The 576,716-nt window shown below is 42.5% G+C and overlaps 2 long non-coding RNA genes across 4 annotated transcripts; one reads left to right on the top strand and one right to left on the bottom strand.

The window, feature by feature from the left end:
- The first annotated feature begins 225,538 nt into the window (after positions 1–225,538).
- On the top strand, positions 225,539–228,149 carry LOC128315797 (uncharacterized). The gene is made up of 3 exons (XR_008298871.1): positions 225,539–225,927; positions 226,251–226,357; positions 226,551–228,149. It is a non-coding gene; the product is annotated as an uncharacterized LOC128315797 (long non-coding RNA).
- Positions 228,150–264,255: 36,106 nt separating this feature from the next.
- LOC113598613 (uncharacterized) lies at positions 264,256–547,593 on the bottom strand. 3 transcript variants are annotated; one of them, XR_008298250.1, is made up of 8 exons: positions 547,514–547,593; positions 534,112–534,316; positions 523,393–524,365; positions 408,421–409,726; positions 406,699–406,829; positions 374,990–375,024; positions 271,374–271,499; positions 264,256–268,101 (listed from the first exon to the last, which is right to left on the bottom strand). It is a non-coding gene; the product is annotated as an uncharacterized LOC113598613 (long non-coding RNA). The 3 variants fall into 3 exon arrangements; XR_008298251.1 differs by lacking the exons at positions 264,256–268,101; positions 271,374–271,499 and adding an exon at positions 321,483–324,108 and having other exon boundaries at positions 406,699–409,726; XR_008298252.1 differs by lacking the exons at positions 523,393–524,365; positions 534,112–534,316; positions 547,514–547,593 and adding an exon at positions 484,781–486,786 and having other exon boundaries at positions 406,699–409,726.
- Positions 547,594–576,716: the final 29,123 nt, after the last annotated feature.

The raw sequence follows: 576,716 nt of genomic DNA, 5'->3' as shown, positions 1-576,716 counted from the left end.
GCTCCCCATAAACATTTCTACTACAGACTTGATCCTATTGCACTAAAACTATAAGCCACTCCTGTGGCTTTCTTGTTAGACTATCATCATATTTACTTGTTTTGAAAAAAAGGAGCAGAAAAATCACATTTTCATTTGTGTAATTGTTGATTCGCTTTATATATTAACAAAGACTCCTACTTCCTGTTATGTTAGAAGAGATGTAAGACAGAATATTGGACTCAGTTTTATATACTGGGTATACAATAATACGCGTTCACTAGTTTCTTTGCCACTAACTAGCTGAGTGACATTGGGCAAATCATTTAGCCTCTCAGAGCTTTAGCTTCATCATCTGTAAAATTATCTTTAAGATCTTTGTAACCCTAATCTTCATAATTATGTGGCTCTTTCCACATTATGTTGTGCAATTAGCCATTCAATAAAACTTTTAATGGTTTACTATTGTTGAATAAAACGATCCCAAAGGTTCTGGTTCAAAGTATTCTTGGATATCGATTTTGGTCTCTACACTCAATATAGACCCATGGAACTTAGTTTATTTTTGTCTGTCATGAGTCCATCATGATTTAAGGGGGGCTTACAACAAGAATATATCCCCTGGATGGTGAAAAAGAAGAGAAAGAAGAAGGGGAAGGAGGAGAGAAATGATGAAGATGGAGAATTGTGTCCAAGAGAAGAATAAATAATGGTGGCAGTCAAAACTAGGGGCAAATGAAAATAGATGCCTCCGCTATAATGGTTATACATAACTGTAATAGGTCATTTTCAAATTTGATTCTAAGCTCTCTGGCATCCAAAATGAAAAGATCAATAGTCTCCAATACAAAAATGATCACGGGAAAAGCAAGGTTTTTCCAGCAAAAATTTCTAAATTAAGTTTTTCCACACTCAGCTCCATGTACTGGGAACCAAATGTCATACGAGACAATGCCTCAACAAAATTCCTAAATAGAATATAAGAGTGGGCTGAACTTACCACATTCTTCAAGAAAAGTAAGGCCACCATTGAAAAACACTGTCAGGACAATTCCATGGGTGACCAAAATATAATTGATTATATTAAAATCACACAAAAAATGCTTTCTTTTTGAGAGCTCTATGGATCACATATTTGCAGATTGGTTAAAGCCATCACTAACTTGTGATATTGACTTCTCTGGTGATGCAATTCTTCAGTTATTCAGAGACATAGAAGCTGTTTTTAAAATTCGTATACGTCAAGCTATATTCGTGGCTGATCTTTGTCATGTTTAAATAAATGTGCTCTCTTGCAAGATATAATTATCTCTTGGAATAATGAAAAAAGACTCTGCACATGAACCTGGAAACTCGGATAGCTGTTATATGTTCATTCTTTTTTCAGATTTCTGATTCTAAAAATTCCAGTTTAGTTTGAGGTTAAATATTCTTTCAGATCGAGGAAAACAAATGAAGAAAAATCTGTATGTGCAATACTATTTCTCTCTGATGTATAGTTCTTATCTCCCTAAATTTCTTAACTCTAAAGAGAATTGATGTTTTCCCATTTAACTTTCAGTTTCCTTTGATGTTTCTAAAATTTCAGGCTAATCAATCCCCAGATGGCTCCATTTCAAGTGTTACCTTTTTGCAGCAAATAGTAGCTCTCTGAGCTTTAGACCTAATTTTGCTGTGAGTATTCTCACCTCATTTAAGTTGAGAGCAAAGCTTCCTATGATTGGCCTGTACCTCCTTCTACCATCTTTTCCTCTCACCAAAATGGGAGTTCTGACCTCCAGAAGAAGCTCATTGAGTATTTCTGGTCCTTTCTCCACACTTGTCCTCACTCCCCCAAAGAGGAGTCAGGGTCATGCACCCTACTCCCAAGGAGAAAGAGTTGCGTTCTGAATAGCTCACACCCTAGGACTTTATATTGGCACAACCTTCAGAGATAAAGATGGGGGTTCCTAAGTGTGGATTTTTCCTCTCCGGCCTCTCTTTCTTCCATGAAAATAGAATGGTAACAAGGACCGGAGCAATTCCCCCTCAGAGAAAACCCAACCATCTCTCTTTCGCTTTAGCTTTCTCTGTCTCCCACTTTGGACTCTACCCTGCCTCAAGGGTCATCCTCGGATCATGGGTGTAAGGGGCCAGGTTTGCTAAAGCTCACAGCAAAGACTTCACATTGGGGCAGACGTCTTCCCCCTGCCTTCCCTTTCTCTCTTCACTTAGTTTCCTCCCAGCCTGGGAGGTCTACTTTAGTTCTGCCACCTGATGGGTAGCATTAGAGACTCAGGACTGGGTTTCGGGAATGGCCATGTGGCTCAGGGAGGAAGAACGTTCCAAGAACAGTGGAGTAGCTGGAGTTCTGTATTAGGGTTGGAGGCCAGAGCCCACGCAATGAAGATGTGAGGCAGTGAACGGCTTTGCCGGTCTTTCTCTTGAGATCCTATTTCCTTTGGAAGCTTACCCCAAGAGGTATCTATGGCAAGGCAGGATTCAGTTATTTCTGAGTTTCTTCACCAAATAACACCACATGACAACACTTTAATTGCAATGCAATTAACAGAGCTACCATTTGGTACAGTTGATTTTAATTCGTTCCATTATTTCCAATAAGAATTAGACAGGTTGTAGCTGGCTCCTTTCTGCACTATTCTCTTTTCATGGTCATTGGGAGAGCAGGGTTTCCTTCTTTAAAATCTGTTTCTTTCCCATCCGCTCTGCAGATATAGCAGAATCAATTAGGAAACAATGGGTGTACTTTAAAAAAAATGTTTTTTTTTCTGGGCGCCTGGATGGCTTAGTCAGTTAAGTGTCTGACTTTGGCTCAGGTCATGATCTAGAGGTTCGTGAGTTCTAGCTCTGCATTGCGCTCTATGCTAACAGTGGAAAGCCTGCTTGGGATTCTCTCTCCCTCACCCTCTACCCACCTCCCCCACTTGTGTCTTCTCTCTCTCCCTCTCTCTCTCTCTCTCTCTCTCTCTCAAAATAAATAAACTTTAAACAATTTTTTTCACGTTTGTTTATTTTAAAAGAGAGAGAGAGAAAGAGAGAGCATGTTGAGCAGGGGAGGGGCAGAGAGAGAGAGAGAGAGAGAGAATCCCAAGCAAGCCCCACACAGTCAGCACAGAGCCAGACTCAGTCTTACAAACCGCCAGATCATGACCTGAGCCAAAATCAAGAGTCAGTCGCTTAACTGACTGAGCCACCCTGGTGCCCCATGCATGTAGTTTTTAAAGCTGTATGTCTCAGTAACTAAACCTTGCCAATTTGGGACTTTGTGCAGATTTGTTTCAATCTTATTCTTTCAAAACTTTTAAACATTTTTTTCTTAATTATTTCTCAATGAAACTATCTTCAAAACTTTTTTTCATATGTATTATTCCCTATGTATATGTTCTTTTCACTGACTAAATACAATTCTGGGGTGTAGAGAGCATAGCCTGTAATTATTGTCTTTACTCTCTATTTTGCCAAGTATATAATAGGTATATAATAAACATTGATTAGAAAATTAGTAAAAATCACAGAAATATAATCATAAAAGAAATACAAATGGCCAATAAATGTTAAAAAATTCATTCTTGCTAGTAATTATGGAAATGCACATTGTAACTATCAAATTACTAATGATATAAATGTATTTTAATATTTGATTGATGTTACAAAAGAGTTATCATAGACCGTTACTGAAAGAAATGTTTCTGGGAAACGATTTGGCAATAAGTATTAAAAATCTTTAAAATTCATGTTGTCAAAGAGTGATGACCTGGAATAATTTTTGGTATTAATTTTAATTTTATTATTATTCAACAAATATTTATTAAAGGCCAGCCACATGCCTGACGACACTCTAAGTAAGCAAAGCGAAGCCCTTGTCTTCAAGGAATTCACATAAAAAGCAAAGTCAGCTAATATGTGCTGTGAATAGCATGACCATATGCTTCTGCCTGGGACAGTCAACATAATTACTAGTAACAGAGTATGACGATCGAGTGATGGGGAGGGTGTTGTTTTAGGCACAGTAGTCAGGAAAGCTCTGTTGGAGAAGGCGACTTTTGGGCAGAGGGTTGATTGGAGGAAGGAGTGAACCCCATGACTCTCTGGGGGAAATCCAGCAGAGGAAAGGCATGTTTGAAAGGCTGCAAGGGTACTGATGGAGTAGAGGGAGAAAGCAGGAGAGTGAAAGGACATGGGCTCTGATAAGATTGAGTCATACGAAAACCTTCCTCAAACATTCATCCCAATTTCCTGGAAATGCTGAAAAAGTTTAATGGGGGTTCAGTCTTTTTTTTTTTTTTTTTTTTCTGAAAAGGCTGTTGATAATAAGCCCTGGTCAGCAGAATTTGTTCCCATAATTTATACAGAGAATGCCGTGATCAGAGCACCTTCTGTTCAAGATGAGATGTTGTATCCTTCTCTACAAAGAGTAAATTGGATGTTGACAATTGTAGGAGAAGGTGGGGCCGTGAGCCACAAGTGAGCAAGAGTTCCCTGGCCAATATTTGATGTCAAAATTTTTCTCTTTGGCACAATGCTTATTTGTTTTTGTTCCAGTGATGACATTTGAAAACATTTTAAAGTCAACATAAGCTTCTGGTATATAGATTAATTGGCCAGAGTTGTTATTTATAGTCTGAAGAATGATAAATTTTGAAGGGAACTTAGTTTTAGGTTTTTAAATTAAACCCAGAGAAGCATATGAGCTAGGCAGGAGGTGAAAACAGGGCCGTCACTTCTGTTCTCATCACCATGACCAGTGGACCAGATTCTTTATCAGGAGGAAATTAGCCAAGAATTACGCTCCATCTGTACAGGATTTTGAAAAGATAACATCACTGGTTTACACCTTCTGTTAATTATTGCTTTAGATTTAATCCATCTCAAACATGTATTGGGCACCAACGAATTGCAGGATACTGGGTTTTATAGTGGTCATTTTCAACTTTCTCAGCTCATGCCCCCCTGAAGAATTTGAAAACTTAGGTCCGCCATCACACATTTTTTTTAGGTTGGTATCTAAATTTCGAATCATAAACTCAAATCATTGAAAATGATTAATTTCTGGTAATGGTTAACTATTACTATTGTCATTTTTAAATGACACGATTGTGCTGCTGTTGGTAACATATTAGGTTGAACACAAACCAGAACAATCTGTTATCTAGCCTCATCAATCAAAAATATTAACAAGGTCTGCAAGGGCCAACAATTTTACATCGTTCCTTTTTCTTCTTGAACTATTTCCATTATACTTAATCATTCATCTCTGCCACTAACATAGGTATGTAAATTAAAATTCATTTACTTATTTACATGTCACCTGGCCATCGGGATCCATGTACTGACATATTCTTCTGCACTGACTTACCGTTAACATTATCATCTCACACATATTGACAAGTAATTATTACAAAATAAAAGTTAAATTTGGTAAATGTGTTTGTTATTGCTGGAGTCGGACAGTATTCCTATTAAATCCATTTTCAATTTTCATTCTTGTAGATGCAATGTTACAAACATTTGTTGACATAAGTAAGCAGAAGAGAATGGAATTATGTTATAGCACTGTCACTCAATCTTATGAACTCTAAGCAATGTGTCAAATATCACAAAGTGAACTATGATTAAGCCTTTTCATGATGAGCTGAAAACTTGTTTAGGATCTCCTTCAATGCTGTGGAAAACAAAATATTAGAAAACACGTGACTTACAAAAGGACTTTTTTTTTTTTTTAACCTTTACCCAGATACTAAACCCATTCTTTTTCAGTTTCCGGGAAGGAAACTTAAAGGCTTTACCAAGACTTATCAAATGACTTTTAGTTATATCCATTACTCTTTCACCTGGAAGATGTTGTACTAAATATGCTAATATTTTATACACGATATACAAAGAAAGATTTGTTAAAAATAGAACAGTTTTTCATTTCAAGAGTCCTTTGATAACACAGTAAAATATTTTTATCTTATCACATGCTTTAAATGTTTGTTTGTTTGTTTTTGGCAACACTCGGAGATTCAGGATTAGCTCGCTCAATTGAGGAGAGGTCTGCTATATACAGTAAAGGAAAATAAGTTCTTTTTGTCAAAGGTACCAATCCAGTTGGACTCCCCTTCTGCCTGAAAATATATGATTTCACTTTTCAGTTCAAAGGAATGTAGCAATACACATTCCATGATAAACATCTCCCTGTTGTATTCTGATTATAAAATAGAGAGAAAGGTAAAATGGGGGCTAGGCAGACAGATAAAGCAAAGGGCCCGGCCGTGAGTTTGTACCTTGATGAAACAAGAAACCACTGCTGTCAAAGGACTAAGTTGAGGGTGGGGAGGGGCAGATAGAAAAGTGATGGGATTACATGAAAAAAAATCAAACTGCCTTTTTCTTTCGTACACAGAAGACTTTTACATCTTAAGGCAACGGATTGGCGTGAAAGTCAGGATGGGCAAGAGGAACACTGTTCAGTAAAGTAGGAGAAGGTGGTTAAGTGAGACAGGTGGTTAAGGCAGGCAGAGTCCAGCATTTCTCCAGAAACTCCCTGCTGTCGTAATGGTAACACTTTGCTGGAGAGGAAAACAACCTTAGCTTGACAATAGCTAGGCCTCCAGGGTCCTGTGAGTCTTCTTTAGCATAGGAAGATCCTTTTGGAAACTTCCCCTTACCTTTACCTCCCCCCAACTCCCAAGTATGTAACTGGTCTCTCCTCACAGTACTGAGGCAGCTCTTTCTGGCCACGAGTCCTGTCCCCATGCTTTAACAAAATCACTTTTTGCACCAAAGACATCTCAAGAATTCTTTCTTGGCCATAGGCTCCAAACACCCACCGTCACTCCAGAATCATATCAGATATAATATTAAGAAATTCAGGGGCTGACAAAACAAAATATATATATATATTATAGATACTAAGTGCACAGACTTATGAGAAAAGGGCTGGACCAGGACATTGAAGAATCTGATGTTTATTCTAAAGACATTGGTTTTTAAAAAAATTGTAAAGTTGTTGCAGAAGTAATGTATATCCATAGTAGAAAGCCTGAAAATTATTTTTAGCCCCTCAAGGTATTTACCATTGTTAATTTTTTGTGTATGTTCTTCTAAACTTTCTAAATATATTAATATTCCCAACACCTAGCATAGTACCCTGGTATATAGTAAGCACTTCGTAAATAGTTCCTGAGTCAATATGTGTTAAACTAAGAATTTTTTACACGTCACTTTGTAAATTTTTTTCACTTAATCTGCGTCATAAGACATCTTCATGTCAGTAATTGTATTCGTTCACCATCCTCATAGTGATTGCGGTGGTATGCCATTGCATGGATGTAGGCTAACTTTCTTTTTTTTCTTTTTAAGTACTTATTTATTTTGAGAGAGAGAGCATGAACAAGGGAGGGGCAGGGAGAAGGAGAGGGAGGCGGAGAGAGAGAGAGAGAGTCCCAAGCAGGCTCCATACTATCAGCACAGAGCACAATGTGGAGCTTGAACTCAAAAACTATGACACATGACCTGAGGCAAAATCAGGAGTCCATGTTTAACTGATTGAGCTACCCACGTGCCCCTGGGTGCTAATTTTCTATTGTCATAGACCTGTTACCAAGTTTTAGCTCTCATTAACATGACGCAGTAAGAAACGAGTATAGATTACTAAAATGTAATTGGTTAGAATTACACATGTGTGATTTAGCAGGATTTCTGGAAAATGGTACCAATTTACGTAAGCTCCTACTTATAAGATGCATTTCTTTAGCCCTAAACACAATTACATTGGTATTTTTTTTTAACTTTACCAATAAGAAATGTGAAAAAAAATAGATCTCACTGTAAGTTATTTTACTTTGCTTTCTAGGAAGGTTGAATAATTTTACATGCATATTGGCCATTTGTTGAGTTTCTTTTTTGAGGATGTCTGTTCTTTATAGACAAAAGTTTTCCACAAGGGAGGGAAGTAACAGTGAGAAAGACTCTGAAAACGAAGTCATTAGCAGAGGGATTTAGAATGAATTGGAGGGAGAACGATCAGGCCAAGGTAATAGAGGGAGAGAAATAATGAAGATGATTCAGTTTCAGAAACACCAAATAAAAGCTACGCTATCTTGTTAACAGGAGGTTTACAACCTATCGGAGATATGTACCACCCTCCCCACTCACCCCCACAATGGAGTCCCAAACCCTTAGACACTTGACTTCCTGGTTCTTCTTCATTCTCTGCTTCGTGGGCTTCGTTTTGCGGGCTTTTCAATAAACATGCACCAAAGAGAAAAGGGAAAAGGGACGGAGCATCTCGGTGTCACCTCAGGGAATGTACATTTATTCCAATCGGACTACTTTTTTGCCTTACGTGGACATAGGCGACATCTGGAGCCCTCAGCCAGTGGGGAACCAGGGAAGGGACTTGCAGGCTAGGAGATAAATTGTCTGCTGTAATGGCCCGCAGTGTGCCTGTCCATCGCACACGTGTTCTCGCAGGAACATTGATTCAAGCCTTGCTTCCCTGGGCTCGGAGTCTCCGAGTCCCTCCTCGGATGGGGTTGGTGGGCTCATTCCTCACATCCGGGGCTTAGCTTGGGAAACGGCCAAGAACCCTTTCTGCGGGGCATTGTGGGCTGAGGTCGCGACTTAAATGGGGAGTGAGAACGGGAGGACGTTCAATTCGGGCAGCACTGCGCTCCGCGTCTCCTAACACGGACCGGGAAAAGAAGGCAATTGAGACCGTGTGTTGGCGACGGGGACACCTGGGGGTGTTCGAAGGCTGAGGCTACGAGCTCCATCCGTAGCGAGATAAAGGGAAAGGGGCCTGTGGCGGAGATAGGCCTCAGAGGGGGCCAGTGAGGACAGACAGACCTGGGGGCTGTTCTCCGTAAGACAAAGGGTAGAAATCCAGAGAACAGTAGGGGCGGCCCATCAGTTAAATAAACACAGGTTTGAGTGTGTTAATATGAAACAAGCCAGCGTGTGGAAAGTCCAGTAAAGATCACGTCCAATGCCGTGGTAGCCAGGTGGGCAGAGGGTCCTCCTGGCAGGGGTGTGGGCGCTGGATTTATGGTAGGTGCACATTGTTCTGGGGGTGGGGGGGTGGGGGGGCCTTGATGGGTGAGTTCCGGGAGGGCACCACGGGGCATTCTTGTAGTGAGAGGGAATGTCAGAAGGTGCGTCAGGGTCAGATGCCCGAGGCTTCCTGTAGCCTCGCTAAACAACCAGACTGACCCCTAGAATTCTCTGTGCATGGCCACGCAACGTCATTCGAGCCTCTCTCTGACCCTCGAATTGTTATCCTTACTTCCCAGGTGAGGCAGCTGAAGCCCAGGATACAACACATCTTGCCCAAATCACTGCGGGTGAAGGAAAGAACCTCCTCTGACTCCTGGCACGTTGAGGTGTTTTGGTTTGTTTTTACTTTTTACTTTTTTTTTCACCTCGCCCTAATGTCTTTTATTTGACTCTGAGACAGTGAGAATCCTCTGAAGGTTTCCGAGTAGCGTGATCAGAGCTTGCAGATGATATTATAAAACCAAATACACTAGTCACTTTCAGTCCTTTGAAAGTTCTCAAAGAACGGAGTAGAACTTCGCCATGACTGGCATATTTTTATCTAGTTCAAAGGTTCATCAAAGTCCTTTACAGATTAATGAGGTGAAGTTTGCTTGCGAATGCGTAGGTAAACGGAACAACCTAATTATGTCCTTGGCACATCAAATACGGCAGCTCACTTTGCCTAAATCTAATTTGGATATTTATACACTTTCTAAAAATAGGAAATGGAGAATTATCCATTATCCAGAACTAGTCGTTCAATCAACGAGGGGATAAATACCAAAGAGCCTGATCCCGATCATCAGGAAATGAAGGCACTGCGAGATCAAGAACATAAAAGCCATCCACCGTCATTGTGCACCTTGGCAAGACAGGACTCTGCTCCCCCGCGGTAACTGGCATTTTGGCACCTGTACTCTGGGCTGGGCCCTCTCTAGGCTTAGTCTACTCCATTTGTTGGGAGGTTACCATCATGCGTTTGCAGATCATAAACTGAGGCTGTCAGGGGATCATCGTTTGCCCCAAGAGGAGAGGGGCTGATTCTAACCCAGACCTGTCACAATGCTCTCCCCGTATCCATTGCACTTGAATACACCCCCCAGGCCCCTAAAAAAGCAAAAGGATTCCGGGATGCCATTTAGTGTGGCAAGGCACTGCTTTACATTATCTGAGGACGTAAAGCAAAAGCGGAGGCTATTTCTAGCCATTCAACCTGACTCACTAACAGCCGCAATGAGAGGTTTTTACCCTCCGAATGTGAACAGAACAGTACCCACAGAACTCACAATAAGACATAAAGCCAGAATGGGGGATTCTTATCCTGCTCGTCCCGTTTTGCAAATGACAGAAGAGGATTTAGTTACATCGGTAGGAAATTGGGTGGATGCTGTGACACACTCTTCTTAGGTGTTTTCTATACTCGCCATGTGATTGGGTAGAAGCTGGAATTGACAGGTGAGGAAATGTACATGTAGTCAGTGGCTATGTAAATGTGGCACTTCTGTTAAGTGCCTGTTAACACACCCTCTGATTTCTCCCCAGGGCTCCCTTCACACTGGGAGCCCGGGTATCCTGACACCGCAGGGCTCGGTGCCGATCCGATCCACCGGGAGATGAGAACTTCTAGCAAGCGCGTGGTGAGTAACCACAGAACTTACTTAACCGACTTGCTGAAGGCTTTCATAAAGGTAACTCAACTCTTGGGGAAGGTAGAAGCAAAGGACATGTAGAGAAAACTAACCGAAGGCAGATTTTTGAGCCAGACGAAGCTGGATTCGAATGCCAGCTTTGCCATACACTAGTTGCATGATTTGAGGTCCATCATTTGACTTACCTGAGGCTCAGTCTTTTCATCTGCCAAAAGGGAAGTATAGTATTGGCTTTCCAGAGAAGTGGTGGGATTTGTAGGGGGTAATTTATAAAAAGCACTGAGCCCATTGCCCAATGTAGTCAAAGCATAACAAAGGTGAACATCCCTTAATGTGTACGGAGAAATCAAGTTAAAAAAGGATTTCAGGGGCTCCTGGGTGGCTCAGTTGGTTAAGCGGCTGACTTCAGCTCAGGTCATGATCTCATGGTTTGTGAGTTCAGGCCCGTGTCAGGCTCTATGCTGATGGCTCAGAGCCTGGGGTCTGCTTCAGATTCTGTGTCTCCTTCTCTCTCTGCCCCTTCCCCGCTTGTACTCTCTCTCTCTCTCTCAAAAAGTAAATAAGCGTTAAAGAATAAAAAAAATAAATAAAAAGGAAAGAATTTCAGCAGATTTACAGGATCTCTGAAAATATTCTTAACTCTTACAGGGGGTGGGGGAAATATAAACTAGTGACCAACTGATAATCATGTTTAATAACATGATATAAAGAAAATATATAAATATCTTTACTGTCATAAAAATCATAAAGTTCCAGTTATAGATTATGTTGGTAGTGGTACAACATGCATTTTACAATGGTTTATTTGGAAAACTTACTCTTGTATTCCAAATCAGTTTGAAAGTACAGTATTTATAATAGTTTAGTTCTTTTAAAATATAACTACTCTCAGCAGCAAACATGTCCTAACCTAACAAAATCTTCAGTTTCAGTAAACGCTTTCCATTACACCTTAAATTTTACCTCCTACTGAAAAAGCAATGATGCTAGGTGACTTTCATCACCTGTAATATCAGAAGATCAAGAAACATTCTGGAAAGGCACGGAGACCTAAATTTCCACTTCCTGTTTCTCAGGTTGGAGCCACACTGATAGGATCAATAGAAAATAGATCGGGAAATCAATTAATATAATAAAAGGACTGAACTTGGGATAGAACCCTAAATTATGGTAGATTACCGGTTATAAAACACAGAAGGGAATAACAGATTTCTCAAAATTACCTGTTGTATTTTTAAATCTCTTCCTTTGAATTGAAATATCATTACTCATATCCTTTTCGTAGAGAAGTGGTTGTTTTCTTTTTGATCCTACTTCTTTAATAAAAGGATAGTTTGTTAAGAAAGTACACATTTCTGAGGTGTTTGTTTCTTATCTTTTAGACGAGACTTAAACCAAAATTCTTCAGCACCTAGAAAAAAAGAATAACAGTATCATCACTGCATATAGAGAGCTTTAAAGGCCTTGGCAAATCACAGTGAGGTTAATCTGGGCTACTCAAAACCCATTTTAGTGTCAGCAAAGTGTATATTTACATATAAATATATAAATAATATGCATACAATCTATCAATGTATTATTTAGAATATATATTTTAGTATACAAAATAAACATCAATATGAAATATACATATGAAAATGTACATACATGTACTACGTGCAGGATGGAAGGATGAAAATTGTGGTGACAGAACCAGATATTCTTTCATTTATTTATTTATTTATTTATTTATTTATTTATTTATTTATTACTGTTTATCCATCCTTGAGACAGAGAGAGGCAGAGCATGAGCTGAGAAGGGGTAAAGAGAGAGACACAGAATCTGAAGCAGGCTCCAGGCTCTGAGCTGTCAGCACAGAGCCCGACGTGGGGCTCGAACTCACAAGCTGTGAGATCATGACCTGAGCCGAAGTCGGACGCCAGAACCAGATGTTCTTTTAATTATTATTATTATTATTTTTATTGTTAATGTTTATTTATTTTTGAGAGAGAGAGTATGAGCAGGGGAGGGGCAGAGAGAGAGGGAGACACAAAAATCTGAAGCAGGCTCCAGGCTCTGAGCTGTCAGCACAGAGCCCGACGTGGGGCTCGAACTCACAAGCTGTGAGATCATGACCTGAGCTGAAGTCGGACGCCAGAACCAGATGTTCTTTTAATTATTATTATTATTATTTTTATTGTTAATGTTTATTTATTTTTGAGAGAGAGAGTATGAGCAGGGGAGGGGCAGAGAGAGAGGGAGACACAAAAATCTGAAGCAGGCTCCAGGCTCTGAGCTGTCAGCACAGAACCCCACATGGGGCTTGAACCCACGAACGGTGAGATCATGACCTGAGCTGAAGTCGGTTGCTTAACCGACTGAGCCACCCAGTCTCCCCTAAATTATTTTTTAAACCCTTCGGCATCATATCACACTTTGAGGTAAAGGTACTCCTGGGGAGCCCCACTCTATAAATTTAAGAAGTGACTCCTTTATTCTTCTGAAATAACAAACTTAATAGAAAAAAAATGCAAAATATTGTATTAATGTGCTGTTTTCCTGCAAGGATGGTGAATTTATGTGTCAACGTGTTCAAGGCAGTTCACAAGTAACAGTAAGTGAGAAAACAGTAGAAAACTAAGAAAACAGTATACATCTACCCTGCAGACAGTTATATAAACTTATGGACTCTTGTTCTTTTAAGAGGAAAAAGACTTAGAACCTATAGTGAATGGATAAGGCATGTGATCTCTTCACATAAAGATCATGACTCATCCAACATGTGGAAAACAGCTCATAACCTTGACCCCAAAATGGAATCCACTGACAATCTTGTTCTTACAGGCAAGTCGGAGATCTGCGTCAGAAGCGTCCAGGTTTGGAGAAGGCTCAGGAATGGAAGACTCGGGGTTCTCTTCCCAGCTGGGGGGTGCTAGGAAAATAACAGCCATTCTCGGTCTCAGTGTCCTCACATGAAATGAAAATGAATACAATAATTCCTAACTTTGAAAGGTTATTATGGAGAGTCCGTGTCATGCATGAAATAAATGGGCATCGTAAACTGTAGAGCACTCTAACAGTGCATTTTTAAGAATCTTTGCGGCCGACCCCACTAGGAACCATTTCCTAGTAACTCAATGGGTGATGCCGGGTGAGAAGGAAGAATGGAAAACGTGATCCCAATATAAATTTCCAGCTGTATCTCAACTTGCATAATTTTGAATATCTCTGCATATAACAGAGACATGTATGGCTTCAGAGTTATCAGCTCGGTCTCGAATTTCTCATCTAACTTTTTAAATACTGTTTTGTTTTATTAACTTCATAATCTCTCCTTGTGGGTTCCAAACCTATCATAGTGGTGAATCTTTTGTGTCTGCCTCCTTGTTTTGACAGTTTAGCTCATCTTACGAACTGTAAAAATCGAAACAACAAATCCGAAAAAGAAGATAAATAATGTAAAACCCTATCAGTGACTAACTCTAATATTCGAGATTATGTCAGAAAGATGAGAGAGTGAGGAAGAGGACAAAATAAAAGTCACCTGAATTTATCGTCCCAGAAAGGGAGCCACTAAAGATTCTCTTTCTTCCTTAATTTTAATGATGAAAGAGTCAGTTCCATTTCTTTAAACTCGAGATGAGAAAGGGAGAACAGAATATATAACTTGTAAATAACCAGAAATCAATATGTAAAGAAAAAAATCTGGAAGGAAATGGACCAACATGTTAACACTGCGAGTGGGATTGTTAATGAGCAGTTGAATTTTTTTGTCACTTGGCTTTTCTATACTTCCTGAGTTTCCTATAATAGCTACATTTCACTTTCATAAACAGAAAAAAATCTACAAATACTTGGTCTGTGAGGGGAAGCCCAAGTGGATGTCCTGTTGTACAGACCGTGCATTGCACAAGTCTAGGAGATGCCCTTTGCAGCAGAGTCCCTGTGCAGGGCCCATTTGAGCTGTGAGGAGTGCACCTGGCATCCCAGCTCCTCAGTGCAGGAAGGTAGCTTAGCGTGTGGCCACATGTGTTAGATATGAAGTCCTCTGATTGTTTTAGGAGGTGGCCTTCAGACATCTTAATGCCACTCTTCCTCATGAAATCCTGTTTCCTAGCTCCTACCCGGCTTACGGCAGGTGTAGGTGAGGTGCCCGTTGTTCATCAAGCTCCTGCTAGGAAGAGAAGAGTTGTCCGGCGAAAGTAACTTACGCTATTTCTTTACCCTCCATGACAACTCTGTGAAGTCGAGGTCCCCCTTATTCTACAAGGGTGGACGACGGTGAAGTGGGGTTAGATGACTCCCTTCAGGAAGAAGAGTTGTGAAGGAACCGCAGCAGCAGAAGCAGACCTGTTTGTTTCCTTCTGTGCATCCCCACGGAACCCTTCCCCCTCTGCCTCCTCCGAGGAAGTGTGTTCTCTATTCAGCCAACCTCTAGATTTTATCCCGTTGATCACTTCAGACCCTCGACCTTATTTCGTATATCCTATATCAACATTTCCTGCAGAAAAGGGTTGCTTTATAGCTGAGTCCCTACAAAATCAAGCAAATCACAGGGTGCCCTCTGTGACGTCACATTGAACAAATGGTAATTCTAACAACTGCCCCCGAATAATTATTTTTTTCCTTCTCCTCCGTGTACCGTTCGTCTTCCCTGCAATTAACAATTGGCCACCAAGCCGACAGTGTCTCTTCCAACGGGACGGATGTCACATGTCCAGCCACAAGGTACATCCAAACTAGACTCCAGGGCTTCTGGGATACGGCCAGGTCCCCTAGGACTCGAGGTGTATGGCATTTCTTATGCCCAACTCCAGGGAGACTGCCCATTTGGGGACTGTGTCTACTCCTTAGAAATGCTGTTTAGATACTTAATTAGGTCCACCCTCCCCTTCCGGTTAACCTGACAGCCTGCTGCCAGAGTTAATAATTAACAAGGTGTCACAATACCTCCAACGGTCGCTCGATTCTTTGCTCACCTGCCTCCCTGTCTCTTCCTGCTGCTTCTGAATTGCTTAAACTCCCCTGGGATACAAGCTCCCTATAATAAATCATGGCACAAAGGCACAGACTCGTGTGGCTCTAACTGAAATTCACAATTGGGCAAGCCCAGGAGGCAATCACCTGGCCGTTGCCCTAACCCACACGCATCCTCAGTGCTGCTTGAGCACAGGTGAGCATGAAGTTTTAATGAGGCCTTAGCTGCAAATGCATCGTGCAATTACTGTTAAGATGGGTGAACGTTTGGCCCGGAAAGAATTGCATTTTAAGCAACAGGGTTTCCCTATTAGCTGTTCCCAGCTATTAATTCAGCCAGTTTGTTTATACGTTTTGACAATTGTGCCTGTGAAAGAGGCCTGGGGATTTTATTTGACCACAATTTCATTATAAGCCAACAGTATGCTATGGTTGCTAATAAAAGTTAATGCAAGTTTCGGCTACATTGAGCGAGTAGTCCAAAGAAAGAAAGGGAGTACTGCTATGCTTCTCTCTTACAGGTACAGGGATCTCATTTCTTCCACCCAGACATGTGGCAGGTGAAATTGTGCATGCAGAGAGTCTGGTGTGGAACGTTTGAAACCATAACTGTCCTTAAAAGTCCAGGGTGCGCGTCTGGCATTGACTTATTCATTTGATCGTCTAGTTATTTCTTTGTCGATAAGATATCTACTGAGACACATATTCTGTGGTAGGCTTTCTACAAAACCCAAGAGCGGGGAAGACTCATTCTCTGGGTCTAAGAGTTTTTGTTCTCCTGTGAGGTCCAGAGGTCCTTAGGAGAAGGCGAGATAAGGACCAGCTTCGGGGTAAGAGAGTCACCACGAATGAGGATCACCGAAGGAGCGCCTACCAGACAGAGTCTTGCAGGGCTTGGAGAGGCTGACGGGGAAGTGACGTCTAAGGGGGAACCTAACAGTGGAGTGTGAAGGACAGACGTGGGGACAAAGGGTGGTGGGAGCACGAGCGAGGAAGAGTGAACCAGGCAGAGAGAACAGGATTTAATAGAACTGTAGCAGCCGGGGTGTGAGAGCAAGGCCAAGGCCAGAGACGTTCAACTGGAGAAGCAAATCAATAAACAAATACATAACCAAACCAAGTGTTTAAAATGTGGCGAGTGCAATCCAGAAGATGCATGTGGGAGAGGCGGAGGGCACTTCATGCAGAGGACACGGGCTGCGGGCGCGACAAGGAGCGACGTGTGGCTGGTGCAGCCAGGGCTACGGGGGAGGGAAGATCAGAGGCGGAAGGGCAAAGCCCGCTCGTGTCCTGGGCGTGAAAGGCGGGCGCGGCGTGGAAAGGAATTTTAACTTCACCCGGAGGACGTTAGAAACCGACAAAGGATTTTCAGTGGACGTATGCTACTTTGGTTTTCTGTTACTGCATCACAAAGCTCTTCACAATTTAATGGCTAAAAATAACAGCAGTGTAGAAGTCGTCATGATCCTGGGGGTGTCTGGAAGGCAGTTCTCTACGTGGGGTCCGCTGGCAGGTCCCATGCCCCTGCGTTCGGCTGGGAACTCGGCTGGGGCCTAAAATCCAAGACGCATTGCTCATGTCTAGGGTCCTGGTGCTGACTGCCGGTTGTGGCACCTCCTTCCCGATGACGTGGCCCTTCTTCTGCCAGACCGTCTGCCTCACTACGTGGTGGCTGGGCTCGACAGGAGAGATTTCTGGAGGACAAGCTCTGGTGTGCTAGCACTTACCGAGTCTCCAATTGCTGATAGATGATTGGCCAAAGAAAGCCAATGGCCCGCCCCCAAGTCAGTGCAGGGCACGACTACTCAAAGGCACGAATACTGGAGGCGTGCTTATTGGGAGCCGTTGACATGGGAATCCACTACAAATATGAGAAAGACACCTTCACACCGGATGGGGAATGGTGTAGAAGGGTGCAAAAAAGCATCAGTTAAAAGCTGTTATTATATCCCAGGCAAAAGATAAAGAGGAACTAAACTATACTCAGTCCCTAAAGAACAAAATTAAGGCAAGACCATTACTAGAGTAGGATAAATAAAACCTGGTGATGTATTCCATGTGAGAGGCTAGGGAGGGAGAGAAAAAGATTGAGAGTAAGTAACTTAGTTGCAGACATCTAGTAGAGAGTTGTACACATCGGTCTGGGGGCATTTAAAAAATATGGGTCGTGTTTTGGGAATGACCCCTAAAGCCAAGGAAATATAGTAGATCATGGAAAAGAGAAGACAAGAGAAGTGACCATTCAGAGATTGAGATAAATGGTTAGAAACATGAAAGTCAAAGAGAATAGTCTTATTGGGGAAACTCGGGATAAAAATCAACAAAGAGACAGATCAATATTGTCACATTTGAGGTCAAGTAAAATAAAGATGTAAATTTGTCATGGTAACTGGTAATGAGGAGGCCAATGACACCCTTTGGGGTTGCCAGTTGAGTAGGTGGGGATGGTGAAAGTGGTGAACTGGCAAAGACCCCAAATTAGCTTTCACTTTCTCTATGATCCTCTGACCCCTGCTGCTGCTGCTGTTTAAGTTAGTCCCGTGCCTGTGGCTCTGTGACCCTTGAGAGAAACCTCCCCACCTGTCCACCCACCATATACCTCGCTGCCCGGGATGTAATCCAAAGGTCACACGTCCACGTGTTCACAGGTACCCAATAGCTGGAGGACCGAGCTATGGCACCAGTTATATCCTCTGTCACAAAATGCCACTTGGCATAATCTAAGCAGCTGCCATTTAATGAGACAGAGGGAAAAGTGAGGGCTACTTGGAAGATGAAGGGATCATGTAAATTACTGGTGAGTTGATATGTTTGCCATTTACAGCTGAAATCTGGGTTGACCACTGTAATGTGGCCATCAGTGTAGAAAACTGTTAAATGTCAGGTTGGGGGCATAAGGAAACCGTATTGCCAGGTACTAGCATCATTTATAAAGCAAAATTCCAGTTACCTGAAAAGTTACTCCGACTGTGACCAAAATTCTGCTTGTGAGTGAAGTGCTTTGTTTTATTTCGTACAAAAGCCATAAAATCGTACAAACTTAAACCGGAGGCCACAGAATAAAGATTTCTTCTTTGTCCTAAGTTTTATGTGACATGTGGCAAGGATCTAAGCAAAATGTGTTTATGAATGTAATTCAAATATCACATGACCCTTAAGTTCTACGTGTTCTCAGCTCGTGGCTCCCCACCCTTGTACATACTTAATTTTGAAACCTAAGGCCCTCCTTTTTGTTTCTGAGGATACCCAAGGAGAGAAGAGAGGGAAGGTGGGTTCTGTTCATGAGTTCCCCTGCCTTCCAGGCTTCTGCTTCTTCATGTGCATTTTCTGTTCTGCTCTGAATGAAGCTGGTGCTTCATTCAACCACTTTGAGTGTCTGAAATATCCCTAACCTCACGAAGCCTGTGTAAGAATATAGACTTTATGGGGCGCCTGGGTGGCTCAGTCGGTTAAGTGTCCAACCTCAGCTCAGGTCATGATCTCCCAGTTCGTGGGTTGGAGCACTGCGTCAGGCTCTGTGCTGACAGTTCAGAGCCTGGAGCCTGCCTCAGATTCTATGTCTCCCTCTCTCTCTCTACCCCTCCCCTGCTCACACTCTGTCTCTCTCTCTCTCTCCCAAAAATAAATAAACATAAAAAAAAAAAAGAATATAGACTTTATATGCTGAGCACAATGCAAGAAGAGTGGATTTTTTTTGTTTTTTTTTACACTGCAGTGTCACAAAATTTCTTTACCTTTTTTGGCTTCTCTACCCTCTTCTCTCGTTCTCGAAAGTAGCTGTCATCTCTTCCCCTCTGTTTGAGCTGCAAAACAAAAATCTTCATCTCTGGTCTCATGCAGGGAGCCCACCTCTGGGGTATTTCAGCTGGTTCCCCCTTTGCTGAGCGGGGTTCATGTAGATTCCCCACAAAGGTACTCTCTAAGAGGATGCCAGCTGTGCGCATATCCTTCCGACCCTATCGCATATCTGTTCAAAGTCTGGCGATCATATGGCTGAGATTTCTCCAGGACGGTTTTAAATGTCATGCAATATTACTATTTTCAATAAATCTGATTCATTCTAGGTATGAAAAATTAATTAATGTGTGTGTGTATATATATGTATATATATATATACATACATATATATATATACATACATATATATATATATTCAGAACCTGAAAAAAATAGTTGATCAGATCACGTGTTTAGTTTTTATTTTTTGAAAAACATGGTCATTGGTAGAATCCATGACTTGCAAAGGTGAAGAAAACTACTTGGAAGCCTATCCCATTACTTATACCCAATGCTGATTTTTGCAAAAAGAAAGTAGGAAGATCTGGATACAGTGTTTCTACAGTGATAGCTGTGGCCTACCTAGTGTCCCAGGGCCCACGCACCTCAGAGCGACAAGGAACTAATAATGCTGCTTCGAATGCTTAGAGAAGCCTTCACACACCATCTTCACAGTTGTGAAGTCAACGTCATTGTATTTGTTTCACGCACGAAGATACAGAATCTCAGGAAAAAATCTGAAAAGACTGTTCCCATTCTCCACCATTTCTAGAATAAGCGTGCTCTCCAGGGCTCCGGACTGAAAACGTTAAGTTAAATTTTGACTCCGGCATTTATATTAGGAGTCTAAGTTTGGGCAACGTGGCTCCCTTCCCCGGGCTCCAGTGTTGGCATCTGGGGCATAATAAACAGCATCTACCTGCGAGGCTCGTGCTGCGTTTTAAATGAGTTCATACAAGTAAAGTTCTGGAAGAATGCTTTGACGTAAGAAGCACGTGCTAAAATCCGGCTCTTCAACCTATTTTCAGACAAAAGAGTAAGGGGACATTTTAAAAGGTACTTCTCATAGCAGAAGTTTACATAAGATTCTAGAGAGTAGCATATACTTGATTAACATTTTGCCATTTCTGTGATATTTTATTTAGTCTTTATCGCCAGCAGCACAGGGAGCTGCAGGATTCCCAAAGCCTCAACTCCACGTGGCCCCTGAAGTCCCTGCCCCAACCCTCCTGGTCCCTTCTCTGTCTCCCTGACCCCAGAGAGGACGGATCCCTATAGCTGCAGCACAACTCAGGTCTGGGCCCCAGACGTTGGCCACGTGATCACCAAAGGGTACGTCAGTTTGAAGGGTTTGGTTGAAATTTCTGCTTGAAGTCACCGAATTCAGGTTCATTACACAGATTGAGCAGTTCCGAGCAATTCTTCAGCGTTTTTTGTCTTTTCCTGTTCAATAAAACTCTGTATTCAGAATAAACCAATCCTCCACCAATTTTTATGACCGGTAATTGAGATAGCCCAATGAAATGAATTCATCTTTCCCAAAATGTACTAATGTGTCATGTGTCGTGAGTGCATTTTCTCTCTTGGCCTTGTTTTTCATTCATTTGACATGGTACTTGAGAGAGATTATAAAATGTAACTTATGATGTTCAGCAACACTAAAAAAGATAAAAATGACCAAACCACTGGACGATAATACCATTAAGGTTTGGTGTAGTTGCCGAGACTTCTTTTTCTTGCCATACGCATTTGGGCATTCAGACCTTTGCGAGTATGTAATTATATATAAAAACATAGCTGTAACAGGATCTCTTACCATTTTTCCATGATCACAGACAGGGGTCTGCATGATCTGTTATAGCTGTATATTCTGACTTATAAAACAAATCCCTTAGTGATAGACATTTAAATGTTTTACCATTTAGGATTATAGAAACTGCCAACTTATTTCTTTGAACTTAGTTACCAAAGTAAATATAAGAAAAGGAGACACAGGAAGAGACTGCAAAGTATAAGATCTCATGTCATGTTCAGGTTTGCTCCTAGAATTATACGTGTGAGTGTGTCTATGGCTTTACGTGCAAAGTTACATTGGAATTACAAGTGGGTTCCTTGTTCGGCCACACGGTTTATTTAAGCCCTCGTTTCTCACCAAGCCTTAAGCTCTATAAACTCTCTACTTAGGTGGTTCTTTTTAAGAGTTTAATAATTTGTTAAAAAAATTTTAATGTTTATTTATTTTTGAGAGAGAGAGAGACAGAGAGAGAGAGAGAGAGAGAGAGAGAGAGGCAACGTACAAGCAGGGGAGGGGCAGAGAGAGAGGGAGACACAGGATCCAAAACAGGCTCCAGGCTCTGAGCTGTCAGCACGGAGCCGGATGCAGGTCTCGAACTCACGAACCTTGAGATCATGACCTGAGCCGAAGTCAGATGCTTAACCGACTGAGCCCCCCAAGCGCCCCAAGAGTTTAATAATTTAGCATTTGGAAAGTTTCATTGGCGTTTGTAATTAGTGTCTCCATGACTGCCTCACCAAAATTTTAATGTATCCCCAGCCATAATTTTTGGCTCTAAATCAAAGCCACCTGAAAGGTGCCCAGCTTGGGTACCACCTCCAAAACCCACATTTCACTGGCCATGTCAGCATGGGAGACTGTTCATCAGTAGCAAACAACCATGACCCAATAGGTCACTGGGACCTTCATGACGAAAGGGTTGCGTATGTAAAAGACCTCATTTTTAGCTCACACACACACATACACAAATCCATATTTATATGCATGTTGTATGTATACGTATACATTATGTACATTACGTATATACATTACATTATATTGCATATACACATTGTATTTATACATATTGTGTTGCATTAGAATACATTTTATGTTTACCTGCACAAACACACACACACACACACATATACACACACAAACTGAAATCCTAAACTTCTAGCCGTCTTCCCCATTCTTTTGATAATTACTTGTCGGGAGCTTTAACTAAAATTTATCAGAGGAATATAGCCTAGAACAACAATTTCTTTTGTTGAGACTCAACTAACAATAGCTCATGCCTACCGCAGCAGTTTCCCCCAGAAGGATCCCCAAGCACTCAGCAGAATACATACATAGAATTAGCATCACTCACCCAGTGGAGGGAGGCATGTGAACTCCAAAAGCCATTCTTCACCTGCCACGTTACAAAGCCCAGCACAGTGGGATTTAAGAGCATGATCAAAGAGTAACTTTCCTCACTGAATCTCCAGGGGATTATAGGGTGACGGTATAATTACCCTGGTTAGAATTTAGCCAGCCACGGAATTAACACTATCTCCACTCTTGTAGGAACAAAGAGACAGGAGAGGACCCGAAGGTCTTTAATGGCCAAAAGAGGTCAAGCCCTCAGTTTTATATCTCACCCCAGAGACACATGAGATATTTCCCCCCTGACCAGAATGCCATCCAAGGCTGTCCCTTCTATTTTTTAACTAGACGGAAGAAAATAGTCATTATTTTAATAGTGTATTGCACTTACGTTGCCAAGGCTACCTAGAGACCCCAAGGCCTACAGCCTAGCAGGTAATCACAGTGGAAAAGACAGCTTGGTCCCTTCTGCCACGGTCATGGATAGAGAAATGCCTTCGTCTGCAGGAAAGCCATATTGTTTGAAGAAAGAAGACACGGGATAAAGAGATCCCCTTAACGGTGAAGATTTTATTTATCTGGCTGTACTGACATGAATTTTAAGCCCTTGACGGTGAGAGCCTTAGCAAATTTTGAGGTGAAATGGTTCCTAAGATATTCTTCGTTATCACCCCCAGTGGCAGCCGCAACTACAGTCCAGGCCATGAACTTCTCTCCCCTCCTCACATGCTTGTCGTTTATGTCTATCCCCATCTCAGCGTCCGTCAAGGTCACTGTGAGGGTCTGAGGGCCAGAGAAGCTGTGAATTCAACTTCCCTGCTTCCCTTGGTTTGGTAGCTCTGTGTACACATGCAGAAAAGCACACAGCTCTCCTAGAACTATTTGTAGGCTGTTTTATGAACGCCGATCAAAAGTTTTCAAGGGTTCGCACACCCTTAATTAGCAGCATCTTGGGCTCTTCTACCAAGACGCAAGAGGCACCCATGCCCTCAAGAAAAGCCAGCTAGATCTGGGCATTTTCTTCCTTTATAGTAGGAAAGTTTGAAGAATAATTTTACAATTAGGTAACATTAAGAATGATGAAAGCTGGAGAGTGGAAAGCAGCCAGAATTAATTACTTACTGGAGGGTCTGCTCAGGCCTCTTTGGCAGTGTTCACACTGGTTTTATTATGGCACATTAACCCCTGGTATTCAGTGTAAGGGCGCAGTTCAGCCACAGACTTCGGGGCCTCTGCTCCTCCCCGTTGCTGGTTCCTCCTGCCCAGCTCTGCTCCTGTGCAGCCACATCTCCTTGGCATTTTCTCTCTCTTATTCGTTTCATCCATCTGATCGCTACGCAGACATGCTAGTTCTCGAAATGAAACTCCATTTGGAGAACGCTGTGGTTGTACTTTCCAGCTACTTGTCTCTCTTCAGCTTCCTGAAGGCAGTTCGCATATATCTACCCCAGATGGGACGGGCGTCCGAATGAATGAATGCCTGGTAAAAAAAAAAAAAAAAAAAAAAAGTCAGTGATGACTGCAACTCCCTTCTCCGACACTTGTCTAAGAATCACGTATTAAACACTTCACTCTGCACAGGGAGTTCTTTTCAGGTTATGGGAAACATAAACATGCTTGAGACATGGCTCCCAACATCAGAATCTTACCTGTAAAGAGAGATATTAATGTAAAAAGAACACATTCATGCGGTGTTTTAGGAAACAATGTCATACTTTTATAAAGCATAAGACTATATATTATATTGAGACATGCTGGCCGAAGTATGATTGCTTATTCAAGGTAAAAAGTAATTATTTAGAGAAACACAGGAAAATACTTACTTTAGTGCCCATGTTATGTATAAAGGTCACTTTGGACTCTATCAATCCAAGAAGACCAAAAACATTCTAATAATGTCAGGACACTAATGAAATTTCTAGCATTCCCTTGTGTTGGGTCAGAAGCTGCATTATTCATGTTTGAATATGAAGAAATATATGCCATTTACTTTCAAAAGAAATTTTAAACTCCTTGATTACAAACTGGTACACAACAAAACCAAAACACTGAACAGAAAAACAGAAAAGAACACCTATGTGAAAAATCTAGACTAACATAATTTCCATGATTGAGCATTAAATCCAGCCCTGAAATTCCTCTGTCCAATGCAAAATTGGAAATATTATGAGAATTATCTCATTATGGCAATTCCCATTTCATAATGAAAAGCTCACACTAGTTATATCGAAGAAATAAATATTCCCTATGCAAGAGACTATGTTTGAAGAACGTAAGGGATATAATTTCAACCACAATTTTGTGAAATGTGCAGGAATCTTTTTCATGTAATTGCTCTTACGTTGAATCTGTTTTTAAGGTTTTTAATTATTTTTGAGGGAGAGAGAGAGAGAGAGAGGGAGAGAAGGCAAGCAGAGGAGGGCAGACACAGAATTTGAAGCGGACTCCGGGCTCTGAGCTGTCGGCACAGAGTCCAACGTGGGGCTTGAACTTACAAACCATGAGATCATGACCTGAGCTGAAGTCAGATATTCAACCAACTGAGCCACCCAGACGCCTGGATCTTACATCGAGTTTTAACAAACATTGAGAGTCCGGAGACAACTCAATAAAAATGGGAATTCTGAGGGTTGTCAAAAGTGTGGAACAACTTGGACTCCTATATTGCTGGTAAGAACACAAAACATTAGAATAACTTTAGAAAACAGATTGGTAGTTTCCTATAAATTTAAATACTCTTACAAAATGGTAGAGCAATTCCATTCTCGGTTATTTACCCAAGAAAAATAAAAACATCCATCCACACAAAGACCGGTATATAAATGTTCTTAACAGCTTTGTAACAAAACCCCAGACTGAGTCAAACCCAAATATCCATCAACCGTTGAATGGCTAAATAAATGGTTATGTCTCTATACAATAGTATGTTCCTCCTAAAAGTCAACAAAATGTCCCTACTCTCATGGAGTTTATATTCTCATGAGAGAGACAAACAAGTAAGCAAATAAATATATATATGAACAGTGACGGGTAGCAAACCCTGTTACAAAGAAAAATGAAGGAGATCATAGGATGGAAAGTAAAGGGGCATGGGCAGGTAAGAGTTGCTATTTTCGAGCATTTTAGGGGAGATGGTCAAGGAAGACCTCCGAGTGAGTACTATCTGAACAGAGATGGGAAGGGAAGGAAGGAGTCATCTGTGAAAATATCTGGACGTATCTGGGCGCCGAGATAACAGAATGCGAAGAATCTCAAAGAGGGAAGCAATATGGTGTTTCAGAAGAACAGGACATCCTGCGCGGTGGGGACCACAGGAAGCCAGAGCAAGAGAGTAGCACACGGATAGACACAAAGTCGTTTTCTATTTAGTGTGTTAGAACTGTCATCTTCCCCATCTTCGATCAATGGCCCTAGACTTTAGGACAGTTATTTACATTAGACACGTTCCTGGCAAAGTACTTTTGGTCTTTCCCCCAAGGGGACGGTGTTCAAAGGCAGTTTTAGCCCTATACGTATCGTTTGTCAGTAACCGTAAGCAATTGGTTAAGCAATATCAGAAGACAGCATATATATTTGAATCCCCAACAAACCTTCCAAGCTGCCTACCACATCTGTAGCAAGTCGGAGATTTTACATAAGATGTACTGTTGCTGTGGCAACATTGACACCACTCCCTCCAGCAACTGCAACAGCAAGGTGTTTTTACCATCTTCTGATGTAAGGAGGAATCCGGGGAGATGTTATCTCAAGTCATTGTCACTTGTTCTTGAGAAAACATCCTCAGAGGAATTGCAGCTCCTAAATCCTTCATTCTCTCTTACTTAAGGAATGTAGAACTATTTCAAGTCCCCAACCAAGATCTGTGACCTCCTTCCTTTCTTCCTTCTTTCCTTCTTTGTGTCCATTTTCCTTCCCTCCCTCCCTTCCTTCCATCCTTCCTTCCTTCCTTCCTTCCTTCCTTCTTTCCTTCTTCCTTCCCTCCCTCCCTCATTCCTTCCTTCCAATATCCATTCCGTAATTATTTAATGACCACATACTATGTGTGTTAGACACTATTCTAAGCTCTGGAGATATTGTGGGGGGATAAAGCAGGTGAAGGTGCTGATTTATGGAGCGTAACTTCGAATAAGAAAGGCAGATAATAAATGTAAGTGAACAGAAACGTAAGATATAAACAACGATAAGTGCTACGAAGACAATAATATTGTATAGGCAGAAAGGGTGTAGGTCAGTGTGGTATTTACAGGGGCCCATCAAGGAAGTCTAAGGACTGATACTCAGGTAGGGACCTGAGGAAGTGACAGAGGAACAGCCACAAGGAATCTGGTGTCAGAACATACTTGGATTATTCACAGAACTGTGAGGATGCCAGGGGCGGGGGGAGAGGGAGAGCGGGAGGGGAGGATACAGCGCGACTCCATTTGTAGAGGGCATTGCCATTCTTAGACGGACACTGGGTTCTGTTTTAAGCATGATCATGGGAAGTTATCGGGTGACTGGATGGCTGACTGGAGAATGACAGGACCTTGTATGTATTTTTAGAGTCGCACTCTGACTGCAGAGTAGATAATATACAGCAGGAATGTTGGTGGAAAGAGGGGAAGCAGGAGAAATTAGGAGGTTACTTCACTGTTCCATGTTAGACTTAGACTAGTGTGGTCGCCTTCATAATTTATGTAGCATTTGAATTTAGCCTGGAAGGATGGTGTGTCAGGATTCCATCCATCTAAATGTAGAAACCCGATTGCAGTGACTTAGCCACATAGAGAATTCAATTTTTCTTCTCTGAAATAAAAGGTCTGGAGATACGCCTTCCAGAAGAGGTGCAGCCGCTCGAGAAAGCCACCAAAAAACACAGGCTCCTTTGGGTTTCCTTTTCCACTATCCTTAATATATGCCTGTCTTCCTCCTGGTTGCAGGATGGTTGCTTCGTCTCCGGGCACGGCAGCCACCTTCCAGGCAGAAAAAAAAGAGAACAATTGGGAAGAAGGTCAGGAAAGCAAAAACATCACAGGTGCTCCTCAGAAGCTTTTGCTCCTGTTGTGTCCACCCGAACTGAATGACATGACCAGAAGGCGTGAGACTCTGAGGATGGGGATATTTTTAATGAGGCACATTTCTACCACAAGCACGGTTGGGGCTCTATTGGTAAGGAAAAAGAGAAAATCAATATTTGGTGAGCAACGAGCAGTGTCTACCAATGGAAGGATTGACACAGGTGAGGAGGGAACGGAAGGCGAAAAGACCATTCGAGAGAAAAGAGGGGCAGAAGACAAGAATGAAAGGTAAAAGCAAGCAAACAAACAAACAAGAACAAGAACAAAAATAGAACCATGGGTAATCGAAAGGAAAGATGGGGAAGTCAAAAAAGTCTCTGGCATTTAGCGGCTCTGTCCTAGGGGTAGTACCTATTAGATAAATCTAGAAACTCAGCTGATGTGAACCCACAGGGGTTTATGCAGGAGTCAAACTGACACCACAGCAAATTCAGGAAAATTAAGGGAGAATCAAAAGATCGTCCACACAATAACGATCCTTCACCCTTGGGACACTGGTAAAGACACACTGAGATAATTTGTGTGAAGAGTTTAGCCCAATTCCTGGCACGTAGGAGCTAAGACCCCCGCTATATGATACCCGCAAACGGAGAGGGGCGACAGGTAGGGTGCACAATGAGAGGGAATGAGAGCAGGAAGCAGGCTGAATCAAAGACGTGTTCACTATCTTATAGGAAATGTGTAAGGGTCACACTGGAAAACTAGAAGGAGGACTGTAGTCTTTCTCATGTATTGAGAGGAAGGGGGAAGGAGTCAGAGGTGTTCGTTTTGATCCATACAATAGAGAAATGGTGATATCAATATGGCAGAAAATTTTATTGGTACATTGATTCAGGCAGAAGTGAATGCAAGGAATGTCCCCCACTCCCACACCAAGAATTCTTTGTGTTCTGAGTCTGGGCTTTCTGTAGTAAGGAGGTCACTCTTAACTTTTTATTGCAGGGCTAAGAACAGGGATTGAAAATACTACGAGACAATCTCCCGCTCAGTGATGTGGGGAGTTTAGATCTACTAAGGAAAGCTTGGCATGGAAGTTGATAAAAGGCCAAAAAGAGGAGATAAAGGGTTTGTCTCTCCAAGACTGGCAAGGTCCTTGTGGTTCCAGGAGGGATGGGTGCCGGTGTCTTCCTCTCAAAGCTCAAAAGCTGAAGTGTTCTCTTTGGGGTTGATGCAAGACTGGCGAGATGGAGGTCACCAAAACGGATGCAGGGCGCAGAGAGGCAAGACAGCAGGCGGGGGGGGGGGGGTATGCTGGAGCCATGGGGCAAAGGGGCCCAAATGACAGAGCACAAGGGGTGGGCGGGTCTAATCTATGTCTCCCTTGGGGGCCCCGGGCTGGAGCGGGGGGCAGGCCCCACCCCTCGGGGACAGCTGCATTGTAAAAGTCCACTGATCTCTTAGCTCCGGCAAAATTGAGAAATTAACCGTCCTAGCCCCTCACCCTGTGACCCTCCAAACTTTAAAGAGGACGAGTGCGAGTGGCCACACTACTTTAAGGGCTTGCAGGTCAGGTCTGCTTCAATCAACTAAAACAGACCCACGTTAGGGAGTCCAGATTTAAAATGTCATTGTAAGGCTTTATGGTCGGACCATAAAACAAAACAGATTTATGATATAAATAAAATACAGCTCCTTTTCTTAGAGCTTGCTCACAAAAACTCTCTCTCTCTCTCTCTCTCTCTCTCTTTTTTTTTTTTTTTTTTTTTTTTTTTATCCTGGGTACTCTACTCCTCTTTGGGGCCATGCCCTCTGTCGGAAAGGAAACCGTGTCAACCACCCACCCTTTGGGAGAAAAGCAATGGCCTGCTTGTTGGCTCCTCTTTTTTTTTTTTTTTCTGTTGGGGTCATCTTAATTGGTCCCAAGCTGATTTGGAGAGAGAAAGCCTGGGATTCTCACCTGGAGAGCTGACTTCCCTTGTGACCGAAGAGCTGGGAAATGCTCGGGGGAGGGACAATGCCTCCCCTCCTTGCGGAGAAGGACCCTCCTCTAACACACTCACCCAGCGCAAGGAACACGCGCAGGAGCAGGACATTTGTCGTGCAAATCAAAGAATAGAAGCTGCTACCAGCTGCCCCTTCGCTTCGCTCGATCCATTTTTGGTTCAGCTAATTGAATTTCCCTCTGATATCCTCCATCCTCATTTCAGGCTGGCAGAGAGCAGTGCCATTGGCGGCACAGTTCCATGTATGAATTGGCTGCCAGACCCGCTGCAGTCAACTCCTTCTTGAACTCTCTGTGTGCAAGTTCAGAGAGCACCCTTCTACCATCATCCCACCATGGCACTTCCAAATGGCTGGATATAATTGGGTTCAGAGGAGTTCAAAGCCATGCTCCGGCATCCTTGTATCAAAGCTCATTGAACAACAGGGGAGCCGTGCACTGAAATGCAGGCATGGGGTGAGGAGAGTTATTAGTGGAATACATTCAAATCTGTCACGCTAGATTCCTGGGTACACAACTGGGTTTTGGTTCAGCTTTTAAGAGTTCAGGTGTGGTCCCCAGGAGATGGCTCCTATAATCGCTGTAAAAATATCTCATTTGTACTAATGCACTTTGCCCATTTCATAGCAGATCCTTGTGAGGCTAATTTACATTTTTTTTTAAATGTCAAGGCGTTCTCCAGAGATTGTTCATTCATTATATTTATTTTCTTGGACATGATTTTAACAAACCTTCCCCCGAAGAGCTTGCGGCTATTAACTGGGCTGAACGGTGGCTCAAAGGAGAGTTAAAAGCGAATGGTCTAAGGGAAAGGATTGGGCCGCAGCACCCCAAGGGTATTCATCTGCCCCCAAACTCATTTCATTGATTCTTCGTTCACAGGCCATGAACAAGAAGAGAAAGAGGAAAAGCCTGCTATCATTCAGCGGGATGGCAGATTCCAACCACTGCTAAAAGCGAAATTCTGCCACTTTCTGGTGTTAGTGGGGAGTACTTTAGGACTTTAAGAACAGTAATCATGTTAAAGTGATATCCGGCGATCCAGGAAGGGCATGATGGGGAGCATGAATGTTATGGGTGTCAGATGCCTGCAAGATAGTCCTCCTTCACTTAGAGCATCTTCTCAAACTCCGTCATGGTGATAGCCCCGGCCAACCATACTTTCCAGAATGCATATTGCCCACCTCCCACAGTTAGCACCAGGGACGCCTATGATCAAGGTGACCCTAAATATCTCCTTGAAAAGGTTCTTGTCCAATGCAACATGGACAAATGTGGACTAATGGAGGAAGAGCTTCTTTAACACAACTGACAGAGGCTATCCGTCCCCCCATTCAAATACTTCCAAGGCCGGGAAGTCCCCCTTCTCCTAAGGCAACTGCGTTCTCTCTGGTAACAATCTGAATTTTTAAAAAAATTCTCCCCTCACGGTACTGAATCTGCACCCAGGATTTTCACTGTTTAAGTGGATCTTTTGGAACACTAGACAATTATTTACTCTCATTCTCACAAAAATAGGTCTTCCACTGAAAGAAATAAATTTTTATTGCTCATTCACCATTCTCGTAGTTCATAAATACTTATTGGGTCCTAGGACATGGCAGGTCTGGGCTGGATGCTGGGGACTTGATGGTGTCCCTCTTCCTACAGCACTCAGCATCTGGTGAGAGCTACAATAATGCCAAATGCCACCATTCCCTTAATTCACTTCTCTCTAGATAAAATGTTTCATGTCATCTACTCCCTTCTAAATAAAGATGGCAGCCTCTCATCCACCCTCTGGCGCCTCTTACGCTGAAGTTCTTGACTTGTGCTACCTAGAGATGAACAGAGATCTTCACCTTCTGTCCCAATGTTTTCTGTTCTGGGGTTTCAGCCCAATCCAGCATTCATGGGATCCACTGTTGTCTAAGATTTGGTTTACGTTGACAAAAACAAAAAACAAAACAAAAAAAAAAACCCCTTTCTATCTTGTTCCAAAAGATAGGGGAGGTGGGGGTACATTTACCTAAGCAGTTTCAAAGCAGGCTTAGCACGAAAGGAAATAATACAAGTCATAAAATTGTCTGGAGCCCCCCTCTTGCCCCCCCTCCTCCTGGGGTCCATACTGATTGTGCCTCTCAGTTGAGGTCATAGAGTCAACGTCTCCATCTTCCCTGATCTTTTCAGAAATTTTTCTGTTGTCACTTCAGAGTGACCTTCCCTGACCGCCTCATCCAAAACAGGATGCATCTATTCTTAGCATCTATTCTTTCTCTTACTTTGCTTTATTTCCCCCTGATACTTGTAACTAACTAAAATTATGTTATTTAGCACTTGTTTGTTTATCTATCCATTCCATCACCTCCAATAGAGCTCAGTTGCAGGAGGCCAGCAACTCAGTTTTACTCAACACGGAATCTCTAATACCTAAAAAAGTGTCTCGTATCCTGGGTACAACAGAGATGTTTCCCAGATGGTGGAATGGATGGATGAACATGTTAAATGGAGGAAGAAATACCTGCTCAATCTCATCTGATTGGGTCTGGGTCTGACGATACCCAGCTGCCTGCCCAGCTCTATGTTTTAAGTATAACTAAAACACTATTTTACTCCTGCTGTGCCCCATAAGGGCAGGAAAAGATTGCAATGAACCCTCACTCGACATCTGTGGGGAAAACAATGTCCATTGAAAGATTCCACAGATTCCCAGGGCGGCCTGTAGCTCTAAGCTCCTTCTTCCACTGAACCAGTGCAGTGCGTAGATAATCTCAGTCTTGGAATTCAATTTTCTCACATTTTCACAGACAACTACTCACATGCAGCACCAGGGAGAAGTCTGAAAAGCCAAATAGGCAAAAAAAAAAAAAAAAAAAAAAAAAAAAAAAAATCAAAACAAAGCAAAACAAAAAAACAAAAACAACAAGAAAACCAAACCAACCAACCAACCAACAAAAAAACAGCCCCCACACATAACATGAAATACCCTGATTCCTCAGTTGCCCTGCCATGGGACTTAGCTCCTCTTTTTCTCTCCATCCAGTTCTCATTTTACAACTCTCCCCCACCCTCTCAGGAGCAAATAAAGAATTCTGCTTTCTCATGCAGAACAATTAGGCAGTTTCGACCGTCAGCCTCCAAACTCAACTTCGGCCCTCTCTGTGTACATGCAAAGGCCAATCAAAAAGTTAGTCATTGATCAACATCATCTCGTCCTCACTGTCCGAGGCAGAGTTCTAAAGATGCCCTCCCCACGATTCCTGTCCCCTGGCTATTGAAACAAAAGCTGATGGAGTCTCTGCTGGGAAGATTTTGCAGATAGTTGAAGCCCCCCAGTCAATTGACCTTAAAATGCAGAGATTATCGAGGTGGGCTTGACTCAGTCAGGCGATCCTTTCAATAGCAGAGAGTATTCTCTAGCTAGTAGCAGGAGAAGTCAGAGAGATGCAAAGCATAGGGAGATGTGACCTACTGTCACTGGCTTGAGGATGGGGTCACCCACATGAGAAGGTGAAATTCAGTGGCCTTGAGTTGACAGAGGCCTCCGCCTAACAGCAGGCAAGAAATCGGAGAAATCTGTCTTTCAAGCACAGAAAACTAAATTTGGCCAAAACCTAATTGAGGTTGAAAAGAGATTCTGCCCTCGAGGCTCCAGAGAAAAGCCCAGGCCGGCCAACACCTTGATTCCAGCCTGGCAAAACCCTACGCAGAGAACCCATCTGAGCCCTGCCAGATTTATGACCCACAGAACTGTGAGTAATACATTTGCGTTGCCTGAAGTTGGTACATTTGTGGTAATTTGTGACACAGCAATAGTAAACTAACATAATCACCATCACTTCCATCTCTGGTTATACCCCATGCCCTTTGCTAAGCACTCCGCGTAATTATCTCATCTAATCCTGGCACCAACCACTGCTTGGATGATACAAATATCCTTATTTTATAGGCCACAGAGGCCTTTAGAGGGCAGGAATCTAGATGTGCATGTGTAAATGGTAGAACCATAATTCAAATCCAAGCAGCCAAGGCTCTTAACCAATACGGGTTTCTGCCTCCTTAAATTACCACACGTCAGGTTCCACTCTGTGACTTCTACAGACAGCTCTGGCTTCTTCCTTCCCGGATCCTCACTGGGAAGTATTCTTTCTTTCTTCCAATTACCTAATTGGATCATGACCTTTTTCAGATGAACGGCTGCCTGGTGCCTCGACCCCTAAGACCTTTGCACACAGTGAACTAGAACAGAAGGAAATATGTCTTGGTGAGGGCAACATCATTTGGGGGGCAACACACGTTTCCATGCGTTACCCAAAGGCCAGCTTGCACGTCTGCTGTTTTGCAGGGGGGACCTCATCACAAGGATTTGGACATCCTGGCACATGTCGGTGATATCCAGATCATGGGCTCACATGAAACTTGAGCTCCACTAGAAACTTGACCTTCAAAGTGCAGACCGGACCTCAGGATGAGTTGCTCATGTGGGAACCCAGAATACCAGCTCCTGAGAACGTGTGCGTGTGCACGTGTTGTTGCTCAGTAGGGAGACACTATTGGTTCCTAAACGTTTTCTGTGTCCTGAGTTTCACAGGTTGCACATGGCCTTCGTATTGGGCTGTGACGTCTCGATCCGAAGCTAACCAGAAAGGCCAAGTCCAAAGGGAATTTAAAAGATACACTACATCGTCCCATGAGAATAATAAGTCCCTCGGCTTTTAGAGAGTGAGGGACCCAGAAAGGAAGATACTCTATGGAAAATATGTAAGATTTTAAGATTACAGCAGAATTTTTCTTTTTTTTTTAATTTTTTTCAATATTTATTTTTGAAAGACAGAGAGAGACAGAGTGTGAGTAGTGAAGGGGCAGAGAGAGAGAGGGAGACACAGAATTCAAAGCAGGCTCCAGGCTCTGAGCTGTCAGCACAGAGCCTGACACGGGGCTCGAACCCACAAACTGTGAGATCATGACCTGGGCTGAAGTTGGACGCCCAACCGACTGAGCCACCCAGGCACCCCTATAGCAGAATTTTTCAAAGAGAAATGTATCATAGTAAAAAAAAAAAATACCCTTGTAACGTTAGATGTTCCATACTCTTCCTTGATTCAAACAAACTAAAAAAAATCATGCTGTTTCTTGGAAGCAAGATGGCCCTCTGAGCAGAGATAGGGCAAATGCAAATAAGTTTTGGTTCCAAATAAGTTTGGAACTCTAGGCTACCCCTGCCATTATCATGCTTCCTATCAGGGTAAATATGGAGTCAATGTCTTTCAGAAGTAGAGCTAATGAAGGAGAGAAAAGTATTTCCCTTTGGACTTTGGTGGAACTCCAAAAGAATCCTATTACTTCAGGAACATTCCAGACTTAGGGTCACTGCTCCAAATTTAGATCTGATCCTCAAGAATCTTATAAACCCTGTAGCTGAAGGAAAAATATGTTGGAGGGAGACAGAGGGGATTCATTTCAGTTACACATGGTAAAAAATATCCACCAATGGTGGGGACAACAGTCGATGCTGTCAAAGGTGTATGTATGAGTGAGAGGTTCTGGGTAGGGTGCTGGGTCAAGGCCAAGCAATTAGAAAAAAAGTATCAGGGGGAAAGTTTGTGGCAGAAATTGAGGCACAAATGATCTCACGGAAGACTGTGCATCTCTCTAGCCTGGATTTCCAGACCCAGATTACACTTGATTCTTTTATAACCCCCAGCTCAAAGAAGTATTGTAAATAGCATGAATAACCAGTCATTCTTAACTCCTCTTAGAACCTAGCATAAGTTACATGGAGGGAAATACAACATAATGTTAAGAGCAAAGCTGTGATACCAGTTACAGCTGGATTCAAAGGTTGACTTCACCAAATTATGTAAATCAGCACAAGTTATTTAACTTTTATGCATCTGCCCTTCTGTTTTCTATATCATGGAAATAAGAGTGACATAAGACTGAAATGAGATCACCTATATAATATGATGCTTGGCACGGTGGTTGCACTTAGAGGAAACTGAACTAAGTGTTGGCTATTATCAAGTGAAAACAGAATAGTCCCCGACAGTAAGAAAATATGTAGAGAATTAGCAAGTCTCGCATGGGTCACGTACATGTAACACATTAAAAGCGAATAAGAAATATGAGACGATCACTAGGTTGTGATAAGATGAAGGAAATATGACAGAATGGATCAGAGGAAGGAGAAAAAGAGAAAAAAAAAGAGTCACCCTCAAGATCTTAAGAAAGATCTCCCACCAATGTCCAGGTTACCCTTTCCCAATTTCCAAGAAATAAGAAACAGAACTGATGGTTGGACATTCCTGTTTGCCGTTGTGATATCCCTGTTTTCAGCTGCGATCACTGCTGGTCACGAGCAGATGTGACTACTCCAAAATAGTACTCAGTGCTGTGCCACCGCAGCTCAGTTCCCTTTTGCGATGAGGTTGCTTCTCTTAACCTTCTATTTTTTTCCCAGGACTAGGAGCCAGGTAGGAGTCGTGAGGCGAAAGCCTACATCAGAGTATCCTCGTCTATTTCAGAGACTTGTATTAACAGGCATCTAGAACAACCTCCCCTCCAGGCAACGCTGGTTAGAGAGAAACGGTGGGTTAAAACCAAAACAGGCCACGAGAACTAGAAAGATGCGAATCGAAAGACTAGGAATATAGAAAAATGAAAACTTTTGGTAGACACAGATGTGAGAAGGCAACGCAGAGTAAGTCTTCAGAAGGCGAGGCTGACGTCGACAACCGCGAGTTTAACAGGAACCAAAGGCGCAAAGCAAGATCATCCAGAGATAGAGATACCCAGCAAATAAAAATACAGGCTGCCCAGTTAAATTGGAAGAACTGAAAATGATTTCTTACTATAAATGTCCTGTGCAAAGTCGGGGACATACTTATATTAAAAAGATACGTGTGGTTTATCCGGAATTTAAATGTAACTGGGTGTCCTTTGTTTTACCGGCAACCCCATAGGAAGAACTCGTGAATTCATGAGCCATTAGGTCGTGTGTGGTGAAACCAGATCCGTATCAGTGAAATGTTAGAAAAGGCAATGGATTGGGAGGGAGTTGCAGGGACCGGGGGGGGGGGGGGGGGGGGGGGGACGTGAGAAGGGTGATGGTTGGAGATGCCAACAGCAGGACAGAGCAGATATGGGCACCAGGGAGGTGAATTAAGTAAAAATCAAGAGTCGAGAAAGGAACAGAGAGAACAGGGGCTGCTTATCATAAAGAGAAGCAGTGTAGTTCATCCTAAGCCAGCCACCGGGGCCCAGTGTCAGGGATTTCCTTTTATAATTCTGGGGCTTTCTACCCCAATTCTTCGTAGATGTCTCCTTTCCTCTCCTCCTGAAAGGAAACTGAGACCTTAATATTTAGATGAAGAGTGATCCCGACCAGTAAGCTTTTCTACTTCCCACTGGGTGAGGCAGTCTTTCTTGATGTGGATAGGCCAGGCCACCATTTACACCATTTATCTTTAATTCAGTAAAGATCATCGGATGCCTACTTTGTGTCAGACACTATTCTGGATGCCAGATATGTCAGCCAAGTGTATTTTCATCTCAGCCCCAACTTCCTTGCATTCACTAGGGGTGCTTCTTAAGAATGCAGATTCCTCGGCCCCTCACCACCTCTCATCGCCTCCGCAAGCGTCTGGGAATCTGCACTTCCATACTTTTAGAATCAGTGACCTACCAACCGGTTAATACAAATACATACGCCGGTGCCTTCGACTGGTGAGAAATCTGTAGGAGAAACACAACATGCAGACACTGATCCCTGGAAAATGAGATGTAGTCAGGCCGGCACCGGGTGACGTTGAAAGCCTCGTCCAAGCCACGTGGCGGGTAAATGGCTGAGAAGAGACTCGCGTCAAAGTGTTCCATTTCACAGTACAGCTAGCTCTCGCTCCACTGTGATATGCTCCCTTCTAGACCCCATGACTCAAAATAGGGCTTCTGTTAGGCTCCCAAGCCACCGTGATGATGCAGCGTTCTAACAATGGGGTTTCATCGTGACCAGAGGAAGGGGCAGATATTGCAACTCATGGCCTAGTAAAGTCAGTAAAAACTTCCTCTCTGTTCTCAGCTGCCTGTAAGTTTGCTTTGGTGCTTCGATGTACCTCCACTTTTAAGGCTCATGAGACTTAGCTGCCAACAGAAGGTGCTCTTGATTCACAGAGAGAAGCTTTGCTCTTCGGTGCGTGTCACAGAGCCACTCTGACGTACCTCCGTGCAGTTCGTGGACCCAAAGCCATGCTCCCTTCGGTAACACCTGCCTCCTGAGACCCTTGAAGCTCTCAACTGGCAAGAGTGGCTTGTTCCCACAGTGCCTCTGTGAAATAAGAAGGGGGAGGGGAGATGGTTTTATTCCCATTTTCCAGGTAGAAAAACCAAGGGGAGATTTCTTTTCAAGGCTCTAAAGGTAAAATTAGACAAAAATTAAGCACAAACACCTACCTCATCGCTTACTCCAACAGCTCATATGGTAGCCTTTCCTCATTTCCATCTATCTACTCCCTGTAGGGAATATATCGTACCTCCTTGTCTTTCCCACGACAGCTCCCAGATCAAGATGGCAGGAGAAGTCTACAGCTACGAGATTCAGAAGGGAGTTAGAATGAAGAATGTTCTCATATCCATTCAATGGTCTGCGACTTCCGGGGACCCATTAGAAACACCACCTACGATTCATCTCATCTCTGCGATAGCCTTCCAGAAGAAATATCTCTGGTATCTCCTGTCCCATCTTGTGGAAGAAGCAACGGAAACTCAGACAGACAGGTGACAAGTTTGCGATCCAGCAGGTGTAAGTGGCAGGGCCCAGAAGACCAGCTCACCTCCTCGATCCCAGGCCGGGAGCGCCTACCCCTGAAATGAACTTTATAAGCGGCTCTGCTGAGAGTTTCTGCATTTGAAGGTCTTTCTCTGTTTCACGTCTCTGTTACACGCGGTGACGCTTCTTTTATAAAAGAACATTTGCCCCAACCTTGCCAAAAGCTTTGCAGAATGCATTTTGGGGGCGGTTGGGTGGGGGGGTTGAAATTCAAAATTTACCAAGTCTGACAGCTATGAATAAGTAAAAGTACAAGGGGTCATAGCTGAATGGGAAAATGAAAAATAGCATACCAGATAAGCTTAAATTATTATCAACTTGGATTATTATAGCTTCCTCAGGTTTTTTTATAAGTAGAGTCTTTTTTAACTCATAAGAAATATTCATATATATATATATATATATATATATAGACACTCCCTCATAATAAACACAGAAGCACACTGTTCCCAGAATCTTTGGCTTGGCTAAAATATGATGATATTCTTAGTTCTTGGTATGGGGGAAAAAGCCTCTGAACACTCCAGGCTTTTTATAGCTCTGGCTCGGGGACAGCATTTGCTACAGTTAGCAGCCCTGGAAAGAAAGGAGCCAAATAATGCTAATGGGGCAAACAGAATGTAATTGCTTATGTGTGCTGGTTATATCCTGAAACAAATTGTTTCTTAATGCTGAGGTCAGACAGGGTTTAATTAGGAGAAATACAATTGGTGTAAAATTTTGCAGCAGGCTGCTTGTTTGGTGTCATGCCAAGTCAACATCTAGTCTCTCCAAATGGAAATTTTCATTAGAGGCCATTGGCAGCCCTAGTTAGGCTGAGTTTCAACTTTTCCAAGTCTCCTGGTAACGTAAACCTGAAACTCAGCATATCTCTTGCCTAATAAAGGGCTGTCCCCCTTGCATTTACAAACACTCGAACATGTGCACACTTTCTCCGTCTCTCACGTACCCAGCTGCCCCCGTCCCCCCGCCCCTCACCCCGCTGGCAAAATGCACACTTCCCATGGGAGCTAGATGAACTGAAGCAATCCTCCTCTTCTCTTGTGCCTGTTCCCTCTTTCCATATCCCCACATTAATAATAATCTTCGGTCAGCATATTATTGCTTGAAAAATATTTTCACATGCATCAACTCACCTAACCTGACCAATAAATCTCAGAGGTGAGCGGTTTTTATATTTATAGGTGGGAAATGCATTGAAGGTCACATCGATGGTTGGCTAAGAATAGATCTCCAACCTCTTGATTTGGGTCCTGGGCTTAACGAAGCCGCAGAATTCTGCATGCGCGCACGCACGCACACACACACACACACACACGCACACAGAACAGAAGATACGCTGAAAAATCTGCATTTGTTCACATCCATGAAACGTGCACAAAGCCACCTGTTTGTTACTTCCTCTTTGCTTCATTTGGTACAATATCTGTGAAGAAGTAAGAGTGAAAGGTGCTATTATGCAAAGCTGCACAAATTTCCCCAAGATTTTGCAAACACCCTTTATTGGATGTGACCCTTTTGCTGCCTCTCCTTCCATACCTGTCTTTTCACACTCTCAAAGACCTCCGTTGATGCCTGCGGCAGTAATACTGCTATTTACATTAATTTTAAGAGCCTACATCTTCACACCTTCAAGGATAAGGTTTTATCGGTGTTTCTAATACAAATCCCGTGTCTCAAAAGTGTTTAATTTATTTGGAAAATTCTGCGTCTAGGCTGCTATTGTTTCTCTCCCTTCCTCTTTTTATCCCTTCCAGCTGAAGGCAGTTTTCATTACAGTGACAAAGACCCCACTATGTTAAAGAAAATTGCACAGAGAGACCCCAAAAATCCATCTACCCAACAAAAACCTAAGTCATTTTCCCCTGCAGTATCATATCAGCAGTAACCGTCATGGGTTTAAAGACATATGGGACCAAGTCTTCATTTTTATATGTGGTTCCTATTTGCTGAGACACGAGCTCCTTGAGAGTTGAGCGACATTTCATTTAGGTGCTGGGCCTCTGGGCCCGCGCTAATGTGCCCGGTTAGGGTCAAGGTAAAGCTCTGCACAGGGCAAGCAATTACTAAGCAATCCTTACTCTTCAGCCCCGCTGGGGCCAGAAAGCCATGGGCGATCCCATTGGAAGGGGGAGTTTTCTCAGCTGCCTAGGACTCAGTCCTAGAGCAGGTTAGAGACTGGAAGTTATTGAAACTCTTCCATCATGTGAGGTCCAGCCCAGGCTTCTCGTGAATCTTCCTCTCCACTGGCCAGCTACACTTGGCCTTAGACCACGGACGCTCCTCTTTTACACTGCGCTTACACCACCGATGAAAAGTCCCCTTAAATTTGTTTTCTACATGAGTTAAGTTTCTCGCCTTTCTACATTTTCCTATATTAATATTAGTCCAGTCAGTTCTCCCATAATGCTTGTTTCCAAAGTTGTACATTTGTTTCAGGGCAACTGATGAACTAGGAGCACCGACCATGAATTACACACTTGCTGCTGCTGAGTTTTTGTCCTTGAGAAACAGAAAACTGCCTCCAGCTGAGCGGAGCTGTATGGGAATTCGTATACACACACCTCAAACATCTACCAGTCACCCTGTTTCGCCACGTGTGCCGTCGCACAAAGCCACGTTTTGGTCGTTCTTCTAGATCTGTGAACTTTTCTATTCACACCACACACACACACACACACGCGCGCGCGCGCGCACACGTACGGACGACCAAACAAATACGAAAGCACACCCTCATTCAACATCCCAAGCCTGTCTATGTGTCCTGGTTCAAAACGCCAAGCAGTCCATGTAAAAAGGAAAGCACTATCTGTATACAAAGACTGGAAGTGGAAACTGCTAAACCCTACAGAAGAGCTCCTGTTGGTGTTCGCAGTGGCTAGTTGAGCGATTTCAAACAGCGCTACGGTTTTCAAATCCAAAACAGAGTTTCCAGGTAATACAGAAGTTAATTAAAGAAAAAGGCTACACACTGCCTCAAAGGTTCAGTTCTGATGAAACAGGGACCTGTTAGGAATGCACGCCTTGGAAGAACCTTTATCTTAAAGGCAGAGAAAAATATGCCCCGGGATGTAAGTCTGCAGAAGGTCACTGCGCTGTGAAGTTCGGTTGACCCGCACCCCACCCCCTTCCAATCCAGCCTCGCCGCTTTCCTCGTGATTTCAGGTAAGCCTCTTTTCACTGCCTCGCAATGCATCACATGCAAAGCCCACTTATCGAGCTCCTAGCTTTTTTTCAGGGCAAAATGCCATATTTGCCACCAGCATTTAGCACTTGTGAACTGTGCTCTTTCGCTCTCGATGCATCACCAAGAAAGGTTTTGAATGCGATGCCCCAATCTGATTTTTTCCACAATCCCCACAGGTGTTGTTGTGCAGTTTTGTACGGCCTCATGATCTTTCAGAGACACGCATGTCCATTATAGTAAAAGTGACATACTTGCTTATTGTCTGGACACAGCAATCGTCTTCAAATATTTGAAATAGCCTGGGTTAGGGATTTCAGATCGAACATGCCCAGAACGAAATTATTAGTTCTGATTATTTCCGCATATTCTGTGACATCCACAACTCTTTTCATCTAAGTGAAGAGATCACTCCATCCTTCCACTGGCCCAGCCTAAAAGCTCAAGAGTTATTTCTGAATCCTCTCTTCATCTCACCCCACATCCAATTGGCTTTATCTTCAGACACTATCCCTTGTCAACATCCCCACTGCTTCTAAGTCACTGGGTTATTCTAATAACCCCTGTATTTGTCTCCTTCCGCCACTTTTTCCTGACCTGAATCCCTCTTCCGATCTATTCTTAACCCCAGAGCCAAAGTTCCTTACGTACAAGTCAGGTCGTATCACTACTCTGTGACTCTCCAGTGGCTTCGCATCTCAGTTGAGTAGGAGCCAGAGATGCATGAAATGGGCACCGCCCACCTGCCTCACCCAGTGCTCCCTCTGCAGAATCTTCTCCTACTGCTCTTTCTCTGGCTCATGTTGCCCCAACCCAACTGCTGGGACATTTGCCCCTCCTCTGCATGCCAGGTACACTCTTTTGTCCGATTTTGTGCTCTGGGCTGTGGCCCCCGCCTGAAATGGGATTCCTCCACGTACCTATGTGGCTGGCTCACTCATCTGTTTATTTCGGGTCTTTGCTCCAATGTCACCTTCTCAGCGCATAATATTTCATCTAGAACCCCCTGCCCTAATACTACCGTCCTCCCTTCTCTGCCTCATTTTTCTTAATAGCATTATGTCTATCTTCCCACATAAGTGTCTTGTTTTCTTTACCATCTTCTTCCTCTGGAATAGAAGTCCCCTGAAGACAGGGATTTTGTCTGTTATACTCACCACTGTATGACTAGAAGCCTAGCTCCTAGCACAATGCCTGGCACATAGTTTAGGCACAATAAATATCTGTTGAGCAAAAGACATGAGGAATCGGTCTGTCTGTGTGAGGTAAACAGAGGAACAGTGAGGACCAATGAGCAGAAGTTACCAGGGTGCTCAATCTAAGAAATCATATTTCAAGTATCTAGTGTGTTAAGAGATGAGAACAGAAAGCCCCTGTCACTCAAAGTGTCCATGGTGGGTAGGACCTTCCACACCAGGAATGGACCCACTGTGGCAAGGGATTGGTACGTCACATTGCACCTGAGAATAAACCACACCTGAGGGTCCTTTCCACAACCAATGCCTAGGATTCCTGCTGTTTGTGTTGAATTCTCTGCTATTTGCATTCATTTTTCAGAAAAGGCTCATACAAGCTCCATTTTCTCTTAACCAGTTAGGAATAGAGGAAGCAGGTTATGTTATAATGAAAAAATACACTCCATGAAATGTGAGTTCCAAATAATCCACTTCTAGCCTGCCTGTCCCCACCTGCCTCCAAGGGCTATGGTAAGCCCATTATAATAAGATTTTAGAAAAATAACCTATACAATAGAAATGTAACAGGGACATGGCAAAAAAGATATCTATACAATATACAAAGGTGCTCAGTCTAACATCTGCTTTTGACATGTACAACTTCTGTTCGTCAATGCTGTTTAGGTAGAATTATGACTTTTATCCATACAAAAGCCATGATGGGGAAAAACAATCCATTATTTGTGGAAAGAGAGAGTTGTGTTCCCTGGCATAAGGAAAAGTTTGCGGTGCTTGTTTGTTGCTGTTATCATAAACAAAATCTCAGTGGCCGTAATGCCCCCCAATCAATTCTCATATAATAGCAACATCAATCTTGCTAAAGTGTATCAAGATTTACAAATTTATTTCCATTCCCAGGAAAAATGTACATTTTCCCCCATAGAAATAAACTCCAAGGAGGCACAATAGAGGCAATTCTAAGAGGCATCATGCAACCAAATACAACCAAATCAGGAAAGCTCAACACTCCAAGAAAGCCCAGGACGGTTCATTCTCTGCTCTGTTTGGCCTACAGGGTTAAGACACCTGTTTGCTGCTTTCCATTGTTCTTGCTGCTTTTATGGTCTTTCTTGGCTATTGTCAGCTGCCCTGGGGGCCCGGGGGTCGTGTCTTACCCAGCCAGAGGCACAGAAAAGCCCCAAGCCCTGACTCCTTTGGGGTGGATTTCTATCCAGGAAGGGGCATAAAGAAAGGAATCAACGAAAAAAAATCGGTCCTTGGGAGTAATGGAAATTTTCAACCTCACTTTCCCAATTTCCTAAGATACAGACAGCTCTCCCGGTATCAGTCTGCAGGTCCATCAACCGTCGGTGTACGCAGGGGGCTGGCCGCCTCCCTCACTCTTTCCTGGAAAAGGAAATAGGCTTCCTTTGCCAAGATGAAACTCAGCTCGTGAGCCAGGCTACTGTCAAGGCACTTGACAGTAAGGTTATCCGCCAGCACGGACACGACACGCCAGTTACCCGCACGTGTGGCTGAACACGGAGAGGGGGTGGAAGGGCCTTTCCTCTTTCCAGAAGCTGAAGGTGGTGGATGTGCACGAATACCGTGGAAGGGGGGCTCTGCGGACAGCCTGGCGGCCACCGGTGGACCAGCATCCGAGGAACGAGGGTCTTGCAGAAGCCTTCCCCAGAGCGGTGGTTTTCCAGGGCCAGGATGATCCCCAGGAGCCTTGGGGAGCGCGGAGGGGGGGGAGCGATGGAGCTCAGAGAGCGCTCCTATTTGCATGCAGTTCAGGGAAGGAAGAAGCTGTTTCAAGGCAAAGATTTTAGCTGCACTGGGGAGTGTTGGCCTTTTCAGTGGAGGGACCCAAGAGACGGGCTGTCAAAACAGAAGTCTCTTGCTCAAACTACCCAGCTTCGACAGCATGGGGAGTCCGGAGGGGCTGGAGGCAGAGAAAGGGGGAGACAGAGGGAGTGGGGGTAACGTGCAGAGAAAAGGAAGGGGGATTAGGGCACTTGGGGAGGAATAAAGGACTAGAGAGAATGCATGGCTGTGCGGGTCTGCGAATGTATTCCCTCTGGACAGCACGCTGTAGCGACAAATGGTTTAAAAAATTCATTAATTCAGTTTTACAAATAGAAAGTGGGTTTCTTTGCCTCTCCCCTGATTATTTCTTCCCCGTTCCCTGTTCTACCTGCTTCTCTCCAAAGTGATTCCCACCGAGAGACGGACATGGAGGGGGAGAGCTGAGAAACGGTGCGATAGGCCGCTATTTCTTTGCTCTCTTTCCTTTTTAAAAATCGCGTCAAAGCCCCTTTCCTTCAGTAATCCGTGATATTCCCCAAGGAGCTGAGTTAAGATTTAATTGTGAAATTTGCATAGTAACTCAGCAAATAAATTCTCCCCGTCTCTCATAGACCTTTCACTGCAGAGGGCCATTTTAGTTATAAATCACTTATTTCGAGATCTCAACTGCATCAGCATTTTGTCCCCCCGAGGAAAGCGATAAGGGGGAGAGAAATCCAATGACGTGCGGAGTCAATGTTGGCTTTCGTGTCTCTGTGTAGGGCAGGGGACAGGCGGAGGCTGCATGCAGAGAACTCACTACTTCCATCTTCTCACCTGCTGCTTCGCCAAGCAAAACCAGTGTGGTGATGGCCTGGGCCCCTGATGATTCCCAGGAGACTTCGCACCCCCCCCCCACCCTGCCTGCACGTGTCATTTTGGGAAATCCAAAAAGGTGAACGGATCCTGACGCCGGCGTGACGGTTCACACGGAAATCCCTGAAAATTTAATGCCCCTAGTATGTGAGCACGTGGGGAAAGAATCCAGAGAGATAATCCAGGAGGGTTGTATTGCTGTGGCAAAATCAGGGTCTCAGAGAGGACGTGTCCCCAGCCAAGCTCAAGTCCAGCTAGGTCTTGGGCTCTGTTTGCGACTCAGCTTGGAAGAGTGTGTTTTGTTTCATTTTCTTCCCTCTTTCCCCAGGCTGAAACTAATCTCAGTTCTGGACCATTTCCAGAATGTGGTAAATACCACTTTTTTTGGTTAAGCCAGATCAAACCAATTTCACCAGGGCCCAGAAGACTAAACGTTTTCTATAATATCTTGGCATGATTTATTTTAGCATCCCAACTGGCTTCCCATTTCTAGGTTAGATCCAGCATAAGCATGACTTAGAGAATGAAGGGCTGTCATAGACTGTCGCATGGCTATGACAACAGAAGAAATAAAGTGTCGTCACAGGAAACCAAGCAAGAATACAAGAAGGCCTGAGAAAAGAGGAAAAGAAGTATATTTGGTTATTCACCCTGGGTATCCAATATCTCTGCCTGGAAATGCCAAAATGTAACTGGGACTGAACAGAGGTCCCTGTTTGACCTGCATCACATCTCTCGGTGCCTGAAAATGTCCAGGTCTCCAGGAAAGAAACCCCAGAACCCCCTTGAAGCAACCGACTTCTCAGGATAATTAGGGGTTAAACGACTAACAAACCAAGGTCTGATCATCTTGGTTTAAAGAATATTGTCACTCTCTGAGAAAAACTTTACGGAGAACAAACACGGAACTTTATACAGATAACTTGCATTCACCTGAAAATTTGAAGATTGCTGATCAAACGCAAGCCCTGTAGTCATATTTCTTTCAAGCAACTGATCTCAGTTCCTTATTTAGTCTGTAGGTGATCAAAACATGGTGTCCTAATTTTCAAGTTATGCTTGTCAGCCCCAGGAGATCAGTGAACGGTTGAATTCCATAGATGAATCAACAAGTCGGCATATCTCTACCAGAGGCCCGTCTCCCCATTGATACCTGCCAAGTGGTCCTTCACTATGAGTGTTTCCTTTCCTTCTCCTTCCCTAGATCTCCCATTGGAGTTAACATAGGCTTCTAGAATTCAGTTGAAGCTGTTTTTTCCCTCCTGACTCTATAACTAAATCAATAATAATTTTTCCCTAGAAAATGTTATCATTAGGAATCAAAATAACTACAACGTAGATGCTAGCTAGATCAACAATACTTACTTGAAACCAGCATCAGGCTTATTAGCGAGGCCCTAATAATGTTATATTTAAATCAGAAATAAGAAAAGGTGTCCACTGTACCATATTAGTCATTATGGCATTAGAAATGTTGGCTAATGAAAGGAAATAGGAAAAAAAAAGAAAGAAAAGAAATTCACCAAATTTGTATAAGCATCATTAATAGGAAATATTTTTATAAGTTATATGGTAACTTAAATTCAAAAGAATTCAATAAGAATTAGTATCAAGGTAATGGGAATGTATGATGTTTTTTTTAAAAAAAAAAGTATACCAATCACTTTAGCATAAGTAAAATCATGGAAAAATAAGAAAAGTAGAAGTAGCTAGAACAGCAGAGAGAGCTTCCTTGCAAAACCCTGGAGAGTCTCGGTTCCAAACCATCCTAAACACCAGGAACAGAAGTTGGGACCAAAGATGAAGCTTGAGCACAGGAAGATGCATTAAGAGTCAGGATACACAACAACGAATCATCTTCTCGCTCACTACTGTCCTGGCCAGTAGAATGTCTGACAGCCATCATCTCTTTGTAAAATGACGACTCCTCACTAAACAAAAAGAAGGAAAGGCATGGGTGTTGCTTTCAAAGCAAAATCCAACCTGACTTCAGAGGTCTCAAAGCTTAATTGTCACTTCCCTGATTCATCGACAGCTACCGGTCCACAAACAACATAAGGATTGTGGTAAACATCACACTTGCTCAATTGAATTGCACGAACAGGAAACTTGAGGCGGGAACAAGACTGGAAGAAGAAAGACAAGATAAGCGACATGGAACATAACATGAAGGGACTTTATTTTTATTTTTATTTTTTTTAATTTTTTTAATGTTTATTTTATTTTTGAGACAGAGAGAGACAGAGCATGAACAGGGGAGGGGCAGAGCAAGAGGGAGACACAGAATCTGAAACAGGCTCCAGGCTCTGAGCTGTCATCACAGAGCCCGACGCGGGGCTCGAACTCACGGACTGTGAGATCATGACCTGAGCCGAAGTCGGACGCTCAACCGACTGAGCCACCCAGGCGCCCCTAACATGAGGGGACTTTAAAGGAATGATGGCCTCTCATTCCTAGCCTCAGTGAAATTAGGAAGGCATTAATTTGCAAAACAAGCATAGGATAGCATTAAAAAGAAACAGAAGCAAATATGGTAGGAAAACAAGAAAGACAGTTTTCTCGGCAGGAAAACTAGTTTGATGAAACAAAGAATCTCATTCTCGCACCGAAGGAAAGTAAAAGAGAAATAAAGAAATAAGAGGTAAAGGGAAATGATAGAGTTGATCACTTCAGGAGATAAAAATATCTGACTAAGAGGAATTTCAGAAAGAGAACAGAGAAAGCAAAAAGGGGGAGACGAAAGAAATGACATAATAAAGATTTCTCAGAGCCGTGGAAAGACATGAATGGCCAGGAAGAAAAGACCCACGAGAAGCTCCAACGTAATGAGGATCACTATAGTCACACACATTGTCATCAGAACACCAGATATGGACAGACCATTCTAAGAGCTTCAGGAGGAAAAAGCAGGTCACAGAAATGGGTATTAGATCAGTCAGTATCTGCTGTCTAACCAGGAACATTGTATACAAGGATATGATGGAGCTTAGCCTACAGTGTACTAAAGGAACTCTATTTAACATGAAGTTCTACAGGCAGCCCATTATCCCTCCACCCTGGCAGAGGACCTGGAAAAGGTAGTCTTACAGAAGGCTGGACCCGTGAGGGTCCCAATCCCTTCCACACGTAGCTCCCCGAGTAGTAGTAGAGAAGCTTATATTCTGCGGATAGAAGATGAACGATTCCTGTTTGAAGGACCTGATAAGCTCTGAAAAGAGTCAGAAATTAACATCCGGGTTACTGCGAGTGGAAAGGCTGGGTTTTGGTTCCATTTCCCTAGAGTGACAGCCACTCATCAGCAATCACATTTTTTTCAGTGCCCTGTGTTTATATACAAATGTACAAACAGGAATCAACAGCTACTTGAAGGAAGCTACAAAATGAAAGAAAGACAAAGAGAGACAAAAACAAACAAGATAAAAGGGATTTGGCATAAATAGGCACAATTAATGCAAACAGCAGCGGAGAAAACTATTTCCAAAAATATTTTCAGTGAGATAAAAGGACACATTAATCAATGAAATAAGAGCAGCAAACTATAAAAACAATATTCAGTGAATAAGAAAGAAGCCTTAGAAATTGAATTACAATGGCAGGAATTTAGAGAATATATCAATAGAAGGTATGACAAATAAGCCTAGAAAGTCTCCCAAAAAATGGAAAAAAATAACTCAGAGATGGCCAACATGAAAGGGTATAAAATTAGAAGATCAACCCAGAGTGTCCAATATCCAAACATTGGGAATTTCAGAAAGAAATGGCAGAGAAAAAAAAAAGATGGGAGTTACAGTAAAACGTCTTAGATATTAGTTCCTACCTTGAGAAATACCATCAAGTGTCCAGCTCGCTAAATAAAAATATCCTCACCAGTTCCTATAATTTTGAAATCACTTGGAAATACACACTGGGAAAAAACGAAACGATGCTAGAAATTTCCAGAAAAAAAAATAGGCCACCTATAAAAAGACCAGGGCTATGAAAAATAATTGACAACTCAAGAGCACCACTGGAAGCTGAAACAATGAAAAAATTCTTTCAAGTTTCTGTAGAAATTATTTCTAATCCAGAACTCTAATTCATCCACATATCAAGTGTGAGTGCAGCATAAAGATATTTTCATACGATAAGAACACATTCATTCATAGGATCTTAGCAAGCTCCTAGAAGTTGTGCTTCACCAAAACAAGAAATAAACCAAAAGAGGAAAACACAGGGTTCCGTGAACAACGGAGAGGCAACAAGGAACTTCCCGGATGAAGATCCAAGGAAGACTCAAGAGGACAGCCGTACATCAGGCCCAGAGAACCATCAGTCCACTTTGGAAAACTCTAAGATAAACAATTGAACAGATAGATTCCCTGAAACATCGAGAAGAGTTTGTAGTTGTGTGATTAATTAAGTCATTTGCCAAAAACTACATGAAACCGACATAAAGCTACAGGGAATAAGTGACTCCAAGAGAAGCAGAAATTTAGCAGAGATTTTTACTCTCTCTGACCGAGTGGTGAACAACGTTTTACCTGAACTCTGCTATCTCCTAGGGCCAAAGTCCTGAGTTGCAAATCCATCAGAATCTGGTAAAAGATGTAGATTTGGATAGACAGGGAATAGATGCCCAGAAACAGCCTCGATTTCAAGTATAGGAAGATGACCTTAGCCTTCAGGAGCTAGGAAGGCACCAGGGTGAGAGATTTGGTTAGCCTTTTGGTAAGAAAGGAGACAGGGGCCACTTTTGGTGGTAGGAGCTGCTGAACACATGGGCCTCTAATTTGTAAACTGAGTGGCTATAAGTTAAGAATGGCCCCCATCTGTTTCCTAGGTGTCTTCTCAAGTATCCCTGATCACTCGTCTACAATAGCAACCGCCAGCGTTCCCCAGGCCTCTTATTCTGCTTTGTTTTGACTCCTACATACTACCACCTGATAGAGGACACACTTTCTTGATTCATTGTCTGGGGTCCTCCATCCCAATTAGAATGTAAATGAGATTTTGGAGAACAGAGATTTTGCTTCTACTCCCACTTGAATTACAGGCACCTAGAGTAGCACCTAGCATAAAGCATGCTTAATAAATAGCTATTGGATAAAGAAGATCAAATTTGACTCTACGTGAGACTCAAATGTAGACTCCATAAATTATTACACAAAATTACATATCCAAATTTTGTTTCTGTAGCACATTTTTTTCTTGCCTCTAGAACCACAAAGGGAAATGTCAGATTGCAATTTGACATATTTTGAGCAGCTGTATGACATGGAAGAAAGCCATTTCCTTCAAAATCTCTCAGGACAATACTATCATGAGATATCTGCCTTTCTAACAAAAATTGCTCAGTGAGTAAACATGCGGAAAATACGAAGGCTTTACTCAAAACTATATATTTCTATTGTGAATGAAAGCCATTTAATAAACGCTGTCAAAAAGTAAAAAAAAAAAAAATTCAGGACAAGAATTACTCACATTTTCTTATGTCATATTTGTATGTTAAACACGATTTATTAAATCTGTGAGGCCCAGCTTTTGCCTTAAAGACCAAAGTTCAGTCGGTTGAGCTTCTGACTTCGGCTCAGGTATTGACCTCCTGACTTTGGCTCATAGTTTGTGAGTTCAAGCCTCATGTCAGGCTGCGGGCTGACAGCTCAGAGCCTGGAGCCTACTTCGGATTCTGTGTCTCCCTCTCTCTCTGCCCCTCCCCTGCTCACATTGTCTTTCTCAAAACTAAATAAACATTTAAAAAAGAAAATGAACAAATGAACTTTGATAAAAAGCATCTTGGAATGATGCTGGGGAAAAAGATGACACCCATGATAACACAAAGCTGCTCAGCTAACCAAGGTGGCACCCGATCTCCTTGCATATTTCTTGAGGAGGACAACTGGTTTTGAAGGAATTTTCACCCAGACCCTGGAATAAATTAAGAGTAGAGAGGCTGGGTCAGAACGCATGCAAATTCGGGGTGCACATTTGATTATGAACGTGAGATTGGTTGACTTAAGCAATTCTGCTTTCATATTTCACTAATTAGGTAGGGGACATCTCTGATTGTGATGAGCTTGTCCCACTCTAGCTCAGATTTCCTAGGAGACACATTAATTAAAGCAGTCCTCCTTCCTTATGAGCTGAAACTTTACAGAGACGAAGTGCACCTCCCCCTCCCTCATCCTGTCACACACCCAACTCTGTGCCTCCCCCTGGAGAGAAAGAGTGACAGCGAAAACATAAGAGGCAGCGCTCGCACTGCAACCCTAGTAAGGTTGTCTGAACAGTTTTAGAAAATTCCAAACAATACAGACATAATAAATCACCAATGGCTCAGAAAGACATGACATGACAGATCTTGCTATAACCACAGGGAGAGAAAAACCATCAGACAAAAACTTTCTAAATGTAAATGTATAAAACCACACACAAATGCATGAGCAAAAGTACCATATGACAGGCAAGTAGGAGACTTAAAACTAGATGGGTGTCATCCGTTACATGTATTCAGACCATCGTTCGAGATAAGGTTCCCTAGGATACGTTCACGAAGCACAGTAACAAACATGAAAGAAGTCCATCTGCCAAGTGCTTGGGGGTGTAATGTAAATAAGGACACAGGGCACTTGATGTGTCTCCTGTCATCATGGGCCATGTCATGGGAAAACCATAGAGTCAGGAAAAGCTATTCTTTCTTCTCTTTCACTCTCCCCCTTTTCCACCATTATTGTCAACACGAACACACACCTGAGGTGTTGGGATTTGACAAATGGAGACAGAACAGCAAAATGAGAAGAGCTCAGACTCTGGACGGAAACCAACCCAGGCTTGGCTCTCGTTCCTGTGACGTCTTCTCTGTAATTCCTCAAGCAGTTTCCAACCATATTCCTCATATTTAAAATGTAAATAATAGTATAAACTTAGCAATTTGTAAAGCCAATGTAATAATGTAAAGTTCTCTACATTAATTTTAGTGTCTTTGAAACAGCATTCACTAAATAGTAGCCCTTTACTGTTATCAACATACATCGAAAAATCACACTTCCACTGGTCTATCTCATATATTTTCGGAATGAGGAAGTATAGAGAATAAGCAGAGGAGATCAGAAAATTCCACATATGCTTACTAGGCAATCTAAAATGAATGTCTTTTTTATTGAGGCAACAAATATTTATTGTCAACTATATGCCAGAAATCATCTGCATTTGTCAAAGTTCTAATCTTATCTAACAAAACTATCGTAACAGAGGGCGGGTGCTTTGCAGGATTAGTCATAATTTGAGTGAGTTAATGTGCTTATTAACTATATATAGTGGATTGATGTCCATTAGTTGCATAATTAGAGACAGAGCGAGAGTGAGACGAGAGGGGAGAGAGAGCAATCTCCCTATTTAGTGATCTTGAAGCCAAGACAGGAATGGTTATTTCTCTCTGATATGTATCCCCGAGTCCCTAAGAACATATCTGATTATAAAAATGAATATACACAACCCATAATATAGTCATAAGGGAGCACTGACTGGCTAAGGCTCAGACAAGAACTTGTAAAAAAAAATCTTTTTGGTGAAAATTGTGCACAAAAGAAATAAAGTAGATGCTAAAGACGCACCACCCACTTTTCCAGAAATAAGATTTGTATAGATTTTACTGAAGATCTCTGTCTTCGTCAGCTTAGGCTTCTATAACACAAATCCTGTACCATGGTGTTGGTGGCTTAGGCAGCAAACATTCAGTTCTCAGAGTGCCAGAGGCCAGGAAGTCCAAGCTCAAGGCACTGGGAGACTGGGTGTCTGGTGAGACCCCCCCCCCTTCCTGGTTTGCAGAGAGCTGCCTTCCTATTGTATTCTCACATGGCAGAGAGAAAAAAAAAAAAAAAACACTCCAGTCCCTTAATCCCCTTATAAGGGTACTAATCTCAGAGGGTTTCTAACAACCTCCCAAAGTCTCCCCCTCCAAATGCCAACCCACTGGGGATTAAAGCTTCGCCCTGCGGATTGGGAGGGGAGCACAAACGTTCAATAGCAATCTCCATTAGTCTTTCCGTCATCTATCTGAACCCTCTATGCACTGCAATGGATTCTAGAATTATTCCAGTTCTAGAACTGTTACAGAACAGAGGCACATTCACAACAGACAGCTTTTGAAGGAAATCCAGGAAGACCCGTGGGACAGATTACTGTAACTCGGCTCAGAAGACACGGTTCTACTCCTCACTGCATTTCTGCAGTGGCTTGCAGAATAAATTCCTCCATCTTCCTAAACCTGCTGTATTCCCTGAATAAGGTAAAAGTAATGGTTCTCATATTCTGACCTCAGAGAAGCCATGAGGATCCACAGAGCAATTTTATAAAGAGGTTTCCATAGATCCAAGGGAATAAAGATGGTTGGGTGAACAAGAGCACCGCTTCAGTTGTATTGCTGTTCCACCTGCTAGAGAAAAGTCTTGCACAGTTACGTGACAGACCTCTCCTAAGCCTTTAGGTTCTGTGAAGAGGGGAGCGTATCAGCTCTGTCATGTTCTGTAGTAAAACCGGGGTTAAGAATTCAGGGCCGTCTCACAGAGCTGACAAATGACAGGGAACTGCTTCTATCAGGAATGCTTGAGGCTCTGTGGGTCGGAGAAAATGGGAATCAGAATGGTTGGGTTTTCTTGGCATGCCCCTAAATAAGAGGTGCGGGAAATGCCTATTGTCCAATTCTTTCAGAAACCAGGGAGAAGCAGGATTCAAGGGAACGCCTTGAGAGAAGGTCTAAGGGTTGCTTATTTCATCTAAACCAATTTTCCCGTTCCCTGCTGTTTACCAAGATCAGCAAGCCACACATTTGTATCTGTCCCTGTGTTGATCTCTCACTGGAAATGTCTTTTGGTTCCAATTCAAATTCATTTGGGTGCCTAGAAAGAGATGTTACTAGTTATAAAGCCATGCCAAGATTGTTTCCAGACTACATACTTCCTTTTCTAAACCCAGAGACCCATGTTTGGGATGCCTTGACATAAAAAGTGACAAAGATTACAGAAATACAGACATGAGGCTGCATAATTTAAAATTACGTAGACAGGATTTTTCCAGAAACCCTTTTTTAACGTACAGTAAATCCAACTTTCTAAAGGCCCTGGGCTGGGTTTATCTCTAAGTATCTTTGAGGAAACTGTGATGTATATTAATCCACTCTTCTGCGTCTTTAGCTCAGGGTATAGAAATACATCAGCTACCATCTTGCAAACCTATGACAAGGTAGTCTTTCCCTCCCTCTGCCTGGGCTTCTTCAGCAACCAGAGATGGGCTAGGAATGTAGGGCTAATAACTGTGATGCTATAATGTCTTGCAAAAAATAGGTTCTCTACAATGAAGACATACCTATCTCCGTATTAAGGAGATCGTGGCGGTTTAGGTTAGAGAATTTCCTAAAGGCATCTTTTAAAATAAGGTAGATAAGGGAAAAATGAGTGCACAAAATCCATTTGGGCTTCCAAAAAACTTTAGTGACTTTTTGGGTTAACTTGGTAAGTACTTAAGGCAAAATATAAAATCCCATTATGGATTTTTAGAGCTGGTTAAGAGAGGGAAACTAAAGAAGAGAAATCAATGGTCATTCCTCAGCCTCAGACAAAGTTAATAGTTATTGCCTTAAGAATCTGATTACAGTTAATCCTCTGGTGCTAATTTTCTTCCATATATTTATTAACAACATGGAAGTGTAAAATGTGCTGATAAAAAATAATTACACAGTCTGTCAAGGCTAGGAAAAATTGTGAGGGTGGCAGAAATAAGTCACAGAGATGGCCGAGGAAAGAAATTCAGCTTAGATAAGGAAAAGTGACACTGTGCTGGAAATCACTTCCAATAATCTTCCCCAAATCCCTCAAAGTGAATACGAGATGTTACAGGGAAGCCTTTATGGGTAGCAAAAGCACCGTCCCCCTTGATTCTAAGCGCCAAGATCAGTTTTAGCCAGGTCAGTTTAAACAAGACACAGCAGAATTCAAAATTAGACTGACAAGGGTGCCCAAAACAAAACAAACAAAACAAAACAAAATCAAAACCTGAACAGGCTGTTCTGGGGAAAGATGTTAACACTTAATAAGTCCAACATGGCAGACAGTGACTCCAGGATCTAGTGGGTAATTGGAAACAATTGCTCTACGTTCGCTGTACCTTGAATGATTCATGATTCATCCTAAGTAGAGCTACTCTGAAATACCTCCCTACACTGCACCTTCAAAATGGGTGGATTATTTCAAAGCCTCTCAATTAGTAATTGTAGCCTCTCAACTCTTACCTGTTAATAACTACTCATTGACAGAAGGGGGAAAGGGTTAAAAGGTGCTCAATGCAAACTGTGCCCTTTGTTGTCATCTCATCTTTCCTCTGCTGACACACTTCTGGGGACCCATAGGATCTGTCACCAAGGACCACGTTCAAGTATTCTGCTTTGCTACACAGCCAAATATTGTTTAACTTCTTGAAAATTGAGTTTTTGACCCTCTGACTTTTCAATTAAGAGGACTGGGTTTTGTTTTTGTTTTTAGAAAACAAGAAAGCTGGTCACTTTACAGCACATTTGTAGGGTTTCTGGAATCACTCATAGATTTTTGTGGACCAAAGGCTATCCAACAGTGAGAACACGATTTCAGGATGGCGTCCTCTGCCGGGGGTATGTTGCTGAATTGTCTCTTCATGCCCAATCAGTCAGATGATGTGTATTCTGGGAATAAAACCTTGACTATTTTTCTGTAAATCTAAGCCAAGTAATACAAAGAGAATAAAAAGCCACGACGGAAATAGTCATCCTAAAATGCCCATCTTCTTGATCGTGTTGAAAAATTTTCCAGATGCAACTTTCCACCTAAAAGTCTGTCAGGGGGAGGCAGTTATATAAGATGACAAAGTAACGATAATACTGCCTCTTTCTTTCCCCCTAAATAAACCAAAATAAGGGAAGGGGGCGGGGACACAAAAGAAATGCTGTTTTCCATGAAAACAGAATCACCTAGGACCCAAGCCAAAATATATATATTTTAAAAAATACTCAAGGGCGCTTTTGCGGCTCAGTCGGTTAAGCGTCCACCTCTTGGTTTCAGCTCAGGTGGCGATGTCACAGTTCGTGGGATCACACGCTGTGTTGGCTTCTGTGCTGACAATGCAAAGCCTGCTTGGGATTCTCTCTCTTTTTCCCTCTGTCTCTGCCCCTCCCCAGCTTTCTCATGCTCTAAATAAACAAACAAACATTTAAAAATATATAAAAAGTACCCACCAAATGCAATGAAAGTTGCACCAGAGTGAGGGAGAACACGAGGACAGATGCCTTCCCCTGTAGATCTAAAAGGATTTTCCCAAAGTAGTCTACAAAACTGGTTGTCCAAGGCTTCCCAAGGATGGGAGCCCACAAATGTAGGGTTGGGGCCCAATGGACTATAGCTGGAGTGCAGAGGAACCATAAGGAATCCAGCCCTTGCAATGGACTTGAAACCACTGCATATGCTGGGATATGCCAATCCCTGAAATTAGAGTAACATGACTGTACTCATCTGCTCAGGCTGCCCTAGCAAAGTACCACACTGAGTGGCTTGAACACCAGGAATTTCTCGTCTCACAGTTCTGGAGGCTCAAAGTCCAGGATCAACATGTCAGAAGGATTGGTTCCTTCTGAAGGTGCTAGAGACGGACCTGTTTGATGCCTCTCTCTTGGCTTCTGCTAGTTGTTGGCAATCCTTAGAGTTCCTTGGCTTGTGATGTATCATCTAATCTCTGCTTCCGTATTCATACAGTACTCTCCTCTATGTGTGTTTGGCTCTGTGTCTCTACTCTTCTTCTTAGAAGGACGCCAGCCATATTGGACTAAGGGCCCACCCTCCTCCAGTATGACCTCTTCTTAACTTAACTAATTACACCCACAATGACCCTATTTCCTAATAAAGTCATATTCTAAGGTCCCGGAAAGACCATGAATTTTGGGAGAATGTAATTCAACATAATTTTGTGACCCAGTATGGCTGGTATCCCTCAGGCTTCTGGCACAGGCAGTAGAAAATTGGAGAAATACGTTATCATCCCATGCCTTGTATCGTTACTTATATGGAATAGGAACACATGTTCCAGCAGCAGTGGATACAAAGTGAATTGAATTTGTAAGCTTCAAATAAAAGAAAAAGATTCCTGTATCTTCCTTTAGTATAGGCAAGCTAGATAAACAAATGAATAAGTGAAATAATCAGGCACCCAAGAGAGATAAAAAAAAAAAGATAATAGAAATTAGCTTCAGACTTTTCTACCACAGTATTCAGAGCGAGGTATATATAGCAAGTTCCTAAGGAAAAAGAGCATGACCCAAGAATTTATGCCTTGTTATATTATTGCTCAGAAAGAAAGGCAATTAGGATATAATACCCATAACACTTTGAAAAAAGCTAACAGAGGGTTGGAATACAATTTTGCAAACTGGAATGAAGTCAAAACATGCTCATACCCTCAACCCCATTCAAATCCACTCTTAAGCATTTAACGTAGAGAGACCCTCACACACGTAAGACAGTGAGCAACTTAGAAATGTTCAGAGACGCACTCTTCATACAGGCCCCATATTGGAAACAGACTACTATCCATCAATAGGAGACTGTGTTGTATTCCAGGAGTTGACAGATTGTTTTTATAAAAGGCCAGACAGTAAATATTTTCAGCTCTGCGGGTCATATTGGTCTGTTTCAGCCACCCAGCTCTGCTGTTGTAAAAAGCAGCCATAAACCATTCGTAAATGAGCAGGCCCGACGGTGTTCCAATAAAACTTTATTTGTAAAATCGGATGGAAGGCTGGGTTTGGGGAACCTCTGAGGTATAAGGACATAACAAAAAATAAAAGTGACAAATGCGCAAAAAATGAATTGGAAGGATGCACACAAAACTAGAAGACATCCTTAAGGCAAAGAGATGAATAAGAAGTCGTAGTAAAAGGGTTGTTGAAAATGATTTTAAGTTGGTGAATTGCTTTCAGATTCAGGTGCAGAAATTAGGTCCAAACAATTGGCTACTTGTGAGAATACACACAGAGATGAATCAACCTGTACCCTGAACCTGAAGCCAATACATACACTTCCAAAGGAAGCATCCAAAATAACAGGTAAAGCACTATACCTCCCAGAAACATAACTCTTGATTTTCCAAATATTCCATCTGTTCCATAAAAATATATTTCTATTTTTGAGAACATGACCTTCTTTTGTGAAAATCATTTTGAACTAAAATAATTTATTCTCTAAAAGTATTTGAATCAATCTTAAACAGTTAGAGGGAATCGAATATTAATTGCAAACATGGTCAGCAATTTCCTGTTATATGAAAAATAGACTCCACAATATTTTCTCTCAATAGCCCAACCTCACAAAGCCAATCTCTTGCTCTTTCTCCAACAGATCTTCCACTTTTTCTACATACCCAGACACCGAAACTACTCAGAAGTGTGGGGAGGAGATATTGAGAAATCCCTTATTTATCGACTCACGGAAAATTAGATTCACATGTTATGCATGAATAAGTTTTTCTGAATACCTGTCTGGTGCCTCACCAGTCAATGGCTAAGGATGAGAAATACCTAACTCTACAAATGGCAAAGGAAATATGTGGCAAGGTGTCTGATGATGAGAAATGAAGGAGGAGGTAAAGAAATGACCAGATATTATGGTATTAAACACAACAACAGTAGGAATTGAGCCATTATACATGCAAGCACTGAAACTCACAGGTGCCAAGGAATCTATCCAAGGGTCACACACAAAAATGTGGCAGATCCAGGACTCAGATCCAAGTTGATCAACCTCAAAATGGGCATTTATACATAAGTAGTTAGAATTTGCCGTATTGTAAAAATCTGGGGCACTTTCTTCATGAGAACCTCAGGTCATGAAACATAATGGCTATGCATTTCCTGGGCTGCAGAGGGAAGAACTAGATTGAGAACAACCAGTCATCACTCAATGACTATCTATTGTACGTGTAGCACTGTTTTCGGTCCTGAACAGAAACAGCAAACCCAAGAGAAAAGAACTGAGAATCAAGCACATCACGCACGTAACAGCCGTGATCACAAAATATTTGTTGAATTAGTGGATGAATGACTGAGTGAATGCCTATGTCAATATTGTGACCCTTGGACTCTAAGTTTACTAGAATATTAACATATCTACATGATGGGGGACACCTGGGTGGCTCAGGTGGTTAAGCATCCAACTGTTGGTTTCAGCTCAGATCATGATCTCATGGTTCATCAGTTCGAGTCCCGCATCAGGTTCTGCACTGACAGTGCGGAGCCTGCTTGGGATTCTTTCTCTCTCTGCCCCTCCCCTCAAAATAAATAAATAAACTTAAAAAAAATCTATATGATGGAATCAAAACTGTCATTATGGAAGAAGCAAGCTCCAAAGTGCTTTCTAGAGGGTCTCTCTCTCTCTTTCTCTCTCTCTCTCTCTCTCTCTCTCTCTCTCTCTCTCTCTCTCATGCGCACACACACACACACACACACACACACAGAAGGTGCTCATCAACTCCCCTAGACACAAGTCTTGCCCTAGACTTGGCAAACTGCCTTTTCTGCCCAACCCACAGGATTGAGCATCTCAAGTGAGGCGGAAAAGAAGGGCTGAAATGAAGACATATTTGGGCAAAAACCTTGAGAGATGAAAAGAAGAGAGAGACTCCAAGCACAATTAGAGAGTATTAAATACAAAGTGTTATCAGACAGGGGCAGAGTAACAGCGAGCTACAACCTGTCAGCTCTGTGAACAAATTCCTGGTGTTCGACACTTCTCACTCTTCTCCCTCCCTTTCCCTCTCTGCTAGACTCATAAAACTGAGGAGACACACTCCAGATCTCTTAAATGTGTTTGGGTGGGATTATTCCCGCCCCACCGCCCCGACAGCCACGCATCGTACTAAGACTCCAGCACCGTGGAGAGGCAAGATCGGGAGTACTCAAATTCATTCCTTGTTACTTTGATGGCCTCAGCTGCCTTCATTTTTCCCTCCCCAGGAACCTCAGCTGAGAGAGCAAGAAAATGATGCTTCCTCGTTCAGGACAAGAAAAATGCTCTAGAGGTGAGTTTGAAGTGTTCAAGGTCGGGGGGAACGTGTCATACTCATTCTGGAAAGGCATTCCATTGTCAAGTGTTGGCCAGGAAGGAGAGGAATAAAAACATACGGAAAGAAAAGGGAATACAGACTTTCCTTATGGTATAGGCTCTGCGAGACAGAGAAGAGTATGCCTTCCACTCACCGGAAGATTCAGGAGGAAAGCCTTCTTATAATTCTGCAGCCCAGTGCTGACAGCCCTTGGCATATTTTCAGCAGGAGGTACATTAACAAATAAGGGAAAGCATCCCCCTGGGCCTCTAATAACATTTATTTCATGCATCATTTCCTCCAAGGAATAGTAGGCTGTGTATTTTTTATTCCTGGTGCGCCCTGTCTAAGAAATAGCGGCCAAGCTCACCTGTTTACTTCGGTGTGTTTTACAACCCTCCTTAAGCTTTGTTTGTCTTTCTCCAGTTTCTTCTTCTCCTCCCGTACACCACACTACGGAGGTCTGAATACAAGGGACACAGATGCTAATACACCGGCCAGATTTATGGAATCTGCAGTATCTCGGGCAAGCCATCTCAAGTCTTTTATGGAAGGAGGCAGAGGAAGCATCCAAAATAAATAACTCAAATGGCCCATACAGTATAAACTAAAATTAAGGTAAATAAATGAATACTAGCGTGATTCCCAAGCTTCCATCAACTCTGTCAGCCCTAAGTGCCTACCAGGGGCTCTTGGCTTCTCCACGGACCAGATTTAGCCTGAGTCTAAATATGTGCCCCTGGGCCCAGCTGCACAGACTGGCCACACAGACGTTCTTCTTGGCCCTATGGTGAGGCCACTGCGCTTTGGAGGCCCATGTCTGGTGACTGAGAGAGTCATTCCCAGCTCTGGTCTCCATCTTACTCATTTCCTCACCAAACCCATGAACTAAAATCCCGGCACGTCTCCCCCATCCCCCGCCCCAGGGCCTGTTCTGGAAAGAAAATGGAAAACATTGATCTTTCCCTGCCATTTTAAGGGCCCTCTTTTCCGAATCCTCAGCCCTCGTGGCAAAATGAGCCCCCGCCAAGAACCCAGCCTGAGGGCGGTGGGAAAGCCCTGGCCTGCCCTCCCCCAGGGAAAGGACAAAGCTAATGGCCAAGTCCGCGCTGGGGTTGCAAAGCGGTGAGCCACAGTAACGACCTAGAAAAACGGTTGTGAGAAAATTAAATGTAAATCAGAAGATGGAACTATGTCTCCATTACAGTTACAACCACATAAAAATGCACTCATTTGGTAAGAGAACCCAGAACGTGAAGAAAGGAAAATGGCCATTGCTGGCCATGGTGACTCCCAGGCAAAATTTTTCTTTCATTTCGCTTGTCATTAGCGTATTATGTTCCTCGTGTGACCTGGAAAATGCGTGCCATGTCTGATCGCGCGAGGCCGCGGGCTCAAGGCAGTGCCGTCGGAAGCTGGGAAACAATGGCCAAGCTCACACCAGCTTCAGGTTGGGTTTCCTGGAACCTGCAAGTAGGTTGAAAATGCCACCAGCTCACCACGCAGAGGCCCTGCGACAGGCTGCAGAGGTGACCCACTCTACCCCTCCCGCCTTGTCACCCCTTCCTCCTGTCCCATCTGGCTGCTCTGAGGGCTTGGGAAAGCTTCTGGGCCGTCTGAGGCATAGACGGCCAAATTACCCCCACATTGACACAGGAACAAGGGCGTTTGTGTCCTCTTGCCTTTTCAAGCCACCCAGACAAAAGTCAAGCTTTTCACGAGTGTGTGGATATCAAGCCCCATCGTCATCATTTATGAAATGCCCGGATTGGGGCACCTGACTGAGCGGTCGGTGGAGCATGTGACTTTTAATCGCGGCGTCGTGAGGTCGAGCCCCACATTGGACGTGGAGCCTACTTAAAAAAGTAATAACTAATCGCCCGGGTTTATTTCACGGTACGTTAAGTTTTGTACAGACCACTTTAAATCCGTGCGAGAGGGGCGCCTGGGTGGCTCAGTCGGTTAAGCGTCCGACTTCGGCTCAGGTCACGATCTCGCGGTCCGTGAGTTCGAGCCCCGCGTCGGGCTCTGGGCTGATGGCTCAGAGCCTGGAGCCTGCTTCCGATTCTGTGTCTCCCTCTCTCTCTCTGCCCCTCCCCCGTTCATGCTCTGTCTCTCTCTGTCTCAAAAATAAATAAAAACATTAAAATAAATTAAAAAAAATAAATAAATCCGTGCGAGAAATGCTTGAATACCGTGTGTTCAGAATGTCCAGGGAACCTGAAAGAAAGAAAAGGAACAAGGTCCGTGCCCCTGGTAATAGCAACTAAGAGGCTCTCAGTTGGGTGTGGGGGAGCGGTGGTCACACAAGACTCGAAGGGGTGAGCTATGCTACACAAGGCACATTGCTTCCCACGTTATGCTTGTGTAAACGGAGTCACATTTGTAACCTAAGAACCATACTTTTCACGTCATCAGTTTAAGGACTAGAGAACAATGCTGTGAGTCATTTGCTGGGTACGTATTGTAGGGTAAAGAAGGGTAGGGGGGCAGAGGGTAGATGGCAGAATAATCTTTAAGAAAGGGAGAAAAAAAAAAATAAGACAATGTAAAGTGAGTAATCAGGTTGAGAAAGAAGTTGTCCGGGAAAGATTTACAGCGGAATTCCCCATTTCCTTCCCCACTGAGGGCTACCTTTATTACTTTTCTCAGTTGGGTGCATATTTTCACAAATTTTTGTCTACTCACCACACATCTCTTGCTTGCTGATTAATTTGCTTCATCATTCGTGTTCACCGACGGCGTGCAGAATTGCCAACTGGAGTTGGTCATCGTCACAGACTGACTTATATTAGTACAACTGATTTAAAATGACTCCTCCCCCACCCCCCAAAATGGTGACGTCATGGTGAATAATCGCAGCCTTACTGCAGAGAACCACTGATTTTTGAAATATTGAAAATAGCTCAAGAGTCCGGGTGCTATTTCGGAGGGCTGAGGGGCGCAAGGACCCTGGGTTAGACACCATCGTGGTGAGGTCCGGGACAGCCAAGAATACCATGGAGCATGGAGAATACACTCAGCCAGCAGGCGGCTGGGCTTGAACATGGTAAATTTGCTCAGGGGAAGGTGCTTACGAGTCCCCCGGGAAGGCTCACAGTTGCTGGAGGCCTTCGGCCAAGGGCTGTGAGGCTGAGGAAGTCTGGGGAGAGGCAGATGGCCTCCCTACGTGGACCTGAGTTCCAGTTCCCAATTTCTCCCCAAATCTATCTTTCATTACCTTTCCTGGGGTTACTTGGCTAACCACATTTTTCACAACTGTGTGTGTTTGGGTTTTAAAGGCACAGTAGCTTATCATTCTTTCTCTGGAGACCTGAAGTGTATAAGATGGCCATTATTACTTTCAAATCTGGACTCTCTGTGTTCTCACTCTGGACTCCATTATACCCTGTATACCACAAAGGGACAAAAGAAGGAAATCGTGTATGTCTCTCAACCCACAAGCGCGTCACAAGCTGGACTCTAAGCGAAGCACAGAGTGTGGCAAGAGGAGAATGAAGGTCCCCTGTAGGTGGCTGTCATGGGCCAACAGGGCTCACAGGCATCACGGTTAGAAGGGGAGCTGCTTGAGCAGAAGGAGAAAAGCAGGCCTTCTCTAGGCCAAACCTGTGGGTGCGGGAGCTTCCAGACGAGGAATTGAGTTTCATCTACAATTAAATCACCACTTCAGCAGCCGTTTCCCGAGAAGTATCTCAGAACACGTCAGCGGAGAAGCCTCCTGGTAAGGGACTAGCATTCTTTCACTTTGTTTAAGCCAGCAAGTCTCAAGGTAATTTACCCACCGAAATCTTCCGTGCCACATGTATTAAGGCCCCTCACATCCGATTAGCTGGATGGAAACAGCGAGCAGAGGGTTTAGCATGTGGAAAATCCTCAGGCTGGTCGAGTGGCAGTTGCAAAGCTGAGACCAGAAATACTGATTTACAAACCCAGAGGATTCACAGAAGGAGATGCAAGCACTCAAGAAAGGAGTTCACAAGAGAAGTCAGATGAGATTGGAAGTTTAAATTCTGGATGTTATTTGGATATCCTAAAAAGAGGGATGGGGGTGTTGTTTGGATATCCTAAAAAGAGGGAAAGGGGTGGGGGCAAAGCAGAGAAGAAACCGCCAGAGTGTGGACTAGGTTTCTGTGGCTCCTGTAACAAAATGCTACAAACTGGGTTACTCCGATAGAACTATATTCTCTCAGCTCTACAGGCCAGAGACCCCAAATCATTATCACGGGACTGAAATCAAGATGTCATCAGGGCAACATTCCTTCTGGAAGCTCTAAGAACTCCTTCCTTGTCTCTCTCCGTGTCTGGAGGCTGTTGGCATTCATTGGTTTGTGGGTGTGTCGTTCCAATCTCAAGATCAATATCTTCAAATATCTCTTTGCTGTGTCTTCCCACCACCTTCTCTTCCGTGGTGTGTGTGTGTGTGTGTGTGTGTGTGTGTGTGTCCGGTCTTCCTTTTGTCTCTCTCATAAGGATGCTTGTGACTGTATTTTAGGGCTCCCCCGGATAATCCAGGAAAATCTATCTCAAGATTTTAACGTACTTGCGTCTTCAAAAATTCTTGTATTTTTTTTGCTCTTACTAGGTATATATAAGTATATATTCGTATTTATGTACCTATGTATATGTGTACGTTTTCCCCATATAAGGTTACATTCCAGGTTCTAGGAAATAGGAAATGACTAACTTTCAAGGGCCGTGTCTCAACCAGCCACCTAAGGTAAGGAAATAATTTGGAAGTCAAGGAGGAAGAAGCTGTTAAGAAGGAGGGTGATCAAGGTTGTCAATGGTGCAGACCTAACAATAAAGAGGGAAATTTATTTATTTATTTATTTATTTTTTAACAAATGTGTTTTTTTTTAATGTTTATTTATTTTTGAGAGAGATAGACAGTATGTGAGCAGGGAAAGGAGAGAGAGAGAGAGGGAGCCGTAGAATTCGAAGCAGGCTCCAGGCTCTGAGCTGTCAGCACAGAGCCTGATGTGGGGCTCAAACTCACGAACCGTGAGATGGTGACCTGAGCCAAAGTCGGACACTTAACCGACTGAGCCACCCAGGCGCCCCTAAAGAGGGAAATTTAAAGAAAAGCTTGGATTTGGGGTCCACTGCACTTGTCTTCTGCTGTCATTTCAACCCAGCCAGACCCATGTCATGCTTTTCGTGAGCGAGTGTGTGGATCTCAAGCCATACCTCATCATTGATATATTGCCCAGGCAATTTAATGGTATGTTAAGTTCTAAACAGACAATGGTGGCCATGACTGATCCAGCTACATGGCAAAGCAGGGAGGAGAAATGGGAAACCAAAAAGTATAAAGATGAAGACCCTCTTTCACCTTCTCCTTTCAACTTAACCGTCACAATCCATAGCTAAATTATATTTCATAGATGTCCCTGTGCTGGTATATGTTGTTGTGTAGTAATTTTTAATTAAAAAAAAAAAAGAAAATAGCTCAGTGGAGACTGCTGTCTGCTTTTTCATGCTTGTGCATCTGTTGAATAATATTTTTCCTATGCCTGCTGCCTTCGACAAGAAAGAAAGTTCGCCATGTCCTCTAAATTGTGTTATTTTCCTCGGTCTGCAGTTCCCCAGCCTTTTTCCCCCTTTTTTCCCTCTTCCTTCTTTTTTCCCTCTTTTTTCCCTCTCTGTTCCCCACTTTACTTGGCCTTCTTCACCCATCTCCCAACAAGGAACCCTGAACTCCAGAAGGTCCAGCCCTCATCTAAACACAGTTTAGAGAGGAGAAGGAAGAGTCATGAGCATAGTGGAAAAGAAGGACCTTGCGAGAATAACAAAGCTTTCATTATATTTATGTTGGCAAGACTAAAATCAGAGAGAGAAATGGAAAGGAAAGTAGTTTTAAAAACACCTGGCACCAATCACATATATACATGCACAATCAGGTATGTAGAGAAATGACATAATGAGCTATGAATAATAATGGTGATAATCAAAATAGTATTTTTACAGGTCTCAAGAACTCATGTTTTTGTGGGTTTTTTTCCAGTCTTCTACCATGTGGCTTAGATATTTATTCTTAGAGAAAAGAGAATCCAATGATGTTCTAATGTCCAATTTATCTTATCTCAGAAATATCTTACGAGACCTGAGAGCATAAGAGCTTTGAGACCCCAAATCTTTTGGAATAGACAAAAGGAGAGCTCGTGGGGAAATCTAAAGCCGTGTACCTTAAAGCATTTATAGCGGCTTTATTCATAATAACCCAAATTGGAAATAACCCAAATGTCCATCAACTGGTGAATGAAGGCACAAATTGTAGGGCATCCAGGCAATGAAAACGTACTCAACAACAAAAAGGAATAAGCCACCCATACGCACAACATGGGATGATCTCCGAACATTGCTGACTGAGGGAAGCCCGACTCAAAAGTATACATTTGGTATGATTTCACTGGTAGAATGGGTCAGAAAAATACATGTAAGCTATGCTGGCAGGAAACATACCAGTGGTTGCCTGTAGCCATCGGTTTGGAAGCATTGACCACAAAGACCTTTTTCAGAGCGATGAAAATGTCCTACACCTTGCTGTGTTTGGTGGTCACGTGCATGTATAAGTTTGTCAAAGCACATTAAGTACAATTAAAATGGGTGCATTTTATCGTGGGCCAATCGTACCTCAGTAATACTGAAATTTAAGGTGTGTTTTCTGTCTTTGGGTATTAATATTCCTTAGAAAGTTATTAATAGTGTTTCCTCTGCTTTCAGAAAGGTGAGGTAGGTTGACTACCCTGAGTCTGACTGGGCTGAAGGGGCAAATACTGTGCCCTCAGGGACCTGAGGAAGATCGCACAATCCGAGGAGCACATCTCCTGGGACTGAAAGGGCTTTGCTGACCGGGGGGGCCAGTGCATCCAAAAATCACGACAAAGTGGCAAAGATAGAGGCAAGAACTTAAAACGCCCACGAAATAGGGAAAGGAAGAAGATGCAAATTGTCATTTTCACAGATATAACAATAGTGATCATCAATGACAACAATAACCATTTTATTGAGCCACCCCATCCGAAACACTTGTGCCAATCTGCTCTGACACTGCAGTGATCTGTACAATTTTTAAAAACCCCATTGCTACAAAACACCTAGAAATAACAGATTCAACATAGAAAACATTCCTTTAATGCAAAGCCACATTTATGAGACAAAATGAAATATTCTCCAGTGCAGGTAAGAAATAAGAAATGGCATTTTAACATACTATTCAATGGTTGTTAGATCAAGCTTACAAAAAATCAGGATATGAATTATGAAAAATACGTATGTATTTAGTGTATATTATATATTTTATAAATATATCACTTAATATATATATGTATATATGTACATATATATATAGTATGTGTGTGTGTGTGTGTGTATAGTAAACAAATTTTATGTAATGAACATACAATGTTACCTCCTCCAAATTAAGCATTCCTTTTAGGCATGTGTTGAACATCTGGAAAAAGTGAACATAATAATGTATTCTGTAAGTTTCAACTAATTTAAAGAGGGGCTATCATTTCTGAGAATGCATTTATGATGGATATTTAATCAAGTTAAAATGAATAACTATGCATGAAGAAACTTGTGGGTGCAAACAAATATATAAATATATATCAAATCAGGAAATAAGCTTAATGATAATAAAAATGCATATTAAAAAGCAAAAAAAAAAAAAAGAAACAGAGAAATAAGAAATGGCAAAGGAGTGGTGGCTGGCGTTGGTATGGCAGTTTTATTTTGCCTAAGCAAGGATAGAAGATGAGGACTTGTGGCTGCATGATGTTGGGGACATAACCAGCGAAACGTGCATTAACCCAGAATCCCAAATGGATGGTGTGATCAGCGGATGAGGGCTCGCCCATGGCCGCACACTGCTGTCTCTGGAAATCAGATCATGAGAGCTTAGCATTCAGGATGCTTTCCTAGCAGTGCTCTTGGGATCAATGCCTGTGGGAGGAGGGATGGAAGAAGCAGGAGAGCATGAGGGAAGCTGCAGTAATGGTACAGTAAGAATCTTGGAATTCACGTAAGAATCATTACGTGAAGCTATATACATGATGAAAATTAAGGGAGAGCAGGAAACAAGTGAGTACATGTAGAAGTGGAGAAGTCTGTATAAATTGTATGGTTTGTACCAATGGCGAATTTCCTGGTATTAAAACTATATTATAGGCTCTGCAAAACGTTGCCATTGGTGGAGGCTGGATGAAGAAGCCACATGAAGCCTCCCTGTACGTCTTTGCAGCTTCCTGAAAATCTATTATTATTGCAAAATGCAAACATAGCAAAAAATGAAAGAAAGAAAGAAAGAAAGAAAGAAAGAAAGAAAGAAAGAAAGAAAAAGAAAGAAAAAGAGAGAAGTGAATAGAGGAATGTGTAGAACAGAAAACATAATGTATTTACCGTTAGCACCCTCACTGAAGGAATCTCTGGTAGATATGTTTCAAGAAAGAGGAAAAAAATGGTCTCAGCGGGGAGAAAAGGAATGGTGAACAAGGAAATTTCACAATTCATGTTTCAACAAGAATTAGCTATTTAAAAGGATAACAATAATGCTATCTAATTCTGAGTAGTAAAATAACAAGGTAGAAATAAACCACTATAGTAACAAGTTGGGAAAAGTTTTATCCAAAATAAACCACTTAAGTTCCACATCAGTCAGGAAGAAGCTAGAGATATTGATTTTAGACTTTGTTAGCTTAATTTTGCACGTTCATATTGTAGGGAAATATGGACAAACCAAAAGAAGATAGAAAAGGAGGGAAATGAAGAGTAAAAAGAATAATAATAATAAGATGGTAGGAACAAATCCAAAAATTCACAATGGATGTAAGTGGAATAAATTTTCCACTTAAAGATTAGAGATCATCAGGTCGGATTATTGTAAAAAACAAAAATAAGAAAATAAACGCCAGTTATGTTCTATTTATGGAAGTCTCAACTGAAACATAAAGACATAGAAAGTTCGAAAGAAAAAGGAAAATATTAACGAAAATAAAGCAGCCATATTTAATATAAGATAGTATTGATTTTAGGGCAAATCTTAAAACGATCTCTATTGTTTGTAGCTGTGAAAAGCTTAAAGCAACCTAAATGTTCATCAGTAAGAAGACAAATACATCGTGATGATTCATTTAATAGAATGCTATACAATGAGTAAAATCAGTGAACTAAAATAACATATGTTAGTGCAGGTAAATCTCAAAAACGTAGTGGTGTGGAAGGACAACATCAAATAGCATAAAAATGAATTTAATTATGACATTTTTGATATAAAGTTAAAAACAACTAACGATTATTTTTCTCAGCTTGCCGCATTTTCAGTGGTATTTAGCTTCCCTGTCCCTTCAATGCCCAGGGCATCTGTGAAACTGCCTACTCCCCTAATCCAAATCTCTACCAGAATGGGGGGTCAAAAGTCTTTGAACAGCCCAAGACTGGGCCTACTGGACTAAGTGGTCAGAGTGGCAAGGACTGGAGCATCACAGAACTGAACAGAACTGCCCACGTTTTGAGTGGACAGTGTGGTTTGGAGTGAGGGTTCCCTTGGAGCCATTTCAGCAAGCATTTGTGTCTGAAGAGAAGCAACCAGGAAAAAAAAATAATTCTTTTGGGAAATACAGTGTCTGAGAAGCCAAGGTCACAAGCAGCCAGCTCAGCAAATAATAGAAAACACATGTTCAAATGTTTTAGTGAACTATTTCACCAGCCCTGGACCATCCATAGCCACTTCCACAGAAAAAAATCACTATAGCTTATGAGATAGTCTGTGAATTAAAAAAAAAAAAAAAGACATGTTACATAAAATATAGATTTAAAAAAGTTTTTTTTTAAGATTAGGGAATGAGTTTAAAACCTGGGATGAGATGGACATACATCTTAGGTTCCTTTTTTTTTTTTTTTCTAGAAAGAGATAGAGAGCAAGTAGAGGCAGAGAGAGACACAGAGAATCGGAAGCAGGCTCCAGGCTCTGAGCTGTCAGCACGTGCTCTGAGTTTGAGCACGCGGGGCTCAAACTCATGGACCGTGAGATCATGACCTGAGTCAAAGTCAGATGCTTAACCAACTGAGCCACCCAGGCACCCCAGCCTAGGTTACTTTTCAATGTGAAAGCATCTTCCTTAGAACCCATGGTGTTTGTGCACTATGGCATTTGTCACCTCCATTCCCTGAGTCACCACCTGTGTGTCCAGAATGGTCATTCACATTTCACTGGAAAAGGCTGAAAACTGGCTACGCAGAGATATGGCCAGTTTGAGGCAAATGTGAAAGCAAGACCATAAATCTTCCAATCGTTACAAACGGAAACAGAATCTTGGTTCCCAGGACGTTGAGAAATAGTTCTCTATCCAGTGGTCCTGCCCAGCAGCCAGGAGGTTCTCATTTGGTTCCCCAGCACCATGAGCCTTTTTTGCCATTAGAGATGATCTTGCCCTCGCCAGAGAGGCTGATGGCTGCGTTTGATCCGGTGCACAGGGGACGTCAGATCTTACAGGATGATTCATATGCCAAGGGCGCATCTATCTGCCGTGGGTAATGCCAGCCTGATTCACATTTGAATATAACTACTCCATCCCGTAATTAGAAGGAGAGATTAGAGTGGATCAAGTAGTTATGATTAATAATAACTCTATCGATGCTATTAGGTCTTTGGCTGTTACTAAAATATGTTTAAGTGGAAGAGATTCTGGATTCAGCTCTCCCTTCCCCACACCCCACCCCTTCTCTCTACACATTCTATATCCTGCTTTAAATAGCACTGTGGAAATAAGGTCCCATACAGCAGTCGATTTTGGAACGTAGGTTCTATAAGGGATCTCCCTTAATTCCTGTCTTCTAGGGAATATTTTTTAAACTTGTTTATTTATGTATTTGGAGAGAGAGAGAGAGAAAGTGTGCTCATGCGGGAGGGGCAGAGAGGGAGGAAGAGAGAGAGAGAGAGAGAGAGAGAGAGAGAGAGACAATTCCAAGCTGTCAGCGCAGAACCTGGCGAGGGGCTCGATCCCATGATCCATGAGATCATGACCTGAGCCATATCAAGAGTCAGATGCTTAACCCACTGAGCCACCCAGGTGCCCCCTGTCTTTTAGGGAATATTAAGTAATTGCCTTATTTAACCAGTAACATAGGACCCTCAGATTCAACATGTGTCAGTCAGTCATTTATTCCCACCTACTGCCAGGGTCACGCTCCTTCTGGAGCCTTCAGCTTTCAACTTTCAGCTGATGCCTCCAACCACCTACTGGGGCTCCCCAGTCCGTCTGGCTGTCACCTGGACCCTCCTCCTCCCTCCCACCCCGTTCCCAATCAACCTCGCGGCACAGATAGCTGGCGTCTTCTGCCTCGTCCCTCCTACCCAGCCGCGCTTGATGTCCTTTTCTGCCTTCCGGACTATTACAAAAGCCTCTGCAGTGTCTTCTCTCTTCTAGTAGCCTCTTAAATCCTAATCCTATATGACTAGGAGTAAACTATCTATGATGAAAGTCGACCTCTACTTCCCTTCAGTCTACTTCCCTTGAGAAATCCTTCAGTGGTTTCTCCTGCCCACAGGATGAATTGTAAACTCCTTACGGGGGACAGGAACGGGTCTCTCTTTGTGATGTTTATTTATTTACTCTGGAGAGAAAAAGTGAGAGAGGAGAAGGCAGAGAGAGGGAGAGAGAGAATCCCAATCAGGCTCCGCACGGTCAGTGCAGAGCCCTACGTGGGGCCCGAAGCCACGAATGCTAAGATCATGACTTGGAGCCGAGACTAAGAGTCCCAGGCTTAACCTCCTGAGCCACCCAGGCACCCCAGGAACCTGTCTTTACAATCTGGCCTGTCTAGTTATTCATGCCCCACTCTGGACTTTGCATTTTCTACCTTTTCAAAGCCCAGTCATTCACAATGGTACCAATATATCTGGCATTTTCTCGTCTGCTCTGACCCTCCCCCTGCAATGTCCCCTCCAGTGGGTGGGCTGTCCCCCTGACTCCCTCGAATCTCTCAAGACAAGACTCCTGGTCTCCTGGCCTCCAGGAACATGACCACCCGGGCTGGTTAAAGGCTCTGCCTCCCACCCCCGTAGCAGGTAGGGGGATATCCACGGAGCACCAGCGATGCTGTGTGACGTGGAAATGATCTGGCCACTGAAGTGAGATCCCCTGGTGTCAGTTCTTCGTCTTGTTCCGCTCACTGGCCGGCCTGATTGGGAAGAGTCGCGGGTTCTGAATAAATACGTGACTGGCACTCTCGGGGGCGTTTCACGTATATTTTCTTACTTGCCTCAAAGGCTAATTACCGGCTGATCCAGATCAGGTTCTTCCAGGAATCGGGTTCTTCCCACTGAAGGCTCCACGTGTCCTCAGCCCCCTCCTCCCCAAGGCCTCTCACACGCCAGGATCTCAAAGCAGGTTGAGGTGGAGAAGGGAAGAAAACAGTCGAAATGAAAGTGGCTAAGTTAATTAATTGCGAGCTTGCTTGTAGGACCAGCACGTTTATTTGATCAGTTGCCTAGTAACCCTGTCTGTGTCAGATGTGGATCCGATCAGCCTTCCCTGGAGCAAGCGGCGGGCCACACTTCGCACCAGCCACCAGTGCTCTCGTCCTGCTTTCACGGGCTTTCGGGGGGTGCGGAGACCCCAGATTCCTCTCCTGCCCCAGGGCAGGGAGGTTGGGAGGTGGGAACACATTTTTATCGTCTTCTCCTTCGTCTTCGCAGTCTCTCTCCACAGACCCCACAGCCCCGGGGATGAAGGTCTTTGCCTGAAGCTGACCTTTCAGCTGGTGGATCCCATGGCAAGAGAAATGGCTCGCATCCCCCTTCCTTCCAGACTGGACTACGCACCAGGCGCCTCGAATTGCTGGGGAGCCCCCCAAAAGGTGGCCACTTATGGACCCACACGGAAAAACAGGCGACGTTCCACACAACGCTGCACATTAGGGCCTCTGCCCGAAGCAGAACAGAGAGGGCGAAACAAAGAGGGGACCGGGGGCTGTCGGTTTGGGTCCTGTGGGCCTTCCTGGGTGACCTTAAAGGGGGAGAGGGAACGGAGGCTGAGTGTAATCACGGTAAGACCAGCTCCAGACAAACTGTGCGCTTTTGTTTCCTGTCTGAAAAAATAAATAAATAACTCACGTACTGACAGGCAGCTGGGCGCTTAGCACTCCTTTGGTGCTAGATTTATTGGAGGATTTGACGACAAGAATTTGCTTGTAGCTTTTTCACCTCCCTTGCGCTCTTTTCTTCCCCAGTCGTTTTGAACACCCCTCCCCCATCTTTAGCCCACACCATCCCTGTTCTCAAGCCAAATAAAAGGGAAACATCAATGAAACAAAGACCCATGTTTCTGCTTTGACACACCACGACCACGTTTTTATACTATTATGAGGGGGGGTGTTTTTTTTTTTTTTTCCCTTCTTCTATTTGTCAGCCTCTGTGGATGAAAGACTCCCTCTTCCATAAAGAATTCCCACCAGAAATCTTTATAAACCCTCCATCAGAGAGGGAGCCATCTCTCTGCCATCGATGCCACTCTGCCATCGTGCTGTGCAAAAGCTAATCTAATTAAGACAGGATCTGCTAAATTTCATAGCCAGTTTTTACGGGCATCTGATAGCTGAAAGGTGGAGCGCCTCTAACACATAAAATTCGTATTGTCCAGATGACCAATATCAGGGTCAAATACTTTCCTTCTTTGGGGATCTCATGTGGTTTTGGTGTGGATGCCGTTTCCAAGCCATGGTATCCTACAGGGAAAATACACCGGAAAGGAGACAGAGAATTGAAATTTCTAAGTCTCGGCCTCCATCTGCAAAACGAAGGTGTACCTCCATCCTGGGGATGTTCCGTGGGTAAATGTGAACACGAACACACTGGGCCAGCTTTGCAGGCGCGCAGCCCATTCGGTCACACAGCACCCTGGGTCAGCACGCCCCTCGCTTGTTATAATGCTCTGCCGTCCAATCTTCAAATTCTTCATTTTTGAGCGAGGGGCTTTGATGTTTACATTTTACGTTAGGCCCCACAAGTTATGTAGTTGGTCCTGCGTGTGTAAACTTCTTTGCATTACGCCTTGCACAGCAGACACCATTATTTATACCGTAAAACAATTATCATAAGCCTCTCCTGCCCATCCTGTCCTCTAGTATAAAGCTAGGAAACCCAAGCCAGTAGGTTTTCTCCTGCTTCCAAATAGGATAACTTCTTGACCGGCAGTCCTAAGAACCCCTACCACTATTGCCCCCAACAAGGTCCATATCTCTTTGTGGGAAATGGAAAACACACTAATGTACAAGTCAATATATGCTTGCACGTGCAAAAATTACCCATCATACAGAACTCCTCACTGGTAACACGGTTTTTTTCTGAGGTAGAAGAACACTGCTCCTAGGGATTGGTTTCTGGAGGGGGGCCTAATTTCCACTTCATTTTGTCTTTCTTGTTTTTGTCTTGTTTCATTTTACCCCTTGCACGTTTTACTCTAAAAATAGCAACACCTAATTTTGTTTTCCTTAGATCCCAACAACCCTATCGATGCCGTATATGGATACACATTCCACGCCTGTGATTGTCTGAAAAGATAGATCCGGGTAAAGCGTAACTTCCTTGGTATCCAACCAATGGTCCAGAGTTTTAAAGGCGAGAGCTCCATTCCAGAGCAAGTCAGTTGTTGACCCTTAATGAGGAGAAGGGGGTTTCCCTCTCCTCACCTTGTGGCCTCTAGCCCACTTCCGGGGGGGGGGGGGCGGAAAGGAGGACAGGATGACAGTGTTCTGGAACTTCAGACTTTACTCCCAAGTCTCCTGGGCCCCAGAAAGCATGTACACTCACAGGCAACTTTCTGTACCACAGGAAAACAAAGAGAAGTATAAGCAACCCATTAAAAAAAACGTATGTTCAGACAATGTTTTGCTCTGGGGCTGCTGAGCAACATAGTATCTAACGGGCTTTGAAGTAAGAGGTAGAATCCCTGTGAAATGAGATTTTTCCCAAAGTCTTGGAAAGAATGAAGTGGCTGCTGTTGTTTTTCCTCCGCCAGAGCGCCGGGGTAGATGACCTTGGGCAGTGACAATGTAACACACGCAACAAGATCAGCCTGGATAATTACCGTCTTGGCGTCGAAGCACGGAGTCTGGATTTGTGTTGGGCATTTCTGCAGAATTCTGTGGGGCACCCAGGGGTCACTTGTGGGCAAAGGTCAGGCTGACTTGCCAGCTCTGAAAATTCTAGGGGAAGAAATTCACCACCCCTTGTTGTCCAGAGCTCCAGGCTCCCACAACACAACCCAAGGTATCATCCTAAACGGAGAAACAAAATTCCTGGGGCCTCACTGTACTTCACGTTCCTCTGGGGCCGCTACCTGCATAAAGCAAACAAGAGAACAAGCAAACAAAGAGAAGAGAACGTCTGTTCACCCTGTTGTGAAAGTGTCACGAATTATCTGCCTTTGCTGACAAAAATGTGACATAAGGTGTTTGACCCTTCTCCCGCTCAGTCTCTCGCTGCTCCTCTGCTCTGGTCTGTGGGGGACCGGAACACAATTTGTGTGCCCTAGAAAACAGCTGCACGGAGGGTAGGAAGGCACCTTGAAAGGATGGTGAACCAGTGACAGTCGGTGGATATTAAAAAAATAAAGATCGAGGTCACCTCCTGTTTTTCCAACTCCCCTCCCCAAGCCCAGCCCCTTTGCAATTCCAGTTTCCAAAAAAAAATCTTATCCAGGGCATAAAGTATATCTGTTGTTCTAGCTGACGGGCTCTGGAATTCAGCCGAGCTCACATAAAGTTGATTGTTTGTGTGTCTGAGGTGACACCTGGCAGTATGTAACTGTTCTGGGCTTCGTTTGGCTTAACGTTTGCTTTTCCTTTCCAGCAAGGCCTGGGAAAGGGGATAATAGGTATTTCTTAGATGAATAAATCGGGAGCAACACTGGTTTTGTTCCCTTGTGTTCGAAGAGGCCTAAGGTACTTTTAACTCCACGCCCCATCTGTTCCGCAGCTTGTCAGAAAAGGTGCTAACTACTTTCTTAGCTTCTTCCTAAAGAGAAATGTGTTGGTTGGTTTGGGCCATGGTGGGGACGGACAGTGGAGTGCAACGGTGAAGGGCAAGGGCACCAAGCCAGGTTCCCTGGAATAGTATCCCTACCTACCACTTAGGAGGTGTAGGACCTTGCGTAAGTTACTTCCCCTTTCTGTGCCTCAGCTTCCTCACCTGGAAAATGGGGACGCTCCAAGTTGCGACAGCCTACAATTGTAATAAAGTAGTTCATATTGTAAGGTGCTTCAGATGAAGCGAACATATACTAAGTGTCATATAAATGTTCACTAAGTAAATGAAATAAAATGTTAATTTTTTTTATATTTTTTAAGTTGCTCGTTACTTAGTTTGAAAGGGAGCGCAAGTGGGGGATGGGCAGAGAGAGGGAGAGAGAGAGAAACCCAAGCAGGGTTCTGCACTGTCAGCACAGAGTGGCTCAGCTTCACCAACTGTGAGATCGTGACCTGAGCCCAAGACTCAGACGCTTTGCCGACTGAGCCCCCCGGGTGCCCCTAAAATGCTATTTTCAAGAAAGGATGATGCGAATTCATGGATGGCCAGTAAGTTGTGCAGCATACGAGTGAACTCATGTTTATTGGTAGAAGATATCTGAAAGCGTGTTAGGAAGGAGTTCAAAGCCATAGTTTCTCTCTGGGCGGGGGGGGGGGAAGCAGAACTCTGGTGATCGATAATGTCTGCCTCGGGATCTGATAGGGCAAGTGGCAAGACATGTGTCCCGTTTCTGCCATCCCTGATGTACGTGTGATATTTGCTGCCTCACAGGTTCCAAGGACCCGACAACACTAGAAAGCCTGAATAAATAGTTTTGAGAATCGCTTCTGTGCAGATATCATGCCAAGCGTTAAAATCAGAAAGATGAGTGAGGCAACCACTGCTCTGAAGATTTAGAGACCAGAAGGAGAGAGGGGCCCATGAACTAGAAGTTAAAATACAGTGTGAAGAGTTGGAAGGTAAGCACAGAGCGTGGAGCGCACCAAGGGGTAGCAACTGACACGCCCCAACACGGGAGGGAGGCATGAGAATTTTGAGAGGAGTCCACTTCCTGTAAAATATCGTGTGCTACTCATATTGCCCTCGGGTTGTAAACAACTACACTAATGGAAAAAGCATATGGGACCATGGTTTTCAGACACTGGACAAGAGTCATCATAGGACTGTGATCCCAGAGGGAAGGAAAAGAAGGTGAGCCTGCGACTGCGTTGGCCCAATGGCCGAAAGCAGTTCCAAGTCAAAGCACTGGGGGGACCAGCCCAGCAGAGCCTGTGCAATGACTGAGGGGAGGCGATAAAGGTGAAGTCAAGAAGGCTAAGGCCGCTAGAACTGAGCACCAGAAAGAAGGCAGCTCCCTGGAGAGAAAACGGCAGGGATCGCCAAGGGCAATGACTCTGACCACAAATCGTAAATATGGTCAAAGATGGAAAAGAACACGTGAACGAAGGAAGAGAAAAATGGAAAATAAAGACAGAAATTGAAAATGTAAAAATAAGGTAAAACATCTGAATTAAAAATGACTCGGGATTGATTTACGGTACACATCTTCAATTTATCCGCTTTTACCTTCAAATTACATGTCACCCCTTCACATGTTGTCTAAGAACCTTACAATATACTTCTCTCTTCCATCATTGTGCATTGTTACCATACATTTTACGTCTACTAGATTATAAGTCCTACAATAAAAACGTATTAGTTTTTCCTTTAATGATCGGTTATCTTTTAAAGTAATTCAAAAACAAGGCAAGAATTGCCTTCTACATTTACATGCATGTTTACAAGTTGGAGTACTAACCACTCTTTTTTGGTCTCAGATCCATCTGGCATAATTTTTTTTATGCTTGGATAAATTCCTTTAATGCTTCTTTTAGTAGATGTCTTTAGTGATGCATTCTCGTAGTTGTTGTTGGTCCTAAAGTCTTTATTTTGCATGTATTCTTTTAAAAGTTACTTTTGCTGGACATAAAATTGTGGGTCGGCAGATTTTATGCCCAACGTTTCAAAAAAATTATTTTTTTGATGTTTATTTTTGAGAGAGAGACAGAATGTGAGCGGGGGAGGGGCAGACAGGGAGGGAGACAGAATCCGAAGCAGGCTCCAAGCTCGGAGCTGTCAGCACAGAGCCTGATGCAGGACTGAACCCACAAACCGTGAGATCATGACCTGAGCCAAAGTCGAGTACTTACCTGACTGAGCCACCCAGGTGCACCCCCCCTCCCCTGACATTTCAAATGTGTCCTTCCATTGTCTGATGGCCTTCATGGTTTCTGATGAGAAACGTGTTGTTATTCTTAAGATTCTCTGTTTCTCTATACAGAATGTGTGTTTTATCTCTGGCTGCTTTTAAATTTGTCTTATTATCACATATTTTCAAAGAATTTGATTCATGTGGGGGTTTTGTGTGTGTGTGTGTGTTTTCCTATGCTTCTTCTTGTTTAGGATCTTCTAAACTTCCTGGCTCTGTGAGTTTCTGGTTTTCATCACCTGGAAAATTTTTCAGGCATTATTTTAATCCATTTTTTTCTTTGCCTCCTAAGTTTTTCCCCACTTCTTTTAGTCCCTTAATTTCTATTGCTATGCCTTTAATGTCTCTGATCTTCTTTTCTCCAATGTCTAATCTGTTCAGTAATTCATAGGACAATTAAACCAAAACCTAATAAGGATATAAAGTACTTGAACAAAACTTCAAAAAAAGTTTTATAATTGCCACTTGTAGGAAACTCCACCCAACAGCAGTGGAAAGCACAGTCTTTTCAATTGCACTTGAAACACGCAGCAAGATAGACCACACTCTATAAAACAAAACTCAATGAGGTTTAAAGGACTAAAATGTAGAGCACATCATCTGATCGTAATGAAAGTAAACTCAAAATCAATTAAAAAATTGATTTCTGAAAATTTTCAAATATTACGTTTTTTATAAATCCACAAAGAAAATTAGAAAGACATTTTTTTAACTAAATGAGAATAAAAGGACAACATTAAAATCTGGGGGAAATCAGCTAAAGAAGCATATGGAGAGAAAATTTATTGCATTAAAATCTTCTATTGGAAAATTTATAAGTATACAACTCAATTATTTAAGCTTATATGTAAAGACATTAGAAAAGGAATGGAAGATTAAGCCCAAAGTAGACAGAAGAAAGAAAATAATAAAAATAAGAATGGAAGGCAACAAAACAGAAAGCAGAAAAATTATAGGGAAACTAACAGTAAAATACAAAGCTGTTTTGTGGAGAAAGATCAATATAATTGATAGACCTTTAACAGTGATTTTAAAAAAGACAAAAATTATCAGTATCAAGTAAAAGAAAGAATACTGCTATGGTTTCTACATGCTCTAAAAGCATAATAAGATCATATCATGAACAACGCCAATAAATTTGACAACTTGGATAAAACAAATACCTAAAAGACACCAACTACTGAAAAGAAATAAACAATAGCTCTGTACCTATTGAGGAAACTGAATTTGTGATTAAAGACCTTCCCACAAAGACCTCCAGATTCAGGTCCAGATGACTTCATCAGTGAATTCAACCAGACAAAGGAGCAAAAATGCAATTCTATACAAACTCTTCTGGAGAGTAAAAGAGAACAGAATACCTTCTATATCATTTTTGAAGCCAGCACAGCCTGGGTATCAGAACTACATGAAGATATCACAAGAAAAGAAAACTATAGGCCAACATCGTAACAGACATGAGGGCAGAAACTTTAGAAAATTGGATTTAGCAATAAATGAAAAGCCAATACATCATGACCAATTGGGGTTTGTTTGAGAAAGCAGTAGTTGCATTAAAATTAGAAAAATCTACTTTATTTGTCATATTAATAAAGTAGACACAAAATATATATGCTAATTTCAATAGATGCAGCAAAAGAATTTAACAAAATTCAATATCCATTTATAATGAAAAAACTCTCAGCAAACTAGAAATAGAAGAGAATTTCATCAACCTGAAAAAACAGCATTTATGACAATTCTACACTTAACATCAGACTTAATGGTGAAAGGTTATATGAGTTTCCTTTAAGCATAGGAACAAAGTAAAATTACTCTTACCACTTGTATTCAACATTGTATTAGGGGACCTAGTCAGTGCAATATGGCAAGAAAAAGAAATAAATGACATACACATTGGAAAGAAAGAAGTAAAACTGTCTTTACTCATAGACATTAAGGTTGAATTTGTACAAAATCTTAAAGAATCTAAGAAAAAAATCTACAAAGAAGCCAGGAGAATTAATAAATGAGTTTATTAAGGTCATAAGATGTCAATAAATAAATTCAATCATATTACCATATGCTGGCAGCCCAGTGTTAGAAATTGAAATAAAAAAAAATCTATCATAGTGTCAAAAAAAAAAAAACAACAACATAAAAGGGGCACCTGAGTTGTTCGGTCAGTTTAAGCATCTGACTTTGGCTCAGGTCATGATCTCATGGTTTTTGGGTTTGAGCCCTCCATTGGGCTCTGCACTGACAGCTTGGAGCCTGGAGCCTGCTTCAGATTCTGTGTCTCCCTCTCTTTCTCGCTGCCCCTCCCCTGCTTGTGCTCTCTCTCTCTCTCTCTCTCTCTCTCTCTCTCAAAAATAAACATTATAAAAACCCACACAAACTATATAGGGATAAACTTAAAGTATAAGCAAAGACCTTAACTTGTAAATTATAAAGCATTGCTATGAGACATCAAAATATATCTAAACAAAGTAGAAATGTATCATGTTTATGGATCAAAATTCTCAGTAATGTTTAGATGTATATTCTCCCCAAATTCAATACAATCTCGATCAAAATCCCAATAGCCTTTTTTTTTTAATGACAAGATGATTCTAAAATGTATATAGAAATACAAAGGACCTAAATTAACTCACAACATGAGAACAAAGTTGTAGGCCTTACACTACCTTATTTCATAAATTGCTGTAAGGCAGTGTGGTGTCGGCACAGTTTAAATTCTTTTAACATTTATTCATTTTTGAGACACAGAAAGAGACAGAGCATGAGTGGGGGAGGAACAGAGAGAGAGAGGGAGACACAGAATCCAAAACAGGCTCCAGGCTCTGAGCTGTCAGCACCGAGCCTGATGCAGGGGCACGAACCCATGAACCGTGACGTCATGACGTGAGCCAAAATCAGATTCTTAACTGAGTGAGCCACCCAGGCACCCGTCATAGCTTAGACATACAGATTCCTGTTACAGAATAGAACGTTCAGTAATAAACCTACACATCAGCAGCTAATTAATTTTCATAAGAGTGACGATATAATTCAACAGGGACAACATAGTTTTCTTCAACAAATGGTGTTGAAGCAGATATTCATGCATTAGCCAGCCTCCAAGATGACCCCAATTATCTTGTCCCTTAGCATCATGTGTTTCCATAGTACCCTTCCATTGAATCTGAGCTGACTCTTGCGACCAATGGAATAGAGCAGAAGTGAGGGAGTGGCTGACTTCTCAGCTCACAGTATGGAAATCAGGCCGTTTTGTTTCTCTGCTCAAAACACTCGAATAGCTTCCTGTCTCACTCAGAATAAAATCCGAAGTCCTTACCCTGACTTGCTGATATCTCTGATGACTACTTCTCTCGGCTCATTTTCTACTCCTCTCTCCCTTACTTTGTGGGCACACTGTCGTCACAGTTGCTGGAGTCTGCCTTGATCTTGAAATCAGCATGGCTTCCTCCCTTACTTTACTCCAGTCTCAGATTAAATGCCACCAACAGAGTCCATCCTGACTGCTTGCCCAAAATAACCCAGTCCCCACAACCATTTCTCTGCTGATCTGTGTGTCGCAAATCACCAAGTGACATGTTGAATATTGGCATGTTTGCTTTCTCTTGCCTGCTGCCTCCTCCCTCTTCCCCACGCACATTGGCATCTATGAAAATAAGCTCTATAAGAAAAAAAGCCTTTCATCTGGAAGCACTATGAAAATGGGGACTTCATTCTGTTCAGTGCCGAATCCCCAACTCCTACAAAAACACCAGGCACGCGGTAGGTGCTCATCAAACATATTAAAAGAACAAATAAACCCTTGTACTTTATCAGACTGGGAAAAGAGTGGACTACCAGAAGTTAAAGTGAGGCAGAAATTCAAAGAGAAGAAATGAAAAACAAATGGGAGCAAATCAAAACAAACAAGCAAACAAAAAAAGGGTTTATCACAGGATCATGCCAGCTCCAACCGGTGTTCAACAGCTCACAGTCTTGGGTCAGCTAATGGTGAGAAACTAAGTAATATTCCAGGAGTTAAGCCAAGTTGGTAAGTCTGGAGCCATCCAAGCAGTTCAACTTGCAGGAATATGGCCCTGTTGAGGGGACCTCAAAATACAGAACAAACAAATAGGCCGGCTGTGTTTTTGGTATTACCTTCTGGAATAAGAAATACCCCGAAACTGACCATTTCTGGGTTATTGTGAGGAGCACGTGAGTGGGATGAAAGAGAAAGTTATTTTCTCTGAACAGGGAATCTGGGGGCAGATTATATTCAGATTCTGACAAATGCTATAAAAACAGAACCTTAAAATCTAGAATATGAAGAACCATTCCCAGCTCTGCTTTCCTCACTACCTTTCTTCCTAAAGCCCCAGCTATTCCTGTCCCGATTTTCCCATGAACGTGGAGGGTAGAGGCACCGTGGAGGTCCCGTGGTTGAGGTAGAGAGAGTTGTCTCCCAATATCCATTTCTCTTTTCCTTTTACCTCTGCACCTGGCCACCCGGACACACACTGCAGTGCCTGTCTTCCACTGATGCGTACGGGTTTTCAGGCTGGTGGGATTCAAGTGGAGCTGATGCGCGCAAATCTTCGGTCATCATCTTGGGCACATTTGCCACGGAGGACCTGTTTCTTCCCACTGGCTGGGACCTAGCAATTCACCTGACCAACCTGGGTCCCCGGATGACTTGTGTGTAAAAACCCTCTGGGCCACCCGGGTCTGTTTCATGAGAGCAAAATGAACTTCAGTTTCACGTGTCTTTGTTACAGCTGTGTAGCCAGTATCCCAAAGAACAGTGCGACAGTGCAGTAGGAAAGGCATGGAATCTAGAGTCAGAAAAGCCCAAGTTCAGGGCCCACACACCAGGCCTGTGTTCCCAAATCTTCTTTCCTCAAAGTAAAACAGATAAAAACTGCCTTGCAATGGATTGCGTGTCTACAACTTTCAAAGTAGGTATCGTCTCTAATCTTTGGTTTTTGCTCAGTGAAATGTTATGCTTATCCACTCTATTGGCCATACAGAAATGCCTACCCGAAGCCACAGCAGTTGAGCATGTCAGGAAAGAAAGGGACAGGTCCTTGTCCTTTCTTATATCCGTGAGCCCTTGTCCTTGTTCTTCAATCTCCTGGGAGTAGCATTCAATACCGGGTATTTCACACCAAACGCTGAAGACGGTCCACACAAGTCAAGTTGGGAAGTGTTCATGGCTCCGGCCTTCTTAATCTTACTTAAGTCAAAGTATTTCCCGTCCCTCCAACCCATTACTGCACAGAAGCCTTGATGACAACATACTGTGTCCTGCTCTCAAATCATGTTCTTCACCTTAGCTCAAAAAGCTAAAAACTAAAGACAAGGCAATACCTCCCTGATCCCCTAAATAGGATTTCTGTGATTTCAAAACCCTCGATGAGGAAATGCGTGAAAATAACTTGTCAACTAGAACAAGACCAGTACTGTGCAAATCCTTCAACTCTCCCCGGGGAGGGTTCCCATCCCTCCCCTCTCTGGAACTTTCTTCTCGAAAGAAATCTGCAACTTTCACATCGACTGCAGAAATCTCAGACAAACACACAGCACAAAAGAAAAAAACCGAACCAAAACAAACAACAAACAAAGCCACACCAGCTTTCCAGATGTGATGTACTGCAATGTTCACCATTTTAAAGGAGTCACTTCTTAGCCTTTTACACAGGAACTAACCCGTTTGTTTCACTCAAATCACTTCACATGATAAAGGACTTATGCACATTCAGCGGGAGTTCTGTCATCCTGAGGTGACGAGTTGGCATTGGAGGATTTATCTCTACCATCCACTAGTATGAAAAGCTGGTGCTGCGCTTTTTTAACACGGCAAAAACAGTGAGAAAGTTGCAGTTCTGGCTTGTGAATTCATCAAGAGCCGGCTTCATGAAATCTTAATGAACAGATTCAAGCTAGGGCTGGGGAGAAGTCATTCAGGCAAACAAAAATGCATTAATGCAACATTAAGCCCAAGAAAGTATAGACCTATAAAGCTTGAAAATGTAGTCACTGCAGGTAAAATAAATGGGGCCCTTTTGTATGTGTGTGTATTTATGCATTTGTATGTGTGTGTACATATATACACGGAAGAATGTACATATGTATAGAGAGAGAGACAGAGACAGAGAGACAACGCATGCATTAAATAACCATAACTCAGGATATTATGATCTAACATTATACAGTGGAACTTTCAGTAATGATGGATTAATAACCTCAGGTCAAAAGCTGCCCTTGGACTTGCCCTGAAAATTGCTGTCAGCAAGGGAGATTTTGACCTAGCATTTTAGAAAGAATCCCTGAAAGCATAATTTACTCCAATATATATGGATGTATAGATACGTAACAGGTTGGAGGTGCCCGATCTGTGTTGTTTTGGTTTTGGTTTGCTGTTGGTTTTATATTGTTTTGTTTTGTTTTTTGGCGGACAAAGATGGTTTGTCTAAGGCTAATAGAACTAACTCCACCGCCTTTCTCTGCCACTGTCTCCAAGTTGTGCTCTATAGACACCAACATCTTCAAGGTCCTCCAGGCGACCCACCCATCTGGGTGATACTCATCTGAAACGCACAGCCAGGATAGGCTGAACTCTGGGTGAGATTTCCAGCAAAAGTGGGGGACGGGGTCAGGGAAGCATTATAAGGGGGCATGAATCCCAAATGCCAATAAGAGAGTGAAATCGTGGTCGACTCTGAGGTCCAGCAAATATTCGTGGGACACTTTCTCATATGACTGACGGTCACATCTTCACCAAGGCGCCGTGGAGAGCAGTTGCACCTGTCCTTGGACATGAGATGTTTGCTGCTGCTTTGCTGGCTGGGTGGTGACCCAGGGCACAAACACATGCTTTCTACTACCAGATCGCCCGCTTCTTCACCAGTCCGTGCTGCATCGTGTGATTCTGGCGCAATTCTGTTGTCCACCCTTGCCAAGGACATGTGGCTCCTTCCTTCACTGTCATCTGCAAAGTGGCAAAAGTCTCGAGCGGAGAGTGAAATGGAAAGGCGCCGTCCCCGAGGGACTCATCTGAATTGCAAGAGAGATTGAACTAGGGCTGGTTTTGTTCCTGCATCCATATGCATCCGGCTGGCACACTTCCCTTCTTAATGCTGCTCACATACTCAATTGAAATCAGTCGAAGCAGCTAGCTAGCACAACCTTCTTTTAAATAAGAGCGCTTCCCACCCAGAACATCTCAGAGTGATAGAAAATAGACACAGAGCCATCAGAGATTCCAACTGGACTATTGAGCTAATGGTAGGTTTATCTCACATTTTATTATTAATTCTTTAAGTGGTTAGACCCTTTATAATACCTTCACCTGATGATACCATCTACTTGTCAGGTGTATTACCGGGAGAATTGTAATACAAACATAAGGGATCATGTTTTGGTCACCTGTGGTTAATTTTTCGTAGCGAAGCCACTGAGGAACCCAATATGGAAATGTCAAAATTGCCTCCGAGTGAAAAGCTCAATTTGAATATTTATGTACACGCTCCAAGTTGAGGTAACCCAGCAAACTGTTTGATAAAGACAAAAGGATTGTGCTGTTTGTGCATTTTAATTTGCAAAACAAAGAGCATCCCACAAATGTGACTTAGTTATATTATTACACACTTTATTATTCATGCATCTTATTTTCTATAAACCAAAACAACAAGACATGTGTTGCAAAATATCAGCGTTGCCACGATTCCTACCTCTTCCAGTAGAACTCTGGTTGACGGGTGCACAGTCAAGCAGGGAGCCCAGCTGCAACCAGAGAGAGAAGATATTTTTATCAGTAAAAAATGAGAATAAATGAAATAGGTCACGATGTAAAAAAAACAAAATGTTTCCCTTTCTCAGCACAGTGCCACACCAACTGTTTTCTTGTTTAATGCGTCTGTCATCTCTGCCCCTGCTCCCCATTACTTCCCACTCCCAGCACCGACAGCCCCATTCTACCTTCTGTCTCTACCACGTTCAACCAAGCCCGGCTCCGCTCATAAGTGGAATCACACAGGGTTTGTCCTTTGCACCTGGTTTATTTCACCTAACAGAACGTTCTCAAAGCTCATCCGTGCGGTTGCGTGTGTCCCGATTTTCTTCCTTTTAAAGGCTGACTAATAGTCCATTCTGGGAACATACTACATTTTGTTTATCCGTTGGTCAGTCATTGGACATTGGGTCATGTTTTGATGGCATTCTGATGGGGCTTGTTTGCTTCGTTTTGTTTAACTCATTTTGAATGTCTTAGGGCATTGTCACCTCCAGTATTTTCGCCCTGACCGCCCTCTCTCCTCCTAACTGCTTCACCCATTTACTTCATCTCTCCGTGACGTCCAAGCAAGATTAAATTGTGATGACTATATTCCATTTGGTAAAATGAAAATAGAAATAAGCCATATTATAAATCAAGAATTAAACCAGAGAAGGCGTTTCTACCCAACCCCTAGTTACTTTGGTGAAAACTTGAGAAAAACATTCACTCCTTGAGTAGTTCAGGATTTAAACGGTAGAAATTTAAGGGGCTGTCTCCTCTGATTGGGAAATCCCAAGTCATTCTATACAATCCTGAGAGGGTCAGACTAGCATGCTTGTGCAGAGGGCATACACTGGCAGAAATTAGGTAGGCTGCCAGAACTCCATTTCTTCATTCCTTTGGCACACTTGTATTGAGTGCTTATAATTTGTAAGGCTTTGTACTAGCTTTGTGGATATAAGCATTAGCAAAACCAATATAGCTTTGGCCCTTGTGATGTTCACTCTCTCTAGAGAAGCCAATATTAAGCAAATAGTTCCCAAGGTAATGTAAAATTTCAACATGAAAAAGTGCCAAGTGAGATCAAAACAGTGAAAGAAGTATAATACTATAATAGCAAAGAGCAAAGGAAGCTGACCCAGTCCCATGTATGGTGGGTGTTTGGGGGGTTCACAGGGAAAGAGTGTTCTTCTCAAACGAACACAATTAGTATGATATGAATATGATGTATTGTATTGAGGGGTGATGATTCGGGGTTCTCACTTCCCTTCCTTTCCATTCATTCATTCAGACAGTTGGCCATTGGTCAAGGTCAGTTAGCCAAGATTTTATTAAGCACCTACTATGTGCATTGCACAATGTCAGGTGCTAGACAGAGACAGAATGATGAACCAGACAAGCATGGTCCTTATGCATGTAGACTTGCATCCGACTGGGGCAACATGCAAAACCCAAGAAAAGCAACACATAAAATAAAGACAAATGCTATAGGTGCAATGAAGGAAACCAAACCGGGCTTGGAGAATAACGTGGTGGGTGGTCGGGTAAGGATTCCTTGAGAAGATAAGGTTTAAGAGGAGTCCAAAAAGCTGAGAAAGAGCTGGTTGTACAATGAAACAAAGGGAAGAGCATTGTGGCTAATAGGAACAGCATAAGCAAAGCCAGTGGTGAGTTTGGCAAAAGCATTTGGAAGACCATTGTGGCTGGAGGACAGTTTGATTGGAGGTTGAGGTGTGAGATGGGCAGAAGCCTCTAGGCCTTGGCAATAAGTTTAGGGTTTCATTCCTTCCTTCCTTCCTTCCTTCCTTCCTTCCTTCCTTCCTTCCCTCCCTCCCTCCCTCCTCCCTCCCTCCCTCCCTCATTTTTCTTTCTTTCTTTCTTTCTTTCTTTCTTTCTTTCTTTCTTTCTTTCTTTCTTTCTTTCTTTCTCATAATCAGACAAGATCTAGGTCCTTGCTCTTGCTGCTGTGTGGAAGACAGATTAGGGATGGCATTTAGCAGCAGCCCAGGACAGAATGTCTGTGCCCTGTTTCCATAGTTTTGTTGTCTTTGGATGTCCCTCCCACTAGAAGGTAAGCTCCACAAGGGAAGTACTTCTGTCTGCTTTTGTTCACTGCTACGCCCTCGGGGCAATGCAAGAGTTGGTACAGATATGTGTTGCTCTTGTTCACATAAGATAATCCATCCTTTGAATAACGCTCTCGAAATATTCACTGCAATACATCATGGTAACGACCAGGATACATTTACTAAAAAAAAAAAAAAAAAAAAAAAAAATACCTGTGGTGGGGATGCTTATCATTTCTCCTTGGCCTAAGAATTCTCAGTGAATATGCCAATGTCACTCTACTTTCAAGCAAAGATTTAATATCTGGAAGCAGCAGTAAGATTGCAGATCACTAAGGCTTCATTACCTTTACAAAACACACTACAGGGCATTTACGCGTGTGCTCTGAAATATTATCATAAAACTAAACCTCACTTGTCAAAACAAACAAGCAAAGCCAATTCCACGAGGCATTACAGCCTCAATAGCAATTGCATTATTTTTACAAGCTAATTCATAAAAGCAGATAATTCAAATGGCACACCCCTTCATAAATGCGAATGTGAGACTCTACGGCACCGATACATCAATGCGGATGTAGAACCAACTATGCCGATCCCTCAATAAAAGTGTTTTATTCTCATTGCTATTGGATAAATATGCCATCTGAATAATTTACTTCTTTCCCCTCTTGAAGTCATATTTCTAAAGGTACAAATTCAGATTCGTGATTAAGAAAAACTACATTCGATTATAGTCTGCCAAACTTCAAAAGATGAATACGAATTATAACTGATAATGATAATAGGAATAATAGTGAAGCATTTGGTACGGAAGTCTCACTACACACACTTCAGCCAATTAGTCACCCAAACACTGCTGATTGTTCTTGTATTCTGGCATTGTGTAAACAAAACATCTGAATGAATGGCTGCATTTTTCCGTTCTCGTTCAAATGTGTTTACTCAAAATTATTGCAACTTTTAAGGAGAGAGTGCTTTTAAAGGTACTTATGCAAAATACGCTTTGATTTGATTTATTGTCACAGGAAAAACAATTATCAATTACTTAACTAATCTCTCTCCTACCTTATATGTGCACAGGGTAAGTAAACCCCACAGATACGGATATAAAATAACACTTAATACGCCTATGATCATTTTTGTTCCAAGTCCCTTTCATATTCCACCCTGAGTAAATATAGAAAGAGCCAAACTAGTTTGGGATCCAGCTGGAGTCTTCCAGAGAATCATGCTATATCATACTAGATATCATACTATATATATACATGTATATGGTATGTGGAATATATGTGTGTGTATGTGCGTGTCTAATATGTAGAAAGTAAACTTATTCTAAAATGTAAAAATTTATATCCTGATTGTTATTAAGGGTTCATAGGATCATATTTCCAGTTTTAGTTGAGCGAAAGTACTGATCAGAAGTCATTCACTGGTATGATAAAAACTTCTATATTTGGAGCTTCTATTTGATCCTAATAGCAGCTCTGTTACCAAGATTTAATCCTAACTACAGGTCTTCATCCAGTAGGTGTAATGGACCTTGTTTCTTGATCCTTGGGCAACATTTGCATCATTTGGAATGTAAATTGGTATTTCCAATTGAAATGTTCATCTGTTTATCAAGGGCTATTTCAGACTAGTATCTAGGAGGAACATTTGACTAGCCTAAAATACAGAATAGTATGTACTGGGGTGTGGGGTGAGGGAGGTCTTGAAAAGCTCACAGATTATTGAATTGAATTGTAAAAAGAAGAAACAGGATTTAAAACAGATGAAATGCGAAGAAATGAACGATACCAGCAAGCACTCTCAAAATAAGTAAGACTATAATATAATACGAATTTGTTCTTGAAAAGGCCTTGACTTGAAAGCTGTTGAAATTCTTTGATGGAAATTGCTATATAAGCACAAAGCATTGACATTATTAGTAATTGTTGTTGTACAACATTAGTTGAAAATAGCAACGCAGGAAAATGCAGTAAGTTTCACAGGCATAAACATCACACACCCTGCTAACATTTTGGCAAAAAATAAAATAAATGAACATATACACTGATTATTATTTTTACTCTTTCCACACCTGGAAAATAAACATTACAACTGGATGAGTAAAATGTCAAATGCATCAAGTGGCATTTGATTGCCTAGAAATAGGATTCTTAAAGCAATGAGTGGTTTCTTTTCCTAATGTGATCTCATCTAACCCATGTGCTTTATTCAGCAATCTCACTTTGAGTGCTGACTACCTCCCAGGCACTGTGCTAGGAACCCCACAAGAGACCAACCGAGCACCTGAAAAAGGCCCTGGCTTCAAGGCGCTAAGAGCTCAGTGGAATTAACTGGTTGTATAATTGTTATGATAGTATAAATAACATCGTTACTAATATTTGATTGAACCTCAACTCAATAAGAGTAAAATGCAAAATGTTTAATTTCTCTTTCTTTTATTTTTTTAAGGTTTATTTTTGAGAGAGAGAAAGAGAAACAGAGCATGAGTGGGGGAGGGGCAGAGAGAGAGGGAGGCACAGAATCCGAAGCAGGCTCCAGGCTCTGAGCTGTCGGCACAGAGCCCGACACGGGGCTCAAACCTATGAACCATGAGATCATGACCTGAGCCGAAGTCGGACACTTAACCGACTGAGCCACCCAGGTGCCCCTAAAATGCTTAATTTCTGCATTTGATATGCATCCAAAGAAACTTTCAAGGTCCTTTGGATAATCGGGGCAGGTGTTGGAGACAGTTTTCCATCTTTCCGAATACAATGCCTCTATTTACCTTTATAGGTATTGATGGAACAAGCTACTTCAAAGGGCCTCTTGCCTTTAACAATCTCTTCTAGACTAACATCTGGCCTCACTGCATCTTGTAGGTGTGTGTCATAAGCCCCAGGAAAAGTAAATACAATAAAATATATATTCACAGTCAATTCAGTTTTAAGATTTACCACTTTAGGGACAAGATAGATTAGAAATTCACAGGAGAGGTTCCTATCCAGACCCCAGAGGCTTAAGGGAGGTTGAGGTCTGAATTGACTCTGCAATGAAATGAATCCGCAATGAAAACCAGTATTTAACTTAATATTTTCCGTGTCTCTCCTGCATGTTGTTCAAATCAGGGAGTTTCTCTCTGATCTCAGTAGTTATCTTCGGCCTGTCACAAATTTTGATTCCAATTTTTGTCATGTTGAAAGTTTAAAGGAGTGAAGAATACTTCCAGAAAGGATAATTTATATTATTTCTTACAGGGGAGTCAATTGCCCTGTGAACAGAGGAAGAACTCTGGTGTCAGATCTCTCTACAAATGCAATACAGGAATCACTGGCAAAGTAAAATGCTGCTGTGTGGGGGAAAACAAAACAAAACAAAACAAACAAGTGAGGAGAAATGCCACAATGTGTAAGCCAGGGGAGAAAAGTGTGGCCACCACGAGTTAATCAGGCCAACTCCATTAATTAGATGACAGTGCCGGGGCTTTGCACTAAAACAAGGTGTGGAGAACTTGGAAAGGGTCCAGAGGAACACAATACCCGTGTCGGAAAGTCTGGAAGAACTGGGGATATTTATTCTTCCAGAAGAAAGCCAAGGGTTGGTTTTGCGTCTGCGGGTCTACATAATAAAGAAGAACCAAGGCAGGGCGACTGGACGAGTTGAAAGGGTCAGAAGGCAGCAGGGGGATTTAGGGCCTGTCCGGTCCAGCAATAATCACTTGTTCACATGCTTGGGGGAGGCCCTCAACCAGATATAGGTGATTTGATTACTGCCTGGGCAGAGGAGGTCAAGACCGCTAAAACCAGAGAGAGCTGCCTAACTCCCTCGGGAACCACCAATTCACACATCACAGTCCCATGGGACCGAAACCACATTCCCTCTGCTCTGCCTCCCCCGCCCCACCCCAGCCCTTTGCCAATCACCCACATCAATAACAATGATCCAGAGCCCAGAAGAGAAGAAACACGGACTTTCAGTAAATGATGGGTGCAAGGCAGGTGATTAGGCAGTTTCCTTTGTTTTGCTTTCTTTTGTTTTTCTTTTCCTTTCTCTTTAGGAAAACTTTAAAGGTTCTGATTCTTTGCCATTTTTAATAATAAAAGAAACACAAAAACATAATAAAATCATTTACAACATGGCAGTAGTAAATAAGATACAGAAATTCACTATCCAAAATGGTGGCTACTAGCCGCACGGGACTGTTGAGCGTATGAAAACCAGATTGCAAAGACGTTGGACGAAAACCAGATTGTGAAACATTACGTTAAGAATTTTATATTGATTATAGGTTGAGGTGATAATATTTTGGATAGATTACGCTGAAAATATGTACTAGTAAAGATAACGTCATACGTTTCTTTTTTACTTTTTTAAATGTGGCTACCGGAAAATTTAAAATTAAATGTGTGGTTCACTTACTTGCTTCTCCTTATATTTCTGTTGAAGAGTGATAAAATAGAAGATGAAATAAAAGTTTCCCTTTCGGGGCCCCTGGGTGCCTCAGTCAGTTAAGTGTCCAACTTCAACTCAGGTCATGATCTCACGGTTCCTGGGTTCGAGCCCCGCCTCGGGCTCTGTGCTGGCAGCTCAGAGCCTGGAGCCTGCTTCGGATCCTGTGTCTCCCTCTCTCTGCCCCTCCCCTGCTCATGCTCTGTCTCTCTCTCAAAAAAAAAAAAAAAATAATAAAATAAATAAACTAACTAACTAACTAAATAAATAAATAAAATAAAAATAAACATTAAAAAAAAGTGTTTCAAAAAGTCCCCCTTTCCCCCCTACATTCCTGTCCCAGAAAAAGCACTTGAAACATTTTATGTATTCTTAAAGACCTCCCTTGATACATGGAAAGTTAAAAACAAAATGAACCATTTTACGTGCATTTTCCTGAAATTGTCTTTGTTTTTCACCTAACAGCAGATCTAGATTTTTCATTGTTGGTAGACATGCAGCTTCCTCCCTATTCTTTGTTACTGCTACCTGCATGCTGTAGAGAAATCCCCAACATTTATTTAATGTCCTTGTTTATGGAAACTTAAGTTGTTTTTCCACATTTCTATTTTAGTAATAATATTGCAGCAATATATATATATATATATACTTGGACTAGCTGGGTCAAAAGAAATGAGAATTTTTCATTTTGATAAAGACTACCAAATGACGTCCCAAAAAGTATCAAATTATGTTACCATCTAGAACAAAAATATCAATTTCCCCACACCTTTGCCAAGCTTGTGAAGTTTTGTCCAACGTGATGGATGAAGCATATATCATTTTAATTTAGTTTGCCCTAGCCATAGCTGAGTTCCAGTGCTTTCCGCATGTTTAGGACGAGTTCGTGGACTAAGCAGAAAATGGCTTTCTTCGTTCTTACACCTTCCTGTTCCAAACCCAACCTGAGACTCAGACTTTTTCACCTTTTCTTCCTCTTCCTCACTCAGACAAATCCTCACACGTTTCCAAGACCTGACCTAGTAAAAGTCTTCAGAGCTCTTTCAATCATAGGAGCGATCTTGTGTCCAGAACTAAAATGTCCAGCCCAGGCTCATATGCACGCAAGCTCTTTATTCAACTTTAAGCCGCTCTATTCTCCAGCGCTTTGTCCTCAGACTGGACCACCTCCCTCCCCACCTCCTTCCTGCCCTCCTTCTTACCTCCTCCTCAGTGCCCTACCCGCCCTCCCCCAATACTCACTTCATCAATTATCATTTTCTTTTTCTTGATGTTTGTAGAAGCTCTCTATATATTCTGGATATTAATTCTTTGTCTGATATGTACTCTGCAACTATTTTCTCCCAGCCTGTAACTTTTTCTTCTTCTTTTTTTTTCAACTTTATCGTATCTCTTACCAAATATAGATTTTGAATGTTGATTTATCAATCTGTTCATTTAACTTCCGCAGTTTGTATGCTTAGCAAAGTCCTATATACTTCAAGATTATAGATTCATTTTTTGTTTTTGTAAAAGCATCATTGAGACGTAATTCACACACATGATAACTTGCCCACTAAAGTGTAACCAATTCAATGGTTTTGAATATATTCATAGAGTTATGCCATCACCAACATGATCAACTTCGGAATATTTGCATGGCCTTAAAAAAGAACGCTGTACCCTTTAGCTTATCACCCACCCTCAATCCTCCTATCCTCACCAACCCTGGGCAACCACTAATGTATTTCTGGTTTCTGTGGATTTGCTTCACTGTGGGCACTTCATATAAATCAAATCATACGATATGTGGTCTTTTGGAACTGGCTTCTTTCACTTAGCATAATGTTTTCAAGGTTTGTCCATGTTGTAGCATAAAACGCATTCCTTTTCATGGCACAATTATGCATTCATCACTTGATGGGCATTTGGCTTGTTTCCACCTTTTGGTTATTTTGAATAATACTGCTATGAACATTTGTGTACAAGTTTTTGCATGGACATATGCTTTTAATTTTCTTGGGTCTATACCTAAGACTGGAATTTTTGACTCAAATGAGAACTCTAGGTTTAACTTTTTGACTGCCAGTAAGTTTTGCAAAATGGCTGCACCATTTTACATTCCCCCCGAGCAGTGTATGAGGGTTTCAATTTCTCCACATTCTCACCGACACTTGCTATCATCTGATTTTTTTATTGAGCTGTGAGAGTTCTTTATGTATACTGGATACAAACCCCTTAGCAAACATACGCTTTACAAATATTTTCTCCCATTCACTGCTTGGTTTCTCACTTTCCTGGTACTGCCCTTTGATGCACAAAAGTTTTTATTTTTAATGAAACCCAAGTTATCTATTTTTTTTTTTGAACTTGTGATTTTGGTGTCATATCTAAGAAGCCACCGCTAGATCCAAGGTCACAAAAAGTTACTCATATGTTTTCCTCCAAGAGTTTTACAGTTTTAGTTCTGACATTTGGGTCTCTGATCTATTTTGAGTTAATTCTTGTACGTGCTTTGCGATAGAGATCCAGATTCATTCTTTTGCATGTAGATATTCAGTTGTCCCAGCATCATTTCTTGAAAAAATTATTCTTTCTCCATAAAACTGTTTATACACAATTGTTGAAATTAATTGACCATAAATGTGAGACAAGACTCCTATAATTTTACTCTCATGTTTTTATAAATTTGGGTTTTTTTAATTTTTTTCACCTGCAATTATTTTGAGGTATGATGTGAGGTAGAGATCTATTTTTAAATTGGCTAATTGTGACAATATCATATTTGAATAATAGATTTTCTTTCTTTATAAACTTGAAAATTCATTTTATCTTATGCCATGTTTTCCCATGTATATAGATCTATTTAAGAACTTTCCATTATGAAAAAGTTCATGTCTAGGTGTATGTCTTTGTAACATTATTCTCATTAGCCCTTGATAAGAACTTATTTCTTTTTTGGCGATAGCATTTTGTTTTCTCTTACTTTGTAATTTCTCTCGCCCATTGTTTCTATTCTCTTTTTTCTGGAAAAGATGGGTACGTTTGGATCCTTCCTTTATGCCTTGTTTCATGTATTCTAACTCTTTGTGATTTTCTATTATTTTCTGGATGAATTCTTCCATTTAAACTTTACATTAATTCACTCTTCGTTTGTGTGTACATATGTGTATCTCTGTTATTTCCAAATCCCTTACTTAATTTTTTTAACGGCAAGTGAATGCAATTTCTCTCAACATCTTTCTGAGGGCATTACTTTATTGCAAAAGTCACGGATTTGTTTCCGTAGTGGGCTCTGTCTGGTGTTCATGCATATCTCCTCATTCTTAACACTACTGTGCACACAAGCCAGTTGCCAGTGCCTGTATTTCTTTGCCTGAGGGCTTTCTCTTGCCTACGAAGCCCACATTGCTGCCAAAATTGCTGGCTGGAGGAATTAAGGAATTAAATCTCAGGAGCAGTCCTCAACCACCGACTATTGAAAGTTGGTGTAAAATTACCTGAACCCCCTCACTCTCAGGTTGGATCACCAACTCACGTGTTTGACCCCGGATCCTGTTTCCCCAACGGGATCGAGTTCTCATTGCCACGGTGCATGCTGATTTGATGGCATTCACTTCCTTTCTCTCCTCCTGCTCTTTCCCTCACCTTCCAAAGACTTATTTGCACTTGAACCTGGGTTTGTTGCTGGGGAAACCCAAGCTAAGAGACCCTGTCACAGCTGAGCCTATTTCTTCGGGCTTTAGTTCTTCTATATTTTGTCTTCTGTGTGTCTACTTTGGGTGGCTGGTGAGTCTTGTTTCTTTGCTTATCTTTGTATTTGAGATTCCCCGCTACTTTGTTTAGGCTGAGAAACTTGTCTTAGAGGAAGTCTTATTTTGTTTTATTTTATTTTAATGCTTATTTATTTTTGAGAGAGAGCAAGAGAGAGCTCAAGTGGGGGAGGGGAGAGAGAGAGGTAGACACAGGCGCAGGCTCCAGGCTCTGAGATGTCAACACAGAGCCCGATGCGGGGCTCGAACCCACCAACTGCGAGATCCTGAACTAAGCCGAAGTCAGATGTTTAAACCAACTTCCTTCCCCGGGGAAGTCTTGTTAGCACTTCCCTCCTAATTTCATCTCTCCTGCAGCCATACCCCACGTCACTTGTTTCAGTTTCTGATACATCCCTGGTTGGGGTGGGAGATGAGGGGATAGAGAGTAAAGATAAGAAACAAGTGTAATCTGGTGACAGTGCCCTTAAATGCGGCATATTCCCAATGTGAGTTTATAACACATAAGCACCTTTCTGGGTTTCTCTGAGGCTCCCCACTGGAAATCTCTAACAGCAACTCCTTTGCTACAGAGTGACAGCTGAGATTCCAACCCCCAGACTGGGAACATCCACACAGGCTTTCTCTTTTGGGGACCATTGCTTGTTCCCAATGCAGCTTCCTCTCCCCACTCTCACCATAGCCTTTTTATAGACATAAACCAAACACACCATCAAATTCCACAGCCAACACGTCAGGTTATCCAAGAGGCTCCTTTAATGCCTCCCACCCAAACACACACAATTTGACTTAAAGAGAGAAAGAGACATCTCTGGTGGGGGGAGATAGAACAATGAACTAATACCTCTCCCAATGTAAGTCCTCCTTTCCTGTGTCCCACCTCCTCCCTCAACCTCCTCTTTGGTATGGGTTTGGAAACTTTCTTTAAGAAATCTTTTCCTACTCCAACGTCGTAACGATATTCTCTTTTCATTTTCTCCTAAAAGCTTTTAAAGTTTTATTTTTTGACATTTAGATCCTTAACAAAGCAGTGCATTCTTCACTCTACTTAAAATCATCATGTCTGAGGTTCTCCAGTGGGTAACCCCAAAGAGAACAAAGCAGCCATGACTAGTTTTGGTTTCACATGAGACTTTTCTTTTCGGTACAAAGTGAGATCTCTGGGGACATAGGATTTGTTAAGAGAGAAATGATGTCTGGATTCCAAAATCTCTCTGTTGCATATCAACCCACTTGGATTATAAGGGCTGGCCAAGGAAAGTGTCCATCCCACCTTGGAGAACCTGAAGAGTTTTTATAACATTGGGTGTAGAAAAAGAGAGAAGAGGATGAACTGCACAAGAGGTTGGAGATCAGTATGGAGTTTCTCACTCCAGCTGCAATCCTGGCTGGCAGTTGGGATAATCAACAACCACTTCATTGAATAATTTCATAGATGGTGAAAATCCTAAGTGTCCTCACATAACTGCCATATTCAACATGACACCGACCATGTTGTAGGTCAAAAATGACTAAGGGGAAAAAAATCTCATCATAGAAAGGACTAGCGACAATATCCTGTGTATCTCCCAGCTTCCACGTAGAATAGAAAGATTTGTTTCTTTAGGCCAAAGACACGTTCCATGTTTTGTAACAGGTACATAGGACAGGCCCCAATAATCCCCAAAGTTGCCCAGGAATTGGGGTGTAAACCATTGATCTAAGCACATCTCATGACTCTGGTGTAACGTTACAAATGGGCACGTTTTAAGATATTTATGTCTTTCTAGGAAGGATCCCAAGTTTGAAATAGTTGTTGCGGACTTGATGTCTCAGTCCAAAATTCTCCTCATTATTTCTCTAACTCTACTGCCAACTTTACTGAAATTCCTGAGAGTGTCCAGTGGGAGAGAAGAAGGTTTGAGGAATTGAGATGCAGTGAACCTACCAGAGTGAAGCCTGCTGGTCAGTGACAGGAGCTCTAAGGAGGTCAGCTAACCTAGGTATTAGATAGAAGACATGGCTGAGATTCAGGAGAGCCATCCAGTGCCAAGGTCAAGGGTGTTGGTCAAGTTGAGGGTTGGTTTGTGCTCCCCCTAATGAAGATTCCAGTATGGACCCTACTCTGTGGCAAGGCTGGAAAGATACTGCACCTCTGACCAGCAAGAACCAGAGGAGGACACTATGATATGAGGACATGTAGTCGAAACTCAAGATTCCATCCAGGCGAGGAGAAGGGAGAGAAAAGCCCTAAAAGCCTAAACATTTACCTAAGAGAAACTAAATTAACCCCAAAGATATCCTTTTATAGGAAAGAAATCAATTTTCCTTTCATGGGCAGTTTCTCCTCTGTTCACTGAAGAATGGGGTCTCCGGCAGAAGATGACATAAATTACAGAAAATTAAAGAAAACTACCTTTCGTCTGCAATGAAAACTCATTTCAGTCTACCATCTGCCCCCCTGCACGTAATAAGTCTGTGACAGGTGTCTTTAGACAGTGCATGGTTTCGGCCTGATATTTTTTTTTAAAGAGAAGTTTAAATGCTAGATTTTATTACCAAGATTGACAAAGAAACATTCTGTATCTTTAGGGTCACAAATGTTGGGAAATTACGATGTGCTCCATTTTTCACTTATTTTCAGTGTCTGCGGCAGCTGCCAGACCATGGGATGGAAACACGTGGTTAAAGGTAGAAAGCCCACTGCTTCCGCAGACAATCAATTACTTTTTCTTAACTGCAATTATGGTGGGACTGCAAAACATTTAGCCTCCTCTTAGGTCCCCTATTTGCTTCTGCCTCAAGAAGTACTTTTAGATGCTGCTGTAGATAGTCTCCCTACAGTAAAAGGCTATTAGTGGAATTGCAACATGGCCAAAGTCACAGCAAAGTGCACCTTCACTGTGTGAAGGATGGTGAATTTTCTAATGGAACGGCATTAGGAAAGCAGACTGTGAGTGCCCGACAATATCACAACGAAAGACCCTCAATTATGCTCCACCCTGGCTCTCTGGGTCAGGAAGGGCTGAGGCAGCTGTTCAGCCTGTAAGTGAAGGGACTTCTCAGGCCAATTAAGGGGTAGAGGAAAGAGCTGAAATGGTCAAAAAAGATAACAATAGTTAGAAGTTGGAATCTTAAAAGCAGGTGAACGAGAAAGAAAAGAGGAGAAAGCACTATTAAAGAAAATATTCTGTTTCAAAAGAGCCAAGCAATGAAAGCAAAAGTCAATAAAACTGAAAAGTGGCTTCTGTCCTCCTCCCCCACATACAGAACTAACGCCTAGGGCCACTGCAGAAAGGACAGAAATGGAGTTTCATCCCAAGAGTTGACGTCCCTTCACTAACACCCCATCCCTAGACCCCCTGAATTCCAGTGGCTTCTAGAAAATTCACCCTGTCCTCATGCAGACATTAATGAGATGTTGAGGATCAAGGGCCATATTCCTCTTCATTGTTTCCCCGGTCACTAAAACTCACCAAGGAGCTATCTGGTAAACTCCAGACCTTTGGAAGCAGCCCGCAGTATTCTGTAGCACAGAGAAAAGTGAAGGAAGGGACTATTCAGTCAGGCTCGTAGAAATAGTGTTCTCCTAATCAAGTATTTCCCGTTAATGGCTTCCACATCTAGTCATTAAGTTCACCATGGCCTTCTCCGTTGCCATGAACGCTAAGTTAGATACTTTAAAAGATAATAAAGAGAATAAACAGCACAGATGCTCTACAATTGGAAGAAGAGCTAAAGCACGAAGAAATTCAAACCAGGAACCCCTCCTAGAGAGACATGAATGTCTTCGTGTGTGTCCATTTGTAGCGCCGCCATGACAGTCCTCCCCTGTCTCTTCTCCAATCCTCTCCTGGCACTTCCCGCTCTGCTCTAGACTGCAGGGAACTGTATTTCCTGGTGCCCCACCTCCTGGTTGTTGGAGAGGTTCGCCTAGTGGGAGGTGCTGGCTGAAGATTGGAGGGTGGGAGCAGGCAGAAACCAGTATGTTTCTTCCTGTTTCTCTCCGCTTTGGGTGGTGTCTCCAGCAAGAGCCCTGCTTCCTTTCAGGTCTGGCTGATGCCCGACAGCCTCTCCCCGTGTGGACAGGCCGGTGTTGGAGGCTTGGCTCTGAGCTCATTTCATGAAGTGGCCATGAAACTGTCCCTTGGGATTCTCAGAAATTCCCCTGGACTGGGACTAACATGGGGCCCATCCTTAACGAATTTTACGCTCCAGGAAAGTGTTTTTGTGAGAGACAAATGTATTTCTAAGTAAGGAAGTCAATCAGTGACCTTAAAAAAATGGGGACGGGTATTTTTCATGTGAGGTGGCTCCCCACACTCGCTTGGGGAGGGGGGGCACAGTGAGCGCACTCAATCTGAGTGGCTGATGGTTCCTCAGCCTGAATTATTTGCTCTTGAAAATAAAAAAGAATTTATTGACCAAGCACCAAAGAAGCACCTGCCTTCTTTGACTAATTTGTCATCAGCTCTTTCTGCGTTTCTCTCCTTGACCCAGATCACTCTTATATGCACAGAACAATATCTTTCTGTGAGAAGGTGTCAATGGAAGCACTTTTAATATATTTTTCCTGTGGTGAAAGTGATTCTTATAATGAACATTTATTGGCTTTATTAGGGATGAAAAATAGGAATTCCTCCTGATCGGTAAATCTTAAACTTATTTTTAATTATCAGAGAGCATTCAATGCAAAATCAACTGCCTTGTTAGCTCTTAGTTAAATCCTTTTATAAGGCACAACCACAATACGTCAGGAAAAATCTTTAATGTGAATTTCTTAGGACCCCATGTCTACTCAGCATTTCCCTTTATTCCGATTGTTCTGGGTCACCTGCTGCTTCGGCAGTGAGTCCCTTCATGCCTTTGATCACTACACTGATGGGGCTTTTATAACACTTGATATTTATAATCAGAGAGCTGCATGCAGGTTATTGTTACACATTCAGAATGTGCGTTTCCTTTCAATGAGAATGAGAATTATTCCCCTGGTAACAATAGGAGTGATGGAGGCATTCAATGGAAAAAGTGAGGCTCCAGTAGGACCACCTGGAATTTAAGTATACGGGACAGGATCCTGCTTTGCCCGGAATGATGGACATTGGCTGGTATCTACTGAAGAGGAAAATGAAATGAGATCACATGAAATGAAGGCAAACTTTTATCTACTACAGAGAAAGAACCTCCTGGGAAAATATGGGCCTGCTAGGAAACAGTACTGGGTAGCAAAGGTGATTTATGCTTCCTGTAGTCAGTTCTGAACTAATTCCCAGAACGGCATGAAGGGATGCCAATTGGAACAGAAGACAAACTGTGCTCTCTGTCCATTTGAAATCACATCACCTACAAGAGTAATACAAATGGTTTGGATTTTTTTTTTTATAGTCACTTACTTCTAAGGAGGTCCAAGGGCTTCCTACCCATGATCTCATTTACTAGCACACTGTGAACTTTATTCTCCCATGTGCGAGAGCAGCGTAACTTCCCTGGGTAGAAGAGAGAGGAACTTCCTCTCTTCCAACCTCTCTCCATTTAACACTCTGTGCAAGCCAAGAGGAAACTGTGGAAGCTGTGCTCTGACTGGTGCCCTGAAAAGAGCAGGGTGTCCCGAGCCAGGAGACCTAGACCTAGACCGGAGTGCTCTACCACTCCATCCGGATGGACTTGGCCAAGTCATTTACCTCTCGGGGCCTCAGTTTCTTTGTCGGTAAAACAGGTGCAGCGACTCGCTCCTCCCATGAGGGATTGTTATGAGGAACAGAAGGAATACAGGTAAAATGCCTAGCACACGGACATGTACTTGGGTGACGTTCAATCAACGGCGTCATTTGTTATTATTACGTTTAGTTGACCCCAAAGCCGATATGAAGCCTGCTTTCCTCTCCCACCCCCATGCTGCATTTGCTTACTTTCAAGCTCGCTTGGCGTTATGAATTTAGAAAAATGGCAGAGCGGAGGCAGGAACATGCTTACGAGATATCCAGGCTAGGAGTTTTCCCACCCCCTCATCGAGAGGCACGGGCAGCCGGGTCCCGCCTCTCCACCCTCTGGTCTTGTAGCGAGTGGAGAGAAAGGTTGTGTTCATCCATTGAAATCATTCAGCCAGTAATCTCATACCCATGACGGTCAGGGAGGTGTAGGAATTTCCAGGAAAAAAATTAAGAGAGAGAGAGAGAGGGAGAGAACTTAGTCCTGAAAAGCCCCTCATGCCGGGGATCTACAAAATCAGTTATCTAAAATTGGTGTGACTTACTATTTAGATCTCAGACATATTAATTTTATGGCATCGGCAAAGCGCAAGCCATTGTCCGAGACCCAAGGAGCCAGGGCTGTTCCCTTGAGACCATCACAGTATGGTGGGAGAAATGACACTTTTCCATCTATGTAAAATGGGGTGAGAAGGAGGCACAGAGCTCTACAGAGGCCACTGTGTTTTCTTTTCTCTCCTGGCCAACCTCTGCTTGCTCCAGAACTGAGCTGGGGCAAGTGTGAGTCATGGTGTTGAGGGCCCTGTTTTGTCACTCAGCATTTCAAAGTGACGTCTGAAGATGTTTCAAAGAAGAGCCACGATTAGCTTTGGAAGGCAGAAATCACACGGAAATCATCATTATTTGGGTTTTGCGTTTCCCATAACTTCCCCCTTAGAGCTACAAATTAGTTCTCACTCTACTTCCTAAAGCGGTCTGAACTTCATAAGCACCACACAACTTCATTATCCTTTTCTAAAGCGGTTTCCATAGTTTAAGGAGCCTTGAATGAAACTCTATTTCCAGAGTTACGTATTCTTACAGGAAAACAGCTTTTCTCATCATCCTAAGTTCCATTGGGATGTTTCTTGGTACCAAATATATTTATTTTCTGGAAAATAAAAATAAAAACCGAGTGGTTTTTGTGTGCCTTCACTGCAGACTGAACATCAGCGTTGCAAATCCATTTGTGAAGAACATTCTCCCGATAGACACAGCCCTATCTACCAGTTGTTTGGGAGCATCCCAAACCCTACTAGGAAATTCCATAATCAACTGAACATCAGGGGCCCCCGTGCCTTTTTCTGTTTGGATGCCACTCTGTAGGATTTACACTGACACTTTCTAAACAGACTGCAGAGAAGAGATGTCTTGTCTGGTTTTGCTGGTTATCATTCTTTTCCGGAATGATTTCAGAAAAGACCATAAGCTTGTGACAGAGCGAATTTGTGATCTTATCCAATCATCTGGGCTGTTTGCAAAACTTCAGTAGGTGGCAGCGTTTTGTTGATAAATGGTTTGTTAGCCAAGCGATCTCATTTAGTGCGACTGTTGCAATATTAATAAACTGAACTTATGATCACGTTTGCCAGGATGGAAAATATTGCCATTCTGTCCAGTGGGTGCCCTTATCTGAACTGACAACAGCATTCACTTTATTAGAGGTGGGGGGTTGGAGCTCACTTTGTGGTTGTACCTGTGCTGTGGTAAGGAGAAAATGGTGGAGGCAGGTGAAGGGGTGAGGGAGCGAGGCTACAAATGAAGAAAGAGAACTAAGGAGCTAATAAGATGTCATGCCCACTATCTGGCTGGTTCTAGTAAAACTATGTGCTGGACTAAATGTTCACTTCTTCCCAGTGTCCCATGTAACCCACCATGACACTGAAGGCGGTCCCTGAGGTCCTAAGGAAGCTGGGTGAGGGCTATTGGCTAAGCAAGCAGCTCATATTCCTTGCTACAAAGGCTCACAGGGCCTGAACTACACCGGCACCCATTTTGGGATGCCGAGTCAGAGTGTTCCAGAAGCTTCGTGGGGGACTGGGACAGACAATGTTCCATTCCTTCTCCAAATTAAAACAACTTCTGCCAGACCTATCACGATCAACCAGGAGAAGTCCCAGAGTGGCCTCTAGAAAGAGGAGGACAGCACCTCCCTTACGTCCTGTCACCCACGGCTCTTCCGTCAGACCCCAGTCAATCCATCATCTTACCTCCATTCGTCCCCCCACCCCCATGTAAACAGACCTTCCTCGGCACATTGTAAAGATGTGGCTGGTTTTTACGGAACTCTGGGGACACTTGAGAAAGTGCCGCTCCCTCTCAGGGGTCTCAAGAACCCACCACGACACTAGAAACCTTTCAGAGTCACCCACACCAGCATTTCAGGGTGCTTCCTTGTGGGAGTCATAGACAAGGAGCCCAGACCATGCCCTTTAGTTTCCTGTTTCTTTCACCTGCTTGAGGTGCCTCTTATGCTGCCCCCTTCATCTGTCGGAGAGACAGATTTTAGGAGTAGACTCAGTTCCTTCCTCAGCGATAAGGCTTCTCCGATCACCCCAGCTGGAACAGACATCTTTCTTTTATGAAAACCCACTGCAATTACTGCCTTGCCAGCTGCCGACTTATTGCCACAAGTGGACTGTAAGTTCTGCAGCGGAAGGACCACGTCCTACACGTGCCTGTAGGCACTCGGAACTTGGCGAAGTGCGTCTGCGTTGCTTTCCGTCTACACGTTCGTGTCAGTTATCTTTGCCACGTATTAAAATGATAAAAATATCATTTGTGGATGCCTGCTTTCCTCTCCAGACTGTAGGCTCTTCGCAGACACAGGTCTACCGTAGCTACCTTTGAATATCCCTAACACCCAGGACAACGGCTTCACGAACGTCTTCTAAATTAATGAGTGATTGGGGTGCCTGGGTGACACAGTTAGGTTAAGCGTCTGGCTCTTGATTTCAGCTCAGGTCCTGATCTCAGGGTCATCAGATCAAGCCCGAGGCGGGCTGTGCACCAAGCGTGGGGCCTGCATACGATTCTCTCTCTCCCTCTCTCTCTCTCTCTGTCCCTCCCTGGCTCGCTCCCTCTCAAAAAAAAGTGAAAAAAATAAAAGTTTAAAAAAATTAATTAGCGATTAATTGATGCCTTTATATTCAAATGAACACACCAGGCAGTCTTACTGCTATCTCAGAAGGACCCCTTCAATTCTCTTTTTGGCAAAGTCACTTCTCCAAGATACCATGGTTCATTTCCTCACCAAAGGAAGGTACCATTTCAGCCACTGCGGCCCATGGCCTGGACCTCTGAGCAGTTACTATAATGACTAACCAAACAGATCAAAACTAGTCACTTTATCTCTAAGACAGTAGGAAGTTTTTGTCGGCACCAATTAGTAACCTTTGTTATTTCTATTTATGATTTCTTCTCAAGGCAAAAAGATGACCACTTACGTGAACAAGATCTCTTCCTCCTTGCCAAGTCCTCCTATTAAAACCAATCAGACCAGGTGGCTCAGTCGGTTAAAAGCCCCTCTCTTGGTTTTGACCCAGGTCATGATCTCAGGCTCTGGAGATACTGCCCGCCTCAGACTCCTGCACTGGGCCTGGAGCCTGTCTGCCCTTCTGCTCACTTGCTGTCTCTTGAAAAATATAAAAAATAAAACAAAGCAAATCAGGAATTTTAGAAGATACTGGCTATAGAATATATTGGATTGTCTCGTGTTACCCAAGAGCACATGCTCTTCCCTAAGGGTACCCCAAGGTACCAGGTACTTGAAAGAGGTTAGAGCTAAAGCCCTTGCCCTGCACAACGTCTATGGTCGAACATCAAATGCTTTGTCAGTTACTTCATCATGTCAGACCGAGCCGGGTAAATTTAAGAGTGCGTGGTCTTCCATTTGTAGCAAGCATCATCACTACATCCAAAGACTTTCTGAGAACCCACGGTGAGCATGGCAATGCCGACGGAAAGGTCTTACTCAGAGATGGAAAAGAGGACATGGTTCGGAGTGTGGATTTGGATACTGAGAGTGTTCAAATGGTAAGCATGTGTAAAGCAGCCATTATTTCTGGCCATTCTTTTAGATGTGCAGTACGAGGCAAGAAGGAGTTGTGCCTGGGCGGCTCAGCTGGTTAAGCCTCCAATGTCACCTCAGGTCATGATCTTGAGGTTCATGAGTTCGAGCCCCAGGTTGGGCTCTGTGTTGACAGCCTGCTTCGGATTCTGTATCTCCAGCTCTCTCTGCCCCTCTCGCCTGCTCTCTCTCTCTTTCAAAAATAAATAAACATAAAAAAATTAAAAAGAAAAGAAGTAAAAGCAGAGGTCTGTGGTGACATGGCTGAGCCCCCCTGATATGTCTTCCGGGTACTTCAGAGATCCTTCGTGATAAAACCCTCTCAGAGATTTGAGTGGGGGAACAACCACACTTCAACTTCTGTCTCAAAATCTATAATGTTGCATTTCTTTCTATGATGTTGTAATTCCATCCCAATCACTCCCCACAAACCAACCAACATGCACATATACATGCACGTACAGACATCTTGTTATCTGTAGAGGTCTCTAACTATAAGAACTACAGGTTCTTGGGGACACTGGAAATAGACCTTTGCTTTAACAAAGATGTCCCTGATACACATGCTGTGGCAACATAATAGTGTGGGTACTCCTTCTCCAGGTTGAGATTGATTCACAACCAGACTCACTTGAGAATCACCATCATTGTTTCAAATGTCTACACTAGTGAATAAAATCACACTCATTCATTCTGCTTAAACTTCTAAGCTGTGATTCCCTGGAAACTTTGCATTGAAGTCCACCGGTGCGTGCTCACTTCAGTGATCGCTGGTGTAGTCAAGTCCATCGGATCATCGGTCATCACCTTCAGGGACCAACCCGTTGCCCCATCTTCTGTGCTCCAGCCCGTACACATCCCAACTTGTCAAAGAAAGTAATCAATTACGCTATATCCTAAAGAAAGAAGTACACCTCAGAAAATGTTAATTCCTTCACAGCAATGACAAAAGTTAACTACGTAATTAATTATGGGAAACTAAACACAAGTCTTTTTATGACTTGCCCCCATCATTGTTTCTTCATCATACTGTTCCCTCCCAGGTAACTACCACGATTACTGGTAAGCTCCACGACTGCTGGGAAATTAAAGTTGTTAGATAGTGGACTGTATGCTCTTGTACTGCTTTTCACATTTAACGATAATTGGTCTAATGGAAGGTCTAGAATTCACACTGCCAGTCTGACATGAGCGGGCACTGGACATCTCAGAAGTACAATTCTTAATTTTAGGATGAAGCCTTGTAACACGGAATGTCACGTAAAGGAGGAGAAGGGGTCCAATTGTGATTGCCAATTTGAAAGTTCTCACTGCTGTCCTGATTGTCCTGATTAGTGATGAAATCTTAAAAATCTCACATCGCAACTAGTTCTCTCAAGGTGTCATTATTTAAATCACTCGTTGTTAGAGTGCCAGTAAGCAAATGAAATTAATTTCATATCAGTGTGGTTTATGTATCTGGCATGAAATGACATTGTAAAATTCAGCACAAGAGCCACCTTTCACTTCCCGGTTGAAAGAGGTTGTGTCCCCAGAACCAACTGAGAGGTGTGCCAGAAGGAGCAGTGGGAAGGAGTTGCAAATCCGGCTACTGGTTCTACTTCTGTCCCAAATTAGATGACTTCATGCAAATCACTTTTCTTCTCTGCGTTTCTGTCGTCTTACCGGCAAGATGAGACCAGACATCTGCTTTTAACATTCAATGTTGCTCTTAGCCTTCTAAGATACTCATATAAGAAGTCTCAAAGATGGCAGCTGACCAGTTGCCAGAGTAACCAGTTGGCCAGAGTGATAACAGGGGCTTCTGGAGTCCCACTCACAAAGGAGTCATCAACTAAGTAGGTGACTGTGGTAAAGAAAAAACTAAGATTCTTAATGGTGAGTGTTTTCATGGTGCTTACACATGTGAATGTGGGTAGTTTCAATGTGAGCAAATCCTGATTTTGGTCCATCACTTCTTTCTCACTTGTTCACTCCCCTCCAATTTTCCAAGACCTTGAGTGTGGGAATGGGTTTGGGGCAGAGTGGATTCGCCATATAACGTTTGGGTTTTTTTTTTTTAATATTTTCTCTTTTTTTAAGTATTTATTTATTTATTTATTTATTACTTTTTAATGTTCATTTTGAGATAGAGAGCGCCAGCAAGGGAAGGCCAGGGAGAGAGGGGACAGAGGATCCAAAACAGGCTCCGCACTGACAGCAGCAAACCCGACGTGGGGTTCGAACTCGTGAACCTTGAGATCATGACCTGAGCCAAAGTCAGATGCCCAACCAACTGACCCATCCAGATGCCCCATAAATGTTTATTTATTTTTGAGAGAGAGAGAGAGAGAGAGAGAGAGAGTGAGGGAAAGGAAGTGCACGTGCACCTCAAGGGAGGGCCAGAGAAAGAGAGAGGGAGCCAGCAGATCTGAAGCAGGCTCTGTGCTGACAGCGGAGAGCCCCACATGGGGCTCAAACCCATGAACCACAATCTCATGACCTGAGCCAAAGTTGGATGTTTAACTGACTGAGCCACCCAGGCGCCCTGTCACGAGTTTTTTACATTAATCTTTAACTTGTTATTTTCACTTAAAATTCATGATCACTAATCTCAAATCTCCAGAGCCTGCCTAAGAGTCATTCTATATGTCCTTAGACCATGGACTTCCTGCTCCTTAGGTGGTAATTTCACACCTCCTCCTGTCGCGGACACTTCCCTTCTATAACCACTCTCATCTGATAGCTTAGCTTCTTGCGCCCATGGAAAATGGAAGCCGTTCACTGAGGACTTGAACGTGCTTCTACCACTGAACTTCCCTCGTTACCCACAGTGGTGCCCATGACTTCCGTCTCTTTCGCTTGTATCGTGGGTGATGAAGGGCTCTGAGCTAAGATAAATCCTTCCATTTCCCCCACTAGATCCTAACCCTTCATAGCTACCCAGAGACATATCTCTAGTAACTTCCGCATCTCTCATTTGCTTCTTCTAATCCCCCCCCCCACTCTTTCCTGATTCACTGTTATTAGCACACAAACCTACTATATTTACCATACTGGGAAAAAATTTTTAAAAAGAACACTTTTCTCTCTGTGTACTATTTCTTTCTCTCCTTTAATGCAGAACCTTTAAAAGACCTTCCTGTACTTACTCTCTTCCATTCTTCTTAGTCTTTCCGAAAATCACAGTAGGTAGCTTTCCACGTGGCCTCCAACTTAAAATTCCTAATTATATTTCACCCATCCTCCTTCCACCATTGCTCACCCATGATGTGTGTCTTCCATAGCCCAGGTAACCTTCTACCATACTATATTTTACACGCATGTATATTTTTTTGCGATCTACCCCCCACTAGAACATGAGCTTCCCCAGAGATTTGGAAGCTTCGTTTTGTTGACGGTGATCTCCCCAGAAACTAGAAAAGCTCCTAGCACATAGTAGCCATTTCATATCACTACATGACTGACTCTCTCCATCTCTTAGTCCCCAATAATATTTAGGTGTTATAGTTTATGATGATCTTCCCCAATATAAATTAGGGAGAGACAGATATGTGAAGAAGTATATATATATATATATATATATATATATATATATACACACACACATATATATACATATACACATATATATATATACATATATTCAGAATTTTAAATTTTTTTAATATTTATTTATTTTTGAGAGAGAGAGAGAGAGAGAGAGAGCACGAGTAGGGAGGGGCAGAGAGAGATGAGACACAAAATCCGAAGCAGGCTTCAGGCTCTGAGCTACCAGCACAGAGCTGGACACAGGGTTCAAACTCACGGAACCACGAGATCATGACTGGAGCCAAAGCTGGACGCTCAACTGACTAAGCCACTCAGGTGTGCCAGAACTAATATATTTTTAATGAAGTATTTTATACACACACACACACACACACACACACACACACACATACATACAGTGACTTGGGTTTAATTTCACTTTGTATAATGGAAAGACCTTAAATTTGAAGCCAGATTGGACTGATTCAAATTCTGGTCATGTTGCATATCAACTAAATAACCTTCAGAAAAAAATAGTTTTTAATTGTTATTACTTTTATTCATATAAAATTACACTTACATGTACACGTACACATGTTGCACCAGGAAAGCTTTTGAGCCAACTCAAAATTATAATTGGTGTCATGAGGGAGCCTCCTACGGAAGGTTTTTGAGGAAATGATATGCATTGACCTATATAAAGCACACAGCACAGAGTCAAGTATAGACTAGCTGCTCAATGAAATTGTGTTCAATGTTGGAATTTCATGAATTAATCAGGTGTGCTGAGACTCACATACGGTTTAGTATATAATCCTTCTCCCTCCTAGAGAACACTTTGACCCAAAGGAAGCCATCTTCTAGGAGAAATTTCTAGTATCAGCAATAATGGAGGAGATTTTTATCGGCAATGGAAGAAAACACAAAAGGAGAGGCGAGGTTGGGGGAAGAACACCGCCCCGGCCTCCTCACATTCCGGGGGAAATCACTCTCCTCAGAATGCTCGGTGCCTATGCATCTCTGTGCCTTCATCAAGCGAGAGACGGATTCCAGAGCACGGCCATGACTTCCGGAACACAGAGACGGACTGTCTTTGAAGATTGAAATCCTACTAGAATATCCCCCACAGAGATCACATGCCGAAAGGGAGACAAAACAAGCATATGGGGAAAGGATGGGGTAAAGAGAGAGATAAATCAGACGCTAGGAATCGCTTCTGGTCTAATAATTGCTGCATTAATACCTGAATGGCTAACACGTGTGCCCTGTGGCATGTTAAATGAGAAACTTCAGAGATTGTAAATATAAGAAAAATGAGAACACTTGACCCTGACAGTTGGTATTCAGAGGCAGGCAGCAGTTGGCCCATAGAGACTCCTATTCCCCAGCCCCCACATGTGGAGGGACACACTTGCTCCCAACAACCCCCTTCCTTTAATAAGCCAATAAATATTGATTCTGACCTGGTTGCCACTTGTTCTGCTAACATCTTCTTTCATTCCAAGGCTTCTCGAAACTATAAAAAGCTAATTTCCAGATTCCTTGTCTGGCCAGAGGACCCAGTTGTGCAATCAGATCTCCCAGAAGTCTGATAGTGATCATTATGAATGAGAAAGGCATTTTGTATTCTTCTCAGCTTGATAGCAAATAGGGGAAACAGGGCTAGTTACCTATTGAGGCAAAGATGAAATTAAAGCACTCCCGCCCTAGACGCAGCCCAGAAGATCACAGAAAATGTAGGGCAACAGCCTGGCATCTAAAAAACAGGGTCAGCAGGCACTGAAAAGTACAGCTTTCGGACTAACATCACAATCAGGAAGTTAAAAATGATCTCGTTCCTCACTGCCAGGTTTTTATCTCAGCCAATACAGCTCTGAAGTACATGAATCGAACAACATACATGATGATTCAATTTGAATTAAAAAAAAAAAAAACATGACTGGAAGCAGACTCTTGACCTACATTTTGAAGCAATGCTTTTTATTTATTCGAGTCTCTCGGTAATCAATAATATCGAGAATCTACTCTATGCTTAGCACTGCTGGGGTAGGTCACCTGGGCAACAAAAGAGGATTGTAAGACAGTTCCCCAACCCAAAGAGATTTCACTCATTGGAGAGACAATCATAGAAGCTTGGAGTTTGGATTCTTAATATTTTGGGGGCCATGGACCTATTTGATTGAGAATCTGATGATAGTTCCACAGGCCTGCTGTGGAAAAATTTGCATGTGTATACCATTCTGTATGACATTTTAAAAATTTCATACACTGCTGGACCTCTCCTTGGCCCAGGGTGAGGTTAGACTTCCCATCATACTTCCTCATAGAACCCTTACTTCTCTTTGGAAGCACACATCATAGGATTAAAGTGTATATTCCCACTTTGTCATTAGCTCCTAGTAGAGTTCCGTCCCATAATAAATATTGTGGAATACATAAATGCATCCATGAGTTTAGAATGGGTGCATTAGAGAGTGTGAGAAGCAGTGCTAATGTTCAGCAGTGTGAACCACAGCTGGGGGACCCTAGGTGAAAGTAACAGAAAGTCTGCCAGGACCAGAGTTGTTAGGAAAGGCATCAGGAGAGGGTCTGAGCTGAAACTTGACAAATGGGTAGGATGTATACGGGTACAGCCGAGAAATGAGCAACTGCCGTCACCAAATCAGAACACAAGAATGAGGACCTCTCAATGGGGGGAGAATGAAGTGAGGCGCTGAACTTGAGGATCAAGGTAACCGCTGTCCTCTGGCTCTGTTGGCAAAGGTGCCATTATTTTAAGGATATCTGGGGTGCCTAGAGTCGAAGCAAGCCACGCTGACCAGGGTGGGAAAGCAGGCAGAAACCAAGGAAATCCAGCATCTGGACAGCTTGGACCGCAAACCAGGCTGACCACTGCTGCACGAATGCCTCCTCCCGACTTGTTTTGCATCGTGTGCCCAGGCTTGGTAGGATGAACGTGAGTTGCATGCCTGCCACGGGTGTCCCAGAAAGACACAAGCAAAGGACTTGCCTGCCCCCCCCCCTCGCCTGGTTTCTATGGTCAGAGGTGGCAAGAGAGAGGGAGGCATAAGAGACAGGCGCGGAGAATTGCTCTCCTCCACCAACTACAGGAAGCAGTCCTCCCTGAAGGAAGTCGGGTGCTAACCGAAGTGGAGGAATAGTGTCAGAATAGATGCCAGAAAGCCCAAACCAACAAACTTCTGAGCAATCTTGAGCAAGGGACCTGAGGTACCTTCCCAAGCCTGCCACATCATATGTAAAAACAGGGATGATGATAATAGGAATAACTCCCTCTCTGTGGGGAAGAGTAAACGAAATAATTCATGGACATGCGTGTTGTTATTTCCTATCTGGCTGGATATGGAGGACAAGATTTGGATACCCGTGTGTATTTGAGTTCAAACTCCAAATGTATCCTATATTAGGGCTATGTCCTAAAGACCCAGAGTGGAATGAGGAAAGTGAATGTTGGTGAATCAGTGAACACTCTAGAAGTGGGAACATGTACTCTCACTTCCCAAGAAAAAGATCATCTTTGTCATCTCCCTTGTTAGAACTCGCTCCTTCCCCTAATCAGTCTTGCTTTCTTCCCTGCTCTCTCAGCTCTACTGGATGCCCTAACATGTTTCTGTTGCCCCGAGTACCATCGGCTTCTCCAAGATAACCGTCTCCCCAAGCCCCGGAACTGCTTTTTTCTTACTGCTTTCCCACCTCTTCTAAATCCAGGCTAGTCACCTGCCCTCAAGAAGGCTGTGCCTGTCCGACAGGAGGGGGGTTGCTTTCCCCCTGTTTCCCACACTCTCTTGCCCTCAAATCTACGATACGAGTGTGTCTTCAACCTGAACTTGTAGTGGGTGCAAGCCAACCAATGAGCTCTGCATGGATTTGATTAAAATGTTTAAATGTTATTCACCTCACACTTCTAAATTTTTCAGGGTCCTGTCCTGGGAGCACATTGACATCCTTCCTTCTCTATCTCCTGGGGACAGGTTCTTCACTTTCAAGCAATGACACAATCTTATCCCAGGGAGGGGATGGTGGGAGGAAGGCTTTCTCATAGACGTGTTTGCTGGTCTCCACCACTGCTCTGTGGCTGCAGCTCATTCCTGAGAAAATTTCCCAACATCGTCTTTCCCATATTCCTCCCCTACCTCCAGCACGGGGAGGTAAGGTGGAGAGACGGATGGAGAAGATCTCTAAGATTTGGGGTTGAGTCGAAGTCCAGAGGAGATAAAGGAAACCTTACATTGCTTCCTTTTCCCCGCTTTCCATGCTTCATCCCCTTAATACAACTAATGGGAAGCAATACAACTGACCCAAGCAAAGACTCCGAAAAATTCTCATCCTCACCAAACACCAACACGTGGAATATCAAATTGCACCCATCTCCATAACTGCAGATTACTTACTGCCAAGAAGTAATTACAAAGTTTTCGTATATTCTTCAAAGCATCTTTACACAAACCTCATGCACTGGCTCAAAGGCCCTTTGCGGAAGGCAGGTGCCATCCAATAAACAGAGCGGGAACACCCCTCGTATTATTTATGGCAAAAGACCAACAGAGACATGGGCGCACAATGGATGATATTAATGTTTTTCTGTCACCTTGATGGGCTCTATATGGCTTGTTCTAAATTAGCCAAGACGGACACTATCGAAAACATATGGAATGCCAACCAAGACTTAATCAGCAAACCAAGGGATATTCGGAACGTACAAGGCGGATGATCACTGACAAAGATGTTGACGTCCTTATGTCTATTCATTTATCTGCTTAAATCAAAGGGTTAGTGGAGAAGGAGGGGGAAAGGAGGGAGGGAAGCCTCGGCATGATTAACAATAGATGCAAGACAGGATGAGCTAGATTAAACTACTCCATATGCAAATTATACAAGTCTGATTGCATCAAGCCATGCACAGTTTAATGAGTATAGTAAGATGCCTTTATCTCTGCTTGGATATGTTCCTAAAAGGAAGACTGTTCCCAGATAAAGCACAGTTTAATAAAGGAGATTTTTCATTACAGACCCGGCCACATTTGCATATCTCTGCCTCAGATTCAGGCTTCTCTAGTTTTCCCGCTCAGGGTCTCTCGGTCTCTGGCTCCAGCTTTTCCCCCTCCTCTGTCACATTCCCACCCTCGCCCACCAGCCTGTTCCCTGAAACACGCGGCTATTCTGATTCCTCTTTTTTTTTCCCTTTTAAATTGAAGTCAGTAAACATTCACATGTTGTTGGCGTATATTTTAGGAGTGTGTGTACTCAGCGCAAATTAAAGAGGGTCCTAACACAGATGAGATTACAATCTTTAGAATGCGATTTGAGCGGTTATTTATCTCGGAGGATTTTCAATTTGTTTAACAGTGCCATGTTTTAAAGGTTCTGTAATTGGTTATCTTAAAAATGTTCTGGTGATTTACTATTTATATTTTTTAGTTTTGTTTTTTGTTTTCATCTCACTGAATTGCCGCGTAGGTGCAGAGCATATGCGAAGACCGCAGGCCTTGGGTTGGAAGGCCTTCTGTGCCTCCTCCTAACATCTAACCTTGGACAAGTCACTTGGCCTCTCTGCTCTCATTCTCTCGAAAGGGTGACGATAACGTAGACGCACAGAATTACCAAGGACAGAGGATTCTGGATGATGCACGTAAAGCAATCAGCACAGAGCCTGGCATACCGCATGCGCTCTTCCTCATTGAAGAGCTTCTCCCAAAGTCTTAAATGTATCATCACATTTCTGACTCACGTCTTTGTGAACCTACACACAAAACGGTCTCTCGGGGACCAGGAAGGGAATTCTGGGACATGTCGTTGCGTTCAACCATACTGACTCAATCTAAATCATACACTCACACACATACATGTATGTATATGCACACACACACACACACACACACACACACACACACACAAATACATGTTCATACATGTCCGGGTGTGTGTGAGAGAGAGAGAGAGGGAGAGAGAGGAAGATTTGGATTGCGTCGGTACAGCTAAACCGAACTACATGTTCTAGAATTCCCTTCCTGGCCCACAAGAGACACTTGGCTCAAGATTTGGAAGGCGGAAGTAGAGCTAGAGCCATCTTGGTTTTAACTCTTGAAAGGGCAGAGCAGAGCTCGAGATAGTATCGCAACTCATACATGTCGTGTCTTATTTTTGTCTTCATGGGTAGCCCAGGGCTGACCTCCAGCTTGCTCAACTTTTGCGCCAGGTGAGTGTCTCATGCTCTACTGAGGGACACCAGCGTCTTCGAAATTATAGCCTTGGGGACGAGGAGACACCATCTCGGGTTCCAGTCTCCTCCCCCCCACTTCCTGGTTATGTGCACCCTCTGTTCCTCAAGACTCCAACTGAGAACCTCCAGCTCCTGTAGCAGACCCAGACACAAGTCTCACCTAGACTGTGTAAGCTGCACCCCAAATTACAAGTAGGGTCAAGTTCCTATTTATGTTTAGATAGTATCCCTCTGAAACATAATAAATACTTCAGATTACAAATAATCACTCTCAGAGGAGACGATGCTGTGAAAATCAATATCGTATAGATCACTAAACCCCAGGTAAAAGTTGCTTCTTTGTGATTTTCCAAGACTGGAGCTCACTGAAAGCTGAACCTGCTTGGAAATTTCAGTTTCCTGCTACCGACACTGAGCGTATTACTCTCTAAGTTTTTCGTAAATGGTGGGGGGGGGGTCACAACAGATATATTAGGAAGGCTGAAGGGGTAGAATTTTTTTTCTGAGAGTTTAAGTACAAATGACAAACAATAAACCGTAAACAGAGAAATGAAATTGTATATGTTTTAATGTACATGTTCAACCACGAAGCCAGCACTGTAATCAAGATAGTACATATATCCATCACCCCAAAGCCTCTTATGCCCCTTGGTAATCCCTTCCTTCTCGCCCCTTTCCTCCTGTCCTCACAGAACTGTTCACCAGCTGTCACTACAGGTGAGTTTGCTATTTCTAGAATTTTATATAAATGTATACTTTTTATATATTTTATATATGTGTATGCATGTATGTACATATGTATGTGTATATATAAGATTTCTATAAATGTTATATAAATATAAATTTTATATGAATGATACAGTATGGACTCTTGCCTGGAGCTTTCCACTCAGCCTGTTTATTTTGACATTCATCTATGTTGTTGAGTATATCAGTAATTCACCATTCCTTATTGCTGAGTAATACTCCATAATATGAATATACCACGACTCATGTATCCATTGCCTGGCTTATGACCTTTGGGGTTGTTTACAAATAAAGCTGCTGTGAATATTCCAGTATAAATATTTGTATGAGTATACGCTTATTTCTTTCTTGGAGTAGAATCCTTGGGTCATCTTATGAGCCTATGTTTAAAAGTTTTAAGAAATTACCAAAGCGATTGTACCATTTTATATTTTCACCAGAGGTTTATGACTGTTCCAGTTTCATCATATCCTCACGAGCTTGATGGTGTCAGTCTTTTTTCTTTTTCTTTTTCTTTTTTTTTTTTTTTTTTTTGAGAAAGAGAGAGAGCGTGCATGTTCACACAAGTGGAAGAGGAGCAGAGAGGAGGAGAGACAGAATCCCAAGCAGGCTCCACACCATCAGCACCGAGCCATTGATGCAGGGCTTGAACTCTGATACGAGGCTTGAACTCATGATCTATGAGATCATGGCCTGAGCCACGATCAAGAGTAGGGTGCTTAACTGACAGCCCAAGTGCCCCACTAGTGTCCATCTTTCTAAATGCAGCCGTCCTAACACATGTGTAATGGTTCTCCTTTCTTTCCTCTCTTAAATTGGAAGCTGAGGTTATTGATTTGAGACATTTCATCTTTTCTCATATACATGTTCAGTGCTTTGGGTTTTGCCAAAGAGCTACCTGGTATTTCACAAATATGGACATGCTGTGTTTTCAGGTTTTTTTCAGGTCAACATGCTTTCTGATTTCACTTCTGATTTCTTCTTTGACTTGTGGGTTATTTAGAAGTGCATTATTTGGTTTCCAAATATTTGAGAGTTTTCCAGAGACCGCTGGTTTCTAATTTACTTTCATTGTGATCAGAGAACCTACTTTGTATTACTTACATTACGTATATCCTTTTCAATTTATTGAGACTCGTTTTATGGCCCAGAATAGGGTCTCTCTCGGTAAGTGCTCCGTGCGCACTCAAAAATAATGAATATAGCGTCATTATTGGGTGGAGTTCTACAAATATCAATTAGACTGGGTTGGTTGATGATAGTGTTATTCAAGCCTCCTGTGTCCTTATTGATTTTCTATTTGTTCTATCAATTATTGAGAAGTGCGTGTTGAAATCTCTGACTGTAGTTATGGATCTGTCCATTTTTCCTTGTAGTTCTATCGTTTTTTCTTCATGTATTCTGAAGTGCTGTCAATGAGTATATACATTTTGGACATTATGTCCTCTTGATAAATTGGTTCCTTTCTTATTATGAAATGATCTTCTTTGTTCTTGGTAATACTCTGTTCTGAAATCTACTTTGGTAATAACATAGTTATCCCAGGTTTCCTTTGACTGGTACTAGTATAATATATTGTTTTGCATCCTTTTATTTTTAATCTATTTCCATCCTCATAATCACAGTATATTTCTTGCAGGCAGCATATCTGGGACTTGTTTTTGTATTCAACCCGGCCCTCTATGTGGTGTTTAGACCACTGTTATTTAACGTGAGTATCGGTATCCTTGGGTTTAAGTCTGTCATCTTGCTCTCGGTTTTATATTTGTTCCAATTGTTCTTGGCTCTCCCCTTTTAAAAACTGATTGGTTTTATGATTTTATTTTATTCTTTATTGACTTACTGGTCATAAATATATTGTTATTACAGTGGTGGTAATGGAGTTTACAGAATACACTTTTAACTTATCGCAGCTTACTTTAAAGGGATATTATACTAAGTCATATTTTGGTATAAAACTTTAAAATAATAGACTCCCTTTTATTCCATTATGGTCCTTATGCCAGCGGTGTCAAACTTTTTACCGTTATGTACATAGTTATTATTCTGTTTAAACATTCAAGTACATTTTCAGGGTGCCTGGATGGATCAATCGGTTGGGCATCCAACTTCAGCTCAGGTTATGATCTCAAGGCTCGTGGGTTCGAGCCCCACATCAGCTGTGCTGACAGCTCAGAGCCTAGAGCCTGCTTCAAATTCTGTGTCTCCCTCTCTCTCTGCCTCTCCCTCATTCACATTCTGTCTCTCTCTCACCTTCAAACATAAATAAACGTTTAAAAAAATTTCTTTTAAACATTCAATTATATTTTAAAGAGATTTAAATAATGAGAAAATATCTGATGTATTTACCCATGTATTTACTATTTCTGATGCTTCTCATTTCTCTGTATTGACCCATATCTCCATATTTATTCTTCTTCCTAAAAAATTACATTTAACATTTTTTTATATTGTTCTGCTAGTGATGGATTCTGTCAGCTTTTGCCTGTGTGAAGATGTCTTTCTTTTGCTTTTGAAAGACATTTCCAACGGGTATCGGATTTGAGGTCAATGTATTCTTTTCAGTATTGAGAGATGGGCTCTACCATCGTCTCATAAGGCTTCAGGGCCTCACCAAGCAGGGTCTGAATTCAGTCTCAGGAAAGAACGCAATGGGTATGCAAGGGAACTAAACACAAGTCCATCCTAACAAACAGTGACGATTCAGGGAAACCCCCACACATGAGCCACCAAGTCTGTTGGTACCAAGAATGATTAGAGATCCAGTCACATGAGGGGAATGGGGTCTCTACCTCTGCCCTGAGTGACTCAGTCTTGGGTCTACATATGGAGATTATTGGTCCAGGAGTGGTCTCTGAGGAGCAAGAGGAAATGCACTTAAGGGAGACCCTCAGACTAGAATAAAATTTTGCTCATCATGTGATTTAAATGCAAATGGAACATGAAAGACTCATTGAGAGCATTTCTACCCTTCAGTGGTATACATGAAGCTTTCATTATAGGAACTGAAGAAGATAAATTTGGCTCACAAAATTTGTAATTGAGATCTCAGCACACTCAGAGAGTAAATAACAGAATATACTGCACTCCTTGGCGCTGTTTATCTGAGCTACACATAAGCTTAGTTCTACTGTTACAGACAACCGTACCTACGATGATATCAGCCAGGATATAGGCGAGCAAACCAGGTATGGCAGTCTGATTATAGAATACCTTGATCAAAATTATTTCACATCCGAGATACGAGCAATGAACAGAGAGGTGTTGCGAAGGGGGTCTGTATTTGCAAGTATCTGATTATTCAGAACCATTCTTTGCTCTTATTGGTGAGGATCCGGGTGATAATTTGATTGCTGCCCGAGATTTGAAAGAACTGAGCAAATCAACTTCATTCTCTTGGATGTTGTCCTTGAGTTATTAAATTATTTTAAAAATTTAATTGCATTCTGAAGAGTTATTTCTGTGCTACGATCCTTTCAGATTTCCCAAGCATGTGGAGGGTGTCAGTCACAGTGAGGAACATGATAGAGAATAAACCCATCTCTTAGCAAAAGCCACTGTATTTTCTGGGTGAATCCTAAACCATGGCTTCAGGCCCAAGACGGAATGAAAAGAGGCTACTGCGTTCGTTCATTAATTCCACAGATTTTTTATTGTTTTTCTGTGTTTCAAATAAAGTTTCTAATGGAGGTTTTGACAGCTGCTCTGAACAATTTACGATACCTTGTATTTCTGCAGATATTTATATTTATGACGAGGATGCTATTTTCCCTCATTCTCGACAACTCTATTTTCTGACTTTTCATGTTATCTGAACTAAGTGACAGTTAGCCTTCACTGGATAGGAATCGTGTGTCATAATTCTTCTGAGTTTCTGCACATAGGTATTTCCTAATTTATAAAGAAGTGGCAATTACCTTTTAAAATTAATTATTTTCTTAATGCTGTTCTTAAGTCCATTAGAGAACACAGTCCTCAGATGAGGAATCCAACTCAGGTCACTACCTGTGAACCAAAACAAAGGCTCAAACCTTCTGAGAAGAAGCAAAAGCAGTGAACAATCGTTGCCATCAAAGCCCAAAGCTAAAATTCTAATTAACCTATTTTTCGGCAACTATAGCCCCTGTGAGTGTTGTGCACTCTTGTCAAAGTCCATGAAATATTTAGTAATTCCAAGATACCTAGGAAAGAGTAAGTAAAAATAAAATATGTTGCTTTGTGCATGTGATGTTATTTCGTTTTATGAAATCTTAGACAGCTATATAACTAATAAATCCCGGGGCCTCGCGTGGCCGAGTCTCTGTGTGGAATCTTTACGAAGACACATAGCCCAGAAGCCAAAAAGTAAACTTTCAAAGAGAACTCTACTATTTACTTATGTTTCTCGAAAACGTCAGAAGGGAACCAGTCAATAATACACAACATTACTCAAATCCCTTTCCTTCTTCCATCAATTTGCCTCTACACAGCTTCTCCAATCCTAAACTGACGCCACCGTCTCAGCCTTTATGACATCCCCGACTTTCTCCGACCCTCCAATCTTGCATAAGCAAATCAACCCAGCCTCTCTGACTGACTTTGTCCTTCCTCCACTCTCTGGGCCACCATGGCCCTATCTTTCTCCTAACTCTCAGAGAAGATCTGAGAACAGCTCCCAAAGATTCGCTTCTAGTGGGAACAAGGGTAGGGAGAGAAATAAGGTACAGAAGACTTAGCCATCCAAAACAAGTAAATAGATAAACAATCTCATGCTTGGCACATAGAGCTAGAAACGAAGCGAACCAGGCAGGTTTTTTTGCAGATTTGGGCTACACGTGGCAGAAAATCAAGGTGCTGAAAACACAGCAAATCACCAATCTGATACTTCAGTGATATTGATATTAATACCTTCATTCTCCAACTCCAATCAATAATGTGACGTATCCCTAAATATCCCTAAATAGCCATAAGCATTAATGCCACACAGGTCTTTTTCCCAGGGGTCAGCCAATCACGCTATATAGCTCACGTTTCGTACAAGCCCACGAGCAAAGAACACATTTTACACCTTCAAATGGTTGAAAAGATCAGAAGAAGACTATTTTGTGATACATGAAAATTCCGTGTAATTCACATTTCAGTGTCCATAAATGAAAGCTGTACTAGAATACAGCCACACCCACCCACCCGCGTGTTGTCTCCACTGGCTTTCACGCTTCAACTGCACCGCCAAGTATTACAGAGATGATGTGACCCATGAAGCCTAAAATATTTACTCTCTGGCTTTCTATAGGAAAAGCTTGTCGACCCCTTCTTATCCCATAACATTCCGGTCTTATTTGACTTAGGATGTCACACTAATATCAGCTTAATATTTAGAAAACAAGGGGCACCTGGGTGGCTCAGTCAGCTAAGCGTCAGACTTCAGCTCCGGTCATGATCTCGGGGTTTGTGAGTTCCAGCCCCGAGGCGGGCTCTATGCTGACAGCTGGGAGCCCAGAGCCTGCTTTGGATTCTGTGTCTCCCTCTTTCTCTGTCTCTGTCTCTCTGTCTCTAAAAAATAATTAAAAAAAAAAAACATTAAAAGAAAGAAACACAAAACAAAAAAAATATATTTAGACAACGAAAGGTCATTATGAGCATCTTATATGAACTTTTTCATCCCATGAGAAACAGGAGAACCACAGAATTATTTGCCCTGAAAAACTTCAAGCCTCGAGTTGGCTAGATCTATGAAGAAAGTATGTATTTCTAGGAGAAATACAGCCATTGGTAGTCTGGATACTATTTTTGTTGTTATTAAAAACAGGCCCAAAGACTTTTTTTTTTCTTACTATTGTTATTATAACAAATATAGTTAATGGCTAGGCCGGAATTCAGGTGCATGATTGACTGCTTTTACTATTTCAGTTGGGTCCCAGGTATCTTTCTTCCCGCTCATTGTTGAAGAAGGTATCCAATTAGTTTTCATCAACTAGTGGTTCTGTCGTACCCTAGAGATGGCTACACTGCGTGCAGGGTGCTACGTGTGGGAAATGGAGGGACATATGTGAAGTCATCCGCACTCCTTCTAGAAGAAAGGCACCGTGTAGCTTCTGAATGCATTAGAAAAATAAGAAGTTCTGTTCTTATGACAATACTGAGATGCTACATTATGTGCATCTTAAATTTAAAATTATTCCACTCGGTTTTTTTCTGCCTTTCTCACTTCTGCTTCCTTCTTTCAATTGGAGTTCTGAAACCTCCAGTCCTGTTCTTGTTTCATGTAAACGCTGAGCTCCCTCCCTGTGCTCCACTTCCCCCTCCCCCACTCATCTCCTTAAGTCACTCGAAAACATGCACTTACCCAGCCTTGGAGGTAAAAGTACTCCGAGAACTTCAAGGTTACCAAGTGCAGACGCCGTCTTTTATTTATTTCACAGTCAGTATACTGAGAGCACAGAATGGAACTTTCAATTGTACAGATCTGCCTGTGCTTAGAAGCAGTGTTAAAAACAACAACAACAATGGGACTCCTTAAGACATTTTTTAAAAACAATACTATTCAGTTAATAGCCCTGTTTATACTAGCATAGCAGGCAGAAACACATAGTTAAAAACTGATAAAAAAAAGATATACACAAAATATATCATTATTAATGTGTTTGAAAAGCTAACCCACTCACTGGTGAGCATTAAGTGGTTGGTGTAGAAGGGGAAACATTCGAAGTTATCAAAGGAAAAGTCTTGATGCCAAAGAGAAAGAAGCACTAGTTTAAAGAATAGTTGAAGCTGCTGCTTTTAAATGGTGTGAATCTTGAAGTCATGGCAAGAGATTTAGAAGAAACCGAAATGTTAAAGAGCTGACAGCTGAAGGAGAAGGAATAATTGGTGAGATCTAAGCCATGAATCAGAAAGTTCTGGGGAGCACAGCTTCGAGAGGGCAATTACCCTAAACTGAAGTTTCTCTTCTGTGTAAGCAGTTCAGTCAGAAACACACACGCAGACACACGCGCGTGCGCGCGCACGCACACACACACACACACACACACACTCCCGTTGCATCCTGACAGCAATAACGTTTCAGGTCTTAATCTGGTAGGTAACGGGCAGCACCTTCTAGGTTCTGATAATAGGTCAAAAAAGCAAAGATTAACCCTGACTCTCCTACCTGCCATCTGAATGATGAATGCATTAGGCAGGTACTGTAGGCTGAATTGTGACCCCCCTCAAATTTATATGTAGAAGCCCTACTTCCTGTACCCTAAATGTGACTATATTTGGAGCTAGGCCTTTAAAGAGGTAATTAAGCGTGGGTCATGAGTGGGTCAGAGGAAAGGCCATGTGGAGACACAGCAAGAAGACAGCCATCTACAAGCCCAGAAGAGGGGCCTCAGGAGAGACCAACTCTGCCGCCATCTTAGTGTGAGGATTCCAGCCTCCAGAACTGTGAGGGAATGCTTGTCGTTTAAACCTCGCTGTCTGTACTTTGTTATGGTCGCCCAAGCTGACTAATACATCAGGTAACCGGAGTATAAGCTCCATAGGGCAGACATTGCTGTCCCTTTTGTCAGTCGCTACATTCTCAGCACCTTGAATGGTCCCTGACACATAGTGGGCTCTCGCTAAGCATTTACTGAATGGGTGAAGGAGCGAATGAACCCCAGTTTCCTAAACCTCTATTTCCTCATCTGTGAAGACAGAGCCACACTCCTTCCACACAACGCCCTGGTCAGTACTGAAAAGAACACATATGTGTCTTTTGTCCACAAAGGACCACCCCCAAAGGTGTTCTTCCTTATCATCCCCATCACCATTATCACAATAGTATATGGCTCACAATTCTTCTAAACCTCAGTGTCATTGTAAAATAAATAGAAAAGAACTGTTTATCTCAAGGGGGTGGTAGAAAAAAAGGAATTATCTGTTATTATGTGGAAAGAATGTAAGACTTGTTAGATGACAGACATTTTAGAATCATTATTATTATGACTTTGTGTATTCTGGGGCTGAAAAGACACATGAGTTCAGGATCCGTAGTTGTCAACACACCTCAAAGCAGCGGCAAGAGCTTCATGCAATTAGCATCTGAATACACAATTATGGAACACAGGCAATTGGAAATCTCCGTGAGAGAGGGGTCATTTTCACCAATATTACAGTACTTATTGTACCCCAGTGTATTTTTGTGTAACTCTTGTAATATTGCAAAATTGCCCTCTGTTTTATAGATAATGCTCCTCCGTAATGCTAAGGGGATAGAAAGATCAGATTTGCAAGCTAGGCATTTTTTCCCGCATTCAAAATATAACCAAGAAATTGATGACAATTTAATTGCTCCAAAATCATATTCTTAGATATACAGTTCATAATTTTAGAGCAATTCATCCATGTTCAGTCCCTGAATTACTAGCCCACAATGTCTTGGATTCTGTCATATTTTTGCCACTTGAAATTATTAAGGTTAATTTGATTTTAGGAAGGTGAGGTTTGGAGACAGACATTTTGCGTTTCGTTTCCCTTTCCACCACTTTCCATTTCCAGTGGTATGCAAATTGCTTTAACCCCCCAGGACTTCAGTTTCCTTATCTGTAAAAGTCAAGGCAATGATGTCAACCACACACACTTATAAACATAGACGCTATAGAGTTAGACTACCACGATGTAAACTCTGGCTTTCCCGTCCCTAGCTGAACATTTCTGAGCCTCAAGGTCCTCATTTGACGGTTTGTCATGCACACTGCATCATCTGGCACTACACAAAGCACCCAGTCAAAGGAGCAATGGAGAGCAGAATCCTGTTTGTTGAGCCAGGTGCCCTGGCACAGCTGTCTGCCCATAAAAAGGAGTATACTTTTCTACCCACTAAGATGCGATCTCCTCCCCACATCCTGTGCCCACTATTAGAAGGCACTAATTCATACGCGCCGTGTAGACTAACTGTAGCCATGTACCTGTCTCCTTTTGTACCTACCCTACTTTGAGAATTAAATTATATATGTAAAGTACCTGCCAATGTTAGTTAGTGTGCTCCATGTTAGCTGTCGGCTACGATACTAAATTCCTCTTGACTGATCCCATCCTTTCCCATACTCACTGCCAGTGCCCAGAATGGTCCAGCTTCTCTTCATTTCTTGCCAAAGCCATTTCTGTAACCTTCCAACAGATGTCTTGCCTCCACTGTAGTCCTAACTCATTCTAACTCATTGTACAAATGTACCGGTGGTGTATCATGCCTGCTGGTAATCCTGCAATGGCTTCATCCAGAACTGAGCATGACTCATCAGGTCCTTTATCATTGCTATCTGCCCAGCACCACCAGCCCTAGCCTTCTGCTCTAGTCAAGTGGTCAACCCACCTCCTGCCTCCAGGCTAGTGAACTAGTGAGGGTCTGAATACCTTCCCACCCATTTCTTCTGACCAGCAGCCACTCACTCTTTAAGATTCATCTTCCAGCATGTATTTCCAGATGCTTGTCCCAGGCTGACCCCTGGCCACTCTTCCCTCAAAGTAATTTGCCCAGAGCATCCAGTTGATAAGTGGTCAAGTTCAGAATTGAACCTCAAGCTCTCTTTCATTGCTCTTTCCATGGTGCTGTTCTGCTTTTTCTTATGTACTCAATTCAGACCATTTCAACTGTGCCTCTGATTTCTACTCACTAAGCAATCTGAGGCTTACTTGGGCCCAATCAACTTTTACTAGACCTATTTTTTTTTAACCTCCAACATCTAACCTATCACACTGTATGGAAATTTCCATCGATTCTACTTAATATTGCGGAAGTTAGATTCCTTAAGATCAGAGACAATATCTTAGATATTTTTGCATCTCCACAGCTCCTAATACACAATGGGAGTTCCCAAAGTATTGACAACTAGTTTAGAATCTTGTGTTAAGTTGCACAGAATTTATACCAGAATCTTAATATTGTGCTATTTTCCACAACTCCCAAAATGAAGATGCAAAATTAAGGACTAACTAAAACTAAGCAAACAACCCAACCAAAAACAGTGTTACTTTTGATTATGTTGTATCTTAGAGGCTATGAGCATAGAGGGAGAGGGTGAGTGTGTGTGTGCATGAATGTGTGAGAGGGTGTGAGTGTACGTGAGAGTATGTGAGAGGGTGAGTGTGTGTGCATGCGTGAGTGTGTGTATGTAAACATGACTGCCTTCTAAGGAAAGAATTGAGAATATCAAAACTTGATGGCAAATATGTTACCCAAAAAGCTTTTGCCTCTAAGGGAAAATTTTTTTGAAGAAAACCTTTGAGTACCCTTTGAAAGATTTAAACGTTTTGGAAGATTTGGGGAAAACCCCTTAAGATAGTGAAATCTTATGACCTAGATGGGCAAGAGAATGATCCGTACTACTAGCTTTGAGTAAGGGACATTTGGAGACTAGAGATATGCATGGGGCTTGAGCAGCAGACTCAAGTGAAGGAAAGTCACAAGTACAATGCCAAGGACTCCACTCATGAAGCAAGATGCGCAGAGGGCACCCTGCCAAACCTGCGCTATTCAGGTCTTTTCTGCTGGGACTCCCCAGAAGATCCCGGCAATCACAGGTGGAAGGCAGCACTGGCTTCTATGGGATGAAGGAGCCTCCAATTTCAGTTGCTGTGGCCTTTCTGTGGCTATAAGAGCCCAAGTGAAAGCTGGTGGAGTGGGGCACCCCCAAGGTGTGCACACAGAGAGGAGAGCCTCTTGAGAGAGGCAAACCTAGGCTTCTTGAAGAGGCACTGTGAGCGCAGATGTTTTTTTCCCATATATTCATTTCATTTCCTTCAGGTATATACCCTGCAGTGAGATTGCTGGATATTACGGTAGTTCTACCTTTCATTTCCGGAAGAACTTCCATACTGTTTTCCACAGTGGCTGTGCCAATTTACATTCCCACCAACGGTGCCCAAGGTTTCCCTTTTTTCCACATCATCACCAGCACTTTCTATCTTATCTCTTTGATGAGAGCATTTGAACAAGTGTGAGGCTATGTCTCATGGCTTTGGTTTGCATTTTCCTAGTGCTGAGTGATGTTGAGCAGCTTTCCGTGTACCTGTTGGCTGTTTGTACGTCTTCTTTGGAAGATAGGTTCTTCATCCATTTTTTTAATCAGATTGTTTGGTTTTTTGCTGACTTGTAGGAGTTCCTTATATACTTCCAATATCGATCCCTTATCAGATATGTGATTTGCAAATATTTGCTACATTTCATAGGTTGTTGATTGTTTCTTTTGCTCTACAGAGATTCCTAGTTTGATATAGTCTCATTTATTTATTTTTGCTTCTGGTGTCCTGTCTAAAAGTCATTGCCAAGACCCATTTCAAGGAGCTTTTCTCTATGTTTTCTTCTAAGAGTTTTATGGTTTCAGGTCTTATGTTGAAGTCTTTAATCCATTTTGAGTTGATTTTTATTTGTGACATAGGGTCCAATGTTATTCTTTCCCATGGGGATATCCAGTTTTCCCAACCACCATTTATTGAAGATACTGTCTTTTTCCTATTGTATTCACAACCACTAAGAGCCAGAAACAACACAAGTGTCCATCGAAGGTGAATGGGTAAAGAAACTATGATATGTATATATGTGTGTGTGTGTGTGTGTGTGTGTGTATATATATAATACATAATGTGTATATATATATATATAATATATAATGAGTTACATAATGAAATATTATTCAGTTATAAAAAGAAAGGAAATCTTGCCATTAGGGACAACAATGGTAGGCCTGGAGGACATTATGCTATGTGAAATAGGCCAGACAGAGAAAGACGAATACTGTATGACCTCACTTATAATCGGAACCTTAAAAACTTGAAACCTTAGAACCAAAGAGAAGAATGGTGATTACTAGGGGTGGAGGACGGAGGTAGGGGGATGGGGAGAGGTTAGTCAAAGGGTTCAAACTTCCACCTGTAAAATGAATTAAGTAATGGGGATAGCATGTCCAGCATGGTGACCATAGTTAATAATACTGTGTTGTGTACTTGGAATTTGCTCAGAAAGAAGATCTTAAGTGCGCCCACCACTTTCTTCCAAAATGGTAACGATTTGACCTAATGGATGTCTTAATTGACTTGATTCTGGTAATCATTTCACAATATATATGTATATCGAAGCATCGCATTGTGCGCCTTAAATATAAACATTTTTTTGTCAGTTACGCCTCAATAAAGCTGGAAGAAAAAAGACAGGAAAAGAAAAGGCACTGGGAGCCCCAAGCCACCAGACAGACCATAAATTCGGGGGCCATGGCATCCAATTGAGTGGACTGTGCAGTGCTGATACCTGGAGGTACCATTCACATTGACGGTGCCCTCTGAGCTGTGCCGTGAACAAGGTGCATAACTGGACATCACATCTTGAAGCCATGTTTTCCTGGAAGAACTGGCCCAGTCAGAGCTGCCATGCTGTGTTGCCTCTCTTCCAGTCTAGTCCACGTACATGGAAAATTAAGTCGTTCAGGGTGAGGGTTTTCAGAACCCGCTTCGGCAGAGGAACATTCTTAGTTCTAACTTCTCAGAAAGGAGCTAAGACACTTCTACTGAGAGGAAACTTTCCCACAAGAACCTGGCCTAACCTCACACGTGATGTGGACTCTTGTCATGACCCAGGACTGGCACCCAGTGCACCTCAGAGGATTGGGTGAGAATGCCAGCGTTCGAAAAACCAACACAGTCTGGAAGCCTTCCTCTGACATTACGGGGAAAAGAGCGGAGGAGGAAGACAACTTGGCAGCGGCCATCCTATAGGTTAAGTCTTTTTCTCACCATTACACAAATAAAGAAGCAGAGGCTCAGAGAGGTTGAGTAATTTGACGAAAATCACACAGCTAAAAAAAGAGTGAACTCCAGCTTTGAATCCAGCAACCTGATCCATTTAACAGTGGTTCTGATTTTTATTATTCATGAGAGCTCAGGTTAAATTGGACCCGAAGTGTGTCTCCAGCGATTCATGGCCAATTCGCCATCCGTTGGTAATAACAGTCAGTGTTTAAAGATGAACAAAGATATGCACTGTCTACAATTCCTACCACTCCTGTGTTGGAAAAACTTTCATTTGGTCTTTAACCAGCGGTCCAGTTGGAGTTTCTCCTCAAGCCTAGTAAAATGCATCTGTTTCATCCTTCGGCTTCAGAAACATTCAAGATAACTCTTGAGCCGGAATGTTAGCAAGTTTGACTGCTTTTCTCCTTCCTTTTGGTCGCAGTAACTATCCCAACAGAATTATGACAGAATTTTCTGACATGAACCCTTTTTATCCCTAAGTGTTGAAAATCACTTTCGCTTAAGCGGTTGAGGAAAACTCTGAAGAGCTGCCGTGGTTTGAACGAAATTTGCTGGGAAAAAAAAATAGCAGAAGAAACCATCTTAATTTAACACACAAAGAGCTATATTTCAGTTCTATCCAATTAGCAGTGTTCAATATTATTAAAGTCTGTTGACAAAAAAGTAACAGATGCTCCATTTTCCTTGATGTTAATTAATGAGGTTTTTTACCTCTAAAAAATTTGGAGAAACCGGATCTTTCATAATCAAATAGCTTTCGCCTACACAAAACCTACGTCTGGAAAAAACATGTAAGTATGTCAATATTCAAGGAAGGATAATTACCTTTTGAATGCTCCAGATCTTTACTTCTCTTTCTTAGCGTTTCAACTCCAAACATGCACCAATTTCCATTGAGATAAATAGTAATAATAATTGCATGGTGGAAATTATTAGATATCTCTGGCTGACTCTTTTATGATGGGAATGGCTCATTGGTAATGCTGTAAAATTAGAAGACTGTTATAATTCTAACAAGAAACTCCATTAATTTTCAACCTATAGAGAATACTTTCTGTGAATGTTCATTTTCTAACTTTATCGTAGAAAATCTCCAAAATATACAAAAGTAGAATAATACTGTGAAGGCCTAATTACCCATTACCCAGCTTCAACAATTATCAACCCTTGGACTTTTTTTTCTTTCTCTCTCTTTCTTTCTTTCTTTCTTTCTTTCTTTCTTTGTCTCTTCTTTTTTTTTTTTTTTTTTTGAGGGACAGAGAGAGAAAGAGAACAGAGAGCACATGTGTGAGTGGGGAAGAGGAGCAGAGAGAGAAAGAGAGAGAGAATTTTAAGGAGGCTCCATTCTCAGCACGGAGCCCAATGTGGGGCTCAATCTCACGACTCTGAGATCATGACCTGAGGCCAAATCAAGAGCCAGACACTTAATGGACTGAGCCACCCAGGTGTCCCCGGACATTCTTCATTTATAACTCCACCCACTTTCCTGTCCCCATATTATCTCACTTCATATAGAAGTATTTCAGTATGGATCACTAAAGGTAAGGATTCTTTATTTAAACACAAGCAAAACAGTCCCATTACATTTTTTTTTAACGACCCAAATTCCGTAAGGTCAGTATAGAAAGTTTTCTGACGATCTCATTTTGTTTGTGTGTTTGTTTTTTGAATCAGGAGCTCAATAAGATTTAGATTATTGCGTTTAGTTATAATAAGCGATACTAAAGTCTTCCTGGTTACAAGCACGAGTATTTGCTTCTTGGTCAGCTTACGTGAGGACCAAACTGGGCTTGGCTAGACTCAACAGCATATGTCTTCCTAGTCCTGGAACCCTGGCTGCAGGAGCAGCTGCTATCTGGGCCCTGTTCTCAGGGCAGAGGGAAGTTGAGGAGACAGACCCAAACCCTGTAAGAAGGCCTTCAAAGGCTTCTGCTTGGACCGAGTATATGTTACCTGTATTCACATTTCAGCACCCAGAGAAAGGCAATGACCAAGTCCTAATTCTCTCTGGGCCCCAAGCCAATGCCAAAGTTTTTTGTTCTGCAGAAGGTGGGGCAAACGAGGTTGCTATCAAGAATTGGGGCATCTGGGTGGCTCAGTTAGGCATCTGGCTTTCGATTTCGGCTCAGGTCATGGTCTCATGGATCATGAGTTTGAGCCCTGTGTTGGGATCAGCACTGACAGTGCAGAGCCTGCTTGGGATTCTCTCTCTTTCCCTCTCTCTCTGCCTCTCTCTCTCTCTCACTCACTCTCTCAAAATAAATAAACTTAAAAAAAATTTAAAAAGAGTGTTTCTGTGGCCTGGTGAAGGTTATATGTGTGACCTAGTAAATGAAGACATCATAGAAAAAAAGGGTCAAAGCATCCTGATTCATTCACCCTGTTAAAGTCCCCTCTCCACCGGTTCCTTATACCCCCATCATTTTAAAACTGAAGTATCCGGGGTGCCTGGGGGTTCAGTCGGTTAAGCATTTGACTTGATTTCGGCGCCAGTCATCATGATCTCCGGGTCGTGAGATTGAGGACCACATTGGGCCCCCTGCTGGGCGGTGAGCCTGCTTAAGATTCTTTATCTCCCTCTGCCCTTCCCCCCCTAAAAAAAAAATATATCAAAACCAGGATTGCAAGGGTCCCTCCACTCCCTGGTATGTGATAGAGAAGACTGAGCCATACCCTGCCTCTGCACAGGGCTCCAGTACCTGGCTTCCTTGCCTTGAGTCATTGTTCCTGGAGCTCCATCAGCTGTTAGTAAATGCCATGACAATAAAAAGTGGCTTCTGGGGAAAAGTACTGGATTAAACCAAGTTCACACTTTTCTTGGTCACAGGTCTTCTGGGAGACATCGATAGGAACTACGCCCATACACCTCACAGATGGGCGTAGGCAGTCGGGAACATCTCTCAAATATACCGATTCACAGAATTCTGTTTTCACAGCCTCTTGATAAGTCTTGGGGAAGGTCCAGTTTTCCCAGCGCACGACGATTTCTGAAGGACCCCGGGTTCAAACTTCCTTGATTGGGCCGTTACTTCCACCACCGACCTGGTTGCATCATCTGGTTACTTTTCAAAGAATCCTGAGGTCTGAGTCTTGCTCAGATTTGAGAGTCTGATTTAACTGGCAGCTGTGGGCTCCAGGGCGCAGGCCTTGTAGAAAAGCTCCTCCAGGTTATTCTAATTGAGCCTGTCACGGAGAATCCCGACCGAAAGGAAATGTACATTTCTTCTTCATTTTCTTCATGCTACTGATATGACTGGTGAGTTGTTTATTTTATCCTCTCTGGGGGGGTCCCACGTCCACACGTCAGAAGATCGCTGTTATGTGCGTTCAGTAATTGCTTAAACCAAACCACTTAAAGCCACCTCAAGGCCTAGAAAATGGCTGCATTCAAATGTGGCTGGTCATCAAAATTAACTCAGGGAAGTCTGACACATGCACTTTCCTTGGCCTCGCCTCCAAACACGCGGATTCAGTGGTGGTGGGATACCGGGACATCTGTGCTTTCTCAAAGTTCTTCAGATAAGTCTCACGGTCGGCCAACTTTGGGAACCATTGGCCTTTTCAACATGACTCCATCCCCCCCTCCCCTCCCTGAGATCACTAGAAGGCAAAATAACTGTAATCCCGTCAAGTCCCCACATGAAAGCATTACGGTTTGAACCTACAGACTCTATTTGTATAAAGATGACATTTTAATAATTCCAAGTAATATTCTCTTCCCAAGCCATATGGTGTCAGTAGTAAACATTCATGACTGGGGCTTCATGATAACCATATAAAATTGAAGACCCCTCCCTTATTTGACACATTTTGGCAAACTGAAGGGAAACAAACAATGGCCAAAAAGAATGCCATAATTTCCACCATCCTTTTCCTGCTAATAATTATATAGATGTTAAACTAGTGCTGGGTCAGAAGACAGTTGACTCAGGGAACAGATTTATTGGGGAGATTTATAGTCCCCTCCCCCATTAAGGAAGTGATAGACATACCACCGACAATTATGGTAGCCTCTATGAGAGTTATGCAAATGATATCAATCAAGTTCATAAGAATATTTAATTCAGGCTGGAGGATGAGGTCAGGAAAGGCTTTCCCAAGCAACTGATATTTGAGATGAATTTTTAGCCTGTCGGAGTTAGCTTGCTGAGAAGGAAAGGGCTCCATTACGCGTACCCCGCATGCCGAGGTTTGGAGGAAAGAAAAGTTTAAGGAGCTGGTAGAACTTAACCACGCTATGCTTTGCTATTTTCATCCATGAAAGGCAATAAAAATGGTGCCTACCAAATGGGAGCCCCGTGAAGATTAATTAGCGTGAAAGGCTGCACTAAGTGCTCAACTAATGGCAGCTAACGCTACCTGTTATTTGTCCCATGTGACGTTAGAGTGGGAGAGATGCATGTATGTCATCCGAACGAGTCCAGAGCCCAAAACGTCCGAAGGTGATACCTTTAAAAAGCAAGCAACCCACGCAGCCCTGAGCAGTAAACAGCACCGAACAGGGGCAAGGAGGTGGGGTCTGTACAGGTTTCAAAACTGGAACTTTTTTTTTTTAACAGAATGGCGCACGCGCGCGCGCGTGTGTGTGTGTGTGTGTGCGCGTGTGCGTGAGAGAGAGAGAGAGTTCAGATCTGATTCACGGCATGAAAATGACATCTGAGGTGCCTCTGATCTCCTCTGCCTAAAGAAAGCGAGCGAGCGGAGAGCAAACGGCTGGGTCTTTTCCTTCCCGATCCCGGGAGGGGAAGGAGGGGAAGAGGCCAGGGCTATCCGTGCGCGCGGGCGGCAATTATGCTCTGAAACCCGGGGCCTGACAGTCGCTGCTCCCGGGGCAAACAACACTGCTTCCTGCCGCCGGCTGCTTAATGCCGCGGAGGTGACGGAACCTGAAGGGAGCGGGCGAACAGGTGGTAATTATGACTGACACAATGACGGCCTGTGCAGACATGTAACCACGGAACAAAACAGCGCAGTTAGCTAACAAGAGAGCGGTGGAAGGTTGTTTTTTTTTTTTTTTTTTTGCTGGCACTGTGTCTCCCGTCTGACACTTCTGAAATTGGAGGGAGGGAGGGGAGGCATTGTGAGCCTGGGTATTCAGAGGTATAATAGGCCAGCTGAGCTGAAGGGAGAATGCTTAACATTTGTTCCTTTAGCTGGGATTCTATCAGCCCCTGTTTTCATGTTGATTGTCCACGGCGCTCTGGGCGGGCAATTCTCCCCTTCGAAAGGGTGTCCTTTGGCTGCTTCCTTTGATACATACGGTACAGCTTTCCCGCGCAGCGTCCTGAGCAATTTTCAGACGGTTCGTGGATTTCTTGCTATTGCGGTTCATGATAGGTACAAAGGAGGTTTCTGTAATATGGGCCGTGTGTTCTCCCCCTGCCTTGAAGGTTCCGGGGAGACACGTTGTCCCTTTCGGGAGACGAGGAAAAGAAACAGTGGGGCCTGTTCCTAACCAGCTTTTCTGTTGGTTCCTGTAAGGTTAGCGGGACATCGCCTAGAGGCAAAGTAACGGCCCAGTCTGAAAGAAGAATGGTAATGAAGTCTACCAAACCCGAAGAGTGCATTTGAGGACGATTTTACCAGATTTGCTCCCCTCTACGTGACAACATGGTATCATACAGATGTTTGGAGAGAGAACGAATGTATCTTTGGGTGGGGGAATAATTTATTAACCCCTCTACCTCCTTCTTGGCCTGCTCCGAGAATAATCCATTAAAAATCTACCTGCAAGAATTAGCATGATTTTTTTTATTGTTCCAATAATTGCGAAAGTTACCATGTATCTTATTATAAAATTGGTATGATGTATATGACGTTATAAAATATAACGCTCTCTTCCAATTCAATTTGGAACTCTCTGTTCCGTGGGTGTATAACATTACAGCAATTTTTTTTTTTAAAAGACATATGTTGACAGTTCTTTGTGGGACAGTGGTGGTAAAGGAGGTCATGCTGATCCATGAGGATTGGCAAGGCGTTTGGAAACCTGTCCAAATCCAATCTCAATTTCTTACCTGGAACTATACGTACCAAAATGTTTGGTTTCTGCAAAACATCTCTTGAATTATTTTCTTTCTTTAGGTTCCTATGGGGCAGTGCGTCCCTGAATCTCCTCTGCTCTTGGATGGATAAATGCCTTTATTTGAACCAGTAGTCCCCAAATTTCAGGAATTTGTGACATGGGTTTACTGAGTGAAGTTTTTTAGATCCAGGCATTCAAAACTAGAAGTTTGTGGGAACGCACAGTTGACCCTCAGCAACACAAGGTTTAGGAGGGCTGACCTCCCACGGTCTAAAATCCATGTATAACTTTTGACTCCACAAAAACTCAACTACAGATAGCCTACTGTTGCCCAGATGCCTTACTGATAACATAAGCAGTCAATGAAAACATCTTTTGTATGTCATATGCATTATATGCTATATGCTTATAATAAAGCAAACTAGAGAAATAAAATGTCATTAAGAAAATCATAAGGAAGAGGCAATGCTTGCAGAGGACTATACTGTTATTTCTTAAAAACAACCCGCATATAAGTGGACTCCTGCAGTTCAAATCTGTCGTTCAAGGGTCAACTGTATTTCAGAATTAAGGTTCTCAGCAGTGCAACTCTAAGGTCACACGTACGACCTCTACGGCAAGAATGACAAATAAATGGTTTAATTAGGTGGATCTACTTACACTATTAATGTTAAAGGAGAAATTGAGGACAACCAAGATCAGTGAGAGAGCCAAATTCCTATTCTGTTCTATTTAGTGATTTTTGAAGTACATGAAAAGTAGGCCAAGAGAAACACTATAAGTAAAACATTGGAAAGTAACCGTAATTCTTAGCTTCAAATAGATATCTCCTTCACCTAAAACTAGTGACCATAGAGTGAATTGAAATAAAAGGGCTTAAGTCACTTCAGGTCTGAGATTCAAATCACAGATTAAATGTCCTAAATTCCATATGATAAATAAATCACAAAATACCTTTCATCAAACATTTGACTTCAGGAGAGCTCATAGGAAATCTCTGTGAGAATGTGGAGAACAGTTCCCATTGAGCCAACGGCCCCCACCCTGGCCCCAAGTACCAGAGCGGCACCTGTGTGCCCGCCCCCCCCCCCCCCGCCTCAGGCCATCGGAACCCATGGGTGTACCACCATGTCAATGATCCTGCATCCCCACAAACAAGGTCTGAGCAAGTTCCAAGAAATTGCACTTTGAAATGCATAAGTCAGGGCTAGAAAACTGTCTCAGACATCGAGGGGAACAGCTCTTTCAACTTGGAGAATCAAATATAAAGGATGATATAGAGGAAGTTCCCTTGAAGACAGAAACGTGAGAGGAAAAGGCCTGTTTTTAGTCATCGTGTTTTGAGAACTCCTCCGCACGCCTCCCCCCTCCACACACACAGACACACACACACACACACGCGCACACACACACAAAACATTTGAAAAAATTATCTAGAAAATTATCTAGAAAACATTGCCTCTGTAGAAAGGAGCCGTGGACTGTATTTTCTTACTACTAATGAAATTTGTTTTTAGTTTCCTTTCAAAGTGAGGAAATTGCATTTCGTTGGACAAGGAGATAAGGAAGAGCGGACCCATGGTTCCAACTGAAGACACACTTGCACTACCATTCAACAAGACAAGTCAGGCAAGATGGTACCATGGAAAGAGCAGGTCTCCCGACTGGTCACTTCATCTGGAACTTCGTCTCTGCTCTGATTCAGTACAGCTGCGATGGGTGAACCCACTTGACGTTTCCATGTTTCTACTACGCCTTCAACAAAACAGCAGCAGGATCTGCACACGGGACTACGTGAAGTAAAACAATCCTTCTGCAAGTGCCTCCGAGTCATAGATGTCTTAGTGGTGTTAGTATTATTTTCTTTTTCCTTTTGCCAAGTGACTTAGTCCATTCAGCACCATCCACTGGGTGCCTTATAACAACAAACACCTATTTCTCACAGTTCTGGAGGCTGGGTGTCTATGATCATGGCACCAACGTGGTCAAGTTCTGGTGAAGGCTTTCCCTGTGGCTGCAGAGGGCCAACTTCTCACTGTGTCCTCACGTGGCAGAAGCAGGAGGGAACTCTCTACCGTCTCTTTCTAAGGACACTAATCCCATTCATGAGGCTCCGCCCCTCATGATCTAAGTACCTCCCAAAGGCCCCTCCTCCTAATGCCATCATCTTTGGGGGTTAGAATGTCAACACATGTATTTAAAGGGGGCACACTCAGACCATAGCACCAAAGAAACATATGTAGATGGATCCTACGGATGTAGGTCGATCCTACCTTCGGTTGCCCTTCCATCTGCCCCCATAATTCTTGATCTGGCTGCACATTAGAATCAATTGGGGGAGATTTTTAAAAATACTGGTGCCTACATTTGACACCGATCAACTAAATGAGATTTTTCTGGGAATGGGCCTGAGACATCAGGATATTGTTAAAGCTCCTCCAAGTGATTCTGATGTGCAACCAGTACTGAGAAGCTCTCCTGACCTCTTCAAGCTGTTTCTTAGCAATGCAATTTATTAGAATAGTCACTCTTCACTTTCCAATAGAGTAGCCAGGAGCTGCATGCGGCTACCGACCACTTGCCATGTGGTTAGTCTGAGTTCATTAAACCTAAGAGCAGCATCTTTTTTTACAGATAGAAGGAAATTTTCTTTATTTATTTATCAAATTAGAAAATGAAAGCGGTCCAATTGTACTTTAAATAAAATATTAAACTCTTGACCTTCTTGAATCTCTTCTTATTTTTTCTAATACCTACCTAACATGTGTTGAGAACCTGTTAAATATCAAAAATTTTTATATAGAAGACCACTTAAAACACATACCATGCAATCTGTATGGTGCTAGACATAACCGTCAAAAAGGTGTGGACTGTTCCTGTTCTGGAGATGAAGCCACCAGTTTCTGACACATTTACTTGCTCCTTGATCTGCATATTTATGCTCGTAAACTCTCTCTGGTTTGTCCAGAGCATGTTCAATCTCATCTCATCTCTCAGCCCCTTTGTCAACTGTCCTTTGAAAAGAAAAAATAATTCAAGGTCAAGCAGCTCCCTCATCACCAGTCGTTTAACTTCATTTGTCTGAAAGGAGATTTGAATTCTCAAAAATAAGCCTCAATTGGAAGCTAACAAATTAAACATTGACATCCAGTGAAAGCTAAGAGCCGTGTCCTTCTAAACTGAAAGAACAGGTGTTCCAAACATCTCTGGAAGCTCTCGGGGGTCATAGGCAGTCATCGGGCAGTAAGTACCAGGCACTCTGCCCAGCCCACTGGGGGTGAGGCTCCTGCCCCCCAGGCAAGCCGGTGGGAATGCAAGCAGCTGGACCCGACTGCTCATGGAGGTGGAGGGCACGACAGACCCAAAGAGAAATTTCCCAGGTGAAGGGAGACAAGAGATAAAACTCAGTCGTCCACAGTTGTGTCTAGATCATATTGCCTGGAATGTTTCACCATGCAAATTAATAATACGAGAACAATAAATACATAGGTTTGGTTTTATAAGACAAGCAAGGCATAAAAGTGGCAAGAATAGGCCTAATGGCACTAGCACCATGGTAATGGCGAGGAGATCACGATGCAATGCCCACCTGTCAAAATCTACGGGAGCTGTGATCACAAAAACATAGCGGGTTGTGAAAATTCAACGACGGGAAACCAAAACTTCACGTTTCACCTTAGTGAAATGAAAATGCAAACACCATAAACATTACTTTGGTTCTTTCAGATTCTTTTAGAATATTAGTCAAGAAGTATGGAGTAAAATTAAAAATCAGGCTCTGGAACTGGCTGTGAGATCCCATTCTGCCATTTGCAAGCTTTAGGATCTTTAAGAAGCTAACTTCTCTAATAGTTCCCTCTCTTGTAAGATGCCATGCATCTCAAGGAGCTGCTGATAGAATTAAACAAGTGTGTATTATAAATGTTTAATCTAGTACCTAGCATGAAAGAAGCACTCAACAAATGGTAGATATTACTTTAAAAACTATTGCCAACATGAGTACAATCCCCATTGTCATTTCCAAAATGCATAAGCTCACACATATCAAAGAGAAAATCAATATTTTTTTAATGTCTACTGCAAGCAAGGAACTATGTTGATGTTATTTTACCCTTACAACATACCTAAAAGTAGGTATCACTCTCCACCTTTTACTGGTGGGAAAAGAAGGCTCAAGAATGTTAAATAATTAGCCCAAGATCACACAGTAAAAAGAAAGAGAGCCAGAATTAATGCCCAAATCTAGTTGGCTCTAAAAATCCCATCTTTTCACTGTACCATGCAATCAACTTGGAATTTTATCATTGAGAATTTTTATCATATATATGTGTATATATATATATATATATATATATATATATATATATATATATATCTTACTATAGCTTTTTGCAGGGAGGGGATTTTTTTTTTATTTTTATAGAGAGAAAATTAAATTTCAACCGGAACGAACAGAAGTGCATCACATGCAACGACTAGTAAATTTTTTCAATTTTTATTTGGGCAATCTGACACATAGGCCCTTGAACTCTGGGCTAATATTGGGTTCCATCCAATGGCAACAGGAAACCCGGTTCTCAAGAGATCTGGTATATCAGAACAGATGCCCAGTTGCATATACGTTTAATTTTAACAAATAGTTTTTCATAACTATAGGATTTTCTATATTTATTAAAAAAATCTGGCACATGAGAAAATATCAAATTGTGCTATTCCACCTCCATATGTGCCAGTTATCTATAAATATAGAAATGCAATAATTATCGCTAAAACTGTTACTTGTTAAATTTTTGCAAACAGATAAATTATGAATATGAATTTGAAAAATTGTTTAAGGAGTTAAGAAATGGATAAGGATCTAGAATCACTGACTTTCTAAGTCAGAAAGGACCCTGAAAGCAACTTAGTCTAATACCCAGGGGAGGCGTCCGAATGCACTCCACCAGGTGGGTTTCAAGCCCCTGCTTAAACACCTGCAGTTAGCAGGAAGCTCACTACCTGTGAAGGTTCTCACCTGCCGTTGGATCCCTCGATTTGTTGAAAATCCCTTCATTATGTTCATGCAAAATCTATCAATACTAATGCTACCGTGAATGAAGCCACCCCATGCACATGTCAGGCACGCTATTAACAGCGTTAGATTCATTACGTCACAGAATCTTTAACACAATGTTATGAGACACTCACGTGTCCCCATGAGACACATTAATCAAGTCACCGAATATGACACAGCTAACAAGTGGTCGGGGCTATGCTCTTTCCACTTTATGGTAGGGTTTGCTGGCCCCAGGTCCCAGGTGGTGTTGGTGTCCCAGAGTGTATCCCCAGGGTAGCATGGGGCAAGTCCAGTCCTGTTTCCATAGGATGCCTCCTCCGGTATATGACTGTCATTTATCATGTCTCCATAAATGCCCTCTTCTCCAGGTTAAATATCCTTGATCTTTCATCAAAACAAATACCCAAGGAGAATCAGAAATGAGGCAACTTGAGGAAGTCCTAACAGCACTCAAGTTCTAAGCCCTTGTGGTTTGCTTACCAAAAACCTCCCTCTCTGGTGTCCATGACAGTTATATTTCTGTCTCTTAGATTTCCAGGAGTCCTGATGAATTCACTGCTACCGTATCTGTGCTTGAGCAGTTAGCTGGCTTTTTTTGGATCCAAATGCTGGCCCCGACATCTATTTAATATTCTTAGATTCAGATCATGCTTCCAGCTTTTAAAAATGTTTTGCATTCCTAATTTTGTTATCCTTTCTAGTTACGCGTCATCTACAAACTTGACCATTTAGCTAGCAGACCTCTCATCCAAGTATTTAACAAAAACCGTAGGGCAGGGCAAAGCTGTAGGATGGGCCTAGAGGTCAGCCATGAGACTCATAGGTCAAAACTGAATTAGTCTATCAGTCAGCAATATCCCTGTGGCTTAGCTGTTCAGTCAGTAAAGAACTGAGTTGAAGTGTTGACATTTCTGTGGTCAGTCCATTGTGCAAACTCCCAGCATCCAAGCACATCTTTCTTCTCTATGATTCAGCAATCCCATCACTGAAGTACCTTCCAGGATTGCAAAGCATGACGGAAACAAATGGCAACGTAATTTACAAAAATCAAGTGTTGGGTTGAATAGCAAGAGACAAGGGAAATCCAAGACTTGGAGAGACCTAGTTCTCATTTCATAGATGAAGAAGCCAGGATCAAGGGATTTGGATGCTGTCATTCAGCTAAGTGTTAAGGTTTCTTTTTTTTTTTCCTTAAATAATGAATGTGAAGAATTAAAATGCTTTGCAGCATCTATTGAAATAATCATGGTTTGCCTTACTTAGTTACATGCTTTAAAATAAAAGAAAACGATTCCTTTTAAAGCTAGAACCTGGTTGACCCAGATGACAGATTATCTGGGGTTGGGGGAAGGGTGTTGAAAGTGGAAAGATGACGAAAGTATGAGGAGTAACCAAGGATAAGCGTTACACATTTCAAACTTGTGGTGTCTGCTTTCTCTGGGCTTCATCCCCATGCACAGCAAAATCGTGGAAAATTGATCATCTTTGTAATACAATAAGCTTGGGTTCAAATCACTCGACTTCCTTTGGCTGACTATTGTTGTGATAGTGCCCACTCCACAGGGCTGGTGTGAGGCACAAATGGCCACAATGTGTGAAGGTTACTGCCCAGTGTTGGATCCATAACAGTTTCCAAATAAATTTTAGTTTCCTTCCCTCCCACTTTATTTCTTTTTCTGACAACATGTAAACAAAACTTAAAAATATTCACATTCACTCTGGAGAAGTAGGAATGATAAATTTAACTTTATGAACAGATAAACAAAATGTGGTGTATACAGACAATAGAATATTATTCAACCTCATAAAGGAAATTCTGGCACATTCTACAACATGGATGAGTCTTGAGGACATTATACTAATAGTGAAATGAGCCAGTCACATAAAGACAAATACTGTGTGACTCTACTTTTACGAGGTACCTGAGTAGTCAGATTCATAAGGACAGAGAATAGAAGGGTGCTCGCCAAGGGCTGGGAGGAGGGGAAGAAGGGGGTGTCTACTGGGGACAAAGCGTCAGTCTGGGAAGATGAAAAAGCTCTGGAGTCATTTTGTTTGGACAATGCTGTGATGTACTTCACAAATGTATACTTAAAAATGCTTACAATGGTGAATTCTGTTATGCATTTTTTACCCCAATAAAACAACTGACCACTCTTAAAAAAAATTAAGTTTGTGTGTTTTGAATGTTGGTAATTGCGAATTAAAAATGTAAGCCGAGGATTTGCAAGCATTAGATCCCCACATTTATAAAAACTCCCGAAAGTGCAAGATTAGCTTTGTTGGGGACTTGTGGCTGGAAGAGCAGAGTGTGAACACAGAGGCAGAGTCCACTCTGAAGAAGGGGTGAGCACCCCCATCCAAGAGCCTGCAGTCGACAGCAACCTACAGAGCCACTGCCGTTCTGAGTTCAGTGGTGCTGACCCTTGCAGCTCTAGAAACTTCTACTGGCTCCTCCCTTCAAGGTTCCCCATTTATATTTTCTCATTCAACTCATTCTAGTTTCAGGTTTGTAATAATACTTGTCATCATAATAAAAAACGCATATCAGCTAATGTCTTAGTATTTAGGGAAAAAATCTTACTAGTAAAATCCTGATCAATGTGGTTCATGGTAATCGCTAGGTCCTCTGAACTCTTAGCGCTTAACCGTGTGCAACTATTCAATTGACATTTGTCATTTGGGCTTTGTGACATATCTTTTCTGTTGTCTTGTATTGTCATCTATCACTGAGTCAGATTCCGTAAATTCTCTAACAAAATTTGACATCATCATTACTTTGGGGTTGATTGTGCCTCCCTTGGCTATAGAATAAAGCACATGCAGACCTTTTCTGTTATTGTTCAGAATACTTTCTCTGGCTTTGCTGTCTAAACAAGTGTGATCTAAAACTGTCACTTAATATTTGAGACCTTCATCCTCTCTCTCCATACTGCTGCCAGAGTTATCTACTTAAATGCAAACCCCGTCATGTCACTCTTATGCTTAAAATCATCCCACCCATCTATTTGCTTAATACATTTTTTTTTGAGTAATGACAAAGTGGAACATAGCCAGGCCCCGACTTGGTTGTTGGGGATACACAGATGAGAGGACGAAACCTGTCTTACAGGAGCTCACAGTCCAGTGAAGAGACTACAATGTAACGTGTGTGCTAACAGACATGAGTACGAGGCACCCCAAGACATAAAAGAACATGAGGCATAGGGTTTAGGGATAGTTGTGCACAAAATCCACCTCCCCCCTGGATAACACTTGATAAGGGAATCTCCATTTCCCCCTCGGTTCTCCTTGCTTCCTTTGGACTTCAGTACTAGAAGGTTGGAATTAGGTATGACCATCAGTGTCAGCAAGAGAGAATCCTGGAGAGGCAGCACTTCTAAGATAAAGGATGGTCTATGATAAGCTATTTGCAATATACACTAGACAAAGAACTCTTGGAATATCCACAGCATTACCGTAACCCGAAGGAAGAGCCAAGCGACCCAGTTTTTCAAAATGAACAAAACAGTTGGACAGATACTTTAGAAATGAGCTATCCAAGTGACGATTAAGCACAAGAAATGATGGTCAATGCAAGATAGTATATTCATCAGGAGAATCCAAAATAAAACCACAATGAGAAATCACTATGCACTTGCCAGGGATGGCTAAAATTTTAGAAGACAAAAATACTAAGTATTGGTAAATACGTAAAATATCTGGATTTCTCCCCCGTTGCTGGGAGACATATAAAATATTATATCCACCTGGGAAAACTTTCTGGAAGCATACAAGACTGGTGTAAGAATATTCATAGCAGTTTTTGTCATAAGAGCTAAGGCTTGGACACATTTCAAATGACCATCAACAGTAGAATGGGTAAATATACTTTAGTATACTCATATAATGGACTAGTAAATAGCAATAAAAAGGAATACATTTATGCTTCAAGCAGCATTATGGTGAATCTCACCAATAGAATTTTGAGCATAAAAAGCAAAATACAAAAGAATGCAAAAATAGCCAAAAGTAATTTATGGGGATAAGAGTCAAAATAATGGTAAGCCTTTGAGGGTATTTACTAGCAGAAGGCAGGATTAAGCTTTCTGGAAGGCTGGCAGTATTCTACAACTTGGTTTGGATACGTGTCTGTGGGGGATTTCATCAAGTTACACACTTTGTATTCATGCACTGCATTATACATATATCATACCTTAACAAGATTTGCTTGTTTAAATTATTGCTACCTGTGAGCTTTGGGTATCTTAGTTGTCCTTCCCTCCAGCTGTCGGAGTTTCCACATCTGGTCCAATGCCGTATCTACAATTGGAGGCTCCTCTGTCCTCAATAGGCTGGGAGCATTTCTACCAAAAAACCAAATCCGGGAATGCAAATCTTTTTCTGTATATGCATTGGACACTTACGCTGCTCTAAGGAATGGCTTTGACGATCATCTCTCCTAGGTTGTAGAAGAAGCTACAAACTGTTAAGGACCATCATCAATGGACAACTTTTTGCCTGATACAAGCAAAATTGTCAGAAGGAGAACTTGGATCAGAAGGACTTCTTCCCAGTAAACCGAAAAGGTGCTCTACTGTGTTCCACACAGTTCCCTTGAATATGTAAAACACTGGGCATCAAATCAGGAGACACGGCCCAAATTGTCTCTTATAGGGGCATTCTGCAGCCAAATGTAGTTAGGCAGAAGCGTGTTACAGGAATTCCAGCTCTCTGACCAGCAGGGGTTGAATGGTCTCCATCTTCTTAATTGAATGAGAAAATATCTGTAAATCTGAAATGCGGCAGCAGTGTCTCCAAGAATGGTTCCTCACTTAAAAGTAGTCATTATTGATTGGGCTGTGTCAATTGCAATGCCTTACAGAACAATAAAAGCTGAGGACACGGTTTTTTTGGTGACATTACTGCCTCACAAGACTTTCTCATCTGCATCGACTGAGTCAGTCAGTGTAAGAGAAAAGCATCGAGTTCAAAAGATCTGAAAGCATCCAGACTGAAATGCCACAGGAGAATTAAATAAGGCTCCATGTGTCCCATCAGGAAGTGTCTTCTAGTTGTGACTAGCGCCATGCCTCCCTCCTACTGGCGCCTTTTCCTTCTCTATCTTCCCTTCTCTCCACCTCTCGGCTCAGCCCCTACAGAGCAGTAAGCGTCCCCCATGCCAGACATCTGCTTTCCATAGATCTCCTTAAACACACCTTCAAATTGGGGTCCAGATAAAAATATTAAAGACGCAAAGGAATTATGTCACCAATCATTGTATGTTTTGTCCTTGTTTGCATTGCCTTCCTGCCTGGGAGACAGGAAGACCTCTGCCCTCCTAGAGCGACTCCAATGTTCGTCTCCATCCCATAGGTGGATACTGGCTTCCAATTCAAAACCTGAGATCCTTATGTAAACTTGGTCCCGATATGTTTTCATCATTATTAGACCACACCAGCAAAAAGGGGTTCAGAAATCTTGGTGTAGTTTTGCTGACCCTAAAAAACAGTGCACTGGGGTTGGTTAGTCTCTGTGTCACCAAATGCCTCCTAGTCTGAAATTTTCTCCCTACTGGCCCAAGCCTCCTTCTTTTTTCCAGGTACTCCCCAAGCAATGTATGGAGTGCTTCAAGGGGCCCAACTAACGATTGCTAATGCTAACTTTTGTTGTAAATAGCTACTAGCTTAAGATGTGGCCTTTAAGAGAGATCAGGTGGAGCCCCATGGTTTTTACACCCAAATATTTTCCTACTACTCTGTTCTCTGGGTTTCATGAAACCAGGCACTCAGAAGAACAACCATCCGTGTGATGAGATCAGTGGTATGGCCTGCTGACATCTTCCTCTCCGTTTCCCAATATTTTGGATGAAGTCTGAATTACTAGTCTCGACCGGAAGGCAAAACGAATTTCGATTCAAATAACCTGAATAATGCATGCTGTACCAAAAGAATGGGAGAGCTGAGCCTCGACACACAACAAGGCCCATCTAAATACATCCACGGCAGAATTCCAGAGCTAGAATTTCCAGGAGATGCTCATTGTCTCTTTTCAGAGAAGTAACAAAAATAGATCAAGGCACACAGAGATAACACTGAAGCTTCTGTACTGGCCCAAAAGTCCGGCTCTTCAAGGCCTTCTGGTCCCACTGCAAAGCTGGCCAACACACACCTGTTTGTACAAGAGTTTGAAGTCATTATTTTGTGTGCTGTTTTCTGTAACTACAGAATTGGCGGAAGATCGGAAGATAAGTCGGGATGGGAATTAGCAGTTTGCCTCTGCCTGGTTTTGAATTCTCCAAGGGACAGGAAAGAATGCAGATGTGAGCCGCTTGGAAACTGTCTTCCGACCTGCCAGAAACTCCTCTGCTTCAGCAAGACTGTCGCACGCCAAGCACCAGGCTAGATTCTGGAGATAACGAATTCGGTTTTTGACAGCTTGAGTTTAAAATATCAGAAAACAACTGGCAATACTTGAGAAGAGTTCACGCATGAGGTCAAGACTGGAGGTATGAGTTTAAAGTCATCCATGGGAAAGACATGGTTGAAAACACAGGAGTAAATAAAACTACCCGGAGAGAGCTTGAAGAATGAAGAGAGAAGGTGGAACCAAAGGGAGAGTCAACAGTCAAGGAGAGGATAAAGGAAAGAAGCCAGCTAGGATCAAATGAATGTGTTCCAAAGACATGGGAGCAAAATCAGGAGAAAAGAGTTTCAAGGAGGAAAAATAAGTACCGGTGTCAGGCTGCAGGGAGGCCAGGTAAAAGGAAGCAGAGGATCCGATTTGATTTGCCAATTAGAAGCTGATCACCTTGGACAATTTCTATGGAAAAGGCTGGGGTGCGGGTGGGGCAGGGGCAGAATCAAATCATGTTGATGAGTCAAGCGTAGGTCAAGAAAAAGAGGCATTTATTTTAAAGGGAGTTGGAAAAGAGTAATAGTTGAGGGAGACACAGAAGTTTTTGTAGGAGGTGCTTTTTCTCCTAAGATGAAGGAGATCTAAGTATGTTTATAGCCAGAGGGGGAAGGAGCCAGTGTAGAGAAAGAGTAATCGAAGATTTAAGAAAAAGAGGGAATAATTCATGTAGCAGAGACTTTGGGGAAACAAAAGGAGATAGGATCAAGAGTCCACGAGTGCACGGGTTAACCTGCAAAAAGAGTGAAGGTAAGGAAGGGAAATATAAAAAATAAAAAACCAAGTAGGTAAATCAGAGAGCAAGAGGTAGATGGAATTCATCCTGGGTGTTTTCAGGTTGTTGGGGGAAGGAGAGCAAGGAGACAGCTGACAGGCTCCATGGCTCAGACCTTTTCTGTTCTCCCAAGTGAAGAGGGAGGAGACAGGGGAGGGGAGGCACAAAATGAGCCTGTAATCAGATGATTTCAGGGGGAAACGTTTGACATATTTCTGGATGTCGTCCTGGCAAACACCAGAATGTTCACTAATCCTCTGGGAAATCCAGATCCACGGCAGACAATGAGGAAGAAAAATCAAATGTTTTAAATCAAGATTTGGAATCCAGTAGGAAATTGATTGGACATTAATATAGTGAGGAGCACAAGGTACGGCCCAGAGCTATTTCTCCAACCTGATCGACACCAGTGTTAACTTGGTGAGCTGTCCAGAGCTGCGCTTGGAGACTCGAACACAATATAATCACAACACAGGTCGGACCTCACGTAAAGCCACTATGCATCATTCACCCTAACTGTGAGGTGCCTTCTGTTAGTCTCCCTCTTTTGCAGGTGTGTATTTAAAGCACCAAGGGCATTTTCTGTCCTTTCCTCTGTGTTTCGTTTTATCCCATTTTAGTGTTTTTTCTCATTTAAGGATGTTTTTATACAACTTCTCATTTACCATCTCTCTGCCAAGCCATAAACTCTAGGTTGGTCGCTGAGAATTAACAAGCTTGGGGAGGAAAAAGAAAAGAGAGACAGAGGACAGAAAAAAGTCCTGTAATCTCAGTTCCCCCAACCTTGTTCCATCACAACCCTGGATACACCTTCTTTCCCCCAACTGGCTTCCCCTCACTCACTCAAGAATGAGGGAAGCGGTCAGTCAATCACCAATCATGGCTTTATTGGAAAATATTTTCACCCTCCTCCATTCTCACCAGCTTTGTCCTCTATGTTTGAATTGACCCGCCACTTATTGAAGATGGTATCCTGTCCATGAACTCTCTTTCGGGAAATGAAAAGTAATGCAGAAGCTTTGGGACGACTACCTTGAGCTTCAATTGCCCAAATCACCCCCATACTAATTTGGGATGCCACAGGGCTCACTGAGACTGAGTGGAAACTGGGTCTCCTTCCTCCCCACAAGCCCCTCAGACTGTGGCTGAATCATTTAATCACCCCCAAGGTGTCCCCAGCGCAGGGAGTGGCCCCTGGAAGGCCAGCTCTGACAAGGCCTCCAGAAGCCTGCCAGCCTGGTGCTCCCAGGCGGGAGCTGACATGGCATCTCCCGGTTTCCCTCTGCGGGTCTGTCAATCTCGCGCCTTTTGTGACAACTAAATTTACTGGGAAAAAAATTCAAAATTATTTCAGTGGCAGCCAGCTTCTGAAATTTTCCAAATGTACGTTTTTAGCTCTCTATTTCCCTTAAGCCATATGATGTCATGTGCCTCTCAATCCCTGAGTGCCAAAATCTCTGCTTTCATATCTCTGAGATTTGCCAAACTATAAAAACCTCAGATCTCAGCTTGGGTTCTATCCCCTTACCAAAAATGCAAAAAAAAAAAATGCAAAAAAAAAAAAAAATACTTTCTATGCTTTTCACAGGAAAGCTATCAATGATAAAAAAAAAAAAATCATAGATCACAAATCCATGAGATTTTTTACCATGTTGCCCCGTTTGGACTAACGGGCTGTCCTAATTTTATTCAGGATTTTCATTTCAATAGCTTGTCAGCTGCTATTCCAGGATATAAGTCCTGAAGCTCTGGACTTGACAGGTAACCAAGAGGCTGATTTTCAGATACAGCACTTTGCTTTAGGATGTATTCATTAGTGATTTTTGAAGTCAGAACATGTTGCGACTGATTTGGAAGTTTCGTGGCTTCTTGTTACATATTTACTGAAGCTTTCTAGTTGACCTAAAAGAGGAAAAGGAAAAAAAAAAAAAAAAAAGCCTTCATTCTGCTTCCCTTCCTAATTACAGTCCTATTTCCTTAGCAAGTCCTTGAAAAAAGAATTCCCCAAGTCTCTAATCATCTCTCTAGTTGTAATCTCCATAATTGTGTCCCTTCCAGATTCCTTCCTGGCACAGCCCGGAGAATGATTTGCTCCATGTGGTTAAAAACCTTTTATTTTATGCCAGTTAGGACTTGTTTTCACGGCTTGCCTTCTTGGGCCTTAATGCTACGCTGGATGTGACTGATCACTACAGGCTTCTTTTCTAACCCCCGAGAGGGACGGCAGTTCCATTACCTTATTGCAGGGCAGACTAAACCCAGCCCGCCAGGATTGAAACTCTGGGGTTCCACCCAGTTACCATCTCCTCTCCATTTTCTTTCACCCATTTAGTGGATTAGTTCAATCTACAAGCATTATGAAGAGAAGTATTTTTCCCCTGACGCCATGTCAAATAAAAAGATCGGGGTTCACTGATCTTAACACGTTCTTAGACTAGGGATTCTCACACTCGGGCAATTGTGCCCCCCACCCCCTCTCCAAGGGACATTTGGCAATGTCTACAGATATTTTCGTCACAAAGCGGGGGACGGGGAGCCTGTTGCTGGCATCTAGCGGGTGGAAGTTAAGGATACTGCTTAACATCCTGAAATGTACAGAATAACCTCCACCAACAAGGAATTATCTGGTCCCAACTGTCAGTAAGAGATTGAAATACCCTGTGTTAGATGAACCATCACCCAAGCAGAGCAATGAGCCTACAAAGACGTTCTCTTCACATCCCCGGTCCCTGGAAGACAGTCTGGCACATGCTGAGTCTATTTACTTTTTTAAGAAATCTCTCATAGGTCTTTCAAAGATTAGTAATCTTCAATACTAAGAAATTGTTACTTACAGCCTAACTAGAATTCTTTCTCCCGCAGATTAGAATCTTCCTCCCTTGCTTGGTGCTTACTGCAGGCAGAAATCAACTGTACCCACTCCTCTGTGTAATGTATCTTGACATCCACCATTTGAACCCTGGGATATGGAGTCAGACTGTGGGAGGGGGATATTTATATTCCTGAAGATTCCTGCCTCTGTTCGGGGATTCTAGCAAAGATACTCTGGGACTGACAAGTAGGCCCTCTTACGCCTAGGTGAAGGCCCTCATAAAGGAGGGGGACATTCCATCCTAACTAGGCATTCTCCCCTAACTGGGGAGGTGGGAGCCATCTCCGGGTATAAGAAAGTCAAAGGACAGTGTTATGGACAGTGGCTTAGAAGGACAGCTCACATGACGTCCCCATAACACCCCTCCCAGCCAGACTCTGGGGTATAAGCTTCTGAAAGGAGGGATTGTAACTGAAAGCATGAGCCCGGGGGGCAACGGTGACGTGGCAAACAGAGTGAGGGGTAGAAGTGAAGCGGGAAGCAAGATCGGAATCTGGGAGGGGAGCAGGAGCAGGGCGGAACAAGTGCACAGAGGGACCAGCAGGGGCACAACTCTGTGGACTGTTCTCTAGTACCTCCCGGAGGCTCTCGACAAGCGCTAGGAGTTTTTCATACCCTCTCAACGCTGCCGAGTCCAAACTGAACCCTGTGATGCAACCACTCTAGGCGCCCTCTGAGGGGGCTGAACCCCGCGGGGGTCCCGGCCGGGAATGTGGGGGCGCTACGACTCAGATGCTCTGGTGTCATGCTGGGACCCCTAACATTTTAAACTGTGGTTAAATCACCAAGCATCTTCGCCTCTGGGAACCTGAATGTCTTTTTGAGGCGTATGATCAGATGCTAGCTGCTCTGGACCTAATAGGTGATAGAGCTTACAAAGCCTTCTAAATTTTTAATTATATGTAAGCATATAATTAATTATATATGAGTATATATAACTATATATGAATGTATAATTTAATTATATAATTTAATTATATCTTTATATAATATGCATTATACAATTGGATATTATATAATACTTATTATATAATATTTATATACTTATTATCATATATTTATATAATTATATATAATCTAATTGTATATAAATTGTTTTATATAGATAACAGAGCCGTATATATACGAAGGAGGGATTGTATATCCCATATATATACGGCTATGTTATATGGCATACGTGTATGTATATATACAGATATATATACACATACACATACACATATGCCGTATGTGTATACCTACATATGCATATATACATACATACATACACATATAACATAGCCATATATATATATGCCGTATAACATAGCTATATGCTATATATATATATCTGTGTATATATATGTGTAGGTGTATGTATATATATACAGATATATATAATATATATAATACAGATAATACATATATATGTATATATGTACATATGTATATATGTATATAATATATAATACAGATAATTATATAATTTAATATACACATACGTACATACACATACATATATGCCATATAACATGGCTCTATGTTATATATATATCTGTGTTACATTTCTGTGGTACGGTTCTGTATGAAATACCCCACCAGCCCAGCCATTTGATAACCAGATTAGCTGGTTTGGGTGCCATGTCTTTTATATGCACTGATCACTCCCTAAAGAAGTTCCAGTGAATTATGAGGCCTTCTCTCTACTTCCATCGCACGATTCGTCTGGAAGGAATTCAAGTTCTGAATGCTGATGTTACTGGATCTTTCTTTGCATTACAGTTCCTCCTGTGTCTAGGAATTTCAAGTGAGAAATTGCCTATTATTCTCCCCCCCCACCCCACCCCCACTCTTTTCTATCTTGCCTCCTCCTTTCCTCCTTTTTTATTAACCATGCCTCCCGTCCTGTCTGGAACTTCTGTGATCACTTCTTCCTGCCTCCCTCTCACCCTAGCCACCACCGCCGAGTGAGTGCTTATGATATTTCTAGGCTCCTAATCCATAGTGACCCCGGAGCTATCCCAGGTCCAACCTCTAGCCCGGCTGGCCACCTGACTCACTCCTGGAACATAGGTACATGTTTTTGTCATGCTGCTTCTCTGCTTCTTAGTACTAAAGGTCTAGGCAGTAGGTTCCAACCACCTACTTCGGTCCAGCCTCCTGTCTTGGGAATGGGGATGGGGGTGGGAGGCGCCCTAGACTTTAATCAATGAGCGTGGCTTACATGGCCTTTCCCATAAGGAGCACATTTAGATATTTCCCACAGAAGTTAAACTCTGTCACCAGTTCATCTTCTGGCTTCCAGACCTGTGTCCCAACTTCACTCAGCATCTTAAGTTACAATTGTTTTTTGTGTCCAGCTATTTATTTTCTATTCTCCTTTAAAAAAAAATTATATATCAGGGTGCCTGGGTGGCTCAGTCGATTGAGCATCCGACTTCGGCTCAGGTCATGATCTTGCGGTTCGTGAGTTCGAGCCCCACATCGGGCTCTGTGCTGACAGCTCGGAGCCTGGAGCCTGCTTCGGATTCTATGTCTCCCTTTCTCGGTCCCTTTCCTGCTCATGCTCTGTCTCTCTCTGTCTCTCAAAAATGAATAAATGTTAAAAAAAATTTTTTTAATCATATACACACACACATATACATATGATATATACATTTATATGTACATGTATATGATATATACATCTTTATATACATATGTGTGTGTATGTATCTACATCTATATCTATATCTATATCTATATCTATATATCTGAACTTGTGTTGCTATATATTCAGAAACAGGAAATGCTCTGAAGCCTGAATCCCTATACTATCTCAAAAGGAAAACTTCCAAGGAGTGCTTAATTTTTTATTAATATTTATTTTCCCCTAATTATAGAGATGATAGACATTCATTGTAGAAAACTGGAGAAATGTCCTACAGCTCTGAGATAACCCACTATCAATATGTTAGCACCTTTTTTAAACTTCTGTCTCTATAAATTCATACATACACATGTACACACACACAAAATTAATTCATATTGAACATTCAGTTTGTTTTCCTCATTTTATTGCCAATTATTGTTTTTCCTGTATTATAAATATAGTACCTACTGGTAGAAAATACATAAAATATAGAAGTTTGAAGTTGTATCTCCTTTAATTTCACCTAAAGTAAGAATTGTAGTATTTCATCGTGCACATTTAAAATTTGGGGATAATACGGTTTAGCATTTTAAAAGATTCTTTTTTCACAATCCTGTATGTTCAGAATATGATCATCATATAGCTCTGGTTTTGTGGTTTTGATTGCTTTTGAATAAAGGGCAGAGTATATCACCTATTCATTTGTAACTTTTTTATAATTTTTAGTTTTGAAAATGTACTCAACCATCAAAAAGAACATTCTCACCTTAATATATAATGATTGTTTCAATCTCATTAAGTACACTATTTACATTTTCTGGGCCATTATTTACTTTTTATTTCCATGATCTTTGAAGGCCTAAAAGATCGTGTTAAAGGCTTTCCCAACTGTCTTTTAACCAATTTATCTTTCTTTCTTCCAAGAAATGTTGACTCATATGTTCAATTAAGGCAGATGGCTCCTAAAAGGACATTTTCATAATTCATTGTATTTTTTATCAAAATAAAAGAATGTCTTTGATTAAATGTCTTTTGCCTTAATTTCTATTTTGTCTGATGTTAATTCTGCTACCTCATACTCCATTCTTTTGTTGTTCCCCTGGTAAATATTTGACGAACATTTAATTTTAACTTTTTTGTTGGTTCTTTCTTGACAAACAACTCCTGTAAGCAGATTATAATGAGATCTTATTTTTTTTTATTTTTTTAATGTCTTTTTTTTTTTTTTTTTTTTGAGAGAGAGAGAGAGAGCACGAGTGAGGAAAGGGCAGAGAGAGAATCTGAAACAGGCTCCAGGCTCTGAGCTGTCAGCACGGAGCCCGATGTGGGGTTCGAACTCATGAATCACTAGATCAGGACCTGAGCAAAAGTCAGACATTTAACCAACTGAGCCACCCAGGGGCCCCTACAGTGAGATTTTGTATATAAAATATATTTTAGTTATGATTCTCTTAGTGGTCAGGTTTATGCTTTCAAAAACATCTTTAGTTGAGGACTGGCTTCATTTACCTGAAATAGAAAAACGTCCAGACCAGGACTCGCTTTCCCACAGAACAGGAGGTCAGAACATTGAAGTACAAGGTTGTTTAGCTGCTCCCCAGGCTCATCCAGACTCCAGACTCCTCCCTGGCTCTGTCCTGTTACCTGAAGCATAAGGCTTTCATCCCACAGAGGCCTCAGAATCCTAGAGGAGGGTTTTATCTTTGCTCTCCCACCCACATTCCAAACAAGAAGAAAGAGGAACAAAAGGGGAAGGAGGAGATGGAGGAGGAGGAAAAGGAGAGAAAGGAAGAACAGGAAAGAAGGAGTTGGCTGTATCTGTGTAGTAAAACTTACCCAGAACCTGCGGTGAACTTGTTCTTCTGTTTCATTGGCTAGACTTGTGTCACAAGGCCACCTCTGGCGACAAGCACGCTGGTACAAGGAGGATTGTTATCTGGGTCATTTGCCTCTCTGAACAAACCTGGGGTTTCCTGAGGAAGAAGGCAGACTGTACTTCAGGCAAATGCTTACCCTTGTTTGTAAGGTTGTCAAAGTCAAGAGCGGAGCAATCTGTTTCGTCTGTCTGCTTCTTCTGCTCCCGTGCTACCAAGACCACACTTCTTCACTTCACTCCACCCCCCTGACTCTGGGCATTCATACGTTTCAACATAAAACTGAAACCCATTTTCTTCACTAAGTGATCATTTTACATTATATAGCTCCTCTTTCAAAGGTTTTAAAATCACACTAAGGTTTTAAAACACTTTCAAACATTATAAATCCTTAAATTTATAACGATTGAGTTTCACTCTTCAACTCAGATTCTTTTGAACCATGAAATTGCCTTTCTTACATTTGGGGGTTTGGTTCTTTTCTCAATTGTCTAAAGTAAAGCATTCAGGTGATTTTTGAAAAGTGTGTATGCAGGTGGTGTATACTTTGCACTCTTACACGTGGGAACTTGAATTCCTAACTCTGCACCCCCACGTCCAATGTGTGTGTCGCTTTGGAAAATAGTTGCCGTTAAAAATGATCTCAGGTCTTTCAGGCTTCTGACTACCTTTATAGCCCAAAGTCACGTGTTCTTAAGTCCAGGCTCTATAGTTTTCAAATTCCAAAAACAAGACCAAACATAAATGTAATTATGAACAGCATGGATCTTAACTGAAGTTTTTTGGTAATATGGAGGCGGAAATCACATTGCATTCCATCAATGAGACTTCTAAAAATGTATTTCTCCCACTGCTCTCTTTCCTGAAAGCTTCATCCTTTATAGCAGGTCCCATCTCACAGCATCTGTGATTTTCCTTGAACATCTGGCTTTACATACCTTCCAAACTCTATTCATATACTTTTTATTTTTAATTTATTTTTGGTCTACGGTTTATGAATTCTAACAAACGGAGTTGTGTAAACTTCACCCCAAATAGGATACAAGAAACAGGAGACATCACCCCCAAAGTTGCCTCATTTGCAATCAAACCCTCTCTCTTCCCTTGATCCATGGCAACCACCAATCTGTTCTTTCCCTCTATCATTTTGCTTTTTCCAGCATATCATATAAATGGAATCATGCGATATGTAGCCACTTGGATCTGGTTTTTCTTCGTTAACATAATGTATTTCAGAGTCATCCGTGTTGTTGCATGTACCAATACTTTGTTCCTTTTTATTTCTGAGTAATACTCCATTGGATGGACGTACCACAGTGTTTTTATCCAATCACCATTATAGTGAGTGGAATTACATCTCCAAAAAAGATGTGTTCCAGTTCTTATCTCCATTATTTGTGAATGTGACCTTATTTGGAAATAGGGTCCCGGCAGATATAATCAAGTTAAAAGGAGGCCATACCAGATTTGGGTGGACCCTGAATCCAATGACAATATCTTTATAAGAAAAAGAAAAAGAAGAAGATAGTTGGATACAGAGACAGGAGAAAGAAAGCCATGTGAAATGGAAACAGAGATTGGAGTGATGTATCCACAAGCCAAGGAGCACCAAGGGTAGCTGGGAACCACCAGAAGCTAGAAGAGGCAAAGAAGGAATGTCCCCTCGAGACTTCAAAGGGAACATGGCCCTGCCAACGTCTTCATATTGGACTCCTAACTTCCAAAACTGTGAGGAAATAAATATCTGTTGTCTTACCCCACCCAGCTTGTAATAGTCTGTTATGGCAGCCCTTGGAAACTAGTAAAACCAGCGGAAGGATATTTGGGCTGTTTACCGTTTGGGAAATAAATTATGAATACAGCTATGATGCAAATTCAGTTATAGGTTTTTGTGTGAACAGAGGCTTTTGTTTCCCTTGGGCCAGTTAGGAGCGAGATTGCTAGGTTGTAGGTTAAATGCATGTCAAAGTTTGTAAAACCAGCCATAATGTTCACCCAAGCGGCCCTACCATTTTGCCTTGTAACCAGCAATGAATGAGAATTCCCGTTGCTCTTCAACCCCTCGCCACTTGGTTTCACCAGGTTTTGTTTGTTGCTTTTTAAAAACTCTTAGCTCTTGGATTTTTTATTTCAAATCTCTCTTCTTTTCTAAGATAGGCACTGAATGATACGAATTTTCCACGAAGCACCACTTTTGCTGTACCCCACCAATGGTATTTTCATGTTGTGAGTTCGTTTTCATTTGGTTCAACATACGTTCTGAATTTCCTTAAGAGGCTCTCCTTGACCTAAGTGTCCTGTGTGATTTCCAAGTATTTGAGACTATACCAGGGTATCTCCCCTGTTGTTATCTATTTTCATTCTATTATAATAAAAGGATGCACTTTGTCCAATCTCAATTCTTTTACATATTTCAAGATGAGGTTTATCGCCCAGAACGTGGTCTAATTTGGTGAAGATTCCATGTGTACTTAAAAAAAAAAGTGTATTATATGGTGATTGGGTGGACTGTTTTATAAATATCTATTTGTTCAAATTGATAAGAATGTTTTTCAGGTTTCTAATCTAATCTAATCTTGTGGTTTTACATTTACTTGTTTTATCAATTACTCAAAGATTGCTACTGAGGTCTTCAACTATCATTGTGGATTTGTCTATTGCTTTTTTCAGCTCCATGAGTTTCCTCTTCACGTTTAATAAACCTGTGCATTCAGAAGTACTATGCCTTTTTGATAAATTGACCCCTCTATCATTATGTAATGCTTGTCTTTATTCACTGCAACTCTGAGTAGTCTGATATTAATATAGGACCTCCACCTTTCTTCTGATTTTGTTGCCGCATGGAGTATCATTTTCTATCTTTTAAATCATATTTATCTATCTACAAAACTGTGTTTATTGTGGGTTTGTTATACACATGGTATATTTGAGTCTTGAATTTTTCTCCAACTGAACAATCCCTGGTTTTTATTTGCTTCATTTAAAAATTTACATTTACTGAAATTATTGCTATATTTTAATGCAAATTTATGTTTTCTTATTTGTTTTTGCTCTAGTGGTCTTTGATATCTTTACTTGGCTCACCTTCTTCCTGCCTTCTTTTGTATTATTTGAATATTTTAAAATATTCTCTTTTGACTTATGTACCGGATTTTCGGCCATTATTTCTTTACTTGTGGCTTCTTCATAGTTCACTTAATTATATTAGCGATTAATATTACTCATTAAAATAAGTAATTAATATTACTTATGTCAGTTTATATTTATTTAATATCAGTTAATATTTTATTACTTGCAGCCATATAGGTCCCCTTTTCCTCCTCCTTTTATGGTATGCCTATTACAGCTACACAGATTTAAATTTTTTTTAATGTTTATTTATTTTTGAGAGACAGACTGACAGAGTGTGAGTAGGGAGGGGCAGATAGAAAGAGAGAGACACACAGAACAGGACGCAGGCTCCAGGCTCTGAGCTGTCAGCACAGAGCCCGATGCAGGGCTCGAACCCACGAGCCATGAGATCATGACTTGAGCCAAAGTCAAATGCTCAACCGACTGAGCCACCCAGGCACCCTTAGAGCTGCATAGATTTCAAATCACATCATAAATAATGTAGGTTTTGCTCTCGACTTTCATATATATTTTTTAAAGCTCAAAATGATAATAATAGCCTTATATTTACACAAATATTTAACAATTCTGTTGTTATTTTTTTCATTCTTAATGTTCATTTTTCCCCATGATGGCATTTTCTTTGGCCTTGCAGAATTCCTTAAGCTGCTGAGAATTTTTCTTTCTACTTTAAAGAGGGTGTTCCCCTGTCTTCTGGACTCCATGGTTTCTAAACAAAAATCCACAAACATACATATCCTGTCTTTTTTTCTCTGCTATTTTCAAGATTACTTCTTTATTTTTGGTATTCAATTGTTTGGCTACCATGTGTCTGGGCCTATATTTTCATTGAGATTATTTTGTTTTGTGTATATTAAACTACTTTAACCTGTTAATTTATATCTTTCTTCAAAGCTGGAAGTTTCCAGTCATTACTTTTTCAAATATTTTTCCTGCATTTTTACTGCACTCTTTTTCCTGCCCTTCAATGACAAAAATGTAGAGGTTTCGCTATTGTCTTATATAGCCCTGAGCTTCTTCTCAGTTCTTTTCAATTTTTCACTCTTTCTTCTGAAGATTGGATAATTTCATTCTATTATTTATGTTCACTGATTCTTTTTCTGCTATCACCAACATTCTGCTGAGGCCACACAATACTTGTTTGTTTCAGGCATTATATATTTTCATTCTGAAATTGTCATTTGGTTACTTTTGAATTGTTTCTCTTTTTGTGCTGAGGACGTCTGTCTTTCCATTCATTTCGTGGGTGTTTGCCTTTACCTCTTCATGCATGGTCATAAAAGCTGTTTTGAAATTTTTATTTGGTAATTCCAACATATGAATCTTCTTGGGTTTGGGTTCATAGATTATCTTTTCCCTTGAGAATTGGTCATATTTTCCTGGTTCTTTGTCTATACAGTGATTTCGTACTGCATTACGGACATATTGAATATAATGTTGTGAGACTCCAGTCCTGTAAAAATCCTCTGGAAAATGTTGGGTTTGGGTCCGTTTGTTTGTTTGAGAAGTCAGTCAATTCAGTCAAGTTCAGACTATAAGCTCTTTTTCATCTTGTGTGGGTGGTAGTTCCAAAGTCAGTTTAGTTGTCAAAGACTTTGCTATTCTTTGGGTTTGTTCTGCACTTAAAGCTCAGGTGTGATTTCAGGACTTGTGTTAGTTCATACCCCCAAATCAGAGGATACTCTTCTCTAGCTGTCTTTTCTCAAAGATTCCCCAACTCTCTGACTCCCAAAAACCCCTTTTGCCAGTTCCTCTGGTAAAAATGATGAAAGATGAGTTTCTCTTTGGTTTTATGCCTCATAGTGTCGCACTGCTCTGTTCTATGGTTGGGGGTGGGATGGGTAGGAGTCACCCTTGGGATGAAGAAAGAACAAACCAAGATTCACATGCACACACACACACACACACACACACACACATTCAGGCTACAGGGGCCCTTTCTCCCAGTTTCTCTGACAGGGGACATGGGTTATCTCTTGGGATTTAGATACCCACCACCATCACATCTGAGTTGTGCAACACCATGACTGGGGCTGAGGCATGAGGAGGAAAGAAAAGAGATAAAAAACAAACAACAGGGATCATATCCTACATCCTCTGACTTTTAGAGGCCTCTTTCATTGGCTCTCTGGCCAGACAGAGGTCTTTCTTTTGGGTTTTGCTCCCGGCACTTGTTGTATAGTTCCACCTTCCAGACTATTGGCTTTCCATGAATCAAAGCTGAGACATAAAAGAGGGAAGAAATAAGGAAACTTACCAGTACTGGCTGTTCTTCAAGTTTTAACTTCCCTCCTCCGCCTGACAGCTATTGTTTACTTTTCTGAGTCTTCAAGTAATTGTCTTTTGTATTCTGTCCAGAGATTTAACTTTTAATCAGTGGGTTAGATAAGAATTAGTAAGCATGTTCCACCGGTCAGTACCAGAAGTCTGCCATTTGCTTATTATGTACAACAATTTGTCTCTTGGCTTCTCCCACTTTTATTCTTTATTCATCACCTAGAATTTTTTTTTTTAGGTTTTTTACTCATCACCTAACTTTTTTTTTCCTGCCACAACATTGATTATACTGAAATAAAAAGAAGGTAATTTCTCTTCAAGAAATATACCTACCCACCACAGGTTTTTGATTTCTCAGTTTGTTAAAGGATGTCTCATATTAAAATCTTTGCAAAGTTAAATTAATGCAATCTTTAGAGCACATGCCTATCATTCAACTTCCTGGTAAAGAAGATTAAATAGTCCAACAAAAGAACATTAAAACTACAAAACTTTAAATCAACTATCTGCTCTTAAGTTAGAATTGTCATTTCATACAGCTAAAGGATCAGTAGTCTGTAATAACATGTCTCTTCCTCTCCCACGAGAGTGTGATTAGAAAGGCACCATATGGTAGCAGTCTGTGTTTTATATATAAATGGGGCAGGGGAAGGAGGAGGAGTGAGAAAGGAGATGAAGGTAATTTCGATTGCTAACCAAGTATGGTAAGAAAAATCAAGATGGATTCCATTTCTGCAACAAATAGAACACCTACTATGCAAGAAAGGCTGTGTGTTATGTGCTGCAGGAGATTTAAAAATGCATAAGACAAGTGTCCCTAATTCCTAGGAGTTTGGTGGGAGAGAAACTTTGAACGCCATTGTTTCAAAACAAGTTGAAGTGTCATAATGCTGAGTGGTCAATGTAAACCATGATGGGTATTCCAAAATGGAAAGGAGAATGAAATGAGCAGCATGGGCTTCATGAAAGAGAATCCTTAAAGGTGAGACAGGATTGGGGAATACAATGACGGGGGGAAATGCAGAGAGAATAGACTAAATAGAGTAAAAGTGGCAGAAAAAATATAAAGCATAGAAAGGGAATACGACACATTTTACTTTTTCACCAAGTGGTAAAAGATAAAACTAAAAAATATACGCTGGGACCAGATCATCAAGACTATTAAAAGCTAAGGCAAAAAATGTTTACCTGGAGAGTTAATAAAGACCCATAACTGAAGGTTGTTGAGCAGGAAGAGTAGCACAATCAGAGCTATGATTTTGGAAGGTCCATCTGTAGCGTGTGACCTATGGTAATGCTTGAGATCAGAGGGACGTGGAGGAAAGAACATCAGCTTCATTACTCCACCAATCTGGACAAGAGGTACCAAGTGGCTAAGTAAGGTAATGAGAATGGGAATAGAATGGAAAGAAGATGGATTAAAAGTACGATCAATGACGGTCCTGAGTTTCCTGGAAATAGAGAACAGGGAGGAGTGATACATTCAAGCAAAAAGTAGGCAAGCTCAGTCGGAAATAGGACTTTGACTACTTCTAAGATAACTTGTTGGAGATGTTTGCCAGGCAGGTCGGAAGTAAGAGCTCACAGGCACAGGAGAAGGTTCGCCCTAGAGACGGGGAGGTAAGTGGTCAGATCACAGGCATGAACGGAATTGCCAAGGGGTAAGAAAAAGAAGAAGAGAAAAACATGCCAGATATCCAACTTTCTAGGGCAGGAGGCAGAGAAGAGAGAGCAGCTTTGTAAAGAGGGAAGAGAGTTTTAAGAAGTGATAGTGTGGCAGGGAGTTTAGGGCGGTGAGGACAGAGTTTGCAATGAAGAGATGGACGGTGATCCTTATGGGAGCAGTTTCAATTGAGTAGTGGGAGCGGAAGCCAGGATTCAAGGGTTAAGAATACGTCAGGGAAGTGATGGGAAGTGGGAAGTACAGCGATGTTTGTCCCTTGAAGAAGTCTAGCATCAAAGACCTGGGATCCATGCACTGACTGGAGAGAAATTTGGCCTCTAATGGATTGACCTAATCAAGAGGAAGACTGGGTCCCAGGAATTGGAAGGAGACAATTTTCTAATGATGCAGAGGCTCTTGATAAATAAGACAAAAAATGATGTGGAAAACAAGAAATGGTGGAGTCAGATAAAAAGAGGGTCTTCCTCATACAGAGGGATAGGGATTATCTTTTCTTCAAAAATCTTTCCCATCTCATTTCAGAAAAAAGATTTGTTCCCCTGCCCCCCACCGCCATCTTTATTGGATTTATGTTGCCAAAGAAGGCAAGGGAATGATGTCAAGTTCCAGAGATACGGATGACAAGGAAAGAACATGCTCTTTTCCAGCAGCTGGGGGGCGGGGGGTAAAGAAAGAAAGCAAAGCAATGACCTGGGAGGCTTTGGTCACAAGCAGGTGTGTTGCTTTGGCCTAATGTTCACCCTTGAAGCCACACTCTTCTTACGGCAGCTTCTCTGTTTGGGAATCTCCAATGGGACGTCCACTGTCTCTCATTCTTCTGGGCTCCATTTCACCACTTGCTTCCCTTGGTATCAGCACCCCTCTCCCTCTTCGCTCTGGGGCCACCACCTGCCACCTGCTTGCGTATGACCAGGAGGGAGGGGTGTGGCAGAAAGAGCAGGGTGCTGCAGAGAGCCGACAAACGCGTGATTTTTTTTCCTGCCTCGGCCATTAACTGGGGAGCACAGCCTCGAGGTCCCTGTCTTTGACGCCGGAGAAGTAGGATGTACCCCCCAACGTCACTTGTGGCTCTGAGACATGACAAAAATGTGGAAGGAGGGCTTGGGGAAGAGTTAGAGAGTCTGTGGTATATTGTTGCTCGAGCCCTCCCAGCCCTGGCGTGGCTCCCACTGAAACTCTCAGGGAGACGCTCCAGTGCCCCATTGAAAAGTGTCCAGGTGCTTGACACCTGTTGGCAAAAACTGCCGTGAATTAGGGAGTAAGTAAATGGCCACGCGACCTTCAGCCCGGTCTCTCTTACCGCATCTTCTCAGCTTTCTCAAGATGCAGTGGGGCTTACATGCAGATTCTTCCCTCCAGGAGACACAAACTGCAGGTTTTGTAGCACCTTCTAAGTCTAGGAATGGTTAAGGGATACGTTCTTACGGGAAACAGGCTGGCGACGTGGTTCTTACACCTCTCTCTCTCTCTCACTCTAGCTCTCTCTCTCTCCTCACCCTCCTCCTCTCTCTCTGTCTTTCTCTTTGTCTCTGTGTGTGTCTCTCTAGATCCCTCTGTCTCTCGTCTCCCTCCTCACCCCCTTCCTCTCTCTCAGTCTCTCTCTGCCTCTCTATCTTTCTGTGTCACTCTGTCTCTCTGTATCTCCTCTCTCTCTCTTCACCTTCTCCTCCTCCCTTTGTCTCTGTGTGTGTGTGTGTGTGTGTCTTCATCTCCATGTCTCCCTCTTTCCTCACCTCCTTCCCCTTCCTCTGTCTCTCCTGGTGTCTCTATTTGTTTCTCTGTCTCTCTCCTCTCCCCCATCTTCTCTCTCTCTCTGTCTCTCTCCTCACCTCTCATCCTTTGGCGGGGACATTTAGAGGATGAGATTTCAGGCCAGGAATGCCTCTGCCCAGGCTGTGCCTTCAATTCTGGAGGGACAAAGAGCTAGGGAAGAGGAGGGTGGACGGCGTCAGGGCGGAGAGGAGTCCCTGCTAGTGGCTCATGACTCGCTCTACCCAAACTTGAAACAAAGTGAGTCACTCCATTCGCTAGACCAGACAAACAGGCTAGGGATTAGAGATAGAAACTGGACCGGAGACATAAATTGTTTGACCAAAGCTTCCATCTTCTTCCTTGTATAAAGCCCTCTTGGCCACCCGAGAGAGGGGCTGGCAGCTGGACAGGGTGCCCACGGCTGGGGCCAAGGCCCAATCGACCACCTCATGGTGGATGGATCCCTCCAAGCCATCAGGGGAACATCAGGAAAAAGGTTGGGAGGATGAAGGAGACCGAGAAATTCAGCAATGTGCCAGGGCTCACAGTTATGAGAGGGACAGGAGCGGAATAATGAATTACGTAACCCACAGGCTCCATTGTCACTGAGGTAGCAGAACCGTGTGCTCCGGGAGATCTGGGGGAGGCTGGCTGTCGCCATCCGCGGGCCTCCCGTGGCTTAGCTGAGGAGCGGAGGCCCAGCCCTGCTGTCACGGGCACCACACAAGCTGCCGAGGAGCCCTGGATTGCCCACAGTTGCACTCAGACAAGCCAAGGAGGACGTAAATAATCTGTTATTAAACATCCCTATGCTAATAGCATGACTCCGTATTTATCCAGCGCTCTGCCAAGAGCCCAAACCTTTATCCAGGAGACCAGAACAGTTGATCTTAACACCTTTGAACAGATGGAAACTGCACAAATGGGAGAAACGGGAATGGAAAAGCAAACGCTACCTCCTAGGCACTGACTGTGGCCCAGAAAGGACATAATGTGCAAAGGGGAACTGTCAAGAGAAAAATCGCAATCTCTTCTTGAGTCAATGTACCTTTAATTTCAAAAGTACAACTGAGTACCATTTTCTAGACAGATGATTCCCCACTTCATATCTCTTGCTGTTCTTTGGATAGCTTCTGTTATTTCTCTTCCATCTGTTATTTTCATTTATTTCAGCTAGATTTTTCCAAATTGGAGGATCTTATTTTGGGAACGATGTCTTCCAGAGATGTTACCCCATTTAAAAAAGAACGATTACTTTTTTTTTTTTTTTCAACTTGGAAAAGTATTTTCTGGACCCAGGAGTCAAGCGTATTTTCTTGGTCCAGAAATTAACAGTCAGAAACATGCTGCCAGAGCTCCTCGCACCAGGAAGAGGGGGGTGTGTTGGGCCATATTCGTGCTGCCCGCCCCCCGCCGCCCCGGTAAAGGTCTCCCTTGGGCCTTCCTTCCAGAGCATGCCAAGTCCCCTTGAGGAAAGGCCGCCATCAGGCCTGACGCTCCCTCCTGGGTTTTGGCAGGCGAAGGAACTGACAAAGAAGTAAGTGCGTATCTGTATTGTATCCAAGGAGTCCGTTTTCTCAAGAAGGAAGACCTTCCATCAGAGAAGCAGGGAGGGGGAAAGCGGAAGAAAACCATGCACCGGGTGGGGCCCTGCTGAGCAGAGGCCAGAAGGGATGCCAGAGCGACGGCAGGGCAGGAATTCAGAGCTTCCTCAAGTTCGTGTCACAGCCCAAGAAGAAGGAAGAGGACACCATGACGCCCGATTTCCTACCCATAAGTGACATTTTTCTCACTGAGTCTTCTCCTAGATGTTAAGATGATAAATATATGAAACTGAACATGCGACATTTCTCTCAAGTTGCTTTCTCAAGCCTCATCCGCCTTCCACCCTTAACTCACTCTTGGCTGTAACCATGGTGGATTACTGCTGATCCATATGTGCTGTGTGCTTTCCCATAAACATGCTTTTGTATGTAATGAGTCTGCCTGGATGCCATTTGCTCTTTTCTGTGTTTGGCAAACTCCCACTCACCTCCTCGAAGACAACGGAAATGTCATCTTCTCTGTGAAACCTTCCCGCTCTCCCAAACCACAGTTGGTATGCATTCACCCAGCTGTGTCCCGTGCACCCAATCGCGTCTCATTTGCGGCACTCACGACGCTTTACCTTCACTGTTTTCCCCACCGGACTGTGTTAAACCCGGGTGTTCCGCCAGCATGTACCGGTGGAATGAATAGAGGTAAATCGCGATGGAGGGACGTGTGTTGTAGGAAGAGACAACGCGGTCTCGAATCAAAGCAGGCCAGAAGCAGGTTGACTGGATCAGCTTCCTCGCAAGGTATCGCTAAATGTCTCTGTGGGTCTCACTGACCAGAGATCTGGTGGGAAAATGTCATACGACTCGGACCCAAGAGACGCCGGTTCTAATACTGTTTCTGCCATTAACTGGTTGAGTGATGGCCTCAAACCCACTCACTCTCAGTTTCCTTAGCTGTCAAAGGCACTGCTGTTATTTCCTTTACCTTTTCTCACCGATTTTGAGGTTAAAACAAAAGGGCGAACAGTTTTGAAGGTGTCTAGCGATGGGATGGGAAAAGGATAGTCTAATTGAATTTCGTTCAACTCTGCTTTTTCTTCCCATCCCATCGATCTGTGCCTGTAAATTTGCCAACAATAAAATAACAATCGGATAATAATGATACTAAAACTTAAAATATTTAATTGTAGCTACAAAGCCTTTGCTTTTGTTTTTCACTTATGTGCTGTAAGTGTAAAGGACTTTCATAACAAATTCTTTAGGGAAGGGCCTATTAGCATATGAAATAAATCCTATCACATGAACGTGTGCTTCTAATGGAACACTTGAACTTCTGTGTTGAAAACAGCTGCACATCTACAAGTCCAGTTTTCCCTCCTTCTATCATATGATGACAACATCTAAGCCAGAAGAGGTCCCATGGCCTATGTGAGTTAGGGACAAGGCTAGGATTCAAGCCCAGGTCACCATTGCCAGGTTAGAGCTGGGTGGCCCACAGTGGGTCAAGGGACACGCCCAGGAAGAAGGCATCGGCAGCATTTCCCAAACTGGAAGGGCCGGGGGTTTGCTGGGTCTTTTTGCAGGCAGGCAGGACAACAGAGGATCCCCCGTTCTCTCCATTCCCCCGTCCTCACTCTGCTCCAGACACACTGGCCTCTAACACTCTAGGCACACTCCGCCTCAGGAGCCATGCACCTTTCTGCTCAGCCAGGAACACCCTCCTGGATTGCCTGCTCATGTGCAGCTCAGTGCATTCAGAGAGAAAAACCTACACCACTTCCTGTTGCCTGACTGGAGAGTGACCTCCAGGTTACTGAAGCTAGCTAAGACAGCTTACCAGGGTCAGGATACTTTTAACTTTCCCGGACGTCATTTCCTTCCATGATGATTTAGATAGTGTTCCAAGATCGCCTGGACCTTTGTTCTTGCTAAGGGCAGAAGGATTGGATTGAATTTGAACTTAAAGGTTATTATTATATTTTAATTCATCCCTGATATCAAGTCGTTCACGGGCCAGAGATGGAAGGCATACCTATCTATGTCCAGAGGGGCAGCCGCCAGGGCATCAGGATGGAAGTGATGAACCAGAACTTGCCAAAATAAGGGTCGTTATACAAGAAGCTGCAGCCAGAAAATTACTGGCCACAATGAGAGAGCAGGGGCAGAAGAATTTAGTCTGGAGCTGCAGATATAGCAGGTCTCAGCAAAGGCAAGATGGAGAAATAGGAATGGTGGGCAGTGGGACATTGTGAGGGAGAGCCATGCACGAGCTGAAGAGTCCCTATGGGTCGCTGGGGGGATCTGCTTCAGTGATTTACTTACTACAAAGCAGTTTCTTGAGTCAAAGACGGAAGCATTTCTTTCCTTTCCTTTCCTTTCCTTTCCTTTCCTTTCCTTTCCTTTCCTCTTTCTTTTCTTTTTTAATAATCTCTACGCCCAATGTGGGGCTTGAACTCATGACCCCAAGATCAAGAGGCACATGCTCTACAGACTGAGCCAGTCAGGTGCCCCAAAGACAGCCTTGAAGGGACTAAGTTGAGCCAAAGATGAGAAAAGAGGTAATGGCATTGGCGAGAGAACCAACTCCTTGTTTTCCGGGGCCCTTCCTGGTTTTAGCCCTGAAGTTCCACATCTCAGTAACCAGCTCTGCAAACAAGATCCAGGCAAACAAGATCCAGAACTGGATCCCTCTTCAAGGCTCCATCTCAGAGGGACAAGACCAGGGCAGCAGCTTAGGGCATCTGCTGAGAACAAAAGGACACACAAGGAGGTTTGTGGAGAAAGCTGAGGGCGAGAAAAGGCATTCACGAGGAAGGAGCAAGTGGCGGTCAATCAAGGTTGAGAAAGAGGAGCCTGACTGTGCTGAGGGGCTTCTCCAACGGCCTTGCTAAAATCCAGATATACTGATGTGTTTAAAACCTCCGTACTGAGGCTCAGCCACCATGTATTTTTCAGAAAGAGAAAAATGATCTTGTTTATACATGCCTAACTTAAAGTACAGTTTAATGCACCCAATTCATCCTCAATGTCTGTTTCATCCTGTACAATAAGTATTTGGGGAAGCACTCGGTCTCCTTTAGGTCACTGGAGCATCTCGGTAGATTAGCGTGTCCTAAATCTCCTTGTCCTCAAATCCCCATGCTTTCCCAGAGTTGCAAATTCTCAAATAAATGTTGGGAAAAGGGCTTTGCTGCCAAGGAAAGATGCAATAACCTGTTTCCTTTGTTCTGACCCACAACGTGTAAAAGTGGTTAATTTAATCTGTTATACTTCCAGCGCTTTAATACTAGTAATATTTATCCACATTTAGGGGAATGTATATTGGAGGCTGTTCTAGTAGGAGCCATGGATTTGTCCTCCACCAAGTACTTTCAATTTATCTTATCTCTTGGCAGTAGATGCCTTTTGTACAGTACAGAACTGTACAAGGTAGTCTGATGCATAAAGCAGAGAAAACGTGATCCGCTGTGAGCAGAGCAGGAACCATCGTATACTCCTTGACAACACATGGGACACCCCGAGGAACTCTGAGAGCGTAGTGTGGAAATTTCTGCACCAACTCATCCACACTTCTTTATCCAGGCCACAGAAAAAAACAGGCAACATAATGTACAAGAGATGAGTAAATTTAGAGTCACGATCCCAAGGGAAAAAAAAACTTAATTATGCTTAGTGGTTAATAAAGATAATATGACCAATATTATCTGTTATTTTACTGTCCAAAATCTGTCCACCCCACATTCAAAGTATGCATGGTGGTGACCAAGGTGAAGTCTCCACCATCTTTTCAGGCTAGCATTTCTCAAACATAGCATCACGTCACAGGTGGGTCACCGTCATAACTAAGGATCATCACACTCAGTCAGTCAAAGGGAGGCAGGGAGCCAGCAGTAATGTGAGTATAAACCCCACAGTAAGTTTTGAAAATTTGAGGGCTGAATGCATATCTTCTTAAAAGGAGATTGGGACCTGAAAACAGAATATCCCTGTGTTCCTGTGAGAGCGTGTTAGGGATTCCCTTCAATTATTTCAAAATAAACGTCCTTTCTTGGAATGGGGAGCTGAGATGTCAACGAAGAGCTAAATTTTAATAATGTCCCAAAAAAAGGCACCATAATGTACGTGGTTTTTATTTAGAACGAAATATTTTCTTTCCTGAGGGTCTCAGAAGAGTTCATTGAAGCAGGTTGGAGAGGCCCTTAGGAGGCGACCATTTCCAGTGTCCAGTTTTAAGATTTCTGCTTCCTGCTTTGTAACATTTTCTACAGGTGGTCTCCAAACTTTTATTTCAATGTACCAGAAGTATGGTTCAGCCAGGGATTCAGAGAGAAAGTTTTGGAATATGACCAGCATGAAGAAAAACAGAGCAGGGCTGGGTGCTAAATGGCAGGCTGAGCTGGTCGGTGATAGCAGGGAAACATGAAGACCTTCCTCAGAGACTCTTGGGAACACCTGGAAAAGCGCCTACTAAATGTCATTGCCTAGGTGATGGAAAGAAATAAAATGTTCTGAAGTGTCCCAGCTGAGATGAAAATTGGATACACACCTTGGTTGAATTTGATAAACCAGTTGGTGAGTGGCCCCTCCTGAGTCTCTGGACAGGAGTTGATTTGAAGACAAAAGAATAAAAAGAATCAGATGTCTGATTCTCTGCCTGGGCCCATTGATCAAGGGTTGGCCCTTGAGAAGAAAAAAAACAAACATTGTCCCCATTGCTATGCAAACACGACAACCTTCTGGAAAGTTCAGCTGTGGGTAATGCAAACATTTGAGGGACTTGAAGATTCCGAGCCCCAGATACGACACCCAACGCAATGGTATTGTCTGCAGAAGGCCCCAGCAGGAAGACGTGACTGCATGGTGTCCTCGCACAGAATATACCTCTGGATGCCCAAGAAATGTCAAGAAGAGACCCAGTCAGGAAAGCTATGGTTCTTCATCAGCCAGAAAAATGCATATCGAGCTATTTACCTGGCCTCATCTGAAACCGGTATGGCCCAGATAATATAAAGGTCACCAAAGACGAAAGGTTCAGTCTGTAGTGGCCAGAAACGGAGTCTCGAAGTGGAACAAACATGCGGATGATGAACATGTTTGTGAGAACATGTTGTGAGAACAACACATTGTGCTCACTGAGATAAATACAAAACACTGTGAGAACAGAGCAAAGTGCAATGAATGACGTATAACATGTGAGACTAGAGAAGGCCTCAAGGAGACAGCATTTGAAAGTACAGATAAGTGAAGGGATGCCTGGGTGACTCATTTTGTGAAGCGTCTCACTCTTTATTTCAGCTCAGGTCATGATCTCACAGTTCCTGAGATCAAGTCCCATGTGGAACCCCATGTCAGGGTTCTGTGTGAGCCTCCACTGTAAGCGTGGAGCCTGCCTAGGATTCTCTCTCTCCTCTCTCTCTCTCTGTTCCTCCTCTGCTCTCACTCTCTCTCTCTCTCTCTCTCTCTCTCTTAAAATTAATAAGTAAACGTGAAAAACAGGAGGAGAAAGTGCAGATAAGTGAAGAATAAAGGGAAGGTGTTCCTGACTAGGCAAAAAGGTATACCAGGACAAAGAGGTCACTGTGGCAAGGACCTGGGGTGGCCATGGGGAGGGTTAGTGAGTGATATCCATCAGATACTCATCAGGATTACCAGTGCAACTTAGAGCTATTGTGACAGTGTGGTGAAAACACTAGAGAGATCCCGGCAGGGAGTCAAGTCAGAAAACGACCCCAAGGTACGAGGAAGAGTAGGACGTGAACTAAGGTCGCTTTCCTTCTCTTAAGACACAAAATATAGACAATTTCCTTGATCGTATCCCCCACCACTAGAATGACCATCCCCTTCTCTTACACCTTAAAAATATTTGCTTTCCAAAACCATAGTGAGATATCACGTTACATCTGTCAGAACGGCTGAAATAAAAAGACAAGAAATACTAAGCGTTGGTGAGGATGTAGAGAAAAAGGAACCTTCGTGCACTGTTGCTGGGAATGTAAACTGGTGCAGCCACTGTGGAAAACGGTGTGGAGGTTCCTCAATAAATTAAAAATAGAACTACCATATGATGCAGTAATTCTACTACTGGCTATTTACCCCAAGAAAATGAAAACGCTAATTTGAAAATATACATGTGCCCTTATGTTTAGTGAGCATTATTTATGATAGCCAAGATATGGAAGCAACCCAAGTGTTCTTCAATAGATGAACGGATGAAGAATGGATAGATGTGGGGCATCTGGGTGGCTCACGTCATGATCTCATGGCTTATGGGTTCAAGCCCCGTGTTGGGCTCTGTGCTAACAGCTCAGAGCCTGGAGCCTGCTTCAGATTCTGTGTCTCCCTCTCTCTCTGCCCTTCCCCCACTCATGCTCTCTCTCTCTCTCTCTCTCTCTCTCAAAAATAAATAAACATTAAAAATTTTAAAAGAATGGAGAGATAAATGGATAGAGTAAAATGGAATATTACTCAGCCATAAAAAAGAATGAACTCTTGCCATTTGCAGCAACATGGATGGACCTAGAGCGTATAATGCTAAGTGAAGTAAGTCAGAGAGAAAGACAAATACCATATAATTTCGTTCACACGTAGAGTTTACGAAACAAAACAAATGGATGAATAAAGAAAAAAGAGACAAACACTCAAGTACAAAGAACAAACTGGTGATTACCAGAGGGGAGGTGGGGGTGTGAAATAGATAAAGGGCGTTAAACAGTACAAACTTCTGTTACACACTTCTCTTACAGAGAAAAGTACAACTTAGGGATCATAGGAAGATTGTAATAATGTTGTTTGGGGACAAATGGTGACTACACTTATCAAAATGAGCACTAAGTAATGTAAAGAAATGTTGAATCACTATATTGTACACCTGAAGCTAATACAACACTGTGTGATAATTATACTTCAAAAAGAAAATAAAATACGATACAATACAATGCAGTAAAAAACAATTCTTTGCTTTCCTGCATGTGAAAGATATTAAGTGAACAATCTGTCCTAGCAATCTATCCTTTTGGTGAAGGTTTAGAGTCATGTGGGGGGTAGGGCCTGGCAGCTAACCCCAGTGCAGAGATCTTTCAGATTAAGTTTTCTGTTAAAAGACCATTTAAAGAAACTGAAATTCATGGTAAGGAAAGAGTGTTTTACTTAACAGTTTTAAGTTTCCGATGGGCCTTCCTGAGTCATCAACTGACTCATTCCACCTGCTCAATTTTATTATTAATTCAAATTACAAAAAAAAACCCTCATAACAATAGAGTCAAAATTATGGTCCATGTTTTGATTTCTTTCCTCCCATTGCATAATTCTCTCGTGTTGCCCACATTTCGGCAGCTTCTCTCACTATGCATGCAACAAGGAGAAACATTCATTTTAAAAATATTTCCAACCCCCTCACATTCACATGAAATCGTTTCGGCTCTACCTTTGTTTCGATTCTTATGTAAGACCCATCGCTGTCTAATATTAGATCATCAGATTATATGTGACTTACTTCTAATGCCTGGTGGGAGTTTAAAAGATCTCAGGTCTGAGTTCTTCTCTAAAGCCCCCTCTCCCAAAAAAAAGGGACTTGGTAATGTTGTAGTGTGAATGATTAAGTCCAGTTTAATTATTTGTTAGATGTTGGTTTCTTTTTTTTTTTTCAGTCAAAATTTGGTCACTTTGAAAGGAAATCTGTTTGTTGTAATTATTCATGTAAGTGAGAATGAGTGTGTGTGTGTGTGTGTGTGTGTGTGTGTGTGTGTGTGCACCTGGGCTATACATTTAGAGCTTTGGTGGCTGATTAATGCCCAACATTGAGTAAAAGGAGAAGCGAGAAGCTTGAGTTGCCCTCCCCCATCCTTCAGGCGTTGAACTCCAGGAATAGCTAAAGTATCTCAAAACAATCACAAAGTTGCTGAGACAGTCCACCTGCGTGGATGTCTTCTCTTAGCCTTCCGAATTTAAGGGAGATTTGTCTAGACACTGAACGAACACTGGCTACCCCATTGCAGCCAAAAAAAATGTGAAATAATCCTTGTCACTAATTTGGCCGAGTCCATAGGAAATTGTCATGGTGAAAATAGGGTTTAAAATGAACTTTGAAGTGAGATCAGAGCTCTAAGAAAGTGGATCAGATTTTTTTTTTTTTCACATGGGTGAACCGAAGAGCAATGAAGAGCAGGAAGGTGGAGGGAAGCTGAGAAAGAAAAGAGGCAGGTTCTTCCCTCCTTGGCATGTTGAGTTTCATGCAGCTGACACCCCTCAGGCACCACGATTTCCACCTGACGGCCTGTATTTTCTAGAATATACAGTGGCAGGCAAGCCGAATATAACGAACTTTCTAAACACGCGAGTTTCTCTTCCACAAAGTTCTAGTCTATACCAATTTATTTCAACATGGTCTTGCGGTACCCTCAACATTTCTGTTCCGATTGAGAAACTTGTGTTTCAGCTGTCAGTTATGGCGTGGCTGATGCGGGGGTAGCAGAGGCACAAAGAGCATCTTTGCTAGAAAATCTTGGGAAAGATAAATAAAGATGAGGAAAAAGTAAACTCATGCTTAGAACTGCACTCTGGTGTGAGCCCTGGGAAAAAAAGACCCAACAGGGCAAAGAACAAAAGCTTTAGGAGTATTCAGCCTCCCCGTGTCTTAGGAGAATCTCAGAGGTCGAAGGACCCAAGGGGGCAGGACTGGGAAAATATCCCAAGAATGTCACACAGGCACAGTATCTTGTAAAAGGATTGGATGGAAACAAACTAACAGGCAAACACATCTTAATGCACGTATCTTTGCCAAAAGAAAAGCAAACCAAAGTTCCAAAGATTTCCTTGAAAAATCCCAAAAAGTGCCTGGCAGGCAGACGAGACACATTGAACAGAAAACATACATATGAATTGGTATTTTTGTCATTTTACATGTGTGGAAACTGAGGTTTAGAAAAGTTAGGACACAGAATCACCCATCTGCTGTGTGTGTAAAATGACGCGTGCATAGTCTTTCCTTGGTGCGCTGTCTTCACCCGAGTAGAAACAACCATCTCTGTGAGGACGTTCGTCGACATGCGACCAACCATGGTTCTTTTAATGTTATTTTCTGTGCAGGACCTATCATCCTTGTCCCGTGATCCATCCAGATTTGGGGAGGGACCACGCTTCACTCCATTTGGAGCCAAAACCCAACTCCATTAAAGGAATGTATTTATTGATAAGATATTCTCTTTATCTTGGTCTTGATCTTTGAGAGAATCCTGGAAGCAAGGGGAGCAACAAATGTTATTTCCAATATCCAGATAAGGCAGCGGAAACCTGAAGGGGCTGGTGACTGCTTAAAATTATATAATTTATAGAGAGTGAACAAAATCCCAAACCCCAGTTCTTTGTTTGCTTGTTTGTTTCAGAATCTAAGATCTCTGTCCTGTATGTCTGATGATTCATTTACAGTGTGACTTACGGAAATACAAATCTGTGGAAAAGTCAAGTACTTCACTGATGAATTTCCACATGTACTTAATTCCTGCTGAATGCAACTCTGCTTATGTTTCTGTTTCCCTTTTTGTGTTTTTCCCCCTGCATCTGTAATTGATGTCTTTGAACTTTAAGAAAGATGCTCCAGGGGGAACTACGACAAGCTTAAGGATATCAGGAAACTTCGTACAAAAGCCCCTTTGGCATCTCATCCAGCCTTGAGTTTCTCTTCTAACAGGGCAATCTTTTATTGCCTATTAGGCAAAAAGACAAATGAATACATTTAGCTTTAATAGCATGCCTTTTCAACGCGAATGCCTCTGCCATTTCTCTTCTCTCCTTTGTTTTCCCATCAGAATAAAACATTCATCCATTTATTCAGAAATGTATATTGAGTGCATTTTATGCACAAGGCACTAGGGGACAGTCGATAGTGCGACAGAGAAGCTAGGTGTACCTAAGCTAAATCACAGCTTACTCAGAGAGGGCCGTGTCTTGTGAGCCCAGCTTGTTTAGTTTGAGTCCCACATTGGGTAATAATTAGGACGAAGCCTCTGATAGACCTTCTGGGGAAGGCTAAAGCTGAAAATTTAGGAGGTTATCCTCCAGCTATGGGCACAGGTGAAATGTTTGTTGTGAGAACATAAGCTAGCACCTATTAATCTAGAAACAAATGTGCGTGTAGATGAAAACACTAGAGCTTAAACCAGGCAAGGTATGAAGACCAAACATCAGGCAAGCAAGAGAACAGAGCCCAAGGACCAGTCTGTCCAAGCCAAGACCTTAGTGCCCGGAAAGCCCCCATGGCCCAAGAGCAGCTTGCAGATAGGCAGGTAGACATTAGGATCATAGCGCCTGGAAGATTCCACAACCCTATGTCATTTACTGTGATGCTCCAGGCCCTGTAGCCTGCAGGGCCTGGTTGGTGTGGGGGATGAACTCAGGTAAAACCTTTCTGCTCTCAGGTGAGCCATTTGGGGATCAGATAAAAGTATTTGGGAATACTGTTGACTCAAATACAAGCCTTCTCAGCTAATATAGGAAATCCTTGTAATGTTCAACGAAGGGGACAACAAGAGCTTCGGTCAATAAAGCCAAAGTCATTATTTCTCAGGAAGTAGAATGGCCTTCCTGCTTGCTCTCTGTTCTCTGTCCCCATGACAACGCACATAGGGAGCCCTGCTTCTTTAAATGGTAACACCACGAAGTAGCAACTTAAAATTAAATGTTAGGCATTCCTAACTTTCGTAATTTCTTCCAGTCATCACCACTAGTAGAAATTTCTCCGGGTGCCTGGGTGCTCAGGCAGTCAAGCATCCAACTCTTGATTTCAGCTCAGGTCACGATCTCCTGATTTATGAGATCAAGTCCCATGTCTGGCTCTGCGCTGACAGCGTGAAGTCTGCTTGGGATTCTCTCTCTCCCTCTCTCTCTGCCCCTTCCCCACTCACACTCACTTTCTAAAAATAAATAAATAAACATTAAAAAAAAAAAAAAAGAAAGTTCCCACTGGCTAAATGCTTCCTTAGAGTTCCAGAAAGCACCTCTCCTTCCCATTCTTTTTTTCCTTACCATTCCCCCTTTCATGCCCTGGCCCCCCAGCACAGAGGGACATTTCTCGTGGAGAGAATTTCCACTACATTTTGGGTTCACTGCTTTGCTCCAATACAATCTCTTGAGCATTCAAATCCTGCACCAAATTTCAACCAACATACTTTGTATAAACAAAAGGATATCTGGACAAAGGATAAGCTATGCTACTCCTTTTGGGCTAAAGCAGTTCAAATTGGTTTTAGCAGCATTCTTTTTTCTTTTCTATCACAAATGCTTCACCACCCATTCGCTTTACAATTGCAAAACAAGCCTAGAATACAAGAAGGATAAAATGAAAAAATTTTAAACGTGTGTACATAGAGATGCATGTGTGCATGTGTATGTGCATATGCATATAAATATAGATATAATTAGTTCATAAAGCAGGAAGCCTGATTGCTTAGCCTTGTGGTGTGGTTCTGGGGTCAGAATACGGCTAGAATCAAGCCCTACGAAATCCTGAATTCGATCGATGGAGATTGAGGTCACTGTCATATTTGCTTGTGGCCAGAACTCCTAAGTCTAAGGCAACATTGAATCTATGATTGGAGGCCAAGAAGGAGGCTGACCTTAAGTAAGTTTAGGATTAACTACTCAGACTGAGTTTGGGGTCAACTCCATGCTTTGCTGTAAAACAGGAGAATCAGAAAAACATAATTAATTGGAAATAAAGTATAATGGTATTGGCTAAATAAAATTCCTCTTTGCCAGGCAGCCCTCAGCAGAACACGCTTGGATTTAATTATAAGAAATAACCGATATAAAGTGGATGTGATTTAAAACACGTATCACTGAGGATATTTATTTGTTGAAATACGTCGCTTTTAATCATACATACAATCTTAAATGAATTCATTTCAGAAATCCCATATAAAGGTAAATTCCTAATCAATGTGTATTATTATACATTTTTAAGTCATAATGCAATTTGATAAACTTGCAAATTACTTCTGCAGTAGCAATTTTAGAAAAGTGAGTGATAAGCTGGTAATTTTATTTACTAAAGCTCATTTAAGCAAATACTTGTGAATCCATTAAGGGGTGAATCATCCTCCATTCAACAAGTTAATAGTGAGTATTTAGGACATGTGTTTACCAGGGTAAATTAGGAGAAAAACACCACCAAGCACAGCAGACATTTAAATAATCTTATTTAATTAAAATAAGTTATGTACACCGGGGTTTTTTTTGCTCACAAACTTATAATTACATTAATAAAAAGCTTCTGTACTTTTTCCATTTGAACCACGTTAATTACAGAATTTGAAGAGGTGGACATTCTGAGCAAAGTTTACATTACTGCAGCCCCATCAACTCAGGAAACTTTAGATATTGGGTTATGCAACCAATTCAATCTAACTTCCTTCCCACGTGTTTTTAACAACTGTGAAAGAAAGATAAGCTGCCTTGTTTTTCAGTCCCCAGATGATTTTAAAATTTAGAAGAAACACATTTGAAAAGTGTTCAACCATGATAATAAAGAAGTTAATTTTAAAATAACTAAAGACCATTTATTTTTTTTTTTATGATAAACTTGATGACCACAACAGGGATTGACTCTGGCACAATTTCTGACAACAGTCTGTATCCAGTGATAGACCATTGAGACTTACTAAAATATTATATTCTTTTACAAATTCCTCCTACAAAAAAAAAAGCCAAAGCAAGATAAAAGATGTATGCACAAATATTCATTGCAATATTAACACAAAAGGGAAAAACTGGGGAGAAACTTCAGCGCCAGAGATGAAAACTGTCCACTTAACGTACCTTCTATTTGCTGAAGTATTATCAGGTAGGTTAAATAATAATCAAAGTTTTCAAAATGGTATGGAGAAATCCTTATTGCACAATGAAAACTGAAAATATTGGGGCACCTGGGTGGCTCAGTCAGTTAAGCATCTGACTCTTGATTTTGACTCAGGTCATGATCTCACGGTCGTGAGATTGAGCCCCGCATTGGGCTCTGCCCTGTGTGTGGAGTCTGCTTAAGATTCTCTCTCTTCCTCTCCTTCTGTCCCTCCCCCCCACTCTCTCTCTCTCTCTCAAAATAAAATAAAATAAAATAAAACAAAGTAAAGTAAAATAACAACTAAAAACATCAACTATGTGATCACTTCCATGCTATTGTTATAACAACTATGGACAAGTAATGGAAAAACAGGTTGAGAAGAGAGAAGAAAAGAGCTCTGCTATAAAAAGTCTATCATGAGAACCTCTCTACCCTAATCCCAGGACCCTCAAGTGTGGAATTTATCCACTTGTTATTACAGCGGAAACATCTGCTGGCCGAGTAGATGCTGTTTGAAGGAGGAAATAAAAGAATTATATACATGTGTTCGAGGACAAAGAAAAAATGCACAGGGAAAACATTTCTTAAGATTATAACAGAGGACATAATATGAGCTAAGCAGATACATATATATTATGAACAGATACATATATATCATGAGCATATACATATATGTTATGAGTTGAATTATTTCCCCCCCTCTCAAAGATAGGTTCAGGTTCTAGTCCCCAGTACCTGAGAATATGACTACTTGGAATTAGTCTTTACAGGTATAATGAAGATAAAATGAGGTCATACTGGATAGGGTGGTCCTTAATCCAATGTCTGGTGTCTTCCTAAGAGGAAATTATGGACACAAACACACAGGGAAAACACCAGGCAAGGATGGGGACAGACATTGATGTGATGCATCTACAAGCCAGGGGGACAGCAAGGATTGTGGCCAACCATCAGAAGCTGTGCAGAGGCAACAATGGATTCTTCTCTAGAGCCTTCAGAGAGAGCCTGCCCAAAGGCACCTTGACATTGGTCTTCCAGCCTCAAGGGCTATGAAAGAGTAAATCCCTGTTGTTTTAAGCTACCCAGTTCATGGAACTTTATCCCAGCAGCCCTGGGAAACTTAACACATACATAACCAAGGTAATTAATATTTATTAACATTTCTGGAACAAGAAATTAAAATATTGTTCTTCTTGTATTATAAGAACAGTCCTTGCAAAACTCTTTAAGAGTTAAGGGCAAGAGTTAGAGTCATTTGGGGACCATGCTGGTAGCCCCGTATGCCCTTAAGGGTGTGATGGGGGACGAGGAGGACTGGATCCCAACACTGAATCCACCATCCACCACTGGTGGCCCCTGGCACATCCCACCCTCTCTGCTTGTTTCTTGCTTTGTAAAATGGTGATAATAATGGTCTCATTGGGCTACGGTGAGAACTACATTAGCTAATAAATGTAAAGCAATTAGAACAGTAGCTGGCCCATTGTAAGCATTCAATAAATGTTAGCTATAATTATCATGTCTGACTAAACATTTTGGTCCCATTCCCATTTTAGAATTACAAAAATTTCACAGGCATATTTTTAGAATGCATATATCAGTTTGTAAGCTACTTATAGATCACTGTATCAACGCTTCCCCCTTCCAACTCCGTCATTCCCACCCAAACTGGCTTGCATAACCTCAGGAGCCCTGCTCTTAGGACCAGGGGGAGTGGGCAGGAAGGGGAAGAAAGGGAAGAAAAAGAAAAGATTCCTGGTTTGCATCCCTATGGTTGGTTTTGAAATTCTATGAAGCCCCACCAGGAGGCATCACAAAGGCAAAGAAGCCTGGTCAAGGTGGTTTGACAGTCAGTGTAGGTACTATAGCATTGGTCTTAGCTCTACTCTCTCTCATCCACAGTCGAGGGAGAACCGTCCAGAAAGCTGTGCTACCCTGGAACCATAATTCTGTGTGTGCCATGATGCTCTCTGCCCAACAGCACCATCAGGCATCATCAGAGTGGCCCCACGCAAGCCCCGTTCAAGTGGAGGGATGCACTATTTTGGGGACAATTCAGGAAAATAGATGGAGGAAGTGCCCCGTCTCGCCCTCACTTTGCATGATGCTCACACACTAGCATCTGCTAATAGTTGTCACTATCCTACTCTTAACAGCTTCCTGGAGATCTTAAATATTTATTGTCACCGTCACCACTTTGCCCATCTCTCTGGTATTTCTGCCGCAATCCCCAGGGCCTCCTTCTTTTATCTTACCTAATAGGACAGTATGAGAGTGAGCCTCCAGCTAAGAAAAGGCCGTAGGTGAACAGCTCTCTCCACGGGGAGTGCAGCACTATTCAGTGTCAGAGATTTTGAAAGAATAGCTCATATTTCTGAAGGCCAAATCCAAAATTTGCTCCCGTTGAGAAACTAATTAGCTATTTAAATGCCCTGACTAATCTTCTAGGCTTTCTTTTACAAATTAAGTATAAAATAAGATTGCCCTGATAACTTGTATACTGTGTTTTTTTTTTTAAGTGTACAGTTTGTAATCATACGAAAGTGTAGTGTTCAAATGGGATTTAGTCCTGGGGACTCGTCAGGGCTCAGAGCCACCCAAAAATTAAATGCGGGAGGGAAGCAAACCTGACAGATACCTGTACCGTCAATAGAACCAAGAAAAGGGTCTTTGTAGAGAAACGGGGGACACCGCAACTCATATTGTGAATGGTGTTGGCCCTGACATGTTGCTGGCACCCGAAAGAAATAGCTTTTATTGGATGTCAGCTTAAGAAGAAGAAAAGAGAGGAAATGGGGGGAAAAAATTAGCTGAATGAGTACAAGGGAAAAGATCAATAACTCCCTCTGATGTTTTTTTGGCAAATTGGCCAAGAAAGGACTGAAGTCTTTACTGGCGGACAATCCTGGCTTCCTTCCCAAATAGAAATGTTGCAGCCAGAAAATACACTTAGCGAATTTAGTGAGACAATTAGTTTGGGAATATGTATTAAAAGGCAGAGTACAGACTAACAAATTGACTGTCATCAAGGCACTGAGGTCCACCCAGATATCATGCTTTGGTAATGGGTGTATGTCACCTGGGCTGGGCCACCCAGCTGGTGAGAACCCAGAATCCCAACACCCAGGCTGTGTGCTCAGGTAGTGGGTAGTGGGACCAGGTAATTTATCATCCGAATTCAAACATTTTAAGGACGAGCAGAGGTGCTATTAATCATCATGTTGGGCCGTAGGTACAAACCTGGGCCGTCCCAGGCAGAGCAGGGCGTATTGACAGCCTAAGAGGGACCTTAATATGTATATATAAAATATATATATTTTAAGTTTACTTATTTATTTTGAGAAAGAGAGAATGCATGAGTGGGAGAGGGGCAGAAAGAGAAGGGGGAGGGAGAATCCCAAGCAGACTCCACCCCGGCAGCACTGAACTCAACGCGGGTCTTGAAATCACGAACTGCAAGATCATGACCTGAGCAGAAACCAAGAGTGGACGCTTAAGCGACTGAGTGACCCAGGCGCCCCCTCACAGGGACACTCCACTGTCCCAGAAGTCCACAGACGTGTAGTCGTAGACCAGGATCCTTGATCCAGGTACCCAGTTGTTTAATAATATGAGCCACCACTTACAGGAAGTCATAGGCAGAAGGGGGAAGGTAACTTGAGTTACGTTTGTCAGTCCTGCTGGAAAAATTACTTCAAACCCCCTGCTCACCTGGCAGAAGGACGACAGTCTATCCTTCTGCGGTCTCTGTACTTTTCCTTTTCATTCAATCCAGCAGATTGTCAACCCACAGTTTTCATTATGGGTGAAATAGGGACAGGTGGGCATCCCTGATATTGATTGAAATGCAAACACGATTGAAGAAAAGCAACACAGCGGTGTTTATTTTCATTAAGCTGTGGCACCCAGTAATTTGAAAAGGCGAGGAAGGACCAGGTGGAGTCACAAAGTTCTGGTTTGTTCCCAAATGCAGCAAGTCGGTCAGTTGTACACTTCATTTTCGTTCTCTCAATTTTCATTGTTTTCATTTTTGTAAAACTATTTTTTTATGACCATAGAGATGTAAGTCTCTCTCCCCCCCCCCATATCTATTGCTTTTTCTCCCACTCCAAACCATCCAGGTAGCTCATTTTTGAACTATAATAGATGTGCATTTGTTTTTATTAAGTTTGAATCAAGCCATGACAATAAACAATAAATGAGCTGAGACACTTGTGGAATTTCGCTCACCGTCTGGAATATGAAAAAAAATGTCATTTAGCAACCAGGACTTTTTGACCAAAACTTTTTTTTTAATGTTTTTATTTTATTTTTGAGAGACCGAGAGCGAGCAGGGGAGGGGCAGAGCGGGAGGGAGACACAGAATCCGAAGCAGGCCCCAGGCTCTGAGCTGTCAGAGTAGAGCTGGACGCGGAGCCTGAACTCAAGAACCGTAAGATCATGACCTGAGCTGAGGTCAGACGCTTAACCGACTGAGCATCCCAGGCGCCCCTGACTAACACTTTGAATTCAGCCTGAGTGCTGTCCCGCAGAGACTGAGAGTTCCCACACCTTGTGATGTGGTTGCCACAGAATCCTAGTGTATTATATTAAGTGCTGCTAGGGTGACATGTACAATATGTTTTAATTTCACAGCACTATTCCGGATAGGGGCCTGCATGCATTTACAAGAATTTTGTAAGAAGCCATAAAGAAAGTGTGTTTATGACCACTTAGCAGATTAGGAAACTGAGAGAGGGAGATGGTTGTCTGGAGCCACACAGTTGATTAGAGATGAGCAGTGGACATTGAGTGTACCAATGGACATGATGTGTCCAACTTTCACACTGCCCCACTTTTTTAACTCAATCGGAATGTTAAGGTTTGTCACCTTGGAATTCATACTCATTCAATTTCTCAAGGAACCTGCTCTTGACGTTTGGTCTCTGGAACATACAGTGCATTACAAGGGACAAAATTCTAGAATTAATGGGTTTTTTTAAGTATGCCGGGGCTGCTACTCGACCCACCAATGTAACCCACATTTGGAACTCAAGTATGAGAGCACTTATAACTGTTCTATGGACCTTACCAAATTCAAAATCTTAAAGTTGTTAAGAAACAACATTTTCATAATCACATTACCTCAACTAGACTGAAGGAAAAACAATATGGACCATGATGGATACATGATTAGGAGATTTACTTTATGAAAATTTGAAGTCTCTCCAAATGTTTGGTTCCACATTTCCCACGTCGCCATTAGAGTGGCAGCATCAGAAAGTCAGACATAAATTACTGGAATAGTGATAAATGTTTTCAAAAATGCTTACTAAAGAGATTATGATCACATCATGAATTGTCCAAATCAACGAGCAGAACGTCAGGGTAAGAGGGCTAAGCCGGGACCACAGATATAAGCTGGGGTGGCCCACTTGCCCCACTGGGATATATCATCACTCTCGCTGAAGTTGAAAGGAAGTTCAAGCAGAGCTTTATAAATATCACGTTGACATAGCGCAGATTTTAGTCGGGCGATGCTATGAATGTTCTTTTCTAACCGTGACTTGCAAAACCCAAAGACTGATCTTTGTGGGTGATTGACAGCTCACAGTAAAGAGGTTAAAAGAAGGGAAATAGTATTTTTCCCAAGCATGTTACAAACAAAAACAAACAAACAAACAAATAAAAAAGCAGTTTGGGTCGGGGGTTGGGGAAAGAACAGAAAAGAAAACGTCTTTCCTTTGGGCTAAAGGCAAGGATGACCTCAAAGGAGACGTTCTTCAGAGATGAAAAATTGAAGGAGCCATCTACAACCATGACCCAAGCCTCATGGGACATGTGAAGTGATGGGTGCAAGGTTTCTAACACAAGAGGCCTACTGAAGTTTGGAGGGTGAGCTCTGAGGCTAGGCTTCCATTTTTATTTTTTAATGTTTATTTATTTCTGAGACAGGGAGAGACAGAGACAGAAAGTGAGCAGGGGAGGGGCAGAGAGAGAGAGAGGGAGACACAGGATTTGAAGCAGGCTGGGCCTCATTTTTTAAGGCTCTTTGTTATTTCCATTTTGGGGTGTGGGCCTTTGTATTTTGTGGTTCCCGCCAGCAGTGTAGAGAAAACTTTGCACTGGTGTTTTTAGTTGGAGTGAGAGCTGTGTTTGGCAAACACTTGTCCAGTCGGTGGGCCACCAGCTGACGGGGGCAGATTCAGTAGAGACTAGAATCATCAACTGAACGCACCTCCAGAATGATCGCAGCTTTGGGATCTTGTGAGTACCTCACGAAGCCATCATTACTGTTCGGCTACACAATGCACATCCACCGCTAGAGAGAATATTCTGTTGCCACTTACCTGAAAAGGTTAAAACCATCCAGGACGCTGCCTATTGGAACGGAAAAGGCAGCACCGAGCCCTCTTGTTTCGCTCTCGATTCCCGGCACTGGCTTCGTGATCCTGCGGGGACGTTCTCGTTAGGACTTGTTGCTTCCACATTCGGTGTTATTAGTGGCAAACCATTAGGCCAACAGTTATGCCCTGTTCTTTTGTTCTTGAAGGAAACATCTGTTCTTTTGTCAGGGAACACATGCCAAAATCTCTGTGATTACAAGCAGAGGGCTCTTCGGGGAGTAGTCAATGCATCAGGCAGCCTGGAGCACAGACCTTGAAAACTTCCCGCACTCCTGTCCCCGCAGACACTGGATGCCACAGAATTGCTAGCTGGTGGCAAGGGGATCCCCACCTGGAGGCCCCGAAGCATCCGTGTTGGAGGAGGGAGGGAGACAAGTGGGAGGCGTGGGGGTGCAGAGAGGGTGGGAGTTAATTATTGATGAGGCTGCATTAAAAACATATCTATATACTCAACAAGAGCATCTAAGCCACCCGCCTGGATCTGAATCTACTAAGCACGTGCCTGTGGTGTTCCAGCATGCTGTGTCGTAAGTGCAGCTCAGAGCTTAGGGAAGAAAGGAGCTTGAGACAAGAACACACTGGGGAGTGAGCGGAGCGTGACCGAAGGAACCACTTAGGAGTTCTTGAGTTCTGACCTTCCAAGGTGCAATGCCTGTGTCTGACCCTTGGCCCTCGAGGCCCCACAGGCAGACTTAGGAGCCTTACCGCTTGGATCTGAGTTCACGTTCCACCCATTCTACCTCTCTCATCGTAGAGGAGTTGCAAGCTCTCTGAGCCTCAGTTTATTTATCCTAAGACAGAAGCAATCGTGGTACGTGTGACATGAATCGGCTAACATATGTAAAACACCCTATTACAAAATAATAAAGGCCTAAAATCACGAATCTAAGTTTCTATCTTAAGAAGTTGAAAAGAACAGAACACTAAGCCCATACAGAGCAGAAGCAAAGAAATGATAAGATTAGAGTAAAAATAAAGTGAAGTAAAATCAAACAAAAAAAAATACAGGAAAAGTTGGTTCTTTGAAAAAATAAAGTTGACAAACATCTGGCTAGCTTGAGAGAGAGAGAGAGAGAGAGAGAGAGAGAGAACACACAAGTTACCCAAATGAAGAATTAAAGAGGAGGGGCGCCTGGGTGGCTCAGTCAGTTGAGCGCCCGACTTCAGCTCAGGTCATGGTTTGCAGTTCGTGAGTTTGAGCCCCGCATCAGGCTCTGTGCTAACAAACAGCTCAGATTCTGTATCTCTCTCTCTCCCTCCCCTGCTCATGCTCTGCCTCTCTCTGTCTCTCAAAAATAAATAAATGTTAACAAAATTTTTTTAAAGAATTAAAGAGGAGCTCTCACTAAAATTCTTGCAGGCATTAGAAGGCTAAAAAGCAAATGTCATGAATGATACTATAAGTACATTTGATAATTTAAATGAAATTATTTCCCTAGAAACCACATGTAAGAAAATTGGCTACAGAAGAAATACAAAAATTAAGAAGCCATTTATCTATTTAAAAAAACAATTCACAATGAAAACAATTTCACAAAGAAAATGTTAGGTCTAATTGGTTTTCATGCTAAATTCTATGAGACATTTAAGAAATGGATAATATCAATCTTTAAACAGAAACACTTTCAGTAACTACAGGAGGAACAATATCTCCCAACTCTTCTTATGAGTCCAGCATTACTCTGATACCAAAACTAACACTGCAGTATTTCAAGTAAAGAAAACTGGAGGTAAAAATCCCTCGTGAACATATATGCAAAATCAACATAATATTAGCAAACAGAATTCAACAATATATACAAAGAATATTATAACATCACCAGGTACAGTTTATCCAAGGAAAGCAAGGTTGGCCCAACACTTGAGAAACAAGCAATACAATTTACCGCATTAACAGAATAAAGAAGAAAAGCCACTTATGTATTTCAATAGATGCAAAGGTTGTACTTTAGAAAATTCAACAGCCATTCACAACAAAATTTCTCAGCAAACTAGAAATGGAAGAAAATTTCCTCATCCAGATATAAGGCATCTTTGGAAAACCAACAGTAAAAGTGTACTTCACAATGAAAAAATCAATGTTTTCTCCCAAAAATTAAAGACAAAGATGTCTGCTTTTACCACTGGCCACTATTATGTAATATTATACTGAAGTTCTTACACAGTAAGAATAAGAAATATAAGGTATAAAATTAGAAAGGAAGAATTTTATTTGCAGAAGACACAATTGTCTATATAGAAAATTGTAACAGTCTACAAAAAGAGGGACAGAAATTGCCAAATGAATTTAATAAGGTCACAAGTCAGGTCAATATACAAAAAGCAAATATATTAGTACCCGCCAGCAGTATACAATGCTATTGAAATTTTTTAATTGATAAAATTCATACTAGCATCAAAAATAAACCAAAAAAATGTACTCAGGAATAAATTTAGCAAAAGAGGTAAAAGATCTATGTACTAAAAACGACACAACGTTGCTTCGGGAAATAAAGAATATAAATAAATAGAGCAATACATCATGTTCATGAATCAGAAGACAATTTTATTAAGATAAGCATTCTCCCCAAATTGATCTCATCTTCCAGGCAAGTTTGTTAAAAGCCCATAGACTCTTTTGTAAAAATTAACAAGGTATTCAAAAACACACGTGGATATGCCAAGGGCATAGAATACAGCCAAAACAATTTCTGAAAAGAAGATCGAGATTGAAGGGCTTTCACTAAGTAAGTTCAAGACTTACTCTAAAGCCATCGACGTCAGGACAATGTGGTTTTGGCATAAGGATGGACACAAAATGAAACAGAATGGGTTCCAGAATTAGAACCAAACTCACATGGTCAATTAATTTTTGACAAAAATATCAATGCATTTCAATGAAGGAAGTGTAGACTTTTCAACAAACAGTGCTGAACAAGTGGACATCAGTATGGAAATAAGTGAACCTCAGACCCTATCTCACACTATATGCAAAAATTTATTTGAAATGTATTAAAGGACTCAACATAAAACCTAAAATCATAGGGGCGCATGGGTTGGTTGGGCGTCTGGCTTCTCACGGTTGGGTCACGATCTCATGGTTTGTGGGTTTGAGCCCCACGTCGGGCTCTGTGCTGACAGCTCAGAGCCTGGAGCTGCTTCAGATTCTGTGTCTCCCTCTCTCTCTCTGCCCCTCCCCTGCTCATGCGCTTTCTCTCTCTCAAAAATAAATCAACATTAAAATTTTTTTAAAAACCCTAAAATCATAAAGCTTTTAGAAAAATATACAAGAGAAAAACCTTTACAATCTTGGAATGGGCAAAGATTTCTTAGGACATAAAAATATTAAATATTGAAGGAAAACCAAGAAATTATACCTCATCAAAATGTTAACTTTTCTTCAAAAGATCCAATTAAGAAATTGAGAAGGGAATCCACAGACTGGGAATATGCTTGGATAGATGAATGGATGGTAGAAAAGATACTCCTTTGTGACAATACATCTTGTCTCCCATAATTCTCACCCATCATGTCTATCTATGTTATAGGAGTCATGGGTATGGATAAACTAATAAACTGAGCACCCATTGGGTGTATCAGTAGAGAAACAGAAATCAGTAGCAGAATCTAGACATTATGCATAACGATAATCGACAGCATTCTTGTAGTCAGACATTTTCAGTTTTTTAACACTTCAAGTACCTAATATTGATCTGAGCATTTGAAAAATATTAGCTCATATAATGCAATGGCCCTATGAGGTAGACGTGATCTCAAGAACAGCAGCATCAACATCATCTGAGAATTGATTAAAAATGTAAATTCTCAGGCCCCACACCAGAGGGACCTGAATCAGAAACTCAGGCTGTGGGTCCCAGCACTTAGAGTTACGTTGAAGGGCCACCCAGATGATTTTCATAAGATTACAGTTTAAGAATCACTGTTCAATAATATTGGCTTCTTGCTTAAATGCTGTGGTCACTCTTAGCATCTGTTATGTACTTTATCAAACTTCCATCTTTAAGGCACTGAACCTTAAACTTTCAATTTGAAGTGAAATTTCCTTTTTTTTTTTTTTAATTTTGCCAAAGCTGGTTCTGGCTGGTGACACCACATCTAGTGAAGCCCTGTTTACTGTGGCCATATTCACGTTCTCTCTGGCAACTGCATTCTTATATTGGTTGTTTCTTCCTTTTTTCTTTCCTTCTTTCTTCTTCTTTTTTCTTTTTCTTTTCTTTTTCTTTTTTTTTTTTCTATGGATGAAGAAGGGTCTCAAAGTTTCTTGGCAGGAAAATACTCCACCTGTTTAGAGGAACAACTGAAAACAAGTCCATCATTGTACAGGAACAAGAATGCCATGTTACTTTCCACATAACCTCCTTAACCATCTTCCAGTAACAATGCCTCACTAGCCTAGGCACTCGGGGCCATAATGGCCCTTCGGAAGAGGGAAGCTCTTCAGAAGAGGCTAGGTTGGTGACAGCAAACAACACAAATAATAAATTCAGGGTTTTGTTTTCAATAGTAACACATTTTGGGTCTCCCCCTTTTGAGCATCAAGTGGCAAATGTTCCATGCATTGAAACAGAAATAAGAGCTCTACATCAATAAAACAAGAACATGCATCTCTAGCCACACACATGGTCCTTGGCAGTAGATCTTAGCTGCAGGACTCATAGGAAGAAAAGGAACAAGGGGGTGTGGTGGGGGTTGGGGGGGAGGAGGCGGAATCCAAGCACCAATTTAGAGACTGCAGGGCTCCTTATAAAAAGCTATTGTTAAAATGGGAGACGAATCGCTTTGGAAAGAAAAAAATCAAGTTGTCAAAATGAATTAAAAGGGGGAAAGAGGGTCTGATGATTAAAGTTACTCTCAAGTAGCCAGAAGGGATGCCAGATATCTTCTAGAGCAACCTCCTGGTCTTACAGAAGGAGATCAGGTCCTTCCGGTGGGAAGCAAGCAATTCTCAAACCAAGGTCAGGTGCTTATTAGGGGTGGAACTGGAGACTTCAGACCCTGGTCTCTTGGCTTCAATTTGTTGTGGGTGATTAAAGTCCCTGTTTTTCTATAAAGTGCCAAATGATTGAAGTTCAAACAAGGGGTCATCACTGACTAGAGGTTCTGAGGACCCTTCAATTAGAAAAATGAGGCTCGATTTAGGCGCTAGATGGGAAGAATATCAGAGCAGGTATGAGGGCCTGGGACCATAGGAGGCCCTGAAGAGAACTCCCATGATGAAAATTGTATCCACAGCGCAGGGAAACGACCCAGCTTCGCTCTCTCCTACAAAGCAATGGGCTTCATTTTCACTTTGGTGAGACGTCTTCCACGGACACAAATTCTACTTGGTGATCATCAGCCTAACAGGAAGGCACGGGTCAGGAGCACAACTCCTGCACTCCCAGCCGTGAGTCATACCTGCCCCTGGTGAAGACAGTGTTTACTTGGAGAGTTTTTGAAAGCCAGCAGGCAACAAAGAAAAGTGTCATTGTGATGCTAATGGCAGATGCTGCAGTTGCAAGTTGCTGCCTGTAGTTCTTTAAAAAATGTATAAATAGGGTTTCTGCCCCGATTTGCATTCTAAAAAGATGGCCCTTTTTGTGTGTGTTACATTACCGGATACTGCTCCCTCAATTCAAAAATAAAACAAAACGGGGAGAACAGTGGACTGTTCAAAGTGTTTAAATTATGCACAAATAAAGGGAAATGAGAATAAAAAGGAATGCGTCTTTGTCTCGGTCCGCCCTTAAACGTTCCGGTGAAAATCCATCTCATTATATTCATGGGTCCTAATTTAAAGAATAACAGACCCGGTGGCAGGCCAATGACTGCTAATGCTGCCAGCGTTAACATCATGAGTGGTGTGGCGCTTTCTGCGACCCAGGCACCACATCTTGGAACAAAGGAAAGGAACAAGGTGGCTCTGCTGTTACCCAAATTGGCCTCTGGCTTCCACTCTGGCAAGTGACAGGGGCCGGCTGCTCTTTCTCAGGTGCCCCTGGGGAATACGTGTATGCCATTAACCCAACCGGCCACTGGGTGTGACCACGCTCCACACAAAAGGAAGCCAAGGCCGCTTTCGGGGGACTTTTCCCTGGCAGGGTTGACGCACGCACGCGCGCGCGCGCGCGCGCGCACACACACACACACACACACACACACACGCGTGGGCATACCCAGACCGTGAAGTCCTCACCCTCAGGAGGGAAAGTTTCAAAAGTCAGTCCGGGCTTGGTTTTTACCTTCCAAACAGGCGCGCCCAGTGAACGTTGTCAATTTCCCCTCTGCTCCAAAAGGAGTGTAACTTCCTCTTTCTGTTAGGTCTCAGTTAAAGAATGAGAAGCAGGTCTGTAATTCCCAGCAACACAAATCAAAAGAAATCGCCTTCCGCATAACCTGTTCAAAGGGAAAAGGAGAAAGAGAGAGGGAGTCCCCAGAAACGCACGTTGGCTGGGTCTAAACACCCCTGCAGCAGAATGCGCCCCTCCAAAAATCCTGTGCCTCTGATCCCCACCGCTGGTGGCATCTGGGGCTGGGTTGCAGACGCAACTCCCTTCAGGTTTCCTTTGAACGTGAGAGCCAAATATCTTTGCTGTGGTAATCAGAGCCACATCCACCGCAATTTTAAAGGAAACGGATTCATCCGTGATGAAGACTTGGGTCCAAGTGGTCGGCAAGATAAGTAGGCTGAATGGCATCATACGATCCCATCGGCAGATTAGGTTTTTTTCATTCCTTTTCAAACACAGAACACTCTTTACATGGGGGAGCAGGAGAAGCAGGGATAAAATCCAGCCTTGCAAAGCAACAGCAAAAGGTTAACCACTCACCCTGTTTTTAATTCCGCCTTTTAACTACCTCCATTCCCAGTGTCCAAAAAGATACCCACGCATTTGCACGCACACGTGCCCACGGAGTGAAGCTTATTTTCTTTCATCCTGACCCATAGTTTAAATTGTGTCCTTCCCTTTGCACCTGCACAGAGGGGGTGTTCATTTGATTCGTACTGTTTCTCTCCAAAAGGTCCCTGGTGTTTTCACAAGGTTATATTAAAGATTGGAAACGGGCACATGATGTCTCCCTGAAGAAGCCGCGTCCAACATCACCCTTAAGAGCACCTCTCTTTTTTTTCAACATCTTATTTCAAAGAAATCCTTCGTGTGTGTGTGTGCCATGCTCAGAAAATATTTGTCGATTGCTAACACTATGTCTGAAAATCAGTTGGAAGATGTTTTTCCGAGCCTGCCAATTTGCAGACATCAGCTAAGTGCCTGGGGTTCCTCCAGTTTCCTGAGCTGAGGACATTTTTCTTTAAAAAGATGTTTTTGTGGAGAGTCTAAAAACTGAATGAGAAACCACAGACGCGGAGCTCAGACTGGGAATCTTCAATGGGCCCTGGAGTCGCAGTGCTTTGTCACCAAGCAGAGCCACTGGCATTTTATTTTTAAATGAAGCATCGTAGCCTATCTAACGTCTTAGTGCCGCGGAACACACGCGGGCACAACTCACAATAGCGAAATAAATCTCGCGGTCCTTAAGGTTTTCCTTCATGCCATCGCTCACCTTGATTTCTGTTTCCAGGGGAAAAAAATAAATAAATAAATAAAGTCAGGCGGTGCTGGTGACCAACAGCGCATTGAGAGGTATTGTCGCATCCCAGGGTAGTAAAAGCAGTCGCTGCTTTTTCTTAAGAAGGAAAGTTTAAATGTATGCCGTCCTTGTTGCGATGAAACTCAGAGGCCAGATTCACCTTGTGTCATGTTCTGCTGTTGCCCTGGACTCAAGTCAATGCTAACAGGAACGAGCTGGCGGGTCATGGAGTGGCCACCTTCAAGTTATTTTCATGTCACGTTGCAGCCCGGGTTAGAAGTACCAAAGATAAAAATCGACTCTGAGACGACTGGTTGTTAATTTTTATCAATTAGTAATCAGTGAGGACCATTAAAATTAGTATCATGGAATTAGGGAGGTCGCTGAGCAGTGGGTTCAAGTTTAAGTGAAAGGAAGATCGAATTCCACTTGGAGAACAGACCCTTCTTTATCTGACCCCTGCTTGTTTTTCTAGCCTTGTTTTCCAACAACCCTGTGGTGAACCCTAGCACCCCCCCCATTCCATGAACAGACCCGCTTTCAAACATCCATATTCTTTTGAAGTGCTGTTTCCTAAACTCTAAGAGCTGCCTTACACCTCCCCCTGCCTGCCCCACTCAACAGACTCCCTCACTTTGCAGGCAAAGCTACGATGTTACCTCCTATTTGAAACCTTCAAACGCTCTCCTCTGAGTGTGCCAGGCCCCTGAGACTGGACATAGACTCCTCCTGAACAGAACCTAACCCATTGTTTATACGATGACCGTATGTATCCACTCCTGTCTCCCACCGCTGACTGGGAGGTAAACACATATTTTCCTATTTGTGTCTCCAGTCTTGAACAGTGTATGGTAATTTGAAGGTGCTCAATGAGCATTGAATAAAGGAAGGAATGAAAAAGGCAAGGATGGAATGAATCAGGAAACTAATTAATAAGTGAGCCGTTGAACAAAATCCAGACTTGGGTAAGACAGTCCAACAGACGGGGTCAAATGACGGCCAAGACACAACGCCATCTCTCCTACGTAGTAGAAACACTGCCCTGCATTGCTCAGTGGGGAAGCACATTCTATCAGATCCTCAAAGAGCACATCCTTTTACAGAGGACCCACCTTCTGCCAGGGATGGGTCTCTCTGAACTAACCCTTTTCCAACTTGGACTATGAATGAATCGGTGGCCTAGAGAGATGCATATATTATAGCAAGAGACCACGTTTTAAATTAAGTGGAAAAGGAGAAAGCAAAATGAAGGTAGAGAAATGAAGATGATCCAAACATGGGATTAATACAAAAATGCCCACGATAGAGAACCAGTACTTACAACAGGAAATGCATGAACTTGGTTCGCACCTTTATAACAGCTCAACTAGGGAAGCCTGACTGGTTACACAATTCAGTTTCCGCAAGACAAAAACAAGCTGATTGTTCAGGAAAAGCATCGTTATCCACGCAACAGAGGAATTTTTGTCAAGGGAAGTGTACCTATTAATTTTTGCTTGGGAGGAAGCCTTTTTTTTTTTTTTATGGGAAGAGAGATTGGTAAAGTGGAGACAAGGCTCAGAGAGGAGGACCTGTGAGAGAAGACCATGAACTATTAAAGTCCCTTTGGCTGCAGGGACATAAGTGGAAGGAGAAGGAAGTTAGATAAAATTCATTGTGAGTGGAAAGCAATGAATTTAAAGCTAGGCATAGTTGTCTGGCTTGACAATGAAGATAGCACTGTTCTACTATTCTACTTTTCTACTATTGATCTACTGCTTAGATGACTCAGAATTCCCACAGGAAATGTGATGAGTATTTCATAAGGTCAGAGGTACCCGTGGGTGCAGTCCTCTCTCCCCACCACAACGCAGGGCCAGAAGGTGGCAGGAGACACGAAGGGGTTTCCATTTACCACCAGGGCTACCAAGCAGTGCTTCTGGGACGCCATTTCAACCTCTCTATCCTAGAGAAAGAGGACACAGGACAGGCTGGTCCACTGCATGTCTTCTGGGTAGAGGGGTTATAGGACGCACCCAGGACGGGTGGTCCTGGCAAACACCCCAGTTCCTCAGATGGGGCTCTCTTGGGTAAATGGCACAAACTTCTGACCCTTTATCTCTTCACCCATAAAAATAACTTTATGGGTGAAGTTATGAGTTATCCTGAGAATGGATTGTGAAAATACAAATGTTAAAGTTACTGTCACAAAATTAAAAGAACTAACCACAGTCATAGACTTGCTTCCACTGTCTTAGAGCAAGTACCTCCAGATAAGACTTAATTGGATCATTTCACTCTGTTGATTGTTTCCTTTGCCGTGCAGAATCTGTTTAGTTTGATGTAATCCCACTTTTTTTTTTTTTTTTTTTTGCTTTTATTCCTGTCTTTTTGGTGTCATATCCATGAAATCATTGCCAACACCAATGTCAAAAAGACTTTCCCCTTCGTGTATTAGGAGTTTTACAGTCTCGGGTCTTATGCTTAAGTCTTTGACCCATTTCAAAGGTTTTTTGTTTGTTTTTTGTTTTTTGTTTTTTTAATGTCTGGTATAAGGGTCCAATTTCATTCTTTCTTTTGAGGAAGAGACTATCCTCTCCCCATGGTGTACCCTTGACAACCTTGTCAAAGATCAGTTGACCATAAATGTGTGGATTTATTTCTGGGCCCTCTATTCTGTTCCATTGGTCTATATGTCTGACTTTATGCAAGTACCATACTGTTTTGATTATTATAGATTTATAAGATACTTTGAAACCAGGAAAATGATGCTTGCAGCTTTGTTCTTCTTTTTCAAGATTATTTGGCTACTGTGGTCTTTTATGGTTCTCTATGAATGGTAGAATTGTTTTCCTATTTCTGTAAAAAATGCCATTGGCACTTTGATAGGGGCTGCATTGAATCTATAGATCTCTTTGTATGGTGTGGACATTTTAATGATATTAAGCCTTTCAATCTATGAACGCAGGATGTCTTTCCATAAAAGGCAATTTATGGAATGGGAGAAAATATTTATAAATCATATACCTGATAAGGGATAATCTCCAAAATATATAAGAAATTCCTTGGGGTACCTGGGTGGCCCAGTTAGTTAAGCGTCTGACTTTGGCTCAGGTCATGATCTCATGGTTCATGAGTTTGATCCCCAAGTCCGGCTCTGTGCTGACAGCTCAGAGCCTGGAGCCTGCTTCAGATTCTGTGTCTCCCTCTCTCTCAGTCCCTCCCCGACTCACCCCTGTCTATATCTCTCTTTCTGTCAAAAAAAAAATGAATAAACATTAAAAAATGTTAAATTTTTTTTCAACGTTTATTTTATTTTTTGGGGACAGAGAGAGACAGAGCATGAACGGGGGAGGGGCAGAGAGAGAGGGAGACACAGAATCGGAAACAGGCTCCAGGCTCTGAGCCATCAGCCCAGAGCCCGACGCGGGGCTCGAACTCACGGACCGCGAGATCGTGACCTGGCTGAAGTCGGACGCTTAACCGACTGCGCCACCCAGGCGCCCCTAAACATTAAAAAATTTTAGAAAAAAAAGAAATTCCTATAACTCACTAGCAACAAAACTAATAACCTGATTTTAAAATGGGCTAAAAATTTTAACAGGTACTTCCTCAAAGAAGACATACAAATGGCCAACAGCTACATGAAAAAAATGCTCAATGTCACTTATCATCAGGGAAATGCAAATCAAAACCACCATGAAGATGCCACCTCATACCTGTCATATTGGCTACTATTTAAAAAAAAGGCACAACAAATGTTGGTGAGGATGTGGACAAATTAGAACTCTTGCACTGTTGGTGGGAATGCAAACTGGTGCAGCTACTATGGAAAACACTATGAGGTTCCTCAAAAAATTAAAAATAGAACTACCATATGATCTAGCAATCCCACATCTGGATATTTACCCAAAAGACTTGAAATCAGGATATCAAAGAGATACTTGTATTTCCGTGTTCATTGCAGAATTATTCACAACAGCCAAAGTGGGGAAAAAACTTAAATATCCATTTATTTATTTATTTGTTTGTTTGTTTATAAAATGTGGTATAAATACATCTTGGAATACTATTCAACCTTAGAAAAGATGGAAATTCTGCAAGATGTGTTTACATGGATGAACCTGGAAGGCATTATTCTTACTGAAATAAGCCAGCCACTGAAAGATAAACACTGCATGATTGCACTTACATGAGGTATCTAAAATAGTCAAATTTATAGAACCAGAGAGTGAAATGGTGGTTGCCAGTGGCTGTGGGGAGAGGAAAATGGGGGGTTACTGATAAGGGGCATTAAGTTTCAGTTAAGCAAGATGAATAAGTTCTAGAGATTTGCTGTATAACATTGTACTCCTAGACAACACTATTGTACTTATCAAGAAGGCAGATCTCATGTCAGGTGTTCTATCCCCAAAGAGGTTTTTTCTGATGGGCACCTGGGTGGCTCAGCCAGTTAAGCCTCTTGATTTCAGCTCAGGTCATGATCTCATGGGTTCATGAGTTCAAGCCCTACATCAGGCTCTGTGCTGACAATATGGAGCCTCCTTGGGATCTCTCTCTCGCTCTCTCTCTCTCTCTCTGCCCCACCCTCTCCCCCTCTCTCTCTTTCTCTGAAAACAAAAAAAATAAACTTAAAACAAGTAGGTTTTTAAAAATTTTTTAAGTAAAATGAAAACAAAAAAAAGAATGACTTGGGGTAAGATCAATGAGCCTTAATGGGGGTGTGGTTTAGTCCAGAATAGTCCAGAATTTTCAAACACCCACTTTAGCCATCTGTCATTAAGATGCATCAAACTACAAATACCCTCTGGTTACTTCAGCTCTGGGGAGGAAGGGTGTTTACTTGCAGTATATACTCTTGCTTGGACTCTTTCAATACGATGGGTCCAAGATAACCGGTAACAGAAGTCAACCCACCCAAATTAGAGAAAATTTGGTTGGGGTAAGTTAGGCTGTAAGCTGCATCCGGTTGTGTATTGTGTTTGATGCTTCCCCACTGTATTCCCAGCACATCAAACATAATAGATGATCGGTAAATATTTGATGAGTAAATAAATATGGTAAAGAATTCTGGGAATTCAGATTTTATTCCACTTACCACATAAACAATGGCATGTAGTAAACAAACAAACTTTATATATATTTCTTTTGACTGAATTATGTCCCCAAATTCATATGTTGAAGTCCTAACATGCAATGTGATGGTGTTTAGAGATGAGGTCTTTGGTAGGTAATTAGGTCGTGAGGGTAGAGTCCTCATGATGAGACTGTGCCCTTATAAAAAGAGTCAGGAGAAAGACGTGTCTCTTGCCATATTCCAGCCAGGAAAAGCACTCTCACCAGGACCTGAATCTGCCAGCACCTTGAACTTCTCAGCGCCTGAACTGTGAACAGTCTGTCCATTGTTTAAGCTATTCAGTCCATAGTATTTTGTTAGAGCAGCCAGAGCTAAGACATACATGGAAATTTTTGAGAAACAGCAAAACAGGTAATAGAAAGCTGGTTTTCATCGAAGTAGTCTAGGAGTATTGCAAGAAAACAACCTTGAATTTCACCCTAAATCAGTGTACTGAATGACAGCATGATAACAAATGAAAAAAAAAATTACATGATGCAACAGTATCTTGTTATTTTTTTTAGAAATTTTTGCATTTGCTTCTATCAGTATTATAAAATGCAAACACCAGTAAGTTCTATTTTATTTTTCACACGTATAAGAAATATTCCATTCATTCATGCATGCATTCATTCGTTTATTCATTCATACATTCATTCATTTTCTTCAACAAACAATGATTGCGTGGCAGCTAAGAGCTCAAGCACTCTGCTAGGTAATTAATGAGAAAATTAAATATACTGCCCTCAGAGACTTTACAGGCTCATGGAGGAAGCAGATACCTATATGGATAATTATAGTACAGTGGGTTAAGTGTAATGATAGCGTAGCACTAGGCATAAGACCAAGTCTACACTCAAAGAGAGTGGGAAAAGGATTTCTCCAGGAAGACGAATCTTAGCCCAATCTTGAAATTCAAATACAACTAAACCCAGGAAAGATGTTGGAAAAGGGATGATCCTCGTAGAGGGCCAGTACATGCGAAAGCTTGGAGACAAACATGTGCGTCTCCTGAGGAAACTAAAAGAAATTCTGCACTGCTGAACAGTAAAGGAGGGACATATGTGTCATGGCAAAGGCTTAACTATGTCCACTGAGCATGACATATACACCATGCACCCCCACTCCTCCCGCCCGAGCCCACGGAAGGTGTGGGTAACTGATCACGGCATTCCCCCGGAGCCCAGATGCAGCCCCAGAATCTTCTCAGCGTGGCATGCCGGCATGTCAATTCCAACGCGTCCAAATGCAAGATGAAACCTACCTGCCATGTTTGCTTCAATGATGAGGAACCTCTGAAGGTTACAGACAGGGGGAGAAGAGGATCCAGATTTGGGATTTAAAAGATCTTTGTGGTAGCACCACAGAGAGTGGGTTTGAGAGGTGGGGTCAAAACAGAAGTGAAAGGATACCATTATATCTTATACATGAATTTCTATAGGACATAAACTCTTCGCATAGCCTGTGTTCAAAGGGGAACGAAAGGGGTCCCTGCGTGGCTCAGCTGGTTAAGCCTCTGACTCTTGATTCCGGCATAGGACACGATCTCACACGGTTCGTGCGATCGAGCCCTGCTTGGGGGTTCTCTCTCCTCCTCTGACTCTCCCCCTCCCACTCTCTGTCTCTGTCTGCCTCTCAAAATAAATAAATAAATTTTAAGATAAAACGAAATCTATAAAAATAAGACAAAGGGGGAATTAAGAAGTGAGTGGTACAGAGACCACGGAAGGGGACAGAGCTGGCTGGCACTGTGGCCCTATCATTGGCGTAAATTCCAAAGAGGACAGATTTTAGAATTTTCCCCCAGAAGTCTCCCCATCTCAGCTCTGCTGCTAATATGTGCTCCTGGAGGATGAAGATGACAAAGCTTATTTAGAAAGAACAATCGTCTCATAATGAACGCTTCACCCCTTCACTAAGGAGGGAACGATGTTATTTGTAGCTACTGTTTTACCACCAGAGTAGAGATCCAGAAACTTCAATAAGAAAAACCCAACAAGAAGGGAATGATAATTGGGTTAGGTCTACACCGCGGTTACAGCCAGAGTAGTCCGTGACTTTCAAAATAACCTCACCTGGGCTTGTTGAATTAAGAGACTGCACCATTTTTTTTCCCCACTTTTTTTCACTACCCCAAAAGACCTGCCGCTTGTCAGTCGATTTGTTTTTAATTCCCAGGTCTCCCTGGCTTGTTTGTAGCTACTATGTTTTTTTTTCTCTTTAAGTGCAGGAGGAAGGTTGGAGTCTTGATCATCCGTGTCCCCCCAAAGGCTCCAGGGATGCAGGGAAGCAAACAGAGCTAAGTTGAGAGAGGATATATCAGCAGGACAAAAAGCACGAGATGGGAAGGCCGACTCTCCTTACACAGACGAGGTTTTCCCAGGAATGCTGGGGAGGTGGCAGATCACACAGAGGGAATCTGATACTCAGCAGCAGGCATCTAGCAAGAGACAGGAAGAGATGTCTGGGTCGGTTTTATGTGTGGGTAGGTGTTCGGCAGGCCACAGGCACCCGAGCATTTCTGTGGCACCTTTGCCGGTAATTCTAGACTTGAGGACAAAGACTCCAGGCCGAAGAGCCCGAGGGGGTGGGGAAGGGGAGGCCGAGCCCAGGGAATGAGAGGGGGGAAATTCCAGTGAAAGCAGGAGAACAGAGCTGTGCTGTTTCAGCTGTGTTGGAGAGAGAGAGAGTGAGAGAGAGGCCTAGTTGAAAGTGGCAGAGGAGGGTGGGAATCTGGGACCTCTGCCCCCCACCCCTTTCACTGTCCACCACCCTGTAGCTAAAATACGTTTCTGTTCCCACTCAGCTTTCCTTTCCTTCTGTTTGTCTGGGGGAGGTCCTTCAAGCAAAACTGGGAGATGCCACGAAGAAGTTTAAGTTCATGGATTTATGCTTTATTCTACAAATGATTTCAGAGGGATTTTAAGGCCAGATGCAGCCCCTGCCCCCAGATTTCTAAAAACTTAGGGAGTCATTTTACTTGGCTCTGCACACCTGAAAAGCACACCCCTCTGACTGACAGCCCATGCGTTCTTTCTCTCTCAAGGAACAGCTGTTACGGTGCAGAGACTTGCAGAAGTGACTGGTGCGAGGTCAACTCTGCCTTTAGTCTGTACAGGTAAAGTCTGTTTCCGCACAGCGAGCTGCTCAGTGAGCTGCCCACCCAACAGGTGGGTCCAGAATAAAGTCTAAGCCAGTTCCTTGCTTTCCCATCGCAGGTGTGTTTACTGGAGGTAGACAGCCTGGCATTCCCTTTTCCTTTCTAACCTCTCTTTTCAACATTATCCCCCGACCCCACCTGCCCCCCCTGCCCCCCAGATACTCTGCGACTCCCCTCCACCCTCTCCAAAGCAGGTTCCTGGGCAATGTTTCATATTCAGATACTCCAGGGCCCAGCCGGATCTTGTAGGCAAGATCGATAAATGTGGGTGGTCCTTACTAATAGACATCACCGCCCGGAACCAAGCGTCAATTCGGTATTTTATGCTAATAACATGACCAACTCCTTTTGTGGTCTTACTACTTTGTTCCTGGAGAGAAGGAAGGAAAGAAAGAACACATAGAGAAACATCTGGCCACAGAAGCTGTATCTTCTAATTGTGCAATATTGCCAGTTTTTTTTCATTTCTGCACCCAGGGGCTTCAGCAGACAGGCAGGTAAGTGTTTTTTTCTTTTTTTTTTTGGTTCGTGATGGTTTCTGTTTTGACAAGACCTCTTTAAAGATCTGCCAGCTCAGCTGTAAAAAATTTGCTCTGGATTGAAACGTGGCATTTATAGTTGCGGTCCCAGAGCAGCCTTTTTTTTTTTTTTTTTTACACTAAATTTGGATTAAATCTGTTAAGACTCTTCTCAAAATTATGAGTGTAAAAATAAAATTCAGGAACTTCATGAGTTCCTTGATATTTTGTGTTCCTACTGTGTGAGGAAAACAGATTCTAATGTCTAAAAAAAGAAAAACTGCCAGTCTGTGATTAAAATGTGCCCATGCCTGCGGGTGAACTTAGCTAAATATACGATATATTCATCGACGTGTTGCACGGGCACCTCCTTTAAGCCGTCTCCGCTAAGGAGAAGTTAAGCCAGCTCCTGGCCCGGTCTCTTGAGCCCTGTTGGGACCCTGCTTTTCTATCAGGCCCAGAAGGAAGAAGAAAAGGCGTTGAACAGCAGAAGCCCGCCAACCTCGCTCGATCTGAACGAGAAGCGTCTGCAGGTGCAGAAGCAGGTGCCGGGGGACGGTTGTCCGCGCCAGGAGCGCAAGGCCTCCCTGCGCAGCCGACCCCGCGTGGAGCCTTGCCTGGTGACTGACCCCGCTCCTCCTGTGTCAGAGAGCAGGTTGACGCCTGGGACGTCGCTCAGCCTCCTAACCAGTTCCTCTTTATTTCTCAGCCTGGAGACTTAGAAAAATATTTCTCCTATCTGCCTGGGTCTTGTGCACATTTGCTGCTGTTGTTTTTACTCTATTAAAAAGGTCCCCGAATTTCATTGCTTAAAAACGGTGAGGGGTGACTGGGTGGCTCAGCTGGTTGAGCGTCTGACTCTTGGTCTCAGCTCAGGTCTTGATCTCAGGGTGGTGAGTTCAAGCCCGCGTTGGGCTCTGAGCCAGGCCTGAAGCCTCCTTTAAAAAAAACAAACAAACGAACAAACAAAAAACGTTGTTGAGTGAGAAGTCTCCTGCCAAACCCCCTGTCCCATACCCCCTGTGCCTTAAGGGTCACCCCAACAAGAAATCGTCTGTGTTGGTTCCTCCGTAGTCCCTCCAAGATTTCTTTATGTAAAAAACGAGTAGAGGAAAATGTACTTTTATGTTTTCCTCTTTCGTATGACACCATCTCGCACCTTGCCTTTGGCAGTTAACAAACGTGGTGCGGATTAGGGCGTAGAGGACTTTCTCACTCACTTTTACTCGGCCCCAGTCCCTCCTGTGGTGCGGAGGCAACCACAGCCTTTGTTTTCTCTGCCATGCGGTTCCGATCTTTACTGATCACAAATACTGAAGCAATGAAGGGCACAGTCTGTTTTCTGTAATCTAACTCCTACCTGTGTGCTTGTGTCTTTGTGAATTACCTCCCTTTTGCTTCTTTTCTCCAACTTTTTGAGTCACCTAGTTAATTTCTGTCGTTTAATGTTTTATTGATCTAAGTATTTTGTGCCATGACTTTTTTTTTCCTTAGTAATGACTCAGTTATATCCCAACATTCTGATATATGTATTCATCCCTGTTAAATTCTGCGTTTTGGGTTTGCATTCGCGATTTGACCCACGAATTATTTAACGCTGTTATTTTTATTTCCAAGTGAAAGGGACTTACCCTGTATTGAACTGCAGATGCATTGCATTGCATTGTCAGATAATTTTGTTCTGCCGTTTCTACTTTGTTAGAATTTATTGAGATTTTCCTTGTGGTGTAATTCACATGTCATCAATTTTTGCGAAGGATCCGTGAACACTTAGAAAGTGGAGGGAGGGGGCGTCTGGGTGGCTCAGTCAGTTAAGCATCCCACTCTTGATTTCAGCTCAGGTCGGATCGCACCGTTTGTGGGATCGAGCCCCTTGCTGGGTTTTGCGTTGTCAGCAAGGAGTCTGCTTGGAATTCTCTCTTTCTGCCCCTCTTCCCTGCCGCCCAGCCCCGCCCCACCATTTGTGCTCTCTCGCGCGCTCTCTCTCTCTCTCTCCCTCTCTCAAAATAAATACATAAACATTTTTTCAAAACAGAAAGTGGAGGGAGGTTTGTGCATTTGAAACATATCCTGAAGAGCTAACTTATAGTGTTGTTTACATCTTCTCTATCATTGCTTTTCATGGGGAGGAGACGATTCGATATATATTGTTCTGGGAGCGGTGAGTCAGTCTCCGGTTATTAGTGACTTTTTATGCCTACTGTGGTTTCTGCTTCATGAAATTTCCCACTGTCATTTCCTGCATAAATATTCTTAATTATCACATCTTGTGTGAAGTATAGCCTTAAGCATTATAAAGTTTCGTTTCTGTCATTATTAATGTTCTTTGGCCTGAATTCTACCTTGTCTGATGTTAATATTCTGACCTTTAATTCTATTTCTGTTTACATTTTCCTGGCATAACTTTATCTTTCTATTTAACTTTTCTTAATTGCATTTTAGGTCTCTCTTTGGATATAGCATAGAGTTGGGTGTGCTTGATAATCCACTCTGAATTTTTGTAATAGGCCAGTTCAGTTTATTTTTATTGATATAACATAACAATATGTATGTGTTCTAGCCTGTAATATCAATGCATATTATGTTTGTATATGTGTATATATAATGTATATATAATATGTATATAATCAGGTACATATATATATATATATATATATAATTACACCATGTGATCTTTTTTTGTTTTCTATTATCAGTTATTTTTTTAATATTTCACAAGTTATCAGGGCACCTGGGTGGCTCAGTCGGTTAAGCATCCGGCTTCGGCTCAGGTCATGATCTTATGGTTCAAGAGTCTGAGCCCCGCATCAGGCTCTGTGCTGACAGCTCAGAGCCTGGAGCCTGCTTCGGATTCTGTGTCTCCCTCTCTCTCTGCCCCTCTCCCACTAGTTCTCTCTCTCTCTCTCTCTCTCTCTCTCTCAAAAATAAATAAAAACATTAAAAAGTTTGACTCAAGCCATTGCCCAGGTGGGCAGTGGCACCTGCAGTAATGGCAGAATGTCTGTGACAATGAGGAACATCACTGCATCATGAGGGAACATAGAGTTCAGCAGCTAACTTGTTCTCTTTTTTGAAGAACCGAAGAAGTGAAATGCTATGATTCTCAAAACCTGGTCCCCCACTTCCCCTGCTGCATACAGTCTCTTCCTCCTTTCTTGAGTTTTACACTCTCGCTTTCTTTCTAGCTCACCTTCACATTTCCATGACTGCTTTTGGAGGTTTTCCCTCAAAGGTTTACAAACTGTGGCTTGGATTGCCTCGGTAAAGAACTCTTACAAAATGGTGTATAATAAACACCGCAAAGCCTTAGAAGGGAAACTGTTTTGATATTAGAGGAGTCAAATGGTAAAATCATTGCTTGTAGAGGAACACGTTGATTAGGTTTGGATGAAAGACCTCAGTGGGAAAAGCAGGTTAAAACCTATGCATATGGTGATCACATTTTTTGTAAACGTAAAAAGCGTAAGAATATATATGTACGTGTGGGAATATATATATTGTGTTTGAGGAAGTGAATGCTAAGAAGAAAAAAAAAAAAAAACCCTGGGAGAATATAGACCAAAAATGTGAATGTTAACCTCCAAGTGTTACAATTAAAAAAAGACCTGTTTTTCCTCCTTCATATTTTCTGTACTTCCTGAATTTCTAAAATAAGGATGAATTATTTATTAGGAAAAAAAAACCTGTTTATATTTGTTGAAGAAAAAGGAACTCCAATGAACACATGTTACAAGTGTATAAAAATACACGTCTAACCCACCGCAGAGTTTAATGTCAGCCAGATCTCTCTAATACCTCTTCCAGGGAAATTTACTCACCGAAATACCAAAACATTATTATTCTCCTGGGTGTAGTCTTAAGACATTAGGGTCTATCATCAATGTGGACGTGTCCATAGATCTGTATAATGGGGCAATATAAACATATTAGGGGAAATCATTAGAGTGAACATTCACAAAATGTGGATAAAAAACATATTTGAAAGTCAGAACCTCCCTCCAAAAAAAAAAAAAAGACTATATTCACCAAAATGCAAGGACCAATGAGACAAAGCACAATATTTCTTCACCCTACCCCTGTGTCAGTCAACTGGAGTGTAACACAGGGCATAAGTACCAAGTATCAATCTGCCTCAGGCTAATGGCGCTAAAAGACAAAAATTGTCTTTGTCAGCACACTGCCAAATTCAAAGAGTAAGGAATTATTAACACAGGGAAAATTCGAGGGTCGTCTATTGATTCATAAAAAAAATTTTTTTTTCACAGAAGTGGGCCTAAAGCAAAGCTTGGAAAACAAGAAGTTCGGGGGCCTATGAAATTGGAAATTGAAGTTAACCTGAGAATACCAACAAGACAGAGAATCGAGAATGCCAAGACTGAGCCCGGCCACCTGACCCCCCTGCTAGGTTGCCGGTGCGGTCTCGAGATGTTCAGTGCTAGGGGGATTTGGAGGGAAGAGAGAAAAAGATACATGAATGATTTATATTTATTTCCAAAGTATAACATTGAAAAACGAATATCAAACCCTGTCTGTTGGCCCTGGTCCATTTGAGTCCAGGTTGAAAGAATTCTTCCTACTTATTGATTTGGGTGGGGTGAAGGAAAGTGTTACAGGAGGGATTAGAATAGAAAAAGATAAGAGCAACTGATATGAGTCTGATTTACAGATCATAGTGCCAATTAGAAAGCAAAGTATTGATTTTCCAGAGTTTTCTTTACCTGTGATCTCCCTTCAAATAAAGGGGAGGGGGCAAATTCACCTGTTTTAAATGACACCATTGAACAAAATTACAATCAAATGGCCATTCATTCGTTCATCCAACAAGTATACATTGAAGCAATGCCACAGGTCCAGCAATATGCTAAGGATGTGAGAGGGTCCACATCCTTAGTTCAGTTCAGGAAGTACTATTAAAGTACTTTCAGTTCAGGAAGAAGCTAATTAAAGACAGCATTTCTATAAATACCACTTTTCTATTTTTTTTTCAGTATTATTGAACCACAATTGACACAGAACACATATAAGTTTAAGATGTACAGCATAATGACTCAATTTACATATGTTGCCAAATAATTACCACGCTAAGTGTTTACTTAACGTCCATCACCTCATATAACTACCAAAAATATGCTGTTTTCTTTGTGATGAAAGCTTTTAGGCTCTACCCTCTAGGCAGCTTAAAAACATACAGTACAGCCGTGTTAACTACAGTCGAGTGCTATATATTGCATCCCCGGTACTCATTTATCTTATAACTGGACGTATAGTATCTGTGATATGTATCTTTGTATTCCAAAACCCACCCAGTAGCGAAACATTTTTAAAGCTTCTATAATATGCTAGGTTCTGTGCCTCCATATACAGAGATAAATAACAAAACCCGACTTTTGTCTTCTAGGATATAATAATCCAGCACAGATTCAGATATGTTAACAATCAAACAAGCAAACAAATAAAACATAGACCTCCAGATTTCCTAATATGACATCGTAGATTCAACCACCATCCCTCAATTACAAACATGTTGAAACAGTAGATGGGATGAAACAAAGTTAAATGCAAAAAAAAAAAAAAAAAAAAAAGGAAAAAAATCAACTCAAAAGAAAGAGAGTTCTCCGGATGCCAACGACTATTGAATTTATGTTCTTTTCTAATATAAACAGAAAATTTATAATAACTAACCATAAATTTGCCTTAAAACCCATGTCAAAGAAACTAATGGGATATTTAAATTCTGTTTTGTTTTTTCTTTGGTATCTCAATGAGGAAATTCAGAACTCTAAAATCTAGAGAGGATTAAAAATGAGTGCTTATATAAAGGTTGTTTATATTCACCAGGTCTCTTTTTTATCTCCCACAAATGTAAACAACCATGTTTCTCTAGTAAAAAATAATACATATTTACATTTCAAAATCAGAAGAAACAGAAACATGCAAATACATAAAAAGAGCCTTTTTAAATTCCAGCAGTTAGAGATAACTGCTATTAACACTTTGATATATAATCTTCCAGACTTTTTTTCTTTTTATTCACTCCCCAAAACACAATAGGAGCATACACATATATTTATACATTTCTTATATTTACAAATCTTAGTTTCGTGTAGGCCACCACCTATTAAAATTAGAAACCAAACACTATGTATTTAGAATTTTTAAGTTACTATTAGAATTTTAAAGTTACTATTAAATAATGTGTGCGTTTCTGAAAAAAACCATAATGCAAAGTTTACAAATATCTGAAGCAGAACAACAACAAAGATAATAAAACTCCTATCATAACTTCAAATCAAAAGTTGTAGGCTGCAGCTAAAGCTGTACTTGAAGGGAAGTATTAGTCTAATATTAGTAAAGAAAATACTATAGAAATGCAATAAACTAGACATTCAAATTAAGAAGTTAGAAAACTAACCACTGAGTAAACCCAAAAGAAACTTGAAAGGAGGAAATAAAAAATTAACAACAAAGTAGAAACTAATAATTTATCTGAAGGATCAGTAAAAAAAAATTATTTGAAAAGACTATTAAAATTAACCATCCATGGGTGACACTAATTAGGAAGAAAAAATGGATGTCACAAATAAACACTATTAGAAACAAAAAGAAATAGTATCATATAAAGAAGCAGGTTTCAACTCAACGATTTGCAAAATTTTTAAGAAAAATATAGTCCCTATAATGCCAGTGTTCCTGGAAATAAAGAGATCAAGGCTTTTAACTTATTTCATATAGAATAAAATAATTTTGATAAAAATAGATGAAAAAATAATAAAAGAAGGGAATAGTGTGGGTAAATGTTTGCCATCAGTAGGGAAGCAAAAAGTCAAACTAAAATATTAGAAAACCATTACTTCCCACCTATTAGAATGGCCACTATCAAAAAAATAGAAAATAACGAGTGTTGGTTAGGATATGCATCGTCTATAGACCACAATCATGATTATGTTGAACTGGCTGAGATAGAAACACATAGATCAACAGAAGAGAAAAGAAATCTCAGAAACAGCCAACTGATTTTTGACAAAGGTGTAAGACCAGCTGAACGGAAGAAAGACCATCTTTTCAACAAGTGATGCTGGAGCCATTGGATACCCTTCGGCTACTAATGAACCACAAATCTTTTGTGAAAATTAACTGAAAATTGATTATAAGTTTTTTTAATTTTTTTAAGTTTATTCATTTATCTTGAGAGACAGAGAGAGAGAGAGAACACGAGCGGGAAAGGGGCAAGAGAGAGGGAAAGAGAATTCCAGGCAGGCTCTGCTCCATCAGCACAGAGTCCCGTGCAGGGCTCGAACTCACGAAGCCGTGAGATCATGACCTGAGCCGAAATCAAGAGTCAGACGCTTAACCGAGCCACCCAGACTCCCCAAAATTGATTATAAACTTAAATGTAAAACCATAGAACTTTCAGAAGAAAACATGAGATACAATATTTGGGACCTAGGACTGTTTAAGAGTTCTTAGACATAATACTATAACGCGCAACCAATAGAAGAAAAAAAAAATCACTAAGTTGTGGTTCATCAAAATTAGAAACTGTTGTTTTTAGGAAGGCCCATTTAGGAAGAGGAAAAGACAAGCCACAAACCAGAAGAATATTTTTGCAAACCACATATGTGACCAAGGACTCACCTCTACAGTGTTTAAAAACTCTTAAAACCAAATAGCAAAACAAACAACCCAATTAGAAAAGGGGCAAATCACATTAAGTGACATCTCACCTGAGAGGATATATGAATGGTGAAAAAACGCAAGAAAAGGTGTTCAACATCACGGGGCATTAAGACAAAGCAAAGTAGAACTGTGATGTGCTTTCATTACGCACCTATCGGAAAAGCTAAAATAAAATGATGACAACACTAGATGCTGGCGAGGATGCAGAGGAACTGGATCGCTCAAAAATCAATACTGGGAATGCAAATGGCACAGCTACTCTGGAAAGTCAATTGGCAATTTCTGGAAAAACTAAAAGGTGCTGGGGCATCTGGGTGGCTCAGTTGGTTGAGTGTCCGACTTCAGCTCAGGTCATGATCTCAGGGTTGGTGAGTTTGAGCCTTGAGTCAGGCTCTGTGCTGACAGCTCAGAGCCTGGAGCTTGCTTCAGATTCTGTGTGTGTGTGTGTGTGTGTGTGTCTGCCCTCCCTCCCCCTTTCTCGCTCTCTCTCTCTCTCTCAAAAAAATAAACATTTAAACAAATTTTTAAAAATCTAAAATGTGCTTACAATCCAACCCAGCAGAGAAATAAAAACTTAAATGTTCACACACACACACACAAACCTGTATATGAGTGTTCAACTGGTTCACATCTGTGCAAATCACTTGCCTTCCACTGATAATACAGCATTGCCACAGTAAAGCGGGAGCTACTCTGAACTCCAAATGTGGGTTTTAGTTTCACCTGACATTCCATGGCTCAAATGAGATGTGTCCATTCGGCAAGGTTTGTCATCATAGGCAGAATTTACACAGGTCAAAATGGAAGATTCAGTTTACAAGAACTACAAGAAAAATTTGGGTTTAGCATGAGTGATGCTTGTAAAAATTTTTCCAAAAAAGAAACAGAATGAGACAGAAAATATATTTGGAGGGACAAAATGGCACCTGTTCTTAGAGACTAACATCCCAATATATTGACACATTATCTTTCGAAAGAATTCCTCGTGGCTGCTACCAGTTAGGACAGTTGCGTATGAACTTTGGAAGTTTTGTCTGGGGGCAACACCATCTGAGGAGTTACGTTTGTCTCGCTGAAATGGTCAGAAATATAACAGTGTGAGAGGGAGCAGAAGATTTAGCAAGCGGGCAGAATATTCCATTTATCCCATGTTCAAAGGCAATAGTAGAAAAGAAGCCAAGAAAATGTCTTTCTTCTGTGAGAATCCTATTGTTCATCGCGTTCTAATTATGAAATTTGAACTTAAAAAGAATGAAAGGGAAGCTGCATCAGCAGCATAAAGTGTATCTTCTCTGGAAATAGTTCTTAACGATTTAAATGGCAGACTCATGTACCCTAGACTGACCCAATAGTTAAAGCAATATTCTGTAATACTCAACAGTCTGCAAAGCTGCATTTCTTGATTCATTCGTGTTCCAGAAAAATTATAAGACTGTGTGGCAGAGAGAGAAAACACTGCTAATCTTTCATGACTGTTAGGTGGTTTACCGAAATGCAATTGTGAAAACAAATTTCGCAGGTACAGAAAAAAAAATACATTGTGCCGTTTCCTCAATGGAAAATGAATTCATTTATTCCTTAATCACAGAAAAGAAAAAGCTCTCCAAATTGAACAAAAGGAAATGTGGGGAATTTCTACAGAAGAGAATTTAGAAATAAAATGAAAAAAGACTTTAAGAATGCCTTCATTCCTTCAGAGGACCACAAGGCAGTTCACAGCAACAGTGGCCCCAGCAATCCAGAATTAATACTTATATTTAGAAAATCAACATGCTTGGAAATCTGAAGAGAGGAAAGCTACGTGAAATGAGATCATCTTGGGTAATCACGTATCTATAATATTCACTCCACTCAGGCACACTCAGACATATGGTAAAGACATAACTGTCTCTACTTGAAGCTGAGATTTTTTTTCAATAAATGAAACCCAACCACAAAAGCAGTTGACAATGTGAAATTACAAAAAAGCTGTCAGAAGGACTGTGTGGGAGATGCAGTCACCGTAAGCACGAGTGGTAGGAATCTGAGAAGCTTTTTTAAATGGATTCAGAGCCCTTTGAAAAAAAAAAGGTCTCCTTTTCCAGTAATTGAATTTGGCACCAATGTTCTTTGGATGCTAGGGCTGTACAGGGTATTTTCCCATCCACATCTAGGCTAAATTGGAGATGGTGACCTCTGATAGACTAGAGCAATCCAGGAAGTAATAGAAACCTCACTTCATAGAAACTGGTGACAGGTTGGGATTAAATGCTGGGCTGGCCAGGAACAGTCAAATTCCTTTTCAGGGAGCCCATAGGCTTCCAAAGGAATGGAGATTTAAAAAAAAAAAAAAACAACATTCTATAAATGCTTCTTTTCCAACTTGCTCTAACTGAATTGAAAATTACAATCTAAGATCACCTCAGATCTGGGACACAGACAAGACTTAAATCCAAATGAGATGTCCTAAGTTCCTAAATTCAACACCATTTTACTGAATTCAGTGACAGTGGATAAGGATTGGGGCAGGCAGACAGAAGTTTGTGTACAAGGATGTCCCTTGCACTGTTGTTTAAAATAGTGGGGGGAGGGGCGCCTGGGTGGCTCAGTCGGTTAAGGGGCCGACTTCGGCTCAGGTCACGATCTCGCGGTCCGTGGGTTCGAGCCCTGCGTCGGGCTCTGTGCTGACAGCTCAGAGCCTGGAGCCTGTTTCGGATTCTGTGTCTCCCTCTCTCTGACCCTCCCCCATTCACGCTCTGTCTCTCTCTGTCTCAAAAATAAATAAACGTTAAAAAAAAAAAAATAAAAATAAATAAATAAATAAATAAATAAAAAATAGTGGGGGGAAAGAAAACCCCAAGTATTTGAGAACAAGGAATTGGTTAAGCCAAGCTACATCATAAAATCGAAATTTATACAGTCATTAAGAAGAATCCTTTTAGGGCGCTGGGTGGCTCAGTCGGTTAAGCTTCCAACTTTGGCTCAGGTCATGATCTCGCGGTTCGTGAGTTGGAACCCCACATCGGGCTCTGCGCTGACCGTGCAGAACCTGCCTGGGATTCTCTCTCTCGCCCTTCCTCTCTGCCCCTTCCCCACTTGTGCACTCTCTCTCTCAAAATAAATACATAAACTTAAAAAATAATAATACTTTTAAAGAATACTTAATTACCTTCTCAAACTATGCTATACATAGAAAGGATCTATACATATATCCACATAGGCATAGAATAAAAAATTGGAAATGATCGAATATCGATGGGTAATAATATTACAAATGGTTTTTGTTTTTTATATTCTTTTGCTAATTGCACACTTAAAGTAGCACAATGAGTATTAGCACTTTATAACCAGACAGCCGAAAAACAGCAGCTAAGAAAGTGCAAATGTGATTACAGTCCCTCTTAACCACTAAAATTTCATTGTATTTACTTGCTTATTAATTGCTAATTCATGTGTTGAGCAAGAATTTATTAAAAACATTGTGTTAGGACTTCTGAGACACAAGGCCTAGAGAGTACATAGCTGTATAACTCCCCTCCCAAAAATTCACAGGAGAGAATAAAGAAACAAAGAGAATGAAATAAAACCAGGGAAATGACAGAAACCTGTACAACAAACTCTGAAAAATACACATAAACTATCATGAAATTTGCCTGTTAAAGGAGTAGATCAGTTCCCCTAACCATTTCTTTCAAAAATGTATTGGTTGAAAAAAAAAAAGTATTGGTTGAATAACTTTTGATACATTCATATTATTAGAAAGAATGATTTAGCTGGCTACAAACTGACTTACGGAGATATGTCACTAAATAATAAAGGAAAAATACCAAAAAGTATATGAATATAGATACGGAATAGGTAAGTATGTACCTATACACTTATTATTTTAAATTGTATATGCCCATAAATAAATATACACATCTACAAATAACTATATATAGATATAGATCCAGTTTTATAAAACAATGACTTGCAAACTATGTAAGATAGAGATTATCTATGCATCAGAAAAAAGAAAGAGAAAGGCTATATGGACATCGAAAAACAATATGAAGGAATTGGCTCTCACAAAGATGGTAACGTTAATAAAAGACGAGAGCTATTTGGGTGTCAAGTATAATAGTCAAAATTATTGAAAAATCATACACATCAATTTCTTCTTCTGGCCATGACAGTGTCACTGGTACAAAACTTGCTTTCCCAACAATTATAAAACTGGACAAAATATATGAGTGTGCTGTTTTCAGGCATTGACAGGCAGCACAGGAGGTAATCCTTGCGAGAAGGGACGCAGAGGAAGGAGGCCCGACAGTTGCTCCGTGAATGTCCTGATTTCCTGCCTGCTGGTATTTTCTGCCACAGATCAGGAAGGTGAAGCCCAGCAGAGTAGCAGTCTTGCTGAGTGGAGGCAGATACTGGAGTCCCAGGCTGCAGAAACAGGGGGAATTTTAAGAGCAGAGTACACAAGAAGAGAGCTGTATGGGGTGGGAGGGCCAGACCGGCGTAGGGACTCACTAGACAGCAAGGCTGGGATTGGGCAGATGGTGTGGAAGGGTGAGATTCTGCAGGCCCGGGCAGAGATGGCCTGCTCCCGGGATAAGGGCTAATCAGTGATGCTTGTGGCTTTGGGCTTTTAGGAGACACTGGAGCCCCATCCTAGTAGTAATCAAGAGTCTACACTGAGGAAAGCGGGCATTCGGTTCACAATAACCACATGCTAGAGTAAGAGGCACACCTGAGAATTTGGTCCAAAACTGAAAGAGACCAGTCTTTACAAAAGTAAAAACAATCCTGACAGGATCAATGTGATTTGACAGGATTTAAATGTCAACATGTTTTATAACAAGACACCATACCCATACTTCCTACAACAGATCATCCACAGTGTCCAGCATATACTCCAAAATTTTCAGGAATGCAAAGAAACATGGCCCCCAGGCAAAAGAAAAATTAGTTAATAGTAACAGGTCCTCATATGGCCCAGATGTTTGCAAGTAAAAATAGCAAATAGACAGCAAATAAAATTTTACAACAGCAATACTAAATATGTTTAAGGTCTTAAAGGAAAATATGGCCATAATGAATAAAAGGATGGAGAAATTATCAGAGAAGTACTATAAAAAGGAATCAAATAGAAATTTAATAACTGAAATGTACAATATCTGTGAAGAAATATTCACTGGTTGACAGGAGCAGAGAAAAGAGTTTGTGAACCTGAAAACAGATCAATAAAATTTATCCAGTCTTAAGGACATAAAGGGGAAAAAAATGAAAATAAAATGAACAGCACTTCAATAACCTGTAAGAGAATAGTAAGAGAAAAGAGAATATGAGGCATAACAGAAATTTCAAGAAATTATAGCAGAGAATTTTCCATATTAGGTGAAAAAAAGATCAACCTATGGTTCCAAGAAACCAGCAAATTGCCAATAGGGAAAGCACAAAGAAAACCACACCTAGGCAGATCATAATAAAATTGCTAAACCCTGAAGATAAAGGGAAAATCCTAAAAGTATCCAGGTAATAATCATATATTATACATAAGGTAATAGAAGTATAAATAACTGGTAGTGTCTGTTCAGAAACAACAGAACCCATCAAAAATGGAATGACATCGCTAAAGCACTGAACAAAAACCAAATGTCATCCAAGAATTTTATATCCAGAGAAAATATCCTCCGAAAATAAAGATAAAAGACATTTTTGGATAAGAAAAACTGAGAAAGTTTGTCACCAAAAAAAAAAAAAAATCTTTACTAAGAAAACTCTGCAAGAAGTTCCTCAGGCTGGAGGAAAAGATACCAGATGGAAGTTCAGATCTACAGAAAGAAATGAAGAGCCCTGAAAATGATAAATGTGAGAGTGTACGCAGAAAGCATTTAGGGGCGCCCGGGTGGCTCAGTGGGTTGAACATCTGACTCTTGATTTCAGCTGAAGTCACGATCTCACGGCTTCATGAGTTCAAGCCCCATGTCAGTTCTCTGCACTGACTCCATGGAGCCTGCATGGAATTCCCCCTCTCTTGTTGCCCCTCTCCCCACCTGTGCTCTCTCTCGCAAAACAAATAAACTCTATAAGTAAGTAAGTAAGTAAGTAAGTAAGAAAGAAATGAATAAAATGAAGCAGAACATTTTCCTTTAACATCTACAAAACCATATAAATCCTTTTTTTAAATTTTTTAAAGGTTATTTATTTTTGAGACAGAGAGAGAGAGAGAGACAGAGTGCAAGCAGGGGTGGGTCAGAGAGAGAGAAGGCACAGAATCCGAAGCAGGCTCCAGGCTCTGAGCGGTCAGCACAGAGCCTGACGCGGGGCTCGAACTCACAGACTATGAAATCATGACCTGAGCTGAAGTTGGACGCTCAACTGACTGAGCCACTCAGGCACCCCTAAAATCGCATAAACCTTTAAAGCAAAAATTATACTGACTAAGGATTTTAAATGTGTAAAGGCACTAGATATGACAACCAGAGCACAAAGTCTGAATTTAATTTTTAATTTCATTTTATTCATTTATTATATTCATTTATTTTAAATGAATGAATGAATTCATCTATTCATCTATTTAATGAAACAATATAAATGAATGAATTCATCTATTCATTTTATTTTATTCATTTAATTTTATTCATTTTTGAGAGAAATAGAGCAAGAGCAGGGGAGGGTCAGAGAGAGAGGAAGACACAGAATCCAAAGCAGGTTCCAGGCTCTGACCTGTCAGCACAGAGCCTGACACTGGGCTCAAACCCATGAACTATCAGATCATGACCTGAGCCAAAGTTGGGCACTTAACTGGCCCAAGCATCTCACAAAGTCTGAATTTTAAATAGAACTATGCTATTGCAATACTACACTTCTGAAAAGGATAAAATGGTTACTCTAAAAAGACAGTGTCAAACCACGGATGCATATTGTAATTCTTGGAACAACCACTAAAAAATGAAGTATAGCTCAAACTCCAACAGAGAAATAATGATGGAATAATGAATTGTTTAATAATGTACCAGAAGACTCAGAAGGGTAAGTGGAACAAAAAAATTAACAGAAAAAATAGCAAATACTAGACTTAAGTCTATGTCAATAATCACTTTACATGTTAATGGACCAAATACTCCAAATGAAAGGAAAAGATTGTTGGACTGGATTATTTTTTTAAAAAGCTATTTCCAACTATATGTTGTTTATAAGAAATGCTCTTTTTTCAATGTTTATTTATTTTTGAGAGAGAGAGAGAGCATGCGCACGCGCAAGTGGGGGAGGGGCAGAGAGAGAGGGAATCAGAAGATCCGAAGCAGGCTCTACACAAAAGCCCAATGCGGGGCTCAAACTCACAAACCCCAAAATCATGACCTGAGCTGAAGCTGGCCGCTTAACTGACTGAGCCACCCAGGTGCCTAAGAAATGATCTTTTAATACAGAGACACACAAGTTGAAAATTTTTGAATGGAAAAGGATATAGTTACCAGAGGAAGTATAAGAAATCTGGGGTTAGTATATTAATATCAGATATAATAAACATCAAGACAAGGAAAATTGCCAGGGATTTATAAAAAAACATACTTATTAATAACATAAGGATCAATTGTAAGGAATAAAAATCATAAATGTGAATGACCCTAATAATGGAGTTTTAAGATTCATTAAAAGAAAACTTGAAAGAACTAGAGGAAAAAAATAGGTGTATACACAACTAATAGAGATTTTTAACACCATTTTACTCAGTAATTGATAGAACAGCTAGGAAAAGTTCAGTAAAGATACAGAAGAATCTACATAATACTGCAAATTATCTTGACCTAATTCATACAGAAAAAAACATGGATTCAACAATTGCACATTCTTTTTGAGTGCACAACGAACATATAGTTGGATCATAAGATAAGAGTGATACATTTTAAAGATTGAGATATCACAGAATAAGGTCTCTGACTAAAGTGAAGTTGAATTTTAGAAATAAATGATAAAATATCTACATAAGCCCAAATTACTTAAGTTAGGGAACAGGCCTCTGAATAATCCATAAGTCAAAAAAATTATGAGAAATTAGAAAATATTTAAAGTGAAGTATAATAAAAACACAACATATCAGTGTTTGTGGGATATAGCTAAAGCTGTGTCTAGAAAGAAATGTAAGACTTTGTATTTAAAAAGAAGAAAGATGAAAGTCACTTTCTAATAAGTTAGAAGAAAAATCAAGCCCAAAGTAGTTAAAAGAAAAAAAAAATAAAAATAAGAATGGAAGTCAATGTAATAGGAAACAAATAGAGAAATTAACAAATCCAGAAATTGGTTCTTTTCAGTAACTAATAAAATTGGTAAATCTCTAACAAGATTGATCAAACAAAATAAGAGCAGAGATTGTGAAATAGAAGCCAGAATTTTAGAAAATTAGGTCAGAGCTTGGTTCTTTGAAAAGACTGATAGGTGGATAAAACTAGCAAGACTGATGAAAAAAAAGAAAACACAAATTATTAAAATTAGGATTGGGAAAGGGGTATCTCTCCATATCCTAGAAGCATGAAAAAAGCTACTAAGGAAATATTGTAAAAACCTTTATAACACTAAGATTGACAACACAGATGAAGTGAACAAATTCCTCAATACACCATAAAATCTAAATATATTCTATTTATTTAAGGACTTTGATTTTTTAAACAAAATCTTCCACAATCGCTCAATGAAGGAAACTCCAGGCCCCGTTGGTTTTACTAGTGAATTCAAATATTAAGAAAGAAATAATGCCAATCTTACACAAAGTCTTTAAGAAAAGGAGGAGATACTTCTCATCTCACTTTATGAGAAATGAATAGAAGGGAACTTCCTCAACCTGAAAAGAACATTTTCCGAAAACTTGCAGCTAACATCATATTTAATTGTGGAAGACTAAAAATATTTCTTCCCGAGACAAACAGACAAGAATGTCTTCTCTCACTAATCTTGTCCAATAATGTACCGAAGATTCTAACCAGTGCTAAAAGACCTAAAAACATTTGATAGGAAGAAATAAAATCGCATCTGTCTGCAGATGACTTGATTGTTTATGAGGCCCTCACAAACCGGATGCGAAAACTTGATAAAGAAATTACAAAATTAGAAGAGGACTACGAGATAAAATCACTACAGTCCAATTTTTCTCATGTTCTCGTTTCTCATGTTCTCATGAACATATTCTCGTGAACACAAATCCTCATGAAAATATTAACAAGCTGAATATAACAGCACAGAAAAAGGATACTACACCATGATGAAGTACAGTTTATCTCAGGAAGGCAAGGTCATTTTAACCTTGGACTCAGTCAACATAATCCACAATACCAATTGACGAATAAAGAACTACAGATACTCCTGAGATAATGAAAAAAAGCAAACGTGTCTTCTGCCACCAATTCTGCTTAATGATGTACGAATGGTCTCAACCAGTGCTAACAGACAATAAAAAGATTTGAAAAAAATTGTATCTGTTTGCAGATGATTTGTTTTCTTTAAAGAAAAAAAAACACCTAAGAAATCTGAAAAGCAAATACTAGAACAAAAGTGAATTTACCAAGTTAAAAATAAAATAATGAGTTATCATTGTATATACTAGCAACAAAAAATGAGTAAGCAAAGTTTTATAAGCAAGTGCATTTGCATTAGTACCAAAACTACTAGAGCTAATATAGGGATTTAGCATTATCATGGGATACAAAGTCAATATGCCAAAATCGGTTATACTTCTATACATTAGTATAAACATTTGGGGAAAAAATTAAACCTATTCACAATATAATCCAAAGACATAAACTACTTGGACATAAATTTAATAAAAGATTTGTGAGCCATCTCCACTAAAACTACAAGCATTACTGGGAAAAATTGAAGACTTAAATAAATGGACAAACATAGTATGTTCATAAACCGGGTGCCTTAATATGGGTAAGATGGCAATTCTCCCCAAATTTATCAGTAAACTCATCACATCAAACACAGTGCAGACAGGCTTTAAAAAATAAAAAATTAGGGATGCGTCGGTGGCTCTGTTGGTTAAGTGTCCGACTTCGGCTCAGGTCATGATGTCATGGTTTTGTGAGTTCGAGCCCCGCATCGGGCTCTGTGCTGAGAGCTCAGAGCCTGGAACCTGCTCTGGATTCTGTCTCTTTCTCTCTCTTTATCTCCCTCAACTTGTGTTCTGTCTCTGTCTCTCAAAAATAAATACATGTAAAAAAAATAAAAAATTTAAAAAATTAAAAAAATTTTATGAACGTTAGAAAAACCTAGACTAGCCAAAACATTTTTTTTTTAAAGAAACACGATGTTGGAAGACTTACAATAGCTGATGCTAAAACATTCGGTAATTAAAACCATATGATATTGACATAAAGAGATATAGAGCAACGAAACAGAATAGAGAATCCAGAAGTAGACCCACACTCAGACAATTTTTGATAAAGACACCTAAGCAACACAATGGGGGAAAGACAGTCTTTTCAACAAATGGTGCTGTAAGAAATGCACATCCATATGAAAAAAAAAACAAAATTGAGGGGCGCCTGGGTGGCGCAGTCGGTTAAGCGTCCGACTTCAGCCAGGTCACGATCTCACGGTCCGTGAGTTCGTGCCCCGCATCAGGCTCTGGGCTGATGGCTCAGAGCCTGGAGCCTGTTTCTGATTCTGTGTCTCCCTCTCTCTGCCCCTCCCCCGTTCATGCTCTGTCTCTCTCTGTCCCAAAAATAAATAAATGTTGAAAAATTGTTCGAAGAAGGGACAAGATACCGCTCTAAATTTTATTTAGTGTGTAAAAACAAACAAACAAACAAACAAACAAACAAAACAAAATTGAACCTCGATCTTTACACGACACACAAAATTTTATCCAAGATGAAGTATGGGCCTAAAGCTTGTAGAAAAATAAAACCAGGAAAATGTCTTCACACCTGGGGATAGGCAAAGATTACTTAGGACACTAAAAGCGATGACCGTAAAAGAAAAACATTGATAGGCTGAACTTCATCCAATTAAGAGTAAGGGAAAATATTTATAAGTTATCTCAGTGACAAAAGGCTTGTATATAGAAAATATGAAGAACAATATCTCAGTAATGAAAATAAAACTGACTTCATTAAAAGCCAACAAAAACCTTAGACATATTACAAAGTGCTCAACAATTTAGTGATTAGAAAAATGTAAACTGGAAGCGCTACACAGCCACAAGACTAGCTAACGTTAAAAAAGATTGCTCATCCTAAATATTAGTGAGAATGTAGAACTGGAACTCGCATACACTGTTGGCAGGAGTATTCAGTGGTATGACCCGTTGAGCAGCCAATCTGGAAGTTTCTTCTATAGTTTAACTCCTCTACCCAATGGTCTAACAATTCCACTCCTAGGCATTTATCCAAAGGAAATGAAAATATTCCACTACAAAAAGACTTACAGAAGAATGTATAGTAACTCTCTCATAACAGCTGGAAACTGCCCAAATGTCCATCAACAGAATGAGTAAACATATTGTGATTTATTCACACAATGGAACATACTCAGCAATAGCAGGTAACAGACTCACAATCCCATGATGAATCTCTGTTGAATAAAAGAAAAAGACACAAACGCTACTTACCGTACTTACCGCATGATCTCATTTATATAAAACTCTGAAGAGGAAACATGACGCAAGATTGAAAACAATCAGAAAAATGGTTGTCTTTGGCAGCTGTGTTGGCAAGAAGGGCCAAGAGGGAACTTTCTGGGTGATGATCCCACCATGGCGGCAGCAGCTGTAAGAGTCATCTTGAGACACGACTACATCCAGAAGCAGAGCAGGAACTCGCTTTTCTCAGGGTCTCTTTTTTCAAAGTAAAGATTGATAAGTTGGACGGCACAATTTTTTTTTTAATATTCTTCCTGGATCAAAAACATCACCACAATTAAAATCCAAAGAAAAATGACAAACTGTAAAGTGGATGATTTGTAAAACATGCGATAGATGGTGGGGTTAATACACAAAGACCTTCTACAAATCAATAAGGAACAAAAGAAACATCCCGGTAGAAAAACAAATAGGTCATTCTCAGAATTAAACTCACATAGAAAGAAAACAGTTGTTAAAATACAGTTGAGCATTGAACAATGCAGGAGTTAGGGGTACCAACCCCTACATAGTCCAAAATCTGCATATAACTTTTGACTCCCCCAAAACTTAGCTACTGATAACCTACTGTGGACCGGAAACCTTACCCATAATAAGGAATAAAGATCTTCACCTTGATTCCAGTGGAAATTTGGTCTTCTTTTATTGCCTTTTCCTACTTTCTCTCATTTGGATTCTTTTCTAATTTCTTCACAGTTTAGTCCTCATTCCCCATCGCCACTGATCCAGAATATACGTCCCCTCCCCAGGAATCAGCATGCTCTTACACATCTTGGGTCTTCACTCTGTGCCTTTATTTCCTGGGCCGTTTTAGAATAATTATTATCCTTTCTATTCTTTTATTGCTTTGGTTCTGGTCTCACTAAGTACATCCCTCAGATTTTCAAAATATAAATTAAAAATTAGAAAGTCAAAATACCCTCCCTACAACTTACCCATACCTACACTGGTGCCTGAAGGTAATCATTTTAACATTTTGTCGATTATCTTTAAGAAATATATACTGACATACATCCTAAAAGCAATGATATTAAATATTAATATTTACTATATCATTTAATATATAACTAAATATATAATTTAGGAACACATATCATGAATAGTTATGAATATGATTTGATGTATAATATAATTTATATATTAAAATTATATGATGCTCATAATAAATGTTTCTACAATATTGAATTGTACTATACATCATTGTTTTTCACTTTTTCTCCACTTAACATAAATTAGAAAAATTTTCTTATCAACACGTATTTTTAAGAGAGAAAGAGAGCAGGAGAAAGGCAGAGAGAGAGAGGGAGAGAGAGAGATTCCCAAGCAGGCTCCTCACTGGCAGCTCGAAGCCCAATGCAGGGCTTGATCCTATGAACCATGAGCTCATGACCTGAGCCAAAATCAAGAGTCAGATGCTTAACCGACTGAGCCACCCAGGTGCCCCCAAAGCTTATAGTTTTTAACAATAAAGTATATTTTGTTCAATTACAATGTGTTCATTGTTGAAAAGGAAAAAATATAAAAGTAAAAAATACATCACTTATCACTGTCTTTAAAGTCAACCGCTGATAAAATAGGATTCCAGGGCCAAAATATATGAATGTGATACTATTTCTTAATAACTTCCCAAACAGATTATGCTAATATATATGTATATATTCCAATCAATAATTTTACATACATTGAATTTAGCCAATTAAAAAATTCTTATCCTTGGGGAACCTGAGCGGCTCAGTTGGTTAAGTGTCTGACTCTTGATTTCAGCTCAGGTCATGATCTCACAATTTGCGAGATCAAGCCCCATGTTGGGCTCCCTGATGATGGTGTGGAGCCTGCTTGGGATGCGCTCTCTCTCCGCTCTCTCTGCCTCTCCCTCGCATGCTCTGTCTCTCTCAAAATAAATAAATAAATAAACATTTAAAAAAAATTTTTTTATCCTTTCCTTCAATACCCAATGAGCAGTCACAGTCCCATCTTGTGTGACAACACACTTTCCTCATATTATGTTGGGTTATTTCTGAGACTCCTCAGGGTACTGTTAGAGTATCCACACATTCATCCCAGCAGATGGCTGTCCCTTCCATTTCAGAATACTGCTCCGGGCCTCTCTGCACGTCATTCTTCCATTTAGTTAATTCATTCCCGTAACACTATGGCTTACCTGAATCCAGGCCACTGCATGTATAGACATAGGTTTCATACTTAATTTCCTAAATCACAGCTAAAATGATGATAGCCCATACAAAGTTTACTAGAGCTAGAAGTTAGAAAATGGAGAATAGAATATACATGAAAAAATGTTTCCCAATTTTTTAGTACTTTAAATCTCTTTAAATTTCTCTGCTACTTGTCTTAGTCTGTTCAGGCTGTGGTAACAAAAATACCACAAGCTGGGTGGCTTATAAACAACAGAAATTTATTTCTCATAGTTCTGGAGGCTGGAAAGTCCAAAATCAAGGCGTCAGCTTTCATTCTAGACCAAAATGCAACTTGTCATCTTCAGCCAAAGGAAAATATTATTATAAAAATTTCACAGCGATAAAATTTTCCCCTAAATGAGACAAACTTATATTACTTGTACATAATTTAATAGACCAATATCTGAAGGTCCTTCATGCAGATCCTGGCGCTGTTCCCAAGAACTCTGGGCGCCTATATGTATTTGTCTCAACATCCCAAAGTGATGATCTCTTCCACCGTTGGAAAGACAAATGAAGAATCTGCTGGGGACAAATTCCAGCTGCCACCCCAGAATGCAGAGATTTCTTGAGACTCACCAAACAGCAAGCTTTTCATTACCAACAATTTTAAGATCCACATTTTGCTCTACACACACACACACACACACACACACGAAGGAAGGAGAGGGAGAGGGAGGAAGGGAGGAAGGGAGGGAGGGAGGAAGGGAGGGAGGAGGGATGGACAGAGGGAGGGAAGAAGGAAGAAAGGAAGGAAGGAGGGGAGGAAGGGAGGAAGGAAGGGAGGGAGGGAGGAAGAAGGAAGGGAAATCTCCCAGCAGTGAGATAGCAGTTGTTTGTCCCATATGAAGGGATGAAAATCAGAGCTCATTTTTGTTTGAATTCACACTTCTTTGATGGCTCAATTATTTATTCAGGATTTAGATTCTTCACCTGGCTTCAACTCTGTTACCCTTTTCATGTATCCCCCACTTCCTGGATCCATGCTCTGTGTGCTTACCTCAGTTTTATGGTGCAGCCAATTAGCAGACCATAAACCCAGAAGCCAGGAGCCACAAGAGAAAGGAAAAGAAAATGAAGGAAAGAAGATAATGTGTAGGACTGGCATATTTCCCCACCCTGGGCACCTACATGTGTTCCCACGGGAGCCATGTGAACTCTACAAGCAGGATCCACTCTGTTGTGGGATCTGGGGCCACACTGAGTTCGTGTCGAGGTTCATTTGGGCTCTTGTTTGTTTTGGAACCAAGCCCCTTGATTTATAAAATGTCGGAAACTATGTCCCCCAAAATTTTGCTTTCTTCCATTCATTAACTCAGTAGTATTTACTGGCACCAACTACATGCCAGAAACTCTACTAAATACCATGATCTTAGCAGTGAACCAGACCAACACTGCCCTTGCCTTGTCGTCGTGAACACAGACTTGAGACAAACCATTTTGAAAGAGTCAGCAAAAGGTGCTTCTTTAAGCACAAAAATTCCTGCTTTGTTTTCCCACTTAGCGCCTCCTTGGCTCACTTTCTCTGGAGCCCTAACACCACCTTGCTTCCCCCAAAGCCTCTCCCTGACCTCAAGGCTCTGCACCCACCTCCACACGTCTCCCACCAGCCCCCTGCCAGAATAACCTGTCTCCTGGCCAAGGCTGTGACATTACCACCTGCTAGCCCATTCTCCTACTTAGACCCGCCCTGAAGCTCAGGCCTTCTAGATTTAATGTTCACCTATAATCACCTTCCACCTGAACCTGTCGAGTCCCCAGTAACCAGCCCTAATCTGGAGAGAGGATGGGACCAGATACAAGGAAGGAGTCCCCCGTATGACATTAATAGGAGCTAAAAAAAAAAAAAAAAAAAAAAAACCACGTAGAAAGAAATCTCCCTGTGGTGAACTGTAATCTAATATCTTGCTTTCTGAAGAGTGATTACTTGTGTTATTTTTCTTATCATCACAACCGTATTTGTTATTAAGCTCATCTAAATGAATAAATAGGCACATAACTTGGGAAGAAAGTCAGTTAGACTTTAATTAAACAACTTGTTTTTCTATCCCAAGAGTTGTTTAATAGAAAATTGTTTTACATACGTGTGTATTGAATCAGCTGTCAGTGTCAGCTGATTTGGAATAAAGTTCTTTGGTAGAAAACAGAGCACAAGCGACTCTGCATAACTCATATTAACAATTTGTAATTAATGGACCAACTTTATGGGGATTGTAGGCTTGAGAGAGGTGGAGAGGTATACTTCCAATCTTATATTTTTTAGCAGAGGTTATAAAGGTCGGCACCATTGATCCAAAGGAAAGAAACATACGCCAGCCTCCAATGTATAAAAATTGTTGACTTTGCCGATTTTTAAAAAATTGATCCCTCAATTAGTACAATGAAGGGAAAATTACTTTGTAGCTGCCAGAGAAAATTAAAACCACAAATATCTTTGTTGGAGCAATGATGCATTGTGATATAAAATGGAACTGTGGGCACAGAGTGGAGCTGCACGTATTTATTTGCTAGATCTGCTGATGTTATCCCTTTCTATACATAAGCAACAGCAAAAAAAAAAAAAAAAAAACATCAAACATGCAGTAAGGCATTGGAAGAACATCACTGGAATTTTATCTGCTCAAGGCTTCGGGAATATGACTTTCCCTCGATTTTATCAGTATAGAACACAACATAGTTTCTATTCTAAAGGGATACATTGATCACAACCTCACAAAAGAGGTATGCATCATACTCCAACAGAGAACTCTGCTACTCCACATTCTGATATTGTTACCTATTCTGTCATCAACATACGGCTTCCGCTTCTCTCTCATGCTCGCCTGAAGGCTCTCCTTTAAGCCACAAGCCAGAAATTTGGTCTGCAATAAAGAACAGCCTCAGAGCTCACGAAAAGGACTCTGCCAGGTATTTTTTTAACAACTGATATTTCAGAAAATAGACTTAGAAGGTGACATCGCTTAGAAAATTGCAGAGGGACGTGGGATTTCCAGGATGCTTTGTAATTCAGTACCAGATAATTTTATAGAAGCCAACTGATGACTCAAGCTCTAATGGAAGAAGAATAAATTAAGAATGACTGAAGGAACTCAAGAAGAACATCTAATTGTGATCATTTATTTTGGAATAATGCTGGTAGGGTTTTTAATGTTCTATTTTCTGGCTATATGGGAAGGCGCTTTCTTTCTTGATCTCAGCTGCTTTCCTTTTTTTTTTTTCTTTTTAATTGTTGTAAAACATTTATAACAAAAAAATTTGCCATCTTAACTATGTTTAAGAGTGCAATTCAGTGGCATTAATTACGTTCACGATGTTGGGCAAGCATCATCATATCTATTTCCAAAACTTTGTCATTGCCCCAAATAGAAACTCTGTATCCATTAAGTATTAACTCTCCACTCTCCAGCTCCTGGTAACCTCTAATGTATTTGCTGTCTTTATAAATTTTCTTGTTCTAGAGACGTCATGCAAGTGGAATTATACAATATAGTTGATACACTCTTATCCAGAGGGATACGTTCCAAGACCCACAGTGGATGCCTGAAGCCAGGGATAGTACCAAACTGTATGTATACTATGTTTTTTTCCTATACATACATACCTATGGTAATTTATTTGTAAATTAAGCACAGTAAGAGATTAAAAGCAATACATAATATGAAATAGAATAATTATAACAATATACTATAATAAATCTATGGGAATGTGGTCTCTTTCTCTTTCAAAACTGTGCCTAAACCCTTTTCCTTCTTGTAAAGACGTGAAATGATAAAACACCTACGTGATGACATGAAATGAGGGGAATGACCTAGGCACTGAGACATAGCATTGGGTTGCTATTGACTTTCTGGCCATATGTCAGAAGGAGGACCATCTGTTTCTGGACTGTGGTTGACCACAGGTAACTGAGACCACAGAGAGCAAAAGGGGAGATCACGGATGGCCGGGGGAGGGGAGGATTATATTTGAATTTTTACATCCGGCTTATTTCACTTGGCATAAGATTTTTCAAGTTTCATCTATTTTGTAGCATTTATCAGAACTTCACTGTTTTTTTTTTAAGTTTATTTATTTATTTTTGAGGAAGAGAGAGAGCGCATGGTGGAGGGGAAGAAAAAAGGGACGGAGCGAGAATCCCAAGCAGGCTCTGCACAGTCAGCCTAGAGATCGATCCAGGGCTCAAAGTCAACGAACCTCAAAATCATGACCTGAGCCAAAATCCAGAGTCAGATGCTTAACCGACTGAGCCACCCAGGCACCCTAGAACATCACTTTTTATAGCTGAATAACATTCTATTATGTGTATATATTACATTTTCTTTATCCATTCATCAGTTGAGAGACATCCAGATTGTTTCCACCTTTGGCTGTTGTGAATAATTCTGCAGTGAGCAAGTATCTGCTTGAGGCCCTGTTGTAATTCTTTGGGGTATATACTTAAGAAAGGAATTGCTGGGTCATCTTCTTGATCTATGTCTAATCTCAGTTTAATAACTGTATGTTTGCCTTTTGTTCCCTCTAACTCCTCCAAATTCAGAAACAAATACTTCCATTGAGTTTCTTTACCTTTAATGGCCAGGTAATTATTTGCATTCATTTACTGAAACTAATCAGAATGTAATTGAACAAACTTTTTAATAAAGGCTGTACCTGGAGTGTCATGTTTCAGAATAAATCTCACTTATTCAGTTATGAAAAACCCACCATTAAGGGTCAAGGTTCGCACTTCATGGGTGGAACCAACGCCTACAAAGTTCTCCTTGAAAACTGTTCTCATGTTTGTTCTGTCTTACAGGGTCCCAGACTTACAGGGAGACATTAGGAGAAACCTTAGGAGATTGGAGACATTTCAGAAAGAGGAACTCACACAGATTCCTAGGTACTTCAGGCAGAATCTGACAGAGATAGATTTCTGGGGGTTGGCTTTTTAGCCTCCAAATAGAAGAAATACAAGCAATGATTTATTTAAGCACTGGGGAATAGAGATTATTGAAAAATGCAATCTTGGGTTTTTATAAAATCTTTGACAATGTTTTTTATTTTGATGGTTGCTTAATACCATATGACTCTAGACTTGATGACTATCCTATAGTGCATATATGTATTCATTAATATTGAATGCTGCACCCATGAGGCCACACCTTTTTGAAACAAGAATATTCCATGGAGAAAATTTATAAACACACATTTTAAAAATCCAGAACTTGGAAATAGATAAAAAGATGGCTCATATCCTTTCCAATCATACCCAGAGCATTATCCAACAGGACTACCCAAGGATTGTCTGATTCTCTAAGCATATATGCTTTAATCATTTACTATTAATTAGGGTATGCTACAAATCTATAAGGATAGACTTCACGCTGTATAAAAATAATAATTACTCAAATTATTTTTGTCATATGGGCAATGTAAATGAATTTTACCCTGCAGATAAGCAAATGGCTTCTGTCTGGTTAAGAAGTGTTCATCACAAAGGTGAGAGTTGTATTGCTTATAACTGTGATATTCTCCAGTCTTGTGCATTAACCAGTTTTGTATGGGATGTGGCACTTTTTCTTTCAGGACTAAATACCTCTGCCCCTCTTACACTTTTTAGAGCCAGCTCACCAACTTTTTAATTTTCTCATTCATGATTTAAATAAATCTTTGACATGTGCTCATTCAAAAAAAGAAAAAGTGAACGGCAGGTTAGACTAGCTGCAGACTTTGATGAAAAATCAGAAGGTTCAGATTACAACGGAATAATATGCTCAAAGTGCCCAGAGAAAATCATGGTCAACTTAGGTATTTTCAGATAACTGAAGATAAAGAAAATTCTATCAATCCAATAGAAGTGAGGAAAAGAAGGGAAAGAGACAAGAAAAAGGACAGTAAACCAGACAGGGTAAATTAGATAGTGGAAGTAAATACAAACCCACTAGTAACTTTAAAAATGTAAATAAATGCTTCTATTAAAGATGGGGAGGGGCGCCTGGGCGGCTCAGTTAGTTAAGCATTGGACTTCAGCTCAGGTCAGGATCTCAAGGCTGGTGAGTTGGAACCCCTCCTTGTTAGGCTCTGTGCTGACTGCTCAGAGCCTGGAGCCTGCTTGGGATTCTGTGTCTCCCGCTCTCTTTGCCCCTCCTCTACTTACACTCTCTCTCTGTCAAAAATAAATTTTGATTTTTTTTTTTGATGGGGATTATTACGTGGATTTTATTCAGCTATCTGGTGTTTTCAAAAGCTACTAAAACAAAACCTCATGAAAATATTTAAAATAAATACACAGCAAATTATATTCCAGACAAATACCAAAAAGCAATAAATTCCAACACAGAAAATTATTATCAGACAAAATAGAATTTCAGGAAAAATAATCAATAGACGTAAAAAGCTACTGTGTAACAACAAAGGGAAACTTTCTAACAATGAAGCATGAAAATCGTGAAATTGCATGCACTCATGCGCATAGCTACAAAATACATAGAGCCCAGAAGTGACAGGATTACAATGCAAAGTTGACATACCTCTATCAAACAGAAACACCTAGTTAAGAAAATATTATTGAGGCTAAAGATTTTAATGACAAAATTAAGTTTAATGTAAAAGCAAACATGAAATATTTGCAAAGAATGCCCTGCCTACTAGATCATGAGGATATTACGATAAATTTCAAGAACTCGTGCATATTTTAGGCACTGATATTCTGCTGAGAATAAATTCCCTGATAACAACCCAGTTTAACTGGAAATAAAACAATAAAGAAATGGCAAATGTTATACATGCCTGGGTCTATCTTAGTCCCTTTCCCCCCATGTATTATCTAATAATGTATAGTTTAAAGAAAAGATCACAATAAAAATTGCAACATATTTGGAACAAAACAGCATTAAAAACTACTATGTACCATAACTTAGGAAATAGAGCCAAATGTGACTTAAATAGAAAAATGTATGGTCTCGGTATTTTTTTTTTAATATTGAAAATAAATTAACTAAGTATTCAGTTTCTGAATCTGGAGAAAAATCAATGAATTCAAATATAAGAAGAAAGGACTATGCATGAGCCAAAATAAATAAAATTGACCGGAAAATATAGACATCATTTGTAAGACACATATATTTTAAAAATTACGTAGCACAAAAAAATCTGGCAATATTAGTCAGGAAAAAAGAAATCAAGACATCAATCAAAAAGAAAAGAAATAACAACTTTAGGGGGAAATGGGAAATAACTATCAATACATTTGAGATTTTTAAAGCCAACAGAGTATCATCAACAATTTCATGCCAGTACACTGAAAACTTAGTCAAATGTATAATTTTTGAGAAAAATGTGAATTAATAAAGTTATTTTATACACAAGATGATTTATAAACCATTACATATAAATTTATTTTGATATTTTCCTCCAAGGGGAACTCAGAGCGGTTACCAAATCTTCCACAAATAATATTTACATAATATATAAAGCAATTTCAAAGAATAGAAAAAAGGAGGAATTTTCCTAGAGATCAAAACATGACATGAACAGTTCAAGAAAGGAAAATTATAGGTTAATTTCATAAAGTAGATGTAAAAAAAAATCCTAAATAAAATATTAGCAAGCACAATCTATTAATATAGCATTTTGTAAAAATTGGTGAAATATAACAGCAACAAAACCCCAGAATGACCAAGTACAGTTTATTCCAGAAATGCAAAGATAATTTGCTATTACAAAAACTTCACACATTAATAGATTGAGGAAAATTAGATGACCATCTAAATAAGTGAAAAACAAAAATTAATCAAATTTCACAGCTCATGAATAACAAATGCTTTTAATATTCTAAAACTATAAGGTCTCATGAAGGATTTCTACCAAAAGTCTACAACAAACCTTACAGAGAATGGGGGCACTTCAAGAATTTTCTCAGGCATCACCATTTTTATCATTCACAGTCCGGGGAGGGCTGAGTAAAAGCAATAACCAACAACAACAAAATGAATCAAATTTTTAAGAACTGGAAAAGAAAAACCACAATTTTCATTACTTACAGATAATGCAATTATCTACAGAGAAAAAAAAACCAAGACAATTTTCAAAAACATCATTAGAATCAAATGTATTCTAATGTATTGCATTTACAGACTAATTTGGAGAGACACCCGAGCTGAATTTTTTTCATGCTGACACTTTCCATCTATGAATAGGGTGCGCGTCTCCATTTATTTAGGTCTTCAAATAATGTATTCAAATACATTAGAAAAATGTATTGAGATTGCTGGATTCAAGCCCACCACATAAAATTTGTATTTTTCTCTGCCACAGAATAAAATATTTAACCTAATCATTAAAAAAACACAAAAGTCTACTCTGTAGTAACTTGTTTCTTTCCTCCTGGAAGCCTATAGGTTTTTAGTCTTTATCACCCACTTTAATGAATTTCATAGGATGTGCTTGGATTCTGTCTTTTCTCCTCAATCCTCCTTACAACTTGGGGAATTTTTCAGTCTCCAGATTAAGTCTCACCCCACCTCATGCATATTTCCTTTCAGGGCTTCTTTACTAATATGGAATAACTTTTACTAATTATTTAGTAATTATTCACATATTAAGTCTTGGGAATGTATCCCTGTCTCTTCTCCCTCGTCATTTCAGCCTGTTTATACATTTGCTCTGTCCTCTGAAGTCATTCTTGTGCTTCATCTCCCAGTCTACTGATTAGGGTCCCAACAAGCTCTCCATTCACTGTCACCAAAAGCCTGGTGCCCAGCGGGATATCTCTCAGCTGAGATTTAAATAGAGCCCAAGGCCTCATCTATGTCACAGGGCATAAAGTTGTATGTATCCAATGGCTCAAGGGACACAAGTAGCTTGGGGCATAGGGAAGGAGGGAAACGTAATTAGTTTACGTGTTTCCATTCACACCCCTTGACCAAAAGATCCCATTCACAATAGCACCAAAATACAAGATGTTGCAGATATGTGCAATCAATGCAACAAAAATGTAACAAGTTATGAGGGGAAAAATCCTAAAACATTATTGAAGGACTTCAAAGAAGACCTAAATAAATGGAGAGGTATTCATAGGCGGAAAGGGTCCGCATGATAAGAATTTAATTTGGATGTCTCTCCAAATTAGTCTATAAATTCAATGCAGTTCTAACAAAAATTGCACCACATATGTATGGAGCTTGATGGATTGAATCTAAAATTCATATGGAAGATTATAAGTTCAGGAAACGCTAAGACAACTCTCAAAAAATAAAAGAGAGATGAAATTTGCCATATGACACAACGAGGCTTATTTTAAGGTTAGAATAATTAAGCCAGTGTGATATTAGGCACAGTGAGAGAATTATACATAATTGGAAGAGCAGTGAAGGACAACTAATAAATTCAAATATATTTGGGAGTTTATTATATGACCATGGGGTCAATCTACCAGTGGGTGAGATTAAATATGCTTCAATTTCTATATCATTTTTAGCTAAAACTGAAAGAGAAGTTAATCTTGATCAATATCTAATATGCACACTATATTGCATCTTTATTAGGTACTATGTCAGCGGACAGGGGTCTCTTACGGTGGGTAAGTACCCTGAGAAAGGCAGGAATACCACAACACAGAAGAGTTGCCCTCAACCACCATGAACAGACCTTAAAAATGCCCCAGATTAAATGTAGAGATAATACCACACTTAAAATACATTAAAATACATTCACTATATATATATATATATATATATATATATATATATATATATATATATAAAAGATCATTGCAGCAAAGACATTGAAGCCAGAAATGTATCAAGGGCCACAGATTATTGTTTATGTGGCCAATTTTGTCAAAGTCTTTATAATACAGTAGAAAATATATGGTATTTCACAATGAAACGGGTGAGAGATGGTGCAAATGTGTTGTTCTACAAAGAAGTTCATGGTTTAGTTTGTGGCAAGTTATTTTAAATAATTGTCAAATTTACAGTTGAGCTGCGCATAATTCTTTTACGAAGTGACAAGTGTTCCCAGTTTGCTGACCTTTTCTACGATGAAAAGCAGCTCTAAGTAGTTTGCTACTAAAAAGAAAAAAAAAAACAGTTTCAGGAAAAAAAATCATATTTAATCTGCCCCTTAAAAAGCAAGAGAACTTTTTAACAACAGTTGAAAAAGAAACTGCTTTTCAAAACTCAGTCTATGGATTAAGCATTTTGCAAAAAGATATTTGGGAACATTTCCATGAATATGCAGCCTTACTGCAGTAACAATATAAATATCTCTTCTATAAAATATACCGTATATGCATCTTTAAAACCGTAGAAACATAATTTTCCAACCAGCTTAACAATCACACCAGTGAAACGCGTCTGCGGGTTTTGAACCAGACCCCCCGCCACGTGGGAGGTTTGATGGGGAACAAAGCCCATGTCATCACAGAGCAGAAGGCAGATGAGTAGACCAGCCATCACTGCCAGGTGCAGAAAGTGCTCTCCGAGGAGGAGGGCTCCTAATTCAGTCTCGAGGGGGAAATGAAAGCTTCCTGATAGAAGCGACATCACAGTTGAAATCTGAAGGACACGCATGAAAAGGTGGGTTAGAGAAGGAGGTAGTAAAGAAACGTGGGATGAGGAACGCTCACTGTTCACCCAAATGGACCATAGACCATAGCATGGCGGGGCCCACTGGCCCTAGAAGGTATCATGCTCTTCTTATTCTGACATCACAGAACCTGACCCTGAAAGTTTGGGTGGATATTTCAACTGGAAACGGAGACTGGTAATGTCAACAAGAGAGGCACGGGAGGAGAAGGCTGCTGGGATCAAAACGAGGTCCAAATACAGGGGACGCACCCTTCCTCCCCTACCGCTTCCCATCACTTCACAACACTCTCCTCAGCCCTTATTCTCTCCCTCTCCCCTAAGGTATGCCACCCAGGCATCAGGAACCTGACCCAAGAACACCCGTGTCCCTTTTTTTAAAAAAAATCTCTTTTTTATATATGGTTGACGATAAAAGTCATATCTAGATTGTCACTTGGATGCAGAAAATGTGGGGGTTAATGCTTTTCTCCTCGTGCTCCAATCTAGGTTACCAGAGAGTTCTTTTCATTGAGTTTTTCACCCCAAACCCAGATAGCCACGCAATGGTACTCTGGTTTCCTTTGCTAATGTCCCTTCTGTATGTATTTCTATCAGGAACCTCTTGGGGAAAAAGGTGTCACCTGTGGAAGAATGACTGGGTCCCTGGCCTAGCAGTGGTCAGACTTTACTGGGCACACAAATCAGTGCTGGGGTAGGGTGTGTGGGTCTTGTGAAATGCAGATTCCCATCCAAGTAGGTCTGGAGTGAGACTCTGATATGCACTTCGAACAAACTTCCAAGTTAACAAAAGCCTCGGCCATCTTTTTACCTCCCCAATTTCCCGAAATAAGAAAGTACCTGATTCCTTTAAATGAAATTATGACTTAGATCACAGAAGATATTTATGCCATATCCTATGGGCTGAATTGCATCCCCTCTAAATTTCCGTGTTGAAGTCCTGGTGCCCAGTACCCTAAATGTGACAGTATTTGGAGACAGGATCTTTAAAGATGTGTTGAGTTAAAATGAGGGCGTTGGGGTGGACTCTAATTCAACCTGACTGGTATCCCTACAGGAAGAGGAGATTTGGACACACAAAGAGACACAAGGGGCACTCCACAAAGGAAAGAGCGTACGAGGACACAGCAAGAAGACAGCCATGTGCAAGCCAAGGAGAGAGGCCTCAGGGAAAACCAAACCGGCTGACAACTTGGCCTTGGACTTTCAGCCTCTAGACCTGTGGAAAATAAATCTCTGCTGTCGAAGCCACCCAGTTTGGGCTATTTTGTTATCGCGACCCTAGCAAACTAATACCTTGTGGTATTAAAAGAATTTCCAATCTTTGGGAAGTAACAAAAATAGTACAGGAAACTTCAAGTTGAAAATAGGCACTTACAGAATAGTCCATCTGACTTTCCAAAATGGAAACAGCATGAATTCCAAAAATTGCAGGTGAGCACAGTTGAAATGAATTCCCGTGGCAAAATTTTGGACAGGATTGTTAAATAGGTGGCTGGTGAGCTCTTAGAAAATAGAGCCATAAGGGAAAAGCTGGGTTCACTCAGATTGTCATGCTGAGCAAACCTCATTTCCTGTGCTGATAGGGTGGTAGGTGGAGATTATGGCAAGGCCACAATCATACGGTATCTAGATTTCAGTAAGATATTTAGTAAGAGGCTGTCCTGTGATCCTTCAGGGACAGAAACGGAAATGTAGAATGGACCAGGTTTGGCATTGGGTGGATTTGTGTCTGACTGAAATCCACGACCCTAGGATGTTAATCAAGGAAGCATTATAAACTTGCAGATTAAGACCACAGTTATGCCCATAACAATGACAAGTTACAGCTCTAATTGCATACATGCAAACACAGAAATTATGTGTGGCAAAGACTGCTCATTTCTTCCAATTTTCCTCTTCTTTCAGAGAATAGAATGTTTAGCTAAGGAGATGAAGATCCGGAAAAAAAGAAAAAAGAAAGACTACATTTCCAGCTTTTTTTTACAAGCTGGTGTAGCCATGTCACTAAGTTCTGTCCAACAGGATGAAAGCAGATGTGATGTGTTCTGGGGACGACGTCCTTAAAAGGAAGATGTGTCTCCCCCTTTGCCGTTTACCACGTCTTATTGAATAGAATAGAAGCATGTTGGTGAGCCAACTTGGCCGAGAGATGGTGGACAGACGAGATTTCTGACCCCAAGGAGAATTCAGCCCAAGACTCTTTATACCCAGAGAGTTAAGAAAGAAATATGCTTCTATCTTGTTGAAGCCACCGTTATGCTGACACTCTGTCTGAGCACCTGCACTTATAGCCTAAGTAATTGAACACGTTTATCTGATTGGCAGAGGGCTCTAAGCTAGGGAAAATAACCAACACATTCAACATCAATCAGGAGACCAAGAAAATCTCAATAGAATAGAATGAAAGCCCAAACTCATATGATGCATGTTAACAGTCATACATTTACGTTAAAATAATAAATTGCATAATAAAGTGCAGGAAGATCCACCATAAAACAAGTTCGTGTGTTTAAAAAAAAGGGTTGTATACGACTTCAAAGCCACAATCTCAGTGCTGTAGTAAGTAAATATGGTCTCAGTGATATTAAGAACATCACCCAGTCCATTCTGACCAAACAGGAAAGCAGCCAGAGGGGGACTGGGACACAAAGTACAATGAAGACAACTGTAGTCCCTTAACTGAATGGGCTGCTTTCCACGGGCGCACAAAGAAAAAATGGCTTTATTCTCTCCTACACGGGCTTCAGACATACTGGGTTGAATCTCTTCTTTCCTTACCACATCACACCTCACGCAGGCTCTGTGTCTTTGGAATCACATTCATTTCTAATGGTCTCACAACTCAAAATTCATTTTAGACATTAGAAATTTTGGTCTTGACGAAGGACAGCTGTGAGGGGGGGCTATTTCACCATAGGTCTCTGGGCTTAGAAACATAAATTCCAGTATAAATCAAAAGTTCAGGGGCGCCTGGGTAGCTCAGCTGGTGAAGCGTCCAACCAACTCAAGTCATGACCTCGTGGTCCCTGAGTTCGAGCCCTGCGTTGGGCTCTGTGCTGACAGCTCAGGGCCTGGAGCCTGCTTCCGATTCTGTGTCTCCCTCTCTCTCTCCCCCTCCTCCACTCATGCCCTATCTCTCTATGTCTCTCTCTCTCTCTCTCTCTCTCAAAATAAATAAACATTAAAAAATTAAATCAAAAGTTCAGTATCACGTCCAAGTTACAGTTCTGGCCAGGCTCCTGGATCAAAACCACAAGTAGGAGGGTATGAGCTGTATCATCATTCCCTCTCCTGGGCCTCCTCACCCTCTTCTTGCAATCACCTTACTTCTTGAGGCATAACAGCTCAGAAAATGGGTAGAGAGAAACAGAACTACTACCACTAATAGCAATAACAATAACAACAATAATAATAATAATAAAAGGGATCAAAAGTTTGTTAACTTAGCTAAACCTACGGATGTCCTCTCTCTTGGCAATTGCCAGCCGGCTGTCCTTTTTTCCATCATGGCAGGGGTACAGATGTTGGCCCGCTCACAGAGCTCATTTAGAGGTCCATCAGTGACCCTCACAGGAATCTCTAAGCTCTGCAACTCCCCGACTTGGTCATGGGGTCCACCAGAATTTTCGTTAGCCTCTCCTCCCTGACATCTGTGCAGTGTAGCCCTCAGACTCTTACTCTTACTCGTACTATGTCCTCTTAAGCAAGGGCTGCCCTTGTGAGCAAGCGTTCATCAGGATGGCCTGTCCCGGCTCCCCCAGGGCCATATTCACTGGGACCGTGCCTAGGACACAGTCTCGATCCTACAGACATTAGGAGCAAGTACCAGCTGCTTGCACCACAGGCAGATTCTGCCAGACTTGGGTCTTCAGTATCCTCCAGGCAGGAAGCAAATACCAGTCTCCAAGTTCACACATCCTGAGCCTCCAGGGAACAGATCTCACACTTCTTCAAGAACACCTCACTCGTCTCTGCTTGGATGTACCAAGGTAAGCCCGAGAGCTCCCACCACCCATGTGCCAGGCTTACCTCTGGCACGCGCCCCAATCCCTGTGAACTTCTTTTGGAGCCCTTCATGCTTGTTGGGGGGCACGTCTTCATTCCCCATAGGAAAAGAAGGAGAAGAACCAAATATTTCACCCTCAGTCGGCGGATCCCTGTGCCGATCCAGTCAATTGTCTGAACTCTTTGTCTCCCTCTACAGGCTAGTTGGCCTGCTGGAGGTGAGGGGCAAAGGACCAATGTGTCCACATCTCATTACATCCACTGAGTGTGTGGCCGCCGTCCCTTAGAATGAGAGAGGATTGGGGACCTGAATGACACTGCTAACTGTTCCCCCTAAAAACATTCTCTTCTTCTTTCATAGCACATAGCTAAAAGCACATGGTTACCCCCCAAATAACTTTATTTCCCTCGCCTCTTTGTAGCTAAGAGTCTGGATTCAGATTTAGGTCTAACATTAGACTAAGTCGCGTGAGTTTAGAATGCCAGCAGGTGGGGCACACTCTCTTCGGGGTGCTGTTGTTGGTTGCGGGGTCAAGGCTTCACCTCTGCGCTGTGTCTCCCGGCCGTGCCCCAGGTTGATCTGACCTCGTGTCATTTCTTAATCTCAGCATCATTTCCCACCTGGAGAGGGAGAAAATGTTCAAAACCAACAAGTCCTGCCTCCTGTCTGTTTCTAACAGTCTTTCCTGTACTTTCTCTCTCCTGTCTGCTTCCAATGTCCTCAGCTACAGACCAGCCGGTTCGTCGGGTGCACTTTTCACATCCATGTTGATACAGGTGAAAACCTCGCTAAACTTTCCACCACAAAGTAACAAGTAGAGTTTGCAGTGAGGTTGTCCTTGCTTTTCTTTAAGCACCCCGCCCCCCCCCGACAGCCTCCCCAGAGACTGCATTCGTTTTATTTTTTAATTATTCTTAATGTTTATTATGTATTGAGAGAGACAGAGTGCGAGTGGGGGAGGGGCAGAGAGAGAGGGAGACACAGAATCGGAAGCGGGCTCCAGGCTCTGAGCTGACAGCACAGCCCCAACCCGGGGCTCGAACCCACAGACTATTAGATCAGGAGCTGAGCCAAAGTCGGATGCTCAACCGACTGAGCCACTGAGGCTCCCCGAGACTGAATTTCCTTGGGAAATTTTTTCGTGGCTTTTCAAGCTTTCCCGCACTCCTCAAAGTCTTTCCAGCCTCTGTCCACTGTCCCATTTCAAAGCCACTCCCACATGACCCGGGACAAAGCACAAGGTAGGCACGGGGAGCAGGGGACATGCTGCCCCATCTTGTCATAGAACGGACATGTGTATTCACTCCCACCCCATCTTGTCACAGAAGGGACATGAGGGGAATTCTGGTGTAGATAATTACTCACGCGTGGAGAAGAGGCGGGAAAAAGGTCCCCACGTCCTGGCGTCCCTTTGTTCTGTCCTGAACAAGGAACACGACTTGTCGGGTGTTTGTTCCAGAAGCACCCCACTTCCCCTTCTGTGCAATAAATTAACCTCAAAATGTACTGGTTTAGGGGCACCCGAGTGGCTCCATCGGTTAGGCGTCGGACTCTCGGTTTCCGCTCAGGCCATGATCTCACGGTTCGTTTGACCGAGCCCTACATGGAGCTCCGTGCTGACAGTGCCGAGCCTGCTTGGGATTCTCTCTTCCTCTCTCTTTGCCACAAGTGGGGGAGGCCCCACCTGTGCTCGCTCTCTCTTTCGCTCTCTCTCTCTCTCAAAATAAATATAGAAACATTCAAAAAGATTAGGGGCTTAAAACACAGTTTCCTTGGGTCTGGAATTTGGGACTTAAATTAAGTGGTTCTGCCTCAGACTCTCTTAAGCTGGCAGTCAGGATATGTTATGGACCCCATGCCTTTGTTCTCCTCAGATGTGTATGTCGAAACCCTAACCCCCAATAGGATGGTATTAGGAAGTGGAGCCTCGGAGAGGTAATTAAGTAGAGATGAGGTCTTGAGAGCGGAGGCCCTGTGACATCAGCATCCTTGGACTTCCCAGCCTCCAGAACTGTGAGAACTGAACTTTTGTTGTTCTGGCCACCCGGCCTGTAGTATCTTGTTATAGCAGACCGAACTAAAACAAGATGTCAGCAGGAGCTCGGTCATCTCAAAGCTTGACTGGGGCTGCAGTATCTAATTTCTGCAGAGGGCCCATTCACATGGCTGTTGGCAGGGAGCCCCAGCTGCTTTACCACTTGGGCCCTTCCGTGATTCTGAGGCCAGGACAAAGTAAGTACGAGATGATCCTAGAATGTCTTTTAGCGCCAGAAAGAAAGGAAGTGCTAAAAAAATTTTTTTTTAATTTTAAGTTTATTTATTTAGAGAGAGACAGAGAGAGGGAGCAGGGGAGGGGCAGAGAGAGAGGGAGAGAGAGACTCCAAAGCAGGCTCTATACTGTCAGCACAGAGCCCAATGTGGGGCTCGAACTCACAAACCGTGAGATCATGACCTGAGCTTGAACCAAGAGTTGGAGGCTTAACCGACTGAGCCACTTAGGCGACCCTAAAAGAAATTTTTTTTTTTTTTTAATGAGGGCATGTTGAAAGGACCAAAGAACCAAGCTTAAAGGCTCCCAGTGGCCTAAGCTACTATGACTTGAGCAACATAATAAATAATATATTGGATTATCATCTCCAAAAAAAGAAGTATCCATAAGCCTATGTTTATATAAATAACTGAATAAATAAACAAAAGAGATAGAACAAATCTTCCTGAAAGAAGAATTTCATTTAACAGATATAGAAGGAATTAGGGAAATAGAAAATCACCACTGGAACATCACCATAATCATTGCTGCAGGCAAGGTTAATTGACAATTATTAAAACTAGTGGGTGAACTTTTAAGAAGAAACAAAAGTGCTTGCATCCATTTGTATCCTTCTTCAAATTTACTAATTATGGCTGTGGCTTGAAAACACAACCCCAAATTCTTTGATAGGCCTCCCTTTGGGAGGTGGGGGTTAATTCCCCTTCCCTTGAGTGTGGGCCGGATTTAGTGCCTGCCTCTAAGGAACAGACTACTACGACAAGGGGGAAAGAGTAACTTTACAGCGCAGAGAGCTAATGGACATCACCTTAACCAAGTGACCAGGGTTAACATCACCTGTCATTAGCCTTCTTGATATGATGCGCTCGTTGAGATGGTACAATGAGAAAGGCAATCACCTTTGTGATATCCTTCCCCCAAATCCATGACCCCAGTATATTTCTGACAACACGTCAGATAAATTCAAATTGAGGGGCATTCTTCAAAATACCTGACGATTATTCTTTAGAATGTTTGAGGTCATGAAAGACAAAGACACAGAAATGGTCCCAGATTGGAGACCCTACAAAGACATGACGCCCAATTGTTGTATGATATTTTGAATGGGATCCTGGAACAGAAAACGCGGATTAATGGTAAATTCAAATAAAGTCAGTAGTTTAGTTCATGGCATTACCCCAAAATTAATCTCTTAGTTTAGATGAATGTGCCATGGTTTGTGAGCGGTTAATCTTAGGGAAAGCCAGGTGAAGGTGTATGGGGACACTCTAAAATCTCTTAGTAACTCTTTAGTAAATCTAAAATCATTTCAAACTAAAAAGTTAAAAAAAAATAGATCTGGTTTCAAATAATTTGGTGAGAGTTGTGGATGATGAGATCTCTCACCTGTGAGGTAGGGAGTCAAGTCATTTGCTGAGAAAAATAAGGATAGAACAAAGACTTGCTACAACATCTATTCTGCATTTTAACAAATTATCCAAAAAAAGTCACTGTGCCATGCTGCAGTCAGGCAATGTCTCCATATATCTGCCACCCCTGTGCTCCGTGGGCATGCTGTAGTGACGTAAAAGTTCAAACCCATCTTTCCTGCAAAAGGAGAAGTTACCAGCTTAGCGCTCTGAGGCAGTAAATGATGACCTTTCGCCTGGGCCAAGCACGAATTCCAATGTCCCTCTCGGCGACACGAGGAAACATTATCTCTGGTCACTGAACCCAGGATCATGTGTTTAACTATGTAATGCCCCTGGCATGCGAGGTGCTAATCATTCACATAGAGCTAAGATTGGTAAGAAAAATATACTGTTTATCCAAGTAACATTCTTATAATACCCTGTTACATTGGCATACAGTTCAAGTCTTCCATATTAGTAGGTATGTCACTAACATCTAGTTGAAATGCATAAAAGCAAGTAACATTTAGCACGAGCATTTAGCTTCACGGTCTAACTGGAACGATGTCTTTATTTTTCTTAAATATTTGATATATTACACCATCCAGATAGAAAATAAAACACAGAGTGTATGATACCCACATACTAACCATAAAAACAACCATATTGTAACAGCAAAATATATTTATAAAATTGGTCAAGGAAACTGAATTTAACATATGCTGTTATCATACAAGTATTTTTAATGGAATAACACTTCGTATTTATATAGCACCTTTCGTCTAAGGAGCAAAAATATGGCACAGATATTATTCATTCTCACACCATCCTTGACAGGTGGGTAAGTAGCAACATTTCTAACCAAGTCTTTTAATCGCTAGGAAACCAAGACAGGCATAGACAGAGCAAACAAATCACATACAGTGAGCCAGAAACTTGGAATTTTCTAGCCCCTAATGCCCAATGTGTTCTACCTGCTTTATTTTCTGAAATCTTAACAGCTGGTTTGAATACCAGTGGGGGGAAAGAAAAAAGAACAGTGGGGGGATAAAACAGGTATATGCCAGCCTCTTAGGAAGCTAATGATAGAAATTAAACTGGAAACTGCTGAAAGTTAGAAATAGTGCCCAAACTTCAATCCTGTACTTGGACCATCAATACTGCAGCCCAGGAAAAATTAAATCGTGGCCAAGGTCTTCTGTTGTCATACCAACTGAAGTAAAGCCCATGTCCCAATCAATTGTCATATAATATGTGGGTTGATCAATAGCATATCAACTAGCAATAGAGGATAAATCTATTTGAGGAGCATGGGAATTTTTGCACAGAACATAACTTCAACCAGATAGGCGATGTTACACGATGCAATCCTGAGAAGCCCTTTAGAAAATGTTTCAAAGGACTAAAAAATTCTCTTTAAAGATAACTGCAACTTCTAGTTGGAGCTTAAGGGGATGTCTTAAATAAGAAAGTCACCTGAGGATGAATTCCTTAAGAGCAGAAATGTCTTCTAAAAGGTTTTAATATATTCAATCTACAATGACATCTAAGATTTCCAAAGGTACAGAGCCCATGTTTTTTTTTTTTTTTCAAATAATAGGCAGTGTCTGAGCACATTAATCAAAAATATCTATGGATTCAACCAATGTCGACAAATCCAGGGGAAAAAGTCATACACAGAGGGAAAGATGAAAATGCTCTCAGGGGTAAATTTCTGAGTCAAAGGGTCAACAAAGGAAAGTCACATTATATTCTAATAACAAATTTCAATAATATAAAAAAAACAAAATAACAGTCCATATTTACTACACACTTTTTGTATACCAGGACGGGTAGGGTGGCAGGATCATACACGCATTATTTCATTTCATCATCACAAAACTCATTTGAGATGTTCCCATCTTCTATATTCAGGGAGGTTAAGAAACTTGTCAAAGGTCCAGCAGGTGCGAATAGCTGTCTGACTCCAAACCCATTCACTGAAGCTGCCTAGCCTTTTCTCTGGCTTCTCAATTAGTGCAGAGAACTGAGTCTTATCTTTTGTTTCTTCCCCTGCACTGAGGAAACATCTAAAAGCCATCATTTTGTAACATTAAAAACTGGGAATCAAAAATCCATTAAAATCTTACTTATAGAAACTCTTCCCAAAGTCTGATAGCAAGTAATTCAGATAATAAGCACATATTTCCACTACTTTGATGTTCATGAGTTTATACCACATGACACTTATTTTGAGCTTCATCCTTCCCTATCCAACTGCTTTTAAACCTAGGGTATTGTACCATGAAGCCTCAAAGACTGTTAAAAGACTGTTAAGGAATGAAAAAAAAAAAAAGAAAAAAACCACAAAGCAACCAACTTCAAGACAGTTGATGATTCCCCCTTCAACAGACTAATTTATATGAAATACAGTGAATTACAATGATACACTTTAATTAATTAATTTAATTAATTAGTTAGTTAATTAATCAATGCCCCTGGCAGATAAAGTTTTCTTATCCAGAGACCTTCTTGGCCACAAAGGAGAAGGAAATGTAATGATCCTTCAGTAGTGTCTGAACTTCAGGACAGCTGGCGGCCCACCTTGAGGGGAGCATGTCCTCTGTGAGGTCACAAAGAAAATTAGGTCTTCGAGAATGTACTGCGCAATCTGCACACGGGCCTCCAATGAATCAATTAGGAGAGAGATCCATTGTTACAAATAAGCGAATCACACCGGTCATCTTTTGCTTGCTTTTAAATCTTACTTCTACCCCTGGATAGATTTGCTTATAATCTGACTAATCACTGAGGTTTAGGACTTCCCTCTTCTTAGGATCCAAAGCAAGAAAAGGAGGAGGAGGAGAGGCCCATCTCCACAGACCGCATCCTTGAAGTAAAGGTCTTTTCCCTTCACCTCCTTGACATCTACTACCACTGGGCTGTTTTCTTGTTACTACCATGTGGGCTCCCCATCCTATTGGGTGGTTCAAGCCTTGGCATTCCTTGGGCCTCCCGCCCAACACCGAACGCCACTGTGTTACATCCGTGATAGAATTTCTCTTCCACCCGAACCACTCTTGAGTGGCCCTCTGGTGCTTTCACTTCCAAAGACTGGAAGACCTTTCTACTGGGTTTGTCCAGGTCTTACGCTTACATTCAAGTCACGAGGCAGGCTCCCCTGGATATCCGTGAACGCACAATTTCCCCAATTCTCATTCTCCTCGCACAAAGACCAGGGTCGTCTTCTCTCCCTTTTCTCGGCCTCCTTTGTCAAGTCTTTTCTGGCATTTTTGCGTGTGTTTAATCTCCTAACAAATGTTCAGCTATTTAACAGCCCTCTACTATGGACTAGGCACCCAACTATGTGCCAGGAATCAAAGATGAATAAGACACGTAAGTAAACTCATGCTCTTGTGAGGGAGATCAGTTTTTAGGCCATTAGAGAAAGGGCAGAAGTAGAGCTAAGCCCAGGGCCCTCAAAAAGGGCCAACCCTCCACCACCTGGGGGCTCTGTCTCGCTCTCCTTATTCTTCAGGTTTTGTGTGCTTCCAGAGCTCAGTTTCATTTAAGTATTTAAATATTCCCCTTTTCTCAACCTTCCCCCACAGACACCAGATCAACCTGCCCACTTCTCAGTCTGAATCCTTCCCAGCTAGCAAGTCATATATACCTCGACTCATCATCACCTTCTCACGAGCATCAGAACACTGAAAACTCCCGTAATCAAACCCACCTCAGCCCACGGATTGCATTTCTTAACCCACGGATGATTTGGGGAAGGCGAATTTCCAGTAGAGTGTGCTTGAGATTATCTTTGAAGTCCACAGGCATTCACCTTATCCTTTTTGCCTCAACTTCTGATCTTCATAAAGATGGGAAAAAAAAGAAAAAGAAAAAGAAAAAAACCCCTCCGTTCATTTTCATTCTGCATACATCTTCAACCACTGGCCTTCCTTTTACCTAGCTAGTTTTGAATTGCATCGGCTAACTTCAGAGAAATCATCTTTACTAAATTGGCTCTGAGAGTAATTGAGGCAGAAGACATATGCAGTCCCTCCGCCCCTGTTTTGGCCGTGCCCTCAGTTTTGAAATCAACAGCCTAATAAGGGGTCAGACACACAGGTTTTAAAGCCTCTGTATTTATCATATATTCAAAACCCTTCATCAGTTTATAAGCCTCACATTAAATGTCAGTTGTCATTCTGTTTCTCACCATGATTCCTTAACAAACCAAAATAACATTATATCGTTTCTTTTCGAGAGAAAAACATGAACTCGAATGTGAACGAAATAGAGCGATGGAGACGGGGACAGAAGCAGGGGTCTGACCTGCAGAACCACTTTCAAATCCTGCCCCACCTCTTATCATCCTGTGATCGGCCAGGAGTTATTGAACCTCCCTGAGCCTCAGCTCCCTTATCTAGTAAATGAAGAAAATAATCATTCCTGCCCCATGAGGTGTTCATGAGGAAAGGGGGAGTCCCCCTGGCCGGCCCTTCTCTGAAAGTCTCTGCCCCCTGAGCAGCCCACACTCCCGTCTCCTGCTGCTTCGGCCGGCCTCTTACAGGGGCCTCCACTCTGAGGTTTCCTCCCACCAGATTTCATGTTTTCGCCCAAGACTTTCCCCTTTCCATTTTACAGGCTCTCTGGGAAATATCTCATCCTCATCGGTGGCTTTGATTTTCAGTTTTGTCTGAAATTTGAATTTCAGACCCTTGGGTGCAAGCATTTACACAGTATCTCCACTCAGGGACATCTCGCACTCAGTAGGTCTAAACCAAGTTCAAACTCCCTCCCAAAGGGAGAGTCCTCCCCCCAGCTGCCATCTTCGTCTGGCGGTTACCATCATTCACCCAGCCGTGTGAGCCAGAAACCAAGGAGTCCTCCCCGATGCTCACTCAGCCCTCAACTCCAACCATCCTAAGCCCCGTCCACGCTGGCTTCTAAGTAGCTCACAAATATGCCTCTAAACCTACCTCTTCTTCCTCCCACACAGGCGGGAGTTACAGTCATGTGTCTCCTAAGCCCTCCCCTCGCGCACCCATTCCAGCACTGCAGCTGGCTCACCCTTCCCCAGGCACCAGTGTCATTGCTCCTGGAATCAGAAATAAAATTCTTTTTTTTTTTAATTTTTTTTAATGTTTTTATTTATTTTCGAGACAGAGAGAGACAGAGCATGAACAGGGGAGGGGCAGAAAGAGAGGGAGACACAGAATCCGAAGCAGGCTCCAGGCTCTGAGCTGTCAGCCCAGAGCCCAACGCGGGGCTCAAACTCACAGACTGCGAGATCATGACCTGAGCCGAAGTCGGACGCTCAACCGATTGAGCCACCCAGGTGCCCCTAAAATTCTTCACGGGACTTAGATGATCCCCCCACGACCTGGCTGCCTGGCCAGCCTCCTCTCCTATGCGTTCCCTCCCTTGTACACCCTGCCTCCTTGCCCCCTTAGCCAGCCACCAGATCTCAGTTCAAGCTCATTCTTCCGAAAGTTCTCCTATGACCCCCTCAAACTAGTTTAGACCCTTCGTTTAGATGTCCCATTTCATCACACAATTCTCTTGCACGGCACTTATCACAGGCTATTGTATAATAACGCGTTCCTTTTCATCAGTGTCAGTCTCCCGGGCTAGAATGTACGATCTAGGAGAACAGGATATAAGTATGTCTTGCTTATGCTTGAATTCCCAGTGGCAAAGCCCCTGTACAATGTCAATATGTATCTATTGCATTATTAATGGAATTATTTATTAAATTATTAATTACTTCTTTAATTAATGAATATTGAGGTAGACCGGCAGAGTGGTTAAGAGCCCTGCCTCCTCAGGCAAACCACCCGAATCCTATTTGTTGTGTGAGGTCGGTCAAGTTGCCACCGTCCCCAACACTCCCTCTCCAAAACTGGGCAGCTTGCGTAGGAACTCAGCAGGACAAAAGACAGCCTCGCAGCAACCAGGTAAAGCAAAACCCAGTCTTTACCACAGACCAAGAATACATTTTTTTTTTTAATGCCCTTAGTGTGGGGTCCCTGGGTGGCTCAGTCGGTTGGGCGTTGGACTTCAGCTCAGGTCATGATCTCGCGGTCTGTGAGTTGGAGCCCCGCGACAGGCTCCATGCTGCCAGCTCGGAGCCTGGAGCCCGTTTCCGATTCTGTGTCTCCCTCTCTCTCTGCCCCTCCCCCGCTCCTGCTCTGTCATTATTTTTGAATAAATGTCAACAAAAATGAAATGCCTTCAGTAAACGTTAGTTGGCTGTAGACGATATTATTTAAAAAAAAGAAAGAATGGGGCACCTGGGTGGCTCAGTCGGTGGGGTGTCCGACTTGGGCTCAGGTCATGATCTCGCCACGCTTGAGTTCGAGCCCCGCGGCGGGCTCTGGGCCCCCCTGCAACCCACAGGCCGACAGGGCTTCTCCCCCGAGAGAAATACAGCCAGGAACCAGGTCCCGAGCCCCACGCACAGAGCACAAGGCTGGGCCGGGCCCCTCTCCTGCAAGCAATCAGCACAGGCCCTCAAGCATGAGATTTAATTGCTTGTTCATTATTTTAGCTCACAGGGGCTACAAGGAAGCGTGGCACCTCCGAGCACACCATCCAGCAGAACCCCGGGAGCTGTCAAGACTAAAAAACAACAACAGCCTCGACAAAGGGGCCCCGTCTGGAGCCGAAGGGCTCCAGTCCAGGAGCCCCCTGACTCCGCGACGGGGCCCCCGTCAAAACCCACCGCAGCCCCTCGCTGTTGGCCCTGCCCTTTCCGATTCTGAGCGGGGAGGAGAGCGCCACAAAGGGATGAGAATTTGAACTCACAGCCCCCCCGAGTGCACCCATGTCCCTTTTCTGCCTAATTGTATACGTAAAGTGCCTGCAAAGTCAATAACTTCCCATGGTTTCGCAGCAAAGCCAAAAGATTAAAAAAGAGACACTGTCCTTTTGAAGATGTGGAAAGTAATAAGCGAGCAGGCTGGATCCTCTTTGGGTTTAAAAGCCGGAGCAGTGCTAGGAGTTCTCGAAGGTGTCAAAATTGCCTTAAATCTTCCGCTTTGTTATACCCTACTGCTCCACAGATGTAATAGAGCCAGCCTGACGATCTCCAACAATTTGGAGATCATTTTTTCTCTCTAGAAACTTTGTTGAAATATATATATTAGCCCAGACTTTTTTTCTGAAAATTTTCTGTTTGGGAAAAAAAAAAAAAAACCCACACTCTCTTTTCAGATGCTCCTTCAGAGATCAGGGTAGCCAAGCAGCAGCTAGCTTTAAAAATAAAATAAGATAAAATAAAATCCTATGCCATCTCTCAGGTTTTGAGCACAAAGGTTACAGCCGGTTTTCCTCCCCCGTTTTATTTCCTCCGTTGGCGCAGATTTGACCTCGTCTCTCTAAAGGCAGCAAACTTCAACAAAGGCGGGAGGGCTATTTTAAGTGATGAAAAAGATTCTGAATGAAGGATTATGCCTTTGATGAAGCCTGAAAGAAATGCAGTGCTTAGGAAGTGGATAAAAGTCAATAGCAGCCATTGTCTGCTGTGGATGCAACCTTGAAGGCGCGCTTTCTCCCAGTGATCTTAAAAATAGAAAAATAAAAACAAACAGAGACCGGTGACCCCTCCAGTTCGCTGGTATGGGGACGTCCACATGATGGGAAGCACTGACTATTCCAGAGGGTCCCTGCCAAATGCCAGGCTCCATGATGGATACAGAGTCTTTAAGACTCACTGCACCAGGAGAGACGTGAGTAACTAGGTTCTGGGTGGGAAGAGAGAGGTTTCTCTCCTCCCTCTCCCCTCTCAACAGAGAAGGCAAATCCCGGACATACAGACACCTTTCCCTGCCCATCCAGCTCCGGATTTGACTCTCTAGCTGGGGCCTGATGGTTACCTTGCCCAAAAGGAGGCGAAAAGGAAAGCAAGGGCCTCAGACTGTATCCTGTCCGGCTCAACCTTCCGTGCCAGAAAGACACAGGACGGTGTTTCCATGTGTCTACCTGCCCCGTGTCTGTCGGTCTGCGAACCCTTTCGGCATGAAAACTAAATGGTCTTGACAGTGAGATTCCCCTCGTGTTTCTCTCAGGTGCTTCCAGGTGAATATTTACTCAAAAAAGAAAATCATCTCACAAATCTGGTCTGTGCATCTTGAGGCAGAGGAGACAAGGTGCATACAGGAAAGTATCTAACTAGCCTCACCTCCGGCTCCTAGTCGGGCTGTAGCTCTTTGCTTTATTCTGTTGCTATCGTCGGGGTGTTGCGTGCTTTCCCCCCCCGACGGCCTCACCCGGCTGCAATCATTTTATGTGCAGACCCAGCCACTCTGCCAGGGTCCGCATTTGTCTGTCCTGCCTCAGAAGTCAGGCTCACCAGAGAGAGCAATTTCTTAATGGAAAGAATTTGTTATCACTTTAGGCCACGAGCCTGAATCTTTGAAACAGCACGACTCAGATATTTCAGCACTCAGAGAATTAAGGTTTCGCATCCCTTGGTTTTATGTGAGGAATCTTACTCCCTTGAGGATGACGAAATTCAACTACTGGGGCCACCTCGCTGGTCCTTCACACAGTATTTTCCAGCACCTACTATGTGCAAGAGGTAGCAGGATGCACACAGATTAAGTTTTTAATGAGCAACTATCTCCAAGGAGGCCAGCTAGCTTATTGATCTCAGAATCATAAGGGTTAGAGACAGTTTGGAGGGTTTCTTTGTTAACCAAGTGCTTTACTTCGCAGATGAGGAAATAAGGGCCTGGACTATTCTGTAACTTCTCTAACAGATGGAGAGGTCATTCAAAGACCCAGGTCTCCTGACTGAAATAAGACTTATCCCTTTGCTATTTCCTGATCGTCACCAGGCTCCAACATCACCAGGTCACAGAGGCCTGCGTGGCTTGCGAAGTTGGTGCCATGGTGGCCAGTCAGGAGCACACCCCCCCCCCCCACGCGCAGCCAGCACACCCACACGCGTGCCTGTAAGACCGCCCATGTTTGTGGGAGGGTTTCCTATCCCAGCTCCACAGGAAAGAAATCTGGGCGCAGAATGCTTAGGCGACCTGCTCAAGGTTAACAGGAATGAGTGGTGAATCAAAGACTCCACCCAGCATGCCCTCGCCCCGGGCCATTCTCTGCCCCCGCCCCATGCTTCTGGAGCCTCCCATGGCATCTCCTTTTGTTGTTGTCTCAGCTCCATGTTATTTCCAGCACCCCTCGTTTGTACCAAGTAATGAAACATAGAATTTTAGAGACGGATTGTTTTTAAAGACCAACGAGCCCAGACCTCTCATTTTACAGGTGAGGGACCTGGCCCAGGGACTTGCCTGTGGTCACCTCACTAGAGTTACACAAGGTCCAGAGAGCGCACATGGAGTGAGAGAGAAGCACAACGTGCTCCTTCCCCTCCTGCCCACACCAGCCCATCCGTGGTTTGGTGCAACATGGTGTGAACCTGGTTTCCCCAAGCCTCAGCAACCAGCGGGTGTGAATCAGGTCACATTGTCAAGAAAAATAAATAGATATAATTCAATAAAATATGTGTATAAGACATGTACATGTCTTTAAAAATGTTTTTTTATTAGTTTTCTTTATTTTTGAGAGGCAGAGAGAGACAGAGCGTGTGTGGGGGAGGGGCAGAGAGAGAGGGAGACACAGAATCAGAAGCAGACTCCACGCTCTGAGCTGTCAGCACACAGCCCAATGCGGGGCCCGAACTCACGAGCCTTGAGATCAAGACCTGAGCCGAAATCGGTCGCTCAACAGACTGAGCCACCCAGGTGGCCCATGACATGTACATGTCTTTGTGTGGGTGCAGGTCACATGGGTTGATGAATCTCCCACCCCTCTCAAGAGCTTCCCCTCATTACCCTTGTGTCCTACTGGCTGTCTCAACCCTCCCCACCCTTTGTTGGTGCCCCCTGCCTCAGATGCCACTTGAGGATAGCCCTTGATCATGACCGCAGTGCTCAGACCCTCCGTAACAGTGTTGCCACTCATGGGGAGGGCTCTCTCTCTGACTCTGCTGGTGTCTTCCTTGTCTGAACTGCATGTTCCTGGTCTTCAAGGAACAAAGGCTACCTGTGGTCCATGCGTGGAAAGACCTGTCCTTCTGGGTTTCCTAGAAGCCAAGATAAAAAGTAAAACAGGGGGCTCCTGGGTGGCTCAGTCGGTTGGGTATCCGACTTCGGCTCAGGTCATGATCTCACAGTCCGTGAGTTCGAGCCCCATGTTGGGCTCTGTGTTGACAGCTCAGAGCCTGGAGTGTGCTACAGATTGTGTGTGTGCCTCTCTCTCTGCCCCTCCCCTGCTCACACACTCTCTCTCTCTCTCTCTCTCTCTCAAAAATAAATAAACATTAAAAAGTAAAATGAATGCATTATAGAGTTCTCAACTATTATCCATCTAATAGAGTAATACAGTATCTCATGTAATATCTAAAAGCCTACCATCACATGAAGAAAGAAATCAACTGTACGGCTCTTTGTAGAAAGGAAAGAAATCATCCAGAGAACAAGGTCTTCAGGGGCATTGTCTGAGTGGTCCCCACCACATGTCCCCCAACAGTTTTGTTTAAGAGGCCGAACCAAAGTTCATCTGATTCCTCCTCATGCAAAACACAAGAAAAGTAACATCACTCTATTTAGCAATAGTTCTGAGGAGGTCCCTGAAGGACCCATTGCTCTGTACAAAACAGCATTCATTGCCTGATGGGCCCAGCTCCCTGGACCGACCACACAGATGGTACAAAGCACACTATAGCGCTCATTAGAGCCTGGCTTAGGTGATCCTTGGTATTTATTTTCCTCATAATTTGCAGCCTACGCTAGCTCTTCTGTATCTCTAACACATAGAAGGCATGTTTTTAACTCCCACTACTCTATATTCCCTCCTCTACGAGCCCAGAACCAAAGCACAGAAAGATGCTTGGACTCTGGCTCTGGACCAAAGTAACCTTATGTGGCTTTTGGGGTTCAAGGTCACTGCAGAGACCTCATGGCTCACTTAAGCCCAACCCCAGATACCCAGAGTCAGTCTCAAAGGCAACATCTTGTATGGCCAAACGCATGTGACTGGAGGGACATGGGGAGCAGAGGACGGTGCCCTAGCTTTGAGGAGCCTAGCGAGGGAGGCATGGCATGAAAGAACAACCAGAAAACAAGATTGTCCGGCCGGCTGAATAGTATAGGGTTCAAGAGAGTAGTTCTGGAGTCAGGAAGGCCTGGCTGTGAACAATGACTTTACTCTTTACTAGTGTTAAGAAATTAAAGAAGACAATTTAGGTGATACAAACAAACCGTATTTAACCCATCATGAAATGGACAGTCTCCTTTCAGAGAACTGCCAAATGGGGCAAAAAGAAGGCAGGAAGCTTTTAGAGAAGAAAGAACAAGGAAGAGAAAAACAGGAAATATCTGATTGGCTGGGGCCACATAGTCCCCCTTGTGTGGGATGAAAAGACCCAGCATCGGCTTGGCATTCGGAACACGTACAGGGCCATGAAAGTTATCAAAGTTTCCGCTTGCTGATGTGGTACCCCAGGCAGGAGTGGCTCCATCTTGGGCCTGGAAATTTATTTCAGCACTAGCTGTATGGCTTTGGGCAAAAGAGTGAACGTCTCAGTGCATCGGTTGCTTCATCTAGAAATAGCAAGCCCTTCGCTTGCAATTTCAGCCCTTTGCTACATTCCATTGGAAGAGCAGACTGAGATAATGGATGTCAGGAATGTAGCAAAGGGCTGGCCATCAAGCAAGCTGCTGGCAAACTTTCGCTGTTAGCATCACTGCTTTGTGGCCACCACAGCTCTCACTCAAGTGTTAGGAAACGTCAGGGAAAGAGAGATCCCTGGATGCCAGAAATACAGAACACTTCAGGATTTCCCATGGGTTCTAGAGTCACAGGGGCCTGAATTTGAATCTACGTTTGCCTATCTAAACAAATTTACATAAGAAACTCAATGCCTCTGAAGCTCAGTTTCTTCCCCTGCCAAGTGGGAACAGTAATACCTACTATGTATGTGTATTATGCATTTCTCTAAGGGAAAAAAGAATGTGTTTAATTGCATGCATCCATTTGTTTATGCACATATGAGAGAAAGACCCACACAGGATACCAAAATCATAGATGCAACATACAAACCACCCTTACTGCAGTCCTTGGCCTTAGTAAACCCTGAGCAAGCAAGAGCTGGTATTAAGAATAAAGACGACTAGATTCAAGCATGGCCTCAAGGAATGAACAGAAATAGATGGGAAAGTTGGGTGGAGAGGATAATGCAGGACGAGGGGGCAGCATGAGAATCAGCACAGAAGGAGGAGTAAGCATAGCAGATACAGGAGGGATTCAGGAGAAGGGCTTAGATGGCGAGAGGGATTCTTTGGGGGAGCAGTGACAGGTAAGATCAGGTAAAGAAACAAAGGACTGACACACCAGGAAGCAGGCTGAGGCGCCAACAGGAGGCGGCCATTACGAGCCCTGGAGCGGGGCAAAACTTGATGAAATCAGAGTCCTGAAGGACCAGCAGGGCCATACTTTGCTCAGTGGATGGAGCAAGGAGACACTTAAAGGTGTAATCTTCTACACGTAGGGATAGTAGATGAATCAAATTCTGAACAATGCCGGAATGTACAGCCTCGCTCTCCATTTCCAACTTAATTGGATTTCACGTAGACACCCACTTCCCCCATTACTCCCCTCGCTATTCCAAGACTCGAGGGATTTGTATGTATGGATTCCATAAGGATTCTAGTCACTCACCTTCTACTGATTTTTAGCTTAAAACACGGTGGAAAATTATTGACATTATTTCCTTGAAAACCCTTCCCTGCCTGAACATGTCTGTGTCAATAATTGTCATGTTGGCAATTGGAAATGGGCCTTTGGCAGCTCGCCTAGGAATGTCAAATAGTCTCCATTAGGTTTGAAAGCTCTGAGTTTCAGTAATGGGTTGATACTCTACCTGATATGATTGTACAAAATTACATAATTGATTTCTGGGACACTGCACCACACAAATTTTATAGGTGTCTTTTATTTTGTGCCTCAAAAGGCAAGTGTGCTTACGTTCATTTTCCTGAGTAAGAGGATTTCAAGTCTTGCTCCTGGCTGGTCCAGATTAAACTCCGGTATTTTATAAGGCTCTCCACCTTTTTTCTCAGTTATTTTACACATCAAAGCCTGTGATTTTCCATTCGCTTCTAGGAGTTGGAAACTAAAATGTGGGTCTGAGACCGCTAAGTCTCACCAACTATAGTTGCACAAAATATATCATTCCTAGAGCAAAAGAGGTAATGAACATCTCTTAATTGTTGCAATACTTCTATGGTTTTCTTCAGCTTTAAAATTGTTACAAATATAGTATTTGTGACATACCTTTAAAGCATATTTGGTGAGTGCAGGCATTCTCTTCTTTAAAAAACTAGTTCTTTCTAACCTCAAGAAAGCCTACAGTCAGGGAACAATGAAAGCTGAGAAAGAATTGGCTTCCGTGCGATCTATTCTCTGTATCGATGGATAGAAGGACTAATGGGGCTCCCATTCAGGCATGACTGCACTGCCTGGGCCAAAGCAGAGAGGAGAAGCTAAACCGGCCACATGCAATGACACTGGTAATTGTACCTAATATTTAAACAATGGCCATGACAAATCCAATGCTGGGGCGGGTCGGGGGTTTGTGGTGGAGGAAGGAGGCATTGGGCTGAGTAGGAGCTGGGAGCACTGTGAATGCATTTGAAAAGCAACATCTTACATGAAGAGGGAGAGAAATATTATGAAATACAGAAGGCATATAATAAGAATAATGGAATTCTTAAAGCATGTTGAAAGGCAAGAGGAATTGAACTCAAAAACGAAACTTCTGAATGAAAATTATTTCATTTGTTTAATTAGGCTCACAAGCTGAATGCTGAACTGAGCCACAATTAACCTGTATTCACGTATCCTGATTTTCAGGCATGATTTTCATACTAAGAATGTAAGAAAGCTCCTTTCTTCTCCTTGGGAAGTACATTTATTCTAGATAGAATGTCACAAAATAGCCATCAACAGAAAAGGCCCCAAATTATTTTCCAAGTAAGAAAAGTGATGGCGTGGGAAACACCACATAATCAGGACCTAATATCTACCTTGTTATGCAACGTGCCCACATGCATGCAGGAATCTCTTACCAAAGATGTAATACAATCTTCACTCTGGTGTTGAAAGGAATCTTCATATGACCATCCCCCAAACCCCATAACAGATATGGTTTTACTGTTTGTAATCGTGACATTACCAGAAATGTCACATTATTTTTTTTATGAAAATCAATTGAAATTAAGTTTGTATTGAGATTTTTCACAACTTGCTAAGAAATACTTAGGACATACGCTGGGATGTTATAAAACCAATGTTCATTCATTTTTCATGCTCACTCATCATTAAATGTTTATTTTGGTCAATATAAATAGATTGACTATTCTATGCTGGGCACATTTGGGTAGGCAATAAGGACTCATGAATTAAAAATTCATAAGAGTCGCCACCCTCATGGAGCAGAGAAACAAATACCCTAAAACAAAAAGTCCACTCATCTGTTCTTAAAGTCAAGAAAGATCTCCCTAGACTCCCCAATAAATTTTAAATAGATAAAAGAAAATAGAGAAATAAAAATCTTTAGGAGAATTCAGCTCTTAGCCAAAGACCAAGTCACTGGCAATCTCTGTTTTATCCAATTTCATAAACCTTAGAAAAAAATTTCCCCTCTTAAAAAAATGAGTGATTTCTCAATGTAGGTTTGAGATGAGAGGACCTGCCTTGACATATTTGCCTGAGACGGCCGTTTTTTTGGTTTTTTGGTTTTTGTTTTTCGGGGTTTTTTTAATCAGATAGTTTTGCTTTCTTAGGCAGGTGTTTGAAATTCAAATGTAGTTTTGACCTTTGAATCTCTGCAGCGGCTAATAATTCTCAACCACATCCCGTTCCCCTGTCATTCTGGTCACACAAAGACCTACCTTCCTGACCCATTTAATTGTCCACGGACATGCTCAGCATTCCCTTTTCAAAATTATACCATATTCTCTTCAGTGGGTGATCTTTCCACTTAGGTCCTGGAGACAGAACAGCATGGAGCAGAGCTCCCATGTGACCTTGCGAGACATAACCTTTGGATGTAATAAGCCACTGAAATTCTGGAGCTATTTGTTACTACAGCATAACCAAGCCTATCCTGACTGATACTTTCTTTTACCTTCACTCTTGAAATGCTCCCGCGTTTTCCGTCTGAAGAGAATCGAGAAGAAGTAGAAAATGAAAGCCCTCAGCAGGCCTCTGCTGGGTTTGGGGGCCTTTGCTGATGTGAACTTTTTGTATGTTTCAAAGAAGACAGATGATTTCTTACATCCAGAGCATATGGAGTTCTGCCCGTTACCCTACAAGGGAGAGGAAGATTTTCTTTTCTCCAGTTACTGACACAGCCCTCCTAGGCAGACGGCTCAGGCTGGATAAGGTTGGATCATGAGACAGGCCTGGAAGGAGGAACACCAAAGGGCACTGTCAGGCCCGGAGGAGCCAACACCAGGCATGATGGATGGATCGGCTCACCAGCTATGTCTCCCAATAACCTTAAGGTTGATTCCTTGACATTTTGGAATGCCATGTAGTGCTGGACACCGGACCTGCTTTCCACTATGAAAGCCCCCAGTTTTCCTCCATCTTCTGTGTTCTGACTCCCCATAAACACTCACACTGGGTAGGCTTTTCCCCCAATACACTGTTCTTCCAGACTTTTGAAACTCCTCAGCCATCCTGTGCCAGATACAGACCCACCTGCTGAATTCCAGCTGTGCAGCAGCTCACAATGAGTGGTTCTCTCAACACACTGATGGAAGGAGGTTCAGATTCAACACAGCTGGGTGCGGCACACCCCCCCAAAACCCTCACTCACGACTCCCCTGTGCAGGCAGGGTTGAAAACCACTGTTGCATAAACCTCTTTCCTCTCAGGTCACTGAGGAAATAAACAACTAGCAATAATAATTAGCTGTTTATTATTTTATTAGTTGTATTTTGTTATCATATGGTATATATGGTATATAACATAAATTATCTATAATATTTACTATTATTATTGAGCATATACAAGCAACTTGTAAGCACTAAACTCCCTTAATTCTCATACCAACCTTATGAACCAAATTCTGATACTGTTCTCATGTTATAAATGTATCCCACACCACATAGGAGTAAGTGGAACCTGAGGCCATCAAACTCTGAAGGCTTTCTTTCCCAAAACAGAATCCAACTCCTTACTTTAAGATTAATTTCTTTGCTTTCTATTAAAACACAGCCACACCCAGGAGAGGCATCAGACTAAGAAAGTTTTCCCTATTCTCCCAGTGGGTACCGGCCTGAGGCTTACCTATCTTACCTGGGGAGACCACACTCCAGGACCCCCTTGAACATAGGCTGGGCCTAGGAGACCAGGTTCTGGCCACTAACCGTGAGCCCTGTCCAGACCTGGCCAGAAAGCACCTTCCAGTCTTGTCCACTCTGGCTCTGCTCCTTCTGCATCCATGGAGGTCACATGTGTAATATGGTGGCATCTCGAGTTAGACGGGGCAGGACTTCCCAGCTATCTCTTAGAGAAGGGCTTCCCAGAAGAGTGCCCAACCTGTCCCAACCTGTTACAGGAACAAGGAAGAAAGCCTGATTTTGGAAAGCCGTTAAGATTTCGAGGTTGCCCTTTTGGCAGCTTGCGCTCCTTGTCTTGATAAATATACTCCCCATGGTAATAATAGGGGAAAACCCATGAGTGACTTCTAGTTCAATTTTTCAAATGCAGCACAAATATTTCAAATCTCAGCCTCACCAAGAAGTATAAGTTTAGCAACCACTGAGCCAAGACTCTTATTAACTAGCCAAAACAGTCCAACAAAAACTCACCATATATCCTGGGACCCTCTCCCCCAATGAACTGTTGCTTCTGGATTATTTCTAACATAAGCAGCTTATTCGTGTGCTCTGATCTTACCTATTTTGAGTCCCACCTTAGGAAAACATTTTGGAAAATATCTTTTCAAAATTCTAGAAACCACCACATGTGTGAGTTAGTGAGTGAGTCGTGCCAGTTTATTTCAACTGCTCACAGGAGACAGAGGTTGAAGATGCTGTTCCAGTTAATCAATTACAACCCATCTGGGGCTGTTTTAATGAGTGCTTCAAGATGCACCTGGAAATAATTACCTCTCATAGGTAACAATAGCAAGACGATCGAAAGCGCTACCGGACTGTTGCAAATGGCATGCTCATTGTGTATCACCTGAGGTTCTCAGGTGTCCCACAAGCAGGAGCCAGGAGCACGTTCCAAAGGAAATAAATGATTTTTCGTTGCTGTTGTTCTCTTCATTCTAGTGATCACTGTATACAACTCGATGCCCATAGCATGGTGGCCAGCAGAACTGAACTTCCTACTGGATGATGGCTCAGGATACTCCGTACTCACAGGATAAATTTGTCATTACAGATGTTCATCCACGTGAAGTATTTTTAAAGAGAGTTTGGCAAAATGCAAGCCTGGGATGTGACAGCTGTATGACAGATCTATCAAATAAAAAAGATACCAATGGAAACTCTACATCACTTACGGCACAAAAATTAGCAATGGGCTGAGCGATCTGAAGACTCAATTCAGGGTTTAATGTTCTCATATTTGTAAGTTATTGAACGAATATTGAGATTTATTTTTTCTCTTATAATAGGGTGCCCAGAGACGGAGGGAGAAAAACTTCCCAATAGGAGTATTTGAAAATAAAGGATGACATTTCAACCGGATGAATTGTACATGCAGCAGTATGCCAGAAACTAGGAGAACAAAAGACAGCCGGTGCCACTCCAGTGATACCTCATCTCAGGAACGTTTTAAAATAGGCATTAAGTTTGCCATATATGCAGGACTGCCTTATTTAAAAGGTGGCACCTTGGTCAAAAAAGTCCTTTCTCAAAGAGTGGTCCAAGGATGCTATACAAGAGAGTCGCCTTGGGCGTTACATAAAAACCATATCCCTTAGCTTCATCCCAGACCTGATGGGGCCTTGGCACAAAGGACTTTAACAATCACCAGGTGACTCTGAGGACCCCTAGTAGAGACAGATCACTTGTGAGAGATCACGTAGGAGAAGCATAATGCATCACAGACAGAAAGCATTTTCCCACACGAGAACCCAGAGAAATTAAACTCCGATAGAAGTGGTAGTTTTTAAAAACTGAGATTTTCAAGATCAGAACAAATGGGAAGTCATTAAACGTGTCCATCTAAATAAAGCAGAGATAGATGAAAGGGTATTATGAGAAAATCATTCCGCTTCCAATAGAGACAAATTTGATGTTTAACTTTTTTTATTCTACTAAATAGAAATAAAGATCTTAAAATTTATATAGATAATAACTCAAGAGATAGACAGACAGATATTACCGTCCCTACTGTGATTAGCAAACAGCTTAAAAGAGTACCTTTTATTCTTTATTTTATATTCTTCCCACTGTTAGCTTCCTTCTGTTTTTAACAACAAAGACTCCATACCAGTCAAAGGGGAAAGGTTTTGAAGTAGCTATTAGAGAGACAGTTTTTCCCAAAAAACAGCCTGCACAATTCATCCCTCACATATCAGAACTGCTCAGTGGGAGGTTAAATTCTGTAGAGCTATTTGGTCAAGATTTAATATTACAACTTTCCATTTATAGCTTGGTGTCCCAATCTACTTCATTTAAGGTACTGGGTACCCAGTCTCTCCATCATTGTTCAAAATCTGATGCCAAGTGCCACTGGAAATGGATGTCGCTTGAGCAATGAAAACCATATTTTCAAAGGAAAAAGATGAGATGTCTCGCACTTTTTAGACCACAGGGAAGTTTCAATATATCTGAACAAGAATATTAAGTATAAGAGCAAGGCAGAAGCCCACAAATGAAAACACTGTAAGAAACCTGATTCTCTGTATGTGGAACAGATTTCAGCAGCTCAGCACAGTTCATGATGGCAAATGTCACAATGCCCAACTGTCTGCATGACATTCTAAGGTGCAGTTGAGGGAAACCTATAAAACATGTCAGTACAGAAATGAGCATATGGTGTCCCTATAAAGAAAGTGACTGAGGGCACCTGGGTGGCTCAGTCGGTTGAGCACCCAACTCTTGGTTTTGACTCAGGTCATGAGCCCAAGAGTCATGGGAATGAGCCCCATATGGGGCTACAGCTGAGCATGGAGACTGCTTGGGATTCTCTCTCTCCCTCCCTCTGCCCCTCTCCCATGCTCACTTTTGCTCTTTCTCTCTCTCTCTCTAAAATAAAAAAAAAATTAAAAACAAGACACTGACCATATCATTCGGCTGTAAGTACATGAGGGTAGGCACATCTTTTTTGGCTTTTCATGGAATCTCCAGTGCCTTGCACACTCCTTGACTCTTATAGGTGTGCTTAAATACACACACACACACACACATACATATGTACATACATACATACAATTTGAAATGATAGAAAATGAAAAATCAGTAAAAGAAAATGGGTTTTCCTAAATCTATCTTCCTATCACCTATCTTCCCACTGAGTCTTACCAAGTTACTTCCTAAGTATCTCAAAATGTTCTACCTTTCCCCACCCCCGCCCGACTGACCTTAAGCTCATCCACCATCAGCTCTTCCCTAGATAATGACAAGAAACTTTTTTAAAAATTCCCTGCATTCACTTGAGCCCATCTTCAATCTTCTGTTCATATTTGAACCAGTCATCTTTTTAAAATATAAGTCACACACACACACACACACACACACACACACGTGCACACCCCACACAAACGACACTAAACCATTTGATTCTCATTGGTCTTAGAATCAAGAATAAAAATTTTAATGTGGCTATCAACATGGCTGGGCTCCTCTATGCCTCCACATGGTCATCCTACAGGGTGTTCTGGCCTCCCAGAGCGCCCTTAATTTCTCTAACACACTGTGCCCTCCACCACAGGCTTTGGCACTTGCTGTGCCCCCTTCCCGGGATGCTTATTCCCCTCTACCCTTCCTTTGATTTTCATTTTTTTGTAATAACCATGCTTTTAGATCTCAACTCACATATATCCCCCTCAAGCAAGCCTTGGTCGGCATCCATGTCTAGATCTCGTCCTCCATCACATGGTCTCAAACCACCATGGGTCCCTTCCATGACACAATTACAAGAGTCATATTTTACGTTCACATATGTGATTCTTTTATTAAAATCTATCTTCTTTACTGTACTGAATGCCCTATGAAGGCAAGGATTCTGCCTTTGAATTTTACTCACCAGTGTATCCCCATCATCCAGCAAAGTGTTTGGCATTATAGTACATTCTCAATAAATATTCATTAAATACATAAATTAATTAGAAGACCAATGATTCATGAGTATCCCCTATATCTGTTGGTTCCACATTTCTTACCCCAGGCTTGTTGTACTTGTTGTTTTTAAACCATGGAAGGTTTCCTTTTACTTCTCTGACCAATACGTACTTAAATAATTTCACCAAGCTGGTAATGATGTACAAAAAGACCAATCCAGACATCTGTTGGAACCAGAAGTCCAAAGCATTTCCTAGCAAAGTGGGCAGATTAAGGAATTTACAATAACTACATCCACAACATTTTTAGGTCCCTGGGAAGCTTCTTGAGTATTTAGGCTAAAGCAGCTGGTTCTGGAATGGATATCATGGAATCTGATTCCAGAAAGTTCAGAAAACAAAGTGTGGCATTGCAAGTCAAGTAGCAGGATATCAATGGAAATCACTGGTATTTTCATGGGATTAACACAGGAAAATTCATTGCTAAGATTCAGCTAACCAGCTGAATGCCCACGTGCACAGAACGCTTGCAAGGTTTGTTTTTTTTCTTGTTTTTAATAAAATGTCCTTTCTTTGTGTCCTGATCCCACCCACGTGATATTGCTTGACTATTTGAATCAGTTTACCAAGTACCTCTGCAGATATTTTTAACTTCCAAAAATCCACCAAAATATTTACCTTTAATAAATATTTAATAAATAATAGAAGTATATACACACACATGTATCTACATATAAACACACGCACACATACAGAGAGAGAGAGAGAGAAGATTCGGGACTTTGCCTTGTACAACAACTTTGAAAGATAAATAAGTTGGTGTCATTATTATCACAGTTATATACATGAAAAAAAAACCAAAGGCTCAGTTGTCTGGCTGCTAAGTGCCTCAAGGTGGATTCAAATCTATGTCCATTGCCCATGACCACCACCATTCCTACTTACCCATAAAAAAGAAAATGTGCTGATCAGCTTTTCCGATATGGTATATTAAACATTTTAGATCTATTCTAAGATGTATAAAAGTGATCAATTTCACACCACCCAGGTTTTTCCGTTTAAGATATTTTTCCATAAAATATTCCTGGAAGAAGTGTTTAAGCAGGGTACAGAATTTTATTCCACACTGAGACAAAGGATGAAATGTCTTCAGAGTTCTAAGCACGTTCCTTGCTATTTCACTCACACAGAGGTCTGCTCTTAATTTTTTTTTTTCTGTTTCATTCAAAAAGCAATTCCACTACCAACCTGAGGTTAGCTACATTAATCTAATGTCAACTCCATTATTGTTAATTATTTTATGGTGGCTATATTTTAACAGAAGGGGTACAAAGATCCCTCATGTCATTTGATAGCCCACCAAGAATTATATTGAAATAACTACATTGATTTCCAGATCTCAGCAAGCAACTAGGACATAATTAAACTTTTATCTCTGCAAATTTTGCTGTCTTTTTTTTTTAACCTGGTTACCTATTGTTCGGTAGACTAATCTTATTTTGCTTCTCAGGTGGGCCTAAAATTTCATTCAATGCTTAAGAAATAAATTAAAATGAAAGACATGTAATATCTGGACATTTCTCAAATGAGAATTTCCATTGGCATATTTTCTCTGGGTTCATTTTTTTTTGCCTGTTTCTTATTTGACTTTAATAAAGCTATACTCTATTGAAGTTAAATAAAAGCACTCCTCTGAGCACTTGGAGTTAAATTAAAATAGCTATAAATCTGAAGAAGCAGCCATTTAAAGATTCTACTTGACCTACCTTAGAAGAAATAACCTGTAGCTATAGAAAAGGTAGGTTCTACTGAGACCTGCTCTGTAAAACCAGCTCAGGGTTCTCAGGTCTCTCCCTCCTACAGAACATCTGTCATGTCTCTTGCTCCCCAAACAGTAGACCTTAAACTCTATGAGAAGGAAACTTTCCTTAGACTTCTGGAAATTTTTTCTTCCATTAAAATTTAAAAAAAAAAAAAAGCAAGTGAAGGAGCAGCATAGTAAAGTAGAAGCAAAGAAAAAGTAAAAAACCCACCAGACTGAAAACACACTTGCATTCATATTCTCCTTAATTATCTATGCCACTCTGGAGAAGCCACCTTGAGCTCTGTGCCTCCGTTTTCTCATCTGAAAATCAAAGGAGCTAGATGTGAGTCAGGTCCGGGACTCAGCATTCACCGCCCATGCAAAACGTACAGGGGCTCCAAAAATGAAAATTCACGCAAAAAAAATCCATGATGAACAAAATATCAAATGCTTCAATTCAATAATAACAGGCTGAGAGGGTTACTGATTTTCCTGGTCTTGACACAGGTCTGTTCCCGACCAGATCCTCTCTAAACACCATCTACCTCTAACATTCCGGGGCTAGACTTCTAGTCTCCTCAGGCACATGGCCATCTTCCAGCCCCTGAGACCCGGACAGGGAGGTTCAACCAGCAAAACCCCTTAGGAGCATTTCAGGGCGACCGGTGAGAGAGACTGGCGCCTTCCTTCTAATTCTCCTCCCGCTGTCCCGGGGAGACAGTGACTTCATGTGGCTTCACATCAGGACTCTGCCGTGTGATCAAGATTGAAATCATAATCTCATTTCCCTAAGAGCTTTGGGAGGGCACAGACTTCCAGCAGGCTGCCTCGGGGCGCCACCCTGTACCCTGACTTGCACTGACTTGATTAAGCTATAGCTTCGGACTGAAGACAGCATGGAGGACACTTTCAAAAATTCTGGAAGGCTGTCCTCTCTGCACACCGTGCGCTTCCTCGCCCTGGCCTGTCGGGCCTCGGCAGGGCATTCCCACTCACTGCCCAGCGAAGGGTGACATAGCGCGGAAGGGGAATGAAGCAAAGGCAAGCCTCGACTTCCGACGGCAAAGCTCCTGATCCCCCAAGAGTGGATCAAAGGTCCTACTTTTGTTCCTGAGCCCTGCTGGAGGGGGCGTATAAAATGCCAGGGTGGGCACCACTGTGACAAGGCTAAAGCAAATAAGGCAACGTCTTGGAAATCCCCCAAGGCCCAGGGGGTGCAAGAAAGGCATCTTAGAACACCCTGAGTCTGTCAAGGGAGCTGTCAAATGACCTCCACGCTCCCTTTAAGTGCCTTGGTTCTCAGAACTGCAAATGCTGAGTTGTTTACAAACGCGGAGCAAGGTGTATCCCTTTCCCAAGAGAGTTAATGGCCCCAGGTGCTCTCCTTGAAACCCTGTCTACCCAGCACAGTACGAAATAGGAGCGCACGGCCGTCCGTTTATGTGTTGGAGGCTGGTCTGGATGAAGGTGAGAACTTGAAAGTCCTATCAAGGATGCTGGAGTCCTCCGCGGGTGCCTCGTCTCCCATCCAGGCTGGCACCACTTTGCCGTTCTCCAACAGAGGCAAGTTTCATAAATCTGCAGACGTCACCTTTTTTTCCAAAAGTATAGTTACTTACATAATTTGATCTGCTCCCTCTATGGCTCCAGTATTGCTCATGCCTTGTGATTGATAAGGGCCTTCCATATTCTTCTTTCATATTTAAAAACCCTTATGCAAATTCTGCCAGCAGCACAGCAAACTAAAGTTTTTGCATTAATGCTTCGTATTATTCACATACAAAAATTCCATTTAAATCTCATTAAGCTTGTGACATAAATCCAAACAAACTAGAAAATGCCCCGTTAAGGTGGAAAAGTGACATATGTCTTCCAGTCCCCTGGCAGAGCAACACCAAATGAAAAAAATGATAAAAGTGCTCCCCATTTGGGACAATATACCAATGGACACATATGTTACTTTTCTGCCTCTAACTGTTCGCAGCCTTCCTGCCTTTATCTCAATAGCATTTAAATGAAGTATTTGTCAGCAACTGTTTCTGGTAATGTGACGTATGTGATTCAGTAAGGCGGCGAGCTGAGTTTCTGGAAACATAACGGTATCCTGGGAAAATCATAAAAAGTCTGTCTGCTAACGGCATTTTTTTGATTTCCCTCTAGGCATTTCTTGGGGTTCATGGTATGATTCATCTGTCATGTAGTATTAACAATATACCTTTCAGGGACTGGAGGGTGAGTGGGGCCCCTGAGCTGCCTGCCTCAACCCCCCACCAAAACTGAATGGCCTTTGTGCTGCCTTGCCTCATCTCCAACCAGTTTTTCCTTGAAAACAATTATAATAATATCAGCAGGTTACAGAGCCTTTACAATAGTACCCTACCCTCTTTAGGACCACTGCTAATGGTCAATTTTAATCCCGTAATGTGTTTAGGTTAGAGATTTGGGGAGCTGGGTACGATCAGCTCTGGCCCTTAGTGATTGCAAATCCGAGATTATGATGTGAACAGTACAAGGTCACACCAGTACTTTGAGTTTTTTTAAGCTTTATTTATTTTGCAGAGAAAGAGAGAGCACGAGCAGGGGAAGGGCAGAGAGGGAGGGAGACACAGAACTGGAAGCAGGCTCCAGGCTCTGAGCCGTCAGCACAGAGCCCGACGCGGGGCTCGAACTCACAAACTGTGAGATCCTGACCTGAGCTGAAGTCGGAGGCTTCATCGACTGAGCCACGAATGACGCTATTACCATATCATAATCAGTTACGTATTTGCCTCAAAAAAAATAATCGGATTTTGGATTTGGGTGCAGCTCTCAGTAGCTGCGGGACTCAGAAGGCTCAATGGGAGTATCTGAAAAGGTAGGAACGCCCCTGGTTGTCGAAAGGCCAAGGTCTTGGGCCAACACTTATGTCTCTCCGCCTGCTTCAAGCCTTCAGAGACTCCAGCGGAAAAGGGTGATGCAAAAGGAATGCCCGCCCTCCAGCCCTTGGGACCCACCTGGTTCTGTTTCCTGAAGTGGTCGAGAGCATAGGCAGAGAGGCTCTCCCGGGCCTACCCATTTCAGAGAAAGAGGAGGACAGTGAGAGTCGGGGAGAGAAATGGAGAGTGTGACCAGAGACACAGAACCAGGTCTGATGTGAGGCTGCCTCTTTCACCTGCGTGGCTCCTACCCGCCTTCACTGCCCTTCACTTCCCTGAGGCGGCCTCTCCTCCGGGTGGCACCTGCATGAGGCAGAGGGCCCTTGTGACCTGTCTTGGCCTCTGCACCACAAGGCACCTCTCAGTTTGCCACCCAGGAGGTGGAGCAGTGAGCTGGGTAGGATCCAACCCCTGTGGCCACGCTGCCTGGGTTCCGATCTCACACTGCCACTTACTGAGCCACGTTGGGTGAGGTACCTACCCTTCCCTGCCTCCGTTTCCTCATCAGTAAAATAACAACAAAAAAAATCGGTAAAATCAGTAAAATCTATTTTAATTACCGCCTCACAAATACAGGTGCTCTGTAAGCATAACATACCATTATTACTTTATATATACAATTGGCTCTCTCCCCCACTAGACAGACAGCCAGGTAAGTCAGGGCCGGTTTTGCTCAGTGCTTGGCTGAATAGATGTTGATGGATGAATAGATACCAGCGATTTGAAAGTATTCTTAGAATTGAGAAAATGCATGATTCCAGATACATCTGTGGGGTGCTTTCTCTTTAAAAACTTTACAAAAATATTATTGAGTTCTAGACGACACGTTAAAAACAGCACACATTTGAAGTGGACAATTAGATAAGTTTTGATGTATGTAAACAGCCATGAAACCATAACCACACCAACACAAGGAGCCCTTTAAAATCCTTCCCTCAAGTCCTCTCCCCTCCCCCACAACCTCTGATTTGCTTCCTGTGAGTAGGGATTAATTTGCATTATCTAGAGTTATATATAAATGGACTTACGCCACGCACTCGCTTTTGTTTGCTTCCTTCACTCGGCATCGTTACTTGGGAGAGTCATTCATGTTATGTATATCAATGGACACACACTTTCTTTTCTTTGGAGTAAATATCTATTTGTGTAACGGCTGACCATATAGTAAGTGTAAGTTTAATTTGGTAACAGACTGCTTTCCAAAGCGGTTGGAACATTTTACATGCCCACCAGCGGTAGATGAGAGCTCCAGCTTTCCTAATCCTTGCTGATACTTCCTGTGATGAGTCTATTTAATTTTTCATTCTAATAGGTGCGAAGTGGTATTTCACTGTGACTTTTGTTGATGTTTGCCTATTGGCTGGTGTTGGGCATCTCTTCGTGTGTTTATTTGTCATCCATAGATCTTTGGTGAATTGTTCAAATCTTCGGCCAAGTTTTTATTGCGTTGTGTATTTTCTGACTGTTGAATGTCAGAGTTCTTTACATGGTTAAAAGACAGAGACATATTAGAAATATTAAGCGTTTATTTGAGTAAAAATCAATTCAAATCAGGCAGTGCCCAGTCAGAACTGGTCAGAAGTGCTCCCCCAACAGGAGCTAGGGGAGAGACTTTTATAGAAAAGATGTGGAAGCCAAGCAAGGAAATTATTTGATTGACCGTAGCTTCAGTGTGCTGGACTTGGAAAAGCTCAACTGGTTGGTTGTCCTTAGGTTTTGATCTCTTATCCTTGAGGCGTTTACAGGCTTTGGCTTGGGTTTGCTTACCCAAACACCTGAGGTATTAGAACCACCTCAGTCTCACGGCCTCCTTCTAAGAGGAGAATTTTGTTGAGAATTTAAGAGTTCCCCCTTTTGGTCATTCTCTCATACATGAGCGATTGGCCCCAAATGTGGCATCAGTGCCACTCTCGGTCACCATCAGGATAAAGTTGTTCTTGTCTCATTGGGAAATTCATGGGTCATAATGTCAGGTGCATGGAAGAGCTGTTTTTGTTGACCTTCTGGTTGTTCATTTGTTTCTCCAAGCACAGCGAGGCCATCTGATGTGGCTGCAAATGCACATGCAAGACCCTTGAGAGAACACAGCCCACCAGGGAGACTACAATGATGATTATCAGGAGGATAAAACCAAGGGACTGGATTATGTTCCCCTACCCAGGGCTCCTACGAACCAAACCAGTTGGTTATCAGACAAATCAAAGAATGTGCCTGAAGGGTCATCAACCCAATTTAGCCAAGTAGGGGGGTTGTTAATTTCTTGCATTCGCCACAAAACCAGAGTTATCGATCCGGGTATTGCCATGGCACAGACGCCTCCTTGTTTAGCCAAGAATTAATTCAAACCAATTCTATTATCGAAAGCCACCTTGGCGAGAAAGCCTAGGGACTTTTGTTTCACGGCTGTAGCCTTAACAGTAGAATTAGTGATAGCTGCCAGAGTTAAGGAATATTGTCTTCCCACGCATTAACAGAGAGTAAAGAGAGACAAGTCATGAAAAGGCAAAGGGAATAATAGTTACATATCAGAGATGAGGATCTGGATCCATGATCCTGGTAGAACTACCCACCTCTCACGGTGTCATCTGCTTCCGGGGAGGAAACTCCTTAGTGTGTTTTAATATTGGATCTTCAGTTGGTGGGAGTTCCAAGAGTCTAGAGGAGCCCCGTATAATTGGAAGATGGGGATTCAAGGTTCAAGACCTTGAAGTTGTATTACAATCACAGTAAGGAAGAGGACCAGGTATGGTCCCTCCCAACAAGGCTCCAGGGAAGCATTTGTTCTTAGTGATTGCAAATCAGAAAAATTGGAAAACATAAGAGACATAAGTTTGGAGAGTCATAGCCAGATATTGGAGGAAACTAGAAGAATTCCAGATCTGGACTGGTTTACAGGACGTTAGTACCCACGAGATTGTGTTATAGTTTCCTACTGAAACAAAATTTTTTTTTCTCTACAGTCATCTTCATTTCTACCAAAGATAATCACAGGAAGACTAATTTGTTTGCAAAATAATTCCAGTCTCGTTAAACTTGGCCTGATTATTTATGTAAGGGCAGCAAGAATAGTGATTGACCATATCAGCTCTGTAGAAGTCATCTTTGTTGGAATTTTTTCATAAATACATTGGATTTTTAAAAGCCTCTCATGGCTAAGAAGCCAAGCCAAGGCCTCAGCATCAAACTTTGTCTACAAGACCTATAGATTTGGTTGATTCCTCTCTGTTTTGAAGTCTCCCAAATATCCTGAGTTTCCTATGGCTGCCAAGCAGTGACCTTTCTTCCTCACCTTTCTTGGTAATGTTTGGAACCCTGTAAGCAAGATACCAGGTGGGTTCTTGAAAGAGCTTTATTGGTTCCATAAAGTCAACCTTAGTTTCTTAAAACTGTCTGGTCATATCTGGTTTTATGTATGTCATTCTCAAAGATGACATTTCAGTCAAAACCTTCGTATAATATAACCAAAGTATCCAATTGTGGCCTGTGGTTTAAGCAAAACAGATTCTTACTAAACTTATGTAAATAACTACAATGCCCTGAGAATAAGAATATTCAGTAACTTTCTGAATTCTGGAGGGATTGGGTAAAGAGAAAAAATAAATGTCTCAATCCTGTTTATAAAAGTATACCTTGCCAAACTGCTGTAAAGCATAGATAGGTTAAAAAGAAAAGAGCAAAAGATTTTCTTACACCTGGAAAACGAAAATATTAAAGAACCGGCAATGTTTCAAACAAAGAGTCATAGAAAATTATATTCATCCTTACCTGTTCTGTCGATCCATGTTATTAATTCTTATTCTACTTGAACCTAATTTTCCCTTTAAAAAGTTCTACAAATTCCGACCCAGGCCAATGGTACAGTCTCGAGATTTTCAGAAACATGTATTCTAGAGTACTTATCAGAGTCCTTTCCACGGCTTTCTCTGAAGAAAAAGCACTTTTGCAAAAGCCTCAAAGTAAAACATGGTTAGAAATTTGATGAGAGTTCATATTATAAGGAGATTTAGTTATTTCTATGACATTCGGTAATTTAAGATAATAATCTGAGTATTGACAAATTTCTATGAATTGTAAAAGCTTCCTGAAATACCTATATTAGTAACATACATCCATACACATGTAACTTAAGAAAGTTTATCATCACTTATTTGACAATGCTTTCCATGTAATTTAACATACAAAATAAACCTAGTTCATTTAATATCTCTCTTTTATAAGGTGAGAGACAAATCCTTTTAGATTTTCCAGGGACCGTCTAGATCTCCAAGCTAGTTTATGGCCAGAAAGACTCCATTTGGAATTTGGGGAAAGTTTTCAAACTGGAAAAATATTTGAACATTGATCAAATAGGGTGACAGATCATTATGAAATAATACTTAATCTTTTAACCAAAGTGACAATAGATTTTAAAGGCAAATGCAGAAGGTGACATAGTTGTGGGGGGAAATTAGCTCTTTTAATATTGAGAAGACTGTGTTCTCCCAAGTAATTGAAGACCTGAGAAAGACAGCACTAAGCCCAGGAAATTATTCTGGTAAGATAAAATCCTTGCTTTTTAAGCAGACTACCAAAAAGGTAAAGAAAATCATTTCACAATCTCTTATCAAGACCAATAGTCCAAGAAAACTATGTCCTTTTAACAAGAGAAAACCACATTCTGATTTTGTATCAGGATACTCTTGGTATTAAGGCCTATTCTTTAAATAAATCTATTCTAATCTTAGCCAGCTTGATCACACATGAAATTCCTTTCCTAAGGGTCCTTTTCCACAAACCTGCTCCAATTTTTTACATCTGTTGTCTTATATGTTTCCTTTTTCTCACTCTGGAACAACCAGTCACTCTACATTAGGACAAAATTACCCGTTTTCCTTGAACAACAAAAACAACAAAAATGCCCTTAGTACCTTTCTTTATCCAAAAAAGAGGACCACCATTTTCCTTATCTGCTTTTCATACGCAGTTGTTTCCTTTCACCCTTATTATTTCTACAAGTTTTAATTACATATATTGACTAGAATTCTTAACCCTTAGAAACCTTCATTTCTAATCAAAACTAAGAAGTGAGTGTAGAGGCCACTTTTAGGCAACAGGCTTGAGCAATGGAAACCTGAGTAAGACCCCCTGGCTGATTACACACGGACTTATTTGGTGACCCACCTCAAAATACCCATAAGCCCTAGCTGACCAATGGGCTACTTACAGCCAGGCACAGTTACCAAAAAAGGAAATTCCATACATTCCCATACCTCCTCACCTTCCCCTTTAAATATGGTCCCCACCCTCTGTCTTGTGGCAGACAGTCTCTGCTTTGCTGTCTTACCTGTCGTTCCCTTGCAGTTTATTCAGTAAACTTCTATCTCCTTTGCTCTGCCTATGGTGAATTCTTTCACCACCCACGCTGCCATCTTCCACCTGATCCATTCACCCCACATTTGGGGGCCTCCATCTGATTGGGGGAGACACCACAATAAGCAATAACAGACCGTCAAACTGGCTGTCCGTGCATTGGAAAATTTATAAATACATTTCATAATTTCTAGAAGTCTATTCTACCTTAGAGTAAATTTTTCAACTTGGTATAAGTTTACAAATAAATGCCAATATGTTAAGTTCTTCTAAGAAGAAGCCGGAAGTAGATAAATCTATGTCCAGAAATTAACATTTAAGAATTTTGTCTTATTTGGAAATGCTCTAGACAATCCATAAATACCTTCATTTAATTAACTTACTATAACATTAAGGTTTCAAGTTACCAAAAAGACTTCGGAAACTATTTTTAAGTAGATATACCATTAAATTATTATTGAAATGTTCACTTATAAATTTTTATCTTACTTACGTCTATTTGATTTACTTGCTCTTAACAAATTATGTTTAGCTGACTCACGAAAATCTCACAAAATATTAAACAGCTAACCATCATCAAGTTATTTTTCTTGATGGAAAAATTTGTAACAAGGATAACATGAGCATATTTTACTTTATTTTTTTTTTTAAGAGAAAGATAGCGCAAGTAAGATGGGGGGGCGGGAAGAGAGAGAGAGAGAGAGAGACAGAGAGACAGAGAGAGAGAGAGAGAGAGAATCTCCAGCAGACTCCATGCTCAGTGAGGGGCCTGACATGGGCTCTCCATCCCATGGTCCTGGGGTCATGACCTGAGCCAAAATCAAGGGTCAGATGCTCAACCAACTGAGCCACCGAGGCACCCCACGTTTATTTGACTTTTAAGAAACTCAGGTAGATTAAGGTCACATTACTGATGTGCTGCTTTTAATCTTAATAACTCTGAAGACATGCATATTCTGATTAAAGCAGCAAATTTAAGTTAGGTTTTATTTACTGAAGATTATCCCAGATCGTGTGAACTTGAAAAACATTTGGGTTAGTTCCTACATTTCTGAGGAAATATTTAATGTATATAATCGCTTATTTTTCTTTAAGCCAATTAAATAGAGATCTTTTACAAATTTTGGTATTGCCATCCAAAGGGAAAAAAAAATCACTCATCTATAACATATACATAACATACATATATAGACATAACTAAACAGTCAGATACAAACAAAGATCTTATAGCTTTCATTTTAAAATTTGAGTCATGAGACAGGTAAGATCATGCAAATCTTGCTAGTTTATAAAAGAACAGCTGAATCCAAATTGGTTTCTGGCAGGTGGGGTAAGTTAAGTTTTCCTGCTCAGAGGGCATAAGTTTTTACTAATATTTGCAGAGAAGACTTTTAACATTTCCATTCACCTAGTTTCCAAATAGCCTGTTGTCCTTGTTGTTCTGATAAGAATTACCTCCCTAAAGTTTGCATTTATAAGAGGTGGCTTTTGGTTCCTGGAGAAACCCCGGTAGAACATTTCCATCTCAAAGGCAGAGAAAAAGTCTAAGTTTCTCCAAGAAGGACTTCTGTTTCCAAAGTCCAGATCTCTTACAATCTGCAAGCCTTTGGAGATGAATAGGAGAGGTTGGGGGATTAATAAAAAGGATAGGTGAGCTTGAATTGCTCCTAGAGCCACATTTCTGTTCTTGTAAGGACTTGATTTGTAAGACAAGTGATTTTTAATTCTTCAAAGGTATCAGTTGCAACCTGAATGATCTCAAAGGATGGACCCACCCATCCAGCTACAGTGTTTTCAATTTGCTTATTAGGGAGAAGATTTCCAATTAAGATGGAAATCGGAAGATTCCTATGTTCTCGTTCAGAGTTGTGTGTCTTTGGAATGTTTTACTAAATCCTTCCATAATGGCAGAATGTTTTCTTTTCCCGTGGGCATATAGTTTCATTTTAGCTCAAAGGAAAAGGCCTAAAAACATTTCTATCAGACTTTTAATATAAGCTTCCAATTTGGTCACCTTTTGACCACGGAACTCATTCTTTTTTTTAGTCCTTTAAAATATCTTATTATCACATTTTAGCTTGGACAAACAATAAATATTCCCGGCAGTATTGAACTCCCTTTTCACTTCCTTTTTCTTTTAAACCAACGGTATACCAACCAAAACCAATAAGCCTTTTATGGCTTACCCATAGACTTTCCCCAAAGAGGGTACAAATATGTTGTCTTCCCAGGATCCAGAACCACTGGAATCTGGACTTAAGTCCTTAAGTCTCAAGTCCCATGAGAGGTGTCAACAGTCCATAGGACACTGGCCACAAATGGAGTATGTGCATGACAGGCAGAAAGCCCAGCTAAGTTCTCAGAACTACATAAGGAAACGATAGCTGTTCCTGGAAGAGAAAGGATCAATAACCGATGAGTACCCCAAACCCAAATCCGTAAGAGTCTGAATTTGAAAAATAAGGGACAGCATGAAATGTCATCTTTCTTTTCTCAAACCAGGCACTACAGGCAAAGATCCAAGAGAGCTGACTTTGGTAAGGATATTCACCCTTTCCCGGCTTCTCCAGTTTTCCCAGGATCTTATCTGCAGGCTCCAGCGTTGAGTGTGGTGTCTCAGCATGTCCCAACCTAGTCACCAGAAACTACAGAGGAAGAAAAGTCATTTTCTCTCTACCCTTTACAGTGTGTTCTAGGCTGAGACCTCTTTTTCTCTAGGGCATCTAGTAAATGGATATGCTTATTCAGGTTAAAAGTTTCCCACTGTGACCACTGTAATTTAAAATTATCTTTGATAGGGACGTCTGGCTGGCTCAGTCAGTTAAGTGTCCCACTCTTGATTTCAGTTCAGGTCATGATCTCAGTTTGTGAGTTTCAGCCCTGCATCAGGCTCTGTGCTGACAGTGCAGAGCCTGCTTGGGATTTTCCCTCTCCCTCTCTCTCTGCCCCCTGCCCCCCCCCCCTTCTCTCTCTCTCAAAAAGAAAAATAAACTTAAAAAAATTAAATTATCTTTGTAAAGTTAACCCACTTGTTCAGACTAACACAGGTCTGGGCCCATAATTTGTATACATACAGTTAGCCAGAGTCCAACAGGGAAGATTCCCAGACTCTTTGGACTCAGAGGAACTGAGTTTTCTCTGTCTCTGACTCTCTCCTCCCCCCACCCCTATCCCTTCCTCTGTCCTCTTTTCTCCTAAAACAAAATTTGAGTAACCTGAGATCTCACACTGGACCCTATCCATGTTAAGTCAAACCCAGTCTGACTCCAGATCTACTCCAGAAAAAGAAATGCTCATACAAAGTCTAAGAGCTTATAACACAAAAGCTGTTGAGCTTGAATATCTAAGACGGACTTGACATGATCTCCAGAGACAGTTAGAAAGCAGTAAGCCCACAGACTCAGTGGGTACCTTATGACTGTTCATTACTTGTTGCTCCTGGGGGCCATCAGGAGTCTCCATTTGTGACACCAGTTCATTACGAGATAAAGTGAGGTATACTAAAAATCCTAAGAGTTTATTTGAACAAAAATGCATTCCAATTGGTCAGCACCAAACCAGAAGCCATTAGGAACACTCTACCAACAGGAGTCAGGGGAAAGACCTGTACAGAAGCAATATTATTTGGTTGGCTGTAGTTTAAGCGTTTGCCTTATTAGGAAAAGGCTAGTAGGTTCTTTGTGGTTGATTGCCATTTGGCTTTGATTTCTTAACCTAGAAGCACTACCAGGCTTAAATTTTGGTTTGCTAACATCAGCTTCCAAGGCATTAGAGCAACCTCAGTCTACGGCCTCCTGTTTAATTAATTTAACAATGTATCCGCTTACAGGTTCTTTATTAGATATGTGTTTTGCAAATACTTTCTACCAGTCTATGGCTTGTCTTTTCACAGTATTATGAATGAGTCCACGTGTTTTATTTTGGTAAAATTTAGTTTTGTAATGTATCATGCTTTCAGTTATGTATTTAAGAAATGTTTTGCTAACCCCAAGGTCACAAAGCTTTCCCCTTAAGTTTTCATACGGAAGTTTATGATTTTAGGTTTTACATTTAAGTCTCCATTTTATTCTGAAGGATTTCTGTTGGTATACGCTCAACTTCACTAGTTTTGAACTCTCACTGTCTCTGCCATGTCAAGCTACAATAGTATAATGTGAGGGTAAAATAACAATAATTTCAGGAATGTAAGGAATCAAACATTTTGCTTCCCATGCATATCTGCATTTAGTATGCTTTCATAGGAAATGGTATCTTGGGAAAAGGAGCCAACAGAAAGAAAAAGTAACAGGAAGTCCTAAATTAAGCTTTCGTCGAAAGGACCGAGCCAACAAATAGATCAAAGCAGGAGGCATGAGGGAGACGGGAAATTTCACAGAGAGAAGGGGCCTGGAGGGGGAGGAAAGCTAGTAGATTATTGGATGTCTTTGATTATTTGGAAAAAAATTATGGTTATGCATTTGACAAGTTTTTAATTCCAAAGAGGAAAAATTAGTTTAAAAAAACACATAAAAATAAGTAAATTTTAAAATTGCACGACAGTCAACTCCAGGAAAAACAAAAAGTTGTACGAGAAAAGAAGTCTAGTAACACTATGCTATATGTTTTGGCAACAACCACAACAAAAAGATTTACTTACTCATAATAATATAAAAACTGCCAGATAACCAAAAGTGGACTATAACTCAATCGGGAGAATGAGTAGGTTGTAGACAAGGAGTTGTAGGCAAGCTAAATCCTCAAACACCACTAGAGAACATTGAGATATATTGTCTAAAATTAAAGCGTCAACAATAGAAGCATATTTCTCCGAAATATGGAATACCTGGAGTTGACATTGGAAGAATCTGAGATGACTGTTTCTAGTGTGTAGGATGGCAGGGAGGGGACGCCTCGTAGGAGGATGAAGCTGAGGCTCTCTCTCAGAGAGTGGCGAAAAAAACAGGAAGTATTTTATTTTTAAAATTATGTACATATGTTATTTCGATGGTTTTCAAAAATTGATTTTTTTTAGAAGAATGGTTCCTCCAAATGTTTACTTTTCAACCTCTTGTCAGTGAGTCCCCTGAATACAGCCTTTGGCTAAAGAAAACCAGCAGGGCAATATGGCCACCCAGGGAGAAGCACTTCAGCAGTATCTGCTTTTTCCTTTGTCTTGTAGGAGCTTCTCTCACATTCCATTTCCTCTTAGCCCTCTCTGACTTCTGTTCCCATCTTTGCAATCTTCTCCATCCTAGAAGAGTCCCTGAGAGGTCACTCTGCTCTAAAATTGGAATGAACTACCGCTTTCAAAGGGAAAGTCATGCTTTTGACGGGATTCCCTGCACGAGTGGAGAGAGTGGAAGCTGTGGATTATACTCAAAAGGGGGCCACATTTTGCCCTAAGTGCTGTCCCCCTCGGTATGAGACTCTCCTGCCAACAGAGGCAATTCTCCTAGGGCTGCTGTGTGCTGGTGACGTAGCTGTGGTCTCCCTCGGCTGGGCTGCTCTGTTCAGGGGAGGGGATGTTGTTGGGAAAAACAATGCGGCTCAGACAATGCAGCAGCTGCCTTGACTAAGAATAGAATCCCGTGTTCGATTTGAATTAGCCATTTGAAACAAGAGCAAAACAGTCCTGAAAGTAGTACCATCTGTTTTCCTTTAAGGCTGGGTCATAAATAACAAGATGAAAATATATTTCCTGTTCTGGATTTGTGACCTGAGCTGCCTTCTGCTATGTTGTCACTGGCCACTTTTGCCATAAACGCACATGACATTAATTGGGCAGCTGTTGGCTGGACGGTGGTTAGAATTTGTTGTTGTTTTGTTTGTAATCTCTAGATCTAGGAAGAACTCCTTTATTTCACCCCTCACTTGTTAAACAAGGAAATAGAAATTTCTGTGTATATTTTTCAAAAAGCAATTCACACGCCCAGTAGCCAAGTGATCAAACAGTGCGAAACTATTGCTGCAAATTCCTGCGTGGTAGAAGGCTATCTTCCAGGTCAAGGTCAAAGTGAATGAGGGAAAGAAGACAGGGAGTTCATCCAGCATGTATTACTCACCAGGTGCAGGCCTGCTAATCCCAATAAGGATGGAGAGAGAGGAGCAGAGAGGGGCAGAGAGAAAGGGGATGGGAAGTGGGGAGGAGGGGGAGAATTCCACAAAAACAATCATTGTTCTTTCCATGAAGATCACGAGACGAGACAGTCCTCGAGTCCTGCTTCGCTGGGATTTCCAGCAATTGTACATTGTGATTTATCGGCACTTTCTCTCGTTCTCTTTTAAATTCTCATTCACACTGAAAAAACTCGGATTTTGTTCCTTTGATAACTCAATGGGCCATGAAAGCTGGTAGGCCATCCCATTTGTGTGCTCTGCTTGGTCTATTGCCGACATTGTCCAGGAGGCATTTCAAATGACAGACCTGCAAACATGAAATGTACCATAAAGGGTGTGTGGCCTCTGGAAGTTTAGATAGGCTGGCCAGAAACTGTGTACCTAACTGTGAATGTCTCCACCTGTTTTTTTTTTTATTATTATTATTCCTAATGATTTTGTTAAAAAAGAGACAGACACAGAGAGAGAGAGAGAGAGAGAGAGAGAGAGGCGGGGGTGCTTAGAGAAGTAGAAATGTTCCAAGATACATCCATGAGTTAAGGAAGGTGTTGCCTTGGAGATGTGGTATAAATGCTGGGTGCCTATGATAAATCAGACACTTGGCAGAGGTAGAACCCAAGCCCATCAGTCAACACACAATCATCAGCTTAAAAAATCATAATATAAAGACAAAGTTGAGGGGCACCTAGGTGGCTCAGTCAGTTGAGCATCCGGCTCTTGACTTCAGCTTAGGCCATGATCCCAGTGTCATGGGATCAAGCCCCAAGTGACTCCATGCTGAGCGTGTAGCTTGCTTGAATTCTCGAGCTCTCTCCCTCAGCCCCTCTCCCCTACTCATGCGCGCACGCTCTCTCTCTCTCCAATTTAAAAAACGAAATAAATAAAAACAAGGTTGAGAAGAACCTGGTCCTCTCAGGCTCGGATTAACTCAAAAACCTGACAGGCTTTCCTGCTGCAGTCCTAGCCCATCCACAACATTCTGGACCATCAGTCTGATTAATCTTCCTTAAGAAAAACAATACTTCAGGGAGCCTGGGTGGCTCAGTCGGTTGAGCGTCCGACTTCGGCTCAGGTCATGATCTCGAAGTCCTTGAGTTTGAGCCCCGCATCAGGCTCTGAGCTGAGCCTGTTTCAGATTCTGTGTCTCCCTCTCTCTCTGCCCCTCCCCCGGTCCATACTCTATCTCTCTCAAAAATTAATAAACATTAAAAATTTTAAAAAAAGAAAAAAAGAAAAACAATACTTCTAAAACCAAAACAAACCTTCCATTCCTTCCCCAATTCTCCAATACGGTTCTCTCCCCAGTGTGTCCCCAGTCTGCCCCTTAAGCACAGTCTCTGGTGGCTCATCACACTCCTGTCTCTCCTCCTTCCATGCCCTTTGCCCCATCTCCATCCGCTACTTGGCCATCCATCCTTCCAGATACAGTCTCCCTTCACATCTCCCAGAGTTTGCTCCACTACCCCAGCCCATGGGAGCTCCATGAAAGAACAGAAGGATGAATGTGTTGGGGACACTGCATACTGAATCTTCTGTTTGGAGAGTTATTATGTAATTGTCATGAAATGGCCCTGAGAAGTCACACAGTGAGGAAACCTGTTTAACCTTTTTTAGCCAGTGGTGCCTAAACAAATTTGACTTCAGGACCCTTTTAATCCTAAAACATTAGGAGTTTTTAGAAACCATTCAGGAAAGCAACCTCAAACTCCAAACTCCAAACTCTACCTTTTTCAGAAAAATCACCTCTGGACACTCTCTTCCCTTTCTCTCGCCTCTGGGAACTGAATGCCTAGTTATTGTTTGCACCTCTGGTTTGATGTCCTTGTCATGGCTGGTTACTCTTCTGAGGTATATAAGGATGTATGTCAAATGATAATAATCATAATGGATATTATTTAATAAGAATCACTACATTCCAAGAATGGTACCAGAGGCTTTGTAAATATTACTTCAGTGGATTTACTTCTAACAACCTTGGGAGGTAGGTGTTATTATCGCCATTTTCCCTGTAAAGAAATCAAACAAACGATCATCAAAACATCATCAATCTCAGAAACATCAAAGCCTGGAGAACACAGCTAGCAAGTCGGGAACCTGTGCTTCAGGTCTGGGTCTGTATACAGTGCAGATACCAAATTCTCTTCTAGTATTCCGTATCTTCAACTAGACTGGCCACTCCTTGAGAATCAGAGACTGGCCAGCCTTTTTCAGTGGCTGGCACATGGCAAATGCTTGGCATCTACATTAATTGGGTATGCTGAAGCGTTTCCAACACAAGCAATAAAATAATGGACTTTCGGGGCGCCTGGGTGGCTCAGTCGGTTGAGCGGCCGACTTGGGCTCAGGTCGTGATCTCGCGGTCCGTGAGTTGGAGCCCCGCGTCGGGTTCTGTGCTGACGGCTCAGAGCCTGGAGCCTGTTTCAGATTCTGTGTCTCCCTCTCTCTGACCCTCCCCCGTCCATGCTCTGTCTCTCTCTGTCTCAAAAATAAATAAATGTTAAAAAAAAATTTTTTTAAATAATGGACTTTCAACAGATTCATGAGCCTTGTAGAATTAATATATATTACTCTATTTCCCTCTCTACCCCTTCTTACAATTCTTTAAAAATTTTATTGAAAAAAACTCTAGGGGGTGCCTGGGGGGCTCAGTCAGTTGAGTGTCCGACTCTTGGTTTCAGCTCAGGTCATGATCTCACAGTTTGTGTGATCAAGTCCCACGACAGGCTCCATGCTGACAGCATGGAGCCTGCTTGAGGTTGTCTCTCTCCTTCTTTCTCTGCCCCTCCCCCACTCATGCTCTCTCAAAATAAATAAATAAATTTCAAAGAATCTATATCTTTATTTTAATTCTTCATCTGAAACAAAGTTCCTAATTCTTCAAAATGTTTGAACCCATTACCACTCATTAGTATAGTTAATAAAGGATAGACATTTTTAGTAAGGGTTGAGGTAGAGGTGGGTGCCCCACAATCTGGGGGATGCTCAATACGCTCCATGCAGACAGGGAATTGATCATTGATAGCCCCCCTGCTCCCTAAGAAGCAGTTGAGTGAGAGTTCAGAGTGGTCCAGAAGAGTGACTAGCCAGATTCCAGCACTGGACTGCCTGGGTTGAAATCCCAGCCCTGTCTCTTACAAACTGTTAGACCTTCTATAACTTCCCATGCCTCTCTTGGCCCCATATGCGAAATGGGGATAAAAATGCTGCCTACCCCATAGCATTGGTGTGAGTGGTAAATAAGATAATACATGTCACATACTCCCAAAGAATGTTTGGCATGTAGAGAGCATTCAACAGTTGTTAGATGTTTTAATTCTATCCATGTGCGTAATGGAGCTCTTGGTTGATCATCCCCTTGACTATTTTTATATCATCATCGTGATAATAATAATAGAAGCTAAATGATATTGAATGTTTACCACATGCTAGACGCATTCTTAGTGCTTTCTAGATATTATCTCACTCAGTCCTCCTCACAACCTTTAGATAATTACTGTCTTTATTCTCATTTTACAGATAGGGAAACTGAAATCCAAGGCAGTTAAGTAATGTGCCCAAGTTGCGTTTCATAAAATGGTGTAGATTTAAACCAAGCTCTTCCTGTGTGCTAAGCCCATGTTGCGCCTCCCTATTTTGTACGCCATCTATACATACATATGGTTCTCAATTATAACAATGCTATTGTGATCCTGCCTTCACTCTTGCCATTCCCGGCCTGCTAAGCCCACCCTACAGAGCCCCCACCCATCCAGATCGTACTCCCCAGTGGGCTTCCTTCATGTCCACTCCCCTTGGGCACCTTCCCAGACACCTGTCTCTCGTCTCTGAGCCACACTCAGCACTCATGAACTGAAATACACCATCAGGCTCTTCACTGGTTTTGCATCGCCCCAGTTGCACGTTACAACCAAGACAGAAAAATATATGTCACACAATCCTTAAAGGAACAAATATTCATGAATTGATGAGCTCATTAGTTAATACAATACATTGGGCTTCAGCTTCCATTTGGATTTAAGAGAATGTTGTCAGTGATAGAATTTAGAAGAAACATTCTTTCTGATCACTCTTGGGGAGACCGATAAAATAAACCTCAAATCATCATGCCGGTGGTTAATCGTTACCACATGAGCACAGTAATTCCTCTGTGTTGGATTTATCTACGTGATTTGTTATCAAGTATTCTAGAAAAAGACATGTGTCCTTCATATTTGCCTTTTGTCCAGTTTAGTTTCATTTCGATATATATACTAGGTCTTATATCATTGGTAAAGGAAAAAGGACAAAGTTATATGCAATAGTTATTTTTAAAAAAGAAATAAAGAAAAGAAAAAATGGGAGTATGGGAGTTAAGGAAACGACTTCAAAGTTAATTTACCAAAATCCAACCACATCCTTGACCTACGCAGACCCCAATAAGGTATTAATTACAAAAGGATTAACACTTCTGTCCATTGTAACAATGGAGTCCTCTGTCAATGGAAGATGATAACAATATTTGCATTCATCCATTAGCTGGGATTCACAGATTATGAGAAAGGTCCTAACACTCTTCCTAAATGAAGTTAAGCAACCCCAATGAAAGGAAAGAGCTCCTTTCATAGTCAAAAAGGACTTGGACAATTTTGAAAAATCCCAGCAACACCTTATGCAGTGCTCTGCCCAAGGCTCTGCCCAAAGCATTATGAATGTGTTGACTGGCAGTATTTATCCTACTTGCATCCAACTGGCTACACTGTCAGCAACTGATTCCAAGGATATTGGACAAGAGACTATTTCCTTGTTCTGCTGCACTAGGTACTCAGCCTTCCCCTTTTCTTCTGCCCACTCGCATGACTGTCAAATTTCAGAGCGGATGCCATGACTCAGTGAGAGAATATAAATACCATTTCTTCCCTCAATGAATCAACATGGTACAGCCATGCTGGAAAAGCAAACACCATTAGTACAGTACATTTTACTTATAAACGTCTGAGTTATTGTTTCTTAACTGAATTCTGACACCAACTCTACCGCCTACCCCTTGCGATAAGATTTTGTACTTTTTGTTGGAATGACGTGACTCTTTTAAAATGTAGCAAAGGCAAGGATACTTGGTCCGGGGAAAGACAAAAGGGATTTGTGAATAGTATACACACCCTCAGAGGAATTTTTCTTGCTCTTTCAAGTTCGTCTTCCCCTCTAGGTCAAGTCAGTAATGCTGCCAAAGTCTTTATGGGCATAAGGAAGCCTTTCACATGCTTATAACCTTGAAAGATGAATGGAAAACCATCTAAGACCTTTCCTTACATGTTCGTTTTTCCTCCATGCAACGGACGTCTGGTTGGAAATAAAGCAGAGCTGACAAAAGTGAGAAATTCCGCCACACGTCCGCCACGATTTCAACCAGGCATGTCTTCTTCACACACCCTGAGGTCGGCGCTCTCTGGCAACAGAAAGGGACGTGGCAGCATCATCTCACAACTTGGTGTGGTAGGCAGAGTTCTAAGCTGGCCCCCTTGGTCTTCATCCCCTTGCGCGACACCCATGGTTATGTTGCGTTACATGGAGAAAGAGACTGTGCAGATGTAATTAAGGTTACTAATCAGCTGACCTTGAATTCCTCAAAAGGGAGATTGTGTGGGAAAGCCTCAGCTAATCAAATGAGACCTTTAAACACTGTGTTTCTCCAGCTGGCGGCGGTAGAAGAAGACAGATCAGGAGAAGGGGAGGCATTCAACAAGAGGGTATCTCTTTGTTGCTGACATGGCAGGAACCGTGGAGCAAAGACCTGAGGGTGTCCTGTAGGGGTGGGGAGTGGGCCCTGCCAGCAGCTGGCAAGAAAACAAGGACTTCACTCCTGTAGCCACAGGAGCCTGGATTCCACCAATAATCTGAATGAGCTTGGAAGCACTCTTTCCAGAACCTCTAGCTTAAGCCCACTGACCCTCTGATTTTCATGTTATGAGAACCTAAACAGAGAACCCAGTTGTACCTGACCCATAGAACTATGAGATGCTAAATGGGTGGTGTTCAACATTCGTTAATCTATGGTGATTTATAACAAAGCAATAGAAAATGAACACACGTGGGGCACCTGGGGGCTCAGTCGGTTAAGCATCCGACTTCGGCTCAGACCAGGATCTCACGCTCTGTGGGTTCGAGCCCCGCATCAGTCTCTGTGCTGACAGCTCAGAGTCTGGAGCCTGCTTTGGAATCTGTGTCTCCCTCTTTGCCCCTCCTCTGCTCACGCACGCACTCTCTCTCTCTCTCTCAAAAATAAATAAATATTAAAGGAAAAAAGAAGAAGAAAAAGAAAAAGAACACACTTGGTATTCACTGAGAATGGGTCCCCAAGCTTTCTCCGTTGTTCTTCAGCTCCAAGTCTCCTTTCCAAACAAAATGTATTTATTGGTTCCTAAACATACCTTTTGCTTTCTCCCACTCAGCCTTTACACACATTAATTTGCCGTGCTGGAAGGCCCCTTTTCTGTTTAGCCAAGGCCTTTGAGACCAACTCCTAGCTTATCACCTGCAGGAAAGGAGCCTGACACAATTTTCTCTCCAAAATCAAATAATCTTCACCTGTATAATTCAATTGACATTCAATCGTGCCCTGCTTTGTGGCACCTTTTCTTACGTGCTCCATATTTTTATTTTATTACTACTTATTTTCTTGTTAATTAGATAGTAAGGCTCTTGAAAGCAAGCGCTCCTAATTTTCATGCCCCACTCTACTAATGCAACCCTCGCACATCATAGGCACCCAATAAATACTTGTTCGTTTGTTTTGTTCTAAAGTATCTCTCTTCAATCTTAATGAGATTAAATGACACCAGAAGTCCAAAGAAAACCTCATTAGCCAAGCAATGGGGATCTCAGCAGTGACCTGCCCCACATTCTGGTTGGCCTTTCACTACCGTGAACCCTAAACACACTTAAGCTGTCAAAATTAAAAACGTAACTGCAAAAACAAGATAATCGCAGAAAGTAATTTTTGCCAATTGATTTGTGTGACTTTCAATGACATTGTAAGCTTCCAACTATTCCCTGAGCTGCCAATTTGCATAGAAAGGGATGCTTTCTCTACGGACCATATTTACAACGAATACACTATCCGCATGAATGTGCAAGAGGAAGAAAGGCCGGCAGAAAATATAAAGAGTGTTGAAGTGAATGTTGTTAACAATTAAGAATGATCAACATAGCAGGCATGAAGAAGCAAAGGCCGGAAGTTACCCGTGGTGTTGCAAGCCATGTAGATTTGGTTTAATCCCTTGAAATACAAATAGGGTTTAAAATCCCAGCTAAGACAGTCACTAAACTAAATGAACCTATTTTAAAGTTTCAAGGGAAAGCAACAAGAATGCAATTTGGGAAAATAATGACAGTCAACGTCGTCATACTCCAGTGCCTTCTTCCTCCGTGATGTTACCGTCCAACCCAGAGCAACATGTCGCTGCATAACCGTTTGAAAATCAAACTCAGACTTTAAAAATATCACTATCTATTTATTTTTGTTCCTCAAAGGAAAAATGTAAAATAAAAATCAATTTTACCTGTATTTTTCTGTGTTCTCTATTATACAGAATCCTAGAACCGGAGGCCTGGCTGAGACCCTGACAGGCTATTTTGTTTATTCTTAGGCATTAGGCAGGCCCACGCTTAATCCTTCCTTGATAGGAAAATCTCTTTCGTTTCTAAAGACTTTCAGAGGAGATTTCTTATACTCTCTCTAACCCACTAAGGTAGTTAATAACTTTTCTTATTATCTAGCCTAAATCCTTCACACTATGCTTAAGACTCATTTTTTTCTTGTCTAACTATTCACTAGAGGCAAGGGGAAAATTTTATCACTCTCTTTCATATAAGAAATACTCATATACTGATAATAATTATAGAATCGGCTCTGCGATCTCATAATGAAAGAGTCCAAATGTATTATGGTTCTCTGCTAAATGTTCTGCAACGTCACCTACCTTCCTTTATCTACAAACCTCAAAAATGGGAGCTGACCCCTGTTAAGGATTTAATTACCTGATACCGAAGTCCTTGGTACTTCTTGTTACACCTTCGACATCTGTCTGGGGCCATATCTCAGGAATATAGGATGACATAAATCAGACTAGGCTTCCCTCACTCCTACAAATAATGTTATGAAGATAATCCAGTTGGAAGGAGTATGGAGGGCAGCTATGAAATGTGAAAATAAGTCACAGAAAGGTTGTCTATATAGAAAAAGAAGACTAAAAGAAAATATATCACAATGCCAATAGCAGCTATCCCTGGATAATGGTAGCATTGTGTGCATGTGTGTTTTCTCTTTCATTATACTTTCCTATATTCTCCAAACCTCTTATTATGTATTAATTTTTAATGAGAAAAGAATAAATAGTGTGTGTGTGTGTGCGTGTGTGTGTGTGTGTGTGTGTGTTGGAAGGGGCAAGGAGGAGCTGCCATTGGGGTTATAGAGGAGTGAGATGGTGGGTGACTAACCATCCCAATTTCCACACTGAAAGCCCTAAAGCGGAGAAGATCCCTCAGTCCCAAGCAAACATGGATGGCTGGTCACCACAGAGGAAACCAGGTCCGGGGATGTTGCAGATGCTGCCCATGTGGGAGTAATACCGGAGCCACTATTCTTCCTACCAACTGGAAACCAATCACCTCTGCCTGATGAACTGCTCTGGATCCTTAAATTTGGAGGGCCAAACAACCACCCCCTCCCCCACTCCATGTAAAGGTAAGAGTAACTCTGTGTTGGAACCGTGTTTTCTTTTTCATCTATAGAGCCACTCTGCCAACTCAGGTCAAGGTAATAAAGCCATTTGATATCAAATCAGAACAGAAAAGTATAGACTTATTTGCTTTGCTTTCCCCAAAGTAGCAAGACCTCTTGCTACTCAGGTCTTAGGAACTCAGAAATGCCAGGAGCACACCTTTCGGAGCCAACTGAAAGACACAGATGTGGCTTCAGGCGGCACATTGACTCCAGTCCGTACCAGTTTTGACTCACGAGCCAGCTTTGAGTGAAACGGTGCAGGAGAAACACAGTGCTGAGTCTCCACCCTGGTCAGAACCACCCTCCCCTCCATCAGGAGCCCACTGTCTGTCTCGTGGCCTAAGCTGTGGCGAAGCGTGTTTGTTTCCAAAATGGTTGTGGGATAATGTAGATCCCTAGGAGACGGTTCAACAGGTTTTAAGAGCAAGCTTTCAAGCGGGGCCCACGTAGCTCACAGCAAATCCACAGACAACTCTTAACCTCCAAGCCTCCATTTATCCCTCCTCATAGCAGTAATAATCGCGTTCTCTGCCTCAAAGATAATGCACGCAATATGCCTAGAACAGGGTGCAGCCTATCGTGAGCATATGCATGCATATATACACGCACCCATTTATGTACCAGCAGGAAGGGAATCTTCATTCCAGTCTTCCTTAACAAAACGTCAGCCTCAACCATTCATTAAATATTTATTGAACGGTCACTAAGGGCCAGACTGGGCTAAATATCCGAATGCAAGATGAATAAGGTGTGGCCTCTGTCCTCAAGGAGTTTATAGTCCAGTTCAGGCCACAGATGGAAGCAGGTAACTTCAGCACCTCCCGGTCTGTGCTCTGAGAATTCTCCAAGTAACAAAGCATGTGGGTCGTGAGTGCTGAAAAGAGAAGCTTTCACAGAGGAGAGCTTTGTTAGCACCAAATCTTTCAAACGATATGTTTTTACATTTTTTTTATTTTAAAAGTATACGACTTCACTGTTCAAAAATTAAAACCACACAGGCAAAAAGAGAAAAAATTAATTAAAAGCGTTTGGGGCCCCAGTGCCAAGAGATAAACAACTTTTAAATGTATTCTTGGTGATACATACTATTTCGTGATCTCACTTTTTTCACTTAAAAATATAGCACGAGCATATTTCTATATCAAAACATATAAAAATAGGGGTGCCTGGGGAGCTCAGTCAGCTAAGCATCTGACTCTTGATTTTTGGTTTAAGTTCATGGAATCGAGCCCCGTGGACAGTGTGGACAGTGCAGAGCCTGCTTGGGATTCTTTCTCTCCCTCTCTCTCTTCCTCCCCCCTTGCACTCTCTCTCCCTCTCAAAAATATATAAACAAATATTTTTTAAAACATATAAAAATAAAGTACAACTTTTCAAAAGGCTGCTTAGTACCCTACTATAAGTGCCTATGTCATTTTCTTTTTAGCCAACCCCTCTCATGATTTCCAAACAAGTTATCCTGGGTATTCTCATTCAATGGGAACTTGAAAATTTAAGAGGAGGAATGGCTTGATATAATTGTGAAGAAACAACCCGAGCAGCATGGAAGCTGGATTTCAACAAAAAAGAATTCCAAGGGCACCAATATTCCAGCTGGAGTCAAAGAGGGCCTGAATTAAGGCTGCAGTGGGCAGACAGGGAAGGACCCAGCCTAGGGATCCATGAGTGTGAATTCATAAGCTGACAGTGGGGGACTAAGGCAGGTGCTTTGATGGGGACCTTATCTCCCAGACGCTTATTAACCAATAGACTGAACCCAAGAACTGTGTGTTGGAGGGAAATGTGAATATTATTAATTTCTTTCGGGACACATTGAGGTCAAAGGGCATATGAAATGCTGGCCTGAGGATTATCAATCACCAAATTGATAGCTCCAGATTATATGCAGGATGGAGAACAGCTTTGGAAATTTCCAGCATGATGACCGCAGTGAGGTCTTGACATGGAGAAGATGATCCAGGAAAGCCGTGTTAGTGTGCAGGACCATAGGTGAGGACAGATGTGTGAGGAAGTCTATAAGAGGCATCAGCCACAAAGTCTGAGAGGAGAGGTGTGCATGAGGAGAAGAGTCTCTGGAAAAGAGTCTTGGGGGAAGAAAGTCTTATTTCTGTGACAGTCCCGTGCTGCTGGATGATGGGGAAAATCCCCTGGGACTTGTTAGCTCTTCTGTGGACATGCCCTTCCCCTGGGGTGCAGCCATTTTCAATGACTTCGTAATAAATGTTAGGACCTTACCGAAGGCCCTCGGAGGTGTTTCAGGCTTAGCTATTTTGATTGAGCAGTAAAATACCCTAGAGGAGAATCTCTCAAACTCTGCTAGAACACACTCATAAAAAATGGGGGGGAAGACTTTTACAGTCACATAAATTTGAGAACACGAAGTAAGCATTTAAATGGGATTCTTCACTACAGGACTTCTCAGAGGCTTCAATATGCTCATGGTAATTGTGCTTCTCCCAGAAAGAAATGTGGTGGATGGCATCTTCCAAACTTCTGTAACCACAGAATTCTTTCCACATGGAACACGTCCTAACAACTCCCCGAGATCACCCGTGTTCCAAAAAGGCAGTGTAGGAAATGCCGACCAAGAGGAATGCCATGCAGATACCACACACAACCCCAAACTCAATTAGGTGCAATAACAAAACTAAAGCAGCTAATTTACTTTGTGTGCAACAAAATGGGTCAAATACCACACCGGGGGGGGGGGGGTAAGCTTTAAAGGCAAGGAATCTCTTAGTGCCATATTTCATTAGCTCTGAGAGTCACGTTTCGTTTTACATGTTTACGTCTCCGAAATCCAAAATCGGGACGTGTCTCAGAGTCGGTGTCTGACCGTCTTTGTCTGTCCTGTGACAATCTTGACAGAGCTCTCATTGACCAAGCATCACCAAACATCAGCAACTTGGAGAAGAATTCTTGGGAAATGAGAAATGCACTTTTGTAAAAGAGCGCGCAGTCAAGTGTTCGTGGGGGGGCGGGTCTGCGGTGGTACTAAATGGTCATCGTACCATGGTACTAAATGGTACTGACCTGGGAGTCAAAGCAGGCTTGTACTACTTAACAACAGAGCTGGCTAAAATATTCTGCACCAATGGCTTTTAGTTATCTCATGGATTCTTTAAGAAACGATGCGTCGTCGGCATCTTCAAAGGCACAGATATATCCGCAAACGTGGACAGCAATGACAATAAGTGAGAAGTGACACAGGAGACCAGGACTCTGGAGGTGAAGAAGCTTTAGGGACACCTCAACCGACTTACGTCCCTTATGTCTTCCTTTTTTTTCTGTCGACAAAAGAGTGACGGATGACAAAGTCCCATGTCTACGTTCCAAGGGCTCTGTGAGTATCAAAGAAATTCTATGTGATGAGAGAGCATGGCATCATAGTTTAATGGGCAGTGATTTTTCCTTCTTAGTGGTATATAAAATAACAGGCCATTTAAAAGCAATTGTGACTTAGAATTAATGAAATGGATAACTGCCTTTTAATAAATTATTTTAGCCAATTCTTTCTCTCTAAAGCATTTTGCGTTTTATTCTTAAATGGCTAGACTTCCCAAGGAAATTCTACCTTTAGAGTGAAATTTTGAGACCTGGCCCCTGGTGATCTTACTTTTGAGGGTTTCAGAGGTGTCTGTCTCCTCTTCCTGGAAATCTCAAGCAGACCTCCTCTCTTTTATTAGGCTTCTGCCTCTGAGCCATCCTGGAGGACAAGGCTTTGTACTAGACCAATTCTCTGGAGACAGCCCAGCTTCCTCTTTGAAGTTTTTGTTTTCCTCTGCGATTCTCTTTTTATAGTTGGAGCCAGTGGCGATGTCATTCGGGCCCAGCTGATCTCAGTTAAACCCTGCGTGTGAAGCAGGGTGTAGGGGAGAGCTCTCACTGCTCCCCTCTTCATGGGAATCTCTGTGAAATGAAGGACTGGGATAAGACATTCTCTGGGCCCCTACAGCATTCTACGATTCACGTTGATTTCTCAGAAAGACCAAACGTATTGTTGACATGTCAATTTGCATTTTATACAAAACAAGCATCTTATATTTACAATTAACCATTGTGCCTTGATAAGCAGATACGGTTCTGGACAAGTCTCACAGCGTAGTGCCAAAGGCGGAACATATTACAAATTAACATTGTTCAAACAGTCACGTTTACCAGCACCTCTCTGAGTTATTTGACTACTGTGCTTTAAAATTATGTCTGTTCTCTGAGGAGCCTGGGTGGCTCAGTTGGTTAAGCGACCAGCTCTTGATTTCAGCTCAGGTCATGACCTCACGGTTCAGGAGATCGAGCCCCACATTGGGCTCTGTGTTGACTACATGGAGCCTCCTTGGGATTCTCTCTCTCTCCTTCTCTCTCTCTCTGCCCCTCTTCTGCTTGTGCATACACGCTTTCGCACTCCCTCACTCGCTCTCTCAATAAAATAAATAAATAATAAAATAAAATAAAATAAAATAAAATAGAATTTGCTCGCACCTTGAAAGTAACCAGAGTGCTGGTTCGTAACAAGAATCAAGGGTCAGACACTTGCCCAACTGAGCCACCCAGGTGGCTAAAGATAATCATTTCTAAGTTGAGATGGGCAGTTATAATGAACTTAACTACTAATGTGATCTACAGTCACTAGCCTACAAGGCTGTAAGTTCAAGTTCATGTCCCTCTGGTTCACTATGGTGTCTGTAGCACAGAACATGGTACAATTATGTAGCAAGTACTCAACACCTATATACTGAATAAATCAATGAATGACTCAGCAGCACTGAGAAACAGAAAATGAGGGCAAAATGAATTTTTAAGTGCCAAACACATGTGTGCGTTGTAAACCACTACAAGCAAGTACAGATGATTTAGTGAGACTAATCTTCCTTCTAAATTTTCTTCACTCCAGGATATAGTCCAGAAACGTAGTAACAGCATGCGTTGTTATTGGTCTTAGGTAGACGAGTGACGGATATTGCAATTTGTGGGATTACTCGTGATATACCTGCACACTCATTTTCTTAACCACTAATTATAAACCGGACAGCTTCAGTTGTAACAAAAAGGGAACCCTAATCTGTAGGTTCGAATTGGTCTTTTGGTTTTGGGGTTTTGTTTTTGTTTTTGTTCTTTAGTTTTTTGTTCTGAAGGTGAAGAAAACATTGGATGGAGAGATGGGCCTCTGAACACCAGAACTGACACTCTCTCTCTAAAAAAAAAAAAAAAAAGTGGGGGGCACACCAGGGTGGCTCGGTTAAGCGTCCGACTTCGACTCAGGTCATGATCTCGTGGTTTGTGGGTCTGAGCCCCACATGGGGCTGTCTGCTGACATCATGGAGCCTGCTTTGGATCTTCTGCCTTCCTCTCTCTCTGTCCCTCCCCTGCTCATGCTCTGTGTGTGTGTGTGTCTCTCTCTCTCTCAAATATAAGTAAACATTTAAAAATAATTAAAAATAAATAAATAAATAAATAAAAATAAAAATAAATTTAAAAAGTGTAAGTGGCTTCCCAAACTCTAATGAAAGATGTTCTTTGGTAGCAGAACGTTTACTCTGGGGAAGGAATCAGCTGAAGTCCTTGAGAGTTTTATCTGATAAGAACAGCTGAGCTCTCACGTACGATGCTGAGATGCACTCACAGTGCCTCTCCCCAGCCCCTGGAAGTTGGTCAGGAGACCAGAAGGCTGCTCTGAGGCACCTGTCCCCTGGAGAGCAGACGGGAAGGAGTCAGAGAGCAAAACGGCTCAGATCCTGCTGGGGGGCGACAAATGGAGCCGGAAGGTGCCAGCACTGTTGAAGCACTCCGCAAGAAAAGAGGACGTTGCAGGTGATGAACCCAGTACCTTTCATTATTTGGGGACTCCAAGGCAAAACACCACTGGTGGGACGCATGGGGGTGCTCAGTCGGTTAAGCACCCAACTCTTGATTTCGACTCCGGTCATAATCTCCGGTTCATGAGATCCAGCCCCAGGTCAGGCTCTGCCCTGATAGTGTGGAGCCTGCTTGGGATTCTCTCTCTCTCTCTCTCTCTCTCTCTCTGTCTCTGGACCTCCCACCTCCCTCTTGCTCTCTCTCTCTCTCTCTCTCAAAATAAATTTAAAAAATCACACACACTAGCATTTTTTTCAGGGACTTGTTTATTCCCGGTTTTATATGTCTTGGAAAGGGAAGAACAAGGCAAAAATTACTTAATATTGCAGGTGGACATTCATTTCCTTACTACCTTCCCTGACCAGTTTGATGAAATCCCGGAATTCTTATAAAAGTGATTGTTCTCATGAAATTCATCCACTGAACTAATCTGGAAATTCTGTCAGAACAAGCTCCTTCTCATATGTCAGCATCTCTGTGTATTTCCATCCTCAAAAATAAAAATGTTGGTGTGTAGAAAAACAAAGAAAAACTGAGGGCTGGTGAGCGGTGGAGAAGGCTATTCTGGTATTTTTCAAACGTGAAAAAAATTATTGGAATCCGGGAAAGTAGTATCTATCGCAACAACAGAAATGTGCACCTTAGGTCTATGCTATTTTGATTCTTTGCATTGCACCAAACACCAGCTATTAATAAGAACCACTCTCTAGAATTTTTTGTCAGGTTGCATGATTTAATTGATAGTATATAACTAAATACTGTAGGGTTGAGTGATAAAATGTAATATGATGCTAATTACTCAAACCACCTCCATATATCAGAGAGGTATATATTGAATGCATGCATACTCAGGATCCTAAAAGCAGCGGCACAATTTTTAAAGTTATTTGGCGAAACCGGAGAGAGGCAGAAATAAAGCTTCATTTCATCCAACAACTGCGGCTAACAGTTTTCCCAAGGGAAAGAAAATGCAACTGCTGCATGGGTCACAAAAGTTTGGAATATCTACCTTCACCACGATCTTCCCATTCTTTCACTGGAGGAAAGTCAGATAGGACGAGACACTGGCAAGGGGCGTGATTACATTATTCTCCATACATGTGCCAACTTTCCACTGTGCCTTCCTCTCTTCTGGATAATGTGGCCCAGACAGGTCGCACCCCATGTTATGCTGAGGGCTGGAGGGAAAGGCTTAACTGATGGCCGCAGACCTGGGCAACTGTCCTTTGTAAACTCATCTCTGGGACTTCCCCCACAGGAGACACGGGGTATGGCCAACTGAGGGAGAGGCTGGAACAGAACACATGCTGAGTGGAAACGCGCATGCTTGTCTGTTTGAGCCTCGTCTCCATAGTAAAGATGAGGTAACGGTTCAAACTCCTCCCTGAGGAATGTAGGGTGCACACCAACCAGTCTGAGCTAGAATAAGTCAAACGGGAAGACCTTGCCAATTCCGAAGGGCCCGGGGTTTTCTAGATGTAGCATCAAGCGCTTGCCTCCTACAGAGTTTCGAAGAAATTGGTAGTCATGGGGCTAACATTAGTTCATCAAATTGGAAGCAGCAAAATCAAGAAACAAGTCAGAGAAGAAGTTGACAATATCCAGAGCTTAACTCTATCCCAGTGCAGAGATTTCTTTCTCCACTTCCAAAGAATCACAGCTATACCGTATATATATTATTACATATATACTACATTTATATACATAGTGTAACCAATATAACATGTATATATTTTATATATATATAATATGTATATGCACAATGTAATTTGATAAGTTTTCCAAGTACACAAATAAATTATACCACCCAAATAAACCCTATCTGGGTGTACCCACCATGAGGAAAAGAATACTAATCCCTGATGAAACAGCATTCTTTGAGTCAGCAATAGTCATTCTGTGGACCAAAGTGACAATAAAAGAAAAATAAAAGTCCAAACTGGCAATTATATATATTGTTATTATATATTAAATACATAATAATGCCTTTAGGTAGGCATGCCCAGAACAGCATGGGAAACCACCAGATATATGAATGGCAGCCACTTACCTCTCCTCTATGTTACTAGTTATACTTCAAGATAGATTTGGGACATTGCAGTTTATTGCATATTTAATATTACTATTAAATGTTTCCATGACTGAAAGACATTTTACATTAAAATATTTTTAAAAGTCGTATTTCATTTTCAAACTGTCAGAACAAAACAAGCAAAATGATGGAATACTTCAAAGAAGATAAACTATAGCTCCCATTTCTAAAAGAGTCAGGATGGGAGCTCTACAAGAGGAACCAATTAATTTTTGGAGCAACCTAATTCAAAAAAAAATGCAACTACTGTAAAATGTGCAGTGATGTTTCTCTTCCATTTATTAAAGAGAAAGTCCTGTGAAATGAGATTTATACTCTTGAGCTATGAGTGAAGAAAGGGGGTGAGAGCAGAGGAATATCTGAGTCTACACCAACCATAATGATCCAGCCTGACCTCTGATATTAGATGTGTATGTGATCCTAAAAATGCTAAAATACACTGTGCTCATTTTTTAATGGAGGTATTTTTGAATGCCACATATTACAGCAGAAAAAGGGAAAATGAATGACTATATATATATATATATATATATATATATATATATGGCTCTTAATGAAATACAAATGATTAAATTTACCTAATTTGTTTTTTGTTCTGTTTTCATGAATTTGATCACTTCTTGCAGCAATTAATTTACTTGCAAAACCTTCTCTTGTGATATTTTAATCCAAGCTCTTGTGTGCAATGAACTCCTATTGAAATTCCAATAACAGATTGTAATTTTAAAATTGTATCAATACTCAAAACACAGGGAGTCCATCTCTGCCTTAAACGCATAGCCAGAGTAGCTGTGTGTGACTCCAGCACGTAATTATACAGTCCACAGGACTTCTGGTTTCTGGTCCAGCATCTAAGGAGCCTGGAAGTTGTCACTCTTGATAACAAGTCAAAGAAGTGGGGTCACAGGGCAAACCACTGCTTCAAAAACTGGAAAGACAGACAGGAGGATACAGAGAATCACAATTACCAGAGCAGAAACCTTCACAGGAACGAGTCCCGGAGTAGGGAAACTTGAACTACAGTTGAAAAATTGCTGGAGGTTCGGTGTGGACAAGTCAGAGAGAGAAAAACTCCAGGGGGACTCAGTCAGAGGGGCGCCCCGCACTTTTGTGAGTTTTACCTCCAGGAGATGGACCAGGTTCTTACGGTGACTATCAGAGAAAAAAAAAAAAAAAACAAAAACCCTGTGCTTCTGGCATGGGAGAAGGGGAAGGACTGATTTAGAAACATGCCAGAGCATTGTGTTCTTAACAAGAAGTTTTCTCTCTTTCTCTGTCCTCAAGAGAAACTATTTAAGGTGCCTAAAAGAGTGGAGTTTTCTCAGAGCCTAACTGACCTGGGAGAAGGGAAATACCCAACTCCAGCCCACTCGAGGCATCACGTCCCACCTAAGGACATGGGGACACTGGATATCAACACACTGCTTCTAGTGTTTATATGGAAAGGCAAAAGATCCGAAATAGACAACACAATATTGAAGGAGAAGAACAGAGTTGGAGGACCGACAAGACCTGACTTCAGACTCACTACATTAAAGCTACGGGTGATCAAGACAGGGTGGTATTGGTGAAAGAATAGACAAATAGATTAATGGAACGGAAGAGAAAGCCAGGAAATAGACCCATATAAAGAGAGTCCACTGATGTTTGACAAAGGAGGAAAGGCACTACATTGGAGCAAAGGTAGTCTTTTCAACAAATGGTGCTAGAAGAGCTTGGCATCCTTGTGCAAAATAATAATAATAATAATAATAATAATAACAATAAAATAAATCTAAACACAGACCTTACACTCCTCACAAAAATTAACTCAAAAGGAAACTCCTATAACATAGGAAAAAAGCGTAAGTGACTTCGGCTTTTATGACAAGGACTTTTTAAAGATAACACCGAAGACGGGATCTATGAAAGAAATAATTGATAAACTAAGCTGCATAAAATAAACACTTCTGCTCTGCAAAAACTCTGTTAAGAGAATGAGAAGACAAGCCACAGACTGGGATAAAATATTTGCAAAAGACGTATCTAATAAGAGATTGGTATCCAGAATATACAAAGAGCTCTTAAAACCCAACAATAAGAAAATGAACAACTCAGTTCAAGAATGGTCAAAGGACCTGAAAAGATACTCACCAAAGAAGATAAACAGATGGCAATGAAGCGTATGAAAAACTGCTTAAAATATGTCATTGGGAAAATGCAGATTAAAACCACAACGAGATACCACCGTATACCCATTGGAGTGACAAAATCCTAACACCACGAAATGCTGGCGAGGGTACAGAGCAAGTAGAACTCTGGGTCATTGCTGATGGGAATGTCAAATGGTACAGCCACTTTAGAAGACAGTTTGGCAGGTTTTTTACAAATCTATAATATATTCTTGGTAAATATATACATGGTAAATATACTCTTACCATACAATCCAGCAATCACACTCCTCAATATTTACCCAGATGTGTTGAACACTTATGTCCACACAAAACCTGAAAGTGAATACTTATAGTAGCTTTATGAGTAGTTTCTAAAGCTTGAAAGTAACCAAAATGTTTTTCAGCAGGTGAATGAATAAACTGTGGCCCATCCAAACAATGGAATATTACTCAGCAGTAAAAGAAATGAGTTATCAAGCCATGAAAGGACATGGAAGAAACTTCCTAAGTTAAAGAAGTCAATCTGAAAAGATCACAACACTGTACGATTCCAATTATGTGACCTTCTGGAAAAGACAAAACTATGGAGACAGTAAACAGCTAAGTGGTTGCCAGGGGCTGAGGGGAGCTGGGGGGAAAGATAAACAGGCAAGACACGGAGAATTTTTAGGGAAGTAAAAACAGTGAACATCCTACTAGAACGATGGATACATTTCATTACACCTTTGTCATCACCTATAGAGTATATAACACCAAGGATGAACCGGAAGGCAAGCTATAGACTTTGGATGATAATGATGTGTCAACGTAGGTTCATCAACGGTAACAAATGTACCACTTGATAAACAGCTATTGATAGTGGAGGAGGCTGCCTGTATGTGGGGACAGGGAGTGTGGGAGGTCTCTGATCCGCTCAATTTTGTGACGAACCTAGAACACCTCCAAAAATAAAGTCTATTTTTTAAAAGTCTTGTTCTGACAAACGCATTGCTTTCTTTAAAATAAATAAATAAAAAGCCCATAGTGAGCCCTTTGCCCCTTTCTCTCTTCCACCGTAATTTAATAAATGCTTGTTAAGTATGTGATATTCGTTTCCTGGAGCCGCCTTAACTAAGTACCACGAGTTGGGGGGTGTAAACAACACATATTTATTGTCTCAGTTCTGGAGGCTAGAAAGCCACCGTCAGAGTATAGGTAAGAGTTGATTCCTTCTGAGGGCTCTGAGAATCTGTTCCACGCCTCCCACCTAGCTTCTGGAGTTCCTGATCTCTGTTTTGTGTTCACGTGGCTTTTGCCGTATGTATGTATCTCTGCCTCCAAATTTCCCCTTGCTGTAAGGACACGAGTCATATTGGTTTAGGGGCCCATACTACCTACTCATCTGCAATGCCCCTATTTCCAAATACAGTCACATTCCGAGGTACTCGTCATGAGGACTTTAACATCGGGATCTGGTGGAGCCACAGTTCGGCCCACGGTACATGTCCCTGTACACAGCACCGTGTCAGGCTCTGTCGGGGATCCCAAATAGGATCAGGCTTCCTGCCCCGGAGAACGCGGCACGACGGACACACGAACATTAGCAATTGCACAGGTATCACAGCAAAGCCCGGGATTCAGGGCAAAACGAAAAGTTTTGCAGCTGCTCCTGCTGCTGCCGGTGGCGGTATGACTTTAAAGGAAGGCATTAGGGACCGCTTACAGGTTGGGCTGGACCACTTATGGGTGGGGAGCTGAAGGGAAAGTCTCATAGAAGCAGCCAGGATCCAGGATTAAGCAGGGAAAGTTCTGATGTCAGGAAGAGGGAAAAGGGTGAGAAGATTTCCGCTACAGCTCTTGGTAGGGCCCGTCCCTCCAGAGCCCGCGGGGAACTGGATATCAGGCACAGTCGGGGGCTTCTCCGGGGCAGCAGTGAGCAGGTGACAAAGTCAGAAAGCCAGGGGGAGGGGGAGCCCAAACTGCAAAGAACCTGGAATGAGTGTGGGCTCTGGGGGCAGCAGGACCACTGAGGTTTGGGAAGTGATTTGAGAAAGGTGTTCCTGGCAGAAGTGTGGGCTTCCCAGGAGAGGAAAGTCATTCACTCCGTAAACAGGTCTGGAGCACACAGTCTCTGCACGAGAGGAGCTAACAGAGAACAAGCATCCTTCCTGAAGCAAAAGATCACACACGACGAAAACGCCCATTTGCACGGAGGTAAGGCTGGAACCTGCCTGAGGTTGTTCTGTCAGCACGCTGGTCAGCGGGCCCGCTTTGATCCGGTTGTGTTTTTGTTTCCCTGAGTGCCATGTGCTGGAGTTTTCTGCGTGAAGAACCCTCGCAACCCGCGCACCTCCTCACTTCTCAGCCCACTGCACCTGTCACACTCAGCGGGCCACAAAGGCAGCGCTAATAGACCCAAACTCACGCTCCAGAGAGGGACCGGGTGGCAAGAAACGGCAGCTCTGTGCGAATCATGACCGCGTCCCCACTCATCAGAGAGGCAGGCTCTCGGGCAGGAAAACCAAACGTAATTAAGTAAAACTGTATTACTCAAATTCGCAATTACATAAATCAGTGATCTTTCCCTCAATACGATACCATCCGCTGTAGAACACCTAGATTTATAGGTGTTCGGATTGATTGAGTCAGCTATCATCCGTGTTACATCAGCAGGTTCTGTATCACTTGGTGTCAGCAAAAAAAAAAAAAAAAGACAGTGACTTTTACATTCAAGATGAAATCACATTGTATTTTCAAAGCACATGTTATCTCAAAAAATTATGCTTAGGCAGGATTTTTCATATAAATAATTCTCTACTGGGCAATCTATCAGAAGCTGTTTTTTCTTTCTCCATCTTTTTTTAAAGTTGGCTTAGTATGTTTAAAAAAAAAAAAAGACAAATAAAAGGATAAACCTTGAAAGCTCGTCTCTAATAGCACGCTTGGTAAAAAAAAAAAAAAAAAAAAAATAGCTGAGAACCTTTTTCAGAAATATAATATTCTTTCTTTTTTTATTTTTTGAAACGTTTATTTATTTATTTTTGAGAGAGAGAGAGAGAGATAGTACGAGTGGGAGAGGGGCAGACAGAGAGGGAGAGAGAGAGAATCCCAAGCAGACTCTGCACGCTCAGCACAGAGCCTGATGTGGGGCTCGAACTCATGAACCATGAGAGCCTGACCTGAGCCGAAATCAGGAGTTGGACACTTAACCAACGAGCCACCCAGATGCCCCACTTTTTTGTTTTTAAATGAAAACATGTCTGCACAAAGATTGGCACATGAATATTTTTTGCTTGTTTTTAATGTTTATTTTTGAGAAAGAGAGAAATTGCAACAGCAGGGGAGGGGCACAGAGAGAAGGAGAGAGAGAATCCCAGGCCGGCTCCATACTGCCAACACGGAGTCTGACATGGGGCTCGAACCCACGAACCACAAGATCATGACCCGAGCCGAAATCGAGAGTTGGGCACTTACCCGACTGACACACCCAGACACCCCCTTTCTTGAATAATTGTAGCTCATCATCTGGATTCTTGACTCAACACACAGAGAAATTTTCACCTTCACCTTTTCTTATTTTGCATTAGCTATGGTTGTATATGTGAATATTGTGTTTGTGGAGTGCTACAAACTATCCGTGAACTTAATCACCCTTTCGTTTCCTCTTGACATTTTTGGAGATTTGGGGTTAATAGAGATCTTCATCGGTGCAGAGTTTAACTACGTTAAAAAATAAAACGCATCACCTTTGTTTTGGTGTACTTATCAAAGCAATATGAGAGCGCTACAGAAAAGTTACACAATAGAAAACCTCCTATTGATTTCTACCCTCTAACACGCTTAACGCGATTTAAAAAACTTCTTTCCAGGATTTCCCCACATGTAAACACTTTATTGTAATTACGGTAATTATAAAATTTGGCATCCAGCTTTTTTTCCAAGTCATGAGAGATTGAGCGGCAGTGTTCATTCTCCCTAATGCTTGGCCAAAGTCAAACGGAGAGAATGGAAGCCTTGGCCTTTGAGCGTGAAGCATGGTGGCTTCAGCATCTCCTTGGGAAGAAAGCTGCCTGGTCAGACCAAGAGGAGCGCAGCGGAATGGAAAATCAACCCTGAAAGAGCAGCATGGGACCAGACTGGGGAATGGGGGAAAGAACAGAGAGGGGGTGTATGCTGGTCGCAATAAGACATGCAAAGCTGCTGTTACTGGCCAAGAGGATGCGCTGAAGAAGCCCAGCTGCGGAAAGCCCAGAGAAGTCACTGAATAAGGGGAGCTGGACGAGAGAGTGGCCATGCAGAACCACGCCAGGCACGACGTGTCCACCCCTTGGGCTAAGGTCACAGACATGGGGATGCTGAAGAAATGTGGCTCCGATACGTTGGAAGTTATGAAGTGACAAGACTGGCCAAAAGACTTCTTTTAAAGGCTGAAGAAAAATGCGACCCAAGGTCGCACGTGCCCTCCCTCTTCACCACAGGAACCCTGCTCCTGCCCATTTTCCCTGTGAACCCCCCTCTACACCCCTTCCCCCAGAAAGGATAAGCCTCTAATCATCACACTGCTAGAGTCACCGGAGGTATTGATTTGAACGGGCCACATGCGCTGGTGGGTGGGGTTGCTGTGCCTCTGAAGGAGGCAATGTTCTTTCTAAAACTTCACTCTTCTTAAGCTCTGCCCCCAGCCCCGGCCCCTTCCAGGGCCCATCTGGCTGGGGGCAAAAGTGGACTTGGGCCCTCCAGGGCTTCAGCCTCTCTGTCTTTGTCCCACTGTGGGCACACGGGAGTGTCTGGTCCCCAGGACTAGACCCCGAGGAGTGGGAACCAGGGAAGGGCAGAGCAGGGAGAGTAAGAGAGAGGAAGACCCCACTTAGCCTCCAGCCTGAGGACCCACCAGACTGTATTAGAGGGGCCAGGAGCTTGTCCTGCTAATACTGCTGAACTTCACTTCCCATCCAGGTATTATCCCATATCTGTATCTCTACCTTAGGAACCCCAAAGGGCAGAGGAGGGACGGTTAGACAGACCCGGGTGTCCAGTAGTGATTCAGCCATGACACCCAATGCGCCATGACATCCATCTGGTCTCCTATCAGCTTCTAGCTGCTGAATCTGAGCAGCCCACAGATGGTCTCCTTGTTACGTAACACATCTTTAAAAACAGAGTCAACATTTAAAATTAGGAGCTTCCACACAAAATTTTGGATTTCCACCTCCTTTTTTAAAAATTGTGCCGTCTAGACATACTGGACCCAGATTCACAGGTGGCAATATTTGGTTGGGGCGGGGCAGAGCGGGGCTGGGGGCTGTTTCCCCCTCAAGGGGTCCCACCTCCAACCTCTCCTGCTACCAAGACCGGAGAGAGTTGCCTTTTATTTTCATGTTCTGGCCAATGATTTTCTTATGGAAGCTAAGATATGGATGTATTTCTGGTACCAGTATCTCTAGAAAAAGTGAAAAATATGAAAGATTGACTAAGAGAGCCTATGTTTCAAGAAAAATAAAGATATGATAAAAGATGTGATGTGTTTTAATACAATAAAAAAAACACCCTTCCCTCATTTAATTTTCTCCCTTGTTTATTGAGGCATTAGGATGAGGTGATACCACTTTTAATATAATATGAACAAGTGATTTTTTTAATAGAAATTAAAACAGTTTGTGTTGTTCATGTCTGCACAATAAAGAGGACTCCAAAAAAAAGGTTGGGCCAAACAATGACTATCATTATTATTATTATTATTATTATATAATTATTATATAATATATATAAAATATATATTATATATTATTATATAATTATAATTATTATTATATTACTATTACTAATATTATTTTATTGAGCACTATTTTACTCACGGCTCCTTCTAGAAGCTCTTATATATAAATATCATCTAAACTTTTGAGGTACTGCCCCCTATACTAGTAAAAGAATAGACCAATCACAAAATCAGCAGCGAGCTAGGATTTAAGCCCAGGGCTACTTGGGCCCAAGCCCAAACTCTTTCCTGCATGACACTGCCCTGCTTTAATGCGCAGGGCAGAGCCACGACTGGAAAAGCATCATCACAATATTTCTGTCCATTGTTTCAAAGCTTTATATTTTGTTGTACAAAACCAAGATGTGGGTCAAAACCTGAATATTGTAGAACATAACTAGGATGGTGAGGATAATTACTAGTTTCTTACTAGTATACTAGTATACTTTGCCAATCACGTGGCAATTAGTGAAAAGGTATGTTACCAATGCCTATTTTCAATGGGGTATTAGGATCCTAAATCCTGACTAGCCCAGGCATCTTCAAACTGTGTTCCTTGGAACCCTAAACATTCCTCCGAGGAATTTCAGGGTCATTCACCCTCATCCTGCAGCCAGAGCTGCCCCCGTCCCCCATTACCTATGGAGTGCTCATGCGTCCTAGTAAACGGAAGTAAGAAAACCTTTGACAGCTACAATAAGTTTGCAAAACACCGCGCTGGTCCAATCTCTTTCTTTTTCAAAGGGCAAGAACATGAGATTGTAGAGATGTGAATTGACTTCCCTCAAATCACACACAGCTATTAGAGGCAGCATCAGATCTAAAAGTCTAGGAGGGTGTTGTTGTGTTTAAGGCGAATGCTCTTGGGTCCGAGGTTATAACAGGAACCCTTAGAAGTGCAAAGTGCTGGTGACATTGCTATTCCACACTGCGCCATTCCATGCAGTTTTGCTGGTTAAACGCCTCTCTCCCCAGTGTTACGCTTGATTACGTGTGTGGAGGCTCTGGAAGTTGAAAGATACAGCTCATTATTTTCTACGAATGTCAAGGTTCTTTTGCTGTGCTCAATTGTTTTTACTTTGACTCCTCTCTGAATTCTAAATAACGCTCATTCCTTTCTAAATATGCACTAGCCTTCATTGTCCATAAAATTTAGTGAGACTTATAGGAGAAGGGTGCTTTCCACTAAAAGTAGCATTCCATGAACAATTAGGGAATAAAAAGTAACTTGGAATTTAACCAGACAGATGAGATAGATGGGTATAAATATCAATATGGAGAGAGAGAGAAATGGAACAAAATATCAATATAAATTAAAGAACAGGAAAATATCAAATGTGAGTGCAATTGGAATGAGATACTTCATGATGCTTAAATGTTATTATTACTTATCACCATAATGAGTACTATGCAAAATGTAATAGTAATTTTGATCAAAGTCAAACACGCCATTTAGTGATGCTACACACGCATATAGCAGTGTCTTTTTGAGTTGGCAAAACAGCAGTAATTTTCACAACTTTGAGGTTGGCTCAGAGCCATAGTATCACAAGGATTAATGGCTTCCAGTATGGTGATTCAAAAGCCCAAAATGCTCATGATCCTACCGGAGACTTGCTTCACTGTTATTGCTTCCCACGCTTCTAATGAAATTAAGTTTCTTCTTTCACTGAAGCATTTTATCAAAGCGCTTTCCACCTTTCACCTGGTGGTCCATCAGATAAACATACCCTACAAAATAACCATATCGTATGACATAAATAAAGCACGTGGCTCAGGATCTACCCTCACCAAGCTACTAGTTTTCAGCCATATTTCTAAACAACGCCAGGATGCCATCGCAACTACAAGTTGATTCCATCAAATACCTGATTCCCCTGCCCTACCGAAGCAGCTGTTGAACTAAGATGGTCAGCTCCATCGTCCGTTGTGGCATCACAAGATTTCAGTTCTGTGCTTACGAAGGAATCTATACACTGAAAATAAAGTCCTGTCCTTAATCAACCTAAGGGAGAAAGGTTTCCATTACCTATTATATTACCTCGGTGTCTACAGCTGTAAAAAAATTTTAATTTTTAATTTTAATGATAAAAAATTGTAATCATACCCAAATTCCTAGAAATAATACTAGAAATATAAATAAATAGTACATGACATGCCCTGTTGGCCTGCTGAGATATTTGTCACCTGGGCATGGCAGGGAAGGGGACTCTCCTTTGCCCTTTCTCCTGTTCCCCCCTTTGCCTGCTGACGAGCTGAAGGAGCCCGTGTCCCCCAGCAGCAGTGACTGGATTGTGTATGGCTGGTAAGAACCAGGGCAGGCACAGAGTAGAAGGAGCCAAGGGGCTCCCTGATGGATATTGGACCCTGACATGGACTCTAACTTTCTGACAAGTGATTCTCAGGACCTTGAGGGATGCGGGAAATGGAGGGAGGGAGTCAAAAGCAAATTAATAAGCAGGTGAAGGTCATTTTCAAGACCATTCCAATCACCTCTCGTCCTTTAAGAACCTTCTCAACACCCCCAGGTGACTTCAGCTATGCACAGCCCCGGAATGAATACCCTAAGAGGGTCTGGGGCATCGTGCCATCCCCAGATCTTTCCCTCCTTCCCACCCCATCTCACTGCCCCCTTGGTCCCATCAAAACTCCACTGACAATAGGAATAACTTACAAGCACTTCCCACTTTCTGTTTTGCCTGAGGTTATACACTTGCTTTAGCTTACCTCCTAGACTACAAGTCCTTTGAGGAGAGAAACCCTCCTATGCTCAGTGCCTCACACATATAAACACTTGTTGAAGAAATGAAGGAGGAAATGATCTCAGCTCCTGCCCCCAGGCGAGAAGGAAAATAACATCTGCTGAATAGCGACCATGCATCGGGCACTGGATATACTGTATTCTCCAACACTCTTTCATAACCTAACACCACCACTGGGTTCCTACTGTTTCAAAGATGAAGAAATCAAGACTCACTGAGGCCCGGGGCTTTGCGCTGCTCCTGCCGACTAGTGACCCTTCGTGTCCAGGCTGGATCCTCTTGTCATTCAAACTCGACACGAAGGCTACCTTACAGAAAAGCCGTTCCCCACTACCCAATCTAAAAGCACCCTCTAGTCCCTATTCCGTCATCCTGATTTATGTATCTCTTTTCATCCCATATATGGGATTTACCTGATCTGAAATTACCTTGTTCATTTATTTGTCTCCCCTCAAGTAACCCCATAGGAACAGGCACCTTACCCACTGGCTCATTGCTTTACAAGAGCTGTGTCTAAACATAGTAGGTGCTCACTAAAGGTTTATTAAATGAATTAGTGAGGGAGTGAGGGAGTGAATGAATGAGTGACAGAGGGAGGAAGAGAATAGGATGACTCAACCAGTAAGACCCGGGGAAGAATTTAAAACTGATGCTGTTTGATTCCCAGCCTGTGTTCCTTCTCGCTAATCATAAGAATCACTTGAAGTGTTTGCTTAATACAGATTCCCAGGCAGCTTCCCCTGCGATTCTGATCCCATAGAACCCAAACTGCGTATTTTATTAATACTAGTGATTCCTGCGTTCATGCAAGTTTGGAGAACACAGCAGCATATTACATGTTTTGTGATACATCGGCTATCTCTTACCAGTTAACATACAGCCCCCCAAACTTAGAGATTTAAAACACAATCATTTATGTAGCACATAATTCTGTGGGTCAGCAATTTGGGCTGGGTTCGGTTGGATAGTTCTGCCGATCTCAGCTGGGTTAGGATGTGGATCTGTGGTCAACTGGTGTGACTAAGTTAAGGAGGTGATGTAGGGGAACAAACCGCGGATTAACCATCCAAGCTGATTCGTGCGGTGGTACTCACGGTGTTCCAAAAGCAGTCAGAGAGAGCCAGTCCCAAACACAAGCGACTTTCAAGTCTCCGCTCGACATCATGCTTGCTATGATCCCATTAGCCAAAGCAATTCATGTGGCCGTGCCAAGAATCATCCAACAGGAAAACTACTCCAGGGCTTGATACAGGGAGGCATGAAAGAATCACGGGGCTATGACTGCAACCTCCCTCTTGTGACCTTGCCCCTGGTGGTGGAATGGAGATGGGAACGGTGAGAAGTGGATGGATTTCTATTATACGAAGCAAGTGGAGCCCGCAGGAACAGGTAATTGATTAGCATCGAGGGTGAGGGGAATGGAGAACCATTGGGTGATTTGTAGGTTTGGGGTCTGAGCAACTATGCAATGACATTTGTTCACGAATAGACAGTAGGGGAAGCAATAAAATCGATCCTTTCCCACCTCTGTGTCCACAACTGTGTACAATAACCATCCTCAAAATGCCTGGTTTCAGGACCCTTTCAGACTCTGAAAATTTATTCAGAACGTTAAATTGCTTTTATTCGTGGGGATGATGTCTAGTGATTAATATATTTAAATTTTTAAATGATGAATACTTTAAAATACGACTCATTTTTAAAAACCAATAAACATCTATTACCTATCACCATAAATAATACAATTTTATGAAAAATAACTTTTCTAAAACAGAAAAGAGTGATAAGAACGACATTGTTTTGTGGTTTTGCACATCTCTTTTAATATGTGGCTTAATAGAACACAGCTGAATTCTCATTTCTGCTTCTGCATTTGGTCTGTTGAGATATTTATTTTAGTTGAAGCCTATGAAGAAAATGCAGTCTGGTACAGTTACGTAGTTGGAAAAGAGCATTTCATAGCTTTTTTCAGATAATTGTGGATATTCTTCAACACTATACCAAAACTCAACAGTGGTCGTTTCTTAACAGTTATTTGTGATATGGAATCGGGGACTATATTGATGAACTTTTCCCTACTTGGTTACATTAAAATCTATTCATCTATTCTGTACTTTGAGTGGATCTTTGACTCATGCATTGATTACTTGGAAAAGATTGGTTCATTAATTTATGCAAGTCTTCCAATTGTTGACTCTGTCATTACATAACATCAAAAAAGTCACATTCATTAAATCACCACCAACCTCATCAAAAATGCCTTTAAGCATTGGGAAGCTGTCAACCTCATAATGGCAGGTACAGGTTTTCCAAAATTCTAATTTTCCCTGAAAGCTCAGATTTTATCATTGGCAACAAATACTGTCAGTTGTTTTCCTGGAAGTGACAGGCTCGCCTCATTCATTTTTAAAAGAAAATGTCTGCCAAATATTCAAGTTTGAATAACCAGTTTGCCTGTCAGACGTTTTCAAGTAAAAACTAGTGTTTCATGAAAAAAGCAGCTCGTTCAGCTCACAGCTCCATCACATACCTATTTCTCCTCCAGACAATATTGTACCTCACTATGCAATAGAAATGTTTTCTGTGTACTTCCTGCCTTTTTAAAAATTTTTTTAAACTTTATTTCTTTTTGAGAGAGACACAGAGAGAGTGAGAGGGGGAGGGGCAGCAAGGGAGAGAGACAGAATGTCAAGCAGGCTCCGCACTGTCAGCACAGATCCCGATGTGGGGCTCGAACTCACAAACTGTGAGATCATGACCTGAATGGAAACCAAGAGTCGGACGCTTAACTGACTGAGTCACCCAGGCACCCCTGTACTTCCTGCTTTTTTACACCTACTATTTAAAAAGATGCATACTCCACGGCCAAGATCTAGTAAAATAATTTTTAATGCTTTGTTAAAAACATTCTTAGGTGAAATTGGCATTTGGTTTTCATTGGGTTTTATTTTGTTTGTTGTCTTTTGCTATGAGCGTTCAGTGGTAAGGAATGCAATGAATAGTAGCACAGTTTAGGGCCACTGCCTTGATCCTGCTAAGGCACCAATAGTTTGTCCCATTATTGCTTTGGCACCATTAGTGCAAATGTCACAACAAAGACAAATGACATCTAAGGTTATTATGAAAATAGTTTCTACTCCACAGATTTCCCCCCTTAAATAGTCTTGGGGACCCCAAAAGATCTGTGCATCACACTTTGAAAGTCAACCTATCCTGTGCAAATTTATATAGACAACATTAATATGGTTAGAGACATGAATATCTACAGAAAGATTTTGCTTTCCCCAATCCCTCCCACTATGTATGTGCAAGAGGAAATATCCATCTCAAGAGTACACTGCAAAAATAAGTCATTTCTCTGACAAGTATTGGACACACATCAATGAAAGCAATTTGTGTGTATGAAAATAGTCCAAAGCACAGTAAAGGCGAAAAGACAGACATTTGCAGATGAAAATCTAGGGGTCAGTTATGGAACAACATTGGCCTGGGTATGAGACAAGACCCCAATGCCACCGTGGAGAGCAGAGGGATATGGAATGCGAGAAAGATCCGAATGGCATGGCTCTCTGAGTAGAAAGGCTCCTGGAAGCCAAATTTTGAAGGGCAAAAAGAGACAAAGATTGAGCAGGAATGAGGAAAGACTTGTCATATAGAAGTTATTGTGTATACAAAGAAGAGCCTGATATGGAAGATAGAATCATTAGCGGTTACAAATACCAGTTCTGGAGAGCAAGTGACCTGACCTTGAGTTCTGGTTCTGCCAGGTTTTAGGTATGATTATAGATGTGCTATGATTTAGGACGAGTAGTATTATCTCTCTATGCCTCAGTATCCTCTGCCATGAAATGGGTATAACGGTATCTTTTCCATTGGATGGCCATGAGGAGTAATGTGACCATAGGTACAAAATGCTTCGCAGAATGTCCAATCGCATGGCAGGCTCTCTTTAGATGTTCTCATTAGATGCAGTGGGGAGTGGAGGAGGGAGGAGGGAAACTGAGGATTTGACACGGCCTGGAGGAAGGACAGGCAAAGTGAAACAGCAGAAATAGGATGAAAAGGGCACACAGGTATTCAGAAGTGATGTCTGAAAAGGAGGAAGCTGAGAAGCGGTTTAAGGAGAACTTGGAACAGCTGGCCAAGAGGTTCGGATTAAATATTTAAACAGAAAAAGAGTCACGGAGAGATCCTGGCTGGAAGAGTGAATGATTTTTTTTTAAACGACGTATTGCAGGAAAACTTCCCCTGACCCAGTGTAAATGGAGGGGAACAGGCGGGGCCCAGAGACCAGCAGCACTGCGGGAGGCTGTCAGTGAAAGCATGTCCGAGGTTGTAACTTTTGGGTGGAAAGTTTCGTAAGTAAAAGAGATGTCACAAATGAGGAAAATGACACCAAGAGAAGAGACGAAACAACCCCAGTTGCTGGTGTGGCACAGCCTTTCCGTGGCCTGAGTCACCGTCCAGCTGCCCGCTTGTAACCCTTACCTTCTAAAGGGATCAGTAGACTTTCATATCACATTCTAGAGAAACACAAGTGGAACTCACCCCCTCTGGGGTTGAAACTGCAAAGCCAAGCGCACCCACACACAAAGTGTGGCACCAATGACTGTGTAAGCGACTTCAACCTCTAACTCATCCTAAGGACGTTAAGATGAACTCAGAACAGATTTCCCAGCCCCTGACCATGCACCAACCTCATCCCCTGACACTTACCCCACCTTCTCAGGAGTTTTTCAGTTCAAAGTGACTGGAAACCAATTCGTACTAGCTCAAGAAAGCACGTGTGGTGTTGCTCAGGGTTGGGGCCAAGGGAAAAGGAGGGGAGAGAACACCAAGGCACATACAATGGATAACTCAAGGAGTTCCATTCCAGCCAGATCAAGCTGATCCAAGTTTTCCAAACATAAGCTCTCTCTCTAACCTCAGAGATGGAGGCTGCAACATGAGGCCACGCCCATCTTCCCACAGGATCCCAACCAGGCTTCCTCCTGCTTCCTTTCTCCCACATCACCCGTCTCCTACTCCAGGAAGCCCTCTCCTGATCCCCAGCCTCTTCCCCACTTGCCGAGGTGCCCTCTTCCTTTCTCCAGCCTCCTGGGGCTCTCCTTTCGGACCTTGGCCTCCAAGAGTGGGACCCAGAATCCCTTGGGAGCAGGATAGGAACACAGAAGCTTGGGCCCTGCTCCAGACCAACTAACTCAGAATCTGCATTTTAACAAGATCTCAGGTGATTCCTATTCACATTACAATTTGCAAAGCACAAGAAATGAGAGAACTGGCCAACATGATAGTGCAACAGTTGCTTATTTACATATCATTCTCCTTGAGGACAGCCATTTTTGGGGCTAACAGGTTCCTTGCAGAGAGCCGGCTACATCATAGATGTTTAACGCTTGCTGGATACGCACAGGAAAAACTAAAGAACATGTTGAAGGTGATTTGCTCTTGCACATTTGGGAACAATTTCTAGACCAGAACCCAAATAGTTACCCAGTACAAGATTCATTTTGTCTTTGTCAGCAGCAGAGACATTTAAACATATAGACAATAAATTCATTTTAAAGTCCTTATTTCTAAATGCCTACTTATTTATATCAGCTACACCTGTCCCGTTACTGAAAACTCCCCTTTGGTTTTACAGAGAAATTAAAATATTCTGATAGTCAGAAAGTGCATAGGCTGTAGGAATAAAACCATCAAAAAATATATATATTTTTAATTAGGTCTTAAACGTTGACCAATGAATCTTTATGACAATTATTGACTTTGTAAAGCTCCCCCTAGATTAATGTGCAATAGAATCTGTGCATCTTAAATTTTTTTTTCAATCAATGTTTTCATTTGAGGTCCCCCCCCCGCCTTTTTTTTTATCTTTTCAACAAACAGAGGCGGTGGTAAGAGTAGTTTGTCATTTTTAAGGCACGAGGATTAGGCTTTGACTAATTGGAAGATTTGCCCATTATTTAAATGAAACTTGTTTGCAATTTCATCATCCGTGTGGATCTAGAAAGGCGGCCGACTGGCCCATCAATTTGGTTAGAAAAGAATAAATGAATAAGGAGACTGACAGTGTTCTCTCGTGGGAGGCTCTCTGTCGCTATATTGTTTCTCCAGTATTAATTATCCACGTAAAAATAATTCACTACGCTGCACTATTATCTGCCCTGCGCTAAGCTCCCCAGTCAGCTGCCTCCTGGCCTGCCTCTCCCTGCACATTTACATCTCCTGATGTCAGCAAGTGCTGTGCATTGATGTGTTCACTGTCAACAACACCCTGGGAAATCATGGCTCCAGGCAGCCAAGAGTTATTTTGGCTTGAGGCTGCTTCTGAAAGCGAGGTTAGCTCTCATCCACGCGGTGGGAAAGACTCATTTACAATCCTCACACCCCTTCTCTGCTTAGGGTTTTAAAAGATAGGGCCAGCACCTTGTGCGTGAGCTTTGAGATGAGGTGTACGGGGAGGTGTCATTGACAGGTCATTGAGGAGTTCAGATGACTCAGAACTGACGGAAAACGGGAGAGAGGCAGAGAAGAGGAGGAGGAGAGGGGGAGGCTCACTGGACCACCCCCGACTTGTTCTGTGAAAGAGTTCCAAACCATTAGTATTTAAAATTTGACCTGGCCTTGCACGCGCTGCTGAAATGGTGAGGGCGGAGGAGTGGATTCCGATGACAGGCAAATGCAGGTCTGACTTTGGACCCAGAGAACAGAGGGATGCAGAGATACAGAAAGGCACAGTAAAGGGCAGGGCAATGGGACTCAGAAATGTTCAGATGAGGTTCAAAGCCATAGGGTTTCTGCGCTATGGATGTTAAGGGGCTTTTTCTTTCTGCCCGTTCAGACAGACTTAGGCATTCCCAATTACAGTCTGAGCTCTATATTAAACTCAATCACAAACTCTGTGGATTAGCCCACTAAAGCCATCGTAAGGAAATACCATTGACTGGGTAGCTTAACAACACAGGCTGACTTCTCACTGTTCTGGAGGCTGAGAAGTCTAAGATCAAGATTCAATTCTGTTCCTGTTGACGGCCCTCTTCCTGGCTTGCAGACAGCCACCTTCTCCGTGTCCTCCAATGTCAAGAGAGGGACAGACAGGACATTGGTATCTCTACCTCTTCTTGTAAAGAACACGAATCCCATCACGATCTCATCTAAACCTAATTACTTCCCAAAGGCCACACCTCCAAATTCCATGATATCGGGGGGTTAGAATGTCAACATTCGAATTTTGAGTGAATACATTTAGCCTGTAATTCTTGGCTAAGAGTTTACCTACCATGAGGTAACCTACTAGAACGGCCTTTTCATTTGTTTTTTACCCTTAACCAAAGTCTTTCTCTGGATACTTTGCATAAGGAGCTCTCAATAGAGCGTGGAACTTCATCCCTCCAGCCTCGCGGTCCTCCACTGCCCACGGGGGTCCCACACCCTACCCTTTGCGCAGTGGGCCCACCCACTCACCTTTCACACCAGGACACCCTACTCCCCTCACCTCTCACTTGGCTGCTCCTACTCACCCCTCAGGACCCAGCTTAGGCAACGCCTCATTTTCCAGATGGACATGTGCCTTCTCTGGGCTTCCTAGCACTGGGCCCTCTCCCATTCAAACATTTATTACTCTGTCCTGTAAAGTTGCTAGTCACCTTTGCATCCCAACACAAAACATGGCAACCGCCTCTGGGCAGCCTTCAAAACCCTTCAAAACTACTTCATGAAATAGTCATGATTGTCTCCTGAAACCCAGTTATAATACCTGAAAGAAAAGAGAAGTGGGGGGGGGTCAGAGTAATGGTTTTCTTCTCCTTCCTGTCCCCCCTTCTCTCCCTCCCTCTCTCTCTCTCTCTCAATCTCTCTCTCTCTCTCTCTCTCTGAGAAAGAATGACCAGGTTTTCTTATTCAGTGGAAAGGAAAGTAGGATGGGGACAAGCAGACAGAAAGTACCAGCTTCATCTTGGTCTCATTCTTTTCATTCTAGGGCTGGTTCTCATCCCCCCACCCCCACCCCCAACTCTCACAGCCCAGCTAAAGAAGAAGGTAGTCCTTTCTCTACACAGGGGATCCCTGTTCCCCATCCCCCAACCCTGACCAGAGCAGGAAGTCCTGAAGCAGGTCTGGGATCTTCAGAGTGTTCATTTCCTCCTCCTACTTTTCCTGGTGGCACACTGCATATACCCTTGGTGTGGGAGAGGTCCCAACCAACAGAGGGGAAGCTTCCAGAGCTGACAGAATGAGTGGCCCAGGAGGCCTCTGCCGCTTTCCTCATCAATTCTACTTTGGGGATCACAGCCAAACATCGCCACCTCTACTCTCCATTCAATGTATTTCAACTTTTGTTTTTGCCAGCTCTCGTTTTTCATCTCCGGGTAAGTGTTTTCTTGCCCATTCTCCAACTTTCACAATCAATATTCATCCAAAAAGGAAGTCCCATTGCTTGGAGTAAAGTCAGGTTCTTGCCCACATTTTCGGTGCCTGACTTACGGTACATTCCAGAGCCTTCCCCCACATGGCCCACCACACAGCCCTCAAAAACCCTGTGGTCTCACGTATGACAACACGACTGCACTGTATGCTCCAAAATGGGGAAGATGGTAAAATTTCTGTTTTGTGTTTTTACCACAATTTTTTAAATGAAAGCGTTTCTCAAGTTTAACAATAATTACTAACAACAACAATAATAATAACAGTAACAACAGCCCCGTAGTCAGAAATATCTACCAGGTTACCCTCCTGGTAGCAGAGGGCAATTTTCAATAGAAAACTCAACGAATTATCTCTACATGTTGTAAGTTCAATTGTGTTCCCCTCAAAATCTGTGTTCAAGTCTTAATCCCTGGAACCTCTGAATGCGATCTTATTTGCAGACAGGGTTATAGGAGACGTAATGTGTTCAGGTGAGGTCATACTGGAGTAGGGTGGGCCCTTAATCCAATAGGACCGACGTCCTCATAGGAAGAAAACACACACGCACACGCGCTTGCAACATGGAAATGGAGGCAAGGACGGAAATACCGCAGGTGCCAGCCAAGGAACACCACCAGAGGCCAGAAGCTGGAAAGGCAAGGGAGGATTCCAACTTCGATCCTTCAGAGATCCTGGCCCTGCCAACACCTTGATTTTGGGTTTTTGAGGGCCATGCGGTGGGCCATGTGGGGGAAGGCTCTGGAACGTACCGTACGTCAGCCCTTCTATGTGCTGCCTTTGGACCCCAAGTCCCCCAGACTGTGAGAGAATACATCCCTATTGTTTTCAGTCACCCAGTTTGTGGCCCTTTGTCTGGCAGCCCGAGAAAGCTGGTATACCATGTACATAAACCCCCCAGAATCTTTGGGAATTTGCTTTTCTGTTGCACAAAACTTACTTTCCGCCCCCTGCATCATCCCTCCTCACATAAGCACAAACGTAGTATCTCTGGAGTAGTGATTCTTCATGGTCTCCAAACAGTTGCCTCCGCCTCTATGGCACCAGCGGAATGTTCTCTTTTTTAATTGACAAGGACCTAGATCCTTTGGCTTTTCCATATGACCAAATTCCCCTAGCCCCTGAATGATTTTCACTGCTTTTGCTTTACCTTCTTCATTGCTACAACATCCTTTTTACACCAAAGTGATAAGAATTGAAGATGATATTCAAAATGAGACTCTGCTAGCCCTTTCATATAATGGTAGAATAATTCTCTTTGACTCAAATTCAATATATTCTATTCACACCTCTCAAAGCTGTTGGTACATTTTTGTATTGCTTCATCATTGTGGTTTCAAGTACCAGCTACTGTTACATGGGAACCACAGACTGCTGGGAGTTTAGAGGTTATAACCCCTTTGCTGTTGGCCCCCCACTTCCTCATTGTCTGAAATCACACGCTAATGACATGCATTTAATACGCACTTCATTCAATATTACCGATATTCTAGAGTAATTAGGTCACGTACACAAAGGGGAAGCCCCTTCCACCCCAAGGCTAGGGCAGAAATGAAAACTAACATTGATCGAACACCAACTATTCCAGGCACTTTCCATCCATGATCTCTACATCCCGGTAAGTTAGCTATTGGTTTTATTATTTCCGTGTTATACCTATAGACTCAGAGCAGGAAGATAACCTGACCAAAGCCACTGTTCGTAGGTATCAGAACCAGGGCTGGAGCCTAAGTTGGCACAGCCCTTCCTCGGGACCACATCACCACACAGCAGAGGACAGGTGACATTATTCTCCTCTGCTTGGGGAAAATTGAGAACCAAAGAACATAAATAATAAGTCAAAGAGGCTGTGTGTGATACTGGAAAGAGCACTGTACTAGGAATAAGGAACCCTTATTCTAGAATCGGAACCAGCTCTAGAATCAGCCTTTCTTTTAAGCTTGTAAAGATCATAAACTGAGCTTGTTTTATTTGCCCATTGCTGTGTGATGTTGAGCAAACTGCTGACCCTTTCTGGACTTCAGACTTGTCATCTGTAAAATGGAGGGCTTGGAGAAGGCGACCTCTTAGCCCCTTGAACTTTCATCTCAATTAGCTCTGAAACGGGAATTTCGGGGAGCAAGGTGGGGGGTCCATCCCTTTGTGCCTTTAGTTCCTATGTACCATCCATGCTCCATGTTCACTGTGTGTGCTTCGTATTCATTCTCGCAGAATACTTTCGAGTTCATATTAATTTCTTTTCATGTCAATTTCTTGGGCTCTTGGTTTTCCCCAGAGTGAAGGACGTATGACAAAACAAGGACCAAGAGGCTCGTTGCCTTTCTGTCAAATCCCCACGCGGGCAGAACCAAACCACGCTTGTCCTGCTGTGTCAGCGACAAGAGGACACTGGGGAGGGGCCGTTGGTCCAGTTCCTACAGCGCAGCCAGTCACCCCTGGCCACGCGCTGCAGTTACCATGGCAACCGTTGCACTGTGCTCCATGGAGGCCACAGGTCACAACTGCAGATGCCACCACCAGCAGACGCATGCCCTCCTCCCCTCCCCAACATGCCCTGACTCAGCAGCACCGGTCACACACCCTGGCCACAAGCCACCAAAAGCAATCACTTAGATCGAGGTCAAAAGTAGACGCCAGCCGGGAGCTCCTCTCTCCATCTCTCTACCAGACCGAGAATAAACATTGGAAATATGGTGGCTCCCTCTTTCATGTGATGGGAGAGAAGCCATCGGACGCTACCCAGCACACCACATGACAAATATATTTGCCCCCAGAGAGAAAATTAAGAAAATGACAACATTTCCTCGAGCTATGAGTTAACAGTTATCCTTTTTTTAGTTTGAAGACGTGGATGTAAGATTTGCAGATCCTGCCAGTGCCTTTAACGTGTAGACATGTTACCAGGAGATCTGGTTAAAAATGTGGATTCTGGTTCAGAGGTCTGGAGCAGGGAGGCGGTGGCTGAGCGCCTAAATCTCTTGTCAGCTCGCAGGTGATGCCAGGGCTGCTGGTCCACGGACCACACGCTGAGTAGCAAAGCCTTAGATGACACTAGCTCCTACCACACATCAAGCCGACCCTGTCCGATCACTGCCATTTATCATTTCAATAAGGAATCGGAATAAATATTAGCTGGTTCAGAGCACACATTTCTTCAGGGCAGAAGTTACGTCTGCTCGGAATGGAGATAATAGCTACAATTTATCGAGAGCTTGCTCTTTGCCAACACACACACACACACACACACACACACACACACACAGACACTCCATACAATAGCCTTTGCAATGTATTGTTAATCAAAATTTAAAACTAAGGGAACTGAGGCTCAGATCTGTTCTGTGACCTACCCAAAGTCACACTGTCGGGAAGTGGCGAAGCCAGACGCAAACCTACCTGTGTTTCTCCAGACCCATATGCTTTTCTCTCAGCACGCTGCTTCTCTGCATGGCGCAAGGTTCCATGGCACAAGGCAGCGCATAGAAGGGCTTACTGCACACTGCTTCCCGACAGCAATGATCTTGCCATGATTTTCTGTGCCCCTGGTTGCCCTTGCTTCAGAGGAGGTCACCAAGAGAAACCCAAACAGGGGTTTTCACCTCTAGTCAGCCCCGCGGCTCTTGTTTTAGAGATGTGGGTTTTCCTTCATGGAACAACAATTTATTAAGTGCTTCCCACACGCAAATCATGTCTTCAGAAGAAGCCAAAGATATAGGCTCTGCCCCTTCATGCTAGCTCTTGTGCCTTTTAACCTCTTCTTCTCTGAGTCTCAGGATCACGGTTTTTACCCCAGTCTGGGCCCAGACTCTCCCATACCTTGAGAAGGCTTCTCGACACCGGGACTGAACTTCAGAGGTGTCACTGATGGAGACAAACATTCCCATTCGGTGGTAATGCGGGTCCACAGCAGGCTGGTCTGAGCTGGAATAGACAGGCCCGTCTCTAGAGTCAGACATCCCGCTCTTACAGAGTTTCACTCCAGCACTTACTGGAAGCGTGGCCATAGAAAGATTATTTACCCTTTCTCAGCATCAGAGTTGGGATTATTAACACCCACCTCAACGACTGACTGGAAAACTATGCCAGTTTCACAGCCCCAGGCACACGGGTACTCAGTGAGGACTGGTTTCCTTCCTTCCACGATGAAACCGGTCAAGGTATGAAAATGAAAAACTCAAAATGAAATCAAGAAGTAGAAGAAAGGGAAATAATAGCAGGACAGAGCTGGGGCAGAAAGGAAGTGTGGTTCTTTGTAGGAGAGCAGGCATACCTGATCGGAAAAGGGTAGAGGGAGGTATAGAGCCGGCAGGTAGACAGCAATCACACGGCCAAAGTCATGGTGGACAGCCAGGAAGGAAAACAAGGAGTCAAAAGCTGAGCCAGCCCAATTCAGCAACTGGGATTCTTCCAGGGAAGCATGTGGTATGAACAAGCTAGTGAGAACAGTCTTTCCTTTCTCCTCTTCCTCCTTCCTTCTTCCCTTCCTCCCACCATTTACACACATACATGATCATCTTAAAAAAGTGCCCATTTGTGCCACCTCTTGATTTTAAGTGCCATATCAAGGAGGCATACGGGACTCTTACGGGATCCCTAACTCCTCCTTACGGTCTTCAGATGAACTCACCAGCGTGCACTCTTTACCCATCAATTCTAGGACACTGTCAAACTTGTATCCCCCACGCTCACTTATAGAACACACACATCAAAATACATTTACCGCAGACAAATGGGTTTCACCTAAAGAAACACAGTAAAAAGAGATTTTTTTTTCATCGCTTTCCCAATGAGTGGGGCAGTACTCATTCTTCTATGTATTCAGACAATGTCAGATTCTGCTGGATGGCCACTACATCTCCTCCCTCTCTGCAATATTTCCCAGGCTGTCCTCTAATTCAGTAGGGCCGTATGACCAGATTCTGGATGATGGGTAAAGGCAATGGACACCAATCAGGCCTGGTCCATGAAAGCGTCTCACACAACCCTTGCTTCAGTTCTGAATGAGGTCAAGGTGACCTGAAGCCACAAGAGGACAGAGCCACAGAGAGGAAGCAGTCTGGGTCTCTCAGGCGAAGCTTGTGGGGGTAGCCACCTGACCCACGTTAGACCATGACATGAGCAAGAAATAAGCTTCTATTACTGAGAGGTGGCGTGTCTGTTATGGCAACTAGTCTGATTTATTCTTCTGAAAACAGCAACATAAAGCTCGTGACTGATGCTCACCATAGACCGGGGTCAGCCCCCACCATCCTCAATCTGGCAGAGCCACAGGTACTAAGGACCTTCAGCCTTGATGGAAGTGCAATCCCGCGTGATTTATTTCTAAACCAAGCAGCAGATTCCCTGCAGGTTTGGGCCAAATCCTACCAAGGTTTATTGTTCAGACACTGAGAAGTGACTGACAACCGGGAGAATCCTCTCTCCCCTGGCCCCAACCGGTCCCAAACAGCTCTGCCTCCTTGCTGAGCTGCTGGTGATATCCCAACATAGAGTTCCATATCACACCCAACTTGGGCATTCCAGCAAGTGTCTGCCTACGGATTAGAATCCTAGAAAGAGAGGAGGAAAGGGGAATTGCATCGTACAGTAGAATCTGTCCTTGCGATTGCTAAGCTTCGCAATGCATTTTCACTGGATTTATGCGGGCCATCACACGCCGAAGACCGATCGTCTACCACCCTCTCCCTCTGTGACAGGTTTCTGATCCGACATGACGGTGGCTTTCAGTATTTCTCAAGAGCAAGACTTCTCAAAGCTTCATGTGTACACAAACTTCATGGGAGTCTTTAATACGAAAATGTTGACTCAGTGCATCTAGCGTAGACTCAAGGTCTTGCATTTCTAACAAGCTCTTGGGTGATGCTGATATGGCAGATTTGCAAGCTGCGCTTTAAGTGACAAGGCTCAAGAGGAAAAACAGGACAGATAAAGTGAGACAGATGATAGCCCTGAATTCCATCTCACGCATCTTTGCCTACCATCCTCCAATAAAGGGGATTTCACCCATTTAGAAACGATTGTCTTCTTGTGAGTCCCCCACATGGGAGCTTCCACTGCTATTTTCCTGTGCTGATAAATCACAGTGTGGTACCTAATATGGCCACACCCAAGCGCGAGCACCCCAGAATTTTCCTCTGCCCTCTGTAAGCTGGTCATGAGAGGTCAGAGATGAGAAGAGGAAGGGTCACCTTCCAAATCACGGCAAAGAGGATTTGCAGTCCTCTATCTGGGGCCTCAGAGCCAATTCTGAGATCTAGAATTTTCAAATCAAAGTGCTGGGAGGGAGCATGGAGACAACCTTGGAAATCCTCTAGTCTTGCAGTTTGGAGACTTTATTTTAGTTGTAGAATCCTTTCTTTCAAGGCAGGCATGCATACAAAAAGCTCAAGATTAAAGGAAATTAAATGGAGGAGGTCTCAGGGAGAAGACAGATGACGCATTCAGACTCTGAGCCCATATGAAGGACTTGCCGTGACTTGCACCCCACGTGTGGCAGGGGCAGGAAGAGAATGGCATTGTTTCCCCTACCCCCATTCATCAGGGCAGCCTCCCGAGAAAATGGGGGTGGGGTAGAGAGAGACCAGGCTGGTGTTCAGGTGAATCAGGATCTGAATCACGACTTCACCACTAATCATCTGTGTGGCATTGGACAAGTGACTTCCCTCTTTGCACTTCTATTTTCTCATGAATAAACTAGATGGCTCCTATATTCCTATACAGCTGGGCTGCAGCTCCAGAAACTGCAAAGTAGGGAACTCAATTCAACTCTTTATGTGTTGTTAGGTGTTAGGGATTTTTCTTTTTCTCTATGACAGAGCCAATTACGCCGTCAGAGTACATCCTTCCACGCCTAGGTATTTCTCACACCCGGACTCTTCTCCTGCGTGGCCCCACATCATTCCCCATCTGGGGTGCGTTACCTCGGCTGCACAGTTGAATCATCTAAGGAGCTTTTGAAAATAACAATCCCTGGATTCCAACTCCAGAGGTTTTGAATTAATTGCTCAGGGGCGTGCCCTGGACATAGGCATTTTTTTAAAGCTGCGCAGGTGATTTTAATATACGGCCAAGGCTAAGAGTCATTTCTCTAGACCCGAGAACCTCTAGGGTGCGAAGAAACTGATGGGATCGGTAACGCTCAATGCCGACTACACATGAGAGTCACCTTGGGAGCTTTAGAACTCACCGAGTCCCGGGCCCCATCCCACATCAAGTAAATCAGAATCTCCAGAGGTGCCGACCAGGCGTTAGTATTTTTCAGAACCTCCAGGGTGATTCTAACATGCAGCCAAGATTGAAAACCACTGGTGTAGACCAAAGGTGTGGCCAGAAGCAATCATTGGAGAAAGAATAACTGAATGGCAATTCTGTGGGTAAAAGCAAAGGAATAAGGAAAAATAGTCTCCACTCACATGGCCATATAATGAGGGCCTTTTTTTTCAGACTCTGATTCTACCTCATCTATTTGCCTACCTTTTCCAACTGTTAGTTGCTTACCTGCCTGCCAATATTTGTGCGTAGGCTCGAAGAGTTTACAGTCAATAAAGTATCCCACCTGCAGACTTAAACAGGGCTATTATCTGGCACAATGTTGGTGTGATTGCTTCTGTATTGCAGAATGATTTTATCTGCTGGACTTTCAGTCTGTCAGTCTGTGGGAGAGAGGAGAGCCTGGCAAACAGAGAGCAAGTTAACAAGCCTGGCTGAGGAAATTTATTTGCGATTTCTAAACATCCGCTGCCTACCGTTAGTCTTTTCTGAACATTTGAGATCATCACCAACACATTTTTTTCAGTATGCATATTGTGTTTATTGTGGATATCTAGGACTCTACATTTTTGAAATTCCTAGAACGACTTTCGAACCTGTTTATCACACGAACCAAGCGGCGAAGTTTATTAATATATTCTGATTTTTTAAATTATTTTGTTTGTTTATTTTTGAAGGAGAGAAAAGGAGAGAGAGAGAGAGAGAGAGCAAGCGAGCATGAGCAGAGGAGGGGCAGAGAGAGGAGAAGACACAGAATCCAAAACGGGCTCAAGGCTCTGGGCTGTCAGCACAAAGCCCACATGGGGCTCGAACTCACGATCCATGAGATCATGACCAGAAAGGAAGCCGGATGCTCAACCGACTGAGCAAGCCAAGTGCTCCTAACATATTCTATTTTTAAAGAAGCATCTGGCACTAAAAACCAAGGTATATACATGAAGAAATAAAGATCAGGGAGACTATGATACAGTTACTCAAGACTGTACAACTAGATGAAAGAAAAGCCAGAGTAATGAAAATGGCCGACAATTCTTTAATTCCTAGATCCATTGTTTATTCCAATGGTCCTCATATTTATTTTTGTTCCACTTTACTAACTAAAATACAAGACAGTTCATCACTTATGAGAACACTAGGATTTAATTTATGGATTTTGTACTCAGCCTTGATTTCCCTTTATCTGCTCTTTTTATTGTCTTATGTTCAATACTTTTTCCAGAGAGTATGTGACAAGGGGGGGGAAAGGGAGTTTCTAGAACCGTCAGTCCCTTTCCAATGTAGTGACCCTTCTGATGAAATCCCAGTATTGGGGGAGTAGAAAATATTAATTAAATCAATTTGGAGAATTATCTGTAGAATTTGAGTATAATTAGTTCCAAGTTATGTGAGAGTATTATGAACATTTTTGAGTGCCTCCCTAAAATCAATCTCTCTTTCCCACCATCCAAGAGACAGCATGTCGACTTCCCATTGGGCAATATTCCTCTCTAGCTTTATTCAGTCATATGTGGAATACTAAGTCTGAACAAAGAATTACACAAACAAGTCATATTTGTAGGAAGCAATCTGTCAATGAGATATGGTGAAGGAGAGAGTCAGATTGTAAACAGGTCTACGATCTCCATATTCTGTTGGCTGAAGAGAAGTAAGCAGTAAAAGGATTTTCTCTCACATACTCCCTATGGAATAAGGAGAACTATTCCTTATTCCATAGAATATCATGGCTGATAGCCATGATTCTGGCCTCTCCATGACAGGAACTCCTTGCGAATAGTTAGGAGCAGTAATAAAAAAGGAATTAGCATAAAATCTACACAAAAATATTAAGATAGCAAAGAAAAAGAAAAGAATCAGGAAACAAATGACAGAAAATGCCAGGAAATGAAATCACCCTAAAGGAAAAGTTTTGTTGTGTTTTTTTTTTTGAATTTTGAATTTCTAAATGTTTTTAAAGTTTTTAATTTAATGTTTTAGGAATAAAATCTCATAGAAATATTTTTGAATGCTTCAAACCTCACTGACAGCAAATGCAGTTTTTTAAGACATTTGTTCTAAGAAACTCGTCAACCAAATAGAACATTGTGATCTGCTCTAGGATTGCCCTAACCTCCACTTGGTGTAACCCCAGAGGAAGAAGGAGGTCACCGAATTTAAACTTGAGCCTACAACTGGTGGGAATATCTGTTTTAAGTGCTTCTCTCTTCTTGTACAAGGATGGGAAACTTTTATTTCCCATACTGGGAAAAGAAAAAGTATTGGGAATTTTCATACTTACCGCATTTTTTTTCTTCCTCTGAAAAAAAGGAAGGGAATTATGAAATAACTGAAAACAGTAGAGAATGACATCTATTCATAAACCATGTGTGAAGTACTTCCACACACAATTCCTCACACTACCTTTGTCAATCCAGCCTGCAATGCTAGAGCTGTGGCCATGTATATACCCTGGCCAACGCCAAGGTGAGAATGAACTTAACACAGGAAGGACCATGCTGAGAGTTCCTGGTAAGCCCACTTCCAGATTAAGCTGTGACTGAGAGCATTTACAAGCCACAGAGAAGGCAAGGTGGATTGATCCTTACACCGTTGGTCACCAAAATCTTGCTGTCAGTGGGTGATTATGAAATCCAATCCTTGGAAATATTGCTATCTCCATAGAATTTGATTTCTGCAAATAAGATCTGGAAGATTCACGCACATGAGTGTGGTGAGCTTGGACAGATATCTAAGACAGGAATCTTAGCCTCCCTAATTGCGGGTTCTATTATTTAAACAGTGAATAAGCCAATTCAAATTATTTCAACAAACATTTATTGAGATTATTCAGTATGAAGAGATCTATGGTTTTATAAAACCAAATGTATGGGTGATGGTGAATGTTATTTTATGTTAAGCTAGTTGAGAACTAGGAGAGGCTCTAATGAACCCAGGAAACACATATTTTAAAGGGGAGAGAGAGAACAAAAACTTTCACTTTTTGCCGAATGACTGGAACAAATATGGTCAGTTCTGCTATAAGGTGACATATGGGTTCCTAAATAGCACTGCACTATGCAAAATCACACAGTAAAAACCACAGGGTTTATGGGGAAAATGACATTAGGACACAACACTCAAAGACTTAGTGACATGGAAAAAAAAAAACCAACTTAGTGACATGTTTTTCAAAATGTTTTCAATAAGAACCTATGAAATACAGTGGCGCCCAGGGGAGATAGTTAAGAAACAAGCATACCACAGTGAAAAAAGGCATTTTACCATCATCATGTTGTGGGTGTCGAAGGTTGTGAATTACTCTCAGGTGATGGCTGCAGGTTTTGTGAACCGGATGGGAAGGTACACCGCCATTCTCCTTGTGCATGGCCGTGGCTCATGACACACGAGGCGAACTGAGCCCGGTGGCAGATATTTGAGGCGTGTGCCTTTCGTGTGTCCCGATGCGGCTTGATTCAGCTGGGCACAGTTGCCCACATCCACCTAGTGTCCCTTGCTGACGAAATCGGGCGCAAGCCACATAAACAAAATTCGCTTGGTATTCAACCTGTCCCCTGGTGGATCAATGGCGCTGGAATAAATTCAAGGTTTCAAAACAAGCGTTAGAGCAGAACGGACATATACGCATTCACACCCCAGCTCTTTGGCAACGACGGGGTTCTTCCTCAATTCAAAAAACACCACATTCCCCAAAAAATCACCTGTGGTTTTACAATAAGAACAATAATACCGATGGGTTTAAACCTGATGTAGAACCAGGGCCCTTGGCCCCCTCCTGAGGGAGGTTTCCTTTGTGTCTGGCAATGAGTGCCGCATCCACTCAAGTACTTTGGGGAGCACTTGTTAAAACAGCATCGCATACTGGGGGGAGGGGCACTGAACTAATGTCCTGCAACTGATCTTCCTTTCATCCTCCTGATGCTTCCTGGCACAGCCCCTTAGAACAATAGGCATCCCGTGCCTTAGTTCATCATTTTAACATTGGCCTTCGCATGTCTAATAGGTGGTGGCCATCTGGGCACAATAAGCAATTAAAGCAGATCCTTCAACATTGATGTAAAAACCTAGCTTTCCCCCTATACCACCTGAATTATTTACCCTGGGTAAATGCACATTAAGTCACAGGCTCATGGGTGACACACTTTTTCCTATGGACTCATATCCCAGTAAAAGCATCATGTCCGTCAGCTAGTGGTGAATCCTAGGGGCACTGTGAAAGAGTCTGTCCGTTCTCTGAAGGAGTCCAGCTTCCCTGGGTTCTGGCAGAAAGAAAAGTGGAAAAGAGAACCCCATGCAAGGGGCGACAGCAGATTCTGCATACATTCCTCTCCCAAAGGACACGGGTCATCCAAAGATGGCACTCACCACGAACCCCACGTTTAACACCGAAAGCAAGGGCATTTGCCTCGAGATAACTCCACCAACCTCTCTTTACAGGTTTTGGCTTAATTTTGCTTGGCTGTCCATAAATTACTCTGTGGGGTTTAATTCCTACAAAAGAGAATATAATCCAACCTTCTGCTATTAACGCAGCTACAATTTCATTCCTGTGCCAAGCAGCAGGGAGAGAAATCAAACAGTTGGCCCCCAGTGAATTCATCTATATGCCCCAGTTTCCTAACACTCAGCGCGTCTCAGACAATAGACTGGGTTTTAACTCTTTCTTGTCAAGTCTCCATCATGAGCAGTCAGATTACATCCTTCCCCTCACTTCTCAGCTCATTACTCACAAAGAATATCTTTTCCCAGGAAACCTGAGCTAACACACTCGGCAAGCAGTGCTGAAGTTAGCAGTAAAAAGTCGGGTCTCGCCATCAGAAGCACACATTAGCATACGAAATATTTCCATAGGAAGAGAAAAAAAAACCCCATCGATTGCAGGAGCTGCCCTCCATTGTCTTAAACGTTGCTGTTGGCAGTCAGAACGTTCACCCACCTCCACCTTGAGATAAGGCACGATCGGATCATGGTAACCTTTTACAGCGATTGTGGGACCGTGTGGGAGGGAAACCCCAACGAACGCGACAGTCCCATTCGATTCTTCGGAAATGAGGGGGAAGGTCCTGTAGACAGAAATCCAGGCAAATGGGGCTGGGGGAACAGTTCACTACTGTAGGCTCTGCAAGAATTACTAGTTGCAGGGCACCCCACTTAGCAAAGGACAAATCCCGGCCCCGACCCTCACTGTGATGTTCTGGAGAGAACTGGGGAAAGGATCCAAATGAAAGGGAAACCGGGGGCCGCTTGACAAGATCCTGAATTTATCGCGCCCGCCCGGCGGTCAGTTAGGCAGGCAAATGAACAGTTAAAAGGCTCCACTGAACCATAATCCCCAATCGTTATACTTAAATGGCTCTTCTCAATATAAAGGAGGCTCTTCAATAACCATAGATCTAATTTCTGTTAATTTTATGTAACTCTAACAGAGTCATTAACATTCGTGGAACCCACTCCACAATGCAGCCCCTCCCTCCCCTGCTCCCCTCATTGCTTCTACCAGCGGATCCCTTGAAAATTTAATTATTACCAGTGGAATTCCTGCACTAACTAAAGGCTTTTGCAATCAAATCAATAGTTGATGAAAGAGTGGTCCGAAAAAGCCATGTTAAATGCATTATGTTCTTCCATTTCCACGTCTCCCGTGTGGCTCTTTTCATGAGGTTGCGACTGGGGACCCTCCAAATACATCACTTTCAGGGAGTTAAAATGTCTAAGTGTTATCCAGAGGTGGCTATTATATATTTATAAGGGCTCCCCTATATGCCTCTTCTGGATTTATTAAGTGCTCTAAGGATCTGTTTGGCTTATACCAGCTACCACAGACTGATCTGAGAAATCAAAGAGGAAATACCCAACTGCAGAGCTGGGCAGGAAGGGAAACGCCCGTGGGTATCGCGACTGCTACAAGGAAAGAGGCCAGTGGCAGGTGTGATTTAGAAACAGAAATAAGTCGTCTCCCACCCTCTTGCCCTACTCATACCCCCCACCGCTCTGCCCTAATGGAAGAGCCCAAATGCTGTGCTGTCTCTCTTTGTGCTTTTCCACCTATGGAGAGTCTCCAGCACAAAATAACGTGCCTTTGGGGAGAAAGAGATGCTTCGGTGTTGTTGTGTCCTTTGCTGCTATTGGTGGACTGGGCTTTGGTGCCTTAATTAGATGAGGATTGTTGCGCCTGGGATGGTTCTATAAAGAAAGCATTTTACCCAGGCCACGTGTGGCGTGCACATCACGGCATTTGCAAACATCCCCCCCCCCACCACCGTATATGAACATTTGGGGGGCATGTGACCCATGTATATTTATACATGGGTTACCTGGTTCTCCAACAGGGCGGTCAAGGGGAGTTGCAGACTGCCTGATGCATGACCGTGCTGCGGACGTTCCTAGAGGCCAGGCTGGAGAAATGAATTTAGATGAATTCTCTGGATAAACAACCAGAGTCCTCTCCTAAAGGGCTGAAAGCTGAATCCTAATATATAGGACCAGGTGTGCAAACATAGGGCAGATCCCCTAATCTAAGTGATACGGGAAGCACTCACACATTATCTGAAAAATTTAGCCGGCCACTATTTTCCTGCTAAATTGCCCAGATAATTACCTCAATTTTCCATTTCGCTTTGACTTAGAAACCTAGTCGCAGGATGATAACAGGTCACTGTACGGGGCAGAAGCTTATTTGCTTATTTACTAATAATGCTCATCTATCAACAAGCAACTCCCGTGTGCCTGGCACTGCCCTCAGGAAGTTTTATTCTAATTGAAGTCAACACTCAGACTCTAGAAAGATCAGTGAATGTGAACAATGATCCATTCGCAGCTGGATTCAGTGAATGTAATGTCATGAGAGCAGAGGAGCCAGAACTCCAGGAAGGCTTTCCTGAAGGAGACAGACTTGGCGTAGACTCTAACCGACCCTCAACTTTGTGTACCTCGTGGAGTAAACAGGTGCCGCTCACAGCCAGCGATGGCCCAAGCCACCAGCCACCTTAGGACAGGTCTGGCAGCCCCAGGGACACAGGGGATCACTCATCACCCCTGGTCACCCACTCAAAGCCCTCCGGTTCAGACACTTTGCTTTCAGGCAGGTGCATGTTGGGATTTAATTAGGCAGGGAGAAAGACAAGAGGAGAGAGAAGCAGCCTGTGACGTAAACTAACGCATCGTCCCTTAAACAGAGCCCCAGGACCTCGTGTGGGTTCAGTGGTTAGCTGTCTGGGCTTCAGAATCGGAAAGTTCTGGATTTTCCACTCTGCCCTCCCCCTACCTGGTGTAGGGTGGGGGCCCTTGGGCAAATTATTTAACTTTTCCATGCTTCCTTTTTGTCATCAGGAAAGTAGGGATATCCTAGTGCTTATCTATTAATATAATTGTTCCTACCGACCTACATTGTAAGAATAAAAGAGATGATGCGAACAAGGCACTCTGCACCGAGCCTGGCGCGTGGAATGTTCGATAAAACCAGCTACGATATTGGTAAGGTAAGTGTTGCTATTAGTGTTGCTAAGTGATGCCGAAGCCAAAGGTCAGCAGCTAAGGATGGGTGGCGGGTGAAAACACAAATTTTCAGAAAACGGAGATGTGTGTATATTTCGCGTATATTTGCTGGTGGGTACAGAAACCTAGATGAAAGAAAAAAGAAATAATTACTTCCGACGCAGAAGCTCTGGTCAACTCAGAGGCACAGGAATGTTTTTAACAGCTGTCTAGGGCCAATTAGGACTCGCATTTCAGATGACACATTCAAACGCTTATCTGCACAGCAGCCTCGTCGTCTGTACTCTCTCCGTGTTTGTGCATTCACTTTTGCAAATGCATGGACAAGCAGATAAAAAGTTGAATGTCATTGCCAAGGGGGCTACCTGTCACCGTCGTTCCAGCTGCACCGTCTTCACGGAGGGATATGCTAAGTGCCATCATATGCTAAGTGCGTCTTCTCTCAACGCAGAGAGAAGAAGAACAAATCATAAATATTTGAGGACTAGCCAGCCAAAGTACAAGAACTTATCTATTACCCATGGTGCAGCCACATCTAAGGAAAAGTTGGTTGTGGCATCTGAGATCAAGCTGAATTTCTCCAAAATAGAAGAGAACATGGTCTCTTAGTTGTGACATATAAATACACATAATCTCCAAAAGGAGAAAATAAATGATAAGTTTTCAGTACCTAGCGGGGCCCCAAGTACAAAGCAAGTGATCGATTTAGGCTGGTGATAGATGGCTCCTCCCTATTTGCAGTATGTATTCATCAAAAATGTCTCAGGAAGAAAAAAGGTTTGCAATCGAAAGACATCATTAATTGTACATTTTGCCATGTTATTTAGAAATGGGCATTTCAATGCCTAAAGTGAAATGTCCATATAAAATACATTCATAAAGCATTTCGTTTACAAGTTACTCTATGTCTATTTATCACTCTGAACTTCTCCATCACCCAGGGGAAACTGCAAGACCATTTTTACCTCCATTTTACAGATGAAGAAATGAAATCTAAAGAAATTTAACGACTGACCACGGCCATGTGATTTGGAAAGCACAGGGCCGAGACAAGAACCCGGGTCTCACAACTAGTATCCACCCCTCATTACATATTCTTCTATCACACACCAATTATTCTAGGTGCGACGGAAGTCAAGGCCGAGTGTCAGTAAGGACCACTGTCCCCGCGGAGCAGCGAGGGATGCCCGGCCAAGCCGAGAAAAGGCATCAGGCCAAGTTTAGGATCGTGAACTGCACCAGCACAAGGATAGCCTGTCAAATGCAGGCTCCAATTATCCGTGTTTATGGGGTGTGTGGAGTGTGAGCCCTGAGGATCCCTAAAGGACACACTGAGGAGTGTGAGATTTCTCCCACAGTTAATTGAGAGCCATCAAAGGGTTTTCTTAACTAGGGAGTGATGTAATTAAATATGTATTCCAAAGTCTGGCCGGGGGTTGGGGCTTGGATTTCAGGGAGCTGGAGAGCTGCCGAGAGGCTGGAGGCAGAAAGATAAGTAGGAGCAGAAGCTTGGGAATGTCTTCCATCATAGCTCAGGGTCAGCCCGGGCTTGCGTTCTTCTAGAATGTGGACACTCAGTCTTCCACTGAGCTGTGAATTCCTTGCAGAAACTCATGTTTTATTTACCTTCATATTCCCGGGCTGCAGAGTAGAGTGAGTCATATATTGCAAACCCTGCCTGTAGGACTTCTCTCCCACACGGCCCGGCATCCCCTTCTCCTCAACAGACACAAAACTCAATTACTACCCTGCACCCAAAGATCGCCTCTCTCGCCATTTCTCTCTCCTGAGAAGTACACACCGCCGCCCCTCTGGTTTTCCAAAATCGGGCATTTGCCCTAAGAACCTTCCTCTCCCTCATCCCAGCCTCCATCCATTCATCCCTACACAATGCCCCCTTCTTGAACATCCCCCTGGCCCTTCACTAATTGTGGTTTGATCAGTTTCCTAACTAAATAGTTGTCTGCAAATGTACCCCTTCTGAATCTACCCTCAACACTACTCGCAGAGGCATCATTATAAAATGAAAACATGACATGGCTTAAAACACTTTGTTGGCCCTTCATTGCCTAGAGAACTTCCTGGAGTCCAAACTCTTCAGCGTCACCCACGTGCAAACCCTCCATCATCTGGCCTTCATCTCTGGCCAGTTGTCTCCAGTCACCTGTGCTCCGATCAAATGACCCACCATGGGACACGCAGAGTGAGCTTTTGAGCCCATGAGCCTTCACACACACACACACACACACACACACACACACACACACACACACTGCACCTTAGTGCCGCCACCCAAGTGCATTCATACCTGTTACCTGCCTGGACAGCTCTGATTTGTCCCACGTTTGCCATCTTCTCTTCTGAGAAAGCTTAACTCATACGGTCCACACCACTCACCCTGCCCCCAAGGCAGAAGTCATCCTTTTCTGTCCACTGCTTACCTCTGCAAAAATTCTCCTCACACTGTATTAAAGGCATTTGTTTTCATGTTCCTTGAGGGCAGGGATGCTGCCTAATTCATTTCTCTTTCCAACACCCAGTATTTACTTAGCACATAATAGATACTCTTTAAACATTTATATGTATTAGTACATACATATTTTTAAAGACTATATGATGGAATGAACAAATAGATGAATGTTGACATATTTTTTCTTCTCTATCCTCAACTGCGTGATTTCAGTAACATCTATCTGCCTATAGAATGACAACGGACATTTGAGAGCTACAGAAATACATACATATATATGAAGATGTGTGTGTGTGTGTGTGTGTGTTCTTGTATTTCATCAACTTCATTATGATATGGTTATACTTTATATACAAAAAGCATTTTAGCATGTGTGTATGAATACATATGCAATTATATTTAAAAATCCCATCATGAAGATGTAAATAATCTGGACATTTCTCTAAATGAATTAGAAGAAACTTTCCTTATATTAGTTTTATTTCTCTTCCCTAGATCAAAACATTAGCTTCTGCATCTTGGAAGCAGAATGTTGGAAACATCTTTGGTAACTGGTGAATGAATTAATAGGTGATGATTGGCTTGCCAACCAGAATGTCCAGTTTACCAAGATAGAGTTTACTGGGTGAGGCTATTAAATCTATCACAGTGACTTTCATAGCATTTATTTTCCCCCTGAAAGCTTCAACTTGTGCATTTTTTGAGTTACCTTGAAATATTCTAAATAAAATACGAGTGTACTGTCTTGAACAATACAATACCTGGCACAAAGGAGGCATCTGATATATATCTGTTATCATTGCCTAACTCCTCCCTGCTTGATTATGTAATCCCTGAGAGCAGGAAGTGCGTCTTATTAACAGTGCATCCCCATAGAGTCAACCACTTTGCTCAATGTTCGTTGAATAAGTGTGTGCTCATGGGCATTTGAAATTGGGCAAGACAGACACATTCTTCAAATGGTATTTGTGTTGGTTCCACTACCTTAAGAATCGAGTTCATTGGTCTCTGTAGGTACCAGTCATTATTAAATCGAGCACTCTACTTGACTATTACAGGTACAAATCAAGTCCACGCGCACAAATCCTAGCTTCCATCTGGCACTAGAGACCTAAATGTGAAATCCGGTGTATTGTCTAAGGAGAAGTCAGCCTCAAAATCAGGGAATAGAAAGAGTGATCCATAAATGTTTCTTCATCTGCAACAGTGATAAGTCACAAATAAGAAAGTAAAGAGTATTATCACTGTTAACTGTTTCAGATCACCATCTGCAAAAAGAACACAACAGAATGGAAATTGCTTTTATAAAGTATTCAATACAATTTAAACATCTCATGATATGCAATGGGGCTCTCCGAGATGTGCCAGATGCTATTAAATACAGCATGCTCTATGGGAAAATCATGCAAAATACATTCAAGCAATTGAATTATATTGCAGGGCATAAAGGGCTGAATACATAAACGAGCCCCCATTACCTTGGTCTTGGGGAATTTTTTCTTGTAGCTCTCAGATGTAGAACATGAAAAATAAGAACAAATATAACACCTGTATTTTTCGGTCAATGATACACTTTCAAAGCATCCCACAGTTATAACACAAAATATGCCCTAGTGTGTACCCATTTCACATTAGAAAGAATGAGATTTGTTATGCACATTTATAGTGTTTTTGCCTAAGACAGTAACCTTTGGAATTGTTTACTGAAGGAGCCACAATGGGAAAGAAGTAGCTACAAATAATTATAGAGACCTATTCATTTATTAAATATTGATTAAATTTGGGAAAGTTCTTTTAATCCAAATGCAGCATTTAAAATTTGCAAAACTTTTCCTAGTTTTGCAGGAATTTCCCCCTTTTTTAATATTATTCTCTAAAAAAAAAGACTTTACCTATAAGATCCTTTAAGGTATGGATAGGTAAGGTAAGTGTTATTTACTAGACAAGTCATAAACACGAGGAAACCAAGGTTCCAGGGGATTGAGTGCTTTACCCAAGGGCACCAAGGAAGGAAACCTCACACCAAGGACTCCATGTAAATCATTCCTCCACACTCATGTCCTTTCACACCCACCAAGGCCTCTTCAAGAGCTGCGTAGAGAGAAGGCAGGGGCTAGATGGGATCCCCCAGGTTCCCCAGGCTCTGAGGGAGCACTCTGTCTAGTGTATAGACTAGAGTACTCTATACACTAGACTAGATCATTGAGAAAAGCAACCTTAGGGTTAAGAATGTAGAGAAGGAGACTCATGTGCTACAATGGTAAGGATGGGGAGGGAAAATCCAAGATACAGTGCCCTGGGCACAACTAGGTATGAGAACAGGAGCTGAACCAACGCGCCAAAGTCAGGGTTCAGCACATTGTCGAGAGGACTTATCATGAGGACCAACTTCCATGGTTCCCCCTCAATGGGGTCTGCTCTTCCAGCCTGGCATACAGCCAACTCCATCTCATGGGAAAACATTTTGTCTCAGTCTTCTATCAATCACACAAAATCCGTTTGTTTCAAGAGGGTTTGGAAGCCAACTCACGGAGCTGTTGGCACCTTTTTGTGGAGGCAAATGGGAGATTATTTTCCAAAGTTGTAAACATTTATGTTTGAGACCTGGCCTGGCTAAGGCTCTTGCCCACAGACACAGAGTTGAGTAAAAGGGATGTTAAAATGGGAGCAACCCTTTGGTGACATATCAAACACAGAGAAATTGGCCAAAGAGCCCATTCAATGGCAACTATATATTTTATTCATACATCGTCAATCTTGCTTTCTTGTGAGTGGTAAACTGGCCTAGAGGCCACTAGAAGGAGAAGAACACTGAGCATGAAGTTGATGATGTCAGCAGAGGCAGCAATGTTGATGAGATGAATTTACAGGTGTGATTACCTGCAGAAACATCAGCGACAATGACAAGTTTAGAACCAGGTGGGACTGTTAACAAATGTAATGATGCCAGGTCGGTGAAACTGTTGGGGGAGGAAATACACAGTCTTGATGGGACATGGGTGTCAAAGCTGCACTGTCGAGGTCATAGTGTGAGGCTAGAGAGAAAAAAAAAAGGTACAGATGCTCACCATACACTAAGAGCGAGAGTCAAAGCCTAGGAGGAGAGGAGATAGCCTGGAAAATGTCACGGTGAGTACAAAAGGTTATCAAAATGGTCCAGAACTTGGACTTCAGAGTCAGAATGCCTGGCTTTTTTTTTTAACCTCTCCACGACTTAGTATCCTCATCTGTAAAAGGGGAATAATGGTAGTCACCAAGGGTTGTGGTCGTTATTAACTATGCTAACACATGGAAAGCACCTGGAGGGGTGTCTGGTGGATATTTAGGGCTCAAGGAAAATATATTACTAATAATAATCATGGCAATACTAGTAACATCATCATCATCATCATAAACAGATGTGCTCATTTGGGGAAGAAGAGAAAAGAAAAAAAGAAGAAAGAAAACAAAAAGGGGAGAACCTATAAAATGAGTTGCCACGGAAACAAAGAGCAGAGAGGATTTAAAACTGGAAAGGCTAATTAACAATATCCAATGCTAAAACAAGGTCTGGGGAAATTATACCTGAGAAAAGATCATAGATACGGAAAGTCAAGTTCATTCATGGCCTTCAAGAAAGAAATACCAATAGACGATTGGAGGCAAAGCCAATGTTTAAGGGTTAGAGTGATGAAGCACAGGATAAGGAACAGGAAGAGTTGGCCAGTCATTCAAGAATTCTGGAGGCAGAAAGAAGGGGAATTTAGAAGAGTTACTCAAGGAGATGGCAGAGTACAGGGAAGATTTACGATTGGGAAATCTTAATATATATAAAGACAAAGAACAGGCCCTGGCAAGAGAGAGGTTGAGGAAAGGGGTTAAAAGTGCAGAAAACTGATGGTGCCAGCTGGGCTAGGAGGTAGAAGGGAATTCAACCCAGAGCTTGGGTACAGGAGGGTATAAGAGCGAACGGCAGTTTCTTCCCTTGACACAGGAAAGGACAGGAGAAAATACAGACAAGTGCTGGAGAGGAAAGATGTTGAGGGAGCCGAATGTAAATGGAAACACTCTTGGAGTGCCTCAGTGGCTCAATCAGTTAAGCATCTGACTCTTGGTTTCGGCTCAGGTCATGATCTCACAATTCATAAGTCTGAGCCCCACGTGGGGCTCTGGGCTGACAGCTCAGAGCCTGCTTAGGATTCTCTCTCTCTCTCTATTTCTCTCTCTCTCTCTCTCTCTGCCCCTCCCCTGCTTGCATGCATGCTCTCTCTCAAAATACATAAACTTAAAAAATAAATAAATGGGAACACTCTTCACATTAAAGTTGAATCAAGGCCATTTTCCGTGGAAGCTTGAGGGGCATTGGGTTGAGAGTTTGAGAAAAAGAATTTAGCTAGGGAAAAAGAACACTCCCACTTTCTGTATGATGTAGCAAAAGAACTCTTAGGAGACTCAATCAACACATTTTGGTGACACTCTTCAGCAACTCTGGGTTGCATAGAAACAGGAAGGAGAGGGAAAGTGAGGTATGGCTGAAAGTCCAGGATAGGTCAGATAGATAGTGGAACTATGGGGCCAGAAGAGACTTCAGGGTTCAGAAGAGCAGAGACAGTACAGGACTGAAGGCTATGTTACAAATAAAATACACAGTGGCACCTGGGTGACTCGGTCGGTTAAGTGTCCAACTTTGGCTCAGGTCCTAATCTCATGGTTCACGAGTTCTAGCCCCACATCGGGCTCTGTGCTGACAGCTCCAAGCCTGGAGCAGATTCTATGTTCCCCTCTCTCTCTGCTCCTCCTCCACTCACACTCTTTCTCTCAAAAATAAATAAACATGAAAAAAAATTTTTTTTCAAGAATAAAATATACAAAAGCAGTATTTGGAGAATAAATGATGAGCAGGGTATTTCTGGCTGGGAAGAGAGGTGAGGGCATAACTGCAGAAACTGAGACCTTAGAAGTCAAACTACCCATCTTCTGGCTGGGGGGAATAAGCAAGAGAGTAGTGGATGCCAAAGAGCTCTCAGGGGTATTCTCTTTCTTCCAAGGAAAACTCACTCACTCTTTTACTATTTATGATTTTTTTCTTTACTATGTGCAGTGCTAGAATTCTAACCTAGTTCTGTAGAATTTCAAAGCCCAAACTTTTTGCCTTTTATTTTTTTAAATTTATTTATTTTGAGAGAGAGAGAGACAGAGAGAGTGCACAGGAGGGGCAGAGAGAGAGGAAGAGAGAGAATCCCAAGCAAGCTCCATGCTGTCGGGCACAGAGCCCGACGTGGGGTTTGATCTCACGAATGGTGAGATCATGACCTGAGCTAAAATCAAGAGTCTTGACGCTTAACTGACTGAGCCACCCGGGCACCCCTAACTTGCCTTTCTTTTCTTTATTATAATAGCCATTCTAATAGGTGTGAGGTACTATATCATTGTGATTTTAATTTGTATTTCCCTGATGATTAATGATATGAGCATCTTTTCACATACTTGTTGTCCATCTATCTTACTTCCTTAGAAAAGTATCTATTTAGACTTTCTTCCCATTTTTAATTAGATTATTTTTGTTGTTATTATTGAGTTATATGCATTCTTTATATATTTTCAATATTAACCCTTCATCAGACATAATGACTTGCAAATATTTTCTCCCATTCAGTAAGTTGCCTTTTTGTTTGGTTGATGGCTTCTTTTGCTGTGCAAAAGCTTTATAGTTTGATGTGGCCCCACTTGTTTATTTTTGCTTTTGTTGCTGTTAATTTTGGTGACAGATTCAAAAAGTCATCACCAGGACCTATGTCAGGGAGCTTATTGCCTATGTTTTCTCCTAAATGTTTTATGGGTTCAGGTGTTACATATGATTTTTTTCCCTCAGATTTCACTCCAGGAACTATAATTTAAAAATATAAAGGGTCAGGTCATAAAAGGCAATTCCTACATTTTTGTCATTTGTTTCTGTATTATTATCATTATCGTTGCTGTTGCTATCCCTTTATTGTCATTTGAAAGGCAACTTTTGGAGAGAAGAAAGAGGCATGCACAAGTTCAGAGTCTGTCTTAAATTGGAGCCACACATTTTGATTTTCAGCTCATTTGTGCTGCCTGGTTTACTCTCAACAACAAAAACCAACTCTTGTCCAGGACTTTCTGAAATAACAGAGACCAAAAACTCTTTTTCTGAGCTTATCAAACTTGTGTACTTCTAGGACTTTGAAAATATTTGTGCTTTATCCTGGAATGCTCTTCCTATGCTGGTCTACTTAGAAAATTCTAGCTTATTCCTCAAGTCCCAATTTAAGAATTACTTGTTCTGAGGGTACCTAGGTGGCTCCGTTGGTTGAGCATCCAACTTTGGTTCAGGTCATGATCTCACAGTTCATGAGTTCAAGCCCCACATCAGGCTCACTGCTGTCAGCGAAGAGCTCACTTCAGATCTTCTGTCTCCCTGCTTGCACTGTCTCAAAAATCAATATTAAAAAAAAAAAAGAATTACTTGTTCTGTGAAGCTCCCACTGATTCTCCCAGATAGCATGTACCACAGAGATGGTGATTCAGTATTCACAAGATGTGTGCCTTTGTACACATATTGGTAAACCGTGGTAAACCTCGTTCTCTCCCTGCATACCATCTACCATTGAAGTCAGGCCAATAAAACTTACTTCCCATGGCAAGAATGAGCATATGTCAATGAGGATGTCCTTTCCAGGGATAAGAAGAAATGGAAATCCTGACCTTTCCAGCCTAGCAAAGGATAGAAAGAAAAAGAAAAACTGGAGGAAGACAGGGTACAATTGGTAAAATATACAGATTATGGCTTCTCACCTGTGGATTGAAGGCTTAGGTTGAGAAAAAAAATAAAAGAGATGGGCCTTGTGCCCCAGTTTCTATCTGGAATAAAAATGAAAGAGGAAATGCTTGGCAGGCTAGCCCGCTAGCAATGTGGGGTATCTGCGCTGAGTAAAAATGGTACACGCCGTGGTAAAGGAAAGAGAACCTGACTGGTTACCTCCATGGTTCCCTCTACCTCTCTAGGCAGAAGAAGCTCCCACCTGCCCCATCAGGAAATGGAAGGTAGCTGCTGATGGTGCTTCTTAGCAAGGTGAGGAGATGGGGGGGTGGGAGGGGGCGGGCGGTAATGTGGGAAAGTAGGGGGAAAGTCACTACATTGCCAAGGTCTGGGGGAAACGCCGGGGAGCACTGAGGAGGAGCCCTGTCATTGAGGGAAGAGCACCGGGCCAAAGTAACATCTGTCCCAGAGAGAAGATAGTACATGAAGAGGCCAGGTGACATAAAGGACCACAGAGGGACCAGCACAGAAGCCTATGAGCCATTTCTCTTCCCCACCACCAGCAACCATGTGCTCATGCCATTTTAGAATGGGTGGCAATGGGGGGAAGAAAGCAAAAAGGTTAAACATATAACTGAAAAGGAATTAAATTACTCGTAAGAGATTACTTATGCGAGAAGAAAGTAAGACAATTTACCTAACTGGTAGTATTTTGTATTTAGTTTACTATTTAATTTAGTAACTAAATTAACTAGCTAGACGGAGATAACTGGCCCGTTAGAGTCTAAAACACATAGAGACACACAGACACAAACACAGATCGAATTGGATGGGGACTTTATTAGTCATGGTTCTCTAGAGAAACAGAACCAATAAGATAGATGATAGATAGATAGATAGATAGATAGATAGATAGATAGATAGACAGACAGATGACGGATAGATGATAGATAGACAGATAATTGATAGATATATTATAGACAGACAGAAGATAGGTAGATAAGTAGATACATAGGTAGGTAGGTAGGTAGGTAGGTAGGTAGGTAGGTAGGTACAAGAGATTTATTATAGGAACTGGCTCACACAATGATGGAGGGCAAGATGTCTCAGAACCTGCCACCTGCAAGCTGGAGAACCAGGAAAGCCGGTGAAGTTATTCAGTCCCAGACCAAAAGGCTGAGAACCAAGGACCAACATAAGTCCTGTTCTGAGTCCAAAAGCCTGAGAACCAGGAGCCCTGATGTCCAAGGGCAGGAGAAAATGATGATCTCAGCTCAAGTGGAAAGAGAGCAAACCCTTCCTCTGAATTTTTTTAAGTTTATTTATTTAGAGAGACAGAGAGAGAGAGAGAGAGAGAGAGAGAGAGAACAAGTGGGGGAGGGACAGAGAGGAAGAAAGAGAATTCCAAGCAGGCTCCCCGCTGATAGCACAGACTTTAACCTACTAAGCCACCCAGCTGCCCTTCCTTTCCTCTGCATTTTGATCTATTCTGGCCCTTAAAGGATTGGATGATACCCACTCACACTGGAGGGGCCATCTGCTTTATTCAGTTCATGGGTTCAAATCTCATCCAGAAACACCTTCACAGACACACTTAGAAATAATGGTTTAATAATGTTCTGGGCATCCATCCCATAGCCCAGTCAAGTTGACACATAAAGTTAACCATCACGGTGACTTACAGAGAAGACACTGGTGGAACACAGAGAAGCTAAGTTTACCCTCCTGAAATATTTGTAAATTTGTGGTCCTGCTATGCGAGGCTCACACTGTATGGTAATTATGTATCAATATATCTATCCCCTCGCATTAAATTGAGGTTTTGAGAGTTAAGACTGGATTTTCAACTTCCAATGCGAACACAATATTGGGCATACAATAGGCCCCTAATAAACATTCGTAAAATGAAGGGACAGAAAAATCAAGGTGGGGGAGACGGCGTGAGAATGACCACTGAGCATTCTTGACACACTTAATAGCAATGAAGATTCAAGAAGGCGCCCCAGAAATCTACCTCTCACTCTGGTTTCTGCTGAGCCTTCTTTCTAACTTTTCTTAGTCTCTGTTCTCCTTTATTAATGCTTCCTTTCTTGTTCCACCAAAGCTTTCAGGAGAAAAAAATTAGGAAAGCTGGCCTGTAGAGCTCTATAAAAATATTTTTGAGCAACGCCTCTCCATCTCTGTATGTTCTGATGTTACGGTCCATAGCAGGAGAGTCTGAAATTCAATCAGCTAGCAAGTTAAAAATCAGTATCTCTATTTCAATCAATGTATAAATATATATATAGAGAGAGAGATGTATAGATACACAAATGTACAGGCTGAAAACACATATAGGGCAGGTACAAATGAGTCTACCTCCAACCCAATAAGCTATTTCACCAAATTTTCTATCCAGCCTTGCTCCGTAAGAGGAAACAATAAGAAACACTGCTGAATGGTCTTTAAAATCAAATTCTTCTTTGCAACTTCGATGGAAGTGCCAAAGTGGATTTTGACCAAACTCTGCTGAAAGAAATCTTACAAAATACGGCAAGGCTCTCTGTAGGAATTGCAACTGGAATTGAAAGGAAGGAAGGAATGACCCACATGAATCGGTCTCTGTTGCCCTTATCCCCCCGCGTTTCAGAGCTGGAAATCTAATACCTACAATTCCAGAATCTCTGTCTGCAGGACTCCCAGCCAGATTCTACCCAGGAGGAGCACTCATGCATGCTTTGGGAGGCACCAGAGAAACCGTCGTCATGGTAGTGCTCCTCTGACAGGCGGGGCGCGGTGAGTGAGGGCTTTGGCAAGACAGGGATTTTTTTCTCTCTTTTTCAACTTTCTGTGCTGGAGGCAGCTGCCTCTGATGGTTCCTGGAGACGCCTACAACCTCCCGTCTCTCTAAAAGCTAAGTATTCCCTGTGTTAAATATCTTCCTTCTTGAACACCCTAGAGTCATTTCTTTGCATTTGACCATCATGATGATAGAAGAACAGCAGTACACAGCATTATACTCTGGAACAGAGAACACACTTTCGGGAATGCCACAGGATCACCTCGTGCGAACCCCTCCCCTCCCTCTCTCATCCAGCACATCGGCAAGTCCTTCCGCCTCACTTTACCAGTTAGCTTGCCTATCTTCTTCCCAACTCCACGGTGGTCACTCCTGGGAGGGGGGCTCTCTCAGTGCCAGGCTCTCCAGTGGCGGGGGAAGTTCCTAGTCCCCACCCAGTCCCCATCATCAAGCACAATGGCAAGGTTCCCCTTCATCTTCCATGCGGCTCTCATAGTCAAAAGCCTTCTGTGGCTATTTCCTCTGACTTCAGAACTAAATCCTCTTGCTGTCCAGTGTCTCCAAAGCCTGGCCATACCCTCCCGCCTATGCAGCACTGGCCGAGATTCATCATCTCCAGTTGGACTGGTTTCCCACCCTATGACCAACACACCATGTGCATTCACCCCTCAGCTTCTTTCTTCATGCTTCCCCCTCCTCCCGAAGGCCCTCACCACACTGTCCACACCCACCACATCTGTCTGAGAGAGTCAAGTATCAGCTCCCACATTATGCCTCTCTACCCACACAACACTCATGAATACCTTGCCCTTCTGATCTGAAAGGTTTCAGCACAGAGGAGACGACCTGCCAAGTTCAGCCCACATTACTATCGCCCAGTCTTGGGGACCAAAATGCATGGCTATTGCCTTAAACTGTTACATCTTGGGATGGTTTATCTGCAAACACTAACAAATAAACACTGTTCCCAGTCGTGTCCTCTCCATAGGACATCCTCTCCCGAGGACAGCAGGCCGTCTTTTTAAACTGAAAACCAAATAAATCGCACCTTTCCCCTCCCCGGCTTCCTCTCCTACATCACCAGCCCCGACACTCCATTTGGTCACCCCAGCCCTTTGCTATTCCTTAAACCACCCTGCTTGTTCCCACCTCAAGACATGTGACGTTCTCTCCATCTGGAAAACTCTTCTCTTAGAAACATACATGACGTCCTCTCTTCCTGCATGTAGAGTCCTTACTCAAATGTCACCACCTCCCAGAAGCCTTCTTGGAGAGCTGTCCCTAAAGTACCGTCTCCCTCAGTCTCCGCTCCCTCACCCTGCTTGTGTGATGCCTGTGTGACACACGCATTTGTTCACTGGTTTATATCCCATCACGCTAAAAGAGAAACCTTCTGAGAACAGGGACTTCTGTGCCACACTGACCACTGCCTCTGTAGGGCTGGAAACCATGCCAAACATACAGCAGGGGCTCAGGAAGGAGCTGAGGACTGAAAACATTAATGATTTGATTACCACCCCTCAGGGATGACTGGGATCCGCCACGTTTTGTGGGTTAGAACTCCAGCGAGGCCTGTGTGACTAGAAACGTTTTCTGTACCTCAAAGCATGTTGCCAATAATGAGTGAATGAAATCAAATTTAAAAGCCGTTTTTCTTTTATATGGCTTTATAGTCATTTTGATGTGACACCGACATAGTTCTTCTTATGTTGTTTCCTTTTTATAACACAATTTGCATAATTTAAGGACAACTCTGTAAGATTTGCACAATTGAAGGCAATGCCAGAAAATGTGTTTCAAGAGTCTTAGGATTTGCAATCCTCACCGGCTCTGTATAAAGTCGACATCTCTTACGGTAAAGGCGTGAGATGCAACGTGGACACCATATGCATTCCACCCTGGAAAGAAGAATGGGAGCAAAGGTTTAAATGTCCTGACACAGACTGATGTAAACCAGCGGCGGTCCCTTTGCTGCTGGCAACAAAGGCTGGCTGCACACATTCAGCAATACTCAGGAAACTAACAGAACTAAAAGGGAGCCCAGCCTTTTTCTAGGCACACCCCACACAATGGGGCGCCTGGGTGGCTCAGTCAGTCAGGCTTCCAACTTCGGTTCAGGTCATGATCTCACAGTTTGTGAGTTCGAGCCCCACGTCGGGCTCTGTGCTGACAGCTGGGAGCCTGGAGCCTGCTGTGGATTCTGTGTCTCCCTCTCTCTCTCTGCCCCTCCCCCACTCACACTCTTGTCAGAAATAAACATTAAAAGAAAATTTAACTAGCCACATAAATATCCAAAATCCTTTATTGTGTCTCTTTCTAGAACCAAAATATGCAAATTTTCATCTATCTGAAGCTAAGGCTGCCCCCCTAAATGAGGCCAAAATGTGTTCAGCTCAAGTAAAATAACCAAATTGAATCTCAAGCAACAAATAAATGACAACAAAAGTGGGGCTTGGGGAACAGAGCTACTTAGAAATGTATATCATCTCTCTACTAGCTGTGAACTAAGGCCAGTCCTAACAGCTTCCTCCACAGACAAAACCACGTCATTATTTATGATCTTTTTCAACACTTTATGAATAAGTGGAAAAGCAGGTATAGAAAGTTTATATTAAATAAATTAAAATATAGTTAACCAGAGTCAGATATTCCCTAGTTAAAAGTAGACCTCACCTATGTTGTGATAAAAGATCAAGAATTTATCTTAACATCAAGAAAACATAGGAGTTTTACAGAATTATAAAGCATTGTTTAATTGTTCCACGAGCATAATAGCAACATTTGTAAAATTATATGATAAAAGATTATTTCTCCATCTTTCCATTCATACAGATCCCTCCATTCATACTAAGACACACAACTTTATACACAGTTGCCTTTACTTTCTCTGTAAGTCAAGAGCATATTAAAATTAATATTTGCTTTATTGTTGGGTATGAAAATGGCCCAGATGTAATAAAAAGAGTTGGTCAGATGTCACACAAAAAGCAGCTAGATCTTAAGATAAAGGAGCCCAGGGACACAGAAGGATCTAGGCTCAGCAGACTAGAAGGCTCCACAGTCTGAGTCCCTCTTTAAGAAAAAAGAATACAAAATTAAAATTTTCTATGTAAGCATATTTAATATATAAGTGAGAAAAGAAATCTCAACAAATTATGTAATTTAATCTGACAAATACCAAGGATGAAAATCCAACAAAACCATATTTTTTTAAGCCAAATAACTAACATAACTCTATAATACTTTCTTTTTCCTTCACTTTTTTTTTTTTTTTTTTTGGGCTGGATGTTCTTTGAGCACCTCTTCACAAGACAAAAAGGTTATATGTATTCTACGTAGAGAATGATAGTTCGATTTTTCCTCTAGCAGAGTTGATAGGAAGGTGCTGCCTTAACAGATATATTCCTGACAGAGAGAACTTCCATTTGACGAGGTGTTAATAAGGACCAACTCTTCCACTTACAAGGTCATACATCTGATGAAATTTTCACTAACTGGCCTCTGACTCCATACATTTCAAATCTGGTTTCTCCCCCCACCCCCCACCCCCCCCACCCCCCAGCCACACACTTCGGGAAGCAGGGAAGGAGAACACAGTCATATGGCTGGGTGATGTCCACCCCGGCACATGCGGGCCACAACCCGGCACATTCCTACACCAGGATAGCTAAGAGAGCTTGGTGATACGCGGAGCGACCGCAACTCATAGACGTGAATCCCACGAATCCCACTGTAAATGTGCTCCCGTCTCCTTTCCTTCAAATTATCTCAAGACTGCCCAGGGCTTTATAGCAGTTTTGTTCATAGTTGTCAAAACGTGGGAACAATCATGAGGCCCTCCGTAGGTGACTGGAGAAAGAAGCTACGGTACCTCCAGACGTTGGAATGTCCTCGGCTTGAAAAAGAAGCAAACTATCACGCCATGAAGGCCATGGAGGAGCCCTAAATGCGTATTACTAAGAGAAAGAACCTATCTGAAAAGACTATATACTGTATGACTCCAACCATATGACATTCTGCGAAAGGTAAAACTGTGCCAAAAGGAAAAAGGTCGGTGGTCGGCAGGTGTCGGGAGGAGGGAGGGAAGAATAGGTGGCACACAGAGTAGTATTAAGGCACAGTTATTCTGTGTGATACTATAATGGTGGATCCATGTCATTATCCATTTGTCCAAACCCAGAGAAGGTACAACGCCAAGAGTAAACCCTAATGTAAACTATGGGTTTGGATATGTTGACATAGTCACTGGTTGTAACAAGCGTCCCACTCGTGAGGGACATTGGGGGAGGCTGTGCATGGGCAGCAGCAGAGGGTATATGGGGAATCCCTGCACTTGGGGCTCAATTTTATTGTGAACCCAAAAGAACTCTAAAAAAATTAAGTTTTCTTTTTAAAAATGTGTTCAGGGCCACCCCAGTGCTACCCAAGATGAGGGAAAGCGTGACAGAAGTTGGAGAGCAAAGAGATGGTGATCTTAATCTGGCCGGGATGAAATATGTTATTTCTGCAAATTTTACAAAAACACATACATATTGGGGAGCCTCTCCCAGGGCCTTGGAAAGATCCCTTACAAGTGGGGGGGCCTGACAGGTAAGCTTCATGGTACATCTATTACATTCAGGAGGTAAAGATTTGGAAAGAACTTCCAGCGCTGAGACAGATGAATGCCTCTGAATGCAAGTGGCAAAAGGAGTCAGTCCAGCACTCTCTCCTTCTGCGGTTAAGCAGAGCCCGCCTCTTGCCGGTTGCCCAAAGCAGGGATCTGTGTCAGGGACAAAGAGCATCTAGCCGGAGACCACGGGAAGTAAAGGAAAGCAAAAAAAGGTTAATTATATTATATCTGCATTTTTTATAGGGCAAAATGGTCAATATCAGCAATTTCATGTGGATGAACCCAAGAATAATTATTCAAATTTGATGAATGCTTACCACGTGTTGTGTTATTAACACCTCCTCCTAAACATTATTACAGTTTGACCTGTATCCTCCAAAAAAGATACATTGGTCTCTGAACCCTCTGCATCTCAGAATGTGACCTTATTTGGAGTTTTCACAGGGGTAATCAAGCTAAGATGAGGTCATTGGTGTGAGTCCTAATCCAATATGAATGGTGCCCTTATACAAGGGGAAATCGGGGCACAGAGATTCAAGTGCACAGGAAGAAGATGGTCTGAAGAGACCGGGAACACCATCTACTAGCCAACGCTATCAGAAGCTGGGAGAGAAGCCTGGCTTCACAGACTTCTCACAGCCCTCAGAAGGGAGCAGCCCTGCTGCCCCCTTGATCTTAGACTTCCAGCTTCCAGAACTGGGAGAAAGTGATTACTGCTGTTTTAGCCACGCAGTTGGCAGCACTTTGCTATGGTAGCTCTAGGAAACCAATGCAGGTGATTCCTTAAATCCTCACTATGCTCCCATCCGGTGAGTGCTTTTCCTGTTCCATCTCAGAGAGAAAACTGAGGCTCAGAGAGACTAAGAACAGTGTCTGAGGTCACAGAAGCAGCAGGGGATGAAATTGGGCCTTGAATGCCACAGTCTGACTCCCATGAGGCCCATGCTCACCATCACCACACAACACCTACTCAGTGGAGCTGCCTCGGCATTCAATAATACCCATTTTAGGGGTGCCTGGGTGGCTCAGTCAGTTAGGCGGCCGACTGCGGCTCAGGTCATGATCTCACGGTCTGTGAGTTCAAGCCCCGTGTCGGGCTCTGGGCTGACAGCTCAGAGCCTGGAACCTGCGTCAGATTCTGTGTCTCCCCCTCTCTCTCTCTGCCCCTCCTCTGCTCGTGCTCTCTCTCTCTCTCTTTCTCTCAAAAATAAATACACAAAAAAAATTAAAAAAAAAATAATACCCATTTTAAATCAGCAACATCCCCAGGTAACATACGGAACGTCTGAGAGTCCCTAAAACCACTTGTCCTCTGAAGTACTATTTCTCAAAACCCACCGTTCTCCCTTGAGGATAGTTAATACCAGGGGGGAAAGGGCACTTAAAATAAATGCAGTGGCCCAAAACTCAGTGGTCAATGATGATGAAGGTGATAGCTTTGAAGACTTCATTTTGGAGGTAAACTAGGAAGGCATGAATTCTTAGGATAAACAGCAAATGACCCTTGAGCAGACCAATTTTACTAAATTTCTGATAAAATTCTCTGATACCCGTTATTTTGCATTTGAGTTCCAAAGCATGAATATGAAGAAGGTCATCTTGCAAAAACATATTTAATGGAATGATGGATTTTGCCTGCAGCCTCTCGAATTCATTGGAGATTCAGAACTTTTTTTGCTGGGAAGATCCGTCTAGTCTTCATTCTTCCTGAGTTTTTCTTCTTTGGCTCTTCTGTAGGTTAACTCTCATGGAATTTCATTTGTAGGTGGCTTTCCATAAGCTTTGAGCTGTTTTCCAACATCACTTTCATGGACTTCATGAAATCCTGGCTTTTTTTGCAGGAACTGCAGTTTCATTTTGTGGTTAAAATACATTGTCTTGCCAGTTGTTTATAACTTGGTGCCATCAGAGAGACTATGGACCAGAAAAATACTGAGCCCTCAAAGTATCCAGATAAAATGGATGCGTGTAGATGTTCTATTACGTGGAGACGGATGCAAAATGCAGGCTGACTCCATGGAGAATGACAAAATACGGTTTTCCAAATAATTTCACAGTGTCAGGGGCTCTGAGAGTCCCCCCATGTCTTTGCTTAGAACATCTTTTCCCAAACTGTGTTCCAGGGAATCATAACTCCCAGAATGTCATTAGCTGATTATATATATATATGGAGGGGTGGAGGGCAGGATAGAGAGGGAGTAGAGGAAGTTATGGTTAAGCACGTTTGGGAAATACGGAGTTAAATAAATACATAAATTCGAACTCTGCAAGAATGCTCTGAGCCAATAATGTACCAATAATGTACATTTTGAATCTCTTAAGAGCTAGGCATAATACGTAGTGGTTCCCAAACGTTGTTTATTTGATGATAAAACTGTGTTTTCCAGCATTTGACAGAATAGCACACCGCAGGAAATGCTGACTTAGCAAACCCTTTCTATATATCTGGCACAAGATTACACTTTGGCTAACTAAAGGTGAGTGACCATAAATTCTAACTTTAGGACACCTGAATTATTATGACTTTGCTCTGTGAAATAACAATGGCCAGAACTCAGTTTCAAATGGTTTGGGAGTTAGTCCCGCAGAGTATTATAGGAAGAGCATCAGACTGCAAGAAGAATTTACAACGGTCCTCATACTTTGGGGACCTTAGTCCCATTATCCAACGGGAGAGGATGGGTAATCCCCAAGGTTCCTTGTGGTAGATAGAACTAGAATTAAGAGAAAGAGAAGCTTCAGTGCAGCAGAAGATGCTAAGGATAGCAAGAGGAGGACCCAGTCAACACTGGCAGCATTAAAACCAGTCATCTCAGAAACTGAGGAACTGAACATGATTTCTGCTCTCTTGGAGTGCTGTTTGTAACAAGCGTAGGGACAACCAACAGGCAATCTTCTTTGCAAAGGAATTAACCTATTTCAAGGCTTTGTGGGTCTTAAAATTATCGAAGCTTGGGCAAGGGTACAAGTAGAATTGGAGAAGGGAGAAGAATACTAACAGTAGGAATGGCAGAGCGCATCCAGCCCATGAGAGATGAGCAAGGCAGATAAGAAAGTATTGCTGGGGAAGCCATTCACATCCATGGGAACCACTCACATCCTAAAAAAATTACACAAATGATCCATGATTTCCTTATTCATACCACAGCTAGCAAAAGTTCCTGGTTAGTTTTGTGTTACTAAAAAGGCATTAATTTTAAAACTTCATATATTGGGGGCCTGGATCGTTCTGTTGGTTAAGCATCTGATTTTGGCTAAGGCCATGATCTCACAGTTCATGAGTCCAAGCCCCGATTCGGGTGAGCACGAGCCCCGCTTTGGGTGAACCCTGCTTTTCTCTCTCCTTCTCTCCCTCTCTCTCTCTCTCTCTCTTTCTCTGCCCCTCACTCACTTGCACCCTCTCTCAGAAAACAAACGAAAAATTTCATATCTTTTTTTTACCTGACACTTACTTATCCTTTCTACCCTGCTCACATTCCCAAGTAGATAAGTTGTCTTACATCATTAAATCATGTCGAAAAATTCAAGGTTTAAAACAACAACAACAACAACAGAAAACAAAAAACAGATCAAAACCAATTAAGGGCCAGGCGTCTGAGTTTAATCAGTTGCTACAACCGTGCATTCCAACTGGCTTTCTATTAGCTGACACTGGTTTCCTAGTAGAAGGAACTATCCAAGTTCACTGAAAAGAGATTAATTGATCTTCCAGGTACCATGTTCCAGGATGATGCTACTGCTGGCATGCTTATATAAAAAGTGATAGGTAAGGGATGTCTCCACCTCGAATGTGGGTTCCATCCCACACCCTACTCACCACCTCAGCCCAAACTCCGCACAAAGGCCTCTCAGAGAGGTTGTAATGGCCTCATGTTCACCTAATGCATCCCGCAGAATCTTCAGACGCAAGCTGCGGGTTAAAGAAACTTCCAGCTTCCTCCGCCTTCTCTCTGGAAGATGAAACTTGGGACTTAGGGTCTGATCCCTTATGAAGAGCTTTGGGTCTGGATACTGGGCCAGGCCAGCACCTGGGGTTGGAAAGGTAAAGGTCTAAAGCTTCGAGGCTGGGTCTGGTCCAGGTTATGAAGGCCACTGAGGTTCCTGTGTCACCTGGGGAGATTTAATAAGTGTGGAAAGCAGGCTTGGAATCTTCCTTGTGCTGTATCTCTCAGGAACTCAACACTGTTAGCTTGTAGGATACATACAGTTATACATGTGGGATGTATAAAGTCACAGAAATCTTCCTCATATGAAGGCTTCCTAAATACCGCCACAGAAAAAGCTATAAGAAAACCTTCCACCATCATCATCAACAGGAGACTTAGAGAGCACTCTACAGTTTTCCTTCATTAACTGAGCCCATCCTAGGGGCTTATCATCTCATCACCTCAATTAGGAAATATTTGGAAAACTAATAATAAAATGCACGTATGTTGAGTTTGTCTGCTTGTTTTCTCTCAACATCTATGCAATGCAGGGAAAGATTTTAGAGACTCTAGTGGAGTGAATGGGCAAAATTTTCCTTGGACCATACCACTCAAATCAAAACTCAGTTGACCTTTTGGCAAATTCTGAATCGCTTTTGGAGTGAACGTCGCTGACAAGGTCTTCATTATCAGTAAGTCATGGAGGGGATGCCAGCCCAGAACCACACCCAGTGTGGTCCCACAATGGACTAGAATAGGGATTCTCCACTGTGGTATTATTGACACATAGCAGGGATAAACTCTAGGACATGGGTGGGAGGGAGTGGGTAGGGCAGGGAGAAGGCTGTCCCCTGCACTGTAGCATGATTAGTATCCTACTAGATGCCCACTAGATGTCAGTAGTACCTCTGCTCAGGTGTGACAAGCAAAATGTCCACTGTCCCTGGGGGTAGGGAGAATAACCCCAGTTAAGAACCAATGGCCTAGATGTTGGGCCAAAGACTTGCACAAAAACTGGACTTTTAACCTGCCAAGTGCCCATAGATTTGGGGTTGCAACTCCCAAATTTCTATGTCAAAAAAGAAAACAAAGGATTTTGGTCTGAAACTTTTTAAGGTTAAGTCTTACTGGTTAGCTACCTCAATAATTTTAAAATCCCAACATGGCCCCAGGAGGATTTCTGATTTTCGATAGCTCAGAATTCTGATGAGCCCACCACAATATTAGCTCCCATAGGTAGACCCAAGAATACAAAAACACTCTTTAATGTGACAAAACCTTCATTCATTATCATTATTTAACATAAAATGAGTTGCTTTTTCATTTAAAACTGTCCAGTTATGACAAAATCCGGCTCAACTCTTGAGACATCTCGTCCAACCACGGCAACTTCAGTTTTCATTTAGTTGATAGTGATTCTTTCTGATAATAATCAGCCAACAGGCTCATCAGTGTTTTACAGCTGTTCCAATAAGTGATATTAAGATTATGTCATCAACATAAAAGTGGGTATGTGTCTTCTCAGTTCCCATGACAGATAGAGAAGCATCCAAATTATCTAATTCCTGCATCACTACTTACATACATGCTTAACCAAAGAACGGCCTTGTTTTATATCACTTAAACTGGATTTTGACTTGATAAAAAACACATCTCTCCCACTTTGATTTTGGCAATAGCATTACGAATTGGACTTTGAGAAACCTTCATGGCCTGAGATACGTGTTGAGGTTTTAAAAACCGTAAAAAAAAAAAAAAAAAAAAAAAAAAAAAAATTCCTGTCTAGGTGTTAAAGACCAATGAAACAGTAAGAAACCTTAAGAAAAGTTTTGTAATTTTCTTACATTATTTTATCAGCGCCTTGAAAGAGAGTAGTACAGCAGTGATCAGTACTAAACTAGCTTTGCATAAACTCTAAGCCATTTTAGGATTAGGTTAAACACAGGGCTGCAAATTACATAAGGGACCCACTGAGTACGGACTCTGTCATTTGTGAACAATTGAGATGCCCCTTCTTGAGGAATAATACCTGAAGAGCTAATTTAGCAAAGATTGAGGCCCATTCCTCAGGCAAGTCTCTAAACTCTGTGGGACAGAAAGAAATAATCTCCTGAGACCATTTTAAAGTGAATGAAGGGCTTTTAATAGGCATCTAGCTTATTGCATTCCAAATAAGAGGCCACAAATATGTGTTAACACGCAGCTGGGCCCCTACAGAGAAGTCCAGTGTAATTGTCATCTGATTGTCAAAAAGATTTGCGCTCTTACGATGACAGAATCCGTTGCTTGGGTGGCAACGTCCCCAAATCTACATTTGGTATCGCTTCTGACAAGCAAACCCAAAGACTTCCTCTCAGATCTATTATAACCTGATTTTTGGAAAGGACAAGTTGCTTATGAAAACATTTGAACTTAATAAGTTTACATATGACTCATCTGGGTTCCGTTTGCAGTATTATCTCAATGACACAGCCAGGCTGCATGGTTTCCTGACAGCCCTTCTGCAGGAGAGAGACAGCCGGGCCCATCCACCGCCCAGAAATGGAAGCTTCTAGGCCAGTTGTTTCCAAGCTGGGTCTGTAGACTCACTATGTCAAAATAACCTGGGCACCCGCTAAAAATGCAGACTCCAGTGCATCGAATCCAAATCTTGGGGAGAAGAGTTCCTGGAATCTGTATTTGAACAAACATCCAACGGTGATTCTCCAGCTCAGTGTAGTAGTCTGACCTCAGAAGACTGATATACGAACCTTGATATGCATCTTAATTTCCTGATGTCCAGAGACCGTCCGTGTTGAGTTGTGTTTGGCCAGTCCCGGTCACCCCATATGAGCGCCAGAAGGCTGGGGGACCACCTTTCAAATCCAGTGTCCACAGCCACTTCCCTGGTCCCACTCTCCACCATCACCATCCTCACTGGAGGTGCTATTTTCCATTGAATCCATAAACACATATGCAGCCGTGCACTTATAAAAGAGAGTAAAAGTCCTTACCTGACTCTCTTCTCCGGAGAAGCCTGTGCTGTGACTTTTCTAGAGAAGTTAGTTTGACCCTATGAACAAGTGCTGCATTTATCAGAGAAAAACAGGAGCCCCGCCTCTTCTCTCTATACTTCCAATAGCAATGATTATTTTGTTTTTAAGAGCCTCTCTGTTCCTCCATGAAAGTCTTACAAAAACTACTTACCATGTGTGCTTGACATTGACACCACTCTCAAACATCCGTTTACACATTCTGATAAATAAACAGCACCGTCTCTTTTCTCTGTCTCATTGGCCATCCTCCAATCACCATTATTGTTACCAAATAGGGAAATACAGAACAACAACAACAACAACAACAACAACAACAAGAAAGAAACCAGGAGAAATCTTTGTGAAGAGAAAATATTCATGAGGAAGGAAAAGAGCTTATCTCCTTGTCATTAAACCTTTCCATTATGTCATAGGGCAAACCTTTCACTAAAAAAGAGATAGTATGCTCCAGAAGGACAACACAATGGTCAAGGAAAGAAAGAAACTTCTACTCAAAGCGAGGATTTTAATACAGATCTTTTTTGAAAAAGAAATATATTGCATGCCTATCTAAATCTCCTTCCTAAGTTCAGGATTAAGTGTCCACTTTATAGCATACATATTAAACACCATCTCTGACTCCCAGGGACTCCCAACTAAGATTGTGTGATTGTAGAAATCAGAGTCTTCCATAGCTTATCAAGATCCAAACTAGGACCCACCATTTTCTACAGCTTATCAGAACATGAATGTGGGTATGAGACACAGCAGAGCTCCCAAGTGTATGGACGTGTGTAAAGGGCAGAGCACACAGCACCAGTCAGTCTGTCCCTAGGAGGCATCTGCCATGCCCAGCAGTGCCAACAACTCTTGTAGCCTAAGGAATGACAGCAGATGTCACCTTCGGAAATTTTGTTGGTTCAAAAGAGGAACTGTATGGTCAAGTTCATTGGAAAAACACACTCAAATACACCCCTGTATTTGTTTGCTAGGACTGCCATAACAAAGTACCACAGGCTGGAGGGCTTCAACAACAGAAATTTATTTTCTCACAATTCGAGAGACTAGAAGTCCAAGAGCAAAGTGTAGGCAGGGTTGGGGTCTACCAACCATATTCTTCATATTCTCCCAGTGTCTTCACATGGTCTTTTCTCTGTGCAGGTCTGTGCCATAATCTCTTCTTATGAGGACACCGGTCATTTTGGATTAGGGCCCTCCATATGACCCCAGTGTAACTTAATAGTGTCTTTAAAGACCCTATCTCCGGGTGCCTGGGTGGTTCAGTTAAATGGCCAACCAAAACCACGAAATATCTAGGAATAAACCTAATCAAAGAGGTAAAAGATCTGTACTCTGAAAACTATAGAAAGCTTATGTTAGAAATTGAAGACACAAAGAAGTGGAAAAACATTCCACGCTCGTAGATTGGAAGAACAAATATTGTTAAAATGTCGATACTACCCAAAGCAATCTACATACTCAATGCAATCCCTATTAAAATAACATCAGTGTTCCTCACAGAGCTAGAGCAAACAATTCTAAAATTTGTAGGGAAGCAGAAAAGATCCCAAATAGCCAAAGCAATGTTGAAAAAGAAAAACAATTCTGGAGGCATCACAATTCCAGACTTCAAGCTGTATTACAAAGCTGTAATCATCAAGACAGTATGGTACTGGCACAAAAACAGACAAGTAGATCAATGGAATAGAATAGAGAACACACAAATGGACCTACAAACATATGGCCAACTAATCTTTGACAAAGCACCAAAGAATATCCAATGGAAAAAAAGACAGTCTCTTTGGCAAATGGTGTTGGGAAAACCAGACAGTGACATGCAAGAGAATGAACCTCGACCACTTTCTTACACCATACCCAAAAATAAACTCAAAATGGATGAAAGACCTAAACGTAAGACAAGAAACCATCCAAATCCTAGAGGAGAGAACGGGCAACAACTTCTTTGACCTTGGCTGCAGCAACTTCTTACTTGACACATCTCCTGAGGCAAGGGAAACAACAGCAAAAATGAACTCCTAGGACCTCATCAAGATAAAAGTTTCTGCACAGTGAAGGAAACAGTCAGCCAAACTAAAAGGAAACCAATGGAATGGGAGAAGATATTTGCAAATGACCTAGCAGATAAAGAGTTAGTATGCAAAATCTATAAAGAACTTATCAAACTCAACACCCCAAAACAAATAATCCGGTGGAGAAATGGGCAAAAGACATGAATAGATGCTTTTCCAGAGAAGACATTCAGATGGCTAACAGACACGTGAAAAGATGCTCCACGCCATTCATCATCGGGGAAATACAAATCAAAACCACAATGAGATGCCACCTCACATCTGGCAGAATAGCTACAATGAACAACTCAGGAAACAACAGATGTTGGTGAAGATGTGGAAAAAGAGGAACCCTTTAGCACTGCTGGTGGGAATGCACACTGGTGTCACCACTCTGGAAAACAGTATGGAGGTTCCTCAAAAAATTAAAAATAGAACCACCGTACAACCCAGCAATTGCACTACTATTTATCCAAAGGATACAAAAATACTGATTAGAAGGGGCATATGTACCCCACTGTTTATAGCAGCCCTATCAACAATAGCCAAATTATAGGAAGAGCCCAAATGTCCACTGGCTGATGAATGGATAAAGACGTGGTATCAGCATACAATGAAGTATTACTCAGCCATCAAAAAGAATGAAATCTTGCCACTTGAAACAACATGGATAGAATTAGAGTGTATTATGGTAAGTGAAATAAGTCAGTCAGAGAGAGACAAACATCATATGATTTCACTCATATGTGGAAGTTAAGAAACGAAACAGATGAACATAGGGGAAGGGAAGAAAAAATAAGGTAAAAGCAGAGAGGGAGGCAAAAGGCTGTTAAATAAAAGGCTCTTAAATACAGAGAATAAACTGAGGGTTGCTGGAGGGGTGTTGGGTGGGGGGATGGGCTAAATCGGTGATGGGCATTACAACTGGGTATTATACATAACTGGGTGCTATATGTAAGTGATGAGTCACTAAATTCTACTCCTGAAATCATCATTACGCTGTATGTTAACGTGGATTTTAATTTAAAAAAATAAATATGGGGAAAAATGAAAATAAATGACCAACTCTTGATTTAAGCTCAGGTAATGATCTCATGATTCATGAGATCAAGCCCTGCATCAGGCTCTGTGCCAACAGCAGAACCTGCTTGGGATTTTCTCTCTGCCACCTCCTCCTCCCCTACTTGTGGCATGTGTGCTCGCTCTCTCTTTCTCTCTCTCTCTCTCTCTCTCTCTCTCTCTCTCTCTATCTCTCTCTCTCTCTCAAAAATAAATAAACATTTTGGGGGAAAAGACCCTACTCCAAGTGCAGTCACGTTCCACAAGGGGTCAGGACTTTAACATATGAATTTGGGGTTATACAGTCTAGCCATCACAACCCTTTTTATGCAGATTCGCACACATATTACACTATCGAGGATCTGAAAACTCATATAGTGAAGAAAATGCTAACCTTGTTTGAGACGCCATTCCTCCAACATATCTGACCCCAGAACATTTTCCATATCACATCTCTTCATATGCTGTGGACACACAATTCCACAGTGCACATCATTAGGCAGCTCTGTGAAGGCTTGGGCCGACCCAAAGTACATGCTGACTGCAGAGAATCCTACCCCAGCATGCTTCCATGGGGTCCGGTCTCTCCCAGCCAACAGGAGCTTTAACTGAGTCTCCATACCACAGAGAGCTTATACCAGACAGTGTGAAAAGACTAAGGGAAATAGGAGATATGCTTCTGAGGCATTCCAAGTCCAACTGGGAAAGGACATAAGGTAGAGATAAATAATAATATAAAACAGAATAGAATAAGAAATGCATGAATACTATGAATATCCTTGTTATAAGAGTTGGGCAGATGAATTCAGTGTGGATCCCAGTGTCCACAGAACATTGCACAGAGCAGATAGGTCTTATACTGAACGGGACCAATCGGTGGGGCATCAACATCAAGGTGGGAGTGTATTCTAGGATCTATGAACTGGAACACAAGTGACGTCATCAAGAAGGGAACACAAATGTATATACTGAACATTTGAACCTATGGGATCATGGATAATGATAACTGCCCCAATAGAATTAGCCAAGTCAAAACAGAGGAATTAAGTACACTCTTGGTTGTGTTATGATAAATTTGAGGAAAAGCGATACATTTGCAGGGAATTTCTGCTGCTTTGCACATCAGCATCCATTCACACTTCTTTCCATAAAGCAGTGCCCAGATATTAAGCTGTGCACTGTGGCAAAACTGATTCCCATCAGAAATAAGAGACAGTGGCTCTCCCTTCTCCATCAGTAGTATGGTAGGCAAAGAAGCATGAGCACTTTGTTGATTCTAGCTCAGCTCCTGGCTGTCAGACAATGGATCCAATCACAGGGAAGGCCAGAGCAAACACGAGAAAATCCAGGGCTTTCATTATATCATGGGGGCCCCTGGGTCAAACCATACCTGAAGCCATATATTCTGGATTTTCCAGCTAATTAACTGACAAAATATCCAAATGCTGTGTACTGGTATCGTGGGCTGGTCACACACATTTGGGAAACCAGTTCAAAGAGGTGATACATGAAGTGAGAGAGCAAGGGCGGTCCAGGGAGAGAGGAATGAGGGATAAAAGATAACAAGAATCAGGTTATGTAAATCATGTGTAAGGGAAGTGTGAGGCACGGAGGAGTCAAGAGAGAAAAGAAAAAGAAGAGAAGAGGAGAGGAGAGGAGAGGAGAGGAAGAAGGAAGGAGGAAAGGAAAAAAAAGAAACAAAGAAACAAAGAGGTAGGTAAGAGGAAAACCAAGATAATGAAATATTGAAATCCCCAGGGCATGCATAAAGGGAAGATTCCAGCTTTCTAGTTTTTCCTTAAGGAAAGTCCTCAGTCAAAATAACAATTACTGTTTTTGAGGGAGGGTGGGGAGAGCGCGAGCATGCATGCACATGTGTGTGTGCACAAGTTGGAGCGGAGTAGAGGGAGGGAGAGAGAGAATCTTAAGCAGAGTGTGGAGCCTGACACGGGGCTGGATCCCATGACTGTGAGATCATGGCCTGAGCTGAAATCAACAGTCAAACCCTTAACCAACTGAGTCACCCAGACGCCCCAACAATTACTATTATCTGTTGAGTACCGGCTTTGTATCAGGCAGTAGTCTGGGTACCAGACATTTAATAAGTCATTCAGTCTTCTCACCATTACTATGAGATGGGTACATTCATTGTCATGTCACAGATGAGGACGCTGAAGCACAGAGAGATTAATAAACTTGCCCACAGTCACATAATGAGTCAATGAAAGACCTAGAACCAGACCCTGGTATTCTGCCTCTTGGGTTCTTTCTCCTACCCAGTATACTCAATACCTCTCAGCCTTTAGCATCTAAGGTGAGTAAGTCTGATGCTTTTGTGGATAGGTCTAGGAATACAGGGAGGATTCGTTTAACCAAAACTATTTCCTACGTTCAGTCTGACTTGGATGTCTGAAATTCTCCCATTTATTTGAGTAAGCTTTGATCTCTCATTACGGTGCTCTGTTAAATTTAAATAGACTAAGGACAGACAGTTTATTCAGCCATTCACATGTTAGCATGAATTAGTTTGATAGAAAACTTTCTTGCACCAAGACCTGGGGCCATAGAGATTTGTCAACAGTATGAGGTACCACAAATCAAATAGCTCAAAAGAGAGAGGTCTGAAAATAAACTTTCCTCTTCCCAGGTCTCCTGTGAATCACATTTTCCCTCTTATCCAGCTTCTGTCACCACCGAGCACAGGTTTTAAATGTTAGTCTTCCTGTCCATGAACCTAGCCCCACAAGATACGTCTGGAAGTACAATCTTTGGTGTTTATTTTAAACATGCATCTGTCTCACGTAGGATGAAGGGTTCTAGAAGTATCAAAATTTTACAAGAAAAACCTAATTGGATATGCTTGCCAAGCAAAACACCAAAGGTGGAAAATACACATGAATATAAACATTTATAAATTTTACTCATTTAAAAACCTTGAGATTTCAACATGGACCATGAGCCAAGTTAAAAAAAAAAAAAAAAAAAAAAAAAAAAAGCGAAGAACCAACTAAGGAAAATGTTTCTCCACGCCTGAAACCCCATTTGTACCTAGCTTAGTCCTCTTGAGTTTCTCTTCACTCATCACCGTCTCCAGGAAGTCTCCCAGGATGGTCCTGTCTTCCTCCTTCGTCGCAGGTTTTAATTATTCCTTTAATATCCACTTCCTCCCTGAACCTTACATGCATGAGGGCAAGGACCTGGGACTGCTGTCTTCACCACCGGCGCCTACCCCAGCCCCTGACCGCGGAGCTCACGCTCATGAATTAATACCTGAAGCAAAGGGCTGCGTCTCTAGATGCGTGAACATCGTCCCAAATCCTCAATAACGAGGCAAACACTGCAGAAGCCTGGGCAAAGTGAGTGCGTTTACGAAAGTAAAAGCAAAATAAAAAGATGGCACTTTCACCCATTTTTTTCTTCTGTTTGCACATGAGGCGCCTGGGTGGCTCAGTCGGTTAAGCGTCCGACTTCGGCTCGGGTCATGATCTCACGGTTCGTGGGTTCGAGCCCCGCGTCGGGCTCTGTGCTGACAGCTCAGAGCCTGGAGCCTGTTTCCTATTCTGTGTCTCCCTCTCTCTGACCCTCCCCTGTTCATGCTCTGTCTCTCCCTCTCTCAAAAAAAGTAAATAAATAAATAAAATAAAAAAAAATAAAAAAGCATTTGAAAAAAATATAAATTAAGATAAAGGAAAACTAATGCGGCCCTTAGATGTGGGGGATGGGCATTCTCCTAGACTGTTACAACCTTCTACTGGGCACGTTGGGTTTACATATCAACATCTTTAAAAGTAAGTGTCCTTTAGCACAGTGATTCTCCCTCTAGAAGTATGCCTTAAGAATAGATACAATATTTATCTATGAACCAATCAGTGCGGCATTGTGTATAATTGCAAAGGAAAATCTAAATAAGCAATAATAGAGAATTGGTTAAACTATGCACGTTAACAAAATGAAATGATATGCAGCATTCTTAGTTACCATTTATTGGGTCCTTGCTATGGGCCCTTACTAGGCACTGCACTGAATACTTAACATGCACTGTCTGATTTAACCCTCAGAACACTTTATGAAGTGGGTATTATTATTATGGCCATTTTCCACGGGAGGACATTGAGATTTAGAGAGGTGAAGTGATTTGCTCAAGGTTACACAGCTAGTGAACAGCAGAGCCAGTGATAGTCGCCAAGGCCAGGCTCTTGATCACTAAGTTATCTGCCCCCAAGTTAAAGGTGTCAAATGTGCATTTAGTGCCCTGGAAAGGTCTTCCCGTGTTCCTGTTATATTAACTAAAAAGACAGATCATAAGGTAGCACACAGGACGAACACCTTTTGGGAAAATACTATCACATTAAAATATATGAATTTTTATGTTTATGTGCACACATCCAAATCTGTGTTTATCATCGCATAAGAATGAAAAAAAATTATATTTAAAGGTCATCTCAGGGTGGCAGGGTCATGGGATAATGAGGTTTTTCTTTCCTTTTTGCTTACCCCAACGTTTTATGGTTTTCTACATTAAAAATAGGTCAAGTGTCTAACACTTTAAGGTTTTTTTTTAAGTTGAACTCAAAGTAGCCTAGAACTTCAGAGGACCTTACCCTTACTCAATCTAATCATTTTAGCAGCAAGAAAACCAAAGCCCAGAGAAATCAAGTGAGCTAATTAAAAACAGAGCTGGGAGTAGAATCTGTCTGCTTATCACCAGCCCATGGCTCTCGGCCCAGCCCTTCCCCAGTGAAGGTGCCTACGTTCTTTTGCACAGTGAAGGATGACGGAACTTGCTGAATACTTGTTTTCCTGAGTGAGCACCCACCGGTCCGCCCTCCAGCACTATGTCAGGCGCTCTGAGTGAGAGATACCTTGATGCCCTAGGAAACAATGTGTGCCGCAGGGGATGAAAGCCGGGAGGAATACCCCCACACCCAGATGTCCGATGGCCTCCAGACAACTCGAGGGGTAATTTTTTCTAAACCAGTGGCTCTTCAATGTGAGGTCGGCCAGCATCCCCCGACAACTTTTTCCAAAGAGGAGGCCCCCATGGAGATTCTCGGTGGAAGTCGAGAGGGGTCTAGGCTAGATTCCAAAACACCTTTCCATGTGATACTAATTGACAGCCCCCCACACACCCTCGGTTGTATCTTCATTTAAAAGTCTTCCTGACTTGCAACCTATCCGCCTGGAGACTTGTAATAGCTCTGAATTCCCTTTGAGGTCTCCTTTTGAATTCGAAAGAGAAGAACAAAGGAAATGTTGGCGCCATCCATCACATTGGTCAGCTAGACCTGGCCAAGCCCCTGATCGGGGAACTCAGATCCCAAGGCAGGTCAGCAGTGAATGCCACGAAGGCTGAAAGCTACCTGAGGCTTCAGGTGCCGGGGACCAAAGCATTATCCTCGAGGGGGGACCACATCCACGGTCGGTCAAGATGGTTCCACCAGTCGTAGCTACTAAAAGAAGAGTTGAGATGTCATATACAAATCAAGGACCTTTACATTGAGGGAGCCAGGCCCAAGGTGGACAGGAAGCAGAGATGAAAACACAGAAAGATGGCCCATTTGGGGCGCCCGGGTGGCTCAGTTGGTTAAGCGTCCCACTTCGGCTCAGGTCACGATCTCACGGTCCGTGAGTTCGAGCCCCGCGTCAGGCTCTGTGCTGACAGCTCAGAGCCTGGAGCCTGCTTCGGATTCTGTGTCTCCCTCTCTCTGACCCTCCCCGTTCATGCTCTGTCTCTCTCTGTCTCAAAAATAAACATTAAAAAAAAACTTTTTAATAAAAAAAAAAAAGAAAGATGGCCCATTCAGAAAAGAACAGAAAACTTGTACAACTGAATGGGAGGCAAAGTCGAAAAGCAGAAGGAAAGAAACACAAGAGAAATTAAGAAGCACTTGTAACATTGTGAAATTCATCATGCTATATTATCAGTAATCTTAGTGACTACTCACTTAGGAAAGCTGTTCTTTCAAATGAAAAATAGAACAGCTTTTTCTTAGTTGAATAATAATAGAATTTTAAACATGGATTGTGTTTCTTGCTTTGTGACATTGTTTATATTTGTTATTTGTATATACTAATACATAAGTAGAGTTTAAATAAATCCAACCCAGGAACCCGTTTTAGAAATTTTAACTTTTTTTGACTTTTTTTTTTTTTTTTTTTTTATCCAGACTGTTTAACTCTGTAAAAACTGGTTAGGGATACATTAGGATTGTTAAGAATATTACAGCTAACAACAAAAATTAAAATAGTGAGTGTTCTCTTTGAAATTATATCAGATTCCCCGAACTCAGGCAGTGCTCATGGTTCCTTCCATTAAAAGGATTTGCTGCCCTTATCGTGAACATTCACGATTCAGGGTATTTTTAAATCCTTACTTACTTTATAACACCCAGGGGCTGAAGCTAGGAATACCCAAATCCAAAGGAACATCATGCAAAGGTCACCTCAAGCCCAGGTGTGGGTCTCAGCTACCTACACCTGTCCAGATCCAAGGCCGCGTTATTGAATGTTCTGGTCTATACAACGTCCACAAAACAGCTTGAGCCAATCCCTTGGGCGAAAGCCCAAACCCTCCTCTTCTCTCTCTGCTAAAATCTCTGTTGACGTCAAGAATGTTCAAACCCAGCCATCTCAGCCTTTCTCTGACTCAAGGCTTTTATTGCACAGCTAGAAGCATTTGCCCCAGGGAGTGGAATAAGCCAGCAAAATGTTGTGGAAAGAGCGCTCAGAGCAGAGTCAGAAAGCAAAGGTTCAAGGCCTGGTGAAGTCTCCGACTTGCATTTGTGCTACGAGCCCTCTCTGAGCCTGTAGACGGGAATCACTCATCTGTACACAGAAATCCCACCACCTCTGCATTCTTCCTAAGGCTGGTGGGAAGCAAAAGTATGTTCAAACATGCATCATGGTATCTACAAATACAGGTGATGGAGAGATCATTGGAGGCGGACATCGGGGCCACATGGTACCCATATCCCGCTGGTCCAGAGCCTTGCCTGCCACACAAAGTGCCTCTGTCCCTACACGGGCAGGCTCTGAGACCCTCCACGAGGAAACCCAAGAAGGCCGGTTTCCCGGCCGTCCACCGGTGGGAATGGCGAGCTGCCCCTTCTGTGCCAAAGACCCTGTCTACTGACCCCAGGCAGCAGCCGCTGAGTTTTCTCCATCTCCCATCTGCCAGCTAGCAGTGCTCCCGATTTCTGGATTTTCATTCATTGTAATCTTTGCTTTCTGCAGCTGGGATTGGTTTAGTTGGGAAAAAAAAAAAAAAAGGCTCTGCAATAACAGTGTTAAACAAATAGCAGCGGGCCTGGTATTTTTAGATACGTTAAAATTCTCTTTAAGCACGATGTGAGGGCCTGAAAAACTCAGTCTGTTTCCTATGGCTGAGCGAATACTGATAAGAGCTTTATCCAATTTATAAGGCAAGAGAAGGAAATAATCATGTGTGATGGAATTGGACAAATAATCCAGCTCCAAACAATTATGAAATATAATGCAATTACAGAATACCGTGCCAGGGTTCTGGAAGTACCAGATTCTTCTCTTTCGTGAATCAACGATAATGCAGAATTTTAAGGCGCACGGGCCTCGTGAGTAACCAAAAACTGTAGGCAACCAGAACTCAAGACAAAACCAATATAAACACATGTGCGTGCGGCGGGCACACCCTTTATTTCGCATGTTTGTGAACTGATTTCACAGCGCCCCACAGACACACCCTGCCCTCGGCATCGAGCTGGCAAAAAGCATTTTAACTCATGGCAGCCAAAAAGAAGTCCAATTCTGTAGATCAGGGGGAAATTTATATTCAGCTGATTTTTTTTTTCTTTTGGAGAAATAGGGAAGGAGTCTCATTACAGAAGCCGCCCAGCAGAAATGGATAAGATTTTTTTAATGTTTATTTATTTTGAGAGAGGGGGACAGCATGAGCAGGGGAGGGGCAGAGAGAGAGGGAGAGAGAGAGTCCCAAGCAGGCTCCGCACTGTCAGCGCAAAGCCCAACTCGGGGCTCAATCCCACCAACTGTAAGAACATAACCTGAGCTGAAATCAAGAGTTGAACACTCAACCCACGGAGCCAACCCAGGAGCCGCTGGATGAACTTTCTCAAAGGCTTTTCTCCACTTCTAAGCTCCCGCTCTCCCACCGCTAACTGCCCTTCTCCCTGGGCCTCATCCACTCGGACCCAGAGCAGGCTGTTTCTCCTCAAGTGCAGAAGCCTAATAACTAAAAACAAGGACTCTTTCTTCCTGTGATGTCTGCTTAATAGAGTGAGGTCCTCCCTGCAGAGATCAAGGTTAGAGGCATGCGTACACCTAAATCCTTCCTTTCATTTCGCTGGGTTGTGGTGTGGACTATAGTTCAGGTACAATTAAGGAAGGACCAGAGGGGGTTGAAAACAATGGGAAGGAAATGGGGGAGGGGGCTTAGGGAAGGAATACCCCTCCTTGAGGCTGGGGTGAGGAACAAACCTACCCTCCCTCTTCACCACCTTGATCCTCACCAAACTTCTGAGAAGCCAGGAAGCCAGACTGAAAAGATGAGGGTTAGGGGCACAGACTGAAGGAAGCCAGTCTGGTCTCCATTCACCTGACATCTCTCCCGGGTGCCTCCCACCCACAACTCAGGAAGACCCACGTATGCACCTGTCGTCACGTCTATCTCCTCCTCCAAATAGAGCAATCCTTGCCTCTGGGGTCACTAAGACCCTACTGTCAGGTGGCTTTCCAGGTCCCTAGGAGAGAGCAAGACAGTAGAGGGAACTGACCAACGGTCCCAGACCTCAGGTGCTGGCCCCTTACCATTCTTGCCTGAGTTTCCTCCGAACAAGCCCCGCCTGGTGGGCAGGCGCACGCTGAGCTCTCCTGCAGTGCTCTTACTTCATACCCAGTGACCCTGAGAGACTCTCAGGACAAGCTCTGACCAGAGAGGCATGCTCTCCACCGCCCCTTCCAGGGCCAGGCTCCCCCACCATGGCACCCATCTCAGGGCTGGACATATGAATCCTTCTTCACATTGCTGCCAGGGTAATCTTTCTGAAATTGAACCTCCTCTTTCTCCCTCTCTCCTCCCCTCTCCCTCTCGCACAAAAGCACGTGCATGCATATGCATACACACACACACACACACACACACACACACAGGCACACTTTTGTTTTATTACTTTCATAGTAGAACTTCCCTTTGCTTTTAGGGACAAATTCAAATCTGCAAATGGCTTGCAAAGCCCTTCAAGATCTGGCCTCTGCCCTTAACACTCTCTCCACACCCCAGCTCGTTGCTGCTTCTTTAGGTTCCTAGAGCACGGATGCCCTTGCAGCCTCTGACACCTGCACCTGCAGCTGTCTCCTCTTCCTCTTCCCTCACCTCTCCCTCCTCCTTCTCTTTCTCCTCTCGTCTTCTTCCTCCACTCTTCCGAGAGCCGCGGCTTCTTACCATCCTTCAGACATCACCTCAATACTGTCTCCCTAAAGAGGCCTTCGTGACAATCCTATCTAAATTGGGTTTCCTATACACAAACCTACCCAAGGCATAACTCTCCAGCACAGCGCCCCATGGCTCTCAGCTTTGTGGCTGAAATTTACTTACTGAAATTTGCAATCACTAATCTCTTTGTTCTCTTTTTTACCGTCCATCTAAGCAGCTTACTGTTAGCCCCAAGATGGCAGAGACTATGATTCATTCATCCAGCATCAGCACTCCACATATCCTGAAATCATGATGTTATTATATTACCATAAGTTAGATTTCTCTTGTTTCTTTCAGACTGACCAAAAAGAATTATCATTTCTATATGTAGGGAACAGTGAAGAGACAGCCTGAGTTGGGGGGTTTGTACTGGGAAGTCCTGGAAGCAAATGTGGATAAGATACAATAGGCTGGCAGGGCAGCTCTCGGAAGCTGGTGAGTGTGGGCTTGATCTGGCTGCGCACTTTGAGAGAAGCAATGGTGAATGAAACCGTCCCCAGGGCTTTCCTAGTCTTTCCACCAGACATGTGAAATAGTGAAAGGAGTCTGAGCCCACATCGGTGAGAATAATGTAAGACAGAGTAAGGTCTTCAAATATCATATCTAAAAGAGATCAGATATTGTGATAGTTGCTCTCATGGGCAAAATCGGGTCCAACTGGTACAACCTTCAAGGAACTGAGCTCACCACAATACAAAATCAAATATGTTAATACCTCAGACTGCCTGATAATGAAACCAATTACTTCATGAGGTAGTGAAGTCCCTAGTGCTGGAAACGATAAATTGGGGACAGAAAAAAAGATTACTGGGGAGGTTATTTCCACCTTCGATGGTCCCTCCCATTCCGAGATTCAAAGGGCAATGGAGAACCATCAAAAGTCTTGAGACAAGGTGATGGGACAAAATGTTGTCTTGAAAAGATCTATGAAAAGTTTTGAAAACAGAGAAGTTTTCAGCACCAAAGAATTAGTAGTGCCTTGAGATATCGTAAGCCCAGGATGGACAATTATTACTCCAAATGAAATCTGCCTTGACAAAATCAGTTCAAGAAAATAGAGCTTTCAAGATTTGTATCAACTATCAAAGTCTCCAAGATAAGAACTTCCTTCGTGACTAACATCTTTAACAAGGAGACCAATGCTTCTGCATCAGAGATTTTAGAATATATTTCAATAAGAATGACCCCTCACCTTAACATTCTATGTGGGATACTCAATTACAGCAATGTTCAAGATCAAAAACTTGTGGGATGTCTGATCTGTTTACATATATTTCAACCAGCAGTCGAAGAGCTTTCTTTCCTGTAAGTAATTAAAAGAAGGCTCTCAGAGCAGAAAGGTCTAAAGGGGCCTTAAGCTACCTGGGCCTCACGTAACGCTCTTAGTACAAAACCCTTAGTTAAAAATTTCAGGGGCACCTGGGTGGCTCAGTTGGTTAAGCATCCAAATTCGGCTCAGGTCATGATCTCGTGGTGAGTTTGAGCCCAGATCATGATCTCGTGGTTTGTGAGTTCAAGCCCCGCGTCGGGCTCTGTGCTGACAGCTCAGAGCCTCGAACCTGTTTCAGATTCTGTGTCGCCCTCTTTCTTTGCCTCTCCCCCACTTGCTCACTCTCTCGCGCGCTCTCTCTCTAAACAATAACTCAGCATTAAAAAATAAAAATTTCAAAGATGCCAACCTTCTTTTTGGTTCCTCATCACCTGATAGTTCTTTACCAGTTTTGGTCATGGAGGAAAAGGCCATCTTCCCACAAACTCTGTAACAATCAGGCCTGCAGGTGCTCAACCCTGAGCAATGAGCAGTGCGCCTGCTGGATAGCCTCCCCTTTCTCTTTCTTCTCCTTTTCTTTTCCTGTGTGGCTAAGAGAAGGGTCTCTGCAGCAGAATGCATCTGTGAAACCCTGGGTAGTGATTCAAACAGTTGCCAAATGAGCCAACTGCTGGAACTAAATGGGCTTTGCTAGGGGGTTGGTAGTGGTTATGATTCCGGCTCGCCCTAGATCCACAGGCACAGGCAAAGGCCCACGTCAGCTGGTGCCTCCCTCCCCGACGCATGGTAGAATAGACACCTGTTGCCAACGGACTTAATTCTCCTTTACCAATTAATGAAAAACCAATAAACATGTTTTTCACCCCTTGCGATTAGAGACATTGCTTTGCCTTCCAGTATGGAAGGGAGGGGAAAGATGACGACAGGTGCGGCGAAATAGTGGCTTCCTCCGGTCTGGCTGTGACCAGGTCAATCAACCCTACAGCAAATGGTAAATTCAAGCCTACGATGCCAACCGCCGCTAATAAAACACAGCCTCACTGGCTGAACACCGAAATATGTATTTCAACCCTCTGCAAGGATTGAAAAGAGAAGGCACGACAAAAGGAAAGCCCAAGCTTTCTGCATTTTCTTTTCGTATTTCAGCCGGCAGAAAGATATTTTTTTCAACTTAATAGAGGGTGACACCAGATTTATTTAGTCTGGAGGAACAGCCAGCCCCTGAGTACATGAAGTAATACTGTGCAAACCACAGCACAGGTGCCTCCGTTGTCTCAGGCAGCTGACTTTTGGAAAGAGCAAGAGGGCTTAAACATCAGAAAATATTCTTACTCGCCAGACGTCACAGCCCCTGGAACGGGGCTGAGCGAAAACGTTGTGGCAAAGCCAACGTGCAAATCGAAGCCGGTGATTTCGGCTAGGGGCTTGGGTTTGGGAGGCTTCACGGCTTCATCTCCAAAGCCCCGATTTGAAACCACGGTGCACAGCATGTGCGTGAGGCTTCACGCTTTCCTCTGACACCCAGGCCCGCCAATGCATCTCTGGATGCCACTGGGGGGTCTTAGAATCTTCTCTAAAGAACCGAACTAAGCCATGGAACTCCAACTGGAAGCCCTGCTCCTACCCAGAGAAGCGTAAGTTCCATTGAAAGGTTCGGGGAAAAAGATGAGAGGTGGGGAAATGCTCGCGGGCCCAGGACCTTAGGTGCTCCGTTTAAGCCCCCACCACAGTCTCCCAACGGGACTGTCGCTTCGGAGGGAAACCTCCATGGTGGGAAATGTAGCCCTTACTGGTCTATTAATATAGGATGCTCGTGGCTGTGAACGAAATTCTCCAAAAGAGAGGTGGGGGGGTTCTCGCTGTGAAGGTAAACTGCGTTTTGTTTTTTTTTTTCCACCTGGGAAAGAAGAAAGAAGAAATTTGCCGGGGCACCATTCTGTCCATGCAAAACCTTACCGATGGACCCCAAACAAAAGCTGGAAAAACAAGCCTGATGGGTCTCCCCCCACCCCACCCCCGCCACCCCGACCATTTCAAGGCTAGAAATCAAAGAATGTTTCCAATCCCAGGATTAGCGAGGAACCGAGAGCGAAAACGTGAGGGAGGGAAAAAAAGAAAAACATGTTTAAAAGACTCTAGCTCACGACCTTCAGACACCAGCGCTGGAGAACCGAGTCGGCGGCTGTCACCCCCGCGTCCCCGCACCCCAGGACTGCAGCCGCAGGGTGAGCGCCTCCCCCCGCCCCGGATGCGAGGGGAAGGCTGCCAGGAGGTGGTGCCCACACGCCAGGTGAACTCCACGGGGGACGTCGCCACCGCCCACCTCCGCTGTCCCAGTTTTCTCTGTTGTCTCTGCGCAGCCCCGGCACCTGAGGTTACTGGGTAATTCATCCCCCCGCGCGCCAGCGAGTTAAGCCTTAGGCCTTTTTTAATGGCCTCAGGTGTGAGTACCAGAGAGCCCCGTGGAGCAGCGTTGGCCGGGCCGAGATCACAGGGAGCCGGTTCCGGCGGTCCCTGCGCGCCAGGGCCCCGCGCCCAGGCTGCTGACTGCGCCCCAGTCCCCACCCCCCACCTCCAGGTGGCGGGGAGGCCGAGGAGCCTTCCTGTGTGAAGAGAACTCAGAGGTGCCCTGGGACAAGGAGCCAGCTTAAAATAAGGCAGTGGAGACATTCACCTGTGCTTGAGGACCTGCTCGATAAACGGCGAATTCCTCAGATACCCCAAATCGCGGGCAGAGCCGGAGAAGGATGAACCGCTTGAAGGAGAGGGGAAGGGAAGAGGGTGTAGGTCGGGAGGATTTCTGCAGAGCCTGCGGTTGGGGGGTAGGTGCTAACCAGGGAAGGTAATTCTGCAAAATTGGAACACAGGCAACATATCTGTAGGCAACTCTGACAAAGGGCACAATCTAGGAAATTGAATAGGGATTTGTCCCCTGTCTCTCAGCCTACTGACCCACTTTCCTTGGGCTACATCTCCCCAGATCCCTGCCCCTCGCTGAATCTTCCTGTTAACCAATAGGGAGAAAAGAGTAGGTCTGGGGATCACAACGTAGACAGAATAAGCAACAGGGCCTGCTTGACAGTTTTTTGAGAGGGAGAGAGAGAGACTCAGGTCTCTCTTTTGCCCGGAAAATCCTTTCTGAGCCATTCCCCCTGTGCATCTGCACACACACACCAAGATATCCCCTGCTCCCCGTCAAGGGCCTGAAGTTCCTATCTTTGGTTAAAGCACTGAAAACATCTGCATCTAAAAAAAAAAAAAAAATGTGTGCGCTACTTTGGAAGGAGAATCCTTTGATCCTTAGTTGTTAAAGTTGTGGCACAAAGAGTTTTCTCAGGGTATCCGGCCAGTTACTCGAACGAGGCACAGGTAAGTGTGTTAAGTACATATTGACGGTAAATCCCGGGGTGAGAGATACTGTCTAGTTGGAGTGCCACCAAAAGAAACACACACACACACACACACACACACACGCCACACTTTGAGACACGCAGACTCTCTACGATTTTGTCCAGGATTGGACTTAGATGTCAGAAGCCCAGGTTGCCCGCTCATAATCTTGTCCCATCCACTGGCGTGGCCATGAGGACATCCAGTCTGATCGTTGGCTGCTACACTCTCCAAGTGTGAGTGCACGCCCGTGAGCGGCTGCACCAGCGCCAGCTCCAGCATCAGGCACCCTTAGGTCTGACTCCTAACCCCCTCCTGACACAACCGCTTGATTTCAAGTTTGGCTCTCACCCAGAGCAGCTATGCGACCTCAGGCAAATTATCTGCCCTCCCGGAGTCTCTCCTTCCTCATCTACGATCTGAGCTCGGTCGCATCCCACAGCCCGTGGAAAGCGCTGGGCACGGTGCCGGGCACATCAGGTCAGGACACGCTCCATGAAAGTGAACTATTTTTACTTCACTATCAATCGCTTTTCCTGCTCTGAGCTTCCGCTTCCTTATCTGTAAAGTGGAGACGATCATATGTACGTTTACAGGAGCCCTGTGAGGTCTGCAAGAAACAGACGTGGAGCGTGGAGCACCCGTGCCTGACGGAGCGAGGAAGTGTTCAGCACATGATGGTTGTGATGCTGAGGATTGAGATGAGGGGGAGGAGGAGGGGGAGGATTTTGATGTTAGTGCCCCTGGAGCCAAGCCAGGAAATTCACAGGCATCAGCCCTAAACACCCATTTGCAGCAAAGATAGACCTCCCCCTGGAAGCTCCCATCCCCCACGGCTGGGCCTGGATGGCCGCATGTGCTCGCTCTCTCTCTCTCTCTCTCTCTCTCTCTCTCACCAGATTGCTTCTCCTTTGCCAAACGGGTTTTAAGCCACAATAGCAAAGAGCAAGCGATCAGGTCTGCAACTGCATAGAAAAGAACCCAAATTCAGGGGCTCTCCCATATTTACTTGTGCCTTCCTTCCCCCCTTTTTTCTAAGCTCTGATGTGAGGTGGTGTCTTGGAGAATTGACTCATCTGCCCGTATTTGTTCATTACAGCTGTTGCTAGGAAGTTATTATGTAAATGGCTCTGCTTCTCACTCTCCATTATGCTTTTTCTCTTATTATTGTGAGATGGAATTAAGTGCCAGCCCTGTGCTGAGTTTTCATTAGACTCTTTCCATACTCTTCCGTATTTTTCTCTCTGGCTTTATCAATCAGTCACTTTAGAAGTTAATCCTTTTATATTTTAAGGACTTTAAAGAAGATATAAAACCTCTCGAGGATCCTGGGGGAGGGGCTGGATTTCAAGGCAGCTTGAGCTCTCCCTGTTCATTGTGTCAATAGTTACGCCTGGCTTTTTTAATTTTCAAAATTCAAATTAAAACATCATCATGCTCCTATAAGCTTCACTACCTCTAATAATCAAAGAACAAGTTTCGGCTTGACACACGGATAAGGCAGTGCTGAGCCACATTCATGACCGTCCCCTCCACTGGATTAGGTAATCAGGTTTAAAAAAGATGATAATCTTTCAAGAAAAAAGGAAAAAGCAAACCCTAGTCCTAAAAGTGGGTGTTTTTCTGTTTGTTTGTTTGTTTGTTTAATTAAGACATTACTACAAAATCCATTTTGGAAAACATAGGACTAGGTGGCTGTTCTATTTCTTGCCACATTCCGAAAGATATTTGTTACATGTTCCAAAGTGCAGAGTCAATATAATTTTTTACCCCCCCGAAGGGACACCAAACACATATGAAGATTTCAAAACCAGCCCAGCAGGCTTTCCAACAGATGGAAAGTGAAGTTGCACATTTCATTTCGGTTACCTGCCTCTAAATCATTGATTTTTGTAGAAATGTCACACCGTGCTTGAAGAGAAGTCTCTCTTTCTCCATAAACATACAGCAGACTTCGCAGAAAATGCCAACATTTTTAGTTAAGAGAGAAAGCTTCAGAAAAGCCCATGAAATTCAACTCACTCTCCCATCTTAGGCACACAATACCCAGCGACTTCAATTACACACCACCTTTCATCCCTACATGTCAGGAGCAGTTTTAAGCCTAAAACAAGCAGTGAATTGGCCTCACCCTGCTGAAAACTTGTGGGAAGAACAGTGGGGATCAACTACTTACTCTTTAGTTTCAATACACCGAGGAAAAAGGGTCAGACTTATTGCTTGAGGTAATAAGGCCAAAGCTGTAAGGGGTAAAAAGACTGCAGGTTGACACCTGTAGGTTTATTTTTCACGATGCTTTAACCTTCCGGCTAAATCTTCAAAGACAAGAACCAGCATTCTAACATAAAAACACAGGTTCAAATTCAGTACCCCGCCCAAACGATCTACATTCAGCCTAATTTTCTGCTACTAAGAAAGGGCAAAAAGAAAGAGGAGGTGGGGAAAAACTGTCACAGAAGGATTGTCACAAGTCTAGATGTCCCCAGCAGAAGTAAGGTCACATCGCAGAGAACGCTGAGTTCACAGAAGAGAAATTGAGGAAAACACAAGGAAGTGACATGTGGATTTCATTTAACTCCCGATTCAAACTTTAAAAAAGGAAAAAAAAAAAAATTAGGGAAACAAGTGTAGTACTGGGCATTAGATGATACCCATTATGGTTAATTTTTTAATTTTGTTAGTAACATGAGAGAAAATGGCCATTGTTTCTTTTTTGTTTAAGTTCATTTATTTTGAGAGAGAGACTGAGTGTGTGGGAGGGGCAGAGAGAGAGGGAGAGAGAGACAATCCCAAGCAGGCTCTGCACTGTCAGGGCCGAGCCCGACGTGGGTCTCAAACTCAAGGAACTGTGAGATCGTGACCTGAGCCAAAACCAGGAGTCAGACCTTCAACCAACTGAGCCATCCAGGCGCCCCGAAAATGGCCATGTTTTTAAGAGCTGCATATTCACGTATGTATGGGTGAAATGAGAACTGGCTGGGATTTATTTTAAAACACTTAAGCAAAAATGAAAAGAAGTGAATGGAGGAAACAAGAAAGGGAAACTCTGGACAACTGAATCTGAGTCAAGAGCATATGAAGATTCATTATTACTGTTCTCATTATTAAGACATTGGTGTATGTTTGAAAATCTTCACAATGAATACTTAATGGAGTTCCCCTTACTCAAAAAGGTTGCAGATCCATAAACCAGGGGTCTAAGAGTTTCCTGGGCGTTTATCTGGCGGAGGGAGAAAGAGACAGCTCACTAACTAAGCTCCACTTAAAGAGCCCTGAGGTCTCGGGCATTAGGGTAAAGATGATCGATGATCTTTGGGCAAGAAGACTATCCCTCTCAGGAAGCGTGTTGACTGATTATGACTTCTCTCTCCCTAGAGGCTGAGCTCAATGTTTTTATTAACCTAGTGACACATAAAGGGAAAAAAAAAAAAGTTGGGGAAGCCCATTAATTATGGCTAACTATAGCACAAAGCTCAATGCGGAAGTGGATAAGACAGGCTGTAGGGGTGGAGACGGGTGGTATTTCATAAATGCACCAAAGTGAGGGAGGTGCCATATTAGAAGGAACAGTGGGATGCGGAGGGGTGCTGTCTACCTGCAGGATCAGGAGGGGTTTCATAAAGTGACTTTTAAGGTGACGCTTCAGCCTCTCCCTGTCCTCGCTGCTGCACCTGTTCACTATTTGTAGCGTATGTGGGTCATCAACAAGTACTTATTGAATGTTACTGAGCTCTCTTGCCACTGTCCTCAAAGATGGCCAGTAGCTCAACTTAGGTGCAAGATGAAATCCAAGTTCTTCAGCCAGTCATTCGGGGCCCATCACGGCCACACCCCTCCTCTGCAGTGGGTCCGGCCTCACCTCCTCCCAAGCCATCCCAGTAAGCCCCTTCTCTCCAAACCTCCTCCAACCCTGATCACTCAACATATCCAGGATGCACCTGTGCCTGGCCCTAAAGTAGGAGGAAAAGAGATGAATGTAGGTGCCTGAGATGGGGGGGCAGGGGGAGTACTATCATCAGCCACGGGCAGGGGTGGGGGTCATCAAGAGGGAGATCAACGGCCTCTGCTACTGACCCTAACCAATAAGTAGGAAATCTGTCAATCGTTAAGAAAAATATTGGGTCTCTGCATCCAAATAAAATCTTCAATAATGGCACTGCGACCCTACTTGGAGAAGGGCTTTCCACACCATCTCTTAAAAAAAATTTTTTTAACATTTATTTATTTTTTGAGAGACAGAGAATGAGCAGGAGAGGGGCACAGAGAGAGGGAGTCACAGAATCCAAAGCAGGCTCCAGGCTCTGAGCGATCAGCACGGAGCCCAACACGGGGCTTGAACTCATGAACCATTTTGTTGTTGTTGTCGTCGTTATTGTTGTTGTTATTTTCCCACAGCCTCGCTTAATGAGGAGTTTCTAAGTAATCACATGGAGGTGAGTTTATGTCCTTCATGTCCCAAATACCGTCTTGGTTTGCATTCCTCCAGAAACGAATGTTAATGTATGGGTTTGAGTACAAGGTGGTGCTTTAGGAGATAAGCGTGGACGTATAGGCGAAGGAGGTACGGGACACAGGGGAGGAAATAAGCCAATAAGAGCGTGTTGTGAAGCAAGGTACAACAGCGAGCCATTGGATTTAATCCCACTGGGGAGCTCAGACACAGTCCATGGAGCCCATGCTGAGAGGGAACCCCCCCCCCCAGGGGGGAGGAGCCCAGACACTCCTCCGCCATATCTAGTCAGTCACTGACTGAGAACCTAGGGGAGGGGAGAGTCACGCCTGCCCCGCTCCCCATGCATGGCCCATAGCTCTGGCAGACAATGAGCTGCAAGTGTGGGAGAGGGAAGCGGGGCTCCCACGCCTAGAAATTGTAAGCGCTGCAAGGATATGAGCAGTTTCCTGATGCACATGCCCAGGTTTAGACATACACCCCCATATACAAGTCTGTGAAGTCACGTTCGTAAAAATCCCAAAGATGGGAAAAAGTGCCACAATGAGTTAACCAGGGTGTTTGATGAAGTTCATCTTTGCAAATCATCTTTGTGTAGCAGGAGTCATCAAACTAAAGACTGCAAGCCAGCCAAAGCTGGCCTGTTTCCATAAATAAAGTTTTATCCGAACACGGTCACGTATGTTCACTTACCATTGCTGCCTGTGTGCTACGTCGGAGTAGAGTGGTTGTCACAGAAACCAAGTGGCCTGCAAAGCCAAAAACATTTACTGTCTGGCCCTTTATGGGAAACACTTGTTTCCCTGTTAGCCTTTTTTCTCTGAACCATCACGTAGGAAGTCCAGAAGCAACCTCACTTCCCCTGAATAGTCCTTTTACCCCTAAAGAAATGGCTTCCAAATTTGTGTGTCTGTCATTCCATATCCATTCTCCAATATGTCTCTCACTACACTGCACTGTCCATATTCACCTTTGTATCTAGCTCAACACTGCCACCGGAACCGAGCTTTATTCACATTTAGATGCCTAACATCTAGATATTCAACAAATGCATATTTAAATAAAATAAATTCATTCGGGGGATTTGAGCTCCCTGGTCATCGATCTAGTCCGGGTTGGGTTCCAGAAAATGCAGACAACTTGCTCAAGATCACATACATGGCCAGCATCAGACCCAGGTAGGTCCTCTTGTTCCCCAGTCTAGGGTTGTCTGTTATATACGGACACGATCAGGCCTCATTACTGCCCTTGAGACACACGTGCTCCCTTTAACACATGGCATTTTCCGAGAAGCAACTCAAGGTGATGACTTTACACCTTCTCTGGTTGACCTGGATTACTATACCTAGCGGTCGCCTGGTCCACACAAGCCTCACAGCGTCCATGACCATGATCTACATCTCTGAAAACCGTCCTCCATCTACTAACCATTGTTCCCAAGATCAAACCTCGAAAGTCTCTCACGAGGCTCCGTGACCTGTTATCTTTCAAAACCACCTTAGGTGTCAGTAATAAATCTCTCACCTTCTGAAGAGGTAAATCAAAGCTTTGGACATAACCAGCAAAAAAATGGCTTTTCATTGTTTCTGCCTATTATAACCACAAGTGTTCAGATGGCACCTTTCAGAGCTGCTGAAACAGTAAACAATAACAGAACATCTTTACTGCCTGATAACGAGAAGCGACTTACCTTCATCAAAATAAATCTCAGCAGATTTCAACACCCTTGGAAAAAGCTGGAGGAAAAAAAAAAAAGAAAAACGTTAGTGAAATGATATTTTATTTATATCTTTTATTTATGTCCTGCTTTTTAAAAATAGGCATCGCACACCCTAAATACAGGCAAAAGCTGCATCCAACCAGTTAAGGAAATTTGTTACCTGCTTAGTGACTTTTTTTTTAATGTAATTCAGAAAAAGTTAAGCCAAGCTACAGATGAAAGCCTTTGCCACAAACCGCCAATCAGCCCTAGTCCATCTGAGGCCTGCCTGCAGAACCAAAGGAGGAATTTTTTTTTTTTAATATCCATGTCAACATAAATTTAAGAGCTATTTTTCTCTCCTCAGGAAAGATAAGTCTTAATTTTTAGGATTTCCAAAAATAACTGCCTCTCCCCTCTTCATGTCAGAATCCTACCTTGAAATCCTATCTTTTTTAAGGTGGCCAAGATCTATGTCGAATCTCTTAAAGGCAATGCTTTGCATTCGATAGATATTTAAAGACGCTTTTAGACTTGTTTCATATGTTTAAACAATTCATGACACAATGAGGGGGAACCACAGTTGGAAAAGTGATCTAGCTCGATGTGCAGGTAGAGATGCAGTCCATCGTGGGCCACACCAGCATATCTCCACTTTGCAGATGAGAACATAGCCCTGAAATGTTCGGCGCCTTCCCCAGATTGCAATGAGCACAGAAAAATGATGAAGTGTAGACCTTCTACCTTCAGGTATGAGCCCTTTCTTTGGCCTGAGGCTGACATCTGTGCCCAATGGTGCTAACTTCTCTTAATTATACTCTTCGTGCATTTCATAAATTTTAATTAAAATGAAAAGAGTGAGAACAGACAGGTAAACTAGTCCCGTCAAGCAGCGTAAGGTTATCACAAAAGTTACAAGACGACATAGCCGACCGTGACCGACACCTGTAGGCAAGTCTTCTGTTCTGTGGCAGGTTTGCTACACTTCTTCAGGCTCTTGGTCCAGATTTGGCAAGAGAATAATCGGAAGAGGACTGCATCAAGTTTGAGAGGTTAACATTATCAAGTTCAGACTCCCGTCCAACGTGATTGCTTACTTCCGCCCCGGCCCCCCCCCCCCCCCCCCCATGGCGCACAGGATCTGCGATCATTTGAGGAACCACCCATGATGCTGATTAACCTGAAACACAATGTTTACAGGAAAAATTATAGTCTCAAAGTGCACTTAAAATCATTCAATCTAGTGCCACTCTCTGGACAATGGGTAAGCTAATATTTCAAGATAAGTGTATGGAGAAATTTATCTATCCTAGGAGAAAAAAAAAAAAGTACAATATCCCCGTGGGAATTTTTGTCTCTCCCTATATATCTGTCTTTGGAAAAAGATTTTTATCTGTAGGATTGAAAACAAGAAAGAATATCCAGGCATTAATAAGCATAGGCAGAATCCAGTGTTATTCACTTAGCTACAAATAGTAGCCCCTGAGAAAATGATCCATTCAAATAATAATCTCTTAAAATGATATTTGACTATTATATACCCAATGTGATTTGTGTTGAATTTAATTATCTAAATTTAAAATACAAGAGACATCTAAAGCCATTATTTCATTTGGAGTTGAATGAAGTAAGTCATTTGGAAGTACAGTTTAATTTTTTAAAGTCATAGCATAACTAAGGGAGATGTCTCGGTCTATTTCTACTCTGGAAACACACAAGAGCAGCCTGCGACGCTTAATTGTAAAGTGCGATCTTATAAAGGAGCAAAATTAAGTAGTCGGATGTATTTGCTACGTTAAGGCAAAACGAAAACTACTATGATTAGAGCAGTTTGAGAAAAATGGATGTAAAATACTTTCCGTTTAAATTATAGCAACGGCTACAATTAAAAGAGCACTTTGCTACTTGCTGGATGGCAGGAAGATTGTTTTCTTATGCAGTTTGGCGTTTGGGTTTTTTGTTGTTGTTGTTGTTGTTGTTTTTTTCATGCAGCCCTGCTCCGGCCCATCTCCAGGCTTCCTGAATGGCTCTCCTGAGAAGCAGGGGCCTCTGCAGGGCTCCCTGAAAAGGCCACAGGAAAAAAAGAGGCTCGGAAAATCTAATCATGGCCAAAAAGGAACCAGACACAGGAATGAAAGCGTCAATCAAATTCAGTTCACAGAGGGGTGGCCTCAGCTGCTGTCTGTGATCAGTCGCAAATGGCTGTGCTGGCCTCCTGAAGGTGGAGAAAGCTTAACAGGCTGTTGCTGAGAAAGGTGACTGTCTTTTTTAAAAACTCTTATTAGTTCTAAAAATAGGGACAATATTTATTGTGTATTGCAACGTATGGGTAGAAGACCATCAAAGACTGAACTACATAGACCACAACCCAAACCCATTCCGCACCCCAGTAACAGGGGGCTGTGTTCTCACGGACGTTTCCGTGAATTTCCACACATACGAGAGGAGATCACACCAGGCATACTCTTTTTTTTTTTTTAATGTTTATTTTCTTTTTGAGAGAGAGTGACAGAGCATGAGTGGGGGAGGAGCAGAGAGAAAGGGAGACACAGAATCCGAAACAGGATCCGGGCTCTGAGCTGTCAGCACAGAGCCCGACGCGGGGCTCGAACTCACGGACCACGAGATCATGACCTGAGCCGAAGTCGGACGCTTAACCGACTGAGCCACCCAGGTGCCCTGCACACCAGCTTGTGCAGCCTTACCTTTCCCCCACTCCGTGTGAAGTCCAGCAGTGGATAGAAAAGTGGAGAGGGACTTCTACTTGGTGCTAAAAGCCGATCTCTACTATGTTTCCCAAGTTTGTCTGATAATATAAATTACCTGAGCAATTATTTAAAACACAGACAAGCAGACCCTTTCCTCTGAAGAGGCTGACGTTTTACCTCATGAGTGGGGCCTTTTGATCCATATTTTTGCCCAGAGCTTCGGTTATTTCCTATAATTGGGTGGTTCGGCAAGCTGTGTTCTGTGCGGTTGGGCAAAATCAGGATTCACCTCATCCTAAAGAATAGAAGGGAGGGGTGTGGACGGAAATAACTTGGAAGGAACACACAAAGAAATAGGCAAGCCCTAAGAGATATCCTGCCTCACTTTTTATTTCTGTGTAGACCAGGAGAGAAGGGGGGACCATTACTCTACTTTTTTTTAGATTTCTTATGAGCTCTCTGATTTGTCATTTTATACTATACCTATCTCTCTCCCTGTAGTTATTAGCAAGACAACAGCTTTTATTTATTATTTTTTTAAAAGAGAGAGTGTGTGAGCACAAGTGGGGGGGGGGAGAAAGAGAGAGAGAGAGAGAGAGAGAGAGAGAGAGAGAGAGAGAGAGAATCTTAAGCAGACTCCACACTCAGCACAGAGCCTGATGTGGGGATCACGACCTGAGCCAAAATTGAGTCTGATGCTCATCCGACTGAGCCACCCAAGCGCCCCTGCCAACAGCTTTATATACTCAAGAAAGGGGAGTCTGAATAATTAAGAGTAGTAGACGGCGTATCCTCTTTTGTGGAGGACCCAGAATAAAGAGGTACCTGCGTTCTGAGGTCAGCGGAGAGAGAGGAAATACAGGTGAGGGGCCCAAATGCAATTCTGGGAATTTGTGCCCTGACAGAAATTCCAGAAAGTTCTTGCAACTGGAGTGCCTTGGAGAGGAAAATAGTGATGGAACCTGTTCTCACTGCTCTTCATTTTGATGTAAAAGTGATGCGAGGCCCCAGGAATCTCCCAGCCACCCTCACTGTCCTGGGGCCTCTCCTGAGACAAGCAGAGAGCATGCTTCCCGACCACATTTTGTGAGCCGACTGTGTTTCTGGAGGACCTGACCGTCTCCACCGTGGAAGATGCCAAGCATCTATGTTTCCTACAATCTAAATATCGCCCACTTGCCAGATGTTTCACCTAAACTTATAAATGAAGGTCTCTCTTTCCCTTGTTATTTATGTAGGTGGCTCCACACCCCCCCTTTCAAGCCTGAGGGCCTAGGATATAACTCATTTTATGATAAAAAGGAATATCTGTTCATTTCAGCAGTTGCTGCTGCAAGGATATATTTCAAACACATTTGTGGTGAATGGTCACACTATATGACAGAGTCAAATTGATATGTGAAGTTCCCAGAATAGTGAGCAATTAATACAGAATGTACTACAAATCACTGGGGCTCGGGCTCAAGATGGAGTGCTGTTTCCATACCCCTAGAAATGAATTTGTATGCCAGACGCGTTAAGGGAAATGCACTAATGGTCCCGGGCTGGATCACTTAGCCATGTACAACTGAGTAATGTTAATAATGGCACCCAGAACACGGCAGTGAAGCACTGGAGAGGCAGACAAAATCCAGAGTTCGGTCACCTTTTCCCCCATGAAGGGCAGTGTTTGAGGAACATGCTGGAATCCCACAGACTGCCCCAGACCCCAAGTTGTAAGAGGGCTCACCTTCAGAGAAAAGACTTTGTGCTTTTATTAAAGTCCCATGGGATGGTTCACTTAACATTCACCTGTCTCGTGTTTTTAAATCTGTAAATAGGTCACCTTCTAAATAGAGTTCACTATTTATCTAGAAACGCTGCTTCCTTCAGCATCTATTCTGTCTACACCACTGCCCAAGCCTAGCAGGATTAGACACACAGCTAAAGGAAAGTGGCATCATTTTATATTAAGTAATGATTGCTTAAAATGATTATTTGGAAGTTAATCAGTACTGGCTTATGACCTCAGTTCACATAATAGTGATTTAATACATATCCTGAAGGAAAAAATACTCACTTCTCAAGAGTTTAACCTACTCCCACGACATAACTCATACCTTTAAATAATCTGGTTAGATACTTGTGGTTAACTGTAATGAATAATCAAGTAACTATCTCCTCTCAATGACAAGACATAATTATTATGAATTCCAACACTGAAAAATAAAATGTCATAGACTAAAGATGCACATATATATCACATAGTATTTGCAGTTATACTAGTCATATAACTTATCATTTTTAAAGTAATGGTTTTTCTATATATGAAATGAATTTATTAGAGGATATGAAACATGTTAAAATTGAAAAAACAGTTACAAAAGATATCAATATGATCTTAATCATATTGCTTTTTTCTATGTTTTCCATCCTTAAGAAAAATCACCGTCATTTTGACATGTCTGTTTAATCATTTCACCTTAAATAGAATATAATAATGAAAAAATTATACAGTATATTTTCAATTCACATTAGCATTATTGAAAAGAATATTACATGCCACTTAAGTGTTAATAGATTTTCAGCTACATTTGTTCTTTATAATTACAAAGTAATACGTGCTCATTGAAGAAATGTTAGGAGAGAAAAACAGAAAATAACAAAGAAGGAAAAAACAATCTCCCATAATCCTCACCCAGAGGTAACCATTACTAATATTTTAGATCCCAGGCGACCCATGAATTTGGATATGAAAAAAAAAATACATCTATGTACCCTTACTGAAATTTTGCACTTCCTTTAACCATCAATGTAGACGGCAAACCACAGTAGCATTAGAAGATAGGGAATCTTAATAAAAACAGAGAGTGGAGGGAAAAAAAAAAAAAAGAATTGGAATTTCTAAAACTGAAAAATACAATATCTGAAATTAAAAATTCACTGGATAGCCTTAATAGCAAATTGGACACTGAAGAAGAAAAGATCAATGAACCTGAAACTAGGCCAAATAGAAATTATAAGTCAAGTAATATTAACAAGGCCTGTGATCTTATCATCAATAAGAATCCCATCACAGTTATTGCAGATGTCTTAATATTTATACTCAACAATACTTTGAGATTACACTATTAGGCCCATCACTAAATCACATATGAAATAAGATCTGTCTATAGATATATGACTTACAACATAGCTGGCCTACTATTAGTCAACTCTGCACCTTGTGGTGGTTTAGCCACCAAGAAGGGAACTAGCAGGTTTTCATAATTGGAATTAAACTCAAATAGCTTTGATGATAGACTTCCAGTTTGGGCCATGATAGAGGAAGGAGTATCAGACTTACTCAGCCACTGTAAACAGCCACTAAACTTCACAAATTGTACGAAGCAAATAATCTCAAACATTGGCACTACAAATCACAAGGCTGTGATCCATGACATAAGGGAAATACAAAAGATCAACTTCACATCTACCCCAGTTTTCTGCCTGGAAGCACCTGACAAAGTGCAGCACATGAAAGTAAAACCAAAACAGAGATCGGTGGTCTCACTGGAACAAGGAAACAGATATCTGCTTGGGGTTACTGCGGCAGCCAGAATTTGCAGGTCAGGAGAAGGTGAAAAGTGAAGGATTCCCAGCAATCTGCATGGGGTCACTGTGAGTCTTCAAACAAAATGATGCAGTGCGTGCTCACTGAAAGACTTCAGAAAGCCTAGCACATGGGGAGGTCCAACCAAGATTCTGGAGGTTTTATCACGGTATGACATGGGACATTGACCGAGCAAAGTGGCTATCCCAAGATGGACACCCTGGGCATTCACTTAAGAAAGTTCACACTTTAAGAGCGCTTCTGCTCTGTATTAAACTAAGCCTCTTAACTCACTGCTTGACAGAACAAAAGCTAATATTCCTTACAAGTAAAGGACATAATCCACACTATCGATAGGTTAGCATATACAATGCCTAGCAGATAATCAAAAAGCACTAGATATATGGAAATGCAAGAAAATGTGATTCATAATCCTTGGTAGAAAAAAACATTGATATAAAGAGTCTCAGAGATGACATAGCTGTTAGAATTATCAGATAAAAATTGTAAAACAGGTTTGTAAATATGTTGAGATATTTAAAAGAAAATATGAACAAATGACTCCATGGATAGGGGATCTAAACTGAGAAAGGGAAAATATTTGAAACAATTAAATGGAATTTCCAGAACTAAAAAATAAAATATCTGAAGTTAAATATTCATTGCATGGAATTAAAAGCAGATTTGACATTGCAGAATATATTGGTGAACTTGAAGACAAATATGGAACCAAGGAAACTGAAGCACAGAGAGAAAATAGACTAAATAAAAATGAACAGACCCTTATAGTATGTGGAATTATATCAAAAAATCTAACATATAGGTAATTGGAACTTAAAACAATGAAGGAAAAATTGAGATACAAAAAATTAAGAAAATATGGCAGAATTTTTTCCATTTTTTTTCCAAATTTCAAATGTACAGAACCAAAAATAATCAGTGAAACCCAATAACCCACACAAAAATTCCACACAAAGATACATAATATTCAAACTGCTGAAAACCAAAAACAAGAGAAAATCACAAATGCAGACAAACGAAAAAGAAAAAAAAAAAAAAAAAGACACCTTCTATACAAAAGAACACCAAAAAGAATGAATGCAGTCTCATCAGACATGCAAAGCAGGAAGACAATACGATGGCATCTTTAAGGTGGTAAAGGGGAAAAAGTTATTAAACTAGAATTCTACATTCAGCATAAATGTTCTTCAAAAATGAAAGTGAAATAAAGACCTTATGAGCTAAACAAAACCTGAAAGAATTAGTTAACAGGAGACCTTCATAATGGGATTAAAGGAATTTCTTCAGGCTACAGGAAAATTATATAAAACAGAAACAGGTTTACCTGATGGAAGGAAGAATGCCAGAAATTGTAAATATATGGTTATATATAAAAGACTATTGTTTCTTAATTCCTTTAAATGAAAATTTCCTGTTTAAAGAAAAAATAATAACAAAGTATCTGGGAGGCATACCGCACATAAAAGTAAAATGTGTCGCAACAGTATCACAAAGGATTGGAGGGTATAAAACTATATGCTTGTTAAGTTCTTACATAACACATAATGACACATAAAGTGATTAAATATTAATGCAAGCTAGACTACGATAAATAAAAGATGTGTATTATAATCCCTTCAGCAAATACTAATAGATAGGACAAAGTCATTGTGATAGATGAAATAACAAAAGATGTACAGACCCTAATCCCCAGAACCTGTGAATACGTAATCTCTCGTGGAAAAGGTGACTTAGCAGATAATGATTAAATTAAAGATGTGGCGATCAGGAAATTAATCGCGTTTTATCTAGGTGGACCTAATGCAATCCCAAAGGTCCTTATAAGTGAAAGAGGGCCAGAAAATGAGATGTGGTAATGGAAGCGAGGTCAGAGTGACATAATAGCTGGTTGTGTAGATGGAAAGGAGCAACGATCCACAGAATATGGGCAGCCTTGAAAAGCTGGAAAATGCAAGAATGTGGGTTCTCCCCTCAAGTCTACAGAAGAAATGTAGCCATCTTAATTTTAGACTTTTGACTTCTAAAACTATAAAATAATAAATTGACATTGTTTTAAGCCACTACATCTATTGTAATTTGCTATATCAGCAATAGGAAATTAAAACAGTAATTAAGCTAAAAAGCGAATAGAAGAGATAAAATGGGATATGAAAAATATTAACTTTCAAAGAGCAAGAAAGAGCAAAAATGGAACAAAAAATAAATGGAGAAAACAAATATCAATAACTTTCAAAGGATTTAAATCGTACAAAGTATGTTCTCTAACCACAAAACAATTAATCTTAAATCAGTTTTAAAAAGCGAGAAGTCCCTCAAGTGTCTGGACTCAGTGGGATATACTTCTAAGCAACCAATGAGTCAAAGAAGAAATCACAAGGGACTTAGAAAACATTTCATATTGAACATTAACGTAAATCTAACATATTGAATTGTATGAGATACAGCTAGAGCAGTGCTTAGAGGAAAAACTATAGCTTTAGATGCTTATATGATAAAAGAAGAAAGGTTTAAAATTAGTGATTTAGATTTTCACCTTAAGAATCCAGAAAGCAATGAGGAATTTAAACCCAAGATAAATAGGATAAAATCATAAAGATCAGAGCACAAATAAATAAAATGAAAAACAGTAGAAAAACTAACAAAATCAAAAGGTTTTTTCTTTAAGAATGTTAGTAAGGGGCACCTGGGTCGTTTAGTCAGTTAAGCAACTGACCCTTGCTTTCGGCTCAGGGCATGATCTCCCAGTTTGTGAGTTTGAGCCCCGCCTCAAGCTCCATGCTGACAGTGTGGAACCTGCTTGGGATTCTCTCTCTCTCCCAGTCTCTCTCTCTGCCCCTCCCCTGCTCATTAGCTCTCCCTCTCTTTCTCAAAATAAGTAAATAAATAGTAAAAATAAAAATATTAGTAAAATTGATTTATCCCTAGTGTGACTGACAATAAAGAGAGAAAGAAAAAACACAATTGACAGCTTCTAATAAAGTTCAACATAAATTTACCCTGTGACCTAGAAATTCAACTCCTAGATATTTACTTAAGCAAAATTAAGATGTATTTCCACAAAAAGACATATATAAGGATGATAATAGCAGCATTATTCATAAGAATAGCCAAGAACTGGAAATAACCCAAAAAGTCCATCAACAGGAGAATGGACAAACAACACATGTATAAAGAAATACTACTTGGCAATAAATAAGAATGTGTATCATCTATCAGCTGATCTACAAAATAGTATAGACAGAGCTCAAAAACAAGAAGCAAAATAAACCAGATATAAAACAGTACATACAACATGACTCCATTTGTATAAAGTACAAAAATAGACAAAAAGTAAGCTTTTTGTCCACCCAATAAGGGGTTAATATCCAAAGTATGCAAGAAACTCTTGTAACTCAATAGCTATATAGATAGATGATAGATAGATATAGATATAGATATAGATATAGATATAGATATAGATATAGATATATAGATGATATAGGTACAGATATAGATCTCACAGTTAAAAAATGGACCAAGGACCTGAATAGACATTTTTTCCAAAGAAGATAGAAATGGCCATTAGGCACATGAAAAGATGCTCAACATCACAAACCATCAGGGAAATGCAAATCAAAACCACAATGAGATAGCACCCCAAAGCTGTTAAAATGAAAAACATAAAAGTTAACAAGTCTTGTTGAGGATATAGAGAAAAGGGAACCCTTTTATACTGCTGGTAGGAATGTGAATTGGTATAGCTATTATAGAAAACAGTATGGAGTTTCCTCAAAAAATTAATAATAGAACAATATCACTTGTAAGTATGTAACCAAAGGAAATGAAATCATTTCCCAAAGAGATATCTGTATCTCTGTGTTTACTGCACCATTATTTAAAACCACTTACATATAGAAACAATTCAAGTGTCTATCCACAGAAAGAAAATCTGATATTTATATTTGTGATATATATACATACACATACGTGTGTGTGTATAAATAATATTCCATTTATTATTTAGCCATAAAGAAGGAAATCCTGCTATTTGCAACAACAGGGGTGAACTTGGAGGGCATTATGCTAAGTGACATAAGCCAAACGGAGAAAAATAAACACAGGATGGTATCATTTCTATGGGGAATCTAAAAAAAAATTTTTTTTAAGTTGAGTTCGTAGAAGCAGAGTAGAACGGTAGTTGCCAGGGCCTAGGGAAGTGAGGGGTGGGGGGTAAGGGGAGATGTCAGTCAAAGAGTACAAACTTCCAGTTTTAAGTGAATAAGTTCTGAGCATCTAATGTACAGTATGTTAATTACAGCTAATAATACTGTACTGTATACTTGAAATTTGCTAAGAGACTAGACCTTGAGAGTTCTTACCCACACACACACACACACACACACACAAGTATGTAAGATGATAGATATATTAACTGACTTGATTATTGTATTCATTTCACTATGTATATGCATATCAATTCGCCACATCGTACACTTTAAACATGTTACAATTTTGTCAATTATACCTCAATAAGGCTGGAAACTGGGGGAAGAAGCTATGACAATACTCCAGGTTTGCACACATCTGCTTCTCCTCGATTGTAAACTGTTAGCAGGCAGGGATCATGTTTAGCTCACCTTAATACCCTTTAGTGGATATGAATCAAAATGAGTTGACTATCCTAGAAGGATCTAGAAGCATCTATCAGTCTGGGATGGTCAGACAACAGTCAGGGATGATCCTACAATATGATGGGGGAAAACACACACTTGGAAGCATGACAGACCCTGGGTCGAATCTTCACTGCTTTCTACCAGGTTGCCGACCCTGAGATTCAGTTGCCTTGTTTGTGAAAGGATTGGTGACACACCTAAGTCACACAACTGTCGCTGGATTAATGAAGTGCCAGCACAGTGCTTGGTCATGGTGTCCAGTACACGAGAGGGTCTAATAAACCCTTTCAGATATCAGTTTCCTCATGTTTTGGCTAAGATGGTTTCTGAGGTCCCCCTTAGTCTTGAGTCCTTGAGTCTAGGAACGTTCAGTCAGTCTGTCAACAAACATCTTCACTTCTATGCTAAAGACTGAAGATATAAAAGGAACAAAACATATTTTCTGACTCTCAAGGAAATTATGGTCCCATGGAAAGGGGAAAATAGTAAACGCCGGCAGAGAAGTGGATAAAAGGTAGCAATAAGAAACAATAAAGACAATGAGAGATGTGCTGTTCCACTCTTATGTCACCAGTCCCGTTTTATGGATTAACTAGAACAAACCTATGACACAGCCAGTGGAAGGGCAAGACTGGGTCCAGTCCTAACTTCTGGCTCTAATGGGTCCTGAGATCTAATGTGACTCAATGGCTCACGCATCGCCTTGACATTCACCGAAACATACCACACTTGGTTGCACCTGCTGCGGTAACCCAAGTTTGTAGAAGCCAATTATTGGCCAAAAAGATCTGCACAGTTTTGCATGGATAGAGGTGCTCCAAACAGTACTTCCAACATGCATTTACACACAAAAAAAAGCAGAGAAAAGGTCATTATGGGAAAGATTAATGTTGATTTTCCTGGCTTTGCTTGGGTTTAAAAATCGGAAGCTTAACTCTTCATTAACACAGGTGATTAAGCTGATCACACCGTTATAACCAGTAATCGGTCAGATGGCTTGATGAGACTAATTTATTGTCATTATTCGGACATGTATTTCTTACACACAGCACCAAAAAAAGGAGAGTTTGTGTTTGTAAGTCCACAGTCCCTCATTAGAAATTCATCAGAAACTCCCTCATCAGAGACTCAAAACCAGTGTCAGATGGTTTTGAGATTCAGAAATCTTGGGACTTGAGAAGGGTAATTTGGTACATATACCTTTCAGTATGTAACAGTCCTAGCAGGATCTGGGAAGGCATTCTGTAATCAAACAGCAAGACGCATGAATTGTCGCATTAAGCAGGATAAATAAAGATGATGAAGGGCCTTATGTCCACTCTGGCCAGGTTTTGCTGCCCAATGAGTTCAGGTCAGCTCGGATTTTGCAGCCTGCAACAAAACACTTTGGGTTTTCAGAGCTTTTAGGATTTTAGAATTATGAATAAGGAATTATGGACTGTATTAATTTTTGTAGAGAACAATGGGCTAACTCTTATCTAAAACTTCCATTGATATAACTAGGTTATACACATGATCCATAGCCAGAATGATGATCAGAACTCTTTTTCACTGAAAGCTATGGGCACTTGCAGAAAAGGGAAGAAGGGTATCCGTATCATTACTTGCGCTCATGCCCACAGCAGACAAAACTAATTAGCCACTGCTTTTTCTGAGTCTGGAGCAGGGGTTTGGCAAATTATGGCCGGTGGGCCATTTCCAGCTACTATTCATTTTTGTAAATAAAGTTTTATTGGAACACACCCACACCCTTTGGTTTACCTATTACTTTTATGCTACAACAGCAAAGTTGAGCAAGTGCAACAGAGACTCCATGGTTCTAAAAGTCTAAAATATTTACCATACGATCATTTGTAAAAACAACTTCCTGGCTTCTGGTAGCCTCGTGATCCTTACCCCAGGGCCCTAGTTAACTTCCTACCAACAGATTAGAGGGGACAGTTAAGATGAAACCTGTCTCCCTCCCTGTCAGAGTGGGTCAAAATTATTCATAGCAGCCTCCATCACTATATTATGTGTGATTTCCCTTTTTAAAGGGATGCAATGATTCCAACTGTTTTAAGATTCACTGGGAAAATTCATCAATGCTAATAATTATACTGTATACGTCTGTGGCATGATATATCTAAGTATCTCAAGTCTTCATAGCCACAAACAGAATTGTTTCCGTTTTAAACAGGATGAGAAATGTAGGACAAGAAAGCTTCATTTTCATCAGAAATGAACAGCACAAGATCCATTTCATTTGGCATTTAAAAATAAGTAAAGTGATGACTCTGATGTTTCTCCCACAGCTTATCTTAGGATATGGTACCTTATTACCGGAAGGTGGGTGTATGAGCTGAGCAGTAGAGGAAATGGTCCTAGTATTAGATTCCCCTAGAAGTGAGGCATGAATTATCTTGACAAAATATAGCTCAACATCAGTGGTTAATAGCTGGCCTATTCAAGTTTGTGTCAGCATGAAAGAGCTTTTCATCTTGTCTCTGTTTTTATTCAACGTAACAACACGGTGGGAACCTGTAGGGTTAATTACAACCTAATGAATGAATGGATGTTCTTCACATAACCTATAGCTATTTCCACACATAGTTCACTCTCCAAGGCCACTCTGCTGACCGGCCATCCACCAACCAACACAAATGCCAATACTTGGAGAAATACGATGCCCTCACTGAATGACGACGCACACAGCCTTCCCGCTTACTGTGTGCACAGCTCTGTGCTACCCACTGTGGAGAATTTCTGGAAGTATGGCCCTTCCTTCCTGGCCCCAGTGTTTTACAATGTAATTGGGAAAGCAAGGCACACGCTCATAAAAATTAAACAGTCATAAAGAGCTAAATAATACCAGGTAATTTGTGATCATTTGCCAAACTTCGGGACAACTTTTCAAACACTTCAACATAAATCACACCGTAACAAGAGTTCAAAACTGTCTGGAAAATCCTTCTCATCTAATATCATTAATGCATGTTTCAAACGGTGAGATTTCTATTTATTTTGACAACTCTTCCCCGTGTCAGGATGTAGCAAGCAAGTTTGAAAAGATGAGTAGACAGGAACTTGACAACCTAATTTTATATGAATTTTGGAAATATTTATGGGAGAATTTTTTATCCTATTTACTATACATTCTCACAGAAAATCTTGGAGTCTCCGAATATTATAGCTTGAGATGGTTTAAATGTGGGAAATACCACGCTTTCATTCTCAAATGTGGAAATGAAGGACTAGAGATTTCAGGCGGCTTCCCCATCATAAGTGGCAAACTCGCCCTCGTTGCTGGTCTAACTCCAAACTGGGTAGGGGGTGGAGGAAGGGTGGGCTACAACCCTGGATCATGTAATATTGCAATAATCTTCCTGGTAGGAAAAGGCCCTGGGTAGGTCCGGGGCTTCTTCAGAAAATTCAAGATAAGAACTGAAAACTAGCTGGGGTTTTCAGGTTGTGGGACAGCTAACACTATTCTGAAGGCAGAGCATCTACAACCGATTCCAATTTCCTAAGGAGCATAGAATCACGGTGGGCAGGCTAGAAAGCAGGGTCTGGATTCATGGCGCCCTTTTCTATGAACAAAACTTTAAAAAAAGGGGGGGGGATTTTCTTACCATGGAGAGAAAAGTCGTTCCCCAACAAGTACCAGTATTTAGAGTGACCAGCCATTTTAGCTCTCCTAAAACTCTCCCAGTTTGGCACTGGAAGTCCTGCATCCTGAGAAATCCATCAGTCCCATGCAAACCAGGATGGTTGGTCACCCTAGAAGGGGAGCATGGTACCAACACATGAGGACACTCATTGGGTTTGGAGCTGGGCAGACAGCTACTACCTCCTAATGGTCCTCTCTGAGGTTGAGTGCATTCAGGAAAGTCCCCTACTCCACACACTCTAAAATGGATGATTTTTCCAATGAAGGTGTTCAGCCTTCTCACTAACAAACTCTCACTCCACAGCCAGTCCACATCCGGGCACTCACTCACTGTTAGACAAGTCGGCCAAATCACGCAAGAAAACACTGTTTGGCAATAATCTTTACCTGATTCAACCTAGGGTTTTTTTTTTCTTTTTTAACAAGTTTAATGTGGAAGAAGGAGATACCTTTGCTTCTCTTTCTACTATTTCTTGTTTCAACGGTACCTTTGTCAAAATGTGTGCAATTACCCAGTGACAAGCACAATGTAAGTCCTTATAGGTACTTTTTCCTTAAAGTTACTCAATATCTTAGAAACTTTATTTTTAGTAAAGTGCTTTTAAGAAGAGGATTTGGAGGCAAAAGTATCGAATGCATGGGTGAGAACAATTCAGTTCTGTGCTCTGTAAGGCTGGCCTCTTTCCACGGCCAGCTCCTTCCTGGGGCCATCCCCATCTCTATCAGTCCGCGCTATGGAAACACAAGCCAGTTTACTGGCTTAAACCCAACATCGCCACAGAGGAAACTCTTCTTCCCTAAGAAATAAGACCCTGCATGCCAAAGCCCAATGAAAATGGGAAAATGGCATTTGACTCGTACACTCACTGTGGTTGACCGTACAGGTTGGTCTAGGTATGATTTCTGGTCCCATCTCTACAACCATCTGTCTGATTAGGAGGAGCATTTGACCTGCTTCGGTTTGGGCCTTTAGAAAGCAAGATTGCTCAACTAGAATGATCTCTAACTTTTTTCCTAGCCACAAAAAAACACTGACAATATTTCTATATCTTTGCTTTAACTCATAGGATCCAGATTTGGCTTCCTTAATCGTGCAGACAATTTTAGAGTGTTCCTCTCTCTAGGTGGGATCTAGGCCCTATGCTAGATGTTGTATGCATTACCAATTGTATACATCGGCAAACAAGCAACAAGGCCCCCTCAGGAGACCCCCTCACATTTCACAGTCTTATAGGAGAAAGGCAATAAATAAGAACACAAACAAGGTATAAGTATGAACTAAAGTGGCCACACCCAGCACATCAAAGGGAACTAATGAGGAGTTCAAGGTGTTCCCATCTGATGACTTGCATTTTTCCGGTGAGGTGTGAGGTAAAGTCACCAACTAAGTGTGCACTGGAGAGAGGTGGGAGAGAAGAGCGGAGACAGAGAAAACCATCCCTTAAGGGGACACGGAGCTGGCAGAGAAGTGTGTTCAGATGGCCCAGGAGAGGCAACCTTCCTGGGGTCTGAAACCAAGAATTTAAAAGGAACTCAGTCTGCTCAGTTGTGCTTTCCTCTGACTAGACTCTACAACTCAGATGCAAGCAGAACAAGGCAGATAGCTGGGTTCATCAGGGCAGTGGTTCTCAGACTTGCCTGGGCATCAGAACCATCTAGGAGCTTATAAAAAAAAATACTGAGACTCAGGCTCCTCCTTCAAAGACTGATTCTGTTGTTCCATGGTGGGGCCCAGGCATAGGTAATTTTGAAGGCTCTCTGGTATGGTTAAAGTGCTTTGGTTACAGGCTTCAAAAAGAGAGTAGGATAGCCAGAAGGAGAAAATGTCCGCAAGACCGTCATACTGATTGAGCAAGGAGCCTAGGCTAGACAAAAAATGAAGGGAAGCTGAAGGGAGTTAATGCAATTAGGGGGTTCAGTGGACCACAATGAGGTCAAGGGATGATTATACTGGGGGTTCCTTGAACAGTTAGCTAGAAGGACAAAAACCCTTAGTAGGAGCACGATATTACCATTTCATATATTTAGGGGATTCTTCTAAAGCCGTTATGGTGAACGAATCTAAGACGTGGCCATGGGAGGGGGTGGCTAGCCAACACTGAAAAGAGCAAAACACTGCCGACGAGAAGGTGAAGGAACTGAGAGGCCAGGATGTGGTGTAGACCATCCACCTGGGAGCTGAGATTGCCAAGAATCATCACAGGAGTTGGGGTGTAGCGAAGGGCTCTGAACTCTGAATTAGGTCCACAATAAATGAGAGAAGGTGAGAGAATGGACAAGGACACAATCAGTATCCCAGAGCCAGCAGGGATGGGTTATTGTAGGAAACGGGGTTGGGACGGAGGGCCTCCAGGGGGCCAGAAGGCCTGAACTGGGCAGTAAGCAGGCCTCAGACACATGCACTGAGCTCAGGGTCTAATCTGAGGAAGAAGAGAGGATTTATATGTCCAGTTACAGCATTCCCACCTACCCCCCCCACCGGCAACTCTGGACTCATGGAGTCACAGGTGCACTCAACATCCACACTGGACATCTAGCAGCCATCTCAGCAGAACATGTCCAGAACTGAGCTCCACATGACCCCCTCCTTGCCTGCTCCTGCAAAGCCTTCCCAGCTCAGTTAGAGGCACTTCTGTCCTTCCCATCAACTACCACCTCGACTCTCCTCTTTCTCTCACTTCCCACCCGCACTTTTCCGCACCCCACTGCCAGCCAGCATTGTTGCTCTCTTAGTCATAGCAACAGACTCCAAATTACTCTCCTCGGTTTTGCTCTTAGCCCCCTACCATCTGTTCTTAACCCGGCAGCCAGAGCGGTGCTTTTAAAATAAAGCCTCATAGCCACGGATGATAACAAGCTTGGCTGCTGAGGACCTCCACCAACCCTGAAGCCAGCTAATGGAGCCGCCCAGAGTCCCTGTTGCTACATCTTTTCCCCACAGCTGGAGCCGTTGCGGTGGTGAGACCTGCCCCCATAACCCCAGTCACTGCTCTGCCCCACTCTCTGGCTTTGGGATGTCATAGTGCCTCACAATCTATAGGACTGGAAAGCTGCCACTGCTCTGACAGTTCGACATATGGCTTTAATGGTTCATCACCAGGGCCATGCTGTTGATGCTAACCATCCCCCGCAGTGAGTCAGGGCTTTAAGCTACCGTCCCCATGGTATGCACCTTGCTTCCTGAGCCCAAACCACCAGTGCGCTCTGTCATCCCAGACCCATGCTACTAAGGCACGACCCTCCTCTGGAGCCTTAGTCACTGCAGTGAGTCCCAGAGACCCAGGACCCAGTTCCATGAAAGACCCACACATACCTACACGTTGGACACCAGGGCCAACAAGTGCAGGCACTGTAGTAGTTCAGAGCGCATCTGACCCCAGAACCCTGGGTCTACTGCCATTCTGAGTGCAGACACACAAGACCCAGAACCAAGAGGAACCCCCTCCATTCGAACTTTCTCCCACAGGCAAAGAAGGAGAACAGGAGGACTCCAGCGACCTTTACCTTCAAGGACCCCAATAGCCCTAGCCACCACTGGGATCTTTGTAGTCTTGGTCACAGAAGAACTCACCGTCTTCGTTGACACTGACCTATGCTGATGGAGCTACATGGAGGCTATGCTATTGTGCCCTCCCAGGAATGAGAGATGCTACACAGTGCCTAGCTAGCACACCCACATCTACCTTTAGGTGAAAGTCTTTCTCCACCAAAGCCATGTCGAAAAAGGCTGGAGGAGGTGACTCCTCCCACAAAGGCACAGGCATCAATGCAAAGCCATTGGAAACTCAGAAAACGTGAGGAAACATAACACCACCAAAAGGACACAATAAGTTTTTAGTTACTGACCCCAAGAAATAGAGATCTGAAAAAGAATTCAAAGTAATTACTTTAAGGAATCTCAGTTTAATTCAAGGGAACACAGCCAATTCAATGAACTCAAGAGAACAGTGTGTGAACAAAACAAGAAGTTCGACGAAAAGACAGAAATCATTAAAAAAAAAAAAGCCAGAAATTCTGAAACCGAAGCAATACAATGAATGAAATGAAAAATGCAATATGGATTTCAATAGCAAGCTCAAGTAAAAGACGGAATCTGCAAATTTGAGAACAGATCTCTTGATATTATCCATTCAGAGGAGAAGAAAGAAATAAGAGTGAAAAAGGGGGCCCCTGCCTTAGTCAGGCATCCAACACTTGATTCCATCTCAGGTCATGAGCTCGCAGTTGTGAGATCCAGCCCCACGTTGGGTTCCACACTGAGCATGGATCCTCCCTGGGATTCTCTCTCTCCCTCTCTCTCTGCCCCTCCCCCATCTCTCTCTTTCTTTCTCAAAATAAATAAATAAGCTTAAAAAAGTGTTTTTAAAGAGTGAAAAAAGCCTATATTGATTACGGGATAATGCCAAGCACAACAGTATTTGCATACTGAAAGTCCTAGAAGACAAAAGAGAGAAGAAAGAAAGAAAGAAAGAAAGAAAGAAAGAAAGAAAGGAAGGAAGGAAGGAAGGAAGGAAGGAAGGAAGGAAGGAAGGAAGGAAGAAAGAAAGAAAGAAAGAAAGAAAGAAAGAATTATTTAAGAAAATAATGGCTGAGAGGCAGCTGGATGGCTCAGTTAAGTGTCTGACTTCAGCTCAGGTCATGATCTCATGGTTTGTGAGTTCAATCCCTGCGTCAGGCTCTGTGCTGACAGCTTGAAGCCTGGAGCCTGCTTCGGATTCTGTGTGTCCCTCTCTCTCTCTCTCTCCATCCCTCCCGCACTCAAGCTCTGTCTCTCTCCCTCTCAAAAATAAACATTAAAAAATTTTAAAGAAAGAAAGAAAGAAAGAAAGAAAGAAAGAAAGAAAGAAAGAAAGAAAGAAAGAAAGAAAGAAAGAAAGAAAAGAATGGCTGAAACTACCCAAGTCTGGGGAGAAATACAGCCACCAAAATACATGAAGCTTAAAGCTCCCCCAACATTTCCAACCCAAAGAGATCTTCACCAAGACACATTATAATCAAATTCTCTAAAATCAAAGACAGAATTTTTAAAGCAGCAAGAGAAAAAGAGACTCATCAAAACAAAGGAACCCCAGTAAAACCATCAGTAGAAACCCTGCACAGCAAAGGAAATAATCAATAAACTAAAAGACAACCTACTGAATGGGAGAAGATAAATTAAAAAGGCAACCTATAGAATGGGACAAAAATATTTGCAAGCCATATCTCTTAAAGGGTTAATATACAGACTATATAAAGAACTCCTGTAACTCCATAGCAAAAAAAAAAAAAAAACAAACAATCCAATTTAAAAATGGGCAATGGATTTAAATAGCTATTTTTCTAAAGAAGACATACAAATGGCCAATAGATAAACAAAAAGGTGCTTGACATCACTAATTATCAGGGAAATAGCTCACATCACCTCACACCTGTTAAGATGGCTAATGTCAAAAAGACAAGAGGTAACAAATGGGGGTGAGGATATGGAGAAAAGGAATGTAAATTGGTGCAGTTACTATGGGAAACAGTTTAGTGATTCCTCAAAATTTAAAAATAGATATACCACATGATCCAGTAATAGTATATATCTTGGTATATATCCAAAGGAAATTAAATTAATATCTCAAAGAGATATCTGCACTCCCATGTCCAGTGTAGCATTATTCATAATAGTAAGATACAGAAACAACCTGAATGTCTTTTAATCCTTTAATGGATGAATGGGTAAAAAAAAAAGGCGTTAGATATATATATAGATATATATATAGATATATATATATATTTGTGTGTGTGTGTGTGTCAGTGCATAGACATATATGTGTTTATCTATGTGGTGTGTATATGTGTGTGTAAAATGGAATACTATTCAGCCATAAAAAAGAAGGAAATCCTGCCCTGTGCAACAATATGGATGGACCTGGAGTGTGTGATGCTAAATGAAATAAGTCAGGGAAAGACAAATACTATATGATATCACTTATATGTGAGTCAAAAAAATACACACTGCAAGGAGAAGGAAATGGGGAGCTGTTGGCCAAAGTACACAAACTTTTAAGAAGGGGCGCCTAGGTGGCTCAGTTATTTGTCTTCAACTTTGGCTCAGGTCATGTCTTGTGGTTTGTGAGTTCAAGCCTCGCACTGGGCTCTCTGCTGTCAGTGCTGAGCTTGCTTCCTCTCTCTCTCTGCCTCTCCCTTGACCCTTGCACTCTTGCCCTCTCTCTCTCTCACACAAAATAAACATTTGAGAAAAACAAGTTCTGAGTTTCTAATGTGCAGCATGGCAACTATAGTTAATAACACAACATTGTATACTTGAGAGCCACTGAGTATAGATCTTAAGCATTCACCACACACACACACACACACACACACACACACACACACACACAGGTGGTAGATGCCTTAATTATCTTGGTCTTGGTAATCATTCCACAGGGTATATGTATCTCAAACCACTGCATTGGACACTTTAAATGTATACAATTACTTTGTCAATTACTCCTCATTAAATTTGAAAAAATAAAATAAAATTGCAACCTTTGCTCCAGCCACCTCTTATCCCCTTCCCTGATGCACTTGCCTCAGAGTCCTTATCACCAACTAATTATTAACACTAACATTCTAATTACATGTAGGTAACATACTACATGATACTTATTTATCATGTTTACAGCCCGTATTCCCACCCTCCAAGTAAACGGCACGAGGACAGGGATTTTGTCTGTTTTGCTCACCACTCTACTTCCTGGGCATAGAACAGTACCAGACACACAGGAGATCCTCAACACATACTTATTAAACAGATAAGCAAATGTGTGAGTGTGACCATTTATTTAAGAGATAAATTTGTGTCCAGGGTTGACCCAAAGCATGTCAGATCTGAATTTTTACTGGGGAGAAGGAGACTTAGGTCAAAGACCATGAGGTAGAACCAAAGTTATAATAAAATCTTCCCATCTTTGACTAGAGAGCATGAGTTTATTCTGCAGCCCACCGGTTGAAGGGAGTGAAGAATATTAATATGCACTTTGTACCTCCATCTCTGAGGCCAACAATGTGGGTGGGAGGTAAAAGAAATAAGGCAGGGACAAATGCAGGATTCTACCCTACGAAAAATGTGTAAACATTTTCAGGCATAATGTTGCACCGGATGCTTCAACTGAGAGAGAAATGGTCATGTGAATGTTACGGTTTGCTGGATAAAATGTGGTCTCAAAACATGAGTCAGAGTCCCCTAGAAAGTCTGGAATTTCTAATAATTAAGTTTCCTCAGTGCAATAAAAAACCATGATCTCATCTCTCCCTATAAGCAGTTATGTTTTCCAGGGTAACAAAGCTCAAAATTTTTCTTAAAAAGGTTTTACTCGATGAGATAAAAGAAGGCATAGTACTCATGTACATTTCCCTGCCTAATGTCCTCATTACTGCTTGGTTATAATCTTTGAACAACCCCTTCCATTCAGGATTTGTTGACATTATTTAAGCTTGCAAAAAAAAATATTTTTAAAAAGTCAAGGAGTTCAGAAACCAAGCCCCCTGCATGATTAAGGTTTTTATTACATCTGAAATGATGGGAGTGATAATAATTCATCCCCCTTGGGATTACATGTCCGAAAGAGCAAATCCATACCTCAAATTGGCTCTTGATCTCTAGTCTATAAGAGATGAGCCAAAGTTTAAATACAGCAGGGAAGTTTCAATACAGCCCAAGCTCGAATACAAAAATGAAATATTGCCCGGTCCTTCTGGAGAAAGCAGTTTGGGGGAAGAAGAGAGAAGGAATTATGGGTTTAGGGGTGTGTGTGTGTGTGTGTGTGTGTGTGTGTGTGTCTGTGTCTGTGTCTGTGTGATTTAAGAAGCACACAAGTAAGCATACCTCAGAGCTATTATGGATTTGGTTCCAGGCCACCACAAGAAAGCAGATACCTCAATAAAGCAAGTCAAATGAATTTTTTGGTTTCCCAGTGCATACAAAAGTTACATTTATACCATACCATACTATAACCTATAATATAGTCTATAGAAGACTCTTAAGTATGCAACAGCATTATGTCTAAAAAATATACATTCCTTAATTTAAAAATACTTTGACTCTTCCTTTCATGAACGATTTGTCTGTAGCTTGCAATGCTATATGATAGCATTTAATCCACATTTAATCGACCTCTTTCAAAGTTGAGGTCAATCCTCTCAGATCCTGCCACCCTTATCAACTAAGTTTATGTCATATTCTAAATCCTTTGTTATCTTTTCAACAATCGTCACAGCATCACCACCAGGAGTAGATTTTATCTTGAGAAACCACTTTCTTTGCTCACCCATAAGAAGCAACTCCTCATCCATTCAGGTTTGATAATGAAATTGCAGCAACTCAGTTCCGTCTTCAGGCTCCACTTCCAACTCTAGTTCTCTTGCTATTTCCACTGCATCTGCAGTGACTTTCTCCACTGGAGTCTTGAACCCCCAAAGTCATCCATGAAGGCTGGAATCAACCTCTTCCCTTCCCTAAAGGACCCCATGTTGATATTTTTTACCTCCTTTCATGAATCACAGATGTTCTTAATGGCACCTAGAACCGTGGATCCTTTCCAGAAGCTTTTCAATTTACTTTGCCCAGATCCATCTGAGGAATCATTATCTATGGCAGCTATAACCTTAAGATAAGTATTTTTTCAATAGTAAGACTTGAAACTCAAAATGACTCCCTGATCCGTGAGCCACAGAATGGATGTTGTATTAGCAGGCGTACAAACAACAGTAATCTCATGGTACATCTCCATCAGAGCTCCTGGATGACTGGATGCATTGTCAATGAGCAGTAATATTTTAAAAGAAATCTTTTTTTCTGAGCAGCAATTCCCAACAGTGGGCTTAAAATAGTCCGTAAACCATGTTGTGAGCAGATGTGCTGTCATCCTGGCTTTGTTGTTCCGTTTATAGAGCACAGGCAGAGTAGATTTAGCATAACTCTTAAGAGCCCTAGAATTTTTGGAATGGCAAATGAGCACTGGCTTCAACTTAAAGCTACCAGCTGCATTAGCCCCTAACAAAAGAGTCAGCCTGTTCATTGAAGTTTGAAGGCAGTCATTGACTTCTCTTCTCTAGCTATGAAGTTCTAGACGCTGTCTCAGCCTTCAGAGAACTGAAGAAGAGTTATGGCCTGGCTCTGGATCAGGCTTTGGCTTAAGGGAATATTGTGGCTAGTTTGGTCTTCTCTCTAGACCACTAAACCTTTCTCCATATCAGCAATAGGCTGCTCACTTTCTTACCATTCATGTGTTCGCCAGAGTAGCGCTTTTCACACCTTCAAGAATTTTTATTCACCACTTGGCTTTTGGCCTATGGTGGCTTTCAACATGCCTTCCTCATGCTTCATCACTTCTAGTTTGTGACTTAAAGTGAGAGACGGGCAACTCTTCCTTGAACACTCAGAGGCCACTACAGGGTTATTAAATTGGCCTAATTTCAATATTGTGTCTTGGGATTGGGAAGCCTGAGGAGAGGGAGAGAGATGATGGCATGGCCAGTCAATGGAGCACTCAAAACACACATATTTATTAAGTTCACTGTCTTATATCGGTGCCGTTCGTAGCACCCCCAAACAGTTGCAATAGTAACACCAAAAATCACTGATCACAGATCACCATAATACATATAATCATGAAAACGTTTGAAATACTGCAAGAATTACCAAAACGCGACACGGAGGCACAAAGTGAACAAATGCTGTTGCAAAAATGACACCAATAGACCCATTTGACACAGGTTACCACAAACTTTCAATTTGTAAAAAATGCAGTATCTGTGAAGTGCAATAAAGCAAAGCACAATAAAATGAGATATGCCCGTGTTAGATTTTCAAAGCTAATGCCCATGGTAGAAATGACCTACAATTGGAGAGGCATGGGTGAGGTGGGTAGTGACAAAGCAGATCGTGATTAAACTAAAAAAAATTGGAAAAAGACTAGAAAGCAAACACCAGGAGTAGAGGAAGGAGGTAAGTGATTTTCTGCAGAGCCCGAGTAAATCTGTAGGGGCTTAGAATCAAGGGAGGGCTCCCGTCTCCACGAACACGTCTCACGATCAGTCTAGTCAGATGGCTCAGGAGCTGAGATGCGTGGTACAGAGGGGACTAAACACGAAGTGTGTTCCCCTTCAGAGAAATATCCTGACTTTTCCAAAATGGGATTTGGAAGTGACTGAACTAGAGCATTCATTCATGTATTCATTCATTCATACCATTACCGAGCATCCACAGCACCCTATGAATTTGGTGGTCCCAAATGAGCCACTCCTCCCAGCTCTGTGGGGCCCTCCCATATTGATTTTGGGCTCGGCGCTGTGGCCGGCTGGGGTCAGTAGGACAGGGGCAATCATGATACGCATATGCTCCAAAGGCTTATCTCAGAGTGCTCTCTCTTGGGAGTCCTGAGTTGCCATGTAAAACATCCCATGACGTGGTGGAGAAATCACATAGAGGAGAGGCCCTGAGGTGAAATGGAGACGACTGAGGGGTCAGCTGAGAGGAAGAACCAAGGACCCAGAAGTCTGACCACCCTGGAGCCCCATTTGCTACAATATCAGCATATGAGTGAAGAAAACATCCAGGATAATGCAGTCTCTGTGGACATAAAGAGAGCAGAGACAAGTCTTTGGGAGACCTTGGGAAGTAAGAGTGACACAGATGTTTGTAATCAGTGGACAGACTATGGTTGGCAGTCTCCAAAGATGGCCCCAGAATTCCTCTCCTCCTTGAGCACATGCGCCATTCCTCATACCAGCAAATAGAGCTTAATTTTACTCCCTTAAAAGTGGCATAGCTCTGTGATTGCTTTAACTAATAGAAAGCAGCATAAGTGACACCCTGGGGCCACCAAGCCCAGGTTTTAAAGGAATTTGCAGCTTCTCTTCTCTTCTTAGAAAGCTTACCCTTGGGTCACCCCCTCTCAGAACCCAGTCTCCACATTGAAAGCTAAAGCCACATGAAAAGGATACCTAGGAGGGAACCATGAGAATAGGACCAAAAGGCACAGCTAAGACCCCAGCTGGCAGCCATCATCAACTGCCAACCTTGCAAATGAGTCATTCCAGCCAAAACAGCCCCAAATGACTGCAGATCCCGCCAACAACATGAGATATAGAAGTACCACCCGGCTGAGCTCAGTCAGCCCAGAGAACTATGATAAATTAATCGGTGTTGTTTTAAGGGGCTGGTTTGTGGGGTGGTTTGCTATGCAGCTTTGTGTTTCTAAAATCACGACAGATATTAATCTTTAGGATTTGGGAATAGGAATTTTGAATTCCTGGGAATTAGAAGTTATTTTTAATACTGCCAACATTTGTCATAATTTTTACTCATTATTATGGATAGCTTTCAAAGTTTTAATACGTAAGAAATATCACATTTAGTAGTATCTTCAAAGAGCTATAGCCTATAGAGGATACTCAAACACTGGAAAATGTCAGTAAACACTATTGGGCAGTGTTCAAATAAATGTAACATTTAGATCTCGTAGCAAGTACTAAAAGAATCATGTGCCTGAATAGCCTATTGAAGGGTTTATTTTGCTTCTAAAACATGTTATTCTTGGAGCACCACTCATAGGATTTGTGGAAAACATACTCTCCATATAGACATTCGTATTTATTTTATTTTCAATAAAGACTCACCATTTGAAGCAGACAGAGCCACAAGAACATACTTAAAACATGGCAGCAGCTAACCAAAGATGACTGATTAGATTGTGGCCAGTATTCTCATATGTGTTCCCATCCTCATTCCTACAAATGTTGACCTTTATATTTGTATCCATGTATCGATATTTTCGGCTCTTGCTTTCTACTTGACTTCAGGGGATGCCTTAGAACCCGTGACAGTCTCTGTTAAGTGTTTGTTCTTACAAAAGTAGGTCTGTTGCCCAATTTTCCCAATTTTGTAACTGATTTTTCTCAAGATTCACCATTCAGAAAAACATGTAAATTTCCCAAGGAATGCCAAGAAAGAATTCCCACATGGAAACACTAAGAGTAACAGATGACAACATCCACAACCAGCCTGCGTTTCTGGGTGACTAAGCTGGTAACACAACAAACATAGTTCCTACAGTCACAGAGCTTACAGTCAGACAAGGGAAACTAATACTACACAGATGAGCAGAGGCACAAACCATCATGAGCCCCACACTGCCATTGTCCAGGTGAAGATGGGACGCTGCCAAAAGAGGAGAAAGAAGAAAAGGTGGTCTCTACTCAGTCTTGAAGAGAAGCCCACAGATCCTTGCACCGTTGGAGTGGTAACCACAACGTTACCCAGAGAAGCAACGATGTGAACTCGGTTGAGAAAACATTTTGGTTTGGGAGTTATTCTTACAAGGGCCACTTTGCCATGAAGTACAGCAGGATGGATGGCCACAACCCTACCCACCTGGAGTCAAGATTTCCAGGCCACTGCTGCCTTCCTACAAGGTGAAGGGGATGCCCAGCAAAGCACCACAGTGAATCCCTCTTTCACAAGGTCACTATTTCTATTTCCTCACAATTTACATCTTTTTCTTCAGGCCCATTACCTTTTTTCTACTGATATAATGCATCTTACAATCGATGCTACATTTTTTGTAATTTGTGGTCATTTCTCCGAAATCCTCAACAAATATCTCTCTTGGTGCCAGTAATTGGTCTTAAAGGAAAGGCAAGTTTCTTATTAGGCTTCTAACAAGCATATAACACTTTCTTTAGAGATGCCCACTTCACCAAGTAGGTCTCAAAAATATTATTAGTTCCACCACTTGGATACCTCCTGAGTCGATGACCCACCTGACAAAAAAGGTGAAGCCTCTATAACCCAACCCCTAAGGACATAAGAAGTTCTACGAACTCTTCTAGGCCTTTGCTGGGGGTTTAATTATGTCTGATTATAAAGTGTGATCAGAAAACAACCTGGTTAATTTAAGAGTTCTACCCGTTTACACTTTCTTGCTACTTACAAAAATCCTCTTATGCCACCAGGTAATTTCCCACAGACAGGGGACAGATTTAATAGTGACCAGAGTGGACCTGACGCCATGGAACTACCTATTCTGTCCAGTTTCAATTCTTCCTGTTGCTAAGACTTGCTCTCCCTTTATAAAATGCTGCATGACACCCATGAACAACCACCACATAGGACTAACTTTGGGATCCCCAAGATGTCACATGAGGTGATACGAGAAAAGTGACCAAGAGGAAGAGAAGGAGATGTACAGAGAGAATGAAGGTCATGGAGTTTATTTTTATTTTTATTTTTTGGCTAGGGAATCGGACTCCATTAACATTTACATGTTTTGAGAAGCTAGCATGGCTGTATGAAATCCTCTCAAAGATCTGACATAGCTAATGAAAATACCTCATGTTTATATAATGAATTGGTTTCCAAGAATGCCATGCAAGTCACAGCTGAACCTCATAACGTCTCGGTACGCTAGAGGAAGAAAGTAGAAATGAGTTGGTGACCAAGGAGCTTGCCCAAGGACACACAGCATCATCAGAGATTTGGTCTTCAGCTCACATTGCGTGATCTTCAATGCCAAGTACAGTTCTTCAAGCACACAGCTCCCCAAAAAAGTGGCTCGGAGAAATGAATTAGTTCATCCCTTCACTTCATTTCAAATCATCACATGGGCTTGGGGTTTAGGGAAGCCCCTTTCATTGCCTCTCCTGACCCAGCCTCAGAACATTAACCATGATCACAAGTGAACCTGAGAGTGACTCCGGGGAGACTTTAAGGGAGTCCGTTTATTTGGAATTTAACCAGATGAATTTCAATCTCAATTAGACATCTTAAAACACAATTAAAAATGTTTATGGGTTATTTGATCCTCACACCTCATAAATTAAATGGAATGAATTTTGATCTACCTAAGTCCTCCTGGTAGAAAAGTGGTGAGGGTAAGCAAAGGGGTTTCCAAGATATTTGGCATGAATTTCCTTCAGGGAAAGCCCCATAGAGCCTGGTTCCCAACACCGAGGTACAAGCAAGGATGTAACAGTCCACACGACATCCTTGCTGGGGACAGATGGGAAACAGCAAACCTAAGGCTTTTCTAACCCTTTCCACCCCCTCAGGACAGCATATGCTAATACAAGTTATGTGCAAATGCATAAAAAAGAAAGTGTTGGCCATGGTTGGCAACTCCTTCCTGAAATCCCATACTACCATCAAGTATCTCGCCTTCCCCCATCTAAGCCTTCCCTTTCCACGCTTCTTACACGTGGGCTTTCCAGCTCAACCAAGCCAATCTATTAGCTGTTCCTCTACAAGATATCACTTTGGTGACTGAGGCAGCCATGTCACAAATATCCCCCTTCCCCCAACCAACTGCGTAATTTGCGGGGCCCATGGCAAAACTAAAATGTGGATCCCCTTGTTCAAAAACGATTAAGAATTTAACATGCAACAGCAGAGCAGTAAACCAAGCACGGGGGCCCTTCTAAGTATGGCCACGTGTGACTCCACAGGTCCCGTGCCCACGAAGCCTGTTCTGCCACCTCCCGCATTAGATAAGAACGTGCCTGTCTAGCAAGCTTTGTCAGATAAACCCAATCTCCATTCAACCAGAGTACATGAGATGATATGTTAATCTTTATGTATTTTCTCCCCCAACAGGACCATCAAATCTTCTAAAATAACCCTGTCTTTTTATTTTTTAATACCTCAAATAGTACCTAACGATGCTTTGTAGATAGTACGTATTAATAAAATGATTGCTTTCTCAACAAAACTTCAGGACAACTGGGAGCTGCACTCTCCCTCAACAGTGTTCCTGTGCTTGGGTCCAACTCAAGTGGCAACACCACTCCTTTAGCAAGTGATGTCATATAACCTTGGATCTTCAGGAGAGCTCCAGGAAAGATTAGGGCCAAGGGAGGAGGGCATGTTGCAAAGCATGCCTGCACCTAGGCTCCATTTATAAGGCCTGCAGAAAGGATAGTCCCCGCCAGGAAGCCCAACGTTCAACCTTGTTTGAACCTGACTCCAGAGCTGTAGAGTTGAGAGGCAGGGATGGGGTCAGTGAACTGACAATATGGCTCCTCAGAGGCCAGCTGCAATGCACTGGGGGGTGGGGGGATGTATCCACAAAGTGCTTCACTTTTCAAGCCCACGTCCATTCCTCTTGTCATGGGCCATAGCTTTCTTGTTGAACTACATAGCCAGGTCTCATCAGGGTGTATGTTTGTATGCTGATGTCAATCATTTCTTTTTTGCGTCCCTCGCTGGCTGCTGCCCACGGAGTGGAGGTAATTCTTGTTCCCTGCTCTATTGATGTTGGTTATTTTTATGATATTATTTTTCCCTGGTGCTTTGATACCTATCAAGGTCTCACATCTACAGTGAGCAGGGGGTTATCCAAGAATCAAAGGGCAGAGTTCATACAGTTGGAAGGATGTTGGTGGGAGCCGACACGATTTATCTCAAAGAGATTTGCCACCATCCATCATTCTTGGAATAACAGTGTTCCTGCATCCAACCTCACCCTTCATAGAAAGATAACCACATGCTTTGCACACACTGATTCATTCATCCTCCATCACAAGTGAGTTCCATTTTAACTGTTTATGTCTCTGGCCTTTAGAAAAACAGTTAGCAAGACGCCTTGTTTCTCTGAAGGTGACCTCTCTACCCTCCTTCATCAACAAGAGTCCCTGGAATTGTCACCCTGAAATACAGCCACTAGGCTGGGTGACAGCCACAGTGATTACAATAAATTATTTTTAAAAGGTTAAGATCCGTTCCTTATCCCTTATGATGAAAGGCAAGTAAGTGTGTATATCTTTAGAAAGATTCTGATAATAACTATAGAAAAGTCATTTATTTGAAACACCTCGCCTGAGCTAATATTCAATAGGTGGAAAACTCCTATCGTCTTCATTTACTCAGTGTTTGAACCAGAAGGAATTGAAATTCCTAAGACAGGAACTCTGACCCACACTCAAAGTTCTCCTTCCCTCTCGGTCCTAGCAAAGACTGGGTATGAAGCATCTCGTCACGTCCCCAGAGACGGACAACAGGTGCGTCCGTTGTCTAAGTAACAGAGACCAGAGGAGCCACAGTCAAAATGCATCTATCAGAACAGGTGGCAACGGCCAATAAAAGGAAGTTTTCTACTCCTGGGGGGAAGGAGATTTTGTTCTTTTTTTCTTTTGGCACAGATTTGTTTACTGTTCAGCCCTATTAAAGCATACGGTGCTACCAAAACATTTATTAATAGCCCTAACACTTCCTTAAATAAATAAGCCATTGCTGATCCGCTTTTCAAAAGGTAAGCCTGGAGAGCAGAGAGCAGGGGGAGGAGGGAAGCAGGTGAATGCTTCTGACACTTCACCCCTTCACATTTAACTGCACACGATGACAAGTTTAAAATTCAACCCTAGCCACACTGGGAAGAGACAGCACATTAGAAAATAATAAATACAGTATCTTTAGGGGAGGGGACAGTGTTTCTTGGGCCTCTTCCACGTGTTCAACAGCACCATTCCCAAAGTTTGAGATCATTTTAATTCAGCAGTAAGCCGTCTTTCAAAAGGAGATACAAATATTGCTTCTGCTGCCCATTCGAGTAAATAGTCTGGTTATCACTTTGGAAGGAGTCACCTTTCGCTGACCACGTGACTTTCACTCACTTGCCTCCAATCCTATACCTTTACCCCTTGACCCCGACTTCCACGGTCCAGAAGCAAGGGGGATGAGTGGAGAGAGTGGCCATCCAGGGCCAGGAAAGTGGCACATCTGGTGACGTCCCCAGCACGCACTTCCTGTCCTCAATGACTTTCAAGGTTAAAGTAGCTTTTTTTTTTTTCAAAGTCACAGCCATAGGCAGATTCATGGCAGTTCTGCAAAGCACACCCCAGTTTGAAAATCCGCCCGCTTTAAAAGGAAGAATTGCCTTCATCTCCAGTAGATCATCAGACCCAAAGAAAGTCATGTCAGGCTGTGGCAAAGCCAACCTGGGCTGACAGCATTTATAAAGAAAAGGGCACCTAGACACCCAGTTTAAAGTGAACAGCTAAGATTGTGAGAACAGAGGCCAGAGCATCTTAATGGGGTCGTGTCAAGACCTAGATGCTCACAGATGCTCCACACTCACCCCCCAAGTATCACCCCAGTGAGGTCCCGAGGAAGGCCATGTACTTCGAAACCTAGACAGATGGCCGAAGTATGATGGTGCCAGCCAAAGTATTTAACGTGTGCTCTTCCAATGGCCATTCCCAGAGCTGCCTAAATGTAAGCAAAAGAGTATTTCAGTAACAAATAAAAAAATACAACGATCAAAAGCTTTTCATTCAAATTCTATGACCGGGAAACCACAAAGACAGGAAGGATGGGGAAAAGTCATCTGTCATCCCCACATTTACACATAGCCTGAAACAAAATAGAATGAGATATTCTATCAAGTGTAGCTTATGGAGTCCCGATGGTAAACAATGTCGTAATTATCCCTGAAACGAGGGGATGGAATTCATAGACTTGCTCTCTGGATGTTCTCCGGTCTCTTTTTCTAGGAACTGGTTGATACTGGTTAACAGGAGTGTCTTAAGACTGTAGAAATGGACACGTTTGTTTTTCTTGTTACATTTGAAAGGAGGGACACCTGGGTGGCTCAGTCGGTTGAGCGTCTGACTCCGGCTCAGGTCATGATCTCATGGTTCATGGGTTCAAGATCCACATCAGGCTTTGCACTGACAGCCCAGAGACTGCTTGGATTCTCTGTCTCCCTACCTCTCTCTGCCCCTCCCCTGCTCATGTTCTCTCTCTGTGTGTCTCTCTCTGTCTCTCTCAAATAAGTAAACATTAAAAAAATTTTTTGAAGGGCAATTAGAAAGTCCTTCCTGAAACTCCAACATTTCTGATTCATTCCCTAAGGTTTAAATACTGATGTCTTAAAGTGTGTACTCCACAAAAATACGACATCAGCAAGGAAGCCCATGAAGCTACTATCATTTACAAAAACCTTCACAGAGGGGCGCCAGGTGGCTCAGTCGGTTGAGCATCCGACTTCGGCTCAGGTCATGATCTCACGGTCTGTGTTTGAGCCCCGCATCCGGCTCTGTGCTGACAGCTCAGAGCCTGGAGCTTGCTCCCAATCCTGTGTCTCCCTCTCTCTCTGCCCCTCCGCCACTCGTACTCTGTCTCTCTCAAAAACTAAATAAGCATAAAAATAAATAAAAAAATAAAAACCTTCGCAGAAATGTATACTCTTTCTTTCCTTACAACCGTTCGCTGAGAGCCTTTGGAAGAGGGGTCTTGATGAAATAGGGCTATGAGAACAATGGTTCAGGAACAGCCAGGAATCCTGGGGTAAGGGAGGCCAGGAAAGGGGCCCCGGCAGGGGCTCTGAGCTGCCAAAGGGGAGGCAAGGTCACCGGAAAGAGAGAAACAGTGAAAGCAGAGGAGAGAGGCCCCTTCAAGCAGTGTTGTACAGGGCTGGCCCTGCCCTAACTTGTCTCTGCCTCTCTCCCAGGCTTGCCTCCCGCCCCTCTCGCCTCTGCACTGGGGGAGACAGAAGCTAGGGGGTCATGCTCACCTCCACTCCAACTAATAAAAAGAAGGAAAATGCCAATAAAATGAATATTTGCATTTATGCGTGCAGTGGCTTCAAGTTTCTGCACGTTTCAGTGGTAAGCACTGCAGGACATTAAAAGTAGAGTCAAGACGATATTTTATCCAGCTGCCCTCTTCCCAGAAAGTAAACAGATAATAAAATAAATCTAATCAGCATTCCTTTTCACTTAGCTGAAATTAAATTTTACTCATCATGGGTAAGTGGCTAATTACACGTTTAGTGTAAAGAAAATTCCGGGGACATTACCTTATTTACTCTCTTCTTGTGTCAATAGATGAGAGGACATTGGCATTCAGATGTAGGTGGCAACAGCTGACTGCTGATGCCAACTTACCTTTTACGGCCTGAATTCAGAGCAAAACAAAGCAAACAGTAGAGACACCGGAATTAAATTGCCTTCCACCCCAAATGCAGGCAATCTGCCCATTGATTTATAGCAACTGCAAGTGCTGAGGAAATTGCTTCCCAAATGGACTGATCCCTGGGCTCCGAGAGTTTGAGGGAAAAAAAAAAAAAAAGCCAAAATTTCTTGAGTGGTTACTGTGCGCTAGACATTTCTTATGTTAAGATGCTTCGCCACAAGCCATGAGGCAAGTTGTCATGTTTTTATACCCATCTTGCAGTGGGGGAAACCAAAGCTTCAAAGGGCAGAACAGCATCCCCGAGGTCAATCAGCTGGTGAGCAGGGGACCCAAATCTGTCTGACATTCAAGGCCACGCTTTGAACTGTGGCATCATCTCTGTGGCAAAGGGGACTCCTTCCTGACACACCACAGCTGCCGCGTGTTCACACGAAGGGGACCCAAGAGTTCCAAGGCCCTCTGTCAGCTGTGAGAGGGTCCCTTCGAGCAAAGTCCAACTGGTGAACTTGGGCACGGCGCTGGTCAGCTCTCACCTGCCCGAACTTCCTTGTTTGGCTTGGTCCCAAGGAAACGTCTGGCTCCCAAGCCACCTTTTGGGTGACAGACCTCCCATATGGTGGCTTGTTCCTCAGTGCTACACCACTCTGCTGAGCTTTCCAGTCTGGAAGGTGCTGCTGTAGACCGCACGCTGGCAGAAGGAACACTTCCTGCAAAGCATTTAGGGAGTGGAGCAGGCTTGCACATTTCGCAGGCTTGTTAATGAGAGCTGCGTGTTTAGTCCCCCATGCTCTGAGCAAGACCTGAGGGTACCCTTTTTGAACTCGGGCAAAACATAAATGCAAATAATTCCATACAAACAGAACTGTCCTGAATTAGTAATGCTCAGATGAGCCCATGTGCGAGCATTCCAGTGCCTGATCATCACCGATGGAAGCTTACGTGGACGTCATTACATTTTACTTATAATCTACTCCAAACCAACGTGCTCAGTCTCTGAAAAGGGGATTCCTTCCTCAGTCCCCCCCCCCTTTCTTTTTTCTGAGTTGTGTACGTCCTGAGCCATTGTCAACATCCTAGCAGGCTGTAAAGTCAATTCGTTTTCTTCTATAGCTGTTTTGAATTTTATCTGGAGATGTTGTTAAATCAAGTCTGCTTAAACCTGAAGGCCCGGCATTTGTCACAGGGAACCTCTAAGTAATAAATAAAAACAAACAAGTCAAATCGCACCGCCTAGGTGATGTCTGCAAGTAAGAAAGGAAAGGATTTTTTTTTTCACTCCGTTATGAAAAGTTCATGGCTACCATTACTGCTCAGTAGTAAATGTCCCCATCAAGACGCTCCCCCCGAATAGTTTCTCCCAGGTTTGGCAAACAGGACAGACGATGTGATACTTTTATCTGATTTGGAGGGTACGAAAAACCATAACAAACGCCATCAACTACTAATGGTTCCAAATCCTCTCCAAATCCTCTTCCAAACACACTAGCTGCCTGGTTCTCTCCTTGTTACGTTTCTGGAGTACAAGCAGGGACACGGGACTGAAAGGGCTCCCCGTGCCACTTGAGTTCGGGCCGCAAGCAGACAACAGCTGGATCTTACTGAAAGTTGTATTCTTACGACACCCCGAGGGGAGAAGCTAGGTGGCGTGGGTACTGCTTTGGGGACCTGTCCAAACTGACACTACAATTTCAGAGATCCCACCAAAATATATTTTACCTCGTGTGGCCTGAGACCACGAAACCTGGCATGGGAATTTGGGTGCAACAGACGACGATCCACGGATTTCAGGGACTACTGTCCTCATGCCCACTGGCACCTGTTCCTGACTGTAAATTAGCATGCAAAATTTACCACACCTTCCCGAAAGACAGAAGGTAGGCTTGGCGTCTCTTTCATTTGTGTGAACCAGTTATGATTTAATATTTAGTGAAAACACGAGTCATCCGTCTTCCCCCTTTACTTGTCTTTCTTGATTCACAGGCCACCTTCCTATCCGCTCCACTCTGCCCACTCTATTTTTACCCGGGTTGCCACCCTTGATCCTCTCCCGTGTCCGATTTCTCCATTTTCTCCACTCCCCTCTCTCTCCTCGATCTTCCCATCTGAACACAGGAAAGGAGTCGCGCTAGTGTTTAAAATTTCTTAGAACTCTTGCGCCCCTTTAAAATCTTCCATCATTTAGTATTTGGAAATTTCGCAAGATAAATTTGGGAAAGCCAAGATCCCACATCCAACACTGCCCCTGATTCTAAATATGCCCCAGAGGGATCTAGCATCTGGTAGAAATGAGCCCCTCAACACAAGAATTAGAGGTTCCCAAGCCCTAGGAATTGATTATGGGTTGACAAATCAAATTACAGGATTTCTCCTATAACAATGAACATGTGCTCCTAAGTCTCTTCATGTTATGGGATTTCATGCAATAAAAATACTAACGACAGCAGACGCTGCCAAGAGCCTCAACCATAGCCCCTCACGCTCATCCCTTGGTTGCATGTGGGCCAGACTTCCCGCAACAAGCCCCGCGACTGTGTTCCTTTGGCCGCGGGTCTGTCTGGCCTCTAGAGTCTTCTCTGCCTGCCCACATAGAGGACTAGGGATGCAGGGATGCTGGGGAATTAATGCCTCCCCGGAGCAGCTCTGACCAACATCCAACAGGAGTTGGGGTGTAAAGGCTCCAGCTCCCTTACCCCTCAGGTGGGATAACTCAGAGCGTGTCTTACACTGGCTCCTTGCGTTTCCCCAAGGGGTCTATGTGCCCATGGCCCACAGTTGTAATTGTCTCCAGACACCTTTGTCAGCTGGCTTCTCTTCCCTGCCTCCTTTCCAGCATTTCCTCCACCTTTCAATTAAATTACTTGCACTTGAATTCTGGCCTCAGGGTCTTCTTCTTGGGAACCCCCCAAACGATACACGGTTATGGGATAATAGGACTGGGCCAGGCGCTCAGACCTTTTATGTCTCCTCAGTGATACACCAGACAAAGCAGACAAAGAAGAAAGAGAAGCAATAGCACAATTAAAATGCTACCAGAGTTGTAAACATCTTGGATTCTTAATACATGTTTTAAAATAACGCATTATTTGACACATTTCCTTGACAAATTGCATAAATTTTGTTTAGTGGAAGGAGGTAGGTGAGCTAGTCTGGCTTCTGAATTACGAGGAAGGGCTGGAAGAAGGCCATCCTAATTTTTAAGACAAAATGTTGCGACACCCACGGTGGATAGCCATGGCTCGACGTTCCATACTTCTTACTTCTGTGCTGACTTAAATTAGAAATCCAGCTTTTGGGATTGGGCCCGTTCCCTCTTTTTGTGACACAAAGTGCTAGTTTGTTGTATTTGTATTTGTGGTTTGGCATTAAGCCATGATCTTCGGTCCCCTGAAGGTGCTTCTAAAACACCTTTAAAGTAGCTGATAACTACCACACAAGTTATTTTAAGAGTGAGAATTTAATACAAGGGATTGGTGAAGCAGGTGATGGATGACTAAAAAGCCAAAGGGGGAAGTCTCAGGCAACTTCTGGAAGCATCTTCTGAGATGGAAAAAGAAATGAAGTGGGAGCGTCACTTGGTGGGACCAGACCTCTGAGGAGAAGTAGGGTGACCAACCATCCCAGTTTCTCTGGGACACCGATTTTTCATGCTAAAACCAAGAGAGTCCCAGGGAGACCAGACGGTTGTTCGTCCTAGAGGAAGGAGGGATGCCTGGCTGGTGGTGATGCCTCGGAAACTTCGAGAAGGGTCCCCCTCCTCGCCAGAGCTGGAACTCAGCTCTCTGATCAGGAGGAACTGGTACCTCTGAACTGGTAAAACGGGCCAGGTGCCAGGACAGCAAGAGGACCAGAGCCCGGAACCAACTGCCGTTCTTCCGACTTTAAATCTTTCTCTAGCACCTTCGATTGGTGTGGGCCTAACGAGGAGCAGTCACCAAAGGGCAAAGTGAAAACATAGTTTGCTCCACAAGCAAAGCACAAAGGGTGGGTCTGGAGCTGAGAGCAATAGTTTAACAACCACACAACCAGCCAGCACGCCCACCACGATGGCCTCGGCTTTCCTTTCTCCCTCTTTCTCCCTCCAGCACTGTCTCTAATGAGGACTCCTTTGGCCCTCCTACTCCTCTCCCCTTCTCGTATCTTTTAAAGCATTTTGTTATTTTCAGTTTCCCCTCGATACCTAAGACCCTCCCTTTATGCTCACTACTTGAACTTTTATAACCAGATCATTGTATTAAATAATCTGATCACCAAAACATGCACACGCAGGGGAAGAGTGTGGTACACACTCCTGGGACGGTGCGCACAGGTGACCTGGGGCCCAGGAGCCGATGAGGTGCGTGTTGTGCACGCAGGGTTCCTCCGCAGCTTAGTACAATGAGCTACATGGCAAGTTTCGTCTCCACCTGCTGTCTCTTGGTACCGCACGGCTCAGTTACCTTGTGGCAAAAAAAATCTTATTTGAGCAAATATGAACTTTGCATTCGGGTGATTTTATTCCCCTATGCGTCTAACCGAGAAGAACAAATACATGCCTTAGAGACAGGCATTTCAACAGAAGACTTGCTCTAAGAACTAGGGCCATCTCTCCCAGACCTGAGGTGGAGAAGTCCGGGACTCCTGGCCTCATCCCCCGCCCCCCCCTTGGAAATTTCTCTGTGTGTCTCTCCTGGAAATCACTTTATTATCTCTCCCATTTACTCAAAAAAAAAAAATGTACTGAGCCAAAATATCCCTCAGGATTTACTTGAGAGCAGTTTAGGCATCTTTATTTACTCACTCTGTGTAGATACGTGGGCTTCATGCGTTGTGACTGTTGGATCTTTACTTCTCAGAAATTCTTGGAATGAACACAAATACAGCCCCATCGGGTTAGGAGGAACAAGAACTCCCGGCCCAAGAAGTCCTGCCGCATGCCCGGACTCCACACCTCTATCTGCCTGCACCTCTCCACCTGCTGACCCCCTCTCTGCCGGCACTTTTATGAGCGGTCTATTATTATCAGCCAAAAAAAGCTAGAATCTTTGATTCGTTTCTAACGACTTTAAAAAGCGCAACGGGTCGCAATAAAAACCTTCGACAACTTTCATCTTCAAAGACACACCAAATTACGTTATAATTTATCTGAAACTTGAAGTTGTTTCTGGAATTGTTTCATGTTTTTAGTCTCCTGCTCCACTCACATGACTCACGATTCCTGGGAGGGTCTTGGATGTAAGCTCGGCGTTACAAAATAGGTCACTGGCACGCCCAAGCTAATCCCCGCAGCCTGAAAACATTTTTGTTTCAAATGCAAGCAACCATAAACTCTTGATTATAACGGCAAACTTTCAGAGACCTCTGCTGCTTGTTTGCGAAATCTTGAGGGTGCTGCCGTGCGGGGTACCCCTGGATGCCACAGAGGGTTGTCATATTAAGATTGCCATTAGCTCTAGACATAAAACGTCAGCATCATTCGATGTGCGTTGGGCTTCTTAGTTAATGATATATTCATTGGGTGGGCACTCACTGAACAAGAAGACAAATGTTTCCTTGCCTAGAAAAGCGGATAATCGGAAAGAACTCTAAATAAGTTTCTTCCAGATCACTCTGCCATTGGATCCCGCTGGGGAATAGTTTTCCAGTGTTTCACAAAAGGGTTTCCTTCTGGCTTTGTGCTCCTCGATCTCTACCCATGGTGGTCAAAAGCCCTCCCGGGCCTTCTGTCGCTGAGCCACAATTAAAATAAAATCCGAAATATGAAAACGCTTCCCATTCCCTAACCACAAGACAGGCAGGCGTGGAGACTGCTCACATTCCAGCAGCCCACACGTGGCCCTGAATCGAGGGCAAATGGTTGATTCCAGCCAGTTCTGAGTCCTTCTAGGACTAACAGTTCCTCCCCGGAGCAAATATCTCACACTAACTTGACTTGTAGTTCTTCTCAAGGCAACAAGAAGCTGCAGCCACCCTTAGAAATGCTCTGTGGGCCAGAATGCTGGTCCTGGACTCAAATGCCTTTGGGTGGGAAAGTCAAAGGAGCAGCAGCAAATTGGGAAGCCGACAGCAAAGCCTGATGGTCCTTCCTCGTGCCCATTCTTCACTCCACTTACAAGCAAAGCACAAAGGGTGGGTCTGGAGCTGAGAGCAATAATTGAACAACCACACAACCAGCCAGCACACCCACCACGATGGCCCCAGTTTTCATTTCTCTCTCTCTCTCTCTCTCTCTCTCTCACTCTCACTCTCTCTCGCCATTCTATACTCCAAAGTGGATGGCACAATCTGGAGGGGAAGAAAGCCTCCCTTCCTCATCTTGACCATGGTGTTGTACCTACTCTCATACAAACCGCTGGTTAGAGCTGACCCTTCATCTTAACCGTCATCATACCCGCTGCCCCCCGTGAACCGCAGATCTTTCCTACTCTTTACGCCACGCGCTGGTTATCCCATCAACTCCACACCTACCTTTGAGAATCCAACTGGTTCATTTAGGTAGAATACCTAAGCTCTGAGCACACTGTGTGTGGTGGTTTCTTTATTTATTTGATTATTTAGTGTTATGTTAACTTGGTTCAGTAACACATAAACCCGGTAAGAACAAAGATTATCGGGGCGCCTGGGTGGCTCAGTCAGTTAAGCATCCGACTTCAGCTCAGGTCATGATCCCGTGGTTCATGAGTTAGAGCCCCACGTCGGGCTCTGTGCTGGCAGCTCGCAGCCTGAGACTGCTTCGGAATCTGTGACTCCCCGTCTCTCTCTGTCCCCCACCCCGCCCCCCAGCTCATGCTCTGTCCCTGTCTCTCAAAAAATAAATTAAAAAAATATATAAACAAACAAAATTTAAAAAGAGCAAAGATTCTATCTACGTCAATGCTGTTTCCCGTTACCTGTTCTACCTGTGACAGGAGAGACTCCATAGTGTTTGTTGAACGAATGATGTAAGTAGAAGAAGAAAAGCACAAGCACACCCTAAAAGAAATCATTCCAAATGTGATTTGAGCTACTGACATATAAAATTAGTCTAGGTTGGAGAGAACCAAAGCATAAGAGACTCTTAAAAACTGAGAACAAACTAAGGGTTGATGGGGGGTGGGAGTGAGGGGAGGGTGGGTGATGGGTATTGAGGAGGGCGCCTTTTGGGATGAGCACTGGGTGTTGTATGGAAACCAATTTGACAATAAATTTCATGTATTGAAAAAAATAAAAAATAATAAAAAAATTTAAAAAATTTAAAAATAAATAAATAAATAATAAAATTAGTCTAGGTTAAGATTGTTTTCAATATTCTTCTCCGTTTTAAAAAATACATGAAAATTTCAGTCTCTTCCATTTCACTTGAAATTATTCCTGACAGTTAACCGGCTCCACTGCTATCGGCTTGCTCTGTGACAAACTGTGATCCTTATTTCACTTTTTATAAATCAACCATTATATCACAGCCATATACAATAACGCACAAAGCCAAGTATGGTATGCACCTCTTCCTCTTGGACCTCCTTTCTTGACAGAGGCACAAACACATCACTCAGTTTGGTCGTCTCAATGATAAGCCCCATGTAGGCGGGGACCTACTTTTTTTTTTTTTTTTAACGAGTATCATCGTACTTAATGCGTTACCTGGCACATAATCACAGGTAGCCAGTAATGACTAGCTAAATGTGTGAGTTACATGCGCCCAGGCACTTAGCTTCTATTTGGATGCCCTTTTCCCCATGGTGAAAACTTCAAGTCTTTTATTATTTAGGTTAAGTCCTTTCCTTATTCCCTCCTAACGTGTGGTTTGTTCTCATCATTACATAATGAGCAAACAGATGACAAGGATGTTCCCATTCTTAAATTTTTGTTTACCTCACAGTACTGAGTACAGTGCTTTGAACATAAAAGGGATAGCATAAAATAATAACAACAGCTGGCTTTTTAAACAACCTGTTTTAAGTGATGGGCCTGAGCTCTGAGAGCTCTACATAATGAATTCATTTAACATTTGCCAAAACCCTGTGAGATTGTTTATGCCAAGATCCCATTTTACAGAAGAGGAAACTGAAGCCCAGAGACACAGATAATGACTGGCCAAGATTCAAATCCACACGTTCTGGTTCTCAAATGCATCCCCCCCGACCAGGAAATAATACAGCGTCACCTCTACAATGGCAGCCAGACAGTCATGGACCAGCCAGCGTGCGTGGGGTAAGCAATCCACATGCCTGTGGTCCAGGATGAGAACCCACATAGAGATAAAGCAGGAACGAGTACACAAGGCCCGTGACTTACGTGTCTCAGATAATAAGCAAGCAAATTGATAGGTGCCTTTTGTGGCAATGAAGGCATTGTGTGATTTTGGGGGTCCCCGGGAGGATTTCAAAGGTTATGCAATATTTCCATTAAGCATTTCCTGACCTCTCATCCTCATGATGCACAGTACACATCCACGCATGGCAGGAGTTTTCATACATTCGTTGTTAACGCGGTGCATTTTAGACTTTTCGATATTCAGTTATTCTAATTTGATATGAATTGTTCCTAATAACTCACCAAATAAGTAAATAGGAAGCCCCGCTGGATAGAGTCTTTTCGTACAGACTTTGGAATTAATCGTGCATTTTGTTCTTCTTGTTCGAATACGCTCTGCTATCTTTAAATAAAGGGAATTGAATAGGTCACAAATTTGTATTGAGCCCGAACTGTAACCTAAGTGGCTTCAACTCAAACACTCTTGTGTCTATCACATCCTCAAATAGCACTAAAAGACAAGTGTGCCGCTTTTAATCCTTTGATTTCAAGTATTACAGAGACACATAATGATGGAATTTACTTACGCTTCACAGAGATCCTAGAATAGTCTTTGTAAGCAGCGTGCACTATTTCAATTACAAAGACACTCTTGGCAAGCACACGTTGAACAATCACATTTTCTTTTATTTTTGATTGATCCCCAATATCAGTGCCGTGTAGTGATTTATAATGAGATAATAATATCTGCTTCATAGGTGTGCCTTGAGGATTTAAGAAGACAATATGTGGGAAGCATTTTATAGGACCTTAAATCACATGTGCTGCAAGACCGACATGAGGGGTAGAGCCAGGCAACCAATGAGTGAGCCTTGCTCACCCTAGCCTCCTCACTCAGCTGTTGTTATTCTGAGACCTGGGGACGCACGAGTTTCTGCACGTATCCTCCTCCAGCGACAAGAGTCTACTTTTCTTACAATCTCACACTGTGTGATCTTTTGGGGGAGACAATTTTTCAATGTCTCTGAAAAGTCAAGTGTAGATCTCCTCTGATAATACAAATCTGCTTCAAGTCATTTATGCTCTAGATCGATATCCACACCTGTTTCCACTATTTTTAATACTGGCCAAATGTCCAGCCGTAGGGATGGGTTAAAATGAAGTATGGTGCTTCCCAAGAGTAGATTACTGTGCAGCCATGAAAATAATCGTACGGATGATCTGGAACCTCACCAAGATAAACCGGTAAGTGGAATGAATAAGATGCTAACTGCTACAGGTAGGACACCCTGTGGGTGTTTTTAAAATAAGGAGAGGCATACGTATAAACCTTGTCGATGCACAGACTATTTCAGAAAAGATTCGTAAGAACGTGGGAAGAGTGGTTGCCCATGGGAAACAGAATTAGAGATTGGGATCTGGTGGGAAGGGAATCTATTTTCGCTGTATACCCTTTTGCACTGCTTGATTTATTTTTTATCGCTTTGGAGTATTACATTTTCAATTTAAAAACTAGATAATTTTTTTCCACATGATCATGATCAACATTCGCCAACTCCACGGTATGACTGGTGGGCAATACTTGCCTTCTGGCATCTGTTCTCAACGAGTATAATGTGGAGCCACGGGAGCCTTGGTTTTTGTAGGACAAAACACACATGGTTTCAACTGGTTGGTGCAAAATCCCTTGATAAGGTTGCTTGCTGACTTGAGCAACCATACTTTGGGGGTAAAAATCTATCCATAGGGAACTTAAAAGCAAATAAGGTGGGAAGATTTCTCCGAAACAGCCTGGTGAAGAATATATAGTTTGGGCAGGCGGGAGATTTTATTACCACTCGGAACACACCTGACCAACACAGCCTAATGGGTGGGCCAGACCAAATAATAAGACTTGTGTCACCAGAACTTTAAGTTTGTAACAATATGCATTTGGTGTTTTGCTCCGTCTCATAGACGTCGGTGTAAAAACACTTAAGGAAAACATCTGCGTCTTGTAACATAAGCGTGTTGCATAGCTTACGTCGCGAATTATACAAGAATGAATTCTTAAACGAAAAATGTAATTAGACGTTTAAAATGTTACTGATAGCTCACACTCACAAAACAAACTGTGAATTACACTTCCTAGCGTATGATTCAGGCCCCAGTTCTATAGATTTAATGTCTTTGAGGAATATCAGATGTCCCCAAGATTTGGAATTTGATGGAACCGTAAGATGCAGAAGGAAACGTTGCAGCCAGACAATTCCCCATTGGCTCCATATCTGAAGAGGACCAAAAGCCTGTGCTATTCCAGCTAAGGTTAGCAATAATTTATGCTGAATACATTATCTGCAGTTTAGCTTTTCTCAGCCAGGGGCACGAGAAGTTATGCAACGCAAAAGACTGTGTAGGCTAGCATGTACCAGCATGCTGGAACCAAACCCGACTGGGAGCATCACATCGGATCCCGAGCCCAGTTTGCTATTGGCTTGGTGCGGGGCCACGTCCCTGGCTCAGCTGTGAGCAGAGGCAACGTCCCAGTCTCCACCCACTCGCCTTGCTTAACCTACCACTCACTGGACCGACCTGCACCTGGAAAGGGTGGAAAGCATGCCCAGGAAATAAAATGGAATCATAAGGCACCATTTGGAAGGAAAAATAAATACACATCGATGGGGGGTGGGGGGGGTGTGTCCTCCGAAAGACGCTACCGATGTGGGTGACAAGACACAACTGGTTCCCTCCTCTAGAACGGATTCCAAATCTCGGGGTGCCTGTCGATGCTGAGCTAAAACTTCTCCACAGAGGTGGCAGGCAGCACGCGAACAGTTCCAGAAAGATCTGCCCCAAGGATCTCCTTGCAGGAGCTACAGTTACACAGGACTGGGAGAAAGTTGGGTCTGGCTCACTGTCATTACTGTTTGGGCGACGGCCCAGCCCATACACTCCTTTCCGTGGCTGACTCAAAACAAAGCAAGGCCCTTATTAGGAACATAGGCTTAAACTGTCTAAAAGGCAAATGCATTAGTATGTTCAGTCACCTTGTGAGCTAATGACTAGACACTTTAGAGCACAGGGGATCATTATTCCAGCACATCATCAGTGAACTTTCCAGAAAAGCTAATTAAAGGATCCATTAAAATGCTTACCAGAAAGTGAGGGTTTATCACAGAATCTTATTCACATTTGAAGAATTTGCAAGATTTTTGCCTTGCCGGCTGCTACCGCCTTTCATTTCCTTCCCTGCGATCTCTACAGATGGACACAATTAATTAGGGAGACTCTTATTTCCCTCTGATCATAATTTAGGTGTCTCCTCATTTCCCCTCTCTCCGATACTGTTTGCTACCAACCGACATGGTAACCCAAAATATTGGAGGCTGGCAAATAGCACGCATTTTCTCCTCTGTCTAGAGCAGCAGCTGTCTATACCTGCCCGGAAAATTCCATTGGGGCTAACACCTGTTTCTTCTCCCACATAGAAGTTGCTCTGACATCCTTTTCAGGTCTTTCAATATCCTCTACTTGGCGTCCCCCACAAGGTGGGGACTACATTAATCCAGTAGAATGTGGAAGAAAATTTTACATTATATATATCTTGTTCCCTCATCCTATGGTAACTTTATTTTTGTATTTTCGTATTTTTTTCAATATTTATTTTTGAGAGACAGAGAGAGAGCCGGAGCATGAGTGGGGGAGGGGCAGAGAGAGAAGGAGACACAGAATCCGAAGCGGGCTCCAGGCTCGGAGCAGTCAGCACAGAGCCCGACGCGGAGCTCGAACTCACGGACCGCGAGATCATGACCTGAGCCGAAGTCGGCCGCTTAACCGACTGAGCCACCCAGGTGCCCTATTTTTGTATATGTTTTACAACAAATAAAACACATTAGGACAGTGATACTTAGACATCATTTGTAAGTAAAATAAATAACCAGAAGTGAGAAGTGTGGGGTCAAATGGTTTTACAGACGAGGAGAGCAGTCAGACTCCACCTCCAGGCTAGCCCAGAACACCACAGCAGCCATGTGGAACCACCCATCACATGCTGTCAACAGGCAGCATGAGGTCCTACTGTGTGCACCCCACCCCCCCATCAAACTTCCCTGTAATGGACTCCACATCTGAAAAGAATTCAAGGCCACTGGATTCCGTAAAGATACAGAGTCATCCGTGGTATAACATTGTTCACCTCATGTTCAGAAATCTTAGGAGATGAGCAAGTGAAATCACTGAATAGGCCCAGAGTGATTCTTCCCCCAAAACGGGTAAACTCCAGAAAACAAACAGAAAATGCCAAACTGACGCGGGAGTTTGATTCACGGAACGCACAGGTCCACAGTTTAGCCTTTCCCTTCCTCAAAGTAAGGTACGAGTTAGCATTATCTTTTCTTTTTAACTAATTCTTTTGAACTTTTTTTCTTATAAAATAATATATAGCTACCACAAAAAATAAAGATAAAAATATAAAAAGTTACCTGTAATAGTGTTTTACTACAGAGTCAAGAATCTTAAAAAAAAAAAAAAAAAAGAGCCTGCTGCAGATGTCATCAAGACTATTACCATGCTCGCCTACCTGCTTCGGCTAACCAGCAGCTTGGGAAGAAGAGGCCTGGGCTCTGTGGGGATGCAGGGCCCCTGAGGGTGGGAGCGCACTCATCCATGACCCCAGCAGGCATTCAGTAGGTGCCGATTAAATGAAGCACTTTACTGCTCCCCAGGACAAAGCCGATATCTCTTTGTAAAAATATAACAGTGAAGAAATTGGAAACGGTGAAATTGGACAAATCAAATTAAACTGTCTAGGATTCCCTCGTCTCATTTATTTCTTTAACACGCACACTTAGTGGCCCCAGCTCTAGGCCAGGCCCCATGGCAGGCATAAGGAACACAAAAATGAACCCAGCAATGGTCCTCTGGGACAAGACGGCTCAAATACAGGGTGTGATAGTCAACATAAGCCATGCTTGGCAGGCCAGCAGGGCTCAGTGGGGGCAGAGCTCAGGGGCAGGCACCCAACAACCAGGGAAGCCTTCTTGGAGGAGGTGATTGCGGGGTTGGTTGAATCGACATATTAGTGATTTCTTCTCGGAAGGAGAGTGACAAAGGGAAATCATTAAGAGACGTCAACATACCTACAATGTGTTAATTCCTTAAAAAGAAAGCCAGATATTAATGGTTGTTAATTCAGGATGGTGGGACATGGGTATTTGATTTTTTTTTTTTTGTACTGTTGTTAAATTTAATTTCTTGGTGGTGGGTGAGGGGAATGGGAGGTAAGTGGAACTTAGCCTACTGATGGGGAAAGGCAGTTTCCCTAGACAAAAGGACACAGGAGGGTCTTCAAAATGGTGACAATTATGTCTACCCTCCTGCCTAGTGAGGGTGTTAGACAAACCAGGTGGAAAAAGGAAATATGAAAATACTTTGCAAAACATACAGCTGTGTTCTGAGGTGTATTTTTTAACTCTTTAATATAAGATTATATTTTTGCTTTATTTTTATTTATATTATTATATACTTAATATAGGTTAAAGATTTCATGCAGGCCAATTTACTTTCCACCATCAGTATCGGCGATGTAGGAGATATTAATGGCCATAGAATGTCCTAATTAGGCAGAACTGAAAGGGACAGGCACTGTCACATGGTGGTAAACTTTGGGGAACCAATAAGGCACCAGACATCAAATTCTACATCAATGAATAACCCCTGATGAGCATATTTCTATGTCAGTCATCTCACAAAAGACCCTGGTGACTTACAACAATGACAAAATCTCTCTGAATACTAAAAGTATTTCCGCTTCCTTTCATCTTTACATTCATTACTCTATCAGCTATTAATGGAAAATTGATTTCGTTATTTTTGCTGCTCAGTCTATCTTATCCGCGGAGAAGTCAAAGGGAATCCCTACGGACACAGATGGAGGGAACCATTCTTTACACATTTTTGTATGTGATTTGGAAGGCCTAATAAAACGGACAAATCACAAGAAAAAGAAATTTGTGTCCTGCAGAGTAAAACTCAGTACCTGGAAATTTCACTGCAGGAAGTTGAAATTGACAGACAGAAACTAGACCAGTTTCATAATATCACTTCACAAACTCACAGGGAAAAACCGTTCTGAAAGTCTAGCTTTTTTCCTCACAAATATCATAAAATGACAGAACTGAAGGGGCATTCACAGGTCATCTTCCCCAGCCCCCTGCCTCGGGCAAAGGAGCATTCCGCCCGACGAGATAAATGACCCGGTGTGTGGTTTTGTTTTGCTTTGTGTTTTTTAAATATCCGAAGATATTTCGGTTTCTCTTAGTTACTTGATCAGTATCCAATCAGCCTTTCAGTCGTGGCAATTTGACTGGACTCTTTATAGTTTAGACACATTTTCTTTTGTTCAGTTCTCTAAGAAGAATGAATTGGTGATTTTAAGTGTAAGAATATTGTTTGATATACTTGAAAAGAGTTACTGCCTTCTATTTCCGGTGGTATAGTAAACTATATACTCTAACCACACTATTTGCCATAAACAACTAAAAATGCCTAATGAAGTCTAAAAGCTATCTTTTAGCCTGCATCATTGAGCCAACAGAAAACAAATAAATGAAAAGAATACTCAGATGGCAAAATCCAGGTAAAAGCCAGTCTAAGAATGAACAGCAGAGCCCCAAAGCTGACTCTCATCTGAAGTCATTCACCAAACCAGATGAACTTGAACTTGGTCTTTAAGGCCTCAAAGGGGCACAAGGCACAGCAGACAAAGCCTAAAGATGGAATGTAAAATAGGAGATACACACTCCATTCCACCACAAGCTACAATCCCAAAAGGCCATAATCTCAATAAGGATAAACCAAAAATACATCGTCCACTCTCCAGGAGATCACAAGGAGGATCACATCTCAAATCTTGAAGAAAAAAAAAAAATGAAAAAAATCTCCCCTCTGAATCTGCCTTCACAATGAAGACCCCTCGGATAAGCATGTATTTCAAAATTATACTATCTGGCATTCTGGAAAACCAAGACTTTCATTTTAAAGGCACCCCAGGCTACCCATCCTGCCCAAGCATCCAGCTAAAGCAAATATGGATCATCTCTGAATACGTAAAGGTCTTTTCTTTATGGTCATACTGTTTCTCCAAAAAAACAATCTATGGATACTCTGCCCTGTTCGATGTACATGGCAGGGGGCGGGGGGGGGGGGGGGCGGGCGGCGGGAGGAGACGAGGTCAGGATGAAATTCTTGACATCCAGTATCTTGGTAGCAGAGTAGGGAAAGGGCAACTAGAGGTCAGTTACAGAGACATTCACTTCATCCCTTGAATTTCATTCTCCGCTCTATCTCTACCCTTTGCTGTGCCTCCTTGTGTCTAAATCCAAATTCTTTCTTGATTTCATTTGTCCACGATGTAAACCACCTGTGGGGGTAGCCAGCTGATGCGTGGGGTTCAACCAGGTCATGTACAGATTTTGTGGCAATCTCCTATTTTCAGCCTGATGCCTCCCCACTGCCTGCCATCCACATCACCTGGATCCTCAACGTGCCCCCGCTCTCTAGGTTCTGCGGAGTGGATCAGCTAATTCCTCACACTCTCCCCCATGGAGGAGGCCCATGGGATTGTTATTTCCTCTGCTCTGCTCAGTCAGCGGCCACGCCAAGCTTCTGGAAACGTTCTTTTATTTACTGGGGTCTCCACTTACCTTCTGCTTGTGTGTTTATTCATTTTTCTTCCTTTGCGGCCATTTTAATTGGATTCGGGGAGGGAAAAGAGCTACATATTCTGCCATGTTTACCCAGAAAAGGTCAAGTTGAACCCTGAATGGCCTGGGTGATAATGTGGGCCAAATATAGTGTCCGGACCATCTCTCGGGCTACCCTCAGCCTTGAATTTCCTATTTAAATATCTGGTTCCTCCCTGGAAAGGCAGACGCTGTGAATCACCTTTGTTAAATTGCCAGGACCTGCAACAGTAGATATTATTAAAAGAATTAAATTCAGATGGTTGAACTCTTGATCATCTACAACAACACCACATTGAACATTTATTAAGCACGTTGTATGTGCCAAGACCTGGCTTAAACACTTTACAGATATTATTTTATTCACTTTAATTCTCATGACAGTGTTACGACGGAGTTATCATTAGTCATGTTCACAGATGATAAAACTGTGGCTCAGTTGAGCTAAGTGGTTTGGTGACAGGCACACAACTGGCTGAAAGGTGACCCAGTATACACATCTGAGTCTCCCTCAAGCCAAGGACCTTGCTTGCTCCTCTCAACCACACCACACCCCGCCAAAGCCTAACATCATGAGAATGGAAGCAACGGCAAGACCACATCACACATAGACATGGCATGAAAGAACTTAAATCCAGAAAGCATGTACCAGGGCACCTGGGTGGCTCAATGGGTTGAGCGTCTGACTTTAACTCAGGTCATGATCTCACGGTTTGTGGGTTCTTGCCCCGCGTCGGGCTCTGTGCTGACAGCCCGGAGCCTGGAGCCTGCTTCGGATTCTGTCTCTCTCTCTCTCTCTCTCTCTCTCTCTCTCTGCCCCTCCCCTGCTCACACTGTGTCTCCCTCAAAACTAAATAAACACTAAGAAATTAAAAAAGAAAGAAAGAAAGAAAGAAAGAAAGAAAGAAAGAAAGAAAGAAAGAACGTACCAAACAAAGATGGTATGGAAAGGTGATCTGAACCAAGGTTAAATGTTGAGCGCTTATTTGGATTTGGCGATTCACAGGTGAACACTGCTTTTTAAACTTCACAATTAGTATGTTACGCACGGCAGTTCTAAAAGTGCATTGTCTTGTACAAAACACATCGTCTTGTTTGAATCGCTAAACAAACCGGTCAGAAATCAACTAGCAGTGAATAAGGTGCTTTTAAAGTCTTGAATGAAGAGATTTAGCTCAATATTTTTATTATGCAGGCATAATGTATTTCAGAAGAATATCTCAGTAACTAATATGACTAAAAATAGAGAAGTCAAATGCATACTGATTAACACAGTGAATTAACTATCCCCAACTGTAAGTATGATTCAACATCATATTCCCCAGGAAAATATTTGGACTTGGAATTATCCATTGAACAACATATTTTCATTCAAAAACATATTGAAATATAAGCAGTTCTTACAACGCTTGCTTTTAGAATCATCGAATTTTGGCTTTGTTGAAATTACTTCTCCCATGGCTTCAATTTCTTCTGCATACACAATTTGATACCCAAATTGTGAAACAAAAACAGAATTTTTCTCATGGCAAAGGATGCCATGCAATTAGATTCAACATATTTTGAAACCTGACTATAGACGAAGGTCTGTGCTAAGCATTCTAGCATATTTAAAGCTGAACAAGGCATGTTTCCAAACATCAAGGGAGGAAACAAATACGTTCAGCATAATATAAGGCGGACGTGGGCAGCAGTGCCCTGGAAATAGAGACACGTGCTATGGACATCCAGAGAAGAGAGAGGTACCGGAACCCGGCAGATGAGGGGCTACGTGAGCTGGCCTTGGAAGCTTGAGGGATCTCAGCAGACAGAAGTGGCAGCAAATGGCATTCCAGTGGAGGGGCCGTGGTGAGGAGACTCCTTAATGGGAAGGAGGAAGCGAGTAACACCGGCGTATCAGACTCAGGAAGTAGCTGGGAGCAGGTATTAGTGTCCTCGGGCCCCCATAACAAATTACCACCAACTTGGCGCCTTAAAACAACAGAAATGTATTTTCTCGTGGCTCAAGAAGCTAAAAGTCCAAAGGCAAGGCGCCAGAGGGTCAGTCCGCTCTGGAGGCTCTGCAGGAGAATTCTTTCCTGCCTCTCGCCTGGGTCTGCTGGCGGCTGAGCCCCAGCGTTCCTTGGCATCCAGTCCAGCCCTGCCTCCATCTCAAATGGTTCTCATCTCTCCCCTCCTCTTCCCTTCCCTCTCCTCTCTTCTCTTCCCTCTCTTCTCGTCTCAGGACTTATCATTGGATTTAGGACCTTCTCTAACCCAGAATTATCTCATCTCAAGATCCTTACCTCTGCAAAGATTCTTATACCAATAAGTTACATTCTCAAGTTCATGGTGGCCATACTTTGGGGGGAGGGGGACACAGTTCAAGCCTCTACAGGGCATCTCTCCCATAAATGTATAATATTTAAAATAAATTGTCCTTGTACTTCTATTTGATTATGAATTGTATCAAAAAATATCTGAACAATAAATTCTTAACGACAATTTGATTACCATTTTTCTGAATTTAATTTTTAACTAGTCAGCAGGGTTTTCACATTATGTCCAGGTCCGGGTGACTGATTGCCGAGGGAGACTTTCCCAAAACCCCCTCCCACCACGTGTGTAGAAGAACCAGTCACATGATATTACCGGATCCACGGCTGTCCCAGAAATTGGCCATGAGTAATGCAACCCCGTGCAACCCTTCGCCTCCTATACCGACAGAACTGATCTCCATATTTGAAAAACGCCCCACAAAATACTAAGCAAGCCACATGAATCAAAAGCATTGTAAAAATTAGGGAAGAAAATCTAGCCTATACTCATCCAAAATGTGCTGTATGCACAGGAAGCACTTAGAAGCTGAACCCTAAGAATGGATTTTGTAGGGCATTTCATAATTGCCTTAATTATGGAAAACACTTTTTATTGGATTAGAGGTGCAATTTGATGCTCTTTGGGTGCTGGCTAAAGAACTCAGTAATTGTATAAAATGATGGACAGGCTTTCAGGCTCCTACACTTGTTTTTTTGACTCTGTGATTTAAGTGTGAAATTGATCTGAAGTCGGTGCGGGTCCTCTATCAAGTAGGCTCGAATGTAAGCAGTGCAGTGCCCTTTGCACTAATTCGGTACAAAATATCCTTTCGGTGTGTAAAACTCAAATGCATCTCTTAGAATAGAGAGTCCAGTTTATGTCATGCTATAATCATAGCAGTTCTAAACTAATTTAACACCCTGAAGAAGTTAATTAACATCATTAAAAAGTGCATCCAGTCAAGTATAACATGTGACCCAAATAAATAATTGAGTGAACTTTCCTCCTCCAGGGGTGACATGTTCCAAGGCTGTCCTCTTTCATCAGACCTGGTCAACAATTGTTTGAAACGTCTGACACCGACCACATTAGATGATTTTCATGAAGGTGTAAACCTACATGGCAGCCTAATAAACAACTTAAGTTTCATGGCTGACATTGATTCATACATCTTCTAAAGAGGTGGTGCATGAAATGATCAGAACAGTCAATAATGCAAGCAAAATGTATGGGCTTGAGATAAGAGAGCAGAAAACAAAATCAATGCCTTCCAGCTATTAACAGCATGCAGCAGAGTTCATAATAGATGGCATTAAACTTGAACAAGTTGCATCCTTCAAATACCTCAGAGAAACCGTCACTCCAACAGTAATTGCAAGAATAGCATTCACACAAATGAGTATATATGGCTTTAGCTTGGTCACTGAAAGCATTTTACCAACTAAAAGCTACTCACATGACTTGTTTGGGGTGCGTTCTTATTGCAAAAATTTTAAAGAAGGTCACTAAGCACACTAACAAGTATCATTAGATGCATAAAATTTAGATAATGAAGAAAGTCAATACATTGCTATAAACCTTCACACACAAAATAGATGCACAAAAGGGCAAAGCAATCAGCTGCAAATGGATGATTTTTTTCTCCTTTAAAGAAATGAAATCGAGCGGAATGAAATATTGTTATCTTGTAATCAACACAGTCATTTTTAAGCCCTCCAGGTCAGAGAAGTTTCTGTGTCAGAAACACGAAAGGGGTTCTAGTATAAAGTATTTGGGAGAGCCGAGTGACTGAGCACGCTGGCTTGGAGATCAGATCGACCTGTGTTTGATTCACACCTTTACCACTTATTAGCTTTTTCATTTCACCTCTCCGGGCCTCTGTTTATTCATCTGTAAAATGAGATTAATTACAAGCACCTAGCAGTGTTGTTGTGAGAATATAATAACAGACGTTGGAGTAGTCTCTGAATAGAGTGTTCCCATCTTTATTTTCAGGGTATGTAGGACTTTGTCCATACACTAAATGGTCTAAAGACTGGTAAATTAACATAAACACTTCAAAACAAGGTCAGTCCTTCATAATCTCCGCTTAGTACAAAAATGATAATGTTCAGATTCAGAGCAGCTAACTTAAAGAAGTGAATGGTCAGGCTGCTCTCTAGCAATGGAAATACGTCCTGGAGAACGGCGCACTAACAGCGACACTCGCACAGGTTACGTTTCTCGCTCCCTTTTTATACGTTATCCAGGTGCAGGAGGATTCAGATAATCCGAGCTCACGTTTTCCATTTAACCTTGAAATGATTTCGAGTATCAGAGGATCGCTTCAAAATCCCGGGTCAGCCACCCACAGCTCAGCATCTCAGGAGCACATTCTATTATCTGCTAGTATTGCCACAACTTTCAACACGGCTGCACCATTTTAAATTTCTACTGCTTCTTTTGTTGTTGTTGTTGTTGCTGCTGATGTTGTTTGTTGTTGCTTTTTAGGCAGCATGCATTGGGGAAGAGTCACATGGCACGCCTCTTCTTTTACCAGTTTTACTGAGAAATAATTGACACACCTCACTGTATAATTTTAAGGGGGACAGCATGATGATTTGATTTACGCAGATTGTGAAACGAGTACCAGGATAGGTGCAGCTAACATCCATGATCTCATATAGATACAATAAAAAGAAAAGGAAGAAGAAAAAAAAGAATTTTCGGGGCGGCTGGGTGGTTCAGTCGGTTGGGCATCAGACTTTGGCTCAAGTCATGGTCTCATGGTTTGTGGGTTCAAGTCCCAAGTCATGCTCCGTGCTGACAGTTCAGAGCCTGGAGCCTGCCTTGGTTTCTCTTTCTCCCTCTCTCTCCACCACTCCTCCCCCATGCTTTGTCTCTGTCTGTCTCTCAGAAATAAATAATTTTTTTAAAAAATTAAAAAAAAAAGAATTTTCTCCTTGTGATCAGAACTCTTAGGATTTACTCTCAAATTGTCCTACATGTCATATAACCTACTCATCATGGTATACATTACATCCCTAAGACTTATTTATAACTACAAGTTTGTACCTTTTGACCACCTGCCTCCAATTCCTACTTCCCGACCCTCTACCTCTGATAACCACAAGGCTGATCTCTTTCTCTATGAGTATGGCTTTGGGGGGATGAGTTATTTGTTTTGGGTTTTGTTTTGTTTTGTTTTGTTTAGATTCCACATATAAGTGAGATCTTACAGTATTTGTCTTTCTCTGTCTGACTTATTTCACTTAACATAACATGCCTGCAAGGTCCATACATGTCACAAATGGTAGAATTTCCTTATTTATGGCTCAATAATATTTCATTGGATGTACACACACCCATTAATACACACACACACACACACACACACACCACAATTTCTTTATACATTCATCTATCACTGGACACTTAATCGTTTCCACGCCTTGGCCATTGTAAATAATGTTGTCATGAACATGAGGGTGCACATATCTTTTCAAGTTAGTATTTTCATTTCCTTCAGATAAATACCCAGAGGTGGAATTTCTGGATCATATAGTAGTTCTATTTTTAATTTTTTGAGGATCCTCCATACTTTTTCCATAGTAGCATATGTCATCTCTTATCTCTCTGATGATGGCCATTTTAACAGGCATGACTAGTTTTTAATTTGCATTTCCCTCAGAACTAGTGATGTTGAGCATCCTTTCGTGTATTTATTGGCCTTTTGTATATCTTCTTTGGAAAAATGACTAGTCAGGCCCTCTGCTCATTTTTTAATTGAGTTATTTGGAGTTTTGCTATCAAGCTGTATAAGCTATTCACATATTTTTATATTAACTCCTTATTAGCTATATGATTTGCAAATATTTTTCCCATTCCATTGTCTTTTCACTTTGTCAATGGTTTCTTTGGCTGTACATAAGCTATTTAGACTAGTGCAGTCCCACTTGCTTATTTTTTGTTTTGATGCCCGTGTGTTAGGTGTCATCACCAAGAAATCATCACCAAGACCCATGTCAGGAAGCTTTGTTCCTCTGTTTTCTTCTAGGACTTCCATGGTTTCAGGTCTTACATTTACGTCTTCAGTCTGAGTTAATTTTTGTGAGTGGTGTAAGATAGGAGTCCAGTTTCATACTTTTGAACATGAATATCCAACTATCCCAGCACCATTTATTGAAGAGACTGTCCTTTCTCCATTGAGTATTCTTGGCTCTCTTGTCAAATATTAGTTGATCATATATGCTTGGGTTTATTTCTGGGCTATCAATTTCTGTCCCATTGGTCTACTTGTCTGTCTTTATGCCAGTGCTATACTGTTTTGATGACTATAGCTTTATAGTATAGCTTGAAATCAGGAATTGTGATGCCTCTGGCTTTGTTCTTCTTTCTTGGGATTTATTTTTTGACTATTTGGGGTCTTTGTGCTTCCATATAAGTTTTAAGATTGTTTTCCACTTATGTAAAAAAAAAGTGCCATTGTAATTTTAATAGAGATTGCATTGAATCTATAGATGGCTTTTGATAACATTGACATTTCAACAATGTTAATTCTTCTAATCCATGAACATGGGATACCTTTCCATTTATATGTGGCTTCAATTTCTTTCATCAAGGTCTTGTGATGTTCAGAGTAAAGCTCTTTTACTTCCTTGGTTATTCCTTAAATAATTTATTGTTTTTGATGCTATTGTAAATGGGATAGATATCTTTCTTTTTCAAAAAAAGTTCTTGCTACTGCATAGAAATACTACTGATTTTATACATTGACTCTGTATCCTGCAACCTTACTGAATTCCTTGATTAGATCTAACAGTTTTTTGGTTGAGTCTTCAGGATTTTCTATATATAAAATCATGTCATCTACAAACAGAGACAATTTCACTTCTTTCTTTCCAATTCTGACATTTTTGTTTTTGGTTTTGGTTTTTTCTGGCCTGATTATTCTAGCTAGGACTTCTAGTACCATACTTAAAAGGAATAGTGAGAGCCGTCATCTTTGTCTTGTTCCTGATCTTAGAGAAAAAGCTTTCAACCCTTCACCACTGAGTATGATGTTAGCTGGGGGCTTGTCATATACGGCCTTTATTATATTCACATATGTTCCTTCTTCGCTAGGAGTTTTTATCACAAATGGATGTTGAATTTTGTCAAATGCTTTCTCTGTATCTGTTGAGATGATCATATAATTCTTTTCTTCCATTCTATTAATTTGATGTATTGCATTGATTTATTTGTGTATTTGGAGCATCCTTGCGTTCCAGATATAAATCCCATTTGATCATGATGAATGATCCTTTAAATGTGCTACTGAATTTATTTTGCACTATTTTATTGAGAATCTTTGCATCTATATTAATCAAGGATATGGCCTGTAGTTTTCTTTTCTAGTAGGTCTTGTTTGGTTGTGATATGAAGATAATGCTGGCCTCATAAAATGATTTTAGGAGTGTTCCCTACTCTTTGATTTTTTAGAAGAGTTTGCAAAGGATTGGTGTTAATTACATGGCACATTTCTAATGGCAACTGGTGATTCTTCATCACACAGTTGTATAAATTATCACCTGTTTTTCCTTCATTGGTGCCATGAACAACTGTTGAACTATATAAACATTTTGTTGAAATACTGTATACAAAAAATCATTACATGTTAGGAATGTAAATGACTGTCTCAGGACATCGGGGCTGAAATATTGGCTCTGGGTAGGAAAGCGCTCATGGCCCTGGCCCTGTGCTGTTATTTAGTAATGGAAATAGAAACACAGCCTCTCCGTTAGCCAGAAAGGTGATTCTGCAGCAATCAAAGGCTGAAAAACACAGCTGCTGCTGGGCCAGAGTCCCCAACACAGAAACTTCTATTGAAGCAAGTATCTTTTCATTGAGCTCCACAGAAAACCATCAGTGGCTTTTTTAACCTGACTTTGTGCTTCATTTGGTGCAGCTCAGTGCAAGAAGCTATAGAAGGATAGCCCTGGAGAGTAAATTATTTTCTACCACCCCACTAGATAAAGGCTACATAAAGATGCTGATTTTCCCTTCCTGTTTTCTCAGCACCCAGGGGTTATAATGACAAACCTGGCGTGCAACACTTAGTGACTGGGTGACAAAATACTCAGGTTGAGAAAACGATGGTCAAGGAAATGCCCCAAAATAATAATACCACTAAAAATAGAAAACTGAAATCACAAGTTTGATCATTTGGGTTGAATGGTTGAAAAAAAAGTTTGTTAGGAAAAAGAAAAAGGTTGCGTGTTGGGAGGGAGGGGTATGTTTAATAATCCCAGCTCTCTCTCGTAAACAAAATCATGCATAAGAGGGAAAAATGAAACAAGCAGAACTATTGGTATTCAAGGACAGAAAGGGGCAGTTCAGACCATGGAACAGGTTTCCAGATCTCTGCTAATTACTTTCTCTGTTCAGAGCAGCTGGGGCCTCTGAGGGGCTGGTATTGTTCCTTGCCCCCAAATACTTTACAATCCCATTGGGAGAGCAATGATAGCAAATATTCGGTGACAGAACAATGTGAGGAAATGATTTTGCCCTGTTAAAGTAGACGATATAAACTTACATTCCGTAGGGGGTTCAGAGAAAGGAGAGGCTGGTGGCAAAAACATCAGGGGCCACCTAACCAGACAGCTGCATTTGTCAGTCTGCTTATTTCTGGGCTTTCATGCCATCCTTGCGTCTTTGACCGTATCGCTCCCCAACCACGGGTGCCCCCATGCCTTTGTTAGGACCCCCATCATGGATGTGTTTGAAGTTTCTCCTTACTGGAGCTGTCCCCGATCACTGTTATCCACAGATGCTCTAGGACATGCAGACTCCACCCCCGCCTCCATAGAACATGTCTCCATGACTATAAACATCTATGAAGCATCTGTGCCTAGTTGACATTGAGGAGAAAAAGCAAGGCAGGATTGTTCATGGACTGCTTAAAATAATAGCAAGTATTTTGCCCTCTTTCATACAAACTGTTTATTCAATATCCTTCTAATAATTTCACTTAAAGAAGTTGTCATAGGTGTGGATAAGGTCTTAGATGCAAGGATATTCTTTGAAGCACTGTTTACAATAGTGAGAATCTGAAAATATCCTAAGTATCTAATAATAGATACTGCATAGAATATAATAATAGAATAATAACAGACTATAAGGCAACCAACAAACATAGTATAGTAAATGAATATTTATGAACATAGAAATATGCTTACAATATATTAAGAGGGAAAACCACAGGCTACTGCAAGCAGATACAATGTGATCCTGTAATTCATACATATAGACAGTTGTATATATGTAAACATACATATCTATGCACACATATATTTTTAATGCATATAAACATATATGTACATATATAAACATATATATAGGTTTATATGCATTAAAAAATGTCAACCATTGGATGAAGTGCATTCATGTTTTTACTCTATTGCTTTGGTATTTTTCTGATTTTTCTTTGATAAATAAAGAACCCAAACATGGTTATAATGACTATGCCCACAAAACATTGTCCTTTTGATTATGAAATATTTTATGCCTACAAATGAGCTTTTGGAAAAGTATAATAAATACCCACGTACCTACCACCAAGCTTGCACAATTCTCTTTTTAGGCAACTTTGCTTTTAGCGAAGGGGTCTAAGAAATGAACAAAAGTAGGTCAGAATGCTGAAACGCTATGTGGATTTACCCTCCTGTAATGAGAGGTTTCATTCTGACCCTCTTAAACTCAGTTTTTAACAGCCCAGACTATCTCTAAAAAACACCCTTTCTCCCAGCCTCTGCACCAGTAATAGTAACATATAATGTAGTACAAAGAACCATGATTTTTCCCTATTCAGGGAGCTGTTATCATCTGCTGTGGTAAGCTGGCTGTGGAGTCTGGGCCCGAGCCCACACACAACTCACCTCCTGATTTACTTAAATCTTTTTGCTTCCATCAACCACAGGGAATGGGGACACTTACAGGTAACAACTGACAATTTGAACAGAAAATATAGAGAAAAGCTGTGTAAAGCGAGTGGCTCAGATTATAGCTGTTGACTTCTAATATTATTTGATAGATGAGGCCGCTACAATTATCTACTGCTCATGGGTTCCATTACTGGAACAAGAAGCACACAAAATAAGGGCAATTTCCCAAACAATATCTGGGCCCACTTAACTTTGTCAAGAGCCATTTCAGCAAGTGAAGTCCTCCTTGTAAAAGACACAAAGATAATGCGCTGGCAACTTGACATGGGCATTTAGTTCCTACCACATTAACTGCCTTTTGTTATTTCTGCTATGCACTAGTTAAGGCCAAATTGGATATTATTTTTAACTAAGCATTTGTTTTAAAATGCAATCATGGGGAATCTACCATTTTTCCTCTAAGATAAAAGAAAAGGAAAAAAAGAGCTCTAAGAAAAATTTGAAGACCTCTAAACAAAAGAGTGAAGAAAAGTTTCCACCTGAATTTTTCATGAATCTTTCTCCCAATCAGCTACCCTAAAATTATCAGAACAGTTTTCATTCTTAAAAACATTATTCTGTGGTTTAACCTTAAGTTACTATTTAAAGATCAAAAAGAAACTGCCTCTAGAGAAAGAAAAAAGCCATACATTTTTGAAAGACAAAAAACAAAGTATCTGTGCAGTGAACTGAATTATTGCATCCATGTTAACTGTTAATTCATTTTGCATTTTGAACTTGGATTGAGCCATTGGGTGGAATGAGTTTGGGAAATGTTAGAACTTCATCAGGAATTACACTTGGCCCCTACCCCAATCTTCTTCCCCACGTTGGAGAGTGGAAAGAGGAAGGAGGAGACTGAGGAAGATAAGAAAAACACAGAATAATTCCTGGCCGATGACCTTATAATGGGGGGGGGTCACCACCAGAAGTTCACCCAAAGTGGTTTACCTTTCTCTCTTAGACAGAATCCACGTGCATGGACCTACATAGTGCCTTATTTTCTAAATTAAAATCCCTCTGATTTATTTTCCTTTTTATTCTTGTTGCTTTGATGTATTTCCAAACCAAAATATGGGAAAGTCTCAAAGACACACAGGATATTGGACTCCTTTTCTACCTTTCCCTATCCTTTTTCATCCCGCTTCTCAAGTGATACACACTTGACCAGTTGACCTATCTACTGCCAGGGCTGTGTCTTCCCCTTGACCAAATGCTACAGATGAATCCTCCTGGGTACTTAGCCAAGAAATGTCCAAGTCCCCTAAAATCTGGGTCACTGTGAACATCCATAAGTGGAGCTGGTCAAAAAGCATGCTCCTCTCCAATAATACTCAAGAGAGATGGTTAAGTCTGTCCAGTTTAATTATAACATTCAGGATTTTTTTTTTATTATTCTTTCTCAGCTCCTAGAGTCTTTTAAGTCTCTTTTTAAAAGGCCTCTACACAAAAGGTAACTTCATCCTGGAGAAAAAGAAACTCAGACTTGGCCACACCACTTCCACTTGGGCATTGATTAGATGTCTTTTTTTTTTTAACAAATTCAAAAAGAAAAGGGACACGACTTAAAACTAAAATAGAACCAGGCACATTGTACAAAGGATTATTTCAAGTAATTCTCCTTGAAACTATAACAAAGGAATGTTTCCTGGGGATTAAATGGACTGTCAGGTAATCAGAAAAGTTCTTTTAGGTTTTTCCTCAGGAAGAAAAAGAGCACTTTGGATGGATTTTGTTCCTGGCATTTTGTGACACTTTACAGCTTATTCCCTGGTGTCACACCGATTTATTTTATTATTCATGAGCTCCGGGAAGGAAGGAATGATCTCAGAGGTCCCCAGCTGGACCACACTAATAGATCCTTTTCCTATCCTCCACCTTCTGTTACTTTAACATGGATAAGATCGTTTTATTAATATGGATAAGATTGTTTTATTAATGAGAACAAATGGGTTTCCTGAATATCAGCCTCTCCTTTGGTCACTCTGGAACCTGATATACTTGATTAATTGATTTCCAACTTTTTGAGCACCCACACTATTTTTGACACTGTACTTTTAAGAAATTAGGACCTACATGAACAAAAGCTGTACCTCCAGGAAGTTACATTCTAATGAAATAAGACTGACCTCCATTACTAATTGATGACACTACAGTCAACTATCAATTATTCATGTAAAGATTATCCCTGACACGCTCTGTAGAGCATTCGTTGTGAATTTCTAAATCCTAGGCTCTCCTACTTTTCAACCAGACAGACTTAGGGGATGTAGTGTGAAATTCCTCACAACACTATAGATTTTGGCGCAGAAGGAAGCAACCCAACTGCCCCCAACTGCCTCTGGATCTTAACCTTCATTCATTAAGCAGGCATGGAGTACTTTCGGAAAGGTACTATGTCAGGCACCACAAAGAAAGATGAATTAAGTGTGAAAAAGGTATACCAGGCTCCCAGATAGGAGGGGCTAATTCTACTGGTAGAAAGAAACAGAAAAGAATATCAATGGGAAGAGGACACTTGACTTGAGTAATGGAAATGCAGTGGGTGTTGAGGGGGTGGACAAAATGAGAAGACATTCTAAGCAGCGTCTGAGCAGAGGCGTAGAACTGTTAAATAATGTGATGCGCTACAGAATTTTCATGTTTAGCGTGACCCGGGGGTTAGCAAGTGGAAGGAGGTAATGCAGTTGCTAACAAGAGATAGAACTGAAAAGATAAGCAGAGAAGGGGCCTCCACAGGACTTCTTGCTTTGGGTTTTAAAGGGATAAGAAGTTAAGCATGACCCCTCTCCACTCAGCGCATGGCTTGGGTAACAAAGTAGTTGGGTGCCATCACTAAGACTGGGAATCCTGGAGGAGAAACATTTTCAGAGGAAAAATAATGGGTTCAGTTTGGGACATTTCCCTCACTACTGTACTGAGAGTCGTGAATGGCTTCCAACTCTTAATATTAATACCTGGGTTCCACAATCGACTGCTATTGGGCTACCTAGTCACCTGAAGACAAGAGATTATTCTCTTACACACCTCCATTACATAAAATACATCTCCCATCATCTGTGTGGTTTCTTCAGCCTACATGCAGACAGGGAGATTGTCTGGATTTTTCCAGAAATCGAGGATTGGTTATTTACATCACTCAATTTTTTTTTTTTTTTTACAATTTAGTGTAGATACTGATACTTCTTCTGCTTTAGTTTTGGACATGTACATGATACACAGGCTATGTTGGAGATAATTTCTCAGGTCCAAAGGAAACAGCATCACAATTAGCCTTAAGGTTGGCCCACGTGGACCATGGAGGAAAATGGTGCCAAATGTCTAGCAAATGTCACTAGGAAGTTAGCGTATTCATTCATTCGTTCATTCGATGCATGTATTCTGAGGACTTACTACATGCCAGGCCAGTGGATTGGGGAGCTGATTAAGAACCCTGCCCTCATGAGCCAAAGCATAAGAGACTCTTAAAAACTGAGAACAAACTGAGGGTTGATGGGGGGTGGGAGGGAGGGGTGGGTGGCGGATGGGTATTGAGGAGGGCACCTGTGGGGATGAGCACTGGGTGTTGTATGGAAACCAATTTGACAAGAAATTTCATATTTAAAAAAAAAAAAAGAAAAGAAAAAGAACCCTGCCCTCATGGTGCTTTCATTCCAGTGGGGTGGACAGGACGCCCGACATGAAGAAAGCCGGATGGAGTGGCAGCTTCAATGGGGGGGGAGGGGAGGGGGGTCAGAGAAGGGTCTGCTGAATAAATGCTATTGCACTGAAAGCTGAAAAACGAGGAAAAGCCACGGAGACCAAGATTCGAGGGAAAACATTCCAGAAAGGACAGCAGAGGAACTAAGACCAGAACCAGCCTGGTGTGTTCAACAAACCGAAAAGCCACCCGTGTGGCTGCAGCAATGCCGGCAAAGGGACAGTGAAACAGGCTAAGGGGGAAAAGGAGGCCGAGCAGATCACGCACAGACAGGAGCAAGAGCTTCACCTACACAGGATCAAAGCCATTTCAGAGCCTCTCAGGGACCTCAGTCACGTGACCGAAACTCTCAGAAACCTTTTTTCCCCTGTTTCTATCAAAACAGCAGCAATACTTTTATCACTTGAGAAGGGTAACTATGCAACGCCTGGCACATAGGAACAACCTAAGTAGGGTTCGTCCGTCCCCCTCCCCTTTTTCTTCTTGTAATAGCAATCAAGGAAGCCAAGGTGGATTGTGTGAACATTAAGAAAAACGAGCCGGGGCGCCTGGGTGGCGCAGTCGGTTAAGTGTCCGACTTCAGCCAGGTCACGATCTCGCGGTCCGGGAGTTCGAGCCCCGCGTCAGGCTCTGGGCTGATGGCTCGGAGCCTGGAGCCTGTTTCCGATTCTGTGTCTCCCTCTCTCTCTGCCCCTCCCCCGTTCATGCTCTGTCTCTCTCTGTCCCAAAAATAAATAAACATTCAAAAAAAGAAAATTAAAAAAAAGAAAAGAAAAGAAAAAAAAAGAAAAACGAGCCTTTTCTGGTCTCAATGTGTGAGGTCTTCCTTCCAGCAGCTCCTGGTTCCTGGAGCTAACCTTCAGCACTGCCCCCCTTTCCAGGAACCCGGGGGCCGGAGGTCAATGTTGCCGAGATAGATCAGGTGATGCGATGGTGAAAAATGGTCCCATGTGAGCCTGGAGACCTTCAAATTAATTTCCTGTGTAACCCTGGCATTTGTGAGCTGAGGTCTCGCAAGTTAAAAATAAAGCAGGAGCTAACTCTGCAAGATGAATGCTTTTTAAAATCAACAATTACTTTGAAGTCCTTAGAGAAAGGTACTTTAAAATGCAAGTTATTCTGCTTGATCATCACCTATTTCCTGCCTCCTGAGGGCGAGAGGGGGGGCGCAGCAGGGAATACGGAATATTCCTGATTTGCTGACTTCCCTCCCCAGCTATCCTTGATGGCAGACTGAATCATTTCTGATATTTAAGACCTCTTTCGTCTTTGATCACCTCACCATCATCTCTTCATCTTTTCTACGTCCCGAGAAGCCCAAAGAGGTCTGGCACATCTCTTGTGGTTCTAGTTTTCCTCTAAGAAGAGAGAAGCACCTGCTTTTCTCCACGACCAACACTCCTCAATTCCATCTCCTCTAGCCAGTCGCCACAAACTCTCACTCAAGGACTAGACACTAGAGTTACGTGTTCCCAGGCTCTTCTGCAGCGTGCCTTTGGGCTGGGTACCCTGCTGAAAAGGAGGGTATAAAACCAATGACAGCCCAGTCACTCACCGTCACAGTAAGGGGACCTTATACTTGCTGACTTTAAACCCTGGCTAAAAAAAAAAAAAAATCGGGGTTGATCTATGTACAACCTTTGTCTGCATTCTCATGAACACTCAAGCCTTGGACTTGCTGTAATATCTGCTCAATTAAAAAAAGTCACTTGTGGGGTTTAGGTATGCAGAATTAATTGGTCTACATCCAATCTCTTCAAAACTTGTGTGTAGCGAGTGGACTGAACGGCGGCCCCAAAGGAATAATAGGTCTACACCCTAATCCTCAGGAGTAAAGGAGAGGAGAAAAATCCCCCTTGCTAGAGCAGACGTGCTCTGGACAGAACCCTGCTGGGCACCAAACCTCAGACCGAGAGACGGACAACCATCTCTTTAGCTGTGGCTCTGAAAAGAAGATTCAATATCACACATGAAGGCAGGGAAGAGACCAAGCACATCTAAGGCTCCTGTCTGTGGACAAAAACTGGGTCTGGACACGATTCAAGGGTGAGTAATGACAGAAAAACAGCAATAAGCAGGATCCACACTCAAGACACTCAGTGGAAGAGAGCTCTTTGAAAATGATCCACTGCAGGATCCTGAAAGTTTTTAGAAAATTCTTTTTGCGCCCCACAGAGTACAAAGAAGGGGCACCTGGGTGGCTCAGGCAGTTAAGCGTCCGACTCTTGATTTCGGCTCAGGTCACAATCTCGCGGTTCATGGGTTCGAGTCTCGTGTCAGGCAGTGCAGAGCCTGCTTGGAATTCTCTCTCTCTTCCCCTCCCCTGCTCTCTCTCTCTCTCAAAAATAAATAAACATTTAAAAAACTGAGTACAAATAAAATAAGCTTCTGTGTACAATAAAGAGAATACGAACAAGGGGGAATCTTAATGCTTAGAATGGAACAAAATAAATGGAACAAAGGCAAATAGAGGCAAGAGGAGAAAAGGGTGCGGCTGTGCCCCTTCTCTTGGAAGGGAGGAGACAAGCCGAGGAGGACCGTTCACCTTAGCCTAGAACACTTACAGAAACATGTCCCATAATGCTCCTGAAAACAGCAACGGAAACGCCAAAACCTAGTAGAACCATAAGTAGAATCTGTTTGTTTTTCCAAAGTGTTTGCTGAGTGCCCGCTATGACTAGGTGCTCAGCATGAACTAGAAAGATACACACGTTGCCAAACTTTCCAAGAAATGAAAACATAGTTTACATCTAAAACATAAAAATCAGAGAAAGCAGCAAAGGAAGCACACAATAACACAGAAACCAAATACGCTGCATATACCGATAAGTTTAAATGCATTAAGCTCTCCAATGAGCTAAAAACCGGCTGGGTAAAGATCGGGAAAGACAGAGTGAGAGAAGGACAAGGGAGGAGGTAACATAAAGCAAAACGTCCTCCAAAAAAGTTCAGAATATGCAAAGAGGTATCAGGGCAAAGTTAAATATATATATACATATATGTATATATATGTATATATATATATGTATATTTATATTTATATGTGTGTATTACATAAATATATATATACATATATAAATCACACATATATATACATATATATACATAAATATATTTATATACACACATATATGCAGGACACTTGATGCTAATATCATGTGAAAGAACTCAAGAAGACTAAAAACTTTTGAAAGAATAATTCCATTTCTAATAACTCACCTTAAGTAATTATGATGGATGCAGAGACAGAGCTGCAGTAATGGTCATGGCTACCTACCTCATTATAACAGAGAAAAACGGAAAATAACGTGACTAACAATGAATGAAATAAAATAGTTCACACCCACACAACTAGATACTACGTACGCAGCTATTAAAACACGTCTGCAAGCATATCTGGTGACTTGAGACAATGCTCAAGATACATTTTATAGTGAATCAAAAACACGTTACTCATCAGCCTGTATTATGTGATCTGATTTTCTTTTTCAAAAAGTAGTCTATTCATAAACACCAAAAAGCACAGTCCCAGCAAATTGCATGCATTCTTTGACACCTATTGCCTTGCTGCATTTTCTTTTTCCTGCTCTGTTCCTTTTCTGTACTTTTGTCAGCAAATACTTTTAAGTTGTCCTACGGCTAAATGATTCTAAACTAAATGCTGTCCTAACTTGTTTTTGAGATAAAATATGTACAACATAGAAAAGTGAAAGGAAAAATCGTTGCCTCTTGACCCACTGCCCTCTTCCCATTGGTCCCTCCAAAGGGGCATCCAGCTACCCAACTACTCAGGAGATCATTCTAGAAGTCAACATAGACCCTTTCTTGTGCCTAATCCCACATCTCCAAGCCTAAATTGCTTCTTCCTCCAAAATGTCTGGCGTCTGTTCTCTTGCTCGACCATTGCCAGCATCCCAGTCCACCTCACCCCCCTCACCTCTGTCTCCTGCCTTTCCTGCTCCAGAGGCCCCCAAATGACCCTACGTTCACTCTCCCTCACCTCCAACTCTGTACTCACTCCACAATCAGAGTGTTTTTCAACAGGAAACCGGGTCACGTCCTTCCCTTGTGTAGATTCTTCCAAGGACTGCTTGTCCACGGGGGATAAATGCCACCAGGCACCTCTGATCAGGCCAGGCCCACCCTTCCACCTTCCCTGCATCGCTGGCCACGGCACTCACCAGACTCCAGCAGCCTGGCCCTCATCCTCTGCCTCAGCCGGCTCCCCGCCTTCACGTATGTGACTCAGAACTTCATATATATGCTGTTCCTCTCTGCTCCCAGCACAACTATGGCTCATCTCTCTTACTGAATGTCACTTCCATCTGGAGACACTTGTAGACCTTCCAGTTTAACTAGGTTCTCCCCCCCCCCCCCATTATTCTGTCTAAGAACACTGCTTTTCTTTATGGTACTTATCATACTTCTTAGTTATCGACCTATTTGATTATTGGGGGGATATTTGTATCCCCCTCCAGATTCTGAGTCTTCTATGGCTGAGGCCTTCTTTTCTGATTATCAGTGGACACTCAGCACTCAGTGCAGTGCCTGGCACCTAAACACGAGAGGAAGAGAATTTATGCAGCATTTCCTCTCTACCAAACAGGTATAACTCCTTCAGTACCAATAACTCATTTAATCCTACAATGAAGCTTATAATGTAAGGCTACCATTATTCCCATCTTACAGGTGAGGAAACTGAGGCACACAATGTTCAATTATCTGTCCAAGGCCTTGCTGATAATGAATGGTTGACCTGAACCAGAAGCCAGACAATAGGACTTTCTGTTCCCTGCTCCTTATCATTACACTACACTGCTCCTCACGGGACATGTTCCGGACATTTTCTTCAATAAACCCCACTACCCTAAGGAACCATCTTCTTTCAACGCATGGATGTGGGCCTGGCGTTGTTTCAAGCATAAAACAGGAACCGCATTCTCTGTACAACCTCGGCTTCCACTATTTTTAATTAATGCTATACGGGTATAAGGTTTTCATGGCGGCATATCATTCCAATATACAAATCTATCTGAATTTATGTAACCATTCTCATATTTACGGAGCTTTTGGAAGGTGTCTTTATTAACCTGGGCTACCCTGACAGAATGCCACAAACTGGCATACAATAGAATAGAATAGAATAGAATAGAATAGAATAGAACAGAATAGAAATGTATTTCTCACAGTTGGGGGGGGGGAAGGGGTTGTGGAGACAGCCTTCTTCGGTGTTGCAGATGGCTATCTTTTTCACTGTGTCCTCACATGGAAGAGAGGGAAAGAGCATTCTGGGGTCTCTTTTATAAAGCACTAATCCCATTCATAAGGCCCCCACTCTCATGACCTAATCACTTCCCAAACGTTCCATCTCCTAACACCATCACCGTGGGAGTTAGGAATTCAACCTATGAATTTGGGGAGGACGTAAACATTCAGTCCATACAGAGTGGTTTTTTTCTCCTTTAATTTACTGCTATTTTAAGTGGCTTTATACTGACATTCTTGAACATAAATTTTGTAAATGCCTTATGATAAACCTTACAGGTTTAGAGGTACATTGACTAATTGCCTTCCCAAAAGGCTAGAGGGGAACTGTTTCCCCATAGTCATGCCAAATGAGGCCATGGCTGCCTCTAAAATCACACGAGGGGTGTGAGTGTTCCTGAAAATACCTATGGGTAGAAGGTATTTTATATCATATTTGGGGTATTGCTAAACTTGGGTTCTGATCTGGATAATATTAAAATTGTTTTCCATTCATTGATTAGCTGTTTGGAAGGGATGACAACATCAGTGTTTACACAGATATTAAAGAACTGACTCTATCCCAGTTTTTGAATAGTACTTGTGCTATTAAGAATTATAAACACTATCTTAGGGGAAGGGTCATTAACTCAGATTTAAACTGAAATTTAAGTTTAAATTATATTCCAAAATATGATGTTATTCTTTCCTTTTCCATGTAAAAACCACCAAGCAAAATATACATTTTTACCACCCGCTGCTCCCTCAATACTAGGTCCAAAAATTAAACAGTTTAAAAAAACAAAAAAGAAAGAAAGAGTTCCCAGAACAGAGACCCCAACAGAAACACAAGCTCTGTATGTAGGCTAGACCACAACGATAACACTGACAGGAAGGTGTGATTAGACTAAATTGACAAGATCCGCTTGTTTGTTTTTCTCCTACAATCCCATGCTCCTGCAAACAACATGTGGAATGTTCCTTGATTACAGTTAAGAAACTGTACCTTTTTATTGCCTTGCATTCCCAACGGACTGCAGTGAAATCTTGACGCTGACATGATAGATAGTTCATCTCACCATTGGAATACGACACCGGAGTAAATTTTTAAAAAATGTCTAAATCCAATATATCCCATTAGAAGGGACACTATAAGCCCACAAAAAAGAGCAAATTGGAACATATTCAATTATCACGGAAGAAAAGAATTAACCCAGAAAAGTTAAGAACTCGACTAGTACGAGCAACCATAAAAGAAACAAGAGAAATGGAAACTCATGAAAAATGCATGGCCATTACAATACGTATTACCTGTTCAGACACAAGTTAGTTGCACATGAAACTTTGCTATTCAGAATTTTCAAGGATTAGTCTACAAACACTAATTCACTCACACGATGAAAAATATTTATAATATCCATGCACCCTGTGTATGTATACAACCTAGGGTTTACGAACAACAAAATCTTGGTATCAACACTTGCTGAATTTTTACAAGTAGTGAAAGGTTTCATTTTAAATATTCACACAAGCAAGGAAAGCTCTCTAGCACTTCTTGAATGACACCACGACCTCTCATTTTGTAAATTAATTAGTTGATTTACCTTTTAGTTTACATCCCAGTTAGTTGGCATATAGTGCAATCATGATTTCAGGAATAGATTCCAGTGATTTATCCCCCATGTGTAACACCCAATGCTCATCCCAACAAGTGTCTTCCTTGATGCTCATTACCCATTTAGCCCATCCCCCTGCCAGCAACCCTCAGTTGGTTCTCCGTACTTAAAAGTCTCTTATGTTTTACCACGACCTCTCATTTAACTGGGTTCTCCAAACAGCAGCAACTTGTAAGCGGATTCTACAAATGGAAGGTGCCAGTGTAGTACTGGGACCTCACACCAAATCAAGATCATTTGGTGTAGAAGAAAGATCTTCTCTCTTGGTATAAAAAAAAAAAATAATTACATTCAAAAACTACTATTATGCTAAACATGCTTTTAAAAAGTTTAATCCTTGGGGCGCCTGGGTGGCGCAGTCGGTTAAGCGTCCGACTTCAGCCAGGTCACGATCTCGCGGTCCGTGAGTTCAAGCCCCACGTCAGGCTCTGGGCTGATGGCTCAGAGCCTGGAGCCTGTTTCCGATTCTGTGTCTCCCTCTCTCTCTACCCCTCCCCCGTTCATGCTCTGTCTCTCTCTGCCCCCCAAAAAAATAAATAAACGTTGAAAAAAAAAGTTTAATCCTTTTTTAAAAATGTATATATAAAATAGCCGTCAGTAGAAATTTGTGAAACCCTAGAACTGCAGCCCAGAGACATTTCATTCCATTTGGTGCTAAAACTCTGCAAATCACAATGGAAGTAAATCCCCTGGGTCTGTAATTTAGTCATCCAGCTGAAACTGTCCTAAGAAGAAGGTGCAGAGAAGACTGGCGGGAGGGAGAATAATCATGATTTCCCTCAGTTGATATGTTAGGTCCTCCACATCGGATATAGAAAAAAGGGGGCAGCGATTCAAGCTCCTTGGAAGAACTTACTGCAGAAGGAATAAGGAAGGTATCCTTCGTCCTGTGCAAAGACAGGAACAAAGAAGTAAGGGCTGTGACTTTGGCTCTAAACTATCTTGAAGGCTTTCCAGAAGCACATGGAACTCGAGAAGAGATGACACAAAAATTGCTTTATGATGCCCAGAAACCCTGAGGTGAATAAAGGTTTAAAACTGGAATTTAACTTTAACAAAGCAAGCAGTAATTGAAAACATGTGAGACAAGTGAGTGGTCATCCTTATGTATCTGTATGAAAACTGCCTCAGAGCTAGAAATGGCTTTTCAGATTACATAGTTTAGTGGCTTGATTATTGTAGCTACCAGAATGCTTTCTTTAGAAGAAACCTTACACAAAACACCATGACAAGGCACTAGTGAAAAAGAAAAGAACAGTCCAGGCAAGAACGGAAGGCCCAGAGCTCACGTGCATGGCTCCAACCATTTCAAAGACCTCCAAGTTGACTCCACAGAACACAGTTGGAAAACCACTAATCTGGCCCAACACTTTCACTCTCCAACTGAAGAGAGAAAGAATGATTGATTGATTGATTGACTGACTCAGCGACATGCCCACTGTCATGCAAGTAGAACCAGAATTAGAAGTCAGTGCCTCAAAGTCCTGCTTCAGCATTTTACCTATAACACAACTCTGCTTGCAAAAGGATCTCTTCATAACTTGTTCAAGAGCCTATTTTTTCTTATTATGAATATATAAATGCATCTAATTCATATGTGTGCAATGTTTTAAATATTTTTAGAAGTTTCTTTTGAAAAAATATCATGGATATTCATGACAAATAGTTTGAGTCTCGAACATTCCTGTACCAATCGATCTCAGCACTGCACAAAAAGATCCACCAATAAGTTGACACAGACATGATGCTGAAAAGGAAACCGTGGGCCCCAGTGGGGCTCACCCTGCAAATCCAACCTCTTTCAGTGTCCAAAATTGTCAAACTGAGTTACTGGAGATATTTACCACTTAACTGAAGAAATAAATCAGATTTCTTTCTAAAAGTAGATGGCAACAGCAGTAGAATAATATCTTTGACATACTGAAAGAAAAGTGACAACCAAAAAATTGATATTCATCCAAATTATCATTTAAGAGTAAAGACAACATAAAGACACTTTAAGGCATATAAAGACTAGGAATGTATCACTCATGGAACTGGTGTTTTTAAAAAAAAGGAATTTAGCAGGAAAAAAAGTGAACAAAGAACGTGGAATTTGAGACAAATGTAGAACTTTTTTAAAAAGTTAATAATCCAATTAAATATTGGCTATAAAAACAGCAAATAATAACTCAAAATTATGATAACAGTCAACGACAACCCAGTAGGTACCTATGCTAAGACTCACTGTCATTGGAAGAAGGAAATACTGAATAACTACAGACTTTGGTTTTCTTAAAATGTGGATAAGTAAGAACCTTTAAGATTAAAAGTAACCTCTAAACACTATCAATGCAGTTTGCAGCTTCCAAATCATCTGAACAGAATATTAAAAACTGTGTCATTGCAACAAAAGGCAGGGAAGGGAAAGGAGAAATAAAGAAAAAAATAGTGAACAGAATACACAAGATAGTAGAACTAAGTTCAAATATACAAGTAATCATAATTGTAAATTAATTAAGTTCATCAACTAAGAGGTTATCATACTGATTTTTTAATCAAGCCATATGCTGCTTAGAAGAGAAACATCTAGGAAAAATAACATGCAGGAGAATGAAGATGAAGGCCTAGAAAAAGATATAGCCTTTAAATACTAGACAAATAAAGTTGATGTAACAATATTAATATCAGACAAATATATTTAAAGTTTGAAAAGAATTAATAAAAATAAATACAGTATATAATAATAAAAGACACAATTCAACATGAAGATAACAAACATGAAATTAGTATTTATCGTACCTTTAAAATATATAAAGCAGAAATTGGCAAAATTAAATGAAAAAACCGGTAAATTTAGAATCATCGAGGGAAATTAGTACTAGTTGGAAAACAGCAGCTTGGAAAAACAAAATTAACTAGCTTGATTAACTAGGTATAGAGAGAACCCCACACCACAGAAAGACCATATCATCTATCATGAAAACATAGAACGTTTACAAATATTGGCATGATACCAGGATTTTAAAGAACAAATATCATTCATACCATCTCTTCTGATTGTGGTTCATTAAATTTGAAAGCAATGTTGCAAAGTAGCAAAAACATAACAAATGTATATGTTTAGATATCTTAAAGTGAATTATCAAATAAAGCCTGAGTTAACAAGAAATTGCTACATATCAAAACATGTGGATGAAGCTAAATCACTCTTTAGAGACAAATTTATAGCATTAAATCCATTTACTAGAAAACTGAAAGAGTAAAATAAATGTTCAAGAATCTAGAATAACTGAAAAGTAAGCCTGAAGAAAATAATAAGAAGAAAATAATAAGATTGTCATAAAGAAACACAAACAAAGCAATAATAGAAAGGATAAAATTGAAAGGAGATTCTTCTAAAGAAAACTACTAAGTAGGGAGAGTTTTAGCAAACCTGATCAAAAATAAAAGAAGAAAGCAATGAAAAGGTACACAAAAATATACAGTAGAAGTTAAACATCATAAAAGAATGCTATGAATATTATGTAAATGAATTTGAAAACTTAAAAGAAATATATTTTAGAAAAATATAAATTTCTAAAACTGGCCGAAGAGGGAACAAAAAAGATGAAGAAACAAATAATAACTGGAGAAATTGAATTGGTAATCAAAAGTCCCTCAAATAAAGACACTAGAGCCAGAATATTTTACAAGTGAATTTATTCAAACTTTCAAAGAACAAACAACAATAGCTTTATCATCCAAGCAGATACTGAAAACAGAAAAGGAGAGCAAATTATCCAACATTTTTTATAAAGTTGGTAAGATCAGAATACCAAACTGGTAAATTACCAAAAAATGAAAGTTATAAATTAATCACTTCAATAAGCATGGGTGGCAAAATCCCAAATAAAATATCCAAAAATAATTATTAATAATTTACAAATATTACTAAAATAATTATTAATAATTTTTAAAGTATCATGTCCAGTTAGATTTAATTCCAAGAATTCACAGATGGCTCAATAGCAGACAATTCATTGATTTGTTCACCATCAAAAAATATATATATCAAAGTCATTTATTACATGGAGACATGCATGGGCTCGGGGTAGAGAAGAATTTCTTAGACAACATAAAAAAATACAAAACCAGGGGCACTTTGGTGGCTCAGTCAGTTAAGCGTCCAACTTTGGCTCAAGTTGTGATCTCATGGTTCATGAGTTCAAGTCTCAGGTCCGGCTCTGTGCTGACAGTTCAGAGCCTGGAGCCTGCTTTGGATTCTGTTTCCCCCTCTCTCTCTGTCCCTCCCCCACTTGTACTCTGTGTCTCTCTCTCTCAAACATAAAAACATTAAAAAAAATTTTTTTTAATACAAAACCAAAAGAATGAATCAAAAAATTGACATACCCAATTGTATTAAAATCAAACTTCTGTTCAACAAAACCATGACATGATAAGTGAAATTAAAAGACAAGCCACAGTGTGAGAGAAAACATTTGCAAATATAACTGACAGATGATGAGAAACTAACAAATATAAAGAACTCCTAAAAATTCGTTAAGAAAACAAATTTTAAAAAAAGACAATTTAATGGGATGTTAGGAATGGAAACTGAACAAAGGATATGAATAGGTAATTCACAGAGAAGAAAACCAAAAGGCCGATAAATGTGTATAATCATGTCAAACTCACTAGTCGTCAGAGAGATACAAAATAAAAATAACATTGATATCATCTCACATACCTCAGATTGGCAGACATTTTAGTCTGACAAACAAAATTCTGGTGAGGATGTGGGAAAACGGGGCTCTCATATTCTACTGGTGAGAATGTAAATTCTTATCCACCTTTGAGGATATCCACACCCATGACCCAGAAATCCCACTCATAGCTATGCCCTAAAATAGTAGTGCCCAAATTTCTGTTTACCTCAGAACCCCTTTACATTCTTAAAATTATCAAAGGCCCCAAGGGCTTTTATATATGTGTTATATCTATAAATGTTTAGAAAATATAAATGATAAAATTTTCAATATTTATTAATTCTCCAATAACATACCTATTAACTATATTTTCCAAAACCAGAAAAAATTAGTCAGATTTCTGCAAATCTCTTTAGTATCTGGCTTAGCATAGCTGGATTCTCAGATTTTCTTCTGCGCAGTCCATAGAATTACATTGTTTTGGTTGAAATATGCATAGAAATTTTAGCCTTGCACTTAGAATAAATCATTTATCCATGAATAATTTTGCAACATCGTGGGTTGATCGTTTGGAAAATACTGGTGTGCTGAGTTACACAGATCTTCCAAATGTGGTCATACTTCATTACACAACATCAAAAAATAATGTTCTTTGTTAACATGATCACCAATCTCCTAAGTCTTTAACGATTAGGAAATGTTAGGCTCATTGTCACAAATTTTCCAAAATCCTAATTGTTGCTTGCAAACTAAAATTGTATCATTGAAAACAAACACGGCCAGTTGTTTTCCTTGAAGTAAAAGGATTGCTTCATTCATTTTTGAGGAAATGTCTACTAGATTCCCAATAGTTTATCTTCCCATCATTCTTTCAAGTAAAAATGGTGTTCCATGAAAATGTAGCTAGATCAGTTTGTAACTTAAACTGTATCTCACAGAAGTGCTTCCTGTACACTCCCCGTTGTGCCACACGTAAATTTAAGAAGACATGTACTCCAGAGTTGAAATCAAAATTTTCTTAAATGCTAAAATCATTTTATTAAGCACTTACTAAGTCCTTCACTAAAGACATTCTTAAATGAATGGCTTCTTTCTGCAAGCGCATGGGAGTGAAGAAAATAGCTGTGTGTGCCATTATTTTGATTCGTGCTAAGGTTGCAATGGTTTGACCAATCATCGCTTTTCCCCCACCAGTGCACACATCCACACAGTCAAAAAGGCAAATAACATCTCTGTATTATTATGAAAATGGTTTCAACCTTGAAGACCCCCCTGAAAAAAGTAACATGGAGCCCAGGGAGCCCACGGACCACACTTTGAGAACCTCTGCCCTAGGAAAACTCATGCACGTGAATCAGCAGGCATAATCAGTTCTGCATTATTTGTATAACAAACAAATTGGAAATGATCCAAATGTCTGTCAACAGGAGAAAGGATAAATAAAATAATGTACGTTCATTCAATGCAACAATAGACAAGCATTTAATGCTGAATGAACCAAAGCTATATCCATCAACATGAATAATTCTTAACAACATAATGTCAAACAAAAAAAACAGTTTGCAGAAGAATAAGTAGAGTATTATACCACTAATAAAACATTTAAACTTTTGAAAACAATACTATACTATGCTAAATAGTATCATATGTTTTATTATTATACTATAGTAAAAGTACAAAAATATGCAGGGAAATGATAAATCCTGAATTCATGATAATAGTTTAGGAAGGAAAAGAAATAAGATTAAGGAGGAGTTTATAAGGGGGCTCAACTGTATCTTTTTTTTTTCTTTCTCAAGTTTTTATTTAAATTCCCGTTAGTTAACATAGAGTGTATTATTACTTTCAGGTGTAGAAGTCAGTGATTCATCACTTATGTACAACACCCAGTGTTCATCTTAATGTTTTATGTAACTGAAAAATATATCTGCAGTAAGTAATATAACATTAAGGCTTAATAAAGACGTGTGACAGGTATATATGTATTCTCTACACTAACTCCTATCGTGTGTGTGTGTTTGAAATCTATCATAATTTAAAAAAAAATTTAATGCTTTATTTATTTTTTAAAGAAAGAGAGAGACAGAGTACGAGCAGGGGAGGGGCAAAGAGAGAGGGAGACAGAATCCACAAAGCAGGCTCTAGGCCCCCAGCTGTCAGCAACAGAGCCCCACGTGGGGCTCGAACTCACAAACCACAAGATCATGACGTGAGCCGAAGTCGCACGCTTAACCAACTGAGCCACCCAGGCACCCTCTACGTTATAAACAATTTTTTAAAAATAAATTAATTCAAGGTATATTTTTTTAATGGAGCATCCTAGCTGCTTTTAAGGTTGCCATTAATAAATATTAAGTTGAATTAAGTTAATGTTCCTTAAATTTAGATGCAGAAAAGAATTAAAATTTTAAAAACAAACAAGTTATATTGACGAGGAATTGTCTTCAGAGTTCGACAACATTTCCCCACATCACCAGAGCCTCTACACAGCCAAGGAGAAATACCCTAGGACAATTACCAATATTTTGCATTGTTCCATAATGGATCCCAACCCATAGCTTGATTATTTGTGAAATTCACTATGGTTAATTCACATTGATGATTTGGGGTGGAGTGGGGAGGAAAAGAATCATTTTGCAGGAGTGCAGTTGGGGAACGGGGGACGCCAGGGAGAAAGGGGCAGTATCATATGTGGAGGAAGGACCTAATGGCCTAGATGAAAACTGCCATACTGTGTTTAAGCCCTGGAAGTTTCTGCAAAAATATTAATGGAATTAATCTTTTTGTATTATAATTTAAATTCAGCGAACTTTAATCTTAAGTGTGAAGTCTAAACTCTTTCCTAATGAAGAAACTTTTGCATATATTGGTTTGCTACACATATTTCTAATATTTTGTTGTTAATGACATTATATTATACTCTTCAAATATTATTAATGACTCCTTGATTAATCAAAGGAAAGAATTAAGGAAAGAATAAGCAACCCTTTTGATTCTCTTATCTTTCTACTATCTCCCATTTCCTTATTAATAGGACAGTTCCCAGAATATGGGCAGAAAAAAGGGAAAGGAAATTAAACATAATTATAGGAATTTTACTAAGGAGTTTGACATGAATAGGAATTGAAAATATTAGATATTTTAATTTTATGGTAACATATTGATTTTATGTATTCATTCTGTTTTTACCCTATCCCAGTAGCTAACTGATAAGTTAATTCTGGCATAAAGTACAGTAAAACCTTGGTTTGTGAGCATAATTCATTCCAGAAACAAGCTTGTAATCCAAAGCTCTTGTATATCAAAGTGAATTTCAAGAACCATTGGCTCAGCTGTGATCAAGTGACATTCGGCATCACCTACCACTTGTATTGCAAGACACCACTCGTTTATCGAATTAAAATTTATTAGCAACGTTTGTTCATCGGGGCACCTGGATGGGTCAGTCGGTTACGTGTCCGACTCTCGGTTTCAGCTCAGGTCATGATCTCACAGTTCGTGAGTTTCAGCCCCACACTGGGCTCCGCGCTGACAGTGCAGAGCCTGCTTGGGATTCTCTCACTCCCTCTCTCTAACCTTCCCTCGCTCTCTCTATCTCTCTCAAAATAAACAAATAAATAAAAATTTAAAAAAAAAGAAATGTTTGTTCATTTTGCGGAACACTCACAGAACAAGTTACTCACAATCCAAGGTTTTATGTATACCATCATATTTACAAATACTCTGCATATTATTTATTCCTCACAAACACCTTCCACCAAAAATGGAATACTGAAGGTGTGGGACAAATGGTGGTGATCTCTGCAATCTGGCTTAAACCATGTTATCCCTGACACTTCAATCAGTGTTGCCTTCCTGTTGATTACACTCCTGTCCCACACTTCTCACCTACAGCAACTCAGGAAGAAACGGATTACGAGGGAGTACTGCACTACATTCAATGCATGTTAATGTATGTTAAACATGTAATTGTCAAACATGTATGTTAAACATGTAATTGTCAAGGTAGTAGGTATTTTAAATGACTTTTGCTGGACTTAAGGCTAAGGACAAAGATAAGCCACACACACACACACACACACACACACACACACACACACACACAGAGCTGAAATTGAACCAGATAAATCCTCAGGGCTTATTTAGAATCAGTCAGCCTAGTTTTTAAAAAATAAAAATAAAATAGGGACGCCTGGGTGTCTCGTCGGTTGAGTGTCAGACTCTTGATTTCAGCTCAGGTCATGATCTCATGATTTGCAAGTTTGGGCCCCATGTTGGGCTCTGCACTGACATTGGGGAGCCTGCTTGAGATATTCTCTCTCTCTCTCTCCCCCCCATCCCTCCCCTGCTCACATGAGCACACACACTTTTTCTCTCAAGAAAAAAATTATAATAATAAAAAATAAAATAAAATAAAATAAAATAAAATAAAATAAAAGACTAGTGAGGGTAGAGAAGGCTGAGAAAGAAATGCATAGTCTACCTAGGTTGGAAGAGTACCATGACTATTCCCTCCATAAAAAAAGGGGACCAAGATAATGTCTCATTAATGTTGGGTTTGCCTTCAAAAGGGGAAAACAGGCTTCATCTTACCCTGGTTGGGCATCTGTTCATGCAGTGAGTTCTGCCTTCTGTGGGTGGGGCAAGAATTGGAAAGACAACAGCAAGGCAAGAAGCGGGACCACCCAGAGGGGCAATCGGTTCCCCACCAGTGTGTGTGGGCAGATGCACGATTCTCCCTGTCCTGGCCCCAGAGAAGGGGACACACCTGAGCCACACTGCAGATGCGATATGCGAGGGGCTAGCCTGACCACCCAGGCGACTTCCACTCTCAGCCAGACACCGTGGGGTGTTCCACGGAGGCAGGAGCTGAGGGAGGGCTCTAAGGGGTCAAGAAAGAAAGAAATGACCTCCAAAAATCTGTGCAGTGGGGGCAGAGCTCTCTGCAGAATACACACTCCTAAAGGGAGCACACAAGGTTAGAAAAAAAAAAGAAGTCAGCTTTAGCCTGTGGGATCAGCAGTAGCCCAGAGGGGACTCCAGCAGAGCCAGAAATCCAAGAGGGCCCTTGAGGGCTCTCCTGTCTTCCTCCACCCCCGTTCCAGAGGAAGGGGGTCACAAGAGTGCCAGAGGGGCCCCACCCCTGCCCACTGAAAACCCTGGGCCTAGGGTGAGGGGGCATAGGGTTTAGATGAGAGAGAGGGGGAAGAACACTGTCTCAAATGAACTAGTGTGGATTCTTAACTGAAAGAGATCAGAAATCCAAGAAATCTTCCCGGGATGCAATTAAGGGATAGGACTGGGAAAGTGAAAAAATAAATAAATAAATAAAAAATAATAAAATAAAATAAAATAAAATAAAATAAAATAAATAAAACAAGGACTGACAGTATTTGAAATAAACCCCCAACACATCAAATCACGTCTCTGTCACCCTCTGACCAAGTTCAGACTGCAATAGACAGGGTATGCATGGACTGATAGACTGCTGAGTGTTGGGAAATATTCGGAGCGGTGTGGAAAGGGGCAATTCAAAGGAATGAAGTAGAGGATGAGGGGAAATGAATCCGGGAAAGGGGAGGGGGGGCCTGGGCTGCAGTGGGGGGAGGGAAGGAGAAGAAAGCAATGCTGGATGGTTCCTGCAAATAGGGCCGTTAGGTTGCATTAACACAGTCGGATGAACATTAGACAGATAACCCAGCTGTTTGCTCCATTTCTGTGCTGCTCTGCTCTCCTGCATTCTACCTTCAGCCTTCAAAGAATAAACTACACTCAGTGCCAATCTTTAAAACCAAGCTAAGTCGGAGCAAGAACAGCGGAAGAATCAAGACCAGCAGCTCTATAGCCGGAACACCCGAATCCAAATCCTGGCTCTTCCGCTCAGCAACTGGATGCTTCAGTTTCCTCATCTGTGAAGTGAGGGTAACAACGGTACCTTCCACGTAGGGTGACTGACAGGATTCGATGAGGTTGCCAGAATAATACGTTCCATTCAGCAAAAGCGCAGTGGATGCCATCGATGATTAACGAGTGTACATAACACCCTTTAAAAACTGAAATTACAGGTGTCTAAAACACTATCCTCATTGAGTTTTGGCTCCACTTAATGCCATGAGCTAATTCCCTCACGGAAGTGCAGCTTCTGAAGGAAAACATTAAGTATTTGTGCACAGGTGTTACACAAAACTCATACGGCAGTGAGAACTCTCTTGAGAAAACTTCCCGTTTAGTTGACTAAAAAGTTATGCACACGGCTATTTGAAACATGTTCAATACATAAAGCACGACCAAACACATAAATACATACATAATAGCCAATAACCTATGAACAGGTACAAATAATACACTCCCCATAAGTGTACATAATGAACACGATCCATAAATGGCCCTTCATTTTAACATTCGACTAAAACCATTTCCTTGCTAAGCCCATACCAAAGTTACTTGAATTATAACTAAGCACATAGTAGGTGCTGTATAAATCTTTGCTGAGAGTGATGAAACTTAATAAGTCCTGTCTATTCAAGTAGGGTTTGTTTTTTCTTGCCTCAATGAATGGCTTCTTTCAAACTAGTTTCTAAGTGTGTTTATCTCCTACATGAATCCCATTTAGTACAGGGCCACACTGAATCACTGTCATGAACAACCTAAGGACAAAAGTCAGAAGCACCATTTATTTCTTGTTAAAAATAAAACTGCACCATGAATTTTGAACCAATCTCATGCATAAATACATATTTTGGGTGATTCAATGCTAGCATATCCAATTCAAATGCCACCATATTATAAAACCAAGTGACTGCCATCATTCACTTTACACTGGCAATACCTGCAAGTTATTTCACACCTATTTCCATTTTTCCTTGAATGGTAGAAACTGAAACCTGCTAATTAATACTTCCTTCTAGGGGCGCCTGGGTGGCTCAGTCAGTTGAGCATCCGACTTCGGCTCAGGTCACGATCTCGCGGTCCGTGAGTTCGAGCCCCGCGAGCTCGAGCCCCACGTCAGGCTCTGGGCTGATGGCTCAGAGCCTGGAGCCTGCTTCCGATTCTGTGTCTCCCTCTCTCTCTGCCCCTCCCCCGTTCATGCTCTGTCTCTCTCTGTCTCAAAAATAAATAAAATGTTAAAAAAAATTAAAAAAAAATACTTCCTTCTACCCACTCTCAAGCAAACTACTCAGAGCCTGTGATTCAAGTATCACAAAATAGCCATCACGCCACGATGCCCTGTTGCCTCCTTTAGGTGCTCAGCCTCAGTGGCTTGGGTCAGTACCTGAAAGCCCTCCTCAAACGCTTGGAAGCAACATATGTAAACTGATATGTTTAATAACAAAACTGTACATCCGTAATCTGCCTACTGCACACATACAACCTCTTGTCATTTTTGACACATCTAAGCATGGCACTTGTAAAAATGATATAACTCCAGTCTAGAACAAAATTAGAGAAGGGGACCTAGAATAAGAGAACTTGAAAGTGATATGCAGGTTATGCCTATAAGATTGGAGTGGATGATAGAAGATATAGATGAGATAGATAGATGAGATAGATGACAGATAGATAGATAGATAGATAGATAGATAGATAGATAAATGGAGGGAGAGAGGGAGGGAGGGAGGGAGGGAAGGAGGGATGATGGAAGATATAGATGATGATGATGATGATGATGATGATGATAAAGATTGACTGAAAGTTGGATAGATGGATAATAGATAATATCTAGAAATATTTTTAGATGGAATTAACAGATGAGAGGCACATGGCTAAAAGAAGAATCAAAAAGCCTAAATATATTACAAGTCAACTCAAAAGTATTGACAGATTGAGCTCTTGAGTCATGAGAATGCCCACATAACACTAACAACAATGTTCATTCACCAAGTGTTTACTCTGTTACAGGCATTGGGCTGAGCGTGTCACCGATCTCTCCGTATGGATTATGTCCACACCTCAGAATCTTTTCAACGGTACAAAGACTCAAAGCAGCTCAAAGGGAAGGAAGACATTGAGAGGTATGAGCTGACACACCTTGGTAAATGGGGTCCAGGGAACAAGTTCCAAACTCCTCCCAAGAAAGAAAGGGCTTAATGATTATTCAGAGGGTTAGATTTGAAGCAGAATCAATGCTGTATACCCATGGAACACTGGGGCAATTTCTCTGAACACATTTTTTTTAAGTTATTTATTTTTGAGAGAGAGAGAGAGAGAAAGAAAGCATGAGATGAGTGGGAGAGGGAGAGAGGCAGACAGAGATGACAGACACTCCCAAGCAGGCTCTGAATTGTCAGCGCAGAGCCCAATGAAGGGTTCAAACTCACAAACTGCAAGATCATGACCTGAGCTGAAATCAAGAGTTAGACGCTTAACCCACTGAGCCACCCAGGCACCCCTTTCTGCACACCCTTTGATTGACAAGATACCTAATTTCAAAAACAACACCATGAATTTAGAAGATATTTTAGTTAAATTTTATTAATCACAAAACATCCGAGATTGATAACATACGTCTGATGCCAGAAATGTAATAATTCACATGATGAACAATGTTTTGTGCACACAGAGTAGTCAGCCAGCCCAGTGGTGGGGCCCAAGGGAGCTGGCAGATGACGGCATCATTCCACACTCTACATCCTGGCTGGGTCACTGTGATCACTCCGAGCCTCATCTTTCTTCAACTGGAAAATGAGAGTAGTAATACTCATCTCATAAAGTTACCTCAAAGATTAAGCAAGATAACACTTATTAGGTTGAGTCATAGGAAACTGCTTATCTACAATTGCCTTTGACGTACAAAAATGGCAGCTTCCTTCGCAGAGCCAGTGCGGGGTAAGGACTCATTGCACAGCAGCGGGAGTGGGCTGAGGAAATGACCGAGCGGCTGGTTCAAAACCCCTTGGCAATAATTCCATGATTCCCCCTCTCCCGACCCACCCAGGTGTTTGTGGCCATCAGTAGAGAACAGGAAGCCAGGAAACCAGTTAGAAAAGACTTTAGACAATTGGTTTGGCTACCACAGTTGAAACTTTTAGTTGAGCGACAGTTGAATAGTTGAATTACCAAGAGGTTCAAGGGTTCATTGAATGTATTACCCCAGCCATCTCTGCCTTGTGGCTATGCAGCCAGAGGTTGACATTATCAACAAAGTGCATTTCTACTGCACAGTGGATGGGAAAAGAACGAAAGGAGGGGGTAAAGACCGGGACCAAAGTCCAGATGGCACATCTGTATGGAGTCACGTGGCAAAAGGCAGGGAGAGATGGACAGAGAAGTTCAAGATTACACAGCCTGCATAATTTGTTCAGGATACATTCTCGGGATGCTCTTGTTATAATGAAATCTGTCCTCTCCTTTTACAGCAAAAACCACCAATCAGTGGATCACTGCTGAATGCTATTCTAGATCGTTAGAGGAGAAGGAGAGAGCACGCAGGCAGGAAAGCAGGCAGCTTCCTTCCAGCCAGTGGCTGACATAGGCTCTATTATTTTATTCCACTTTAAAACATTATTTTTTTTTACCTTTTTAATATTATCACAAGTACAAGTTCAGAATTTTTGATCAGCTGTATACCACCTGCCGGGACTCGGTATGTCTCATTTACCTACAGACAAATCTCTTGATTCCTTCCTTCCATTTTGATATAGAAAAGGCACTTATCAACATAAGAAAAGAATGCTTGCAAGTAAGACTTCACACGCAGTTTCACCCAGACTAAGACTTGTTTATGCTAAATACAGTCATCAAGAGGTTAGAGTACATTTTTATTAATAAGCTTTATAATTTTCCAATCTTTCAGAAACCCGCAAAGTGATTTTATGTAATAACCCTGAAAGCTTCACAAAATCAGAGTTGCTACTGTAAAATTATTTAAATATCATAGCCTTATCATTTGCTATACTGTTAGCACAGTTCATTGCATTGCATTAACAATTAAGAGATTTATTTCTTGAGAGCCTGATACACAAAATACTGCGCATTTTAAAATGAATAATATCTGATGCCTGTCACCAAATAGCTCATTGTTTAACTTAGTAATTCTAGAACAAATATATATGAGAAAATGGAGCATCCAGGGTCCCACCCACCAAGGATTCTGATTCAGCAAGCCAGAGGTGGGAAGCAGAAACCAGCATTGTTAATGAGAGCCCCAAGTTCACCACACCCTTGAAGCAGCACATTTTACAAGCTAAAGAGAATCAGCTGAAAAGCCTCTGGTCACACAGACACATGGTGAGTGCACTGAGCTGTTCTCCAAGTGTCTCACAGCCTACAAGGTACATCAGGTCATAGATGCTAACAGTAAAAATCCCTCCTTTAAGAAGGACCTACTTTGTTATGAAATTTGTGCCACATGGGAACTTTTTCGTAGCGAATTCCAATCAAGCAACTATATTTAACTTAAGTTAGATATATTTTATTTTTTAAGTTTATTTATTTGAGAGGGAGAGAGAGAGAGAGAGAGAGGCAGAGAGGGAGGGAGAGAGAAAATCCCAAGGAGGCTCTGTGCTGTCAGCGCAGAACCCAACGCGGGGCTCAAACTCACGAACTGAGTGAGATCATGACCGGAGCCGAAATCAAGAGACGGACACTTAATCGACTGAGCCACCCAGGCGCCCCAGATATACTTTAAATCCATCCGATTTAAGCCCGCACCATTTCACATTCCCTTTGGTAGACACCGAGAAGAGCCATTAGCCCATGTTTACATGTCACATCCTCCTGGTCTAGAAGACCAATACCAATTCCCTATTTAACATTCTTTTTTCCTGGTTCTGTAACCCTGTTCCAGCAGCATCTCCTCCTAAAGTTTATTTCCCAAACTAATTATTTCCACTGCTTTCCTCTAGACCCTCTCCACATTCTCTCAATCTTGAGATAATTGGCAACCAGAGCTTCTATCAGGCCACACGGTGACTTTATGTGAACTCGAAAGCACATCTTCCTCAAGACACTTTACTTCCATCTCGTGGAAAATTGTCACAAATACTAGTTTTGTTGGGATGAGTTACTGCTGACAGAAATTTGTCCTAATATACAACTGCAAAATATCTGTAATGTGACTGGCAGATTTTACACACACACACACACACACACACACACACACACACAGCTCCCAGTTGGCCCATGCAAACCACAGACGGTGGCCCCTAGCAGATAAACTTTGAGGACATTTGTATTTTTTGCACAAAAATTTCTACTCTAGGTCCAAACACTGTTATTTCCCATCACCAAGGAAATGAAGGTGGGATAAATCTTTTGATGGTAATTATGACGTACGTCTTCAGGCAGAATCCTGTTCTATAACTTGTTGCCCTGTGGGTGGAATGTTTGGAATAAGTTGGATTACTGGGAAATTAGTCTTTTGAATAGGCACCCCATTTATGGGAAACAAGAACAGCATCAGTTCAAGTTCTCACCATTTAACTAGAGAAAAATGAAGGGTGCGTAAAATCTGCATAAACACAATGGCAAAGAAATATTTTGTCGAGAAGTAAACTGCAGTGCACAGGGAGGAATAATAACATCTATGGATGTGCCTTAATCTACAAAATGGAGAATTAAGGCAATCAAGCTTGCTTTCTTTTCTCTTCCCTTTTTCTCCCACTTTCTCACTTTCAAAGGAAAGTTCTCTATGGATAATTGAGGCAAAGGGATTTTTTTTCTCCTTGAATAATTCATGAAATTGCCTCAATTTTCCTGCTCACTTTTCACTACGTTTACTTGTGCAGACTCAGACCACATCTACATCATGAAACTATATCACCATAGCACGACCAACAAGGTATTTGTGCCTTTGCCTTCATTTTTCAATTGATTCTGTGACGCTGAACTGTATCAACCGTGCATTGATCTGATTTCTTAAGAGAGAGAAAGAAAAAAGACTGGACCAGCCGTACTGGCTTTGACCTCCGCTCCCTTCACTCTAGCTGCCAGAGCCAGGCGGCCCAGTTATTTCAAAGCAACGAGCAGTATTCTCGCCAACTAGTATATTTTATTAACAAGGTTGGCCTGTCCCTTTATAAATCAGTAGGATCTCAACTTAATTTTGGAGAAACTGGACACGAGATGACATAAGAATGCTTACAAGCTTCTTCTGAAAGCCAATAAAAAGTTGACTGGCCTTGGACCCATTATAAATTCAGTATCTGAACTTTGGTTTTGGATTCAGAAATGGCTTTGAGTCACCACCACGTGCCTTGTCCCAATTTAGTGAGCTTAGCTTCCACGAGTATATCAGGAATTTTTTTTCAAGCCAATCTCCCAAAAAAACATAGATTCCTGTTTGCATCCATTTACGTCTCTGAGGAGGGATGTAGATATTCTCATTATGTGAAAGTGTTTCTGAATGCTCAATGTTGTCACAAATATTACACCCTATCTCTTCACTCTTGTTGCTATATAATTCATGGAAAATCCCCATGTTATCGTTTCTGAGTAATTTTCCTTCACTAACTAAGCACTCACAAGACATAAGCAGGAAAGCTGCCTGGTCCAGAGCCTCCCTCTCTGTAGCACAGCCATCACTGTGGACACAGAAGAAGCATTTCTTATAGAATGCCAAGCGCTTCTCACCCAGATGCAGGACGTGGCTTGCTGTCCCTTCTCTGGCTTTATTAAACATGGCATGATTCCTGAATCAGAATCAGGCCTGCCCAGCAGGGGGCTGAGTTATTAAATATTGATGCTGATAATGTCTACACGGTGTCTGTGTCCAGTAGATGGATTCACTGTCCAACAGTTTTCACCTCTTGTTTCTTTCTCCTAAATTTCTCGTTATTCATTGCCCCCTATGGCCCCATTTATTTTTTTTTAATGTTTATTTATTTTGGGAGTGCCTGGGCGGTTCAGTTGGCTGAGCATCCGACTTCGGCTCAGGTCATGATGTCACAGTTTGTGAGTTCAAAGCCCCATGTCAGGTTCTGTGCTGAGGGCTCAGAGCCTGGAGCCTGCTTCGGATTCTGTGTCTCCCTCTCTCCCTGCGCCTCACCCACTCATGCTCTCTCTCAAAAATAAACATGAAAAATTAAGATAAGATAAGATAAGATAAGATAGAAGAATCTTAACTGCGTTTTTAAGACCCCATTATAATGCAAACTCATTATTCATCAAACTGTATAGTATAATTGGTTTCATGTGGACTATAGAGCCTTTTGGTTTGCAACGGAGTTGTATACTTAAATGAGGAATTAAATTTTTTTTTAATTTTTAAATGTTTATTTTTGAGAGAGAGAGAGCACGCGAGAGCGCAAGCAGGGGAGAGGCGGAGAGAGGGAGACAGAGGATCTGAAGCAGGCTCTGTGCTGACATCAGAGCGCCCCATGTGGGGCTTGAACTCATGAACAGGGAGATCATGACCTGAGTTGAAGTCAGATGCTTAACCAACTGAGTCACCCAGATGCGCCGTCCCTATTTATTTTTAATTTCATTTCTTTTTTTTGTCTTTCCTTTATTTCCTACCTTTCTTTCTTTTCATTATAAACACATTATTTTTCTTTTCAATTATTACTTCTTTGTTCGTTACCCTCAATATACTATTTTTCCTTGAATTTTCTCTTTAGAAACAAAACCCTGCCACACATAAGAAAGCTCTCAAGCCCCTTGCTCTACGTCAGAAAGGCTATTCCAGCCTTCAATCCATTTGGGGTTGAGTTTTGTGTATGGTGTAAGATAGGGGTCCAGTTTTCCCAAGATCGTTTCCTGAAGCAACTGCTCTCTCTCTCCCTTATGTTCTTGGATCCTTTGCTGAAAATTAGTTGGCCATATATGCGTGGGCTTATTTCTGGGCTTTTTGTTCTATTACACTGATCCATATGTCTGCTTTTATGCCAATACCACGCTGTTCTGATTACTACAGCTCTGTGGTAAAATTTGAAATGAACAAGTGTGATGCCTCCAGCTTTTCTAAACATTGCCTTGGCTATTTGGGGTCTTCTGGATGTGTGAATGGAATCAATGGGAGAATCCTTTCAAATGTATATGTATTTCAAGTCAACATGTAAACTTTAAATATCCCACCATTTTATGTGTTGATTATATCTCAGTAAAGCTGGAGGGATAAAAGACAAAGAAGGGAAGGGAAAGGAAGGGAAGGGAAGGGAAGGGAAGGGAAGGGAAGGGAAGGGAAGGGAAGGGAAGGGAAGGGAAGGGAAGGGAAGGGAAAAAGAGGGGAGGAGAGGAGAGAAGAGGGAAGAGGAGAGGGGAGGGGGGAAAAGGAGAGCAGAGGGGAGGGGAGGGGAGGGGAGGGGAGGAGAGGAGAGGAGAGGAGAGGAGAAAGGCTCTATAAGTCACCAGCCTCTAGCCAGGAATGCTCCTCCAGTAATTCAAACACACCTCTACCTGCTAAGAGAGAGCACTTCCCAGTTCCTGGGCCCTCACTTCAGGTCCCAAAGGGCATCAGCCTCACACACTCCCAATCTTCCTAGTTATTATGCATGATTGTTAAGGGCATAGACTCCAGGGTCGGATAAACCTCACCAGAACCAGCTCTGTGATCTTCAGCAAGTTACACAAATCCTCAGAGTCTTAGTTTCCTCTTCTGTAAAAGGGGGATAATCAAAATCGTCGCTGTAATAAACACTGAATGAGGCAATTGCTAAAGAGAAGCCCTTCGCACGGTGCCTGACAAATACGAACCCGCGTATAGCAGCTGTTTAGTGAATACTTCCATATGCCAAGCAGTGAGCGAACCACTTACATTGCATCGCCTCGTGGCAACGCTACGGGCCCCATGCGCCATCATCCACGTCTTCGAAAGGAGACAAATGAACACCCGAGTAAGTGCTCCAAGGAAGATCCTACTCACACCCACAATCCAGATAGCTGAGCCCTGACCAGCACGGGCTGCGGGCCAGACACAGTCACGACGGATGAGATGGTCCCCCCCTGGCTATCATTTCTCCACTGCAGGGCCAGTGACTGTCTCAGCCACCTGGCAGGCCCCTCTACCTGCTTCATCCTGTGGAACCTAGATTTGGGATGCACTGGGGAGGGGCACAGCGGCCTCACATCCGCCAGCAGAAATACGGCGCCACCTTAGAAGACCAGGGGAGGATACGCAAAGTCTCAAGGCCTTCAGAGCCCAGTGGAAGCCAGTCAGGCGTTGCTGCGGTCCTGGACTGCCCGATCATGGTCTCCTCTTTTCGACGGGGGGCCACCTCTGTTGGACCCCGAAGGACTCTGCAGGGCACAGCAAACTTCTTCTCCAGGCGAAGACAGACATTTTCAACATCACTCACAGCGGGATGTCTTTGTAACCTCTGGTCCACTACAGCCTATCCTAAATGGGTAATCAGACCTGCAGGTATTAATTAAACTTATGGTTCTATTTATTGCAGCACTCTGGGGATTGAACAGACAGCAAATAGCAATAAGTACTTCTGAATGTTCTCTTTGGCTTAATTACTGTTCCATAGTTAGTCCATCAAGTTGATGTACAATCAACAAGGCTGTGCTTATTTATACAGCTCATGTAGAGTGAGAATGTTCAGGAGCTGCCAACATCTTTCTCGCAGTGCCTGAGTCTACTGGGGACTCAGGAGAGGCTGGGCCCGAGGAAGCCTTTAATCCGGCCCATCACGTACCATTTGGCAGGAGCACCTCTCCCCCTAGCCAGCACCTTTCCATTCAGACATAACCTTGATTGGCACTGGAAGGTACTTTGGACTAAGTACATCGCATCCCCAGCCTACACAGGACAAAGAGAAGGGCAGAGTTTCCCAGCACCCCTGGTTTTTAAAGCCTCATGCACAGCCAGCAGAGATCATTAAATGTACAGATTCCTGAAATCTAAAGGGAATTTAGAGGCTATCTAATTCAACCACTTCATTTTACATAAGATGGAACGGAGACCAGAGAAGAAGAGTGGCTTGACTAGGTCGCACAATGTCTTGGTAAGGGAAGCTTGCGTTGCAAGAAAGACAGACCCGCTCAAGGCTAGCTTAATTAAGTAAAGGGAGATTTATTATTATAAGAGTCCAGGGGACTCTCACAGAATCCAGTGGGGGGTTGCCGGAAATGGAAAGCCACTGCCTCCTGTTTCTGCTTCTTCCTATACGTCTGCCCCCTTCTCATATCTGCCACGGTCTTCATTCCTGTCCCTTGTGACTCCAGCCTGCATGTGGCTTTGGGCTGCCATGGTACCCAAATCTGATCCCACCTGCATATGACCTTCCACTTTCGAAGCCCAACCCCTTCTAACCACCTTCTCCACAGTCTGCAAATTGTGGATTTCACTGGCTCATCTTGGGGCCAGAGGTCAAGTATGATACAATCAACCGTGACCAGGATCCGTGGACTGACCAGGCCTACCCTTAAGCAGAGACTGGGAAGGGAGGCAGTTCCAACAACAGAGGAATGACATAGAAATCCAAAGAGGTAGTGAGGTCAACACTAATCCAGACTTTCCAACTCGGCATCTAAACCCTTGCCAGTATATTATACCTCCTCTCAGCGTCAACCCAAAGACTATCTCTCACTTGGAGGGAAGATGGAGTTTGAAGCTACGTTACTCAGAAAATAGTAGTTGTATAATGGTGGCCTTAGAGGGGCCACATACAAAACTGAAAGAAAAACGCCTCAATTACCTTGCATATTATCCATCCATAAATACGATCAGAGAGAGACACAGAATATCAGGAACAAATAAGAATAATGACAACACAGATCCTAGACTCCTTCTCCACACTTCTCATAAAAATCGCATGTTTCAGTGGAGTTGAGAGATCCTTTTCCAGGTCTTATAATCCGAGGGATGAGCAGAATGCCATCAAATCATCTTCTTCTCCTGGGAGAGTCCAACAATGATATTCATATTCCATCCTGTAGTATCCGAACTATTTCAATTTGCCATAGAAAAGGAGCAAACTGTGCTGTTTTTCATTCAAATTTTAGTTCTCTTTCGATCCCCACCCCCCCCCCCCCACATTAGGTTCAGTATCCTTCTACTTAGCAAATTGGGCAGGATGCAACACATTCACTCCTACTTCTCTCTCGCCCTGCCTCTTTCCCTGGACTGCCTCTTCCCTTCCGCTCCATTTTATAGGGAAAATAAGAGACAGCTGAAATGAGCCCAAGCAGACAGCGAAGGGAAAGGTTAAATTATAAAAATTAGGTGAGATTTTGGATTGCTGTCTCCAAAGGGAAGGTCACATCAGTGGAAGAGGTTCCGAGCTGCTAGTTAGGACAACCGAGACTAGACCCGGGTGTGGGAGAAGATGGCCACTCTGGGTTCTGAGTGTGTTTTGTGGCTTTGGTGCTATAAGTGATCTCTTGGACTTCTTTTCGGACATGCCAGCCAGATGTAGATGAGCCCTGGTCACCGTAGAAGACCCTTTTCACCACCACTGCCACCATCCCCCAGAGCACACACCACAGTGGGGCTGAGGGAGCAGACACCAGAAAGCAGAAACCCCTGTTTAACTTCTAGCTGTGGCACCAAGAGCTTATGCAAGCCATGTACCTTCCCACCCTCTTTCCTCACTGCAAAATAGGGAATTTGGACCAGAGGATCCTGCTCAAGGTAGATCTTGACCTTTCCAGATTTTAGACTCCTTTGAAAACTCCAATGCATGCTATGGTCACTCTTCCCAGAGATAATGCACAAACACCTCAAGCGTTATGTACACTTCTAAGGGATCCATCTAACCTACCCAAGTTATCTTCGAGCCTGTTATCAATTCATAAAGCCCAAGTTAATATCCCTTGAACCAGACGAATTCTAATAAGGCACTTCTAACTCTGTGAATACCAATTATCCCCAAATCTAACGCATGGAATAAAAGCATTCCAGAACTCTGTGAGTCAGGAGACATCATCAATTCAACCTTCTCCTTTTACAGATAAAGAAACAGAGCCAGGGTCTGTAATCTCAGAGGCCATGGGACTGGGATGAGAACCTGTGCCCTCTGGCTCAGGTATCCCCTTGTGTTCCAAGATGTGGGTGCTGCAAAGCTACTAGGGGCTCCCTCAGCCGTGGCTCCCCTGTTGGAAGCCCTCTGTTCCCCTGGTGTTTATTGTCACGATCTCCTGGCTGGAGGGAGCTGGTAGGATCTGATCCTGGAGTTCTGTGCCTTCCAATGGGAGAGGCTGGGTGCCATCTTGAGATCTATTGGCTGCAACACCAATAGGGCCATATGGATGGGCACTGGATGGGCACTGGATGGGCTGCAACACCAATAGGGCCATATGGATGGGCACTGGAAGCTGATGGGCAGTGGATGGAACCAGTGAGCGGCCAGCAAAGAAAACTGTTTCATTTCAAAGGGCAGACAAAAGCAATTCTCATACATGGTTCCTAACAGCACCATCAGAATTCTGCCGATGCCAGCCAATCCCGGTACCGGAAACGTGCATTCTCCTCTTATTCGTGAGACTATAGCTTGAGAAAATAAGAGTTCCTTCACGCCCTCCCTCACCTAAAACCTCGAGCTTTTTGATAACAATACTACAGAGTCGTGTCACATCCCATAAATCACACGTATGGGAGGAAGGCTTGAAGCATTTTCTCAAGTTGGTACAAAATCCAGATTTTTTTTTTCTTTTTTGCCAGTCTCCACGAGCCGTGGGTGTCTGGGTGGGTGGATTGAGTGACATGTTAGTGAGAAAGTTCCCTCCCCTCGCGGGGCTCCTCGAAAAAGGAGTCGGGGAGATGGCACTTGGGAAAGTGACAGGCGGATCACGTAGCACTGGCGCTGATGAAAAAGCGTTTAAATCTGTCAGAATCCCGAATTCAGAACAGCAGAGCTTCACTAACCTTTGTCAGGCTGGGTGGGTTTTTTTGTTTTGTTTTGGTTTGGTTTTTTTTGCATTCCAGGCAGCCCCCCACCCCCACCCCCCCACCACCACCACCACCACCCCCCCCCGGGGAGGCATTTGGGACCCCTCCCCCGTCTCTTCCAACGTCCTGAAACCCAGAAAGAGACCCTGGCAGCGATGTTGCCCCGCGAGCATCCGCACCTCCCATTCGTTCCTCGGAAGCCCCCACCCTCCCCGCGCCGGCCTCGAGGGTCTCCCAGTGATCCCCTCTACCTGCCACGCTTGCAAATCAACTCCGTGGCTTGCCAGAAATTCAGAGTCTGAGGACACGCCACGGTGGCACAGCCATGACATGAGAACAGATGGAAAACTTCTCGGGAACAAAATGTGCACACAAAAAATGGATTCTGGCTTTGAAGTGCATATTCACGGTGCAGCTTTCAAGGCTTCTGAAAGGCCCACCCAAGCTCAAATCTGACCTACTTAGGCGGTGTTCTTATTTATGTCTCCGAGGAAGGAGCTGTATATTTAGCAAATGAGGACCATCCATCCCCCATGCCCACTTCTTCACGTTTATAGAGCCGAGCAATTTTCGCTTGTTAATTTCTCCCCAGACCGCCTCCCGAAAAGTGGATATAGAAGTTAAACACTGCTCAAAAATTCCATGAGCTCCAGGAATTCTGCATCAGTGCATTCCGGTTTTCATTGAGCGTGTGGGTTAACATCGCTTAAAAGAACAAGAATGAGACGGCTGTTGATCCGCATTTGTTCCTTTTCTCTTCGTTGGCAGAGCAGCCGCCGGCCTGTCATTAACGCTGCAGTCAGATTTCCTGATGTTCCAACCTGTAAACTGCGTCAGTTTCTGCTTGGAGAGTCTACGTGTGCAAAGTATAGACCTGAAGCTATTATCTATCCTGCCGACGAAGCCGAAATAGACGTTAGTTTCAATTATCCGGGTTTTCAGGAGAAAGGCTTTTTAACCTTCGTTATCAGGATAATTGCCTTGACCCCCACCCTTTGTACATATCATGGAAACCATAAAGTTTCAAGCCCCGGAGCAAGGAGCTGCCTCAAACCTTTTTCGGAAGCAGCGGGCACAAAACAATAAGTGAGCACGTGAAGAGCACACCTTCAAAAGACGATGTTGATTCTTAACAGTTTAGCTTAAAGGAGTTCGCCAAAGAGACATCTTTACCGAAGTCATTAATGCCAGGATGTCACATCACCCGGCAGTGCGCTCAGACTGCCTTGGATTTTCTTGGAAACCCAAAGGGCAGTTTTAGGGAATTCAGGGCCCACTGCCTCCACGCATGCTAGAGTGTATTTTGTTTTCTTCCGAATAAATCTGGTAATCGCCCCCCTCTTCCCGCCAGAGAGAGAAAAGTTGGTTGAACGGTGTGCGAGAAGAAAACGATAACCCTAGAGGGTCTTCCCATATTATGTACTTTCTCTCCCAGTGCTCAGCACAGGACTGTGCTCAGTGTTTGATGAGAAGAGTTTCGCAGCCCAGCGCTCACCTTCTCAATTAAGCAAATGTGTGCACAGCACCCAGCTCCTGGTTGTGTCTCCCGGCACCTACGCCCTCCTGAGCTGTGGCCACAGGAGGCAGATTCTCCGGCACGTGGCACATGGCCCAGAGGCAGTGGTGACCATCACCACCGTCACCACACCACAAGGACCCTCAGCAACAATCTCGCTTGAAAGCCTGACCTTGATGTACTTGCTCCTTGCCCCGGACTTTGCCCTTCCTAAGAAGTTGCTGCAGCCTCACCCTGAGTCCCTCCTTCCTCCCCTCAGAAAACCGAGAGCTCCATTTCTAGGTAACGCTATCGACTGTGCGCCTGCTAAACTGGCATCCTCTACTTAACCTACTTAGCTCAGCACGGTGAGATGGAAATAAACATGTGCACCCGGGGCATTTCTCTTACCTGCAGCTGGCTCCCGGGTCATGCTGGGACGGAGCTCATTGAGACACAGCGGGACCTCTGAACCTGGCTCCCGCACCTCCACCTAACAGATCTGGCACGCAACACAAAGTGCCAGGTGCACCTGCTCGCCACACTGCAGAGGCAGTGACACTGGCGTGAGGATTAAATTAGGTGATGCTTGTGCGCAGAACTCTCCAAACGACCGGCACAAAATCGACAACGTGGGAAGGATACCGCTACGGAACGAAACGCGTCTTCCCAAATTCCTACGCGGCAGCCCTAATCCCCGGTGCGATGGCTAGGGAGCCAGCCGAGGTGACTGGGTTGAGATGAGACCATGGGGTGGGGCCCTCAGGGTGGCATTAGTGCCCTTGTAAGAAGAGACGCCAGAGAACTTGTTCTCTATCTCTGCCACGTGAGGACACAGCAAGCCAGGAAGAGACCCTAACCAGGAACCTGGCCATGTTCGGCGCCCTGAGCCTGAACCTGCAGCCTCCAGAACTGTCACAACTAAGTGTCTGTTGACTGAGCCCCTCAGCCCGTGGTATTGTGTTATGGCAACGCCAGCAGCCTAAGACGGACACGTTCTCATCTCCCACCCACCTTACCCGGTCCTAGCCCCGCATTCCTCTTTTTCCAGCTGTTAACAACATTCCCCCCTGTGCAGCTCCACGTTTCAAAGCTCTTTTCCTTCCTGCATCAGTCAGAATATTCCGACTTACACTGAAGTCAAGCATTTACCAGGAACTCACTACGCACCATACGCAAGGCGACGTCTTATGAGACCCCGTGCCCTCCAGTTAAACAAGTGCCTTTGGTGTCCCTGGTTGCCGCTTGCGGTCCTGCTCACATCAGCCGTGATGCCGAGTTCAGAGCGCGAGGTAAATGAAATACAGCTCTGTTGGCTTCTGCTCCATTAGGAAAGGGAAAAATCAATGTTTGCCAAATGTAGAAGGACAAAATCAATAGCAAAAGAAATTTTATTTTCAACCTTCTAAGGGAGTATTACAAAGAAGAGAGAGTGAAAATTATTATTATTTATTGATGTATATAGCACCCTCTGAAAGCCTCAAAGTGTTTTATGGAATTACAAACTGCCTTCGCCCTTTGCTGCGTACAGATCACTGTTCTGCTCCTGGGGAGCCCTCCCGAAGGGGTGAGTGCGGGAAGTGTGAGGGCCACCTGACACCGTAGTCGCGGGGGTGCCCGTTCAATGGTACCTCGTGTATTTATTAAAGAAGAGAAAGTAATAGTTAGTGCGATGAAGTTTAGCCCACTCTAGTCTTGTGGAAAGTTCCTGAGGAAGAAGCCGCCTCTTTAGATTTTGGATGGCATCGTAATGTATGTGGTTTGGCAGAAGGAGGAGAAAACCCACTCTCCACCCTTCTCCAACGTTCCTTCGTTGGAACAAGCAGCACACTTGGGAAGAATAAGCCACCTGCTGCCAACATCTTAATGCAGTTCCTGGCAGAGGAGTTTTGATAGATGGCTTCAAAGCCACGAGTGTAAACCCCTGGACAAAACTTTCCAGAGGATGAAACGTCAAGAGAGCGAGGTTGCAGGAAGCAGGGCTTGTGGAGGTCGGCAGCCGTGGAAAACTCCAGAAAGGGAAGAGTCGAAATAAAATCTTACAAGGGGAGAATGATTTCCACTTTTCAATCTCCTTTCACCTGGGTTCTTTTCTTTTTCTCTCATTTGCACCTTGTGACGATCCTTGGAGAGAGAGGGGGCAGGAATTATTAACCCCATTTTACGGGGGCTCGGACAGTACAAGTGACTTACCCCAAATCTTCGCCTGTTTATTGGCAGGGCTTAGAAGGGAACCTGGTCTCCTGGCTTCTTAGTCACAAGGAAGATGAGAGGTTTCGTAGCTGAAGCTTCCACCTCAAACAGGAATCCCCTCTGTAGCATCTCCGACATGTAGGCAAGTCTCCGGATGATGAGTCCAACCCCTCAGAAGAATAGCACTTCACTTTTAAATTATTCCAAATACCATCTGACATCATGAGACGGGAAGACTAGTTCCGGAGTTTCTAGAGACTATTCTAGAGACCAGTTTCTGGAGACTATTCTGCTTGCTTTGATGGGAATCTCCATTCACACCATGGACTCCAAGTGAGCTCCTCAAAATCACTTCATAGACAATGCCAGATTTCCAGCCACCAAACCCCCATTCTGTACCTGTGCCGTTAATTACCTCAGTGAAGGACTTCACATTTAGAAATATTAAGTGCTCTCTGTATTCACACCCATGACTTCAGCCTACCGAGTTGTTACGACTCCTGACTCTACCTTCTAGCACACTGTTTATCCTGCCTGGATGTCTAAGTCGGACTTTCTGTGCCTTCCTTCAAAGTATTAATCAGTTCAAGGACTGGACCCTAGAGTACAGCCCTAAAGCAGGCCATGGCGAGCGCCCGCTGGTTGGTGTTAGCTCATTAATCTACTCCCTTTGGTCATCCAAAGAGAAGTGGATTTCTTCGGCTGGTATTCAGTTCACACGCTCCCAGTCAGGCACTGCTCTAGGCTCAGCTGCAGGCAATAGCTACTTTAAGGACAAGAGAGAGAAACTATGCAAAATCCCCCTGGATCGGCTACTTTACTGCCCCCTTTGCTGCTTTGTGTCCCCCGCCTCATGGGCTGGCTTCCCCTTTAAGGGCCCTCGTCGGTATTCCCGCTTCCAACTAAAGCCTGCCGTCCCCCCCACTCATCAGACTTTCCTCTGAGCTTGGATGCTCCTGGTTCCAATCCCAAAGGACCAACTTGCCTGCTATAGATCCCCCTGAAACCAGCTGACTTTCCTCCATTATTCCCTTTGCCCTCGTATGACGTCCCTTCTCCCTGAAGCTAGTCTGTCACCTCACAGCTTCATTTTATCTGCACAAATATTACAGGAAACTTTGTCAAAGCCCTTAATAAAGTCCAGACCTATCACGTAATAGTACCCTGAAATATATCAAGTCTTGTCATCTTATCCGGAAAAGAAAGAAATTTACCACTATATGAATTACTGAATTACAGTTTGTGTATACGGAGCAAACTCCTGAATTGGCTTACCGACCCCTTCCGGAAACTATCCCTCTCCCTCCCATGCCAACTCTGTCGTTTTCACACAGTCAGTGTGATCCCACACCCTCAGCTTCTTAGTCCAATTGGTCAACTGCCCCAAGCTGAGCCCACAGCATTTTTTCTACAGGAGTTAAGGCCAAAACTGAGGCAGAGAGACTAATCTCTCTTTGGTGGCTGGGCCCAAGATAAGGTGCTTGGAAACCGTGACCTGCCATGTTTTCAGCCATGTGGGCCATGGGGACGCACCCCCCACCCCACCCCAGCAAGGAGAGAGAAGACAGAAATAGAAAGGCAGGGAGGCACCAGGCAACAGACTAAGAGCATCCCGAAGGCTCAAGACTCCTGTCCCCGTTTTCCTTAGATAAGCCATGTTCTTCTCCTTGGGTCCCAAAAGTCGGTCAAAACCTTTCAAATAAATCCCCATTTTGTTTATGGTAGTTTGAGTTCACTTTCTGTCATTGGCCACCGAAGATTCCTAAGTGACACAGTGTGGGGCACTGACCCCACCCCGGAGCCAGCCAGCTGCCTTGCAGGACTACACCGGTGAAATTATTCAACCTCATGCAATCCTACAAAGAGCTTGTTGGCCCGCATAAAAGAAAGAAATGTAAGGAAATGAGGTCTCACAACCATGCTACTTATTTCAGAGTCTCCTTGTGTTTCCTTTTTCTTTCTTGATGTCCTGTTCACAACAGAGGAAAGTCCCTCATGCTAGGCAACAGTCCAAATCATGGACTTCTGTAGGCCACAGGGAGAGAAACTCAGAAGGGCCAAGAGAGTTGTGTCTGCTTATTTTGGTTGCTTTGAGTCAAGCAGCAAAGGGATTTTCCAGTCGAACAGTCCCCTGAGCACGGCAGGAATGTTTCATGATCCTGTCACGCTTCCCTCTTCCCATTCACAGCCCAGGCCAGTCATCCGGTAAATACCTGAGAAGGTTGCCTTTGTATACGCTTCCTGGTTAAATCAAAACAGCTTCCAAAATGTAGACATGGGAAAACTGGATGAACCCCTCAGTCCTAAATTCAGTCTGATTCACAAACAATGGCTAAATATAGAAAGACTCTACCCATTTGAGGCCAACAAAGAGTGTCCAGAATCTGCTCTTGGAACCTCAGTATCATGTGGGAGCCACTGATGTTCCAGCCCAGAGGGAGGGGACTTTGCCTCCAGAGTGGCCATCGCTAAGCAGCATCAACCCAATGATCATCAGCCTTGGGACCACCATGATACTCCTTGCAATTTTCTTGAGGATATTCCAGAAAGGAAAGCCACAGGGCTTAGATTTTAAGTAACTAGAACAGATGTATAGTGTAAATTCCTTAGGGTCAGGATCCCTATTGGGTTTAGTGTTTTTCCCCTCTAGTATCTGCTATATCAGGACCAGATAAATCATATGTAGGGCCCACTTCCAAATGAAAACACAGGGCTGCTGGTTCAAAAATTAAGAATTGCAAGAGCATGACAGCAGAGCAATAAACCAAGTGCTGGGCCCTGTGTGATCATCCAGGTTGCTCACAAGCTGTAGCCAGTCTTGTCCATAGCACCCTGGTCATGATTTGTGCAGCATAAATGCTTATTAGTGAATCAATAAATTGAATAACCAGGACCAGAATTAGAAGGGCGGGGGCAAGACACCTCTGCTTCAAGCAAACAACCCACCCTTTCTCTTTCATGCTTCTGCTGGGAACTCTGATAAGAAAGGGTTCCACTGTAGAAGTTTGAGAAACACTGCTCCGTAGAAGCATCTTTGTAGGATTTAGAGCACAGTGTCACTGATAACCAGGTCCTCACTAAATCAATTCAGGTATGGAGTGAATAGACAAAACCATCAAGACAAGATCAGAGGAAAGGAAAAACAAAAACGCCACCAGTGTGTGAAATTTAAATCTCTTCTAGAACGTGCTGTCTCCTTATAAATAATCTACAAGTTCCCGGGCTGCCCTGCCCATCCCCTACGGTAGACCACCCCTTATCAATGTTATTTTTTTATCTCTCCCCATTTGTTCACATCTGCATATTTACCCATGGTCTCGGTTCCTATTTATTAGTCCATCACATCAAAGTATCTGCTATTGGATCACCTTCTGAAAACGTTAGAAGAAAGCGATCGGTCTTTAAGGAAGGTGTTAAACACTGGTAGGATGCTTGCAATAACCTTGGTCTGCTCTTTGAAAGCAAAGAATGGGGATGCTTACCAAGCATTTTCTGAGAAATGAGTGTAAATTGCAGGAAACAGTGTGTAAATTAAAGGAACTGCCTAATATAATTAGCCACACAGGAAATGTAATGGGTCTGGAAAACAAAAGTGTAATTTATGAGGAAATATCAATTGGAATAATGTAAATAATGGGTCTTTCACTGCGGTTCCTATTGCTTGTGGAACTAAGGTAGTCATTAGGCAAGGAAGCGCTTATCAAATTCTAAAAAGGTTCTCTAAAGCTATGACTTTAGAATGTCATATTACCTTCAAGAAAGATCCTTAATTAATGGTGGGGCTGTTGTAAGATGTATAATGGGCCCAGCTGAGTTTCCCCATTCTTCCCACTGTGCTGACTACACCCATAAAATATGGCCTAGCTCTTGGCCAGGATCTTTGGGAAAGCTTTTTGTAGTGGGCCTTTCATTTGATGGTGAACTGCTCCACTTTTGGCTCACATTTCTTACAATATTTCCCTCGGAGGTGGGCAGACACTGACAACATTGATTCTTTTAATATCATCCACCTGAATTACAATTATTACTGGGGTTCTTGATGCCTCTCCATGAATCAGTTTAGCCTCTAGGAAAAAAAATAGACACTAAGTTCAGTGGCTCACTGCATAAATGGAAACATAGCCCAAACCTCTAAATAATGATCAAGCACGGGGTGCCTGGGTGGCTCAGTCAGTTGAGTGACCAACTTTGACTCGGGTCCTGATCTCATGGGTTCGGGGGTTCGAGCACTACCTGGGGCTTTGCGCTGATAGCATGGAGCCTGCTTCAGATTCATTCTCTTCCCCTCTCTTTCTCTCTTTTTCTCTCTCTCTCAAAAATGAATACACTCTTTCTTTTAATTTAAATAATAGTCAACCATATAAGCTTTAACTGAAGCTCATGCAACAAAGACCTTTTCTAGGTAAAAAAACAAAATGTAACTTGCATATTTTTAGTGTATTTTTCCCCGTTGTTACCCTGATTGCCATAAATCTACCTTTATAGTAGAGCGACTGGCTGCCATAACCCAGAAAATAATGGTGATGAAATGCAAGGCCTCTCAATATCGGTACCTCTGAAGTTCTTTATGTCCGGATTCCAAAGGACAGGGAATTGGACAAATCATGAAATACAGCAGGAGACAACATGAGCAACAGGTGTATCTTACACCTCTACTTTTGTTCCATCTGTTGGCCCTTGGACTAATAAATCTGCTAATTCAGCGATAGCCACTGCCTGACCCTCCTGCATTCTGTTACTCTTGTGTCTGCCTGGTGTGGAGATCTCAGTCCTCACACTCCCAGACTCGTGCGGTGCCTGCCTCCAGGGGGCTCTCCCACCATGGCTCCAGCCCACCAGCCCAAAGTGTCTGCAGAGGACATCTCCTGCTCCATATAGGGCTTTCCTCTGTGCCCCCACCTCCACAGGGCAGCCTGAAGGGCTCAGGAAGAATAATTCTGCCTCCTCCAATGCCATCACTCTAAACTCCTAAAACAAGCACTGTTTCATACTGAACAACTCAAAAAAAGACAATGGAAAAGTACATTCTAGAATGTTTTTCTATTCTTCAGCCAACAAATGGTCAAAGGTTAGAAATTCAGTTCACCAGAACTTTCTAGTCTCATCCATGGGTCTTTTATGACCCTGTTAAGGAGGGGTGATGGGCTTCTTGGTATTAACAGTGGCTCTAAAGGTAGAGGTAGTGACATTTATTTCTACACAAAGAAAGAAAAAAAATAGCCTCTTCCTTATTCTTATTTCTGGCCATCACAGATATCCTTCTTTATAATTACTTGGGCTATTGCTATTGTAGCCATCATTTTCACTATTTACTATTATGGGTATTTAGAGGCTCATAAAAATGTGAGCTTCCTCAATGCTTAAACAGCACGAGAGATAAATCAGAGGCACAGAGCATTGGCTGACACTGGATGAAACCTGACTGGGAACAGCTGGATTGCTCTCTTGACTAAATATTTACAAAAGGCATGATTATATCACTGAGCGACACTGTGCGAATATAACAATTTATCAATCATCTTGTTTAACAGCAATCCCCACAGGAAGGGCTACATTCCCACTTAACAATAAGAATCTACTGGATGCTAATTAATTTACTTCTTTTCACTTAAGGTTATTTCAGACACGTATGCCCTTGTGCTTTTGTAACAGCACATTTTACACGGAGACCAAGTAAATGTTTTATAGGCCAAAAAAAAATAATAAAAGGGAGGGTCAATGTTAACTCTAAATCTTGGCTCACAGTCCATCTTCTGGGGTTAGAATAGAGAAACGCGGACATGTTAAGGCGTATTCTAGGGATCCGGCTGCAGATGTTACTGCTAATTCTAGAGAATATGAGAAAAATGAAAGGACAAAGGCTGGTTTCCTCTTGAATTTGAATAAGGAAATGTTAACCAGTTGTTGTTTACCACACAAGCGGTCATGGGGAGGCAGGTCCATCGTTAGCATTCAGAGCACAATTCTGTCCAGTGACAAGCGTTAGTAGAAGGAAGAAGAGCATGGTTCCTGTCCTTGGGTGCCCTTCAGCCTCAGGGGAACAACTGGTGGGCTCAGCCCAAGTTGTATAATATCACACGGAACACAGATGTAAAGTCCTGCAAAACCAGTTAGTAGAGGAATTCTGGGAGGATGGCTGTGGTGTCAATGGCACAGTTTTGGACCTTCCAGAATTGTGACATAAAACAGAGCATGTAGATGGCACAACTGAAACACATGGACCACCTCTGTGACAAAAGTAGGCAACAAGATTTCTTTACAAGTCCCAAAATATAAGTGGATATTGCTAAAGTACTTAATGCCCCAATACCTGAGCATTACTGGCAACTGTGAGGTAGGATCCAAGGGAAGGATTTAGAGCAAGCCTGTGAGCAGGAGAAGAAAAACAAAACAAAACAAAACAAAAATGAAAACAAAAACGAAAGTGAAAACAAAAATAACCGACAGGTATATCCGGGAAAGTGTGGTGGGCAAATCTGAGAAGAGCAGCTGAATCTGTGACTAGAAGGTTGAAGATTCTCCAGCCATCTGGTCCCTCTGAACCCTCCAAACCGACTAGCAAACTAACAAAGGCTCCTTCCAGGAAGGGGCCCCATGAGGAGACAGTCAGGAATGTAACCAAAACTGAGCAGGATAGGGATGATAGAGGCAAAGAAAAGATAAGATACAGAGAAAAGTGGGACAGGGATGAAGGGAAGAGAACTGTGAAATCTCAGGAAGCAAGCTGTCACTGTGTTTTTAACATTATATAAAAACACCATAAGAGGGAGCTCCACAAAGTAAGCAAAACTCTATGAACTCAGCCTCCATCTAAAAATTCAGGAGAACTAAATTCGCATTAAAATGAGGAATAAAAAATATATATAGGTCAGTTCCCATACAAAGTGACTATCAAAAAATAAAATATGTATCAGAACAACATCACTATAAACAACAAAAACATCCCAGAAAGACATATTAAACACACACACACACACACACACACACACACACACACACACACACAAAACCTTGCAATATACTCTTTCAAAACAAACTAAAGGCTTTAAGAAAATGATATGAGACAGGAAAGAGCAACGAATTAGAATTAGAAAAACTCAGAAATGTAGGGACAAAACTTAAGAAAAACTTACACATAAAATAATCACTAGAAGACTAAATTATAAGGAACACAACAGCAAATAAAGGTAATAACATAGTGACTTCAGACAGTAAAAAGGAAGGAATTTAAAAAAATAAACGTGTAAAAAGATTTTAATAGGATCAAGAGAAAATGACAAACATTGGAGATAAGCAAAGAAAATCTAACATATCGGTATAGTAGTCCCTGAAAAAGAAAACCGAATCAAGGGAGCAGAACAAATCGTAAAAATTATAACTAAAAAAAAAACAAAAACAAAAACAAAAAAAGCAAAACTTTTCTCAAATTAAAAGAAAAAAAGTGTCAGACCACATATTGAAAGAGCTCTTTGAATTCTTGTATCCTTGAGACTACCCCAGAATGATCAACACCAACATGTATTCTAAAAAAACCACTGGACTTTAAAGAAAAAAGAAAAAAAATCATTTGGACATTGGATAAAAAGAACTTGTGATTTATAAAAGAATGAAAGTGGGTTTTCAGTAGACTATTAAATACCAACTCTTGTTCCTTAAAGAAAATAAGGAAATATATTTCAGATACTCAGGGAAAGAAAATATGAGCTCAAAATTTTATACCCAGCACACCTGGCCTTCAGGTAAAAAGTGCTCAAACTCTTGTTAACATGCAAAACTCAGAGAGCTTTGTTTCCATGAGCCTATCCTAAGGAATCCATTATTTCTAATGAATTCAGACAGACAAAATGACTAGAAGGGCATCAACAAAAAGAATTGTGATGAGTATTAAATACATAGTTAATTGTAGAACTAAGGCTAAAAAAATTAAAAGGGAGAGATTATAACATGTAATAGCTAAATGATATGGTAGTATGGATATAGCACAATCATTTTTAAAATGGGAGAGGAGTGAAGATAGCATATTTCCTATAAACTGGAAGAAATTTATAAGTCTCTGCATTCAGAGACCTGAGAAAACTCAGGATTGATTCCTTTGAAAAATTATAGGTGCTCTTCCATTCTTTCATTAGGAAGAATACAATGTCTGCCTGCTTTTTTTGTTCTTTTTAATAAAAACTTTATTTAATATTTCTACTGGGGCACCTGGGTGACTCAGTCAGTTAAGCATCCAACTTCAACTCAGGTCATGATCTCATGGCTTATGAGTTCCAGCCCTGTGTTGGGCTTTGTGCTGACAGCTCAGAGCCTGGAGCCTGCTTCAGATTCTGTTTCCGTCTCTCTCTGCCCCTCTCCCACTTGTGTTCTGTACCTCTCTCTCAAAAATAAATAAACATTAAAAAAATACTTTAACTACTTTTAATAATTTTACTTATTTTTATTAATCAAAATTGGTGATATACTGGGGTGCCTGGGTGGCTCAGTCGGTTAGCATCTGACTTAAGCCCAGGTCATGATTTCATAGCTCATGAGTTCGAGGCCTGTGTCAGGCTCTGTGCTGACAGCTCAGAGCCTGGAGCCCGCTTTGAGTTCTGTGTCCCTGTCTCTCTCTGCCCCTCCCCTGCTTGTGCTCTTGTGCTCTCTCTCTCTCTCTCTCAAAAATAAATAAACATTTAAAAAATTTTTTAATTTAAAAAAAATTGGTGACATACTATTAGCATTGCTACTCCTATACTTTGTGTGTGGGTGATATGAGATTAAGCAAACAAGTAATTATGGGATCTTCGAATTCCCTAATTCTGTGTCCTTCTTGACATAAAAGAAAGAAGATACAGATACAATGTACATCCTGCTTAAGTAAAAATCCCATAGTACTAAATTTGAATTGGAGGTATCAGTGGTATTTTATTTTTAATCATGAGGTATTTTATTTTTAAATGTGCATATGCTTGTGTTTATTTCCTAGATCTATCCACTGGAAAAGCCTAGGGAAAAAAATGAGCAATCCAGTAACAATGAGTATTGTGAGTTCCTAGATGGTAGCCTTGAAATGTCATTTCCCATCATTTAAAAAGTGGAAGGGGAGGGGTGCCTGAAACCAATGTAATATCATCAGTCAACTATACTTCAGTTAGAAAAAAACATTAAAAAATAAAATAAAAATGAAAAGATGGGGGGAGGGCTTCTTGGGGCAGTGGGTGGGACAAGAAATGTAAGGATAAGAAGATAAGTCTAGTATATCCTAACATACCAGATATCAAGAATACATTCAAGGCCTGTTTGAGCTTTAGTAAGAATTAAAATTGCAATGGATTGAAATTTAACATACATATTTAAATCCACACTTTTAGAATAATTTTTTAAGTGGTCACTTTCTGAAGATGGCAGAGAACCAATGCATAATCTCAAAAACTGGGTAAATAAAAGGACAAAATCAAGAACTTATACTGTCTTCTCTGTCTGAATGATACCTCTGGGTAACCAATAGTAGTTGGAATGGGGGGAGTTACACTATAAAATTATTCCAGCTAATATATAAAAATAAAATGGTAGAATTAGAACACCACCATTCGGCAAGCACTATAAATTTATGGATCTAGGCATTGAAGATGAGCAGTTGCTAACATCAAAAAAAAGTGAAAAGCGGGCATTGTGTTCCTCCTGATGAAAATCACAAGGTCACCAATAGTCTTGTCGAAGAGAGCAAACCAGAGTCTCAACCAGCCTCCGTATTCAGCTGCCAACATGCAGAGAACACACAGGATAGAAACACATGTCAAAACGTCCCGTGCATCTACAAGCACCAAACCTTAACTCTGGGAAATTCAAATGGCCAAGTTCCTTAACATATAAGTTTTAAAGAAAATACAAGGATATAGGGCAATCTATAATTACAAAATTAAAAATATATATGTCAAATAAATGCTGTCTCGGATGCATAGTTGAATGGCAAAACCATTTTAAAATGCAAGGAAGTGACTATTGTAAAGAAGTCAGGGTAGGGGCGCCTGTGTGGCTCAGTCTGTTGAGCCTCTGACTCTTGATTTCAGCTCAGGTCACGATCTCATGGTTTGCGAGATCAGGCTCCACATCAGGCTCTGCACCAACAGCATGGAGCCTGCTTGAGATTCTCTCTCTCCCTCTCTCTCTCTCTCCCTCTCTCTCTCTCTCCCAAAATAAAAATAAACATTAAAAAAAAGAAGAAGAAGCAGAAGAAGTCAGCGTAGTGGCTGCCTTGGGAGGGAGTGGACAGTGAAAGAGATAAGGCACATAGAGGCCCCTCAGGGTGTCTGGCAAAGCTCTATTTCTTGACTTGCAAGGCATTTACAAGGGTGTTTGTTCACTTCAAAAAATTCCACTAGGCTACATATTTGTTGTATGTGGTTTTCTCTATCTGTGTTCTGTTTTGCAATGACCAAGGTTAAAAGACGACAATAATCCCAGAAAAAAAGGTATAAACACTATTATTATGTAGAGAATGTGGACCTTTGAATCAGACAGGTCTAGATGTAGGTCCTACTTTGCCACAAATAAAATTGTGGGATCTCTGACCTCTCTGGGCCTCAATTTCTGCTTTCAAAAGGTAACGACAGAACCTAAAAGTTCCAGCTATCTAATAAGTATTCAATAAATACTAGTTTTATCATTTTTTTCTCTTTCCTCTCTCTCCCTCCTTGTTGAGTGTCTGTTGAAATGATCGGCAGGGCTGAAACCATGTAGGATTAGTTAGTGAAAACTTCAGGAGGATCCGTGGAGGAATCCAGAGCGGAATTTTTTTTTTCCACTGAAAGAGATGGGATATCCACCAGAGAACGCGAGCGGCAATCCAGGTGGGAGGGGAGGGAATACAGAAAAGGGCAGTTGGGTTATACGAAAGGGAAGTCGGAAAGGAGGTTTGCCTGATGAGGTGACAAGAATGGAGGTCACCCACCTAACTACCCACAGAGGACGGGCGGTAACAGATGAGTGAAGCAGACTCTTTGCCGATAAAAGCAGCACAGGGTCAGCAAGAAATCACAACTGACCTTCAGACTCAGCCTGAAACAAGAGGGCATGGGTGGGTGCTGTACACGGAATGCGGGTACCTGCCCCCAAATTCATATGTTCAAACCCTAACCCCTCTTCATGTGATGGTATTAGGGGGTGGGACCTTTGGGAGGTGGTCAGGGTTGGATGGTTCACAAGGGTGGAGCCCCTATGAATGGGATTAGCGCCCTTCTCAGAATCACAGAGAGCTTACTTCCTCTCTGCTCTTTTCCGGGTGAGGCTGCAACAGGAAGTCAGGGGTCTGCAACCCGCAAGTGGGCTCTCACCAGACCCTGACCACGCTGGCTCCCTGGTCTCAGATTTCCAGCCCCCAGAACGGCGATAAGTAAGTTTCTGTGGTTGATAAGCCACGTATTTTGTTTCAGCAGCCAGAACTAAGACAGTGGGGATTTTAAGACTTTCTAAACTCAGGTTTAAGCATGGTTTCTTTTTTTTTAATTTTTTTTTAATGGTTATTTATTTTTGAGACAGGGAGAGACAGAGCATGAACAGGGGAGGGTCAGAGAGAGGGAGACACAGAATATGAAGCAGGCTCCAGGCTCTGAGCTGTCAGCACAGAGCCCGACACGGGGCTCGAACTCACGGACCGCGAGATCATGACCTGAGCCGAAGTCGGCCGCCTAACCGACTGAGCCACCCAGGCGCCCCAAGCATGGTTTCTTAAAAGCCTGTGGACTACCAGAATATACACACTGTAAGTACATTAGTCCTTCGAAGCTAGGGAAAACAACAGGACACGCCCACATTAGAACCGTGTTGCATACCCCGGGATCACTTTTGACGCTGAGGTCTTCTTTCACAGAGCATTGGCACGTTAAGGAGAAGCCTGTACACCCACAGCCAACAACAGGAGAGACATAGCATAAATATACCAAGATCCTAAAACCCCCAAACTACAAGTGGCAATGTTTACTGGAAAATAAATATGGGTCCATGCAGCAATACTTGGTCACATTTACACTACTGCGGGCCTAATGAATGCTTTTCTTCACTGGGCTTTCTTTTCAGAAGTTTATTTATTTCCTATAACACCCATCCAAGTAATTCCTATATCCTATGAATAATCAACACATAAGCTTGTACTTAGAGTGAGAATAAAGGAATTGACATGGAAAGGTGGCCTGTTAGATACCAGTGGTGAGACAAAATCCAACCCAAGTGATGCAACAACTGGAAAAAAGTCAGATCTGTCCAATTAACTCAACTAGTTATACATAATACTAACACCGCACTCCGCATAGCTCTCACTGTGCATCAGGCACTGTGCTAAGTACTTCCTTGCATTACCTCCTTCACGCACACTTCTCTGAGGTACAAACGATTATAGGCCAGAGGCGAACTGAATTCAGAGGTTGTGTAGCTTGGCCGAGATCATGCCATTAGATTCCAACCTATGTCCTCTGCGACCAAAGCCCGATTCTCTGTACTCTCTCACATAGCTGTCGAGGAAACCTGCCTCGTGTTAACTCAGGTTGTTGTTCTGGTTCTCCTTCTGTTGTTCTCAGGTTCTGTTCTGGAACTTTGCTTCCAAGCGTTCTGGGTTAAAGGGTGCCATCTGGATGTTCTTACGGCAGAAGCATCTGAATCTGAGGGGACCCAGCGAACCACCCTAAATCCGGCTGAGACGCTGAGACATCCCCCAGGCCACCGCCTGTACCACTAACCACAGGGAGGGAAGGAGCACAGAGAAGCTGTGACCAGAACTGGGAGCTGGGCGCAAACCCCATCCAGCTATAGCACATACTAGCTATGATACGGACAAATGGCTTCACCTCCCTGATTCTGTCCTCTTATGGGTAAAATAGGAGTCTGAAATATCTCACCGCACAATGGTCTTTGGGAAGATTGAATGAGATAATGCGCGTGCGACAGCCTACAAATGCTCAGAGTTCATCTTCCCCCATCCTACGTCCCCACCAGCATGTACTTCACCCTCATGTACACACAACGTCCGGCCCCCACTGGCGTGTTGTCTGAGCGTGAGGCCACCGTGATGTTTGGTTTGGTTGTGCTCCTTGTGAAGCATCCACGTGTCGCCCCAGGTGGAACATACCTGAGAATACGTGTCCCCACAGCATCTTCCAAAGTGGCCCAAAATGGCCAGCAGAATCCATCCTGGAAAGATTCTCACTCCCCAAATAAGTCCCAGGCATAAGAAGACACAGACTGTTACAGACAGACTTCTGCAAATGCCGTCTGGAGAGTGTGCCTTTGAACAAGAAAACCGAGCTAATTCAAAAAGGGTCTCCTGCCTCCTACAGTAGAACGGAAAAGAGAAACCTCGGCCACTCAGACATTTCTCTTGGCTTCCTGCCTGCCTGGGCTGGGGGACAGAGGCATTCAGGAGAGCCAAGCATTTCTTTGTTCTGCGCGGGGCCCCCAGCTGAGGAGAAGCCACATGTGAGGCTGAGAAGGGGCGTAAACCACCCGGTCCTGGGTCCTGGGTCCTGCCCAGGGTGTGCCTGGCACACAGACCCGGTGATTGGCTCTCAAAGACCACGTGTTCTCGAACTGCGTTTGACCATCGCAGGGAAAGAAAGGGGGATGTTAAGTGCTGTTTCAGGTGTCTGCTGTTCTACTAAAAGCCTTTGCAGGAGGTTATTAACTTCAAAGGAAAACTCCATTTATCCTCACTCCTTTCCCCTTGAACCTCAGACAGGCCCACACTGGAACTGTCTACGTCACGGAGAGCCCCTGGAGGGCGGCCAAGGCCCCGGCTCCCACCCCCAGGTGCCAAGTGACTTTTAAACCCATCCTAGAAACAGACAGGGGTTCCCCCCCCCCCCGCCCGAGGCATATGAGTTCTCTGGGTAAAAATACAATTATTTCTCATCTTCTTATAGGTAAAGATCTGGAGCAAAAGAAACAGAACTTAATAAACTATTCTCCTAATATTTTAGCTTCTCGGGTCTTTAAATGACCAAACTCCATCTTGGTGACAAGATGCTGAACCCCGATAAAACTTCCTCTCAAACTCTTAGTGCTTATAACCAATAAAGGATATTTTTTAAACAGTTAAACAATAATGCATTATAATTCTTAACCTGATTTCACTGAGGAAAGGGTATATGTTCATCATTTCCCTGTCTCTCTATTTGTGTGTGTGCATAAATTTAAAGGATGTTCCTTAAAAATAACAGATCTATCACAGTACTGGTTTGGAGTCTTTTTTCCCTTTAAAGGGCTGTTCAGTCTTGGCCGATCCCGATTTCACTTCGAAGCAACGTGATGCCAGAGTGTCTGTCTCGTCCCTCCTAACTCCTCAGCAGCTGTGACCTAGATCCACCGATCTCTCTCTCCCTCTTTCCCTCTCTCCTCCCTCCCCCCTCCCCCTTCCCTCTCCCTGTCTCCCCATTTTCACCTATTCCCAAATCTCCCCCAGATGTTCTTGAACTTAACTGTTTCTCATAGACAACACCTCAGAACGGCCTTGGCTGCATTGCTAATGCTCTGCCACCTTCCCCAAAGCCAGTTTGGAACTCACTCCCCACAAGGCGGTCACTAGGTGGTACCAGTCCCATTGTTCCACGGAGCTGGCAGAAAGCCAGTGGGCTACGCCCCAGGGCTCACGTCCTTATAGGCCCTTCTGAAGAATGTGGATTTTAGAGGGTGGTGGTGTGGGGCATGTTGCACCTTACAGAGGTCCCAAAGAATTGGCCGAGAGATAAACCCGGGAAGGGTGCCACTGTGACAAGGCTGAGGGCTCGAGGAGTCCCGCCAGGGGGGTGAGTCCTCTGACCCCAGTGGCTGTGCCACTGGAGAGAAGGAGCCCGACCCCAGTTCCCTCAAGAGTCCCTCTGTTGCCCTCCCAGGACTTCCTGGTGTGTGTGGAAGGAAGTGCATCCCAGACCCTGGAGCTCCTGCCCCCGGTGGGGCTTTCCTGAACCACTCCTGTGCTCTTCCCCGGCAGGATGCTGTGCACCTGCTGGTCGCACACAGGTGCTTTGGGCATTTTTTTGTATCTACATCTCCCTCTCCAACCCGGACACGCCATCCTGCCACCTTCCCATTACCAGCATTTTTTCCAGTTATGCCAAAAGGAAAGGATACTTTGAAGCCTGCGTGGCCGGGAATGGTCAGCTTCCGCCAGCAAGCCCCTCGGAGGAGCCCTGGCGTGTCCCATGTAGACCGTTAGACATCTCTGGGACTCCAGCCGCGGAGGCCACTTGTACAGATTCTTCAAAACAAGCCAACAAGATGCTGAATTACAGCGAAAGCCACCCCATCTCTCTGCTCCTTGACATCGCTACACTATATATATTAATGAAGTGTGTCCAATTGAAAATTCAAAACCAAATATATTCGTTAACAGTCTAAAAATAGATTCTTCCCTCCATGATTTTAAAGCCTTTAGGCTCTCTTTCCAGTGTTGATTATCTTGGTTTTGCTACAACCAAGATATAAACATGAGATATAAAAACAAGAAAAATAATCTTTTAAGGTTAATAGCTTTGAACAATTAGTATAAATAATCACACTTTGATATTTTCTGCAATATTAATTTTGAAACTGAGCATACTATTTTGCTGAGCCAGACACGAAGCTGACTAGGAATTACTTTTCATCCTCATTTCGTCCAAGGAATTGAATCTGTAACATTAATCGTGTTACTTACCGTCTTAGACCAACAGTCCCATAGCCATTGTGCCGCCATCGGCACAGACCTGTCAACGGTCTCCTCTACATGAAACCAAGGAGCCCAGTTATGTTTTACCATCTGACCAATAGCCTGCCCTCCCTTAAACTCCAAATATGCAGAAGATACCCAACAAGAATTTCTTAGGCACGTGAGTAACATAGAACAATGTTTTAGGTACTTTAAGAAACAATGCCACCCGGATGTTTTTAGCCCCAGAGCCTAACACAGTGCCTGGCCCATAGTAGGAGTTTAATACTTAACTGTGAATGTCCAATTAGACATAGGCAGCATCTATATGGACAAGTAGTCGGGACATTTAGTCACTCCCGCTCCCCTCAGCTGGGTTAACGCGGTGCCAGAGACAGGACTTTCCTTTCCAGTATCCTCGGGGGCCAGTATGAAGCAAACGGACTCAAGTGTTGATCTTGTTCATGGAACCACGACTAAAACCCCCTTCTGAGGACCAAAGCCCAGTATTCTGCGGTTGCGGGAGCCACTTTGAGGAATCGTCTCCAACGCCTGAAGATAGGTGATGCCCCTTGACAAAGCTGAGATGGGGGGAATTGAGGGACCACCCTGCACCCTGGAGAGAGAGGACATGGGCAGTTAAGCACCCCAGTGTCCACGGGAGCCAGCTGAAGCCTGACAAGTTGTAGAGAGAGGGAAAGCGGTAGTTCTCATATGTTCTAAATGCGGTGATAACAAGACTTAACACTTAGACAACCGTCCTTAATGATGGCTGAAGAAATGACTCAGGGCTGCCGAGCCGACTCCAATCCAAAAGTGAATCTACTAGAAAGAAACTTTCTCAATTCTGTGTTTTCTTTAAAAGTTTGAGGCTTCTTTTATAGTTCACTAATTTTAATTGAAGTCATAATTATTTGGTTTTGATCCCACTGGCAGCTAGAATAAAAAAAGTAATTTCTGAGACTAAAATGAGGGAAAAAATTCTTTTGAGGTAACCTACTATAATCCTTTTTATTTTGGAGATACAAATGTAATCTCAGTCAGTAGCGCGAAAAATAATGTTTCTAAATTCCAATACACTAAAAATATATTCATGTTAAATAATTGAAGTAATATAGTTTAGTTATTATTATAGACACTTTAATCTATTCCACATTTGGTCTCTCAACCACCCATATTTTAGCCCTATAGTCCTGTTTTCTGTAGAGTGATGTAAATAATGAAGGAATGAAATCCTTAATGCATTTTTAATGCAGTATAACCATTTTCTGTAATTGGATTAGGATTACAACTCTCAAACTACTGCTAACACGTGAGGTACAAGTCAAATTAAAAAGAAAAAGAAGGAAAAGGATGAGGAAGAACACCTTTACTGGTGAGAAATATCGTTTATAAAGTGGCTTTTGCACAGGAAAAAAAAAAGGTGGTATTATTTTCAAACCTAAAAAGTAATTTCTGGAATAAATTTTACCACTGAATTTAGAAAGTTTCTAAACACTTGCATCTTTAAAGCATCTTTAAAGGTATTACCAATACCTACAAAATTAGTCACACTCCCTCATCTTTAATCTCTGGAAGATGAGGGAATCCTACAACCTCAGAAGGAATTAAAACCTGGCCAGATGGGTTTACCCGGCCATGCAAGGATGGCTTACTATTAGGGACTCCATGATGTTGATACATCATATCAAAGATCACATTAAAAATATTTTTAATTTACAAAAATTTTTAAGAGATCACCTAGGAAAAACTTCACTAAGTACAGTCAATGCCAAAAGCCATTTGGTAAGATCCTGCCTGTGTCTTATTAGGAAAAAAAAAAAAAGGAAAGAAAGGAGGGAGGGAGAGAAGGATGGGGGCACGGTGGGGGGAGACAGGGAGGAAGGGAGAAGGAGGAATAGTGGAAGGACATATAGCCACTCTAATAAAGACTGGTTGTCTCACATCATCAGCCATCATTTAACTGCAAAATACTAGATGAGCCCAGATAAGAACATCTGCTACCACGGTAACTACTTAACAGCCTGCTGTAAATTCGAATTAACCAATATGACATAAAACAAATAATATATAATATAATAGATAATATAATATAATTTTGTATAACATAATACGTAACGTTATAGATAATGTTTTTGTATAAGAGTAGATGACATTAATAAATAATTAACAAATTACAGTGATATATGATTACACATCTAAAAATACCAAGAGATGCTTATGTAGACTCTGAAAATAGCAACACTCAAGAGCTGTTAATATAACAGCTCTTATTGTATATTGATAAATATACAATCAATAGCTTGTGTGCATAATAGCAATAAACAGAGCCTCTAAAGGAAAAGGAAAATCATTCACAGAAAAATCCAAGAAATAATCGTGACAACAGATGTGTAGTGTTTGTGTGAAGGAAATTCAAACCTTCCCTGGTAAACATAAAAGAAGAATTGAATGAGTAGCAGGTCACTACAACAGAAAGAGGGAGAGAAGAGGAAGGAAGGAAAGAAAATCAGGGGAAAGGGTGGGGAGAGATGAGAAAACAGAAGTCACAAATGTCATTAAACTCAAACAGAAAGGCAATGAAAAAAATGTATAAGTAAGTAGTTATAACCATGTAAAACTTTTCACAAAATATTTTCAGCATAATTTTTAAACTGAAAAAAAAAATGTCAATCAACCAACCAGGAAAAAAATCTCCCACAAGTTTAATAGACAAAAGTTGCAAACCTCTTATAAGTCAGTAGGAAAAATACTAATGCATTCCTTTTTTAGATGCAAAGGAAATGAACAGCAAGTCATAGAATGAAAATTCAAACTTCAGTGAGATTGAAGGATATAAAATCAATAGACAAAAATCCGTTCCATTTGTATACACCAATAATGAGCTATCAGAAAGAGAAATTTACAAAACAATCATATTTACACGGGCATCAAAAAGAATAAGATACCTAGGAATAAATTTAACCAAGGAGATGAAACACCTGTGCACTGAAAACTGAAAGACGATGACAAGAGAAGTTGAAGAAGACACAAATAAATGGAAAGATATTCTGTGCTCACGGGCTGGAAGAATTAATATTGTTAAAACGTCCATACTACCCAAAGCAATATACAGATTCGGTGCAATCCCTGTCAAAATTCCAACGGCATTTTTCACAGGAATAGAACACATACTCCTAACAGTTATATGGAACCACAAAAGATCTGAAACAGCCTAAGCAATCTTGAGAAAGAGGAGTAAAGCTGGTGGCATCATGCTTTCTGATTTCAAAATATGTTACAAAGCTATAGTAATTTAAACAATACAGTATTGTGGTAAAAACAGGTATATAAATTAATGAAATAGAATGGGAAGCCCCAAAACAAACCCATGAACAGATGGTCATTTGATTTGCAACAAAGGAGCCAAGACTATACAAGGAGTAAAGGACAGTCTCTTCAATAAATGGTGCTGGCAAAACCGGACAGCTGCACGCAAAGGAACGAAACTAGACCACTCTCTTATACCACACATAAAAATGAACTCAAAATGGGTTGAAACTTGAAACGTAAGACCTGAAACTACAAAACTTCTAGAAGAAAGCATAAGTGGTGAACTCCTTGACATAAGCATTGAGTTTTTAGATTTGACACCAAAAACAAAAGCAACGAGAGTAAAAATCAAGCAGGTCGACATCAAACTAAAAACCTCCTGCACAGTGAAGGAAACCATCAGCAAAATGAAAAGGCAACCTACTGAATTGGAAAAATATTTGCAAGTCATATATCTGATAAAGGGTTAATATCTAAAATATATAAAGAACACATACAATTCATTAGCAAAAAACAAACAATTTTTTAAGTGGGCAGAAGATCTGAACTGACATTTTTCAACAGGTACATGAAAAGATGCTCAACATTATTCGTCGGGGAAATGCAACCTAAAACCACAAGGAGATATCACTTCAGATCTGTGAGAATGGCTGCTATCAAAAACACAAAAAAATAAGATTTGGCAGGGATGTGGAGAAAAGGGAACACTTGTGCACTGTTAGTAGGAATGTAAATTGGGGCAGCCACTGTGGAAAACAGTATAGATGTGCCTCAAAAAATTAAAACCAGGGGCCTCTGGGTGGCTCAGTCGGTTAAGCGTCTGACTTTGGCTCAGGTCATGATCTCACGGTTCATGGGTTCGAGCCCCACATGGGTCTCTCTGCAGTCAGCACAGAGCCACTTCAGATCCTCTGTCTCCCTCTTTCTCTCTACCTTTCTCTCTCTCTCTCTCTCTCTCTCAAAAAGAAATAAACGTTGAAAAAAATTAAAAACAGAACTACCATATGATACAGCAATTCCATTTCTGGGTATTTAATCAAAGAAAGCAAAACCATAACTCAAAATATATCGGCACCCCTACGTTCATAGCAGGATTATTAACAATAACCAAGACACGGAAACAACCTAAGTGGCCATCAGTGGATGCGTGGATAAAGAAGATGTGGAATAGACACATACCTACATACATACACACCTACACACACAATGGAATATTGTCATAAAAAAGAAGGAAATCTTGCCATCTGCAACATGGATGGATCTTAAAAGCACTATGCTAAGTGGAATAAGCCAGACATGAAAGACAAACACCGTATGACCTCACTTATACGTGAAATCTAAAGAACAAAACAAAATAAAAAAAACAAGCTCATGAACATAGAGAATAGACTAATGGTTACTGGGGGGGCAGGGGAGAAGGGGGGGAAAATGGGTGAAGGGGGTCGAAAAGTCCAAACTTCCAGTTACAAAATAAATAAGTCATGACGACATAATGTACAGCATGGCAACCATAGTTAATAACAGTATATTGCATATTTGAAAGTTACCAAGAGTAAATCTTAAAATTTCTCATCACGAGAAAAAAAAAATTCTGTAACTATGTATGGTGACAGATGTTAACCAGACTTATTGTGGTTGTCATTTCACAGTGTATACAGATATAGAATCATTATGTTGTATGCCTGAAACTAATATAACGTTGTGCATCAATTATACCTTAAAAAAATTAAAATTAATTTTTTTTAAATAGGGGAAGCCAGGCAGACAACACATTTACCAAGTGGTCAGAGTTAGTGTCGCAAGTAATGGGATAAATCAACATTGCATGGAAAAAAAAAAAGTTCAAATTTCCAAAAACTATACTCATTAGTGATCAATGAGCATGCAAAAAATTTTCAAACTGTGTGCCACTTTACCCTATCAGGCTGGCAAAAAGTAATTAATTGTGAAATAAAACAATAATTTTAAATGCCGGGTAGTGCGCATGCCATAAAACAGACATTCTCATACACCGTTGAAAAGAATGTAACGGATACAAACTTTCCAAATAGCAACTTGGAAATATGCATGGAAAGTTTTTGCCCAGTAGTTACACTTCTGCAAATTTACCCTAAGAAAATAATCGCAGATATAGACAGAGATTTATGTATAGGAGTGTTAATTATGCATTATTTATAATGGTGGAAAATTGGGCCCAGTCTAAACAGAGAAGAGTTAAATGTATTATGGCACATATTGATGATATAATGGAATATAAGTAATATAATAGAGCCGTTAAAACTCCTTCATGAGACTATATAACGGATCGCTGAAAATATGTTACACAGTGTATGGAACGCAATTTTGTAAGCAGACGAAATACACAGACACACAAACACACTAAGTGGAAAGAAATGACTAAAAGGTAAACAACAGCTATTTCTGAGTAGTTGGATCATGGGTGACTTTCACTTTCTCCCCAATAGTTCGCCATATTTCCTAAATTTTCTGAAATAAATATATGTTACGTTGAAAACACTACCATGAGTTAATAACCAATCAGTGCTTACCCTGTGCCAAGGGCTATTCAAAATCTCTAGTATGTATTATGTCATTTAATTCTCTCAGTAAATCTGCGAGCTAGATAATGATTGTTATTCTTCTCATTTTACCAATTCAAACTCTAAGGCCCAGGAGGGGCGCCTGGGTGGCTCAGTCGGTTAAGCGTCTGACTTCAGCTCAGGTCATGATCTCGTAGTCAGTGAGTTTGAGCCCCACATCAGGCTCCGCTCTGTGCTGACAGCTCACAGCCTGGAACCTGCCTCGGATTCTGTTGTCTCCCTCTCTCTCTGCCCCTCCCCCACTCAAGCTCTGTCTCTCTGTGTCTCTCAAAAATGAATAAACGTTAAAAAAAAAAAAATTCGAAGGCCCGGGAAGGGTTAGTAACTTACCCAAGGTCATGCAGTAGTAATTGGTGTGGCCAGTAAGCTGTAAGTGACGTAGGCAAACCCGGGCCCTGTGATTGCCAAATGTACACATTTAACCATCAGTCATATCAGAGATTACCAAACTTTCTGGTATTGGATCCTTTTACGCTATTGAAACCCCCAAAGGAATGTTGTTTATGCAGATTATGGCTATTGATATATGTAATAATACCATTCATAATGTTTAAAGCTGAGGAATGCTTAGTTCATCTAAAAATAACAATGAAAACCCATTACATGTTAATACAAATAATACACTTTTATTAAAACAACTCTATTTCCAAAACCAAAAAAAAAAAATTGTAGTGAGAAAAATGGTATTATTTTATCTTTCTGAAAATCTTTTCATGTCGAGGTTAACAGAAAAGAACTATATACCTATATATCTGCTTTTGTGCTTAATTTATTTCAGTGCTACATGTCATGTAGCCTTTGGAAAACTCCACTGTCAATTCATGAGAGAATGAGAGTGAAAATGGCAAATAACATCTTAGTTTTATTGTGATAATGATCTGGACTTTGTGGACCCCTTGGAAAGAGTCCCAGGGAAACCCAATCCTCTACACTGAGGTTTTTTGGGGTTTATTTTTAAGTTTATTTTATTTACTTTGAGAGAGAGAGAGCATGTACACAAGCAGGAGAGGGGGAGAGAGAGGGAGAGGGAGAGAGAGATCCCAAGAGAGAATCCCAGCATAGAGCCTGACACAGGGCTCAATCTCAGGAACTATGAGATCATGACCTTACATGAAATCAAGAGTCAGGTGCTTAACCAACTGAGCCACTCAGTTTAAGAAAGAAAGAAAAAAAGGAGGGAAAGGGGGAAGAGGAGATGGAAAAGAAGAAGGACGAGGAAAAAGAAGAAAGAAGGAGGGAGGAGGAGGAGAAAGAGAAGAAGGAGGAGAAGAAGAAGGGGGGAGGGAGAGGAGGAGGAGGAGAAATTGACTAGCACTTACTCTGCACCAAGCACTCGTCACTTCAGGTTCTCAAAGGGCACCAGCACAACAGTGGAGGGATAGAGGAGGGAGGGGGACTTTGCTCCCGCCTTCATTAACCCACAGCAAAATCACCTTCTAAGATGCCAGTCACTGCCAATCCACTGGCTGAGCTGCAACCAAAATTTGGATCCAACTAGAGTTCTGGAACTCTGTTGACCTTGGACACATCGGATCAAGAAAGACAGAGACAGGAAACGGGGCATGCCCTGTAGAGACACCAGCTCCAAGGAGCCCACCCTGCTGTAGACAAGGAGAGGAAATCCATGTAAGAAGCCAGATCACTGCGTCATAAGTAACTTCCAATAAGTCCCCGGCTCATCCATTCATTCAACCGACGTTTATTTACCAGTCACTAGTTACAGTGTCCTGCTTGATGCTAAGGCTACAAAGGGGACAGGAAAACGGTCTCTTACTCATTGCCTGGTTCTTAGTGTTAAACACCTTCCACATGATAGGTGCTCAATAAATGCAGATGACAGATGGACGGGTGGCCATATGTCTGGATGGATGGAGAAATGGCCCCGTAACTGCCCTTAAGCAGCTCATAGTCTATTCAAGGAGATAGACATAAACGAAGAATCACAATGCCTTGCAGCCAGGACCCTGAAGACTCTGAGAGAAGGCAAATAGAGGGAAGTACAGGAAGGTGGGCTCACTTCCGGGGGGGAGAAGGAGTACTGGCAGGAGCCAGGTCATGGTTGGAAGCCAGGTCCTGGCAGGATATGCAGGTACGTGGGTCATGACGAGAGTCCAGCCCCTAGATCTGGGCGTGACATCATGGCGTGGTTACAGGACCAGCCCAGAGGCCCAGTTACCAGAACTTGGTAGAAGACTGAGGAATCACGAGCAGTAAATTCAACTTGATCTGATGGTGAGTTTTATCTGGATGCCTGAATCGGGCTCTTCACAGGCCCTCGGCATGGTTTCCCAAGTCAAGGACAGGGTTCAGCCCGCAAGGGACTGCCACATGGCCACGGCAACAAGGGAAGAAGGCTAGTGAACAGCGACCTGACAGAGACTTTCTTCTCCCACCCAGCCACCCGCCTCCCTCTGGACTAACATTTAACCACTGTTGGCATTAATGTCGAGCCATTGTTACTGTTACAGTAAATGAAACAGGTGCCCGCACACCCAGAGCCTAGCACACAGTTGACACGCCGTTACATTTTAGTCGACATCATTCATGCCCATGACAGCACTTTCCAGACACTGTAGACATACACTAAAACATTTCCTGTACTTCAAATTCCACAAGCAACCAAGGCTATAAATCTTCTTGGAGTTGGGGTATAAATAGGATGAGAAAATGTTTGATGCTATGTGGGAAGAAGCAACATAATATTCTCAGCCTAAAAATAGATGGATTTGTTGTGACCATGTGTTTTTTTTTGTTGTTGTTGTTGTGTTTTGTAGAATCAGTACTCTTGCATTTCTAGGTATGGGAAAGTATTTGCAAACTGTAAATAAAAGCCAATGGGCTCAAATGCTTACCGTTATGGCACTTTCACACCAACCTTCCCAAGGTACCTCACTTAGAAACTAGAGCAGGTCAAGGGTTCACGAATGCGGTGCATTAAGTTAACTTATTTTGAACCACCACCAAAAGCAGAAACTCCCCAGCCCACTGAGGCCAAGGAAGAAAGAGACTGAAGCCATCTGAACTCCGTAAATAACTCGTGGGGTTTTGCTCCCATGTGTGTGGATAGACAGTGGCGTTATGCTGTTACATTCCAGAAACTTCTCTGGTTTGCCGTACCAGGAGAAGCACACAAGATGTTTATTTAATGGATTCACTATGATGGTAATAGGAGTTGTATTTTCAGTGCTTATAATACAGAAGATCAGTTAAAACTATGGCAAATAAATGAATTAAATAAGACTGGAGGTCAACCGAGGCAAGGAAAAACAAATGCCCCAGGCCAATCTGGTTTCTCAGATCTGAGGGCTTTATTGAACTCCATCAGGATACCTACCAAACACAAAATACGTACTGTTAAAAATTTCTAAAGAGAGAGATTAAGGTCCCATTGACTGAGAACAAGGCAATAGAGATCGAAAAATGCCCCAAGTAATAGTCATGGGCAAAACATCTTGAACTTCATTCCTGAACTCTGTTTCTTTATAAAGAAAGCCAATTCCCAGGGTATGTCTCAAAGAGAACTGGCACCAGCTAGAAGGGCTTAAGGGAGAACCTGGGATCTCTGACGGCAGGGAGGGAAGGAAGAAGAAAGACAAGAGGGAATTCTTTTCTATGCAAAATTTGAAAATCAAAGAGATTTTTTTTTCCTTTAGGGTGACCTTTGTCAGTTCTCTTTCCCAAGATAAATTTCATCACTGCTAATCTCATAAACTAATATCAAAATTAAATATGGCATACTGCTTCATATAACATTTCTGTCTATGTGGCTACTCTCAAGACTGTATATTTACGTAAGGAACTCTCACTGGGAGTCTCAACTGCACCAGATCTAACAGCCCAAATAAAGGAGATTACTGCTATTTACATACGACTTAATCACACTTACAGACTGCCTATCCTTTAAGTACAACTCACTTTAGGCAGATGGGCGTCAAATAAGCCGTCAGCTCCAAGATCCAAGTAAGATGCTTTCCATTAACTAAAGCTGTAGCACAGTAAACAATACCTTGGGAACCTCAAAGAGAGAGAGAGAGAGAGAGAGAGAGAGAGAGAAAGAGAGAGAGAGAATACATCTTCCAAAGGGCCGCATTTATGGGAAGTAGGAGCATAATTTAGGCACTAGAAACATTTGGCTCAAGATAATTAAAGGAGAAAATGGGCTTGCAAAATAGATTTGACTCAGGTCTGCCTCCCGACTTGGACATGCTGTATCAGACCTAATTGAAATTGTGGGATATTTAAGGAAAAAGCTTCCTAAAAGGCACAGAAAACCACAGTAGATTTCAAAGGATTTAAGTGTTTTCCTCTATATAGAACTCCCTGGCTTATCTACTAAATTTGTAACAGTGAAACCAATTCGTGGAGGACTGAATTTTGGAATAGAGGTGGCAAACAAAGTAAGACAAAGTGGCCTTTCCAAGTAGCAGGAAGAACCTAGCCAAAAAACAAAAAATAGAATTAAACAAAGGCAAAGGGAAGCAAAAGGGAGGCCACACGGATAGAGGACAGATGAAATTATTCTCTCCAATACAACGTGAGACATTGTGCTTCTGTCAAAATTCACAGAACTGCACAACACAAAGAGGGAACCCCAATCAAACTGTGGACTTGACTAATAAAAATGTACCCATATCGGTTCGTGGATTGTAGCAAGATAACAAGAGGCAACATACAGGGGGGCTCGGGGCTCTCTACTCGATTTTTCTACAAACCAAAAACTGCTCTAAAAATAAAGGTAAGACGGAAGTCAATTTAAGTTAGACGCCAAGAAATAATCCAGATAGGAAAGAAAAAACAGTGCAAAATTCTGTTGCTGGGGTATTAAAGGTCAACGCAAGCCACAAAGATTAGCAGTTGGGTGCCCCGTGCATTGTATGTAACGTTCTCCAGGCTGGTTCACTGCCCCAGGGATGCAAATCTTCAGAACCAGGAGCGGTGCTGTTTTGCTGTGCACCTTTCATAGGGCAATGATAATCGTCAATGAGCTCACCTCAGAAGAAAGGAAGAAAAACTCTGCCTCCCTAAGATATTTGGAAGAGTTGCAGACTTAATACCTACCTTCCTTTGGCCCAGACACCGATACTTATATTAAGAGACAAAAAACGAAATAAGGAACATGCCTGTTTACTGGTGAAGTTGAAGACCAAATTTTGCCACATCCCCCAAATTTAAAAGGCAGCAATTTATTTTTTTTTAACGTTTATTTTTGAGACAGAGAGAGACAGAGCATGAACAGGGGAGGGTCAGAGAGAGGGAGACACAGAGTCTGAAACAGGCTCTGAGCTGTCAGCACAGAGCCCGACGCGGGGCTTGAACTCACAGACCGCGAGATCATGACCTGAGCCGAAGCCGGCCGCTCAACCGACTGAGCCACCCAGGTGCCCCTAAAAGGCAGCAATTTAAAAGGCTGGCACTTGCCTACTGGTTTTCTGATTTTCTTACACGCTATCTAGGCTAGGCCATCATCATTGTCAATACATCACCAGGGCACCTGGGTGGCTGTCAGTTAAGCCTCCAACTCTGGCTCAGGTCATGATTTCAGGGTTCACGAGTTCGAGTCGTTTGTGGGTTCGAGACCCGCATCCGGCTCTGTGCTGACAGCTCAGAGCCGGGAGCCCGCTTTGGATTCTGTGTCTCCTCTCTCTCTGTCCCTCCCCCGCTCACACTCTGTCTCTTTCTCAAAAAATAAATAAGTAAACATTTTTTAAAAAGTTTGAATATACACTTTGGCCCAAATGACCTAATTCTGTAAGGCATTTTTAGAATATCTATGGTAAATACATGGCTTAAGGCAATGTCTCCTTTATTTCCATTTAATTTTTCTCCTAATTTTACTGCAGAACTTATTGTAAAACCTAGATAGCAAGTTTCTTCTATTTATTAATAATGATAGCTAAATTTTTTAAAAAAATTTTAAGCACAGTTGATAAAGTGTCACATTAGTTTCAGGTGTGCAACACAGTGATTCAACAAGTTTATACATTGTGCTACACTCACAGCACGTATAGCTACCATCCGTCACCATACATTGTTATCCCAATATCCTTGACTATATTCTCTGTGCCGTGCCTTTTATCCCCATGACTTATTCATTCCATCACTGGAAGCCTACATCTCCCTCCCTACTTCACCCATTTTTCCCACTGTCCCACCCTCTTCGCCTCTGGCAACCATCAGTTTGTTCTCTGTATTTACAGGTCTGATTCTGCTTTTTGTTTATTATTCACTATGGTTTTTTAGATTCCACAAATGAGTGACATCATATGGTGTGTGTCTTTCTCAGTCTGACTTATTTCATTTAGCATCCTACCCTCCAGGTCCTATCCATGTGGTCACAAATGGCACAATCTCATCTTTTTTACAGCTAAATAATATTCCAGTGGGGTGTGGGTGTGTGAGTGTGTGTGTGTGTGTGTGTGTGTGTGTGTGTATTACAGGTTCCTTATCCACCTGTCTATCAATGGACACTTAGCTCAACACCAAAAAAACAAGCAATCCAATTTAAAAATGGGCAGAGGGCCTGAATAGATATATTTCCAAAGAAGACATCCAGATGACCCAATACACACATGAAGAGATGCTCAGCATCACTCATCATCAGGGACATGCAAATCAAAGCCACAATGAGTTACCACTTTGCACCTGTCAGAACGGCTAAAATCAGAAAGACAAGAAATAACAAGTGTTGGCAAGGAAGTGGAGAAAATGAAACACTCGCACACTGTTGACAGGAATGCAAACTGATGCAGCCACTGTGGAAAACGGTAAGAAAGTTCCTCAACAATTAAAAACGGGGCGCCTTGGTGGCTCAGTGGGTTAAGCATCCTACTTCGGCTGAGGTCATGATCTCGCAGTTCATGAGTTTGAGCCCCATGTCGGGCTCTGTGCTGACAGCTCAGAGCCTGGAGCCTGCTTCAGATTCTGTCTCCTCTCTCTCTGCCCCTCCCCCCCCTTTTTCTCTCTCTCTCTCTCTCTCTCAAAAATAAATAAACATTAAAAATTTTTTAATTGAAAATAGAAATACCATATGATCCAATAATTCCACTACTGGGTATTTACCCAAAGAGAACAAGAATACTAATTCAAAAATGTATACATACTCTTCTGTTTATTGCAGAATTACTTATAACAGCCGAGATACAGAAGCAACCTAAGTGTCCGTGGATAGCTAACATTTGTTAACAATTATAGCTAACACTGCTCTAAACAAGAGAAACAGGTAGCCAGTGAATTCTTTGAGTAATTCCTCATTTATTCTCATTGCAGGTGGAATCTCAAAAGAATGAGAGGTATTATATTTTCCTTCCTCTTTCCAGTCTGCCTGGACATGGAGGGGGGTAGAGTACGGGGGGCTCTAACATCCCTCCTGTTTGAGGCACAAAGAAACACAAGTCCAAATGAGCCCCCAGCTCCCAGGCTTTCATCTGCAAATGCAGGCCTGAGAGGAGAGGACTCTCCAGGTGAGGCAGCTGGAGACAGGGGGTTGTACCTGGGGGGCAGGGGAAGGTCTACGTAAGGGGAAAGGGGAGAGGATTGAGAAGGTGGATTCCATAAGGAGCCAGGGCCCGTGCACAACTCCGATGGGGCTGAACGTAGGTCCTGGAGAGGCGGATGCCTGAAGAGCTGGCGTAAGATCTCTGTGCTCCCCTGACCGTAAAGAGAACGGAACCGGCAGCCTGGGCCAGGATATATCATTGGCAACGTTGAGTGGAAGGCTTTTCTTGGAACAAACTCCTCTTCTGTTCTCTAGCACCTTATATGGTGGAATTTTATATGAGTTTTTAATGGAGGAAGGCAACCAGGATCCTGCTGCAGCCGGCCTACTGCCTCACAAGAGTTGATTGTTAAATTTTGAGGAATTTTGTGAGCCAATTATGAAACACAGTCATTATTAAAAACAGGGGCGACTGGGTGGCTCAGTCGGTTAAGCGTCTGACTTCGGCTCAGGTCATGATCTCGCGGTTGGTGAGTTCAAGACCCGCGTCGGGCTCTGTGCTGACAGCTTGGAGCCTAGAGCCTGCTTCCGATTCTGTGTCTCCCTCTGTCTCTCTGCCCCTCCCCTATTTGAGCTCTCTCTCTCTCTCTCTCTCTCTCTCTCTGTCTCTCTCTCTTAAAAATAAACATTAAAATTTTTTTTGCTTTAAAAACTCCCTATTTCCTACCTATTTGACTACATTTTACTATAATCTATGTTCTCGATGGCATCTTGAAGGCATCTATCTTCACTATACCTGGATGGGACTATTTATACCACAGAAATTGGCAAACCCTACAGATCAGGGCTTAATGTATTGCTCTAGACTAGGAGTCAGCAAACTGTGGCCCATGGGCCAAATATAGTTCACCACCTGTTTCTATAAAGTTTTACTTGAACACAACCATGCCCATTCATGTATGCCTTACCTAGCCGTGAAAGTTTTTACTGCCTTTGCTGCTTTCTCTCTACGATGGTGGGATAGAATAGTGAAAACAGAGACTGTATGACCTGCAAAGCCTAAAATATTATCTGTTCCTTTACAGAAAAATGTTGCTGACCCTGATCCAGATTTAAGAAAGTGATAGAGAATTGTTGTGATCATTTCACAATATATTCAAATAGTGAATCATTCATTATATTGAACATCTGAAACCAATATAATGGTATATGTCAATTATGTCTCACTGTTTTTTAAAAAGCAATGGAGAAAATGTAAATAATGCAGATCAAGCTTAAAAATGTGTTGTGTCTGTGGACTGTAGTTGTGTTTGCGAGTGGCGTAAAAATTTAAAGAAATATTCTTCCAATATTTAGAACTATTATCCAATTCAGTAAAGGAGATACATCTAGTGACATTACAAACTAGTGCGCTTCTGAAACACATTTTCATTATTTTACTGTCCTGTAACTCATTCATGCAAATAAAAATATCGACCAGCAAAAGTCAAAAGCATACTCAGAGCTCCGGTTTTTAACATCCAGCAGCAGGCATAGCACTGAATTCTCTCACTGAATTTTGGTGCAAGGTACACCTCTCTGCTAAATCTGTTTAAAAACAGATTTAAAACACACGCAAGGAACCTCACATATTTCTTGTATTCAAGTGTTGTAGAGCATATTCATAACCTGCCATATATATTATGTCATTTAATAATGTGATGATTCTGGTATCATAAACCTTATTCAGTAGGTGAAGTAATAGAAAAGGTTAAGAAACATCGCACAAGGTTGAAGCTAGGATTTGAACCTAATTTACTGAAAATCTGAGTACGCTTGATTGGAAATTATCATTTTAGTAGCCATTATATGAGAGAAGACGCCATAATGTTAAAAAAAAGCAACCGTGAACTCAGCCATACTTGCATGTACGTTATTAATGACCATATCAATATACATTTGAAAAAGTTATGTGTGAAACACTTCTTCATTCTATAGGCAGTGTTTTGAATGGATTCACAAACCCCTTGTGATAATGCAGCACTGTCATCAGAGTTCTGTGGCCAAAGGCTGGAAACTTGGGAAACAATTCCTAGAGCTTATCTTTAAGATCCTTCTTGCGGCCAGACCAGACTCCCTGCCATATACTTGGGCCCAGACTTTGTTCTCTTCCCCAGGAACCGGCCCTCTGGAACACCAGTTGGCTTCATCAGTCTGAATTGCATGGTCTGGCCCCACGTGATGTCTTTCCTCTACACTGGTCTTCCATGCTTTGGGGACCTTCCAGGGTAGTAGCAGGGGTGGGTGGTTGCTTGCAAAGGTTCCATGGTGACAGGGAACAGACTGATAGACTTAGACCACTGAGAACAAGTCGGAGTGACAAGAATGAAGGAGTTCAGAGAGAAGCTGAGAGTCCCTGGGAACAATGCTAAGCTGGTAAGTTACACAATCTGACTTCGGTTTTGTTGATTTTTTTTAAAATGATGTCACATCTATAAAAGATTGAATCCCACCACATCCTGACCTTCACCTTCTGCCCAGAGAAAATCAGGCAAGGCCCAGCCCAGACAGTGGTTTTGTCTGGGCCAAGACCAGGCTGGAGACCTCTGAGAAAGGCCAACGCCAGGGATAGGAGAGCAGAGTGACCAGAAGCTTCTACCCAAGAAGCCAAAGGTGGCAAACCACGGGAGGCCCAGTGTGCAGCCATGAGTCCCACAGCCCAGGCTCAGCAGAGCAAGAACAGAAACTGGGGGGAAACATGGAGCAGTGGGGGCACTCGGCTAAAGGAGGCACTGTTGTTAATGGTTCCCTTTGGTGCACTGCCCAACAGCAGGGAGGGACTGACCAAAAACAGATCATCTAAACGGCCATGCGAATTACATTTTACAGAAATCCAAGTTTTAGTTTTTCTCTTTTACTCTCTTGGGTCATTAATAGTTGTGGTTTTGATAACAACGGGCTAAAAAGAAACACATAGTGAACTCGGTAATGCTTTAAAAGTCATCAATTATTTCATTCAAGAAGGTGTATTATCTAGGGGCACCTGGGTGGCTCGGTCGGTTGAGCGACCAACTTGGGCTCAAGTCATGATCTCACATCTATGTGAGTTTGAGCCCCGCGCTGGGCTCTTTGCTGACAGCTCAGAGCCTGGAGCCGGCTTCGGATGGAGGGGGAAATTGCATTATTCTTTATATCTGGAGTGTGTGTAACGCCAAACTCCTGCTAGGCTTATAGTCAGATCAGTAGCACACATTTCTCCGAGCAATGGTGAAGTGCAGGTGTGCTTTGCTTCACTGTAGACAGTTTGGGAGGGTGAAGCCACCCATCACCACCATCCAGGGAAAACCGAAGGAATGAGGGGAAAGGCCAGGATTCTGGGCTGCAAGCTTGGATGAGAAGAACCTTCCTGGGTTTCTTGCCCTTAATACGGACATACTTCCTACCAGAAACAAATCTACGCAAGGCACTATACCCTTCCCAGCCACGTGTTGCTTACCAAATTCCCTACTTGGCCGTTTATAATCCCAGACCCACTGTTAACCATTACACTAAAAACAATTCCAAAAGAGTAGCCAGGGATCACCTCATTGCCAAATCCGCCGGCTCCTTCTAAGTTCCTATTCCCCTTAGTTTCCATAGCATGAGACTGCCTATCCTCGTAACCAGGCCTCTGTCAAGAGAAAAAAGGAAAATGATTTGATGTCTACAATATGCAGATTGAGGGAAAGGCAGGAGGCCAAGACAACATTAGTATTTCGAGTGTGTGTGTGTCTGAAACGCGTTGCCAAAACAGAGGGAGGGAAGTTGGGAGGGGAACCACGTGGAGGGGGGAGGTAGGCTGAGCAAGCTCTCCAGGCACAGGAACCCCAATCGGGGTAGGGGCCATCTATACAAAAAGAATTGCTTCAGTCCGGAAAAGCAACGCAGCCACAGAGAGAAAACAAGATGGGCTGCTGGCATTTCTGGTTCCTTCCCTCAAGTCCATTCCGGGCCACTGACAAACATTTCCTCAACACTGCTTGTTTTCTCCAGTTTAAAACTGGCTCCTTGTTGGGGCGCCTGGGCGGCTCAGCAGGTTAAGCGTCTGACTCTTGGTTTCGGCTCAGGTCATGATCTCACGGTTCGTGTGTTCGAGCCCCACGTGGGGCTCCACACTGATGGTGTGGAGTTTGCTTGGGATTCTCTCTCTCCCTCTCTCTCTGCCCCTCTCCTGCCCGCTCTCTCTCTCTCTCTCTCTCAAAAATAAATGGACTTTAAAAAAACAGTTTCTAAAACTGGCTCCTTGCTGATTTAACTCGGAAGGCCAGTACCTTGCTTAAAAGGCCCTGGGAAAGCCTCTAATTCTCCCACTTGGTTCCACAGGGCAGTGGGACAGCTCACCCCCTGCCCTGCTGGCCTCCTTTTCTTCCCCACTTCTCCCTCATTGCCCCCTGCGCATTCGTCCCCTGCCTCTTCCTTGGGATCGATCACATAACGGAGACCAACTTCTGTTGTGCCCTGTCTTTGTCTAAATGTATCCTTAACCCAACCAGACAAGAGAATGGTCTTGTAGCACTTTTATGATTCTCTGACACACCCTATGTATGATAAAGTATGAAATACATTCTTGGTTGGCTACTGGATTGCCTAATATGTGAAACTGGGCCTCCGTAAAACTCAGGAACCCATCACTTACAGGATCAAAAGAGTTTCTCTTTGCAGAAATGAAATTACTCATGACCTATTCTTTTCTCATTGTGGTAACATACACGTAACATAAAATTTACAATTTTAGGGGCGCCTTGGTGGCTCAGTCGGTTAAGCGTCCAACTTCGGCTCAGGTCATGATCTCGGGGTTCATGAGTTCAAGCCCCGCATCAGGCTCTGTGCTGGCAGCTCAGAGCCTGGAGTCTCCTTCAGATTCTCTCTTTCTTTCTCTCTCTCTCTCTCTCTCTCTCTCTCTCTCTCTCTCTCTCTCTCAAAAATAAATAAACATTAAAAAAAATTTTTTAAAGAAAGAAATCAAGCCAACCAGAACAGGGGCCAGACACAAATGATCCATATTCCAGTCCTGCCTTCACCAAACTGGAACTTGTATGCAGCTTCTCAAAAGCACATCTGCTTCGGAACATAAGGAAAACCGTGTCTGAAATAACACGGCGAGGAAACAGCTCTGCACCCAGCATGGCATGACGGCTGACGCAAACATCTCACGCAGACAGTCACCAACTCAGGGAGTCACAACTCCATCATCCCCATTTTGCAGACGAAGAAACCAACGCTTAAAGGGCCCAAGTAATTTGTCCCAAATCACAGCCAGGAAATACCGGAGCTGAGACTCACACACTCAGACTGACGGCTGTTTGAGCCCAGATGCCCTGCCCCTTAAACACCCATCTCCTACCCGCCCCTCAACCCCAGACCCCAACCCAAAGTAGAGGGAAGCAAGGAAATCAAGTAGACAAACATAGGACCTGAGAAAAATGGTTTGTAAGATTTAAGTGAGCCATAGCATGCTGAGAAGGTGACTTTAAAACAGCCTGAGTATATAAATTGTGATCAGACTATTAAAGTCTCTTTTAAAGAAGAACAAATGGGCTTCAAGGGTAACAGGAGGAATCTCATTATTAGATGGGTTTTCATAAAGGTTGTGAGCTCCCTTCCCCAGGAGACTTGCAGGAGGAGGAAAGGCTCGAACCTGCCTAGATCAGGCCTGCCTGGAGGCAAAGAGGTGAACCGGGGGGTCTTGGGGGACTCCCCCAGCACCAGAAGTCCCTGAGGTGAGACTTGTAAAGCTTTTGAGTTCCTAAAAGAAAGGCTGTCTAGAAACACTAGGTAAGCGTCATAAATATGCATGTGCATTTTATTCTCTGTCATCAGTTCATCCTGCTGGGTGGGGTGCATGTCTGACTCTCTCAAAATTTAAGGGGCAATGTCCCCTTTGATTACAGGGCATTCTGCAGTGAACTAACTTTCAAACTAACTCCAACCTGCTTTCAAGCAGCAGCTTTTACATTCAGGCTGAGCGGTGAGTTCGCCTTGAAGTGAATATTTCAGTGAACAGGGAAGACGCTAGCTTTTCATTTTAATGTCCTCACAGCTCTTTCTAGATGCATCGCCTCCGAGGCTGGGTTTGTCAAGATATGTAAACAGCAAAATCCAATGTGCTTTTCTCAGGCTGACCCGGCCTACAGAGGCAGATTCTGCACACAGGATGTTCCGAATTTCTTTCAGAGGGAAAATGAAATGCAGGAGCTACCCATTTCAGGTGATAGGAGCCACCTAAACACCACAGACATTCCTAGGGATAAACCGCTGGTCAGATCTGAGGGTTTTTTTCTACAGCTGACATATCACTTTTGTCTACTATTCATTCTGCCACATTCTTTAAGCCTCTACAGCCCACATTCAATTTGCACTCTTCTTGTGGTTGTAAAGGGACCCCGATGAGGTTCGCACCATTCCCTCAAGTGTTTAGGTTGTGAAGGGGTGTTGTTTTGGCCCCCGCCACTCTGCCCACCTCTTTCTTCCTCCGGGTTCTCTACCTCCCTAAACCTCCCCCATCTGTCGTTGCGAAATCCTCAGTGAACACGGTGTTTCAAAGCTGCCTGAATTCTACGGCTACTGATGTAACTTCATTTTAAGGCTTATCCAGATTTTCATTGTCTAAAAATGCTATTTCTTTTGCGGTAATTATATAAATGTCTGCATGGATTCAGACTGGTGTTTGCTAATCTTTGTGCAAAATAAAACGGGCTCCAAAGCATTGGTATGTGGGGAGGGGGAGGGGGGGACAACGGAGTAATCTCTGTACATATTGAAATGTGGAAATTCTGTCTTCTGCAAATATGGGTACACCTAATGCCCAACATTACTGCCTTCCTGGCATCTGCAGGGCGACCGCCGTCAGTGATGGACCTCTCACCCTACTAGAAGGTAGTCTTTCTCAGCATACATTCAATGTAATGACAAAAGCTGATGGAGGCTTTTAATCTATCAGTATATTTTTATTAAGAGGAGTCAGAACAGGGGCACCTGGGTGGCTCAGTCAGTTAAGCATCTGACTTCGGCTCAGGTCATGATCTCACGGTTCGTGGGTTCGAGCCCCGCGTCGGGCTCTGTGCTGACAGCTCGGAGCCTGGAGCCTGCTTCGGATTCTGTGTGTGTGTGTCTCTCTCTCTCTGCCCCTCCCCCACTCATGCTCTCTGTCTCTCTCCACCTCTCAAAAATGAATACACATTAAAAAAAATTTTTAAATAAAAAAAGGAGTCAAAACATACATATATATATGTATACACACACACACACACACACACACACACACACACAGCCACCAAAATAAACATTGGCAGTCAACCCAGGCATTTCAGCTACTTTTCCATCACTGAGAGACAGGATAGCACCATGAAAACCCTTAATGGTGTAGCAATACGCAGTGGTCACTAAGATAGATGAAAGGCCAAGAGAGCCGAGCCAAGACCTGGTCCTTCTGCTCCAGAGATGTGCCCTGTATCCTTCCCCAGAAAGACATTAATATGTTCACACTTGTGTACCCCCAAGCCATTCAGTGGACATCATTAAAGCAGCCAGATTAAATGGATAAAGATAAACTCCCCGAAATGAACCCCAAGCCCATACCAAAGCCAAACTGAAAATCTATAGCTCTTTGGTCTTCCGGTGCTGGTGGACTTCTAGACTTCCAAAGTTGACGTTGTCTACTCTGTTATAGCTGTGGGCATGAGCCGTGACCATTCCCATGCAAGAGAGGGTAACAGGGACAAAACAGTGCACACAAATTTGGAGACAGCTTTGCCTCTTGTAGTCAAATGATAAAATTAATATCTACAAACCAAAGAGATCACAAAGCCTCCTAAAATTAGAGAAAGAAAGAAGCATCATTTTGTAGGACATGACAGTCATCTGGTTGATTAGGTTAAGTGTCCAAAGACAAAACGTATTAGTCAGGAGGGAAGGACAATCATAGAAACATGGAGAGAACTGGCTAGAGGTTCGACTGAGAGGGGAGGGCTGCCAGGCCCTGGGGCACAATATCAAGTCCCAAGGGCAGGTCGGCTTCTCTGAGAGAAATGACAAGAGCTGGCTCTCAGAACCTGATGCCAGTAAGCATTCAAATCCCTTGACCTGGGCATTTGTTAGAAGTCGTGCTCGCCACAATCTTTCCACCGTAATGTGCCTTCACAGGTCACAGGCACATTTCAAAACAGTAAATTAGGATTCTGATCTATGCTTCAGCCTTTTTGAGTTTGGTGAATATGCGTCCATCCCAGGAGACAGAGCCGATGACAACTCTTCCTCCATTTTCAGTCCTCACCCGTTTCTCAAAACAATGAACTCAGGCTATTTACAAAAGTGGGCCAACATATAACACATTACCAATTATTATATATGAGTCACTGTGATAGCACCACAAAGTGCTGACATTAAGAATAAAGTTATTTCAGGGAGCCTGGGTGGCTCAGTCGGTTGGGTGTCTGACTTTGGCTCAGGTCACGATCTCAGGGTCCGTGAGTTCGAGCCCCGCGTCGGGCTCTGGGCTGATGGCTCAGAGCCTGGAGCCTGCTTCCGATTCTGTGTCTCCCTCTCTCTCTGCCCCTCCCTCGTTCATGCTCTGTCTCTCTCTGTCTCAAAAATAAGTAAACATTAAAAAAAAAATTTTTTAATAAAAACAAAAAAAGAATAAAACTATTTCCTTTGGGAGAGAAATGTTAGTAAGTGAGTTTCCCATCTTGTGAACTTTGAGGGCAGGCAGTTTGAGGGCAAATCCTGAGTTTTTATATTTTCTGTATTTATGTTTTATGTTCATTTTGTCCTCCACAAGGCCTGGCCCAGTTGTGGGTAGGAGTTCACAAGCAGGTGTTAGATTATCAAGTGAGTAAACTACACGTTGCAGCTGACTACAGCCACGTGACATAAACCAAAGAGCCTTGACATGGGAGGCCCACAGCCAAGGCCTCCCATGCCAGTGGCTCCAATACCAGGGACGGTCCTGACTTCTAAACAGAACCCGGTCTGTCCCTGTCCTCAGAGGGTAGACAAGCAGGTCACTTTCTGGATTTCTTTCCACCACATTCCCTTTGACCTCCAGCAGAGGATGCAAAGGAGGAGGGGACGCTGCTGGAGCACGAGTCTGACCGTGAGCTCACTGCGTGCTCCTCCTGGACGCCTCCTGAGGTCACCGCTGCTATGTGGCCATGTCTGTGTTTAGAAGTGATTGTAAGCTGCCACAGTGAGAAAGCATTGTCAGTTGTCTCTCCCTGCTCACTGGGCGAGAAAAGATTTTTCATTTCATACATCATTTACAACTTGCTGCTGTGATTCTAAAAAACCAGTGGGCTTTATCGAGTTAATGAGCAAGAAAAACATATTTGGTGAGCGTGTTAATTTTTTGAATGTTCTGCAGAGCCCAGGACATTAGGCGACATGCACAGGGCAGCTGAGCACACCAGGGTGCCCCCCTCCCCCCAGATTCATTCCACCCAAAGATGGGGGCACCTGGCTATTCACTAATAAGTCCGTAAATGCGTCTCGACAGAAACCGAACCACAAACACATCAATCACTTTGCATTCTCGTCATTGTCTCTACTCGGGAACATTTGGGACCCTGGGCAAAAATCTCCATTGGCCTGATTGAGTTTCCCTTCCACATACCACTCTTCACAGTGCAAGAGAGGAGCAGTCAGGGCGGCTCTGAGGACAAATCGGGTCAAAAGGGGGGAAGAAAGCACATTGAGTCCCAGTGGTTGGGATTTTCAAAGTGCGATAAGACAATCTATCTAAAGGATGGTGTGGCCATGGAGGTGGAAGCCTAAACGTGCGGATGAATGGCTCTGTCGGAGGACAAAAACAATCTTCATTTATGAAAGGATCCTTTTAGAGTTCCTATTCTTATCTACCAAAATCTCTGATATGCCAAGCCGGTTAAATACATCTCAGAATTAATCCGCTCATGAAACCACTGAACGGAAAGGACCGTGTTCACTGAATTTTATTTTCTGTCTCTAAGGTGCATCTTCAGGTAGACGTGTGAGATGGACCCCAGCAAGTTCATGGTGTTGGTAAAACTCGCACCTAGGGGCACCTGGGTGGCTCAGTCGGTTGAGCGTCCGACTTTGGCTCAGGTCATGATCTCACAGTCTGTGAGTTCGAGCCCCACATCAGGCTCTGTGCTGATGGCTCAGAGCCTGGAACCTGCTTCCGACTCTGTGTCTCCCTCTCTCTCTGCCCCTTCCCTGCTCATGCTCTGTCTCTCTCTGTCTCAAAAATAAATAAAAACATTAAAAAAAAAAACCTCGCACCTATAACCAAAAGGGCATGTGTGCATTTCTCTTCCGCACATGGATGATGTGCAGAGTTGTGCCTTATTAGAGATGGGGAAGTGTTTGAGCATTGTTAGGTGTAAACGCTAAATGATAGCCACTACGTCGGGGCTTAGAATAACCCCCACACGACACAAACTGACAATGGGGAGGGGCAGCGTTTTCATGGGTTACACAACTCATTTAAAGAGGGTCAGTTTCCAGACCCCCACCAATCACCGAGATAGCCAGCCATAAACACACGCATGCACACACATACCATTCACACACACAATCTGAAACTCCCAGAGAGCAGTGGGTCACTTAGATTAAGCAAATGGCACAGGAGACAGAAACTGGCTGTTTTCTAGATAAGGAAAAATGCAAAACAGTCTATTTCAGAAAAGATACAAAATAAGTATCACTATTTTAGGGAGGAACAGAATTGTGTTTTGTTGGAGAATATGAATCCAGGAAACACTTTTGTATTCTGATATTTAATGGTATTTTGTACTCATTCTTGCTGCGGCTGTGATAAAGCTCTACATAACAAAGACACCCAGTTTTCCGTAACTGAGACTATTATCTCAGAAAGACTGGGGCTCATTCTCTGAGAGGGGATATATCTCTGGTGCCTGGTAAATGGTGAGGAATGTCAGAAGAGTATCTTAATTTGCAAATAAGTTTTGGAGAAATGGAAAGAAGGGAGCTGAGAACCGTGCCCAGCGTGAACGGGCCCAAGGACAGCGAGCTCTACGTGTGGCTGAAAAGGCCTGTCTCAGGTGTCCCCACTGTGGGACTGACCACCCAGCGCTCCCTGCTGGGCTCCACCTGTCAGGCAGTGAGGCCAAGAGTCTGCCCTACACACAGAGCCAGAGGGATGCCCTACATGTCCTCAGGCACAACCCTCACTTGCATGCTAAATGACTTCCCCATCTAAACCCTGGGCTCTGGGCATCTACACCCTAATGCTTTGGGCATTAGATTCTGCAGGTATAGAGTGTACAAGTAAGGCCTGGCCCTACCACTCCGTGGGAAACCTCAGGGAGATTATCTTGGGACATCCAGGCGGGCCCAGTCTAATCACATACTCTTAAAAGCAGAGACCTTTATCTAGCCAGAGTCAGAAAGAGGAGGCAACAGAGAAGCAGGTGAAATTCTCAGCACAAAAGCCTTCAACACGCCATTGCTGTTTCTGAGATGTAGGGGCCAAGTGCAAGAACCAGGGAAAGGCCCCTAGGAACCAACAGCAGCCCCCAACTGACCGCCAGCAAGGAAATGGAGACTTCAGTGCCACAACTACAAGGGAGCCCAGTCCTGCTAACCACTGGAAGCAGCTTGGGATCAGCTCCTTCCCTAAGACCTCCAGAAAGGATCACAGAGAGCCCTGCCAACATCTAGTAGAACCCAGATCAGAGGAACCAGCTGAGCCATGCTGTTTCAAGCCACTAAATGTGTGGTAATTTGTTACAGCGGCAATAAGAAACTGATACATTGGCCTTGAAGAAGATGGCTGCCATCTTGTCAGAGCAGATGTAAAAGGGTCACTGGGTAAGAGTCGGGAGCAGCCCCAGCTGACAACCACCAATAACCCCTCAGTCCTGCAACCACAAGCAACTGAATTCTGCCAACTGCCACCTGAGCTTGAAAGAGGACCCCGTGCCCCAGATAGGAACTCAATGTGGCCTATACCATGATGGAAGCCTTGTGAGACCCCAAGCAGAGGACCCAGCTAAGCAAGCCATGCCCAGATTGCTGATCCACAGAGAGCGAGATGGTAAATATATTTGTTTTAAATCACCAAAGTCATGACTACTTGTTACAGAGCAATCAATAGCTAGTACACATGCTCCTACACCCAGGAGTGTGGTTCCTGCTTCCTCAGGAATACATCACCCCAATCCAACCAAATTACTAACTTAGGATTGGGGGGTATAGGGTCTGGTGTGTAATACATTAGAGGTTAGGAGAACGATCTAACATGCTCAGGCACCTGTTACATGCAAATACAGATTCTCTCATCTCCACCAGAATAAAAAATCAGAGCTGTCTGACGACCATGCTCTACTCTCTCTTACAAACCAGAGCACTGCCCTACCTTACAATGGTGACACCGGTTCTCTGAAGAGGACAAATCAAGAGTTAACTCCTTTTTTAGAGAGCCATGCAGGAGTATCAATCTGTAACTTTATTTCAGTTATTGTTTCCCAAAGTCTTTTACCAGCTTGATGACACTATGAGGAAGAACCCTTTCATGTTTAAGTGACACAAACTCGAATTCAGACAGACTTGAACTAAAAACAGGAAAGGACTGTAAAGTCAAGGACAGGCAGGGCTGAAAGCCCTGGTCTCACTCCAGCTCTTGGTTCTACTCTCCTCTATGTTTGCTTTATTCTCCAAAGGGCTCTACTCTTGACAAGAGTGACAAGATGGCGGTCAGCAGCCCACTTCTCATCATCCTTTTACCCGAGATGTTACAGCACGAGTCCTGGGCTTGACTCTCGCTGGCTCATCTGGGTCATGTCAACTGCTGAACGGTCACTGAGGAGACATGGAGAGAATTTGCCGACCGGCCAAAGCTGGGAGCCTATGCCCACCCCTAGAGCAAAAGGTGAGGATTCCAATCCCAACCCTGTGGACTGAGAGTCTGGGAGGAGTGCCTTCCCAAAAGGAAAGATAAGAAGCACTATCAAAAAAAGGACAAGAAACATTAGATGGTCAAAACCAATACCTCTGTCTTTCTGCAAGCCACCTTATTTATCCATTTTGACGCTGACCGGCATTGGGCAATTTTTAAACACCAAATCAATTTTCTAAGAAGAAAAAAAAAAAACTCTCATCCCCATAAAGACATCCATATCTTGTGTCTAGACTAGAATGTGTCCTGGAAGGTCCCTTCCATCTTTACAGTGTAGGGTTCTCACTCTATTGGGAATCTAATTGAATGGCATTCTGGTCTCCCAGTGCGGATGATTTTGAAATTATCTGTGAAAAGAAGAACATTCACCTGACTTCCTGAAAAACCAGCTCCAGCACTTTCTAGTAAACCTCATGGGTCACCTCCTTGCCTGCTCTGTATTCAGATGGTCCCCTGTCCCTGCCTCCAGTGCTGGGAACACACAGACATTGAATCTCTGGACATCCCTATAGAGGCAACAGGGAGAAAGACTTGAGGGCACTGAGTATGCGCTCTGTCAACTCCCCAAACTTTGTTTTTCAAAAGCAAATTTCTTCAAACAAAGCAGTTACAAGTCCTTCGTTGAAGTTTAAAAACAAAGATACTTTTGAGTCTTCTAAACACATATGAAAAGAAAAGGTTATTTTTTTAACTCTCAAAAAAGACAGATGCATTCTTTTGGTGTTCAAATACAGCCAAGCAGAATTTAGCTAAAACTTTCCCCTGAGTTCTATTTTGCGACTGAGACCAGGCACCAGATTTTTTTTTTTTATCTGAACGGATCTTTTTCTTTCAAAAAAGAAAAAGACATAGTTGGAAGAGAACATATAAAGGAGCTAAATAGGAAAGCCCTGTCAGCCATATAAGTGCCTGAAATGAAGATATCGCCCAATAAATTGTTCATACCTTCTCGTCAGATGTCATTTTTGGATCCAGATGATAATTTTAGCAGAAATCACTCAAACTTCCTTAAGGTAGAACAGTCACTAAAGCTTTAACCCATTTCAGAGATGTATTGTACTGCTCTCCTATTTTTAGTGCCCTGGAGTTTCTTTAGCACAATCTGAGGGGGAAAATGCTCCGTACCCCTGCCAGCACACCATATGTGTTATTTTCTAGTACCTGTGTATAATTATCAGTGTTATTTTAATAATCAATTTCAGCGGAACAGCAGGATTTGCTTCTGTTGCATTTAAATCCTAATAAAGCTCAATAAAAAGAAAATGAGAAAGAAAGAGAAAATATCGTTCGGAGGATTAACAAAACACTCCAACAAAAGGGACCTTTTTAATTTTCATGACGTGATAAAGTGATAGCCTTTTGAATAGACAATTAGGCTCAAAAACCTGATACACCAAGGGCTTAATTCACAAACACACACCGCCACTAATACATTTGCAGAGAAGCCGTATGCTTAACAGGATTAGAATACAGTGAATCATTCATTATTAATGGAAATCTACATTGCCTAGGTCTTCATCCGTTGATAGACCGGTATTTAAATCAAATCATTTAGCACAATTTCAGGAGCTTAGTGCTGTATATAGATTGCTCATGGGTAGCTCAGTATCTCCATACGTAGAACTGGGAATCTTTCCTAGGGGCGTTGTTAACCTGCCTCAGCCCCTGTTACCCGGGGGATTTAGATTCTAGAAGCTTTGTACCTTGTCCTGTTCACCCATAAAATAAGAAGTAACCACCTGGCTGGCCCACCCGATAAGGTCATTTGCTTCCCCCAAAAGACTGTACGCTTACCACATTCCATGCACACTGTTTGCACGTTAGCTCTGATGGGTGATTTTGCAAATGCTGGACACATGTCACAAGGGGGTTCAGACAAAACCTGGTCTAGGTCAGAGGTAGAATTTACAGAGTTGCCATTTCATCAGTGTCTCAAGGGAACTGTCATCCCACAGAAAGATCACAGAAGACTTCCCTCACTTTGGCTCATGGAAAAGCTGGCTTCACGGGCAGGTGTACTGACAAGATGTGACTTGAGGGAGGTCGACAACGGAGATTATTCATCCTTTTTGTTGAGCATCTCAATTGTGCCAAGCACAGAGTGACCAACTCTGGGACCGAAGGGTTTCCCAGGGCAAGGGGCTTTTACGTTTAAATCAGAAAATTCCCAGGGATCTCACCATCATGTGATCGAGCCCCACATCAAGCTCCATACTGGGTGTGGAGCCTGCTTAAGATTCTCTCTCTCTCTCTCTCTCTCTCTCTCTCTCTCTCTCTCTAGCTGCCCCCCTCAGCCCGTCCCCATTCCCGCTCTACTAGTGTGGAACCTGCTTGGGATTCTCTCTCTCTCTCTCTCTCTCTCTGCCTTTCACCCGCTTGTTTGTGCACATGCTTGCTCTCTCTCTCAAAATAAAATAAAATAAAAGTGTTTTAAATAATAAACCAGAAAACTCCCAGGCGCATCTCAGGTTGGTCACCCTGGCAAGGCAACACAACATACTCTACTATTCATAATGGAGGTTCATTATTCCCTAATGATTGACGTTGATCCTCAACCTTCTGAGGGGATATTCCCATTTTTCAATACGGAGAATGAACCCCAAAGATGTTAAGTAATTCACCCAAAGTCATGGCCAGTAGAGCTGGGATTCAATCCCAGACCTCTCCGACTTCTCTGCCCATTACCTCTAGCTCTGCGTGGGCAGCCAAACACCCAGCTAGAACGAAGCGCCTTGGTACTCACCCAGGGTCACGTGCCTCCCCGACACGGGAAATCAAGGCTCTCTAAGCTGATAATTAATTCTAGCTTTAGATTAAAGCTTCACGTGATCTGAGAACTCACCAGGCCCTTCGGCAAGGCCAAGGTCAGGCTCGATTCAACTAGCACGTCACCCGCAGAACTAAGGGCCAACAGAAACCAGGGTCATTTGGAAGAAGAGTGTGCATGGAAACCTCCTGGGGATATTTTCCCTAATAAAAATCTCTCCCACCCTCAGTGGGGAGATTTTGATTCAGTAGGCTTAGCAGTATGCCTGGCATGTGGTTTCAGATAAAGATCCCAAAGTCACCCAGATGATTCACAAGGCCTTGACAGCTGCCTTACTCTTCCATAGGTGAGTCTGCTGCTTTACTCCACAACCACTCCACCTAGCCACTGTGCCTCACCAATGTGACCGGGGCAGGCCCTGGCAAGATTCCTTCAGTGGTCACATAGACCATATCGAAGGTTTGCTTTGGGAAAGAAAAACCAAGTCCCAGCTGCACTGTGCGACCTTGGATAAATCACTTGATCTCAGTGCTCCCATTTCCTCATTCATAGCGTGGGGCTAACACGAACACCTCTCCCAGGAGAGCGTACGTGACGTACCAAACACACGGGTTCCCGTACCCTTGCCCCCCTGGCCCCCCACTCAACCTCAACCAAGGTACTGAACAATCACATTATTTCATTTCGAAGGAGGCTCCATCCAGTCGACAGACGTCATGGAAATTTGCCCATTCGTTCTGGCCTGTGTACAACTGTCCATTTTCATTTCAGCGTGCATCTCGATTATCAACCGCCTTGGAATAACAGTATCCTTCATTACCTTCCAGGAGTCAGTCCAGCGAGAGGGGCTTCACGGGTGCAACTGATGGATGGAATTATAGATGCAACAAATACTACATTAAGTGGCTGACTCCTCTCATTAGAAAAGGGGTGTTTGCTTTGCAGAAGGATTAATCAAAGTTGTTTTAAGTAGCAGAAGCCCAAATTGCATTAATCATTAACTATGAGTAACAGTAATTAGTAATATATATTTAGCCTCTAAAATCCAGAATGCTTAAGACCTGGCAGGCCCCAGACAGGGAAGTGTCTAGTCTGCAAAAGAAAACAAGGTTCAACATACATAAATCCCTTTTCGGTCTTCTTTGAGAGTTTCTCGGCTTCTGCGGGTCCTCAGGTTCATGTGCAGGGCCTCGTGTCTTCTTTTGAATGTTTATTTTATTTTGGGGAGACAGAGAGACAGAGTGGGGATGGGGCAGACAGAGAGGGAGACACAGAATCCAAAGCAGGCTCCAGGCTTTGAGTTGTCAGCACAGAACCCGATGTGGGGCTCAAACTCACAAACCGTGTGATCATGACCTGAGCCGAAGTCAGATGTTTAACCGACTGAGCCACCGAGCTGCCCCACATAAATAAATTTCTATTGTTTAAGCCACCTGGCTCGTGGCCCGAGGAAACTAGCACGATGCCCGGCCCTGGGCCAGAATCCCCCCCAGTCAGCAGGACCTCCAGCTTTCGGCCGCACCTACCAGCCACCTGGACAGCATCCTGGCCTCACTGCCTTCCCCCTTCACCTGCCCTGCACCTGCTGTGCATCCCACCCAGCCCCCATCGTTCCCCTGCACGGCTCAGTCCAGGGACCACGTCCTCAGAGAGGCCATCCCTCTGTTCGAACTCCCTCCACACCCTTCATTTTTCCCTCGCGGCGTTTGTCACAGCTCTTGGTCACATATTTAGTAGCGTGGGGTTGTTTGCTGTTGCCATTGGGTTTTTCTGTCTTTCTCTCCCTCACTACAGGCCCTAGACGAACAGGAATAATGTCTATTTGTTCTCCCGGTGTTGGCAGAAAGCAGTGCCCGGCTCCTAGGAGGTGATCTATAAATACTGTGGAATGGTCCAACCTAAACGCCTCTCTTCGTGGCATGATGCGGTATAGGGATGTGTTGACTCTCAGATAAACAGCATAGCCCTAAGTCTCCTCACTCCAGGACTGCCGTGAGAACTCAGGGCTGCGAGGAAACACACCATCACCGACTGTCATCTGTGGATAGATGGCGGGGCGTCTGATTTCTTGAAGTTTCCACGGCTTACAGCCTGCTCCAGGCCACAGATTCCTGATTGAAGATATTGCCTGACCAGCTCTTGATGCTTCGTAGAGCTCCCCTTCAAGTGCCATCTCGGGGAGGCTGACAACCATCCAGTGCCGACAGTCATGGGCGTGTCACCAACCCATTTCACAGATGAGGACAGAGGGTGTAAATCACACAAGTGATAATGCCAGGGCTGGTCTCCTCCCGGCGTGTGTAAAGCCCCTCAATACAACAGAAAACAGCGTGGCTTTCAAAGAATGACTTGTGGATAAGCCAACGGATGACCCCGACCAGGAATTGATCCTATCATACAGGATTATCACGCAAGTTCTATCAGAGCCACCTCTGGGGTCACTTGATACATTTTTAACAGTGTCACCAGAAGTAGCTAGCAGTTATACATAACTCTTGGACCAAGAAGAGAAGTATCAGCCTGAATCAGCTTGATTCTCATCAGTCATCAAGACAATTTCAGGGATCCATCAAGAATTAGAAAAAAACCACAGGATTCTTTGAAGCGATAAAAGAATTTAAGATGCATGCAAGAAGTACTCAAGCCTGTGACACAGGTCACCCCGGCGATGGCCTCCACCTAGAGATGGATTGGCCCACCGCTATTTAAAGACAAAAGCTGGCCGCCGCACCGTGCTTCTCTGTGGATCCCAGGCCTTGAAGACTCTGGAAAAGGTCTCCCTGCTAATGAGCACTAACTTTACTAACGGTCACTCCACTCACTCAACACCTCTCAAATCCAGCCCCCAGGTCCCTCCAAGATCCCTGCCTCCAGCCAGTGACAGCCGAGTCCCCAGCCTCCCTGGCCCCTCAGTCTTTTCAAGACCCCCCCCCGCCCCCCGCCTTCCATTCACACAGCTGCCACAGATTTTATATTCTTGAAGGAAAAAAGCAGAACGTGTCTGTCAGGCACTGAGCAAGCTACGAGCCCAAGGCGGGTCCCACTTTTCCTCATTAGATCAGGCTACACACCTTTCAAGGACATCATGTCTTTGTGCAGCTGGCCTTTCCAGATCGCTGTGACAAAAGTGAGCCCCTTGTTACCCGCCCAAAAGCAACGAAAGCAGGGACTCAGCGGACGCGTGTGCACCAAGGTTCACAGAAGTACTATTCGCAATAGCCAACAGGTAGCAACATCCCAAAGATAGGGATAAACGAAATGTGGTCTCTACGTGTGGGGGAATATCATTCACTCCCAAAAAAGAATGAAGGACTTCATTGGTGCACCACAGACAGGTCTTGAATACATGATGCTAGGCAAATAATAATAATAATAATAATAATAATAACAACAACAACAACAATAACAATAATAATAAGCCAAACACAGAAGAACAAATATGGTATGATTCAACTCTCAGGAAGTATGCAGTCAATGTCCTAAAGTCAGAAAACAAAATGGTGGTCGCCACAGGCTGGGGAAGGATGGGGCATTAGTGTTTAATGTTAATTAGCATTTAAGAGGTACAGAGTTTCAGCTTGGGATGATGACAAAACTCTGGAAGTGAATGATGGTGCCGGTTGCACAGTGCTGTGAATGTTAATGCCACTAATGTGAACGCTTAAAAACGGTTACAGTGGTAAGTTGTATATTAAAACTTAGTTTTATATTATAAATATATTATACATAAATATAAACATAATTTATATATACATAACTTATATATTTTTTATATATTTTAATATATACGTGACTTACATTTTATAATAATATAATTTATATTTATGTATTTTATAATTTTTACTTAATTTAATATATAATTTATATATAACTTATATAAATATAAATACGTATAAATATATGTATTAGACATATTAGATATAAAAATACCATAAATATAAAAACTAAGTTTTATATTACAAAAAAAAGTAAAACCTCGCAACAATCAACGCGAAAGAGAAAACAAGGATGACAGTGTGGGATATGACCCCAGGCGTGAAAAGCTATTCTGTGCCCAACTGGTAAGAAACTGTGGCTAAGAATGCAGTGGAAATATTGTTTTTGTTTAATTTACGCATAGTAGTTTCCAATGGGCCACTAGGTTGTTAGAACACAAACACTTACTGAGCTGTTTAAAAACATGACGACTTGGGTGCCTGGGCGGCTCAGCCAGTTGAGCCTCCAATTTCAACTTAGGTCGTAATCTTCCAGTTCACGGGTTTGACCACTGCCGGTGCGGAGCCTGCTAGGGGTTCTCTCTCCCCCCTCCTCTCTCTGCCCCTCTCCTACTAGTGCTCTCTCAGAATAAATAAATAAAAATAAATTTTAAATAAATTAATTACACCATGATGAATTAATCAACTGAACCCCTATTAATCAACTGAACCGATATTCTTTCGGCTGAGGGCACCATGAAAAAATTACGGGCACACCAGAAAGGAATGGCAAAACAGACAACCAAATACGTATCATCGTCACTAATACTTCTCCCCTGGGAGCCTGCCATCTACGTGGGCCCCATTATAAAGCTCTTGTTACGGGAGGGGATGGTCCTCGCTCCTACCTGGGAGGGAGGAACCAAAAGGGCACCCGTAAGAATGAAAAAGCTGAAACGTGCAAGGCCACTTCCCTGGGTCCAGAGTTGGAGACAGAATGAATCAAACCAACGTTACGGTTCCAGAAAAGCAAGACCCTAACCAAGGAGCGACCAGATCACACCACGAACCAAGGTCCCACCTGTTCGGTTCATTCACCCAAAGAGCCACACTTACATTTCATCCACTTCCCTGTACACAGGAACTACAGGGAACAGAGGAGCATGTTAAGTGACACCATCAGGAAGCCCGCAGTGTATCTAAACTGTGAGGAAGGCTACAGGACAAAAATAAAAAGCATTCTTAAACCAACAGGCTGCAGGGAAATATAAAGGGAGAAGGAGAGAGAGAGAGAGAGAGAGATGAAGGGGATACAGATTACAAGAGACGTACAATACGTCAACCAGCTACAGTATATGGACCTTACTGGATTCTGATTTAAACAAGCTGTAAAATACATACAGTTTGTTCACATATATGAAAATCAGGTTGTTCATATAGAGACGAAAATCGGGGAATTTAAGACTAACTGGATCCGCTGGTATTGTTTAGGAATTGTTACGTTTTGGGCGTGATGATACTGTGGTTATGTCTCAGGTGTCTTTGTCTTTCAGAGAGGCACATTAAAACGTTCACAGAAGAAAGGATGTGCTGTCTGGGACTTGCTTTAGAACAATTTCAGGCAGGGAGCTGGAGAGCAAGGGGAGAAGAGAAAACAGTTGGCCATAAGGTGATCAGTGCTGGAACCGGGCGACGGACACGGGGAGGTTCACGGTCCCCCCTGCTGGCAGCTTCCCATTTCCAAAGTGACGTTCAAGTCTTGTGAAGCCCAGTGTGCCCCTCCCCACTCTAACTCCTTGGATGGCTGCCCGTGCTCTCGGGATAAAATCCAAACTTGTGCGTGTGACACCTGCCTCTACTTGCCTCTCCATCCGCATTTCCACCGGCGTGATTTGTGACACAAAGCCGCGGGGACCTCCCAGGCCCCTGCCCGCCCAGCCCCCAGCCCTCGGTGGCACCAACGTCGGTGTGGGTATGCCCTCCCCCCCCTTCTTATCTGGACAGTCCTCCACACTATGCAGCACACTCACCACCTCTCCTGGGGTGCTCTAACAGACACCCCTCCCCAGGGCAATGAGGAGCTTTCCCTCTCGGCTTCCAGAGAAACACACTTTCCCCTTAGCAAAACTTTGTAAACAGTAATACTTTCAGTTCCCACTCGTTCATTAAACTGAGCGTCTGGTACACAGTAGATGCTCAATAAACCTTGGTTGAACTGAGAAGTGAATGGCACGACAGACAACCAAATACGTATCATCGCCACCAACACTTCTCCCCTGGGAGCCTGCCATCTACGTGGGCCCCAATATAAAGCTCTTGTCTCGGGAAGGGGTGGGTCCTTGCTCCTACCTGGGAGGGAGGAACCAAAAAGGCACCCGTAAGAATGAAAAAGCTGAACCGTGCAAGGCCACTTCCCTGCGTCCAGAGTTGGAGACAGAATGAATCAAGCCAACATTCCAGTTCCAGAAAAGCAAGACTCTAACCAAGGAGTGACCAGGTTAGAACGGGACCGGTCGGGTTATGGGAATCACGACTCCAGAGAAATCCAATCCCTGCCCCCTGGACACTTACCTGCCTTTGTGCGTCGCTTCTGGGGCCTCCGTTTCCTCACTCGCCTCTCGAAAGCCTCTTCCAGACGGGACATCTTGAGATTCCACCCCAGTTTCCGATGGGTGTCCACCACCCTCGGTTTGTTCCTTATGTAATAACTGGTTATCGATCCCTGAGAGGGCCCCAGTCTTGCCAGACGGGGTGCTGGGCAGCGTGACAAACTCCAACGTTCACATGGGTCTCAACGTCCCGCAGAGAAAGACGACAGGCATAGACACAGCCGCATCACAAAAGCCCACGTGATACGCGGCAGAAGAGGGGGGCAAGCAGGATGTCCGGGCGATCATAACTGGGCTAGATGGAGTTCTTTCAGTTCTCGAAGGCTTGACAGAAGCCGCAGGGTCTGTGTGCCAGCCTCGAAAGGCGGGTGGGATTCAGGCAGGAGGCTGGGACGCTTTTGGCCGCGTGGGACAGCCTGCCGGATCGGGGCTCCTGACCCAGCCGGGGAACGTGTCCTGTCGTGGCTGGCCTTGGGGCCCTCGTCTGCTTGTGGGGATGGGTTCTGCCCGTCTTGTCCCCCTGCCGTGCCCGGGCGGGCTCATCGGGGAGCGAGAAGGCACAGAGGGCAGGCGTCCGTCGGGCACGGCAAAGTTCAGGCGAAGAAGACAGACTGGTTAGTCTGGGGCCTCTTCCCGTGGCTCACTCTTCGAGGAAACTCAACTCTTCCCAGAAGCCCCACAGCCAACTCTGGCCAAGCCACGTAGCTGAGGGTGGACGGGAGGCCCGGCCCCGAGCCAATTCTGTGCCCGACGCATGCCCTCAATTAGGGGCACGCGCAAGGCCATGGCCACGTGAGCCTCCTCGCTCACTGCCAGCCTCTTCTGCCTTCTAGATTCAGCCGGGGGTGGCGGGGACGGGGACGTCTTCAATATTCTGTCCGCCAGCGAGGCAGGCTCTGGAGCAGCCAGGTGAGCAAGAGGTAAGGAGCAGGGGTCTGAAGACAAGACAAGACAAACCTGAATTCAGTCCCCACCATGCCTTTTTGTCTACCCCAGCGGTTCTGACTCCTGGCTGCACATTAAAACTCCCTGAGCCCCATCCCAGACCAACCAAATCCAAGTCTCCCGGGCTTGGGATTCAGGCACCTGTGGCTTGGTTGTTGTTTTTTTTTTAAACTTCCCGGAGGAATCGGACGCCCAGCTGGGGGTTGAGAACTAGCGTTCTGGCTCAGCGCTTCTCAAACGTCAGTAGCAACGGAATCACCGGGCGGGCGCGTTAAAATACAGACTGCTGGGCGCCCCCCCGCTGAGCTTCCGACTCGGTGGGTCTGGGGTGGGGCGGAGAATCTGCATTTCTAACAAGCTCCCGGTCGGCGCCGACGCTGGCGCCGGCACAGGCATCTCTTACCCCGCTCCGAACCTCCGTAGCCTTTCTCCCCTGTAAAACAGAGGTCAGGAGAGCTGCCACACTGCCCTTATTGAAAGGATTGAAGGTAACGTCCAGAAGACAGCTGGCACCGGGCTCACAGAGCCCCTAGCAGGTCCTTGGAAGATGCAAGGCACCGTGGTTTGAGTTCCATCGCTAGGGGCGTGTCAGAGGGCTGTGTGAGCGTGACCCTGGGAGCTGGGTCAGCTCTCCCTCCTGCCTGGGTTGTTTTTTTGTTTTGTTTTGTTTTGTTTTTTTTTTTTTTTGCCTTCTAAAATATGTTATCACCAAAAAAAAAAAAAAGTGCATCGTGCTTTCTGCCCCGGCTCTAACTCAGCCTTGGCGTTTTCTTATAGAATGATGCCTATCAGAGGAAAAACATCTGTTCCACTTCCTTTAATCTCTAATTTATCTAATCTCCCTTTGTAAAAAGGTATATTGCTAATGAGCGAATTTCTGCCAAAGGGGAAAAAAAATGCTTGTTTCAATTACTTATTCTTCTCATTGACTTTGCTCTCGGTGGTGTAATATCACAACATAAATATAATGAATGCCCCCCCCCTTTTTTTTCTGGTATCTTCATCACTGGCCACTGAGAGAGACTTCCCGAATAGAAAGACGTCATTTTTCACGACTCTTCTCTGAAGCCTCAGACACACGTGTGCTCGGTGGAGTCAATCTGTTCCTGGGGCAAGTGTCCTCCCCCTGCCCAAGGCACAAGCCCAGGAGAACCTCTGTGGCCGGTGACCATAACGGAGAGCGGCCGCCAGAGGGCGCCGCAGAGCAGCGCAGCCCGCCCCCTCCAGGGCCCTGCGACTCCGCCGCCTGGGCCTCGCAAGCCCCGCCCGGGGTGTCGATTTCCCCGCTGGAAAGGGTAGTTTTCAGAATGTGCGGACATCTACGTGTTGTTTTGCCGTGTTGGGGTTTTTCCGGATTAAAAATGGAAGTTAAGGATCAAATAGCAGGATTTGGGCCCCTGTGTTTAGAAAAGCAAATGAGGATAAAATCATTGAAAAGAATGAAATTGGATCAAGACAAGGAAATTTGGGAATTGCAGTGCTATGGGGGTGGGGTGGGGACTCGAAGGCCTTTTGGAATGAACCCCTCGTTTTACAGGTGAGGACACTTGAGGATCAGAGAGTTCACGGCGTCACAGCCAACACAGCACAACCCTCATCAGAGCCGGGGGTGCAAAGGGCCACAAGAGCTACCGGTTAACCCCAGCTTCCTCTCTCTGTCTTCCCTTAGTCTCTCTTACTGTGCAAAAAAAAGACAGACCAGAGACATTGCTTATTATAACCGGAGTTTGTGCCATACTTTGCAAAGTTTGTGACTTTTTTTTTTGGATTTTTTATATTTTTTAGGATTTTTTTTTTTTTTTGGCCACAATTTGGATGGTGGTAAAATATCCATACAATTTACCATTTTAACCATTTTTAAGTGGCCATTTCAGTAGCACTAAGTACTTTTATGACATTGTGCCACCATCACCACCGTCCTCTCCAGAACTTTTTTGTCTTCCCAAACTGAAATTCCGTCCCCACTAAATGTTGACTCCCCGGCCCCTCCCCCAGCCCCTGGCACCCACCGTTCTATTCTCTGTCTCTATGGATTCACCTGTTTAGGTGCCTCATTTAAGGGAATCATACAATATGTGTCCTTCGGGGTCTGGCTTATTTCATTTATAAATGTCCCCAAGTTTCAGTCATAGTGTAGCTCATGTCAGGATGTCCTTCCTTTTCACAGCTGAATTCCTCACGTCTACCTCTGCTTTATTTTTTTATGTTTATTTATTTTTGAGAGAAAGAGAAACGAGTGTGGGGGGTGGGGCACAGACAGAGAAGGGGAGAGAGAGAGAATTCCAAGCAGGCTCCACGCTGTCAGCGGAGAGACAGGTGAGCGGCTCAAACTCACAAACCGTGAGCTCATGACCTGAGCTGAAATCAAGAGTCGGACGCTTAACGGACTGAGCCAGCCAGGTGCCCCTACATCTACCTGTGCTTTCCAAACAAAACCCATGCTGGGGTTTATGATGTCCCCATTATCGACGTTGACATTACTGTTATTCGTGGCCTATGGGCTTGTCTGCACACTGCACCTCTTAGGACCCACACGCACTCGGTGAGGAAGTTAGGGCTGGAAGATGACACAGCTGCCCAGGGTTGCACCACTGGAAAATCATAGCCTACGGTCCAAGTGGGAGTTCATGACCTCAGAGCCCGACTTCACCACCATGGAGCTTAGTCAGCTCATGTGAAACTCATCCCCTACCCGTAGGGGGAAGCTGTCCTTGGAGGGTAGATACTCTCTTTCCAAACCAAAGTGTAGGCAACTGACTCAATCCAACAAACCCTACTTGGGCCCCTGTTTGGGTCAGTCACAGGTGCCTTGAGAGACGCCAAGGAGAAGGCGGTCCCAGCTCTCCTGGAGCTCACATCTAATAAACAAATATTTGTTGAGCCCAATCTGTGACTCATTGGGCTTACGTTTAGGAGTAATATGGAACATCAAACGTAGTAACTTTTTGGTGTGAATGAAAAGAAACTGAGAAATCGTTTCTTGGATGGCATCCAGGTGAGAAAACAGAATACCTCGATTTTTACTACAACACTGAGTAAGCCTTTCCAAACTTCATGTAAGACTCAGAGACACGTGACAGTCCACAAGACTTGTCACCTTGGTTCACGGACTCCAATCATGAATTACATAAAGGGTGTTACCTGGAAAAGAAGGGGTTTTGCCAACGTTCCAGTCAAAATAGGCTTCATAAATTAAGCGGCGTGTGTTCTGAAACCGTATTAATCTCTAGGAACACTGGAGGAAACAATAAAGGAAGCTCCAACCCATCCTGTTTTGTCTGATAAATACGGAACGTACGTGAACTCTAATAATGTACATAACACGAAGCACCACTCAGAAAAGGTTGGCGGATCCTGAAAGGATTAAAATCTGTCTCATTGGTCCAAGAGCCCTTTGTAATTTCAGCTGCTCATCAGCCTTGGCTATATTCGCCAGTTTTCTGATGTGAAAATGCTGGATGAGGTCAACACCGTGCTTCAGTTTGGGAGGTCTGCAGACACGGTGGTGGAAGAGACACCTTCTGATCCCGACATGCCGATCCCCTTGGCTCCCACCCCAGCACGTTGCCAAGGAAAAGGAGGCACGTTCTCTAGCTTGTGGTGAAGCAGGAACACTTGTACCAATAAATGGGAAACATAAAGGGAGAGCGTGTTTCCTTCTAAATAACCTGGGACAAAAAATAGGAAAACTTCGGGAACCCGCGAACAATGTTTGAATAGCTAAGTACCCTAAGAGTGAAAAAACATGATCACACGAAGCTTATTTCCACTAAAAAGTTACTCTCAGGATAACTTTTAGTTAATGTTTCAAAGACAATTGGGGGGAAAAAGTTATTACAAAGAATAAGTATATTATTTATATTATATTACATAGTATATTATTATAAATAATATAGGAGGTGGGGGGTGGATCTTATTACAAATAAGGTAGTAACATTGCACCCAGCTACTTGAAAGGGGGCCCCCATCCTAACCACCACTGCCCCTTCACAATATGTGACTTACGTTGGCCAGTGGAACGTGATCAGAGGTGACCCGTGTCACAGGGAGAAGTGTGTGGCGGGGCTTAGCCATTGCTCTTTTCTCTCTGCCATAGAGAGGAATGACACAAATTCAGGCGGCTCCTTCAGCCTGGGTCTTGCAATGAGGAGGACCCATGGGAGCAAAGCTGCGGCAGCCCAGAGTCAAGATGAGCGAGAAACAGACGTGTGCTACTGGCAGCTACTGAGATATTGGAGCCTGCTTGTTACACAGCATTACCTAGTAAATACTGACACATGAGGCTTCTTGTTCCTCTTAGATTCAAATCCAAATTCCATAACCTCTCACCAAGACCTACATACATCTCCTCAAAGCAGCCTTGCTTCCCCACAGCAGGCTGGTGTCCACCGTTGTTAATGGCCACTTTAGACCTGAGCTTAAAAGTTACTTCCTGCAGGAAAAGTTTTCCGGACCCTCGGTCCATCTGCCACATACCTCTCCTTTGTAGAGTGTATCAGATTTGAAATTTTGTGTTTATTTGCTTGGTCATTCGAGGGCTACCTCCGCTTCTCCTTAAAGCATTAATCACAGCTGCTCTTCCTTTGATGAGTTATGAGATGTCTGCCCCTCCCCTGACCACCACACACGCTCACGGACACACTCGCAGAGTCTCAGAAGAATTCTTCCTGGTTTTGCTAACCATTGAAGCCAAGGGCCGGGAAATTGCCTGGCACATAAAAGAGGTTCAAATTTTTGTAATTGAATGAAACGACTCACCAATGACCAAACACTACGGCTTCACAGTATATTGTAAAATGTGAATATAAAAGTTATTAAAAGCGTTTGCTGAATTGAGTAACTAAGAGCTGGTATTTCGTGTAAGAGCAGTGATCTAGCTGTCTCTTTTCTCCCATATCAATTACCAACCCCGCCTCCAAAGACCAGTTAATACCTGAGTCATGGATCGTGTGGTCTTAGAGCGGTGGCTCTTCAACCCTTAGAAACAGAGAATCATCCGGTAAAAACACAGGTTGTGGGGCGCCTGGGTGGCTCAGTCCATTGAGCATCTATCGCACCGTTCATGCATTTGAGCCCCGCGACAGGCTCAGCCCGGATGGTGCAGAGCCTGTTTGGGATTCTCGCTCTCTCCTCTATCTCTGCCCCTCCCCCACTCACGCTTTTTCTCTCTTTCTCATAATAAATAAATTTTAAAAACACAGATTGCTGGGTCCCACCCCCAGATTTTCCGGTTCGGTGGTGTGAATTGCTAGTAAATTCCGGGGGGCTGTACCGCTGCTGGCCAGGCCACAGAGAACCATGGCCTTGGAACTTACCACGCTCTCACTTAGCAGGGGTCGGTGCACACTGCCTGTGTCAGGGCCACCAGGAACCCCCCAGGGCTCCCCCCGGCGTCCCCACGCCCCTCAAGGCAGGAGGGCTTCTACTCAAGCACTGGGAGCCTCCACACCTGCCCCGTGGTCACCAACGAGGCACAGGCACACCAGAGATCATGACCTGAGGGCCCAGTTTGTTTTTCCATATTATAACAAGTGTGGTTTTCTCAGCAGAATTGGGAGAATTGGGGCCCCACGTCCACGGAGTGAAAGGTTCCCTTCATCTGTGCCCGAAGAACGAGGCGGACTCTCCCACCTCGCCCACCCCCCTCTCCCTTCCACCCCCCTGCACGCTCTCCCGCCCCTGCGCCCGCCACGCGGGCCTCTGCCAGCACCTGCTCTCACACCCGTGCTCGCGCCACAGACTCCCGCACACCCGGGAGGAGGGACAGCGGTTGGCACAGGGCTTAACTCCGGAGCTAAAGGGATTCAAGTTTGTTCCGGAAGGGGCACCTGGGTGGCTCAGTCGGTTAAGCTTCCGACGTTGGCTCAGGTCGTGATCTCACGGTTCGTGATCTCACGGTTCGTGAGTTCGAGCCCCGCGTGGGGCTCTGTGCTGACAGCTCAGAGCCTGGAGCCTGCTTCGGATTCTGTGTCTCCCTCTCTCTCTGCCCCTCCTCCCTCACCTTTCAAAAATAAATGTTAAAAAAAAAATGGTTTCTAATTTGACCCTGAAATTTTCTGGGCGTCCCAAGTAGAAGGAAGGGAGGCTACAGCCTCAGGGTTGGCTGCGAAGCAAGGGGAAAGGGGCCGGTGGTCAGAGGGCGGTGAGGATGCGGGTCAGAGGTCAGGGGTCAGAGGCACGGGAAAGCTGGAGGGGAGGTGGTGGAAGCGGACTGGCCCGCTGGCCTGGCATCACCACGGCCCTGCCGCCTGCAGACGCCAGGAAAAGCCTCTCTGGTCTCCCACAGGCCCTCGAGGGCCATCCAAATGTCACGTCCACTGGCAGCTCGGCCATCTGTGTTTGATCAGCGTGGCGGACTCAGATGTATCCCCCCAGAATTCCCACGTGGACATCCTAACTCTCGGCACCTCAGAAGGTGGCTGTGATCGGGGACGGGGTCTGCAAAGCAGGGCATGTGACGGGGTCTGTGAGCTTAAAATGAGGTCACGGGGTGGGCCCCGAGCCAGGCTCACTGTGTCCTCTCTGGACAAGATGAGGACACAGACCCACAGAGGGCAGACCACGTGAAGACACACGAGACAATAAATGTGTGTTGTTGAAGTCCCGGGTGTGGGCTCTCGGCTACAGCAGCCCCAGGGGACCGGTCCGGTGGGTACTGGGTTCCGCAGCTCCCTGTAACGGGGAGTCACGAGGACGGAGAGGGGAACCAGGGGCAGGGGGAGGACCGGGTCACAGTGGATGGCCCGCCCACTCTTGTGGGCTAAAGGACACAGCTTTAGTATAAGCCCAAGAGAGGGTCCCTGCAGAGCTTTGGACCCAAGGGGTCAACACGAATCACATTTTCCGCAAAACGCTCTGCGCAGAAGTTGGGCAACGCTCCTGGCACCCAAATTGTCCCCTCCCTCTCGTGGGGGACACCCGGCCTGTCACTGAAAACTGAAAATGGGTGACAAGGAAGGGGAACCCTGATACCACTGGGGCTGTCAATAACACATCATTTGTGATCTGTAGAGCTACAAGCATTCCTGTGTCAAGCACATACAACATAAAGGAGACCCCTTATCCAGAAAAATCTGATTGGAAAAAAAATGATTTTTTTCACGAAGTTATCCTCCCAGTATTTGTATTGGAATTACAACAGCAAAACACACATACACACACACACACACACACACACACACACACACACACACACAAAATCTCAAAAATCTCTTAGTGAGGGGCGCCTGGGTGGCTCAGGCAATTAATTAAGCGTCTGACTTCGGCTCACGTCATGATCTCGTGGTTCGTGAGTTCAAGCCTCGCATGGGGCTCTGTGCTGACAGCTCAGAGCCTGGAGCCTGCTTTGGATTCTGTGTCTCCCTCTCTCTCTCTGCCCCTCCCCTGCTCATGCTCTCTCTCTGTCTCTCTCTTTCTCTCTCAAAAATAAACACTTTTTAAAAATCTCAAAAATCTCTTAGTGAAGCAAGCAAACACTTAAGCAATGTAAGAAGGGAAGAACTAAAAATAAGCTGTGCCTCTCCAGCCTGGGCACAGCCCTGCATGTCCTCTGGTAAGGCTGACCTCAGCTTTCCTGGGCGCTTGGCTCACAGATTAATGAGGTCACACCTCCTCTCCTCCTCACCACTGTCCCCAAGACATGAGACCCTCATCCTGTACATGCAGAATACTGCCTTTGTCTGAAACCTTCACAGACCACAGCACACCACCAGGAAATGCAAGGAATAGGGGACGGAGCGGGGGAGGGGGGGAAGCTCTTCCGGGACCCGCCCAGGATTCTGCTTCACATGAGGACCGCCCCCAGCGTAGCAAAGCACAGGTGACACATGCAACCATTCATATAAAACCCAAATCACCAACCCCAGCCTAAAAGCAAGCCGTGTGGGCACTACTGAGACTTTCATGCCATCGCTTGCAAAGACAATATAGGGCTAGTTGCTCCACAAAAGCAAGCATCCAAGGAAAACTGCCCAGGGCTATAATTTTTCATCGCTGTAAAAATATGTTGAATTAGTCTCATAGACACTGCATTTACCCATCTGTCACTATTCCTGGCCCCACTCTCCTCTTCTGTAAATTTTTATGCATAATCAGTAGGGTATCTTTTCATGAGCCCCAAGCCCCACTTTATTTCCCTGAGTCTGGGATGCCTGTGCGGCTAACGCACAGCATCCACCCCGCTCACCCCAGCCCTACCTCCTCACCTCTTGCTGATGGATGCGTCCCCTGACACTCACGGGACAGGAGGGCCAGGCACCCCAAGGAAAGGTCAGACAGGGCAGAGTGATGGCTGGATTTCAGCCCAGTCAAAACCCATTTTGATCCCTGAAATGTGGGTTTCTCACTGAATCCCAATTCTTCACACTTGTTTTAGGGTATGACTTGACATGAAATGGGAAATATTTACTTCGTGGCACCCAGGTTGGGTCTCTACACTGATTCCATGGTGCTCATCCCCTTGGAGGGCTGCAATTAAAGACCCAGTTGGCAGGGAGAGCCTCCCTCCCCAGACAGTTGCAGCCCTGTCTCAGTGAAACTTACTGGGGGGGGGGGGGGGGGGGGAGAGGGCAAGCAGAAAAGTGGCCAAATCCACACTGGCCACCGCACCATGGCCCCAACCACAGCCCTGAGGACCATGCAGAAGGCCAATCTCACCACCTGTCCTCTCTGAGAAGCAAACAACATAGCCCCATGCATTCCTCCCATCTTTCTCTCTTTTTCTGAGAGGAAACAGTGATTAAGAATGCAGAGTTTGGACTCCTACGTCAGGTTCAAATCCTGTATCTGTCATTTCCTGTGATGGCTTGGACAAATCGTTTTAAAGTTTCAGTTGGTTTTGTTTCCTTCACCCATCTCACAGAGTTTTGTAAAACTTTAAGAAGGTTATCTGTCTTGGGGCACCTGGGTGGCTCAGTTCGTTGAATGTCTGACTCTTGATTTCGGCTCAGGTCATGATCTCAGAGTTCATGAGTTCAAGCCCCATGTTGGGCTATGCATTGGCAGTGCGGAGCCTGCTTGGGATTCTCTCTCTCCCTCTCTCTCTGCCCCTCCCCACCTTGCACATGTGCACTCTCTCTCTCTCTCTCTCTCTCTCTCTCTCTCTCTCAAAATAAATCACTGTAAAACAAACAAGCAAATAGATAAATAAGTAAATAAATAAACACAAAGAAGGTAACTTGTGAAAACACCCAAAACAGCAATGGCAGATAAAAAGCGAGCCCCCACAGTGGTGGGCAGAGCAGTGACTTTTCTCATTAGCTCCAAGGACAGTATGACCAGGCACAGCGAGGCTAATACTTGCTGTTCCTGTGAAATATCAGCTCTGTGACCCGAAGTTTGGTCCGTATCTCAATTCCACACGCCGTAATACCAAGGCAGACCTGGAAAATGTGTCACCATGGGGATTGGGATACGGGTTGGACACCACTGTCTCACACGGTACCAGGGACTCCACTCACGGGCTGTGGGATCCAATATACCATGAGCGGTGCTCCCTGTAGTTGTGTAAACTGTGGGTAGAAGGCACAAAATGCAAGAGGAATGACTCCACTCCTCTTTCGCAACCATCCCTGTGAGGGGCGAGCACCGGAATAGGAAATGAATGAGGCAATGATGATGGAAACAGGAATAGTCTAGGCAATTTTATGAATAAGAAGAGTTAATATTCCATTCCTAATTTGGTTGTGAGACCCAGCAGTGGGTGAGGCAACCCCACTCCCAGTTGCACCAAACCAACCTCTGTCTTTGACTGTGCAGTGCTGCATGGAGGGATCAGGGCAAGGGTGTGCTGGTAAATGTTTGACAACGAACTTTCTGGGAAATAAAAGCCTGATAGGTGGTATCTCCCAGTTCCCACGGTGTAAATACTTCTGTTGTGGTCATTTCCAAGCTACCAACATGACCCCAGAGCTGGGAAGGGATGCACATCAGTAGGGCCATGCCTGAGAAGAGCATAGAGACATCAGAGAATGCAATAACTACAGGAGCCAAAGACACAAGAATTCAGCAAAATTAAAATCTGAAGAGAGGGTGACCGGGAAAAATGGAAGTTGCTCTCAAGAATGTCTACATATATTTGAAAGGATATTGATTTTCCTGCTGCGTATAGGTTTAAACAAGATGACCCCAGTGAGTTCAAGATGTGGACATATTCAGCAAAAATCATACAAGACAGGCTGAGGAGAAGAGTCAAGAACATTTTTCTGATGTATGAGTATTAGCAAAAAGACCATTAGAAAGTCAGAAAGTATAAGATTTTCTGAGCTTAAGATTAGAGGATACAAACCCAAACTCTATTCATGTCTTCAATTGTCTCTTATAAACCTGTGTAATCTAATCCCCAGGCTTCCAATTGTTCTCATCTCAGTTTCTTCCTCTATGAAACAAATATGTTGATCACAAACTTCCCCAGACATAGCACTGTAAAACTACCTGCTAAAGTAAATAACAGACCACCGAAACTTCACCGAGAGCATTTCTCCACATACACCTAAGATTGCTACAGCTCGGAATTCAAAAATAGCTTCCATTTCAGAATGATCAATTCCAGAATCCCTAAAACTAAACACCAACAAAAAAACCTGAAAACTAATTTTAAAGAATGCCACTTGCAGGTAATATCTTCTTCTTACAATAAATGATTTTTTCAGACTATATCTCCCATCAATAACTAGAAAACGTGGACAAAATATGAGGAACATTTGTTCACAAGTGTCAGAGGACCATCAAAGCAGTAAGGATTTGAACGACCAAGGTCTTTCAAGAGAATGGCAGTCAATTTTTCCCTACAGGTACTTTTACTCAAAAGTAGCAGTAGAGAGGCAGAGAGGCAGAGCATAAACTTCAGAAGTATCACAGAGCTGGGGCGACAGAGTGGAACATAGGACCCCCCAAAGAGGGTCCTACTAAACACCAAGGCTTCCAATTAGGACCCCTAAAAGGTTATTCCTTTGAGAATACATGCTTTTCTATGTAGGAGTATGTAGAAATAGATAAACCCTTACAAAAACCTAACCTGAGCTTGAATCACCTCATTATATTGACGTGATCGATCCTTATACTTACTGTCTGCAAGAATCAAACTAAATTCTCTTGGAAATAAGATAAAGTCACTCAAGTCTCAAATAACCTCCCAAACTTCCATACAAAATTTTTATAATTCAACCAATAATAACTCGGAAAATTCAATCAACAAAAGGGCAAGGAACGTGAGAACCAGTGTGGCACAACACCCACTACCTAACCAGCTAAGAGTGCACCCTGCCCCCAAGTTCTCTGGTGGACACGCCCCCTCCAGACCTGGAACAGAGGTCCCCTCCTACGGCAGACCTTGGCAACATCGCACACCCTGCCCCCACATTCTCCTGCAGTTTGGTGCTATTACATCTCTGGCAAACACCTTGTCTGACTCAAGCCCAAAGCAATCCTGGACTGGCCCGCTAAAACACAAGGACCAAACCCAGGCCACAACAGGCAAGGAGAGTCATTGCAGACAACTGGACTGAAGGTAAAGGTTCCTCAGCCACAACAACAGGGCACATGAAATGCACATCGAGACATTCCTGAAGTGCCAGCTTCTGGTGAACAGGGGACGTTGCACCACAGGGCACTATAGGAACTCTTCTTCATAAGGCCACTACTTTCAAGAGCAGGAGATGAAGCTGACTTTCCTAACACACAGAAACAAACACAGAGAGTTACACAAAAGGAAGAGACAGAGGAATACGTCCCAAATGAAAGAACAGGACAGAATCACAGGAAGAGACCAAAGCAAAATGGAGATAATATACCTGATAGAGAATTTAAATTAATGGTCATAAAAATACTTACCGGACTTGGGAAAAGAGTAGAAGATCTCAATGAGATCCTTATCAAAGAGACAGAAACCATACAAAAGTACCAGAGATGAAGAACGGATGAAATAAATAGTAGACTAGAAGAAGCAGAAGAATGGATCAGGGACCTGGAGGACAGAGTAAGAGAAAGCAATCAAGCTGAGCAGGAGAGAGAAAAAAAGATTAATAATAAATGAAAATAGACTTAGGGAACTCAGCAACATTATCAAGTACAATAACATTTGCATTATAGGCATGCCAGGAGAAGAGAGAGAAAGGGGGGCAGAAAAATTATTTGAAGAACTAGTAGCTTAAAGCTTCCTAAATCTGGAGAAGGAAACAGAAATATAGAGTGAGGAGTCACAGAGAGCCCCTAACAAAGTCAACCCAAGGAGGTTCACACCAAGACACATAGTAATTAAAACAGCAAGAAGTAGTGACAAAGAGAGAATTTTAAAGGCAGAAAGAAAAGAGGGGCTCCTGAGGTAGCTGCTCAGAGGTAGCTCTGTCAATTGAGGATCTAACTCTTGATTTCAGCTCAGGTCAGGATCCCAGGGTCATGGGATTGAGCCCTGTAAAAGACTCTCTCTCTCTTTCTCTCTCTCTCCTTCTCTCTCTCTCTCCCCCTCTACCCCGTCTCCTGTTCACACTCTCTCTCTCTCTCTAAAAAATATAAAACTTAAAATTAAAAAATTAAAAATAAAAGCAGAAGAGAAAAGAAAATAGTTATATACAAAGGAAACCCCACAAAGCTACCAGCTGATTTTTCAGCAGAAACTTTGTAGGCCAGAAGGAAGTGGCATGATATAGGCAAAGTGCTGAAAGAAAAAAAACCTTCAGCTAAGAATACTCTACCTAACAAGGCTATTGTTCAGAATAGAAGGAGAGATAAAGAGTTTCTCAGACAAACAAAAGTTAAAGGAGTTCATGACCACTAAACCACGCTGGCCTACAAGAAATGTTAAAGGGGACTCTTTGCATGGAAAGGAAAGACCATAAGTAGGAATAAGAGAAGTAAGAAGCACAAAAGCAGTGAAATTAAGTATATTTAGTCAAGGGATTCACAAAATAAAAGGATGTAAAGTATGACACCATATACCTAAAAGGTAGGGGATGGGAGGCGAGTAAAGAATGTGTTCAAACTTAAGCGATCATCAACTTAATATAGGCTGCTATATGTGTAAGATGTTATAGACGAACCTAATGGTAACCACAAATCAAAAACCCATAATAGATATTCAAAAACTAAAGAGAAAGGAATCCAAGTATATCACTAAAGAAAGCCAACGAACTGTGAGAGAACAAGAGAAGAAAGGAACAGAGAGGAACAACAAAAACAACCATAAAGCAAGCAACAAAATGGCAGTAAGCACCTACCTATCAATAATTACTTTGAGTGTAAGTGAACTAAATGCTCCAGTCATCATTAGATAAATAAAGATGCAGCATATCTATACAATGGAAAATTACTCAGCCATAAAAAAGAATGAAATCTGGCCATTTGTAACAATATGGATGGATCTAGAATATAATGCTAAGTGAAATAAGTCAGAAGACAAGTACCATATGATTTCCCTTATATGTGGGATTTAAGAAACAAAACAAACGAAGAAAAAGGGACAAACCAAAATCAGACTCTTAACTATAGAGAACAAATTGATGATTGCCAGAGGGGAGGTGGGGGGGGGGGGGTGGAATAGGTGAAGGGGATCAAGAGTACCCTTATCGCAATGATTACTGAGCAATGTATAGAATTATTGAATCATTAGATTGTACATCTGAAATTAATATAACACTATATGTTAACTACAATCGAATTTTTAAAAAAAATTTTAATGTGTATTTATTTTTGAGAGAGAGAGAGAGACAGAGCATGAGAGGGGGAAGGGCAGAGAGACATGGAGACACAGAGTCCAAAGCAGCCTCCAGGCTCTGAGCTGTCAGCTCAGAGCCCAATGCGAGGCACAACCTCACAAACTGTGAGATCACGACCTGAGCCAAAGTTGGACACTTAACCGACTGAGACACCCAGGTGCCCCCAGAATTAATTTTTTTTTAAAAAGAAGGACAAGGAAAGACAAAAACCAAAAGAAATAAAAGTAAAAAAAAAAAAATAGAAACAAGCCCACAAAGATTATTAGGATTATATGATACAAATGTGAAAATAATTATGATTAACATGCTCATGAAAATATGGACAATTTCAGTTGAGGACCAGAAATTACAAAAAAGGAAGAAATAGAAATTTTGAACAAGATAATAAAATAACCAAAATTAAGAACTCAGTGGATGAGTTTAATAGAAATTCAAAATGGTAGAAGAGTGATTTAGTCAAATGGAAAAGAATTAATAGGAATATATCCAGACCGAAGGACAGAGATCCAAAAGAACGAAAAGTACAGAATACAGCATAAGAGATATGGGACAAGAAATGTCTAATATTTGTAACTGTAACTGTAACCACCTTGCCAAGTACATTTTTAGCTCCCTGTCAAAAGATGCAAACTCCTTCTAGAGGACACTCCATCAGCAAAGTAGGAGTCTTAGAGGCAGTAAAGAGACTGCTATGGGTTCCAGTCCATTCTTGTGGGATCCCAGTCTTCTCTTACTATCTACTTTTTACTTCAGGTGTTCAGGAGAAACACCTTCCCCTAGAGTATTGAACCAGCTTAGGCAATTTCACATGGTCAAAACCCTATAATAAATCTCTCTGTGTGTCTACACATAGATCTTCCATTGGTTCTGTTTTTGTGATAAACCCTAATGCAGGATAGAAACAATATTTAAAGACATGACAACTTATTTTTTAAAACTGATGAAAGACATCAAAATACAGATTCAAGATTACATTGTACAACTGAAACTGATATAATGTTATATGTTGATTATACCTCACTTGAAAAAAAAAACAGATTCAAGAAACATGATAGACTTGGGGCACGTGGGTGGCTTAGTCGGTTAAGCATCTGACTCTTGATTTCAGTTCAGGTCATTATCTCACGGTTTATGAGTTTGAGCCCCACATCAAGCTCACTTGATGCAGAGCCACTGAATGCAGAGCCTGCTTAGGATCCTCTCTCTCTCTTTCTCTCTCTCCCTCCCTCCTTCCCTCCCTCCTTCTCTCTCTCTCTCTCTCTCTCTCTCTCTCTCTCTCTCTCTCTCCCCCTTCTTTCTCTGCCTTTCCCCCTCTCATGCTATCTCTCCCTCAAAATAAATAAACTTTAAAAAAAGAATCATGATAGCCTTAATCCCCAAGCATAATTATAAAGAAGCACACATCATAGAAAAAACTGCTATGAAGCAAAACAAAGAGTAAATCTTAAAAAGGAACAGAACACCAGCAAATACTGGGAAGGCTGTGAAGCATAAGGAACTCTAATTCACTACAGGTGAGAATACAAAATGGTACAGCCAATATGGAAGACAGTTTGGCAATTCTTACTAAACTAAACATACTCTTACCATACAATCTAGCAATCATGCTCCTCATGCTCTTTGGCATTTACCTAAATGAAGTGAAACCTTATGTCTACACAAAAACCGACCCATTGATGTTTGTGGCAGCTTTATCCACAATTATAAAAACTAGGAAGTAACGAAGAGGTCCTTCAGCAGGTCAATGAATAAATAAACTTGAGTTACCCAAGCGCACCTGAGTAGCTCAGTCAGTTATGCGTCCAACTTCAGCTCAGGTCATGATCTCATGGTTCATGGGGTCAAACCATGCAGCAGGCTCTGTGCTTAAAGCCCAGACCTGAAGCCTGCTTTGGATTCTGTTTCCCTCTCTCTCTGCCCCTCCTCCACTCACATTCTCTCTCTCTGTCTCTCAAAAATGAATACGCATTTTAAAAAATTAAGAAAAAAAAACTTTAGTAACCCAGACAATGGGAAATCAGTCACTGCTAAAAAAAAAAAAAAAAAATTAACCATCAAGCTATGAAAAGACATGGAGGAACCCTAAGTGCATATTTTTAAGTGAAAGAAGCCAATCTGAAAAGGCTACATAGTATATAATTCGTTCATATTCATAGTATATGATAACACAGTATATAATTCATTCATATTCATAGCATATGATATCCCGGAAAAGGCAAAACTATGGAGACAGTTAAAAAATCATGGGTGGTTGCTAGGGGGTCAGGCAAGGACAAAAAGGAATTGGAGGAGTACAGAGGGTTTTTAGGGCAGTGATACACTTCTGTATGGCACTATAATGATGGAGACATGTCATTATACATTTGTCAAAACCTACACAACCCATAGCATGAACAACACCAAGAGTGAACCCTTATTTAAACTATAATGGTGTGTCAATGTAGGCTCATCGATTGTAACAAATATACCACTCACATGCAGGATGCTGACAGTAGGGAAGGTTATGGAGGGGGCAAGCAGGTGATATACGGGAACTCTGCTTTTGGCTCAATTTTGCAATAAACCTAAAACTTCTCTAAAAAATAAAAGTTTTTGAGAAACAACCAGAAAGACCTATTACCATCAAGGACGCAACAGTAAGACTGACAACAGACTTTTTAATAGGAACAATAGAATACAACAGATGGTAAAATAACAATTTCAAAGGACTACAAGAATATAACTTCCGACCTCTAAAATTAGACATTGGGCCCAACAAAGCTGTCCTTCAAACACTGAAGGCAAGCTGTTTAGGGATGTAGAAAGTTGGAAAGAGCATTGCTCCCACACTAAAATGGAAACAGCTGGACAACATGAACATTGCTTACTCTCTGAAAACCATCAGAGAACTCAGATTGCAGAATAACCCAAATCTAAAGAGAGATGGTCCAATTCGGGTGAAAGATTGCTGGTTTGCCCGGGACAGATGCAGGTGGACACTAGTGAGAAGAGTTCAGCTGGGTAGATAATGACCTGCTGAGAGCAGACTGTGCACTGGCAGGTGCATAAAGCCCTTAGCGGTCGGAGAAATCAGAGCCAGCACCCACTTCAGGCCCTTTGTCCTTGGACCCTACCAGGAACTCCCAGGATTCCAAAGAGTCCTATGAAAGAGCTCCTTGAGGTGGAGACCTGAAGGAGAGGGAGAGCAGGTGCAATGAGAGAGCAATACCAACCCCGCCTGTGTTCTTTTCCTCTGTCTTGTCTAGGAAACAAAAGCCTGTACAAGGAAGGGCAACAAAACCATTGCCCTTAGGACACTAATGAAAACACACTGCAGCATAAGGAAGGGAAGTAGCAAAAAAAAAAAAAAATACCCTATTCCACTGGGGAGAGCAGGACATGAAGATCCGCCGGGCCCAGAACTCTAGTTAGAGGCTGATACAGAAACAAGTCACCCTCTCTTTCTCTCTCTGCACTTCCAACATATTGGATGAACTCATTCCAATCATTTTTCCAGCTTTACTGATGTATAATTGACAAATAAAAATTATATATATTTAAAGGGTACAGTGCAATGATTTGATAGACCTATATACTATGAAATGATTGCCATACTCAATCGAACTAACAGAATAGTGGCACACTGAAAAAGCAACACTTCTGAGGCACAGGGACGGCCCTGCCTAAGACAAAGGTTTAATTAGAACAACAGAGAACCCACACACACACCCATTACCTCCCCATCACAAGGATGAGTAGCACTAAATAACAAAGAATGGTGCAGGACAGCTGGCAGGGAGAGATAAGAGAGACAAGGGCATAGAAAGGGACCTCTGGGGTACAGCAGCACAAAAGGAAGACCTGAAAATGAGGAGGGAATATCCTGAAGAAAAAATCCCCTGGCAAGTCTGCCCCCACCCTAAACACTAGATGTCATTAGAGAAGTTTGAAGCCTGTAGTATACTTAAGGTCACCATAGCAACAACAAACCTTCAGCCCAGCCCCATTCCTATCTAGCTGAATTCAAGTCCCTTCACTAAAGACTTTGCAGAAGAAAAAGTACGCACATTCCAGGCAAAAAAAAAAAAAAAAAACAAGCTATGGATTCCACTCTCTACTACCTATGCAAGACATATGGCTCTCAACAAAAAATAATGAGGCTTGTTAAAGGCAAGAAAAAAGACGACACATTCAAAGTGACAAAGCAATGATCAAAACAGTACTCAGGACACCCATGTTGGAACTACCTAATGGGAACTGTCTACTACAATGATTCTAAAGAACCATGATTATTATGTTAAAGGCTAAATAACTATGATGATTATGATTATTATTATGATTATTATGTTAAAGGCTGTAAGGGAGAATGTAGAAACCAGGCAGGATCAGATGGGCAATTTCAGCAGAGAGACTGAAACTCGAAACAAGCATCAAATACAAGAACTAAAAATTAAAAAGAAAAAAAAAACTAATAGAGAAGAAGGTCTTCAATGAACTCATCAGTAGATTTAACCCGGCTGAGGAATGAAACAGTAGTGAAACAGAAAACACATTTGTTAGAACACACATACAACTTCATATATTTAAATTGCTGAAAACAAAAGACAATGATGAAATCTTAAAGTCAGCCAGAGAAATACCACATATGACATACAGAGGAACAAAATAAGAATGAAGCAGATGATTCTTTTCATCCGAACTCATGCAAGCTAGAAGATACTGGAGTGACATCTTCAAGTGTTGAAAGAAAAAAAGACTGCCAGCCAGAATCTTCTGCATGACAAAAAAAAAAAAAAAGGGGGGGGGAGAAATACTTTCTTAAATACTGAAGGAATTCAGGGCTAGCAGATATGCTTTAGAAGAAATGTTAAATGGCATTATTTAGGCAGAAAAATATATATTATCAAACAGAAACATGGATCTACACAAAGAAATGAAGAATATTAGAAATGGAACAAATGAAGTTTAAAAAAAGTGTTTCTTATTGTAATTTTTTCAATGTTTTTACTTATTTTTGAGAGAGAAAGAGCAAGAGAGAGCACAAGCAGGGAAGGAGCAGAGACAGAGGGAGACACAGAACCCAAAGCAGGCTCCAGGCTCTGAGCTGTCAGCACAGAGCCTGACACGGGGCTCAAACTCGTGAACCTCAAGATCATGACCTGAGCTGAAGTTGGGCTCTCAACCGACTGAGTCACCCGGCACCCCAAGTGTTTCTTATGTTTAACTGCTTTAAAAGATAACTGACAACCTCAAAGGAAAATAGTAACCATGTAGCATGTGTTTTATTACATATAAAAAAGAAAATATGACAATAATGGCACGAAGAATGAAAGGAATTGAGTATACAGCTGCAACATACTTACACTACATGTGAAGTGGTATAATATTATTTGAATGTAATTATTAATTAAAGATATATATATTGCAAACCCTAGAGCAATCATTAAAATAAATTTTAATTTGTACTATTAATGTCAATAGAGAAGAGTAGAAATTTTTAAATGTTCCCTGAACACAAGAGAAGGCGGGAGAGGGGCGCCTGGGTGGCTCAGTCGGTTAACTGTCCAACTTCGGCTCAGGTCATGATCTCGCGGTTCGTGAGTTCAAGCCCCGCATTGGGCTCTGCGCTGACAGCTCGGAGCCTGGAGCCTGCTTCGGATTCTGTGTCTTCCTCTCTCTCTGCCCCTCCCCTACTCACACTCTGTATCACTCGTGCATGCTCTCAAAAATAAATAAACACTTTTTTAAAAATTGTTTTTTAAAAAGAGAAGGCAGGAGAAAAAAGGACTAAAAATGAAGATAGAACAAATAGAAAATGGCCAACAAGGCGACAGATTGTAATCCAGCTATACTGGTGATGACATTAAATGTGAACAGTCTATTTAGGTCTTTCATCCATTTTGAATTTATTTTTGTGTATGTGTAAGACAGTGGTTCAAGTTCATTCTTCTGCATGTAGCTGTCCAGTTTTCCCAACACCATTTGTTGAAGAGGCTATCTTTTCCCATTGGATATTCTTTTCTGCTTTGTCAAAGATTAGTTGACCGTATTGTCGTGAGTCCATTTCTGGGTCCTCTATTCTGTTCCATTGATCTATGTGTTTGTTTTTGAGCCAGAACCATACCGTCTTGATGATTACAGCTTTGTGGTATAGCTTGAAGTCCAGGATTGTGATGCCTCCTGCTTTGGTTTTCTTTTTCAAGATCGCTTTAGCTATTCAGGGTATTTTCTGGTTCCATACAGATTTTAGAATTGTTTGTTCTAGCTCTGTGAAAAATGCTTGTGTTATTTTGATAGGGATTGCACTGAATACGTAGATTGCTTTGGGTAGTGTAGACATTTTAACAATATTTGTTCTTCTCATCCATGAGCATGGAAGAAGACAGTAAGAGACACTTCTCCAAAGAAGACATCCAGATGGCCAACAGACACATGAAAAAATGCTCAACATCACTCATCATCAGGGAAATACAAATCAAAACCACGATGAGATAACACCTCACACCTACCAGAATGGCTAAAATTAACAACTCAGGAAACAACAGATGTTGGCAAGGATGTGGAGAAAAGGGAACCCTCTTACACTGTTGGTGGAAACACAAACTGGTACAGCCATTATGGAAAACAATGTGGAGGTTCCTCAGAAAGTTAAGACAGAACTACCCTATGACCCAGAAATTGTGCTACTAGGTATTTATCCAAAGGATACAAAAGTACTGATTTGAAGGGACACATGTACCCTGACATTTATAGCAGCAATATCAACAATAGCCAAACTATTGGCTTTCCAAACTATGGAAAGAGCCCAACCATTCTTTGACTGATGAATGGATACAGAAGATGTGATTGACCTACCTATCTATCTATCTATCTATCTATCTATCTATCTATCTATCTACTTATATATATACACATATATATGGAATATTACTCAGACATCAAAAAATATAACTAGAGTTGGGGTGCCTGGGTGACTCAGTCAGTTAAGTGTACAACTCTTGATTTTGGCTCAGGTCATGATCTCACGGTTCGTGGGTTTGAGCCCCACACCAGGCTCTGCGCGGACAGCATGGAAAGAATGGAACTAGAGTCTATTATGCTAAGCGAAATAAGTCAGAGAAAGACAAATACCATATGATTTCACTCATATGTGGAATTTAAGAAACAAAACAGATGAACATAGGGAAAGGGGAGGAAAAATAAAATAAGATAAAACCAGAGAGGGAGGCGAACCATGAGAGACTCTTAACTATAGAAAACAAACTGAGGGTTGCTGGAGGGTGGTGGGTAGAGGGATGGGCTAAATGGGTGATGGGCATTAAGAAGGGCACTTGCCATTAAAAAATTTTTAAAAATAATAATAAGGGCACCCGTGGGGCTCCTGGGTGTCCAACTTTAGCTCAGGTCATGATCTCATGGTTCATGGGTTTAAGCCCCACTTCGGGCTCTGTGCTGACAGCCCAGAGCCTGGAACCTGCTTCAGATTCTGTGTCTTTGTCTGTGCCCCTCCCCTGCTTGCACTCTGTCTCTCTCTCTCTCTCTCTCTCTGTCTCTCTCTCTCTGTCTCTCAAAAATAAATAAACATTAAAAAAAAATTTTTTTTAAAGAGAAGGGCACTTGCTGTGATGAGGACTGGGTGTTATATATAAGTGATGAATCACTGAATTCTACTTCTAAAACCAATTAAAAAAAAAAAGAGGAACATCATTGTGTGATGATAAGGGGGTCAATTCTCCAAGAAGACAAAACAAGCCTAAAGTGGATGCACCCAACAACACGGCTTCAAATTACATAAAGCAAGAACCAACAGGGGGCGCCTGGCTGGCTCAGTGCGTTAAGCTTCCAACTCTTGATGTCAGCTCAGGTCATGATCTCATGGTTCGTGAGATGGAACCCCGTGTTGGGCTTTGTGCTGACAGCATGGATCCTGCTTGGGATTCTCTCTCTCCCTGTCTCTCTGCCCCTCTCCCTCTCACACACATGTGCACACATGCTCCCTCTCGCTCTCTTTCTCTCTCAAAATAAATAAACATTTCTTTAAAAAAGAACCAATAGAACTGAAAGAAGAAACAGACAAATCCACAATTATAGCTGGAGACTTCAATACTCCTCTGTCAGTAATCAATGGGACAAGTAAACAGAAGGTCAGTAAAAATATAGAAGACCTGAACAATACTATCGATCAAATCAACCTAATTGACATTTACAGAACATTGTTTATAAGTGCACATGCAACATTCATCAAGAGAGACCATATTCAGACCATAAAACAAACCTTAACAAATTGTAAAAGATAGAAATCACATAAAGTATTCTCAGACCATAATGGAATTAAATCAGAAATCAATAACGGAATGATATCTGGAAAAATGCCCAAATATTTGGAAAGAAATAGTGCAATTCTAAATTACCCATGAGCCAAAGAGGAAGTCTTAGAGGAACGTAGAAAACGTCTGAAACTGGATGGAAATGAAAATACAGCACATCGAGATTTGCGAGATGCAACTAAAGCAGTGTCTAGAGAGACGTTTGTAGCATTCCGTGGTTATATTAGAAAAGAAGAAAGGTCTCGAATCTATCATCTAAGCTTAAACCTTACCAACTTAGAAAAAAGTAAACCAAAGTCAACGCAAGCAGAAGGAAGGAAACAAAGAGCAGAAATCGACGACCTTGAAAACAGAGAAATGAAGGCAGAGTAAAGAAATGTTCAGAAAAACACAATTTGACGAAATTCATCATCACCAGACCCGCCCTAAAGGAAATTACTGAAACAAGTTTTCAGGTAAATGCAAAACGATAAATGAAATCAGAGCGACAGTGCATTAGTCTCCTACTGCTGCCAGAATAATCCACCACAGGCGTGGTGGTGCAAAGCTACCTGAATGTATGATTGCACCGTTCTGGACATCGGCAGTCCAAAACGGGTCTCACAGGACTAAACCCAAGGGGTAGGCAGGGCTGCATTCGTCAGGAGACTCCGGGGAGAACCCATTACCTTGCTTTTCCAGCTTCCGGATCCCATGAGTTCTCCGGATCACAGCCCCATTCCTCCACCTTCAAAGCCAACTCCTTGGACTGAGTCTTTCTCACACCGCCATTTTCCTGATGCTCCCTCCTCTGCCTCCCTCTCCCACATTTAAGGACCCTTGTGATCACACTGCCCAACCAGAGAATCCAGGATAATCTCCCTATTTTCAAGTCAACTGATCAGCAACCTTAATTCCCCTTTGTCATATAACCTAACATAGTCACAGCTCCAGAGATTGGGACGTAACACCTTTGCATGTGGGGGCATTATTCTGTCTACCACATACAGGAAGAAATGAAGGACAAGGAAAACAATAAGGGTAAACCTAACAGATTATTGACTGTTAACACGGCAATGACAATGAGAATTTGTGGGGTCTTAGATATATGAAGAAATAAGCTACGTGGAAAAAAAGAGCTCACCAGGCAGGATCAGAGGCAAATGGAATTGAAGTTTTCAAGGTCTGTGTGCCATCCAGGAAGAAACGTCTGCACGACTTCTCATTCAGTTTTCATGTGGCAGTGCGGCCATAATCTCTAGGCCCCCGGGTCTCCAGGCAAAGAAAGTAGAACCTAACAACCGACGGAGAGGGGACATGGAATCATTTTGAAATATCCAATAGTCCAAAAGACAGGCGAGAACGGAAATAAAAGGAAACACAGAACAAATGGGACAAACAGGAAACAAGCTGTAAGATGACAGCGTTAGGTGCAAAGATCGCCATTGGAGAAATCTATGGCCAGAAAATTGACGCGCATTTGCTCCAAGCCCATGGCTTCTTAGTTGTAGACAGCAGAGAGCGGTCCTGAATCCCCGCCGCTATCAACCAAGCCCTGTGGCGCCCAGGCCTGGCCACGTCCGGGGAGCTCCTCTCTGCCCCGTATCACCTGGGCCCTGTCTGAGAGCTCGCAGAGACGGGGACCTCCTGCCTCTGGAGCAGCCCACATCTTCCTGGGACTCTGCTCCCACTTGCGTTAGTAGCAATTAATCTAAGGTGACACACACCCAGAGCAGCCCCGAATTTGCTCCCGGGGATGGAGGTGGCGGTGGGGAGAGGAGAAAGGAGAAAGAAAACGTGTGGTTTTGCCTGGGAAACCGGAGACATCCGTAGGAGACTCTGGTGCTTAATGACGTTTAGAATGAGTGACTGACGCGCACACACGTGCTCCAGGTGAATACGGTCCTTCCACCAGCTGAAGCACAAAAACCAATAGAAAAAGGTGGGGACCGCCAGGGGTTTAAAAAACAGGTGAATGACAGGCAGGAAGGAACACGGTGATCAGGACTCCCCAGCATGCGGGCCCCAGGGGGGCTCACTTGATTTCAACTATAGGAAAATCGGGTAGCATCTAAAAAAACCCAATACTCTACTTCTGTGTCCCAAATGTCCCCATGGAGGGGAGTGTACAGGGGGAGGTACACACGGGATGAGGCCATTAAGAGATGATGCAACAGGGGCGCCTGGGCGGCTCAGTCAGTTAAGCGTCCGACTTCAGCTCAGGTCATGATCTTACGGTTCGTAATTGGAGGCCCGTGGGGGACTCTGTGCTGACAGTGTGGAGCCTGCTTGAGGCTCTCTGTCTCTTCCTCTCTCGCTCTGCCCCTCCCCACTTGTATTCTCCCTCTCTCTCTCTCTCTCAAAATAAATAAAACTTAGACAAAAGGTATGGTGTAACAAACATGCTGTCGACATAAGTCAGAACAAAACATCTATGCAGAAATAATTTTAGGGAAAGAACTTTGAGTCCATAGCAAATATTGATCAATTTTTCAGCACTTTACATTGGAACGACTAGACAACTTAAAAACACATTATTTTAAGTGTCTTCGTATCCAATCTTCAAAGTGAAAGATTTACTTTTAAACAGAACAGGCTACGTTTAGCCACTGGGATGAAAAAGCACATGCTTTGCGCAGTTGTTTTCCTGAGAAATGTGCTTTTTTCTATTAAATGTGTTTTTACATTAGATATTTAACATAAAGACCAGCATCGATCTTGAAAGTATGTGGGAGATCGTGTGGCTTAAGAGGACGAGGAATCTTACCGACGTTCACCAACCCAACTACCACCCCCCACGACTGACCTTCCGCCAGCCTGGCTGAAACCTGAAACTTTGCAATGACAGTTTTATTCCTTTGTTTTCAACTCCTGCCCCTGACTCATGACTCCAGCTGATTTGTAAATGTCCATGAGGAGATGATACACTAAGTCTGGGGTGGAAATAAACAGCTCTAAACTGCCATGCCTATAGCCCTATCCATGCAGACGTCGGTCACTGATCCTGGCACTCTTCCCTCTGAGCCAAGATGAGGCTACAAAAGCTTCTACAGGGTCAGTCCTCAGGCAGCAACTTCCACTTGACTGGAGTTGTCCTCAACCTTATCTGGCCCTCAACCTTATCTGAACAATATTCGTTCAATAAGCCTTTAATGCACTTTACTATGTGCCAGGCAGGATGCTCAGATGATCTTCTGAGAAGAGGCTAAGATAGAAAAACATACTAAAGGCATCAAAGACGAACTTCATCCTACTTCACAATTGTGCCAAGCCTTGCCCACGGTAAAGACACAGATTGCGTCCATCGACAGGAAAATGGATACATAGATTACCCTATATCCAGAGTAGAATAATACCCAGCAGTAAAAATTAACTACGGCTACATGCTACAACATCAACAAATCTTGGAACACAAGTGATTAAGGGAAAAAAGAAAAGGAAAGAAAAATGCTAGTCCCAGAAGACTATGATGAATGTAGAGGGAGGGACGGGAAAAAAGCATATAAGTAGATGTAAGATATTTATTGGGTTCAGTGGTGGATCCTTAGGTATCCATCCATTATATTACAATAAAAATAACATCTATGCATGGACTCATAATGAGACTGTGGCATGAAACAAGGATTAACGGCTAATCCAATTCTGTGCACTGGGGTCCATTTGAAGGAGAAAGGACACATTGTAGGTATTTTGTCGAGAAAGCCAGACCAAGGATCATAAAAGCTAGTCTACAGGCTCCTTGGACCAACCCTAGGAATCTGCATCACCACAGGAATTCTGTAAGGATAGAAAGCAACCCAGAGAAGAGGCATTGCAGAAAGGGCAATGTGTGAAGTTCAATTGACTGGTTCGAAAAAAAAAAATCGAGAGGCCAAAAAGCCTTCAGCCATTTCAACAGATCAATTCATGCTATTCATATTTTCTTTACTTTTGAAGGGAAGTTTGGAATACCCTAAGGAGCACTTTAGTTCTGAAATTGCTGGAGTAAATAAGAGAAATGTTACATAACTCATTTCTAAAAGAACAAGAGAACTATATTAACAGATTGACAGTATTCATAGGTTAATTAGGAAATCTGTTGGTGCTGTTAAGAAACTTGGCATATTTTAATTTAGATTGACGTTCCTCGAGGTATAGGTATAAGTGATGTTCATTCAACAATAGTGAGATGTCACACAGTCTGCGAGAGACTGATGTCTGGAGAGCGTTTACAGTTGAGCAGTACGTAAAATGTGTTCTGGAGCGCTACGGATGTTTTCTAATCAAACTTACGTCTTTGAAACTATTCAGGATGTGAAACTGATGTGCACATGAGATGAAAGAAAGGAGTTAAAAGAAAAAGAGCTATTGAGCTGATTGGAAACTGATTAAACAGGAACACATAACTAGTGTCTTCCTGTGGCCAACATTTTAAATATGGCCACCACATCTGTGAGGGGAGGTTCAGAAAGCCCTCTTCACTATTTAGGATGGTATCTATTGAACTGAATCTTAAAGAGTCAGATGATGAAAGAATAGATTATTGGCAGGAGCATGGAGAACATTTCTATACGGTCACCCAGAAACCAGGAGATGGCTTTCAGGAATGGTTGCCTCCTAGAGTTTTTACCGCATCACCTCACTTGATGAGGTGGTCATCTTTGAAACTCTTCCTACCCACAATTTCAGACAACTGTTAAGAAAGATTGAGTTGGGGGTGCCTGGGTGGCTCAGCGGGTTAAGCGTCCAACTTCGGCTCAGGTCATGATCTCACAGTTTGTGAGTTCAAGCCCCACGTTGGGCTCTGTGCTGACAGCTCAGAGCCTGGAACCTGCTTCGGGTTCTGTGTCTCCTTCTCTCTCTGCCCCTGACCCATTCATGCTGTCTCTCTCTCTCTCTCTTTCTCTAAAATAAATAAACATACATATATATGTAACTAACTTAAGTAAAGGGGCACCTCGATGGCTCAGTCAGTTGAGCACCCATTTCCTGATTTCAGCTCAGGTCCTGATCTCAAGTTGTGGGACCCAGTCCCACATGGGGCTTCACCCCGAGCATGGAACCTGCTTAGGATTCTCTCTCTCTCCCTCCGCCCCTCTCCCCCATTCTAGCTCTCTCTCTCTCTCTCTCAAAAAATTAAAAAACAGAAAAATAAAAAGATTCAGGTAAAAAGTCATAGAGCTAGACAGCAGCACAGCTAACAGAAGCAAAATTTACCTGACCCCGAAGCCAGGTCCCCCGTTATCAGGCAGAGGGGACAGGCGCTGGCTGAAGAGCCTCCTGATTGAGTGGTGCCACTGCAGTGGGGGAGGGAAGCCCAGGACGGATGGTCAGCACGCAGACTTCTACTGGATTCCTTGTTTGCACTGTGGCTCTGCCTTCAGCCGAGCCTGGCGTCCCCAAGTCTCAGGTCTCCACTTTGCCTCTTCGGCCCGTCACACCTGCGTCCTGCTCAGGAGTGAGGCTGCCTGCCTTTCCTGGGGGAGAAGACAAGGGATCTCTGTTGGTCAGGACGGTTCTCACTGCTTCAGAGACTTTCGGCCAATCCCGCTTTTGCCCCCACGTGCAACTCTAGGAAGCTGCTGGTGACTTCAAGTGCCGAGGCTTTTTCCGGCCTGTGGCTCACCTCAGCCTGCGTCCGGGTCAACCTAAGTGATAGCTTTCTCCTGCTGCAAAATCGGGAACCACCATCCCTCTGACTCCGAACCTCCAGACGGCGGCCGCTTGCCATGGACATCCCCACCCTGTTCCCTTTGTCCTTGTGGGTTGAGGCCTTTTCTGTGCCTATATTATCATTTTAGGGCAATTTTCAGAGAAAGCAGCTATAAACACATTTGTTCCATCTGCCATGCTCAGCTGGCTCTTGTGAAACAAAAGTATGTGAAACAAGAAATACGTGTGCCTAAACCCTTATGTGATCTAAGAGTTTGGGGTGGCCTACTTGCGACGTGCAAAATGTTAACAGCCCCCCCCCCATGTCCCCCCGCCCCTCCCCGCCCCGGAAGCTCTAATTGTAAACAGGTGACTGCACACGTTTTCCTCAAAGATGACCACCTACAATTGTAAGGTCTCCTTCAAGCCTGGAGAAAGAAAGATGAGAAAATCCAACGCCAGCCGCCCACAGTTGTTCATGTCTCCAGTAACAAGGCCATCATTTGCAGGCATGAGTTAGACTACGTGTCACAAAGCTTAGCGACTGTTATTTTAGGATGAGAGTACGAAACGGTGCAGCCGCCTAACTTGTACCGTTGCCAGAGCTCTGGACACTTTGAGACTTCTAAGTCTTGAAACTGTAAAACAGGAAGAATATTTCCCTTGTAAAGGGAATGGATGTCATTTTCTCACCCTGGTCCTTGAGCGCCACAACGAAGCTAACCAAGCCAGTTGTCTGGGTTGTGTTTCTGATGCCCGGGGCGGGGAACCTCTGCTGATTGCTGACACTAACTGAATGAGCAGTTGCCTCGTCCGGCCCAGACGCCTGGCGCGGGCACTGAGAAGCTGGGAGGAGACCGGAGCAGACCGTAACCTGAGACCGATTCCCGAATGCTTCCCTCGGGCTGCCCTGAAAAGAAAAACTGTAACAAAAGCAATTATGCAAGGTGCCACCTCTGTGGCTCACCCTGGCGATAGGAGACCTTGGGGAACCCTGTCCTGAGAGCCTCCGTTCATTTGTCCGTCTTCCCTCCGTTTGAAACTGAAGCTCTACGTCAGTCCGTTTCCCAAAGTTAAATTATATAAATTACAATAAAAAGGAGGAACCGAATGTGAAGACGTGCCACAAGTTTTTAACCTCTTGCTTCCTTGTGATAGGTCTGCTGCGTGCTTGCCACTTAGCAATGTTTTCCCTGGAGAATAGAGAAAGCCCGCCTCGCCGAGCCCCACAGAAAAAAGGAAGGGTCACAGGTGGATTTCTTCACTGCTAATCATCTCAGATATAAAAGGGAAGTGAGCAAAGTTGTCCAACATTTGGGAAATGTAAATTACAATAGTGAGATACCAGAACATGCCAGTGAGAACGACCCGAGTCCAGAACAATGACAACACCAAATGCTAGTGAGGCTGTGGAAACAACTTTCCGTCCGTTGCTGCTGGGAATGCAAAGCAATCCCAGGACAGTTTGGCAATTTCTTGCAAAACTAAACATACTCTTACCATATGATCTAGCAATCGTCCTCCTTGGAATTTTACCTAAATGAAGAGAAACGTTATGCCTACACAAAAACCGACCCATAGATGTTTGCGGCAGCTTTGTTTGTAATTGTCAAAAGTAGGAGGCAACCAAGATGCCCTTCGGCAGGTCAGTGAATGAACTGTAGTGACGCAGACAATGGAACATCATTCACTGCTAAAAAGAAATGAGCTATCAAGCCACAAAAAGACATAGAGGAACCCGAAGTGCATAATACTAAGTGAAAGAAGCCAATCTGAAAAGGCTGCACACTGTGACTCCGACCATATGACATTCTGGAAAAGGCAGAACGATGGAGATGGCTTTAAAAAGAAAGAAAAAAGACTGGTGGTTGCTAGGGGTTCAAAAAAGGAAGGAATTGGAGGAGTACAGAGGGTTTTTAGGGCAGTAACAAAATTTTGTATGACCCTACAATGATGGAGACATGTCACTGTACATTTGCCAAAGCCTACACAACCCCATAGCACAAACAACACCAAGAGTGAACTCTTATGTAAACTTTAATGATGTGTCAATGTAGATTCATCAATTATAATAGATGTACCACTCACATGCAGGATGCTAATTGTAGGGGGAGTTGTGGGGAGGAAGGCCAGGGGAAATATGGGAACTCTGCTTTCTGCTCAATTTTGGAATGAAACATAAAAAACTACGCCAAATACCAAAGTCTTATTTTTTTAAGTAAATTCATCTCAGCTCTGTGATCAGCTGCCATCCCCGAACTTGACCAAGCATGGTCTCCTCTTCCCCTGTCCTTGGGAGGGAGATGGTCACCGTTTAATCTTTTGAAAAGAAGACGGGCGCCTGGGTGGCTCAGTCAGTTAAGCATCTCACTCTTGATCTCGGCTCAGGTCGTGATCTCACAGTTCACAGGTTCAAGCCCTGCATCGGGCTCTGTGCTGATGGTACAGAGTTTGCTTTTGATTCTGTCTCTCCTTCTCTCTGCCCCTCCCCTGCTTGCACTCTCTCTCTCTCTCTCTCTCTCTCTCTCTCTCTCAATAAATAAGTAAACAACTTTTTTTTAAAGAAAGGAGGACAGAAATAATGGAAGGAAGGAATAGAGGGAGAAGCCTCATCAGCAGAGGGCTGAGAAACCAGGATGGGTGTTAACTAATTCTTATTACATTAGTTTTGTATTGTTGCCTAACAGATTAACATCAACTTAACGGCTTCACACAACATGCATCCATCATCTCATAGTTTCTGTATGTCAGGAGTATGACATACAGGCTTAGCTGGTTCCTCAGCTCAGGATCTCACAGAAAACTGGGCTGCATTTCATCAGAGGCTTGGGTGAGGAAAGATTCACATCCAAGCTTGCTGGCAGAATTAGGTTCCCTACAGCCATAGAACTCATAGCCACTTGCTTCCTCGAGGAAAGAGTCCCTAACCTCAGGGATGGTTCCAGTCCCTCCTTTTAGGGCTTTCAACCGATGAAGTCGTCCTACCCAGGATAAGCTTTTTGATTAACCCAAAATCAACTGACTTGGGACCTCAATTCCAAAACCTGTTCATCTTTACCATATAACATGAACACAGGAGTGACATCCCATCACTGTTGCTGTATTGCATTGGCCAGAAACAAGCCACAGTTTCCACGAACACTCAAGGAGAGGGATCGTGGAAAGAAGTGACTCATGGGGAGTCACCTTATGGAATGTCCACCACAGTTACCCCATATTTTCTGTAGTAGAAAATAAAAGGAACTGCTGTAAAGGATTTTTGACTGACGCCAGTCTCTTGGGTTTCTGAATCATTTCCTCACGGAACTATAAAAAGAACAGAGTAATCAATTTAGGGCCTGGCTAGGGAAGCACAGTCTCTCCTAAACGTTGACCAAGAAATGCGTCATTTGAATGTGTCCGTTTGGGAAAATGGCGCAAAGTGTCGTAAACACTCCAGCTGACTTTTGGCTGCTGGTCACACAAAGCAGTGAAAGATGGCCAGACCACAGGCTTATGAGATGAACAGTAGTAATGTTTTAAAAACATGTCCTGCCCTATTCTTTTCACCTTTCTAAACACCTACCCCCAGTCTGCTCCATTGAGCATCTGTCTGTCTGCAGGATGGTTAGGATTTGTTACCAAAAGAATCCCAGGAGAAGGACCTTGGCCTCTGACATGCACAAATGGGTTTTATTTTGCAGCAAGAAAATAAGCTTGAAGGATAGGCTACCATCTTAGGAAAGGATTGTCCGTATTCCTTAATATCCCCTGTTAGGTACCAGCATCCTTAGGCATTCTAGCAGATGGGCCCTGGACCGAGATGGGATTCCATCCCTGGAGCCCCAGCAGCGGGAGGAGAAGCCGACAGCAGGCCGTGTGGAGGATACAGCAGAGAGCATCCCAAGCCAGGGGGTCCAGCCAGCCAGGGTAAATCTGCCCCCGCCACAAATGTCCCTGTGATACCCTGGGCAGGCTGCTGCCAGCGTGGTGAGGACACTGCCCTCATCCCAGAGGAACCAGTTTTCCAAGCTGCTCTGAGATAGGCTAAGTCTTGCGTCCACCCGTATACTCGGATGTTATCTTAAAGAGATAACATCCCATTTATAGGAAACAATAAGCCCACAAAACAATACTCTATATTTTCTACCAGTACAACCCTATATATGTAAGGGCAGAGAAGTGGGTACAGATACATATATATACCAACCCAGGGCAAAGGGGCTGGGCCTCACAGCCGGAAGGGGGGAGGGGTGCAACTTGACCAAACACTGACTTCAGAGTTACGTATGTCATCAAAACTTAATTCATGAGAAGAATCATTTGGGGATCCTGTTCAAATACACGTTCTCTGGCCCCACCCCAGACATCGGGATGCAGTCTCTGATGGGCTGGCCACCAGGATTCTGCGTGTTTAGTAGGCATCTCAGGAGCTTTGCTGTGGAACACCAATGCCCACCTGCAGACCTGCATTTCTGAACTGCTGTACAAGATTGTGTTTGTTCCAACACTCATTGGCTGAACTTTGTCAGTAACAGGCATGAGGGTTGAGTCATACTGGAATGCTCTCAAGGTCTGCCAAAGCAGGAAAACAGCTGCCTCCGACACCAACGGTGAAGACATTCTCTACTAGAATGTTCTCTAGGACAACAGGGGTTTCATCTGCTTCACTCATTCTGCACCGTCAGAGCCTAGAATAGGACCTGTCACACAGAAGGCCCTTGATTAATATGTGACAAATGAATGAATGAACGATTAGCCTACAAACCTTTCACATCCCTAACAATAAACAAAATACAGCAAGAGATCTATCCTATCATCAAATGTTAAGGGGTTTTCATTCCCTTTCCTCAGCTTCTCCTTCTAAAGTTAACTGGGCCTCTGGACACCTGGGTGGCTCAGTCAGTTGAGTGTCCGACTTCGGCTCAGGTCATGATCTCACGGTTTGTGAGTTCGAGCCCCGCGTCGGGCTCTGTGCTGACAGCTCAGAGCCTGGAGCTTGCTTCAGATTCTGTCTCTTTCTCTCTCTGCCCCTCCCCACTTGTGTTCTCTCTGTCTCTCAAAAATAAATAAATGTAAAAAAAAAATTAAATTGCAATATTAAATCCACACACTTCATATGATGAAAGCCCTCTGCGTCCCGGAGTTCTCCCTCACTGTCTCTCCAGATCAGCCGAAGAGAGGTCCAGGAATGGGGCATCCCAAGAAAACAGTTTCCCAAAAGCAAGGGAAGTAGAAGCATCACCAATTCTTTGAAATTAATACTTTGTCCCTGTGACAGGTCAATGCAAGATGTAGCATCCAGCTGGTTTTCAAGACCTGGTGACTTTGCTTTCCCAAGTTACTACCCCTTCCCAGCAGCCCACTGGGACTCCAGTGTCAACACCATTATTGTGCACTTATTATTATGTTGTTGCAATTGTTCCCAGCCTGTTTTGTGTGTGTGTGTGTGTGTGTGTGTGTGTGTGCGCGCGCGCGCGCAAGTGCTAACCACCCCCCACCGCCCTGGGGAGATTATAAGATTCTTGAGGGCAGACACTTTGCCTTTTTATGTCATCTGGATTCCTTCCACAGCCGATCTCCGTGTATTTGCAGATCAGGGGCTGGATAAATATTTGCTAATTTCCAGAAGGGCTTCAGGTAAAACTTCCACCTTTCTTTCCCAGAAAGAATATGCCTGGGGAGTAAAAAGGCAACCAAGTCATCTCTGAATACAAAGGACAACTGTGTATGTAAATATATGATAGGAATCGTCATTCAAACATGAAATTGATCCTGGAGGACTCATAAAATAAACTGTAGGCGATCTGAACGTCTCCTGTGGATTACCAGCCAATTAATTCTACTGACACCATACGAGGAATGGTTTATATTAAAGTAGGTTTTGAAAGTAGGCGATGGTAAGTCACTGCCCATTAGCTACTTTCTCCTAATGTGAGAAGTGTGTCTGGCTACTGGGCCAGATTTGTGTCCATGGCCATGTCCTGCCGTTCGTGGCTAAACCCCAGCTGGAAGGGATTACGCCTGAAGAGCCCAGATTCGGGGAATTTGTCTTTTCCTTCTAGCCCCCAAAACACCTGAGAAAGAGCCACCAGAGGAGGAGGAGGAGATCAGTATGGCATAAAGGCAGATCTTAGCAGGGGTTTTAGATCATTAGTACGAAACGGTGCAAAATAGTCAAATGCAGGAAGAATGTAGGTCAGCGGGAAAGGACGGACGCCCAGCAAAAATCAGACGCGCTTTTCCACCCCTATGCAAAACGGTTCCTGAGAGTCAAGGCAAACGTCGTTGCTGTGGCCGCCGCCGCTGTTGTGGGCTCGTACACGGACACGCGGTCTGAAATGCAAATCGGCTGCGACGAGCCGTGCAGGCCAGCAAGAGCAGCGCGAGCCCCTGAGCCCTCCGAGCGGCGTCAAGTGCAGTTCACGCTGAGCAAAATTAATGCCGTAAACGAGAGACAAAGTTCACTGATGAGCAGCTCTCTAATGGGCAATTACCTCTTCTCTTTTCGCTCCATCCCTTTTTCCTTCTTTTCCCCTCGCGTTAAGGTATGGTGGGCGATAGAGGGTGTGAAGGAGACGGCAGTTTCCTTTAGTCTGCCCAAGAAGGCGGCTTTCATGCATATTTTCCGAGGTGCGTATAATTACAGGTGCAGTTAATGTGCTTAAGAGCTTAGGGGAAGCAATTGTATATGAAAGAGAGCTTCCTAACAGACAGCTTTATTACAGCCGGGCCCGGCCGCCCCTGGGCTCCGGAATTGTGCACACTTCTCCGTCCTGCCCACCCTCGTGTCCTAGAGGTGCTCTGGAAGATGGAGGAACCCACGGAAATACTCAGCTGAGAGTGCAGTCGGCCCTGAGTGCCACACACACCCACCGGGGGTATATCAAATCTCACTGAACTCACTGATGATGAGAAGGCTTTGGGGCCAGCTCGTGACAGAAGCTGCTGGCAACGAGCACCTTCCTGAAAACTGACGGCGATTCCCTGAACACACACGAGGTGCCCCACCTGAGCTACTTTCGAATGAAGGTGGCATTGCAGGAGCAGCTGCCACAGAGGCAGGGGCGTTAATAGTACCCACCGGACAAGCGCATCGAATCAGGTGCACTATGGCCGTATCCATTCTTGGGGCAGACATGACATCAAATCTAATGGAAGGAAGAGCAAGAAGGAAATAAGGAGCCAGAAAGAAAGGGGGAAATATGAGGGAACGGGGAACCAGGCGACTGATGTAGGCTCCCCTCTCTCCCTAGCTCTCTCTCTGTTCCTCTCTCTCTCTCTCTCTCTCTCTCTCTCTCTCACGCACACACACACTCAAAGAAATGTGCCAAAACAGCCACATAATGAGGACCAAAGACACATAGATACAGAGAACTATATACCGAAAGGCACAAACATAAAGATACACACAGAAAAGCTTCAACTTGAACTTCTTCTGCCCTTTAAAGAATGAGTCAGACAAACTATCATTAAAAAAAAAGGTTAAAGCCAGTTGTGTTTCTGTGAATGTAAGCACAATTAATCATATCATCTCTCGGCACTTACTACATGTTCTGGCTAAAAGGGAGCTGAGAACACCCTGTCCCTTCCACACATGTTGTTAATGGTCTGGGAGAAGCACTGGACCAAGGCACAGACTACATGTGACAGTTTATAGCTTATATTTTCCAGCATCTTTCTAACAATCATTCTCTTTAACTTTCTAGAGAAGCAGAAAGAGAGTTTAATCCATAACTTGTTTTCTTAGCCTTTACCTGTTCCTCATTTAACTAAGGCCCACTGACATAGCTTTTCATTTGTACCCCTTGCCTCAAAAAATGCTTGCCCTTTATAGTCAGCAATACTGTATTATAAACTTCAAAGTTACTAAAAGACTAGATCTTAATTATTCCTACCCCAAAAAGCAATGGTAGGTATATAACATGATACAGATATTAGCTAATGCTAAAGTGGTTTCATATTACCATATATATATATGTATGTATCAAATCAACATGTTGTACACTTTAAGCTTACTCAATGTTGCATGTCAATTATGTCTTAATTTTTTTAAATACTCCTCTCATGGGGCGCCTGAGTGGCTCAGTCAGTTAAGCATCTGACTTTGGCTCAGGTCATGATCTCACGGTTCATGAGTTCAAGACCCACATCAGGATCCATGCTGATGGCTCAGAGCCTGGAGCCTGCTTCAGGTTCTGTGTCTCCCTCTCTCTGCCCCTCCCATGCTCAAACTCTCTCTCTCTCTCTCTCTCTCTCTCTCTCTCTCTCTCTGTCTCTCAAAAATAGATAAACATTAAAAAACATTTTAATACTCCTCTTTACAAAGAATCCAACACTCTCTCCCTTTAAAAATTTTTTTACTGTTCATTTATTTTTGAGAGAGACAGAGACAGAGTATGAGCGGGGGAGGGGCAGAGAAAGAGGGACTGTCAGCACAGAGCTCAATGCAGGGCTTGAACCCACAAACTGTGAGATCATGACCTGAGCCGAAGCCGACACTCAACCGACTGAGGCACCCCGATGCCCCTAACACTCTCTCCCTTTAATACCAGTACCACCATGCCAGAGCTGTTCCAGTCCAAAAATATTATATTGGGTTTAGCATGAATGAAGAGCTCTAGGATGATACTGTTCATATTGCTTCAGCTAGTGCTACAAAAGAACCAATGAAAATTGTCTTTCTGCTTTTCCACCCTAGCCTATAGCTTTCATCCTCAATGTCATCTCATAGTCCAAAATGGCGGAAGGACCACCAGCCATGGAAAAACTAGACTGGATCTCTCCCAGCTCACTCAACTCTCCTTAAGTAGCCTTCCTTACAAATGTATGTAAGACACACACACACACACATGCACACACACACACACACACACACACACACATACACGGTCAAAACATAGCCATGTGATCACATCTCCCTACAAGGGAAATCAGACAATCTGGTCTTTTTATTGAGCACATTGTTACCACAAGTAAAATCAGGAGTGTGCTTTTAAGGAAGAAGGGAAAATTGGACATTGGGAAATAACTGATTAAGTCATGATTTACACAGAGCCTAAATATTTTCACTCATTCAACAAATGTTCACTGAATGTCGACTCTGTGCCAGCTGTCCTCTACAAAGTCCATATCTGGCCCTCAGGGAACCCTTGCATCCTGACCCTGACGAACGCTGGCCACGTAGGCTGTTCCAAGCTGCCTCGTGTTTGTGATATGCCTCAGGCAGAGGCAATCACATCTCACATTTCAGACTTCCCTTTGCAGACATTCGGCTCCTGTGTCCCCAAACACCAGGGGACACAATGTCGCACCCTTTGAATGAGTCTCCTGAAGAACCCCAACATAGCTTGAGGAGTGGGAGAATACTCCCACAGCAGGTTGGGGACAGGGGACAAGCGGGGGACAGAGCACACTGATATCCTCTCCATAGAATTGCTCACTATTAGCCTCTTGCCTCTGTGGTGGCTTTGAACTATGTTTTCCAGAATTCCCTTCCCTATATGGCTCTGGGCTAGGCTGGCCACAAGACACAATTTGCAGAGACACAGAAGGCAGAAGTGAAGGACCGGCAGTCATTTTTATGTCCTGAAGGCACCTGGCTCTCCCACATGGGGCTCACTGATCTGCCGGTGCCCCCATTGCCACAGGGCAACACTGACGCACACACCTTCTGCACCTCCCTGGAGATCCCCGCCTGCCTCTCCAGGTCCTGGCCGAGCCGGGGCGCTGCTCCAGGGCAGAGGACACCTGCACTTCCTGCTTCCTGCAGGCCGCATGCAGCATGGAGCCGGAAGTGGTGGGTCAGGTGCAGATTCCCGTTTGCCCTCCACAGTTCCGGTTGTTCTCGGGGGCCCCAGTTCATCCTCACAGTCTCATTTTTCCTGTTTCTCCTTCACATGCACACCCTTCCCTCTGCCGGTCCCGCTGAAGCTCCACGACTTTAGGCCCAACCTCAGATACGGAGCCTGCAGGGCCCCTCTACCAACTCCCACAGCTGCGTAAGGTTTAGCCCTCCAAGACCCCCGATTCGATGGTGTCCGCAGCAGCTCTGCTTCTCGAAAGGTAGCCTAAGACACCTCCCAGTTAAGTCCCTCTCCTCTTACGTAGCCTGGAGCAAGGGGGCAATGGACTAACCCTGGCAGGAGCTATATTTTCACACTCACCTTTACCGGTCCTACCCAGGCCTTCCAACACCTCATTTTAGCAGGTGGTGGTGACACGTGGCCACTAACATTTGTTCCCAGCCTTTGAAGCTCCAGCTAAAACTCAGAGATGAGCAGAATTGTGTTTAACATCCTGTGATATCTGACATCCTAGCATATGTGATCATAGATTGATAGATTAGATAAGATTGATACATGGATACATAGATTGTTGGAAAGAATTTAAAAAATAAATACCCTGGGGCTTCTCTATCATTCTGTCCTGAGGACTCAAGCCATGGAGAGATCTAAAAAATAAAAGAGAATAAATACTAATGAGGTTCTTGCCATTACAGACTCCCTTGGCTCAGATTTTGTCATTGGAAGTAGAAGACAAACCCACCTTACACTGATATTTCCCCTAACATTGGGTAATATAATGTTCGGTATACAAATGTTCCAAACATAATTCTATAAAACTTTAAATATTACTTTTAATTTTAAGAAATGAAACTCGTACTTAGAATGTTGTTTCTTACCAACATATTAGCATTTAAATATTTACCTTACATAAAAATCATTTGTTTGATATACAAGGGCTTTTCTCAAAAACAAAATGATTGTATTTTCTTTTTTGTATTTTCTTTTATATTTTGATTTTGCTATTTAATTTTAACTTAATTTCATTTTAAATAAATAAGATACTTATAGTATGAGAATATATGAAATACTTATTGTTTTGGAAATTAAGGAAACATTGAAAGACTATCTTGAGAAAGCATATGTCCAATAGAACAGCATCCCCAAAGTTGTGTTTTATAGAATGGGATACTAAAAAAGTTTACTTAAAACAATAAAGAATATATTTTGGCCAAGTAGATTTGGAATACACTGCATTAAAAAATTTTCAAATTCATTTCTTTACCTCAAGACTCTTCAGTGAGTTTTGTATGCTCCCATGCTTAGACCCACCAGAAGAGGTATAACCAGCAAAATTTTCCAAGTTTATTTACCAATGGAAACTTTTCTGGTAACATAGTTTGAAGGACTAACATACTAAGGAACACACTTTGGTGGAGTGCCACAGAAAAGTTATATAGTATCTCAAAATCACCAACAACTTTTAAATATATTTGTGTATATTGTTATGTATATCATATATATATATATGACATATATATCATATACATATATATATATGACATATATATCATATACATATAATATATATACAAGTTTCAAGCTGTATGCTGGCTATATATCTTAACTGGTTTATTGAAATCACTGTTTTATCATGACATCTCTATATTATTACTCCAGTTATACACAAAAATAATACTACCAAAACACATTCTAAGATAAAATATGAAAAACTAATCTGGAGGGTTTGTTTCACTTTTTATAACACAGTAATTTATACAGAGTTGACTGACAATACTAAGCTGTGCACTTTATTGACCAAGTTATTTCTCTCTAGCTTAAATGACATAAGAATATAGGAGTTCATGCTGACATTTAAGAAACAATAGTGATAACTTTATTTCTGGCTATAGATGGGACATGCAGCCTGAAAACCCCACCCCCTAAAAGAATACTTTCAAATGCAGGTGAAGTAGAACAAAGATCCTATAAAGTGCAGAGCTGCATTTATAATAAAGAAGAGGAAACTCCCCAAGCACTAAAAATGAACTAGAATTATAAATCAGAAAATGAAGGTCAGCTTGGGGCACCGAGGTGGCTCAGACAGTTAAGCACCTAACTCTTGATTTCAGCTCAGGTCATGATCCCAGGGTTGTGGGATTGAGCCCCGTGTTGGGCTCCATGCTGAGCCTGGAGCCTCCTTGGGATTCTCTCTCTCCTTCTGTCTCTGCCCCTCTTCCCCACTCATGCTCTCTCTCTCTCGCTCGCTCACTCTCGCTTTCTCGCTCTCACTCTCACTGTCTCACTCTTTCTCTCTCAAAGAAAAAGAGAAAGAAAGTCAAGGTTAAGGTCATCTATGTTGGAGCAGGAGGTACTCCAACCAAATGAATCTCCCTGGGTTGTAATATCTCACAGACACGACATTGAGACTCAGAACTTAGCCCCCAACAAGACTGGGAGTTAGAACTCAGACCCCTGAATGAAGCCAGGACTTTCAAATGACTGCATTCTCAATGAAAGGATGAGTTGGGTGGAAGGAATTCATCCACTGCCCCCAGAGAAACATCAAGGAAGCTTTTCATTATTGACCTGAGGTTTAGCTGGAAAAAGACTGTCCTCAGAATTTGCAACAATGGACCGGCTCTCACTCCACTTTTTGGCTTAAATTTATAGGGTCATGTGGTCCAGAAACCTTCATGCCAAGAAATTGAGATAAAAATGTTTCCAAAATGCTAATATCCTTAATATGTCCAGCAGAAGCAAACTTAAAACTGCTCTGAAGGGGCACATCCCAAACTCCACAAGGTCACCCCACCAAAAACATGTGCATAACCTAGAACTTAAAGATGCATGAGGAAATAATCCACTATGGGGGGCGGGGGAGAAGGTCAATAACCACAAAAAAAAAAACAGCATAACTAATCCCCCAAGCCCTTTAGATGATAGAACAATTAGAGACTCTATGAGTGAGTGCATTTTAAATTATTACTCATGAAAGAGAAAAACAGAGACATAAGAACAAGAAACTATGAAAAATGACAGACATTTGAAAACATCCAAATAGAGCTTCTAGAATGAAAAATATAGCCATTTTGATTTTAAATTCAATGGATGAATTAGATAGCAAATTAGACATGGCTGAAGAAAGGAATTGGGGAATTGGAAGATATTTCTATGAAAATTACTCAGAATGAATCACAGAGAGGTAAAGAAATGGAAAATATTTCAATTTGAACACATTGAGGACAAAATGAGAAGATCCAACATCTCTCTTCAGAGAGAGATAATACAAGGATTAAGAGGCAATGCTTCCAGAATTGAAGAATGGCAGGAATTCTATAATTCAAGAATAACTTGGGGCACCTGGGTGGTTCAGTCGGGTAAGTGTCCGACTTTGGCTCAGGTCATGATCTCATGGTTCATGAGTTTGAGCCTCGCATCGGGCTCTGTGCTGACAGCTCGGAGCCTGGAGCCTGCTTTGGATTCTGTGTCTCTCCCTCTCTCTGCCCCTCCCCTGCTCAAGCTCTCTCTCTGTCCCTCAATAATAAATAAACATCAAAAAAAAAAAAAGAAGAAAAATTTAAGAATAAATTGAATTCAAGAATAACTCTCAAGCATAATAAATAAAAATATGTCCATATTCAAGACGTTGTAGAGGAAGGCTGCAAAATACTAAAGACAAAGAGAAAAATTTTATGTGAAGCGTGGAGAATACAGTCTGCCCACAAAGGAAAAGCAGCTAGCAAGTCTTCTGAACTACAATAACAGACTCAGAAAACAATGGAAAAAGCATTCAAAGGGCTAAAAGAAAAACAGTCATCTTAGAATTCTAAACCCACCCAAACTATAATTGAAAAATGAGGACATTTAAGAACATTTTCGGACAAACTAAGACATTTTTTTTTAATTACAAGAACTTCACTTAGAAAATACAACTGAATATTACTTTAGCAAGGAAAGAAATTAAACATAGAAGGAAAGATTGAGAAGCAAGAAAGCCGAGCAAGGAAATTAGTAAATATGTGTATTTAAAAGAAGCTGTGATTAGTATAAAGCAAGGATAATGACATTTGGTGGTGCAAATAAGATAAAACTAAACGCTGGACAGAAACATCATAAAAGGTGAGAAGGACGCTTGAAGTTAAAACACTTTGCAGTATTAGTCATGTGTTATCAGTCAAGAAGTGTGTAAATATAATGCTTTAACTCAGCGTGAATACAGGCATACCGGGGAGATACTGTGTTTCATTCCAGATCACCACAATAAAGCAAATACTTCAATAAAGTGAGTCAAGTGATTTTCTGGTTTGCCAGTGCAGAGAAAAGTTATTTTTACACTATACTGTAGTCTAGTGAGTTTGCAACAGCATTGTGTCTAAAAAAAAACAAGGTACACACCTTAATTTAAAAAGAGTTTGTTGCTAAAACATTGCTAACCATGCTCTGTGCTCTCAGTGAGTCATAATCTTTTTGTTGGTGGAGGGTCTTGCCCACGTTGGTGGCTGCTGACAGATCAGGGTGGTGGCTGCTGAAGGGTGGGGTGGCTGTGGCGATTTCTTAAAATACGACAACAATGAAATTTGCTGCATCATTTGACTCTTCTTTTCACAAACAGTTCCTCTGTAACATGTGATGCCGTTTGATAGAATTTTACCCACAGTAGAACCTCTTGCAGATTTAAACTCAGTCCTCTCAAACCCTGCCGCTGCTTTCTCAACTAAATTTATGTCATTTTCGAAATGTTGTCATTTCAACAATCTTCACAGCATCTTCAATCAGGTAGATTCCATCTCAAAAAACCACTTTCTTTGCCCAACCAGAAGAAGCAACCCCTCATCCATTAAAGTTGTATCGTGAGATCGCAGCAATTCAGTCCCATCTTCAGGCTCACTTCTAGTTCTCTTGCTGCTTCCGCCACATCTGCAGTGACTTCCTCCCCTGAAGTCTTGAACCCCTCAAAGTCATCCATGAGGGTTGGAATCACCTTCTTCCAAACTCCCATTAATGTTGGTATTTGGACCTCTTCCCACGAATAGGTTCACAAGTGTTTTGAATCACATCTAGGACGGTAAATCCTTTCCAGAAGATTTTCGATTTACATGGCCCAAATCCATCAGAGGAATCACTATGTATGGCAGCTATAACCTGAAGAAATATATTTCTTCAATAATAAGACTTAAAAGTCAAAATTCTTCCTTGATCCATGGGCTGCAGGATGCATGCTGGGTTATCAGGCATGAGGGAAAAAAAACAAAAACAAAAAACCAGTAATCTCATTGTACATCCCCATCAGAGCTCTTGGATGACAAGGTGCATTGTCAATGAGAAGCGATGTTTTCAAGGTAATTTTTTTTCTGAGCTTAAGTCCCAATAGTGGGCTTAAAATATTCAGTAAGCCATGCTGTAAACGGATGTGCTGTCATCTAGGTTTTGTTGTTCCATTTAGAGGACATAGGCAAAGTAACTTTAGCATAATTCTTAAGGGCCCTAGAATTTTGGAATGGTACATGAGCAGTAGCTTCAACTTGAAGTCACTAGCTGCATGAGCCCCTAAGAAGAGAGTCAGCTAGTCCTTTGAAGATTTCAAGGCAGGCATTACCTTCTCCTCTCCAGTTATGAAAATTCTAGACAGCATCTACTTCCAACGGAAAGCTGCTTCACCTACATCATAAATCTCTTGCCAGAGCCCCTGTGTGGCTCAGGCAGTTAGGCGTCCAACTCTTGGTTTTGGCTCAGGTCATGATCTCGCAGTTCACAGGTTCGAGCTGCCAGAACAGAGCCTGCTTGGGATTCTCTCTCTCTCTCCCTCTCTGTCTGCCCCTTCCCTGCTCGCTCGCTCTCTCTCTCAAAATAAATAAATAAACAAATCAATAAATAAATCTGTTGCTTAGTGTAGCCACCTTGATGAATACTCTCAGCTGGATCTTCTGGAGAATGTTCTGCAGCTTCTACGTCAGCACTTGCTGCTTCACCTTGCACTTGTATGTTTGAAGACGGCTGCTTTCCTTAAATACCATGAACCAACCTCTGCCAGCTTCAGACTTTTCTTCTGCAGTTTCCTCACCCCCCTCAGATTTCATGGAATTGAGGAGAGTTAGGGCCTTGTTCACGGATGAGGCTTTGGCTTAAGGGAACACTGAAGCTGGTTTGATCTTGGATCCAGACCACCAAAACTTTCTCTTTATCAGCAACAAAGCTGTTTTTCTTTCTTATGATTCATGTGTTCACTGGAGTAGTGCTTTTAATTTCCTTCAGAACTTTTTCTTTCACTCACAACTTGGCTATTTATCACAAGAGGCCTAGCTTTCGCCCTATCCTGGCCTTTGATGTGCCTTCCTCACTAAAGTTCCATCATTTTTAGCTTTTGACTTAAAGTGAGAAACACATAATTCTTCCCTTAGAGGCCAGTGAAGGGCTGTGAATTAGCCTAATTTCAGGATTGTTGCGTCTCGGGGAATGGGGAGGCCCAAGGAGAGGGAGAGAGACCGGGGAGGAGCCAGTCGGTGGAGCAGACATACGGAGCAGAACACATACGGCATCCATCGATTAAGTTCCCCATCTTACGTGGGTGTAGTTCATGGTACCCCAAAACTGTTACAATAGCAACATCAGAGATGACTAACCACAGATCACCATAACAGCTATAATAATTAAAAAGTTTGAAATATTGCAAGAAGTACCAAAAGGTAACACAGAGACAGAAAATGAACAAATGCTATTGGAAAAGAGCCCAAATAGACTTGGTGGACACAGTGTTACCACAAACCTTCAATCTGTCAAAAATGTCGTCTCTGTGAAGCACAACAAAGTGAACTGCAACAAGACAAGATCTGCCTGTATGGAGTTTCATGTGGCACTTGCAGGGTAACCAGTAAAGGAAAAGGAACAGAATACATAGCTTCCAAAGAAACGGAAGTGTGGGGAGAAAGAAAATTGGGAAAACTAAATTAACCAATAGAGGGGAAGATAGAAAAGCTAAAGCAAAGACAGGGTAAAAAGCAAAAGGAAATCTGTAATCATAACAGGTGTAGGGGCACCTGGGTGGCTCAGGTGGTTGGGCGTCCAGCTCTTGATTCGGGCTCAGGTCATGATCTCAGTCAAGGGATAGAGTCCCACATCCATGCTGGGCGTGGAGCCGGCTTAAGATTCTCTCTCTCCTTCTCTCTCTGCCCCTCTCCCCTGCCCATGCATGCTCACTCGCTTTCTGTCTCTGTCTCTGTCTCTCTCTCTCTGTCGAAATGAAATGAAATGAAATGAAATGAAATGAAATGAAATGAAATGAAATGAAATGAAATGAAATGAAATGAAATGAAATGAAATATAATAAAATAAAATAAAATAAAATAAAATAAAATAAAATAAAATAAAATAAAATAAAATAAAATAAAAATAAGTAAAATAATGGATGTAGATCTACCAGGTAAAAAATTCTCAGATTACTTTTGAAAAATCAAAACCTGGCTGTATTTTTTTACAAGACACATGCTTCAAACACAGAGTTACAGAAAGATTAGAAATACAAGAACAGAGAAAAGAGATACCAGAAGAAAACAAACCCAGTGAAAATGGCACAGCTACAGAAAACGAGATAAAACAAACTTTAAGTGAAAATGCATTAGTAGGGGAAAAGATGGTCATTATACAGTGATAAAAGTTCACCAGGAGGATAATTTTAAACCGTATTTTGTGACGCAACTTCAAAATACATAGAATTATTAACATTGTAAGAGGAACACACTAACAAACACTGTGGGAGATCCTACCAATGTCTCTGAAAGTTTGGTGGATAGAATAGAATAAACCATGGAAGGGGTGTAGATCTTCACAGATGCAGAAGGATAGTAGAGAATAACACAATTACGAAGAATAAATATATATACACCTGAATGCCCAAATTAGAAAATATACATTACTTTCAAATACATAAAAGCTATTAAAAAAAAAAAATCATGGTCGGGGCACCTGAGTAGCCCAGTCAGTTAAGTGTCCGACTTCAGCTCAGGTCATGATCTCGTACTTCGTGAGTTCAAGCCCCACGTCGGGCTCTGTGCTGACAGCTTGGAGCCTGGAGCCTGCTTTGGATTCTGTGTCTCCCTCTCTCTCTGCCCCTCCCCTGCTCATGCTCTGTCTCTCTCTGTCTCAAAAATAAATGAAAACATTTTAAAAATAATAAAAATAAAAAAACGGTCATGGGGAATTGTTGTGGACCACATGTTTGTGTCTCCCTCAAATGTGTATGTTGAAACCCCCCCTCACCCCGCCACTGGTGTGATGGTATTTGAAGGTAGGGCCTTTGGGAGGTGAGTGGGTTGAGATGAGGTCGTGAGGGTGGTGTTCTATGATGGAATTAGTGCCCTTTGGAGAGGAGGAAGGAACCAGAGCCTTTTTTCCCTGACAGTGTGAGGACAAAGCAAGAAGGCGGCTGTCCGCAAAGCAGGAAGTGAGCCCTCACCAGACATCACATCCGCTGGCACTTTGACCTCGGACTTCCAGTCTCCAGAACTCTGAGACAGTAAGCGTGTTTAAGCCAGCAGCCTGGGTATTTGTTACAGCAGCCGGAGCCGACTAGGACACGAATATAACTGAGATATAAATGGATCAGGATTTTGAGGTCCTGACTCCAAACAGCATTTGTCAGACTTGTGTTAGAAGCACCACATTCTCTTCAGGACACCCCAGTAGAGACCAGCAACACAAATGCTGGAGAGGCTACTGTAAAGAAACGAAGGACACTTGAAAGTTTTACAAAGTGACTACCTAAGTCCAAACCGGTGGCCGTAAGTCTATGTAGCTGTTTTTATTAAAGGGGCTAAGATGGGCATTTACTTACATTTTAGAAAGTGATCACAAGATACGACAAGAGTCGCCTCAAAAGTGATTTTCTCTGCAGTTAGCGCAAGTACAGGGAGAAGAATTTAACGTAAGGATACAGAAATGCCTCTCAGAAGCCGAGAGACCACGTGCTGTTGGATTCGTGGTGTCCTTGGCAAAAGGCCACTCTCTCCACCTCTTGGGACCACGCGGCCTTTCATCTACTTGCAGGCTGCGTGCCTGCTGCCTTCTCCCCTCCCTGCAGACAGCATCCTGTGTGCATCCATCAGCCCGCCAGGGCCCCAGACAGCCACGCCAGACTCTAAGTCTATGCGGCTTGCATGCCGGCAACAGTGTCTCTCGTTTTTATAATTTCAAATTACAGGAAGGAGCCATGCCATACGAGACCTAGGTCCCCAGACAGCATGGAGCCAGGAGTCCCCTACCTCTGCCCGGTTATCAAAGGCTGGGAGGGGTGGCAGGTTCCAATGGGACACGGCCATTCAGAGCAGGAAAGGCTGTGTGCAGAGAACTACCCCTACATTGAGTAACTGAATCACTCTACTCCATTTCCAAAAGGAAAATAAGGGTGTAATTTGCAAGAGGAGGCGTTAACATTGATAAATAAGAACTTACCTAGAGCAGCAATTGTGATCTCTTGGATATTGATTCAACAAGTGTTTATTTGGGGCACCTGGGGGGCTCACTCAGTCTGTGAAGCGTCTGACCTGGGCTCACGTCATGACCTCACGGTTCGAGTTCCTGCCCCACGTCGGGCTCTGTGCTGACAGCTCGGAGCCTGAAGCCTGCTTCAGATTCTGTGTCTCCCTCTCTCTCTCTCTGCCCCTCCCCTACTCACGCTCTGTCTCTCTCTCTCTCTCTCAAAAATAAATAACATTAATTTTTTTTTTTTAAAAAACAAGTGTTTCTTAAACACCATGTTTACATATTAAATACCATGTGCCAGGAACGGAACAGGGCCCGGGTGATAAAACGTAACTCTGCATGCAAAGAACTTATAAGGCAATGGAGTGCATTAAGAAAAGCTGCGCCAGGGGCGCCTGGGTGGCTCAGTCGGTTGAGCGTCCGACTTCAGCTCAGGTCATGATCTCGCGTTCCGTGAGTTCGAGCCCCGTGTCGGGCTCTGTGCTGACAGCTCGGAGCCTGGAGCCTGTTTCAGATTCTGTGTCTCCCTCTCTCTGACCCTCCCCTGTTTATGCTCTGTCTCTCCCTGTCTCAAAAATAAATAAAACGTTTAAAAAAAAAGAAAAGAAAAGCTGCGCCGTCTGCTTCTCCAGAAAATTTAACGAGTGATCCTCCCAGAGAACTTCAGACACATGGGAGTCCAAGGCCCTCACACAGCTCCTGGATGTCCTCTGGAAATTACACCAAGCCCCTGCTTGCACACTCCTCTGAGCACGAGGCTTGGGTTTCTTGTTACCTCTGGGAATATCCACTTCATCTTAGGAATGTATGTGTAGAAAGGCAATTAGAAATGATTCCAGGGGCGCCTGGGTGACTCAGTCGGTCGAGCGTCCGACTTCGGCTCAGGTCATGATCTCACGGTCTGTGGGTTCGAGCCCCACGTCGGGCTCTGTGCTGACAGCTCGGAGCCTGGAGCCTGCTTCGGATTCTGTGTCTCCCTCTCTCTCTCTCTCTCTCTGCCTCTCCCCCACTTGTGCTCTGTCTCTCTCTCTCTCAAAAATACACAAAATGTAAAAAAAAAAAAAAAACTTTTTTTAAGAAATGAATCGAGCATGTTTGTATTTGGCTTACACTTACTTGACCCAAGTTCAGGGACCATCCAGTCGATTTCCAATGCTGAAAGCCAGGATTGGCCCGCACGCGCACACACACCCAGAAGCGGACAGAGTCGGTGTCTTCAGCACGAGGTTGCTTTGTTCCCACCGCCACCATCTGTTCCGCAGACACAGTCCTGCTGGGTTTCCGCGGCGGCCCCCGGCTCTGGGCTGCTCAGAGAACATCACAAGCATATTAGTCCTAATGCACTACCGCGTTTCTGCAAGGAAATAAAATACGATTCCCTGGTGGGAAAGTTAAAGCCCAGTAAGAGGACTTAACCTGCTGCCCGGAATTAGTGATGAGAGAGTCCTGAGCTCCTAATTCCCTGTCCCTTGCGAGAAACGGAAAACCCGCAGCCCAGCAGTTGGAACTCTCCAGGTGCAATCCCCGAGTCACCTGTTTCTAATTATCCCTGTTGTGTGATGAGTTACTTATTAAGAGGAGAGTCGGGAGAACGGAACCGGGAGAAAGTGGAAGGACGTTCTCTTAAAAGGGCGTGCAGGGCACAAGGGCCCAGCCCCGCGGGGGACCCAGCCGTGGCAGTCTCGGCTCCCCTCAGCCTTCTCCTCTGTAGGGCATTAGCCAGACCCAGGCTTCCTACTCGTCACGGAAATCCCTCCAGGTGGCTTGTTTGCAAGCCACGGCTGAGGAGGAGCTAAGGGAGCTCCGTGGGAGAAGAGGGCAGGAGGCTTCAGACAAACTCGCTTGGGCCCTGGGGGATCCGCCCGCGAGAGGGGGAAACCCGATCTAACACCAGTCTTCCAAAGAGGTTTGGTTAACAAAGCAGCAGAAGGGCTCTTGTCTAACATGACTCGTCTCTAATCCAGCCCTGCCCAGGGACCTTGAGGTCAGCAACACAACGATCCCCGAGGGGACTTGGCCGAAGTGCCACTGGCTTTTCCGTGAGAAAGACCCTCCTCGGAGAAGGCACTTTTGAGTAGGGCTTTGTTTCTACAGTTCTGTTTCTAGAACTTGGCACTGTGAAGGCTTTTCCCCACAAGATTCCTTGATCCAAAATATATGGATCAACCTTTATGCGGCATTACATCCAATGAAGTCCACTGACCTTTCTGATTTTTTTCTAGAACAGCTAACATGTGTCTTGCCTGCTACCTTTTCTAACCAGGAGGGCCAGTGCAAGTGCCCTGAAACGTCCATATTGTGGTTCCACCGTACATTTTTCATCTATTCGCTGAAGGACCTTGGGAAAGTTATTTGATTTAGGTAAGCGTTATTTCCCCACCTGTAATTAGAAGGACGATAACACTACCCGCCATGGCTGTGAAGATTAAGTGAGAAAATGTAATCCCGTTTGGTGACCACCACAGTAATCATGATCTCAGGCAAAGAATCCTCAACAAGTGCTAAAATTAGTGCATCAGCTTATGATAAGAAATAGGATATTTACACGGTCTCAAAGGATCTCCCCAAGAAGATACTTATTAAGTACTAGGTAAAAAAAAAAAAAAACAAAAAACATAGTAACTTTACAGAGAAGAAACAGGCAGGAAGGCAGCCACCCTAGTCAAGGACCAAAGGCTACAATGCCACCAGTAATGGAACAGAGCTACATCCCGGGCCTCCCAATAAACAGTACCAAGGCGAGCGACCCAACAGCACCACTGCACAGCCAAAGTCACATAACCCAAATCTAATCATGTGGAAGGAAACACAGACTCTAATCAAGAGATAGTCTACAAAATAACTGGCCTATACTCTCCAAAAATCCCACAGGGGTGCCTGGGTGGTCCAGTCAATTGAGCGTACAACTCTTGGTTTCAGCTCAGGTCATGATCTCAAGGTTGTGGGACTGAGCCTCATGTCGGGTTCCACACTCAGCATGGAGGCTGCTTGGGATTCTCCCCTCTCCCTCTCTCTCTGCCTCTTTCAAAATAAAATAAATATTTGTTTAATATCACAATCATATGGGGCACCTGGGTGGCTCCGTTAAGCGTTCGACGTTGGCTCAGGTCATCATCTTGTCATTGGTGAGTTCGGGCCCCGCTTCAGGCTCTCTGCTGTCAGCACTGAGCCTGCTTCAGATCTGTCTCCCCCATGGTCTTCTGTTAAGTTTCTCAAGTTCCACATATGAGTGAAAACATATGATATCTGTCTTTGACTGACCTGTTTCACTTAGCATAATACTCTCCAGTTCCATCCACGTTGCTGCAAATGGCATGATTTCATTCTTTTTCATTGCCAAGTAGTATTCCATTGCACATATAAACTACATCTTCTTTATCCATGCGTCAGTTGATGGACAGTTAGACTCTTTCCATAATTTGGCTATTGTTGCAAGTGCTGCTATAAACATTGGGGTACAAGTGCCCCTATGCATCAGCATTCCTGTATCCCTTGGGTAAATTCCTAGCAGTGTTATTTCTGGGTCATAGGGTAGGTCTATTTTTAACTTTTTGAGGAACTTCCACACTGTCTTCCAGAGCAGCTGCACCAGTTTGCATTCCCACCAACCATGCAAGAGGGTTCCCATTTCTCCACATCCTCACCAGCATCTGTTGTTTCCTGATTTGTTCATTTTAGCCACTCTGACTGGCTTGAAGTGGTATCTCAGTGTGGTTTTGATTTGTATTTCCCTGATGACGAGTGACATTGGGCATCTTTTCATGTGTCTATTGGCCATCTGGATGTCTTCTAGATGTGGAAATCATCCTGGATTATCTGGGTGGGTCCAGTCTAATCAGATGAGGCCATAAAGCCAAGACCTGCCTTCCCTAGTTGTGATCAGAGATGTGACAATGGAAGAAGCATCGGGGAGCTACGACCATCTGAGAGGGTCTCGACCCAACTGGACATTGCTGGCTTCAAAGGTGGAGGACAGGGCCGCACATCAAGGCATACAGGTGGCATCTAGAAGCTAGAAAAGACAAGAAAACAGATTCTCAATTAAAGTGTCCAGAAGATAAACAGTCCTACTGACACCTTGATTTTAGCCTAAGGAGACCATGTCAGACTGTAAGATAATACACTTGTGTTGCTAAAACTGATAATTGTGTGATAACTTGATATAGAAGCAGTGGAAAACTGAAAGTCATGAGAGAAAAGAATGAGAACCTGTTGCAGATTAAAGGAAACTGAAGAGGTGTGTAAGTCCATACAATGTACCTCCTGGATTGAATACTGGGCCCCAAAAAAATGGGTATTAGTTGGGCAACTGAAAACTGAGTGAGCTCTGTAGAATAGAAAATAGTATTGTATCAATGTTGACTTTCTGATTTTGGTCTCTGTGTTGGTTGTGGAAGAAAATGGTCGTGTTTTAGGAAATAAACACTGAAGTACTTAGAGGTAAAAAAGGCAATATATCTGCAACTTATTATCAAGTGTTTCAGAAAAATATATGTGTGTGTGTGTGTGATGTATACCTGATATATAGATACGTAGATGTTTGTATGTACAGAGAGAGGGGAAAAGAGAAACAATTATGGTAAAATGTTAGCCCTTGGTGGCTCTGTATCGTGAAGAATATACAGGCGTGCTTTATACTATTGCTGCAACTTTTTTGCATGTCTGAAATTTTTCAAAGTCCGAAATTTGAAATACTGAAAAGTGAAAAAGGTATGTGAAATACAGTACCCTACCTGTACTCAGCAAATTTCCAGTGAATCTAGACTTTTGCCATTTTTTTCTAAGTCTAGCACCCTCCTTGCCCCTGGCAGTAGAGAGTCAATGAGGGGCAGTGGTTAGAAGCACAGACCGGGAACTCAACTGGGCTTGAATCCTAACTTGCCTACTTCCTAGCTGTGCGACTCTGGACAAGACGCTTAACCATTCTGCCCTTCAGTTTTCCTGTCTATTAAAAAGAGGTAATATCCACATCAAGGGTATGAGGCTAAAATGAACTGGTGTGTGTGAACTACATAGAACAGCCCTAGGCATGAAGTAAGCTCTATGTACATGGTGGGCTCTAAAAGGGTATCACAAAGATACTTGTCTGAACAGTCATCTGCATGCTTCTCCAACCTGCGGCCAGGGTTCTACCATGACAGTTCATCATTCTAGCTTAGGGCTTATTTATTGCCCAAATTCACCGAGTCATATCGATCATTTAGACATTGGTAGGTAGATGGATCCGCCAGAGCTTTTACTAAGAACAGATCCCTATAATAACAGAGAGAAAGCACAAAGGTACGAATCCTAAGGAGTATGTTGTGTTCCACCGAGGAGAGTAACACTGAAAAGGTAAATGCCATATGAAAGCTAAACTACTTACTACCATGCAATTCTGTTTTGTTTTCTGGAGCATAACCCTCAGAGAAGATCACATATGAAGGAACCAGAAGCAGACTGACATCAGACTTCTCAACAGCGGCACTGAATTCA

Source organism: Acinonyx jubatus, chromosome B2 (assembly GCF_027475565.1).
Source record: "Acinonyx jubatus isolate Ajub_Pintada_27869175 chromosome B2, VMU_Ajub_asm_v1.0, whole genome shotgun sequence".
NCBI lineage: Eukaryota > Metazoa > Chordata > Mammalia > Carnivora > Felidae > Acinonyx > Acinonyx jubatus.
This window is presented reverse-complemented; position numbering and strand designations above follow the sequence as displayed.